Here is a 516,806-nt window from a genome sequence, read left to right as displayed (position 1 = left end):
CAGTTCCAGGCTCTGGAGTATCCACTTGAAACAACTGTGGAGGTGAGAGGATTCTGCTCAGCAGAGAAGGCTCTTTTGAAGGGCTTGCTGAGTGGCAGGGGAGAGCCCAAGTGCTTTAGGTTGAAGGTTTCCTTAGTGTTGCATGCCTTAGGCCCTGATTTCAATTCTTAGTACTGCAAAATAGGTAAAAAACAAACCTTTCCCATTTTAACACACTGGCAGAATTTATAAGCAACATACTTGGCCCAGACTGTAGTAATAGAACTGGTAAGTATATTGTTATTTATTTAAAAAATGCATATGCGAAGTTTTCTTCCCTTCTGCATTTTTGGCTTTTCAAACAACAGACAAGATTTTTAAAGGGGGCTAGACGGATGGCTCAGTGGCTAAGTGATAATTGCTTAGTGCTTTGGGGGCAAATTTGACATTGTCAATGAAGATGGGAGACTTGAATATAGACCTGGAGAGAAAGGAAAGCCTGTGTCAGCTAGATTGAACCTGGTGCCAGGAGTATGTAGTGATGAGCTAACTGAGGCAGACAAGGGCAGGCCAAGAGATACATGGCTACACGTTTTGGTTGCTATTTCAGTAAAGCTAACAGCCATTTACAAAGGCTAATGTTGAAACAGACTTCTGATTTCTGGGGAGGCGACTGGAAAGGGCCCTTTTCCTTGGCAAAGAGAAGCAAGGAGGCACAGTACTCTGGGACAGGGCAGAATAGGACCAGAGGACTCAAATTCAATTCCCAGCACCCATGTTGGGAAGCACACAACCACCTGTCACTCTAGTTCCAGGAGATCCGACACCCTCTTCTGGCCTCTGTGGGTACCTGTGCACATGGCATACACACATAGATGCATATACATAAATAAAAATAAGTATATTTTAAAGGTGGTATTCCTGGTGTTCCAGAAATCACTGGCCTTTGTTTAAGCCCTCTAGATCCTTAAAAATATGTCTTAGTACTTGTGTAACTGTTACACATTACATTCCTGCACCACGGCCTCATATCATATTCCAGAAATGTAGGTCAATCATGTCAATCAAAAAGGCTTAGATCAGTACTGGTGATCACAGATGGGGTTTGCAGGGGAACAACCACAGACACTGCCACTTATTAAAGTTTATTGGACAAAGGAATGAGTCTCCAGCAGGAGACACCGAGAAATACAAAATACAGGTGGGACACTGGGGGAGTCACAGTCAGTCTGCAATGTGAGGGTAGGCAAGGGTGGCAGGGACTCCTTCACATGTGAGTTCACGGTCAAGGACCCAACCTGTACACTGCTGGTGGGGACCGGATGTACCCACTCAAACTTGGAGGGTTCAGTGATAGGTCTGGAGGAGAGCTGCTAGGCCAGATTCCTGAGAATGCTCCCTGCTTGCTGTTTTTGGTTTCCGCTTGTTCTTCCCCTCTGTCTTGAAATAGCTTTAAACATTATTTATTGGTTGTGTGTGTGTGTGTGTGTGTGGTGTGGTGTGTGTGTGTGTGTGTGTGCGCGCACGTGCATGTGAGTGAAGGCACATCTCTGCACATGCCAATGGAGGCCAAAGGCCAACAAGAAGTGTCTTTTTTGGTCTCTCTACCTTATTAGAGTTTCTTACTAAAACCGCAGCTCGCTAATTTAGAGAGGCTGGCTGGCCACTGATCTTCCTGGAATCAGCTGCCTCTACCTAACTCTCTACCTAACTCACATGACCTGGATTACAGACATTAACCCCCATGCCTGGCTTTTATGTAGGTCTCGGGGATATGAACACAGGTCCCCAGGCTTGGGCAGCAGGCAGTCTACTGACTGAGACATCTCCCCAGGCACTCTTGAAGTTTTCATTTCTGCCTCATCGCTGTAGAACATGACCATGTGAACAACTCACTGGGCAAGCAGCCTACTGCACAGGCGGGTCTGCCTTGCAGATGGCCCTCCTTCCAATTATTAAAGCATCTTATAATGATTAGTTCGCATGGCTCAGAGTAGAGGGGAGTGGAGCCTGACCTTTCTGCCAACTTTCAGAACCAACACAAGAAATTAGTAACATGGAAGCTTCATGGCCCTTCATATAGTTGTTACGGCAGCTTGAGTCATGTCCCAGAGAGGGGAACTTGACCCTGGTTCGGTTTCTACTATCTCGAATGGGAAAGCATAACACCAATGTAGGACGTTTGCTCCAAAAAGCAGTCAGGTATCTGCAGACATATGGCTGAACACTCTCCCTGTCCATCACCGCTGGATGACCTGGCCTGGGCTCATGGTGTTGTTGGTGTGAGTGCCTGAGCAGGGTGCTCCAAAGCACACCATTGCTCGCTGCCGCTCTCCCCCTTTGCAGCTATTCTGAGCACAGTGCGGGGATCCTGTTCCTTTGATTTCTTCCCTTCTCTGCTACAGCCTCCCCATTCCAGTTGATGGGAGCGTTTGGGACCTGACAAAAGGAAAAGCATACTTCTCTCCCTTGAGGCTCCGAGAAGGGTGTAAAGAGCTGCCTCAGCCTGGCTTGGCCCTCTGTCTGCTCAGGGCAGCCGAACTTGCTGCATATATTTACCTGCCGCCCCAGGTACATAGCACAAAGCAAGAGAACTGTCAGACATCCGTGCTTTTCACACACTTTTGGGCTGACAGGTGTTCTGGGATTCCTACCAATGGAATGCTTTGTTCTTTTGTATGTGTTTGTATATGGGTGCATATGTTCCTGTGTGGAGTGTGCATGTACATGTATGTGTGAGCCTGGAGAGTCCAGAGGCCAACTTTGGGTGTTGTGGCCTCAGGAGTTGCCACCTTGTATTTTGAGATAATGTCACTGTCTGGCACCTGGGGCTCCCTGATTAGCCTGGCTGGCCAGTGAGTCCCAGGGATCGGGTTGCCTCTGCTTCCCCAGCAATTGAATAACAGGTGTGTCCTGCCATATCCAGCTTTATGTGGGCGCTGGCAATTGAACTCAGATACCAACGGAGCTATTGCCCCAGCCTCGTTTTGTTCTTTTGTAAATGTATGTTGTATTTCTCATGTAAATCCTACACTCAAGGTGGAGTTTGGGGGAGGGAGACCTCTGAGGTAAAAATAAGCCTATCATAATCATGAGCTATGTACATTTGTAATCTGCAGGGGTGACAAGACATCAAAATCTCATAAAGCTGACTTTACCCTGGCTACCAGGATGGAGCTGGACACTTGGAGGGCCAGAAGGAAAGCAATGGAGCCTGGGCGCTAGGGCTGCTGTAAACAGTAAAAGCATTGGCTACTTGTAAAAGAATTCAGTTACAAAAGGGGCCCCTGTGGAAGGCATGTGAGGGGCCACGCCCACTCTAATCTTTGCATTGGGATATATTTACATTAGGCAGCAAAATGACATCCCTGTACTGATAGAAAGAAGTGAGACATGGCATCTTGCTCCCTGGAGGCTGTGTGGCACTGCGGGACCTGGGAACACACTGCTTCCTCTGAGCTGCATTGTTTATAAGGCATTATCTGGTTTGATTTTGCAGTTGGTGTGATGGGAGTCGTGCCAATAAGAAGCTGTTGTGGATATTTATGACTTTGGGACTGCTTGAAAACTAAGGATACTCTGAAAAATGTTTCAGAATCTAGGAAGGACCAGCCTGCAAGCATATTTGATAGTCACAGTGGACACTACAGGGTGGGATAGGGCTCCAGCTGTACAAGACAGACAAATGCCAAGATGCATATTTAAAAATATTAAAATATTACTCAAATAAAAGTTGACTAAAATGGTGCTTTAAAGTTCGTGCAAATCATTATTTACAATAAATAATGCTCCATTCAGAGCCTGCCTATCAAATGACTAGAGCTTGAGAATGGTAGAGTCTTGACGAGTTATCCTGGTGTCCATCTTTCAAGAACCCCAGGACCTTGGCTTCATCCATCTTCTCACCGGAGTGCCTTGAGAGATAACTGCAGAAACATGACAGAATATTACTGAAAAGGGGTCGCAAGACTCATTGCCCACTGCCAGGGCTGGGATCACAAATTTTCCTTGTAGGTGAAGTGGCCCCATCATGTACAAGGAGCTGGTTTTTTTGGGTTTTGTTTTGTTTTTGCCTCCCCACCCCCAGGGAGTGAGAATGGGAAGAGGGAACAGATGCCTGAAATTGATGGTATGTGGAGACCTGATACATTTATGGAAGCAAGCCTATACAATGCACTTGGCAGGAAGCTCTGGAAAAGCAAACAGCATGAAGAACAGTGTGAAGGCAGTAAAAGAAGGGAAAGGGACCAACCCTAACCCTAACTTAAACTGTGATTAAATTTTGGTCAAAGTCAATTATAATATTAATGCAAGAAAAGCCCCAAAGAACTGTCTAGTCTATAGGTGAGCAAGAACACTCGATCCTATGTTACAGATGTATGGGGGTTTCCCCAGGCTTCTCGAATGACCGGGCTCAGGAGGAATGAGACGGCTGCGTTCCCAGCGAGGGAAGATCTTCTGTAAGAGGCGCCGCCTTAGGGAAAGCCCCTTCCACACGGCCGGCCGAGTTCGAAGCTGTAGGTCTTTCATTCTGGCCCTTAACAAAGCTACAGCAAATGGCCTTCTCAAGGAAGGGGAGGCAGAGGGGAAGCGAAAGCCGTTGAGAAGAAATCCCTGTAGCGCTGTGGTTCTCAACCTTCCTAACGCTTCTGCCCTAAATACAGTTCCTCATGTTGTGGTGACCCCCAGCCACAAAGTTATTTTGTTACTACTTCATAACAGTAATTTTGCTGCTGCTATGAATGTTAATGTAAATATCTGACATGCAGGATATCTGATATGCTATCCCAAAGGGGTTGCGACCCACAGGTTGATAACCACTGCTGCAGAGCCTTCCAGGGAGGTGTTACCTGAGAATTTCTGTTTTTGATGTCATCGGAGCTCTGCCCAGCAGCCTCAGCTTGGAGCCAGGAACCAGGTGTGCGGCCTGAGAGAAACAAGAGTGATCTCACCATCTATTGGCCCAGGGCCTCTGGACCCTGTGGAGACACTTCTGCTAAACCAGCACTTAAAGGACCAGCAGACGATCCCCAGGCAACATGAGCCCAACCTGAAACCTTCCGCCTTCTGGCCCCGGATTGTGTGTTTCCATCCGTCTTCCATGTCACAGACCATGGGCTCAGGGAGCCACAAGTAGTGACGTGTGAGGAGGCCTTCCTGACTGGCATGTGCCCAGCCTCCGGGCATACATCTCCATCTGCCGCTGTGACAAGCCCAGTACTGTGCAGTACCATAGGCTGACATGATTCATGCTTCCATTCAGTGAAGCCCCAACAATATATTTTTACCTCTAAGATATCCTGGGCTTCAATATTGTACAAGTTGCACAGGATATAATGCCACAGTAAGAAATGAACAAATGTAGAAGATAATGGGGGGGGGACCCCAATACCTCTTAGTTTGCACATCCCACACTCAAGTCCAGCTTCTCATGCCAGTGGCACCACAGCAGAAAGTCTGATTATTTTTTTTAAAAGATGATTTGCTCAAGTTTTAAATCCACATCTCTAGGTGTTCTCAAATTTTCCCTTCAGTTGGCGGTTCTGAACCTCATCTCCTGGTCTTTTTCTTCAAGGTGTTTGGCTGGAAGTCCCTGTCACCTGTTCCTTGTCCTGCCTCTGTCCAGGACTAGGGATTCCACAGCCACATATCCAAGTGTGTCCTAAAATCTGGGATTCTGAGCTACTTAAACAGCAACATGGTTACTGAGGACAGTCTCTGACAAATGGTTCTAGGTGCTGGGAGCTTTAGGACGACATTATGTTTCAGCAAGCAGCTGCTTGAATGTTTCTGAAGATGATTTGGGGTGAAATTGTATGGAAAGAAAAACCTGGGTTTTAAAAATCCATCAAAAACATAATAAGCAATTTTCCCTCTTGTGTGGTAGAGTTGCCATTTAAAAAAACTCTCCAACACTTTTGAAGTTTTCTACAGTGTGCACATTTGGCACTGTAAGAGTCTTACAGGATAAAGGCCAACTTTCAGTGAACTATCACAAAATGCTCTGAAACCCACAAAACACTAATCAAGGTTTAAACCAACAACTGTACTTGTTCAAGAATAAAGTTGTTTTGGAGCAAATAACAGAGAATGTTAGCTTCTCAGCTAGTTTGAGTTAAAAGTACCAAGACGCTGACATAGCCCTGATGTACTTACACGTGGGAGGGCAGCCTTGCAGACTGTGGTCCTTAGCTTTACAAATGGCCTGTCTGCTACAGAAAAACCTCTCAGAGATTTCCTGATCCAGCCTTCACTAACATTTTGGTTAGCTTGGTCTCCCTGGTGGTTCTGTCCTCATACTGTGGGACACTTACCACATCTTTCAGCTCTACTCACTCAGCGCCTGTGACAGCCTTACCCAAGCCTGGGCATACTGGTAACTACCACAAAGGACTCTAGACATCACCTCCGGAAACATCTGCCCCCATCTGAAAACCACTGGCTAGTAACATAGACGTCATGGGTGGGCAGTTCCCACAAGCTTCCACAGCTGCTCAGAGCAGGGAGGCTGGAGGAAAATTAGCTTCTCCATGGAAATGGAGGGCAAACTCCACATCTGGCTGCAAGAAAAACTTCACTGCTGTTGGGAGTGAGTGGCTGGGACGTCCTTGGGGGGGGGGGAGGTCAGGATGCTTTGAATTGACAGAGAATCTTAGAGGGATTTTCCCTTATGAGATACCACTCGACTCTCTGGGGCCACTCTGTAAACAGTCCTTCCCACCGCTGTTTCTGCACAGATGGGCATTTTGGATTCAGTGGAATGGCAGTGTGCCCACTTCTGCTTCTTCAGTTCATAATATGAAATGTATTTCACCCTTCTTCCCCAGCGCATGTCCCTGTTGTACTGAGAGCCAAACATACTGCCACCTCCTGACTTGCCAACACAGCTATGGATACAAAGGCCCTGGGACCATGGGGTTAAAGGTTATCTGTGCTTGGACCAAAAGCCTCTGGTGCTTCTGGCCTTACTCTTTGTCATGTGTAAACCAATGTGCATTGTTGTCTCTTTCTAAGCAAGGCCATACTTTCATACTATGAGTAAAATCTAGTTATAGGCAACTGGAGGATGGCCAGGTAGGGCTTGGGCAAGGAGGCAGAAAGGCTTTACAGACTGGGATGGCCAGTAAGGCAGAGTCTAGTAGATGTGCTAACACCAGCCTCGGAGAGCAATCCCCATGAACTGTTAAATGTATTTGGGGAAGGTAGCTCCTATAAAGATCAGATCTGTCAGTCATGGGCTAGCATTGGCTAAGCCTTGCAGGAAAGTGAAGAGGTGGCACCATGAGGGGCAAAGAGCACGGGATGTGGAGCGCAGAACCTGGGCACTAGCCTATTTTTTGCAACCAGGTAGGGACATAGACCAGCCATTTTCTTTACTATTGCCTTGATTTCTTAGCTGTATATGGAGAAATTGGGCCGCATGGCTTCAAACAGTCTTCTCAAGTGGAAGGCTCTCAACTTTCCACATTGCCCACCTGGTTTTTCTCACCTTCCCCAGCTGTTACTGGTATAAAAGGGACCAGATCCCCTCAACAGAAGTCAGCTCACTTGGCCCTGACCTGGGTTGGTCTCCTGGCCCCCATTTCCTCCTGTGCAGGTCCATGGACCAGAATTGGGCTAACCCTATTTTCTCTCTCTATCACTTTCAACTTAAAATTAGTTGTAAAGACCAGATGGCAACACACATTTATTATAAAAATCTGGACAGAATAGTAAAGAAAAAGAATGAAAACCACACAGCAATTCCCCGCATCTCACATTTTTCTATACTTCTAGTCTCAAGTCCTCCTTTACTACATAATACGTAAATCAATACATTTTTTGGAAAAAGGTTTTATGTTCGTTTTTGTACAGTGTTGCTTGGGCTGTTTTTACTGACATGGTAGCATCACCAAATATTCAATACACTGTTTTAATGGTCACAAGAGTTCTAGTATGTGACTCTGCTGTAATTAATTTAATCCCATTCATGGAACTTGGTGCTATTTCCAAAAATTTCACTCTGTAGGTAGTTAGCAATGTATATGTGATGGGATTTTTTTTTTTTTCAACCAACCATTATTTACAGAGTATGTGGTTGGCCCCATTCTGGGAGGTAGAAGAGACAGAAGACAAAGATGACTAATATCTTTGATGGGACAACAGAACATGGAGGAGCAGTCTGGGTGCAGGGGAATGAGGCTGTTGGGAGGAAGGGGTGCCGGGCTACTCTTAACACCATTGTAGACGGGATGTGGTGACATGGAAATCCAGGAGTGGCCATGACGGAGTATCTGCCATGCCTAAGGGGGCAGAAAGTCTGAGAGGAGAGAACAGGAGAGGAACTCTAGATAGAGTTGGGGGAGCCAAGGGGCTGAGGGAGGTGAGACAATTGCAAAGGCAGAGCAGCATCTTTGTTGTCTCACAGGAGTAAGGCATACCCAGAAAAGACAGCATCGTGGGACAAGCAATAGATGGCCAGTTCAGTAAGGCTGTGGGCAACAGCATTATCAAGAATGGTAAGGGTCATACCCCATTGTTACCACAAAGGTGGAACTAGATATGGCCAGTGGCCATGTGTTTTTCCTACTGAGTATCACACTCTTGGGACATCCAGTCTTTTGAGTTTAGTAAAATGAACCTCTTGGTGATGTTAAACTTCTGGCAATGTGGTAAGGAAGTTCTGTAGCTCGTGGAAATAGTTGGGTAATTGTATCATGAGTAGCCTCTAAAATTGGAGCAGACAACAGTGAGCCATCATACTGCACTCACTGGAGTGGCTATAAAATTAAATAAATTAAAAACTGAAGATAGAGCTGCCTTTAATCCCAGCACTCGGGAGGCAGAGGCAATTGGATCTCTGTGAGTTCGAGGCCAGCCTGGTATACAAAGCGAGTTCCAGGAAAGGCGCAAAGCTACCCAGAGAAACCCTGTCTCAGAAAACCAAAAAAAAAAAAAAAAAAAAAAAAACCCAAAAAACAAACAAACAAACAAAACTGAAGATAGTGTCAGTGAGGATGTGGAAAAACTGAGAGCACTGTGTGCATGCTGTTGGTGAAGATGAAAAATGATTGACTGCTATAGAACACAGTATGGTGGCTCCTCAAACAATTAAAAGCAGAATTTCCTTATGACCTGACATTCTCCTTTAGATATATATGGAAATCAATTGAAAGCAGAGTCATGAAGAGACCTCTGAACACTCATGTGCATAGTAGTAGTATTCTCAATTGCTAAAATATGGAAGCAATTCAAATGTCTAACAATGGACAAATGGATAAATGAAATGTGATGCATAATATATTCAGACACATATGTGTCTATCTGCAAGACTATTGAAGGCCATTCTGACTAAGATGGGTGAACCTTGGGACATTCTGCTAAGTGAAAAAAGCCAGCCACAAAAATCAAATAGCAGATGCTCCTACCTCCATCAGCTATTCACAATGCTCAAATCATAGAGAAAATAAGTCAAGTGGTGGTTGTCAGGGACTCGGGCAGGAAGAAGCTTGGAGTTGTTATTTAATGTGTGTGGAGTTTTGGTTCTGCAAGGTGAGAATCATTCTGAAGTTTGGTTGCATAGCAATGTGATTACACTGAAGAGGCCAACACTTAAACTTGGTTTAGATGGGGTCTTTCATGTTTCATTTTTCTCACAATTGGAAATTTTTTTAAAAAGGAGAAGTCGGGGTGTGAGCACAGTCCCATTTGAAATCAGCCACTTTCCCACTAAACTGACAGTGATGGACGTGATTAACTGGGAACATGGGAATAAGATGTCATGTGTGCTTTCTCCTCTCCCATCCTCCACCACAGGGTGAGGTACTCACTGATCGACATCTTTCTAGTGGGTGAGAACCTCAGCAAGTATTTGCTGACATAACGATGACCTTTCTTCCTAATGTAATGACAATAAGCATTGTGACATAAGAATTTTTCCTAAAAAAAATATGTCCCACCCCCGCTTGAGTACATGTTAGTAAAATAAAACTCAGTTAGGGACACTGCATGTGTGGGAACGTGACAGTCAGTCCTAACCTGATCCTATGCTTTTGCCTGCCCAGAAATGAACTGCTCTATCCTAGTCAGCAGAGTGCTCAGACCTGAGTAACAATTTATACAGGTTCCCCTTGGGTGACTAAAGAAAATTAATATGGAGCCAGGCATCCCTTAAGGGCTGTTGACCTTTTGCTCTGGAATGCCTGGGAGATCCTAGTGGCTTGCAGGTGAGAGGAGAATAGGACAATGGGCTGGGAGGTTTCAAGAGCTTATCACTATGGCAAAGGGATGGAATGGTCTTTTTATTACTATATAGTAGGAAAGTAAGAAACAGTTAAGGGGAGCAAAACAGTTTTCTTAACCAGCGGTGGATTCCATGGAGAGTTGTAATGCATTCCTTTCTGATGGCCGCCTTTGAAACCTACCTTGACCCCCCCTTCCACACGGCAGCATGCTGTTTGGCCCTAAGGCTGCCATCCCTCTGCTAGCAGTAAGAATGAGTTCATTCATCCATGTTTGAATTGAGCCCAAGTCTTTGGTTTCTCCCACTAGATTTGGATGCCACAGCATGTGAATTCATGAATGTAATGTGTAACCATCACCACTAGCTAGCCACAGAATATTTTCGTCACCCTAGAAGGAAACCCCAGACTCATCAGCCATCACTCCTCACTTCATCTCTGTGCTCTTGCTCATTTTTTTGACATTTCATAGAAGTGGAATGTGGTCTTGGGATGAGACGCTGAGCACAGTGTTTTCAAGTGAATCCAGGTTGTATGTCTCAGTAGTGACTCCTTTTTTTCCCCTTGACTCTTTTTTGTAGTTGAACCGTATCCTGCTGTGTGGCTATTCCAAACTGTTGATCAGTTCATTAGCTGTTTATGACTCGATTATTATCAATTATTTGGCTATAGACATTTACATCCATGTTTTTATTTGAATTCTTTGGTGTCTAACCAATGAGAAGAATTGATGGGCCATGCTGCAATTTGGATCTGGAATGTCTCCAAAGGTCCAGATGCTAAAGGCTTTGGGGTTCTATCGGGAGGTGGGGGAGCCATTAAGAGGCAGGTCCTAGGAGGTCTTAAGTCACTGGAGGACTTGCCCTTGAAAGATTGGCACCTGAGCCATACCCGGTCTTTCTTTAAGAATAAGAGCTCACGTCTTCATTCATCTGATACCTGTGCACACTTCACAAGGTACTCTGCAGGGCAAGACAACAGCTGCCATTTACTGACATTCACTGGCTTGAGTCCTATGCCACCCAAGCCAGGCACATTGGTCCTTCACATGCGGCTTTCTCCTTTTGACTTTGGGTCTCTAACTTCTGCCAACATGCCCATGCCCTACCTGGCTCCCTCACTGGTACAACTCCAAACCTCACGCCTGAGGTGACCGAGGTGTTCTGTAAAAAGTCATCACCACTCTTATGCATTAAGAAAATTTTCCGCCAGGCAGGGGTGGCACACGCCTGTAATCCCAGCACTCAGGAGGCAGAGGCAGGCGGATCTCTGTGAGTTAGAGGCCAGCCTGGTCTACAGAGCTAGTCCAGGACAGGCTCCAAAGCTACAGAGAAATCCTGTTTTGAAAAACAAAAACAAAAAACAAACAAACAAACAAACAAACAACCCACAAAGATTTATCTGGAAGCAAGCCTGTAGGGCATTTTCTTCATTAGTTATTGGTGGGAGAGGGACCAGCCCTGTGTGTGGTGCTATTCCTAAACTGGTGGTCCTGGGTACTATAACAAAGCAGGCCAAGCAAAGTATGGAAACAAACTAGTAAGCAGCATCCCTCCATGACCCGAATCAGCTCCTGCCTCCAGGTTCCTGCCCTGCCTGAGTTCCTGCCCAGACTTCTTCCATGATGGACAGCTTCCTGGAAGTGTAAATGAAAGAAACCCTTTTTTCCCAAGTTGATTTTGGTCATGAGGTTCCATCACAGCAATAGAAACTCCAACTAAGACACCCATCCACTTCAGAGTGTGGGGTGAGCCTGGGCACCTGGCTCCTCACTGTGGCCTCTGATGTTCACAGTGTGCCTGCGGCCACCTGCCAGTTCATGTGCATGCTGCCTGAGAAGGAACGCTAGGTGGACACAGCACCCACTTTCACCCACAGCTGGTTTTCACTTTCCGGCAGAACCTTGAGAAGGCTCGGCTTCTGGAGCCTTTACATTTCTCTTTTCTTACTCTTATCCAGAGGGTACACCAGGCCCCTCTGTCTAGAGTGGGGTCTCACAGGCATCAGAGAGAGTTGTGCCCATGTGGATGCTGAGATGCCAACAACTTCTCTGTATTGGGCACAGCAGACACAGAGCTGAGTCCCATTGTAGGGACATTGCCAGGTCCTCTGCAGGGACAGGTCCACTGAGTCTGCTGCTCCTGGACCCTGGTTTTGGGCTAGCCTTGAACATGTAATTTTCCTTTTGAGTTCACAGATGAGTGACTCTGACCCCAATTTGGTGGTGGGATAAGGACACACATGTAGCTGCTTCTGCCCTCTCCTACCTTCTGCTGTACTGAATGACCCAGGACTGCACAGGAACTGCACAGGACTGCTCAGTAGCTGCAGAATCCCTTTGAGGTCACCTCTCTAACCCTCAGTTTTCTCTGGCCTTCCTGCTGTTTTGGCCCCGAGAGGCATCCGTTCAGCCTCCTTTTGGAGCCTGCCTATACAACGAAATTAGGAGGAAGAGCCCCTGGGCTATGAGGTTCTACTTCAGATGTGCACTGGAGATGCCTGGCAGCTCACAGCAGCTCTGACTTCTGGGTTTCACTCTTGAGTACATGCAGCCTTGCCTCCAGGAGTTTAAAAGGCTGGTCATTGTTCTGTGTCGGCAAGGTTGAGAACCATTGGCCCCTGGACACTTTCCATTTCATGGTTTGCCAGAATCTGACGGGGTTCTTTCCCAGTTATTAAACCTAAGAGCCCATGTCCCATTTCTCTGTTTGGGTGTCACGTCTCCCAGCTGAAGGCCCTGGGGAGGGAAGGATGCACACCTCATTCTAGCACTTCCTAAGGGATGCCAGTGAACTCTGGAGTTCCAGAGACACCTCTGAGTGAACCATTGGGCATCAGGACCAATACGCCTCCTTAAGCTTGTGGAAGTCTGCACAGTACAGTGTCCTTACTAGGGGACAGTAAAGTGACAGTGCTCTCTGCAGGTGCTTTGTGCTGTGGAGGGTCTTGGTACTTACTTCTGGGGACCTTGCTGGGGTATATCTTCTGACATGGTTTGAATTCATCTGGAGGGGGAAAGTCTTCCATGGAGTGGAACGTGAATTTAGACTCGAAGTCATCTGCACATGTGAGAAATACGGGAATTGGAGTTTACTCAGATTACTGCTGTGACCCAAGTGTGACTGTGTTCAGAGGCACGCAGGTCATGCTGACTGAATACCCTGCTGGCGGCTCGCCCGCTCTGTGCAAGGGGCTTGGTGGCAGGGTTATTTCTCCAAGCGTCTACCTGCTTTTCAAGTATTCCTGGCTGGACAATTGTATGCAGCGGAGGCAAAGTGAAGTCATCCCCCATCCACATGCCTAAGATCCTCCGCCCACCTAAGGGAGCCCTGAAGAAACAGAAAGAGGATCTAGTTGGGAGGAAAACCCTAGCAAAGGTCCTGGGATTAGGATCCAACAAGAGTGCTGCTGAATTCCCCAAGAAAGGCTTTGAGAAGGAGACATGTCAGCTTGGCTGTGTCCAGTGTGAGGCCTGGCTTCCCAAGTAAATGGGTTCTGCCCTGAGGCTCTGGCGAGGAGGGAAGGGGCCCTGGCCCCTTTCTGATGTGATAGTAGCTGAGCACACAGAAGGGATGTGGAGTTTTTGAGGACCCCAAAAGGCTTTCTTACAATCTCTTGTTTTAGTTTTCCTCCTGCCTGGCAAGATGTCCACTTATTCCCTCCCCTTATCCAAGCAACTCTGGTCTTTTTAACTGCTCTCCACAGATGGGTTTAGTGCTGGATGTCTTCCTTCTATTAATCTGAGTCACAGGGCTACAGAGTGGGTCCTAGACCTGTCCAAAAGACATGGAGGGAAGTCCCTATTTCACAGATGCTAAAGGCTAATCTGTATTCTCTGATCATTGCTCACTGAGAAACAGATACTGTCTTGACAGCATGGGGAACTGGTCAATTGTGCGCCCCCCCCGTGGGTGGGCAGGGAAACCTTTGCCCTGTCTTAGGAGGGCAGGAAGCCTGCTGTGCAGATGGAGTCCTTACCAATCACGTGCTGGCTTCCATTCCGCAGCTGGCCTCCAGGCTGCTGGCTTTTGCTGGAAAGCTCGGTGGTGGGCGATCTTGCAGGTGGAGCTGGAGGTGGGTTTAGCTTCCCTCCACTGGTTCCTGAACAGAGAAGAGGGCGGCCATTCTTACACAGAAGTGGGATGGTAGATTTTAACTTTAGGTGAGGGGTTCAGTGGTTAGCCCCTGCAATGGTATGTGATAAGTAGGAGGGCAGCAGCTGGAGTCAACCTGGTTGGGGCTGAATCACAGTTTGCTTAACTGGCACCAGTCACATACCTTCTTTGTACCTCAGTTTTCTCATCTATACAATGCAAATAATATCAGTCACATATCTTTGCCCCTTAGTTTCCTCATTCACACAATGGGAATAATACCAGCAAACATTTTCTGGAGTGGTTGACAGGATTAAATGGGTGAAAATGCATGATACAGTAAGTGTGCCAACCTTAGCTGCCACTATACTGTCAATGATGTGATAAACCTCATGGTCCGATGTTGTAAAATGTTAGTTAAAGACATGTTACATTCTTTTACGCTGTGGAATATTTGTTTAATGATGCAAAAATGTGTTACATTCCTTTATGTTGCATTTGTTTAACTCTGTGAAGCTGTGTTACTTTGCCTGCCTAAAACACTTGATTGGCCTAATAAAGAGCTGAACGGCCAATAGCTAGGCAGGAGAGAGAAACAGGTGAGGCTGCCAGGCAGAGGGAATAAATTGGAGAGGAGAAAAGGGGAGGAGTGAGAAAAGGAGAAGGAGAGGAGGACACCAGAGGCCAGGCACACAACCAGCCACAGAGTGAGAAGGAAAGAAAGGAATATGGAATAGAGAAAGGAAAAAGTCCAGAGGCAAAAGGTTGATGAGATAATTTAAGTTAAGAAAAGCTGACTAGAACTAAGCCAAGCTCAGGCTGGGCACTCATAAGTAAGACTAAGTCTCCATGTATTTATTTGGGAGCTGGGTGGCAGTCCCCCAAGAGTAAAAATATTCAACAACAGTCATCTGCCTTAGCCCCAGAAAAGGACCCACTGTAGAGCAATAGGAACTGAAAAGGGCATCCTAAGGACAAGGGCCCAGTGAGGTCAGAAAGAGAACCTTCAGAGGGGTGGTCCTGTCCTGGGTTCTCTCCCCCACCAGCTCTCTCATGCTACAAACCTTGGTTCTCCTTCCAGCCTGGGTAAAACTTTCTTGCCTGCCAAGGCCCGATTCACACCACTCTCTTTTCTCATGCCTTCCTGGTCACGGTGGTGAGAGTCTCTCTCCTTCACAGTGCTTTGCGGCTGCCTCATGCAGTGACTCTAACCCACATCCTGGTGCCTGAGCACAAGCGTCCCACTACTACCCATTTCCTCAGTGAACCTGCCATGTTCTTGCTGCTTGCAATACCACTGCCCCAGAATTCCCTGTGTTGGTGGATTACAAACAGCCTCTTCTGTCACACACACACACCCCAACTGGACTGAAGCAGGAGTACCCTCATTCTGTAGATATCCAAAGACAGATAGACAAAGGCCTGATAAGTGCCTGCATTGGCCAGGAGGCTTGAGTCTGGATCAAGCAGCAGAGTGCCAGGCGAAGTGCTCACCAGCTGCACCTTCCTGTCTCTGGCATACCCTCAGGGCTTCCAACCTTCCTCAACCCCAGCCTCCTTCCTCAACCCCAGCCTCCTCCTAAACCCCAGCCTCCTCCCCCTCCCTTCCTGCTTTCCCTGCTGTAGGTACCTGAGGGGTCCACTAGGGACACACTAGCATTCCCCTTGCAAGCCTGCTGAAGGAGGTGGAGGAAAAGGCTCTGATGCTTTATTGGATGGGAAGCTGCCCATAAGGGACTAGGAAGTAAGTCATATACCACAAGCCTAGCCATATGCAGACCCCCATTTAGCAACCTCATGTGAAATGTGGCATTATTTAGAAAACACCGCTTAACTAGCATCCCTTACACAGGAGTGGATGGGGAAACCTAAGCTTTGAATTCAGTACAGATCCCCAAATACCTTTGAGAAACTTTCTGCACATATGCCTGTATATTTGCATGTAGTGTGCAGACATGTGTGATGTGCATGTGCATGTGGTATATGTGTCTACAGTATGTGACTACATGTATATGTGGTATGTATATGTGTGTGGAGCATGTACATATATATGTATATATGTATGTATTATAATATATATATATATATATATATATATATATATATATATGGTATGTGGAGTGTGTGTGTGTATATATATTGTGGAGTGTGTGTGTGTGTATATATATATATATATTCTGCATTGTGTGTGTATATGATGGGCCTGGGTGTGTGCATATGTGTATGTGGTATAAGCAGTGTGTGTGTGAGATGGACTTGCATATGTGAGTGGGGTGTATACCAGTGTCCCTGTGTAAACAGATGTATGCTGATGTGTGTTCATCAGCCTGTTCATGTGCTGAGTGTTTCTGCATGCATGTCTGCATGTGTGGGTATGTGCTCACACTGTCTCTGCTGCACACAGCCCTTGGTGCATGCGCGTGCTCTCTCCTCTACAGTGTTTGCTTCATTCACAATCCTCTGCTTTCTGCGAAGGAATTAGTTTTGCTTTGGCTCAGTACACAAGCCTGTTTTCTTGAGTCCGCTGGGGAATCTGCCAGAGTGCAGACTGCGTTCCAGGGGGTGGGCTGTCAGTGCAGCTGGAGGGCAGACAGGCGTCACTCACTCCGTCACTCGCTCGGGCAACTGAACCAGGGATCTAGTTCTGGAAAGCGGCTGCATCCCACTCAGGGAGGAGGTCCAGAGCCAGGCTGACCGAAGGATAAACACTACTTCTGTAGCCTTCACTGCTGCCAGAGCCAGAGCAGTGTCAAGTACCCTACCGACCGCGAGAGACAAAAACCGTCCTCCTGCCACTCTGTTTTACAGACAAGAAAGCACAGAGAGGCTAAGTGGTTCCCTCATGACACACAGCTAGCAACCAAGAGGATCAAGGCCAGAATCTCTCTGGTACCTTCTGCGGGATCCAAGACAGGGCTCCCAGCCTCCCTCACCAGGGCTCCCAGCCTCCTCACCAGTGGCTCCCACCTCTAAACAAACAGTACGATCCCACAGAAGGGCCAGGCTTGAGTGTTCTGGTGGAAATCGGGTGAGCCCTGCCAAGATGCCCACGTGGCTCAGTGGAGCCTTGAAGGCTGCTTTACCTGGGCCTCGCCGCTTCTTCTGTAGGATGACCTGAGAGCCAGGAGCACCCGGAGGAGTGGGCAAGGCCTTTTGTGTCTGGAAGCTTGGGGACTTGGGGGGCAGCGGGGGAGGAGTCTCGCAGCCGCTGTTGTTCGAGCCTGGCAAAGGGGGCGTGGGCACAGCGGCCCTGGGGGAGCAAGAGGTGGGGAGCGGTGGTGGAGGCGGCGGTGGTGGTGGTGGTGGTGGTGGAGGGGCTGGAGGCTCCCGCACCTCCTGTGCGGGGCTGCTGGGCTCTGTGTGGAGCCCTGGGTACCCACAGGGTGGGAGGAGAGGGAGCGGGGGCGGGATGGGCGGCAGGTGCAGTGGGGCTAGTTGGGGCCTAACTGCTTTGTCACTGAGCACTGCAGCTGGGGGCAGCGGGGGTGGGGGTGGGATCACGGGTAGAGGGGGAGGTGTGCAGGGTACAGGGGGTGGTACCCCAGAGGGATTCCCCTTGGTTGGAGGGACAGGGTGGGACACCAATGGGGCTTTGATTGGGGAGGCTGGGGGCAAGGGTGGGGGTGGGGGTGGGGGTGGAGTGGGAGGCGGTGGAGCAGGCACATTGGGGCGAGGAGGGGCCGGCCTGGCAGAGCTGTGTGCCTCTGAGGCATTGCCCAGCCTGGGAGATGCAGGGGCCGGAAGGGGGCCACTGATGGCTTTGGTGGGGAGCCGAGGAGAAGGCGCTCGGGAGCCAGGGCCCTGCCCTGTCTTTCCACCTGGAAGCAAAACACATTCTAGGTTAGACCAGCAACATGGGAAGGAAAAAAGTGAGTGAGTGGGCAGCATGCAGGACTCACAAGCCTGATGTCCCTGCAGCTGCACACTAAACTATGCAGGTCCGTTGTGAGGCTGTCCATGCAGCAGCCACAAGGTGTGTCTGGGCAGGAGCTGTCCTCCTCCAAGGCAATAAGAAGCAAAACACCCTTTTCTACCCCTCACAGCAACACTATGTTCGCCCAATTTTTAACAGGATGATCTTGAAAATACAGAATGCCCACTGAAGCATAAATTATTGCTGCAGGCTATGGCCCCCTTATGGCTTCAGTGACTGGATCAGGCCCTCCTGTGCCGACTTGGAGTGATTATGCAGGTGTTCTGGCAAGAGGTAAAGTCCACTTCCTGTCCCTGCGGGGCTTGTCTGTTACTGTGACCTAGAGGACAGAGCAGGAAGTAACACTTGCTAGACTTCTAAGTTTTCTCCTGACCAGCCCAGGACAGTCTCAAGAGATCATGCACATCTTGCTTTTCTCTTGAGACCCAACATGGCAACAAGCCCTAGACAGCTTGCTGCAGATGTGCAGTTCATACAGCTCCAAGGACAATCAGTCCAGTTGTTCCAGCTGATGCCCCAGAGATAGGGGAAGTAATCCACCTCTTCAACTTGCAGCTGTTTGCAGATGCTAAGGGAGCCTAGCTGAGACCACCCCACTTTACTAATAAACAGATTATGCCTATACTTTTACATTTGGGTCCACAGCAGTGTCTAACTGATACAGTGATGGAGATTCATTACAGCTCACCACAAAGCTTGTGGACCCACAGCATTAGCATGTCTATTATGAATGGAACTCTGTCTAACATGATACCTTTGTTAAACAAGTCATTCTTCAATTATGATGATGTCATTTAAATAGATGAGATTTCTAAAAGATTCCCAGAGAATAGTTCCGTGCTTTGGGAACTTCCAGAATTAAAGGTCTCAAACACACAAATTCATACTCTACAACTATTTATGAACCACATGTCCTACCTGTCGAGAGCATAAAGGAAGACCACCAGGCCACCAGGATGGACCCTTCCTTACCTGTCACATCCCTCTGGCCTGCTGGTCTCAACACAGGGAAGCCACCAGCAAAGAGATCTCCCAGGGCAGGGGGTGTGTTCCCTCCTCGGGCATTGCTGCCAGTCCTTCCTCCATCTTTGTTGGTTCCCTTTGAACCTGAAGGGAAGAGGTGTGATTTGGACATCAGGAGTGGCTGAGCAGGCCATTCTCATTCTTTGCACTCAGCATGTTCCCCACGCCTAAGCCTGCCGGCTACCCTCTCTAGTCTAGTCCTAGCAAAGTGCTGGCCATGTGTGGCTCAAATTAGAAAACTCAACTTGGCATTGAAAAGTCTAGGCCCCCTTCACCTTGCAAAAGCCTAGGCTTAATTCACTCAGATATGTTAACTTCTCAGCCAAAGTATTGGCCAGAGATTCAAACAGGAAGTTTCCCTTGTCGGAGGAAGTATGTCACTGGAGGGGGGGATTTGAGAGTTTAAAGATTCTAGCCATTTCCAGTCTGCTCCCTATTTCTACTTTGTGGTTCAAGATCTAAGCTCCCAGCTTCAGGTTCCATCTGCCATGCCTGAGATCTCTCCACCCTGCCCTGGGCTCCCAGCAGGCTCTGCTGAGCTGCTCACTTACTTTCAATTTGTGGGGCACTGCGGTCATTGATCTGGGTGACTTTTCGAAGACGTGTTCCTTGCTGGATGTCGGCCAACAGCGCACTCCGACCTTTCAAATCTGTCTTCCTTAAGCTGGGTGCATCTGTACTAATCTGCAAGGGAATTGGGATTTGATTGTCATTGGACATAGCATTTGCAGAGAAACAAAATGCCCCGTCAGCTGCACGTCTCTCCTACGGGAGTTCTGCCTTTTCTGCCCCATTCCCAAGGTCAAGCACACACATATCATTTTCTACAATCTCAGGTCATGCCCACACCTCTGTCCCTGGGACAGTCTATCCCACTGCCGATCTTGAGCATAAGGTCCTGGTGCTTTCAAGGAGCCTCTTCACACACCTGGGATTCCATTTTTGTATCTCACATCTCACAGATCTGCTCACAGATTCAGAATGAACCTATTGTGGACCACTGTGTTTCTTTGCTGAAGCAGATTCAGGCTCTGGGAGCTGGTTTTGTGGGAGGTATGGTGACTTGCTATGGTGACCTTTATATTATCTTGTAGTACAGGGGAGAACTAGGAAGTTCAGAGGAAATGGGGCCCCCAAGGGTTGGAGAATTAGGAAGATAAGGAGTCGGAGGTCACAGTGTATTTTAGTGACTATGTACTCCATTTACTGGGTGGGTGGATGATTGAGTGAGCCAGTGAATGACTGAATTGGATCTAGTAGGTGTAAGACACTGTGTGAACTCTCCCAGGGATACACTTGTGCCCGGTACACAATTATGTACCACAAGGAGTTAAATCTGCTACATCGCAGAGCGCAGCTGAGCATCCACTGACTGTCACAGAGAGGAGGACCACAGAGTGACCAGAAAGGACCATGTGGACCAAGTAAATCAGGCTTCCAGGAAGATGTGAAGCCTCACACAGTTCCTGACAGGGGACTGGGCTTTGAAAATCCTTGTTCTAGTCGGCAAAGTGGGGCGACATAATATTCTGAAACTGTCCCTTACATTCTGAGGGTTTGCTGGACCTCACAGCTGAGTCACTAGTCACGTCCTGAGGTCACTGCTATCCTACTGGGTACTCCGCCTGTTTGCTTAACCTGCCTGTAAGAGAACACCGTAACAAGCAACCTCACCTGACTTAAGTTTCCCATGTAATCGGTGTTTACAGCCTAAGCTGAGGCGTACCCCTAATTTTAAGTTAACATATATACATGCATACATTACTCCTGACCCATGAGTAATGCATGCATACATGCCTGTATGTATGTTATAGTAATAAATGCTGAAAACAGCAAATAGGTTGAAAGCAACTTTATACACTAAACATCTGCCATAAGTGGTGGAAGCAACCTATGGACATTGCTTGATAGCATTTGTTTGTTTGTTAGCTGAGTCAGTTGGAGTTAAGTCAAGTGTTATCTGTCATAAAACCCTGTTAAAGATTTCTGTAAGGTATCTCCAGTTCCTTCCTGTGTGATACTTTTTTTTTTTTTTTTGTTTTTCGAGACAGGGTTTCTCTGTGTAGCTTTGTGCCTTTCCTGGAACTCACTTGGTAGCCCAGGCTGGCCTCAAACTCACAGAGATCCTCCTGGCTCTGCCTCCTGAGTGCTGGGATTAAAGGCGTGCACCACCACTGCCCAGTGCTGTGTGATACTTTTGTGCTGTTCAATAAATACAGAACAAAAGTCCCTCATTAGGGACACTGGCACACACACGCACACACACACACACACACACACACACACATACACACACACATATGGACAGCTTCATAAGACTGAGGCAGGCACAGATTCAGGATGCTACAACAGACGGATTACAGACAAGAGAGAGACAGAAGATTCAGTGAGAGATGTGGAGAATTCAAACTCCAGCTTGCTCTTGGTTAAATTATTCCAAGATTTTTCCTTAATTTGACACTGACACATATTGTGATTCAGAGTTCACAACTAACGCATCTGATCTGACACAGAAGAGAAGAGATTAGATCCCCTGACAGAAATTCCTGGGCTGTGCAGTGCCAGAGATGACAACAGAAGCCACTATGTTCTGGGCTAAAAGTACGGAGTCCACATTTCCACCAGTGCCTATGGTGCTGGTTAGACCCTTAACAGGCTTTGAAAGGCACAAACTCTGAAGTCTGTTCTTGTTGCCTGGATACACACTTTGTGAATCCTTACGAGAGGCTCATGGATGATGGTCAGTGACGCAGCTGTGGACTATGGGCCCCAGTTCTAAGTCATTCAGTACATCTAGACATAGCTCAATGCACTGAGGACACGTGTACAGCAGAGTTATTTCTTATACAACATGGTTTTGAAACATTCGGTATAAGCCATTAAAATCAAAGCCATTTAAAACAGAGTAAAAGCATCAGGATCCTGGTCAAGATGGATAAAAGTGTTCCTGTAAATTTGACATTACAGGCTCAGGTATGCAGTATGGCTAGGGATATGGGACAAAGAGTGTTCTGCAATTCTGAGTACAGGCAAACAGCAATGGATGTCCTATTCAACGCTGGTCTCGGGGAACGGGGAGGTTTATAATCTTCTGTTTGAGAAGTACTCATGTTGGTGAGCAGTCCCTATTCCTCACCTCTCCTTGGAGAAGTGCCACTCATCCACTTCAGACTTGGTTATTTAATTTAATTTTATGTGTATGGGTGTTTTGCCTGTATGTATGTATGTATGTATGTATGTATGTATGTATGTATGTATGTATACCACGTGCTTGCCTGGTGCCCTCAGAGGTCAGAAAAGGGTGCTATATGTCCTGGAAATGGAGTTACAAAGGATTGTGACCAACCACATGGGTGCTGGGAATCAAACCAAGGTCCTCTGGAAGATCAGCCTGCTAAACCATCTCTCTCTGGCCCTTGGGTTTCTTTTACTGCCTAAAGACGTGCCTCCTCTCTGATTTGCCCATGGCGGATGTTTCAGGTGAGGGCCATGAAGAGTGACACATTGAAGTCATGATTTGAATTTAGTATGTATTTGGCATGTGCTTCAGAACATGGCTGGTGATTTTTACGTGGCAGATCAGCAAATGAAGGTGTCCTCCAGCACATTCCTAATATTCCTTTTCTCTCGACTCTCTCCTGCTCCTGGGTTTGCCCTGGCAATTTCCCACTAGAGGGCTCTCCTGTACCTGCCATTCATAAGGCACCTGCCAACCTTCTCTCTGTGAGCCAGGCCAGGGAAGAATTGCTAACTTCTGCTTTAAAAAAAAAAAAAAAAAGCCATATATATTTAGACTTAGTGGGTTTAGACAAAAAGACACACTCATTCACATGTTGAAGATCATATTACACAGACAGTCATTTCTACTCACACTACAAAATTTGTCAACCTTCCAACTATAATGGTTTTAAAAAAATCTACAACCCTAAGAATCCCTGTTACCATGGTTACAGGATAATGAAGCAGGAGGAAAATTCCTAAATATCCACTGGGTGTTTCACTCTCTGCCAATCCTTGCTATTGGTAACTTTACTAAAATCGTAAGCACAGAGAAGAAGCAACCCTGGCCACTTTCCCCACAGAAAACAAGCTCCCAAATTGTCTCAAACACCCACAAGGACATCACTGAAAAGGCCACTCTTGTTCCTTTCTGTTAACAATGTGATTGAGAGCAAAAATCCATCAGAGTCCACACAAAGCCTTGGTCCACTCACTCTGCTACCATGAGCTTCAAAGGAAGCCGTCCAGGAACCTAGAGAGAACTGAAACCACAGAAAAGATAGATACACGAGCCTGTCTCTTTGATAAAGGGGCTGAAAGCCAGGGGCCAACCAATATGAAGATTAGAAATACCAGAATCAAAGGACAGCAACACAGAGCCGAGGGGAGAAGTGAGATGAGCAGGCGGCTGCTGTGATGTGGATGGATTGTAAAAGCCTTCTGTGTCCCTTTCCTGTTCCAATAAACGAACCAGCAGGGCCTCCATTGTTATTTGGGGAAGGGGAGGGACAGTCTAGATCAATACCTCAAAACATGCGTCCTCAGCTGCACCTTCTCGCTTCCCTTTGCCATTCTGGCCTCTGTGTAACACGGGCTTCTGTGAAGAAGGTTGACACAAACTTTGCTGGTTCCCTCACCTCTCATCAGAGAAGCGGCTTTTCTAAAAGTAGGAATTTCTGTCTTTATTTTATTATGTATATGCCTGCAGGTCTGTGCACCAAGTATGTGCCTAGAGCCAGAGGAAGCCAGAAGAGGGTGTCATATCCTCTGGATCTGGAGTTACAGAGGGCTGTGAGTGGTTATATAGGTGCTGGGAACTGAATCCAGGTCCGCCGGAGGAGTGAGTAACCAGGACTCTTAACCATTGAGCAATCTCGATGGCCATCTCTTCAGCCCGATAAGCTTCTTTTAGCAGTTGAGGGAAGTTACCAGACGGAACAACAAGAGACTTGACGGTTATGATAAACAGAGCTAGTGGTGGCTCTGGTTACCAGCAGAAAAGTCACCGGGCCACGGCCACGACTACCAGAGTTACAAAGAGCTTTATTAGAAAGAAGTGGGGGATAGGAGGGAGGAGAGCCAGGCCTGGAGAGAAAGAAAGATGGCGGGAGCAGAGCAGAGAGCACACAGTGAGGGTGGAGGTCTGTGTCTGGGGTTTTAAGGTGGTACATAGTCGCCAGCACCCGCTGATGATGTAAGACGCAAGACCCCAAGTTGCACATGTGCAGGAGTGAGGGCAGGATCCTAACAAGACTGAAGTGCAGAGAATCATGATCCGTAGTAGAGTTCTCCATCCTAAACGGGACATCCACATCACACTCTGTGCTCCCAGATTGGAAAGACGGCAAGAGCATAGCTCCCAGAGGAATGAGGCCAAACTGTCTTCCAGGCCTGGCGGGCTGTTGTACTCATGAGCTTTAACGGAGGGGGGTTGGGATGCTATACAAACTTTTTCAAGATCAGTCTGGTCAATATCCTGGTATGCCTGGGGGCGGGGACAGTGCTCACAAAGCCCAACTCCTAGTTGAGAAGCTACAGGTAGTCAATGGCTACCAGAGGAAGTCAGGTTTCGCAGCAGTGGGGGTAGGTCCCAAGCTATAACAGACAGTCCTACACTCATCTGCATTTGGGTTACGCTAATTGGACACAATAGGTCTGTTTATAACTTTATCTATCTATCTATCTATCTATCTATCTATCTATCTATCTATCTATCTATCTATCCATCCATCCATCCATCCATCCATCCACCCACCCACCCATTCACCCACCCATCCATCCATCCATTTATCTATCTATGATCACCTATCTTTTTATGAAGGGTAAAGGGACCTAAAACTGGAAGGAAGATGAGGGTGGACAAATCTGGGAAAAGCTGGGTAGTGAGGGATGGTTTTGATAAAAATATAATGTGTTCATGGATGAAGGAGACAAAAAGTATCACTGCTTGACCCAGATCAAGCCAGCTATTTCTTTCAAAGATTATCTAAACCCAATCATTTTATTTACTGTTTTTTTTTAAGCTAGTGTAAAAGTGATGCGTTAAATTAAGGTATGTTCATACATAGTTTGTTCTTACTCACCCCCTCTCCTATTTCTCTTCCCCGCCCTCCTGACCCCCTCTTGCTGGCTCCCCCATACCCACAGCCTTCTTTTTGCTTTCAGGCCACAAGGATTTCATTAATGTCTTTCTCTTTTTCCTCTTCTTCCTCCCTTAAAGTCTCTACCTACTTCTGGCGAACTCCTCAGGAGTTTCACGACCCGCCCTCACATGCACATGCAAATTGAAATCTAGGTTCTGCCTCTGAAAGAAAGCTCCCCCGTATTTGTGTTTGCAGTCTGCCCACCCGCCTCAACACAAGCATTCCATTCCATTCACTCTCTGCAGATGTCAGATTTCAGACCTTTTCTTTACGGCTGTTAAGCTGAAAAGGAGTGCACATGACCCCAGCCCCCCACCCCACTCCCACCCCGGCTTCCCCAGCATCCTCAGACTTGTGGGCAGACAGGTCTCAGCAGCCCCAGTAATTCATTGCCAAGGCTGGATTGCTAGGACAGCTAGAATAGCACTGCCTCACACCTGCTGCTGTCCTTTTTGTCTAGAAGAACACAGGGAACTTTGCATCCAGGAGAGAGACTGAAATATCCTCAGGGGGGGAGAAAGAAACCATTCTCCCCCATCAGGCCTGACACAATGTTCTCTGTACTTCAAATGGTGCCTAAGTCATGCTGTTCAAGAACGAGGCGTTTTGCCCTCACACAGTTTAATGTTTCATTTTTAGAATTCCAAATTGCAATTCGAATTCATGAACAGAATCAATGGACTGTCTAACCCCCGTGTAAGCCTGATAGCCACACTAAGGCAGCATGGACACATGCGCACCAGAGTACTGGTATGCTTCTCACTTGAAGATACAGGATGAGCAGCCCCTTTGCTGGGGCTGCAGGACACAGGTAAGGCCCAGCTGGTTTCTTACCCGGTAAAAGGTTATCCTACGCAGTGGTACAACTCCGAGGACTAAATGGGGCTTCTTTCCCTGCCCTATTCCAGGCAGCCACTCCTTCACAGACTCCTGCTTTGTCCTCCTTGGGCTGTGTCATGAAGCAAGCTCTCATGCTCGCTGCCCTGCCCTCCTCCACACAGCAGCCAGCGTGACCTTTACAAGGGGCATGCAGTGTACCATGCCACTCTCCTCCATAAAATTCTTTTCTGTCTCCTCGTGGCTTTTGGGGATTCAGCTCAAGTCCACTGTAGCACAAGGTCCTTAGGAACCAGCCCCAGTTTTCCATTTCACCAAGGAGCTCACCTCCAGCCCCTGACCGGAGCTGTCTTTTTGATCTTTTTATACTTGTCTTTTGGCAAGGAGCGTCAGGATCCTGGAAGGCGGAAGCGGAGTTCTGTGTTCCTACCTTCAACAGGGCATCTGCTGTCCAGATCATGTCACTTTACTCCTAATCTGCAATGGCTTTCCATCGCACGCAGAATAAAACACTCATGTCCCTGCCTGGGCTCCCATGTTTACCTATAAGCAGCAGCATTCCTAGATGAGGTCACAAAGCACATTAGTTTAGTAACTGAGGGGTTTCTCTCTTTACCCTCAAGTCCTGTGAACTATTTATGAGTTCATTCATCAGTGAAAATAGCCATATATCTTTGTCTGAAATCCAGTCTCTTTACATGCCTCATGTCCTCTTGAACTTGTGGCCCTGGGGTATTTGGACTGCTGCCTCTGTCTGTACATGCCTCAAATTTTTCTCTCCCCAAAGTTACTTATTGCTGCTCTTTCTATCCCCAACATGTATCTTCCTACTTTTCAAATAATTTCCTACTGAAGGAACTCAGAATTCATTATGGAATTAAAATTCTCAAGATACTCTCAATATTAAGTTCAGAAACTATGTCTCTCCTGCTACCAGAGAATGCAGCTCTTTTTTTTTTTTTTTTTTTTTTTTTCTGCCTATATAGCTGTACGCATTTCTGTAACTATCTCTGTATAACTCGGGGCCTTGATCCTGATTCTGCAGACCTCGGCCTGTCTGTTTTCAGAAAGCATGCAGGTGTGGAAGAAAGCTTCTGGCCTCCGAGGTTATTTTAGCACTCTGATTCCCCACAGTGTCCTCTCACTTACATACATTCTGTGGTGCTTTGACTAAGAATGGCCTCCACAGACTCATATAGCTGAATGCTTAGTCACCAGGGAGTGACACTCTGAAAGAATTAGAAGGATTAGGAGGTGTGGCCTTGTTGGAGGAGGTGTGTCACTTGGGGTAGGCTTTGAGGTTTCCAAACCCTATTCGAGGCCCTGGTTCTCTCTGCCTCTCTGTCTACAGATCAGGATGTAGCTCTCAGCTACCCCTCCAATGCCTGCCTACCTGCATGCCCACAATGATGATAACGGACTAAATCTCTGCAACTGTAAACAAGCCCCAATTAAATGCTTTTATTTAAAATAAGAGTTTCTTGGGTCGTGATATCTCTTCACAGCAATAGAACAGTGGCTAATACACATCTCTAGATTGTTCTGCCCCTAAAAGGGCAAATTCAAGTTGAAAACACTCTCTTTTTCAATGATGCCAATATTCCTGGGATTTAAGAGTAAAATTTAAATTATGGGAAATTTTGATTTAAAAACTGACGTTGGATCTGGATGAATAATTTAATGAATATTAAGAGAACCAAATTTCCCTGGGCTAAGAGTCGAAAGTAAGGCAGGTGTAGCTAACGAACAATCCGTGCTTTGAACAGCACCTCTAAGGTGGGCAATGTTTCTTATCTCACCTTTCTTTAAGACAAAAAGTATGTCAGTGCCAAACCAGCTCTCGCCTCAAAGAAAAGAAGAGTTTATTCTGAAGCCAAATATTAGTGGCCATGGATCTAGAACACAGTGCAGGTCACCCCAAATGCCACATCCCAAAGTGGCATCAGTTCCAAGATGTTCTTATAACAGCAGAACAAAGAAAACCATAAGTCAGGGCAACTTTCAAAGACATGGATGGGGACATCAGTCAGTTACAGCAGAGTGGGAAGTCTCAGCTGCAGGCTTCCAGTGCTGTCTGACAGCATTCGAAGCCTTTGAGTTGGTGGAAACTAGAAATCTGCTTGTACATCCCCCAAAGGATCTTGCCTGATAGCCACAAGGATGTTAGGTCAAACAGAAAGATGGAGAATAAATGGCCTTAAGGGGACTAAAGGTGACCAATTGGGTTTTACTCTGTAACACTCTATCTCTGCACAATCACAAATATCTCAACCTCCTCTACCCCCTCCCCCTGCCACCACACACACACACACACACACACACACACACACACACACACACACACACACACATTAGCCTGACAGAATGCATAGGTGTGGCTTTATTTCTTGGGAACTTCATGTCAGAAGTACTGCCAAAGAGAACCAGGCTCCCTCCCAGCTGATGTGCAAACTCTATGGTCCTCAAGCCTGGCTCACCATTCCAGCATTTCTCCTTCTGGTAGGGGTGTTTCCCACTCATCCTAACTGAAGCTCAAGGCTCTCTGTGGCTCCTTTCTCTTTCCTGTGAAATAACCAAGCTTCTACAGAGACCTGGTTCCCTCTCTCTCTTCATATGTTCTAGGCATCATCTCAAGGGCTCTGTGTGTCTCAACTCATTTCAGGGGCCTTTGAAGAACTTTTTATGGTAATACAGTGTGTGATTGTGGGTACAAAGTCCAGTCTATGGACAAGGACCAGACATGAAACAGGTTCTACTTCCTAGAAGCATAGAACTGAGAGATAAGCCCAGGGAAGCCTGGTTCTCTTGATACCAAGCTACTCCATCCTTTCATAATGACATCACCCAAGAACTGCAAGGCAGACATATGGCTGGGACATTGCCCTCTGGCCTGAGACCAGGGGATGTTGCTTCTCAAGCAATATGAGAACCAGAGCAGGAAGGAGCAGGCAGGTAAGGGATATCAGAAGGAAAAGGGAAGGCCCAGTAAAGCTTTGGAGAAGGTGGGATCCACAGGAACCAAGTGCTAGGGCTCTGTCGGTGCCAGAAGTGACAGTCAATGCTGAGTGACTGGCTCCGAGAACTGCCTACTGAGTGTGTCAGATGCCTCCACTGGGAGGGTGTGAGCACTCATGGAAAGTGCAGAGTAACCCTACGCTGCGCAGATGGCTGATACCCTGTGCTGTAAGTTACCTGCACCCGACACTCTCTTGTCAGGTAACCCACAGGTCTCAGGTGCCAACCTTGCTGGTCTGCCTCTGTCCAGTTCTCCTCTAATGCTTCCTTGCTGGTTGCAGGCAAGATGCAGTGTTTATAAGGCTTCTAGACTGGGAAATGATGGGGCTTATGGCTATTGTTCACATAGAAAGAGTCAGAAGTGGAAAAAATATAACTAAGGGAGGGATGACAAAATTTCCAAGAAGTTCAAGAAGTATCATCATAACGTAGGTAGATTTAGACCCCATCCATCCCAATCACGTTTGTTCTGCATGGACATCCAGAGGAACTTACCGGGACTGGCATGGACTGGATCCTTAAGAAACAATGACTTCCAGATTTGCTCAAAGAGAGACCACATGCTTCTCCTCCATTCCAGAACCTTCTTCAGGCCCTTTTGGAGATCACAAGCTCCCTAACTTGGCTGACACCTTTACTTGGCTCTCACTCCAGTTCCAGGGCTCTGCCAATGAAGCATTGAGGCTCTCCTTCCTGACTTGGCACCCAAAGCATCCTCTCTTGGTTTTGATGAACCATCCTCCTTCCCTCTTCCCTACAACCTCTTCCTACATTTTGTTTTGTTTTGTTTTGTAACCCACTGAGTTAACAGTCCCACCAACTCGAGTGGGTTCCAGATCTTCTGTGTATTAGTGGTATAACTTTGGCAACTTATTTAACTTCTTCAAGTCTCCATTTTCTTACCTGCAAACTTGGGAAGAGAATAATAACAACTACCATATGCACTGTGGTGAGATTTTACTGAAGTAATCCTTGCAATAATTTTAAAACAATGCATGACACTTGGTAATTACTCAATAGATGTTGGCTATTAATATCAGCACCCTCTAATAGTTTCCAACAGACTCCCACCTTTTCCTGTTTTAAAGCTTGTGATTCCCGGAATAAAGCCAGAGATCAAAAAACATGGTCCCAGATGACAGCTGTGTTCGTTTCTGGAACAGCCAGTTCAAACCAGAGGAGAATGGGGCCCATCCAGAGCCAGGGAGTAAGGGAAAGGCTGGAAGATGCCCAGAGACAAAGAAAGAGTATGTCTGCTCTCTTCTCTGCCTCTGAAAAAATACAAAGAGAACCTCAAACCCCAGGAAAAAGGAGAAACTGTCTGAGACAGGCACTACCTTTGAGCAACTTAATGGAGAAAGGAAGGAGATAGGCGGTGAGTTATAAGTACAGCAGACGTTGGTCTCAAAGTGAGACAAATGCAATAATACTATTCCAATTGGCTCCATAACACTCCGGTTTATACCTCATAATCACGAAAATAATGTTTGTCATGGATCTTCAAACTCTCAGAAGCAGTTTTAGAGTGAAAGCAGGAAGCACTGAAATATGACCCCACAACAGAATGAGGACGTTTTAATCCTTAGCTGAAGAAGGTGATAGAGCCCAGCAGTGTGTGTGTGTGTGTGTGTGTGTGTGTGTGTGTACACTGCTAATCAATCAAACAAACCCATCATATTAACAGTGTAAAGATGAAGAAAATAATCACACAATCACATTATTTGATTAAGAAAAGGCATCAAAACTCGACAAAACTCAACATTCTTTCATGCTAAGAGCTCTCTGCAAACAGAATGGAAGGGCGCTTCATTCCCACTGGCTAACCACAAACTCACTGGTGAAGTAGCTTCTTGCTGTCAGGAATAAAGCAAGACTCATTTAACATCTTAGTGGTAATCCTAGCACTCGCAATAAGGTAAGAAAGGGAAATGAATGAGCAACCAGGCAGGAGGTAGAGTTAAAAGGAGAGTCAGCAAGGTCATAGTTTATGGGGTCAGAAGCCAAGTGAGACTGTAGACTGGGGATAAACAACTGGAAACCAAACATTTAAAAACACTTTAAAAGACTTCCAAATATTAAAATATATATATATAAAACTATACACAAGGTATGGGTTCTAAAAATCATAGAATTCTGATGCAAGGAAGGTATAAGTCAATAAAGATGTACACTGTGTCCACCGGAGGACACAATGCAATAAAGAGAACAGGTCAATGTATAGATTGAGTGCAATTCCAGTCAAAAGCCCAGTAAGATTAAAAATAGACATCGCCATGGTGAGTCTTAAATTTATACGAAGAAACAAAGGAACAAGAGCAGCAGAGACAACTGGAAACTGACAGGATGCCCTTCAGCAGGAGCCGGGTTAACAAAATGTGGGCCAACACCCAGCAACTGGGTAAGAATGGGACAGTAAAAGGAGGGTCAGGGGCTTCCAGGGACTCTGACGGAAGGAGGGTGTGTCTGCAAAGGGGGTCCAAAGGGGGAGCTCTGGAGAACTGATCTGTGGCCTGATTGACAGTGGCAATGACTCAAATCTAAATGTGTGCTGTCATCACAGAACTGTCACCCTCTCTGTGAGAGTCAATCTTACCACATGAAACTTGAAAGATATAAACGAAATAAAAATGTGGCAGAGAAAAATCGGCAAAAGAAAGATAAAGGAGGGATGGGATAGTGGTAAAGTCTCCAGTAACCACACCCTGCATGATAGAGTCAAGGCATATTGTCACATGCTGATGGTGAACAGCACAGGTGTGTTATTACCAAAAACTATGTCCCCAATGCTAACGACATTCCCAGGCAAGAAATTTGGGAAGTAACTGGGGCATGAGGGCTCTGACCTTATGAATGGGTTAATCCATTGATGGAATTTATATTTGATAGAGCCTTTGGGAGGTGATTGGAAATGTTGGGAGTTCAGTCCTGATGGAGGAAGCAGGTCGCCGAGAGTCTTTCCTTTGAAGAGGGCTTTGTCTCGGCCCCTTCCTGTCTCTGCAGACTTCCTGGCCACCATGGTGTGAACAGCTTTGCTTTACGGTACTCTCTTCCCACCACGATGCTCTTCCTCACCTCAGACTCCAGCAATGGAACAAGCCAACCAGACTGAAGCCTCCAAAGCTGTTGTTTGACTCAGGGATTGTGTCTGAGCGACAGGTGACTACCACAGTTCAGCACTTACACATCTGGGTACCGTGAAGGAAGCGAGGAGCAGAGCAGTGAAAACCTCACAGAAGGAAGAAGATGGGAGAGAGAGGTGAGAGGATGCTATAAGAGACCGAGATTCTCACAGCAGCAGGTCAATAGCTGACCAATAGATGATGCTTCAATATAATAAAAACAACAGGTAAAGACCCTTGCCTGATGATAAGTTCAAGCCCTGAGAGCTCCACGGTAGAAGCAGAGAACAAATTCCTGCAAGTTGTTCTCTGGCCTCCCCATGCACGCACACACACACACACACACACACACACACACACACAAATAGGTGTAAAAAAGAATTTAAAAAGTTAACTGTGTCAACGTTTTAATTAGATTACAACTCCACACATGTCAGTAGACTTATCATCTCTGTTATTCCAAAAACTGGCCCCAAAGAGCAAACACCAGGAGCATACTCAAACCACACTCATACATACTGTTGCTTTGTTTTACCTGCCAACATCCTGCACTATTTCATTTCACTAATTGGCACATTTTTGAGATGCACACTGGTGACCCTATGCCCTCAAGCAGCCAGGCTCTTCCTGGTCCCACTGGCACCTTGGTCTGATGTCCCTGGATCTCCCTGACTCATTATCATGTCACAACCATAGAGCACTGTAGCAGGCCTTCTTGGACAGCCAACCAGCTCCCAAATCAAGACATGGAGACTCACTATTAGTTATGAGTGCTTGGCTTTATCTCATGCTTGTCCCACTGGCTCATATAACTTAATTTAACCTGTTTTTCTTCACCTACACTTTGCCACGGGGCTTTCTATCTTTCTTTCATCCTGTATGTCCTATTTTCACGGCTTTCTCTGTGCCTGACGGCTGCCTGGCTGATTGGCCCCACATATCACCCTCTCTTTCTCCCTTGTTCTCTTTTTTCGAGCCCAGATTTCTCCTCCTACTTATTCTCTCTCTGCCCACCAGCCCCGCTTATCCCTCTACTGCCTATCTATTGGCTGTTCAGCTTTTTATTAGACCAATTAGGTGCCTTAGGCAGGCAAGGTGAAAGAAATGTAACACATCTTACATAGTTAAACAAATGCAGCCTGAACACACAACACACCTTTCCGTAGTTAAAATAATATTCCACAACGACGCACCTATGATACAAGAAAGTTTCAACATTCAGAGCACTCACCCCTGACAGTTTCCTAAAGAGAAAGGAGAGGCATTCTCCTGCCAGCTTCCTCTTCGATTCCGGTCTAATTTCTACCAGTGCAGTTTGTCCACATGTGGTGCCAGAAGCTGATACGACATCTTCCGGTGAGAGTTAGCCTACTGGATGTCTGTAAGCCACGGTGTATGCCGCGGAGTGCTGGAATGACACCACTCCCTTTCAGCAGCCACACCAGGCCCTTCCCGCCACTTCCCATAGGTGTACACAGGAGCACACACAGGAGCACACACAACCTCTGTACACCACCTGTTAGTTCACTTGTGACACACATCCCAAGAGCATCCTTCAAGTAAGTCAACCAGACTCAAAACAAAAACCCTCGCCCTCCATAGTTAGTTTTACTTCCCACCATCTCTCCTTCCTAAAGGCACCAATTCCTACCTTCCTCCTCATCTGCCACCACTTTCTTGTGTCCACAGTCCTTTTATTTCTTACTTTGACCAGGGCTGTGATCTTAGCAGTGTGGGGTGAAAAGTGGGGTATCTGGAAGTCATGGATTTGAATGGTTTCCCCAAGGAACTCGCGCTTTCATATTTTTTCCTCTCCAGCTAAGTGTTCATGTCATTTCCCCTATAATCTTCTCATGCTTAAGGTGACCTACACGTAGGCTTAGGACAAATCTTCACTGGCGTGGTGTTTAGCGGCTTCCAGAATGTGGCCATGCTGCATGTTACCATCAACTTCACTTGCCAAGTCCCTTGTTCCTGGTCCCATTCCCAACCCAGTTCTCACACATCCCCCCCCCCTGCCTGATGCAGTCTCCTGTTCCTACTCTTCCTACTGAAACCCAATCCTCTCCCCAGGCCCAGCGGGCAGACTTTCTCTAGGAACCCACTCAAGAATTAGAATAAACAGTTCATCCCTTGTGAGTGTTTTCTAGACAACAGCTATACACTTAGAGAGTTTGGTCCAGCAGGGCAGGAGCAGCTGGGCTTTGAGCATGACGTGAAAAGAGACTTGTTTAGAAGCCTGACTGCCGCCCATAGGAGTCTACTGCCTCAAGATTTCTGCAACTTCAGAGAGGAAGGGGCGGGTCTCATGTCTTCACTGCCTCTGTACGACTGCTGCCCAAACTAAGGCAACATCACACACACACACACACACACACACACACACACACACACACACACACGCTTGAGCTTTCACACACATTCACACTCACATGCAAGCACTCATACTCTCACACACACATCCACACTCACATGCAAGCACAGACACACACACATTTACACTCATTCACATGCACACGTGCATGCACACCATTCATGAGCACATCAGCTTTGCAGAGAAATGCTGGAAAAACAGAAAGACTTTCTCCTACCTGCCATCAACAACTCACACAGGCCACTGGGTTCGCCTGGCCTCAATTGATCTCCCACCATTCCAACACCAGGTGAGGATTTCTGAGGCAACATCCTGCTCGCAACCTGAAGCCAGTGTTTGGATACCATGCCCATCTTGACATGCATATGTCCCTTCAAGTACGTCCCTTGAGGTAGAAATTCTGTCTGAAGCCACCTTTCTAGTACTTAGCACAATGCCTTATACATGTTAAACTCTAAAAATCCACTGAAATCAAACTTGTTCTTCAATATGATAAATACAGTGCGAATTAAAAATGAAAATAAATGTTCTTCATGATAATGGCAGAAGAGGCTTGTGGGTACCCCAGAGGTATGTCTCACACAGCATGCTCTCACTCATGCTGTTCTTGAATACCACTGCTAATCTTCTGAAAATACAGTAGCCCCGGTTTAACTGGATGCCAGCACTTCTAGAGGACAGAAGTGGAAGGTCACCACAGCTGAAGTGGCTTGAAACAGAACTCAGGTCCCACTATGCCTCATGAGGTCATCGGGCCAACCATGATAAGGACCTCGTTGGCTGAAACAGAACATATTCAGACTGTGTGAGGATGTGAACTGCAAGGAATAGAGAGGAATTATTTTTAGTTCGTTCCTCTCAACTGTATTTCTGTCTTGCACCTCCTAAAATTAGGTCTGCTGACTGGGGCTCCATGCAATTAGCATGGTGTGGGCTGATGCATCCCTCACTTCCATAACCTCCGATCTGCTGCTGGGTTGTCCTTTCTGTAGGCAGATGGATTCTGCCTCTCTGTGAGCCCAGTGTGTTTCACCCCAAAGGAAGCAGGTGCAGCCTTGCTTTGGAAAATTCCAAGACCGGGAAGCATCCTGCTGCCCGAGACACTTTAAGGACTAGACCATAATTCACTTAGGTATCTGCTGCTCTTGACCTGCCAGCTACTCCTCTGACCTATAGTATAGTTAATTTCATTTTAATAACGACACTGTACTGGTAGAAAATAGGACCATGTCGTAATATGAATGTAAGGCATTCACTGTAGAAAATCATCACATAAACATCTTTAAAAATCATAATCTTTGGTAACTTTTTTCTTCTTTCTGAGCAATGACACCATCAAAGGGGTGGTTTGGGAAATGAATCTTTAAGCATTGGTGAAAAATTTGGTTTTCATTGTGGAGGATATGCTTTCAGGGGGACACGGAGTATGTGGGAACATTACTTTCTGTTCAGTTTTTCTAAGAACTAAAACTGCTATAAAGGCTATTGGGAATTAAATCATGTGCATGGTATAGTGGATTCTGGTACCTGGGAGGCAGAGGCAAGGATTCTCCACAAGTTTGAAACCAGCCTGCTCTACATAGATAGCTCCAGACTATAGAGTGAGTGAGACCTTGTTACAATGAAAAATAAATAAATAAATAAACCAGACCAACAACAACTTTGCCCCAAACAAACAAACAAACAAACAAACAAACTCTACAAAAGCCAATTATAAAAAGGAGTTAGGAAGGCTTTGTGGAAGCAGGTTTATTTTTTTTAATTTCTTTATTTTATTTTACAAATCTGAGTGTTTTGCCTGCCCATGTGTATGGAACATGAGTGTGCCTGGTACCTGAGAAGATCAGAAGCAGGCCTGGGATCCCCTGGAACTGGAGTTACAGATGGTTGTGAGTCACTGTGTAGCTGCTGGGAACTGAATCTGGTCAAGTATGACCATCAGTCCCAAAGTAAGATAATCCACAATAGAAAATAGATGCCTAAACTTAAAAAAGGAGACAGGAGAAGCATTATTAGCTCCCCAGAACATACAAATGACCAGATGAGTCCAGGGTTTGTAGTGAGGAAAAGCAAGCACGTATATAAAGGAGCTATTTTGTAGACAGATTTGTATTTGTCTACAAATACACATATCCAAGAAACATAAACGTGGCCTAAGACTGCCAGATAAAATAGGATACTCAAGTTTGAATTAAGCTCAATGATTATTGTATGTATAAGTATGGCCACATTTGCTCCATACTTATTTTAAAGCAATAACGTATTAGTTGAATTTTTTATCTTTTTTTATTTTATTTTTTTCAGATAGTGTCTCACTATGTAGCCCTGGCTAGCAGGGAACTCCTGGAGATCCACCTGCCTCCGATTCCCTAATCCTGGGCTTAAAGGTGTGTGCCACCACACCTGGTTGTTTTGGTTTTCAACTGAATTTAACTGTGTGCTTTATATTTTTATTTTCCAACTCTGGCAGCATCGGCGAAGCCATACAAGGAGTCCAGACAGAGTGAGAAAAGGAGAAATGCAAAAGTCAAAGAAGAGGAGGATTAACCCCATTTGAAAAGTAAAAATAAATGAATAAAAGATAATAAAAGCAGCTCCCCATCTGGTTTTCATGACTTGTGTGATTGATGTGTACTTGGCCCACCCCAGGTCTACACTATGACCCAGCCTGTGTCGCAGGTTGGTCCATCCAGGGGCTCCAGTCACATCAGGGACTCAGCATTCCAGCAAGCATCTTCAGGAACCAGGAGATCTAGAAAAGACATCAGCAGCCACTGCACAGCAGGTGAGCAGGGCCAAGTGCTCTGCCCTTGCTCAGAGATCATTTATAATGGATGCTAAGATAATGCAAGGCTGCCAGGAATTGATCGGACTCTCCACATAAGCATCCAGAAACAGCAGTAGGTATCTGTCCATCGATTCTGAACCGCATTACCGCTGAAGCATCTCCAGCATTTGAGTCTTTAGAAGTAGAGGGCTACGTTCTTGGAGTCAACCACTCCTTGGATGTAGTCTGTGTGTTTTTCTGAGTAGCCAACAAAGGCAGGCAGGAAAGCCATGCACACACTTGAGGATGCAGGCACACCACAGCATAGGAATAAGAGTCAAGACACAGGTTCTGTCTGGGGACAGCTCAATCTGTTTCTAGAAAGACAGATGTCTTGGTAGGCGTCTCCTACTGAGTGTGGTGGGGACAGCTGTGGGTGCAGAAGCCAGGCTCCACTGAACCGACCAGGTGGTGAGTGACTTCTGCACAGCTGCTGCTGCTGGTCTTCAGGGGTAAGTTTCTATGCCCAGGATTCTCAAAAAACTGCAACTCAAGGTGACTCTGTACAATGCAAGGCAGCCTCTGTACAGCTACACATGGGTTCCCAGCAGGGTAGAAGATCTACCTTCAGCAGACTCCAAATTATTCCCCATGACCCACTTCTCTACCTTGCATGCCAAGAGAGATCATGAGACTCTGTCCACCTGTATTGGAGACTCCCTATTTTGAGTGACAACATGAAGGTGCTATTGTAATTGCCCTGGAAAAGTCTCCGTTGCCAAAAAGAGACTAGGAACATATCCTCCAGACTTTCACTCCAAATTAGAAACCCAGCATACTGTTGTGTCTATGTCAGAGCCCTGAAAGGGCGTCTGTATTCAGCAGCAGAGAGAATGAGGCCTCTGGAGAAATGCACTGATTCTCCAGCAAAAAGGAAGAAAGCAACATGCAAGTAGTATGTACTAGAAGAGTGTAACCTGACAGAGATGCCCCTTTAAAAAGTTATTTCCAACACAGAACAAGAACATGTGTGTTTTTGTATGAGTTTTAGGGTTTTTCAAAGACTCACTGATTTTTTTTATGAGCCTTGGGAAGGGTATGGTGTGGTCATGTCCCCATCATCCAGACTCCTCCCATTTTATATTAAAATCCATCCTTTGACAGACATATTTAAGGTCTGGGGATGTAGCTCAGTAGGTAGAGTGCTTTCCTAGCATGTGCAAAACCCTAGGTTCAATTCCCAGAACTGCATAAACTTAGACGTTCAAGTTCATCCTTTGCTAGGTAGTGAGTTCAAAGTCAACCTGGGCTATATCAGACTTTGCCTCAAAAAACAAAACAAAACATTTGAAGGGTTTTTGTTTTGTTTTGTTTTGTTTTTTGTTTTGTTTGTTTGTTTAGTTTGGTTTGGTTTGGTTTGGTTTGGTTTGGTTTTCCAAGACAGGGTTTCTCTGTAGCTTTGGAGCCTGTCCTGGACTAGCTCTGTAGCCCAGGCTGGCCTTGAACTCATAGAGATCCGCCTGCCTCTGCCTCCCGAGTGCTGGGATTACAGGCGTGCGCCACTACTGCCTGGCTTGAAGTTTTAAAGTAGTCTTCTCTTCAGACATTACTTAGCAAACAGAGAGGGGCAGGAAGGGGGGAAGAAAGAAAGAAAGGGGGAAGGAAGGAAAGGAGAGAGAGCAAGAGAGAGAGAGAGAGAGAGAGAGAGAGAGAGAGAGAGAGAGAGAGAGAGAGAGAATGAATGGGACTGGGACTGTTTCATAGAGGCGAGAGGAGCTGGAGGTCACGCAGAAGGCACTGATGAGGCTGGCTGGAAAAAACAATGCTCAACTTCATAGCCCTCACACACACCCCCAGCTCCAATGGCTTGGCTACTGCTCTTAGCCAAGCCAACCTCCACACCCGGCACCATCACCTAAGGAACGTGGGGACAGAGAGGAGATGAGCTGGTGAGACGCAGCAATGGTTTCTACCTAGATGAAGGACAGAGATGGATGATCAACTGAAAACATTTGCACATGGTTGACAAGTCTGTGCTAGGAAGTGGAGCTGTGATGGGGAGCTCAGAGGAAAGGACAAAGGATTTTTCTGATGCTCTTAGCTCTTAACTGATTTTAAAACACAGTCTTAGATTTACTCTCCTAGAAAACTCTGCCACTATAAGTGTATTGTTCTATAATATACAACAGTCTACACAAAACTTGTACCAGCACACTCAGGGACTTTCCTCATCTTTGCTGATTGTCTCCCCTTTTCCTCAATAATTTATGTAAAATATATGCAGCTATCCATATGTTAATGCTCTTATATGTTCATGTGCTATGTGTTTATATGTATTGTAATCCCTAACGTACATCTTGTCAGCTATGTCCACGTGACCACACCCTGAGGCTCCTTCTCAGAGAAGGCATTTCCCCTCAGCACTATTAGCAGGATTTGGTCAAACACAGAAAATGCTGTGTTTAAGGACCTTGACCTTCCAAAGCGTTACAGAGTGGGAGAAGTTTGTTGTAATAATTACCGCAATGTTCTCTGTGACTGTCTGAGGAAAAGACACCCACTAGACACCTCCGGCCAGGGCACAGGACAGCAAGTGCAGGAATATCTCAAAGCATGCTGCTTGTCTGCAACCTCTAGTTCCAGGGTCATATGAACAGAGAGCAGTGGGGAGATGCTGAGGGTGAGCATCTGGTGAGCCCACTGCCTTATGGACATTCCACTCAAAAGTCACTAGTATTCACTTTCTCAGGAGAAAAACCTCAAACCAAGCCACTGATTGGCCCACTGGTTACAGGGGACCCCTGGGATGGCAAAGCAGCTAGCACCCCCATAATATCAAATCCTAAAACTTCAGCGCCTCGCTGTGTGGGGAAAGCTTGACCCAGACAACATATAACTTTAAGCAGATTCCTGCTGATACAAATCTCATTTTGCTAAATTAAAAAGCACCAATATTTGGTCCCCTGAACACCTCTCTGAATTAGTGAAAGCAGGATGTACAGTCTCCTGGTTCTGTCAAGTCACACGGGTTATTTAAGGTCTATGGAGGTGTCTTTTTAGTCATAGAACATTACTACTATATACAAATGGTCAGAAGTATAATGACCTCTAGGGGCTACCATCTAGCTTCAACAGTGGTCAACTCATAGTCTATCTCATCTGCATTGCAACCAGCTGTTTACCTCCCAATACTTTTAAAATATATATAAAACTGCTTAAATATATAAACGTGTTATTAAGTAAAATAAATCAGAACTAATTATAAAACTCTCTCTTTTTCAATAACAACTAGTACAAAGAAAATATTCTACCTGTGTTCCAATGTCCCTGTCAGTAGAATGTAAATAAATGTTTGGTTCAGCCAGAGAAAGACCAGGTCATAGCATTGGACTCCAGCTTCCTGGAGCTGCTATAGAACCCAAGGAGCGGGCTGAGAGCCAGGCCAGCTAGAGTTCCCATACGGCTATGGCTGTGAGACCATCCAGAGACAGGTGGCCTTCCCTTCTGCTGTGTGTGGGTCTGCTACTGCTGTTGTCCAACAACAAAGCAAAGCCTTCTCCAAATGTTTCAAGCATTTGAATTGTGCTGCCATTTCCCTGGAGTGGGTAAGACACTCCCCCACGAGACACCACAGTGGAGCCAAGCCCCAGCAAAGGCCATGTGCTTCAAATCTGCTGTCCCAGGTGCTTCCTGGTGTAGTGTGGACGAGGGTCCACTCAGCATGAACAAAAGGAAGGGTACTTCTGGGAGAATGGAGCCACAGAATTCATGGCGAGGGCAATCTGGCAGAGTTAGTTTGGAACCACAGACAATCTTAAGTAGCGCTCATTTTTCCCCATTCTTGGACTCCTTTCAGACTAATGGCGACCGTCGCCTTGGGGCTCCCAATCTTGACCTTAACTTCTGCTGTCTATCCTGGCAACTTTGCATTGATATGGACCTTTGACTGGATGTGTTTCTGCTCTCTGGAACAGTTGTTGCTGCTACTTAGACACTTGGCAAGCAACCGCTTTCATCCTCTGGTTGGATCCTCACATCTGTTTGATGTGTGTTTACAAGGGTCACTGTGTGCCAGGCAATCCCCAAGACGTGGAAAAAAAAACAAACAAAAATCCCAATTCCTCCCTTCTTGAAGTTTCTGTGATAAGGGCAATGGACCCCAGGAAGTGACCATTATTATTCCCATGAATCCATGGGGAAACTGAGGCTCAGAGCTGTTATGTTATTCACCCATCACACAGCTTGGGAACGGCTCCCGTGATTCAGTTTTCAATCTGCCTAACTCTAAAAACTCATGTTTTTGCCTTTTTTACACAGCAGCCTGTGTCGTTACAGGCTTCCCACAATGCATTCCAAACAGAGGGCTACAGGACACAAACACATTTTCACACCTCTGTGCTCCAGCACTCCACGTGCAGCTGCAGGTGGAGTCCTGCTGGCAGCTTCTTAAAACCCAGTCAGCGGCTCCCCCTCTGTGAACAGATCTTATTAAAATGCTAATCTATTGCTACCATCTACAAAACAGGTGCACAGTGTGCTTTCTGTGAGCTTTAAAGTACCTCTATGGAGAGTGGAGAGAGAAGGTGCAGGGTGTGTTCTCTGAGAAAAAAATAACAAATTAGAACGGGGGACGGTTGTGCTGAAAGAATTGTTCTTGCTTTTCAATAATCTCCCAAGTGTTAATTGTTGCTGCTCCTGAGTTTGCTCTGTCTGACATAATTGCATTTGCTTTACAGAACATTTGTAGTAGAGGCTGGGGGTATTTGTGGTGTTCTTATACAGCAAGGCAGAAAACCTGCTCTTCGCTCACAGGGCAAAGGCAGGTGGAAGGTATGAGGAGGCAGTGGCTAGCCAGCTCATAGCAGCCTTACCTGTGACCTCAATGCCAACTCAGGAAATAAAGCTAGGAGCCAGGTGCCTACTGGGTGTCTGGCATTGGCCTTGGCATACTTGCTGACTCTATGTCAGTCACTAGCTGCTGCATGACCACTAGCCCCAAGACCGTTTCTCATCTCTCACCCCATTCTTGTCTGCTCAGGAGAGCACTCAAATGATGGGAGGAGCAAGCTTGGGAAGGGGAGGGTGACTCCTTAGGGGGCAAAGGGCCCTTTAAAAATAACACTTCCCAGAGGTAGGAAATAATGAAGAGGGAATATACTGCTCAAACTTCTGATCTGGGAATAAGAGGGATTCTGCTCACTACTATACTACTAATGCACTCTTGATCTGGGACCGGGAAACCAGATCTATACTCTCCATTTCTCTGTCTGAGCAGCGACATGCTTTGCTCTGGATTCAGGAATCTACGCTTTTCTGAGGAAGAGACCCAGGAGTTCTGTCAGCCTGAGCTCAGGCCTCACATGATGGCCTGGTCACAGGAAGGGACTGAGCATGCTGCAGCTGAGCTTATCCGGCACTTACTGTCCCCACTGTGTGCCCATCATCACTGGTAGTAGAGACTCTGTGCAAGCTCATCCCTAGTGCGCTGTCAGCTCCTCTGCCTTGGCCCCACCTCCTCCTCAATGGGATTCTCTGCTGCTACATCACAGTTTTATTTGAAGGCTCAACTGCTTCCTTTTTTAATTTAAAGGAAGAAACTAATACATAAATGGAAAAATCATGGAACCACAAAAAAAAGAAAGAAAGAAAGAAAGAAAGAAAGAAAGAAAGAAAGAAAGAAAGAAAGAAAGAAAGAAAGAAAAGAAAACCTCCAGAAGCAGTTTGGGATAAAGAAAGGAGTTGGATGCCATGTACAAGGTTTGGGGAATGTGATCCATTAATTCTCTAATTTGCAGATTCCAGAGGGCACCAGCAGTGGCTGAGAATTCCATACCCTTGGTGCATTCTGGTCTCGAGCAAATGGCAGCTGGCATCACACTCCCACTGGAGATAGGTCTGGTGTAATCCTGCCCGAGTTCAGACCTCAGCCTTATCAGATGAGCAGCTGTGCACCTCTAGATAAGTTCTTAGGCTCTCTGTGCTTCTTAAAACTAGGAATAATATCACCTGGGGCTTAAGAGATGGCTTCGTGGTTAAGAACTCTTGTGCTTGAAGAAGATCTAGGTTTGATTCCCAGCACCCACTGGGTGGCTAACAATAGTCTGTAACCTGAGTTCCAGAGCATCCAACACCCTCTTCTGGTCCCCTACATTGCTCTACACACATAGTACACAGACATACATGCAGGCAAGACACTGATACACATAAAATAAAAGTTAATAAATCTTTAGAGAAGGATAACATCACCTGCTGTGAAGGCGCTCTCATTAAGAACAACCCAATGGCTATGTGTCCGAGTTTAGCATCACTTGCTGGTAATGGTCCTACAACTGTTTGGTGTCTTGAGGGTGCAAGGCAGAATGCATCAGTACACACTGGGGAGCTGTAGAGGAATCCACCTCCACCACTGAGTGTGTCTGTGACACTGGGCCATTCAGTGCCTCTGAACCTCGGCTCCCTCCCCTGGTCCACCAGTGCCGGCCCTACTGAATTCTGACGGTAACTGCTAGTCATGGTGTGGAGTGCTTGGCACAGTGCCCAGGCCTAGCAGCTGCTCAGGAGATGCCTGAGCACACTGCCGTCACACACCATCATCTTCACCCAGTCTCACTCAGCCCACTGGCAAGCGCTGCTCATCCTTTTCTTTTTTTAAAGGCATATTTCTTGGAATTATAAAAATAAGAACAATGAGGCTGGAGATGTAGAGCAACGGAAGAGTGCTGGCCAAACTCACTCAAGGCTCTGGGTTCCACTTACAATGCCGCAAGAAATTAAAAAAAAAAAATCTCTTGTGGATATGTGAGAAAGTGGGGGAATTAATATTCACAGCTAAGCAAATATTCCCTGCCTGAAAAGCCAGTGGTGGCAGGCGACACTGGTGTCTGTCCTCACGGTCTTCATCTGAGTGCACACAAGCTAGCATGCTTTCATTTACACAACAGGGTGCACTCTGCTGAGATGACACGGCATGCATGGCCTTTTACTAAAGACTTTACAAGTCCCCACTACTGCTTACCATTGAGTGTCTGCCGAGATGGGACCCCGCCTTGGGCTTTCACACCTGGTCAGGCCGCTGTCTCACTGACAGTCGCTACATGAGCAAGAAAGGTTTTGATATTTCTTTTATGACGAGAAAGGTAAAGTCAGAGCGGCTGGGGCAAGGGATATAAGGCCCCAAAGGCTCTAGGATGTCCCTTCTGAACACAGCCATGCTCAGATGAAACAGGCCTGGGAGGATGAAATGGCTGGCTTGTGGTTTTCTAGGAACAGCTAGTGATGGTGGGATTTCAAGCTCCCTTAGGCCCAAACCCAGCAGTTTGGGGTGTGAATAATGCTCTGGCAAGGAGTCCCGGCTCCAGTACCTGGCTGTATCTAAGGGCTGTCTGGGCACTATGCAATTTTTCCTTCTCTTCCTTGTAGGTGCTGCACGGGGCGGCTCTGCTCAGGTCAGGTCCCTGTGATGCTTGCTAGCTGGAACGCTGGGCTCCTGTGCTGTGGGCTCCTGCTGGCTCCTGGGCATCATCACTGTACAACTATATACCATACAGGCCTCTCTGCTCTGTGCCTGCCACCTGCCTACCTCACAGCTGTGACAGAACACACACACATTTGAATGTTGTCCTGAATGGCCCTTTGCAAGCATGAGTGGCAGGTCCTGACACACCTCTCATGCAGACAGGAAATCTGCTGCAAAAAACCAGCTTGGTTTTCACAGACCTATTGTTACTGCTCACTATGCAAATCCACCAAGAAAAGAATCAGGTTTTTAAAGTCACTAGGAGACAAAGGTGTCATTGTGCAGACTGGTAAACATAAGAAAAAGCCAGCTTAATACAATCCGCATAGAGGGTGCACTGCAAATCATCCTCCTCCTTCCAGGATCTCTGGGTCCTGGGGAAACACTCCAGCCTCTGTTAGCAGCACCAATCAAAACACCAGCATAACAAGAGAGCATGCATGAGTGACATTATTTAAGAACTTCTGGGCCCTTCATTATTGCAAATGCACTAGTGAACATGCAAATCACCCTTTCCAGAGCATATATAATATGCAGTTCTACCAAGCTTCCTTTCACCCAGTTCTCCCCACCCCCACTTCTTCCTCAATAACATCAAACACAGGACTCCAGAGCATCTCATGGGACTGCAGAGAACAGTGCATTTCCCACACTGCTTTCCTTATCAGAGGCCCTTGCAAGCCAGAGGAGGCAGGAAAATCTCCCCATGTAAGTCATGGCTGATACTGTCAACTCTGAGATGACGACTTGGCCCATGAGTCATGTGAACCCTTAGTCCACAGGAGGAAAATGACGAAAGAAACAACTTTACAAACAGTAAGGGGGGAACAGAACAGTCCCACTATCATTTCCCTTCAGTAGTGCTAACTAACAGTCTTCAGAACAGGTAGGCGAAATGCATGGCCCTGTGGCATCTTCTGCATCAGTGTGCCACCTCTCATGGTAAAGCAATGACAGCCAAGCCAGTTCCTCTTTGATATTTAATTAACAAGGTATGACCAGCTCTAGGACAACTGTTTCTCTCTCAGGATGTTCTAGCTTGAATGGCGACATTAAAACAAATGTTAGGAAAACCCTTAGACCTACTTGATGAATAAATACACATGATGCTGCAGCCATGAATGTTACCAGCAGGCTCTGTCTGGGTTACCAATCTCCAAAATTTATCATCTGGTCAGTGATGCCTACATTTTGCTCTGTGGAGGACCATGGCAGACAGATGAAATTCACATGTCCTTATGGAGTGTGTTCTCTCACGACATCTAATGAACTTGAACACAAAAGGACAAGAGGATTTGAAAACAAAAGTTTAGTGCAATTCTGCTGAATTTCAAATCCAAATCCATTGTAGGCTTTTTTTTTTTTAAAACACACCCTGCAAACAAAGCAACAATAATAATTTAGTTATAAGTGAGTCAACCCTCCCCCCCCCAGCAATTTACATGGCTTATTGGATTTTAAAGGTACAGGAAAAAGTAGAACAGTTGAAAAGATTGGAGGGGGTGTGGTTTCAGGAAAGGGTGGGAGACGTGAGGGTAGAGCTGCCTGGCTGAGCAGAAGCTTATCCCAAAGCCCCTGGAGCCCGCTCCACCTTCTGCCATGACAGAGACACACATGTCTCCGAGCTGGGAGGTATGGGATGGTGAAATGCAAGAGGGAGAAATCTTCATATTCAATCAAACTTTGGTCAGGCATCAGGAACTTCTAGGCCCATCTGTGCACTTCCTTATAAAATAATCCAGTTTTGAAAAAGAACTTTGTTAAATATGTGTACCAAGAACCCTGAACTCTAGATAGCTGGTTGACCTGGCTCTGACCAGGGTCATAAACTCTATCATGCCAGATTGTGTTTGGTTGGCTAGAGAGGCTACTAACTATTAAAGTGCTTGCCAAGCTCGCATGGGGTTCCAGGTTACTACAGCAAACAGATAAACAAAGCGGAGATTCGTCCAGAGTCTCCTTGAGCTCTTCCCATTTCCTCTTGGCAATTCTCCACCGCCCATCTCTTCAGGCTCTTGACTATAAATTCCCACCGCCCATGCTGCATTCAAGGAGTCCAGTCTCACTTCCCATGGTCCCTGGGGGACCTGAGTAATGTCTCGTTGATTGGACTTGAACACGTGCATCCAGCACTGTCCACTAGTTATGAAAACTTTAACTGTTTCTCAGCACTATTGACTCAGATAGTCACTAATTTCCCGTCATTCACTCATTCTTCCTTTTCCTTCCTTGCCTCTCTCCCCTTCACCTCCCCATCCCTTCCTTCGTCGCTCTCTTCCCTTCTCCCTTCCCTTCCTTCATAAGCTGAATGCCTGTTTCAAGCCAGACGCAAAACATATAAGATTAAATACATGCAAACACTAATAACATAGTTAAAAGCAATTATTGCTCCGAAGGAGGGCTTTGAAAATAAGTTCCGAAGCCTGTGGACTGGACCTCTACTTTGATTTTAGTGGAAAGTTCCTACCAGACGGAAGGAACAGCTTCATAAAAACCATGGTGAGGAATATCCTGGGAGAGGGGCTCAGGAGGAGCTGGAGCAGGAGGCGGGCCCCAGGTTGTGAAAGATGGGGTGAGCCTGCTAAAGGTCATGGGAAGTCCCTGAGAGGAAAAGCAGAGGAGGACGAGACATGGTAGAAGTGTGCTGAGACTGGAGAGACACAGGAGCCTGAACAGGCCAGCCGGCTGCAGGGCAGCTATTGGTGACTCATCCCTGGAAGGGCCCAGACAGTGAATATTCCAGGGATTGGAGGTCAAGGGGCCAAATGAAAGATAACCCATGTGACTGTCAGTAGCAAATGAGAAATCATTTCCACAAAATATTTATTGCCCTAATTAAAAACATAGCAGTAAGAATTAAATCAATTATTAAAACACAGGTCCACAAGCGAGAAGGGAGTTCTTTTTGATCAAATGACGTTTTTCTTGGTTGCTATGCCAGCGCTACAGCAGAAACACAGGCTCCGATGATACACAAATGGACGTGTGTACTTGTTCCAGTGAACTTTATTTATGGGCTAAAATTCTAATATCATGTCATTTTTTTTTTTTTTTTTGTATCATAAAATATTTTTCTTCACTCAAGCTATCTGGCTGGAAAGCACCTTGGTCACAGGCCGGGTTTGGACCACAGGCTGCAGCTTGCCAAGCTCTCTGTGGCACTGCCCATATTCTACATGTGTGTAAGTGCTTGCTTGGGCAGATTATGACTGCCTTTCCTGCTGTGTGACAGCAGATGGCTTGTGATATAAGGTCATCCTAGCGGAGATCCACTTTAGAGGCACAGTTCCCCACATAATTAGAAGTACTCTGTATGAAAGAAAGGGCTGTGTGGGGGTGCTGCTCAGTAGCAGAGCCACAGTTTTCTGTGAGTGGGCCATGGGTTGATCCCCGACATGGAAAGAAAGAGACGTAAACTCTGTGTGATTCTTAGGATTTCGATAGCATTCTTCCCCATTGACTCAAAAATTATTTATCACTAGTGTGTGTGTGTGTGTGTGTGTGTGTGTGTGTGTGTGTGTGTGTATGTGTGTGTATGTGTGTGTGTATGTATGTGTGTGTGTGTGTGTGTATGTGTGTGTATGTGTGTGTGTATGTATGTGTGTGTGTGTGTGTGTGTGTGTGTGTGTGTGTGCAGATAAGAGAACAACTTCGGGGAATCACCTCTCTCATTCTGCTTTTCTGTGGGTTTTAAGGACCACACTGAGGTTTGCCTAACAAGTGCCTTTATCTTGCTGTCCCCCAACAGCTCTGGACTGGATGCCTGCAGCTTTTCTGAGTCATCTTCCTGAAGCAATTGTACTCTGGAAATTAGGTGCTAATTGGAATATGATTTTTAATGAAGATCTAGCATGCTGCTTTGTGCACTGGGAAACAACTTTTGACTCTCCTGTAATTAAATTTTTTTTTTTTTGCTTTCTTTTTTGGTTACCATTATAAGTAATCTATTTATTAGTGTTATACAGCTATGTATTCTTTTTTCAGAACATCAGAAATGCTTATTATTTTCATGATTTTAGTATATATATATATATATATATATATATATATTTTTTTTTTTTAAAGATTTTATTTATTTATTATATATACAGTGTTCTGCCTGCATGTATGCCTGCATGCCAGAAGAGGGCGCCAGGTCTCATTACAGATGGTTGTGAGCCACCATGTGGTTGATGGGAATTGAACTCAGGACCTCTGGAAGAGCAGCCAGTGCTCTTAATCTCTAAGCCACCTCTCCAGCCCGATTTTGGTATATATTTTATCTTTTGATTGGAAATAGATTTTTTTCATACACTATATTCTGATTATGTTTTCCCTTCCTCCACCTCCTCCCAGATCCTCTCCACTTCCCCACCCACCCAAACTCATACACACCCTTTCTCTCTCTCATGAGAATACAGATAGGCATCTAAAAATAATCATCACAAAACTGAAAAAAAAAAAAAAGAATAGGACAGAACGAGCAAATAGAAAAAAAGAGCCAAAGAAAAAGCACATGAAACACATCAGATGCTGAGACATACACATCTGCACACACAGACAACCCATAAAAACAAAATCAGAAGGTGTGTGAGATAAGCAAAAGATCTGTAAAGCTAAAAAAAAAAAAAAATGCCCCAACAAAGCACAGTGTGAGGACAAAGCCATCCAAAAGTACCATTGAGTTTGTTATGTTATAGGCATCTACTGCGGGCGCAGGCTGCCCCTTACGGGTGGTTTGTGAACCCAGGGAGACTCCACTGCAGAAAACTAATTTTTTCTCTGTGAGCTTATCAATTAGAGATAGCTAATGGGTTAGAAATGGAGGCTGGAGTCTCTCCTCTCTCAGTGCTGGGACCCCATCTGACAGAGCTGTGCATGTTGCCAGTCTCTGAGTCTGAATGTGCATCAGTCCTGTTGTGTCTAGGGCTTGTTCCCTTGGTGTCCTTCTTCTCCACTGGCTCCCATCATTAATTCCTTAAAGAAGGATTGCCTGGAGTGGAACTGGATTGTACAGTACACTCATTTTTAAGCTCCGTGATCGCTACCACAAAATTGTCTCTTAGGAAATCATAGTTTTGCTCTCACTAAGAGGTCCAAGGCCTGATTGCAACACTGTGGCCAATTCTGAAATTCCCCATGGTCAAGCAAGCAGATGAATCCTATTTTCTCACTACAGGTGGATCATTTCTCATCAGAAATGATGAGACAAGAGGAGATTCCATTTTGGTATTTTTGGGTTTTGGTATAGTTGCAAATAGATTTTACAGAGTAAGCATCCAGAATTCAAAAATCTGAAATGTTCTAAATCTGAAAATCCTTTTACCTGTATCTGTTTTCCCATCATCCTTTTCATGCTGATCTATAAGAGCTCTATAAACACCAATAACATTAACTATTTCTGCCTTTAATACATATGGTAGAAAATTTCCAGATTGCAGAAACTTATTTTAAAAATACTAAAATTTACATAGTTATTTTCTGTTCCAAGTGACCTGTTTCCTCCATGAGACATACATTTTAAAAAAGGAATGAATGAGAGAGACGACAAAAAAATTAACCAAAGAATTTCCTACTGAATTTTTTTTTTTTCAAGACAGGGTTTCTCTGTATAGTTTTGGTGCCTGTCCTGGATCTCGCTCTGTAGACCAGGTTGGCCTTGAACTCACAGAGATCTGCCTGGCTCTGCCTTCTGAGTGCTGGGATTAAAGGCGTGTGCCACCACCGCCTGGCATGAAATATTAAATTTTATATTAGCTTATCAATGATCTTTTCTGCTTCTGATGTAAATTTCATTATGTGCGAAGGCATGCTGTCAATACTCTTAAAAGTAATAACCATATATGTCATTTAAACTAACTCTGCGTTATGATGCAGTTTTTAATGTGCAGTGTAACATAAAGAAATTTAGTTCTCATAAACGATTATTTTTTTCACAAGTCTGTAACGTATTGCTGTGCATACCTTTGTATAAATTCTTTTTGGTTACTTTAGGGTTAAATTCTTAACCACTCTTAAAAAGAAAAATGACTTGACTCTACAGTGATGTGCATGGGTTTGCTGTTTCCTGTCTAGAACACTCTAGAAAGAACTGTTCACTGTTGAGGAAGCTCAGATGTGTATGTCACCAGCAGTGTTTGCTAAAGGTCATTTCCCCAGATCCACTACCTGCCTTTGGTGTGTCTGTTTTCCTGGCTGCTGCATTTCTTCAGTGTCAGCAAATCTAGGATCCATGAATAGTTTCCCAGTTGTTTTCTGTATCTACAAACTGTTCATCACTGTGTGGCAATGACCTTGAGCACTGGGGTCAAGTTCAGCAATGAAACTTCAATACTTATTCCTATTCTGTCTATATTTTTCCTCCACCAGGCAGTGTCTGAGGATTTTTCTTTTATTGCCACACTTGAGGGGTGTTATTGGCATTACATAGGTAGGAGGCTTAGGATGTTAAGTAGCCTAAAATGTACAGCTCAGCAATTCCCTATAGTTGCTCTCAATGTCACTGGTGCCAAGGTTGAATTTTTGTTCTAGAACAGAACAGTCATCCTCTGTGGTCCTCTTCTAACACAAATCAAATGATTAAACTAAAAGTATGTGGCCTGGGTAGAAGTAGACTAGATTCATTGCTTTAGACACAGGAAACTTCTGTCAGTAAGTAACATTTCCCTGTAGCTTTCTCCCAACATATAACTTGCTGGACATAGAACTGGGGGGACTGAAGCCAGGGTGTTCTCACCACCTTCTGCATGACACCCCATGTACAGCTTGACTTCTCAGTGTCTTATGGGCCTGACTTCAGCAGGAGCCTCTCACCAGGGTACCCAGTGAGATGGAAAGTCACTTAGGGAGACTGGGAAAGCCTGCTCCATGTGGTGGGAATGGAGGGGGAAATCATGGAGACTGAAGTAAGGTGCAAATGAGGTTTGTGGGGGAGCAGGGGAGAAAAGCATTTCATCCAGGCTGATTAGACCCCAAAGCAACCGGAGTCAGAATGCTAAGGTGTCACCTGGGAACCTGCATCACCTACATCCCAACACCAAGCTCCTGGTCAAGATCATTCAAAGGCCAGAGCTCCACAGTCAACCAGAGAGAAATACAAACAGGCCTTACCGGGGGCCCTGGTGGGGGTGGAGGGGGAGGAGCCCCCAGAGGTGGAGGAGGTGGAGGCAGTGGAGGTGGTGGTGGCGGCGGCGGCGGTGGCACCGGCATATGTCACAGTGTTGGTATTTCTTGCTTATGGATGGTCCCAAGAGAGTAGTGTCTGGTCTGCAAAAGAGAAAGATCATTTTCAACTCAGCATCTTCTGTACACAGCTGCTGCGGGTCTTGTTGACACATGCCTTTGTAGATAGCTCCATTATTTCCCTACTTCCTTGGTTCCTCTGAGTGTCCCCTCAGTCACTGAGCACTTATTGGGAGGTGGGCATGCGCTATGTGCTGGGAGTGAGAAAAGCAGGTAGATTCTAATTTGGTGATAAAAGTGATGGAATTTACTTTTGAATCTCCACAGAAAAGGAATATTTAAACACACACACACACACACACACACACACACACACACACACACACCCCTCATTCTAAAGTGATTTTCTGATCACTGACTCTTACATCATTACCAATGACCTGTGGTTTTATCATTTTCAATGTGTTCTGCATAGACATTGTCTTTGTAAACAGTCAGAATGACATTTGACCCTTCCTCAGGGTCACATTCAGCTTCACACAGGATGCCAGCCTTAAGCAAGACTTAGGAAGGGTGTTCACACCTTCCTGCCTCTTTCTAATCTGTCACCTACCCCTTTCCTTGCTGTTCCCTTATTGTCATTTGACATAACTGTCTGGGTATAGACATGTCACATCTCTTGTGATCGCAGCTTTCGGCAAGGCTAACCAATACAGTTCTGTTTAAAATGGTTAATATTGTAAGATGTCTGATCTCCAGATACATGTATTTCTCTGTAACCCCATATAAGTGTGTGTGTGTGTGTGTGTGTGTGTGTGTGTGTGTGTGTGTGTATGCATGTATATACATCCTCAGTACTACAGAGGCAAAAAACAAACTATGCAACATGGCACTATAACACTGCAACCATTGGTGTTTCTTTTTACCTTTTCCGTGGTGCAGATTATGAGACAAGCTAGTCACAGTTCCCACGAGACAAGTTGGTTACACTTCCCGCAGCAACCCTTCACAAAAAGCAGGACTGCCCTTGTTTTTAAAGGGATATGCCACAAGCTGCATGGCTTTGGACTTGCCCTGACTGGGGTGATGAGTAAATGAAAAGGACAGACACATGTACAGAAAAGCTGGGATTGGGTGGGCTCTGATGGAGATGCACCACCAGGAGCTGGGAAACTGATTGAGGAAGTCAAGTTTCTTGTATACAGCTGACCGAGGAGGCCAGTTAAGCTAATTTTGGCAGAAGGTCTCCATAAGGGGGCAGGCTCAGGAGGCAGTGATCTATCCAAGAAGAGAAAGCTTCGGTTGAGAGTTTCTTAGTCCACACTTAGTCCAGAGGAAGGCTTTGCCATTCCCATGGGCCTGAGGCATTGGGGTCCTTGATATGGCCATGCTCATGTCAACTACGCAATTCACTTGGGATTTCATTTGCTCCCACAGTATGCAAAGGACATTCAGAGAAATGAAGCTTTTGCCCCAACTCATACATACACTTAGTAACAGGAAATCCCAGGCCCGGCTCAGTAGCTCAAATCCAATTTCTTTCCAATGTAACTTTGAGTTATTGTGGAAGAATATAATATAAAATTTGCCGTTTTAACTACTTTAAGTATTTGATAATTCTCTGCCATTAAACAACACACAAGGCTGTGCAAGCATGACTACTATCCATCCCCCAAACACCTCTATAATTCCAAATAGATGCTGTACCCACTGAGCAGTGTCTCCTCACACACCCCAAGGCCCCTCGAAACCAACATGCTGCATAGTGTGTATTCTTTGCTTATGTGGAACCATGAAATAGTCATCACTCAGGATCTGACATTTCACTTAGCAAAACCTTTCCTATGTTCCGCTCAGGTTTTGGCATGTATCAGAAATGGTTTCCCCAGCCATTACATTGTATGTCTATACCACCTTCTGTTTAGTCATTCATGTCCCAGTGGACAGCTGGGTTGCTTTCCTTGCAAGGGCGCCATGTGAAAAACACTGCTGTGTGCACAAACACCTGTCTAAGACTGCTTTCAGGCTTGGTGAAATGGCCTAGTTGGGGAAAGTGACTGCCATCAAGTCTGATTTCAATTTCTAGTACCAACTCCTGCAAGTTTTTCTCTGACCTTCACACACACACACACACACACACACACACACACACACACACACACACGACCTTACTGTCAATTCTTTTAGGCATATATACAAGCATGAAATGGTTTATCGAATGACACTTGCTTCTCTTCAGCAAGGTTAAGAATCCTCCAGAATTGCAAAGAAGTACAAATACTACAAATTGCATATCCAAGGATGACTTTTACAGTCTTCCTGGTGCGTGAGCTGATACTTTCCCTTAAACAATGGGCTTGACAGTCACTGTTACTGCCTCTTTCCTTGATAGTCAAACAACAACCAAAAGGCTGAGGCCACTCATCAGAGTCCATGTAATAAAGCCACAGTAAAAGTGAGCATATCTCGAAGGGCACAGGACAGTGGGAGAAGAATCAAAGCAGTATCATTGTGCTATACATGGTCTAGCACCTGCAATAGTGCAGGGTTGGACACAGCTGGATTTCTGCAGGCTGAGTGCTGTGTTCTGTTCATGGTCTAGCACCTGCAACAGTGCAGGGTCGGACACCCCTGGCCATAGATTGGATATATTCTTTATATATTTTTTTATTCAATGACAAAAATATTTTCAATAAAAAATTTGCAGCAGGAAGAGTTGGCAGAGTATTAAAAGAAGAGAATACAGCACGGCCTTGACATCTAAGGGCTTCATCTTTAACTAGGGCACATAACAGGATGAAGACTTGATTTCCCTGGTGAAGAATTGAAAAAAAAGTTATTTGGAAAAATAACTAAAAGCATAAAAAGTGATGTTTACCTATTAGTTTTGTTATTTACCTATAGAGAAAGAATAAAGGCAACAATTTTAACAAAAACTAGAGCAGGGCTTCCTATGAAAGCTCCAACTTCATTTCCCACCTCATTTGCAGTTAGATAGAACCACATGACTGAGATGTAACCAATAGAAAGAAAGCAGACCTGACCTGCTGGACTTTTTGATTGCCTCAGGAGATGGGTTCCTAACTCACTTACTGTAAGGTCACCTGCCAAAGACTTTTAAGACTTTACATACATAAAACAAACAAACAAACTTCTATGATGTTAAGATGTGAGGTTTTAGAGGTCATTTATTATGCCCACCTTTTTGTATAGGAACTAAATGGGACTTAATCAAACCAGTAGTGTAGTTGTGTTCTATAAAGTTGCCCTGGACACTGCATGTGATGGTTAAGTTCCTGTGACAGTGTGGTAGGACTGGGGGACCCCGAGATTATTATGAGTGTCTACCAGGGTCCTTCTGGTAGAAGTAATATTTGAACCTGTAGACTTAGTACAAACCTCTCGAAGCGGGATGGGCATCATGGCCATGGCTTCCACTGAGGGCAGAATAGAACAACAGAACTCATGGCCAGCAGCACTGTAGCTGGTCTGAAGGAAGCTTGCATATCACACATCCTCTCTCCAAAGGGCACACCTAGCTTTCTTGAGTTTCAGAACACCCTATAGCACTTCAGCACTCAGCTTGGGCACGCCTTTCAACTACAAGGAGCACGAGAACTAAAAAGTGAGGCATTTAATAAACTGTGAGAAGGAGGCTTGTTTTGAGTGACAGAGAGGGAGCAAGGCAGCAGATGCCTCATTCAGCCTCAGCTGGGGACACTTGAGTTGAGTCCTTCAATTATCACCACTTCCTGCCTGCTTAGGCACGACACCCGGGAGTGCTGGTTTTAGAGCTGAGTCAGTGAGTCTGTGACTATGCTAGTTGGTCATCTAGGGATTCAACACGCTTGTACTGCCTACCCATGTTCCTCTAACTCTCCTGCCTCCCCATGTGTGCCCAGCACAGTTCTAGGGATTGTGAACATTGCTTTATCAAACCTTCCTACCAGTGGGATGGTACCTGCCAACATTGCTCTGCAGCAGATACCCCAATTTGATTTTAGCTCACGCATTTTCTACCAATTTTTAGAAGTCCATAGATGAGCGTGGAGCTCTGACCCAGGATTCACATCCTCAGCTTGGGCTGTGCTACATCCTTCATTAAACTTACCAGTTTGCATTACTTTTTTTTTTTTTTCCAGAGCTGAGGACTGAACCCAGGGCCTTATGCTTTCTAGGCAAGCGCTCTACCACTGAGCTAAATCCCCAACCCCTTGCATTACTTTTGTTGCTTTGACTTGCAAAGATTTAAAAATCCTTTTCAGGCTAAGAAAGGAATGAGGGCCCACAGGGTGAGAATAATTCTTGATCTCTCTCACCCTCTGTGCCCTTGTTCTTCACCTGGCTTTGTCCTAAGGAACTGGGGAGCAATTAGGCCCTACTGTGACCCAGCCTCGCTGAAATCACAGGGCATAATTCTCCAAAGTTGGCGATTGAAGGATGTTTTTATGTGCAGTGCTTCATGGCTGTGGAGGTTTTCTCTTGACAGATTAATCATTAAGCGATTTTCTAGGGAGGTACTTGAGAGAATCTCACAGTTAAGAATACCAAGCTCCAGGAAGTCACAGGCTGCGCCAGTGAGCTCTTGGAGGCTTCACGCTCTCCACACCCATTAAAAGTTTTATTTTGTTCTGAAATTATTCAAAATGCTTAAGATATTAAAAAAGCTACATATCCAAAGGCTTTTATACTCTCTCCCAACTCATGAAATAACCAAAAAGCAGCATTTATACACATTAGCAATTCAAGAGAAAGGAGGGGGAAGAGATTGCTCTGTGCTCCCTAGGAGACTCAGATACAGGGCAGCAGAGCTGGCTTGAGACTCACACAGACAGGGTACCCCCACACTACATTTTATCTGGAAAAGGGGTGCTCTAAGGCTTTATTCTTAGCTTAAACAGAGTCCACAGGCAGGTCCTGCATACGAAGAATATCACACAGGTCCCAGCACACTCCAGCTGAGCTCATCACCACCACCATGAATAGTTAGAATAACCAGCAGGAGAGGAAGATAAATACTCGAGTGGAGGCTGGAATTGGAAGGGAGGCAACTGCATTTCAGCCGGAGGAGGGAAATAAACCTTTGGTAGAAATGACTGAGTATTCCAAAGGCAAACAGGTGGCTCTGAGATCTGTCCTTGTTAGCAGGAACGACATGAAAATATGGGGACAGAAGTGTCTGCCTGGGAGGAGAGGAGGGTAGAGGGCTAAGGATACACAGGCTTGCCTGCTGCTCAGCTACTCTAAGTGTCTCTTAGCTGGGATGAGGTGGATGCTTGTCTTGTGGCCACCCACTATCATTAAACACATTCTTTATAAAATACACGAAACTCTCTGTAGCATGAGCCAGTCAGAAGCCAGGACTCCTTTCCCAGCACTCCTGTAGGTAGAAAGCAGGCTGTGGCCACAGACTCAAACAAGATTACAAAGAGGGTAGGTGAGGCCTGGGTGTGGCCTGGAGGCCCTCACGCAGCTCACAAAAACTGGTACTGCACAGAAATGCAAGCCCAGTATTGGCCAGAACTTTCTTTCTCTGGATAAGAGAAACTGTGGGTAAGTACAGTTTTCCTTTGGTATCTGAAAGTTACCTTCAGTTCCAGGAACTCCCATGGATACCAAATTCTCAGCCATCCAAGTCCTCATATTTATTAAGTGGTATATGTAGTTTATTTGCATTTAACCTACACACAGCCTTGAGATATTCTAGATCTTCTCTAGATTACCCATAATACCAACTACAATGTAAATCCTGTGCAAATAGTTGTTGCTCTGCATTATTCAGGGAGTAATAGCAAAGGAAGGAAAGGGTACAGATGGACAGAGAGATAGGTGTGTGTGTGTATGTGTGTGTGTGTACACGTGTGCATGCTCAGCACAGATGCAATGTTTTCACGTATTCTCAATCTGTGGTTGGTTTAATCAGCTGATGCAGAGCACATGAATGTAGAGGGCTGTCTGCACTTCTAAAAGCATCTGCATGCCTCAGTGGGCCAACAGAACCTATACGTCCCACGGCCCTCACAAACTGACATGGTGCAAACTCTTTCCAACTTACACAAGTGGTCCACTATCCTTATGTCACCCCGGGGTCCCCTCTTCCTTCCCTTGCATGGCCAGCCATCTGTGTCCATTCAGAATGAGAATTTGAGAACAAGGTTTTCCTGCACCCCACTTTGTCTCGACCCTTCTCCTTTGAGTTTCTTCATTTGTTGACTCATGAAACCAGATAGAAGAATAGTAATGTGTTTCCTCTGAACTAACGGAGATGAATGAATCCCAGGAGGTAATCCACACTCACACTTTGTTTCAGTGGGCCTGTCCCATCTAAGGACCAGTCACTTAAGTGTATTTATCAAAAAGGCCCTGCAGCCAGGACAGCATACTCCTAACCTCTGGGCAAACCTGATGAGATTTAAGGATCCTCAAAATAACTGTGGAGAATTCACAAGCCTGTAAATACAAACTGACAAAGGGATTTGATGATTTAAAGATGCCCTCCAGGTGACCTACAGTCACTTCCTATTGCCACCTCATCTGCTATTGAGCAGATTCTCTGAGCACCCTTCCCTGGACCTCCTGCCGAGCCCGCCCACTGTCTGCCCTAAGACTGTCTTCCTACTGGCCTCTTGTGTGTTCTCCATGACATACGATTGCTAGGAATACTTGCCTTCTTGAGAGGTAACTTTGAGGAGGGTACACTGACCTGAGAAGGGGGAAATAAAGCAGCATACAATAAAAAAAAAATTCCCTGATCAAGAAAATATGGTAGACAGACACCCACCCACCACCCACACAAAATTTCAGCAGAAAGAACAAAGTCATATCATTTGCCGAATAATGGGTGGAGATAATCATACTGATTAAATTAAGCCAATCTCCATAAAAAATATCGTGTGGATCCTGGATTTCATACGGCTACATAAAATCATGTATGCACAAATGACACGACATTAGGAGTAAAACTGTCTTAGGGGACAGAGAGGACTAATGGGGAGGCAGGCGTGAGGAAATGGGGGTGGAGGGGAGTAGGGGTAATATACTTAACAAACAACATCCACTCGGAGGAACACTCAAGAAACCCTTGAGCTGTATTATTTCATATAAAGTGCAGCAGAGAACCCTGGCACAGCTCTCCCAGCAGGCACCTTTCCCAGAGCTTTTCACATAGTGATGCTTAGGTCACTTGATGGAACTCACACAGAGCCCGGGAGGGGCTGCTGTCCTAACCCACACCCAACCTTCTCAGCCCTAGGCTGATCTTAGCCACCTGTCTGCAGGCAACTTTATAGTTTCTGTGACACGCACATACCACCTGAAGTTATATGTTTAGCATTTGCTACCAATCTACTCACATCTTTAGATAAATATGTTTATTTTGAAAAAGAAATTTTAAATTTTGACTGTAAATGGCAAGGCAAGAGCATCTACCACCAATGGAAGTTAAAAGCAAGAATAAGCACATCCATTATCAAAAGGTCATGTCTATCCATCTGACCTTGAAACTCATCTCAAATTTCTCAGGGTCCTACGCTGAATCCTTGGGAGGAGAGGCCTAGGGCAGTGGTCTCACATTTTCAGAGAGGATGAACACGGAGTCTTGTTTTTAACAAGGTCTCCTCCCTATTTCCCCAGGACAGGCCAACACTGCTGCCCTCAGGACCACACTCTGAAAGACTCTCTGCTGGAAGCTTGTGAGAAAGGCAGTGTCTCTGCCAGACCCACAGGATCAGCCTCTTTGGCAGTATCTTCCCAGTAAGGGATGCAAACGCTGGCTAAGGCCTCCTGTGCCTAGGATGCTGAACACTAGGATGGCTCACAGCTACAAGCTGGATCCTTGCTCAGAAAACTGAGTTTTGCACAGATTCACTGACTTTCAGCAGGCTGGGTCCATGTGAGTAGCAGATTGTACTTAGAGATGGAAATAACTAAGGCTGTATAAGGCCTGTCCCATTGCAGAGAGGCCACAGGAAGGGCTGCAGCACCAGAGAAGCACTGCTCAACATCAGCTCTGGAGCTCTGTCTTGCCCAGATGCTCCAGTCAGTTATCAGCTGTATAAACGTAGGCTCATCTACATGGATTCTAAAGTGATACATCCCTTAGCCACAATCAGTACAAAACTCAGTGTCACATCCGAAATGAGTTCACAAATCAGTTTCCTATTATTAGACTCTTGCTGAAATGCAAATTGGTTAACAGCTCATTCATTGAATACTTTATAACATTTGAACAGTACCTGGTGAAAGGAAAATTGGAGATATTGATAATATTCACCATGATTCAAACTCATAATAATCACTGTGTGTGTGGTTCCCGAGGGCGAGAAATGTTGGTTTCCTGTCTTTTCTTTTTTTCTATCTCTAGGTTGACTAAAAGAAGAACTGGGCTCATTAAAAATACATTAATCACACACTTGTAAGGAAGTTTCACTTTATGTAATAGTTATGCTTCTAAAAAATGCACCTCGAGTTTTGAAAAACAGAGCCCACCTTATGCATTAACACAATCAGTTCATTATTCATTATAATATAGTGAGTCACTTTATAAAACGAACGGCCTCCTCTTTAGTTTATGGTGCCAGATTTTTACTAGGAAGATGCTTTTAACTCAACAGCTAGGTAGGGCTGTGTATTACGCAGAAATGCTGTGCTTTGAGGTAACAGCATGTGGGCAATGGGCACCACGGGGAACAACTCCTTTCCTCTGAGTGTTGCCCATGTGTCTTTTCATTTTTAAGATTATTTTTTTTCTCCTATGTATGTGTCTATATGGGGGGGTATATGCATGTGAGTGCAGGTGTCAACTGAGACCAGAGGTGTCAGATTCCCCCCTGGAACTGGAGGTACAGGTGGTTAGAGCTGGGAGCCAAAGGAGTCCTCTCAAGAGCAGTAGGTGCTCTTAATCACTGAGCAATCTTTCCTAGGGTGCCCTTTTATTACAGAGAAAAGCAATGCTGGTTTTTATGATAACTAAGAGAGAATGATACACTTTGGAGACATTATCCATGCTACAGAACTCCAGAGAAATCACGTAAGACCCAAACATTTATACCCAGCTAAACTGTCACTGCAGTAAAAAGGCAAGTGTAAAATGTTTTTAAATATGCCCAATTTGAGTTCCTGATTCAAGTTGTACTGATAATAGCATATAGGGAAAATCTGGTTCTATGGTTAACATACCATCGCTGCCATTTTGGGGGCCTACTTTCTCTTCCAAGTTTCCATTTAGCTCTCAGCTTTTTCTATATTGCATGTCTTCTCTGGTATGTGGAATCTTGATTTGTGTGTGTGTGTGTGTGTGTGTGTGTGTGTGTGTGACCTGTATGTTGTTTCATCTTTAAGATTATACTCATTTTTCATTCTGTGTTCGATGGGAATAGAAACAGGATCATGATGGAGCGAAAAGATCTTAAGGGTAAGGAGAGGATCAAAGAGAGGGGGAAACTATACTTTGTGACTTGTAAACAGCAGGGAGGGTCATTTAGGAGGGAGTAGAATAGCAAGAGGTGGGAAGGGAGAGCAGGAGAAGGGGATGTATAGGACAAAGTGATTCTAACTTTAAAAATAATAAAAAGAAAGGAATGCAATTACTATTCAAAATAGCAACACAGAGGGATATAACCAGCAAGAGTTATCAGGTGAAAATGCTGTGGATTATGCTTATTGTTAATAAAAAACTGATTGGCCAATAGCAAGGCAAGAAGAGACTGGGCAAGACAGCCTGACACAGAGAATGATGGGAGGAGGCAGGGCAGAGCCAAGGGAATCAGGACAGATGCCAGTCCGCCACTGAGCAAGCAGGATGTGTACAAAATGAGGTAACAAGCCTTAAGCCACGTGGCAATGCATACACAGAAATAGAGGTTAATTAAATGTAAGAATTAGCTAGTAACAAGCCTGAGCTATCAGCCAATTATTTACAAATAATAATAAGTCTCTGTGTCATCTGTTTGGGAGCAGGCAGTTGGGACAGAAAAACTCCACCTACAAAGAAAGGAACACAGAGTGGAAAATACATGTATATTGATTCTTTAGCTGTTACACGTATAGTCAAAATACCTTTGAAATGAATCCATCATATATGTTCAAGAATAAAAGCATATTAAACAAAAAAAATAAAAATCTAAAGCCGGGCAGTGGTGGTGCACACCTTTAATCACAGCACTTGGGAGGCAGAGGCAGGCAGATCTCTGTGAGTTCAAGGCCAGCCTGGTCTATAGCATGAGATCCAGGAAAGGTGCAAAGCTACACAGAGAAACCCTGTCTCAAAAAACCAAAAAAAAAAAAAAAGTATATTAAAAGATATAAATGGAAATACTAGAAAAATTAAGGGAACTGATCCTATCAGCTAACACTGGATGGTAGAAAGAGATTTCAAAAGGAATGTATGTGTGTGGAGGGTGGGGGAGGTCAGTATTTGGCATTGATTATGGAAGAAGCAATTGATATTTACTGCATTAAAAACAGACAAGCAAACTATAACCCAAAGGCATTCAGAGATTGGAGTTAGCTATAGAGGCATTTAGAAAAACTTAAGAACAAAGTTACTTTCAGGTAGAGTATGGAGACAAAGCAAATTACAATGGTTCATTAAATGACATGTGAAAAAGCAAATTTAGCAGTAAAAATCAAGCAGAACAAAATGGAAATAAAAGCAAATGTATCTGTCCATCAGTGCATGAGAATTAGCTGAACTTCCATGCTACTGAGGACATTTTCTGGTTGGACTGAAATCTGCCAGTGTGCTGTCTAAAAGGTGCACACCAAATCAGCAAAAGATGAAAACAGTACAGAAACCTAAATAAATTAGGGTTCTTTACCATGGTGAAGATATAACATGCAAAAAATGAATTAGAACCAGAAATATCAACTTCCAATTAGCAGTGACCAAACCAATAAAGCAAAATTGTAAGCAGTCTGTGGCAGATCATTTCTATAACTCCAGCATTCAGGAAGCAGAGGCAGGAAGAGGACAGGTTTGAGGCTAGCCTGAGCTACACAGTGAGACTCTTAAACAAGCAAGAAAACAAAGCAATTCTAGGACCCCAAGGAAGGGTGGGTGGAATTGGAGTTTTCGTTGCAGAACTGTATGTCCACATCAGACCTGTTGGACAGGACATTAGGCATAATGCTAGGGCTGGGGAGATGGCTAAGTACACCCACATGAACAATACACACACCAGACATATGAACAAAAGGAAAATGGAAGTTAGAAAAAAATGACTATATGCCATGAGCATAGATTTGTTCTTTAAGCTGTCCTTAAAATGGGCACAGAAGCCAGGCGGTGGTGGTGCACGCCTTTAATCCCAGCACTCAGGAGGCAGAGGCAGGCAGGTCTCTGTGAGTTCCAGGCCAGCCTGGTCAATAGATTGAGTTCCAGGACAGCCAGGGCTATACAGAGAAACCTTGTGTCCCCCCCCCCCAAAAAAGGCACAGAAACAGTACTTTAGCTGCAACTGTGCAAAGAAAAATCACCTTAACCAGAGGCAGAGGAACACAACAGGTAAGAAATGTTCCCCAGAATCCTGACACTCAAGACATGCAGAGAACACCTTCGAAATGGTAGCGACAGAAAATGCTGGCACTAATGTAACCAATACAATCGTCCTGAGGATTAAGCTTATGACAGCCTCGACATTGCCAAAGCACAGGTCAGAGCACATCACAGCTGTGAAAGGCACTGGTGGACAGGAGGACAGACAGACAGCCCTATAGAGACAAGAGCTCTGCTAAAGGGGATAGAGAGAAAGGAACGACTTACCTTTGGGAATTTAGACAGATATCTAGAAATTAGGAAAATGTCAAGTGTTACAACTTATAAATGCTTGAAGTCACTCTGAAAATCAGAAATCAAAATCTTCCAAAGGATCAGAAAATACGAAGAACAGGGGAGGGAAAGGACTTAGTGAGAGCCATAAAGATTCTGCCTAAGTTTCTGTCTAGTCTGAAAACACAGATTGAGGTGGACAGCCTTCTATTAAAATATGAATTAGGAAAACAGCCAAGACAAGAGAAGGTGGAACACAGTGGAGGAGTCAAAGCTCTGCCATCAATTACGGGAAGGCTGTAACACCGGATTCCACCCAGCTGTGAGGGGAAGACGTTAACTACAGGAAGCCGACAGACCCAAAGCCAGCCAGCCAGACCCCAAACCTCAAAGCACTGACCAATCTCACTTATGAACGAGAACTGAGAAACATAAATAGGCAAAATTCAGCAACATTTAAAGTATGACCCATCAACCAAGTCCAGTTCAAAGGCAAGGGCATTTCAGCTGGTATGGTGGTGCAGGAACACCAAAAAAAAAAAAAAAAAAAAAAAGAAAGAAAGAAAAAAAAAAAAGAAAAGACAATCAGTGCAGCAATATGGCTGAGGGTGAAAGGTGCTTGCTGCCCAAGCCTGACAACCTGAGTTCGATCCCTAGAACCCGTAACAACCTGAGTGTGGTCCCTAGAACCCAAGCAAAGTAGAATGGGAGAACCAACTCTACATGGTTGTCCTCTGACCTCTGCATGAGTGCCGGGTTACACATACCCATACACATATCATACTTCTCCCCATACAATGACAATAAATAGAATTATTTCCTTAGCTGTCACCCAATATAACAGCACAAAATACATCATAGTAAATGAGAAAAGACTCAATAGATTCCAATTAAAGTCAGGAATAAATCTGGCTGTCACTACCTGATGTCATCATGCCAGAGGTAGGAGTCAATTCAGTTATAAAAGAAACAACACATATTTTTATGTATTAGTTGGAAGAGAGGCTCACTTGCCGCCCCCTCAATAATATGGCAATGTACATGGAAAGCCTAAGAGAACCAGTAGGAAAATAACTTTGAATCATAAGAAAAACTTTAAAGGTGACTCCTCAGAACCAGTAAGCAAAATCTCAGCATTTCCCTCTCTGTGCAGAAAACAGCTGCTAGAATATTGTGAGGAGACAACTGTGCTCACAAGTCGGCCTGAGACTATGGACCATGCAAACCCGAGGTGACCGTGTAGGATGAGGCTGAACCACAGAGAAGATGCAGAAAAAACACGTCTTACTTTCCAGCAGAAAGGTCTGAACACTACCCAGATGTTAACTCGGTCCATGTTGTGCTGTAAACTTCATTGACCACAGTGCAAATACCACTCACTTTTCAGAACTGGACAGGAGACTCTAAAGTTCACATGCAAAACTCAAGTCCTTGGATAACCAAATGAAAAGTACTGAGAAGAACAGAGAGATACCTGGGTAATGAATCTGAGAGCCCCAAGCAGATCTGTTTTTAGAAATTTTGGCTATTATTTTTTTTAAAAAGATACTGCATGTGAGGAGGAGAAAGAAAGGTATGTTATTCAATAAAAAATATTGAGAAAACTGGATAGCAAACTAGAAACAGAGATGTCAGCATAAGGATCCCATGCCTTGCCTTAAAATAAAATTCAAAGTGCTAAAATGTAAACTTCTAAAAAAGGAAACTATTATCATATGAAAAATATAGGAGATTTTAAATCTCTTCACGACAAGGTGCGGGGAGACTGCTCAGGGCGTTAGAGCTCCAGCACGCGATGAAGCAATGGAGACCAAATATGTATCCTCGGCTCCCACATGAGGAACTAATCGTGATTGTGCAGTCCCAGCATTGGAGGTGGAGCCAGGAGGAGGATTCTGGCTTTGGGGGTCATTGAGAGTCCCTACCTCACAGAATTAAGGCTGAGAGCAATAGAGGGCTACACTGATGTCATCCTCTGGTCTCTGTAAATACACACACAGGTGCACACACCAGTACATTCATATGCATGTGTCGTGCACAGATGTGCCACACATACACACATACATGCACACCCCACACCCTATACATACACCACACACACACACACACACACACACACACATAAACTTTAAAGACGGGATTTCTCTGCGTAGCCCTGTCTGTCCTAGAACTGGCTCTGTCCAGGCTGGCCTCAAACTCACAGAGATCTGCCTCCCTCTGTCTCCCAAGCACTAGGATTAAAGACATGTACCATCACAGTCCAGCCAGAAAGACCTTTTAAAAGCTATAAGAAAATGTTTCTGTGGCTAGTAAGTATATAAGTACATAAAACACACTATCAAAGATATACATCACTACAAATTGGAGAAACATCATACTGAAATAAGCATACTACAAATTAGGGGAAAACTATAAAAAATTACATTTACAGTAAAATGGCTTTTGTATTTTCCATACAAAGACTTATAAATTCATAGTAAAGATCAAAAATGTAATAAAAATATATAAGGGGCCTAAACAGTTCATAGCTAAGAAAAAGTATGGATGACATTAAAACCCATTCAAAGATGCTCAATATTATTCATGAGAAAATGTGAGTCAAAGCCACAAAATACTGCTGTGTGTCCCTCAGCTCAGCCAAGCTCAAAAACTGAATAAACACACACTGGAGAGAGTGTGGGGGTCACCCCCTCTGATGTGCTGGAGAGTGTGGGGGTCACCCCCTCTGATGTGCTGGAGAGTGTGGGGGTCACTCCCTCTGATGTGCTGGAGAGTATGGGGGTCACTCCCTCTGATGTGCTGGAAAGTGTGGGGGTCACCCCCTCTGATGTGCTGGAGAGTATGGGGGTCACCCCCTCTGATGTGCTGGAGAGTGTGAGGGTCACCCCCTTCTGATGTGCTGGAAAGTGTGAGGGTCACCCCCTCTGATGTGCTGGAGAGTGTGAGGGTCACCCCCTCTGATGTGCTGGAGAGTGTGAGGGTCACCCCCTCTGATGTGCTGGAGAGTGTGAGGGTCACCCCCTCTGATGTGCTGGAGAGTGTGGGGGTCATCCCCTCTCTCACACTGGACAGGGTGTGAGGTCACAAATATCGAACTTTAACGTGTGCTTTCCAATTTTAGGACTTTATCTTTGGGACACACCTATACTTATGAGAAACAGTATTCCTTAAATAGAAAAAGACCAGAAATAAAGTGTATACCCTCCTATCAACTGGATATTAAGTTAATTCATGCCTTATGACAGTTAATGAGATAGCTGTTAAAAAAGAATCTAGGAGACTTGGGTGTGACAATTGGCATCGTCTCCAGGTTATAGTAAGTGAAAAAAGCAGTCAGCCAGCAGCAAACGCACACAATCTGGGTAGGTTTCTATTTATGCTGTGTATTTATATCCATGTTTATGATTACATTTGGTTTCCAGAGGGCTGGGATTAAAGGCGAGTAGGAAGCGTCTGGAAGAACACGGCGCAGCTGGGTGGCCTGAGAACCCTGCACTCTCCACTCTTTCATAAGTTTGAAGTATCTGTGCAGTGTCACCTGTCCCCAAATTAAGGCCATGGATGAATAGATTAAATAAGAGCCTTGCTAGTCTTGCTTATTTGGAACCGTGAAGGTGTTTTTCTGTTTTTTGTTTGTTTGTTTGTTTGTTTGTTTGTTTGTTTTAGCAGCTTCATACTACCTAGATCAGGAGATGTCTGTGCCTAAACAGGAAGTATAGATGAGTACAGGGAAAGAGATCAAAACACTATCAACAGTGTACCAAGTGCTTCAGTTGAGCCTCACCAGCTGCTCCTCTGAGGACACCCACACAGCCACCTCTATCCACGGGGTCAGAGGGTCTAGCCAAGCATGCTGGGAAAACAGGCCGAGGTGGAATGAATCTCTCTCTCTCCCAGCTTTGCTCATGGTCCCTAAGGTAACTTCTATAACACATGGTGAGGACTTCTCTATTGCAGCCTTTGTAAATGTTGTCGGTTTTTGACTCCTTTTCACCCAAGAAGTTTTATACCATCTGGGGATACAGATATGTAAAAAAGGTATTTAAAAAAATCAGGCTTTGGGGATTTAGCTCAGTGGTAGGATGCTTGCCTAGCAAGCGCTAAGGCCCTGGGTTCAGTCTTCAGCTCCAGAAAAAAATTAAACATTTGATGAGAACAAACATAAAGAAACCATGACCAAAGTACATTGTGTGAAATTCTCAAAGAATTAGTAACAATAGTATATAAACAATAAAATTCCCTCAATTCTTTGATAATCATGTAATTTTGCCATTTATTAAGGATGAAAGCAAATTTGCATACTAATAAGATGGACTTGCTTTTTCATTTTTCCATAAAGAACTAAATCTTGACTGAAGTTTGAAACTGTAGGATGTAGCTTATCTTCAATATTTTTCAGAGTTAATTTATAATTAGATTTTGTTGTTGTTGTTGTTGTTTTATTTTTGAGACAGGGTCTCTCTGTGTAGCAGTTCTGGATGTTCTGGAACTCACTCTGCAGACCAGGCTGGCCTCAAACTCATAGAGATTCTCCTGCCTCTGCTCCAGAGTGCAATAATTTGATTTTATAATCAAAGCTGAGATATCTCCTTCTTGTAAAATTATAGTAGAAAGAGCCAGAAGTGTATTTAGGGCCTGTTCTAGTTTGCTTTCTGTTGCTCTGATAAATCACTGGTGAGTAACAACTTGGGAGAGAAAAGGTTTATTCCATCTTACAGCTGACAGTCCTTCAGGAAGGGAGGTCAGGGCAGGACCCAACAGGCAGGAATTGAAGCAGAGGTCTAGGAGGAGTGCTGATTGCTGACTTTCTCCCCAGGGCTTGCTCAGTCTGTTTTCTTATGCATGCCATGATCATCTGCCTAGGGATGGCACTGCCTACCTACACCAATGGTCTGGACCCACCTACATCCATCATTAATCAAGAAAATACCCCCAAAGACTTGCCTGTGGGTCAATCTCACAATAGAAAATAGGCATTTTCTGAATTCTTATTCCCTCTTCCCAGATAACCCTAACTTGTATTAAAGTGTCAAACTGACAGCTGGGTGGTGGTGGCACATGCCTTTAATCCCAGCACTCGGGAGGCAGAGCCAGGTGGATCTCTATGAGTTCGAGGCCAGCCTGGTCTACATAGGGAGATCCAAGACAGACACCAAAACAAACAAACAAAAAAAGTGTAAAAGTGACAAAAACCAAAACAAAACAAAAAACTAAGCAACACAGGGCTGTTTCAGAAATTGTTGGAAATTTTGTCTTAATCCTAAAGTAAAATTCATTTTTATTTTATTTTTAAAGACAGGGTCTTACTGTGTAGCCTTGGGTGACCTGGAACTCAATATGTAGACCAGGATGGCCTCAAACTCATGGATCATTACATTAAATGAATAAATCCAAACAGTAATTTTTAAAGTCAAATATTTGAACTAATTTGATAGGCACTGGGGAATAAATAAACCGGGTGTTCCTGTAAGAGCAGAAAACATTGCATAGAGAGAGAAACACTGAAGTTTATGACTTAACAGTACTGTAGAATCTGGGCTGAGGTGTGTCAGGTATCTTGGTGTTGGGTGGCAGAGTGGCAGGTGGGGTGACATTTGTGTGACCACAGCCACGGCTGCAGGACGATGTGTGATGCAACGTAGGTGATTGCATTACACATTCGATGCGTAATTTTGAATCAGTTTTTGGTCATTGCATGTTCAGGAACCTTTTAGTGTTATCACATTTCTATGGCTGCCACATTCAGTTAAAGACCCACAGTTTAAAGGGTTATACTCTTCACTTGACAGGGATCATTTGTGAGTTGATTCCAGCTGGGAAATCAATCCTTGCCATCCATTAAATGAGGAACACCACAGGATGCTAGCCACAAGACACACGGCTTGGAACTAACAACTGGTGTCTTTCTTCCTTCTCTAGAAAATCTGGACCCCCAGTTCCCACAGATAGATATTCTGGGCTATTGTTTTTTAGTATATACATGTATGCACATACGTAATTTACATGGATAATGTGACCATAACAAAATCAAACACCATCCCTGAGAACCCACTGAGCATCCGTAAATGCCAGACCAGCACACACCAGACATCAGCCCGCTACACTTTTTGCCTTCTTTCTAGAATTCTGCTAGTATGTTTATAGACCTTAGAACATGCACATCTGTGTAAAAAACAAAACAACAACTAACTGTAAACCATGCAAAAGCTGTTGAAATGTAGGCAGAGCAAATTTTCCATTCAGGATAATTGTCCATCTGTCAGGTTTAGTAGTTATGTCTTGTAGTTGGAGTTTTCTTGCCAGATTTTAGTCTACTGATACAAACTTAAAGTTAACTTTGTTATACTGTGTGTATATTTCTACTCTTGTTTAAGGTATTACGTTTTATGCAATTCATTTAGATTGTAATGGATAATTAAGAAGTTCAGATCAATTAGTCTTCTATGACAGTCAAACTTATAGTCATGTTAAGTTTTCTAGGTATACATAGATATATTTCAGATAGACAGGTAATCTTCAAACACTTCAAAGGTCTACAGAATATGGCATTTAAAATATTTTTAAAGTTTAGACTTTCTGGACAGTGAGACATGTCTGCTCCTGGCAGCACTGATTTACTTCAGAGAGGAGGATGGGCATCGAAGACACTTCATATGGAGTTTGTCTTCTTCTTGGCAAAAATAGCCATTTGGACAAGAAACTGTTCTTGCCTGGACTGCTTGATCAACTGGACATGCAGGGCCCATAGAAAGGTGACCACTGAACTTTGCTTGACAAAATGGTCCTTCAGGTTCCTGCTTCACAGAGGAAACTGCCAGACATTCTACAGGACACTAAAAAAAAAAGTGACCAAGAGTCTCTAGCCCTATGGGCTGAAGACAAATGCCCCAACTTTACAAAGGAACATTAGGTGACTGTCCAGGCTGCCAGCTGTCTCTGTCTACCCTTCAAGACACCCAAAAGTTACTTACATCCTTCCCCCATTTCTCAGGTAATATTATATCCTTCTGAGGTCTTTGATGTGGTTGAAGACTAAATAGTTATAATTTCCTCAGTTATGATAAAAGATAAGTTAAATATAAAACCTTAGACTTACAAATATAAGATAGATATGATATCTTCTTTAATATTGTAACTGTAATTCTTTCTTAATAATTGTTTTGCTATCTGAAATTTTCCTATATAAAAGTTAAAACCTTGCTTTTTGAAAAAAAGAAAAGGGGAAGTGTTGTGGGATGTTCTGTATGTCAAATGTGTTGCTCTGATTGGTTAAGATAAATAAAGTGCTGATTGGCCAGTAGCCAGGCAGGAAGGATAGGGTAGGTGGAACAAGGAGGAGGAGAATTGTGGGAAGTGGAAGGCTGGGTGGAGAGACATCGCCAGCTGCCGCCATGACAAGAAAGATGTAAGGTACTGGTAAGCCACGAGTCACATGGCAAAGTATAGATTAATAAAAATGGGCTAAATATAAGAGTAAGAGCTAGACAACGGTAGGCCTGAGCTAATGGCCAAGCAGTTTAAATAATATAAGTGTCTGTATGTTTATTTTATAAATGGGTTGTTGGACTAACAGGGCTTGGTGGGGGCTGGAGAGAAGGTCCCCAACTACAATGTCTGAGTGATTTAATTTTTCCTCTGCCTTACTGCAAAGCAGAACAATGGAAACAAAAATACCTCATTCAAATGTCAAGGGAATATTAGAATAAACATCAGCTCTAAGTGACAATGGACATTTAAAACCAATTTCTCTCATTAAAAGGAAATAGAAAGTATATTTCTCACTCTTTCCCTTGCTCCCCTTTCTCTCTCTCTCTCTCTCTCTCTCTCTCTCTCTCTCTCTCTCTCTCTCTAGTATGTGTGTGTGTGTGTGTGTGTGTGTGTGTGTGTGTGTAGTGTGTGTGTAAATGTATGTCTCCCTCTCCTATAGGGCACATTCATTTTTCACTATAACTTTATTCCCTGGTAGTCATGGTCAATGTCTACTTGACGAAACTCAGTCTGGGGTGAGCTCAATAGCAGAACACTTGATTAGCACGTTCCAAGTCCTGGCCTTGGTCCCCAGTGTGCCCAAAACAACTCTGAAAGGCATGCTATAAGGATGCTTTGCTAAATAATTCATTAACAAGACAACAGTTCACATGTTCTCATCATAAATAGCAGTTACTTATACAGCTCTTTTTAAAATTTATTTTGTAATTTAATATAATTTTACATATCAGCCATGGATTCCCCTGTCCTCCCTCCTCCAGCCCCATCCTGCCCTCCCCCCAGCCCACCCCCCATTCCCATCTCCTCTAGGGTAAGGACTCCCTTTGGGATTCAGCTTAGCCTAGTAGATTCAATCAACTTTCACCACCACCCCTCACAAAGAGAAACCCAACTCTGCATGATATATATATAATATATATATATATATATATATATATATATACACACACACACACACACACACACACACACACACACACACACACATTCTAGGCAAATGCTCTACCTACCACTGGGCCACATCTCTAGACCAGCATTATTATAATCAACAAGCAGAAACAAGTCTCAGGCCATCAATTCATGGATATAGTACTATTTGACAATAAAAAGCCATGGAAACTGATTCACACTGTACTGTGGATTACTGTGTAAGAAAAAGCAACCACTCACAAAAAGGCTGTGCCTGTATGAATCCACTAAAGAATGTCTAGAATAGGTGAATCCAGAGTGAAAGGTACATCAATGGTGGTCAGAGATGAAAGGAGAAGCCATGGGAAAGGGGTTCTTTTTCAGATGATGCTGCATGATTCTGCATAGTCTAATACTCGCTGAAATTAAATACTAAAAAGGGTGATTTTTTTTAAGATGTGTAAATATCTCAGTGAAGCTGTAATTAAAAGATCGTGTGGCTTTATTCCCAGTAGGCAAGGCAGAATCCAGGGCACAGAGCATCAAGAGAAACGTAAGCACTTTGGGAATGTGAAGTCAATGAAGGAACCACTTCCACAGTTCATGAGCAAATATAAAAGGTATGTAGGAACCAGGGGTGGGCCTCCCCTGACCACAGGGGTGGTGGGCTGGTGCCAGCTTTGCCCAGTGCACGGTGTGGCATACTGCTCACAGGGACAGGCTACCATGGAGGTTGGCTAGGGGCTTTATTTTGTAAGGTTTTAGCTCAAACACATGTGGCCACATCCCAGTGACTTTTGTGAGTCTGTACAATTGTATGTTACTAATCAGCAGGAAGGCAGGCAGGCACTAGGACATGGGTGGGCATTTGGGGTTTCATTCCTGGGGGCTGCGGATGGAATGCAATCTGTAGAGAGGAAACAGCAAGCATCACCACTAGCAAGGGAGATGGTTCAGTTGAGTTTGATAGACACCAATGGGAAACGCTGGGTGTCTGGAATTTGGAGAAGGACAAGGCCAGATCAACTCCAGGACACTCTGCCAGACCACCTTAGTGTCCAAGAGAAGAGTGGGGGAGGTGAGCACAGGCAGAGAGAAGTGAGGCTGAGTCTTTGAAGTACTGTGGTGAGGAGAAATGCAGCTCTGAGATCCAGAAAGGGGTGCGGCTGCCTGAGAGGTCTAGGAATCTTCGCGCAGACCACACTTCCTTTTCCAGTACTCTGCTGTGAAGAGCTGGACCGTGTGACATTTAAAATGACTGAGTCACCTTCACAATTGCTAACTAAGTCAGGGCCATGACTAACAATGGCACTGTTAGTTACTACCCACTAATCACCCCTCTTCTAATGGGGCGGGTGAGGATTTACCCAGCTGAAAAGATTGGCTTTCTCAGACTCTTACACTTCAACAATCTTGGGACATCATTCTGCCCAGTGAGATGTGTGGAAGCCTGAAGAGGTGGTCATTTTCTGAATAAAAAGAAAAAAAACCTCTCTAATAGAATGACACCAGTCTTCAGTTATTGTGTCCTCCTTTTCCTCTTAACCTAGACCGTCATGCAAAGCCAGAGATACAGCAGCCCTTTTTTGTGACTATGAGGCAACCAGACTTAGGACGAAGTATTGCAAACTAAGGAGGGAGAAACAGAGATGGGAAGGAGCTGGTCCTGCTGTGTGGGCTCCTTGCAGCAGCCCCAGATGGCCGTCACTGGGAAGTCTGGTTCTACACAACAAATAACTCACCTCTGTGTAAGGTGGGTCCACATGTGCACACTCTTCCTGTTTGTTTAATCTGCTGAATGCAACCCCCACTGAATCAAGTCATATCTAGGCATTTCACACACACACACACACACACACACACACACACACACACACACACACACACACACGGTGGGCCAAAACAATGTGACTACCGATATTTGAAAATGTTTAAAACACATTACATTGTTTATTTTTCCCAGCAGTGTCTTTCTTCTCTCTAAATTGAAAGCTAAAAATGTCGCCAGTATGGGGGCAGGGGTGGGATTGCCCAGTGGTTAAAACATTTGCCATGCAAACATGAGGACCAGAGTTCAGATACCCAGAACCTAAGTAAAAGCCAGATGGGATGGCTAGCCTATAATCCAGCCTTAGAGGCAGAGACAAGGATCTCCAGAACAAACTGGCTAGTGAGACTAGCCATATTGGTGAGCGCTGGGCTTGATTGAGAGACCCTGCCACAGTTAATTAGATGGAAGTGCAATCAAGGTTGAGTCCCAGCCACCTTGGGCCTCCACATGCACGTGCATCCACATGCACGCACACCCAACACACATGTGCCCACAGACATACAAACATGCATGCACATATACCCACATGAAAAGTGAAAAATAATTTTCAGGTACAGTAAAGCATTGGCTGCAAGTATGAAGAAAATCCACAAACGCAGTCATCTGTTATTGGGGCTGTGTTCTCAAACACCTTCAGGTCTTTTCTGGTTGACTAATGTGGTTCACATAAACGGCTTCAGCCAGAGCCTGTTCACCTGACTCTGAGAAGGATTACCATCTCTGGAAAGAGGAATCTTTCCTCTCCCTCAGGCATATGGCTGAGAAAACAGCAAGTCTCTGGACCAAAGGGCCCTGAGCTTTTACACAGGTGTTCTCCTGGGCTGTGCTCTGGCATGTCTTCTCCAGAACTACAGTCAATAAAGTTCCAGGAAACATGTACTGTCCTCTTCCACAAAACTCCCATTGTTTGTAGGCAAGACCATGCTAAAGACTCGGATCTCCATGGCAACAGGGCTGGCCTTAAAGACCTGCCAGGGGAAAGTTATCTCAGGTTTCAGAACCAGGAAGAGCTGGTGACTCATCTATGTTTATCTCACGGTTGCTGTAGATTGGGTAAAGATTTGTGTTTTCCTTTTTGCTTTGGCTGCCAGGAGGCTCTGACCAGCTTTTGATTCCATCTGAAAACTGCATTCACCTTATAATACATTCCTGCTCTATAGGTTATCTCTGACTTGATCTAACTTTCTACCCTATGAGTTCCTTTTAGCCCAGTTCATTATGAGTTTTCAGTTGCTCACTACCTACTTTTGGTAAACTCCATTGTTTTATGGAATGGGGAACATATAGGGGCCATAAAAGCACCAGGTTACCTTCATAACAAATACATCTGTAATTCATTGAGAATCACCATGAATACAACACTGTCCTATTTACCAAAGCTGTAAGGCCTTTTCACTAGTCCCATTTTACAGAGACAAAACTGAGTCACATAAAACTTAAGGGGTTTGCCTAAGATCATGTAGCAAATCAGTGATAAACTCAAGCTGAGGAGTTCTGAAGTAACCACCACACAGATAACACTCAGTTTCTATTTGCAAGAAGCATTCTGACTTCATAGGTTGAACCTAAAAATCCGCAGCCCTCACATCCCATCTCTGCCATCAGGCCAGAGTGTCCCAGGCAACAAAGGGGACTACAGCAGGAAAAGCCAAACAACAGATGATGAAAAAGGCTCTTGGACCACTGTCGAAGGCATTCATTCATTCATTCATTCATTCATTCATCAACTTTTAGGGAGCATCTGTCATATACTGGCATGGTGCCAAGGCTAGGAACAGAGAAAGTGGGTTCAGCATCTGCTCTCTGGGAACTGAGAGGAGATAAAGGAGAGGCAGCTAGGTCAAGGACATGGTGGGGTGAGGATGAAGTGGTCACAGGAGTTCAGAGTAGAACAGTACACCAACATTCTGAGAGCAGTTTAGTCCTTAGCGAGTCCCCTTTAACAGGGGGAGGGGCTGGAGAGACGGCTCCTCGCTCTTGAAAAGGATCTCAGTTTGGTTTCCAGCACCCACATCAGACCTCACAAATGCTTATTATAACTCCAGTTCCAGGGGATCCAACGCCCTCTGCTGGACTGTGAGGGTAACTGCACACACACACACACACACACACACACACACACACACACACACACTGATAAAATAAATCCTAACAACATCAAATACCAAGAGTGGGAGGAAGAAGACTGAGCTCCCTGCGAAGGCTCTTGGGATGGCTTTGCATCTCTCAGGCTCTTAGCTTAGCCCTGGCAGGAGTTAGTCATGCAGCTCTTAGGAATAGTGGCTAGCAGCCTGGGTGCCTCGCTCTGGCAGCTGTGCACACTGGTCTGCGGCCACCTCTGCCTCCTCCCAGCTCGTCTTGGAGCTGCCTCTAACTTCTGCTCCAAAGATGGGTTTGGCTGTTTCTTCTGGGTACGGCCATCTGAAACTCATCCTGTCCCTAGAATCCATCATCCATAAAGGATGGGATGAACAGTCCTTCTGGATGCTCCTGCACACTTTCCCAATGGTGTCTAGCTCACTCAGTGCCCACACAGCATTTTTACCACATTTGATCTGTTTTACTCCATCCCACTTGATGTGTGAATGCTCTTGTTCACGACGCAGTCCCTGGCTGCATACCTGGTGTGGGAAAAAGCCCCTCTGCTGTGCCCCCCCCCCAAGAAGGAAAGAGCTAGCTCAAATAGCAAGGAGAGGTTTCAAGTGCATACGTGGTTGAAGCCAGGGAGAAGCACGCGGTGTGCCTGCTGAACGTCAGTGCGAGCTAAAAGGCTCCTTGGCTCTGTGTCTCGGCAAAGGGACTAATTAATCATTTTCTCACCAAGCTGAACTCTGATTTACTTGTTTTTTCTTCAAGTTTGTTTTGTCATATGCTATAAGCCAAGTTAGTCAAATATTACAATTCCTTTCTAAATATTCCAGCAGCCAGATGGCAGCAGCACTTCCGTGAGGAGGCCCAACTCACCAGGAGATAACTTTGTGACAGGCTCGCTGCTGAGGGGACCCACCCACAGGTGCCTTGGTAGCCCTGCTCAGGGGTCTCTACCATTAAACCTCACGGTCGCAAGAAGATAAACATTCAATGTGCCATTAGGAACTTGTGGTAAAGCAAAAATATTTCTATGTCTCTAAGTTCGGCATTTAGAACAGATATATAAGGTCACTAGATCACACATCAGAGCAAATTTCTCAGGACTTCACTCTTCTTAAAATGTGACTGGGGAGAGGTTGGGAATTTAGCTCAGTGGTAGAGTGCTTGCCTAGCAAGCACAAGGCCCTGGGTTTGATCCTAGGCTCTGGAAAAAAAAATGTGACTGGGTCCTGAAAATTTATCATGCATGCAGGAGAATAAATTTTATTTCTTTTATTCTTTTATTGAGTTATTTTTGTAGGTTGATTTTACATTTTTTCCCTTTTCTTTTTCTTTCTTTCTTTCTTTCTTTCTTTCTTTCTTTCTTTCTTTCTTTCTTTCTTTCTTTCTTCCTCTCTCTCTCTCTCTCTCTCTCTCTCTCGTATGTGTGTGTGTGTATGTGTGTGTGTGTGTGTGTGTATGTGTGTGTGTGTGTATGTGTGTGTGTGTATGTGTGTGTGTATGTGTGTGTGTATGTGTGTGTGTATGTGTGTGTATGTGTGTGTGTATGTGTGTGTGTGTGTGTGTGTATGTGTGTGTATGTGTGTGTGTATGTGTGTGTGTATGTGTGTGTGTGTGTGTGTGTGTGTGTGTGTGTGTGTGTGTGTGTGTGTGTGTGTGTATGTGTGTGTGTGTTGTGTGTGTGTGTGTGTGTGTGTGTGTGTGTGTGTGTGGTGTGTATCCCATTGAACTCTGGAGGTTAAAGAACAACTTGCAGGGATCAATTCTCTCCTTCCAGTCCGTGGATTCTGGGACTTGAACTCAGTCTTAGCCCGGGCTCCTTTGCCCACTGAGCTATCTCGCCTGCCCCTTTGTGGGTGTTTAAGCTTTAGCACTAAATGAACAGATATCTGTCAAGCACAGAAGGCAAGAAAAGTTGAGGCTTCCTGCTGAAAACTCTCTGTTCCTCTGTGTTACTCTCATTGGGTGTTACAGCCTTTTCCTCGGCTCTCTTATTCCTTTTTTGTGTGGTGTTTTGGAATGACTACAAAATCTCAACCTGTACTGTACGGCTGCTGAACAATAATCGACTAAAAAGAGCACTGCCAGCCTGGGCCAGCTGGCTGTCTCCCATTCCTGAAACTGAATGTTCTTAGACACACACTCCTCCACCCCTTCTGCTGCTGGCTGACTTAGTGGAGCACCATGTCACACTCACAAGTGCCTGAAAACCGAGGCTCCTGGAAGGACTAAAAAGGGGTGCATAGCAGCTCTTCAGCTCTCGTAAGGCAGCCTGACTCCTCTGCCCTGATGAGGGTACCAAAAACTGCATGTGTATGGTGCATTTCCAGTTTGAAGTCCACGGACCTTTCCTCGGCTTTATTGAGCAACTCAGTTAACCCCTGTCTATATTTCTGTGAAAAGGCACAATTACAGGGCACCACAGGACTCTGGAGTTAATGCATGCCAAGGCATCTAGGGAAGCATCCCGCAGCACCCGACCATTTCCTGTAACTTCTACTGTTTTTTTTTTTTTTTTTTTTTCCTCCCCTGCCCTTCTCTCTGTTTTTCCTGGTTTGGTTTCTGTGGGTTTAAAATGCATCTCTAAAGTACATTAGCTGGAAACCTGCAGCAGTCTGTGCTCTGCCACGGCCAATGCCCTTCGGCATCAAATGCTCACTTAAGTTGTTATTGGAGTAAAAAATGACATGAGTCACATGCACAAATCTAAGGCACATAACTAACTTCCTGAGGGTCTATGTATGTCTAGACCCAAAGTGCCTTGAAGGCCTGCCCAGGACAGCAGGAAGCCCAAACTCAGCCCGGCTTCTGATCTCCACCACTACTCTAGAGAAGACAGCTTTGAGAAGAAGGCTGGGGCTGGACAGTTCGGGGTGAAAACCCTTGTCTTGTAGAGGACAGGGTTCATTTCTAGCACCAATAAGGTGGCTCAGAGGTATCCATAACTCCAGTTCCAGGGGATCCAATGCCCTCTTCTGACCTCCAGGGGCACTAGGCACACACATGGTGCATAGACATACATGCAGGCAGAAGTTTCATATGAAAGGTAAAAAGTGTGAATCTTTAAAGTAAGGCTGGAGTCTCTGTGATGATTATAATACTGACTGGTGGCATGCCTCTTCTGATCCTCTCTGAGGTGACCAACGATTCTAGCAAGGAGACCGAGGCATGCAAACTTTTAAAGTTACACAGGTCTGCCCAACAAAGGTGCTTCTTTACATGTCAGGGCCCCAGGCACAGACAGCAGAATGGAATACCCACGTTCAGTCAGTAACATTCCTCAGAGTGTTCCCAGAGTCTGAGAGATACTTCTAATGTGCTTAGGCCACTGGACAGGCTTCCTGGATTTTCTCGCAGAACATCTGTCCAATTAGAGGCTCTCAGTCCTCATACTCAGGCTAGCACTCCAGGTGTGCAAAAGGCACTGTTCCCAAGGAATGGTGCCAGCCAGCATGCCCCTCTCCCAAGTCTGCCCACCCTCCCACCCCCAAACGAGCTCCTGGCTAGGTATCCAGGGTATTGGCCACAGTTACCCAGTCCTTCACACCTCCAAAGGAATTTAAAGATCGTTTGTGGCCAGCTGTAAATAGATAGAGATAATGAATAAGCACACACTCTCTGCCTCCTGACCTCTGAGGCTTGCAGATAAGCCTTGCGGGGGTGTCAGGACACCAGGGCTCCTGACCCAGCTCTGTCGCCAGGAGCTGTGTGACCTTGGATAAGTCACTTCTCAACTCTGAAATTGGCTTTCTCCCTGAGGGCTGCTTCAGTATCCTCAAATCCCTTCCAACTGTGCAGGTTCCGAGATATCTCCTACTCGCCAGGACCCTTCCTAGGAACAGCCCTAACCCCAGAGAGACCTACCCTTTTGTTCTCGGGGGTGACGTGAGGAAAGAAAGCACAGCCCCTTGGGGCACCATGCCTAGGAAGCCTCCGTGCCAGAAGCTGCTTATGGGAGAGTGTTGTCCTGGGAGGTCACCCGGCAGCCCTGAGGTGACCTGGTAGTCGCCATGGTCCCTTTCTGACCCGGTGCGGGCGGGGAGCGGAGTGGCCGGCGCTAGGGCTGCACGGAGCAGCGCCTGGACCGTAGTCTCGGCTGGGGACTGCAGTCTGGAGGGGTCCCTGGACACTCACGCGCCCAGCGACCGTGACACCGCCGGAGGCCACTCCGCCTCGGGATTGGCCCCACCACCCCCTCGAAAGCGCGGGTCTGCCACTCCACCCGGGGCCCAGACTAAGCGGAGCCGCTACCTGCAGCTGGCCCTGGCCGAGCCGACTGGACTCGAGCTGGCGCCGCCGCCCGCGCCGTCCCCGCTGTCCACTCTCGTCTGCGGACCGTGCCTGGCGTTGTCGCTGCGCGCCTGGCTGAGCCGGGCTCTGTGCTCCCTGCTCGCTCCGGGCTAGGCTCAGGCGCTGCCGGGACGCGGAGGCGGAGCCGCCGCCCCCACCTGCTTGCTGCGGCCGCCCCGGAGCCCCGCCGCCCGGCGCACAGGGACGCGGCCCAGCGGGCGGGGTCGCTTTGGCACACTGGGGGCGGGTCCCGGCCGCTCGGCGCACCTCCCAGGTACAGAGTCCCAAGTGTGAGCCGTGGGGACAGTGGGGCCTAGGACTGGAGTTCTCCGCACGCCACCTCGTCAATGTATTCCAAACATTTCCGAGCCCTCGCTAAGTCCCAGACAGCGCCATAAGCAAGGGGACAAAGGAGAGCAGGAAAGCTTGTTGTCCTGCTGAGGATGAGCAAGTACAAAACAGAGCCAAGAGGATATCCAGTATGCACAAGTAGAGGGGTACCCAATTCAGACTGGGGCTTGGGGTGGTCAGAGAGGCTTGCTCCGGGAGAATGAAAGGTGAGCACAAAATATCCTGGTATCACGGGGAGGTAAGTAGCTTCAGTGGGGGCGGAAGGGGAAAGAAGGCAGTTTGAAAACTATAATAAGCCTTCGGAGTGAAGTTGGGTGGCCAGGAAATCGCTGTCCCACTTCATTGTCTCACTGTCTGGTGCTTGGAGGATGCAGGTTTGTGCCTGGGGCTGCGTGTGCACTGTGCAACAGCTCCAGGTGCAGCAATCCAGGCCAGCATTGCATTACCTGTCTCTCCAGTCTTAAGCATCCCTGCCTGCCAAGGACTCTCGACTGGCCCTTTAGTGTCTGAGGCTCTTTTGTGAGCTTGCTGCTCTGCAAGGTCCTACAGCGTGCTAACGGAAGGAGGCCTCTCTCTACCTTTGAGGTGTTTGGGAACACACATGAGGGAGTCAATGCCACCAGCTTGCTACCACACAGGGTTGCAACCTATCTCTCTTTTCACATGGTCAAAGTATGTATCCCCAGAAACCCTCAGCTACTTCCCTAATTGCTCATGTTTATAGCCTGACAGGGTTATGGTTATATCAAGGATTAATAATACCCTCAGGATATCTTTCATTTTTGTGTTGACAAGTATACAGCTTTCTCTTTTGATTTAGATGAAGAAGGGTTGTGTGTAGATACATGATCCTAGATATGAGACCCGAAGGATATACTTCAGCTAAAAGTCATTAGCCATTCTGCATGAATAATTGCTATTAAAAAGTCCAAGGTCTCACCCAAGGACACTCTTCCTGGTTGTTAATCCTCACTCTCATTACTTAGCTATATGCGTTCTGATTCAAAAGAGGAAGGAAAGCTCAATTTGCAGAGAAGATTTATTTCCATGGTCCTGTAGCAGTCCCACCAGGTTTTCTGTGGCGTTCCCCAGGCACAAACTAGTTGCACGGATATAGTTATTTATTTTATAAGCTGGACAGTTGCTGGAGGACACAGTAATTCAGTTTTTAAAATGCTTGGTTCCAAGTGATGGGTGTCTGTAGAGTGGGGCTTTGGGGGGCTGAAAACATCGTTAGGTTTTTGTGTGTAAGTGCTCAGTGTCTCATTTCACATGACACATGGACATTGCAAGAGGATTAATGCTCCAAACAGGGAGCATGCTCCAAATAACGGAGGCACTCTCCCTGACTTCTCTATGGGTAGAACTCAGGATGATCAAAGACTGAAGACTATGGTAACAACCCTTCCTGATCACCTAGACTTTCTTAGCACACTTACCTAGCTGAGTTCAGTCCCCAGCACTACCAAAATAAATCAAAACAAAACAAAGCAAAAAACAACCAAACAGAAACAAATTTAAAAAGCCTTGTCGAAATGAAGAGAGTAGGGGCAGATGGGATGGTTTGGCTGGTAAAGGCATTTGTTACCAAGTTGGTGACCTGAGCTGGCTTGATGCTGGCCAATGAATTGGAAGAGGGAGGGGTGTGTGTGTGTGTGTGTGTGTGTGTGTGTGTGTGTGTGTGTGTCTGTGTGTCTGTCTCTGTCCTTCCATTCCCTATTTTCTTTATGCTTCAGAACCTAGTGATACTACAACTAGATTTCAACCAAGAAATGATGAATGGGATGCCAACTACCACTATCTACAATGACAGAGGAGAAGCTGGAGACAGTGTTGTGTTGCTAGGTACCCAAGCCAAAGCCAGCGGCTCTCCACCTCTGGACTATTTATTAAGTGAGAAAAAAAAATATCACTATTGTTTGTTTAAGCCATTGATTTTCTTTCTTTCTTTCTTTCTTTCTTTCTTTCTCTTTTTCTTTTTGACTCTTCAATAACACTAGTATTTATTTATTTACCACCCATTTCTTTCCAAACAGAGACAGTCTAATTTGGAAAGGAACATTTACAGGGCTCGAGTTTTACAGTTAAATGTACTCCTAATGGAAAACGTAACTTGAAAAGAACAAGACCTCCTATCTGCTCCCACCACTCACCACTCACCTGCAGTTGCTCACCTGCCCCACCTCGGCTGCAGCAGATCTACCAGCAGGTATGTTTGTGCCAGTTCTGCAACTTTGGGGTCTTAGGAGGAAGGCACCAAAGACACCTGAGTGGTTTAAAATGTGTTCACTTCACTTTGTCAAATCGTTATAAAGCAGCTATTACATGGTGCTTAGAGAGCAAAGATGGATTCACGGCTCTGTCCTCTGGAAAGCAGCAGCTTAGATTGCAGGAGGGTGAGAGGAGGGCTGTAATTCATGTGATGGATGAGCATGTCCTGGATGGAGAGCTAATACAGAAGAAGTGACAGATTCAGGGAAGGCAGCGTGGTGGAGGAGGGAGGCGGTGACACTTGAACTGTGTCTCCAATGCCAGGGACTGGGGAGGAAGGGGCATTCAGGGAGAGAGAGCATGCAACTCCGCATGTCACATGTCTAAAACTGAACTCAATGAACTTTATGAAAAACAAAGTTCTTACATAAACAAAACACACTCATTTAGAGTTTAATGAGTACTGAGAAATGTATATTCTGAGGTACCTAAGTCTTGGTCAACATGTAAACTGTTTCTGTCATCCAAGAAGATTCTCATGTGTACCTTTGTCACCACTGGTCACTAACTGCAGGCCGGGAAAATCACAGATCTGGCACTGTTTAGTCTTTTCTAGAATTTTTATGTGCTTGAGCCATATATGATGGCTTGAGACTTACCTCTGTGTTCTGTATGGTTGGTTCCTTCATACTGCTAATTAGTGTTTCATTGTATGCATATGCCAGTGCTTGTTAGTGGACATTTGGGTTTTTTCCAGTTTGGGAATATTACAAATTAAGCTGCTTAGAATATTCATGTAATATTCTTTTCATGAATAAATGCTTTAGTTTTATAAGTCATTAGCATTTAAAATAGAAATTGCCTTGGGGCCATAATGCGACACTAATTCACACCCACAAAGACAGCCATAATGAGGCCAGGCCTTGGGGTGGGGGTGGTGTGCACCTTTAATCCCAGCACTTAGGAGGCAGAGGCAGGCAAATCTCTGAGTGTGAGGCCTGCCTGTCTCCAGAGTGAGTTCTAGGACATCCAGGGCTACACAGAGAAACCCTGTCTCATAAAACAACAACAACAATAACAAGATAGCCATAATAAAACATTGGAAAATATCGAGTCAAGGATGTCAACAACTTGGAACCCTCATTTGTTGCTAAGAAGAATGTGGAATGGTGAAGGCTCTATGATAGTATTTTTATGGAAAAAATAGTTGATTTCTTTCTTTCCAGGCCTGCCACCTCATGGGGAGATTAGTTTTCTTCACCTGTTTTCTCGGCTTCTCTGTAGCCCATAGTGTCCGATATTCACAAAGAAACCCTACCCTCGGTTGTTTTTTCCCCCCATTGGTGTTGAAGTGCCTGTTGGAGTTACAGAGATCCATGGTTTATAAGGAATTCCCGTGTTATAATAATGATCACCCAAGCAAGCCACAGCAATGAAAAGGAAGCTCGGAGGTTAACAGGTTGGTGTAAGACTTCTAAGGCTTCTAAGGAGATGAGCTGCACACAGAAACAAATCCACCAGACTGCTGTCCCCCTGCCCAGCCCACAGCCTACAGCAGCTGGATACATGACACACAAGGTCTCAGCTCAGTGGTACCCAGTAGTCCTTCATCTTGGTAGGCGCCATCCCCTTTAAGAGAACCCCATCATCCTACGTCCCTTGCTTCTGCTAATGACACCAACATTCAGTGATTCTCTCAAGTCCCAAACTAGGACTGTCCTGTCATCTCTCTGATTTCTACCCCCGCCATCTGATCTGTCACCTTCTGCCTCCCACAGCCCTTCTGCTCCGTGCCAACTCCTGCAGCTGTTGTTGGAGTTCATGCCTGGCCTCCTGCGACCGCCTTCAACATGGGTTCACAGGCTCCAAGGCCCTGCAACCACTCCAGTCTTTCCCAAGAGCAACTTTTATCATCTATCTTGTCTGCTTGCAACCTGAGTCATTCCCTTCTGACCTTGGGACAAAGCCCGAGAATGGAGTATTATCTATAAGATAAAACCTCTAAGGTCAGTGCCATCCCATTTTCTGTCTCTTACCCCTAAAACTACACTGTATTTCAGCTGAGCCCGTAGACTGGCTGTATGCTCTTCTGACCACTTACACCCAGACTGGGTCTTTGTCTCCTTATTTTTTTCCTGCTCCTTATTTTCTCGAGAACATCTCCCTCCGTTGATATTCCTTCCTTCCTTCGAGAAAGCCTTCTGGACCCTCATGGGGGAGCAGGCCTTTAACATGTGAAAACCTCCTCCCTGTCCCATTTCAGTACCCAGAGCATGGTATGGTAGCTATTTACTCATCTGTATCCTCAAAGGCAGGAATGTGGTCCTTGCCTTAGGACCACTACTACCTAGCTCATCAAAAAAAATCATAGAACAAGCCAACATTCAATCCTTGAATTAGTAAGTCAACAAAAAAGCTTTTTGCCTCTACTAACACGTCCAGGAAAAATTCTGTCTAGTCTTAGAGGTGACAAGCTGCTTAATGTAGATATTTTCTTTCTCTCTCTTAGTGAGACAAGGCTCCAGCTACACTACATAGTGTAAAACCACGTCAGGGTGATAGGTCATGGACTCTCCCCTTCTGCAGCCCTGAGCCAGATTTCTACTGTGTAACTTTTTTCTTCATACTGGAGAAAACTTTCAAACAACAGCAGCATAGAAACCAAATGTTACCAAGAAGCAGTAGCCCAAGGTTATCCAGACACATTCTAGGTCGTCCAGCCTCAGGACCCTGTGTACTCACACTCCCTAAACAGACAGGCTGTTGGAGGGATCATCAAGATCCATTAGGTGCCACACCCAGACCGTGGTTAGTCAGGTACTCCAAAGAGAGCCTTTGTCTCCTCTTTACACTTCTCACAGGTGGCAAGTGCAAGATTAGCCACAGGTTTTCCTGCCACGGGGCTGGTGAATGTTGGCCAGAGACAGTGGAAGGTTGTAGGAAGAGAGGACACTGGGGGAGAGTACAGAATGCCTGTCTGGAGAGATGCACAGCAGTGTTCCCCAGTGAATCGAGAAGGGACTGTGTGGCATGGGACCTGCTGAAGAGAGATGAAGCTAAGTCAAAGAACACGTCACCAGGTGAAGGTGTTCACCCTTCTCGGCTGTAGAGTAGTCGGAACTACTGAAAAGGTTGACTGAAGAATGAAAGAACATGATTCTGAATAGAAACTGCGTGCGTGTGTGTGTGTGTGTGTGTGTGTGTGTGTGTGTGTGTGTGTCTAGCATATGACCTTCAGTACATTTCATAGGCAAGTGCTCACTGTCTCAGAGAGGAAAGGAACCAGGTGGGCTATGTCCTAGCACGGTAATAATGATGGTGAAAACTAACATTTATCAGATAGCTCTTACCTACAAGTCAAGCTGTGGCTCTCTCTTCACCATGTCCCAGACATCTTCCAAATGTAGGTGATGAAAACTACTGCTGTGTTTGGGTGCTCTTTGTCCCTAAAATTTCCTGGGCTGAATGCTGGGGTTGGGGAGGTTTTACAGACAGCAGGCTCTTTAAGAGGTGGGGCTTGGTGGGAAGCGATTGGAGCATGACCACCCTGGTGAAGGGCTCCATGTTAGGCTCACAGAGGGGTTTGGAATGAGTTTATTTTCATAGAGCAGGCCGCTATTAAAGAGCAAGAGACACTCTGGCTCTCAACATGTGATCTCTCTGGTGTGTATCTGCTCCAGAACATCCACCGTGGCATGATACAGCTAAGGTGCCTCATCATTTGTCAGTGCCACGCTGTGTGGACTCTCCAGACACCAGAATCACGAACCAAGTGAACTCGCTTTATCTATACATTGGCCAATGTCAGGGGCTCCATTACAGGGACACAAGCGGACTAATAACCTTTGGTGGCAACTCCATCACCATTTTCTGTTCCTCCTTCTTCCCCCCAGGAAGGCAGCTACCGTAACTCTTTTAAATAAAAAAATTGTATGTAAGGTATATTTTGTTCTCACTGATGAAACAGTACTTGTCCCTTAGCTCCTTCAGAAAGAACTGGAAAATAAAGAAAATTACAAATCATCCCTAGCTATTTTGTAACACAGCATTTTGGTGCTTTTTCTGAAACACACCTCCACCTATATAACATGTGTACACATGCATGCTCTGTACTTGGCACTCACACTACATCATGGGCAGCTTCCCTGGCCTCTAGTCAGTGGTAGCAAAGTGAAACTCAAGAATCTAAAGTGTTTTACAGTTCACTCCTGGAAGTGAAGTGATATTGTTGTTGAGGACGATTTCATCTTAAAATCCATTCTTAACTTGGGGGTGAGGCCAGGGCCTAGCACTCACCAGTAAATGAAAACTCTGTATTTGTGAGATAAAATGGTAGCCCCACCCTGACAGGAATAAGGATGTTCTGAATGGGAGGTCTGTGCCCCTCCTTTGGCTATCAGAGTATTAAATACCCAAGGAATTGAAATCTCCCCAGGGGTCTCATGCTAGGAGAAGGGAAAGGCTGAGGCTTGGTACCAGTCAGAGGAGGACCTTGTCTCCTGGAGAGATTTCACACAGTTCTGACAAGTTGTCAGAACACCTTGAAGGATAGAGTAGGGCCAAGACAAGTCAGCATTGGGGCCACACCTTGACCAGGACTGCCTAGTGATAAGCATTCCTCTTAACCCTCTGTTTCCCCTAAATGGTGTGTGTGTGTGTGTGTGTGTGTGTGTGTGTGTGTGTGTGTGTGTACCAAAGTGTACATATGCATGTGGAGGTCATAGGACACCTTGCAGGAGTCAGTTCTTCATGTTAGTCTCAGGGATTGAACTCAGGTCCTCAGGCCTGGTAGCTGTCTTTACTTGATAAGCTGTCTCACTGGTCTTCTTACTGTCTGTTTAAAACCTAAACCTTGTGCCATGAGTCCTGAAGATGGACCTGAGGGGGCAGAGTCACTAAGCCTCTTTTCCCCTCTTCCCAATGTGCTCACATTGACTAAGTCACCTTCCTCTGCTTTTCACTACCATGCATCTGTTTAATTGGCTAATTGGAGGATAGGTGGTTGGGCCTAGCCTGTTAGGGCAGCCAGGACCCTGGCTTTGACCCGAACAACTCAGGGACAGCTCTAGATGTCAAGTCACAAGCTGGCAAAACCAGAGAGGTTGTAGGGCACTGCGCTAATGCCAGCCTCCACGGGGGCTAGAGGAGTGAGACAGTAAGTGAAGGCACCAACAGGTGCACCTGAGTTACGCTCACTTGTCAATGCACCTATGACATTATCCTGTAGATTCCCGAAATCGGGGTTCATCCATTGCAGTCTCAGCACCTATTCTAGTTTTTTATTATCTTAAGGAAAGTATCTATCTATCCCCCCCCCTCTCTCTCTCTCTCTCTCACACACACACACACACACACACACACACACACACACGCACACACAGATGACATTTCTGTCCAGTTTCACTAATTCAGTTTGAAGGTTTTAGGACCTAAGTCCACCAGAAAGGCTCACTAAAGACAGACTGCTAAATTCCTGGTCCTTAGAAACTCAGTTTAACTGATAATGAGAAAAAAAAGCCCAGTGGCACTAATGAGATAAGTGTAGAGAGAAAGAATCTGTCATGTTGAGTGAGGAGAGGAGACAGCTAATCCAACATCTTGCCTGAGACAGGCAGTATTTGGAAACTCACCATTCAAGGTTGTCACTAGGAACAAGCTTCTTCAAAGAGGCCTGTTTCTTGGCTGACAAGGGCAAGAACATCTGTGGTCCGTGTTCTTTTACATGTGTCTAAGACTCAAGGTGTTTCCTTCTGTGCTGGCTCTCTCCTGAAGAGCAGTTGATTGAAGAACCCCAAGAAGCTTTCTCTCCTTTCGAACAATTGAAGAGACACTGTGCCTTGTGAGCGTGTGAAGTTGAGCAACCTAAGAGCTCTTCTCCCTTACTTCAAGGGCTAATTCAGGGTCCTGTGCTGACCTCAATCAGGAGAAGGGTTTGTTCTGCTATAATGGAGCCCCACAACCTTTCTGTTTTTTTAAAGATTTATTTATTTATTTATTTATTTATTATGTATACAGTATTCTGCCTGCATGTGCCCCTTCAGGCCAAAAGAGGGCACCAGATCTCATTACAAGTGGTTGTGAGCCACCATGTGGTTGCTGGGAATTGAACTCAGGACCTCTGGAAGAGCAGTCGGTGCTCTTAACCACTGAGCCATCTCTCCAGCCCCCCTTTCTGGTTTTGACAGACATAACAGAACATCCCAGTCTCCCTTTTGTAAAAGCAGAAGTACTCACCAAGGCATGGAACTGAGGGACACACATCTGGATTCGATATTTCTCCTTACTTGGGAGGGCATAGACTTACAATTATTGAAAGCTGTGTAGGCTCCACCACTCCGGGACTCTTGGAAATCCGTGACTCCAGGGAGACACCTCCAGTGTGGAGCTCTGCTTGTTGAGGGACAGTGGCAAGTGCTTGGGGCTGGAGTTCTTTGGGAGAAGATGTTGGCAGCCCCAGTAGTCATAATATGTTTCTTTCTCGAAGGGTTGTAGAGCAGAGGATGAGGAAAGACCTTCCGAAAGCAGCCCCGGATCTTTAGGATGGCTGGTGATCAGCACTCTGGTGCTCAAAGAAAAATTGAAAAAATTATTGAAATTGCCTGTAAAATTGGAGCAAATTTAAAGCTGAAAGTGCAAAACAGCAACAACAACAACAAAAACAAACAAACAAACAACCAAAGACGCCCTCAGATAACAGCAGTTTTAGTACAGCTGAGAGAGAAGATGGGTGAAAGACTGAGGCATAGATCAGGTTCTGCTGGAGAAGCCAGGCTCAACTTCCTCATTTAAACCACGGGGGGAGGAAAAACCAAAAACTGCCCCCCAGGGGAACCCCCAAAAGAGAGGTGAAGAAAATCCATATCATGTTCCATAGGAACTGGAAAAGAAGGTGTTCCTTGGAGGCTGAGCTTCAGAAGCTCTCCAGTTCTCTGTTCACCATCCCTCCAGGAGCCTCCATACTGTCTGGGTTGAAACTGTATCCTGGAATCCTTCTATTGGCCTACACATTCACAGAACTGGCACCATCCCCTATAAGACAGACAGCCGAACCTTCCTGTTTGTCCTGCGTATCATTATCCTTCTACCTGGATAGAGCTCTGTCTCTGACATCTTTATTATTTACTATTGCTGCTCAGAGGCCCTTGAAGGATGGAATCAGTGCGATGATCACAGGCTTCACTGCTGTCTCCCACATAGGGTCAACCTCACAGAGCTTTTCTGGAAGATTGCAGGTTAGATAACCTCAGGCAGGACCCTTCAGGCACTGATTGGCAGCTGCTCTTTTCTAGCCTTAGAAAGGAGAAGTTTCTCTTGGCAGAAGAGCACGTGAGAATATTTTCCTTTATGATGAGGTCCCACTGAAGTGAGAAAGAATCTTTGTTCTAAAATTGAAAGCTTTTTAGATTTAATAAACTTAGAGGGTGAAAAATCTTACTAGCTCAGAAGAAGAAGAGAAAGAAGGAGGAGAACCAATACTCTCTTTTTGCTCTCTCCTTTGGAGGTGGTCAGAATTATCCAGGGAATGAGGGCCTAAGCGGCTTAGTGGTCCAGCCTGAGGAAGGCCCACCTCAGCGGAACAGGCTGTGGATTGTGCAGAACAGTCAGGAAGGGGTCTGGGAGTTCATCCCCTCAGAGTTTCTGGCTGTGTGGACCTCTGTAGGAGAAACAAATGCCTTGGAATTTTAAGCCATGATTAGATGGCTTGCTGCCACTCGCCTGCTGTGGGGTCTGGGGCCAGCTTTCTTTTTCTGTGTCTGATTACTGGGACAAAGGACAGCCTCAGTACCTATTTATTTCCTAAGGCTCATTGTGAAATACCAATGCAGACCATGTCTTCTGTCTTACTATCGATCTGTCCAGTCAGCATTTACAGAAAGGCAGCTGAAGCATCATACCTCCCAGAGGGAACACTTAGGTCAAGTCCTCCCCGAAAGATACACTCATTCCCCTGTACCCCAGTCAGTGGGATATAACTGTGTCCTGAGGTCCTAAAAGGTCACCTGATATCGGTCTTGCCACTCGGTGTAAATAAATGCAAACCCTGAAAGCCTGGCTTTGTTCTTTCTGTCTGGATGTTACTGTTCTCCTGATCTCCTGACTTTCCCCGATGGCAGGGTTTGTCTTTGTTTCTTTTTTAATCTGCACAGAGGCCAGATCTGGTCCTGCTGGTTTGGCCTTCAACTTTTCCTCCGACTCTGCTGTGTTCCCGTCACTACTCACCACGCTGACTCTGCCTTATCTCCAGCCGCTCTCCTCTCCTCCCCTCTTGGCTTCTGTGCTGTCTGTTCCCCACACAGCTGCAAAGTGATCTTTGCAAAAGGTCAGTGAGATGCAGTTACCCCTGCACAAAATCCTCCAGTACCTTCCAACCTCTTTCCAAGGCCTATAAGACCCACTGGGCATGCCCACTGGCAGGTCATGGGTCAGTAGGAGAGAGGACAGCTGTCAGTGCCACCTAAGATCTGGAAAAAATTGGGGGAGGAGACAAAAATGATCACAGTGTGTTGTATAAAAACTTATAATTAAAAAACTGTGAAATTATTTAAAACCTTCTGAGATTGTTGTGTGGTAATTTTGGAACTCGGTTGCACAGATACTGAGTGTGAACCTTGCAGATGACTTCATCGAAAGTTTAGACACATCTGTACCTATACAGTCACACCTTCCATTCTCCCCAACACCATGTCTACCTCCTGCCCCGCTGTGCCCAACTCACAGGTCTGTTCACATCTCTGAACTGCTCATGCACTCCTCCTCTGTATGGAGTGCTGCTCTCAGATCTCTGCCCCATTCTTCCTGCTCAAGACGATGCTGGAACAGGGGATGATTCATGACTTAGGCAGGGTGGGGGCAAATAAACTCTTCTCACACCGCTGGGGTCATTCATTCCCTGGCCATTATCTGTAACTTCAATTTTTTTTCACAGTGTTTTTAATCATTCATGAAAAAAAAAAGAAAGATCCTGCATTTTCATTTCCAAACTACCCTAACGCTCAATATTTAGCCCAAATAGAGCACGGTTCTACATGACCTACACCAGAGCCTGCTGGGGGAGCTGCATTGGATGCTGCTAGCATCCTGCAGGCCTTGGTTTCACCCTACCTGTTCATTTTCCTTAATCTGACTGAACCCAGCATTGTGCTCTGAGATGTGGGAAGCCAAGAACTCCTTCAAAGAGTGACTTGCGGAGCAAGTGGCTGTCTCCTGGGAGATGGCACGGTCCTTTGTGTGCAGAAGCTGATCAGGATACGTTAGTTCTAAGGGATGTGTCAGCCAGGAGGGCCTTTGGCAGTCGGTAGCAGGGGCATCTTGGAAGTAGGGCAGAAGGCACCAGATATCCAGAGTTAGATGCTTCTTGGACGCAGAGTCAACAACTCAGAGCATTACGCTCGAGAACACTGCATTTGGTTGCTGCCTTTCAGTCACAAGGTCACTTAAGTTATAGCATTAGTATCACATACCTGTTCCATCCTGGCAGAAAGAAGGAAGGATGTAAGGCAAAGAGCTGAAGTGCTGTGGCGGGCTTGCCTCTTCTATCAGAGGAAACCACGTTACTTGAAGTAGAGCTGAGCAAATGTCTGTGCACATCTCAGTGGCAGGACCAGGCTGCATGGTGGATTTTAGACCCATCACAGGAGACAGTGAGTTTATGGCCACACTAGATGCTCTACCTGGGAGCTGTCTCCTTTCATCGGTGGAGGATACATCCCAAGGTCCCCAATAGATGCCTGCAATGGCAGATAATACCAAACCCTAGTTACAGACACTGAGATAACCTATTAACTGTCAGTCTAATAACCAAGGTTATGACTAGTATGTAACAGGCACGTAAACACAGGTGCGTGTGCTGGACCAAGGCCTGATTCATGACTCTACAGGATGGAGCAAGGAGAGATTTACCACATTCTCTGGAAAGCTGCATGACTTAAAGCCTATGAATTACTCTTGCGAATTTCTTGTGCCCTTTTTTTCAGATTGTTATTAATAGGGGAGGGAGCTCAGGGAATAGACACCTGAAACCTTAGAAAGTGAAACTGAGGGACAAATTCAGGGTCCTGTGTTTAGAGGAGTGGTCACAGAGGGAAAGGAACATCAATAGACAAGTGGTGTCTTCCAGAAGCAAGGAATTCTGTTAAGAACAAAAGAAGAATAAAGTTCTGCTTTGTACTGCAAGTTTCACATGTGAATGGAGATTGACATGATAGATGGGACACCAAAAGTTACCGATAGATGCCCTGGAAGTGGTCTGCTCTTATACCTGAGTGGAAGCTCCGAGCAATCAAACAGCACATTCAAACATCAAACATCAGAAAATAATTGACAAAAATTTTAATGAACCATGAACTAAAGCTAAGGAAATAGTTTAGCTTGTATTTGCAGCATTACTTAATAAAACTGCATCTGTAAGTGCAGGCATATAGAAACATGTTTGTATTGGCTAGTTTTACATCTACTTGACACAAGCTAGAAATATCAGAAAGGAGAAAGTCTCAATTGAGAACATATCTCTATAAGATCAGGCTGTAGGTAAGCTTGTAGGACATTTTAATTAGCAATGCCCACAAGCTGGGAAAGGGGGCTGCAGTCCAGCGTTCCCAAATTATCTTCATGATGTCATTATTTGAGTGAAAGGTTCAGCTTACTGTGAGCATTGGTAGGTTGTAAAGGCAAGGAGGTGGCTGTCAGGAGTGGGAGGAGAGGCCAGCATGAGGAGTAGAATAAAGTAAGCAAACAATGTATGTGAGGAAAGATCAAGGATAATTTACTAATAAGATGAAAGCAGAAAGCATAATTACAGTGACAGACTGTGGATCCAGAGTCTCTATTGACAAAAATCCAAATCAACATGGGAAAGTATTGTACAGGCATGCATTTTGCAGCAATAGGAAACAATTCCATTACCCAGATTGTTATTTCTTTGTTTACACCCCCAAAGTAATAAAACGTGTTTGGAAACTGGAGGAAAGGTTTTTGAGCCAGATAGGTGGACCTGGACCCTGACAACTAAACTTACAGGCAAGAGAAATGTGTAACAAGGACAGAAAGGCACGTGAAGCCAAGCTGGAGTCTCCAAGTGCACTGTCCCATAGCTAAGGGTGACCTTGGATGGGAGTTTAAGGGAGCCTCGAAATCCAGCTGCCAAACTGTTTCACTTAATAAAAACAAACAAACAAAAACAAAACTGTTGGGCATGGACTAAGATGATCCACCCTCACAAAATACTACAGCCAAGACTTAACAATTGTACTCAATTTTCGGGTCCCCCAGAGATGACTAGTGCTGCCGATCAGCAGGAAGTAGTCTAGAGAACTACACTCACACCCCAAACAATAGATTATGGATGTTTGTCTTTGTTTGGGGATTGGTTATAAACTGTTATTGGTCATAGTCAATCTCTTTCTAAAGAAGAAAGGGGGATATGATATACAAATGATAGAAAAAAAAGGTTAGATTGTTGAATGTACTTTAATCCACAAAACAACAGTTAATTTCAAAATATTTTACATTGGTATGGATTTTAATTTATTGATACAAATTTACAGTTGATTTTTTATGCTGTATGTATATTTCTATTCTTGTTTAAGGTATTATGTTTATACAGCTCAATTAAAAAATGTAATATATAATTAAGAAATACAGATTAATAGTCATTTATAATAGTCACATTTATAGTCTTGTTAGCTAGGTTTTTTAGGTATACAAAGATATATTTCAATAGATAGGTAATCTTCAAACACTTCAAAGACCTATAGAATACAGCATTTAAAATGTTTTAATAATTTAGACTTTTCTCAACAGAAAGACACATCTGTTCCTGGCATCACCAACTACTTCAAAGAAGATGATGGGCATCAAAGAAACTCCATATGGAGTTTGTTTTCTTTATGGCAAAAACTAGCCATGTGAACAAAGAATCTGCCCTTGCCTCAATTGCTGACAGTTACTGTGCAAACTGCTCCAGTGGGATGCAAAAAAGGCAACTGCTAAACTTTGCCAAGACAAGATAGGACCTTTAAAATTTCCTGTTTCTGAAAAAGGTCTGTCAGATATACTAGGCCTGTAGTCTGAAGATAGATGCCCCAACGTTACAGAGAAACTTGGTGACTTTCCAGGCAGCCTGATGTCCCTGTCATTAGGTAACACTGCATCCTTCTGGAGTCTTTGATGGAGTTGAAGACTAGATAGTTATAAGTTTTCCTTAGTTATAGTAAAGGGCAAATTAGATATAAAACTTTAGACTCACCAAGATAAGATAGATAATTGAATGTTTTCTCTGATTTTGTCAAACACAAATAGACTAGATATTGTAACTGTAATTATTGCTTGATAACTGTTTTATTATATGTAATTTTACTATGTTAAAGTTAAAACCTTCCTTTTTGATTAGACAAAAAGGGGGAAATGCTGTGGGAAGGTCCTTCTGTATGTTGTGATTATGTGTTGCCCTCATTGGTTGATAATACAGCTCTTTGGCCAATGGTAAGGCAAGATCAGGTTAGGTGGTATAATCAAACTAAGGACAGAGATGAAAAAGGAGTGGGAGTTGGGGAGATGCAAGCCAGAAGTCCAAGGAACAAGATGCCAAAGGACTAGTAAGCCACAGGCCACATGGTGATGCATAGCTTAATAGAAATGGGTTAATTTAAATGTAAGAGCTAGCTAGTAATAAGCCTGAGCTATCAGCCAAACATTTATAATTAATGTACACCTCTGGCTATGGGATGGGACAGGAAAGAGAATAGCCTTTGTTTACACTTGGGCTGGGTAGATAGTTCATTGGTTAAGAGTACTGGCTACTCTTCCAGAGGACTCAGCTTCAATTCTCAGCACTCACATGGGACAGCTCTCTCAAGAGATCTGACATGCTCTACTGGTCCCCACAGGGACTGCATGCATGTAGTGCACAAACATACATGCAGATAAAACAGACGTACATGCGGGCAAAATGCACATACACATAAAAAAAATAAATAAAAAAGGAAACCCTACTGTCTTACTTTGGGCTGCTATAATAAAATTCGTAGAACATGTAGTTTAAACAATAAACATCTTTTTCTTGCAATCATAGAAGAGAGAAGTCTGAGATCAAGGTGCCAGAAGATTCACTGTTTTTTCCCCTGATTTGAAGAGGGCCATCTTCAGGGTGTCTCCTACTATGCTAAAGAGACAAGACATTTTATTTGTGCCTCTAATAGAGGCATCGATCCAATTATTGAGGGCTGCACTGCCATGTCCTAATTACTGTCTGCTCCAAGCCTAATTTCTAATAACAGGATTGTCCCCTCCAGAAGCAGCAGTGGGCAGCACTTTCCCAGCCAGAGTCCTCTCTCATGAGACACTGAGTGTGCTGGCGTCGTGATCTTCGACATCCCATCTCTAGAACTGTGCTCAAACAACTTCAGTTCTTCATAACCTACTCAGCCTGTGGTGCTTTGTTATAGCAATATGCATTGACTAAGAGAGACAAGAGATAGCCTCTCCTATTCCTCTAGAAGCTTATGTCTTTTGTTTCCCCATGTAAGTCTAGGATATGTCCTGAATAGATTATTCTGTGACTCATCACAACTTCTCTTTCTAGTAAAATCTGTCAAATGATTTAAAATATTAGGCAATTGTCTAATTCAAAGATTTATAGTAGTGTTTTCAAGTCGCGCTCCACAGGGAGGCTATCTGCTGTTTCTTTCCTTTTGGCAATGTCTCAGGCTCTCTTAGTTGGTAGCCAGGCATGTGCTAATGCATAGGCGGCATCCTTCCTGCCTTTCTACCCACAGACTGGGGTCAGTTCATGTTCACAGAAGCACCAGATGCAGAGGGAAATGGAGATAAACAGCCAGTCCTTATGCTCTTTAAAGCCTTGGCCTTCCAGTTTGAAGTAGTTTTAAAAGTGCTTTGAGGTAGAAACGTAACCGTCCCAGATTGTCTTCTCACCAAGGACTTTATTCTTTTGCTTAGAAGAAGGTGTCTCCCTTTCCTTTACCCATGTCCCAAGTCCACAGGGGCCTATGTTCCTGGGTGTAAAAAAGGTGGGTTGCTCTGTAGCAGGCCGACAAAGTCCTGTGAAGTGGGACAGGTGACCAGTTCTCAGCTAGGCTGCAACCATTGGAAAGGCCAGGGGGAAAAGACAGTCCTACCTGGTTACAGCTCTTATGCTGAGGAGAAGCACGAACTTTCGGAAGTCTCTGCCTCATCCTGGAGCATCCTGGCGTGCTCTGCTGCTGTGCACACTGTCTACACCTTGGCAGGATGGTTTAGGGCTACGGTTCTCGACATGAGGAACTGTATTAAAGTTTGCTGCAAACTCATGGTGAGTGTCACTGCCTACAGGTTAAGCAAGGTACCCAAATGCATGTCCTCACCAAGAGTTCACAATGCTGCCCTTGGCCCCAAACCAGCAGTTCTCAACCTTCCTAATGCTGTAGCCCTTTGATACAGTTCCTTGTGTTGTGGTGACCCTCAACCAAAAAATTATTTTCATTGCTACTTCATGACTATAATTTTGCTACTGTTATGAATCATAATATAAATATCTGATGTGCAAGATATCTGATTCTGTGGTCCTTTGATCACACGGGGTCGTGGCCCTAAAACATTCTGCTTCTCATTTCTAGACAGCTTCTTGGAAATCATTCTTCCATGCTTTGCCTAGGTTGGCAAAGCATTTTTTACCTAGCTTCTCCTTTTCATGCACTTGGACACCCTGAGATCCCCCTCAGATTTTCAGGAGACGCCCACAGAGGCCCTATGTTCCCTCAGATCTGAATAATCAAAAAAAATTCCACGAACAAAGAACCCATCAAAAATATTCCAGAGTCATAATGCTGGGTGGTGATGGGAGAGGAGCCCTGAGGTGGCCCTGCTGGCAGCTAGGCGTGGGCAAGTGGTGGTGGTGGTAGGCTAAGTGTGGAGGGAACATCGACAGCCCCGGCTCCTCAGTCTTCATCAGAATGACAGGCCTGCGTCTGTTGTTTTTGAGCCCCTGGAACTAACCTCCCTCAACATCAATAATGTTTTCTCCTCCCTCATGATTACAGGGGAGAATAATGACGCTCATAATAAATAATCAAGGCTGCTTGTGAATAAGACACGAAGTACCTGATGTTCTTTGAAGGCTTTTTTTTTTTTTTTTTTGTGATTTTCTTCCCACGTTTCCTCTCTCTCTGGTACATACATCCCACAGCAGTGAGCAGCCTTGAGATTGGTTAGATGTGTGGAGATGTTTTTGTAATGATAGGTTGTCTGGGTAGCAAGAAACACATGCTGCATTTGGTGTAGTGTGGAGCCCCGCAGACAGGGACTGTGGAGAAGATTTTCAACTGCTGTTCTGATGGGTCAAAGGCAGTCAGAGCAGAGAGAATATGGAAATCCTTATCTGAGGCAAGCATGTTCTCAGGCCCCATGAGTTTCCAAAACTATGAAGATTACTGAGCACTATGTTTACAATATTTTTCAAATATATACATATACACATATTATTCCATAGTTCATGTACATATACACTTACATTTATCATTACTAAAATTCCATCTTTTCAACTTTTTGGCATGATTGAGTCTCAGCATCACTACTTGTACACCATGGGCTATATTATAAAGTCAAATAAGCATTATTTGAGCAGAAAACCTGACAGCAACACTCTTCCATTTGATGACTGGCCAGTAAGTGACGAACAAGAGACACACCCTGAGGATACACTGGACAGTGGGGCGATACTCTGCTCCAGTGGGTGGTGGAGATTTCATCATGCTGTTTGGAAGGAAGCACAATTTGAAACTCATACTTGTTTATTTCTGAATTTTTAAATTTATTTTCAGAACACAGTGGATGTGGGTAATGGGAACCTGAGAAAGAGAAACCCCAGCTAAGGGCAGGCTTGGAGGATGGCAGGTAGGGACACCACAGGATGAGAAAACAGAAAGTAGCAGGTGGGACTGTGGAGATTTTACAAACGAGAGGGTGTGCATAGTGTGCCAGGGTGATCCCAGAAGGATATTCTGAGGCCATCCTGTGATTGTGTGCCACCTGGCGGAGAGGAAACAGAGCTGGCATCTCCATGACAAGTCAGCATTATGTTACGTTTGCTCAGAGTTTGAGCTGAGCATCTGAGAGCCTGATAGGAAGGCAGAACTTCAGGCCCTACCAGATTGCCTGAGTGAGAATTCCCAGCCGACCTTATGCTTAAATAAGGCAAGGGATCACCAACCAAGCAAGAGGGAGAGGCAGATGCTGTGGGTTCCTGTGAGACATGGCAGAGGCCAGAGCAATTGGCCAGATGCTGATGTCAGGGTCATAAGGTTGTTTTTGTAAGGATAAGGTGGTTCAGCCACATGGAAGATTTTATTGATCTGTTTGTTCAGAGAATCTTAAAGGCATTATGCTATTAAAGGATTCTGATGTTTTATATTAAAATAGATCTTTGTATTTTGCCAATTGAGCTCCTAGAAGAATAGATATCAAAACATGCCTGTGGAGCCAGTAAGGGTTTCTAAATACAGGGAGTCATGAACAGTCAGAAACAAAAAGACATGGTAGGCAAATGGATATTGGGGGTCTTACTCAAAGCTTGGTTCCACACACTCAAGAGATAAGATGGGGAAGATGGGCGGGGTTTCCCTGTAGCTGGCGGAGAGGGGGCTGGGGTCAAAGACGCAAATATGTAAGGGTATTTGTTGATTACATATACCAGGTTTGGGGAAATTGAACAGCTTGGTTCCTTATTCTCAGATTGTGGAGTATGGACTCTGTTCTGTGTGACTCAAGGCTGCACGAGTTCCTTCCACACTCTGTAAGAGCAAAGTTGAATGAGACTAAGCGATAAAGATCTGGGGTGTCAGAGCATTTAGGAATGGCTATAGGTTCAAATCCCAAGCCTGGCTCTCAGCTGCGGGAGGGGGAGGGGCTCTTCTATAAGGATAATGAATTCTTTGGGCTTCTGGGTTCTCATCTGTACATTCTTCTACCAGTGGCTGGTTATAAGAACAACAGAGTCATGGGCTCCCACAGTTGTCCATGTATTCAGACCAATTATTATGGTTGTCCTCTGTCTGGCTGGAGAAGAGAAACTAAAGCTGGAGACGTTATTAGATGTAACCGTCTTTTTAAATAAGAAACACAGAGCCAAATGCAGAGTTAAAAGCCCAAGAGGTCAGAGCAGTAGCTGGGAGCTGAGACTTAAAACTGCCTTTCTTACCCTTCGCTGTTGTCCTTCCCCTCAGAAAGAGACCTATTTCCTGTGTATCTGTCTTCTTATTGACTTTCTGTTCTGCCTTCTCATTGGTTGTAAACCCAACCACATGACCTCCTCGTCACTGCTTGTCTATACAGACCTCCGGGTCTTCTATGGTTGATATTGAGATTAAAGGCACGTGTCTCCATGCTGGCTGTATCCTTGAACACACAGAGATCTGTCTGTCATGTGACAGAGATTAAAGGTATATACCACCACTGTCTGGCTTCTTGCCTGCCCCCAGGCAACTTTATTTATTAACATACAAATAAAATTTCAGTACAAATAAAATATCACCATAGACGTTAGAAACAAGGAAAGCCTTTTCCTAGGTTCTGAGATTTGAGCACACTAGCAAGAGTGGCCGTCATGCCTGGAACTTGCCCCATGCAGAGACAGCTGATGTCATCCCTGGTATGTGGTCCTCCTGTTTACTCGGCCACTAATAATAACCAGTCCTGGCATCTGTTCTGAATGTCACCACCCTCTAGCTCCTACAGCACTGTCCCATGCATGTCCCCTGTTCTTGCTCCCCTGTCCCTGCAATGTGTGTGTGTGTGTGTGTGGGGGGTGCAGATCAGGACCAGTGCACTCTGAACAGGTGGGTGGGAGGGTAAGCAGGAAGGCATGTGCAGCTCCTGATTCTTTTGGAGATCCTGGGACTTTGTCAAGCCAGCCCCCCCCCCCCAAGTCTTGACCAGCTGTGTAACCAGAGGAGCGTGTCATGTGCCAAGAGCTGCCCTCCCTGGCATTGCCTGGACTTGGGAGTCAGTAAATATTACTCTATTGCTCTCACTCTTGAATCTGCAAGGATCCAAAAGGGCTGACAGCCTTTCCAATGCTGTTTGCTCTAGGGACTGAGACAGACGCCTTTATTAAATTGGAGGCAGGAAAATTGCAAAGACAGCATAACAACAAGAACAAAAAACCCAAACAAACAAACAAAAAAGACAAAACCAACAATAATAAAAATGACCTCTTTTTCTAAATCATGCTAATAAAGATTCACATGCACCTTTAAAAAATGTGAATATCCTTCTAAAGTAAATGTTAGATTACTTGCAATTTCTCTTTTAGTATGAATTTGAGGACTGTTTAATTTCCTGTCGGCAATGCCATTAAGGGAAGAACAGTTCCTGCATGGAAGTGGGTAAGAAGAAGAATGCAGGATGATTTCCTAGAAGAGGGAAGTGACTCTAGGGAGCAGCTTTGAGTCTTGAGCTGAACTGGGCCAGCGGTTGGAGACACAGCTGTCAACCTGAAGCTGCTTTGGGCACTGATGCCATAAACTGACAGTGTTTCCTTGCAGAATAAAGTCAAGGTGCATCACTGAAGGTGCACAGTCCATTCCAGGCGAGGAGAGCCCAGTTCACACTTACTATCCTTCATGCCTTCATGGTTCTGACCTCCACTCAGAAAGCCTCCACAGGCACTCTTTGAGTAGCCATTTCCTCGCCCAGGACGCCCTGGCCCCCTTTTTTCCCCAGTTGCACCTTCAAACTCAACAAAAGCCTCCTCTCCCAGGGCGATAGAATAATCTCGCTTCTCAAGGGTAATTGTGCTTACCATCACATTTTTCTTTTCTTTTCTAACATCTACTCCTTTTTAATCAATTGCCATTTATTTAAGAAAATGGTGTGTTTTCTTTACATTACACACTAATGTGTGTGCTGCTGTTTATAGAGACTATGAAAAGCCAGAAGGCAGAAATTAAAGCATGCAAAGACGATTCCAACCTGTGGTGCCTCTTTCCAGCCATTGGTCTTCTCCATTTAGTAGTTATGGACGTGTATAAATTATGTGTATTGATTGTTGTTACAATAACGTTCATTTTTTAGTAATTACATGTAATGCTTGCTCATTCAAAAATACAGAAAAATAGGGAGAAGAAAATCCAGCCCTCCATTCTCACTGTTGTTAGATTGAGATTGATGGAGGTGATGTGAAAACGAAGGAAACTGAGCTTGACCTCAACAGAAACAGATCACATTCTATTGCTATCAGACACAAGCCACCTTCCCAAGGGCCTGAAGGTTGTTCTGGTGGGAATGAGGAGGCCAGGTTTATAGCAGACAAGAGTGGGGGTTGGAGTAGGGATTTTTCCAATCCTGGGGGATTGGATAGGCACCTGGGGCTACTCTGAAATGGAAAGTTTAGCTTGGGTTGGGTTTGTTCATCAGAGGGAACCACTCTTCTGGGGGGGGGGGGCTTCTTCGTTTAGGAGCCAGCCTATCTTTCAACTGTATGATGTCCTTGTCTTTATTTTTTTGAACCAGGAATACTTGAGCTGTGTAATAGTATATTTTGAGTATCCCATGCCTCACTTTAAAGAAGAATTGAAAATAAGAGGCCCCAGTACATCTGTTCCAGTTTTCAATTTCATCATTATTATTTTTAATTTTAATTATTATTAGTAATGTCTCTACTTAGAGAATATGCAGAGATAATTTCTCTATGTATTTTGATGCATTTCTTTGTAATTTTTCATCTACTTACGTGTGTCCAGGACTATATTATCAAGATCATATTTTATGCATTTTAAAGTTCAGTTAATTTAGGAATATTAACAGATCCTGATGGTATGAAAACTCATGCAGTTAAGGAAGCTAGGGAGATGGCTCAGCTATGCAAACATGAGTACCTAAGCCCAGAACCCAAGTATAAATCAGACACAGCAGGGGATGCCGGTAATCCCAGCACTGGAGAGGAGAAGGAGTCCTGGGGTGTGCTGGCAAAAAAGCCTAAGTGAATCAACTGCTGAGAGATCCTGAGTCAAAAGTCAAGTGGAAAGCAAATGAGGAAGACATTGGTATTGACCTCTGGCCTCCCCATACACACATACCCACAAACATATGCACACACACACACACACACACACACACACACACACACACACACGTACGTACAAAAAGAGAGAGAGATGGAAGGGGAGGGTGGAAGGAGGGAGAGAGAGAGAAAAGGAATTAAATAAACATAGTTGTAGGGTAATATCTACTCTTGTTCACTTTATTAAATTTTCCCAAATAAAGGATTTTCCAGAATCAGTCTTAAAATGTTTTAAAGAAGCAAAATACCATTATTTCAGTTGCTCAGCTAGAGATTGGAGAGATGCTTGGCAGCTAAGAGTGTGTGCTGCTCTTACAGAGGACCCACGTTCTGTTCCTATCACCCACATGATGGCTCACAACTCCCTGTAACTCCACTCCCAGGTGATCTGAAGCTGGGCTCCACGGAAGCCTGCATGTACACACACAGCATGCAAACATTTGCAGACTATAATGCATTAGTGACTGAGTTACCAATAATGCATCAGTGTCACATTAAGGAGAGACATAAAACACTTCCCCTTGGAGTCGTTCTGATTTGAATTCTCTCCTTGACACACCCCATGTCTTCTGTCCTCTCTTGTATGAATCTATCCCTTTGTGTCTATGTGTGTCTGTCTGTTGTATGGCTATGTGTGTCTCTGTGCCTATCTGTGGTGTCTGTCTATGAGTGTTGTGACTGTCTGTGTGTGTCTCTGTGTCTGTTGACTGTATGTGCGTGTGACCCTAACAAAGGGCTTCACTCTGTCTTTATGGAACAGCACAGAAACATCACATAGTGGGAAGGAATAAGATACTTGACAGAAATCTTTAACAGAATGTACAAGGGATTAAGTTCCTGAATTTAACTGATCCCAACTGACCCTGACAGCAAATATTATGTATCAACCAATATCCATTACTGGTTGCTTCAGCCTTTATAGTAGATTTTAAAAAATGGCTTTTGACTTCCATATTTGCTGCTTTCAGCAAATAGACACATGTATTGTCTGTGTCACGGCATGGAGGAGTACATAATTTAAGATTACAACTACGTATTAGCTTAGGTTGTAAACCTTAGCTGATTACATGGGAAATCCAAGGCAAGTAAAGTTGACTGTTACACTGTTCTCTTAAAGGCAGGTTAAACATACTGCCTGAGCACACAGTAGGATTAGAGTCTTAAGTCAGTGACCTCAAGGTGTATTATTAACTCTGGCTGAGGTCCAGCAAAAGTTCCTGTCTCTTAAATATTTTTTAGAATATTGCATTGCCATACAAACATATACATAGATAAGAATGAATTAAGTCACCAATTGCTCAGCTATAAAAAGTTCTATGTAACGCTTCTTAAGGAAAAAATATGTTTGTGATGTACTTCTGGCACAATGCTCCGATAGAGCAAAACCTTAACCGTTGTTAGCAAGTTCTGGAAAGACAAGAGCTGCTGTAACAGTTTCACAGTCATCCAGTACATCGAGGGCTTCCATCTGGTTGGCTGGATGCAGACTGTGGTTCAGGAAACAAGAGATGAACTGTAAAAATGATCCCTGAACGTATGGCCTCAAGGAACACAGGTACCTCAGATGGGAAGGGAGAGTCAGATGACTAGTGTGAACTGAGGCCAGGCCAGACTGTGTTCTGAGCATGCAGCTTGCATGTGGGAACATGCAGATCAGCTTGCATATGGGAACATGCAGTTCAGCCTGATCCCTGAAAGAGGGATGCAAACTATCCTGTTTAGGAATCATGACAGGAAAATGTTCGGCGCAGGCATCTCTTTTTCTGAGTGTGTTTGATTCACAGCTGAGGCCACAGATGTAGAAGTTACTGATAGAGAAGAATATGTAAAGACATTCGTTGTGAGGAATTGGACTGCAAGAGCATGGAGGTGAGCAGCCTCCCAAATCTCTCCGAAGTCAGCGAAGCAGGGGTATAGTTCCACTCTAGATGTGAAGGCCTGAGATGCAGGCCAACAAATTGCACATCTTGGTCTGAAGAGCTGAGAATCAGGAAAAAGATACCAGTGGCAGGGGTGTTCTCCTGCCCAGGAGGAGAACATCTCTTTGTTCTTTGCAAGCTCCTGATGGGTTCCTGTGGTGCCAAGCTGCATTAGTGAGACAGAGCTCAGCTTCTTTACTGCATAGGCAGGTTCAAGGGCTCATGTCTCCAGGAGACATGCCGTGTACACTGAGGTATGTTTTATCAGCTACCTGGGCATCCTGAGCCCTGCCAAACTGATGCATAAAATGAAATATCACAGAGATGGTTTGCTCAGCCTTGTTTCTACCTGCTGAGGCTAAAAAAAGCTCATGGAATGACTCTGGATAAATCTGTCTCCCATTCTTCTTAAACTTAAAGAAGCCGAAGGCTAGATTCTGACTCCCTAGACGTGGCAAACCTCTCTGGCAGTATCAGGACCTTCTTTTGTTCGCAGCCCCTGGCCACAGTTTCTGAGTGCTTGCCCATGGGGTGGATTTCATCAGAGGCATGTCAGACTGAAGTACAAATGGGGTGGACATTCTTGGAAAGGGCAGCCATGAGGGACTCTGAGGCCCCGAGCTAGGCCTCCATCCTTTGAGACTTTTGGAAGTTACTAAAATCCAACATTGACTGTCTTAGGCCCTCCCTTCATTTGCTCCTATAACAGAACACCTGTGGCTGGGTTAATTGTGAGCAATATGTGTCAGGCCCAAAGAGAATTCCATTTCCCCAAATTCTGATGGTTAGACAAGGCTGGTGTTCCTCAGAAACTTGAGAAACCCTCTACCAAAAGGAGCCATTTCCCTTATCACTGGCAGAAAGGAGAAAGGCTATCTGTGGTGGCTGTTAAGCATGCCAAAGTGATGCTGGCCTCCAGGCTCCCTCAGTATCCCAAGGACCTGTCACACATTTTAGAATCCATGCTGGCATCGTGGCTCTTCTCACCTCCTCCACTATGTAAACATCTTCAGCTCATGGGCTTGCCCCCTCCCCTGCAAATCCCCCCCCCCCATTTTGGCTGTGCTCTGTCTTTTGCCCAAACTCTCTTGTCTTCTCAGTCTCCCTCTGTCCCTCTCTCTCTCTCAGCTCCCCCGGCTCTCCTCCTGTGCTGTCCTCTCTTTGTTATTTTCTCTCTCTCTCTTTTTGCTTCTGCTTCTCTCCTGGCCAGGTCCAGTCCGTTGGCCATGTTCAGTCTACTACTTCCTCTGCTCTGGACTCTTCCAGATGCCTCTGGCTGTTCTCTCTCATACCCACAATTAAAACCTTCCCCTCAGCCATACAAAGGGACGGTCATGTTGTCAATTTGTACAATATGTTTGTTGACTCCCTGCTGCAGAGCTGAGGAGCCCAAGGCTGAGGAGTCGGCTTCTGACAAGAGTCTTCTTGCCAAATCACTACAGTGGAGAATGAGAAGGTGGGAGACATGGGGGTAAGTTCTCCATTCATAATGAACCCATTGCTGTGGTAACAGCATTGTTAGAAGACCTCACCACCATTCACTAAACCCTGTTTCCCAACACACTTGCTCCTGGTCATAGATCTTTGTCCAAGCATTGACCAGAGACACCTCTGCTTAGTCAGGCTCTGGAGGTGTTCTTAGGGGCACTGCTGCAAGATGAAGCCACCATGTCACTCTGAATTGAACAGTTAAGGACACACCATCTGAGGTGTCCCTGTAATAACAAATATAACTCAGCTATGAGCTTGATCCGTGCACATGTCTATGAGATCACATCCTAAATACAAATATTCACACAAAATATCCACCAGATCCAGGCAGTTTTCATATCCACAGTGGCCTGTTGAGTCTCTATATTTAAACTTAACATGGCCAGTCAGAAACCCACCACATAGGTTATGACACCCCATGAAAAAAATCCCTGCAATTAGAGTTTCCTGTCACAGTATCAAGAAATGCTGCAAACCCCATGGAAAATGTCCAGGGTTATAGTGGCTCGGCAGACAGGCAAGCTGGGCTGATGGGTGAATGACCCCCAAAGCTCAGGCAGACTGGTCATGTGATGCCTCAGAATGGGCTAACTCAATTTCCCTTGGGAGTAGGTAGCCTAGCTCCAACTTCACATAAAGTTGTCACATGCTGGGTACCTGTGTACTTTAACAGATTCCAACTCGTCTGACGCCTACACTGCCATAGTTACTCCTTATCTGAAAAGCTGTTCTCATATTTGGATTGTAAAACGATGGAAGCACAAAGAGGTCCAGTCCATCTTCCTCTTGAGCTATAAATGTGCAGTGTAGCCCGGAACATGGCCTTTCTTCACTGAGGGAGAGAAAACGGAGTGGGATGGGAGCTCCATGCTTTTCCTTGCTGGTCCTGTCAGCTGAGCCAAAGCAAGCCTGTCCCCTGGCTCATATGATGTGGTTAGTTGATCTTCTGTATCTGTTGGAGGATTGGCCCCAGGAATCCCCTAGGTACCCAAATCTATGGATGCTCCAGTCATTTGTGTAAAGTGTGTGTAGTATTGTATATGCACTAAACTTGCACTTGAATATTTTAAATCACCTCTAGTTTAAATGCAATGCTAAGATGGTGGAAACAGTTGTTTAGAGATTTACTGTGTATAGGAAATGGGTCGGTACATGTTTACTACAGATGTACACTACTGCCTACACCCTATTTTCAGCCCACATTTGGTTGAATCCATGAATGTGGAACACTGAGGGCTGTTTTTGCCTTCATTCACTGGCTGTACCCTTCTTGTGACTTTATTGCAGACCTCAGGTTCTTTTATCCACCTTCCAGCATTCCCTACATAAACCCAGCAGAGCTGTGTACTTTACATATGCTTTTCTCTCCTAAGGAGAAATTGCAGACCACCCCTTCTGGCCCTCTGATGGCACACACAAAGGCATAACTCAGAGGGGACTGACAGACAGGAGTCCTGTTCATCTCACACTCATGGACAGCCAAGGATGTCCTGGTTCATTGTGGGCATCCCTACCTCTGCTCTTTGAGTACATGGAGTTGCAACGTCAAAGGGCATTTTAAAGACTGGTGAGTCAGGGTTGAGGGGTGAGAGCGGTCTGGACTCTCAATATGTTTCTCATACACACTTGCCTGTTGTCACCAAGCCTTTGCCCCCCGTTTTTCAAAGAGAGAGGAATTTTTTTTCAAGTGGCCGCGCTCAGCTGTCTCATACACAAAGTGCAGGGAGACAAAAAGGCATGTTTCTAAGTCAAATCACTATTATCTTCAGTGTCTTAGAAATCATATTCTAGAACTTTTGCTTTTCTTTGTTCCATGAGTGTGACTTTTGTCTACACCTGAAAAGACATTTCAGCCAGGTGCTCAAAGGCATTTTATCAAAGGGTGTCATACCATTACCAAGATCGATGGAGATGTCCTGTTTCTATCATTTCCCACACACCTATCTTATTTCTCAGACAAATTTTGGAAACTTCTAGGGAGAAAACACTTTCTATGAATCCCTTACACAGAGGAAACATTCAATACGCTTTCAATGATCTGTTGATTGGCTTTTCACTGGCTGTTCTTTGGTATGAAGATCTTTCCCCTCAAAGCTAAGTAAGGTGAATCTGCAACCTAACTATGAAAAGGGAATTTTAAAGGCAGAATTCAGAAGTAGATAGCCCTCCAGTTCATTTTCCAACCTTCAGATCTATTTTTCACTCTAGCCAAACAACAACAACAACAAAAAAAAACAAACAAACAAACAAACAAACAAAAAACCCCCAAAACCATTTACTAGTATGATCTGGGTTCCCCAATTTGTTTCCTGTATGCATTTTAATTTCAACATTGAATTATTATAAACTCTGCAATGTTCTATTCATTTGATAACTAGAACTATTCATAGAATGGATCACCCTAACTCTGCAATGCCCCAGTTTGGAGCACACCTGCTCCAGGAGCTTGCGGAATACCTGTGCTTTAACTAGTGTGGAAGGCTTACAATAAAGCCCAGATGAGAAGGTCGTGGTGCAGGGACGTTGTTGTGTAGGGCTGTGCTCTGCTGGGCAGCTCACTTCAACTTTTTCAACTTTGGGAGAGCAGGCTTGACTTCCATCCTTCCATCAGAAGCAGATCTGGGTGGCGTTCTGCATCAATGCTGGCAGTTCCTGAGCTGTCAGAGGAGTAGATGTGTTATGATCTAAAAATAAATATAATAAGTTTCCTTATTCAAAAATGGCAGAACAGATTTTATACAACTGTTCCACCAAATTGATCACATGTCACTGGGTTGGGAAAGTTTTTCACCCAGAATAAAAGCATGGAAACTTTTGGGTACAAAAACAAGGGCCAGAGTGGAAAATGCATCCTCTTCCCCCTTGTGTGGACAGAGATAAGATCAGCTCTGTGCTCTGGCCAAGAGGGGGGAGAATGTCCACAGCGCTTCTGGAGTTCACACAGGATCAAACCCAGACAAAACCTCCACAAAAGACAATTTGTTTGCAAAGCTTTCCTTGGCAAATGTCCAGGTATGCCAAGAAGGACTTCTGCCCATTAGCAGCCAGACTCTTGCTATTATTATTTAAACCAGGGTTACCAGTGTTTTCTAAAGAGCGTTCTAGAAATTGCCAGCTCTTAGGTGTTATTTGAACAGAAGGATGCAGGGTCATGGAAAAGTTCAGCAATCACGGGCTTAAGGCGCCACTGTGCTGTTGGTATCAGGCCCCCTCAATGTACTGGCGTGCAGCCTCTGAGAGTGAGCCAGTACAGAATGTAGTTAAGCTCTGTTTTCCAGTGACATTGTAAGCAGGCATTCAGAACTTCTTCTTTTTATAAAACACTGAGAACACTTGGCTGAATACATAATTTTTTTATATGCACAGTTTGCAAAAATTATGGAAATCATTGTGGGGGGAGCAGAGACAAGAAATAGTACAATAAGTTACTGATGACATCGCACTGAACTGAAAGCATTTCCAGTCATGGAGACCCAGCACCCTGAGTGTTAGCAGCCATTTCGAAGGACAGAATTGGGCCTGTGACCTCTGTGCTAAACCTGGATCCTCCAATGGCTGCTCTGTCAGGTAAGAGCAGTGATTAGAAAAAAAATTAATTCATAGAAAAGGTAGAAGAGAGGAGATACTTTAATTTCCATTTTGTTAAGGATATATGGAGAAGTGTACCACACGTGCAATCATAGATTACCATCTGAAAAACTATACAACAAGGAACTAAATGGCATGCTTTCAGACTGTGAAGCTGTAGGATGTTTGATGCAAGGAAACAATTCCTTCTGCACTGACTAACTCATGAAAACTCTCCAGTACTTGCACATACAAAACCCACTGAACAATTGGCTGCTGCTGCTTGGCTGTGTTCAGCCCCTCTTCTGTCAGGTGCACTTGCTTTCCATGTTTGCTTTCTCATGTGCTGAAATGAACATTGACTACTTGCTTACAGCATTACATCACTTACTTGTTACAACAATAACAACAAACTCTTGACTTTGAGGTCAAAACCCAAAATTACAAAACACTTAAGGAAAACGAACTATCACCAAGTTTGCAGACACGACTAACATTTTTACCCTAATGATTTTAGACATTTAAATGATTGAACATAAAGTACAAATGTAAGATACCTTTAAAGTATACAAAGAAAAAGAAAGAAAGAAAAAAAAAAAAACCACAAACAAGGAATAGGATACCTTGAAAGAATCAGATCGATTTAAAAAGAAAAAAAAAGCAATTTCTGGAAATGTCATTATTGAAATTAAAAGTCAATGTTCAGATTAAAGATAGAACATTGTCAAAAATAGAATTTATAAGCTGAAAGATCTCTCTGAAGAAACTGCCCAGACTGCAGCCCAGAGAGACCCGCATGTCGAGAACTTAGAAAGAATGCATGGGCTGTACAGGTGTCACTACACTCAGCAAGAGTCCCAGAGAAAGAGAACAGAGAACCAGGGGATAATATATCAACAAGAAACAACAGAAAGTCACCTGGGACTTTCGGAAACTACACATCCGTCAGAGCCAAGATGAGTCCCACATCTAGCTGGCAAAAGAAAATCATGTCTACAACAGCAAAAGTTAGAAAACAGAAGCTCTTTATCTGGTCAGAGATAAAATGCAATCTTTTAGACAGCACGACAATTGACTTCTCAGCCACAGGACTGGAGTTGAGAACCTTGGAACCTTGAGCTGTCTGGAGACATCAGTGTAATTTCATGCACTCAGTTGTAATCATCTTGCAAAAAGAGGTAGAAATAAAACAATTTAATACTTTTATGATTCAGCAGACTCTCATTAGAGGAACATCCTTTCATAGGAATGGTTTATTTTCACAAGAGAAAACTGATCCTGCAAAGTAAGTTTGAGATAGAGGAAAGAATAGTGAGCAAAGAATTTGTTTAAAACTTTTAAATAATTACAAATGGAGTTTCACTGCATAAAGTACTAATGGGAAGTATACACTTATAACATAGGTAATAGTCTACATAGAATGTATATTTGTGATAACATTATACAGATAGTAAGATATTAATACTCTGTAAACCAAGATGGAAGTGATTGGAGTGAAAGAGAATATAACTTCCCAAATCTATTTGAGAACAGATCCCTAATCTGCAAACATCCCGTGGAGTTAATTGCCAGGAAATGTATTTTGAATTTGGCTTGGAAGATAAGATTTCAATGAAGGCAAGCCTCTTGGCCTCCTGGGTACTTGATCAGGTGAGACAGAGCTGTTGTTACCCTTTCTGTTTGGGAAGTCTGGTAGCTCTCATATTCATGATGGGTTAGTGTAACGGTACCAGATTTTCAAAAAATTCAATTCCAGATAACACATAGCACCTAATCACTGTTTACCAGAAAGTCAAACTGAACTGGGTGTCCCTGTATTTTCATTCAGTAACTATGGCAGCCCCAGGAGTATGAAGAAGTGGGGAAGAGTGTGGGATGTGAGTGGTGGAGGGGAGGAGGGAGATGGTGACTCATGACACTTGGGCCTCTGAGTCATGAATCCTGTCAAGTAGAAGAGGCCGGTCCTATTAGCAGGCTCTTGGCTGACCTTTAACCTTCACAGATTAGCTGTGCTGGCTATGAACCATCATAGGGATGTTCTGCCGTGTAATCATGGCAGAAGGGCAGTAGAGTGAGCCAAAGAAGTGAGCAAGGAGTAAAGGGGAGAGCCACCACTATGCAGCTCTGTACTCAGTTTCAGAGGACTTTGCTGTCTGACCTGGGCAAAGGGCTTGTTCCGAAGCAGACTCAAACTTTGTAAGTGGGGTAGGCTACTAGGTGTGGTTTCCTGTGTTTAAGGACTCTGAAGCCATGATATTCTTTAATGACGTCACTTATCAATGCTTCTGTGGTCAGGATATGGCTCCAGTGTGTCCCCACAAGGGCCATGTGTTGGCTGCTTAATATCCAGTGTGAAGGTATTAAAAAAAAATGGTGTGACCTTTAAGAGGTGGAGCCTAGTGAAGGGTAATTGGGGCATTAGCAGAGGGGTCTTGAGAAAGGACAAATGTTAGTCTCTTAGAGTGAGTTATTTCCCAGGAGAGTGGAAGGTTATGGGAGAGCAAACTTGACCTGAGAAGCTGTTTTTCCTTCCTGTAGAATACACTGCTGCCTTGATTCCACCCCTCTTCCTCCTCTCCCAGCATTCCTGTGTGGCTGGTGTTATTTAGCTAACTCTACCCACCAGGCATGCCATACTGAAGTATAGAGAGGGCTAACCGGGCCCCCAAGTCATAGAGCTGAAAACCAGACCAACTAGGACATGAACCCGGCTGCTGTAGAGCCAGAGCCTGGCTTCATTTTGTTTTATTATTTCTGTTTTCTGCTCCTGCAGATTGAACTGGGGCCGGACCTATACACTAGCATATGCTTCTGTGTCCACATCTACAGCACCTCCTACTACACCACGTTGATCTTTATTTTGAAATCAGATCACAGACCCTCAGAGGCTTTTGCGTAGTGGCTGCCTTTTCAAGAATCACAGCAGCTATCACATCTTCTAGCTGCCTGCTTAACCCCTTTGCTTCCCTGGCAGCCCTGACAGCCCACTCCCATTAAGCTTTCCTAATTCTGATTCCTGATTCCTCTTGGTCAGTGTATAAGCAAGAGGCAAGTGATGGCCAGCTGGCATTTTCTTGAATTGTCTTTTTTTTTTTTTTTTTAAATAACATGGTCTTAATATTTTGAGCAATTCATACACTATTTTGATCATATTCATCACACACACCCCACCTCCCAGATCCACCCTTACCCACTATCCACCCAACTTCATTTGCTGTCTTTCATTTTAAAATTCATCAAGTCGAATTTGTGATGCTTGGGTGTGAGACCTGCCTTGAAGCATGGTTCCCCTACTAGGGGTCACATCCTTAAAGAAAACCAACTCTCTCTCTGACTGTCCCTTTCTGAGCTCTCTTCTGTAGAGGACAGCACACTTCTCCTGTTGAGCAGGATTCCTCTTAGATAGACATGCAGACTCACATATGGACAGTAAGTACTTCCTGAACTTAGTAGGTATCTCCCCTGCCTCAGAAAAGAAGACCACAGTGGGAGGGAGGTACTTTGGGAAGATATAGGGGATTAGCGGGGGACATGGGGGTAGATATGGTCATATTTTATCATATATATGTAGGAAACTCTCAAAGACATTTAAAAAAGAAAAGAAATTATGAAACCCAGGCATGCTAGCCAAGGGTGGAAGTGGATTGGGATGCCAGGTGCTGGCTTACTTTACGGCAAGGACTGGATCCTAATTCCTGATCCTGAGTGGTGGCTGTACCACGTTTCCTTGCCAGGCTGACGGCTCTGATGGTCTGACCTGAAATGATAGACAAAGTGCAGATGATGGTGGCACAGCTGGAGCTGAGCTTGCCTCACTGCCTCGCTCTCCTTTGTGGGTGGTGGATGGTCAAACAGTTGCAGTAGTCTGATCGGCAAGCTCACATTTTTCGGTAAGGAGGCAAACCACACAGATGCTGATTGAGAGGACTAGACAAAACACTTGTCATCATGTCACATGATTGGTGTAGCTTTATCTGGAATGCAGAGGCGCCGTACCTCCCCACATCCCAGGATGGAACACTTGCAAAAATGGCATGATATTAGAGCGAATGTTTGTCCCAGTTAAGTTTCTGTTTTCTGTGATAAACACCATGACCAGAAGTAACCTGGGGAGGAAAGAGTTTATTTCTTCTTGTAGTTCATCATGAAGCAAAATCGAGGCAGGAACTCAAGCAGCAACCTGAAAGCAGGAACTGAACCAGAGACTAGGGAGGGGTGCTCCCTACTGGCCTGCTCCCCATGGCTTGCTCAGCTTCTTATACCACCCAGGGTGGCATCACCCATAGTGGGCTCGGGCCCTCCCACATTAATGATTTATCAATAAAAGTGTCCCACAGACTTGCCTAGAGGCCAATCTGATAAAGACATTCTCTTAATTGAGGTTTTTGTCTTCTGAGATGACCCTAGCTTGTGACAAGTTGACAAAAACCTGTTAATACTTAGTGGCTTTCACAGCTTAGCACCTGTCCTTCCTGCTAAAGATCCCCACTTTCGCTTGGGGCATCTATTCTATTGAATACGGCATCGCTGTATCCTGTCATGGTGCCAAGGGAAAGTCATGTGGAGCAAATACAGCTCCTTACACATATTTAAATCTTGGGATGAGGATCATATGGTCTCAAAATGTTGGGAGCCGGCATCTTTATGGCATGCTTTCCCAAGGAGATTGTGAATCCTTGATCCTTGAAGGCTCCTGACTCTCCTGAAGCCACTGCCTTTCCTTGGAGTCCATGACACATTTCATATTTTCAATAGTTTGTTTTCTGAACATAAGCCAGAGTTGGTTATCATTGCTTGGAACCAAAAAATTCTGAGATGTAAATGTTCTACATGGCTAGATTTTGATCCATTGGATATTAGTGCAAGCCCCTTATTCCACCCAATTTGTATTGTTTGTTATGGAATGGTGATATGCAAAGACCTCCCCAGGGTCAGGGCTGCTGTGGGTTGAATCAGTGCATAGGTTGTAAAACTAAAGAAGGCAGCCACCATTTGTAAGATTCTGATGGTCTTTCCGTCCAGTTTTATGAAGACTCACGAGTTATATATACATGAGACATTTTAGAGCAGAGAGGAGCTTGAAGCAAATGTTCAACAATCAGAGATCATAATTAAATGTTTCGAGATTGGAGGCTGTCTGGGGAATAAGTTCTGGATCTAGGACCGAAGGGAGCAACTCAATTCAGTCGTCTCACTCTATCTGAGGTTTGCACACTATGGTCTCATCTATCTACAGTGATCTGCAACCAGAAGATGTTAGTATTTGTCTACACACACACACACACACACACACACACACACACACACACACACACACACACACACACACACACACACACACACACACACGCAAGAGAGAGAAAACATTCACATAACTTTTATATGTTGTAGAATATTATTTAAGACGTATTAAGATGTTACATTTTTATGCTGTGGAATATTTGTTTTAGTGATGCAAAGCTGTGTTACATTCTTTTATGTTGCTTTTGTTAACTCTGTGAAGCTGTGTTTCTTTGCCTGCGTAAAACACCTGATGGTTTAATAAAGAGCTGAACGGCCAATAGTGAGGCAGGAAAAGGGATAGGCAGGTCTGGCAGGCAGAGAGACTATATAGAAGGAGAAATCTAGGAGAGAAAAAGAAGAAAGATCAGGGAACGAGAGAGGAAGGAAGACTTCAGGGGCCAGCCACCCAGCTACACAGCCAGACACATAGTAAGAAGGAAAGAAAGGTATACAGGAATAGAGAAAGACAAAAGCCCTGAGGCCAAAGATAGTCAGGATAATTTAAGAAAAATTGGCAAGAAACAAGCCAAGCTAAGGCTGGGTTTTTATAAGTAAGAATAAGCCTCTGTGTGTGATTTATTTGGGAGCTGGGTGGCAGGGTGCCCCAAAAGACCAAAGATAAAAAACAAACAACATTTATTACCATATACTTGTTCTATTTATTACTTGGTGATGTTAAATGCTTACTAATTCATAAGCTCACCTTCGTCATTGCTGTGTGTGTAGGAAAAGCATGGTGTATAGGGCTCACTTAGTTGCAGCAATCTCAGGCTTCTTGGAATGCGTCTGTCATGAATAAGGAAGCACAGTATGGCATTAGACAGGAGTCACAGGATTGGGTAGAAGCTTGCAGCAGACAAATCTGCTCCATCCTAGGTGGCAAAGGCTGGGGGAGTCAGCACAGACTTTCTACAAGTGCTGATTTCTTTTCAGAGTTGCAGGACAGGGAGCTAACCAGGGGAGTTTCAACAATCCAGCTGGGAATGTGTGGGAGCTGAGAGAAATCAGCTCACATCTGCAGGGTTGCCAGACTTAGTAACAAAAAGTACATGCTGCCCTGTTAAATATGAATTTCAGACAAACAACAGAATGTGTATGGGCCAAGTCATATTTTTAGTGTAGGTATGTCCCCTGGACTGCACAACTCTATATATTATTTGTTACTTGTCTGAAATTCAAGTTCCCCCAGGTCTGCTGTATTTCGTCTGGCAAACATATCCTTGCACACTGGGAAGGTACAATGTGTTTCAGAGTGGCTGGAGGGGTAAGGGAAGGAAGCAGAGAGGGCTGGAGGAGGGTGGGAAGGTCAGACCTATGAACACTGATGATCCCGAGGAGGATTTGAGATTTATGTTAAAACTGAGCCATTGGAGAGCTTCCCACAGGGGTGTGAAACCTGACAGCGGTGTTGAGAAGAAGTGGCTTCTATGCTGCTTACTCAGTTACCCCAACTTCAGTGCCTTAAAGGATAAACATTGATTGCCTCTCCATTGCCACAGGTCAGGAATAGACAAGCAGCTTATCCAGGCGCTTCTGGCTCAGCGATTTTTATGCAGCCACAGGGAAGATGTTGATCAGTGCCACCATCATTACAGGCCCTATTGCTTTGAGAGTAGCTCATCCCAAGGTTGCCATACCACAGGGGCTGTACTCCAGGGCCTGGCTTTCTCAGTTCAAGCTGGAACGTTTCTACGGTGAAATGAGAAATTGATGTGCTTGGGGGGGGGGGAGTAAAATTACTCATGGGAACAGAATCAGTCTATTATCTATTTATCTATCTATCAATTGTCTGCCTATCATCTATCAATCATCTACTTATCATCTATCAATCATCTATCTATCTACCCATCCCATAGATATACTCTATCTATCAGCTATTATGTATTTCTCTCTTCCATTGTCTAATCCCGAAGCCACCAGTTTAACATGCACAGACATTTTAGCCAGTGTTTTCCAGAGCGCCAATGAAAACGAACCTGTAAGACGAGCGCCCTCTGCTGCCACTTGTGTGGAATAGATTTCTTGTCTGGCAATATCCTTAAATGGAATTATAATTTTTAAATCTATTAAAACAACTAGCATCTGTATCCCTGCCAGTGTCCTCAAGATTTTTCCTGTGCTGTAGGAATCCATGTTTCTGCTCTTAAACTAAGTCTTTCAACTTGGTTTTATTTATTGAGTGGCGGCTTCTACGCAGATGTAAGTGAAATGCACTGGTTAAAGTAGGGTGTAATGAGGAGCAAGGCTCCCTCACTTTTAATGGGAAAAATCCCTTGCTAGGGGCATAAATCCATAGTTCATAGGTTACCACCAAGGCCACTCCATCAAGTAGTTCAGCAAGTAGGGAGGAGGAGATGGTTCCTATAGAGTCCAGGGCATCCAGGAGAAACAGTGGACAGTTATGTCATGGTCTGCTGTCCTGGCTATTCTTGGGAGATCCAGAAGGGACTTCAAGTGTTCAATAACAATTTCACTCCAGTCATAACTCATAGCAATAATGGACACCTTTACTGAGCTTTAAAGGTATGGGTCTCAGCTCCTGCGTCCTTCCCACTTTGCCAGTGGCCCATCTGGATGTACTAAATACAGACATGAGGGCTGGGATATAGCTCAGTTGGTAGAGTGCTGGCCTAGCATGCACAAGGCCCTGAGTTTGAACCTTGGCACTACATAAACTGGCATGGTGACATGGGTTGTACTCCCAGGAGATAGAAATGGAGAATCAGAAGTTTGAGGTTTCCCTGCCCAATAAAGGGATTTGGAAGCCAGCCTGAGATCCTCATCTCAAAAATCAAAAGGACTAACTAGAGACATGAGTGACAGCACAGTCCCAGGTGTTATTCTAGAAAGCTCCATTTATTCCATGCATTCATCTCTGCTTTCCACAAATTTGCAGACTCTGGCTCTATTTTGAGGCTTTTGGTATTAGCACTCCCTGTTCTCAGATGTACCATTCCTGGGTCATTGTTCAAGTTAGGACTTAAAAGGTCTCTCCTCTCTCTCTCTCTCTCTCTCTCTCTCTCTCTCTCTCTCTCTCTCTCTCTCCCCCTCTGTGTATGCATACATGTGTGTGTACATGTGGAGGCAGTGGACAACCTTGGGTGTCATCCTCAGGTGCTATCCGCCTTTCTTTTTCCTCCCTCCCTCCCCTCTTCCTTCCTCCCTCCCTCCCTCCCTTCCTCCCTTCCTTCCTTCCTTCCTCCCTCCCCTCTTCCTCCCTCCCTCCCTCCCTCCCTCCCTCCCTCCCTCCCTCCCTCCCTCCCTTCCTCCCTCCCTCCCTTCCTCCCTTCCTCCCTTCCTCCCTTCCTCCCTTCCTTCCTTTTGAAGCAGTGTCTCTCATTGGTCTGGAGTTTGTCAATTAGGTTGGGCAGGCTGCCAGTGAGTGCAGAGAGCCACTGCCCCACATCCCCAGCACTTGAATTCCAAGCATGTGCATACCATCACATCTGACCTTTGTATGTGGTTTGGGGGGGATTGATCTCAGGTCATTGTGCTTGTGGATAAAAATCTGATGAGCCATGAATTGGTAATTGCTGAAGCTGGGTGACAGGCACACAAATGATGCCATTATTCTATTTTTTTATGTGTGTCTGTGTTTCTGCGTGCGTGCGTATACACTTACACACGTGTGTGGTTTCACAAGTGTATGTGTGTGAAGTCCATAGTACTCAAGTATCAGGTACTTTCTTCTTCGGAAACGTCTTCCAGTGCTATTTCAGGACTCTCTCTCCTGCCCCCCTGGCTTTTCTCATCCTTAATCTGTTCATGGATCTAAGAGCCTCGGAAGGGTGCTGAGCACCTGTGGAGCTCCCCCAGGTTAATCCCAGGAGCTGAAGTATAGCCCATAAAACTTTCCAGCTTTGAAGCTGTCCTTTTGTTCAGTGAGCATCACCATACTACATGCTGTAAAAGCAAACTGCTTCATTGCACCATGTGCCTTGGAGGTCCTTTGGGGACTGTGCATTTGAAGATTTCATTGAGCTCCCAGGGAAAGTTCTTTTCCTCCTTTATGATAGTGGCAATACTATGGTTCTCCTAACTTTTGTTTTGTGTGTGTGTGTGTGTCTGTGTGTGTGTGTGTGTGTGTCTGTGTCTGTGTGTCTGTGTGTGTGCGTGTGTGTGTGTGTTGCAGTCTAAAACGGACGAACCGTGTGGTGTGTGTGTGTGTGTGTGTGCATTTGTTTCTCTGAGTTAGAAAAAGGAGGAATGGCTGAGCCACAGGCCCTAGGCCTAAGCTTCCAATTCACTCTCCCTGCTGCTCCTGATGGAGCTGCCTTGGCTCCTGGAGCCTCCCTTTGCGGTGGGGTTAGGCAATTTGGGGACTTTGCTTCCATCACGCCAGGCATTCTATTTCTCAGAGTTTGCTGTGCTAATTTGAGCTGCCCACCCATTCTCCGGCTGCTGCCTCCCATCTCACTGTGGCGGTGCTGGGAGCACAGGCGTCTGGATTTTGATGTGGGTTCTGGGGACCAGGCTCAGGTCATCAGGCTTGCAAAGCCTTTGCATCCTAAGCCTTTCCCCTCTCCCTGCTTCCTCAGTTCTGTACTGCACCTTTCTGTACAGCAGAAATCAGGAAGCTGAAAAAACAAAGCAAACAAAATCCTACATGTTCATGCCGTACTGCAGGCAAAGTTCTGGGTGCAGATAAGGTCCCTCAAACAGGATGCATGCATTAGAAGCTAGGTGATGGGAATCAGGCAGAGACATCTTTTAGTTGCTTTTTTGAACCCAGGTCAGGCCTGGGCATAAATCAGGTTTGTTTTCTTCTTACCCTGGAAGTGGTCCAGTGTTCATTCTCCAGACTTGGGAGGGGCATGCAGGTGCCCCTGACTCCCATTTCCCTGACTCCTATTTGACCCTGCACCTCATCTGGGTGGGCTTTTTCTTACAGTACTTCCGGCGTAAGCTCCTTGATCTCTTGGCTTTCTACCTTTCTAGTTGGGATAGGTGTGGCAGGGTCCCAGATGGCTTAGTTCTGCAGCATTCTGGGTGTCACTCTTGAGAATCTACCACCCGGCGGCCTCTGTCTTTCGGCCAGTTTCTCAGTATTAAGTCCCATCCTACACACAATCCCTAGGTGTGATCTGCTTTCTGTACTGACTTGGCAGAAACAGGTTTGCCACACGGCTTCTCATTCTACTTCTCAGTGATAGGCAAGAGCCTTGCTTAGTCATAATTGATGGCCTTGGCTTCTCTGTGGGTAAATGAGGTTGAGAAAGTCTTGGCATCCAGCACAAGAGATTTCTACAATATATATTCAGCTGAGTTGTGGCTACTAGAACTGACAGTCGAAAGGGGCAATTTTATGCTGTAAGAGACCTCAGGCGTCTATACCGTGGCTCTGCCCCCTTACAGTCAAATGACCTTCATTAAATCCTTTCCTTCCTTAGGACTCAGTTTCTTTAGCTTTAAAAGAATGAATTCCAGCTATCTTCCAAGGCTGATTTGAGCTCGAAGGCTCTGTTCCTACGAAATCATTGTGTGTGCTACTCGCCAGATGGCTCAGTGCTAACTAACCTCACCCAACCAAGCAGCAGCAACCTTGCACATGATACACTCACCCTGTTTGCTTCCCAGCCTGCTGGCCACAGTAGGCACTGAAGTTGCCTGCTCTGTCTGCTTGCTGTTCCACTTTCTATTAATAGTAAATTGATGTAAAATTGCTGTTCCTGAGAATTGGAGATGTTGCCATTGGAAACAGGCTCAACTCATCCACGGATCTGCATGTCACAATGAAAACGGCAGTTTGTTTTCAGAGAGAGTAGATGGTACCCTCTGAAGGCTTGCTCCGAAGGTGTATTATTGCCAAGATAGGGTGTAGCCTGTGCTAGCCCTGGCTTTGATTTTCAGTGTTTGACACCACATGGGGAGTCTGAAACGCACACTGGTCTTCACTGCCTGCACTTGTGTTACTAAAGAATATAAAAGAATCCAAGATTAACATCAAATGAAAGCATCCTACTTCAGTTTTTTATTTCTTCCTCTTGAAGCCCAGGGAAATTTTATTACTTTCCTTCAAATCATTTCATTTGCTTTCAGAAGTGTTTCCTACTCTTGGTTATTTATTTATTTTTATTTTTTTTATTCATTTATTCATTTTGAAACAAGGCCTAGCTGTGTAGCCCAGACTGGCTTTGAATTCACAGAAACTCTCCTGCCTCAGACTCCCAAGAGCTGAGATTACAGGATTACCACACTCAGTTTGCCTGTTTGGCTTCCCTTCTTTCTATCCATTCTTCCTTCCTCCCTCTCTCCTCTCCTCTCCCCCTCCTTCCCTCCTTCCAGCTTTATTGACTTTGGCAGAAGCAGCAATTCCTACACTGAAATTCACCCATTTGAAGTACACCTCTTGAGACACTTTGACGAGCGCACGCAGACATTTAAGCTCTCCTAGCAAGCTGTGTGTAGAAGAGTACCACTGTCCTAAACGGTTTGATCATTCCCCTTGCCAGCCTGTCTCCTTCACACTGCCCCCTAACCCCGGATAGCCACCAAGCTGCTTTCTACCAGTGCCGTGTTACCACTGTGTAACTTCACAAAGATGGGATCACATATCACACATATAGTCTGTTTTAGACTATGGTCATCTAAATTGAGGTCTTTGACATTCATCTATGTGGTTGTATATATTATTTCATCCATTTTCCTGCATACTATTTAATGATATGGATATACCACAATTTGTTTTCATTTACCAGTTCATAGAAGTTTGGGTTGTTTTAAGGTTTGAGTCTTTCAAAGTCATGCTACTTTGCAAGGTGGCCACAGCACTAGCATTGTTCAAGTGGGAGCTTTGTTTTCTAATGTTCCTGCTGACATTTGGTGTCATCTCTTGATTCTGTACCTGCTTTAGCTGGGACAGCCCCAGCATATAAGTCATATTCTGAACAGTCCTAAACAGATAGAGAAACTCTCAGGTCGGGAACAATCAAAATAACAGATTCTTATGCAAAGATTCTTCTAAATTAAGAAAATGATACAACTTTAACTAACTCCACAGCTGTTAATGGATTTTTTAAATGCCAACATTAGGCATTAAAAAATATGAGAAGTACTTTAGACTCTTTTTTTTCCTCCTAAAATAATGCACGGGGTGAAGGGGGGTAGTCCTCTCATAATTTGTATTATTCATCAGTGAATTCAAGCCTTGCTCTGACAAGTCTGCATCTACTAGCCCCAGAGAAGGAGTCAATGCCAGATCTAAGTACAGATATCGCCAAAGTTCAACTTAGCTAATCAATGAGTTTTATTGGGGTTACTACAGAACAGAAAGGGCTCAGACATCTGTACCACCAAAGCCCTCTCCAACACAGGTGATGGTTCTTGAAAGCCTGGAAACCTGGCGTTTGCTGCACAGTGTACCAGCAGCTCTGCAGGCTGGAAAGTGTCTCTTCTAGGCAAATCAGTTGTTTGATCCTCTTCAAAGCAGCTCCCTCTGCTTCTTCAAGGTAGCTTGGCTGCTCTCCATTTCTTCCAGACTGCTGCTGGTCTGAGCCTCTACTAGGAAAGGCAGCTCAGCTGGTCTGAGCCTCTACTAGGAAAGGCAGCTCAGCTGGTCTGAGCCTCTACTAGGAAAGGCAGCTCAGCTGGTCTGAGGGGTTCTCAGTAATCCCTGTTGCTTATGCGTGTTGCTTGGTTGGGAAAACCTAATGAATCTGGTCAGTTTCAGGGATTTCCAGAAGCTTTAGAGTTGCTCACTTTTTGAAGTAAACAGATGGAATGGTTCCCCTCCTCTCAAAACATGCTGTGTCTTAATGAGATTTGCTCCAAGATGGGGACTTGTATCCAGAAAGAAATTGCTACAAAACACCATTTTGATGGACTGCATTTGACTATAAGCCATAAGGTGCTCCCTTTCCCCCTCTTTGACATAATTAACACTTCTAGTGGCAGATAAGATGTGTAAAGTCTAAAAACAGTCCAAATTTATGAACAGTGGAGCAAAGATCTGTAGGAGAACTTTACATCCGTCACAGATGCAGTGCATGGTCAAGGATGCAAGGGGCTCTCTAGAAGACTGATTCCAAGGAAATGAATGAGAGAGAGAGAGAGAGAGAGAGAGAGAGAGAGAGAGAGAGAGAGAGCCTGCTACTTATCTTGAACACTCTTAGAACTAATTATTCTGGCATCAGTTGCAAATTACAACTGCCCAGGGATTGAACATAGGGGCCAACTCTCTGTTCCATGGCGGAAGTTGTATTAACGTGTCTAAGAGGCCCTGATACGCACAGGGCTAGGGCTTCCATGGACCCAAGGCTCCAGAGAGTTGAGACTTCAAAGTCAAGCACCTGTGGTGACCTTTCCAAGGCAGAGGGACAGCCCCAGGAAGCAGCTCTTTGCTCTCCCCACAAGCTAGCACTGTCCATATTTCTCTTCAGGTCTGCAATTTAAAATGCTGACACCCCCCTAGGGAAGGACTGATCACTTACTCGCTGCAGCCAAAGTCAGGAGGTTCAAAGGCAGGTGCAAAACAGGTTCAAAGGCAGCTGATGGGGGTCAAAGGTCACTGGCAGTTCTAATTTTTGTTTGAAGTGCTTGTGTCCAACAATGAACTGACTGTAAATGACTCCAGGTTATTCTTCAACAGAGAATCATGTCATGGCCTGACAAGACAGCCAGACTTGGTAGAGAGATGAAATGATTTAGGATTTAAAAAGGTGTCAACCACTTAGAAAAAACCAGTTTAGTTCATCATCATCATCTGGCATATGCTAAATTAGAGAAGATCTAAAGGAGTTGATTAAGAAACTAAATTTTAAAATTAAAAGAAGACCAAGTCAATGGCTACAGATTCTGGGATGGGGAAGGACTTTTCAGGCACAAAAAGAAACTGTGAAGTACTGAGGAAGAAAAGTTTATAATTGATTATGCCATGCAGACATGCATTCTTCCTTCTGTATTTACTTTTTAATCAAATCAAAATATAAAAGTGCGTGTTTATAAAATTACTATAGAAGTGAGCTCATGGTCTTATGATAGGAAAATCTCATAAAATTTAACCACAACTTCCCTCTTTCGGTTTAAATTACAATCAATATTAGCCATAAACTGATAATTCATGAGTTTAAGAGCAGTTAATAGCCTCCCTAGGAACTAAGAAAACCTGAGTAAAAACCAGTTCTTTCTACTCACCAAGTGGCAAGATTTTTTAGAAAGATAATATGACAACATAACAAAATTTAAAAATTGCCTAAACATTGTGTAGGTAATTTGCTATATTTGTAAAATTTCTTTTCAGCTTCTTCTTTATATTCCAATGACCTATTCAGAAATAAAAAGATTAATGTGTCACAGTAACAATTCATCCACTTAACAAAAATTTGAAATGATCCAAATTCTGTAATCTAGAACAGCTTTATATAAACTATATATAATAGAACTACATAAAGCTATCTTAATTATTTTGAAGTTAGATATTGAATTATTTTTTTAAATATTAATAGCATTAGTATTAGAAAAATTAGAAATATTCAGAGTACAATGAGGTTTTGTTTTGAAGTGCAATAAGCTTTATTTCAAAATGAAAAGTTGTTTGTTTTATGATTATAAAAATAAATTTGAAAAATTAAAATTTTTTTAATGATACAGAAAGCCCAAAGGAAAAGAAGAAAACAATCAAAACGCCACCTCCCAGATAGAGAAATTGGGAGAGCAGTGGGTTTCGTCCCTTGGTCCTCCTGGCATATTGGCAGGTACACATTCCTGTGCACAAATGTGTACAATACTATTTTCATGAACAAGCAGATATGTGTATGAATTTGTTTCCTTTCATTCAAGATAGTTACAGAAGTTTTTTCAAACCCAAAGTAGACACCCCGAGTTTCCTGTAGTATTCTGTTAAAACTATCATTTTAAAAATTAAATTAAAATATAATTACACCACCTCCCCCTTCTCTGTCCTCCCTCCAACTACTGTCATGCCCCTACCCACTCTCAAATTCGTAGCCTCTTTAATAATTCTTGTTGCTTATATATGCAAATGCATACACAGTGTAAATGTAGCCTGCTGAGTCCCTTTGGGTTACTTGTTTGTGAATGATCTCAGGGCTCACCACTTGGTGACCTTGCAGTATTCTTCAATGTTCTTCCTGTGACGTAACTGTAGGTGAAGTTCTGAACACAGCATGCCTACTTTAGGTCACAAATGCCATCACACAGCACCAACAAACGCTGCCTGAATACCTTGAGACTGTTACATGTTATGAATTGCAGTATTTGGTTGTTTTGTTTTTTTTTTTTTTTACTATGCCTACAAGGCTTTCTGTCCTTGTGAATACTGTTGTCTTTACAATTTTCCGTGCATTCCTCAGCTGTAAATATCACATAGGTACATCTTTGGATTGTATGTGTTGGAGCGTTTGTTTTTTGAAAAGTACAGTGACAGTTTATTTTCCACAATCCTCATACAGTAAACATTTCTGACCTTAAGAATGACCTAAACTTTAGCTCGCTTCCTGTTGGATGACAGCAAATCTCCTGGGAATGGGGTGTTGAGATCCAGACACTGCAATGAAATACACTCTGTCATACTTGTAGATGGCTTGCTTTTTAAATTTGCTATTTGGTTGCTGGATTGAATTTTACACACATACAAAAATCATCAAATGAGATTTGACCGAGGAATAGAACAGACTTTTCAACAATTTCTGAAATGACCTTAAAAATACCTATATAGCATTTTGTACTACATATTTGTGTGAAATGGCGTTCTTAACATTGACAATATAAAATCAAATTGTTGTTCAACTCTGGAGAAGGATGAAGATGCTTTGTATCCTGCAACACCAAATATTTAGTCAGAATTTAGTTATTTGTGTAAAAAAATAAATAACACCCATCTCATTGGTATGCAAATTGCTTTTGTTTTTAATACATTAGAATTATGCTGAGAGAATTGTTTAAAAATTTTAAGAGACTAATCAGTAAAAATTTGACTTGTATATCTATATTATATACCTGTAATCACGTAAAAATTTCTTGAGCAAAGAGGTTGTGAGTGAGAAAAGGTTAAGAAGAAAATGTATAGAAAGTATTTATAATCTGACCTAGCTGTCCATCTTTCTGTATTTCCTACCATCCTTTACTGTGTCTGCAATAAAAAAAAAAAAAAGTTACCATAGTAACGCCCTCATTGTTCTTTCAGAGATCTGATAGCAGGGTTTTTGTTTTTAAATCAATTTCCAGCCCAGTTCAATCTCTCTTTTACCTAGAACTGCCACCTGGCGGCTTGTTGGAACCACTGATGAATATTTAAGAGTTTTTCTTTCTGTGTTTTAATCTATACATTTCAGAATAGTTTTATTTTCTTTATTTACTTATTTTGCTGAGAAGTTGTAGAGACGATACACAGAGTCCCTGTATGAGATTCACTTACTGCAACTAAGGAATTGCCTCACGGCAGTCTTAATGGACTTCAGACTCCATTGGGATGTCATGTCTCATCATCATCCTTTGATCACATATCCAAATTTAAATGCCATATTGTCTTGACATGATGTGTCTCAGACTTCTCCAGTCTGAGAAAACCTACCCTTTCCATGGTTCAGGTGCTTGGATGGAGCACTAACCAGCCACAGAGTGGAGGTTCCTTGAGTTTCTTTGGTATCCCATCATTCACCAGGGCTGTCAGTTTGGGGAAAAACATCAGAGGTTCTGAGCCCTTCTCCTTCTTCCCCCTTCTGTCAGGGGCACTTGATCACAATTGGGTCAGGGTCTGTTCACAATTTCCTCTAGTGTGAGTTAGCACTTTTATTTAATACACACATGTCTGCGTATCATGAAGCCCTGTCAACTCCCAAGAGGAGCAAAAATAAGCTTTATCTTTTTGAGTTACAAAAAATAATAGATAGATAGATGATAGATAGATAGATAGATAGATAGATAGATAGATAGATAGATAGATAGATTAAAGAACAGTGACATGTTAAAACCACCATGGTAACTAAACAGTATTTTGAAGGAGATGCTTTGGGCTGTGTCAATGTCCTGTTTTGCCCACTGATTTAGCATTTATCCGGGAAATCTCATCTACCCTTAACTATTACTCTGGTCTCCCAAAATTGATGCTAAATTCTTTCTGTAAGATTTCCCCCCCTTCTCCTCCATGAATTTATTTATGCAACTGTGTATCAGTATATATTCATAGACATGTAGTTTATGCCTTGGGCCGTCACACAGTATGATTTTTATTTTGTTGCTCAAAATCGTTCTGGCACTGGCCATGGGGTTCTTTTGGGTTGGCGTCAATACCAATGTGACCTACTCCCTTCATTCCCATTACCTACCTTTTAAAACAATACCTTCCACTTTTTTTGATGCAGTAGTAGCTCAGGCTTCACTTTCTATGTTTTCAGCTACCTGTGGTCAATCACAGCATTAAAAATAGGAAGCAGAAAATTCCAGAAGTATTTCATAAGCTTTAAATTGTACTCTGCTCTGGGTACCAGGATGATATTGCTCATTATCCTATATAGGAAAGGAATTATCCCTTAATCTGGCATATCCGTCCTGTATATGTGACCAATCCATCAGACCACTCAGCAGCCATCTTGGTTAGCAAACCTCTATTGTCACAATATCACAGTGGTCATGCTCAGGTGATCCTAATTGTGGCCTGACACTAGGTCACCAGTGCCACTGTGTCTACATCGTTCAGCCTCACTTCATCTCATTGCTCAGTCATTGTGCCCATCTTACAGCATCATAAGAAGGGTAAGTACAGTACAGGCTGGAGGGGAGAGGAGAGAGGGGAGATACAGAGAGAGGGAGAGAGAGAGCAGGAGAGAAGGATGCAAAAAAGAAATAGCTAGAGAGAGGGGAAAGTCTAGAGAGAGGAGAGACAGAGAGGGCTGTGTGGTGTACATTATATAGGTAAATTGTGTGCTGTTTGAACTCACCAAGAAGCTGGATCTAAAAGCAGGCTTGCACCCCTCTCTCAAGCTCAAGTACACTTATGCCAAGTGTCCTTTAAGACCCCCTGTGTGGCAGGGAGGAAAGACTAGCAAACTAGCCAAAGAGTCAAAGCATTGTGTCCTTGAGAACAGCTGGAAGGTGAGCCATTCCAACAGATGTTCCTATTGTTTGTCCCATGCTATAAAAGTGTCTGCAGTGGGAAAGACAGCCTGGAAGACCAGCTGTGGGAAGCTCCTCAGAGCAGAGAAAGCTCTGGGGAACTTCAGCTGAGTGCCTCAACTTCCCTTTGGACATTACACTAGATGTTTACAAGGCCCCCAATTTGGTGATATTATCTTCCTGGTGTTCTTTGTTCCTTTTATTTGCCAGTCTCACACAAAGGTATACTGTGCTCTGCCTGGGACTTTCTCTATTGGGAACTCCGACTGGCTGCCTTAAAGGGCTTCCTCAGGTGATTTCTACTGGATGTTTGAACACCTGATTTGATGATGTTCATTCTATGTATGTATGTATGTATGTATGTATGTATGTATCTATCTATCTATGTATCTATCTATCTATCTATCTATCTATCTATCTGTCTATCTATCATCTAACTAGCTAGCTATCATCATCATCCTCATCATCTGCTATTCATGTTTTGTTTTGTTTTGTTTTTTTTACTTTGGCTTGTGTACTTAAAAACCTCACTCATTCAAAACCAAAAGTATAGCTACTGCAGGTCATTTCTCCAGAGCATGCAAAACAGTAATGTGTGTGTTGCAGGGAGTGGGAGGGAGTTGCATACACAGACAGGCATGTGCAGTCGGGAAGCTGGTGTTGGATACCTTCCCTGCTTGTCTCCACTTAGAATTTCAGAGGCATGATCCCACACTGACCTGGAACTCACCAATTCCAGCCTGTCTGTCTAGCCAGCTTTCTTTTGGACCCCATCTCTGCCTTCTGAGGGCTGGGATTATAAGTGACCCCGTGCCATCTAGGCTTGTTTTTCCCCTTTTGCATGATGTGCTGGTAAATTTTATCAAAACAATTGACACAAGCTAGAGCCATTTGGGAAAAGGGAACCTCGACTGAGGAACTACCTTTTAGAATATTGGCATGTGGGCACATCTGTTGGGTAGTTTATAGGTTAATGATTGATATGGGAGAGCCAGCTCACTATAGGTGGTGTTACCCCAGGTCTGGTGGTCCTGGGTGGTATAAGAAAGCAGACTGAATGGCCATGAGAAGCAAGCCATAGGAAACTCTCCTCCATAGCCTTTACATCAGTTCCTACCTCCCAGTTCTATCTGTCGTTCAATGGCACAGTGGCCTCTGCCCACTTTTCCAGGAGTCTCCAGGCCAGCGTCTTTCTCTTCACCCACACTCTCACTGTAGCTTTCTCTCAGTGTATGGAGTAGTCCTTACCACACTGAGCTGACCTCATGCTCTCAACTGATAGCCCCAAAACATAGCTACTGGGGTCAGTGTACGGTCTCCTTGGTCACCAGACTGGGACCACCAGCCTCAGACAGGAAGCCTTCATCATCAGCCGGTGAGTAACTCTATCTGGTCCTGGAACTCTCACAGAATCCTCACAGGTACCCAAGGGATGTAGAGCAGAGGCTGGAGCAGCTAGTGGCTCTGTTTGGGGCAACCACGGACAAGATGGTGACCATTTGAGCCTGGTCAGGCTGGTTCGACTTGAGGCAACTCAGGCTACAAAAGTCAACTCTGCATGCAGGTGTCTGCTTGGAAGGCCAAAGGGAAACATTTGGACATAGAGTCTGGTTGGAGGAAGTGGGTAACCAGAGGACTGTCCTTAAGGGCGGGTCTTGTCCCTAGCCTCTTCTCAGTCACCTCTCTCTGCCTTTTGTCCCTTAGAGATGAACTCTCTGTTCCTCTGTGTTTTCGCCATGGTGCTCTGTCCCACTACAGCACAGAAACAATGGGGCCAGCTGATTGTAGACTGACTAGCTTTACTGACTAAGCTGTTGCCCAGCCTACAGACAAATATTTCTGATTGACAGGACAAGACGTTAAGATTGGCTAAAGCTGCAGTGGTGGATGTGGGTGGGGGGTCGGGTAGGAGGTGGGGTGGGGAGGTGGAGGGCTCATTTTATGATCCCAAAGAAAACCTTTTTTCCTTCTCTGGCATTTTGTCACAGAAACGAAAGAGTAGCTAATGCAGAAGGAAACCTAATTAAACAGAAATGTAAGATCACAAGGGAGTCAGTCCACTGTGGACTATCCAAGGTCTTTCCTATTTAGGTAAATAAATCGTGTCATTTGAAGTTCTCTTGAATACAAAGTTGCAAGGGAAATATGAAATTAGTGGGACAAAACATTCACCGTTCTTTTCTAACAGTAGAGCAATGTGTCATGGATGGTATTTGGTGGTGTTTGTTATTGACAGCATAAGACAATGAAGTATTAATTGATATCAACACAGATGTCTCTTTTCTCAGCACAGACTTAAGGGATAGGGCTGTGTGTGTGTGTGTGTGTGTGTGTGTGTGTGTGTGTGTGTGTGGTGTGTGTGTGTGTGTGTGTGTGTGTGTGTGTAGGTCAATAGTTCTCAACCTTCCTAAGACTGTGATCCCTTAGTACAGCTCCTCATGTTGTAGTGATCCCCAACCATAACATTAATTTTTCCACTTCATAGCTGTAATTTTGATACTGTTTTGAATTATGTAGATATCTGATGTGTGACCCCTGTGAAAGGGTGGTTTGGGGTCACCACCCACAGCTTGAGAACAACTGGTACAGGCTGAAGGACAGTCTTGACTGTCAGACCTCAGAGACTATCCCCTTGTTTCTGACACAGGGTCTCTCATTAGTCTCGGTCTTACCAAATAGGCCAGGTTGGCTAAGTAGTGATCAACCTGTCTCCTCACTAGAATGTCCCATACCTGCTACCGTAGTTGACTGTTTGTGATGGAATCTGAGTGTCAAACTCAGGTCCTTATGATAGTTTAGCAAACACTTTATAAACCAAGCTGGTCCCCTGGCCAATATTTTGGATTGACTGACAGGAAAAGATGTCAAGATTAGCCGAAGCTGCAGTGGGAATGGTGGGTGAGTAGGGAGGTCGCTTCTGGGAACCTTCCAGGAGCTTTTTCCTCTCTGGCACCACTCTCTTAATTAGTCTCAATGTATGCTTTGCAGCTGCGAAGCCAGTTAACTTAGTAGGTGGAGTAAATATTTGAACCTTTCTGGCGATTGTCTTAGTGAGACACTATGACCAAGGCAATACTTAGAAAAGAAAGTATTTTTAGGATTTTCCCAGTGGAAATTTTAGGGTTAGTTATCTATACTATTATATCATCTGTAAATAAAGATACTTTGACTTCTTCTTTTCCAATTTGTATTACCTTGATCTCCTTTTTTTTTTCTCTTTTCTGTCTTATTTCTCTAGCTAAGACTTGAAGTACTATATTGAATAGATATGGAAGGAGTGGACAACCTTGTCTTGTTCCTGATTTTAATGGAATTGCTACGAGTTTCTCTCCATTTAAGTTGGTGTTGGCTATGGGCTTGCTGTAAACTGTCTTTATTCTGCTGCGGTATGTCCTTGTATCCCTGATCTCTCCAGGATTTTTATCATGAACCTCATGCTCAGGAGTAGTTGGCCAACAAATAATGGACTCCATAGGATTGTGTGTGTGTGTGTGTGTGTGTGTGTGTGTGTGTGTGTGTGTGTGTTTATTTGTTTATTTAGTTACAGTTTGGTGGCTTTTTTTTTCCTTTCAAAGTGTGGTTTTATTTTGTTTTCTTAGTTTTGGGGGATTTTGTTGTGGTACTGAGTTTTTGTTTGATTTTTTGAAAAAGAACTTAACGTTGGATGGGTAAGGAGGGGAAGAGGTTCTGGTAAGACTTCAGGGGAGAGGAAGAATATGGTCAAATATATTTAAATATAAGAATTGTTTTAAATAATAAAAATATAATAAACAAGTTTCATGAGGTTAGTCCATGATCATAATGGCAGGAAGCAAACAGGCATGGTGCTGGGGCAGCAGCTGAGAGACTTACATCATGATCCACACAGAGTAGTCAGAGAGAGAGAGAGAGAGAGAGAGAGAGAGAGAGAGAGAGAGAGAGAGAGCAATTAGGCCTAGCAGGGGCTTTTGAAACCTCAAAGACCACCCCAGTGACATAATTCCTCCAACAACACCACACCTCCTAATCCTTCTCAAACAGTTCCACTAACTGAGAACCAGGTGTTCAAATACATGAGCCCAGGGCCCATTCTCATTCAGACCACCACATTGACCTCACAGGAAAAAGCCAACATTTAGGAAAGGAAAAGCCAACCAAAGGAAAGAACTGTCAGTCTCGGGCCAGCAGTGGATTTCCCTGGTATCCAGCTTCTCTTCAACTGACCCCACCCACCACTACCATCAATTCAGTTCAAGCAGCAGGGTGAAAGGAAATGTAAAATGGTGTGTGTTGCCTTCTGGAGACATCCTAAAATGGTTCCAAAGCTGTCATAACAAACATCCGGGTAGGAAATCCACTGAACTGTTAATTGAAAACTCCCGATACAAATATAAGATTTCTCTAGAATTCATAAACACATCCTGTGGCGACTGTCTGGGACTATGTACGTGAGCCAAGTGATGTCGAAGGAACCATTTTAAAGTAGACAAAAAGCAAAAACTTTGGCAAGAAGCTCCCATTTTGCAAATTTTCAAAGAGATAAGAGCATTCTTTGGAGGGAATTCAGGTGAGGGATGACGTGGGGTTTATACTGAATCTCCCCACCCACTGTGTGGAGCCTGGTACAGAGCAGGTATTTGTTGAAGAGGTTTTAAAGCACGTGCTGAGTGTGTTTCCCTTTTTTATTTGTTGGACCTGAGGTGGGGAGAGGTTGGCTAGTTTGTAACAAGATGTTGGAAAATTAATGGCTGTACCAGGAACCTCACATGCAGCTTTATTCCTGGCATTCACTGTGCTGAGTCGAACCAGGACTAACTTCTCCACCAGGCACAGTACCCAGGAATCACACAATGCTTAGTCTATGAAAAATTTTTTATTGCCTATAAAGTTAGAGGGAGAATTTTATATTCACACAGTCACAAATAGGATCTTTGACTTTTTCTTCGAGGGAGGAGGAGATGGCCCCTGAAAGCCACAATTCAACCTGGGCTGTTTGACCCCCTACTGCACAATAGCCTAATGGGTCTTTCTTTCTCCGTGGATGCCACCATGAATGACCTCTCAACTATAGCTTCCTTTCTCCCCCAACTGCCTCTCATTTAAAAGTCAGGCTTGTGTCTACTTTACATACAAGGGAACTTTGTTTACTGTACATTTCTAAAGATCCTAATGAACTCATGCAGTGGTGAACTGACCCTTTTGGTGAAGACATGTCCACTGCCCCCAAATATTTCCTTAAACCTCTTTAGGGTCACCCCAACTCCTAGCTCCTGGAAACCAAGACTTGCACCTCTAGTCTTACCTGTTTTAGAACATAGCACAGGAATCTAATATTGTATAGCCAGTGCACCTGGCTTCTCTCACTCAGCACAATACACATGAGACTCATCTGTGCTGCTACATGTGTCTATCAATAGCTCATTCATTTTTCTGTGAGATGTATTCCAGATAGAGATACATCACATTAAAAAAAAATCTATTCACTACTGGAAGCACATTGTGGTGTTTTCAGTCTTTGACAGTACAAAAACCTTGGCAATCATTCTGTTGTATGGCTTAGAAAGGGAGCTGGGTGTGTAGGCAGAGTTAAGGTTTCCCACCTTGGGTAAGAATGTGGTTCCTGGATTATTTGGAGGATGCAATCTAATCACAGAGTTCTCAAAGCAGATAAACGTTCCCAGTTCTGCTGAGAAATACTAAAATCTCTAGTTATATTTAACCTCACTGGCAGCAAATGCTAGGCTAGAACTGGGAATGACTTGCCATTGAAATTGTGAAATCCAGGCGTTCTTTCGGTCAGCAGGCATTTACTGTGCACAGGAGGAGACTCAGGCCTGCTAATTCTGGAAGTGAGAGTCAGTGACCCCACTGTCAGAAAAGCACCAAAATCCAATGTTTTTATGTATGTAGCAATTATAATGCTGCATCCTTGATTTGTGTCAAGTTAAAGACCTGCAGAGTCCCAAGCTCACGATGGTTCAAGCTTATGATTCTTTTAATTCTATAATGATGTGAAAGCAATACCCATTCCATAGAAAGCACATTTTGAGTTTTGATTTTGTGTGTTTGGAGACAGCATCCGGCCTTAGGCTAGAATTTCAGGTGAACTGGATGCTTTCCTGGCTAACAACCTGCAGCACCATACTGTCTAGAGAAGCTGGGTGGCAGCAGGAACCACAGCCCTCAGCCAGCTGCACTGTCACAGCCTATTGTGTGCTGTGTGACTCAGCTGTGATATTCAGTGCTTTAGATGGGGTGGCATTGTCAGCCTTCAATGGGCTCATCAGGACGTATTCCCATCATTAGTTAAAGAGCATCAGTGTTGTCCAAATAATAATTCCAATGACCTCATTTTAGAGGAAACAATCAGAAATATCAGGTGACATCTCCAAGATCCAAGTGGAGGAAGAGGTGCTTGTGTCTTCTGTCTCCTTGGTCACGAAGGGATCCACAGCTACCAGGGACCTCCCTTTTTCTTTCTTCCGTTAGCAGGGAAGTAAGTATTGGGTGAAGGCAGTTAATACGGTTGAACTAAGGGAGTGCAGGCCAATTACAGTGATGCTCTGCCGCTGAGTAAATGAGCCTGTATGAACATATCATGTCCTGCATGTTCCCTACATGAACAGACCATGTCCCTTTACCTGCTTCAAAGGGCAGAAAGGGGTTCCTGTAGGAATGCCATCCCATTATCACAGTCATAGGTACCTGCTCAGCTGAACCTGCAACTCCACTAGTATCATGGGAAGCTGCTTGCCTGGGACAGAATTTGCTGGCCTTGTTTGTTTATTTGTTTTGTCCTGAAAATGAAAAGCTTGAAGTTATTAGATGGTCCCAGGTCCTTTCCAGCTTCGAAGTGCTAAGATGCAGCTAGGCACATCTTAGGTTTAAGCTGAAGGAAGCTGAAAAGGAGAAAGGTTTACTCCCTGAGTTCTTTACTTCCTAGTGGCTGAAGCTGCCCCTGACATAGAAAAGCGCTTTGTCTCCTGACCCTCTGACAAGGGTTCACTTCAATTCACTGTCAACTTTGGGTTTCTAATGAGCATTCTAAAGGTCTGTGTCAACTTTTCTTATAAATTACTGGGGACTGAGCATGGAAAGAAAGTTCACTGTGTTTCTATACAAATCTCTATGAGCTTTGTTTTTTTTATTTGTCTTCAATTTGGACCAAATAAATGAAAGAGGGAAAGAGCTCTTTTTACTTAGAAGGAAATGGGGACATCAAAGCCCAGAAGTTTCTCTTTGGTCAGCCTGCCTTTGTGTTGCTGTCCTCCCAAGGGCTGGACACCCAACACTCCCACAGAGGTTCTCAGGGTACAGACAGTGGAGCTGGAAATCCAAGTCTCGCTCCTGGGGGGCTGCAGCCAAGGAGGGTGTGTCTGCAAGAATAAAGGAAGCCTGACTCAGGTTCCCTGCAGCTTGCCTACCCCTGGTCCAGGCCTTCCCCCTCCCCTCTACCAGCTACTGTGACCAGCCAAGCCATGAAAGGAGAGACCGGACCAGCCCTGCAGGGTGGAGAGATTCCCAGCCTCCTGGATGCTCGTGGCAATGGGCCCTGCTCTCAGCTGCTGCAGTCTCATGGCTCAGAGCAATCCCTGGACCATGGACACCTGGGCTTCTCCATCCTCACCCAGCTGCTTCCCCTGCTCCATTCTTCTCAGTAGTCCCTTCCCCACTCACCCTCTGCTGCCTTTCCCTTCTCTTCTTCCTCCACTGTGCCACTGTCTTACCTCCCACTCCCCCACCCCTCCTGCCTCTCTTGGTTCCCTTTTCTTTCAGCCTCTCTTACCATGCCCTCGTTCGGAGTCTCACTGAAGAGTTGCTTAGCAGCTTTCCAATCAATGGTGGACACACCTGATGTCCAGGGACACCTACAAAAGGCAACTATATTTTTGATCTCTTGAGTCAACTGCATTTGTCTTTAGATTGTCTATTTTGGTCTTGGGGTCTCTCTCTCTCTCTCTCTCTCTCTCTCTCTCTCTCTCTCTCTGTGTGTGTGTGTGTGTGTGTGTGTGTGTTTCTCCCTCTCTCGTGCTCTAAAAGCTTCATTGTATGAAGTGTGCCGATTAGTAAATCAAGACTGATTTCTTCAGGGATTTGGGAAAGGGGAGGAAGCTAGTTATCTCTATTTCATACCATATCTAAGTGTTTTCTATATCATAGAGTGAGGCAACCCTCCTCTTCATTCAAGGAGTCCCCAAAAACTTGATTCCCAAAGAATCCATCTATATGAATCATTTCCCTGACCAGTGGTGGCTTTCCTTTCTAAGCAGAATGACAATGTAGGCCTCCATGCTGCTAATGGAGGCTTGACAAAGGAAATGCCTTACTCCCCAAGGGGAGAAGAGATAGTTGTAATATGGCCTGGGGTCCTGGCAGGGCTGCTGGGCTGCAGAATTAAAGAGCCATATCTGCAGCATCTCCCTCCAGGACTAGGCAGGCACCCTCACCTCATTGGATACTGGCCATGACATGGAAGGCTTTTGTACTCAGTCACAAAGAGACAGGCCTCCAGATACCTGGTGGAGACTAGAAAAATTTAGTGTGCAAAGATAAATTTTAAAAGGTCTTATCAATTAAAAAAAACCCAGAGTCAGATATTGGGGTGTAAGCTGAAAGATCAGAGAAGCAGAACAAGCCACAGCCAATCTCACCTTGCCAACTCCTCAGCCAACCCTGTTTCCTCAGACTAGAAGCCTCTGAGTCCTCACTTGAATAGATCCCAGCTGAACTGCTAAAGTCTAAAAGCTTAAAAGCCTCTAGTTCCTGGTCCTCACACCTTATATACATTTCTGCTTCCTGCCATCACTTCCTGGGATTAAAGGTGTGTGTCTTTTTCCCAAGCAAGACATGAGATCTCAAGTCCTAAGATTAAAGGTGTGCGCTACCAGGCCTGGCTCTATTTCCAGTGTGGCCTTGAATTCTTAGAGATCCGGATGGATATCTGACTCCAGAATGATAGGATTAAGGGTGTATGTGCCACCACTGTCTGGCCTTTATGTCTAACCTAGTAGCTCTTCTGTTCTCTGATCCCTAGAAATAAGTTTTATTGCGGTGCACAATATAGCAACCACATGCATTCTCCACCACTTCCCCACACTCAGGCTATGCTAGCCTCCTGGCCCACTGGGTCTGGTATTTCCTGCAGAGGCCACAAGACTATGTATGAAGGGCTTCTGAGGGGTCCTGCAGCTTTGCTGGTGTGGGTTTCTGTGAGGTACATCTGCTGCTTCAGTTCAGTAGATTCCAATAGCACATCATCAAAAGCAGTGAATCTTGTTTTGATTAGTTATTTTGTGGTAAACATTGACATTTAATTGGATCATATAGTCTCAGAACTTGTTGGAATGTTTTCCTGCAGGTGGAATGTTCTTTTCACTGTTGATGAGAAGCAAAGCTTAAAATAATTCTTGGGGCCAGAAATACTAACATTGTCCCTTCTCGTAAAGAGGAGGTGTTGCCTTCGTTGTGGACTGAAATGGAGATTATAGATTCAGTTTTTGGGATAGAGAGCCAACTATCTATTAAAATGTGTCCAAGTGCAAGTGTGAAATAATCTTCTAATATTCTGGACATCCTAGTGTCTCCTCAAGATCACTGAGACTATTTATTATCCATGCTGAATTCTAGCCTCCTAATCAGATAAACTGCCTGCTGTCCTCTGTGCCCTCGATGTGTGCTGTGCAGGGAGTCTAACTTGCCAGTCAAAGGTGAAGGTTTGACTCTAAGTTCCCAGGTTATACCTCCTCCTTCAGCTCCCGTTCAGAAAGATTTATAATCCGTGTTGATTAAACAATAGGAGGAGAAAGCGCCTTGCAGGGGGCACAGGGCCTGCCTGGCTGTGGGAGAGCAAGGCGTCCACCCCTGCCTGCATTGTTCTTACTCCAGCAAACCACTAGGTGGCTTGTGCTCAGAGAGCTCTCCATCCGCTAAGCTTCCCTGCATCAGCTACTACTCTATCTCGTGGCTCTAAGTGTGTTGCCTTCTGTGAGGCCAGTCATTTTGGGACAAAATGATGGCATGGCCATTGCTTTACTGACAAGGCACACATCTATCCAGACTTGCATGATACAGGCAGAAAAAAAAATGCAATGAAGAAAGAGACGGGGGTCGGGGGTGGGAGAGTGAGCGGGGTGAGGTGGGGGGGTGGGGGGAGTGAGGGGGTGGTGTGTGAGAAAGAAAGGCAGGAAAGGGTCCCTGAGAAAAGGGACAGACTGAGAAGGCAGAAGAGCGACCCTGGGAGAGAGGAAGAGAGCTCATATTCTACAGAAGGGGGTGGGGGACTTTAGTTTTGAAGCCAAAATAGAAACAACATTTCTCTCTCAATCCAGGAGCCATGAGGGTAGCGGCTCCGGAGCAGACTGGGGGTCTGGTTGCTCAGCTGTGAGACCCAGGTGAAGACTACTCCCCATTAACCTTTTTTGGGTTGAAGATGCCCTCATTCTCCTGTATTGCAGAGGTAAGCTAAGTGAACAGCTGCTTCTAGGCCATTGGCAGGTCTACTGAGTAGGGCAGGGTGTCCAGCTGAACTGGTTTTCACGCTAATAATTCTGAGTGAGCAACCACTCATGGGAAGTTAAAAATACTCTTTTTATTATTATTATTATTATTATTATTATTATTATTATTATTATTATTGGTGGTGTATGTGTACATGTACAAAACATATTTAGAGATTTCAGAACATTTTTGTACAGCCAGATCTCTTCTTCTACATGAATTCTTGGGCTGGAACTCAGCATTCCAGGATCACAAAGGAAACCTTTTACCCACTGAGATATATCCCCCATTCCCAGAAGGTGGAAAATTGTAAGGCTGGAGGTTAATTCTTCAAGACACAGGGTTGTGTCCTGGAAGGATGCAGGCCAGGATTGTAGTTTCCTGTTGGAATGCTGAGGGAGTGGATCACCCCATACTCTCACACATCCCTTTAAGTGTTTTTCCTGGAGCTGTTTCTCAAAGCCATGGAGAGAAGACAAAGGCTGAACTTGGGATATGCTTCTGGGCTCTGTATCTTGTATTCTGTCTACTCTATGGTCTTAATTGGGGTCCACAGGCGAGTATAGGAAGGAAGTTTATGCCCACTTCAGCCATAAATATTCTTGCCTCTTCTATCCACGTGGGCAGATTTCTTTCCCTAGGACTGGGGTGGGGAAGAGAAGGGGGTTAGGCATCTATGGCATAGGAAATAGAGGAGAATGATGGAAAAGGAGACAGATTTCTACAAGCTTGCCACTTGGAGAATGTCTTCAACTCAGTTTGAAGGAATGAAGTCCCATGGTCTCCTGAGGCTGGAGGACATGCTTCTGGGCCAGTGTGTGAACAGCCAGAGTGCCTCTCTGATTCCCTTCAGCATGACTGGTGTGGCCTCAGTGCATACTCATGTGTCATGAGAGCCGGCAGAAGGTCAACAGCAATTTTCTATAACCATTTTATGGAGCTAGAATGTAGCAGTCTGGCCCGGTGGCCTTGGGAACTGAGTAAGTCTCCCCAGATCTCTGCTCTTGCATCTGGTGGAGCCCAGTTTTGAATGTGGCTCAGAAAGTACATATAAGATAGTATAGGGGGGCTTAGTCCAGTGCCTGGCACAGAGATATCGTCACATCCATGACAGAAAGGCCTGGTTCACCTGTATTTCAAGCAGCTTCAGAAAATATACTGGACCATGATCATTTAAAAGAATTTTGTGTTTGTTGTTTATCTTACAGGCAGATTTATTATTGTTTTTGAAGGGCAACCTGTAAAGCAGAGGTGAGAAATTTAACAAGAGAATGAAACAAGTGACTCCAGGAGCTGGTTGCTCTTCCAGAGGATCTGAGTTCAAGTCCCAGCATCCACATGATGGCTCAGAGCTGCCAGTTACTCCAATTCCAGGGGACCCAGTGCCCGCCCTCTCTTGGCCTCCTTGGGCATTAGGCACTCATGTGGTAGGCAGACATATATGCAGGTAAAACACCCATACATATAAGAAACCACCCTACCCCCTAAGAAAAAACCAAAATCAAAAATTTCCCAAATCAAACAACAACAAAACCCTCCCAACTAGGTAAAGTGCTGAGCTTTCCAGAAGCTGAAATACTACAGAAAACTACGAGCTTGTGGTAAGTCTCTATTGAAGTCCATATCATGCACATTTGCTTTGCCACCATACCTACACAAAGGGGCTGGGCTCTACCCAAGAAGATGTCCTGAGCTGGAACTTTGATTTAGTCCACACACTGGAAGGCCTGTATTATCTGGCAAGGGGATGCAGCCCACGACTCAGGGGATGCCTGAAACAGTGGGAGTAATGAGTTCCCATGCATACCAACCTTCTCAGCCTCTGTAACCTACAACTCATCCACTCTATGCTGGTTAGTCTGTAACTTAGGCACAATAAGAGACTAACAACAATAATAAAATAAAATGATTATAGCAATATATTGTAATGAATGTTACGTGAATCTTTTCTTTCTTCTCTCTTAAGACTTACTTGAACAAAAGCATTATGACAGTACAGATGTCATCCTGTAGCCAAGATGGCTACATATTGATAAAAGGCAGATAGCATATCTCAAGGATGACCTCTCCTGAGCCATGGTGATGCAAGAGACCTAGGAAGTCTGGCACAAAGTCTCTGCCTTCTGCTGGCTTGGTTGTCACAGGCCAGAGCCTGTGGCTTCTATAGCCACCCACTGAGCATGAGAAAGGGGAAGCCAAGGCAAGAAAGATGGTTCCTGGTAACTCATCAACGCCATCTCTTTCCCAAAACTTTTCATTTGTGAGCTAGGAGTGTGTTTTCATATAGTAATGCATTTTGAGTTGGAATTTCCATCACTTTGATGCCAAGATTTCAACACCACACTCCCTATCCCAACTTCCACAATCTCCCTCCCCTATTGTGGTACAGTAAAGAGACCTTCCAGGAGTGATCTGGACCAACAACAAACAGGGTTGCCAAGTGAGTCCCCAATGTCTACAGGTAACACCAGCATTTGCACTAGGACAACAGAGTGGCCTCCTGAAAGACAGACTGCTGAGTTATCCAGGGGAGGCATTGGAAGGCAGAGAAACAGGGCCAGGGAAAGAAGTGGGTAGTTCAGGTAGAGCAATGGTAGGGATATGCATATCAGACCCACACCAAGGACTGTAACCTGTAGAAAGAGCACTCTGGCTGGGACAAGGACAAAGCAGACAGGCAGGCTGAAGCGAGGACGGTGACAGATCTTGGGCGCAGCTAAAGCACATGGACTTTGCCTGCAGATACAGAGAAGTATTGCTGCCTTGCGTGACCTGACAAGTCAGCATGAATGTGACAGATGACCAGCATCAGACAATGACATGGCGGCGGGGAGTCCCTGGTCTAGGCCAGTGCAGGCTCAGTACAGCCCATGCCTCACCCAAGTGGAGCAGAGCGAGTGGAGTTAAGGCAAGCCAGAGCAGAGAAAGATGCAACGTTCACAGTGAGCCTTGCTGGCCTGCTCAGGGCCTTCTCCTTGCAGGCATCAAGCACCAGTTTCAAAGTAGTAAAGCCTGTTGCCAGAAGAATGGAGTTTCTGCAGCGGAATTTGCTTTGTTTGGCTTGTGGAGAGAGATTATCAGTTTGCTGTTTCTGCTCCCACCACACCCTCTGACTCACCCCGTGGGCTGTAGGCGTATTCTGCTCATTGGAGCAGCACACGACAATACATTTCTCCTTTTCCTGCAAACATCTCAAATCAAACAGTGCATCAGTTGATATTAATTTGTACTTTTTTGTGTGTGTGTGTTGTTTGTTTGTTTATTTTAGACAGAAGTTCACTACAGCTTCTATAGCCCAGGCTGGCCTGGAACTCACAATGTATCACAGGCTAGATCTGGACTCAGAACCAACCCTTTGCTTTCATCTCTCAAGTGCTAGAATCATAGGTGTACGTTATCATACAGATTTTTTTGAAAAGAAGTCCTTGGAGACAGTTGCTTTTAAAAGCAAAGAGGAATGAGCGTTTGTGAATTTGGCTTACAGCTGTTAGGAAATGGCAAAAGCTATTTGCTGAATATTATGAGGTAAGTCCTGTCTGAGGGCCAGGAGACCCAAAGCCTAGCTGAGCCCTCTCACTAACAGACACCTTCATAGGCACCTTGAACACACTCCTTGACGTTACTGTCCCTGCGTTTCCTCACCCACCCTAAAGCCGTCCCCTGCTATGTGATTTTAAACATTTGTCTTAAATACTGGGGAGCTCTCAGGTGTGTGAGGTGATGGGGAAGACTTTGTTATATAGACAACAGCAGGTGCTCAAGGTGCAGGGCTCATTCCGGTTGCCTCGTTGGTTTTGTGGGTCTGGAGCAAAGTTGAGCCTTATCAAGCCCTTGTGCTTAAAAAACACCATGTTCTACTCCTAATAGACCAGAGATAAAATGAACCCTATTGTGGTTTGTGTGAGAAAGATCCCCCACAGTGTCATGTGTTGAACACTTGGGCCATTCTGACCACATTCATCTTTAGGGAAATTAGAGGATATTGAGGAGGTGGGGCCTTATGTGAGTTGCTGTGGAGAGGGTGGCTATAGGCTTATAGATGGGCCCCACTTCTATACATTGTAGCTGAAAGTTTTCCTGTGTTCTGCCCAGTCCCCAGCCACTCAGACCCAAGTAAACACACGGAGGCTTATATTAATTAAAACTGCTTGGCCATTAGCTCAGGCTTCCTACTGACTAGCTTTTACACTTAAACTCAGCCCATTTTTGTTAATCTATATGTCACTATGTTTTCCGTGGCTTTACCTGTGTGTCATTACATGCTGCTCCCTGGACGGTGGGCTGTCATGTCCCGACTCAGCCTTCCTCTACCCAGAATTCTCCTTGTCTGCTTATCCCATCTATACTACTGGCCAATCAGTGTTTTATTAAACCAGTGTACAAAAGCATTATCCCATAGCAGTACATCTATTCTCTCTCTCATTCTCTCTCTCTCTCTCTCTCTCTCTCTCTCTCTCTCTCTCTCTCTCTCTCTCTGTCTCTCTCTCTCTCCTCTGGTTCCCTAAGATGTGAGTGGTCCTAGCTTCACACATCCACTGCCATGAATTCCACCATGTACTATAGTCCATCAGGGCAGGAAACAGTTTTTGACTGATGGAGAAGAGTCCACTTTGGGCAGCATCAGCCCTACTCAGGGACCTGAGCTGTGTAAGAACGGTGGCTGAACAACACCCTAGAAGCAAGCCAGTCAGCAGCTTTCCTCCAGTTTCCTACTTCTGTTCCTGCCCGAGTCACCACTGTCCTGACTTCCTTCAATGACTGACTGTGATTGGGACATATAACTCAAATACAATCTTTCCTCCCCGGTTGCTTTTGGTCGTAGTGTTTGTCATAGCAACAGAAAGCAGCTAGAACACACACACACACACACACACACACACACACACACACACACCTACACACACACACACACCTGCACACACACACACACACACACACACACACACACACACTGTTCTTCACATTACAGTTTCTTTTAATTATTATTAAAATTTTCTCTCTCACTTAGTGGCAGCCTCACCTCCACCTTGCACATAAATACAATGTAGGAAGTCATTTCAGCTGAAATGCTGGCATTACAGTCACAGAGGGACAGGCATACTGGACAGCTACTTTCACCCACCAGTGTGACCAGAGACAATTCAAATTTGTGCTGGAAAGAATGGACTTCTATAGGTCATGCGGAGTTGGGATAGTAAAAGTAAAGTGCAAGCAGCCAACAGCAACCCTGTGACTACCGAATTCATGAACAGACTCTCAAACCGCGGGAGGGCCCAGGACATCTGCGAGCTCAGGACAGTCCTCTCTCAAAGGAAACAAGCGGTTGGATTTAAGTGCCTGTAAGTGCCTTGTGCAACCTTACTGTGCTGCTCATTAAAACAGAAGACATCCCGCAACTCAGTCTGCTAGTGTCAGTGTTGCTGGAATGGGTGGAGCCTACGCTCATGGGGTTGAGCTAGGTAACACAGAAATGCCACCGGCCTGAAATGAAGTCAGGGAAACATGCTGTCATATCCCCGCTCTTCACCCTCCAATTTGGAAAGCCAGAGTTTTTACCAGGCTTGCCATCAAAAAAGAAAGCATCTCTTCATTGCACAAATATCACTTTAAGGCCAGGTAGCCTAGAATTCACTAGAGCTACACAAGGTCAGTGTGCACAAGGTATGGGAAACTCAGCAGGAGCAATGAACACCACCCAGACATGGAGCAGGACCCAAGTTTGGTTTGCATCTGACCTAAATATATCACTTTTCAGAATCCTTGAGGATGAAAGGGGGGCTTAGAAAACACACTCAGTATACATAAAGTGTGTGGGTGGGAATGTCTGACAATCTGTGAACCAGTTTGGCACTCAGGAGGCAGAGGCAGGCAAATCTCTGAGTTCAAGGCCAGCCTGGTCTACAGAGTGAGTTCCAGGACAGCCAGGGCTACACAGAGAAACCCTGTCCCCAAAAAAAACCAAAAACAAACAAACAGAAAAAGAATGATCCATAATTAGCTAGAGAAATCTCAAGAAAGACAACCTGATGGCATCCCTGTGAGAAAGGTGTGAATGGACTATCCAGGGAGGGAGGGGCTAAAAAAACAAAACACTCCTGCGCTGTTTCCAATTCCCAGCTTCCACATATAACAATAGCTAACTGATTGGTCTAATTTTCTTCAAGCAGTGTTTCTGCATGTTAATGTTGTGAATAATCTTTCTTCAAAATGGAATCACGGAAACATTTCACTTACTCTACCTTATTTATGATGAGGAGCAGCATTATTTGTCTTTGGAATATTATAACTACTCCATGACTCCATGACTCTATGACATTATTCCTCTACGCTATATGATTTCACACTCGGTCAAGAAGAGCCAGCACAACAACTTCAGTTGAGTGCTCTTGACCAGTGAGAGTTTGGGCTTGTTACTGGAAGCTCTCCAGTGCTGTGGGAACTGTTGCAATAGGTGTTATTCTCTTTCCACTCTGTGGTTGGTATTTGGGCAAAACATTGACGCTGCTGTTGACTAGCAGGGGGCTCACAAGTGAAAGCACCTCACCGCCCTCGAAACAGAAGAGGCATGTTGAGAGCTTAGGCGAATGCGCAGTGACAGTTCAAGGTGCTTCCGCGAAGAGGCAAAGGGAACATGATGGAGCAGACCAGGCATCCAAGTGATGCTGAAGTGCTCTGTCATCATGGAGTGCCACAGAACTGCCCACCAGCCCGGAAGAACCAACTGCAGTTAAGAGGCTGTAGCTGGGATCCTGCCATCGTTTCACAGCATATGAATCAGGAGGACAAGAAATTGCCATCCATCCCAGAACCTAAGAAACACGGCCCCCATGCTCCTGTACAACACGTGCAACCCCTGGGTTCAGCTAGTGCTCCATTTTCCCAGCTAATCTGTCTCCCAACTGATGGGATGTGTGTCGAGTACAAGACATTGGGGTTATCTTTTCTATTTTTTAACTTCATAGTGTATCAAAACGTTCCAGAGAGCTTCACATATCAGCATGATGTGTATAATCTACCTTTCTCATGCTAAAGATTCCACAGTGTTCCTTTGTATTAACTTGCCATAATTTTTCAAATCACCTATTGATGAGTGGGTAGCTTCATTTGTTTCCAGTTTTCTATGTTGCAAACAATACTACAGTTGCTGTCCTCCTTTAAAGTTGTAATATTGATTTCTCATTTATCTAGTTTTTGTAACTTTAAATGTCCATGTCTTCAATAGCATTGAGGGACCCTTATCAAGTTTTAAACTTAGTGACTCATGTCGCTTCATGTTTAGCTCTTTCGTGTTCATACATTTGCATGTTTTATAGCTGTAGGACATTTGTACTCCCTTCTCTCTGAGCTCGGGGCTCATCCATCTGTGCATTTTTCTAATAGGTATAACTGTGATTGGAAATAACCTGTATATTTAACACAGTTCCTTAAACTTTCAAGTTTGTTATTTCCAAAGGGTTTTTAGGGATGGAAACATTCGCTATGGCTAATCTATTTGACTAGTTTTGCTTTTTTAAAAACATTAAAAAAAAAAAAAAAAAAAAACAAGCCTGGAAGGAAATGCACAAAAGTATTCACGGGTAATGAAGTTATAGGCACTTTTCAGTTTCTTCTTCAGTTCATGGTTTTCAGAACCCCGATGAAGCATGTTTACCCACGGGATCACAGAGAACAGGAGAAGCATGGGATTGGAGCTGTGGTTGACCTTTGCACTTGCACGGTCCTCCTCTGTCTGCAAGCGATGGGTCAGGGCCCTGCCCACTAGTTAGAACAAAGGCAGCTCCACAGTCAGGGTTTGAGATTGTGGGAGACTGATTGACGTGCTCCCTGAGGACTTTGTTCTTGTGGACAACCTTAGGTATGTGCATGATTTGCTACAATTTAGCATTCACAAATAAAGCAGACTGTTTCAAGAGTAACCCAAGCTCCTTCCAGCTTCTTGCTTTTCTATGCAAGTCCACCTTGCCTCAGTCCTCTCCTCAGAAGGTTTCCCCAGGTGTTTTCTGGCCATTTGTTTGGCTACTGACTTCCTAACTAACCATTCCATTTGTCTAAAAATTGGCCTCGCCCTACAGAACGAAGACCTTTCTCTCTTATCATTTTCAGAGTCTCCACAGATTGCCAAACAAGGCTGTGGCCACAACAGACTTGACTGGAACTGGAGGCTCACGCGAGACTGTGGAGTGTCCGGAGTAAGCCAGGAAGTGGGTATCAACACATGGCATCACAACCCTGGCTCCCGCCTGGCCACAGAGACCAGAGCTGCCTCTCCCAGTGTTATCTCCCAGAGCGTTTTCTCTGTCATCCTTAATCCTGCCTCCTCAGCAGTGCAGGGGCGGGGGAGGCCCAGGCACCACCGTCAACACAACAGAGTATGCATCTCTTTCCAAGGAAGTTCATTCTTCATCTACAGAAAGTTTAGCCCTGCACTGTCAAATCCACTTCCCGTGCCCCAGATGAAGCATAAACAGAAATAGGGGAAAGTGATTTGGTTTGTTTTGTCTTTTTCATTACAGAAGAAAACGTCTTCTAAGAATATTGCAGTCACCTCCTTAACGCAAAGAGGAGAAACAGCGGGTAGTCCTTAGGACAGTGGGAGGGCTTTCTGCCGCCTTGTCAGGTGCTTCCCCTTCAGATCTGTGGGCAAGCTGCCCTCACACTATACCTACAACTGAAATATTCCAACCATAGCTGTGGCTGCACAGATCCCAGGATTCCACAGTCTGGGAGACAGAACTGTAAGCATCGCACTGTCTTAAGACAATGCAATTCTTAATTGATGTTTTTGCTTTTAAATTAGGTATTTCTGTTGGCTGGATTTTGAGCTCTGGCTTGTGATAGTGTATACTATCCTGAGTTGTGATTGATATTTTTATTAGTATCTTGGTATAGCGATTGGAGATGTGTGTCTTATGAGGAGATGGATGCATGTGTGGTGGGCCCCTCTCATCTGTCAATACAAAATACTCCACAGCTTCTGTTCCTCAAATAGTGTATGAGTAAGAAGACTAGACGTCCAGGGAATCTTCCATAAAGTTCAATGAGTTTAAGAATCAATAGACTCCCATCAGGAAAGCCCGCCAAGAGTGTGCTCTGAATTATAAATCCCATGAGTTCAGAGATTCTGGAAGGGTCTAAAGAATTCATCTACTAGACGCCTCTGGACAGCGAGTATGCAAAAGCCATGGGCCTTCTGCATGACAGCCATGCCACAGATGCTTCATGATGGTGCGTGATGCAGGAAGGGACTGGGCCAGCACCCACAGCTGCACGGCCAGCAAAGGTTGCCTGTCCTGTCCTTTGAGAGGAAACCCACGTGATAGGAAACTGTGATCACATACAACTCGGGGAGAAAGAGATTTTGTGTAAGTATAACCTGATATTTTCTGACAAATGTCTACAGCGAATATCAATCTCAGTCTTTACATGAAATACGTTAGTATTTTCCTGTGAGCATTTTGTCTCTCCACATAGAAATATCTACTAAACACACATCCCTCCATTCTGATATTTGCCTTTTCTAGGCAGAGTTCTCTTCCTATCACAGCCCCTTAGATGCTTCCTTTTCTACTCTTTATACTTTATCAGCAGAGCAGATAAAACTCAAGCCAGACCCATACACATGTAGGGTACACACACACACACACACACACACACACACACACACACCATGTGATTCAAAGTAAATGAAAAACAAAATCTTTTATAAAAACACGTCTCCCCCCACCAAAGACCCACTGCAAGATGGGAGGTGCAATATAGACAAAAAGGGAATACAAACACCTCAGAGAACTGAGAATGGGACACAAGAAGCCTTGTGAACATGGATGGAGCCGCCCACTAGGGTCAGCTCCTTTGAAGAGCCCTTGGCATGGCCACTGGCCTCTAGTGTTCCGCAGCGAACAAGGTAACAACACTGTTGGGCTGGCTAATGGCTAATGAGCAGTCCTTAGTGACCAGGATATGGTGTCCAGAAGTGCCCTGCCATAGGCTGGGACATCTCAACAAGGGTCTACAGAGAAAACCCACAGCTAGACTGTATTGTCCTGTTAGCCCAAACCTAGTGTCCTTGAGAAGTGTTTATTTAGCTGACATGACCTTGGCTTTCTTTGAATTTGATGTGTTATCTATGTTTCCTATAAGTATGATTATTATTGCTTCTATTTGTGATAAGAACAAAGCACAAAATGGCTTCTGCTTCCAACACCATGAGATAAATGTTATTATCCTCACTTTACAGCCAAAGATCACCCAGGAAGAACGAAGTGCCAGGCCCACCCTCTTCTCATGGATTCATGCCAAGTCACACAAAGTGCCATGCTGAGCTCCCAGCCAGGACGAGGCTGTGGCTTTGGCTCTTCCTGACTCTGGGATGACAGAAGACGCTGTTGTGTTTCAGATTTCCTGCTACTTTCAAAGTAAGGAACCTTTGCAGTGTTTCAGATTTCCTGCTACTTTCAAAGTAAGGAACCTTTGCATTTTCCCATTTCAAGCATGCCAAAGAGAAAGAGGATGGTCTTTATAAAGAGCTCAAAGAAATATACAGTTGTATGAATCTGCAAGCTTAAGAAAAATTGACGCTTCCCAGAAACACACTTGCCCCTAAAGACAAAGGTAAATGCGCAGCCAGAGTGCTCCTGGTGAGTTCTGAAATGACAGCAAAGCTACAAGCAGTCACAAGTGCCAACAGCTCTGGCCCAGACTTCCTTGGTGGTTGGAGGGCAGCACGAGTCCCACAGACACATTTGGTCGACCTCACTACTCACGGTTTCCACATCTTTATTTTCTTACTCGTTGGCATTTGTTTGCAGCCCCAGAGTCCATTCTTGTGACACTTATGTAATCATTCACGGACACGTGTGGAACACTAGAAAAGTTGTCACCCATGTATTTATATTTCCAAGCCAGTGGAACCAGGGTATGCCCTGCCTCCTGGCTTTTGCTCTCACCTTACAAACCGGTGCCCTTTTCCTGTTACCTCTTTGCCTTTTGTTGGCAATTACACTGTTTAAAATGGGCCCCAAGCATAACACCGAAGGACTGTCTAATAGTGTTTAGGGAACAAGATGCTCCTGATAGAGAGAATATGTCAGTGTGCCTCATTCGGTTAGTGCTGCAGGCTCTGATTAAAGTCAACAATGTATATTAAATAAGATATTTTTTCAAAAAGATTCTTCATATTTATTTGATTAGCAGAAAAAGTGCTGTGAGAGGCGGCACATGGGAAGCGACTTCTTGTCTCCCCTGGAAACCATGGTTTGCTACTAACTGATCCAGTAAAGTGGAGACTACAACATAGCTATCATAAGAATGAAGAACCTATTATGTGTTTACATGTATAGTACATTTGTGCATGCATGTGACTATCTTATCCTAATTCACTCAAGTCTTTAAAAAGTAAATCTATATTGTTCATTAATAATCCTTGGAGAAAACCATTACCAATTGATAAAGTATATTTATCTTACTTAGGGATGAAAGTCTTGGGGTTGGCTTTGCGTTTAACTAGCTATCCTTACTAATTTCCATGTACCAACATGAGAATATACTTGACTACTGTCTAGGAGTGTGGGATGCTGGCTATAACAGTTTGCAAATGTTACTGCAAAACATTGACTTGGTATCTTACCAAATTCCAAGCAACATTTTCATTCCAGACATCTATCCAAGAGTTGGTTATCTAGTTAATAAATGGACATTTGAACATAATATTTCTTTCATATCTCTTTGGACCATGTATCTTTAAACAACTTAGCAATGCCCTTAAATGCCAACTCCCACTGAGTCAGACCCTCCACAGACAAACAACTCCTCTCTGGCGGCCCAGCCTGAGCACTCTGGGTCCAGTTCTCCCCTGCTCCCATGTGAGGGTGGAACAGGCTCCTGTCAGTTTCCTTATCTGACTGTAGCAACCGCCTGCCAGGAGCATCCCAGCATTGTCTGTCTGGATGCAAGGTTTCAGTTTACCTGAAATCAGGGAGAGAGACTGACTAAGTGTAGACTTAAAAATAAGAGAGACGGGGCAGGTTGTTGGTTCAGTTGGTAAAGTATTTTCTGTACAAGCTTGAAGACCTGAGTTTCTATCCTGAGCACCCACATAAGAGCCAGGGATGAAGGCAGGTGCCCATAGTAGCAGGCAGGCAAGAAGGATCCCTGGGGACTGTCTACCCAGTCTGGCCAATTTGGGTTCAGTGAGAAACCCTGATGTATAGTAAAAGGTAGAGAGGGTGATTGAGGAATATTGACCTCTGGCCTCCACAAGCATACATGGGCACTCACACACATATGTGCGCACACACAATGAGACACCCATATTTAAAAGAAGAAATTTAAGTTGAACTAAAAGGAGATTCATCGTTAGTTGTTTAGTCAATTTCACAGTTAAACCCTCATGTAAGAAGAAGCGTGTGGGCCGAAGGAGCCCTAGACAGGAGCACAGTGTTATTCTAACAGATGAGACTAATGAGCTCTCTCCAATATGCAGATGCCTGGAGTGGGCCTGAGTACTCTCATCTGTGAAGGTTGAAGATGAACAGATTTTTCTTTGGTGTCCTGCTTAGCTGTGTAACATGGGCTGATCTTGAGTTTTTCCAAGTTATCTTGATGCCGGAAAGACTTCTCATGTGCCTTAGGCCCTCCAGAGAACACTTATTTCATACCAGTCATAAGTACTTCACACCAGACCCACAAAAGTCCTGTTTGGTCCTAAGTATTGGAAGATAGATTGCTTCTTTTTTCATGTAATCTTCGGAAGTCAGAGGTCTTGACAACTGGCTAAGCCATGCATTCAAGAAATATTGTGGGACATTTTTACACCATAGCCACACAGTATCCAAAACATGGTCTCTGTCCTTTACTCAGGCCAAGGTCTGTAGGTACCCTGGGTTTGTTACCAGTCTGTTACTCAAAGAAGGTTAACAACTCAGTATCCTGTCAAATTATTTTTGTTGGAAATATGCTCCTAGTCTGAGAAAATGAGTCAGCACCAGAAAAATGTTTTCCTATGTAACTGAAAGGAAAGAATTAATTTATGTTTTGCTAATGACATAAGGAATTGTGTGTGGTGACTTGAGTTGATTGGCATCATATTTTTAATTTATTCTAGAATTGTTTTTGGAGGCCAGAATAACTGCCTCTGAGTAGTCACTGCAAACCCCTGTGTGAGCTGATTTTCTGTTGCTGTGATAAAACTCCATTTACAAAAAGCAACTGATGGAAGAAGGGTGTCTGTGTGCTCAAGGTTCCAGAGGGGGAGTTCACTGTGGTGGGGGAGGCTAGACAGCAGGCAGCTGGAGCAGGGAGATGAGAGATCACACATTCAACTGTTAACACAAAAGAGAGAACTAGGAGTGGGGTGATGTGAAGAACTCTCAAAGCCTGCTCCCCAGAGACGCACTTTCTCCAGCAAGGGTGCCCCCAGCAGTACCACCCCCCCCCCCCCCCACCCCCTCCCCCCCCCCCCCCCCCGCTGGGGAGCCTGTGTTGATATAGCTGAGCCAATAGGAGACATTTCTCATGCAAACCACCATGCCCATCATCCCCACATGTCCATCCTGAAGGCTAGGGTCTAGTTTATTTTTTTTCAATCAGTTGCCAAATAAAGGCAGAAAGTATTTGTTAAATGTCTCACCATAAGCCTGTGAAGATTATTTTTCCCTGAGTGCCTAGCCTCTTGTTTTTGTAATTTATAATAATTTCTACAGTACATTTTTGTGAGAGTTGCATCTTCAGTGGGAGGAGAGAATTTCCTAAATGAATAGTTATCTACACAAGGAATTATATACTTCCTTGGGGGTTAGGTTGATGACTGGGTGGGTTAAACACTTGGGCAAACATGAGGACCTGAGTTCAAAACCCAGAACACAGGTAAAAGACAATTGTGACAGTGTTCTCCCAATGTTCCTCTGCCAAGATGGGAAGTGGAGACAGGGCAGCCCCAGAAACCCACAATCCAGCTAACCTAGCATACAAAGCAACAAACAATGAAAGAGAGGCCCTGCCCCCAAAGGAGGAGGAAGGTAAGGATAGATGTGTCATATCACACACACACACACACACACACACACACACACACACACACACACACACACACCATACATGCATACAGAAAGCAAAAAGGAAGGAAAGAAGAATTAAATTTCATACTATCTCACAGATGATTATTTTATTATCAGCTTGTGTTACAATGTCACTCTGTTTTTGTTTACTTATTAACTTATCTACATTTGGGCTTCATTATCCTCAGTTTGAAGCTTTCTTCTATACAGTCTAAGCATCTGCAGATACTACATAAACATTTTGAGTGAACCTTTTGTTAATCTAAACAATTTTGGCAACCCAAATCAATCACTGCCCCCATCAAGTATTTTATGCCTGGCTTATCTTAACTCATTGCCTATTAAAATGAGACAGTTCTATAATTATATGGGCTAAGTAAGCAGTGTTTCTTTGGGTACTTACAACTTTACAATAGACATGTATTAATCATGTAAAACACAAGTACAGGAGAAGGGAATCATGTGCCTATAGCTGAGTACCTATAACTAATGTCACGGAGTCAAATTAATGAAAAAGATGGCATTACTTTTCAACAAGTTATGCTTTTCTTCTGAAATAGATGAGTTTTCTATGGAAATAACATTTTTTTAAACTTCATTTTTTTCCACCTGTCTCATCCCCCCTCCCTCTCTCTCCAGCCCCTCCCCAACCCATCCCCCATCCCCTCCTCCAAACGGGTAGGCCTCCCACGGGGAGTCAGCAAAGCCTGGTACATTCAGTTAAGGCAGGACCAAGCCCCTCCCACTGAATGGAAATAACACTTTTGACAACTTATACTAATCACATTTACTTTTGTTTATTGAGAATAAGAAATAATGGATTCACTGTGAATCCAAAATCATTGCTCTTTAGATTTAACTAAAGAAAAAAACCAGTGTTTCTTTACAGTTTGGGTTCCCATAAAAGGAATTTGGTTTAAGTATATTTCTCAATTATTCTAAAGAACAATAAGATTTTGCTAAACAATTTAGCTATTCCCCCCTGCTTTGGAAATCTAAGATTGTAAATTGAGTCATTTAGCATACCTCTGTATTATCTTAAGTTCGATCAGAATTACCTTGCTATCTAGAACCCAATAGAAGAGAAAGCCATTCTTGAGGAGACCTTTGCCACTTAATATTATGTTCAAAGTAATACAGAGAATTAGGAAAGATAAAAATCTTTTTACAAGCTCTATATCAACCAAGGCGGCATCTGTCCTTGTGATCATTAAGGTGTGGTTGAATGATTCACTCTCACACAGAGTAATATTTGATCTTTGCTATATTGAGTCAACAGGGTACAAGAATCTCTTCTAGGATTTTATTTTGCTTCTTTTAACAATGTGGGAATGTGGGGCAGAAAACATCAATAAGCAGCCCATACATACCATAATCGTGGATGATAACTACTGTGTATTTTTGTCTATTATCTGTTATTTTGAGTCAAGTGTGTTCAGAAATAATAAACATTGATGAAAAAATTAGGAAGAGTATAAATGATAAAATTACAATTTACCACTATCATCTTGGCATTATTCTTAATCTGACATCATTGTAAACCATGTGCTTGTTCTATGATAATACGAAGAAAATGTCAGCTTGACTTGTTAATCAGATGTAGGTGAGGGTGACAGAGGGGATCCGTGGTTTCCCAAGTGGGAGGCCTGGATTCTTCAAAGTGGGAATTCAGGAGGAAGGGGAGGTTTGACAGGTTCCAACCCAGTGACTTCACTAAATGTTTGACCCCTGGCAAATCATTAGTCTCTCTCATTTTGGGTCCAAGCTCTGAATCCTTATATCTGAGCATATAACCTGAAATAATACCAGAGGGCAGGTAGGTAGAACAGGACTGTGGGGGCGGGGCGGGGAGCTCTAGAGAGGGAGATGGTAGGTGTTCTAAATGGGGAAATAGTAAATGGAAGAGAGACTTTAACTAGGAAGGGTGCAGGGAGGGCAATACACACACACACACACACACACACACACACACACAGAGAGAGAGAGAGAGAGAGAGAGAGAGAGAGAGAGAGAGAGAGAGCATTCAAGACGTTTGAAAAGGCCTTAGGGAAACATTATTTCATGTCTACTTAAGAATACATATCCAACCTGTATCAGCATGTGTATACACACAGAGTCTGGATGAAGTTGTGTCTCTTGTGGTGCTAATGCTTCCCCACAAGAGCCACAGACTATGTAACAAAACCCCAATGCCAGGCGTGGGACACCTCCCTCTGAGCCAAGGGAATTAGAGAGACTCTCAAAATAATACAGGCTATTGTCATCACCCTGGGTTGTCTCTGAGAACTCGAAGGTGAGACCCTACTACTGCAGACACCACACCCTTTAGACATAAAGTTTGGAGGAATCAAGAGGCAGCTAACCTGGAAGGCTCCTTGCTGAGGACTAGCTTCCATATTACAGAGAGTTCTGTGCAAGCTGCCAAAGGAAAAAATAAACAACCAATAGTCCTACCCAGCTGTAAAGCTATGAATCACAACCATGATCAGCACAAGATAACCCCAATGATGCAACAGCGACATGTATATCTTGGGGGATAACCAATAATATCTGATTGAACTTAAGGTCCATTCAGTAGGAGGGAATCCATGCCTGGTACTGTAAACCTAGTGAATTACCCATGACAGGTGACATCATGGACCCTAGAGGAGACCCTGCTGCTGCCGATTACCTGAAGTGGTATAATCCCAAATTGCATTCTAAGTACTGACTGTCATACCCACAGAGGACTGTGGCTCTCACTCCTGTCAAAGAGGCTTCTTTTGGAACAAACGAAGGCTGGTCAGAACACAGAGGACAACATAATATTGAGGTGGCCATCCCCAGTGGATATATCTACAACACAACCTCTGTATATAAGGCCCGGGAAATAGCCAGGAAGAGGGGCCATAAAGATTCTAAGAACCAGAGGTCCAGGAAGTCTGCTTCCAGATGAATGTCTTTTAGACATGAAAGGGAAGCTGCACTCATGGGATCACAAAAATAAGATCGCCTAAGTAACACTGGCACCATGACAACACTAGATGCCATGCGAATGATGGAAATCTCACAAGGCTCGGCTCCTACGTGAAGAGTTGTAGGCAATGAAATGGCTATTAAGAAAGGGAGACTCAGTCTTCTCCAGGGATGAGCCTGCTGATAGGTTATCTAATCTCAAGTGGTCAGATCTAAACAAATACTATATAAGCAACACTAAATTAACTGAGCAGGCTATATTTACATATGCATATGCATACACACACAGAAAACAATAATTTAAAAAGAAGAGGTCATGAATTTGAGAAAGGGTGAGGGGTACACTAGAGGAGTTGAGTGGGGAGATAGAGATGTGGAGATTATGTAAATATAGTACTCATAAAATTCTCAAAAAATGTAGAAGAAACTCCCATAAGCCAAGAAAAAAAAAACCCTCTTAAAAAATGGGCTAATCTTTAGTTGCCTCCCAGAGGTTGAAGGTAAGTCCCTATTGATGAAGACACCACAGACTTCAGAAATAGGACCCAGAGGATCCCAGCTGGATCTGACCTGAAAGGTTTGCTTCACAAGGACTAGCTTTCATAGTATCAGAAGGTGTTATGCAAGCTTCCAAGGGAGGGAAGCAATGAATAGTCCTACACAGCTGTGATGCCAATAAACCACACAATGACCAGCATGAAAAAACACACCTGAGGGTGCAATGATGGTACTCACATCTTGGTGGTAACCAACAGCTATCTAATTGGGCTTATGATCAATGGGAGGGTAATCATGACTAGCTCTGGAATCCTACGCAACCTCCCGGGCCTTGGATCTTAGGGGAAAATCCTAAATAAAATAATAAAATCCTAATAAAAATGGCACTCAACAGACTAAGTAAGTTGTACTAACTGCGCATGCGCGCGCACGAGAGTGTGTGTGTGTGTGTGTGTGTGTGTGTGTGTGTGTGTGTGTGTGTGTGTGAGAGAGAGAGAGAGAGAGAGAGAGAGAGAGAGAGAGAGAGAGAGAGAGAGAGAGAAAGAAAAAGAACCCATGAATTTGAGAAGGAACAAGGGACATGGGAGGGGTTGGGAGGACAGAGAAGGGAGGAAATGATGTGATTATATTTTAATTTAAAAAAACCCAGAAAAATAAAAATAAAAATAAACTAGGTAAAAGATTTAGATACTTTTAAAGGAGGCTATCTGGGTAGTAACTAAGCAAATGAAAGCTATTCAACATTATTCGTCACCAGGAACACGAAGACTGAAGCTACAGTGTGAAACTTTCCACGTCTTTAAAGATGGTCCTTAGGGGAACACACCAGCAGCATCGAGTCCTTGCAAAGCACTTGCAAATATTACTAGTGAGACACAAAATGGGGAAATTGCTCCCCCAAGCATGCTAGGAATACGAGCAGTTTCTCATGAAGTTAAACATGTATGTGTTCATATGTTTACCCCAGAGGAAAAAATAAAGCAAAACATAAATAGAGTTTCACCCAAGAGCTGGTCTTAAGATAGTTACAGCAGCACTACTACTTAAAAAACCCACTGGAAATCCCCAAATATCCTTCCCTAGGCAGAAGGATTTACCAGCCTGTTTAAGAATTTAACTAGTCAGTAGGAAAAAGGAGTGAAGTATGGGATTTTCAAAGTAGGTGCATGTAACGAGTCCATGTGCTAGTGAAGGAATCAAGGTTCAAAAACACTAAACTCATTTATATGAAACTCTGGAAGACATAACACCCCAGGGAAGAAGTCACGGGAGTTGCTATAGCCTAAGGAAGGAGGATTTGATTACCATGATGCGATCTGTGTAATTTTTTTTTTTTAAACCAAGAGGGAATTGTCTTATGACTCTTCTTTCTACATCTTTTTTTTTTTTTTTAACTTCTTTCTACATCTTTCAAGCTTTTATTGAAGTGTGCTGACTTGAGGTAAGGATGAACCTGAGGTTTTGTTAAAAGCGGCCACATCAATGGACTGCACATAATCCTCAAAAGTAACCCGCTCTTCTAGCATATCTGTTCCAGCTTTAGCCTCTTAGACTACACACTATATTTGAAGCTTTTAAATTCCGTATCCCACAAGAAGCAATTTAGAAAGGTCCTACACCAAAGCCATCAGCTCGGATGCTTCTGACACACTCCTCCAATTCAGTCACGCTTGTCTGTCATCACCAGGTTTCTCATCCAGCGGGTGGAAGACTTGGCAACAAGGGCCGGCCTTTTGGCTCTCTTTGATTCATACTGCGCAAGGCGCTCTTCACCTCTTCACTTTCTTCCTCAGATCCAAGGAGATCAGTGTCATCATCTTCTTCAGCATCCATAGCTCCATTTCCTGTTATATCTTTCACATTGGTGGGGCCATGCTTGCTCGAAGATTCCTTCATTCTCAGCAGGCTAGCTTTGTTGTAATTATACCAAGGGAGGGCATGTCACAAGTCAGTGGGTGGTGGGTCAGAGACTGCTTCAAATACTGCCACATGGGCTTCTGATGACACATACTCCTCCATGCAGCTCTTGTCAGGTAATGGCTGAGCACCTGGAGGCCGCTGGGTGGCTGCCAGCACTGAGGTGAAAAGTGAATGTCTTATATCTTGATGGGGGCATCTGTGCTTTTTGTTTGTTTGTTGTTTTTTTTTTTGTTTTGTTTTGTTTTTGTTTTTGTTTTGTTTTGTTTTTTTCGAGACAGGGTTTCTCTGTGTAGCTTTGTCCCTTTCCTGGAACTCACTTGGTAGACCAGGCTGGAGATCCGCCTGGCTCTGCTTCCTGAGTGCTGGGATTAAATGCGTGCACAACCACCGCCCAATGTTGTGTTTGTTTTTCAAGGCAGGGATTCTCTGTGTATTCTTGGCTGTCTTGGAACTCTTTTTTTTTTTTTTTTTGAGCTGAGGATCGAACCCTGGGCCTTGTGCTTTAGCTAAATCCACTGAGCTAAATCCCAAATTAGAACTCTTACGTAGACCAGACTGTCCTTGAACTCACAGAGATCTTCCTGCCTCTGCCTCTCAAGTGCTGGGAATAAAGGTGTGCACACCACTGTCCCATAGTGGAGCAACTGTAATACCACTCCAAAAAGTTCCCCAGATTCACAGAGCTGTATACCAAAAAGGTTTGTTTTATCATATGTAAATTTTAAAATGCTCTTTTGAAAACCGGGCAATCACAATATAAAATAGATTTTCAAAATGCTGAAAAATCTTTTCTGCAAAAAAAAACGATGAAGAAAGTACCTAGAAAGAAATTCAGAGAAATTTTTAAAAATTGGGTGAGAATTTGCAAAGAATAATGGGGGTGATGGGCAGAAGATTGCACTTGTCTCCAAACTATTTCCCAGACCTCAAGCCAACATCTGCCCACACTCCCTGGATCCTTTAGGGGAACTTCACATCCAGAGACCATTCGGGGCAGCAGAGACGTTAAACGTCCTCCATTCAGACCCAGAAGGACCATAAGCATTAAACACGAACAGCGGCTTCCCCGGCCTTTGGAATTTTTTGTATGTGTGGGCTCCTTGCATTGTTGAGCTCACTTGTGTTGTGGGCGGCAGGGAGAGTGGGGTGATATGACCGCAGAAGCATTCCAAGTGGGTGCTTGTGGCAGCCTAAGCTTTAAGCTTGCCTAGGAGACCCTGACTCTGGTAATGATGCAGGTTCCCTGCCACTTTTTAGGGGATCCTATGGCTATGCAAGGGGAGCTTCCTGGGTGAGCTTCGGACTTACAGCTTCCAAGGGACTGTCTCGTGCCTACAGGTTAGAGACCAGGAGCGTGCAAAGAGCACAAACAAACAAACTTGCAAAATGCCTAACAGAACTGGAGATCCGGACAGTGCATAGAGGGGAGGGATATAAGGATAGTCAGGAGGTAAAGGAAAGGGCCTTTCTGCGTGGATGCTAACTTTTTTTTTTTTTAACCTTATTTCTCTCTATTGCTTTCCCTTCTCGGTTTAATTTTTTTCCTCCTCTCTTCCTTCTGTCCTTGAATTAGCACTCTCCATCCACCTCCAGCCTCTCTTCCCCCTTTTCTCTTGGACTTTGTACACCTCGCTCTTTTTTCTCCTAACTCGTCAACAGAGTAAAACATACACACTTAATATAACAGAGAGGGCACCAAAGGAGTAAAGGGTGCTGTTCACCCTCTAGCGCCATAATAAATTACCAACGCAGTGGATCAGAACAACGCAGACTTATTGCCACCGCTCCGGAGGCTAAAAGTCCGACATTGAGTTATGAACAAGACTACCGGTTCCAGGAGAGAATTGTCCTTGCCTCTGGCAGGCAGCCATCCAGGCATTCCTTATGCAGTGGCTCCCTGACTCTGGCCTTTGCTTCCCACCATCATGGCCAGCTCCTCTCCTGCTGTGCCTCTCCAGAGTGGCCAGGGTTTGTGTACAGCTGTGAATAGTTATGCAGACTCCATCTGGAGCATCCTGGGTGTGATCATTTTTAAACCTTCAATGGCAACTGTAAAATCCCTTTTCCTAATATGGCCGTATCATAATCATACATTTGGGGAGCAAGGATGTGCTTTTGGGGGACGTCACCTTGCCTCCATATAGCATCCAGTTTTTCTTCTCATTCAAGAATACACGTGGCTATTGCTGGTGAATGATCACTTAGCCTAAGACTGGGGGAAAAAGGAGATGATTCATTGGTAATGTACATAGGAAATTGACAGTTCTCCTGAGGAGTCACAGCAATCAATCAAAAAATAAATAAGTAAAAAGAAAGAAAAACAGAAAACATCCGAAGAAGCAAGCAAATACAAAACAACCATAATCCAAACAAAGGCAGGAAGACAAGAGTTCAATCCTTTCACGACGTGAATGTGGTTAAAGATTCTAGATGAAGAAACAAAAGCAAATGCCTCACGACTGCTGAACAAGAACAATGAAACTATTTATAATGGGAACATGGACAACAGCCATGAAAAAGAGTAAGCGCAGGAAGATACAGAACTTGATGTCTGGCCTTGCCACATAAGCTTGAGGGTCAGAGTTCAGTCCTCCGAACACTTGTAAAGAGGCCAGGGACAGTCATGTGTGCTTGGACTTCCAGCACTGCGGAGAGGTGGGTCCTTGGTGCTTACGAGCTAGGCGGCCTAGCCTAATTAAGGAGGCTCAGCCTAGTGAGAGACTGTCGCAGAAAGCAAGGTGGATGTCTCCTGAGGAATGAAAGCTGGAGTTAACCTTCGACCTTCATACATATGCAGACATGTGCTCCTGCATCTGAGCATGCCCATGCACCCACATGAACACCTACCTACCTACACACACGCCCACAAAAAAGTGTAATGTTTAAGAGATACTGAAACTCACTTGTATTAAGAGAAATGTTGTAACTGAGGCCACTTTGACATGTGCATGTATACACACAAACCTGTTATATACATACACACACACCTGTTACACACACACATGTTATATATACACACATATATCTGACACACACACACACTCCTGCTATTCTCATGAGAATGGACATGAGAGCGGTCCATTTCTGCTCCTATGGTCTGTCTCTCCCCACCTCAGGAGGATGGACTAGAGTTGCCTCAAGTTGGGGTTGGGACACAGAAAGAACAGAAGCTGGAAGGGCTCTTAAGGCCTGGATTTTATGCCAGGGACACATTAAATTGTCCTAAAGTTTAGCCAGGTGGTGGTGGTGCATGCCAGCACTTGGAAAGCAGATCTCTGTGAGTTCAAGGACAGCCTGGTCTAGAGAGTGAGTTCCAGGACAGCCAGGGCTACACAGAGAAACCTTGTCTTGAAAAACTAAAACCAACCCCCTCCCCCACAAAAAAGTCGTAAAGTTTACTTGGTGGTAGATATGTAAGGAGTTAATAAGGTTGAACGAAGCCTTGGGCTGGTATTCTGATTCAGTAGGATAAGTGTCCTCAAAGAGAGCAAGTGAGTGAGTGAGTGTAACTTTGGGAAAATAAGTTGTTTTGTTGTTGTTTTTGTTGTTGTTGTTTCTGTTTTTCGAGACAGGGTTTCTATCCTTTAAGCCACCCAGCCTGTAGTGTTTTGTTACAACAGCCTGTGAAAACTAATATACATAGAATTTGAGTGATGTCCTTCTACCACAGTTTTTAACCAGAGCAAGCCGTGAGATAACCCACGAAGGGTTAGGTAACAGGTGCCGCACCATGACTAGTACCAAGAGGATGTGGATGCAGGAACAATAAGCTAAGGCTCTAGAAACATGCAATTTTTGTCCAGATCCAATAATATAAAAGCAGTTCCCAAATGGGCAAGTTGTACAGGACACTGAGTGTGGTCAGTGGTCTGGCCTATTTAACAGAAGCTGTGACTGTTTCTTAGGTACTGGGCAACGTGTAGTGGGTAGGCAGATCTATGGGGCAGATCACCCCAGGGGCTTGTAAATGCTGTCATGTAATGAATGATTCCAAGTAGCATAATTTACCAGAGAGGTGGTGAGGTTTGGGGAGCAACAGTACACTTTCATATGTAGGAAAGCCTGAATGTAAATACTTAACTGAGTCTCACGATCAGTGAACTAAAGAACAGGGAATCTGATGGTCAGAATAGAAGGAGGGAGGAGGGAAATCAGGTTGTGTTTAGTGAACTCTTAGTCTGTGTTTACCATTTCCCTGACCAACCAAGGGAGAACGCTGACTCAAGGGAGGCAGCCAGCTAGGCGACAACACTGAATGCTGTTGCCATGGAAAGAGCATTACACACTTAAAGAGGTGTGTCTGGGAATAAGAGCCTTCCTCCACTACAGCCTGACTGTCAGAAGAAGAAGAGAAGGGAAGAGAACCCAAGAAGCCTGCTTGTTGAAGAAAACACTCTCAGTTTTGTTAAGATTTTAGGAATTCAGGGAAGGCTCCAGGTCACCCCATGACTGCTGCAGATTCTGTGACCCTTCTGCGAGGCAGAACGTCACATCTTCTTGTCTAAGTTATGGATTGGCTCAGGTGTGTTGGTTCAGAGGCAAAGATCTTAGCACTTACAATGTGGCGCACCTTGAACACCTTTGGGAAACAGCACAGCATGGAATGTCAATAAATTCAACATCCTGGATGGTTCCTGACAGACCCAGAATCTACCTTGTGTTTATTACAATGTGCTACAGACCGACTTTCAAATCTTGTTTTCCTTCTGTACCTGAAGTTTAATCCACTGCCTAGTACCTACTGAATACATTGAATAATGAGAAGAATGGATGAACTCAGTAAATATTTGATGAGTAAATAAGTGGATGAATACACGGTAGCATCTCTAGGGCTTGAACCTATAAAATGTGTAATGCGTGGATGATTTAGGCCTTTCAGCTTCTTTGTCTCAGGAGCTTCTGTGTGCTCTACACAATGGGCATGTTGAATTGCACTGGGGTTGTAAATTCCAGAAATCAAGAACAGTGGATGGAGTGCACTACACAACTAAAACCATCAATGTCCCCACAATTAGAGGTGAGGTGGCTAAAACCTACCCTTTGTTCACAGGAAGCCTGGTCCCTGTGTCTCTGTGACTGAAAAAGGAGTGACAAGAGGCTTTCCCCTCTGATTGCTTTCTGGAGCTGATCGAGTTAGTTCTGGAGGGTTAGCAGTGGTCACATATCCCTTTTTGATTTTTGTCCAGCTGGGGAAGGGATGGGTGCCAGGACACTTCCTTTTGAAACGCTGGTGCCTTTGGAGATGCTCATTAAGACACATCTGCTACTCTGCCACCTAGGCTCTCCTGCCCTGATCTCTCTATGCAAACCCTGAGAGTTGACCTCAATGTGAAAGAAAGAAATGTAGAGCACACCCAACAGTGAACATGAGAGGAGTTGCCTTCAGTCAGACAAACATTTCTCTGCAGCAGGTCGCTTGCCAAGTTTCTCAGCTTTGACATCCTACAGGGACCTGCCAAGAAGCTACCTGAAGTCTAGATTCCAACCCTGATTCCTTTGCAAAGACATCTCATATAAAACCGTCATGCCCTGGACAGAGGTGGGCATCTCCAATAACCCATGTGGAATTGTGAGGATGAGAGAGTGTTTCCTGTCCTTTCTCCTGCTTCTAGTTTCAGAAATGCAGGCAGAATTCTTATTCTCCGGGCTTTAGTGTTTTTGTTGTTGTTGTTTTTTTGTTTTTTAATTTGTTGAAGAAATGAAGTATTCTATGTGTCAGTGTGAGCTAAGTATTCTAAGCCAGGTGTTTGTCTTTCTGTTGTGATAAAACACTGACCAAAACCAGCCTGAGGAGAAAATGGTTTAGTTCAGTGTACAGATCACACAGTTCATCAGGAGAGAAGTCAGGCAGGTACTCAAGGCAGGACCCTGGAGGCAGAAACTGAAACAGAGGCCATGGAGGAACAATGTTTACTGTCTTGTTCCCAGTGGCTTGATGAGCTTGCTTTTTTATACAACCCACTTGTCCAGGGGTGGTACCACCACCCTTGGTGGGCTGGGCTCTCCCACATCAAATATTAATAAATCCCATTGGCCAACCTGATGGAGGCAGTTCCTCAAGTAAGGTTCCCTCTTCCCAGGTGTATCGTTTGTGTCAAGTTACAAAATAAACAGCACACCATTCCTAGCCATTCCTGGGACTTGCATTGTTAATTGCCTCTTTATTTCTCTATTCTATGCCTTCTCTGGGGAATCTACAGCTCCTTAACTGAATTTACTGTAGAATCCCAAACTCAGGGTGCAATCCTGAACACGAACATGGTAGCATGGAATCCTACTCACATTTCTCATCCATGGCATCGACCTTCCTCTTTCTCCACAGACCCTTCCAGAGCCGTCTGCCCTTTAATGTTTGGATCAAAGACGAGCACAGGTGTTTGAACAACAGATGTTTGGAGATTACTAATTTCTAAATGTTAGATTGTGTTGGAAGAGTTCAGACTACCCTCAACTTCAACATGCGGATGAAGAATGTATGAAAGGGCAGGTGTTACCAAAGACTTCTGCAAGGCCATGCACTTTCTCAGCGATACATGCCTGTGTATGGACTTGGCTCGTGAGCTGTTAATCAATTCCACCTGGCTATCGAGGGTCACTGAAGCCAGAAGGTGAGGGTGAGGTAAATCCAAGCAAGCAAGTTCCAGGCTGTTTCCACGTGGTTAATCAGGCAGCACAAGTGTCCTTAACCTCACTGAAGTCTAGCAAGAGAGTCTATCTTGAGAGACTTCCAAGTTTCCAGGCATCCCCCAGGGCCAGCTCTTCAGAGGAGTCCTCAGTGGGAGGTAGACCATGTTCCAAGACCTTGAGGTGAAAGACAGGATAGTCAGTGAGCTGGAAGGTGCTTGCTTTGGCTGGGGTGGATAGAGAGGAGACAGAATCCTTAAAGCAGTTCCAATGACTTCAGCCTGAGATGCTACAAATCTGAGGTAGGTGAGCCTGCAGGAATGCAAATTTCCTCCCTCTACTGGAACCACATGGTGAAGTTCATATGATAAGGCCATCCCTGAGATTTGCAGATCATTAATGAGTGCTTTAGTGCCCACTGACATACAGTGACCATTTCTAGAGGGTGCGTTTCCAGCAACTTGGGCTGGGGAGAATCACAGTGACTTCTCTATCAATTCAGGTCATGACTGTGCCATTTCCAGTAAGAATTTAGAGGTTTGGGGGGAAGAAGTGTTTTGCCTTGAGTGCCCTGTGGTAGCCCAAGGGCTAGGAGCTTCTCATTTATATAGCCCCTAACATTAAATGTTAGTAGTCAATCCTGATACTTCAAATCTGGTTATGGGGACTAGTTCTTTGCATTAGAAACCCAGTTCCCTTTTTATTGTGTGGTTTCTCTCTTCTAATGGACTCTGGATATTCACAGTCTTCAGAAAATTCTCTACCAGCCAGAACAGCCTGCTTCCTGAGAGAGAAAAAAAAGATTGTGACCTTGCTAAGAACTGTCTAACATATCCATTCCTTGCACGTTAACCTAGGGTTTTTGAAGGCACATAGGGAATTGTATTGTCCCTTTGAATTTCCCTGAGTTCCCCAACTCAAAGGGCATGGAGACCAATGATCATATCCATGAGATATGGTGGCTGGTGGTAGAGAGCACAGGTTGACATGCACAAAGACATGTCTCAGGAAACTGGTTAGCAATGTCAGACCAAAGAAAGCTCCTGAGCACGGTATGTTAGTTGACTTTCTGTCACTGTGACAGAATATGCAAAATAATCTAGTTATAAGAAAGTTAAGATTGCTTTGGCTCACAGTCTCAGAGATTTCACTCCATGGTCACTAGGCCCTGTGGCTTTGGGACCTATGGTGACACTCCAGCCCCTCTGGAAGATGTTAGTAAAGACCTTGTGCATTTTTGTTGCATTGTTTTGAGACAGGGTTTCATACAGCTCAGGCTAGCATCAAATTCTGCTATGTAGCCATGGACGACCTTGAACTCCTGATCCTCCTGCCTCCACCACCCAAGCACTGGGAACAGAGGTATGTGCCACCATTCTTGTTCTCCAGGGCCTTTCATTAGACTCTACATTGCAGCTTCCACATCTTCCTCACGGTGCCACAGTCCGGGAGATGCGCCTCTAAAGCATGAGCCTGGGGGGTTACTCAGGACAGAAATGACAGTAACTGGGCGGCACCCGTAAGTCTCGTGAGGGTTTCCAGAGTGTGGGAAGAGTGTGACCTCTGACACAGATGACGAGAAGGACAGAAGTCTGCACAGTCCGAAGCATACCCACAGGGGAACTATTAGTCCTACAGAAGAGCAAGGCAGAGGTGGCAGTCCTTGAGGAGGGAGCGGTCGTCATTACAGGAATTCAGAAAAAGATGAAGAGTGGAGAAGTGACTGTCTCCACACTCCTGTGCATGTGTGTGCATACATTCTTACCTGTGTGCATGCATGTGTATGTGAGCGTGTGCATTCCTGACCTAGGACAGCATCACAGGGAATGTGGAAAAGATTTCAAACAAATAGGCCATCAACTTTATTAACAACATTTTGCACACTTGAGAGCTAGCTATGAAGAACGAGTGAAATTATAGATCTGAAAACACACTTTGTTTTTCTTTATAAAGCTAGGGATGATTGAACCCACAGCCTTGCATCCTCCATCCTCAGCCCTAAATCACAGTACATGCATGTGTGTGTGTGCGTGCGTGCGTGCACGTGTGCATGCGTGTGTGTGTGTGTGTGTGTGTGTGTGTGTCTATACATGTGTAGAGGCCAGAGGTCAACCTTTAGTGTCATTCTTCAGGAGCCATCACTTAGTTTTTAAGGTTGTGATTCTCATTGGCTGGGAACATGCCAATCAGGCCAGGAGGGCTGGCCAGCAAAGCATAGGGATGTTTCTAACCCTCCAAAGTCAAAACTACAGGCACATGTCACCATGCTTGGCTTTTTACGGACATAAGCATTTCCCAACTGAGTAAAAGCTGTGTCCCCAGTCCCTGAAGCACACCTTTCCATGCTAATTTGCTACAACATCTGCAATCACATTTTCACTATGAATAAAGACACTCAATGCTCCTAGGTAGCAGGAGTACAGTCAAATTTCTGGGCCAAACGACAGCAAGGTGGTGGCAGCGCCTGGCCACCAGGTAGCTAGTTCCTTCTGGTTTAAGGTAAACACTGAACATTATATAATTTTACTACCAGTTGCTTAAAATAGCAGAGAGTTTGAAAGCTGGACTATAAACCCCACCCCCTTGTTTTATGGCAGAGGAAATAAACATCCAGCTTACCTAAGACTTGTAGAAGAGCAAGTCAGAGCAGGCACTAGAACAGGTGTCCTGGAAAGCACAGAGGGCTGCCCATGCTATGGGGAGTGTGAGCCAACGTTACACTTACTCACTGGCAGCTGGGGAGAAGCTGTTAATCCAGGGTGTTTGGAACACAAGGCTAAATCCCTTTGAAAAAAAGCACAGAGATTGGTACTTAATCCTTTGCCCAGTCAGGGTTGGAGATTTTCTTTTTTGCCTTCCTTAATGCAAAATTTACCAGTTTGGAGCTAGAAAAATTTAATTCAAGGATCAACAGTCATGTTCCGCATGGGGTTAGGCCCCAAAACTCTGGCGTAATGATTATGAACATACTGTTTTACCTGTAGCCAATTCAGTTAGGTCCCTTGCGTGGCATGCCCATAGGATGCCTGACTCCGGCCTTCAGTGTCGTTTCCACGGCCCCCAGTCCTTAGTCTTCCAGTACCAATGTCTAGCTGTCTCTGTTAAGATCAGCCCATGGAGTTTCATCACATTCGTCTCTCAGACATGATCTGTGGCTGCCCGTGCTGTGCACTCTGAGTTCCAGATCTTCAGTGGCTGGTCAAACTCTCCCAGGGCCCCTTGGAGTTTCCCTTCTCCAGCTGAACCTTATGGGAACACATGTGCCATGGCTTAAAGGAAAGGGGAATACAGGAGCCAGGAAAGGGCGAGATGAGGCCACAAGGGCAGCGCCTCCACGGGACAGCGGGCTTGTCAACAACTTCACAATGAGTTCCACAGTTGTTTCTGGAAAACGTGGTCCCACTTTCTATTTGCTATCGAGATCAATTTTTCCCCCAAAAACTTTTAAAATTTAATATAGTTCTTATAAAATATTTCACAAAAAGACAAGACTTAAAAATCATCTTCTATTCTTAATGCCTACTTGGCGGGGGGTGGGGTGGGGTGTGTGTTAGCACTACATTGTAATGTTTTTTGATTTGTTTTGTTTTGGTTTCTTGCTTATTTTTTATTTTGATTTTTTTCTTTTTACATACCAACCACTCTCCCCCCACACACTTCCTCCCACTGCCCCCCATCCACTTCTCCAGAGGGTAAGGCCTTCCCTGGGGAGTCAACAAAGTCTGGCACATCAAGTTGAGATAGGACCAAGCCCCTCCCCTCTGCATCAAGGTTGAGCAAGGTGTCCTACCATAGGGAATAGGCTCTAAAAAGCTAGTTTATGCATCAGGGACAAATCCTGGTTCCATTGCCAGGGGTCCCACAAACAGACCAAGCCACACCCAGATATGTCCTTCATTGCTTTCCCTCTCCATCCCTCCCCCTACTTGACCATCCTGTTCCCTCATGTTCTCATCCCCCATTCCCTCCCCTCTCCCTTCTCTCAATTTACCCAGGAAATCTTATCTATTTCTCCCTCCCAGAGCGATTCATGCAGTAGATCTCAAAGAAGTTAAAGGATCAATATTTGTTATGCATTTCTGGAAGTTTCATGCTGCTATTGTTTGTTACAGCTAAGCAATATACCATTGTGTAAATGTACCACATTTTCTTTATCCACTCTTCAGTTGAGGAGAATCTAGGTTGTTTCTAGCTATTGGTTCTGGCTATTACAAATAATGCTGCTATTAACATAATTGAGCAAGTTTCCTTGTGGTATGATTAAGTATCCTTTGGGTGTATGCCCATGAGTGGTATTGCTGGGTCTTGAAGTAGATTGATTTCCAATTTTCTGAGAACCCATCATACTGATTTCCAAAGTGGCTATACAAATTTGCACTATCACCAGCAGTGGAGGAGTGTTCCCCTTACTCCACAGCCTCTCCAACATAAGCTGTCATCAGTGTTTTTGATTTTAGCTATTATGACAGGTGATGGTATCTCACAGTTGTTTTGACTTTCATTTTCCTGGTGGCTAAGGATGTTGAGTAATTCTTGCTGAATGATTATTGTTCTAAGTGTATGAAAGTTCATTGCATTGTATAGACTTTGGGTCTGATTAATTTCTGTGTGTGGCATTTTTCCAACACTTTTTTAAATAATAAAAAACTTTATTCAAAATTTAAAAATCAGCTTAGTACATCTACTAAGCTGGCCTTTGGTGTGTTGGCTTTTAGTGTGGCTTACAAGCCTTAGAAAAAAGAATATTCTTTTTTTTTTTTTTTATTAAAGGTCCCTGGTCCCTGGTTATTCATGCCCAGTCACTTATCATTTTCTTGTTCACCTTTCACTTGACATTCTTTCTACTCTTTATTTGATTTATTTGTTTTAAAGTATCAATATGTTCTTCTGTGCATCTCAAGAAACTGTTTCTGATGAGGCTTCGGCTGATGTTCCCCCTCACTACCAGTTTTACATCTTTCTTCTACAAAGACTAGACAGGACCAGAGGTGCTAACCTCACACAGTGTCTCAAAACAAAATCCTTAAGAAAAAAAAACTGCCTAAATGCTGATGCTGAAGCTGAGTATGTCCCTGTATACCCAGAACTGAGTCCCAGGGCTTTTGAAGTGAAAGCAAGAGTTGGGTGAGCAACAGAAGGACAAACACAAAGGGACAGCCAGGGAACCTGAAATATGAGTCACTGCTCAACCACCAACTTTGCAAACTTACCCAGGCAAAACTATCCATGTGTTATCGCCATGGCTACAAGACTGCGTAGGGAACACACCACCGGACTTTTGTGTTTCCTTTTACATCACTTGGAAGCCACAGTTGTACATTTTATGTACTGGTTTCCAAATTTGGGAGTGAAATTTCACTTATAAAGACATTTACAGCAAACCAAATTTTCTAATCCAATAAACTCCAAATTCCTTCTGTATCAGTTTCCCATTGTTTTCTGTGAGATTGCAAAGTTTAAGAAGTGCTGGAAGTCTGGGAGTGTAATTAATTGCCTGCAAAGCATACAAATCCCAGAAAGACACTTTGTTGGATTATCTCATCTTACTCATGATCTCATTATCCTATCAATTTTGTGTGGTTTCAGATTTCCCTGGCTTGGGATTAAATCAATGTGTTCTTCCTGATGCATAATTCAGGAGCATTTGAAAACGATGTAATTACAAACCTCAACGGCAGACTGTGAGTTGCACTCACAGTCATAACTGCCTAGAGCATGGCTTCTTTTCAGAATAGTGGGGTAAGGATGTCATGTTCCTAAGTCCTACTGCTCCAGGCCTGCTATTGGATATCCATGCAATTACAGAGTTGGAAGGGATCCAACACCACACACGGAAGCTGGGAAAATGCCAGTGCTTTTGTGCATTTAGAGGAATTTTGAAGAAAGAGGAGGACAGTTTTTTTTTTAAAGGCCTATTTATTTACATATATGGGTGTTCTGTCTGAATGTAGATCTGCACCCCAGAAGAGGGCATCAGATCCCATCGGACTACAGATATAGATGGTTGTGAGTCAACATGTGGCCCTGGGATTTGAATTCAGGATCTCTGAGAGAGCAGCCAGTATACTCTTAACCACTGAGCCATCTCTCTAGTCCTGAAAGATAGTTCTTAAAACAATAAAATAGTTGATGAAGGCACAAGTATAAGATTTTTGTATTATTCAAGTGCAAACCTAATTTTGCCTTGACTTACTGTCCTGAGAGCAGAAGACATTTTGCATAGTGCCTATTCTAGTTTTTGTTATTGCCTACAAACTGAAATTTAAATGCCTTGAAAAGTTTCTTCAGAGCCTTATTCTTCAACATCTGCACCGCTCTCTCAGCTTGCACTTCCTCTTACCCATACAGTCTTCCAATTTCTCAGCTCTTCTTCATTTGAATCTAGACTAGGAAGTCCACTTAAAACCATGGGAAATCTTCCTCATCCAAGAAGCCTACCTGCCCCCCAGGGACACTGGCCACATACTTTCTGGTTCTTAATGCACTTTAAAAGTTTTATCATGCTTACACAGAATATAAAACAACAATAACAGGAAAAAATGCATTTTTTCCGTTCTAATGTAAGATATTTGTAATCGCCAGGTAAATAAACTCCAGCAATTTCCTTCTGAGTAAGGGCTTAGGTATGTAGAGACTGAGGTAGCAGGTCATTAACTCCATTATGTACAGTGGAACCCAAGCTCGTCATTAATTTCAATGCACTTTAGTCATCCTCATCAACTATCTCTGAGATTTCTTTAGCTAGCCAACATTTTTTATTGTTTCATGAATACGTAATTCAACAACAACAATAAAACCTTAGCCTTCATAGCCACCTGTTTCCTTGTTATTGACTAAAAGGACACACATTTTGGTGAGGGTGATGTCTCTGCATCTGTTTGTAAACGAAGCAGCTTGTGCTGGGAAGAGTTCTTTCTCCCTCTCTCTAGGGTACAATACTCTCTTGCAATTTGCTGAAAGCAGGTGGTATTCATTTCCTCCTTTGCTTGAAGTTCATAATAAAAGCAAACAGGTAGATTTTTTTTTTGTTGCTGTTGTTGTTAAGAATCCTCAGCTTGACAGATCAAAGGCTTTGAAACTAGATAAATGTAGACTCAAACTAAAGGAGATGGGCTTTGAAGCAACAGGTGGGGAAGGCAGTTTTGCACAGACTGAATGAGCTCAGTTCATGCATTAAAATGTTTTGGGACAATTCTTGTGAGGTTCACAATGGATACTGAAAAGGACGCATTATTGGCTTTGTGAGGTACTCTGTGGAAATGCATGGGAATGAACAGGGGACTTTGGGTAACATGAATTGGTACCTCCCTTCCATTGAATTTGGTTGGCAAATTGAAATATCTGGCAAACTCGTTCCAGCTGGGTGTTGCTGGTTTCTAGAAAAGTTCTTTGCCCAGCAGCTCTCCAGTAGCAGCTGTGTGTGGCCAATAATTAACCTTGTCACTTAGGACCTTGCATGCTGTTTCAAAGTATGATGCGTTTCAAAGTTAGGATAGGAAAAAAAAATACAAAGTCACCTTAGGTCTTACAGTTCAACAATTTTAATAGTGCACAATAAACAGGCATACAACTTTCCAGTCCTCATTTAAAACAATCTTCTCAACGCTTCTAAACTAGGAGGGGGCTCTCTCCCACCCCTTCACATAGGAATAAATCTAGGGAAGTACCCTAAAGTGCATTTCTCAGTTAGTAAAAACAGTACTGTAATTTGCTCTACGCAGTCCTCGGTAAGAGCATGGCTTCCTCATTTGGGAAGCCAGAGAGATGATGGCATACTTATTGCCTCCAAGAGATCCATTCATCCTTTCCACTTCCACAGGTGATGGGAACAACAGCGAGGCCTTCAGAATAACTTTTTTTAAAAGCCAACTGCCTCAGAAGCAGATATCTATCCTTCCCACAAATAAATACTTGCTCGTCTTTGATCATGGAATATTGAAAACTCGGCTGACATTTCATTTTCTAGAAAAAAATTTCAATATTAATGCCTTGGCCCCCTGAATATTCTGAACTTGGGTGAGACATTGGGTAATAGTCTCTCTCTCTCTCTCTCTCTCTCTCTCTCTCTCTCTCTCTCTCTCTCTCTCTCTCTCTCTCTCTCTCAAGCTTGCTTAGACTATTGCTTGTCCTCCTGGGGGTCATCTGGAAAGTCAGCCTCCTCAGGGGACCTGTCTCCTTCAGGAAGCAGCGTGGCACGCACTTTCCTCTTCTCCTTAAATCGACCTGAGCGGGAGATCTTCAAATTGCGCCGGCTATTGCCGGATCTCTCCTCACACAATTTATCTGACCTGGGAGGCTCTCCGGAGTCCCCAAGGACGTCGGAACGCTGGTTCTCTCGAGAGCTTCTAGTTCGATCCGAGTAAGGTGGTGACTGATCCTCGGCCCCTGGCTGAACAGGAGGCTGTGCCCCCACAGTGACTTCCTTGCTTTTTTTCCTGGTTAGTGATTTCCACCAGGGACTGGAGCTGCTGGTGGAGCTGCCACTGTCGGCCATGGCCCGCAGGCCTGGGGACCACGGTCGCCCCGTGTGGGGAAGGGCCTGGGCCAGGACGCCCCCTCTCTCCGTGGTCTCAAGACTGTTCACTCCAGCCTTTCCAGGGTTCTTCCACACTGGCAGGCTGCCTGGTGGCAATCGAGGGAGCTCCTGCACAGGGAGGAACACAAAACTTGGGTTGGTCAAAGTAACAGGCTCCCCAATTCTCCTTTCCTCTGAGTTGGGGCTCCAAGCCATGGGGCCGCAGGAGGGGCGGTGGACCCAGTGGCCTCCAGCAGGACACCGCCTGATGTACAAGATTGATTACCTTGAACTCCTGGCCTCAACCTTTGCCTTAGCTCCTGAGTAAGTGCAGTAGCCACCCAGTGGAAGTCCTGATCATTTTGATCAGCCTGGCTCCAACCTGGCCTTGCCACTCCACCTGACTGTATAAGAACCACTGTAGGCGCCCACCTGCCACAGGAGCACCGGGAAGGGGGGTAATGGGGAGGGGCGGCAGGGGGCGGGACCACCTAGCGTATCTTGCCAATTACAGGAGAACAGTGAAGATCAGGCAAACAGATTGAAATTTCTCTAAAACCGTTCCCTATCGTGTTGAATGTTGATGCTCGGGGGTGTATCCAAGTAAGAAAGTCGGACACACAGCATATTGTTGTGCTTACACCAAACAGCTTCGAACCGCTTCTGCCTTGTGACTTTCAGAGGCCGTCTAGACTTAACTTCCTCTGAAAACCAGCCATTCCACTCTTCCTTGTACTCCCTGGAGGCCAATATAGCGATGGTAGGAAGGCTGCAGTCCCCAGCCCCTCTTCCCTTAGTTCTCCAATTCTCAATCATCTTAGTTATAAAGTAAAGACTGCTGGTACTTTGCCTTGTGCGATACCATCCTCCAAAGGAGAGAGCGCAACCAGAATTCCAAAATCAAAAAACAAAAAACAAACAAAACATTCTTCTACCCCCAAACATTGAATAACGGAGTCCCCAACCTCCTAATACTGCAAGCCAGACTTCTCGCACTCTTTCCGTGCGCCCACAATTGGACACGACCACCGAGAGTGGGCAGGGCACTCGAGCTCCGCTCTTCGAATCCCACACACAGCGCGCTCCTAGGATTCGCGTGTGCTCAAAAGAGGGAATCTTGGGCTGCGTTTGTTGTTGCAGGTTCTCCCTGAATTGCCTGAGAGAGGAAGTCTCTGCGCCTACGGGAGGCGGCGCAACAGCCACCGACCGCATCTCCTCAGGATGCCCAGAGGACACACTCGGGCTGGGACTCGAAAACCGTAAAAGCAAAACCGCCCAAAGTTTTTTTGTTTTGTTTTGTTTTGTTTTTGTTTTTTCCCTATGAAAAGCGCCTACACCCTCAGGCACCGTCAGCTGTAGAGTTTGCAAACACCGTTCTTCCTCCTACCTTGCAGATCGCAAAAACAATCCCGTGCCCCAAGGCATGTATTAATGGTGGCAGCGGGCAGCCAAGATGCCTCGGTTCTCCACCCTTCTCCACAGTGATCAACGTGCTGTGCATGGAAAGACTTTATGAGAATCTCACAAGGAAAAGATGACAAATAATGTAAAAGTAGGCAGAGCACGGTTCTGGGGCTTCTCCTCTGGCAGCAGGAGGAGGGGCACCGCGAGGGGACAGCAATCACGAGGGACACCCCAGGACCAGGGTTTGTCTCGTCAGACTCAGAGGGACTCTGGTTCACTCACCTGCAGGGGCTTCCAGGGTCACCGGGACTCCGGGCCGCGCTGGCTCTCGTCTCGGGGCTGCCTGAAGCTTAGGCTGGGTGCGGGTTGGCGCCGTCTCGAAGAGATGCAGGGAACGCTGTTGCTGCTCTGGCCCAACTCCTTTGATTCCCGCACACCCAAAGGACAACTCGGGGTGGCAGCAAGGTATGCTTAGGTCGTGCGTCTGTCACATCCGCCGCCCTAGGGCAAACCCAGACAGCCTTTCCAGGTGGGTGTCTCACATTCTGGGGCGCGTTCTTTTTCCCTGCTTGCGCTGTTCCCGGGCCGCTGAGAGATGGGACCTCGGCTGCTGACTCCTGCGCACTCGCTCTTCCTGAGCGTCAGTAGGAACACGCACCGACATCTGCCCACCTGCTGGTGGCTGGCCAAAGGACTGAAGATACTAGAACTACAGAGGCGGGGAGGGTCAGGGTGGGACGGGAGGCAGCCACCCAGCTACAGGTGCAGGTAGGCGCTGGTGATCCCGCCCTCTTAGAGACCAGATTGGACGAGGTCTCATACGTAGCTTCAGCCTTGAGGATTCTGATTGGAGAAAAAGCTGTACTGAGCCGCGCCCTGTCCGCGTTTCGTTCTTGCTCTGTGGTTTGAGTCCCAGGCTTTCAAGTTTTCTAATTCCAAGCGCTGATTCAAACTCGGACATGTTGGAGAGTTTCTAACGCCCGTAGTTAAAAGGCTGAATGTTGCGAAGCATGTCCTTGCTGCCATTGGGTGCTATTCCTAGTACTAGGTAGGTTAACTCTCTTGCTCATCACAACACCCCAGGACCAGGCACTGTGACCCTTTCTAGGCCTGCAATGAAATCTTGGCACGCGAAGGTTAAACACTTGCCCAAGATTGCCCGCCGAAGCGAAAAGGAACAGAGTTGGAGTTTTGACTCTAGCTTAACCACCACGTGACAGCAGTCTGCTGGCCCTGGGTTCTGACCATACCTGAGTGCCTTTGGTACTATGCATCGTTCAGGTCTGGGTGTCCACAAACTGAGCCTCCCAAAAGCATATAATTCCAGCTCTGAGCTACTGAGAGAGTGAACCAGTGGGCTCCATCACTGTGCAGAGACCTTTAGCTAGGTGATTGTTTGACAAAATGGTGTTAGTGGAGACATTTCTCTAATGAAGGGGAAGCTCCACCACCTTGCAGGATGTCTTGAAAAAGCAATTCTTAGGGTCTCCGAGCTCATGGACATACACGCAGGACTTCTGGCCTCCAAGATATGCAGTCCAGGCAGAGCGCTTTCTGCAGAGTAAACCTGCTGGGAGACAGAACACCCACTCAGATCCCTTGAAATGTAGATTTGATAGGCAGGAATTATAGAGAGCCTTTCAATACACCAGGGAGGAGAAAAATACAAGGACTCTGTTGATTCCTTCGTTCGGGTACAATTAAAAAAATACGACAAACACAGCTCTGTGTGTTTGAAAGTGATTTGTTTCTTACCAGAGATTAGCAGCTCCCTCCTTCCCTCCCTCCCTTTCTCCCTTCTTCCTGTCTTCCCCCTTTCTTCCTTTTTTAAAGATAACACTTCACTATGTAACCAAGGCTGGCCTCAAACTCTGGCACAGCACCAAATCTGACTCCTTGGCGGTAGTTCTAAAGTGGGGACATTAAATCATAACACTAGTGCTGGATAAAGACTAGCTGCCAGCATTTCCGGGAGGACTCTCTCCAGAGGAAGATGCCAAATGATGAGGATAATTTGTCTGGGGTGTCATCACCATTTACGGAACTGGGACCTCGTATTGTTGAGGACACGGGTGAAAGACACCAGGAAACAAACAAACAAACAAACAAACATTAGTTTGCCAAATGGCTCCTCATCCAGTGTGGTTTTGACAAAGCCACAGGCATTTTCTCAATAAACAGATCCTCCACTTCTCAGTAAGACAGCTCCTTATTTACATTCAACAACATTAGATGTCTCTGTTGTGTTTTGTGGGTTGTGTGGAAGCGCCTTGTAAACAAAATGACCCTCTGCATGCAGTTAATGTGTACATGGAAAGGTAAAAAAAAGGCACAGGAGATGGAGAGCATCCCAGGGTAAGTGGCAGGTACAGGAGCTTCAAGGCGTGAAGGGTGCTGCGTCTCAAGGCTCAGAGAGCAGGCAGGTGATGTGAGTGCTGAGTGGTTGATGTGAAATGGGAGGTGAGACTGGACAGCTGAATGTAACACAGGCTTCCAAGGATAGCTGTGAATGTGGCCCAACACAGATTTATAATAACAGCTGCTCTCTTGGGCACAATAAATGCTGACTTGCTTAAGGGATGAGTTTCTACAAGGCAGATATTGGATACTAGGAATTAAAATCAGGATCTTGGAGCTTGGAGTTGACATTCTCTCTTAGAAAACCTGAAATGTCTGGAGGGGCTGGGAAACTGAACACATCTTTACGTCTCTACAATAGGGCTGGACTTGGGAAGGGTACCAAGCAAATGCTTAAGGAATACAGCCAGTCAAAATGGGAGAAACCAAAATCCCATCATCCACCCGAAGAGAGCCGGGGTGTGTCGTGAGGCTTTGTTCTTGCCCTTGCTGTACCCAGTTCTCACATCTGTCCTCATCCTTTCTTTCTTTCCTTAGCTCCCGCCTTTCTCCTCCTCTTCTTTCCTTCTCTGTGGACACCCCCGTCCTCTGACAGCTGGATGTGTGTTTCTCTTTTCCTTCACAGCCCTCAACTCTATCACTTTGCATGTTCCATCGGCTTTGTTTGCGTTCACACCACTATTGGATTCGTTTAACCATTTAGAGTGGGCACTGCAACCAGGCACGAAAGGAGAATCTACTGCTTGCAGCATCTCATCTTCTCAACACATTCCTGGAGCATCTATAGATGCTCCTTTCCTCCTGTTTTCTAAGCAGTTAATTTAAGTGAGGCCAAATTTTGTCCAGAGCCAGCTCTTTCTGCAAGTCAGTCCCCACAGCTGGCCTTCTGAGCAAGCGCACTCCCCTCTCTGTTCCCCAGGGGTCCTGACACCAGATCACAAATTTGGAAGTCATAGCCTCTTCCCCTTCTCCTTCTTCACAAAGCTACTTCATGCAGAATGCTGGTGACAGAAACTGGCTAGGGCTCCATCTAGCTGTCCTGCAGGGCAGAGGTGGTGGTGTCTCTGCTGGATCTTTCTTCCAGCAGCAGATATCCATGGCCCCCCTTCTTGATTTTCTTTTCATGTTGCTGAAGATGCAACCCTGGAGCTTGAGCATGCTAGGCAAACACCACCCCTGACCTAGGTCTCTCCACTCACCAGCCTTCCTTCTTGATGGAATCAACTAACCATCTTTCTTGTCACCCTGGTTCTCAGATGGAACCAAGCACATTTCTTTTCTGCCTGGTTCTCAGATGCACGGTCTTCATGTGCTGAAGTTAACACACTTCATTGTAACTCACAGGGAGGTGTGGCACCCCACCTCTTCCACTAACATGGCTTCTCCACATCCCTGGGATTGTGAGAGCACACAATGACACTCTCCTTTGGCCTATCTGTAATGTCAACACCATCAGCTTCCTCTTAAAACATCCACTATTTTGCAGCTTCTTTCTGCCCTCCATGGTGGCTCCTTCTCAGTCTTCCTTCTTATTGATAATCTCAGGGCAAGCTACTATATCTATCTATCAGTCAGTCAGTCTGTCTGTCTGTCTATTGCTATTCTGGTGAGATCAGTATAATACCTCCTGCCATCTATGTGTTCTTTCTTTCAATCCTATCAACAACTAGCTGTTACAGAGACTGTAAGTGGTACTTTGGGTAGAACACCTTGCGGTGGTAGAGCCAGGATTCAGGATGAGGCAACCTGACACCAGAGCTGGAATTTAGACACTACACTTTGGATTTTTTTTTTGAGATTCAGCCCTAGTCTCCTGACCATCTTTGTCTTACTCATGGCCTTAAATATCATTTACAAGAAGGTGAGTCTTGACTCTGTGTCTTCAGCTCATGTCTCTCTGAATTACAAAGCAGAGCATTTATATGGTTCCTTGAGATTTCATCCTTAAGTCATATTGGAGTGGTTTAGAATGAGAAGTCTTCCCATAGTCTTGGGTATTTATTTGAACATTTGGTTCCCAGTTGCTGGCTCTGTTTGGGGAAAATTTAGTTGGTAAAGCCTTGCTGGAGGAAGCATGTCACCAGGAGTGGGCTTTCAGAATCTAAATCCTCACCCTACAGCCAGTTTGCTCTCTTGCTTGATGCTTCTAGCTCAAAAGTGAGCTCTTAGCTCCTGTTCCTGCTGCCATGCCTGCTGCTTTGGTCCATGATGGATTCTTATCCCTCTGGAACCATGAAGTCCAATAAAACCTTCCTTCTGTAAACTGCCTTGGTCATGATGATTTGTCACATCAACGGAAAAGTAATCAACACACACATCAATTTAAATACACGGAAAGCAGGATCTCTCAGCATCATCTCTCACATCCCTTATCTGTCTGTATTCCAGAATCTTCCATCCAAATGACTGGCACCACACCTGTGCAATAGTGCAACCCAGAATGCAAGATCTTAGTGCATTTGGGCTGCTTTGACAATGTACCACAGACTAGTGTGATGGTTAGTGTATACTATCAGCTTGGCTGGATTTAGCATCACCTAAGAGATACTCTGTCACAGGTAGTACCAGCTCAAGGAGTGTGATCTAAGATTGAAAAAAGTGGGAAGGAGAAAGTGAGTGAAAACCAGCGTTCATCCCTCTCTGCTTCCTGATTGTGATGTCATGTGACCTGCCATTTTACATTCTTGTCACCATGATGTCCTGGCTAGTTTTTGGTCAACTTGCTACAAGCTAGAGTTAGCTGGAAAGAGGAACCTTAGTTGAGAAAATGCCTCCATCAGATTGCCTATAGGCAAGTCTGTTGGGCATTTTCTTAATTAATGATTGATGTGGGAGAGCCCAAACCACCGTGGGTGGTGTTATTCCTGGGTGTACAAGATGGCAAACTGAGCAAGCCTTGGAGAGCAAGCCAGGAAGTGAATTCCTCCATAGCTTCTGCTTCAGTTCCTGTTACCAGGTTCCTGCCCCGATGTCTGTTCACCAAGCCCTTTCTTCCCCAAGCTGCCTTTGATCATGGTCTTTAGCCCAGCAATAGAAACCTAACATAAGCCACATGACTTCCCCACCATGATGAGCTAGGTTATCAAATTCTAAGTCCAAATAATCCCTTCCTTCTTTAAGTTGATTTTCTTGGTATTTTTTTTTACAGCAGCGGGAAAAGTAACCAATGCAACTAGGAAGTTGACAAATGCTGGGCATTTATTTCTCACTGTTCTGGAGACTGAGGAACACAAGGTTAAGGTGGCATCAGGGCCAGTGTCCGGTGACCTTTCTTACTCATAAATGGGCCTCCAGGAACTGCTCATGGTCTTTCATATAAGCATTAATTCTTCCCCACTTCTAAATACTATTGCTAGTGGGGCAAAGCACAAATGTTCAGTCTAAAGCTATGTCTTCAGCTCCTGCCTCTGCTTACTTTCCAACCCAGTGTGAACCAAAGACTGTCAATTTGATTTCCTAGATGCCTCTTCACTCACCTGCCGCCCTTCACTTCCATTGCTCCTCCATAATCTAAACCATCATCATATTTTAACTGGACTCACCAGGACCTATCTGCATAACCTCTCCTGTTCTGTCCCTGATCTGTCCTCTCCCCAGAGTGCTCGCTTAAGGTAATTGGTTGTTTTACTCTTTGCTCTTGGTCTTTCCTTTTGGGGCATGGTGGGTTGAGGTCGCAACCCAGCTCCCAAATAATCACATGAAGACTTATTCTTACTTATGAGTGCCCAGCCTTAGCTTGGTTTATATCTAGTCAGCTTTCCTTAACTTAAATTATCCCATCTACCTTTTGCTTCTGGGCTTTTGTCTTTCTCTTTTCTATATACCTTTTTTCTTCCTTTCCTTCCTTCCTTCCTTCCTTCCTTCCTTCCTTCCTTCCTTCCTTCCTTCCTTCCTTTGCCTCTCTCTCTGTCTCTCTCTCTGTCTCTCTCTCTCCCTCTCTCTCTCTCCCTTACTTTGTTGCTGGTTGTGTAGCTGTATGGCTGGCCCCTTGAGTCCTCCTCTCCTTCACTTGCTCCTCAATATCTCTTCTTAGATTTCTCCTCCTATTTATTCTCTCTGCCTGCCAGCCCTGCCTATCCTTTCTCCTGCCTAGCTATTGGCTGTCCAACTCTTTATTAGACCAATTACACAGCTTCACAGAATTAAACAAATGCAACATGAAAGAATGCAACAAATCTTTGCATCATTAAACAAATATTCCACAGCATAAACAAATGTAATACATCTTAAATTAATATTCCACAAAAATGATCTCCATGTTTACAGCCCCTCAATAGTACCCTCTTGTTATGAACTGTTACGACCCACAGGCCTTATATGACACAATTCTACATGGTCACATGACACCAGCTTTCAGCCACTTCATTCTGCTCTTCCCAAAAAGTCTCTGTCCTTCAGTCACACTGACCTCTGTCATCCCAGTGAAAGCTTTGGTTTTGTTTTGTTTTTGTTTTTCTCTTTTCATTTTTTCGAGACAGAGTTTCTCTGTGTAGCTTTGGTGCTTGTCCTGGATCTCACTCTGTAGATAGACCAGGCTGGCCTTGAACTCACAGAGATCCACCTGGCTCTGCCTCCCAAGTGATGGGATTAGGGGCGTGCACCACCACAGCCTGGCTCAGTGAAACATTTGTGACAACTCACTTGCCCCCACTAAACCATGTTGCATAGAAACATTATTAAATTAAAGTTGCCCATGTTGCTTTCATCCTCTCAATGGCCTCTGTTTATTCTATTATTTTGTAGTCCTTATATCTCATATAATCTCCCTTAGAACATATTTCTCTGAAATATATCTCTATTAGTTACTTATCTTGTTGCCACAACAAAATGTCTGATCAAACAGTGTAACAAAGTCTGCTTTGGCTCACAGTTCCAGGGTACAGTCAATCCTGGCAGGTGTCTTAGTTAGGGTTTCTATTGCTGTGGTAAAACACCATGTCCAAAAGCAACTTGGGGAGGAAAGAGTTTATTCAGCTTACTCACCCCAAGCCACAGTCCATCACTGAAGGAAGTCAGGGCAGGAACTCAAGGCAGGAACCTGAAGGCAGGAGCTAAAGCAGAGGCCATGGTGGAGTGCTGTTCATGGCTTTCTCTCCATGGCTTCCTGACCTTGCTTTCTACACAACTCAGCACTACAGAATCAGGGAGAGTACCACTCCAACCTTGCAGGGTTGGACCCACTCACATCAATCATTAATCAAGAAAATGCCCACAGGCCAATCTGTGGGGACCTTTTCTCAATCAAGGTTCCTCTCTGGAATAACTCTAAATTGTGTCAAGTTGATAAACAACAACAAACTTAACCAGGACAGCAGGGAAGATACAGTAGCAGGAATAGGAGTGGCTGGTCACATCATGTCCTCAGCCAGGAAGCAGAGAGTAATGGAGTCAAAACCCGTGGGACAGTGGTGCTCATATTTAGGGTGGAGCTTCCCAAGTGGACTGACATAATCTAGGAAATCCCTCATAGACATGCCCAGAGATTTGTTCCTATGGTGGTTCTACAGCCCCTCATTCGGATTAATCATGATACTACCCTTCATATTTTCCTCAATAATTGGCTGGTGATGATCACTTTAAAGCCTTGTCTATTATTTTGTTCCAATTCTGGTAATGGCATTATTGATGGTATCAAATTTAAGGTCACTCATTGTTTTCTTTAAACACACACACACACACACACACACACACACACACACACATACCTTACATTATTTCTGTTGAGAATTTAACTGTCAGCCTGTAACTTCTTTTTAACACAATTGGTTCCCCACCCCACCTTCCACTATTAAGATTTTTCTCATTGTCTTAGATTTTCTTACTATTATTCAGTGCATAAATACAGATTATTTCTCATTGTTGTATTGTTTCCTTTATTTGATTCTTTGCTCAGTTTTGACAACTCTCAGCCAGTTTTTCAAGCGTTACCAGCTGCCTCCATCTTCCTTTTGACGTGTCCGGCTATGGTTTCTAATTTACCTTCTTACCCTACCCCTTTTGGCTTTCTGTGAGGTGTTCTGGATTATTCCTTTTGATCCATATGATGATATAGTTTCTCTTTTATGCTACACCTAAAAAGCTGTTAAATCTCTCCATTAGTTTATGTGGAGGCCCACAGAGGCTTCTTAGTAAGACCTTACTCAAGGTCAGAGAATCTGAGCTTGCTTTACCTAACAGGGCTGTATAAAGGGATGATTTGGTCAGGGACCTGGTTACCAGGTGTTTGGAAGGGTCTACACTTGGCTGTACAGTGTGCTTTGATCTTGCAAGGGGGGGAGGTCTTTTGCCTTGCTGCTTGGCATTGTATAAAAAGCCCTTTGGAATAAACCTCAAGGTGACTGGATATTGATCCAGGGCCCTCCTGAAGCTATCCTGTGTCTCTATCTTTCTTATCATCTCTTTCTATATTTTTTCTTTCTTTCTATATTTTTATCTATCATTTCCTCATTCCTCTCTCCTCCCTGAAAGAACCCTTCCACAGGTCAGAGCTGGACTCTCAGGGACTCCCACAAGTTTATAAATTGTATCTACATCTTTGATAAATATTCTCTTTAGTTTTACTACAGATATGTTAGGTCAGTATAGTGTCCTATTTCTTGAAGCCATATATATATATATATATTTTCCTTAAATACAACCTACACAAGCTCCATTTATTCAAAAGTTTGAAGCCTTTGTAGGTTGTGATGGTTTGAAAGAAAATAGCCCCCAAAGGGAGTGGCACTATCAGGAGGTGTGGTTTTGTTGAAGTAGGTGTGGCCTTGTTGGAGGAAATGTGTCACTGTGGAGACAGGCTTTGAGGTCTCATATATGCTTAAGCTACATGCAGTGAGACAGACCACTTCCTGTTATGTACGACTCTCAGCTACTTCTCCAGCACCATGTCTGCCTGTACACCACCATGCCCTGCCATGATGATAACAGACTAAACCTCTGAAAATGTTAAGTGTTTTTCCTTTATAGGAGTTGCTGAGGTCATGGTGTCTCTTCACAGCAATGGAAACCCTACTAAGAGAGAAGTCTATTTATTTTGTCTTTTCTGACAGTTCCCATTTCCAGAGTCTTATTTCTTGGTATTCTTGAACATCATATTTTGCTCTTTGATTTCCTGGTTATTGGTAGGATTATTTAATGGCACAAAAAATATGACTTATGGGATCTTCAAGAGTTCAGGGGAGCTAGCACACAGGAGCACCACCAGTTCATGGCTTAGGATTGTTTTAGACAAAGAAAACAAATTCATGCGAGCTGGAGTCTGTATCCACGATTTCTGAGGACACATGCATCAATGCTTTTACTCTTCACCCCCCACCCCCTCCAGTCTTTTCTGTTCTTCTGTAACTTAACTGTGCATGCAGACCTGTGGGGAGATGAACAGAGAGATCTTTTGCTATGTCATGCACTCACTGAAGTCATCAGGCCCCCTGGGGACTTGGAGTTAATGAGGACAGCATCTTCTGTTAATCTTTACCTTAGGTAAGTCTCTGGCTTGTGAACATGTCCTTTTTGCTTCCAGAAGCTACCAAGACAGAAGTTGTTTCTGAGCTCAACTCTATTACTGGAGAATCCATCCAACTACCTGGCCCTACCGAGGCCCATGAATATGCTTTAATTATACATATCTGGCAGGGTGTTTGTCTTATTTGCTTGACTTTCTTGTTCAGTTATTTATTTGTTTAATTATCCAGTCTCCCTCACTAGTTAATAGTCCTACTTTATATAACCATCATTTACATGATACCTGCTTTGTATCATGTACACTTCTAGAATCACCTCTTAGCATATTATAAATACTCATTTTCCTAAGAGCTCCATGACATAGCCATTATTCTTATTATAGATTAAGAAGCAAGGGATGAAGAACTTACTACTTTGCAGAGATCACACAGCTGGTTGGTGTCAGAGCTGGCATGTGACCCCAGGGAGACTGCTTCAGAGTTCAGGGACACAGTCCACCACTCCGCTGTGTGTCTCTCCATGTGAGTGTAGATGTGTCACTGATGAGCCTTTGCACCTGGAATGGTGCCTGCAACAATAGCCTCAGTATTGCTGAGTGAGTTATCATAGGAAACATAGCTATGGATTCTTTGACCATAAAATGACTGATCTGGAAAAAAGAAAGGCAATGAAACAGCAATGAAATGCTGTTCATCATTCCATGTGATAGCAGTTTGATTTCTCTTTAATTCTGATGTGAGTGTGGTTGGTAGACAAAGTCTGGCTTTGTTTGTTTTTGTTGCTAGCATATTGGAAGAAAACTATCATGTTGAAATAACAACAGAGAGAAATGGGTTAGGTAGTAAAAATACAGGGATATTACAGTAGAGGGTTGTTGCTGAGGCTTTGTTAAAAACTGAACTAAAGGAATTCAGAGCAGGACATTCTCCAGCAAGGCTCAGTAAGACTTCTGACCTTGCTCAGGGAACAATGAGAATTCAGCTTTATTATTCGTCAGAAAACCATTGATGTCAGTGGAAGTCATGTGCTGTCCTTTAAGGCAAAGTTCTCCTGCTGGTCACCTGATTCCAGGTCAGGGCTCCTTGCAAAGGTGACCCGCTCTCTACTGTTGCTCATGTCCCTGTGTGAAGTGGCAGTTCCGTTATGCTCTGTTTGCTGGGCTGTGTTTTCTCTTCCATGGTTGCTTGATGTGTCCGTCCCGAGTCTCACAAGAGCCCAACAGAAGTGCATGGTGATCTTTGGGTTTCCTCACCTTCATCAGGGATTGTCCAGTGTCTGGAGCAGTAACCCACAAAGAGTCGCTGCTTTCCTATCTTCGGGCTGTCAGGGGGTTAGTGATGCTTAGGGTGCCCATCTGTCCTCAGGACAAGCACAGGGGCATCTCCTTTGCATACTGTCACTTAGTGAGCATTCAGGCATGTGAACACAGATGCAATTTCATTTACATAGCAAGAGGAAGTGCCTTAACTGCAACTATAAAGCCTCTGTAATAACAGCAAACTTTGAATCTCACTGTAGGCTTCTCACTTTGAATGGCCAGAGCCTCTCTGAGAGATGTGCACCCTCAGTCTTACAAAATCACCCTGGAAGTTGAAGCAGTTTCTTCAAGGTCACCAGACTTAAGAGGTGGAACAATTTTGAGCAGGCTTCAGTTAGTCTGTTTGGAGTTCAGTGCCTTTTCTCCCAGTATGCCTATTTAAGTCTTGACTTGCATTTAGTTAATCATTAGATCGATAAACTTTTGTTGTTATCATGGCTATCAGAAGAGTCATACTTCAAAAATTCTGATTAGGTCACTGTCTTCTAATTTTCTCTTTCAGACAAAACTAAATCATACATGGTTGCTTAAGTGGTGATGTCCTCTGGGATCACAGAGAGCTGGGTTTAGCTGTGGGGGTTGTAATAAAATACGTTTCTTACAAAAAAGACTTGACTGTTGGGTTGGATGCTGGCTGGGTGGCTTTGGGAAAATTGCTTGGTGTCTCCAGAATCTGCTTTCCTTGTATGTAAAGTGGGGATAATTCAATTCACTTCTCTGGAAGGCAGCCAGGACTAAAGTAGACAACATGCTTATTCAGTTCCCTAGCATACTGTCCATGCAGTAGACACCCAGGGAATGCTTGCTTTCCTTGTGACTAATTTCTTTTATTGGCTAAAATTTGTGTAAGTAAACTCTATCAATTAGCCAATGAACCAAAGAACCAACAAACAAACCAACCAACCAACCAACCAACCAACCAACCAATCCATCAGTCAATTCCAAAGTCTTTTTGAAAGTAACATCAAAGTCTTACAAAGTGTTCCCAATATTGTTTGTTGGCCTTGGCTGGTTCCTGGCTCCAACAACATCATTTACTGTAGAATATGTAATATGTGACAATTCATTCTGAGTCACACTGCTTTCAGGAGCATTTTCAATCGCTATCCAATCAGGCAGGAGTTTTCTGTATATGACTCAGGAAAGGTCTGTATCTTTAAGCACTGAAATTAGTTAAGGGAAAAGTATACTGGCATAGGTCTGAAAGCAATGAGATATGAAAGGATTAACAAATGGCTGGTAGAGCTCCTCAGACGATAGTTCTGGGGTCTCAATAAATCACCTGCATCACAGAGCCACCCAGGAGAAGGAAGAGGTCTGTGGAGTAATGTCTCTAATATGTCAGACAGCATGACTCTCTTTTGTTTTTATTTTATTAAAATAGTATATGAATAAACTATTTTATTAAAATAGTTATGAATGTTTATGGAAAATCACAGGGATTCATTGGGGCTAGAGAGGTGGCTCAGTGGTTAAGAACACCTACTATTCTTGCAGAGGACCCAAGTTCAATTCTTAGTACCCACTTAAAGTCAGGATAGAAACTCAAACAGGACAGGATCCTGGAGTCAGGAGCTGATGCAAAAGCCATGGAGGGATGTTGCTTGCTTCCCTATGGCTTGTTCAGCTCACTTTCTTGTAGAATCTAGGATCGGTAGCCCAGGGATGGCACCACCCACCAGAGGCTGGGCCCTCCCCCATTGATCACTAAATGAGAAAATGCCTTACAGCTGGATCTCATGGAGGGATTTCCTCAGCTGAGGCTCCTTCCTCTGATGACTCTAGCTTGTGTCAAGCTGACACACGAAACCACCCAGTACAGTCCCTTACCTCAATTCTTTCCCATAATTATCTCTCCCACCATTTCCAATGATTTTGACTTTATTTTTGGTCTTCACAGCTCTCCGTACCTCTAAACATGGTGGTATTGTTCTTTCTTTTTATTTACCGAGCATTAAATAGCCCTAGCATGATCATTGAGAACCTAGTTTACCTATCCCACTGTGACTCTTTCTCTTCCTTCATATTCCTTCCAGAAAACATATCACAGGTTTGGTTTAATTGCCTACTCCATGTTTGTATTGAGCCTATGCAGATATTGTTTAGGTTAAACATTTAAATCTACAGATACCCATTTACTCTCCAAGTTTCTTTTCATGAAACTATTTTTTAAAATAAAAATTTTCTATTTGTTAAACTTGTCCCTTTCTGCCCTTCCAGTAACCTTTCCGTGAATGTTGTGCTTTTAGTCTGATTGTCGGCCTCAGGCTCCTGAGCCGGAATAGCTGCTCCCAAGCAAGTCTGCTCTTTGAGAAGTTTGTGGCAGGTGGCATGAGGCCTTAGAGATGTGTAGTCGCAGGCCCCTGTAGTCCTATACTCAGCTGTCCCCTTCCCCTCCCCCTTCCCCAACAGACTGATTCCCATGAAACCATGAGTGGAATCCCTCCTCACTTGAGTTGTATTTTGAAGCCTACTTTGTCCCGCTGAGAGCAGTAACCATCATAGTGTGCTTTTTTACCGGCGTAATCACATCAACACTGTGTCTCTCCGGTTTTCTGAGTAAGACACTCTCGGGTACCTCCATGGTCCTTCACTCTGGGCTGACTTCTTCCTGGCTGTCTGCACACACTGCCCTGGGGATGCCTGGAATGGTAGTCCATGTTTCCTGCATTGGAGCATCCCTCTTTCTTGGGGTGCCTTGCTTTGGGGGAGCACACCAGCGAGTGGAGTGGCAGTCATGAGTCAAGGCGACAAGGCAGGCCTCAGTGTCTGCTCCATGCTGACATAGCTCCAGCTGTGCTGCTTGCCCTCTGTGCCTGCCACCAGCAATCCTCCTGTGGGAGGAGACAGTACTGGGTGAGGGAGCTACAGGCAGGAGATCTGCAGTAGACCCTGGATGGAAGGCCCCTGGCCATCCATCATGTGCTGTTGCTACACCAGGTCTCCACCATCCACTCAGAATTTCTTGAGAGACAAATAACTTGCTGATATCTCATTCAGTCTATTGAAATTTGGATTTTATGCCCCTTGCAGCTAACCCTGTGCTATTTTCTCAATAGGAAAGGAGAATTGCAGAAAGCCATGAACCTCCATGGCTCAGTTCCATAAATAAAGCTTGATAATTTTTCCTATACTGAGAAATAAACTCATGATCTCATGCATGATGGGCAAGTATTCTTTGAGTGAACTGTACCCTCAGCTCTGATATAAAACTTAAACAGGTAAAGAGCTGGATGCATAATTCTCTAAACCATCATTCGAAAAATGCATTACATATTACAGGATGAAATATTTTCTAGGGTAGTAAGGATGGCTTAATTTTTAGAAACGTATTTACTATATTACTGATGGAGAAAATAGCTCAAGAGATTGCAGAAAAGGGCATTTTTCTGAAGTACCACTGAAGCACGAGTTTTAAGAAATGTTCTCATAGGGTCGAGAAGGGAGATTCTGTGGCAGAATGTTCATGAGGAAGAATGATTCTCCTTTGTTGGGAAGCAGAACACCAGAAGACCATGGTGAAAACACAATGGTACAGTCTGTTCCTTTCCCAGCACACCTGGCATCCATGGTGTTAGTTTTCTAGATGACTCCAACACATATCAAATATGAGGACCAGTTGTGTAAAGATTACAACATCTATCACATTAATATGGACATTTTGGATATGTTCTTGTTAGAGTCAGAAGCAAGATATGATTGCTATCATTACTGGAGGTTCGTGCCTCCAGAGAGAGGGAGGAGGAGGAGAAAAAGAGGAGGAGGAAGTATGAGAATTGGGAAGAATGGGACACGTTGCCTAAAGATGTATTCCATTGAATTATGCAGAAACTAAGATGATATTTAGACAAAACTATGAATATTAATGAGGTTATCCAACAGGTTATTAGACATCAGATATATCTATATCTATCTATCTATCAATCAATCTATCTATCTATCTATATCTCTATCTATCTATCTACCTATCTATCAATATATCTATATCTATATCTATATCTATCTATCTATCTATCTATCTATCTATCTATATATATATATATATATAGAGAGAGAGAGAGAGAGAGAGAAAGAGATACTCAGCAACATTCCTAACATCTGATTATCTATTAGAAATAGATAGCATGACCTGGTGCCTCATCCCTGTAATCTCAGGACTTGGGAGCCTGAAACAGGGAAATTGCTGTGATCAAAAGGCCAGCTGAGGGTATAGAATGAGAACCTAAACCCAAAATCAAGAGAGACAGAGATGGGGCAGAGTGTAGAAATGAAAAGCACACCCCCTTTAAGAGAGACAGAGATGGGGGCGGAAGTGTAGAAATGAAAGGCCTGCCCCCTTTAAGCCTCTTCTGTTCAACTCAACCTGTGATCAGGTTGTTTTTCTTGAGGTTTTTTTCTTTTCTTTCTTTTTTTTTTTTTTTTTTTTTTTTTTGTATATTTGAGATGTTAGTTCTCTATCAAACATATAACTGGCAAAGATTTTTTTCCTGTCCTGCAGGATGTCTCTTCATTCATTTGACAGTTTCCTTGGTTGCACAGAAACTTTTCAACTTCATGAGGTCTCATTTGTCAATTGTTTGCCTTACTTCCTGAGTGACCAGCATCCTTTTTAGAAAAACTGTGCCTCTGTCCCAGAGCACACTTCCTGTAGTACACTTCCTATTGCATACTCCGTGTAGCATATGTCCTATAGTGCACTTCCTGGAGCATACTTCCTGTAGTGCACTTCCCATTGCATATTTCCTATACCACACCTCATATAGTGCACTTCCCACTGCATACTTCCTGCTGCATACTTCCTGTAGTGCACTTCCCATTGCAAATTTCCTATAGCACACCTCCTATAGTGCACTTCCTATGGCATACTTCCTGTAGCATTCTTTCTCTAGCTCCTTTGAGTTTTGTTCTGAGCTTCCTGAACCATCTGGAGTGGAATTTGTACAGGATCTTTTTCATTCTTGTGCATGTTGATTTCTTGTTTTCTTAGCACTATTTGTTGAAGATTCTTTTGTTTCTCCACTGTGGTTTTTGGCTTGTCAAAACCGAAATCTTTGGCTGAGATTGCTTGAGTCTACATCTGGATCCTCTATTCTGCTCCATCGATCTGGTTTTTTGTGCCACTACCATACTGTTTTATTGCCTATGAGTCTCTAGCTCAGCTTGACATCAGGCATGGTAATGCTCTCAGCCATGTTTTCCTCTTGTTCAAGATTGCTTTGGCTATTCACAGATGACTGAAAAGGAGATAGTTTGGAATTCATAAATAAAACAAATCAGGAGAGGTGAGGCAAACTGGTAAAACTTCAGAAAGACCAGTTTCACAGAGGAGGCAAACAGTCATTAAACCAAAAGAATTGCTCAACTTCAGTGGGATTGAGGAAAGAAAGATGAAAACAAAATCTCACCAGTTTAGCAAAAATATTTAGCTGTGATAGATAATGCCATGTGTTGACAAGGTCATGAAGTGTGGACAAACACTCTCAAGCATGGCTGGGGGAAAATGGATTGGTGCCATCTCTGGGAAACATGCTAGGCTAGTCAAATTGATTATATAATCTCCCTTCATGATTTAGCTCTCGACTTGAAGCAGATGTAGAATTTAATGAAAATACATCTGGAGATGTCAGTTATCAACAGAAAAGCAGAAATGACCTAGTTTCTATCTCTGACATTAGGAATGTTAAATTACTTAATATGGCATTTTGCAACAGTAAGAGTGGATGGACTAGATCGATGTGTCAGTATAGATATATTCCAAAAACACGGAGGAGAGAAGATAGGCTGTAGACTTACACAATCACAGTGCTACTTATATAAACCATGCATCTGCTGGACATGTGATGTAAGGCATAAAATATGCCAAAGAATGGTGGAGGCTGGGAAAATGAGGCCAAGGTCTCTCATTTATTTAGAACTTTAAAAATCTCTTCATGAGATACAAATGGAGTGGGTGTGAAGGATTCTGGGAGCTAAGCAGCAGAGGGAAGGCATGCTCCTCTGGAGCCTTGACTGTGTGACTGGCTTCCAGGCTAGTTTAGGCAGAAGGGATTTGTACAGGACCTTAGGTACCTTGCTGAATCTTGAAACTAATTTAGAGTTGTTGACAGACAGAATTCAAAGGCAGAGCGGGTGTGATTGTCTGAAAATAAGCAGAGGACACAGTAGTTTCTGAGGCACACATGTGTGTTACCATAGGAGGATGGGCAGAGGCGCCCGAGGATGGGGAGGGGGTTCTGAGGTGTGTGAAGGCATGTGGTAGTGCTTCACACCTGTTCCAATGTCATCTGCCTTCCGTGACAATTCCATGAAGTAGAAGCGTTGAAGAGCAGGCAGGCAAGCATTCATTTTTTCAAAAGAATTTCAAAAGAGAGAAACCTGAAACTCAGAAATGTTAAAAAGCCTTGACCCTGGGCCAAGCTAGGTCACATGGCTATAAACCCAGTGCCCCTGTAGGGATACAGCACTGCTCTCAATAGAAAGTCAGTATATCCCTCTGCACAGGACAGATGCACATTTCCAGATTCTCCTGTTTCTCCACCCCTCCCCTCCACTGCATCCAAATGGGAACTTTATTTGCGAAGTACATACCATTGAGCCTGGGGTGCCTATTGTCTATGAGGTGCCATTTCAGATAGGAGCAGGCAAAATTCTTGTCCTCATCGTGGGAGTTCGGCTCCTACCTTTTGAAGGTGGAGGAGAGAGGGATACAGAAATATCAGATAGGAGAAGAGACCTAGCCAATGAGAGGAAAGACAGAAACACAAGATAGCTTTGGGAGGGCCAGGATCAATACCCAACAGTCTTTTTATAATCTGCCAAGGGGAGAGGCAAAAGACTTCCCCCTAGCAATGTCAAAGCACATCGTACAGCCAAGTGTAGACCCTTCCAAACACCTGGTAACCACATCCATGGTCAAATCACCCCATTATGCAGTCCTGCTGGGTAGAGCAAGTTTAGATTCTCTGACCCTGAGTAAGTTCTCACTAGGAAGCCTCTGTGGGCTCTCACACCTCATGGTTCTGGTAGTTTGGACAGACTTGCGCTAGAGTTCTCAGTGGAGTTGTGGAGTTGGGGTGTGTGGAGGCCTAAGTGACTCAAGGATGTGCAGAGGATTCTATGCATCCCTTAAGAATGGAGCAGTCTGCATAATGCTACAGCCACTGTCTTCTTATCAGGGAATTCTATTCCCTCCATTATCAAGATACCTTAAGTAAAGCAGACCCATCCCTGGCTCAGGTAAAATTCTGGTTATTCTTAATCTCAGCTTGCCGAACTTTATCTTGTAATGAAATTGCTTGGAGGAATAAGTAAAAAAATCAAGTTTGCAGAGCCCCAGAACCTGAGCCATACCTGATCCCTTGATTTACTAACATGTCCTAGGTCTCAAGACCCAGTCACACCACTCTTGAGTATATACCCAAAGGACACTCCATCCTACCACAAGGACACTTGCTCAACTATGTTCACTGAGGCTTTATTCACAATAGCCAGAAACTAGACCCAACCTAGGTGTCTCTCAACCAAAGAATGGGAAGAAAATGTGGGACATTTACACAATGGAGTATTACTCAGCTGCCAAAGAAAATGACAGCAGGAAACTTGCAGGCAAATACAGGGAACTAGAAAAAAAATCATCCCAGGCAAGGTAACCCAGATCCTGAAAGACAAATATGGCATGTACTCACTTAGTGAATATTCACTGTTAACAAATGACAGTCAAGCTACAATCTGTAGATCTAGAGAGGTTAGGTAAAGAGAACTCTAGGGGGATGCGTGGATCTCCCCAGGAAGGGGAAATAGAATAGATTTTGCAGGTGGACTGGGGTGGGTGGGGATGGGAACAGGAGGGATCAGGTGTGTGGGGAGATGGAGGGAGAGGATGTGGGGAGAGAGGGCTAGAATTGGGGAGCACTATGAGGGCAGTGTGGAAATCCAGTGCAGTGGAAACCTCCTGTAATTTATGAGGGTGATCCTGGTGAGGACTCCTAGTAATGAGGGAAGGGAGTCTCAACTGCCATCTCTTGTAGCCAGGCAAGGCTCCCAGTGGTGGGACTGGGTTGCATTCAATTGAGTAGCTGGCCAAGGGGATCCCATGGAGATCCCCAAACAACCCAGGCTAATGCTAGGACAGAGGATCACTTTCCAAATTCTGATAGTGGGGCCTCATTGCCAAGGACAACATTCACACAGCTCATTGAAGGCGGAGAGGTCCAGTTGTTACCTGCATGGAGCTTTCAGCCTATTTCTAGTCTTTTTGATGTGGCAAGGTGCTCTGCAGGCTACCAAAAGTGAACCGTGGATATAAACCGAGCCATAAATCCTCTGACCTACAATCTGGCCTGTCTGCAAGATGTGCTGGGGCAATGGTGATACAGAGATTGTGAGAGTGGCCAACCACTGTCTGATTTCACTTGAGGCACACTCCAAGAGAGGGAGCCCATGAATGACACTGCTTGGGTGGCCAGAAACAGGAGACTGGATAGCTGGAGACCTAGAGCAGAACTAAATACAATTGGTCTGAGAGAGAGAGAGAGAGAGAGAGAGAGAGAGAGAGAGAGAGAGAGAGAGAGAGAGAGAGAGAGAGAGAGAATTGGAGGCCTCCAGCTGGTCTCTCCCCTGGGAGCTCAGGGAATCCTGTGGAAGAGGGGGTGGAAAAATGGCAGGAGTCAGAGGGGATGGAGGACACCATGAGAACGTAGCCCATTGAAACAACTAAGCAGGACTCACATGGGCTCACAGAGACTCAAATGACAAGCACAGGGTCTGCACCAGGTCCTCTGCATATATATTGTGGCTGTTGGCTTGGTGTTTTTGTGGGCCTCCTAACTGTGGGAGTGGGTGTGTCTCTGACTCTTTTGCCTGCTCTTGGGACTCTTTTTCTCCTGTTGAGTTGCCTTGTCCAGCTTTGATGTGAAGGCTTTTGCCTTGTCTTGTTGTATTTTGTTTTGTTGTGTTTGGTTGTTACTGGAGGCCTGCTCTTTTCTGATGGGAGATGGAGGGGGAGTGGGTGTGAGGGAGAGGGGAGGGAGGAAGGAGGCTGGAAGAAGTTGAGGGAGGGGAAAGTGTGGTTAGGGTGTATTGCATGAGAGAAGAATCTATTTTCAATTAAAAAAAAAAAGAAGTGGAAAAATTAGAAAAAAGTCGTTTGCAGAGCCCCAAACCTGAGCCATATCCAATATTCTGACTCATTAGCAAGTCCTAGGTCTTGGTGTCAAAGGGATCTTTCTTTGTGAACCACCATGTGTGAAAATCCCTTCAGATCTCATTGTCCTCAGCAGCCACTGGCTTAGCCATGTACATTCAAAACCATCCTGGCCAGCGTGATTGACAGATGATGAGGGCTCTTAGAAAGGATTCTTTGCCATTAGTTGGGACAAAGCAGCCATGTAAACACCCAAGTCAAACCCTGAGAGAAGAGCTGACTGACAGGAAGACAGAACCAGCCTTGGGCGGTCCTATAGCTGGACTTGCTGTTCAGCTAGCATATGTCTTATTGTTTAAGTCCTTTTTAATCAGTTTTTTTATTTCATGTGTCACAAAAATTTCCTGACTGAGGCTGGAGAGATGGATCAATGGTAACTTCTCTTGAAGAAAACATCAGTTCAGCATCCACACTGGACAACTCACAATTGCTTGAACTCAGTTCCAAGGGATCTGACACTCCCTTCTGGCTTGTGAGGGCGCCTGCATGTGCATGGGGCACATACCCCTCTACACACATAATATACATAATAATTTTTTAAATAACCTTTCCTGGTAGATAGATCTACTGCTAATATTTCCTATAGATTCATACTTAAGAAGCCTTTATGGGTATTGACATGAAGTTGACCATGCTAGCATTGGACTTGCTCATGAGGCAGGGAGGAGACACTGGGATCCATCCAGGAGCTTGATGGATTATAAAAAAAAATTGTACTATTATGACTCCCTGGAAAAGTACCTCATGTCCCTTACCCAGACACATACAGTTTATATATGAACCATGTATGTGAACAAACAGGCTTATTGTTGATTTTTGGCTGTAGCACTGAATCTTTGGAATGATGAGAACTATTGTTGTCTTGATACAGTTCTTTTTTAAAAAATTCTTTTATTTTTATTGTTTTTTTATGACTGTAAGTAGCTGTGGGTGAGTGCTTGCCACAGCATACTTTTGGAAGTTGGAGACATCCTGGAGTCAGTTCTCACCATCTATCATGTGGGTCCTGGGATTGAACTCAGATTGTCGACTTGGTAGCAAGTGTCTTCACCTGCTCAGTTATCTTGCTGGCCCAGGAAATTGAATGTATGATTTTTTGATGTTTTTTTTTTATTTTTTATTTTTATTTTTTTATTTTATTATTTATTTATTATTTATTATTTATTTATTTATTTATTTATTTATTTATTTATTATTATTTATTTATTTATTTATTTATTGTGGTTCTTGGGGTTGAACCTCAGCCTCAGGCATGCTGGCCAAGTGCTTTCCTACAGAGCTCCCATATCCCCAGCCCCACACAGGTTCTTTCTTGAAAGTTGTATGCTCTTTCCAAGGTGAGCTCTTTTGGGCCTGTTCCTCAATGCTTGAAGCTTTATATTGTCTTTGGTAGGATCCTTTTATCCAGTCTTGTGCCTTTCTGGCCTCCAAACCCACGAGGTAGGGGATTGGTTTGGGAAGAATGGGACTGGGTATACAACCAATATTTGTGCATCCCTATACACTTTACATTGAGCTGGGAGTATTCACAGGATATCAAGTGACCCTTTGAAAAGTGTCTGGGGTGCCAGGAGGGCAGCTTATTATGTTATTGCATCAATTTTTTCAGACAGAGAACTACCATAGACCAAGATTACACTCAGTTTAGAAATTAAGGGTCAAGAAAAGCAAGTATGCTTGGCAACTAGAGTGTCCAAAATATGTTCCAGTAATACGTTAACTCTGGAGATTCTGAAGTGCACAGCTGTTGAAGGGATTATGCAAAGTCACACACTCAGCAACCATGAAGGATTTTCTATTGGATGCTGTTCACACACACAGGAGACTGATAGAACAGACTGGTCTGCTGTTCTGGGTGAGTCCTGTTGTCTTTTCTCATCACCCACCTGCCTTTTAGCTCCTGTCCCCACTGAAGCCCTTCTTGCTGACACCACTGACTCGGGGTTGGAGAGTCAGAGCGCAGAGCATGGCCTTTCCCAAAAGCGGCGTCTTCCCAGCTGTGGTCTTATTTTCCTGCTCTGCCTCCTGTGGCCACTTTTGCTCTTCTCCCAGGTCCTCCGAGTTTGATACTCTTTAGATTTCGTTCTTACCTGGGTGGTCATCTGGGTTCTCTTTCTACCAGTTGCCCATGTTACCATTCTGAGTTACCACCTGCCTATGAGCTCAGCCTCCCTCGAGTCCAGAGACCAACCAGACATTCACACCATTGATGCTAACACACAGACTAAACCCCCCACATCTCCCTGCAGACCTCACTTTTCCTCTGGATTCTCTTATTTTCGTAAAAATAATTACTTAGTGATGCAAACCAGAAGCTGTGATGTCCATATGAGACTCTGTCCTTTGAACTTGGCCCTTGTTGGTAGGTCCTGACTGCCTCCCTCCCGAAGAGCTCACACCTGTCTCTCCTCTCGTCCCTCATGCTGTGAGTGAGCTGAGCTGGATTGCTCCTGCCTAAAACAGCATCCTGATTGGCATGGAGCCACTTGATGGACCTGTCATCCTTGAACTTATATCCTCTTTCTTGGCACATGGGCTCTTCCGTCTCTCATGCTGGCCTGAACATTTGCTCTCATCCCCTTCCTCTCCACTACCACTTCAGTTTTCCAAACCACGCATATGTTCTCTCACAGACTATGGCTAGCACTTCCTGCATTCTCTGCTTTGCGAAGCCAGGGAAAGTGTCAGAGGATAAGCGGAGATGTGCCATGTGTTACTTCTGCAAGTAGGAGCCACGAGTCTTGTCTCAAGGAGTTTGTATTTTAGTGGGAGGCAGCTGCATATACAATTACTGTAGTTTGTGATATCCTGTATTAGAAACATAAAAAAAAAAAAAAATCACCAGTAGGAAGACAACAAAGAGGAACTTGTGTGATAAAAATCTTTTCAACTAGAATTAGGAAAACATAATCCTGCTAACTACCTTCATCTACTCATGCTTGGGCTGGATAATTTTATGTGAACTTGACAGATGCTAGAGTCATCAGAGAGGAGGGAGCCTCAGCTAAGAAAATGCCTCCATAAGATCTGGCTAGGCCAGCCTGTAGGGCGTTTTCTTAATTAGTGACTGATGTGGGAGGGCCCAGCCTATGGTGGGTGGTGCCATCCTTGGGCTGCTCATCCTGGGTTCTATAAGAAAGCAGGCTGAGCAAACCACTGGGAGCAAGCCAGTAAGAAGCACCCTTCCACAGCTTTTGCATCAGCTCCTGCCTCCAGGTTCCTGTCTTGTATGAGTTCCTGTCCTGAATTCCTATTTTGATGGACAGAGATGAGGAAGTGTAAGCCAAATAACGCCTCCCATCAAGTTGCTTTGGTCAGTGTTTCATCCCAGCAACAGTAATCCTAAGTCAATGTGGCTATAACAAAATGCCATAGGCTGGTGGTTTGCAAACAACATACACGTATTCCTTACATTTCTGGAGGCTGAGAAGTCAAGAGCAAAATGCGGAGAGGTCTGTTGTCTGGTGATGCACTCTTACTGGATCACAAGCAGTTATTTTCCTACAGTGGAGAAGACACGAGAGCTCTCTGGGTTCTCTTTTATGAGGACACTAATTCCAGTCATAGGGCCCCACCCTCTTGACCCAATCACCTCTGGAAAGCTCTACCTCCAAGAACCATGGTACTGGGAATAAGGATTCAGCATATGAACTTGGGAGAGGGGAACACAAAGAATGAGACCACAGCATGTCTTATTCATATTCACAAAGCATCTAACTAAGCAAACCTCTCCAGAACATAACTTAAGGCATACGTTAGATGCCTTAAGCCTAGCAAACACAAGAGAACAATGGGTACAAGGACATTGTGACACTAAGCAGAATGTATGATACGTACAAAAGATTTGCTTCATTTTTATGAGCATACATGTGTCTCTCTGAGTGTATGTAAGCATGTGTACATAGGTGCCCATGGAGGCCAGGAGGGGGGACTGGATCTTTGGCAGGTAGAGTGACAGGCAGATGTGAGCCACCCACCATGGGTGCTGAAAACTGAACTCTGGTTCTTTTCAAGACCAGCCAGCACCCTTACCCACTGGCCCCTCTCCAGCCCCCAGGATGGGATACTTTCCTGAAGAGCTCATGGAGATTGTCAGTGTTTTACTATATTGCAATGGGTCTCATCTCTCACTCTCCTCCTCTCCTGAATATTAGTACTTTGGAGATGTCTACCTGGTTTTCCTGGGTGTCCCCTCTATGCTCTCAGCCATTTTGTTCCCTGAGTTCTTCCAAAGCTGGTATCTCCAGCTCAGCAATTATTTGGAAATGGCCCTGGTGGTTGGTTCCATGTCATCAGGTCCAGCCTTTCCTACGTCCTCTTCCTCCCCAGTGACACCTAATGTTTGTGTATGCCTTTTGTTTTAGTAAATACCACATGGCTGATGAAGCAAGAGACTGGGCATTAGATCAGATTCTTAAATCCAGTCTATAGCTAAAATTCTCCACTTCACTTCCTAACTACAACCCAGTCGTGCCTATCTCTACCTGGTCCAAGCTACCAGCATCTCAGTCTTGTTACTATGAGCAACTACTGATGCCCATCATTGTTCCCTGCATGCTCCCACATTCTCCAAGGGGTCATAATCAAGTATTTCACATTTCCTTTCTGACTTATCATTAGTGTGCATGGTATGAATATGAAGGTATAGGCATGCCTGTGCTACAGCATTTGTGTGTAGGTCAGAGGTCAATTTCAGAAATTGCTTCTCTCTTTCCACCATGAGTTGGAAACCAAATTCAGATTATCAAGGATATGTAGCAAGTTCTTTAATGCATTTAGCCACCTTAGCAGTCTCAAGTCCTCTTTTATTTTTATTTATTTAGTTAGTTTATTACAACTGTGTTTGTGTGTGCCTGTGTGTCAGTGTGATATAAGTGTGCCATAGCATGTGTGCGTATGGGAGAGGACAACTTTGCTGAGTCCGTTGACATGGATTCATTCCAGTGTTAGAACTCAAGTTGCCAGGCATGTATGGTGGCAGCCTTTCCATGTGGAGCCATTCCAGACTCTTAAGAGCACATACTAGTGCTGCATGAATAGCCTGTATCCTGGGATACAACAACAGAAAAGAAATTAATGACGACACCCATGGAAGTTGATAGTCTAAAGTTCACTGGATAGAGGTATACTAGTGTTGATTTCTTGGTTTTGCTGGGTGTGCCCTGGACTCACAGGACAGTAGCATTATGGGAAATGGGCTCACAGCCATGTAAAAATTCTCTAGCATCTTAGCCACTTTTCTGTAAATATAAGACAAACAACTTAAGAGTTTCTCATTAAACATTAGGGGCTCCCACACCCCTTACATTAGAGGCTGAAACTCTTAGCATGACCAGATTTCTCTTACAGCCAGACTAAACTTCTTATTTAATCATTTCCATGCGATAAGCCTTTCCCTTGCCTCTACCCTTTCAGAGTAAGGGAAGCTTGATCCAAGTTCGCTGGAAGCTAATAAATGTTAGATTTTAAAAACTAAAGAACATGTATCAATTGGATTTTGATAGAGGTTGGGATTGTATAAGCCACCCACATTGGTTTTCAGTGGAGTGAGGATAGCCCAGACAGCCTTCATCTGGCCAATGCTGTTTCTCTCTGATGCTCTCTGCACTCCTGATGCAGCGACTCCTCCCCTTCCCTTCACTGTCATCTGCTGCCATCCTTAACTTACACAGCAGATCCCAACCCAGTCAAGACCAGAGCTTCTGAAAATCCACTCACAGAGATGGGAGGAAACAGCGGCCCCTGCCACCTTCCTGCTGTCTTCTCCCACTCCCCCTGCCCATCCCACCTCCCACGAATCCCTTGTGGAAATCTCCCAAACTGCTTTTCTTTGTAGTTGGTATTATCCCACTGGAAGGATTGTGGAGCCAGATGGAGCTATGTCAGGCTGCCAGATGGTTTGGGTGACAGGTGTGGTGAGCGGGCTACAGATTAAAGGAAGGTTGAGGGGACCAAGTGCTGGGGTCACGTTAGAGAAGAAGAGTCAAACGAATCTCCTCACAGCACACTACTGAGTCATGTCCCAACGTCCCTGAATATTGCCGGGACTTCATCTCAACCCAGGGCAAAGTCTTCTCTGTTTCTTTCTTCCCTAGTCCCATGTGATGATCCACCCTCTCCAGCCACTCTTAAAGTGGTAATGAGGAAAATCAATGACTGGTTATTTTAGGCCACACGGTTCTTTACAGTGTCACAATCTGATGTGATGGCCACATTTCCAGAGGCACATTCTCATCTCCAGCCTCCCTCCTCTGCATCCTGTCTCCTGCTTCCACTAGTCAGATCTGGTATCAGGCTAATTAGTCTAGAATCAACGTGGGCCTTTCTGACCCCCAAAGTCCTTGTCCTTTGTTCGAGCCCCAGCAGCATTTTATCAGAACTCTTTACATAGTGGGGAGGGGCAGGGGCAGGGGCATAGGTGCAATGTGCCTTTCAGAAGTGACAAGTCTTTACCTCCCAGCAGGTAAAGTGCATGGAGAAACAGATTGCCCAGGTTATGTGGGGATGTTCTGGGGTCACCCAGGTGAACTGTGAACTCTTTGGGGGTGGTTCAGGTAAAGTGGGGACTCTTTGAGGTCCTACTTCATCTTGTAGTTTGCTAAATAGAATCCACTGTCAAATGTATCTGAGAACAAGATTTTGGGGCGGTGGTAGTGCACGCCTGTAATCCCAGCACTCGGAAGGCAGAGCCAAGTAAATCTCTGTGAGTTCCAGGAAAAGGCACAAAGCTACACAGAGAAACCCTGTCTTGAAAAACCAAAAAAAAAAAAAAAAAAAAAAAAGGAGAGATTTTGAAGAGTCTCATCTTCTGCCCCCAGATACCACTCCCTTAACACACTTCAAAATGATGGACAGAGCATTTAATACATGGAATGCTTTTCCTTCCATTTACACGGTTGTAAATTACAAAGTATTGCTCACTTCACAAAATAAAACCATTTCCAGATTATTTTTGACAGTATCAAGAAGTACAGCAGAAGCCACAACAAACAAATCTGTACAGTGTGAGGAATGTTGACAGCAGGGAGCAGGCCAAACTGAACCCCAGATGCCAAGATTCTGCCTGCAGGGCCTGGGGAAGGTACTGGACAACAGTCTCTGCAGTGTCCACCCCCTTAACATGGAGGTTCTCTTCTGGGTGCTCCAAACAAGACTGGTCAGTACATGGGTCATCTCAGACAATCCACACAAAGACACTGCAACTGGCTTTAAAAAAATCTAGATTTACAGTTTTTGCAGTTTTAAATATTTTGCCTATCTTACAAATATAGAGATCTTGGTGTGAAAAACTCATGCCAAGAGAAATATAACCAATAGGATGGGTCTCTAGTAATAAAATTATGTTAAATTATCTTCCATACAGAATAAATTTCATGAAGGAAAAACATTTGGTAAAAAAAAGTCCTATTTATTCATAACTTAATAATAGGTTTATAAAACAAAAGTAAGGAAGAAGACTCAAAACAACGATTCTGTGGGTTCATGATTCATCAATATGGAAACATGGTAAAGAATTTCAATTTTCCATTGACACAAACTTGATGGTCAGCTGAGGAGAGGCAAAGTGCTAACTTGTGATGTGGCCCAGGTGCATCCAATGTCCTCAGGTCCCTTTGGGTAATAAGACACACTCTGCATATTCCAGGACACACACTGGAGATATGGAAAGGCCACAACCAATTCCATAACATCCTCTGGGGAGTCACAAAATGCTTATAGAAAGGAAACTTGTGGATGCTTCTGGCCATCCTAAGAATCACTATGAACATACACTATCTCACAGCAGAAAGCCAGTGCCAAGCCAGCCTGTGAAAAGCCGGGACATGGGGGGAGGGGCGAACTTTCATTGAAGCACTAATCAGGACAGAGGTATGTCAAGGTGATACTGCATTCGCGGTCAACGTTCACCAGCCATCACAGCAAGAAAGGGGACAAGGTACAGGGCAATAACCAATGCACTGCATTGAGTTCTATTTGCTAAAATAAAATAACATTCTTGCAGCTAAAATAAAATACATTTTACAATATAGGATTCATTTAACATTTAACATATAGAATTGTCTTCTTTTTTTGAAGGTGGAAAATGTATACTTGTACCAAGTACCTTTATGAATTAAGTTCCTTTTATTACTGGTAAGACTGAAGCTTAAAGATCTACATTTTTTTTTTAATAAGTTAAAGAAAGGTTTATTAATCACTCTTCCAGCAAAACGGACATACATAACGAGGCACGGCGAAAGACCCAAGGTAAGGGGTTTCCTACCCTCACCCTTGCTCTCCTGTGGAAGAGGGAGACACAGTCCCCAACTCTGCAGTCCACTGTGGTCCAGGAAATTCTGCCACTTGTTTGAAAAACAAATCAAGTGTAAGAAATGTTTTTATTCCGTTAGCGATACCAGCTCATTTCCTTGATGGATTAGAACAAAACGTCTTCGTTTTCTATTAAAATCTGCACAATCAGCTTTTGGTACCGCATGTCATGGAGGGTGGTGAGGGTGCTGTCCTCGGGGGGTCTCATTAGGGTAGGCCCGAACACGATCCCCAAATTTTCTGCATTCATCAAATTGTCCTTTTCATTCATAGTAACCCTGCAAGGCAAATACAGACACCTCAGGCAGATTTGCAGAAGGACTAACATACTAGCTATTTGCACTTTGGTTCCAAGACCATCTTTGGGTTCAGGAGCCTGCAAAAGCAAATGGAGACTAAGAATGAAAGACTGTCTTTTAACAGGTAATGTTCTGATTTGTTTTCCTTTTTTAGTTATTGATACTGCCTTCAGTCAGTAGAACTAAATGACGTACTAGAATCGACAGTGAGGACAGTTTACAGATTGGGAATCTGTCCTTCCTCTTGAAGAAATGTGCAACTGTTATTTAGGGGCTATCGGTTGGAAGGGGCAGAAGGTCACTTGCTGACCCATGGGACCTTCATGGGCCTCATACGGAAGTCTGGTTTTCATCACTACTTCCTACAGGTCTGCATGCTGGAAAGAGGGGCCAAGTGTGGATTGGTACCATAGGGGAAAGACTGTTTGTAGAACAGGCTGCTCTGTGTTTAGGAAGACCCTGGCTGTTGTCACAGGGCAGGAGAATGGCTGGAATGTAGCCAGACTGGAGGGCAATTGTTTATTATGCCTGGTTCCCAAAGGATGAGGTACAGAACAGTCATTATTGTTGGACCGACATCCAGAGAAGATCCAAAGAGGCTTTAAGGAGGAAATCTAAGTCCTAAAGTTGCGCTACTGGTTTCTCTGTGGAATGAATGATGATTTTCCAGATTCTGGCCTTCAGGAATTTAGTCTTTTAAGGGTGTTCATCATAGACAAAAAGGAGTAAATTCTACAAAACAGAATGGACTGTGTTAAAACTGTGTTTAGGTTTTACTGAGAAACAATCCCTTGCTCTCTGTTCCCTTGGAGCAGATTCAAATTAGCCACTTCATGTTATTTTTGATCAACTCAGTCTGAATCATTTTCATGCTGCAGAGCTTAAAAAAAAAGCAGGAGAGAGGTCATTCTTCACCCTGGAAAGAGGGACCTCAATTGAGAAAAAGGTCTTCATCAGATTGGCCTGTGAGCCATTTTCTTGACTGATGATTGACATGGGAGGGCCCATCTACTGTGGGTGGTGCCATCCCTGGGCAGGTTGTCCTGGGTTGTATAGGTAAATAGCACGAGAAAGCCATGAGAACAAACTAGTGAGCAGAGATCCTCCATGGCCTCTGCTTCAGTTCCTGCCTCCAGCTTCCTGCCTCCAGGTGCCTGCCTTGAGTTCCTGCCTTGACCTATCTCAATGAAGAAATGTAAGCCAAATAAACCCTTTTCTCCCCTAGCTGCTTTTGGTCATGGCCTTTGTAACAGCAACAGAAACCTAACTAGTCCAGACATGAGTATGTGAGAGTGGATGGTTGTCATAATAGACCTGGCCATGTTGTTTTTCTGAGGTTTGTGGAGTGTCTGGAACTTTGGGCTGGAGAAGCCATTAGTGCTCAAAGCTTAATGGGGTGTTCTGTGTGCTCTTGGAAGATAAGAATGCTGAGAATAGCCATGGAACCTTCATGGGACCAGACTAGACCCTCTGCATACAGGAGACAGTTATGTAGCTGGGTCTGTTTGAGGGGCCCCTGGCAGTGTGATCAAGATCTATCCCTGGTGCATGAGCTGGCTTTCTGGATCCCACTACCTATGGACAGACACCTTGCTCACCCTTGATGCAGTGGGGAGGGGCTTAGTCCTGCTTCAACTCAATGTACTGGCCTTTGCAATCCCCCCATGGGAGAACTTACCCTTTTGGAGGAGAGGATGAGGGGTGGGTCAGGGGAGGGGCTTAGGCGGGGTGGTGGTGGTGGTGGTGGTGGTGGTGGTGGTGGTGGTGGTGGTAGTGGTGATGAAGCGGGAGGAGGGATGAGGGGGGATGAGGGGGAATCTGTGGTTTGTACGTAAAATGAATAAAAAATTCTTTTTTAATTAAATAAAAAAGAATGTTGGGAACAATGCAGGTGGTGGAGGCCTGGCTTGTGAAGTTTCAGAAGGAAGCAAAGACCACTTCAGGGCTGCTCACATAGTGGTTTGAACTGTGTGGTTCTGGTCAGCTGGGGTGAAGAATCAGCTGTGATTATTAACTAGCATCCTTGAGGTAAAGTCTCCTGGAAGTATTTCCCAGGGTCAGCACACAGAAGTGGTGGTCCAGAGGGAGCCAAGGCTGCATCTCACACTGATAGCCAGACTTGGAAATAGGAAAAGTTGTTAGCCTTCCTCTCTAGAGTGGACAGAGGCTCCTTTAAAGGAAACAGTGCTGCCTTCCTTGGGCATCTCCAGTCACAGCTTCTAGAATCCATACCACACCAAGAGCTGCTCTGTGTACTCTCAGTGCGGTGCCCTGAATGTCTTCCTACCCTGCGCAGGTCAGGGGTGGTCAGGCATGGAGGTGTTGGCTTACTTTTTGAGGTGGATCATCAGGTATCGTAGGGTCTCATAGTGGGCAGGAGGCAGCAGCATCAGAACCTCATGGACAGCTTCCAGCCTCTCATCTGCATTGGCGATTTCTGTGAAGAACACACAATCAACAACACTGAACACCAACCATCCAGAGGGGTGATGAGAAATCTGTTTTCTTTGTCTTTATTGCAAATGGAGCATCTAACAAATTCACACAATCTCATATACTCTTTCACTCAGCTTCCTTGTGTCCTGTCTCATTCCAGAAAGAGCTGAGGTTGAGCACTGTATATTTAAATGGACATCTGTGAGGCAGGTAGCTTTTGTGCTCACCATCCAGGGAGCAAGAGTCCTGTAGTTTTCTTAACTCTGGTGGTGTATACACAGTTTGTTGCCCTTCTGAGGTCTGGCTGTGTTGAATCTATATCAGTGCTCTAATTTCCTTTGTGTTATGTGTGCCCTTGAAGTTGTCTGATGGCTCTTTCCTTCCTAGGCCTCCATTTCAAATACACTTTTCAATTCAAGGACATTGGCAGATGGGCCAATCAACAATGCTGTCAATAAAAGCATGTGCACAAAGGCATTGCAAGGGTTAACCTCGTGTGCAACCCAGGTTAGGAAGCAGATACTATGCACATTATCAATGGGAGGAAGAGTGTGTGGGCTTTGGGTCCCTGATAAGTATTGGCAGGCACTCAAGGCAAGCCATCCTGCTACCCCTCATGGGATGGAAATACTCACTGCTAGAACTTTCTCTATCTCAAACCACCAGAACCCAGGAAAGAAGGATCTTGCTAGGGGACAGGACCATCGCTCACCTGGAAAGTACATTGTGCATGGATCTTGTGGTGGTTTGAATGTGATTGGCCCCATAGAATATAATTGGCCCTCATAATCTCAGAGAATGGCACTATTAGGAGGTGTGGCTTTGTTGGAGTGGGTAAGGCCTTGTTGGAGGAAGTGTGTCACTGTGGGGGTGGTCTTTGAGGTTTCCTATGCTCAACATATCACTGAGTTTGTCAGTCAATTTCCGGTTGCCTGCAAGATGTAGGATTCTCAGCTACCATCTGCCTGCAAGCCACCATACTCCCACCATGATAATGGACTGACTTCTGAACTGTAAGCAAGTCACCCCAATTAAATGTTTTTCCTTTAAAGAGTTGTCGTGGTCATGGTGTCTCTTGACAGCAATAAAAACCCTAAGACATATCTCAACAGGCCCTTGCTTCCTCCTGTCAGACACTAACATATATACTAAAACCTTTAAAGATACATAATATCCCACAAAGCCAAAAGTAGTTCCTTACAGAAGGCTTGGCTTCACGTCCATACAGCTCAGCATCTGAATTCCTCCTGCTTTGTTACTACCCATTACCAGGCAAAGTGTGGCCCTTTCTCTTGACATACCCTTTACTTGCCCTCTCCCAAGAGCAGTGGGCCCAGCTGGTCAATGCTGGATGAGGAGCTGTTGGCTGATGAAGATAAATGTTGATGGTCCCAGGCTAGCTTTGATCTCCAGATCCTCCTGACTCTGCCTCCTTAAGTGCTAGGATTATGCAGCTCTACACACCTGGCTGTTTGTATTTACCTTGAACAACACAAACAGGCAAAGCCTGGATGTGGTTTTAGTTGGTTCCCAATGTAACTCTGCACAATGGTTTACATGTTCCTCTTTGGAGAACACAGATTTTTTTTTTTTTTAATTACAAAAATTTACTTTCAGAAAATGCCAGAATTGATCTCTCTGTGCTCCTGTCCAGGACACAGGGGGCAATGATGAGAGGCAGAGCTGCCTGGTTCTTAGCTACTGCCTGCAGAACTGGGCAGGTATGGATGTGGAACACCTAGCAAGTGCTATCTGGGTTTCTATTTGCTGAACTTCTGGGCCCCCACTCGACTAGGCCAGTGCTCATGAAAATCTTGGAAGAGTTCTTAGCTTTATTTTCACTGAGATGAAGAGGCCTGTAGTTTTCTGTACTTACTCGCTGCCTCTATAAATTTGGAATAGGTGTCATATGTGATGACTGGGATGGGTAAATCTCTGAAGTACAGTTTCAGGGCTCCGGTGATGATGTTTATGTCTGGGTAGATGTTAGCAGAGATATCGGCCTTTTCACCATCTGAAAAACAGGGAATGGTCCATGGCTCAATTAGATCTTCTCTCACCAAGTTAAAGCAGGCACAGGAAAAGGAGATTCCACACAGAATGTGTTCCGGCAAGCCTCAGACTCTCAGCTCCTAATAATGTGGGGCGCTTGGGGTGACAGAAAGGCCCTCAGTGAGAGAGGCAGAGCTCTGAACTGTGAGGACAGACAAGAGAGCAGCAGATGAGCAGCACTTCTCTACTTCCAGACCCTGCTAACCAGCCAGCAGAAACACATCACACTGGTTCCTCTTGCAGACACGCCTCTTCATGAAAGAGAAACAATCTAATATGAAGTGACATACGATGATACACATGTATGAAAATGTCATCATGAAACCTGCTATGTTGTGGCCAGGTCACCTTTGTTGTCTTTGCCCACGTTTTTGGCCTTGGACTAGAAGATCATATGTATAAATCATCACTGGATCTCTTTGGTTCCCAAGGCCTTTTGTCAGGCTCACTGAAGTGTCTTTGAATTTGACCCTTCCTACAATTGTACAAAGGTACAATTCTATTTCTTCTTAATTGTTATGGTTATTCTCAAGGCATTTTTTTTGTGTGTGCATAGGTATGAGTATATGTATGTATGTGGTATGTGTATATACAATGTATGTACATGTCCCTTGTGTGCACACATGGAACCAGGAGCCACCAAGCCCCAGCTATCCTCCTATCTCCAACCCCACAGTGTTGAGCTTACGAGCACACATGAGACCATACCCAGATCTTTACGTGGGTTCTGGAGATTTGAACTCAGATCCTCTTGTTTGATCACCAAGTGCTCTTACCTGCTGGACCATCTTCCCAGCACTTTGAAGCATTCTTTTTTTTTTTTTTAAATTATATTTATTTTTTAGGGGCCTAGCTGTGCTGTGCCACAGCTCACAAATGGCAGTCAGAGAACAACTTGTAGGAGTTGGCTATCTCCTCCATCGTGTGGGTTTAGGGGATTGAACATTGGTGGTAGGGCTTGGTGCCAAGTACTCATTCACTGAGCCATCTTGCTGGCCCTTAAGGTTTTTTTTTTTTTTTTACTTTCAAGTCTTACTATTAGTATCAATCTATTTCACCTAATACAGGTCATGAGCTTTTTTTCTGGACAAATATTGTTCAACCATATGGGGATTATTAACATAGTTTATATGGAGAATTAAAAGCATAAGTGCCTTAGCAAATTGATTCTAAGGTTTTTTGTTTGTTTGTCTGTTTGTTTTTTGTTTTTGTTTGTTTGTTTGTTTGTTTGTTTTCGAGACAGGGTTTCTCTGTTTTGTTTTGGTGCCTGTCCTGGAGCTCGCTCTGTAGACCAGGCTGGCTTTGAATTCACAGAGATCTGCCTGGCTCTGCCTCCCGAGTGCTGGGATTAAAGATGTGCATCACCACCACCACCTGGCAGGTTCTAAGTTTTTAAAGAAGCTGTCAGATAGCTAAAAGCACAAACAAAGACAGCAAATGCACAGACAATATGATATTAAGAGAAAGGCTCCTGGATTTTGTGTGTCCCTAAAGAACAAAGGACTTATCTCCTGAACCCCGTGCTTTCATTCCCAGCTCCCTTCTCTGGAACCTTGAGAAAAAGCGATCAGTGAGATCCTGAAATGAGGATGCAGACAGCGTTCTCTGACAGTGTGTGGACAGGCTTCCTGTTCAAATCTTCCAGACACTCTTCCTCCTGAGGTTACCTCTCTAAGGAAACACTTCTCCCAGAGAATTTTAAAGCTCGATTCTTCTGGTTTCTGAAGAAGGACTCTCAGTAGTTCCCAGACCCCACTTCCACTCTAAGTGAGCTCTTGCTCTGTCATAGAGGGTACCAGGATAAGTCAGGAAGCATTAAAGAGTTCACACTCACCTCTGTCAAATGCCATCTTGACATCTTCAATGTGTTCTGTGAACCCAGAGACTCTGTAAATCCCTTCCGACTTTAATCCTACAGGACAGGGGAGAGCAGAAGAGAGGGGGAGCCTTTAATTTTGGTGTCTCATGGCATTTAAAAAAGCCACTCTGATTTTCTACCTGCACCAAGTGCTGTCAAAAGTGAGCAGATTTGGCTAGGTAGTAATCTGATTGATGCATCCTGCTCTGTTGCCTAAGAACTTGGCCTTTTCCTACCAGTCTCCACGTGAGTCTGTCTTCATCTGCTTGTTGGAGATGGGCTTCTCAGTGGAGACCAGGTCTTCCCCCTGCCTGGCTACGAAGTGAGCCAAGATCTAAGATTCTCCCTATCTACCCCTGTTCATGAGAGTTCCACACACCCATTTCACCAATGCTGGCAGAGTTCAGCTTCTCTCTGGCTTCTTATTCAGCCATGCGGTGTATTGTACATAGCCATCTTTGATTACCCCCAATTTATTAGAAAAATCTAAATTTTATAGCTTTTTATGTCTAATCATAAATAAGACAGTATACTAACTTACTAAGTATGTTTGATTTAATTATTCCACTTTCAGATAGATAATCATATAAATTAGATGTGGTCAAGTTAAGTTCTATTTAATAGCTTGAAAACTTCATCACTGTAAGAAAGAGAATGGAGTATACTGATGTGTTGGACCCATGCTGAAACCTAGCTTGCCCTCCTATACCCAGTGGGTGACATACAAGATTTAAATGGCAGAATCATTAGAGGATCACATTCCACGTGTGAAAAGGGAACAGGTGTCAAAACTGAGCTACAGCAAAAACGAATGACCCGTATATTCTGTCTAACTCTTGATAACTAACATACGCTTCTGGTTTTCAATTTTTACTTTTATGGCATATGTAATATGCCATATGAGGGCCTGTACTAAATACAAGGGATGGGGGTCTCTGCTCTTTTCCTGGGACCATGACATGTTTAATCTCACAAGGCTCTACCCTCTCATGGCAGGCATGCTTGGTTAATTTCAGTTCTACCATCTCATGGCAGGCATGCTTAATGACCCTCATCTTTATGTTTGGTATCCACTGTTGAAATTGCCACTCTTGATTAACTGGAAGTAAGCCACAAGACAAAACCTGGGTGCCACTCTGTTCCAGGTAGTACATCCAAGCTCACCCCAGCAAGAGTGGGGCATGCATGGCCAAAGAGAGGTCATAGCAGTTTACAGAAGTACACAATCGTGGACATGCAATCCTGCTTGTAGGGGGAAAAGTCAACGAGGGAGACCCCCTGGGAAGCTGATCACCACAGGCAGTCCTGAGAGATGGGCTGGAGTTTGTAGAGCAGCAGAGGCTGCCAGCCATCGTCCTAGTATTTCTTTTCTTATCTCCCTACTCACAGAATCCACTGTAGTGGCCACTCACCTCTTCATTTTGTTTTGTTTACTGTAGACACCATGTGACCAGCCACCCTACATTTCTCATGCCATGTCTTCCTGTGATGAACTATACTGTCAAACTGTGAGAAGTATAGATGCTTCCTTTCTCCAGCTGCTGCTGCCTGGTATTTTGCTACAGTAATGAGAGAAGTAACTAATACAGTTGGTCATTTGGGAAGAGTGGAAGGTGCTTGCACAGATGTGCCCTCCATGCTGGGCACTGTACAGGTCCTTCATATGTATAGACGTGTTTTGATCCTCAGCACCACCTTCTGGGGGTACAACTGATTTCACTCACTTTACAGAAGAGGAAGCATATTCAAAAAGGGAACAAGTCCCTTGTTTAAAGTACTCAAACAGGACGAAGATGTCTTTCTCTGTGACCTGTGGTACTTTGGGTATAGTTACGTCTATTTGTCCCTCTGATTCTCCAATCTACCATCTTGAGGCTGAGAATGGAAACTTTCATATCATCAGTCTCTAGCCTGTATTTAAATGCTCAGTAAACATCTGCAGAAACAGAGGTTACTGGTTGGCTGTAGTATATTTATCTGATTGATGTGTGTTTTTGTGTGTGTGCAAGTCATTGTCATCATGAGTAGTAAAGTCAGTTGGTTTCCTCAATAAAAATCAATATAACATAGTAAACATAATATAATTAATATAATAATTTCATGACAGAGAGTATTTTCCAAACCTCTTGCTTCAATTTCCCGAATACATATGTCTACCACCATGGGTCTCTGGGTATTATGAGCTTTCACAAGCGTGGTGAGGTCACAACAGTACACTTTCTTGATCCTCTTGAGATCAGGCTGGCAGTCATTGGGGACATGCTTGGAGCACTGTTTGTGTACGTTTAACCCACAATCTGTGAACAAAGAAGCCACATTAGCCTTGCTGAGTCCTTTCGTCAAATCCCAAGACAAGTTATATGCTGCCCAAATGCATATCACAGTACCCAAGGGTTGGATGGACTTCCCTGGAATGTCCATCCCATCCAGAGAGGGTGCTTCTCACTAGATGAGCGTGAGATTCATCTTGACTTGGAAGTATTATATGATTGTACTGTCCTTCTGACTGTCTCTGTTTTCTGGACCAGAAGAACAGAACACCTGGCTGACACAGTCAGGTCACTGGTCAGGGTGCTAGGAGGCCTTTTCTCTTTATACTGGGGTTCCTGGGGGGTCCACAGGCAGCTCTGGGATATAGATTCTCAGAGTTAGTTTTGGCTCATTAACAGCAATGAGGCCCCTTCTAGGCATTGCCTTGAATCCCTGATGCTCTTTTGTGGGATACATAGTCACTGTCTGCAGGACTGTCTAGTCTTTGATTTGCAGAGCTCCTGACTTCTATTCCCTCTGCCTTTCCTGGAGACCAGCCTGTAGTTTCTAATCCTCCTTGCTGGAAGTTGGAGGGGGCCATCCCCTTCTAGTTGCTGTGCTGTGATATAGAGGAAGTGACGTGGAACTGTACTCCAGTATCTGAGAGCTGCTATTTGACGACAATGCCTTGTAATGTGATGATTGCAGTCATTATTTATAAAGCTTGTACCCAGAGCCAAAGCTGAAAAGGTGCTTTTGAGTTCAATGCACAAATTAAAAGCTTTGTTAGCAGCTGGCATCCACCAACGACCTTTCTCCACAATTACGAGACACAGTTTACTTCTGGAACATGAAAGTTTCATGACAAAGTCGCTCAATGAGAATGTGCACTTAAAATGTCTTCTCATTGTTTTTCCTAAGTATAAAGACGGTATTTCTATACATATGAGATACATGCACAATAATGAATATTTTGGTCAGTTGCTTATTAAAGCAGTGTTAACTGCAGCAAAGGCCTGACATGTGCTGACTTCTGTGTGGCCACCAATGGTGATTCTCAGGTAATATTTCCTGGCTCAGTTCTCTGCTCTCCCTTTCAAAGGAAAAGTTCTAACCATCTTAGCTTAATCAGCCCATGAAATTCAACTAAATCCAAGTATAATTCAGTTTCATTTTGATGGAGCTACTTAGCGGATGTAAATTGAAATTTGGACTTCGCTAACCCGAACTGGTTTTCTTCCTGGGATCCTGGTTTATAAAGTGGGGATTACACCAGCACCAGGTGATCATGAAGGTCAAATACTTACACAGTGTCTCCAATCTAGTTCTGTGCCTGTGCTCAGTCAAATAAGACACAGCAAGGACACAAGGTGGAGACACAAAGACCTGGCCTGCTGTTCTTTCATTAGTGGATTTCACTATATCTTACAAACTTCATTTAAAATTTTATTTTTGTTAAATTGCAGCAAAATAGACATAAGATATATTTACTATTTTAACTATTAAATTATAAATTATTCACATTCAATTAAATTTTTAAATTAAAAATTAATTTAAAATAATTTAATAATTATTTCATTTAATATTATATTATATTTGTTTGTTTATTTATTAGAGACAGGGTCTCACTGTGTATCTCGGGCTGGCCTAGAACTTGCTATGTAGGCCAGGCTGGCCTGGAACTCACAGAAACCCAACTGCTTCTGCATTTTAATGTTCAGAGTTAAGTGGCATCAAAAACATTGTTGTATAGCTACTCCACCACCTGCTATGAAAGCCTGTGTGTTCCTACAGCACAACAACTCGATGCCCACCCAATAGTAAACACACACACACACACACACACACACACACACACACACACACACACACCCTGGACTCACTCACTGGCTATCACTGCCTAGATTCTAACAGCTGCATTCCTTTGCACTTTGCTTGGCTTTCTTGTCTTTTATAAGACTGATGAACATTCCACTGTGTGTCTATGCACATTATCTGTTCATCCACCAGTGGGGTTGAGTTCTATCCATCTTTCAACCATGATGAGCATGGACCTGCAAGTGTCTGGTGCAGACACCGCCTTTAAATTTTAGGATTACATGGCAACTCTGTACTTAATTTTTTTTATAAACTTTAAGACATTTAGTTTATTTATATAGAACACTGATCCTATTAAAATTAGGATCTTTCATAGCAAATATAAAAAAGTTAAGTTTTTATAAACCAGCAGAACTCCATGTGCCCAAATAAAATCTGGACCATTAAAAATTATCTACGTTATGGAGAACAGAGGCCTGTGTTGACTCCCTTGACTATCCATGGCCAATTTCTAGTCTTCCTGCTCTTCAGGGGAAAATATTAGATCAAAAAGTAACCACTGGAGACAACTTACAATATAACCTTACATTATGTTTCCATTAAAACAAGATAGAAACAGAAACAAGGAAATAAAAAAATCACAGAACCCCTTCTATCCTAGAGAAAGCTGCTGATTACAGCTAACTGGAACCCAGAGTCCTGTTTTCATAATATTGACTTTGGACCAATTTCCTGCTGAAACTGGATAATATCTGTGACAAGGGATATTTTTGGTAGGTCTAATCTGGACAGACCTAACTAACAAGCACAGAGTAATTCAGCTGGTAGACCACCACACTCAGGCTATGGGATGTTTTGCAAAGCCCTGCACGTCTGTTCTGTGTTCAGCAGGGTATTAGAACATTCTGGAGAGGCTGTTTCTGATCTGGGTTTGCCACCTGCCTCAGGACCCAGGATGGGAAGCTGGAATTACTCACACAGCAGTTAGGCACTGACATGGGTGTTGCTGTGCCTACAGAATGGGAGCTAAGAAAGCACCTTCCAGGCAGGCAGGAAGGCAGAGGATATACGATCCCATGAACTGAACGGGCACCATAGGCAAGAGGAAGCCCTCAGTGGGAGCCACCAGCTGATTCTGTTTGTCAAGCCATAGGAAGGAGGCAAGCAGCCACAGAATCTGTGGTATTCCAGTCAAAACCAGAGGCAGCTGTTCCTGCTCTCAGCTCTAGTGTGTGCCAGGAAAAGCATGGCAGGGTGAGCAAGAAAGTCCAGCTAACACGCTGATTTGGCAGCCCTTGGCATTTTGTTCAGTGTCCCTTAAAGAAGATGTGACTTGTGATATTTGTAGTTGGGGTATACATCCATTTCTAGATGGAAAACACCTGGGGTCCAAACTACTTTGAAGTGCGTGAAATCAAAACAAATTTGATCAAAATACATTGTATGAAATTTTCAAAGGATGAAGAAAAACATGATTTAAATTATTTTTAAATTTAAAAACTTAAATTATTTAACAGATGAAGTTTCACTATCAATTTGATGGCAAATAACTGAACGTGAGTTCTGGACTTTTGCTGCTTGTAAATGAGTGTTTCACCACTTAGCATCTGGCAACTAGCCATCACCTCTAGGACTCCATCTCCTTTTCGTTTAATAGGAGATAACCATATCTTCCTTTGGTTCTGCTGGTGAGGGTGCAGCCTTGTGTTTGTGGCAAATACTCACCACAATTACACAGTGTTGTTTTTATGTCTTGCCTACTATACTAAAATGGTATAGGAAAGAAAAATGGCATTTTAGAAATCTATGCAGTTCCATTAGAATCTATTTCAACCATTTTCTCCCCAAGGGCTACTGCTCATTTGGGGAGACAGGTGCATTTTAAGGAAGTGGACTTGCCTGGTGGCTTTTCTTTCTTGTATGAATATAAGTTCTGTTTCAGTCTTGCAAACCCAACAAGCAGAGAGAGAGGGGGGCTTTGGGCCCCTAAGGTAGGGAGACATCTGAGCTCATCTAAGCACAGTCCCTAGCTCTGAGACTGCCTCCCTCTCAACAAAGTGGCACTTCATGTAAGTAGAGAAGAAAGTTTTGTGTCTACCTGAACACCGAACTCCTTGGGCGATGAGCCCCCACATGAAATTGGCACAGTATTCACACCAGTGTGGGCCTCGGAATGTGTGCACCTGTGAGCCAAACAGAACAGCACAGAAAGTTCAGTCACCTGAAGGCATCAAACATGAAACAAAGAAGAAGGCTCAGCAGTGATGCTCTGTCCCTGGCCCTTTTTCCTTTAGCGAGGCAGGGTTGCATACTGGGCTGGAAGAAACAGAGACAGGCTTTGATCTTAGAAATTCTGCAAGGATCCAGCATACCCTGGCATGAGCAGAATGCAGGGAAAGAGTGAGACTACAAAGAAGCAATGAGATTGTCACACCCCAAACAAGGCTCTGTGAGTATAAACCTAAGAGAGCCTAAGCTGGCTGCTAGGTCGTTCCATCCTGCATTCAGCTCAGCAAGTTGTTTTGGGCAAGAACTCAATTACTGTGTCCTCTTGACTGAAGTTGCTCCATCCAGGTGTAGAATTTCCAGCCAGATATAAATAAACCATGGTTATGGGATAATTAAAAGGTTCCAAGACTTTGAGCCACTTCCAGAAAAAGGCATTTAAAAAAGTAAAGGAGTTGGCGGAAAAAAGCAGGCTTATGGAAGAGCCCACGGAGTGGTTTTTCCCAGGGACAGGGGCTATATTCAGCCAGCCCTGCAATACATGGCTCCCCCGGCTGACCAAAGTGCTCAACCAGCTGTTAGATATTCCCAGCGCTACAAAGTCAGATGGTCTTAGCTTAGGTTATTCAGGTACAGAGGCACTCATTAACCCACGAGCCAACACAACACAATAACACAGCACGACACAACACAACACAATGCAAAGCAAAACTGTTCTCCAGCACCGAGGAAGTTCAAAAGGCAGCAGCCGGGGAGTCCTTGCTGTGGAACCAGGCCAAGATGAGCTGAAAACCACAGACAGTATATTGAGGAGAGCAAGAATCTATGTGACAAGGTTCTGAGTTCTGACAAAGTCCTTTCAAAACTTCTCTAAGCCTCAATTAAAGCTAAGATAAGTCAGACAATCATATATATATATATATATTTTAACAAGGTAGGGAATCCATGTACTAGTACTTTTTAAAAATACTATTCTTAGCTAACAAACAAACCAAAATAACAAATATTGTCAACGTTTGGGAAGGTGAGCACTCTCTAAGGAGAAGCAGTCAACCTGATACTCCTGAAGAAGGAGCAGCCCATTCAGTTCCCTTGTTTATCTACATACCCTGGCAACTGTGGCTAGAGGGTGGCAAGCCACACCAGCCTCCCAGTGGAGCTCAAGGGTGAACAGCAACAGAAAAAGAAAGTGTGGTAATGAATCTGAAGGAACGCATTATGACCACGGCTCTCTGTAGGGCAACTAAGCTATAATTGCCTTTCGGGTATTATAGCTCATTAAGCTGCCCAGTACATTGTTTCTGTTTTGAAAGATGGTGACGCCGGTCTCAAAAATTGTTTTTACTTAAATGGAGAAGTGTTCCGTTTGGGTATGATCCTAAGCCATGACTAAGCACTCCTTGTAAGAATGCAGAGAATCCACGAGGCACTTGCACTTTCCAAATGCCACGATTCATTTCTAGGCCCACTGAAACAGAACTCCGTACTGAAAGAACTCTGGGGGAAAATGAGCCACCAAGAGCCGACCGTGTTCTGAATTCAACAACCATTAATGTTTCACTAGGAAAATGCAAAAGGTGCCAGATAATTTGGGCAGTAAAGGTGATTATTGACATACTGTCGAAATTGTACCATAAGGTGAAATAAGATATAAGTTAAACAAAACTAGTATGAAAAGGGTTACAGCAGAAATGTGGGGCTGCCACCATAGCGGGAATAACGGGGAGGCACTTCCGGATGGTCCTGGAAGGTGACTGAGAGGAGAAGAAAAGCTGCTTTGGTAGAGGAAGGGCCTGGAACATTCTGGGCAGAAAGAACATGGACACTCTGTAGGGACAAAAGAGCTTGGCGTGACTAGGCAACTCAGGCTGCTGTGGCTAGAACAGAGAGAAAGAGGGAAGGAAGGGGAGGGCAGGAAAGGGAAAGTCAAGCGGACCTCTCACTTTGTGACGTAAATTTGGAGTAGGCTCCACAAGGCATTCTGGGAGGATTTGAAGTAAAGGGATTCATTCAAAAGATTATTCTGAACCTGTGCTGAGCATGGGTAAGAGGGTGTCAATGGTGGAACGGGTTTGGAAACTGCATAGTAGTCTAGTTGAGGGATGATCGAGGCTAAAAGCAGAGCGCTGGCAGGAAAGATGGTAAGGGCCTGTGTTAAGGTATATTTTGAAGGTAGAATTTGTACAACCTCACAGTAGAATGCATGTGGGTCTTTGAGAAAGAGAGGGGGGTGGGTAAAGTTATGAATGATCCCTTGTTTCCCCCTTAAGAACCAGGTGGAAGGTGATGAGGTGGGGCCAATACTCCAGTGGGGAGAAGTTTAGTGCTGGGCTTTAGAGAGGCTGCAGACAATGCTGTCATGCTAAAGTGGTAAAGCAGGAAGTCACATGCATTTGGTGGCTTGGAGGAGTGGGGGTTACAGAGATGAATGTGGCCATCCCTGAAAAAATAGATGGTGTTTTATATCAGGCAAATGGCTTAAAAGTATTAGGGATAGGGAGGAGAAAGCAAAAAGAGAGAGTTCATGTCTGCTCCTCCATTCTTGATCAGAAGATCAAGAGAGCAAAGTGTTTTTGAAGCCAACAGGTGAAGATTGTTTTAGGGAAGGGGTGGGCCCATGTTGAATGCCAGTAAGACACCGTATTAGGGAGGTACTAGATGTTGATTTGGGTACAGGGAAGTCATTGGAAACCTTGTCAGGAACAGTCTCTTTGGAGATTGAACCCGGATTCAAGGGTTCAATTTGAACTGAGAAGTAAATGGGGAATTATGAACTAGAGAAAACTGTAGGAAAATCCATGAGGGCGCCTAGCTAGGCAGGCTTGGTGGTTAAGGGAAGCTGAGGAAGGAAGACTGAGAGTTTCATGCCATCTGGGCAACAGCAAGACTGTCGCAAAAAAGCAAAAAGCAAACCCACTACATTCAACTAGTTCTTTCCATATGTGCACGGGTACAGTGCCAGCCACTGAATTGTGGGAAATCTACCAGTGGCCACACTCCCCCAAACCAATGATCCTCTCACTCCCAACAGTCATCAACTGCCAATAACTCCTCAGGAAGAGGTTTATATAATCACATTTCATTTTATACATATATACGTTTCTCAAGAACAAAGAAAATTATAATAAAAAACAAAAGCATGGCATGAACTAAAATATGAAATGTGAAAGAGGTTCTCAGGATGCAGCTCAGTGGCAATATACTTGCTTTGCAAGCTTGAAGCCTTAGGTTTGGTCCCCAGTACTACAGGAAGATGCTGGTCTATGATGGCACTCAGGGAAAGGAGACAGCGCAAGGGAGTTGTGGGCTCAAGAGACAGTGTTTTATCTGGGAGACACTGGAGCATGCTGAACTGTCCATAGGATTGATACAATAAGTCACTATAGATGCAGAACAGGCGAATCCACACAAAGGCACGATGATCCTGAGGAGCTGAGAAATGGCAGGGTATTGGAAATGGATGGATGCAATACTGAAAGGATATATTTAAGATTTTCCATAATTAGCAAAAGGCACAAAAACATCAGATTAAGAAAAGAGTAAGGAGTTTCAAACAAAGTAAATAAAACAATCTACTTCAACACAGACGGTGGTGATGCTGTCAAACCTGAGCCCTGTAGACATAACGGCAACAAAACCACTTACCTGGAAAAGGATAATGGTTAGGGTGAAGGCAGACCTTTTCTTCAGCAAAAATGAGGTTACAGAACACAGAATAACTCCATCACATCCTGAGCCTGACTTTCATACCCACTTAATTATAGAGAAGGGTAAATAGTGATATTTTCTGGTGGACAATACACACTTCCCATCCTCATGCAAAGAGATAAAGGATATGCTTCCATGAGTGGCAGGAATCAGAAAAAGGAGTACTAGCCAAGATGAAGTGGTGAGTGAGGAAAAGAAAGGGGGCCAGTCCCCTTGGTTCTAGCTGCACAACACATCAACACTAAAGAACTAATTTTAGTGATTTAGGAACAAGGTATGAAATGAGAAGGTCGAATGTGGGTAAAAGTCAAGCCATTGCATGGTCTTTACACTTTGGGAGATGTAAAAGGAACTATTTATTAACCAAGGAATGCTTTAAGTAATCAGAGACAGTGGTTTTCTTTCTTTTTTTCTTTCCTTTTTTCTTTTTGAGTACATAGGAAAAAGGCATAGAATCCATAAATTAAGAAAAATACCCACAGATCCACAGTGGGGAAATTGACACACAGATTTGATCAAGTCAAACAAAAGTAAGAAAAAGCAATAAAACCAGTGAGCATATGTAAACTATTTATAATTCTCTAATGATCTACTCAGAGGAAAAACAGATTTGCAGATGGTATTTAACAAATATTTACAAGAAACACACTCAAAACACAATGCCAGAGAAATATTGGAGGCAAAAAGATGCCCTTTGGAAATGCTACTGTCCCAGTGAACCCAATAAGCCAGATACACCTATTTGCATGCTGTAGTGAGAAAAGGGCCTAACATTAGTAAAGTTTACCAGAAAGATAGAACTACTTTGAACTGACATGTATACGAACAATTTCAAAAATCTAAAATAAACATGGAAAAATTATAAGGAAATGTTGACAACTCTACCATTATGATGAGCTCAACATGTTTTTACTTGTAGTGGTATTGTATTCCCCCCAAAATAGTGTGCACCCTAATAAATTTATCTGGGGTCAGAGAACAGACAGCCACTAGAACAGAGCCAGAAATGGTGGCTAGAAAACAGGTCAGAGCAAGCCATAGCAGAAGCTGGGCAGTGGTGGCGCACACCTTTAATCCCAGCACTTGGGAGGCAGAGCCAGGTGGATCTCTGTGTGTTCAAGGCCACTTTAGAAACAGCTAAGCATGGTGACCCACGCCTTTAATCCCAGAAACCCAGCCTTTAATCCCAGGGAGTAATGCAGAAAGTAGAAAGATATATAAGACGTGAAAACCAGGCACGAGAGTTAGTTAAGCATTTAGTTAGTTAAGCATTTGGCTGGTTTAGCATTCAGGCTTTGGAGCAGCACAGTTCAGCTTGTTCTGCTTCTCTGATCTTCCAGTGTTCACCCCAATAACTGGCCTCGGGTTTGATTTTATTAATAAGAACTTCTAACCATTCATTCTACATTTACTGAAGCTGATAAATAAATGTTAATAGACTACATAGGAAAGGGACTTTGTTTGTACCCAACAATTCAAAGAACATACTCCCCCCCAAAAAACCCCCAAAAAACCACACAGAGCATTTTCAAAAGCTGACTGATAACTACAACAGGAGCAAATCATAAAGACATAACACCACCCCCAATATACTGTATGCAGCAGACTTGGTACACAGCAGTGATGGGCATACCTCAGAATGGAGTGCTGCTCATTCAGTGTGGGAAGGTAGCAGAGAGATGAAAGGCTTCCTACCAAATTCACCTGTGACCTTGCCATCACCTCATCATTTCTGAGCCTATTTAGTTTACATGCAGCTTGCTGCTTTGAGCCTGGCCCTATCCTTGTCTATGCAAAGTTGAGAGACAGCGGAGAAGCAAGAAAACCCTATACCCAAGGATCTCGCCATCTATAAGGATAAATAGGCAACAGAAGCCATTATGAGTCAGGCGATGTACCTGATAATGTAAGACAGTCTATGCCAGGATAATAGGGAGAATAGCCAGCTCTTGCATGTAGCAGTAATCTTAAAAGTTCTTATTAATAAAATCAAACCTGAGGCCAGTTACTGGGGTGAATGCTGGAAGATCAGAGAAGCAGAATAAACCACAGCTACCTCACCTCGCCAGTTCCTCAGCTGATCCTGTTTCCTCAGGTTGGAAGCCTCTGAGTCCTCATCCTAATGGGTCTCAGCTGAACTGCATTGCTCAAAACCTAAAAGCTTAACCAGCCAAATGCTTCTAGTTTCTGGTCTTGACGCCTTATATATCTTTCTGGTTTTGCCACCTCTCCCTGGGATTAAAGGCTCACTTCTTGGGATTAAAGGCATGGGTCACCATGGGATTAAAGGCTGTTTCCAATGTGGCCTTGAACTCAACAGAGATCCAGAGGGATTTCTGTCTCTGGAATGCTAGGATTAAAGGCATGAGTGCCACCATTTTCTAGCCTCTGTATCTAATGGCTCTCTGTTCTCTGACCTAATAAATTTATTAGGGTGCACAATATTTTGGGGAACACAATACCACCACACTTGCAAGAACGAAGAGGCAAGTGATGGTACAGGGGTTTACTTGGATAGACAGACATGCCCCAGACTGGGACCGATGAGTAGGAGGGACCATTGCTGTTGACTGGAGAGACTTGACAACATTCCAAGCTGAGACAACAGCACACTCAGGGGCCCAGGAAGGTGGGCTTGGGTGTTGAAACAGTCTTTTCTTGTGAGGGATGTAAGGAGAGGGATGATACAAAGCTACCTGGAGCATACAAGTCCAAATGCCAGCAGGTTCAGTAGTTAGGAAAGCTGTTTCAGGGTTTAGTGCACATAGGCAGGGGTGTGGGGGGTGTGGGGGTGTGGGGGGGCTAACTACCAACCACTTCCAGAAATGAGGGGCTGCTCATTGCACATTTCTAAGCGTCATTTCGCCAGTAGTCCTACAAAGCCACCCAGCACATCAAAACTGCATATAGTGCTCATCAGCCCTGTCCTTATTTAGCGCACGTTCTCTTGTCCTTTCCTAACACGTATCTCGGGACCAAACAACAAATGCAGGTAGACCCCACAAGGAACAAGTGACTCTCTGTTCCTGCTTAGTCCCACACAAGTAAAACAAAGTAAAAATGAGGGGGATGTGAGTTAGACAAATATTATTTTAGGCCCACTGCCCGATTTCCTTTTGAGGATGGGCCACTGTTTATTTTTGTGGCTGGTGTGTTATTCAATTTTCTTTTGGAACCTGAGGAGAGAATGGACTCCAGGGAATGCTGAGGGTGTGCTCCGAGCCACACTCTTTGGGTTGACATCTGACATGTTCCATCTCTGTGAAAGATCCTGTATCTTAAAAAAAAAAAAAAAAAAAAAAAATCACTAATCAGCACTTTCTAGTCTCTAAAATTTATTGATTTTCAAAAATATCTTTTTTTTTTTTTTTTTAAGAGAAAGAACATTTTGCATACTCGAGGGCAGTAACTAAAATACCCTAGACAGGAAGAAAATTCTCCAGACAGGAAGAGTGTTTGTCCAAGACTATTACACTGGCATGGTCTGCCTGGAATTCAAAAACCACACCAAACAAGATGGTATTAGAAGAGATAAGGTGTGTTTGACAAATGGTCCAGAAAGGGGCACGTAATAAAAACAAGAGAAAGAAGAGCTGTTCAGAAAGTCACAGGCAGACAGCAGGCACCCCAGCTGGCTCTCCGGAGATGAACAGGATGCTATTGTCTCACATTTGCTGAATCTGGAAGGCAGGTCTCTCTAGTGGTTTTAGAGCAAATGTTTTGATGGGCCAGTGCAGACACCACCAGAACATACAATCAACTCGCCCAGACTCAAGCTGGAAGCGAATGCTATTTAAGATGTGCTGTGGTGAGGAATTTTTATTTTTTCCTTATCAGTTCATATCAGGGTTCTTCAGCCTTATCCTTGTTAACATTTGGGGGCTAGATAATTCTTGGTTGTGGAGGTAGGTGGCTATCTTGGGCATTACAGGGACTTTTTTTCCCCTTTCTGACCTCCCCCCTCAACACACACCACCCCCTGGTATCTCTGGTTGTCTACAGACCAGAGGCTCACAGCTCACAGTATCCCTCAAGGGATGGGCCATAAATGTCTCCAGACACTGCCAAAGTTTCCTGGTAGTGGGGCAATACAACCTTGATTGAGACTCACTGACACAGAACAAAACCATTTTGCCCCAGCTTATCAGTTAGTTCTATTATTCATATTAAAAACAGGAACTTGACTCTTTCAATTTACTTGGAAAAGGACTACAGGGCTAGAGCCACTTTCTAGACTGTTTAATGTGTATAAAAGACAGGCTTGGAATGGGTAAAGGACTCTTCCAGATTCAAGAGCCTGGGTTTTGGAGGTCCAGGGTTCACTGTGGGAGGGCAGGCAAATTAGCATCAGTTGCCCAGAAGGCCAGTAGTACAGTCAAGGCCTCCAAGTTTCCACAGAGGATGGTTCCTCTGATTTACTGTGTTTCCCAAAATCATGTGACAATGAACTCATGTGAGAAATTAAACTCTGGGCTTTCCCTTCCTGCGGGAGCAGATGAAATTCTGACCCCGAAGTGAACCTTCTCAGATGTAAGGAGATAGCAGAAAGGAATGACGTCATCTGTAACCGAGACACTTTCTGCTTCCTACACGTGGCCCACTGCACAGATGATGTGAGAGAGCCCCGTGCTAAGCCAGTCTCTAACGGAGGCACTGAGGTTCCCCAGAGTAGCTGCCTGGATATTTAAAGTGGGACTAAAGATGTGGTGCCAAGGTAAAGCTGGGGACAAGCTCAGAGACCTGGCCTTGTTGGCAATGCTGAATTTGACAAACTAGGAGCAAGGCCTCAGCTTCAAGCTGGTCATCCCAATGTTGGTCCCGAGAGACCTAAGATTTGGGGTTCCTGGCTGAGGGAAGCCCTTGGACCCTCCTTAGCAAAGGTTCCAAGGCAGAGCTTAAGGCATCTATACCAGAAACACCAAGGCAGGGAAAGGGATGAAGGTGACACCCCAGCTGCTGGTCCAGATGCAAGAGCAGGTACCGGCAGCTGCACTTTTGGAAGTGGAACTGGCATAGAAAAGAGGGCGGTGTTCTAAAACACCACCAGCCATGAAGCCTTTCTTGGCTCTTCTCCTGGAACTGAGATATTCTTGTGCCAATTTCCCCCTCTGGTTACATTTACCTTCTCCCGAGGTCTAAGGCATACCACCCTGAAAAGGCTGGATTCTACCTGATCTCAGAAGTTAAGCGGGGTCAGACCTAGTTATTGCTTGGGCAGGAGAAACCAGAGGCTCCCCCATTCCCTGGAGCATGGTCTTTCCTCCTCAGTGCTGTGGACAGACAGCTGAGTAACACTACTCTGGGGGATGTTCTGGCCACATCTTCCCTGGCCTCTCTGGATGTCATTGGTACACTCTGGTGGGATGAAAAGCATATCTCCAGCCAGGTGGTGGTGGTGCATGCTTTTGATCCCAGCACTCAGGAGGCAGGAGGGCAGGCAGGAGGGTCTCTGTGAGTTCAAGACCAGCATGGTCTACATAGTGAGTTTCAGGACAGCTGGGGCTACACAGAGAAACCCTGTCTCTGAAGAAAAAAAAAAAGCACAACTCTAGACATTGCCAAATGTCCCCTCTGTGGTCAAAAGCGTCCTGGCTGTGAAGCCCTTGGCAGAAGAGAACAGCCGTTTCTCCCTCAGCACTTTCTGGCACCTGACACACAAGCAGCCTGTGGTCTGCATTGGTGGAGTAAAGGCATAAATGGCTGAAACGCTCTTTTTTCTGGAAAGTTTCAGGAGTCCCCTAGTATGAATTGTGACCACTGGCGCTCACTCTCTTGTCCCACATAAAACACAAAAGGCATAATTATTTCTCTGGGTGGAAAGTGCCAGAATCAGGCATTTAGTCACTTAGACTAGTCCTTTTGAATTTTGTGTTATTTAGATCCAGACAAAGTCCATAAACAAAAACAGTTAAGCACTTGATAGGGGGTCAGACTCTGTAGCCCACAACTGACACTGTGAAGCTGTGTGGCTGAGCCACATCCTGGTGTGGCCTCACATGGGCACCCTGCTGGGGATTGCATTAGACCCCTTTCTCTGTCCTGGGCTCTGACGGTCTGTGAGGAATTCACAGCGACAGTGATGAAGATACCCTGACATGCACATAAAGACTAGCTAGGCGGGAGACGTGCTCTAAGTCCGCCCTGGCACGAAGGTCAGACATCTGACTACATGAGGCCCTTCTCTACAAACTGTTTTCACACTCAATTGAAATTCCTGCTGTGAACACAGTTCCTTTAGAGCAGTGGATCCCTACCTTCCTCATGTTGCAAAACTTCATTACAGTTCCTCATGTTGTGGTGACCCCCAGCCATAGCATTATTTTTGCTGCTTCCTACTGTAACTGTGCTACTGTTGTGAGTCATAATGTAAATATATGCATTTCTGGAGAGTCTAAGGTGACCCCTGTGAAAAGCGTTGTGACCCACAGGTTGAGTACTACTGCTTTTGGTGCAGATGGCATGCAATTAGGTCCCAAAGGATCTGTTTAAACCAGGACAACTGGATCAATTAAGTCATTATCATCACAAACAAGCTTTTTTTTATGTTAAGCACATACAGTTTTTTGTTTGTTTGTTTGTGGGGTTTTTTTTTTTTGGTTTGGTTGTTTTTTTTTTTTGTTTGTTTGTTTGTTTGTTTTTTTTGTTTTGGTTTTTCGAGACAGGGTTCCTTTCCTGGAACTTTCTTTGTAGACCAGGCTGGCCTTGAACTCACAGAGACCCTCCTGCCTGCCCTCCTGCCTCCCAAGTACTGGGATTAAAGGCATGTACCACTACCGCCCAGCACTATCACAGTTTGGATTTGAAATGTTTCCCCTGAAACTCATGTGCTGAAGGCTTGGTCCTCAGCTATGGTGCTACTGGGAGGTGATAGCGACTTTAGGAGGTAGAAGAAGTTTTCCTTGTCGAGGAAGTTAGAGCATTGGAGAATGTGTCCTCGAGGGGAAACACTTCTTTGTTTCTCTGTTTGCTTTTTGGCTGCCATGAGGTGAGCAGCTTCGCTTGAACATGCACTTTGATTCATGATGCTCTGTCTTACCACATGCCCCAGAAATGACAGATGCAAGAGACCACAGACTGAAATCTCTAAGACCATGAGCCAAAAAATACCCTTTGCTCTTTAAGTGGGTTTTTCTCAGGCATTGTGTCATAGTGACAGAAAGCTTACCAACACACGTCCTCACTGTGGAGCAATAGTCAGTCCTGGTTAATCACAGAGACCTAACAGAAGACCTTTGAGTAACTTCCCATGTAGGTTTATCAGAAACCAGATGATTGTTTTCAAACAAAGTTTAACATGTGTCCCAGAAGCAGCAGAAAGGAACCCTGGAAGAAAGGAGTGGAGCAGGAGCCCAGGTCTATTGAGTAGTGACATCAGGTATTGGTGGAGGAATCAGTGGAGTAACACAGAGGACAGGAGTAACCGGGCAAGAGAAGCAGCAGGGGTGGGAGTGTGCCGGAGATGGACACACTTCCTCTCCAGCTTTGCTCAGGAGCAGGCCTGGTTCTGAAATGGCACAGTGGTCATAGGCTATCTGGGATAATGGCTCTCCTGTCTTGTCTTGACTACTGTTTTAACATGGCACCTCACATTTTTGTTTTGCATCAGGCCATGCCTATTATGCAGCCAAAGCTGCCTAACCATGTCTTAACTAATAGCCATGCCAGATCCTTAATGGTAATGTATACATCTTCCATGAACAAACCACAACAAACAGACACTTCTGATGTAACACTCCAAGTGGAAGGTCATCCAGCTGCTTTAAGACCTCCATGTCCTTACTGTCTCTTTTACTCGTGAAGAAATGCTTAATAAAGAAACAAGGAAATTTCTTCACTTTCTGTCAGACCCATGAAGCACAAATAGGAAAAAAAAATCAGTCAGTGGAAACCTTAAAGATGTTAAATGAGGGGCTGTGGACCTTAGCAGCGGTGCCCACACTAGAGACTGGCACTTAGTAGACATTAATTACCATCTAAAGATTTCATTCTGTGGCCTGGAAGCCTCTAATAAAATGGCATGCTTGAACTCATGTGGAGGATAGAGATATACCCTCAGGATGAGGAAGAGGTCCTTCCCCTTCAAGTCTCCTGAAAAAAAAAAAAAATCAATGAAGTCCTTGAGATGGCTGAACTGTGTCTTGAGGTATGATCCAGTCCTAATCCTTAGCCACTAAGCATGTGGTCTTTAGGAAATAAAGTCTTGGGAGACACAATTAGAAAGAGGCTGTGCTGGGTGAGCATGACCCTGCACCCAGTGACTGGTGACCTTAAAGAAAATCTACAAGGACACAGAAGGTGGTAATATGAAGATGGAGGTAGGAAGATAAGCTAAGGAACCCCTAAGGACTGCCAGCCACATGGATAGGTAGGCGAAGTCATGGGCATCTCCAGAAGGAACCAATGCCCATAGCTTGGCTGTAGATTCTGACACCTAAAACTATGAGAAAATACATTTTTGTTCCTTTAAGTTAACAAATTTGTGGTTATTTGTTATGACAGAGGCTAGAACTTATTAGAGTCTTCACAGATATGACCAACTTCTTGAAAACTGGGTAAAATACACATGGAACCCAGGCCTAAAAATTTTAATCCCTCATCTACTTTTCAAACAAATGAGGGCATTCAGGTACATGGCAGAACACATTTCAAGAAATAGCATCATCAGACTTCATTTCACTTTCTGTTACACATATTTTCCAAGAGAGGGAGAAAACAAATAGTGGAAAGGAAGAAGAGCCTGCAGAAGTGAGGGAATTAAATTAAAAAAAAATACATCATAGAGAAAACCAAACAGAAGATGGAACGGAGTGAGAGGCACAAACAGATGATAAAGTCATAGTAAAAGTGTGCAACAAATGAACTCTTACCCATGGGACAGAGAAGCGACACATCATTCACATCTGTCTTTTTTTCTACATTTAATTAGCCCGCTGCAAAGAAGGCACTGGGCACAGCAATCACAGAAGAGTTACCTATTGATCGGCGTGCAGTCTTTACACCCTACGGCAGTCCCATTTTCCAGGCAAGGAAATTGAAGCTGAGAGAGCCCAGCTCATTGCCAGAGATCATGGAGTGGTCATGGTCCTTATCTGCAGCTGCCTTGCCAGGGTACTGATGGCATGGAAGGACATGGATGCACGTTGCTGGGGCTTGGGGTTTGCTCACCTGAAGAGTTTTAGAGGTGAGTTACCAATGCCCTGAAGAGACTGTTCCATTGACAGAAGAGAGTTCCCCCTGGCAGCCAGACAATGGAGTGGAAGCTCTTTCTAGTCCTCTAGAAACAATTTTCATTTATCTTGGAGTCTTAATTTTACCACTGTCTTTGAGGACTTAAGTGCAAGGAGCCCTAGGAAACCCCAGCTTTAAATGAACCAAAACAGCACTAGCAAATAGTTTGAAAAGGATGATTATTGCATGAAGTGAGGCACACCCTCCGAAGCTTTTGCAGTGGCTGGATTTTTTTTCTTTCATTTCTAGGCAGTGTTGTGTGAAAAGCAGGCACCAGGTATGCTTTGTTCTCTGGAGTGTCTGAGTAGGGCACTCTCCCAGTGTTGTGTAGTGGTGAGAGCTTCTCATCATTCCGCATGAAGAAGTTCCTGAGTATAGCATGGAAGAGGCTGCTTTTACTACCTCCCACACCAACAGACCTGACTGGGCAAGGAAGCTGGCTGGAGGTGAGGTAGCAGGCTCTGATGGCAGATGCCTATCTCGGTTAAGAGTTCAGATAGGAGCAAAGCAAAAGTTACTTGCTGATAAGCACAAAGACCAGGACTATGCATTCTTGTTAGAACACTAACTCCATGCTATGTACATCATCTCTTCCAGTAATAAATCAGGAAAGTTCCAGAATACAACCCATTAGAAGTCAACATAAATAAAAAGCTGATGTAAAATTAAGGTATAAAACATAAATTACAAGTAGTTAGTGGGGCCCTTGGTAAAAGCCTACTTTCTTTAGTTTGTGATTATTCCTAAAAACCCATGGATATATAGAGAGCAATGATATGTTTTAGAATTTTAGAATGTTTTCCCAAAAGATCATGCTACGGTTCTGTTTGTAGTCAGCTCAGGGTAAGAAGAGGTAAAGGACCTAGGGTGGACGGGATGAATAACAACACAGTGAGTGCCTCCTCCAGCCCCAGCTATGTATTCTGAAGGACAAAGGCAGGAACAGCACCATTGAAAGCCACAGTTAACTGTGGCAGCCACTCTGGGGCCTCTTAGGTTTCAAACATGTCTGTGTAAGCCACAAAAGGGGTGTGTTCCTGTCTGTCTCATGGAGCCACCTGGGACAACACATATATACTGGGTTTTTTTTTTTTTTTTTTCATTCTTTCTCCATGGCACACTGAATGCTTTGTTCTTCTACCAATATATCTTGGGAGCAAAGTTAGGGGATAAGATAAGATTCACCCATTCTTTTTCTAAGTGTCTTAATGTTTCCGCTTCAGAGAATAAGTTAAAACAGACTGGCGTTGGTTTTGAAAGTGCCAATCACCTGAGTACACATATGTTTTGAACTCATGGGGAATATCCACTGAGAAGCTATTTCATATTAATGCAATGAAACTGGACCTTCAGAGCAAAGGCACTGGAATTTTGGAAAGGAAGGGAAGGGATCTGAAAATCCAGCAAGACCTATCCAGTCTGGCCTGGCTGTGCATCCACAGGATGCCCAAACCAGAGGTTTCTGTCCAAAGTCAGAAAAACACTTTCTTAAGGAAAGAAGAGATCATGAGGGTTAAAATAGAAAATCAGAAGGAGAAAAAATATTTGGACACTTCATGCTCCAGACCTGTCATTATTCAGTAATGGGAGAATGATAAACGTCTTAGTGTGGAAGAGACCCGGAACAACGTAACTCTCCATGCCATCACGAAGCCTGTAGTGTTGAAGGCTTCAGTTTCTTTGATCAAGGATAGCAGGCAAAGGCCTGAGCTGCATGCATTCTAAAACTAGAAGCAGAGAGCTAGAGCAGGCTAACATGCTAACATGGATGAAAATGTAATAGGTGCACACACATCCTTAGGAAGGGCTTGACCCTTTTCATGAGCAGCAGCAGAAATGGTTCCCTTGTTCCTGCTGTTCAATCTCATTCCCATGATCAGTGGCCCCAGAAGGAAAGCCACACTGAGTCCCCACCTAGTCTTTTCTTCCCGAATCTTGCATCTGAAAACCCCTAGCTTCACATATCATCACCCATTCGCTTAGGTGGATCTCTAACAAGGCCCCGTCCTTCCTCCCCCAGCGGCTTCCCATGCTGGGCAACTTGTCATCGGTTTCCCCTCTGAACACTTCTGGGACAACATAGCAGGGTAAAAGAAACAGGCCCTAGTTCTCTGGCGGAGCTCACACCCAGAGCTGGTCTCAAATGAAGACAGTACGTGGGAAAACCCACTTACACTCCCAGCAGGTTCCGTATCTTTTTGTTCAGACTGGAGAACGGGCGGGGTCAAGGTTGGCCAGGCTGCAAGATGCCCCTGAACCCACAGCACACACACAAGCTAGTGAATGGGTTCTCTCTTCATGACCTCTGCAGCTGTCTACAAAGAGACAGGCTCCTCAGAACCACCGACAACAAAGGACAAAACAGCAAACACGAACTGGCCAACTGTTTGCACTCTGCCATGGCCAGCAGCAGCCCTTCTGGGTGGAAAAGTACTGCTGTATGCAGAACTTCTAAATGCCACCGGGTGGGAATCTCCTGCTGCCCTCTCACCGGGCATAGAAAGATGAAGAGGAAGCGGGCCTGGCTTCCCAGAACCAAGTTGATACACATGTGTAGGGATTAAGAGCCGTATGGAGCCAGCTGCTTTCTCTGGCCTTCAGTTTGACACAAGGCATCGGATATGTGGAAAACAAAGGAATTTGCTGCCGCCTGCCTTTCTGACTAGAGACCAGATGGAAGTCATCAAGGACCCTCTCCCACCCCCACATCCCTCCCCCCAGGGCCACAGAAAGGATGCAGGCTCCTACCTTGAAGTTGTGTGTCTTCTCATAGTTGAAGTGGTTGTCGTTGTGTGTGAGGGCAGCTCTTCGGACGAGTGAGGAGATCTGTGAACAAGCAAAGAGCTTGAGAGGAGACCACAGAAAGGCACCTCTGAGTCCCACCTTTACCCCAAATGCAATGGCCAGCAGCTCTTGGCGCTTCCTGCTGGGCTTGGCCTTCCGAACCACAGCACATTTTCTCTCATTTTCCAGCCACAGTTCCTGAGAGAACATAGTGCTTGGGTCTTGGATCTCCCGAGTGTCCCCTGTGGAGCTCTCTAGAGCCAGCAGAGCTTTGGGATTGTGGCAGCAGATTTGAGGCAGCTGTGTCCTGTCTGCAGAGCCCTGAGGCATGTGACCTGGAAGGGACCGACTGAGTGATGGAGGGGGCTCTGGCTGAGTAGGGATGGGCCTGCTTTGTGCTATTTCTTAAGGCTGGCATGTGCCCGGAACAATAGCATACATTCATGTGTAGCCACCCCCAGATTATCCAGTCAGCGCAGGGGATCCAGGGAGGCAGCGATGTGTGCACATGCCTTCACACACACATGCACACAAACACAAGCACACATACAGAGACATACAGACATACACACACCCACACTCACATGCACATACACACCACACACAGACACAGACACACCACACACACACACACACACACACACACAGACACACACACACACACACACACATGCTCCTTGTGGTGCTCTGAGTCAAAGCTGTATCCAATTATTATGGGCCTCTGAACCTCATCCTGGGCTGACCTCCAGCAGACTAAACTTTTAAACCCACATGATTCTTGAATCTTATAGGGATAAACTAGCACCTGTTTTTTTAAACTGCCCAGAACTTGAAAACCTTATCTTTATTCTTAACACATTTATTGAACTGGAACAGTCTGAGCCCAAGCAGCTTAAGGGAGAAGTGCAAAGCATTTGGTTCTGGGCTCAGCAAGCCCCCAGGCCAGCGGGTCAGAGGCAGGCTTCTGGCCATTCTCCCTCAGCCACTTTCCCGGCTCCTGCAATCCCACAAGGAGAATACCTTACCTAAAACCCAAACATCACTGCTGGTTGTCCTTTAGACAGAGCATCTCAGACGTGCATTGTGTTAGTGCCCCACCACCTTTATGCCCTTTCTGCCTTTAAAAGCATTGGATTGGTCTCTTTTGGGACCAATGTTTGGTCCCAGGTCTCTCTGTGAATAGAAGTGGGGGACTGGGGTGTCCTGGGAGTACTTTAATACAGCTAATACCAGACAGATGGTAAAATCAATACTTTTGGAGCTAGAAAGCAGGGAGAATGCAGAAGTCGAGGTGAGCAGAGAGATGATGACTCTTGGATTTCACCCTGTGTCCTAGGAGACACGGCCCTGTGTCTGAGCAGAGCCCCTCCACGCTGCCCTGTGGCAGTTCATGACATCAGTCCTTTCCCTGTGAGATTCTCCATTTCCATCAGAAATAGCAGCCAAAGTTTTCACTTGTAGGAACTTACACTGGGCCAGGCAACACTCAGAATGCACTACAGTACATATACTCATTGAATCTCCAGCATAAGGGGAAAAGGGCCCATTTCTGGATGAAAATACCGAGGCACTGAGCGGTAACGTAATTTGCTGAAGGACACACATCTTGTATCAGTAGCAGAATCCCATGCTCCTCCACGGCTGAAACAAATCCTGGCAGTGTGAGCTTTTACTGGTTTCAATGTCTATTTGCCCTGCAAATCCTAGAAAAATCTCTTTTCTGGCTATTCAGCTTCTCCATGCAGCAGCTCCTGCTCTCCTTTAGGGTATTACAACATCATTTAAATATACCTACATCTTTATCAACATGTAAATTCCAACTTCAATGCCACCCTTGCCAAGAAAATGGTCCCAAACTTCCCACTGGAGGACCACTCTGCCCTCTTAGGTACCATTCTGCATTGCACATACCACTGTCTTAGTGGAGCCAGTGACAGTCCTGACTCTCCATTACACCAAGAACTCAGGTAATCCCCCTGTGACTGGGTCACCTTTGGGTCCCCCTGCAAGTCTCTAGTGGGATTCCTTGCTATAGCAGCCACTGAACAAATACAAGGTTCTAGAAAGCCCTAGCCCATGGAGGGAGCCAGAAGTCTCCATGGGGTGGGGTCTCCCATTCATCCTGTGACCATCACTGCCCACACCCCAGCCTCTAAGGACCAGGACTGCCCAAGGCCATTCTCTCCTAAGGGCTCTTTTTCCTGATGTGGTCCTGACCTGGTCCTGAAGTTCAGCTGCCCATGAAGGGGCTGAATGGGGGTTTGGTAGACCTTACAAATGTTTCCAGGGTTAACCTAAGGGTAAAATTTTGGAGGTCATGAATAAAGATCTTTTCTCAAATCTTCATTGCTAGTAAATGAACATAGACCTTTTGATGTAAATAGCCAGTACTCTAGTGTGTGCAAGGCAAAGTGTATGATTATACTGTTTGAGAATCAGATTAAATAACCATTTATATGGTGAGTAGGTAACAGAGTCTCCTTCTCCTTGTGGTGGATTGCTGGTTGAATACAAGATTTAGCTCTTTTCTTGTGTGTGTTATTACTTATAACCAGCGATTTTTATTTCTATTCATGACAGTGACTTCTTTTACAGTTTCCAGATCATTTACCCAAACACAAGATGCATTCAGCCATGGGCAAGAACCACACACTGTCCTTCTAGAATCCTCTTTACAGGGACTCTGAGTGTTAGCTCCCCAGAAGAATGATAGCTTTAGGGATACACTAAGTCTCCCTCTTAGCCCAGAAAAAAAAGGTTACAAGAATCGCTTGGTGACCTCCTCTCCTTAGAAAATGCCTCCCACGGGGCTCTTTATCAGCACATCTCCAGGGAATCACCTCACTCCTTCACATCTTCCATAGCATTAGTCACTGTCCTCAACACACATCTCCACATTTCTCTGTATGTTCTATTTAAACCTGAGATTCTCCCTGGGCTGCTGACATTTGGGCCAGCTCAGTCTTTGTTTTGAGGTGCGTTGTAAGCTGTTTGGCAGCACCCCTTGGCTCTCCTCACTGGTTACCTGTAGAATCCCTGTTGTGATCACTGAAGGACATTGTCTAATACTGCCCAACCCTTCTCCAGTTGGGCTTGTCTGGCTTAAGTTAATATCATAAAGTGTGCTTATTTCTGTGCCAAGTACTATGCTAGATATATTTCATGTTAGGATTCACTAAAGATGTATGAGTCTACAATGCAGTACTTTTCTAATTCCTTCCATTTTACAGATGAGGACACAGGAGCTACAAGCTTTCATACCTTGCTCAAAGTCCCAAATTTGGCAGGTGGGCAGTCTGTCAACATACCTAAGGAGGTCTGGGCTTCTTCCACCAAAGAGAAAATTTTATTTTTTATTGTGGTAAATACACATAACAAAGATTGACCATTTGACCACATTAGCAGAAGTAGACTGGCTTAAAGAGGGGCTTCTGCCCTCCTCACATCCTCTTAGAAGCAGTGTCTGCTAAAGATATCCTGACAAGTAGGTGAGGCTATGAATACATGGTGAAAAGCTTACCATTTCCCTCTCTTTTTTCCATCTCCTATAATGAGGGTTGGAATTCTACTTTTAGAGTCTCTCTTTGTTCTTTCTCTCCATGTTCAGGGTCTAGCATCCAGAAAGGCATCCGGTAATAAGAAAGCAACAGAATGTTGTCAGGTGAAGAAAAGAGAAGGTAGGTCAGTAGTTGAAAAGATGTGGGAAACAGTCATTTGGGCACCCAGCGTCACGGAGGAAGACAGGATCTTTAGAAGTTCATGAGCTCACTAGCTGCTTCCCCACCAGCTCCTGATATTTCCCTCTCGGCCTCTAGGAGCCACAACCTTCTGCCTTACCTGCAGATTTCTAAAGTAGTGATTACTATAGGCTCATTATTTCCCCCACAGCCCCCAAGTGTGTACCAGTGATGTGTTTTAAAGAGGTTTGAGGAAGATCATCACCGTCTGTGTATGTACTCCTGGGCCCTTATACTTCCCTGTCTTGTGTCTGCGTCTTCCTTAAGTGTTTACAACCCAAGCTACGTCCTGTCTGCAGTCACTAGTCCGACTGCCGCTTCTGCTGCCTCGTAACAGTGCGGAATATGAAACTCACTATTACAAGCTGGCCGGGGAGCCACAGGCGGGGGCTCTAATAGCTTACTGGTGTTTGTGGCCATTAGAGTTATGTCTGAGGAAAAATAGCTGGTGACTTATTGAAGGCATGAATGGAGCCAGTGGTTCTATTTCCAGCGTTCTTAGGCAGATCTGAAGACAGAGATTTAAATAGACACACACACACACACAGGGTGGGGGTGGGGTGGAGAGAGACAGACAGGAGTGTGTGTGTGTGTGTGTGTGTGTGTGTGTGTGTGTAGACAGAGACAAAGAAGACAGGGGAGAGAGAGAGACAGACAGACAGACAGACAGACAGACAGACAGACATAGAGAGAGATTAACCAAAGCAATAATACTGAGCAATGGGAAAAGGCCAAAACATTCAATATAGGGAAAAGGGTAAATAAATGAGGTTCAAGTCTGTAATGGTATATTACATAAACATTAACCAAAGTGAGTAAACACCTCAATGACAAGAGCATCCATCTATCCCCACGTATTATTAGGGGAAGAGCAGGCTGCTGAACCAGATACAGGCATATTACCCATTTTGTAAGAGAAATAGACCAAAATATTTCCCTCTCACCCCAAACTGTGGAGCGTAACCAATAGTATCTCTGGGTGGAGAAACTGTCACAGGCCTCCATTTTCTTCTATATATTTGGAAATTTCTACAATTACAACAGTTCTAGTAAATAATAATTACTTTTAAAACTATACTGGACAGACTTCGTTGGTCATGTGGACATACGATAAGCTGTTCAGATCTGAACTGTAGTTGGCATTCATTCTAAAACCTCTTTTTCTTCAGGAGAAGGAACCCAGGGTCTGTGGCCCCTCACCACAGAGCTATTGAACTAGATCCAGAAACAGATCCAGGTCTAGATTCTCCTGTCTGAAACTCACCGGTGGCTCCTCACAGAGACAGCCATGGAGTTCCCTGGGAGACTATTTGGTACCCTACCTCTCACTTGCTGCTCCACTTTGTATAATACCAGACCTGAGATCCTGCAACCCTAACATTCTCCCAGGTGATGCTGGTGTTGCTGGCCCTGGGACCCCCGAGATATGCGTTTTACTCAGCCTGTGGCTTTGTCTGACCCCCACACCTGCTCAAGGCGCTCCCCCAGAACAATCACACTCAGCTTTCTGGAGAGGGTGCCCAGTGTCTCAGACATCTCCCCAGGGAAAAGCAATGTGCTTCTGGAAGTGAGAGTTCTCACTCACGTGCATCTCAAGTTCTCCTGCTTACAGATTATTAGAAAATACGAAAGAATGAATGTAAGAATTGCTGTTGAAGAAATGTTTCCTCTCCCAAGGAATCAATAAATATCAAATCATGTGACCCCATCTCACCCCCCTTCATGAAACTTAAACCCGCCATCAACTCTTAAGATAAAAGCAAAACTCCATACCATAGCCTCCCAGGGTGTGGTCTGGCCTCTGCCACTTTCCCAGGCTTTCTTCTCACCACTTCCCTGCTGGTACCTGGAGGACTGCTAACCACACACCTAGCAGTACAGTTCTGAAGTTATGAGCCAGGAGCCCCCAAACAAGCTCGCTTTATGAGCTCAGGTCCTATGCACACTTTCCATCACAATTAACGCCCATGTCATGCCACCTGGCAGCAAACAGCTACTCATTGCTTTTTACCAAAATTCATGAATGTTCGCAGCTATAAACTCTCTGGAGGTGAGGAGACCTCTATAGCAGCTTATCATCATCACCATTAAGTTTCCCCCTTTCAGACACTGATTCAACATCCAGGGGCTGTGATCTTTGGGATTTCCTCAGGCTTGTGCTGCCCAGTTGCTGCCATTACAAAAAAAAAAAAAAAAAAAAAAAAAAAAAAAAGCACTGGAAATGAGTGGGGGGAGAGGGGACCTGTGTGTGTAGGTCAGGCCCAGAGTCATGAGCCCTAAGGAACAAGACTATTTGGGTTTGAGGCTTGAGTAATGTCACTCTGTATCTTGGAATTAATTAACCCAAGATTGGAAAAAGCACGGGGACGAAAGGCCAGACGAATGGAAGCACATGAATTGTGAACCAAAGGCTGTGGAGCCCCCAGCTGGATCAGGCCCTCTGGATAAGTGAGACAGCTGAGTGGCTTGGACTGTTTGGGAGGCATCTAGGCTGTGGGACCTGGACCTATCCTTAGTGCATGAGCTGGCTGTTTGGAATTAATTAATAAGGATTTATCTATGCATCCATTCATCCATCCATCTACCCACCTACTTATTATGTATCATCTATCTTCTATCTACCTATTATCTACCTATCATCTATCTATCTATCTATCTATCTATCTATCTATCTATCTATCAATATCTGTCAATCATCTATCTATCTATCACCTCTATTTCTAATTATCTACCTATTATTTATCTATCATCTACCTATATCTATCCACCTATCTATCTATCATCTTCTGTTGTGGAATATTATTTTAAGATATGTTACATTTGTTTATGCTGTGGAACTTTTGTTTAATGATGCAAAGATGTGTTGTATTCTTTTATGTTGCATTTGTTTAACTCTGTGAAGTTGTGTTACTTTGCCTGTCTAAAACATTTGATTGGTCTAATAAAGAGCTTAACGGCCAACAGCAAGGCAGGAGAAAGGATAGCCAGGGCTGGCAGGCAGAGAGATTAAAGAGAAGGTGAAATCTGGGGGGAGAAAGATCAAGGAACAAGAAAAAAAAGGGGTCAGCCACCCAGCTACATATCCAGATAGGAAATAAGAAGTAAACAAAGGTATATAGAAATAGAGAAAGATAAAAGCCCAGAGGCAAAAGGTAGATGGGATCTAAGTTAAGGGAAGTTGGTTAGAAACAAGCCAAGCTAAGGCCGGGAATTCAAAAGAAAGAATAAGCCTCCATGTGTGATTATTTGGGAGCTGGGTGGTGGGACCCCCAAAATAGTAAAGAGCAAAAGAATAAAACACAACCAAATACAATCTTCATGTACTCATCTATTTTTGATGTCTTTCTTCTTATGAGCAAGATAGAATGGATGTTATTATCCCCACTGTGTATGAGAAGGTAGAGATGCTCTGAGGCATGTCCTGGAAGTTAGGTTCAGAAACCTTATGACCATTTTCATGGAAATCCCTGGATTCCCAGTGTAGCAGATGAGCAATCTAACACAAGGACTAATTTCTTCTCTCCATTCTGGAGAGCATTTTAGAATACAAAATGTCAATACTTAAAGATGTAACTTGAAAACAACTTATGGTTCATTTATGGACTCTATTCCAGTGAGTGGCAAGCTGCAGGCCTTGGCTTGGCCCTCAAGAAAGCTATGTTTTGTGAAAAATGAATACACTCACTTTTTAGCAGTGTTTTTTTTTTTTTTTAATTTCCATAACCTGGTATTAAGATGACTTCTATAAAAAGCCAGCATGCTCTCTTTATCTCTGTACACTATAGTTTCACTACCCACACATCTAGGGAGCAAGGCCTGGGTGATGACCTAGGTGGCCTCTGTCCTCAAAGCTCTAGCCCATTGCTGTAATAGAATAAACGTGTTGAAGGCCTGCTGCACCAGTGAGAGGTGTCAAGACAGACACAGATGTTGAGGGACTGCAGAGTCAGGGATTTCCACTATGGTTTCTGCTGCAGCATTTTAGAGTAAGTTCCCATTCCCATGGACAAGTGAAAGACCAGAATTGTTGAATGAAATAAACCTGTATTGCTGAGTGAAAACCTAAAGTGTGTGTGTGTGTGTGTGTGTGTGTGTGTGTGTGTGTGTGTGTTTCATCAACACTACTAACCGAGACTGTTTGATACTATGGACCCTGAGCACTCTCTCCTACTACAAGATAAAGCCTCCTTGTTCTTTCCAAGAACTGCCTGGAGTGTTTGCTTGCTTCTTCACTTGTGGATTCTGTGTGTGAAAATGGAGGGGGACAGCAGAGCCCCCAGACTGCAGACTTGTCCCCATGGCGGTGGATGGACTGAGAGGGGCCAGGGTAGGCACTTACACCCTCTCCACCTGTGCCCTAGCTTAATACTTCTGCTTCCATTGCATCCCTCTAAGCATCAGCTTTCATACCTGACCCAGCTGTCCTGGAGCTGCTGCTGACCTCCAGACCTGTGGTAGTGAGGCCTTGGCTCTGATGGCACATGTCCAGGCGCCACCCTGATTGTCTTTAGGATCAATATGAGAAACAAGAGTACCAAGGAAGGGTCTCCACACGCCTCCTAGAACTCTTTGCTTCAGTATAGCATCCTCCCTACACTGAAGGGCCGTGCAGGCTCCTAACACTGAAGGGCCATGCAGGCTCCTAACACTGAAGGCCACAAAGGTTCCTAAGGGACCAGAGACACTTGGCAAGCAGCAGACAGTCAGATTGCTGGTACAAGTTTGTAATTGATCTCCCCCGTAAGACCTGTCCAGCTGTTTTTACAGAGACCAGCATCAGCAATTTTGGCTAACAATGGATGTTTCTTAGACACTTTGATATCGAAACAAAGACACTCCACACTGTGGACAAAGGACTAGGGTACACCAGACAGCTCACACATTTTGGTAGACAGTTGATTTGGGGAGCAGCTGGGGAGCTAGCAAGGAGCTTTGCATCTGAGCGTGTCCTTAAAGGAGATCTTTAATAATGGTAGCCACACTTCCCAAGTCTGCACCTACTGAAGTGCGCCACAGTTATCTGTAGAGAAACGGACAGTCTGGTGAAGCTCCTTGGAAGTGTGTCGCAGTCCTTTAGGGATTATGATGCAAAGCTAAAATGCCAGCAAGCCCCCAGCTGCTGCCCCCCCCCCCCCCGTACCCTCTGTCCTTCTCATGTTCCGTATTTGGCTCCTTTGCTTTGTAGTTTTGCGTTGTCACATGACTCCTCACCTCTAGCCAAAGGACTGACTGCCTTATGGGTTTTATGACAAAACTCAAGACACTCGGTTTCTGGCTTATGACCCCCGATTGTGGCAGAACCCAGGTGTGTTCCTCTGACTCCTGCTCCCTCCCTGTCACTGCCGCTTATTTGACACTTAGATACATTTCTGCTGGAAGCCACGCATTTGCTAAACTGCATTTTTTGGCGACCACGGAGAGGCAATGTTCAGAGCGCTATTGCCGAATGCACGCGAGAGAGCCCTGAGCACGGTGGAGCGTGTTCTCTGCTCTGCAGGTGGGACGTGCCTGTTGTCTAAAGGAGAACAATTCAAGGTAACCCACCGGTTTCTGTGTGTGAACAGTCCCAGATTCAAAGGACAGAGATGCTTGTTAAATATTTTTTCACAAATAAAAACATCTCCAATCCCTACTGTGCTTTGTACAGTGAACAATCACCCAAACAAAGCAGTCTTTGATGCCATCCCCAGCTGCCGGCTGAGACTTGCCCAGCATAGAGAATTCAGTATTCGGAACTGCATATAGATACTGGCACATTCCACAGAGAATCTCGGCTTACTTCTGGGCTCTTTAGTGGGTGGAGACTGGGATTTTCAGATTCTACCATTTGAGAAAGCCAGTCCAACACCAAGTCTGTGACCCTGCTGTCCTGTCCGTCCCCCAAGAGAATCAGTATGGTGATGCGGTATGACTGCAGCCACCACCGCTCTGTGAAGACAGTGGGTCACAGCAACAAGCAAGGCTGAGTCTTCCAGGCAAAGACAACATTCTGAAAGGACCACGTGCAATTTGACCTCGGCTCTGTTTTTAAGGCAAGCAAATTATTCTTGGACACACAGCAGGCATCTCACTCCTTCCTTCTCTCCCCCAGCAAATCTTTCTAAAGCAGCTATTGTTTATCAAGCACAGGGTTAAGCCAGTGAACAAGTCAGAGGGTTGACAGTAAACACAGGCAACAACACACAGCAGGTGATGTGTTAGAAAGCCATCAGGGCTATAGAGAGAACAAACACGGAGAGCAAGCACAGGGGTCGTCCGCGGTGAGACGCGGTGGGCGGTGGGTCTGCTCTGCAAGTCTGGCGACTCTGAGTGTGAGTCCCCAGAACCCACTTAAAGCCAGGTGTGGTAGCACACATCTGTAATCCCAGTGCACCTACGGAATAAGAGGTAGAGAGAGGAGAATTCCCAAAAGCTTGAAGGCCAGCTAGCCTGGATTACAGCATGGTGGGCAACAGTAAAGTAAGAGACTGTCTCGGACAAGAAAGAAGGTCAGGGTGATGTCCAAGGTTGACCTTTGACCTTCACATCCATGACACACCCAAACATCCCCCCCCTCTCACTCTCTCTCTCAACACACACACATTCTCTCTCTCACACACAGACAGACACAGAAATAGACAGACAGACAGACAGACACACACACAGACAGAGAGAGAGACGGAAAGATACTGCAAACTTCAAAAACATTTTCTTGTTTACAGTGGAGTCTGAAGCTAGGTTGTCTGGATTGAAATTCCAGCTTCACACCCCCCTCCCCATGAAGAAACTGAGCCAAGTGTCTCAATTCTCAACTCGGTGCCTCAGATGTTTTTTCAAGTTCGATGTACATCACAGCCGTAGGTCCCTGATGGAGGACTAAAGTTATGCTGACTGTTCAACCCAGTGCCTGGTACCATGTCACACATCCACCAGCACGCATATATAATTTAAAGAGTAAACTAACTTTCACAATATGCAGGTGATGTTTCCAAAGTCTTAGGAAGGTGTGCGTCAACTAAAAACAGCTTTACTTCACGTGATATACAAACAAGTTCCCTTCTGACCTGCTATACTTCCTAAACACAAGGCCATTTTAATTCGATCAGAATCACCAGAGAGCTAACAAAGATCCTTCAAGTATTTTAATCTATGTGCTAGTTCCTCAGAGACACTTGGTGGCTGAGTGTGGAGAGTTTTATTAAAAGCGTAAGTGTCACAAAACAGCCTGGACCATGAAGCATCATGGGATCAGAAAGAAACTGGATGCCAACATAGAAAAACAAAGGAGTGAGGGGATGTGAGCAGGGCTGGTGGCCTCAGTCCTGGGCCCTATCCAGAGCTGTGTTCAGGGGAGAACAATGCACAGTCTTGAAGCAGGTGGTAGCACGCAGCAGCTGAGTCACCTCTAAACAGCTTGCTGGGCTCAGCAGCCTCACTCAACTTCTCCTCTTGCACATGTGTGTCTGGCTGTTAGAGGGAGATCGCATTTGCTCCCCGCACTCCATGGTACCTCTGTGTGCGCAGGTGCCTGGTCATGGAGGCTGGAAGTCAGTGCTGGGTGTCTTCTCTTGCTTATATATATGTGTGTGTGTGTGTGTGTGTGTGTGTGTGTGTGTGTGTGTGTGTGTGTGTGTGTATATATATATATGTATGTATGTATGTATGTATATGTATATTTTTTGTTAAGATCAGCTGGCCAGGGTGCTCTGGGGATCTCTACGGCTCCACATCCCCTGGGAGAGGATTGCAGGTGTGAGTGACTACACCTGGCCTTTGTGCAAGAATGCTGGGTTCGGGGGCGGGGAAATAAAAGAAAAAAAAAAGAATGCTGGGTTCTAAACCCAAGTTCTCGAGTTTGTGTGGCAAGCACTTTTGCTGACTGGGCAACTTCTATACCATACATGATGGCATCAAATTTATCTTATTTAAAATACCGAGTTATTTTCAGTTATTCTGTGAGTTAAAAGTGAGTTTGAAAATTCTGCGTATATCCATATCTTGCAGGATTACATGATATACTACTGTTTAAACATACAGCATTTTCCAGAGTTGTCTCCACCCATGTAGAACCAACGAATATTTAACAGCAACAGTGTTTGGGAGACTCAGTGCCTACTCTCAGGATAATTGTACCCGTCAAAATATATAACATGGTTTGATGCTTCCAGCCCAGGAATGACTCAGCAGAGATTTTATGTATTCTGATTAAGTTTAGCTAAAAGTATTGCTCATCCTGAGCAGCACACTCACATGAGAAGATGGACATTGGTCTTGCCTATAGTCCTGGGTGACCCTGAGATGGGGTGGATATGGGTGTTACCATCTTGTCTCCTAAACGTTGAGTCATCAGGCTAGTGGACAAGGATTATTGCCACAGATAACAACCTTTTATTCATGTCGATTCCAGGCAGGGTGGGCAGAAAACTTGGGCACTGTGCCAGCTAGTTTGATGTGGATTTGACATGAATTCAAGTCATTTGGGAAGAAAGAGCTTTGAGAAAATGGTACTGCCAGGTTGGCCAGTGAGCAAACCTGTAGGGCATTTTCTTAGTGATTGATGTGGGAGGCCCAGACCATTTGGGTGGTGGCAACCCTGGGCAGGTGGTCCTGGAGTGTATAAGAAAGCAGGCTGAGCAAGCCACAGAGCGCAAGTCAGTAAGCAGCACTCCTCCACAGCCTCTTTATCAGTTCCTGCCTCTGAGTTCCTGCCCTATTTGAGTCCCTGTCCGGACTCCCCTCAGGGACAGAGTGTGATATGGAACTCAAGCTGAAATAAACCCTTTCTTTTGGTCATGGTGTTTTACCACAGTAATAGGGAGAGAAGTTAGGTACCTTTTGGTTCTTTGGGCCCTTCTGAGTTGCCATGATGTCTTGTTGGACAGAGCCCAGGATGTCATCTGAATCCCAGCATTCCAGATTGTGACCTTCTCAGTGCCCTGGTGCCAGTGAGTCTAAAGTCCTAAGATCTTTGGGCGCTGCATCAAGGGCCTGGCGCGTGTACACACACACCTCATTTCTACACCACACCCCTACACACACACACACACACACACACACACACACACACACACACACACCTCATTTCTACATCACACCCCCCACACACACACACAATGGGGTTAAGAAATGGTCTCTCACTGAAATCTTTATCTCTGAAAGCTTCATCGTAAAGAATCTGAATCCACTGCCCTTTCTTCCCTGGTTCCAAGCCCTTCCAGAAAATTGATGCCCTAAGGCCAAAGCACTATAGCCAAAGACCAAGAATCAGAGGAGAGCTCTGGGTGGTGGGAGGTTGGTGCCAGCTGCTACTTGGGGGCATGAGTGCCTGTGTGCTGGATGTTATTCCAAACTCTATTGCTTTGCCTGCTTTCCAAATTTGGGTTCTATCATCCCATTTGGAAGAACCCCTCTGCTGGCCCAGCTGATGCCCAGAACTCGCCTCTCCAGATCAACATGATCCAAGATGAGTCCCAGTTCAGCAAAGGAGAGCACAGTCTTCTTACAACTCTGTTAACACAATGTTTCAGGCAGGATGGGAGGGAAAGAGCAAATTTCTCACAAAAGGCAAAATAGTATATACTGAAAAAAAAATGGTGCCCAGAGAATGATGAATTCAGATGGGATTACCCAACAAGATGTGGTGTTCCTGTAGTCCTGAAACTTGGGAGTGCTGGCAGGAGGATTATGAATTCAAGGCAAGCCTAAGCTATATAGAGTTCTAGGCTAGCCCTGGCTATAGAATAAGTCTCTATATAACATAAACAAACAAACAAACATAAAGATGGAAGATAGATAATAAATAATCTTCATTCTAAGGTTCAATTTCTGAGAACTAGAGGTATAGGACTGTAATGCTTCTGAAACTCTTTTTGCATGCTTCTGTAAGTTGAGACAGAGGCAATGCCATGGGCCTTCCAAGGCTGGGTACAAAGGGCAGTGAGACTTTGATCTCGTGCCTAGAATCCTTGTGCTGCAGCCATGAGCTGTCAGGTTAGAAACTCACTGTCCAGAGGCCACCATGTTTCAGGGAAACATAAGCTTTTGGAAAGCCTCATGTGGGAACTGTACTTGGCAGCCCTGTGGGTCATCTCAGTTCAGCTCCCAGATGTGTGAGTGGAGGTGCCACCACATGATTCCAGAACCCAGCTGTCAAGTCCCCTTCAATAGCAGAGGGCACAAACTTCTAACTTCCAAACTTTCCACCCAACAGAACCTGATACCATGGAACAATGGGTATTGTCTTTCTAAACTCTGGTTTGTCATTTAGCAATGATATTTGAGATAGGTTCTGGTGGAAGTCCTTTCTACTTCAACATTAAAAGCTAAGGTCCTTGAGGATGAAGCCTCTGGTTATTAGATTTATGCTAAATCATTGGCTTTTTAAAAAGGCATTAATGCTTAGCATGCTACCTATGCTAGAAACTTTATGTAGAATGCAGTTTTATTTTTTATTTTTTCTGTATAGACAAAGTATACATGAAACAATAGCTTTATTTTCTTCTGACAAGAACATTGTTCTAGATACAGTATGAAAATAGTTTAACTGAATGAAAATGTGTAGGCTATGATGTTTCAGCATATGTAAAAATATTTTTATGCTGCAGAACCACAGGAATGTATAGTTATAGTTTATCAGAGGTATAAATTAGATACTTACATATACACTTTATAGCCACCATTCAGGCATCTATCTACCCATCCACCTAGCCAACTGACTAGCCTATAGACAATCAACCAACATGGGATGACCACCTTCTCAGGGTCAGGCTCTGTATTGGTCTCTGAACACCCATTAGATCCAGTCCCTGCCCTCACTTATAATAGTTCACAGACTAGCAGCAGTGTCTGCAGCCTTCACATGTGCAAGAAATTGCTATTCATCACTCTGATGTTCTAAATATGGAGGTCCTTTTATATAATGAAAAATATATGCCAATAAGCATCCACATTGCTTAAGGACTCTCAGATGATGCTAGTACATGTATGCTAAGGGAAACTTGCTCCCGTGGAACAGTGAACAGTGAGACTGTGGTCACTGGCCTGGGTTAAGGACAACTGTGAGAAGCTTGCTTTAATGACAGAGGGGGAACAGTAAGGAAGTCAGGAGTCCAGTGACAAGAGGTTCCTTCTTGCTTGTCTGGATAGTCAGGCATACAGGTAGCTGAATTGAGGGGACCTGGACCATGCTGTGCTAAAAGCTAGTGCCCCACAAACCTGAGTATATATTTTTGTCCCAATTAAGGTCCCCACTGCCGTTGGGGGTCTGTCCTGTGGAGCTGAGTGAACTGGAATTGCTGACTGACTTCAGACTGGCATTTTTCTTTCTCTTCCCTATGACACCATCTACCAGATGTTGTCCTATGTCTGGGGACAATCAGGGAGCCTCTGTCTTTGTCTTCCAGAGGTCTTGCTTGCAGGAAAAGTGAGCTGGGGAAACTTCAAAGGACTAGGGGGTATGGCCTCACTGATTTCTCTGGGGCTGTGCTCACTTTTCTGTGGAAAAAGAAAACTCCAGATACATAGGAAACCAGCAAAGGAGAAGGGATGAAAGAGTGTCAGTGGCTCATGGGAATGAACAAGATGCAAACAGAGCAGGGAGAAGTCCCACACACCTTGAGAAAGACATTGGAGTGTAACGATTAGAACAGCAACCAGTCAGTTAATAAATAAATAAATAAACCTGTCAGGACCCAGACCTTTGTAAGCCTCAGAAGAGGTTAACTCCTGACTCCTGGGGCTCCTGGCAAGGCACAGGGGTATGTGGCACCATGAGCTCCCTGAGACTGCCTGAACTGACATAAAAGGGCACTAGGAACTGGCTCCTCCTGGTCCAGTGTAATTTAATTCAGAAGTACCAGAGACTTCTTTGTGAAGCATTCGCTGTCAAGCTCAAGGCCCCAGTGGCCAGCACTGGTTGAATTTCATCCCCTGGGCACCGCATCTGTCCGGCCCTGAATTCTGATATTTGTCACAGAGTTGGATCAATGCAAACAGAGCTTTGCCGAAGAGATAGGCAGAGGGAGCCAGAGCCTCCTGCCTTATCTTGGCCCCGAGCATCTTCCATTCTAGAAGCACCGGCTTTCACACAGCTCAATGGCTGAGGGGCACCGAGAATTCAGCCAGGGACATTGCATAAGCACTTTGATCTGATGATTGACATCTTCTGCTTCTTCCACGTGCACCGGTCCTCACTCTCATCTCTGCTGGGCAAGCTGATGGGTTTGGTTCCTCTTTCATTACTTCCAAACTGAGGGCTTAGCTATGACCCTGTGTGTCTGATATCTGGCAAGGTCTAACTGCTGCACTGGGACTCCAGGTGTCCTTGAAAAGGAAGGAGTGGAGACAGAGAACCGAATATTACAGTGGAGCGCCAGGGGACAGAGCCTGACAGCTAACATGAGTCCCTTCTGGTTGATGAGTGGCATGTATCTGAAAGCCACTGTGGCATTTGGAGAACAAGTATCTAGTTATGCCAACTGCCTCAAGTTTAGACCTGTTGTTCTCAACCTTCTTAATGCTGTGACCCATTAATATAGTTCCTCACGCTGTAGTGACCCCCCACCATAAAATCATTTCATTGCGGATTCATAACTATGATTTTGCTATTGCTCTGAACTGTAATGTAAATATCTGATATACAGAGTATCTGATATAGGCCCTCCAAAGGGGTCACCATCCACGGGTCAAGAACCACTGGTTGAGATATTCAAATAGCATCAATACATCTCATTAGTTCTAGGCTCTTTACCACCTGAAAAATAACCAGATATCCATGATGCTTCAACTGTACAGTACACATAGGCATAGTCTGTGACTGGACCTATATTTCTGTGTGTGTGTGTGTGTGTGTGTGATATGAAGGAGGAATGCAAATCAGTCATGTAGACTTTATAGCATTTAACACCCCAGGCATGGACTTTAAAAGTTGACAAGAGATCCATGACAATAACATGCCAAAATTGTCTTTGACAGAGTGAGTAATTGAAATTACGCTATTGCTATGGTTTATTTGTAAATTTCAGGTAGATCGGTGTGTGCAGTTTGGAAACAGATGCAAATAACAGAGGCTAACACACCACAGGCAAACATCAAGCTGTTACAGCCAGCCTGCATGCAGTCTGGCCCCTCCACAGCAGGGTGGCTTCTCAGACTTTCCTTACACTGAATTTGAACCCGGCACTGCGGGATCAGGATGGCCAAGCACTTCAAGGGCTCGAGTTTCCTCATGACCTCTCCTGTTTCCTTCTTGGTAGCCATTTAAACGGTGAATGAACACAGGGAGAGAGTTCGCCAAGGCTAGAGACTCACCTCTGTAACTTAGAGCAACCTCAGAGTGCAATTAAAACCAATTAGGCCCATGTGGGTATAATTACAGCGACTTAATGAGCAGGAAGGGAATGAGCCTCTTCTGGGAAGCAAGCGGACCTCCACGTGTGAGTGTGATGAGGAGAGCCCCGCTCCTGCCGGATTGTTTGGAGGCTTGCAGAGAAGGTGGTGTATATGTGTTTAGGGGGAGGGGGTAGTTGAAGTAGGGGATGGGGGATGGGGGGGTAGAGATAGCGACAGGGAGAAAGGGGGCCCTTTCCAAGGACAGTTTTGTTGCCTGGGAAGAAACACGCAACTCTGCTGTGCATTCTGGCAGTTTCCAGGGAAGGAGGGCGGGTATGTGGCTTGATTCAAAGCTGTGGGCAGTGTAGAGGGGGCCCTATGTCAGCAGAGTCCTGCTCCGAGAGTGGCCCTGGCCTCGTCACCCCTTTGCTAGCTGTTTGGGAGCCCAAACTTCACACCTTGCACCCCTGAAGCCCCAACCACTACCAGTGCTGGAGCAAGGACACTGTGTGACCACTCCAATAGAGTCTAGTGAGTCTTAAATATCCCGGGAAAACAAAGGAGAGGCGTGCCACCATGCTTCTGTGTGCTGTGGCCTGGGTGAAGGAGGAGCGGACCTGGATTGCTGACTGGGGAGAGGTGGGGTGATGTTTCTGGAACCTTTCCATTCCCAGTGGAGAAACAGGCTGCACAGCACCCTCTACAGGCTGCCTGGGGAGCAGCCTGGGGCTCCGGTTTAATTTCCCGGTAGGCTCCAACCAGAGGCATTCCCCCATTTTTTTTTTTTTTTTTTTTTGAGCTGAGGATCGAACCCAGGGCTTGCGCTTGCTAAGCGAGCGCTCTACCACTGACACTGAGCTAAATCCCCAACATTCCTAACCACTGGACAAACATCTCTGAAGGTTCGCGGAAGGCTTGTGGAAACCCAGATTTGCGGGACCCACTGCTGACCTAGAAATCTGAAAGGAAGGTGGGGGAGGGGACAGAAACTTGCAGGTTAAGTAGGCCACGGTAATGTTCAGGCACAGTATGCCTGAGATTCTTTACCTGAGTGCTTGTCTATCATTTGGTAACTGCAGGCAGCCATGGGCTCAGGGGAGATACAGTTTTTCTAGAGACTTCCCTGCCCATCAGATTCCCTCCCCTTAAACCAGGCATTATGGTGGGCACGGGCAGCTGAAGACAACATCCAGGCCTTCACTTGAAGAAGCAAACATTTGCAGGAGTGAAGATAGACAGCTGAGTAAGTAATCACGAAACAATTTGTGCTCTGGAACTTGGGAGAGGTGGGTCCAAAGTGTTCTGGGAACAAGGTGGAAGTCAGTTCAGAGAGGCAGATATGGAAGTATGTCAAGGTCAAGGCCGGAAGGAATCTTCAAAAGGATTTGACAGGCCTTGTGAAGGGCAAGCATGTGCCAGACGGCGAGAAAGACAAAGCATTTAAAGTGGACAACCCCACAAACTCAGGATATGTTTGAGGAGAACACGGGGTTGTCCTTGAAATAGCTGTCGTTAGATTTGTTAATACTGTTTCCTGTGTTTGCAGTCTCAGGGCCTTATGAGCTAGGCAAGCGCTCTCCCATTGGGAAACACCCCAGTCCTTACAGCTCTCTCTACCTCAGTACTGCAGAGCCGGCTCCTTCTCCCAAACACTCTTCTCAGACCCCTCAACATCTGTGATTTGAAAATGCTTAGCAGGTGGGTCTGAGGACACTGCTGTGGTGTTGTTTATAACGGAGGGTGAACTGGGACTGAGCACCACAAAGCCGGGAACCAGGAGAGCAGGCTCACGTGGGCTTGGGCTGAACTGTCCTCAGACAAGACAAGGTGTGGTGTCCTTGTCCTCACTTCCCTCCTTAAAAGGCATTGTTTGGATCCAAGAACTGTCAAATAGCATCTGATACCTTCCCCCAACCCCAGCAGGCATGGCTCAGCTGGGCATTTTTTTAGGTATTAAAAAAAAAAAAAAGCAGCATACACAATATTAAGTTTCATTCTGGCATTTTCAAACAAAACCAATTTTTGTTGATTCTTCCCCACACCATCCCATGCCCCTGGCACCCCTTTGTGCCTGCCCTTCTACCCACCTGGATGTTTTGACCCTTGAAAAACAATGTTAGCGTATGGACATCTACAAATGGACCACGAACCAGGGTTCCCAGCCAGAATGCTGGAACCTCACACTGTCCCAATGTCAGGGGAAACCATACAGGCCGCAGATAGGTCAGGAGAGAAGGCTTCAGGTTCCCATCTGGCCATGTGGGGACAGAGAGATGTGATGTGGGGCACAACCTTACCATTTTGGGTGTCCACAACTGTGATGTGACGAAATAGCTTCTGAGGTCACGGATAACTTCTATAATTTACAAACATATTGATTTATTTATAGCTTATGTGTATGGGTGTTTTGCCTGCATGTATGTGTGCACCACACACATGAAGTATCCATGGAGGCCAGAAGAGGGCCTCAAATACCCTGGGACTGGAGTTATGGCCAACTGTGACTTACCATGTGGGTGCTGGTAAACTAAACGTGATGTGATTCCTCTGCAAGAGCAGGAAGTAGTCCTAACTGCTGAGCCATCTCTTCAACTCATAATCTCTAATTTTATGGGATGATTTTTTTCAAGCTACAGTATTACCACAGTAGTAATGTTTCTATAAATCTTAACTGTATATACAAATTTGACAAGCGAACATTTATTTTGTAAAATGAATTGTTTTACTATCAAACTCCCAGAAGTTTAAAAACAATTTTTGGGGGCTGGCAAGATAGCTCAGTGGGGTAAGGTGCTTGCTGCCAAGCCTGACAACCTATGTGCAAACTTGTAATCCACATGGTGGAAGGAGAGAATCCGTTCCTGCAAGTTATCCTCTGACTTCCAAAACTGTGCTGTGGAATGTAGGAGTGAATGCATGGAGGTGAGAGGGCAGCTTTTGAGAATTGATTCTCTCCTTCTACTGTGGATTCAGGCCATCAGGCCTGGTGGCAAGTGTCTTTACCTGCTGACCTCATCTCACCCCAGCTAGTTCAGTGACACTCAGGTAGGAAATCTACACAATGGGAAGAGGCAAAGGCTGTTACCAGCCCTCCCTCTGGCTGCCCCACAGGGGCAGCACCTTAGTGCCATCCAGCAGCACACCAGACTGTGGTGTCTTTAAAGGAACCAAGAACATTTCAAATGGCTGTTGAGATGACTTTAGTAAGTTTGAAACCTACCAAGAAGACATTGGATCGTGGATGTGAAGCTGAGAGCCCGTGACACTCACTGCTTTACAGTTCTGTGAGTTTTAAGAAATGCACTGTTACTTCTCCGTACTGTTAGTTAGTCTGACCATGTGACTTGCTTTGGCTAAGCAAATAAGGTAGAGTTAGTTGGGTGTCAGTTTGAGGACAGACCGTAGGAAGAAGACAATCCTGGGCAAAGACCACTGTCATCCCATGATGACACGGCATGAAGCATGGATAAGAAACGAACTGTTGGGTGTTGTCAGAGTCTAACCTTAGGACTTCTTTTTTTGGGACCTAACCTAGCCCACCCTTATTAAGATGCTGATGACTGTGCATTCACTGACTAACCCTAAAACGTGATAGGAAACTCCTTCAGCCTGCTATACAACAATCCCCACTCACTCAACACCCCCAAGATCTCAAACCACACTTCCATTTCATTTCCATACCTGCCTGGCCTGTATTCTAGTGTTCTGGGAGTGTGAAGTTCCTTGACTATAAAACTAGCACTGTGAACACCTCCCTACCCGGCTCCACACTCCTCCTCACACTTCCTTCCAATAGCCACACCTGAAGTCCCCCATCTCTGCTCCCAGGCTTGCTACCTGGCATGTCTTGTCTTTAATCTGCCCCAACGCAACTTCCTTTTCCTTAATAATACAGGTCAAATGTCACCTCCCCTTTGAACTGTCCTCGAACCCTCATCACCGGTAAAATTAACTGCTTTATCACCAAGTTCCCAGAGCATGTTTTGAACCTTTTATACAGTGCAATATTTGGATACTTCTGTCATTTCTCTCACATCCCCACACATGGAAGCCTTCTCCACTGAGACTTAAAGACTTAGAGGAGTTGGGAGGCATGCCAGGGTGAAGTGCGTGAGGAAGGACAAAACTGTCCAGTGAGAAAACATCTCCAGTCTTGTTAGAGGAATCCAATGTGCTTGCACAACCCAGTGGACTTTAAAATGGAACCCACTAGTGGATGCGGATGTGGTCTGGGTAGACCCTGATCTCACTGTCAACTCTGCTTCAGCCAACATTACGTGTCAGGCACACACAAAACCAGGAAAGAGAGCAGGGTGGGCCCTGTTCCTCCACCCAGCCATCTAAGGCTTCCAGGACACCTTTCCTCTCCACTTTCTCTCCATGCCGTGGTGGGCTCTCCCTCCATCAGGCTCTCATACTTCTGGCTCACTCACCTGTGCTGTTTCCCAGTTGTCTCCGGCTATGTGTGTGAACAAACAGTTAGGGGAAGTTGCTGTTGCATCTCTCTTTCTCATTCACTATGGTGTGAAGAAATAATGAATGATGCCTATACGATTCATTTGATGGATACCGCTGTATGAATTTTCTGTGGGTACTGGGGCAGCTAACAAACTTGGTGGCTTCAAAGAGCATTTGTTCTCATGTAATTATGAAGAACAGAAATCAGAGATTAATTTCTCTTGCTGAAATCAAGGGCTACAACGCCCTCTAGAGCAGGGGTTCTCCAACCTTCCAATGCGGGGACCCTTTAATACAGTTCCTCACACTATGGTGACTCCTCCACCATAAAAGTATTTTGTTGCTACTTTATAACTATAATTTTGCTACTGCTGTGAATCATAATGTAAATATCTGATATGCAACCCCAAGGAGGTCACGACCCACAGGCTGAGAATCACTGCAGAGGCTCTAGGAGCAGATTCTTCTGGTTGCCTGCTGTCCCTGGATCTTGTTGGCATCCCTCCCGTACTTCCAATTCTATCCATGCTTCAAGTTTTACATGGCCTTCTCTTCTGGGCTTGTCATTTGTGCCACTCTGAGGAGGATCTTTAGGATGGCATTTGATGGCCATTGGATAATCTCTTCCCCTTAAAATCCTTAATGTGGGAACTGGAGAGACAGGTCAGCTGTTGAGAGCATGCACTGCTCTTTACTGGACCCGAGTTCAGTTCCCAACACCCAAGTCAGGTGGCTCACAGCTACTGTAACTCTAGCTCCATGGGGCTATGACGGGCTAAATCCTTAATGTGATCACATTTACAAGACCCCTTTCCTGATGGAACTCACTCGTCTAGGTTCAGGGATTAGTGTATGGTATCTTGGGGGAGGCCATGGTTTTTCAGCCACAGTGTTCTTTCTGTAAAGTCTCTCACTTCCTGCTGAGCTGCCCTTTCTCCTGGCTCAAGTTACCTGCTGCTGTGAGCAGACTCATTAACTTGTGCTCACAGGCAGACAAATGCGTGCCCTCCAGATGACAGGAACCTTGCTATCCACCTTTAAAATATTCTTCAAGTGAAAGTAAAATATACACACAGGATTTCTTAAACCATTGCCACATGCCCCAAGGAAGTGCACAGATGAAATAACTTAGGAACCCCAAATGGGGCTTCAAGGAATCATGTTTCAATGAATATATTACCTTCCCCAATAGAATAAATAAATTCATTAATGGTGATGGTTTTCCTTTACACTTCTTAAGTGTTGGAAGCCTGGAACTTTGATAGCTAAACATAATCAATGGGTAGTCAGCCATCTTTGTAGAAACAAGATGAGGGGAACTTTATCTGGAAATGAGGGTGCTTGCCTCTCTACAAGGGAGGTTTTACTTCTCTGCTGGGCATGAGACCTGCTTTGGACAATGAAATGAGAATGGAAGAGACCTCAGCCACCACAGAGCTGGGGTTAAGAGCCTTTGTATGGCTCTGCTATATCTCCCTTGTCTCCCTCCTTCCTGAGGCTAGTACATCTCAAATAAGGGTTGTTACTTCAGTACAGGCCCTAGAATAAGGATAAAATGAGGCAGAGCTACAGAAACCCATGAATGACAGGTAATAAATTACTTTTTCATTGAACCAAGACAGTCCATTCCTAGCACAAAGAGCTGATTCCAGAACATCTCACCCCACAGTCCAAGCACAGTCTCAAGTCCATTCAAGAAAACATAGCAGCGTTTACATATGGCATATGCCTCTTATACCTTCATTTTCCTATGGGGTACTCAGAATACCTAGCTCATGCAAACTATACCAATATCTGTTATATTTTACTATCTACAGAAAAAGTCTATTTATGTTCAAAACATAAAATCCTGTTTCTAGTTGTTTTCAACCAGAGGTTAGCTGAACTGTAGATACAGATTCTGATTTTGTGGCCAGGCCTTCCTTACTCAACAATAAAGACTATTGTGTGTGCCTGCTATAGGTAGGCTGTGGCTCTACATTGTTAATCCACACATGCACACATATATGTGTATGACTATATATTTCTGTTTGTTTCAGTATGCCCTAACCTACACATTGAAGTGGACAAGATGCCCTGCTGTAGAATATTATTTTAAGGTGTGTTACATTTGTTTATGCTGTGGAACATTTGTTTAATGATTCAAAGATGTGTTGCATTTGTTTAACTCTGTGAAGCTGTGTTACTGTGCCTGTCTAAAACACCTGATTGGTCTAATACAGAACTGAACAGCCAATAGTGAGGCAGGAGAAAGGATAAGCAGGGTTGGCAGGCAGAGAGAATAAATAGGAGGAGAAATCTGGGAAGGGGGAATCAAAGAGCCACCCAGCTACCCAAAATATCACAGAGTAAGAAGGGAAAAAATATACAGAAATATAAAAGCTCAGAGGCAAAAGGTAGATGGGACAATTTAAGAAAAGCTGGCTAGAAATAAGCCAACTTAAGGTTGGGCATTCATAAGTAATAATAAGCCTCTGTGTGTTTATTTGAGAGCCGGGTGGCAGCCTCCCCCTCCCCCCACCAAGAGTAAAGAGCAAAAAGTAAAAAAGAAAAAACCAACAACAATGTCCTATTTGGGGATGGACACTCCACAATCACTGACCCTCTTGTAATCATCATTTGCTGCAGAGCTATACCTGAGGCTCAGGGAACACTTAGGAAGAGGGGTCAGAAAGATTGTAAGAGCCAGAGGACCAGGAAATCTGCCAAATAGTGACTTCTAGACATGAAAAGGATGTTACACTGATGAAACATTCAGTGGAAATGGTTGCCAGCATAAGATATACCAGTCAACACTCCAGCATGGATAAAGAAGAGTTCACAAGGCCCCACCTCTCACTGAGAAGAAACAGGCAGTTAATGGCTATTGAAGGAGAAAGACTCTGTTTTCTCCAAGAACAACCCAACCCCTAACCCTGGTAGATTGCCCATGCTCTAGTGGTCAGCCCCGTAGCCATGTGCACATGTGCTAGGATGCATGATCAAAATTACACTTATATACAAAATCCTCCAAAAAAAATTAGACTAGATGACGTGTACTGCCCACAGTTCTATTTCTGCTAGGAATCCAATGAAAAGCAAACACAGTGGGCCTTAATTAGAGGGAATCATCAGGAAAAATCTTAGGTGACAAGGCACACAGACAGAACTGAAAATTTATATCACTCTTTTAAAGGGCTTTTACTTTTTGTTTTATGCATAAGAGTGTTTCACCTGCATGTATTTCTGTGCATCACATGCATGCCTGGTGTCCATGAAGGTCAGACAAGGGTGTTGGAGTCCCTAGAAATGGAATTACAGATGGCTGTGAACCATCATGTGGATGCTGGAAATCAGAGCCCAGTCCTCTCTGTAAGAGCAACAAGTGCTCTTAACTGGCTAACTATCTCTTCAGCTCCTATATTGCTGTTTTAAATGGATTTAGTGTATACACATTATCAGTGACAATGCCAATGATTCTAGGAGCAACTAGGAGACAGTGTATGGTTACATGGCCTGTGAAAACTTTCAGGCGGACAGGGGACAATACAAGCTCATGCCATTCTCACAGAGGGGACAAGAGACCAATTCTGAGGCAGAAGCCCACCGTCTGCACTCTGGAAGCTGGGTGTAGGTAAGAGCTATCATAGAGATATTATCTGAGACCTCAGAGAGGGATAGTTTAGTTACTGACAATTCTACTGTTTATAACTTTATATTCTGTTGTTATTTATACAGTACGGAGCTAAATAAATGAGCTTTGCAACATTGCTAAGTGGTGGCAGCCATGACAGACAGCCAAGCCACATCCTGTGTCCAGAGTGCCCAGATCAGGTTGCAGTTGGGCCTGCATAGCCTATAATCCTATTTGGATGGCTCATCCCCACCCTCCCTCCCACACATACCAATATAACTTCATAGGTGGTTGAAACCTGAGCTGTGCCCTTTTGAGTCATGAGGATTCGTCAGGATGGGGAGTTATATGCAATGTGCCTTCTTTAGCTTCTGAAGTCTTTCTTTCCTTTATTTATTTACTTGAGACAAAACTCACAGGGCACCAAGTTAGCAGTTGTAAAGTGTACACCCCTTCAAGGTTCACCTACATCGTAGTGTCTATTTGAACCTTATTCTGTTTTCAGGAGCAGTATTTCATGCGTGTGCATGCTGATGTTTGTTTAGCCACTCATCTGTTGGTAGATGTTTAAGTCACTTCCTCCTTTGGGCTATTGTGAACAGGACTATTATAGACATCTGCGTGGGGTGATGGGTTGTACACCTGTTTTCAATTCTTTGGGGTATATACTTATACACAGGGTTGCTAGGTCATGGGGTAATTTGCTTCTAGACTTAAGTCTAGAGCTGCTAGACTGCTTTCTACAGAGACCATTCCACTCTAGGTTTACCACCAGCAGTGGATGAGGACTCCAATGGCCACAGCTTCACTAAAACATATATATATATATATATATATATATATATATATATATATATATATATATATATATATGAAATACAACTTCTCTAGTTTATTTCTGTTGATGTTACAAATATGGGGATCGATCAAAAGCAACTTAGGGAAGAAAGGACTTACTTAGCTTACAATTTCAGGTTCAGTCCATTGTTGTGGGGAAGTCAAGGCATTTAAGGCATTGCATCCACAGTTAAGAGTAGAGAGAATAAACATGCAGGTCCTGTTTGCTGGCTTTCCTCTAACTTTCTCTTGTCCTATGTATTTCATATTTCTGCTTAGGGAATGGTACCTCCCATAGTTCCAGGTCTTCCTGTATCAATTAACAATCAAGACAAGCCTCATAGATGTGCCCTCAGGCTAACCTGGTCCAGATAATTCCTCCCTTGAAACTCTTCCCCCAGTGATACTATGTTGTGTCAAATTGTCAGTTAAAACATGCTATAGCAATAGCCATCTTGTTGGGTGTGCATTCATCATGGCTCTGGTTGCATTTTCTTAATGACTAATGGAAACTGACATAATTTCATATGCCTATTTGTACATTTTCTTTCAAAAGATACCTTTTTCTTTTTGGGATCATTCCCATTTTAAAAATGGAATTTCATGTGTGTGTGTGTGGGGGGGTGTTAGAACATTGTATACCTTCTAGATATTAAGACCTTTATCAGAAATAGGATTTGCAAGTGTTTTATTCCATCCTCCATGCCATTTTTTCTCACTGATAATGTCCTTTGATGCACAAAACTTTAAATTCTGAGGATGCATGGTTTACCTGGTTTTGAATTGTTGTTCATATCTTGGTGTCATATTTAAGAATCCACCACCAGACAGGAGAAAATGAACATTTTTCTGTATTTCTTCTATGTTTTCCTCTAAGATTTTAATTCTTATATTTGAGTTGTTGAATTAACTTCTATATACAGTGCATGGTAGTTCAACTTCAGTCCTCTGTATGGAACATCCAGCTGTCCCAGCATCATCTGCTGAAGAGACTATTTGTTCTCAGCACTCTTTTCTTTTTTTTTTTCCTCAAGACAGGGTTTCTCTGTGTAGCTTTGCACCTTTCCTGGAAGTTGCTTTGGAGACCAGGCTGACCTCGAACTCACAAAGATCCGCCTGCCTCTGCCTCCCAAGTGCTGGGGTTAAAGGCATGCGCCACCACCACCCAGCCTCAGCACTGTTATAAAGGTATCAGTTCACCCTAGATGTGTGGGCTTCTTGTCAGTGTTGAGCCTGGAGAGACATCCTGCACAATGGGAGCAGCTGACCTCTTCTTCACAGTGTACATCTGCTACTCTCAGGTCTTCTCTTAGCACCCCTGCTGTGACACTGTACCGCTGTGACAACCTTGGGCCAACTCATATCCTCTAATACATATCATTTTCATTGATTTCCTTTACCTCTACTTGTATCATTGACTCAGAACTCAGTTGTTTAAACTTTTGCATTATCTGAAACGTTGTCTTCACCACAGTGTTGTGTAACCAGATAGCACGATGTATATGCACATACCCTATAGAGAGAGAGGCTAGACCATGCAATTTCCTAGCACTGTGGCCAAGTCAAGGAAAAGAAAGAGTCCTGTTAAACTGCTTTCATCATTTTCTTCAATGCGCGCGCGGCGCACGCACGCACACACGCACGCACGCACACACTTCATGCAAAAATCCATCCCAAGTTCCCCAAGTACCAAGATGAAAATGTTAAATCTTTACCATTATTAAGCCTGTTTGCCTTGTGGCTGTCACAAACTGTTTAATTCATTAATACTCCATGTGCATGCACATCATTCCAGTAGCACATAATATGTGCTTTCAAGAGGACATTCTTACAGTCAAGGCTTTCTTGATGGTCTGTTTCTGGACAGCTAAGAAAGTCTTCTTTGGGGCTCATGAAATTCATTATAGGATAAGTCCATGGCAGGCTCTCAAGAGGCTGTGTTTCACATGACCATAAACAGATGAGAGAGGCAGGAGCCACGTGGATGAGATTTCTGGTGACAACCAGTTAGTGAAGAAACACTGTTGGCTCCTTCCCTACACATTAGGGCTCCAGTCAGGGGGTATTTCTAATAGTTTAAGCCATTGTTTCCACATTGGACAACTGACTGTTACTTATTCCTCCCAACAGAAAACCTGTTTAATCAACTAGCAATGGCCAATTAAAATGGTGTCCCAAAGAGTCATGATGTATGGAAGACTATTTTTTGAAAAGAAAAGAAAAACCAGATCAAAACATATGATCTGAATGGCAAAATAGGTTTCAAAAACACATAAAAATCTCATATTAGTTTTCCATCTTAATGTAATTATAGAAGTCTAAACTAGGTACTTAAACTTAACCTAGGGGAATTGTTAAACACACTTTCAAAGGTCTAGCTGCAAGGATGCTTACTGAGGAGATGTTTGCAATATGAGAGAATGAATGCCATTCAGTGCATGGAGTGATAACTTAAACTGAGTCCAGCTGAAGTGAGGAGTTGAACCAAGGAGGTACATTCATCAATGGATTACTGAGCAGCCACCCAAGCTGGTTTTATGAAAATGACTTTATTTAGAAAAATGGTTCTAGGAAATTACTGAGAAAACAGCCTTCGAGTTGTCAGATAACACACAAAATCTGGTTTAAAACTCCGTTTACCATTGCTGGCTGAGTGTTTAAATCTCATTTTTAAGATTCTAGTAAAATGGAATGAAAGTCATGAAATTATACAGCATTGATTTCAGTAAAAAATCCAAATGGCTCTCCAGCTCCTTCTGGGTACTGAGGGCCACTGTGGGCTGTGTTTACAGACTACCCTTGCTATGGGCTATGTTCACTGAGGACCCCACTCCCTGCTTTTGTGGAAGTTGCTCTCTGGCTGTTCGTTTTTGGCTTGCTATTGTCTCTATTATACACCATCACTGTTCTGCTAATCCCCGTGAGTCTCCACTGTGGAATCTATGTGCACACAATTTCCCTGGAGATTAAGGGACACAGGTGAGAGGAGACAGAAAGGACAACTCCACCAAAGCGCCCCTCCCTCTCCCAGCAATCAACAGCAATCAACCCACAACTGAATGCCAGACACCTGGGTTCCAGATCGCCTTAGTGCTGTTGCTGACTTGGCACTTGAAGCTCTTACATTTTGCTGTGTCTGCTCCAGGCCATGAGAGAGAGAGACAGAGAAAGAGAGAGACAGAGACAGAGACAGAGTGAGAGGGCTGAAGGAGAGAAGGAGAGCACATAATATAGATGTACCTTTATCTTGATAATATTGATAATAATGTTCCTTTCATTTTACTCTTTGTTTTTGGACTATATCTCAAGGGCTTTCATTTTCATTGGTGAACTACTGAAAGCATTTTTTTCCTTAACTCATCCAGGAGAGAAACCATGCTGAATGCGGTAGCTGGAGGAAATGCATTGTGATTTTTTTTTTAAAATAGACTTTCAGTGTCATTCATTTCTGGGCAGATATGTACTGTGGTTATCCTTGCCATGTCAGATTAGGTGTGTGTGGAATATCCCTTTACACTGTGTGAGTATGTGTCACTGTGACTGGGTTAATAAAGAAGCTGACTGGTCAATAGCTAGACAGGCAGAGGTTAGGCAGGACTTGCAGAAAAAAAAAGAGAGCTTGAAGAAGAGGAGGAGTATCTCAGAATCGAGAGGAGACATGGAGAGAAGATTAACTTCTTGTATTGAGAAAAGGTATTAAGCCAGTGGTAGAGCGTAGATAAGAAATATGTGTTAATTTAAAATGTAAAAGTTAGCTAGTAACAAGCTTGAGCTATTGGTCTAGCATTTATAATTAATAATAAGTCTTAGTCTGGTTATATGGGAGCCGCTGCTGGGACACAGGGAAACTTTGCCTACAGGGGTGGCTTTCAAGTATTCTTAAAATCTACATTTTCTAATTGGCATGCAATGAAGACATAGTATTCAGATTACTTTTTAGGCATAGCAGACAATAAAAAAACCTACAATTTTTAATTCAAATGATATACATACACCAAATATATATTTGTATGTAGTAGCTATTGGAAGAAGATAGTATCTCTATAGTGGATTATAAAAGCCTTTAACATCATCCTTCTTAATTTTCTGCATCACTCACTTAATGTTCAAGGAGCATCTATGTTTTGTAACAATAGATCATTTTATTATTAGTTTTTGTAAGGAGCAAGTACCTGAGAACAAAATTTAGCCAAAATACAAAGCAACCTTGGGATTGTTTAGGGCAGAATGTGTCAGCAGGCACAAACCTTGAAACGGAGCCCAAGGCAGAGAAAACAGAAAATTGCGAGAAGATGGGAATGAAAAGGTTCCTCTCCCTGGAATCTATTCTGCATCTCTCAGCAGCTGAGAGTGGAGAATGTTGACACAGTTGACAAAATAAGTGTTATGAAGACTGCGGCCTGCCTTAGAGCCACATCCCCTTCCTAAGGAAGCTAACGCACCATGCTAACTCATACATGCTACCTTAGAGCTATGCTCTGTCCATATTCTTCTCACATCTATAACTGTGAGCCATGCACCTCATAAACTGACTTTACTTTCACCACAAAGGGGATTTATGTAAGATAAGAGATATAAGAAACCAGTTCTTCATGTTTTCATTTATTTTTTTATTGTTTCTTTGAGACAGGGTTTCTCTGTGTAGTTTTGGAGCCTGTCCTGGATCTCCTTCTGTAGGCCAGGCTGGCCTCGAACTCACAGAGATCCACCTGGCTCTGCCTCCTGAGTTCTGGAATTAAAGTCATATGCCACCAGTGCCTGGCTGTTTTTACTTAATTTTTACAGTTTACATGATCTTTGGACTTACCTGTAAAGTACATCCTTTAAGCATCTTGCCTTCAAAAGCTACTATGGGAGGAATCACCAGTCCTACCCAGCTGTAAACCTTTTAAATAACAACGACTGTCCTGGTAAGACAGGCCCACTGGTGTGATAGTGGCACAAACACCATGGGAGTAACCAACCACTTGCTGATTAGATTTAAGCTTTGCTTCACAAGATAAAACCCATACCTGAATACCAATTTCACGCTAAGAACCTATAGCTAGACAGGTCGTATGCCCTTGGGAGAATCTACTGTTTATGTTGATGAATGGACATAGTATTAGACCAACTCCTAGTGACTTATTGTAATACCTGTAGATCAATGTATCCCTCAATGAAAGATACGTACCTCTCCCCTCTCCTAAAGCACAGGGATCACTGAAGAAGAGGGGGAGGAAAATGTAAGAGACAGAGGTGGTGGATGACTTTAGGGAATTATCTTCTGGACACAGCAGGGCATCTGCATAGATGAACTCACAGCACTTGTGACATCACATCCAAGACCTGTGAAAGTCCAAGCAAGACCAAAGTGCAGGATGGAGACAAAGGTTGGACATGAAGTCCCACCCCTGGCCTTGGAGGTGCTGTCAATTATTAGCTGCTGGGAGAGGAAGAGACAGTTTTCTCTAAACAATCAGGTACTAGCACGTGGCAGAGGGCAAGGCAGTGGGAGGAAGCATAAGCTGTCTAGGTTTTCCTGTTCTGTGCAGAGCTCAGCTACATCATCTGCTTTTCAGTCACTTTCTAGATCTTATCCCAATGGAGAACAAGACAAATATGAGCCTCAGTTTGACCTGTATGGACACCACTGTAGTAGGACAGGCCCATAGGGTTGAGGAAATTGGCTCAGCCCAGTAGCCAAGGCATGCACATAATGTACTCCTTAAGAGCCAACCTGGAGTCTGCCTGAGGACCTAGCAAAGGAGCTGTCTGAGTTCCTAGTCGATGTCAGAGTTCCTGATTGTGCAGAATCTACCTGAAGGCCTACCAACAGTCAATGTGATGTCAGAGTTCCTGATCGTACCCAGCCAATGAGGGATGACCACACAGATTGGGTGCTGGGAGGAAGGTATAAAGGCCTTCCCTGTTATTGAATAAATGAGTTTGTTATTTACTTTCAACTGATTCCCAGTGTCTGAGTCTTTGATGCTGCACCTTCTCATCCCCTCAGGAGCCTGTTAGGATCCAAGCAACATACCACTTTTTGCAAAGTGTAGTTAAAAAAAAAAAAATCACCTTCATCCACAACAATCAGTGCAGATAGATGATAAATATTTGCTGACTTAAATGGTGCAAAGATGAAATCTCCCCCATGAGACCCCCCTGCTGAGGGAACTGCTTCCTGTGATGAAAAGGCTATACATGCAAGAGCTGCCCTTCTTTCTGCAGAGCATTTCCTGGATTCTCTTTTATACTCCAGGAGTGACAGAGCTGTCAGCCAACAGAGGACTGTTGGCATCACAGCCTCCTACCTGTCAACTCTGGTTCCACACAAACCCTTTCCTTCTGTTGGTTATAGCCAAAATATAGCTCAAAAGAAAACCATCATTATATCCTCAAAGGCCAGGGCTAGCTGCTCAAAATGCTTTTGACTATGAATTAAACAACAAGAGATAAACTGGGACTACCCATAATGCAAAGTGAGTGTAAACTATTTCAGCAACTATCATTGAATGGTTTCATATTTGTTTTCTTCAGCTCTTCAGTTTACAATTAATAAGTATTAGTCTGATGACTGACAGGTCCAGTTAAACCTACTACATTTCCATATGTATATATTTACTAATAACCTTAGTTCCTTTCAGCAAGCATTTGTCCCATTATTCTTATGTTCCCTTATGTCCTACTCCCTCAGGGAGGGAGCAGGAAGAGTCTATCCATGCGTGTTTGGATCTACTGGGAGCTTAGGAAAATTCTTGCTAACCTTTTTGCATTTGGGGTGGAGCATTGGGCCATCACTACACCTCAGTTCTTTTTTGATTAAACTTCAAACAACTTTGCCTTTCCAGAGAAAGGCAAAAGCAGGAGGCAGCCATCTCTTGAGGAGTGAGGTATACTGTACCTGTGAATTCAGAGGCAAGCGAAGAGTAGATTTCTAAGTTAGGTATTTCACCTGGCTAATCTCCAAAACCCTTCAATTCCCCAGGAATCGATGGCATTTGACTGTGGTAGCTACTGCCTGAGCAGTCGTAGGGTGGGATGCTCTAGCTGTGGGTCTGTGAGAAAGAAGGGAGAGGGCTCTATCCGCTAAACAAAAAATGTCCAACGAGCTCAGAGAAAAAGTAAACCAACGTCAGCTGCAGACCAGTGAGTCACAAAGCAGAAGCACCTAAGGAGCTGTTCAAATCTGGCATCGGGGTTAGTTTTTTGTCAGCTTGACACAAACCAGAGTCATCTGAAAAGAGGGATCCTCAACTGTGAAATTGCATTAATAGACTAGCCTATAGGCAAGTCTGCAAGGGGTGTTATCTTGATTAATGACTGACGTAGGAGGACCCAGCCCACTCTGGGTGGTACCATCCCTGGGCAGGTAGTCCTGGCTTGTAGAAGAAAGCAGGCTGAGCAAGCCATAGGGAGCAAGCCAGTGAGCAGTAGTCCTCCATGGCCTCTGCATCAGCTCCTGCCCTGACTTCCCTCAGTGATGAGTTGTAAGCTGAAATAAACCTTTTCCTCCCCAGGCTGCTTTTGGTTATGCTGTTTTTAATTACAGCAGTAGAAACCCTAAGCAGGACATTGATGACTGGGAGGCTTAGGGTCAAAAAGAGAGTTCCTTGTGAACGAATCGCTGGGAGCAGAGATGCTGAAGAGGAGTGGTCCCCGGACCAATCTCTGTTGCTCAGGTAGTTCTGTGTCTCTTCTCCCTAACTGTCCCAAATGGACAATCCCACTTTGTGACTGTTGGCTTGTTGAAATCATAACCACCTGCCACCCCACTCATCCTCACATCTGGGTTATTGCTATGGTTACAAACAGCCAGTTAGAGTGTCCCACAGGGCTGCCTCCAAGCACCCACAGTGTGTCTACCATGAGCCACATGTGTGAATTCTCCTTAGCATAACCCCCAGTCATTAAGATCTCACCTGGCTGTGCACCCCTAACCGTGGGTATTGAGGTCTGAGCACAGGAGGAAAAAAGAGGGAAGAGGTGTTTGCAGCCCCATGTCAGGTGGCAGAGGCTGTAGAAGGAGAGATTTCACTCTACGCCAGGGTCACATGTCCTCATATTATTCAGCATTAGGAATTCAAATGATTGAACAGAGATTGTGTTTGAGATAGAATGTGATAGTAGGTCTATCGATTAGCTGCAAGAAGCTGGAAAAGTCAGGGGACATAAAGACCCTTTATCCTGCCTGCATGGGCAACCTCCCCCATTGGGAAGGCTTGAATGAACAGCTGTACTAAGCTGTGCTCTGGGAGCTGTTCTGAACCATACACCAGGTGTATTTCCCCTTCCGGGGAAGAAGATGCCACCCACAGCCATTTCCCCTTCTTACTTGTCAAGCAGGCCCCAGCTTGGTTTAAGGCAGCAATTAATATGTCCCAATCTAGCCTGCTATAAACCAGTTTTCTTCCTCCTGGTTCCCATTTGTCAATGACTGCTCTGCAGGCAGGCATAGGGTGTTGTGCTGGCTGATGAATGAGGAAGCAAAGGCTGGTGTTGAGATTTTTGCTTGAGAAAGGACAGATGGAGAAGGTTCTTCCCGCTATCACCTCCTGTGGTAGTTCGAATGTAATTGGCCCCATAAGCTCATAGGGAGTGGCACTATTAGGAGGTGTGGCTTTGTTGGAGTGGGTGTGGCCCTGTTAGAGGAAGTGTGTCATGGTGGGGGTGGGCTTTGAGGTCTCATATATGCCCAGGCTATTCCCAGTGCTTCAGTCCACTTCCTGTTGTCTTCTGATCAAGATGTAACCAGCTCCATGTCTGCCTGCACTCCACCATGTTCCCTGCTATGATGATAATGGACTGGACCTCTGAAACTGTAAGTGAGCTACCCCAATTAATGTTTTCCTTTATAAGAGCTGCCATGGTCACAGTGTGTAAATGGATCGTTCTCTTCTGCTTGTCAGTTCCCAAATAACCAATCAGAGGCTTAGTATTACTTATAAATGCTTGTCCAGAGGAAGGGTGGAGTCAGGAGTCACCATCCAGATGCAAAGGAAGCAAGATGAGAATGCTGTACTGAGAAAAGGTACCAAGCCACATGGCTGAACATAGACAACAATTATGGGTTAATTTATTTTTTTGGGGGGGTTGGTTTTTTTGAGACAGGGTTTCCCTGGGTAGCTTTGTGCCTTTCCTGGAACTCACTCTGTAGCCCAGGCTAGCCTCAAAGTCACAGATATCTGCCTGCCTCTGCCTCCTTCCCAAGTGCTGGGGTTAAAGGTGTGCACTACCACCTGGCAATTATGGGTTAATTTAAGTGTAAGAGTTAGTTAGTAACAAGCCTGAGCTAATAGGCCAAACACTTTGTAATTAATATTAAGGCTTTGAGTGATTATTTAGAAGTGGCTATGGGACGGAGGAAGATAGAGAAACCTCCATTTATGATGGTGTATATTTACAGTATTAGACACCCCAAGACACCTCCTTTGCCTTACACTATGGAAATTATTTTATATATATATATATATATATATATATATATATATATATATATATATATGTTGTGTGAGTGTATGTTTGTGCATATGTGCATGTGTGCATGTGTATGTTTGTGCATGTATATTGTTTGTATATGTCTACACATGCATGTGTGTGTGTGTGTGTGTGTGTGTGTGTGTGAGTGAGTGTGTGTTCCCAAAGTAAGATGGCTGTCCAGTGAGGTAAGCTTGCCAAAGGTCATCAACTTCTCTGCTTATAAAATAGATTTTATGTAGTTGTATAAAGTTATCAAAGCAAAATCCAATCCAAACAGTGAACAGAGAGCCAAGCTCCACAAAAGTTCCTCCCTGGCAACCTCTTACTGCTGGTTCCCAATGGGATCAGGAGAGCCTGCAGATATTTTGCCGCTTGTCATGGACTCCGGAAAGATGAGAAGCTGTTCCCCTGTTCCATCTTGTAACTGTGTAGCTGCTTTAGATATGCCTGTGTCAACTTCTAAATCCCCTGAAGAGAGAGTGGGCTCCTGTTCCTATGTGAAGAGTTTCTGAATGTGTGCAGTTAAACTCGATTGTTCTTGGAATTCTTGATTGGAAAACTCCAAGCAGGGTACTTGTGATACATGTGGGGTATGGACCAACAGACCTTGCCAGCTCCTGTACTGACAGTGAGATGAGGCCTGAGTAGAAAACACACACTTACATGAATGAACACCCTGCTTGCTTCAAACAGAAGGATGGATGATAACAGCTTTTAGATTCTCCAGAAGAGACAGGAGCTGGCAAGGAAGAAACAGGTGGGTGTGGGGATGCTATCACAGGCTGTGTAGAGAGGTGGCAGAACAGCCAGAGGCTAAGACAGCAGCATTCTAGATTCTTACCATGACCTCTGCCCCCGGAGCTACTCCTTTGATTATGCTATATGGTATCCTGTTATGTAGTTATAGTCTATGATCAAAGGTGTTCTTTGGATGTCATTAAAGGTACCAATCAATGGCCTATAAGATGGGGGGATTATCCAGGTGGGTAATCACAGCCCTTCCTAAGCAGGTTTTCTCTGGCTGGCAGCAGATGTCAGAAAAGGCTGCTGCTGCTCTGATTAGCTGTATGGTGGAGGGCCCATGTGGGAAGGGAGCAGATAGAACAGTGTTTAAATCAGCCAAGTTTATAGTAATCTGTTATCTAGCCATACAAGCCAGAAGAGGGAAGGCACTTGTTTAAGCAAAAATCCTATGTCCCCACTCCCCCTAATTAATGGAAAACAAACCTAAGTATGAATAATTCCCCTACATAGTTAAAAAGAAAAACAAAATCCTCCATCAATGGCTTGTGAGGACATGGATTGGGGAGGGAAGTGGGTGAGGGAGGATAGCGCTGAGGAAACTGTGGGACTGCAAGGACCCTGCTCACCAAAAGGCAGAGGAGGGTGGGATTACAAAGAGCCTGCCCATCAGAAGGCAGAGGTGGGTGTGTTTTATGGGATGGAGCAGTAGATACTTTGAGATTTGGTTCTGTATGGACTATGGCCTTCCAAATACTGACTTCTTAAAAAGAGAAACTAGAAATAAAAGTTTATAAAAATTGCCACAATTAAAAATACTTCTAAAGGCAATGTGCAAACTAGTCAAACATACCTTTCAGCCCAAGATAGGTATGGACCCCAACAAGTCCATTTGCTAACTGTATAGAGCACAAGTGTGACAATCTCTTGCAGAGAAGAATAACTGCAGATGTGTCTCACAACACTATGGGCCCTTCCTCAAAGTGCTCAAGGCTGAAGTCACTTACTGCTGGAGTTCATTGGGTTTGAAAGTGACCCAACTCCTTCCAAGAACATTCTAGAAATGGTGGTTCTAAATTCTCTGATGTCCAGGCCTTGATCTGTGAACCACTGTATTTTAAAGAAGCCCTGGCGAGGGAAGGTTCTCAGTCAACATGTGATAAAATGTGGATGTCTGCATGGGGCTAACTCAAACTGATTTCTGCAGAAGGAGAGTACACGTGATGGCTTTTTTCACCCAGGGACACAGGAAAATGAAATTGTTCTTTCTTTAAGGCATTCTGCACAGCATCAGATTGTTTGCTTTGTGCTCAGAGCACACAGAATCTTCAGTGCTAATGAAAAGGAACCATAAAGCTAGGGTGGGCTTTTTGCCCAAACAGTTTCAATGGTGGAAAATTGAGCAGTCTCATATTGTCCCCACGTAGCTCTGCAGTGGTGGGAGACGTCAGAGTAGCTGTGAGTGGCAAGGATGTGGCACTGAGAGGAGGCTGGCTAGGGAGAGCTGGCAGCTGAACCTAGGGTGAAGTTAGGATGGGCATGGGCATGGCAAGGTGTTGATGGAGCTAAGACAACTCCCAGTGGCCCTGCAAAGGTCTCAAGCAAAGAAGCTAGAACTCCAGGGAGAAGAGGGTGGAGGGGATCCTCAAATGAACCCTGAGGACAGACAGACTGTCAGCTTAAGGAGGAAACTGGCTTCAACAAAAAACAACAGAGAGGCTGTTTCCTAGTTGTAGTCTGGGATTTCACAGTCACTATGAAATTTTTACAGGTCGGGTCCTCTGGGATATAGACTCAGGCTGGCAGAGGGTCCTGGAAACAAGATTGGCTCAGAGGAATAGGCAATGACATTCAACAAAGGCTCTAGCCCCAAGAGGTGCTGAGCGGGCTTGTCTTCAAAGGCATGACAAATTGAGGTGAAAGATCTGAGCTTCCACACCCATGATCGTGGACTTTGCACAGAGCAACTGCTGAGCAGCACATTACAACATGGGCGATTGTCAAGTGGCCTGCTATACAGAGTATGACTATCATGGGTCAGTGGGCATCAAGTGGACCACTTTACAGAGCATGACCATCATGGGGTCAGTGGGCATAAAGCACCAAGCAGATGCCAGCGCCATTTGCTTCTCCCCACACTGGCAACTACAGTTCTGTGACTCTGAGAATTCAAACCCAGGAAAGAGAGCTCTTTTCTATAGCAGCTCATATCCAATATGGACAGCAGAGGCATTGTGCAGACATGGCTGGGAAGAGCTCAAAGCAGAAAGGGGAATTAACAATGTAAATGTGGGGAAGGGGCCCTAGCATTCCAAGCTGTGAAACGGACCCTCAGTGTGGAAACCTTTCCTCTGGTTTGAACTGCTTTGGTTCTACTTCTTTGGGACACAGGTTGACATTGAAAGGGGCCCATGGGCAAATAACACAGGATCGATAAATGTAATCCACCACAGAAACAGACTGAAAGACAAAAACCACATAATCATCTCATTAGATACAGAAAAGGTCTTTAAGAAAATCCAACACTCCTTCATGATAAAATTCCTAGAGATATCAGGGGTACAAGGGACATATCTCAACATTACAAAAGCTATTTACAGCAAGCCCATAGTCAACATCAAGATAAATGGTGAGAAACTCAAAGTAGTTCTACCAAAATCAGAAACAAGACAAGGCTGTCCACTCTCTCCACACCTGTTCAAAATAGTACTTGAAGTTTTAACTGGAGCTCTAAGACAACTGAAGGAGATCAAGGGGATACAAATAGGAAGCCAAACTGTCTTTATCTGCAGATGATGTGATAGTGTATGTAAGTGACCCTAAAAATTCCACTGGTAATCTCCTACTGCTGCTGAACATTTTTAACAAAGTAGTAGGATACAAAAATAACACACAAAGATCAGTAGCCTTCTTATATACAAATGACAGATTGAAAATAAATCAGGGAAACAATGCCTTTCACAATAGCCTCAAGAAATATAATGTATCTTAGGGTAACTCCAACCAAGCAAGTGAATGACTTGTAGGGTAAAAACTTTAAGACAATGAAGAAAGAAACTGAAGATATCAGAAACTGGAAAGCTCTCCCATGCTCATGGATCAGTAAAATTAATATTGTAAAAATAGCCATTCTACCCAAAGCAATCTACAGACTCAATGAATTCCCCACCAAAATTCCAACTCAATTCTTTGCAGAACTTGAAAGGACAATTTTCACCTTCATATGGAAATAGAAATAAACAAAACCAGGATAGCTAAAACACTCCTGAATAATAAAAGAACCACTGAAAGTCCCACCATCCCCAGTTTCAAATGGTACTAGAGAGTTATAGTAATAAAACCAGCATGGTATTGGCATAAAAACAGACATATCAATCAATGGAGTAAAATTAAAGACTCAGAAATAAGTTCACATACCTATAGACACCCGATTGTTTACAAAGAGGCTAGGAATACACACTGGAAAAAAGACAACATATTCAACAAGCGGTGCTGGTCAAACTAGATGGCTGCATGTAGAAGAAACAAACAGAACTATACTTCCTACCTTGCATAAAACTCAGCTCCAAATGGATCAAAGACCTCAGTGTAAGACCAGATACACGGAACCTTACAGAAGAGAACGTGGGGAATCATCTTGAACTCACTGGCGCAGGCAACACCTTTCTGAACAGGAAACTGAGAGCACATGCACTAGAATGGCATTTAACAAATGGGAGTTTATGAAATATGAAAAGCTTCTGAGAGGCAAAGGACACCATCATTCGGAAGCAGCAGACTACAGAATGGGAAAAGAGTTCTATCAACTACATATCTGCTAGAAGGCTAATAGCCAACTTTTATGTATATATAAAACTAGACATCAAGAAAACAACCCAAATTAAAAATGGGGTGCAGATACAAACCGACAACTCTCAAAAGGGGAAACTCAAATGCTGAGAAACATCGAAAAGAAATACTCAACACCCTTAGTCACCAGGGAAATGCAAATCAAAACTTCTTTGAGATTTTTTTTTCTTACATCAGTCAAGATGGCCAAAATCAATCAAACAAACGACACCTCATGCTGGTCAGGTTGCAGAGTAAGAGGAATATTAATCCATTGCTGATGAGAGTGTAAACTTGTACAGTCACCATGGAAATTAGTGTGGCAGTTCCTCAGAAAGCTGGGAAAATCTACCTCACAATCCAGCTACACCATTGTTGGCCATATACCCAAAAGATGCTTCAGTCTATTACAGAGACACTGGTTCAACCATGTTCACTGCTGCTCTGTACATTATAGCCAGAAGTTGGAAACAACCTAGATGTCTGTCAATGGAAGAATGGATAAAGGAAATGGGGTACATTTTTACAATGCAACATTACTGAGCCATTAAAAAAAGGAACACAAGCTGGAGTGCAGAGGCCTAACCTGGGACAGGCGGCCCCTTTCTGTTAAGGCTGCTCCGTGGGACCCAGTTCAACCAAAGGAAGTGGACAAGGAAGGGGCTTTTAGTTCTTTCAAACTCTCACTTGAACTGAGTCAAACTTACAAAAACAAGCTTAGGTTGGGGAAATCTGGAAGACTACTATGGTATCATCACCATAAAGAAAAGGATAATTAGCTTTGATGGAAGTGTCATCATTTAGAAGTCTTCGATAACAATTGGCTTGGGAAACACAAAATGCAGAGACCTCGGTATCTTTGTAGCTGCTCTCACCATGTCCTCTTTCTGTCCTCCGCAAGTCCACCCCATGCTGTCTTCAATTCATCTTCCTACAATTAATGTCTCTGATAGCCTGCCACACTTTCATGCACACAGGGCAAGTTCCCACCTGCTATATGTGGCCCTGGCACTTTCAGTGGTCTCCCCTCAGGTCTGCCCAGCACCTTTTCCTTCTCTAGCCCTCCCACCAGAACTGCCTGCCCCACTGCCTTCTCTGGAAGGTCTTTCATGCTAGGCATGGTCTACATCCCTTAGGACCTCACTGGCACTCCTTTGTGTCAAGCAACAGAAAGTCCACCCTAACTAGCACCAGAAAGAAAACTAAAGGGAAGTGTATAGACAACACAGAAGTCAGAGCCTCTTAAGATGTGTGCTGGGTGGTCTAGCCTATTCCTCATCTGCTGGTTCTGCCTCTCTGGGCTTCAACTCAGATGCCCCATGTATCAGCTGGGTGGCCACAGTCATGACACATCGTTTCTCAGTAAGCTCAGGCAGGAAGAATACTTTTTTAAATAGATTCCTCTATAAAACCCATAGGCTTCTTGGCTTGGATGTATGGCCTCTCCCTTGGTGATATATTGGTCAACATGGCCATGTTTGACATGGGTTAGGTGCCCAGGAGTTAACTATTTTATTGATTTGGTATAGTTACATGTGGATGGATGAATTCACAAACCCTCTGGTGTACTATGGTCAGTGAAGCCAGAGTTTTACTTCAGATCCAAAGAGGCAGTCTAAGGGAGGCCCATGGAGGGAAGCCTTTAGGGTAAGGGATGACTTCAAGGAAGGAGGTGTCAGGGCTTGGCCTGTGTGGTGTTCAGGGGCTCCCAGGTAAGCAGGGGCTGAGGAACAAGGAGCTGGGAGATGTTGTGTAGGAGGTAGGGGGCATTGAGTCTACTGCTGGGCTCACAGCACTTTAATCGCTCAGCTGTGGTGGCCTCTTGGACACTGGGGGGGAGAGGAAGTACTGTAGATGAGGATGAGGAGACGATGTGCACATCCAGCAATAGCATCCTGGTCAATGAAGGCCTTGCATGCCATACTTCCAGTCACTTTCAGGGAAAACATGTTGGGATGACCAGAGTGGTTGGTTCTCAACACACCTGCCAGTCACTTGCTCACTACAGCTACCCCAGTGACTCCCCATCAGAGTCATTCTGATGACTGACTAAATGACCAACCAAAGATAGCCTCTACAAAGCCTGGCACATGGTATACACCAAGAAATATGTGGGGGCCCATAGAGGCTTTCTCTTAAGGCCTTGCTCAAGGTCAGAGAATCTGAGCTTGCTTTATCCAGCAGGGCTGCATACTTGGATAATTTGACCACAGGCGTGGTTACCAGGTGTTTGGAAGGGTCCACACTTGGCTGTATGGTATGCTTTGATATCGCAAGGGGGAGGTCTTTTGCGTCTCCCCTTGGCATAGTATAAAAAGCCCTTTTTAAATAAATGCCTAGGGTGGCTGGGTATTGACCCAGGGCCCTCCTTGAAGCTATCCTGTGTTTCTGTCTTTCTCCTCATTGTCTAGGTCTATCTTTCTACCTAATATTTCCTCATTCCTCTCTCCTCCATCCAAGAAACCTTCTAAAAGGTGGGAGCAAGTGAGAGCTGGTCTCTCACAGACTCCCACAGAAATACTAGTATTTCTTCTTTCCTTTGGAATCTAAGAGGGAGGAGTCAATGGTGAGAACACTCCATGGTAATCTGTTACAATCCTGGAACTGAGCAGGTGACTCAAAGCTCTACCAGCGAGAAGCAGGTTGGACATTACTGCCTAATGTCCAATTTCCCCCTCATTTTTAGTGTATCTCATCATAACTGAAGAAGAGAGATGTACACTGGGCCTGGACAGGCATCCCATTCTTATCATTTGGGATTTGGTGAAAGGATCAGATCTTTGCAACATTTTCAAATTCTTTTAAAATCCACAAAGCTCAGGGCTGAAAATGCTCACAAAGAATCTCTTTCATTTTTCTACAGTGAATATGTCTCTCCTTAAGGGATCTTCGCAGCCCTGTCTACTTCTTTACAGGAACAAATGAGTCAGGAGTGGATGTTAGACTCATGCCACACAGACAGTGAAAGCTGACACTTGAGGAGGAACGTAATTCCCAATATAGCATTTGTCTTAGACGCGACATCAACCACAGTGAAAATATGTTCCCTTTGTCTGCATGCTGCAAGGGAAGAGAGAGCTATTTGGAAACTGGATGTACCCAATGCCCACCATTAGGAACTAATAGTCACTTGGCCTGCAGACTAGTAGCTAGCTGGCTCTGGGCAAATCACCCTGACTCCACAGACTCCATTTTCATGTCTCTTCACTGGCAGAGATGAGGAGACACAAACATCACAGTTGTTAGGAGCCCAAGTGAGAAACTGCACAGTTGATACTGGATTAAAAGCCACGGCCCACTTGAAGGTAAGGGTCAGGGATAATCGTAAATCCTCAGGTCATTCCGGATTGAACATAACAGAAACCTCTTACAGCTTGGATTATTTAATATAAAGTTTATATACATTGTACAAAAATATTACTGCCTTTATCCTGACACTGGTGGGTGGGTGTGCTGGCCACACACGGCTCCTAATTCCCTCTTGTTTCTGGCCTTTAGCTCGAGCATTGACTAATGTTTGCTGAACATGACAAAGGATGATTTCTGCAGTCACAAAGCCACAGGAGAGTAATAAAAGTTGGGTGTGTAAAGCTTCAGTGATTCTTACGGAGGCCGGACATCACAAGGTTCAGAAATGGGGACTCGGAACAAGATGAAATATTAACTCTCTGGAAACTTCCAGGTTGGTTATGTATAAGGAGATGAAAAAGCAGTGAGGACATGAAGAAACTATCATCATGGGACCCGGCCAGGGACACTGGTACTGAGAAATTAGTACAGACGTCCTGCAGCCTGCTTCAGAGGCAACTTCGCAAGCACCCTAAAACATGGCCAGGCCTGTCTCATTCCACTACCAGAAAACAAGTCTTCCCTTTTCCCCAGACGTGATGAGAAAAAAAGTCCCCATAAATTCATACAGGTCAAACAATGAGTTCATAAAGACTGTGGATGGGGTTTCTCTCTTCCCACAGGGGCTGGGCTTCCAGTTGCTACCATCTCTGCTGGGATGACAGGGTCAGGTAGAGGGCTCATATCTGCAGGAGCATCTGCTAGAGAGGGCTCAATTTTTTTTTGTTTCCATTTGTTACAAAATTCTTTCCCCCACACTGGAAATCTCATGAGCACCTAGTTCACTGATGGTTTGCCAAGTATCTTAGCATACTGCCTCCATTTTATAGAACGCATTTAATTAGAGAGAGAGGTTTGCAGACACACCTCATTAGAGACAGGAGGTAAAGGAGGGGCTGTTCACTGACAGCGGTTGGGGTCACTTCCTAAGTCTGTTTGTAATCAGTGTTCTGTGTTCCTACCCATTAAAATCAACACTTGATGTCCTTGGTCCTCAGTGCCCACCCCCAAATCACCATTATAAGAAGGATAGTGTGGGTTACTTGATCAAATAACAATGGACCTGCATCTGAATACCTTCGCTTTCTCCTACAGATCACCGCAAAGCAAGCCAGGGATGCTGGGACAGATGGAGAGGCTGGCAGGTGGTTGAGTCACAGCTCCAGTTTTGAAAACAGGGGCAACTTAATTTTAATACAAACATTCCAAGACTCTGCTCAAGAGCTGAAGCAGGGATTAACTGACAGCTGATACCCTGGAGAGGGCAGCAGGCTGCATACAAATTTGCCACAGGCTCAGGTCCCTCCTAAAGATGCAACCTCCTTCTCTGTGGGGTCCATTCAGGGAGCTACAGGGAATCTGAAGGCTTGGGTCAAGGACATTCTGTTTCCTGCTGAGTCCAGTCAGGCAGAGGGAGAGGTGAAAATGCTTCCTGAAACTATGGTATTCCACTGGCTGTGACCGGACTGCATCACATGGCCACCCTTGAACCAATCAGTGGGCAGGGAAACAGAATTCTCCCATCAGCCTTGAGCCACAATCCCCTTCGAAGACCACATCTATAAACTGAAAGTGGGAGGGAAGTACTGGGAACAGAAGGTGGTGAGTAGGTTCTGGGGAGAAAATGACAGCTATTCACTGTGGGAATGGGGGTGCATGACCAGGTGCGCAGACAGACACTGTACACGAACAGAAGAGGGCCACACCTGTGCTAGGCCAGAGAAACAAGATGTCGCCCATGCACCACCTTCCACATCACCTTCAGCTTTGAGCCTCAGTTTCCCATTAGTTCAGGGAGGAGGTAAATTTGTAAATATGGTACCCCCACCAACCTGTATAGTGACACATGCCCCCTTAAAGGCCCCAGCTACTGCAGATTGCTCCGTTTCCTTTGTTCTGTCTGTCTGTTCCTCTGTCTGTCTCATGTCCCCACTCTGAGATGGCCTTTCGCTCTCTCCCCCTTCCTCCACTAAACCTCTATTGTGTGGTGTGATCTCTTAGTAGCTCACATTGGCTGGGCCTGCCAGTGGCTCCTTTCCACCACTTATCCTAACAGAAGGGAAAGGCCGAGCCAGGTTGGTGGCTCTTCACTGGCTATGAAGTCAGCCTCTATTTCTGCAGTTTCCCCACTGGTGAAGTCAACCAGCTGAGGCCTGGAAATACTTGGGGAAAATCTATTCTGAACATCTCTCAAGTTCTTCTTGTTACAGTTCCCTAAGTGATACATGATAATCATGAGAGATCTACTACCCACATGTATTCACTGTCATAAGTAACATAGAGATGCTTCATAGTACTTGGGAAGAGGTGCGTAGTTCATATGCAAACAGTACCTACATAACACAAAGGACTTGAGCATCTCTGGAGTCTTGAGCATCTTTGGCTCCTGAAGCCAACCCCATGTGGCTAGAAAGGGACATCTGTGTATATCAGAACCACCAGGACTCAGTTCTGTGGCTGACCCCTGTCTAGACCCATTGGAAGGGGCTCTGTGCTTACAGAGGGCAAAGCCTTTGGGAGACTGGATGGGAACAATGTTACTCCTCATGGTACAGACTCAGTTTAGGCAACAGCCCAGGTGAGGGCGCCATTTCCCTCCTCAGTCAAAGGTGATGAATGTGGTACAGTAGCCCCTGGAGACACACAGGTGCACGCCTCCTTGAATCAGGCTCTTGGTTCATCAGGGTGCTCTGAACAGAAATTCTCAGTGGGCCCACCAGGGTTGGGAGGGCCCCAAAGTCACTGCAGAGGGTCTGTGATGCCAAACCAATTTTCTTTTAAGTAGTTGATATTATAACTAATCCTTAAGAAACTGCCATTTGTTAAATTTTGCTCATATGTATATATTTAAAATCTACACTTGTATACAAAATCTGTCTAAACATCCCCTCTCTTTGAAATGGATGTCTGTAAGCCCAGGGCTTTCTTCTATGTGTCAAACAAAACAGTTTATCATCACAGATGGGACACAGGAGCAGATGTGTGAATCCAGCTGCCTCCTACGAAGGCAGACCGTGAGATTTACACACATATCAAAGCAATGCCAAAAATTAGGACTGCTTTTTTATTTTTGAAATCAGGGTTATAGTTCATAAAATACACCATGTATACTCAATGGCAAGATGTTCCCACTGCTTTGTCTATAAAAATGAGTAAACATTTTAAATGCCACATCTAATATAGTAGATATCAGTAAGATGCAGTCAAATAAATTAGAGCTCTTTTGAATGTTCTGTACATTTAAAGGATCTTAGAGGGCCCTGAGGCCAAGAAATTCTGGCCCCACATTGAGTTAGTTAGATCCCTTAGGGCAGCCCAGGCTAGCAGACCAGCTTTTGCAGCAAGTGAGCACACATTGCAAAACACACCCCAACTATTTTACAGCCAAGTCTGCTCCATAAAACCCAAAGAAATGAGGATAATTCAACGAGTTCCCTGCTGAAAATTCGTTCATGCTCATTACTCCCACATCTGCTAAGTTTGGGTCTTTCAAGTTGCCTGGAGTATGTTAAATGTATAATGCTCCTTTTGGTGACCACAAGATGGCAGTGTTGCACAGAAAATAGTCAACCCTGGGCCAAGCAAGCTAGAGCTATCATCTCTATCTATCCATCCATCCATCCATCCATCCATCCATCCATCCATCCATCCATCCATCTATCGCTGTCATTTATTTATTTTAGATAGGATGGAAAGGAGTGTTTGGCCAAGACACACACACACACACACACACACACACACACACACACACACACACACACAGCTGACTTCCCTTTTGCTCTGGCAGAGCTCTAAACCCAAGGACCCAGAGAGTGAAATTGGCATCAAGACACATTTTTGGATGTCAGTGTAGGGACAGAAGCCCTAACTCAAACTCAGTTATTCCTCTGCAGCAGGGCTCATAGCTGTATGTTACAAACCACTGCATGGACTAAATGTAGACACCTAGGCCTTATACCAAGCAGCTACATCTAGATTTCTTAGTTTTTCTGTTCTTTCTTTTCTTAACTTTTGGCAGTGCTGAGAACCAAACCCAGGACCTTGCACATGCTAGGCCAACACTCTACCAACAAGCTACTGACTCTCCTAAATGTGAATTTCTGAGGGTGAGATCCAAGCATGTTCTCTAACTGTCTTTGAAACTCCTCAGTAAATTCTAGTGTGCAGACAAGGGTGAGAGCCACAGTGCCGTACACCTTGTCTCCACCAGCTGGCCCCAAGGGGGTATGCTGAATTAATGTAGGTAGTCTCCCCCAGCCTCGGGGCTTCTGTCTTCAATGTACCTCCATGAAAGCCACCGTGCACGTATGAAGGGCTGGGAAGGAAGGCCAGGGTCTAAGTGAGGACACAAAAGCCTCCAAAGCAGAAAAGCAGCGAGGCCAGGCGGAATGTACGTCGTCTATGCCTGGACTCACCTTCCCTCTCATAACCCAGGGTCCCCACCTGGGCACAGCTTCAGCATCACTGGGAAGTGCTGAAGTAACAGATACTCAAACCCCACCAGTCTTTGAGTCGAAGGTTAAGAGGACTGGACACGTTTGTGGTTGGTTGTTTTTCTTCCCAGAATAAGTCTCATTGGCATGAAGTGAGGGCTCCCCCTCAGCCCCTCCCCATTCCCCAAACCAAGTCAGCTGTTGCTCAGACCTCTGATAAATCCACATGGTTAGACTCTGACATGAACTAAGAGCCAGTAAATCCTGGTTTCCTGAGAACATCAAGCTAGTTCAAATCCGTCCTTGCAGCACTCCTGTTCTGTTTTTATGGCTCTGTGTGCGTGACAGGAAGATGGACGACCACAGCCATTGCTGTTACCTGCCATTTTCACTAGCTAGGCTCTGCTCATCTTCATTTATCCTTGACTCCTGAGAAAAGCCTGGTTATGTCAGTTACATGTCATTTCCAAAGCACCTCCTGAGGAGAGAATCAACAGTTTTTCTGGACCCTGCAATCCAAGCATCTCTCTTTTACCTCCTCCATTATGTCCATGGTTCAGCCTCTCTCTCTCTCTCTCTCTCTCTCTCTCTCTCTCTCTCCCTCTCTCCCCACATCCACTCTCTGCAAAGGAATGCTGCACCTCAGTTTGGTGAAGGTCACTGGTCAATATCCTGCTGAAGTCTAATGAAGACACAAAGAACGGCACACCCCAGGATGAAGACCCCCACCACAGCACCCAGTTGAGAGCCCACCCAAGAGAGGGACTGTGGCATCATCACACACTAAGGCATGTTGGGCTTCTGAAGCCAGTTAGCGTTATGCAGAATGCCACAAGAACCATGCTGTCAAAGGGTATGAAATCGGTGCTCAGGGCTGACCTCTCCCCACACTCTTCTCCACCACACCTCCTCTCTGGCCTCTCTCCTGCTTGCACCTGTCAGGAGGCTGGCCCCTGGAAGCTGCAGCAGCCTTGCTCCTGTGTCTGCCCCAGAACTCTGGCTGGGTTTGGCCAATGGGAAGTACGGGCAGGTCAAGTGGTGGGAGGAGAGAAATTGTGGGCTGGGAATGAGGCAATAATTTGGGCTGCAGACCTCTTGGGGGAGTTCTCACTCCAGCTCTCGTGAACTTTCCCTATCCCTCCTGCCACCTCCGGACCCCTGAACATGGGACCCACTCTGATAACCCAAGGGCAAGTTTCCCGGTTAAACACATTCTCTTGGGACCTTTCTTGCAGGGGTCCTGCTGGGGCTGTGGCGTGTGTTATAAATTCACTTTTCAGTTCTGGCTGATTCAGACAGGAGCCTAGTGGTATAATGGACAGACTTCAGAGATCTTAACTATGGGGAGTCTAAGTGGAGGGTGGATGAAGACATCGTTTTCTGAGTCTTCTAGAGGTTTGGGATTACTCTGCTTCTTGGCTCAGTCTCCGGGTCTGTAAAGCAAAGGGTTTGCTCAGGTGCCGGATCCCTTCTCCTTGGGCTCTGGCTTCTCCATTGCTACAGGATGCTCGTAGCCAGATTTCAGCTCCTGGAGGAAAGAGCTTGTCCAGGGAAGGGCTGGGAGCCCCTGACCTGGCTCTGGGAGAATCTGAGATGCCCTGCTCCTCGTTGTGAATTGGGCTCAGTTATTACACTTCAGCTATCTGCTCCTGCTTCATTTAGCAAGTGTTTGCAAGCGAGTACTCTGGGATATGCTGGGTTTTACAACTAGAACTCATTGAAATATAAGCTTTCATGTGGATGTCAAGAGACATCTACACCACCTGTGTGGATCCATCTGGGGCCCCATAAAGATAGGTCAGAACCTCCATGAAGACCTGATCCCGTGGCTCTGACCATGGGCTGCATATCTGACAACTCTCTCAGGAAGGCCCACAGTGTTGGTATTCATGGCCACAACTTGAGAACCACTATTGTAACAGTTACCTAGGTTACAGTGGACTAAATCCACATAAAGACTATGTGCCAGTCTCTGGGGGGTGGTTCTGAGGCATGAGGTGAATCCAGGCAGATATAACAAAGACAGAGGTAACTATACTGGATCTCAAGAAAGCCTGAAGATCACAGGAGGGGGGAAGCATTTCAGGCTAAGGGAACAAAGAAAGGAAGGTGATGTAGGGCAAAGAGGGAGGCCAGGGGCATAAGAAGTAAGGGGAGGGTAGCACCAGCCTGCAAAGCATGAAGGGCATTTCCATTGACCCTTGAACCCTCATCACCTCCTCCATCAACCTTTCTTCCACACCAGGCCACACTGTGGCTCCCGACTTCCCTCTGGAAAGTCAGCTAGCACCAGTTCCCCGAGCATCCTTCTCTTTCTGTGGAGATATGCACTCATCAGCAAGTGCACTTCAGAGTGGGAGAGGCTGGATCTCTCCCCGTACCTCTCGGCCTCCAGAGGCCAGGAGATGGTAGACAGTGCCCCTGTCCAGTTCCTCCAAGATCCAGCACGGCTCTTCAAAAGACACAGGAAACCAAAGGATGGACTCAGCGATGCCCATTTCTTTTAGTCTCTCTCTTCACCTGTTTTACTTTCTCTGACCTGACCTTTCCCGCCTTCTCCTTCAGGTGCCACTAGGGATCTTGAATCTTTGCTAGGAGTCTAGGCTCACACTGGTAGCCAAAGTTCTGCTGAGGTATTTGAACTTGGTCCTGCACTGCTGAGCAGTGTCCAGGAGCCACCAGCCATTCTGTGGGACCTTGGGATTAGGAGGAAAAAGCGCTGGACGGCCCCCATCTGCTCTACAGGCTTCTGCCGTTCCTCAGAGCTGAGCAAGCCTTCCTCAGCCTGGTAATTGCCCTCAGGCCAGGGACAATGCAGCCAAAGCTATCTGGTTGGGCAGCTGGATCACAGAGAGACGACAGTGAAAGAACCACCTAGAATGTGGGTGGGCAGCCAGAGAGGAGACAGTTTCTCAAACAAGGTGTGGGCAGGGAGAACAGAGGCTTGCTCTCAGGAGCAGGTCCTCAGGGAAGACAGGTTTCCTAGGGAGGCAGAAGAAAGGGCTGCTGGCCTGGGCCCTCTGGTAGGAGAGTGGAAACCTAAGAGGCTTTGTTGCCAGCGGCAGGGATGAAAGAGTGATTGGGCACTGGTCCCAGAGCAGCTAGAGTAGTAGCTCTCAACCTGTAGGTCGCGACCCCTTTGGAGGTCACATATCAGATATCCTGCATATCAGATATTGACATTACAATTCATAATGGCAGCAAAATGGCAGTTATGAAGTAGCAAAGAAAGTAATTATATGGTTCAGGCCACCACAACATGAGGAACTGTATTAAAGGGTCACAGCATCAGGAAGGTTGAGAACCATGAGCAAGAGGAAGGCAGTGTGGGCAGAGGAAGGGGATGGAAGTGGGCAGGGGGCTGGGGAGCCTCTGGGGGATGTGGGTACCAGGAAGTCAAGGGCAAACCCATCCCCACCTCCAGGGAGTTATTCCCCACTCCACAGCCATGTCCCTCTTCCAGTTCGCCAAGAAGTCCTGAGAGCACAGATCCTGTGTGAACAATCTGGAGGGGTGGGGTGTGAGAGGAGGGGTGGGGTGGGAGAGGAGGGGTGCGGTGGGAGAGGAGGGGTGGGGTGGGGTGGGAGGGGTGTGGTGAGCACCAGGAAGAGGGGGAGGCAGGGAACTACATCAGCTCTGCTCTGCAGCATGTGCAGCAGCCGGGGCAGAAAGCGCTTTCCTTGGCTTTAATGTGCCCTGTATCTAAGACATGGTGAGCTTTTTATTCTTGTTTCGGTCTTTGACGGGATACCGCGCAGGTCATGGTTCAAAGGTCAAAGAGCTTAAACAGGAGCAAGGGAAGGACAGGTCTCTTCCCGCACCCACCCTTTCAGACTCCTGCTTCCCTTCCAACAATCAACGAAGTCTGTTCTTTCAGCTTTATGACTTGACAAGAAATAAACACTTTTAAAAAAATCAGTATATTCCTAATTGACACAAGCGAAACATTAAGGATTCCTTTCCTGCATCAGCCCTCCTCATCCGGTCCTGGGGCTGCAGGCCATGCTAACTTACATGGAGGAGCTGCCGTGGAATTCAGGAAGGATGTTGGCTGACATTTCCTACCACCAGAAACAGTGAAATGAACGAACAGGACATAACTGGGGCTGACCATCCTCCATGAGCTGAAAAAACAGGCCTAGTGCTGACTCCCGTGAAAGGGACAACGAGAGGAACGAGTGTGATCCAGGCGGAGGCAAGCACCCCCACAACAGCGAAGGAATGAACAAGATACAACCCGGCTCTGCACACCCTGTATCCAAGACCCCAAATTCCGAGTGCTTTGTCTCAGGTTTTGGATTAGAGATGAAAAACTGCTACTCTATCCCTAATCTGAAAAATCCCTGGTTCCCAAATATCTTGGGCAGAGGATATTCGACCTGTATATTATCAGAAGTGTTTTCATGGGTACATACTATTTTCCCACATCAAATACAGGTGCAATTTACCATATCAGTCTATACCCCATTAATATACATGTGCTTGCCATGCTGTTTATTTGATTCAGTGGGATGCATTTGGTGAGAAAGGCTGGTTCTTAGAGCTGTAAACAGTAATGCATTTTGCAAATCAGGCCACGTGAAGACAGTGATTTCTAGCATCCACCAATAGGGTGGTGGCCAAATCCAAGGGGTTACTTAGAACAATAAAGGCAATAGGGACACCATGCGGTCCAGCAGCTCAGCAGATTTAAGATGCTCTGAATGTGGGATGCGGAAGCCCCAGTTCACCTCTTCATCCTGCCACTGTGTGGCTGGACTAAGACAGGCATAGAGATTCCTGCCTGGGAATCTGGCAAAGCTGCTGAGTCTAAAATGGGAAATTGTTTCACGGCTGTGCAATCTGGGTGTTGAATCCCAGCATTATTCATAGACTGCCTATCGCACCATTTTTTCTGAAGACACAGTAGATAATCTATGTGTGATATAAATTCTAACATATATTTCCTATAAGCGATTGTACTAGACTGACCATTTTCATTAAATACGCCCAATGGGGGGGGGGAACCCAAAATATACCACGTTTTAAAAGCCAATTAGATAAAGATTCATGATGCTTACCTACTAGCAAGAGCTGAACCCTTCCAGCTTTATTCCCTCTGCGGGCTCCCCATGCCCCCACCTCATCATCTACAGTGACTACAGTTGGGTTCATTGCTAACAAACTGGACAGGAAGTAAATCTCGACACCACTTCAAATCTGATGGAGGAGATACTATATCTTTTTTTTTTTCCAATTAGCCCTGTTAATGTTCTTGGATCAGCCAATAGCATCGTCTTTTCTAGATTTACTTGGAAATCATCAATGAAACAAACAGGTGGGCAACATTTGAGCACTGTGGCATGGATGTGCTGGATTTGAGCAAGGCTGGGAAGTCAGTGCATCCCACTCATTAAAACCTTTAAGGCACACCATTAACCGAAGCAGACAAGTACCTCAGGCTCCTCTCAGTCAATCCACTCAAGTTCCTGGGAGCTCTTCTCCAGCCCCTGCCTCCATGGCAACATGCCCCTGCCCTGTCCCTGAAGGGCAACTGGATCTCTAGCCAGACTGAGACTGAGGCTTTTCCTAATCATACTTGTCAATACAGGTCACAGAGAAATGGGTAGACTCTTCTCAAGTTAGTTTACAAGCTACTAACAAAAAGAGTGGCCAGCAGTAAGTGTCCAGACCTACTGTCCAGACTATTCCCCGAGAAAGCCAAGCATATCGTTAGTGTCCATGAAAACCCTTGACAACTGTCCGTCAAGTCTCTTAGTGAATATGGACTTCTTCCTTCAACACCCCCTTTCTTTTCTTACCCACCTCCCACTTCCCCGAATAACAGGGCTACTGGCTGCCTCACTCAATGGGATTATCAATTAGATTACTCTTTCTCTAAACCCTAGTGTCTAGGGGAAAGTGTGCTAGCTAGATTTATGTCAACTTGACATAAGCTATAGTCATCTGAGATGAGGAAACCTTGATTGAGGAAATGCCTCCATAAGATCTTGTTGTAGGGCATTTTCTCAATTAGTGATGGATGTGGGAGGGTCCAGCCCATGGTGGGTGGTGCCGTCCCTGGGCAGGTGGTCCTGGGTTCTATAAGAAAGCAGGCTGATCAGGACAGCATCTCCGCCATGGCCTCTGCATCAGCTCCTGCTTCCAGGTTCCTGCCCTGGTTGGGTTCCTGTCCTGACTTCCTTTGGTGATGAACGGTGGTATGAAAGTGTAAGGCAAATATACCCTTTCCTTCCCAATTTGCTTCTTGGACATGGTACTTTCTAGGAGTCATGAAACCCTAACTAAGACAGGGAGGACATCCTGTCACCCCAGGTTCCTGCTGAAATTGGCCCCCGGAAATACAGCTCTGTCGCTGGAACTTCCTCGCTGGTTTGCACTGGGGGCCTGCTTTCTGTAACAGACAGAGTTTTTAGTGGCGCCGCTCTAGGATTCAGAAACACAAAACACCACTTCAGAGACTTTCTTTACAATTCATCTTCTGATTTATCATGGCCTAGAAAGGTCAGCTTCCAGATTTTCTATTTTAAATTGCTTTTGAACAGATTTTATAGACTAAGGATTTGCTTTCATCGGGACCAGAACAAACTCTGAAAATTGGGTCTCTCCTTCCCTCCCCCCCTCTCTTTGTCTATCTCTCTCCCCGCTCCTTCCTCTCTCCCTCTCCCTCTCCATGCCTCCCTCTTCCACTCTCCTAAAATGGAAACAGTCAGCAGTCCCCAAATTTCCCAAATCAATTATTTGTGAAAGAATACATAGGTGTTGGGGAGACAGAGTTATAAAAAGAAAATGGCAAATGATGTTTTCATGGGCCAGCTGCTCAACTGATGTGAGGCTGGGGAAGACCCTCCTTTGCTCTGAGACTCAATTAGCAAATCAATTAGTATCACACTCTTGCTGCCAACAGACTGGCTGCTCTCTCCAGCTACCCCAGAGCTCAGTGGGTCTCCATCTCTGAGGCCTAGTCCTAAGCCTCTGTTGGTTTCCACCAGTCTTGGGACCAGGGGTCCACTTGAGCTTAATTAAGGACTAGCAGCCACCCAAAAGAGCAGCATTCCCTCTGTATCCCTCTCTGATCTAGTCCAAGTCCACTCTAAAAGCTGGGCTTGGCTCAGCCATGGTGAGTGCTGGTGGTGTGGTGGGCTGTCGATCTCAGTGGGAAGCAGATGGTCCCTGAAGGGGCACACCCCCAAAGTCTGCTGGGTAGCTGTGGTGGTACCTTTCAAAGAAGCAGCAGGTTACTGGAGAGGAAAATGGTGTCCCCTTTACCATATCCTGCAACCACCACAACACATCCAGATGCACCCAACTCGGGTTTTCTGACAGTAGTGAGTGAGGCATGGTGTACTTTCCTGGGGGGTGGGGAGGTCAGCCTGACTAAGCCTCCCAGAGACTGTGGTCATTATGATCAAGGCTTCCATGTCTGTTAGAATTCTTCATCTAGGTTAGCCTACCTTCAAAAGGTGGCTATGCTCCTGTCCATGTTTTTTTGTGCACATATTCCTAGGGCAGTCAAACAAATACCATGCATTTGATCTGCTTTGCAGCCAGAGACAGCCAGCAGGCTTCAAGTGGCAATTTAAAACATGTTTCATCCACTGTTGGGCATTCAATGATAATGCTGTATATTCTTTCTTTCCATCTAAAACAAACCCACAAATGACTATTTGTCTAAGTCCCGATTCTGACCATAGGGCGAATCATAGGACATTTGTGGTCTTGAGTTTCTCAAGAAAGGGTTGACCTGGAAGAGTCTAACATTTTCTGGCACCCCAGTTCTAAAATAGGGAAGAATCCCCTCCAACATTTTGGCAAACTGCATCTATCATAGCCCATCTCATTCAGCACAGTGGAACTAGATAGCCATGCCATAGGCTGCTCACCTTCTCCACTGGCGTGTGTTCCTCATTGGTGACACTCGCTTTCCGTGATTCGTTTTTAGACCTGCTCAGCCTTCTGGAGACTTTTTCTCTGAGGAGAGTGGCATATCCAATGTGTTCATAGATGGGATTTGTGGTCATTTTTGCAATGTACTCAGCAGCCTTGGTCTCTATGTAGAGCGTGATCAAGCCATCTGTCACCAGGTCATGAATGGATTCGAACCTCTTCTCACCCACAAAGTGCTTCCCATCGTGGAAGAGCCGGTAGTTTAAGGTCTGGTTCCCAAACCTGCCCACCAGAAAACAAAGGAACACAGCAGGTAAGACAATCACCAGGAAAGCAACAGTGGCTTCCAGCATATCCCACACAGCAGGCCTGGAGCAGGTGCCTGCATCTGATTATCTCAGAGATCCTTGAAGATGGGTACTATTACTATCCATACTTCACAGTAGAAGCAACCAAGTCATAAAGAGCTGGGGCTCCCTGCTGGAGCCTACGTGCCTGGAATGAAGCAGACAGGATCTAACCTCAGGTACCCCCTTGGGAACATCCCATCCTGTAAGTCACTCAGGACATTGTGCCATTCCATTTGTAAATCAAAGCCCTGATTTACAAATATGTCACCTAGAAACTTCTTCAGTGGGAAATTACAATTACCTCTGCAAGGGATATCACTGTCACAGCTCTATGATATCCCTGATTTTCACATCTTTGACTGCTACCCCATCTCCACCATCCCAGTTAGTGCAGCAGAAGAGAAACATAAGCTTGGTGCTGAGTGTACCACTAATACTGGCATCCCCCAGTCTCACCTGCATGACTACTGTGCCTGCTCTGGGGTGCCAGGAGATAGGAAAACTCTCTGCCTACCCAGAGTTCTGGAGAGCTTTTAAAATACTCCCTCATCATTGAGTCACTTAAGACATGCTCTGGATATCTCCAGTTGCAACCAGGAAAGCTTCTTTATGAGGTTACACTATGGAGACTGTGGATTAAACACACACCCTTCATGGGCCCGCCTGGGAAGGATTTCCATTGCATCCCATCCATTCTTTCTATGGAGAAAGCTCTAGTCCATTTCCAAGAGTCCACAGGAGGACTGTGTGAGGAGTAAACAGCCTGGCATATACAACTGACACCTGCAGTGTCTCAGCATATGTGGTGTTGGCCAAGCTTGGGAGGAGCCTGCCCTATTGGCTTGAAGGCATGCATAACAGAGTCATCATGGTGTGTTTGGGGTCAAGGACTCATGGACAGAGTGCTGCATGTCTGTGAAGCACTCGTGCTGACAATCTGCACATCTGCAGCCAGGTAAACAGACCCTTGACCCCTAGCCCACAGCTGGTGTTTGGAGACAGTGGAATGCAAAGTGACCCAAGCAGGACTGACTGTGGAAACTGAGTGTCTGGGATGAGTGACAGGTTCTGGAGGTGGATGGCCACAGTGGCTGTAAAGCATAGCTGGTATGTCTGATGCCACTGTACTGTGCACTTAAACTGATAGAGATGGCCAATTTTACATTACATGCATTTCACTGTTGTAGGGAATTGAGGAAGCCCTGAGTGGGTGAAATCCTGAGTGAATGTATGTTGCTGACATGGGCACAGCCATGTCAAGGACCCCATAGCCTCACACTCATTGGGAAAATGGCAAAATACCCCCCAGTCCTGGGGAGGCTCAAAGGGCAATACAATAGCAAAGCCTTCCTTGGGTCTGAGCTTGAATATTGACATTGTGCCCAGAAGATGTCCACCATAGCTTTCTCTCCCTGGATGTTTACAGCCTGAAGACTGCTCTGGTACAGAGACAGCTCCTACTGAGACAAGCTAACCCTGGCTCCTTAGTCAGCTGTATGCCATAAATTCCACCTCCTTGCCCAACTGTATGCAATAACCCCATCTCCCTAGTCAATACTATCTTATAAATGTGCTGCTCTTCTGGGGTGCTAGAGTTTCCCCACCAGATAGCACAGTCCATCTGCTGTCAGCTTTTCTGTGGATCTATTTCTATTGTTTCACCATCCCAGTCAGGTCTGTCTGTCCCTGGAGCATATTATAATTTTTAAAAATCAGAACATCATAAAAGCCACTTTCCCAAACAGTGAGTGAAACACTACTCACCTTAGTGCTAGTGTGTAACATCCTGGCTGCCGCTGGCTTTCTCGAAGGATGTAGGCACCCTCTACACCTCCAAGAAGTTCATCAGCCTGTTCCCGGGAGATGATCCCATGAAACCTGGAGGGACAGGACAGTCATTGCTCTGAACAGACCATGTTTAAGGTAGGTACTATGGGAACCTGGCTAAAAGTGATGGTCACTAGGTCCCTGGGCACCGACTATCTCCCATGGAATGAGAAGGTTGTGCCTATGTCACACCTTAAAGACCCTCTTGGAACAATCCCCTGCATTCCCCCAAAGAGTTGCAAACACAGGAAAACACACAGTCCATCTGGCTTTCTGCTACTGTCTTTGCTCTTGGGCTGAAAATGAAAATGGAAATGAAAGCTGGGTTATAGCTCCTTTCAAACCATGGGGAATAACAAAAGAGCAATTACCAATTTAACTTTCAGCTCAAACACAGAGAACCATGGATTATCCTGATTGAAAATGAACACTTATTGATTAGCAACCTGCTTGCTTCTGGTGTGGGGCATCGTTAATGTCAGAGGCTCATTCTCTGGAAAGAAGGGCTGGCTAGAAGCCATGTTCTTCCAATCTTTCACATTCGAGAGTAAATTGTTTAGGTGGGTATTTGCAAAAAGAACCTACTTTTCTGTTTTAGTGATAATGTTTGTCTTTTTTTTCTCCATTACAAGATGAACACACACACACACACACACACACACACACACACACACACACACACACACACACACAGAATGTGGCATACTGAGGGGACTTCTGGCTTGTCAGAGACTGTGCTGGCTCTCTGAAGGCATTTGTCTGAGGCCTAGAGCTTGGACAGAGACTGGGGAGGTTGAAGGCACATGGCTGGGAGGATCAATTTGTCCCTCTACCTTTAAGTAAAGATGAACATCACCAGCAATTCTTTGGGTTGTTTTGGTTTGTTTGTTTTGAGACACTCTGTCTATTATGCAGCCCCAGCTGTCCTGGAACTCACTACATAGATCAGGCTGGCCTTGAACCCACAGAGATCTGCCTGCCTCTGCCTTCTCCTGAGGGCACCACCATGCTCAGCTTTTTTTTCTCTTTTTCTGTCATCATGTCATCATGAGCAGTTCTAACCTCTGTGTGTCTAAGACGAAGGGGCCTTGAGTATGGAAAGAGGCCAGTGCCCAGGGACTCTAAACTCTTGAGAGAGGGATAAATACCTCTTTCTAGAATTACCTAGTGGTAAGAAAACTTTGAGTAATAATCATATATATATAAGGAATTTTCTGAGCATAAAAAAATAACCTTTTTTTTTTCCTCCCACTAACAATACAAAGATTAGGCCAGAATGCAAATGTGATGGAGGAGTGTGTGTGTGTGTGTGTGTGTGTGTGACACAGAGAGAGAGGTGTGTGTGTGTGCATGTGCGAGAGAGAGAGAGAGAGAGAGAGAGAGAGAGAGAGAGAGAGAGAGAACTGAGGAGTGTACTTCGCTCTCTGTTCCTAATTCTCTTTTTCTGTATTCCTTTTTTTCAATACTGGGCTCTTCCAGTTGATATGCTGGTCCTAGGGGAGCCAAGATGCCAGAAGCATCAACGGTCTTGTACTAAAAACCCAGCTCTTAGGTCATGGCCAGCGTAGCTTGTAGAGAAAGATGCCTTATGCTCTACCAAGCTCTGGTTTTCCATCTCAGGAACCAGGGCTTACAGCAGTGCTCCTGGAGAACTCGGGATGAGTGCTGAGATGTAAGAGCAGCCCTGGCAGGGAGGGCTGGCAGTGGCCTTGATAGAGAGCCCTGAGGGAAGCCTGGCCAGTGCCAGGGAGGTGACATAGGGACAGGACATGGGATAGGAAGAACAGCAGGCACAGGAAAGATTCTTATTAGTCAGAAAGGACTAAAGCTGGCTCCAGAGGAGGTATGAGGATAGAGTGTCTAGGATACGCCAGGATGTGCCGCCGTAGGGTAGCAGTGGGGTGGTGGGGTAAGGTGCTCACTAAAGAGGGTACAGGGACCTGCACCCTGTCCTGCTTACTCCTGCAGGAGAGGAGCAGGAGGGCTGAGGTGCTCCAGTCTGAAAGTAGGCGAGCAGCTAAGAACTGGCTTTCTTGAACCAGAAATTGAAGTGATGGCCAGAGGGTCAGGTGGGTGTCAAGGATCAAGTTCAACTGTGCAAAGGAAGAAAGCTGCAGTTCTGTGTGGCTGTAAACAGTCTGTGATTTATGCACGCTTTAAAAAGTCAGAATATCCACACAAAGGTAACAATGGTTCTCTTTCAAGGGGTGGGGAGAGTTGTGGGTGCTCCCCACCATCTATTTTTCTAAGTTTGATTTTCCCAGGGTTACTAGGTAGTAAGTATCCAAAATGAAGATGCCAGGGGCTGGGAGATGGTTCCGCAGTTAGGAGCACTTGTTGCTTTTCCACAGGACCCAGCACCCACATGGCAGCTCACAACCTTCTCTAACTCCAGTTCCAGGGCATTCGATGCCCTCTTCTGGCCTGTGCAGGCATCAAGCTCACACTTGATACACAGACATATATACAGACAAACCACACATACTCTTAAAAATTAGAATTAAAAAAAAAAAAAGAAAGTGGTAGCTCACAGTGGGAGTATTCAGAATTGAAATGTTTACAGTACAGGTACAGATGATATGATAGTTTAAACTATACAGAAACAAACATTCAGAGATACCCATTGTCACCCATCCTGGGGCTTCCTGCCTGATCAATGCACAGATATGCTTCCTAAGGGACATATGCATGGCTTTTTTTAGTAGACAGGAAAGAGAACTTCATTTAAAAAAAAAAACAAGAGGAGCAGAGCCTTGCAAGTTTTACATTAATTCTCCTCTATTATAAAATATATATATATATATATATATATATATATATATATATATATATATTTATTTATTTTTGAGCTGAGGATTGAACCCAGGGCCTTGCGCTTGCTAGGCAAGTGCTCTACCACTGAGCTAAATCCCCAACCCAAAATATTCTTTTGTGATTAAGAAAACACTTCCTTGTTTTCCTGTCTCCTTTGCTTACAGGATTTGGCAGTTTGGAAAATGAAATAGAAAAGATGATTCAATCAAAACTTTTGTGTAAAAAAGAAAACGTTTAATAAATAATGCACTGTTAGATTCAGAGACAAAACTGTATGTGGTAGCTTTTCCTATTTGCTATCTCTTTACAAAAAATAATTGTGCAATTTGCAAGTAACCTCCAAGTCGGACGGACATTCACAACCACGAGACAACACAGTCTGGCTGTCAGAGGTGGGGGTGGGTGAGAGGGGAGGCCTGTATTCCTGGGTGGGTTCTTGAAAGGAGCTGTCTGGCTAGAGGCTCGGAGTCTGATAAGAAAGGGCTCAGGATACAGCTGTGTCCACCGTGAAGGAGCTCTGGGCTAGGATGACCAAACGGGCCATTCATCATGAAGCAGAGGCTCTTCTGGGTATGAGGATGAGGGGGGAGGTCTTGCCTTGGCCAAGAGAGTGCAGGAGGTGGACTTGAAAGAGGTTTTGCCTCATCATACCACAGGGTTGACCTTAGGAAGAGAGGTGACATGTACCCCACCCCACCATTCCACAGGTCTCGCTCTCTGTGGTACTCTATACTTCACAGTCTCAGACTGCAAGGGACCGTACTAGTCATGATGTTCGCTAAACTCCTAAGGAAGTCGAACAAGGCTAGAGCTGGAGGTAAAGGAGAATGTGGCTGGGCTGGGGGAGAGCAACTGGACTTAAGGCAATCTGGCTGATACATCTAAGTCTAGAGAATGACACTGCAGGGAAACAGGATGCCTTTCCTGACCACTGTGCTACGAGGTTCCTGACAGCCAGGAATTCAACTGTAGGGAATGGTCCCTGGCACCGAAGTGTTTGTATTGCATCAGGGTAGACAGTGAAATGAAATGCAGCTAGTGAGCTGATGGCAAGGCTTTCATTTCAAACATTGGCCAAGCACCCGGAAGCTGGTTCTGTATCTTAGCGGAAACCAGACACCAAGTATGGGAAGGAAAATTCAACACAAAGCTGTCTGATTGTGTTTATTCTTTTACTACACTCTTACACAATGGACATGTGATGAAGACCATGTTAGGGAATATTTAATAGTTAATATTTGAATGACATATGAAGTGACTACTTATTAAATGATTAAAACACAGAATAGTATAATACGTACTCTCTTCCATAATATTTTGGTCTGTTTTCCACCTATATTAAAAAAAAAAAAAGAAAAATGTTAACAATGCATTTGAGTTCAAATCAGCTAGATAAAAATGTGATTCAGATAAACAGCTAGTGTCCTGGTTCTAATTTTATTATAGATTCATTCACCAAATCAGAGATCCATGAAACTTTGGAATTAATCAACACATCCTCATGGATAGGAACAATGAATGCAGAATTATTACATTTTTATATTCATTAGACTCATTTCCCACACAAACCAAATGAATATAATAAAGAATTTTCAAAATGATAAGTAACAGTTTTTCCCCCCAAAGGAAACAAAGTGTTGCTTATTTTAAGAGTAAAGGATTTTAAAAGGTATTTTAACTTCATTCTAAAAACAAGACAGATACTTCTAGCATGAATAAAACTTAAGCATTTATTTCAATCTTCATTTAATTGTTTTGTTTTGTATTTATAAATAAACAAGGGTTTGCACCTAGATTAAAAAAAAATAAAGCAGATATCATTTGGTTTCTTCTCCAATAAAATTGGTATTTCTAGCATTCTTCTTTATTTTTCAACAAATGCCTAGTAATGGGTCACAATTCACTGGATACCAGCGGCACAGCACATGGAGGGAAAGACTGAGATGACTACACCCTGTGACCACACATGTCATCTGTCACATAAGAACATTGCTTTCTGATGCTCACAGTATTGGCTTGGTAAGAGCGAGCACAGATTTTCACATTTGGTTTTCAGTCCTGCTTTAATTCTTAGGACACTCCAAATTCACTCCACTTGGAACACTCCAGTTGAACCAAGTGAAGCTAGAAGTTTTATTGTTAGTTGAACATTTGGAAGCAAATGTGTGTCTGTTGACGGGTGTAGGATATGAGCCTGGCAGATTTTTCTGTCTGTCTATAGCCAAATACACTGTTCTCCCAACAAGGATCACAGATAGGCACAAGGGTTGGATTTCCAGGTACCAGGCAGGTTCCTGGTGTATTTCCATCTCCCCTCTACCCCAAAGGATAAAGGGCCATAGGCTATTAATAGGCCATGAGGAAAATTCAGAAGTGGGATCCAGGGCTCTGAAGACCACCTCACAGTCTACTACCTAAAACAAATCTAGCTTGCACACGGCTAATCATCTAGACACTTCTAAACATGTGCTTTCTCTTCTGTGCATTTCACACCTGAAAGGCACTCAATCAAAAGGCTGCTGTAACTCTTGATCTTCAAGGTGTGAAGACTGCTCCATGTTTTTGTGAAGAAATATTTGAATGATATAATCAACCAAAGCTCAGAGTGTGTGAAGAGGCCCCTCTTAGCAGCTGTCTTTTCTATAAATGCTGTGTTCTATTGTAACTTTACACATCAGTAACTTTTAAAACATAAGCTGAACACTGTCACTGCTATCATTCTGTTGACTTTGAAGTTTTTATTTGATACTGATAATCAACTGCCGCATCAGTGTGCCATCGAGATCTAGAAAAGCTAATGGATATAGGCAACGCATGATGCCAAAATCTCTTTCCATTCCTGGAGATATAACATTCCCAAATTAGAAATGGTTCATTCTCTAGAAGGGAAAACTTTTCACTCCCATCTTTTTGGCTGTAATACAAGGTGTAAAATCTGAGTGTAGCTTTTAGCCCTATTCCATCTCTCTGTCCTCATTTCTCCCTCAGGAGATGAGTAACTAATCAATCTTCTCATGAGAACAGCATGGTAGGTAAAGCTAACTCCTAACTCTTGGGCTGTAGGTCAATAACTGTTGAATGTAATTCAATTTCAGTTGACTCATCACTTAAGAAAATACACAGCACATGTATTAGGTTTAGGGCTTAGCCTTGCCATTGTTCATGCAGTTTGGTATCGAGGCTGAGAGAAACAGGGTCCTGTCCAGTGAGACTGCTAACCTCTACACTGTTGCCCAGTAGAACCCAATAAGCTCTCCCCAGACACAGCTCCCATGAGTTTCTTTCTCTCTCTCTCTCTCTCTCTCTCTCTCTCTCTCGTATGTGTGTTTACAGTGGATGTGGGTGTCATGTGTACATGTCCATGGGAACACACGGAAGCCAGACTCTCCCTCTCAGATGTGTATGTGTGTTTATATGCACACAGTATGTGCATGTCATGTGCTTACACTTACAGAAACACACAGATGCCAGAGGAGGACACTGGGTGTCTGGCTCTATCATTCTCTGCCTAATCTTTTGAGAGAGAGAGTCTCTCACTGAGCCTGGAGCATTTTTGTTTTATTTTGTTTTCTCATTGAGAGGGAACCCTTCCATGCTACCCAGGTGGAACTCCTCAAATTTAAGAATTCTACTTATCTCAGCCCCCCAAGTGCTGGTACCCGGCTTTCTGAGCATTTTCTGAAGTAGCAGTCATGTCTTTCCTCGTCTGCATCCCATTCTCAGGACCCTCTGCATGTCTGGTACAGGGTAGAGACAGTGTGCATCTGAGCCTCATACAATCCTACAGAATGAGTTAGGCATGGAGAGCCTATACTCTACTCAGGTGGCAAAAAGTACCAATTTATTGCTAAAGCATCCTAAAAGATTAAATTTCTAAATGTTGCTAAATAACAATTGAACACTGTAGTAAGAATTTTTGTATAATATGAAACATTGTAGGATAAATTTTCTAATCGTTTAACACACTCAGGAGAATAATGCATATGTATGCCTCTGTGAGATACAGAGCTGAACAGACTGGGGATGTCATTACCCTTCTCCACTGAGCACATACTATAATAAAAATGAAGAAGGAAATACTGTTGTCAAAGATATGGTGTTACCCCTAACCGGAACAGAGTTGGCAGTGCCCTTGGGTGTGCCCAAGCTTATTAAACACTAACTACAGTTCCTTGGGGGAAAGTAAGGGGATTGTCCTCTATGTTTAAACTCAGGCCAATCAGGGCAACAGAAAGCTCTGAAAGAAGCCACTTTCCACAGGCCGGCACTCTCTTACTCAAAGTATCATGGAAAAGACTGTCACCAAGTCATCAAGACCATAGCCTTGCCTTCACCATGGAGTTGAATCTGCACTTCAAAGAGAAGCCACAAAAGTCTTAGGATCTTAGAATGTGCCAGGCATCTGAGAACTTGAAAAGTAGGCTGAGAATTGAGGGGAGAGGATGGCTAAATGGCTAGTGAGCCATTGTAGCAGGTAGTCAGTGTTCATAGAGTAAAGAGCTCTGTGCTCAGCAGAAGTCAACAGAACGAGGGGAAGAAAATGGATTTGGGTCTTTCCTCACTGTGAATCCACCTGCTGCATGACCTTAGAGATGTTATTAGACTTCTTTGCATCTCATTTTCTTCAATCTTTAATAATATTGGTACTGTCAAGACATGCTATATTAATATGACAGCTTCACAGATCAGATGAGGCATTGCCTATAAAAACCATGAGAATTGGAACAGTCCAGGAGATGGTCTTACATTGCTGAGTGTTGCTACAGACTCTGTTTTATATGTGTTATTTCATTAAGTTCTCTTTACCACAAGGAGGTAAGTGAGGACTCAGAGCTAATACCTCTGCATGACATTCCTGACTCCAGGGCTTCTCTCCTGTTCCAGCAAAGATTAAAAAATGTTAAGGCCTTGGTTGGCTCCGGAAATTCTTCACTTTCACTAATTTGCTGGTAGACTCTGGGTTTCTCTTTGCTGGGGATGAACACCTTAAAACCTCTCCCTAGTGATCTGAGTTCTATCAACCAGTTAGCCAACAAGAACTCCAATAAATTTGCCTCAATGTCCTGATATCTGAGTCCTGCATCCTTTCCCTGTGGTTCAGAATTACATTTTCTTCCCAAACTACTGGGTTTATCCCCCAACTTATTTTGCTAATTTTAAGGAAAACTTTTCAGCAATTTGCAAAGCCTGGAAGAACATTCTGGTGACAGCAGCCCTGAGAGACAGGAGGTGTAAGCCTTAAATGAGTTTCTTTATAGTCAGATTATTGTTGCTTAGATAAATACACGTTCTTTTATATTCAACACAAAGACATTTAAAGAAGATCGTTGAGTCTTCTGTAAACAAGGTTTCCAATTATTGGAAAAGAAAAAAAAAAAAAAACAAAGCTTTTATAATTCCACAGCAGCTGGTATATGTTAAATTTATACTTAACAGAAATAATTTTGAAAACCTAATTTAGGAACCTCTTGCATGAGGCAGCCAGACTGCCGGGTTCTCTGAGATACACATCAAATGTGGGAGAAACGGCCTTTGATGGGAGATTAGAACTAGTCATACTGAGGCAATTCCATGCACAAAAATTAAAGACGGTTAATGCCTTTCTAATTAGAAACCAAAGATCTCTGTTGAAAAGGAAATAAAATAAAAGCCCAGGAATTTTCATTCTTACAATTCAAAGTGCATGGTATGGAGTGAAAACTGAGCACATCCAAATCCCCACTTCTTTCTAGAACCCAAAGCCGCCTTCTCCTGAGGGCATTACTTTAAGGCCTCTGAACCTGTGACTGAGCCCTGAGAGATGACTCTCCTTTCTTCAACAGAATGTGTAGTAACAGTCCACTGTCCGGGGCTGAAGAAATGGCCCAGTGGTTAAGAGCATCAGCTGTTCTTGCAGGGGACCCGCGTTTGTTCCTACCCACAATGTGGATTATAGCTCTAGTTCCAGGAGATCCAAGGCCCTCTTCTCCATGGGCACTACATGTATGTGCTACACATACATACTGCAGGCGAGAGGCTATTTAATTATTTGCCTAGAATGGACTTCAGTGAAGTGAAGATTTACTAGAACTCATTAGATAAGCAGCCACAGAACACGAATCACATGGGGGAAGATGTGATGTCCAGATTTCTTATGGGAACATTTGAAAAGGACCAGCGATTACACCCAGACTCACACCCATACACTGTATCCTCCCTCCAACATTGGGCCTGTGCTTCTGGTTTGGATCTTCTTTTCAGGCCTACTGACCCTTGACCCAGAGCATCCCTAAGGGCAGGGCTGGGAGAGGCAGAGGAGGAGGCATACTGCACAGGTTCCTTTAGTACAGACACATTGGCTCTCCCAACAGGTAGGCCATGCAGAGGCTATCATTCCGTGTGAGCAGAGAAAGGCTGGTTTGTAGTGGATAGCCATCCCAGCATTGGCCTGGAAGTTCCAACCCCCATTGAGGCTTCGGTAGTGGTCACGCCCACAAGGCAGGGCAGAGGAGGAAGCGGAAGACCGAGGATCGAGAGGAGGTCTCTCTCTTGGTTCCGGGACCCTGGACGCTGAGGGTAGACCGAGCAGAGTTCTCCAGAGAACACCACCGGACTGCGCTATACCTTTGCCAGACCCTGCAACCTACCCCTTCATTTGTAAGTTACCCCACAAAATAAACCTCCCTTTTAACTACGTGGAGTGGCCTTAATAATTTCACCAATACTGGTTAGGCTACATTACTTGAAGGTCATGAAAAGGCATGAGGGTGACATACTAACCAGATGCTGATAATCTACCTGGAGAGGAAGGACAATTTCCAAAGCATAGAAGAAAATGTAACAACAGAAAACATTGATTCTGCTGGTATCATTGGATTGAGCCCCTCCCCCCAACACACACACACATTGTTAAAATCTCCAGTACTGTCCATTCCAGCCCCGTTAGAGTGGCTGGTATAGAAAGTCTGCTGGTGACACTTGGTGTCTCAGCATCTCTGTGAACGACTTCGCTCAGGGCTCCTGGGCTTTGTCATAGGAGGGCCCCCTTCTCCCATCTTGTGGTACATTCCTCTTCGATGTTATTCCAGTTGTCTCTTTCTATGTCCACAATCATGACTTTGTTCTCTTGGTCCGCCAAAATAGTATTTCCACTGGTGCGGTCCAGTCTGAACAGTCCTTGTCCCCACATCTATGTTGTAGAGTGAGGCAGAAAAGACAATCCTCACATTGCTCCAAACCCTTCACAGCTTCCTCTTTGCAGGAGGGGAAACCCACATAAGCTAGTTGGACCTTGGACCTCTCCACCGAAAAGCAGCATCTCCTCTACTTCAATGAAAACCATTAGTCAGCTTCAATGGCTCCTAGACTTTTGATAGGAGATGACACCAGCTTTGTTCCTGAAATCAGCCTGTACAGTTTACAAGTCCAGGAAGAGTTACAAATGACAACTCCACCCAGCCTTTCAGTCCCCACTGAGCAGCAGGGGTCACTTGTGCTAGCAGGCTGCCATCAGCAGGCAGGGGAGAAGGGGACTGACTGCCTGATTCCTGCTGCTGTCTCGGCCTTTCTGCCAATGCGCATGTGCTAAACACAACGGGCAGGCTGTTCCTCCAAATGGCTGGGGGTGAAGTCCTTCCTCAGCTACAGGCTGAAGTTTCCTTTTAGCTTCACTGTGTTTGGGAGTGGGCAAGAATGAATGTTGGTAGTTCCTGTCAGATCTGTTTCTAATCTAACTGTTTCATGAGTATCAACTCATTCCTCAAAGTTAATGTTAACGTTACTGTACCATTAGTGGTCATCAAAGTTCTGTTGGCAGGGCTTGGATTGGAAAGAGATTAGGCTTTGAGAACCTATAGTCTCTGTCTCAAGGACTTGGTTCATTCAGAAGTGAATGGCATTGCTATATTCTGATGAGCCAATCCCTCTGCTAGGCTAACAAAGGTGGGTGTCCTATTATCAAAGGTCTTACACTTAGCACAAAAACACAAAACTTTCCATGCTTCCTAGGCCTTTCTAGCTAGTGGTGGGCCAAGCCCTCTATTTGTGTGCAGGCCTCTCCATTTGCTACACTGAGTGGAAGACATCTTTAATTTTTAAGCAAGATATGCTGAGTCAACTTAAATCACTATGAACTAAGGCAGAAAGTGGCTGGATTATATATGTAAGCAAGGGAGACTACAGGAACACAAATGAGCCTTTCATGCATCTTTAGATGAGGAAGTATTGAAGACATAACAGTCAGCCTGTTCTTGAGAACCCATGGAACCTCAAGGACCACAGCCAAGCAAAGAATACCCAGGGAGTGTAATTAAATGCTTGGTAGAAATGGCCAGGGAGACACTGGAACAATTCATCACACAATCGATGTGTAATTACCTAACAGGACACAAGGTGCTGGATGCCAACCAATATGCCTTTGTGAGGCCTTTCCTAGGCTATTTAATTTCCTTCCACAGGAGACAGGGAGATGACAGAGGCTATGTAAATAAGAAGGAAGGAAGAGATACCATCTCTAAAGTGTAGCTTGCTGCTCTGTCCAACAGGACCTGGAGATAGGGTGTTTTTAGATCTGATGTCAAGCAAGGCTGAGATTGCAAAAGGGCACAGCCAGAGGAAACTGCTTAGCAATGGCTCAGCCAACATTATGCTGGTGACAACAGAGAAGTGGGAGCTAAGGCCAGGGTGGAGTCTGAGAGCATCACTTACGCACTGGCTTTGATTAGCAAAACAGTCACGTAGATCCCAGATTAGGAGCTCCTCACTAAGCACTAAGTAAAGGAGTTAGGATCTTGGGGGATGGAAATGCTAGTCACGGTATTTCTGGCACAGTCATAGGAATTTATTATTTTTATTAAGGCAAAGGTTTTCTCAAAGCAGAAAGAGATCTTGCAAGGATGTTTTATGCATAGTCACTGATAAAGAAAATATGTGAACTATCTTGAAAGAGGTGGGGTTCATAACAGAATACTTAAAATATGAATAAACATGACTGTGAATCATTAGATGTGAACTTGAATAATTCTGTTAACTTTAATAAAGAATATCATCAGTAGTATAATGCCAGGACAGGTAGAGGGCTAAGTCAGGCAATGACCACAGACCATATCCATTCAAAGGTTTGTAGTTGATCTCTGAAACATGAGAGAGTTTGAGAAAGCTAGATCTAGCAAAAAAGAAAGGCAAGACACCTATAAAGGGTGGGAATAGCGTCTAGGAGGAAGGATACAGAGAAGAAACAAAGAAGACCATGAGATGCCTGGTGTCTACTTTGAGATCCATGAGAAACCTAGCGCAGAGATGGTCCAGCAGTATCAGCAGGCCAAATAGTTTTGATTCCAGTGTCCTTGGGGAGGGTATGTGAAAGGAAGGAGAACAAAGCCAGGATAACCCTGAGAGCACTGGTCCTCACACTTGAGCCAGGTGGCTGACCTCCATCTCCAGCCTCTGATTCAGCAGGTCCAGGCTGGAACAGACAATATGCATTTCTGGTGGATTCCCAGGTGATGCCCTCACCTGGCCCTAGAAGCACACTTTGAGAGGCACTGCCTGGGATGCGGACTGCCTGGTAGGAATGTGGTCTCACCCGTCCTGTGCTGTCTGTGTCCCCATGGGTGTGCCTCAAGGGACAAGAGAGAAGAAGCTATTGGACCAGGGCTCAGGGCACAGGCAGTGCCTTCCCTAGCACCAGAAGACCGACTATAACCAACAATCAGGTGATATGTAGGGTCATCAATTAAAGTTGGGACTGACTAAAATTGCACCATCCACATTTTTCTGATGGCAAATAGAGTCAAGATTTGAAACTGGTTTTCAAGCATTAAGACACTTGGTTAGCTAGACCACATTCCCCTAGGAGAGATGGCTCATCAAGGCAAACGTGCAACCTGCCTTAGTCAGCGCTACTTCTTTGTCAGTTTAACCAGGAGAGCAAAATTCTGGAACCCTGTTGTCAGATCCCCAGCAGTGCTATATTCTTACTGCTCTTGACTCCTCCCCACAAGGCCCTCGAATCTTCGAGCTACAGCCTGGGCTGATGTAGGAGCTGCCCTGTCTCTCTCTCTCTCTCCGTGTGTGTGTGTGTGTGTGTGTGTGTGTGTGTGTGTGTGTGTGTGTGTGTGTGTGTTGAGGGTGTGGCACATTTGATTTCTGTTTGTATAATTTGCCCATGTATGTGGTAACTAACCTGCCACCTCCACAAAGGCATTAATCCATTTACCAGGGCCGTGACCTAGGACCCAGTTTCTGCTCAGAAGCCCCACTTGTCAGCATGGTGACAGCTGGAGGGGACATTCAGACCGCAGAGGCAGCCTGAAGTTGGCTTTCCAAAGAGCAGAGATTTTGTACTGGGTCTCAGCATGTCTCTCCTGCCTCTCCTCATTGAGAGGGGGATGGGATGGCATGGGTCATGATGCCCCAGGCGAGGGAAGGGTAGACACATGCTATGGTATATGATGGTTCAGTTGTCCTTTCTTTTTCCTGAACAGTGAAAATCACACTGCCCCATGGTAGTGTGATTGTAGAAGAACGGCAAACACATATCCCAGTTCGAGTTTAAGAAACAGAAACCACATGGGATGTTAAAGAACCTTCAAGAAACTTGGCCTATTATCAGCGCTGTGTGGGTACCCCTCCACTTTCCTCAGCCCACTTGCAACTCAGCTTCAGTGTGGGTACACTGCTGCTCTGCTCCCTGCTGGCTCTCCAGCCTGGTTCCACCTCTGTGTCCCTTAGCTCTGAGTTTCAGAACCGTACAACAGCTGAGCCTCCAGAACTCAGGCCTGCCCTTTGTGAGTTCCCCTTAAAATGACTGTGTAGCTCCCAGATGCAACCTAGGGTCTGTATTAGCTTAGAAGAAGTTCAAAGTATTCCAAAGAGAGTGAATTCTTATTGTTTGTGGGGGGGGGGATATGCATTTGGAGAGATCAAATTATTTTTTATTAAGAACTTTCTGTTTAAAAATAAGCACAAGGGGCTACAGACATGGCTTAGTTGGTAGTCCTCTTTTGTTTTTTCTTTTTCTTTCTTTTTTTTTTTTTTTTTAGGCAGGGTCTTGCTATGTAGCCCCCCTGGCCTGGAACTCACAGAGATCTGCCTGCCTCTACCTCTCAAGTGCTGGTATTTAGAGGCATGTATATATAGCCATGCCTGGTCAATTGGTAGAGTTCTTGCCTAGCATTCATGGAGCTGTGGGTTTGATACCCAACAGTGCAAAGGAGGACCATGGTAGCACATGTCTGTAATTCTATGACTCAGGACGTGGTAGCCTGAGGATGAAGAACAGAAATAGATTGCTCAAGTCATTCTTACTGTATAGTGAGTTCTAACAGGCACAGGGACTCAGGAAAGGAAAGGAAAGGGAAAAGAAAGGGAAACACATATTAAAATCTTCATCTTTAAGAAGAAAAGAGCTCATATGTCAATTCTTCTGCCAAACTATAGTCAGTCCGAGACCAAAGCAAGTCTGACCAAGAACAGAATAACATGAAGAAAGAAGGCTGACTGTGTTAGTGAGTTAGATGAAAGACAGGAGGAAAGCTGATGGGAAAAGCCCTTTATTCTTGGTTGTCAATAGTAAGAAGGAAGAAAGAGAGCAGCACAGAAAGCCCAGGATGAGAGGAACTGCTTCTACCAGGGAAGCAATCGCCTCTGATCACTACACATAAAGCCAATTAAAGAGCATCTCGATTGATTTTTGTTCCTGGCTTGTAGGATCAATCGCACGATTTTAGAGCTGTCCCAGCTCTGGGTATCTGTGTCTGGAGAGTGTTGCAGCCTCCCAGAATGCACTTTGCTTTAAAATATTTATTTTCAATGATTAACATGGAAAGCAGGAGAATGATGGGGTAACAGAAAACCCGCTTTGAGTTACTTAAATCTGTGATGTCAAATGGATTGAGTTCATTGAGAAACATTTGGCCAATCCTTATGACTTGTTCACATCTCCCGGGCACTCTTGAGACAAGACCAAGGCCTACAGCCCAGGACAGAGAAGCCGAGGTGCAACTACTGAAACCTTAAAATGCATGACGAAGGATGCTTCTGTGGGCTGATTCAAAGGGCAGTTTTACAAATAAAAGGGAAAGGATGAAACAGGCTGTACAGAAACTCCAGAATGAACAGGAAATGTTCCTGAAGAGGGACGGGACATTTAAGTGATGTTTAAAAAGCATTCGATCCCCTGACAGGTGAAACAGGGCAGTAAGAAGTGACTGCATTCTAGGAAGGGCCGATGTCTCCTATGCCTCTGTCCCATCCAACCGCTGATAGTCCAAAGGAAGGCCTGTTCTGGTCACAAGTGCAGGGAGCCTCAGCTCTACAATTGACTTTTTTGTTAAAAGAATAGTTTTCCCAAATAGATTATTGTATGGCAAGCGAGCAGGAAACGAAGCTGTATAGAATAGAGAATGGTTTGAAATGATAGCCTGTCATTTTATTTCCCTGTTGGAATTGCCTTTTGTAATCCTCGATTCTCTAGGCAAGCATCAAAGCGGACAAAAGAGACTGTGGCATTTATGTCACAAAAACATTTCTGCTTCTGTGGTGTCCTGAGTACAACGCCAGTGAAATCTGACTTTAAATTAGTCAGGCAAAAAATCTTGACATTTTGGCCTTTTGGATAGGACCAGAAAGAAACCTGGACCATCCTAGGGAACATTATCAGCCTGGGTTTAAGTAAGCACCTCAATTGCCAAAAGCCCAACTCAGCACCCCGATGACAGCACTGGGGGCCTGATAGGCTTTTAGCAATCCTCTGAGGATTTGGAGTTCCTTACATTACCCATCTCTGCCCCCTCCCCATGACTTTTCTCTGTGTTTACCTGTAGCTGGAGTTTTTCTCAGTCCTTTTTGGCTCACGGTCAGGACGTATCTTTCTCACCCGCCAGATCCACAGCTGCTCAGACCCAGCCAAGTAAACACACAGAAACTTAAATTGCTTACAAACTGTATGGCCGTGGCAGGCTTCTTGCTATCTAGTTCTTGTACCTTAAATTAACCCATTTCTGTTAGTCTATAAGTTGCCACGCAGCTCGTGGCTTATCAGTACCTTACATCTCGCTTGTCATGGCGGCGGCTGGCAGTATCTCTCTTCCCCAGCCTTCACTTCTCTGCTTGTCCTACCTATACTTCCTGCCTGGCTACTGGCCAATCAGTGTTTTATTTTAACCAATCAGAGCAACACATTTGACATACTTGAACATCCCACAGCATTTACTGACCACCCTCGGTTGCCTGGCTGTACCCAATGCCAGGGATGGACAGAAAAGATGGGAGCACCCATCTGCTCTAGAGAGAGACACGTGACGATTACATATGTTAAGAAAGCATTTCAGGAGGCATATTAAACAGGTTATTCCCCTCTTATCTGCTTTTGCTTTCCTTGTCCTTTTTTTTTTTTTTTTTTTGGTGGGCTTTAGTCAACCATGGTCTGAAAATGTTAAGTGGAAAATTTCAGAAATAAACAATTCAGAAGCTTAAAGTAACTTGTGTTACAATATATTGTTAAAATTGTTCTGTGAGTTGTTAATCATTTACTATATCTAACATATAAATTAAACTTTATTGTAGGGGTCAGCACTCATCACTCTTCTGGACATCTACTAGATGTCTTGAAAGGTATCCTTTGTGGACAAGAAGGTCTTACTGTAGTAGAGACAGAGCAAACAGGGTGGTAGGCCTGGGCTTGGAGGAGCTTATTCTCAATGGGGTTCATGGATGGCCTGCTACTAAGTAACATTGAATCTGAGACTTAGACAAGCAGAAATCCTGGGATGCATCTGAGAACTATCTGGAAGTGCTAAGACTGAAGGAGAAAGGGGTGAGGGTGGGGAGTGGAAAGCCAGGATTTCTGGAGCTATGTTCCTAAATGAAGTAGGCCTGGTCTTTTCTGAAAGCGAGGCTTTCAATGACCTGGGCGCCACACACCTGCAGAAGCCAAGCAGACAGATGGGTAGAGGTCTTGGAAGCCCTGGGGAGAGGTCTCAGTTAGAGAAACAAATTCTGGAGAAAATTTTCTGCACAGTTCCCGCCAGACCACCCAAGCATACACTTGGTCATTAATAATAAATGCTTACGAAGTGACTGATTGATAATTCATGGAAAGAGCAAGTGCGACTTTTGTTTCCTAGACAATGTTTTGAATCTCTTGGCAAGGGGTGTTCTGGAAATGCCTGCAGAATGCCAGGTGCTGTGGCGGCTCACTGAGTATTAATTTACAATGATGAATCTTGAGAAAGCAACAGACCGTTATTTCCTTGGCCGACTCTTACTGGCATAATTGGCACTATTGTTCAGCTGCTGGTACCCTCTGTCTCTCATCCTCAGAAATCTTCATCCTGGGCATCGAGCTCTGTTCCTTATCGCTGCCACTTTGCTCTCACATCAGAGACTGCTGTCATCACCCTGACTGTCCCCAGTGACTGTCTCAAAGCCTGCTCTCCACAGGTGAACCTGCTGTGGCTCTTGCACATTAACTGAGTACCTGTTAGGTGTCAGGCGCCACACTAAATGCTTGTCACATTTGTTGGTTCTGAGACAGATGGCATGTGATGGGCAGAGCAAGAAGTCCACATGTGACTCTGCAGCTGAGCTTCCCCATTCCCATTCCTGGCTTGGCTAGCTCTTGGGAATCTTGCCTATGGGGCCAGCCTGTGCTCCTCTCACCTAGCAGCTCAGTGGAGCCCATCAAGCAAGTGGTCCTGTGGCTTTGCAATTGGTTATCAAGTCAGGCTGACCTGAGATTGATCCTGGAGTCACAGGGTCTCCTATCTCTGTCACTTTGGACTTCATTTTGCATTCATGTCCGGTGTGTAGGTGTGTATGGCTCCAGGGAAGCTGAGGTTCTTATTCTGAGGTTAGTATAGCCTGGGGAGGTGTGATCCATGAGAGAGGGAACAGAGACTATAAGGATGTGGAGCCATCCAGCTAGGGACCAGGGCAGAGGGGCTGGGAGGAGATGGGCTGAAGATGAAGAAGGAGGGAGCAGAGCTGTGTGGAGAGTTGAACCAGAAAAACATGCACATCAGAAGTCAGTATTCACTGTTCAAACAAAAAGCCTTAGGAGTTAGTGAACATGTTACAGGAGCTCCATTCTCTGCCCATACAGTCCACCAAGAAGATATTCTGTCTTTGTTAGGTAGGCTCCCCCAAGGAGGCAGGTGAATACATAACAAGGCAAAGTGATGTTCAACTAAACAGTGTCTTTAGCAGGAGCATCCCAAAGGACTTTGGGCCTCCACTCCTAAGAGGCGAGGTCCTGGGAGGCCCAGGAGTCGGACAGAAAATACTCACAGTTAATATAACACTGGAGGACAGAGTGAACCAAGGCTGGACCTATTGTTACCTTTGAGAACTGCCCCTGTTCTCCTAGGAAAGTCTACCCTTCATCACCTGACACCTGCCTCACTGGCTAGCCACAGGCAGCCTGCTGGGGAAATGGAATTGATGGGCCCTCACTCCACACTAGGTTTCGTGGCTACCATGGGATATGGAACTTCTAGGGCCCAGCTACCTGTGGATCAGACACTAGCCAGCAATCATGTACTTCAGCAAAATAAGCCACGGTGGAGAGATGAGAAGCATGGATTAAAATGCAGGGGAGGCTGAAAACCACATATACATTGTATCCCTGCATGCAGCTGATGATGAGGACTGCATACCAGATCCTCAGCTCCCTGCAGGTCTGAAGAGCATCACTTGAAATCCAGGAAGAGTTTCTGTGACATGAGAATATACCTATTGCCTTTACCCAAAGGAAAGCTGGCATGGTTGCCAGAATTTTGATCCTCTCTCTTTCTATCTCTATCTCAGTTAAAGGCTTAAACTAACTCTAACTCATTCTCTCTCTCTCTCTCTCTCTCTCTCTCTCTCTCTCTCTCTCTCTCTCTCTCTCTCATGCCATCATTTTGCTTTCCTTAAGATACTCCTCAAAATGCCAAGAGCCAAGTTTTTTGCTACACTTCACAGTTTCCACACCTGGACACACAGGGCTCCATGCACACCTGCTGACAGTGGACACTGACCATTCACTGTCCTTTCTGGCTTCAGGCACTGGTGTTGCTGCTCAACTTTGCTAGTGAGCCTCTGTTACTGCCTCTAGTGCAGTTCCCAATCATATTTAAAGTCTTAGTTGCATTCCAAATTTTATTTTGATTTTATTTGATTGTATGAAAGAGTGTATGTGTGCATATGTGTTCATGTACATTGCTACATGCATGTATGCACATATGTAGACATGTGTGGTCCAGAGAGCAATTGCAGTGTTGTTTTTCAAGATTCATCTACCTTTTTTTGAGAGAAGGTCTCTCAATGGTCTGGAACTTGCCAAGCAGGCTAGTTTGGCCGGCTGGTCAGGAAATACCAGGCATTTGCCCATTTCTGTCTCCCCAGTGCTAGGGTTAGAAGCACGTGCCACCATGCCTGGCTTCTTTCAGCTGTGTTCTGAGGATTGAACACAGGTCTGCACACTTATAAGGCAAACACTCCCAACAGCCATCTCCCGGGTCCCACCCTAATTGTATTTTTTCCCCAGACATCTCAAAACTGCATCTTACACATAATTCCTAGTGAAGAGACACTAGATGAAAAGCAGCAGTGGGTGAATTTCAGTAGCCTATTTCATAATTCTTACTTCACCTAAAGCAAATTATCCTTTCTCTTATGTGAGAGTTCCCCGACTTCCCAAAGGGTGACACACTGAGGAGCCAGTGACAAGATCAGGCTACCAAGCGAACTGGAAGTCATCTTAGACTTTTCTCATAATCATCCGATCTTCTCTCTAGTGACATTCCCAGGATGAGAAAGTCTAGTCTCTATTAAAATCATGATTCCTTGATGAATTTCAGCCCCCTTCCATGGAAGTAAAATCGTATGTAGAAAACTGATCAACTTGTGACAAGGTAAATGTGGAAGGGGATGAGGCAGCTGTGGAGACAGGGGTGCTTGTACCAAAGTCTTTTAAACAGATCCAAAACCCACTGAGAAACACCTGATGCTCCTTGACGAGTCTCAGGAGTGCTGGGATAGGGGCTCCTCACCTTGCCAGGGCCCACAGAGAACTTTGAAAGTGTGCTGCTGTTCTATATTTAACTAAAGCAACAGCAGCAGAAGCCAGGACCCACCCACCAGCCTTTGGTTTGAAGGGTGTTAGGTGGTCAAGATGCAAAAAGAAAATAGACCCCTGATCTTGATCTTCCAATCTCGCTGGCATCCCAAGTAATGAACAAGCTGATTCACGCATGAGGGCAACGGAAACTCCTGTGAGCTTGGTGGGATTTTTTGGTAAATGAATTTATTCTGAAAGCTGTTTCCCAGGTTGAAACATATTTCCTTTCCACAAATAGCTTTATTATTTTAAAAAATTCAAGTAAGCAGCTGCTGATTCCCCATGGGAAGCCATACCTTGTTGGAGGAGGGAATGGCGGGAGTGGGTTGGAGGGAGGGGCAGGAGGAGGGAAGAAAGGGGGATCTGTGGTTGGTATATAAAATGAATAAAAAATTCCTTAATAAAAATTTTCAAGTAAATATGGCAAAACTATAATGATTTGCTAACTACGGATACTGGAAATACCCATGTATTTATCAGTTTTGTACTGTATTTTCTGGAAACATTTCATAACTGAGCATATTTAATGGGCCAAACATGACCTTCTACTCCTGGTCACATGTCACAGATGGAGATGTCAGAAGCCCTAAAGGGAAGCCACATCTTTGCTAAATGGACATGCTGTAACCATCAAATTGCCTTCCAAATAACTGCTGTTGTCATCTTTGACTGGAGAGGCTTTTTTTAGGTAGGGGGAGCATTAACCACAGGGGCTCCTAATAGGTCAGATTGTTAAACTTAAGTGATCGTTGAATGCCAAGCTATAAATGGGAACATCTGCATCACCCCTGCAAAGCTCAGGTAACACTGCTGAAGAGAGGGTGGGAAGAGCGCAAGAGCAGGGACAAGGGGTGGAGTGTTGTGAACCGTCTTCTGGGTGTGGTATGACTGTTGGGACCCTTGGTCTCATAGCATCTCTGATTGCCTGCACAAGACCTCAGGATCTGCATCATGAATGGTTCCTGGGAGAGTAGAGTCATCTTCTTCAGCTTTCCATATGGTGCCCATGCTCCTGTAACCAACCCTAATGAAACTAACCAGGCCGGGCACACACACACACACACACACACACACACACACACACACACACATGGTGGGGTGAGGCTAGTTGGGAAAAGGAAGGAGATCAGTGGGATGGGGACAAGAGGGGATATGGGAGTGAACACATTATATACATGTATAAAATGTCACAATGAAACTCATAATTGTATTTAATTAATACACGTTAATAAAAAATCCTTAAAAGAGTCAGAGCAACTATGACACAGACAACCATATTATACATTTTGTGGTATTTACGAAAAGCTAAGCTTGTCTCTTCATTTGTTACAAATGTGAGACATTTGATTCTCAGCTTGTAAAACCCAGGTACTGTGATAACATGGAGTTTCAAGACGTAGTTATGAAGATATTCAGTCTGGTGACACTGTGCCAAACGTTAATGGAAATCACCCCCCCCCCTCAGGAAACCCGAAGTCCCTCCAGCATCAACTGCACTACGCTGCCAATTCATCACACTTAACAAGGTGTACTGGGAAGAGCTGAGTACCGACCTCCCGGGGACAAACGATCCTCTTGGGACGAGGCGCCTCTTGCTGCAGCTGATACACTGCCAACAGGAAAAAAAAAAAAAGATGATTATAATTAGGAAACCGCATTGCATAAGCCACACACCTTCACATATTCCCTGCCAGGTTCATCCTCAGGACCACAGATAGAAAACAACAGCAGCAACCACAAAACCAAAGCAACAACAACAACAGAAAGCCCAGAGTACAGACAAATTCTTCAGACTGGGCGAAGTCAGAAGTCAGCTCATTTATATGGAAATGAGTTACTGAATGCAAACCAGCAAAATTGATTTTTTTTTGCTCTTATAAAGCCAATTTAGCTTCATAATTGTTGCTGGCATTGTTCAGTCTATGGCTTTCTTGGGAGGCTAGATGCAGGTAAAATGCTTTTGATTATTTTAGAGATGAAATTCTGCTTGTGAGTACCTGGGTGTAGGATGATATAACAGGCTCCGTGAATTTAAATGCTGATGGCTCCTGATATAGCTAGGGAAGAGCTGGCATTGGGGACTGTCATTTTCTGAAATACTACAGTTACGTACAAAGACATTAGATTCTGTGGGTGAAGGAAATACCAAGTCTCTCTGTGTCTGTGTCTCTCTATGTCTCTGTCTCTCTCTGCCCTCCCCCATCCCCGCCCCTGGCCACACACACACACACACACACACACACACACACACACACCCTCCGCCTTTCCCCTGCCTCTTACCATGGATTCTCATTCAACTCACCACTACCCATCGGCTGCCATTTCTCTTTCCTGGGTACTCTCACATCTTAAGGAATAGTTATCTAAACCTACTTAAATGGCAGGCGTGTGTCCTGGTTAAATTTTTGTCCACTCACAAACCAGGGTCATCTGGGAGGAAGAATTTTAAATGAGAGAACACCACCTTAAGATTGATTTAGGAGCAAGTCTGTGGGGGGCATTTTCTTGATTAATGACTGATATGGGAGGGCCCAGTCCACTACGGGTGGTGCCACCTTTGGGCTGGTGGTCCTGGGGTGTATAAGAAAACAGTTTGAGCAAGTCATGATGAGCAAGCCATAAGCAGCACTCCTCCATGGCTTCTGCTTCAGTCCCATCTCCAGGTTCCTGCCCCGACTTCCCTTCAATAATCGACTGTGATCAGGACATGGGAGGCAGAGAAGCACTTTTCTCCTCAGGTTGCTTTTGTTCATGGTATTTTGACCACAGCCCTAGAGTGCAAACCAGACACAGGCATGCACAAAACAGGTGACTGCATACAACACAGCTCACCAGACAATTACCTGGGAATTCCCAGACTACAAGGAGGGGGCTTTCTTCTGCTGGACTGCTCTGAGTTAACCTCTCCATCCCTCCCTCCCTCTTTTAACCCCTCCTTGCCTTTTTTCTTTCCTTCCTTCCTTTCTCTAGTGATGGGATTAAACGCAGGGCTTCCTGCCTGTCTAGGCAAACACTCTACCACTGAGCTGAACCTCAGCCCTGATTATTCTCTTTAAGGGAATGGCTACCCTATGCCAATTCTTTCAGACTCTAGTGCCATAAAAATAAAGGCTGGAAACAAACCAAGTTAATCTTATATGCAGAATGTTGAAGAGGAAAAAACTAACCTTAGACAGAGTAAGTCTATAAAAAGGTAAAATCTAAATTCTATAAGGTATTTTAAGAAAACACAATAATACAAGTACAGATTTCTGATTTAATCTTGGTCCTAAATATAAAACAGAAGAATCTTAAAGGAGAGGCAGCCAGAGTGTAGATACAGGCATGAAAACTATGGTACTTCATCTATAATTACAGCTCCCTAGTGCCTTCGGCTCAACATGGATGTTTTCTTACCCAATTAAATGTGGATTCCACAGTACTAGCATAGAGCAAACTAGGTACCCTTCCCAGTGTTAGAATCTGCTATATTTCCAAGAGTGAGTAGCCCTTGTGCATAAACCACCCAAGGAAAAACACACCCATGTATGGAAAGACAGCAGAGCTCAGCATAACTTCTTGGCTCAGAAAGACACCAAGAAAGACACTAAAAAGATGGCCTCCCAACAACTGACTCCTATTTGAAGGAAGAGCCTGCAGGTCCTGATGAAGCAGTGTATGGGAAGAAGGCCTGGGGGAATGATGAGCTGTGAGTACATGGCGCCGTCAATCTGTGGACTGCTTGGTCAGTACCTCCTCCCTTTTCCTTGGCTTCTGAGGTGTCACCCTCTCACCTTTCCTCACATTGGGGTTTGTGGCCTCATGCTGCCTCCTCTTCCTCTTCTTACTCATTGACCACGGTGGGTGGGGGTACCCAAGGCTGATTTTAGATCTTCTGCGGTCCCGTTCTCTCTCTCCCTCCCTCAGACACTTCCCACATCTAACACTTGATGCATGACTTACATTTCCAAGGCTCCATCTTTACTCAGAACCCTCCCTGAAGTACCAGCTCATACATGCAACGTCCTAGAGGCCTGCTGACTGGCTCCTGGGGCTTCATGTTCAAGAGCTGAGTGTCTGGCTGGGTGCAAGGCCCCACATGCTCTCACCTCACAACACACCATACTCGTTTCTTAACCAAATTGTCTCCTCTCTTTTTCCAGACACACAGTGTTTCCTTCAACCTTAGGGCCTTACCCCATGCTATCACCCATCTTCTCTCTGTATCTCCAGTTCTCTGCTCGTCATCATCATGACTTTAGTTCAACAGTCATCTTTTCTAACTCTGTAACAGCACATTGAAGACATCGGCTATTCTGTGCCTTTATAATGCTTGGTCCTTCCCTCACGTGGCTTGTCCCACGAGATGTTCACTGTAGTAACTGGGGAGAGTTTTGAAGAGGATTGTCTCTCTTCCTGAGTCTCCCGAGTCCTGACATGAGGAAAGTGACTATGTTTACTTTTGTCTTCTATCTCAAATATTTATTGAGGTGCTGTGCCTGTAAATCAAATCAAATCATACCCTTCTGTGAGAAGCCTGTCATATTTTGTGTGAATCACAGAAAAGAGAAATATTTGTATGAAACAGGACAGCAAATGCAGAGCTGGCAAGGTATAAGCTCTTCTAACATTGGGAGGGCAATGGCTGTCTGAGCTCTGGTGTACCTTATTGTGGAAACCTGGCTCCTTTGTTTAGATGTTCTATTTAGTTAAAAAAGCAAGGTTAAAATACACACACACACACACACACACACACACACACACACACACACACACCCCAGTACACAGAGACCACTTGCAAGGGCCTGTCCTCTCTCCCTGTGGACTTCAAGGAACCTCAGGTCAGACCCAGCTTTCATCCTTCCTATGGACCCTTTCAGTGCCCCCTTATTAGCCCATCCCCAGTCCTTGTGTTAGCCTCCAGTCCCCGGAAACACATTCTACCAGGGACTCCCAGTGGCCACAGCTGGCAGGTTCTCAGAAGCACTTCCTGTTAGGCAACCCACAGGCAAATACCCAGTGGAATAAAATGATGAAAGCAGTTCAATACGTGAAAGTAGAAATAGAATCACTAAAGAAAAGCCAAACCAAGGCAAAACTGAGAATGAAAAATTCAGGGAGTCAATAAAAAACTCAGAGGTAAACTTCACCAAGAGATAACATACAAGTCATGGAAGAGAGAATCTCAGGCATTGAAGACCAGAGAAAAGAAATGTTTTACCTCAGTCAAAGAAAATGTTACATTTAAAAATTCAAGCACAAAATATCAAGGAAATCTCAGACACTATAAAAAGAGCAAATCTATAAATAATAGGAATGGAGGAAGGTGAAAAAAAAAAACGTTATCAAGGCACAGAAAATATTTTCAGCAAAATCATAGAAGAAAATTTCCCTAACCTAAAGAATGAGGTACCGATAAAGGTACAAGAAGTATACAGAAAACCGAACAGACAGGTCCAGAAAAGAAATTCCCCATGACACATAATTATCAAATCACTAAATGTACAGAAGAGGAAATAATAGTAAAAGCTTCAAGGGAAAAGACCAAGTAACATAGAAAGACAGACCCATTAGAGTAACACCTGACTTCTCAGTGGAGACTCTGAAAGCCAGAAGGGGTTGGACAGATAGATGTTCTAGAGTCTTGAAGAGACCACAGATGCAGGCCAGACTACCACACCCAACAATAACTTCAATCACAACAGACGAAGAAAGAAAAACATTTCACAATAAAGCTGATTTTAACCAGTATCTATATCTAAAAATCCAGCTCTATATAAGGCACTAGAAGGAAAATTTTCACCAGAAGATGTTAATCACACCCAAGAAGACACAAGGAATAAATAACCCCAATCAAAAGAGAAGGAAAAACTCCCACACCATAACAACAAAATAATGGGAATGAGCAAATAGTGCAATCAGCACACACAACTCTCAACATCCATGGTCTCAGTTCTCCAAGACAAAGTCCTGGACTAACAGATTGGATTCAAAAACAAGATCCATCTTTCTGCTACATCTAAGAAACACACTTTACCATAGAGCATAGATATCACCTCAGGATAAAAGGATGGAAAAAGATATTACAAGAAAATAGACCTGAGAATCAAGCTGTCATAGCCATTTTAACATCTGACAATATAGACTCAAACAAAAACTAAACAGAAGAGATAGGGAAGGCTACTATATACTCATCAAAGAAAAAATTCACCAAGAGGAGATTGTCATTCTAAACATGATGTATGAAGTACAAGAGCACCCAGATTATTCTTAAAAGAAATACTTCTATGGCTAAAATTAAATACTGACCCTCACACAGTGATAGTGGGTGACTTCAGTACCCCACTCTTGCCAACAGACAGGTCATCCAGACAAAAACTTAATAGAGAAATGTTGCAGCTAAATGATGTCATTAATTGCACAGACCTAGCAAATATTTACAAGAACACTTTACACAAACACAAAAGAATATTCCTTCTTCTCATTACCTCATGGAACTCTCTCCAAAACTGGCCACAATACTTGGACACAAAGAAAGTCTCAACACACACATGAAAATTGAAAAACACCCTGCATTCTATCAGATCACTATGGATTTGAGTTGGATAACAACAGCAACAGAAAACTTACAAACTCATGGAACTGAACAACTCACTACTGAATGAAAAATGGGCTAAGATAAAAATCAGGAAGATAATTAAAAATTTCATAATTGAATGTAAATGAAAACACAATATATTCAAACTCATGGGACACAATGAAAGTGATGTTAAGAGTCAAGTTCATGGCACTAAGTGCCTATAAAACATTTTGGCACTTAATGGCATATCTGAAGGTTCTAGAACAAAAAGAAGAAATCACACCAAAAAAGTAGACAGCGAGAAATAAACAAACTCAGGGCTGAAATTAATTAAATAGAAGCAAACAAATAAAAAACAATACAAAGAACCAATGAAACAGAGTTGGTTCTTTAAGGAAAATCAGTAATGTTGATAAACCCTTAGCCAAATCAACCAAACCATGGAGAAAGAGGATCCAAATTAATAAAATTAGAGAAAAGAGGAATATAAGGACATCTAGAGAATCCCAAGGACATACTTTAAAAATCTGCACTTCAAATTAAAACACATAATAAAAAAAATCTGCACTTCACCAAATTGGAAAAATCTAATGGTAAATTTTTTGGTAAACACGACCTACTAAAGTTAAATCAAGATTAGATGAGCAATTTGAATAGACTTATTTCCCCAGCAAAACAGAAGCAGTAATTAAAAGTCTCCCAACCAAAAAGCTTAGGGCCAGGTAGATTTAGCATAGAATTCTACCAGATTTCCAAACCAGAAGTAATGTCAATACTCTTTAAATTATTCCATAAAATAGAAATGGAAGGACATTGTGTAGCTCTATGAGACCACAATTATCCTGACACCCAAACCACAGAAAGATACAATGAAGAAAAACTACAGACCAATTTCCTTTAACACAGATGTAAAAATTCTCAATAAAACATTTTTAAACTAAATTTAAGAACCCATCAAAAAGATGATCTACTATGATCAAGTAGTATGTTGTCTAATTTTATGACAACTTAATACAGGCTAGAGTTACTTGAGAAGAGGGAACCCCAATTGAGAAAATGCCTCCATAGGACTGGGCTATATACAAGCCTGTAAAGCATTTTCTAAATTAGTGATTGATGGGAGAGACCCAGCCTATTGTGGGTGAAGCCTCCCCTGGGCTGGTGGTCCTGGGTTCTATAAGAAAATGAGCTGAGCAAGCCATGGAGAGCAAGCTAGTAAGCAATACCCCTCCATGGCCCCTGCATCAGCTCCTGACTCCAAGTTCCTACCCTGTTTGAGTTCCTGCCCTGATTTTATTCAGTGATGGACTATGGATGTGGAAACATAAGCCAAAAGAAACTTTTTTCTCCCCAAATTGCTTTTGGTCATGGTATTTTATCATAGCAATAACTAGGGCAAGTAGGATCATCCCAGAGATGTAGGGATGGTTCAACATACATAAGATATTAAATGTATCCCATCACAAAACTACTTGATCGTATTATTAGATGCAGAAAAAGCCTATGATAAAACCCAACATTCCTTCATGATAAAAGTCTTGGAGAGATTAGAAATATGAGGAACATAGTTCAACATAATAAAGGCAGTTTATAGCAAGCTTACAGTCAACATCAACCTAAATGGAGAGAAACTCAAAGCATTTTAACTAAAATCAGGAACATGGTTGTCTATTCTCTCCATACCCATTCAATATAGCGCTAATGTGAGGACCAGCCTTCAGCAGCTCTGGAATTGAGGGGGAGCCACAGAATTGGCGGACTAGTTGCTCAATTTGACTTTTCTATCTGAGGGTATAAAACTGGGGCCAGCAAAAAAAGGGCACACACACACACACACACACACACACACACACACACACACACACATCTTTACAGTCTTTACAGTCTATCATCTCTCTCTCATCTCCTTTATTTCTTTTCTTACCTCTATCTAGATGTATCCCTTCTGTGTATTCTTAATTTTTTTCCTTACAGCTTATATATCTCAGCAAAATCTTTCAAGCAGTACAAAATTTACAATGTGGTTACATTCTACTCTTTAAGTGAATGATTTGAATACAAGTGAAAAACAGCATATTTTCAAAAAAAAAAAATTATCCCCAAGAACACACATAAATTCATGTACAAACAACTTGTTGTAGATTAACCAAGTGTAAGCAAGTAAGGTGTTTTTCTCAGCCAGTTCTTTTACTGGCAAGCTACATTTTGCAAATTATTTATCTCAAAAGACAATCTTATAAAAAAAAATCTTAAAAGAATCACAAATCTAAACTTTTATATGTGAAAAACAGTCAGCTCTACTTTAAATCCTCAGGGTGTACTACCCCCCCCCCCATCAACAGTTTTTTATATCAGGAAGCTGAAAGCATAAATGGGCCCAAGGACTTAATCATCATCCTTAATCACCAACCCATGCTAGAAAGAAAGGTGCATCAGTCAGCAATAGCCAGGCTATCATTGTTTTTGTTCCCTGATCTCAATGAGTCCCTTACTCAACTATTAAAAGTGTGCCTTTCTAAACCTTAAATTGTTCCCCAAGACTTTCTACCTCAAAACCATTAAAAAAAAAAAAACTTAACCTAACCTTAAGTCATTATTTAAAGCTTTGTTTTAGATATGATGCTCATCAAAACCTGTGAACACATCTCCCAACATTGAGATTGAAAGAACTTGAGCTAGCCTAACTTCTGAGTCTCAGTTGTTTCCCCTAATCATTAACCCAAACCACAGTCTATACAGCTACTTAAGAGAAACTCATAAGTCCTAGCTGCCTGACACTTCCTTGTTCTTATTTTCTATCCTCTGCAGCCCCTGCTTTATCAGGGGAAGTGGCAACACTATATCCTACCTTTACCTATATTAATTTTCCCACTAAACTAACCTCTATCCTAATCCCTTATATATCTATTTAAAACCCTTAATCATCAAAATTTTATTTGAGATAGCACTATTATTGCATAAAAATCTTTACTTCAATTAAACAGTACAGATTAAGAGGAAATCATCTTCATAATAATTCATAAGTAAAAATGCCCAGTAGAACAGGATATTTCCATGAATTAATCACACTACATTAAAGGCAGTGGGGATCCCCACACCCATTCACACCATGCCAGATACTAGAGAAATACAGCAGCAGCAAACATGTAAAGGCACATCAGTAGCAAGAGACATTCTGGAGCTGAAGCCCTCAGGGTCTTGCCTATTTGAGATTTGCCCATCAGTGCCTTGCATTATGGTGACATGAATTCCTGAAGCTCAATTACCACCTGCTGCTCCTCTGACATGGCCACCAGCATTAAAGCACTTGAAATTTTATCTAGAGCAGTAAGGCAAGTGAAGGAGACAAATATGGATACAAATCAGAAAGGAAGATATCAAAGCATCTTTATTTGTAGATATTATGACTATATACATAAAGAACCCTAAGAACTCCACCAGGAAACCCCCACAGCTGATAAACATTTTCAGAAGAGTAGCAAGATATAAAAACAAAACCTACAGAAACCAGTAGCCTTTCTATATACAAATGACAACTGGACTGAGAAAGGAATCAGGGAAACAGCACCTTTCACAATAGCTTCCGAAAATATATCTTAGGGTAACTCTAACCAAGCTAGTGAAAGACTTGTATAAGAAAAAATATTAAGACATTGAAGAAAGAAATTGAAGAAGATATCAGAGGATGGAAGTATTTCCCATGCTCATGGATCAGTAGGATAGATATAATGAAAATAGACCTACCAAAAACAATCTACAGATTCAAATGCAATCCCCATCAAAATTCCAACACAATTCCTCACAGAACTTGAAAAGGCAATTTTCAGCATCATATGGACACACACACACACACACACACACACACACACACACACACACACACCCAGAATAGTTAAAACAGTCCTGAATAATAAAAGAACTGCTGGATGTACCACCATTCCCAATCTCAAACTGTACTACAACACTGTAGTAATAAAACCAGCATGGAACTGGCACAAAAGCAGACATGTTGATAAATGGAGTAAAATTAAAGACCTATAAATAAATCTGCAGACCTATGGACATCTGATTTTTTATAAAGAAGCCACAAATACTCACTGAAACAAAAACAGACAGCATCGTTAACAAGTTGTGCTGGTCAAACTGTATGGCTGTATGTAGGAGAATGTAAACAGATACAAGATTATCACTCTACACAAAATTCAGCTCCAAATGGATCAAAGACCTCAACCAGAAGGCCAGATACACTGAATCTGATAGAAAAGAAAGTGGGGAATAATGTTGAACTCATTGGCACAGGAAACAACTTTCTGAACAGGACACCATTAGCACCACCACTAAGAACAAAAAAATAATAAATGGGACCTTATGAAGCTGAAAAGCTTCAGTATGGCAAAGGACAAAATCATTCAGACAAAGTGGCAGACTACAGAATGGGAAAAGATTTTTTATTACCTACACATCCAATAGAGGGCTAATATCCAAAATATATAAAGAACTAAAAAAGAGTACAGATCTAAACAAAGAATTATCAAAAGATGAAGCACAAATAGCTGAGAAACACTTAATGTTCAACATCTCCAGTCATCAAGGAAATGAAAATCAATACTACTTTGAGATTTTATCTTACATCAGTCAAAATGGCCAAGATCAATAAAACAAATGACAGCTTATTCTGGTGAGGATGTGGGATAAGGGGAACACGCACCCGATGCTGGTGGGAGTGTAAACTTGTACAGCCACTATAGAAATCAGTGTGGCAGTTTCTCAGGAAGCTGGGACCCAATCTACCTAAAGATCCATCTATACCACTTTTGGGCATGTATTAGAAGGTGCTCCATCCTACTACAGGGACACTTGCTCAATCATGCTCATTGATTCATAATAGCCAGAAATTGGAAACAGCCTAGATATCTGTAAACAGATGATTTGATAAAGAAAATATGATGCATTTACACATAGGACTATTATCTAACCCTTTAAAAAATGAAATTTGCAGGTAAATGGATAGAGCTAAAAAAAATCATCCTCAGTGAGGTAACCCAGACTCCAAAAGATAAATATGATATGTATTCTCCTATATGTAGATGTTAGCTGTTAATTCTTTGAAAAGCAGGCTACAATCTATGTAAGTACAGTGGTTTTATATATAGTAAGGGACGAGGGGGAAGAGAAGGATCTTCCTAGGAAGATAAAATAGAATAGATAGTTATGGATGGAGAGGGTATGGAAAGAATGGATTGGGAGGGTCAAAGAGGGAGGGAGAGGGAAGAGGGGGCAAGGAAGGGAATATGAGGAGGGACAGATAAAACTAAGAGCCATTAGAGGGGTCACATGTAAAACTGCTACTGTAGAAGTTTCTTAAAATATATACATATGCTGTGGAACCATCTTTGCACACTGTAAATATGTATTTCTCTCATTGGTTAATAAAGAGATGGCTGGCCTATAGCTGGGCAGGAAGAGATTGGGTGGGAGAGCCACACTAAGAGGACACTGAGAAGAGGAAGGGCAGAGTCTGAGGAGTCACCAGCCAGACTCAGAAGAAGCAGCATGAAAAGTACATAGATGATGTAAACAAGCCCTAGGACAGCACATAGATTAATAGAAATGGATCAAGTTATAAGAGCTAGCCAAAAACAAGCCTAAGCTATTGACCTAGCTTTTATAATTAATAAGAAATCTCGCTGTGGTTGTTTGGGAGCCAGCAGTCTAGACAAAAAATTCTTCCTACACATGTACATGAAAGAAATCTAAAAGGAACCACCAATAACAGTGGGACAAAGCCCCAACTAGACATCTCTCACCACCAAATGAAACCTCCAGTGTTGGGAATGGTTTACATCTAGTTGGGTTCTTCAACAAAGGGGCCCCACAGAAACCCCCAAGCAACCTAGGCTATTGCCAGAGTTATTGGTTTCTCTCTACAAACCTATCATAGAGCCCTATTGCTAAAGATAACCCCTAGATAAGTCACTGAACACACCAAAGTCAAGCTAGTGCCTACCTAAAACCTTTACTCCTGCTAACTAGTGTTAATGGTACTAGAAGGTTCTCTGCATGCTACTAGAGAAAAAAAGGTAATCACCAACCCACATACAAATGCTTGCACCTACAACAGTGATCTATCTGCATGATATGCTGGTGTAATAGAGGCATAAAAGTTGTAGGAGTAACCAATCACTACCTGATTGGATATAAAGCCCAGTTCATGAAATTGAACCCAGACCCAATACTGTTTAAGTGCCCACAAACCTGAGACTTGATAGGCCAGAGACATACAGGATAAACCAAATATTACTGTTCTGCTTATGGAATGTAACAATAAAATGACTGCTAATGACATTCGGCCATACTCATAGATCAGCGTTTTGTTCAGCCATCATCAGAGAAGCTTCTTCTTGCAGTAAATGGGAACAAATACAGAGGTCCACAACTGGACAATGTGCAGAGAGTGAGAGACATTAGATTACTCAGTCCTAAATGGTATGTCTCCATTAAACTTGTCCCTCAGGGTTCAGGGAACTCTGTGGAAAAGGAGGCAGAAAATATGTAAGAACCAGTAGAGACAGACAACACTAAGGAAATAAGGCCTTCCAGACACAATAGGCCCGGTGCACATATTAAACTCACAGATAATGAGGCTGCATGCACAGGGCTGCACAGGTCTCAAGCAGATGAGATCTCAGTACAAAGAGGGGAAGTGGACACAAGCACCCATCCCCAACCTGGAAGCTATCTCCAACTGAAAACACTCACAAAGGAAAAGTTAGTTTTCTTCAATGGAGTCTCGCTGGATACACAAACCACACTTAGGGGCAGGCCCCATGCCATGCAGTATATGGCCAATACAAAATGAGCTCAGGTACATTTTGAAGATTTTTTCTGTGGTCTCTTAACTTTTTGTCTAAGCTTTCTTTGCTAACCTTACAGGTCTTTTGCTTATATATTATGGTTCAAAAAAAGGAGGGGGGGTACAGCACACAGCCAGCCCCCAGTATCCAGGCCTTTCTCACCTGTGGATTCAATTAAATTGAAGACGTTTGAAAACAAACTATGCCTGCACTGAACATGTATTGCTCTTTCTTATCAGTGTTCCCCAGACAATTGGGAAACTATTGTTTACATGGCATTTCACACTGTATTTGGCACTAAAAGTCATCTAGGGCAATCTCCTTGTATCTATAGGAGATTGTGTGTACATCGTGTGCAAATACTAACCACATGATTTTATAGAAAGGACTAGGACATCCTCAGCTTCAACATCTGCAGGAGGCCTGGAACCAGTGTCCCACAGAGAGCAGAGGACTGCTTTATCCAAACACACACACACACACACACACACACACACACACACACACACACACGCTCGAGCAAGCAAGCACACACACATGCAGACAGGAAAAATGGTTTTCGTTGTAAGAAGGGTAGACAAAATAGTTTGTTTAGATTCATTCCTGCTACGTCTGTAAAAATAAACTCTGGCAGGAACAAGGAAGTAAGAAAAGCAATAGCCTTTGAAAGATGAAAAGAGAGAGAGGTCAGCAGCAGAAGAGAGAGCTCCCCATGACTATCTCTCCAGTGTCCTGATTTGGGGACCATGTGTAGGTATCGCTTATTCAAAACTAGGAGAAAGGCTCTGAGAGACAGGGTCTGGAAGGCCGCTGGTGAACGGGGAACATGAGGACAAGCTGGCCAGTGACAGAGAAACAGGGCTCTTGCAGAAGGCAAGAGCCCAGGGAGGTTGCCCAGGGAGTCCCTTTGTTCCTCTTGCACCAGCAGGGCACTTACTCATTGGCAGGCTCATAGCAGGATGAGGCTGTGAGAGATGATAATGCAGACGACAGAGGCTGCTCCTATACTCACAGGGGTTTAGATTCAAGTGGGATCACAGAAAACTCCCATCTCAGCCCTCTTCCCATTGTCAGCATTCCCTGAAGCCAACAGTTCTATGGGGACTTGGGATGGGTTTGTGAACACCATCTGTGATGGAGGAGTCTAAGGACAGGCATCTGTCCCAAGACAAGGGCAGTCTGAGATAAATGCTCCTTTGCAAGTCACATCAGCCAGTGTGTGAGCATCTGCTATCCACCAGGCACCACTGTCAGCATTTGTGGAGGCTCAGAGGATGATGGGATGAAGGCACGGACAAGGGAAGGGCTTACTAAGAACTTAAAACACTTTGCTGTCTTCACAAACCCCAGAAAACTCAACCTGGTATTGTTTCTATCTTTGCTTTACTGATGAGGAAAGACAAGCAGAGAGGTTATTTATCTGTGTGAAGACACTCAACTGCACCGTGAGCTTCTGATTTCAAAGTCCTACCTCAGGCCCTTTGCACTTGCTGTGCCCTCCACCTCTGGCTCTTTCCTGAGATATCCATAGGATAAGTCGCTGCATTCACTCAGGTCTCCACCTTTCTCATGGTGTCCCAGGGAAGCCATGGGAGCTGTGCCTGTGGAGAACACAATCCTCACTCTGCCCCTCTGTTTCTTCACAACACTGATTACCATGAATGCCATTAACAAGTAAAAAACAAATCTTTAGTTCTTGCATACTGTCTGTCTTGATGACAGTGTGAGGTCACAAGGCCACCTGGCTCTGGTTGCTGCAGTGGTCCTCAAGACTAATAACAGAGACTTGATGAAGGGTTTCGAGTCTCTTGGACAACCCTGAACCACTTGACAAAGGGCTTCTCGTTCCTGGTAGTGTTTTTATTATAGTTGTTGTTAGTCTATGGTTCTTGGATGATACATTGTGAGCCCAGATGGAAAATTTCATTTAAACTATATATGTATATTTAATCACAGACTTACATATATTATGTATTTTTAGGTAGACAGTTAGTACTCTAATTCCTTATGGATTTTTGACACCTTTATTTTATGGTCCTTTCTCCTTCTGTATTTATCTCCTTCCTTCTCCCTAATTAGAACCTTCCATTTGGCCCATTTTCCTGATCAGATCACTTGTACCCTGCCATTCTACTCTCTATTGTCCCCCAGCCTGACCCTGCAATGATCCATTTTATTTTCCTGGTTCCTACAGTTACTCGAGGCTATGTACTAACATCTGAAGATTTGGAATCAGGAGCCTCGGATGAGAGAAAACATGCAATACCTGTCTTTCTGGGTCTGGGTTACAACACTCAATATGATCTTTTCTAGTTCCATCCATTTACCAGCCAAGTTTATGATATTATCCTTCTTTACCACTGAATCGTATTTCATAGTGTATCTACACTACACTTTCATTATCCACTCATGAGTTGTATTGATTATAGGATATTCAGGATGTTTCCATTTCCCAGCTATCATGAATAGAGCAGCAATGAACATGTCTGAGCAAGTATCTGTGATGTACAATGTCCAGTCCTTTTGGCAAATGCCAAGGCGTGGTATACCTGGGTCATAGAGTAGATTTATTTTTAGCTTTGTGAAAATTCTCCACACTGATCTCCAGAGGGACTGGATAAGTTGGCTGTCCTTTCAAGAGTAAATGAAGGTTCCCTACCTCCACATTTGTTGTCTGCTATTTGTTGACCTTTGCTGTTCTTACTGGACTAAGATGAAATCTCAAAGTTGTTTTGATTTGTATTTCCTTAATTACTAGGGATGCTGAACCTTTTTGAGATATTTCTTAGTCATTGTTGATTAATGATGGATGTGGAAGACCCAGCCCACTGGTACCACCCCAGGGCAGGTAGTCCTAGGGTGTATAGGAAAGCAGGCCAGGGGAGCCATGGGGAGCAAGCCAGCAAGCAGCACTCCTCTGTGGTCTCTGCTTCAGTTCCTGCCTCCAGGTTCCTGCCTTGAGTTCCTGATACCAACTCCCCTCAATAATAGACTATGATGATAAGCCACATAAACCTTTTCCTCCTCAAGTTGCCTTTGGTCATGGTGTTTATCACAGCAACAGAAAGCAAGCAAGGACACTGCCATTGCTAGGAACTTGCTATAAGCCAGACTTTCTGGCATGTTCTCATTGACTCTCCTGAATACATCTCCTCCATGACTTGTTCACTCATGCTAATGAAGCCATGGAGATGTCTGCTCACTTTGAAGACACTGAAAGTCACACAGACAAGACTAAATCAAGTTTCAAAGCCTGGATATCCAGGTCCCATAGTCAGCAGCTCTCTAACGTAACTGGTGGAAAGGTCCCAACTGGGGCTGATCCCCCTAGAATTTACTGGAAGCTCTCATAAAATTTAGATTCGTAGTCTCCATCTCTGGAAAGATCCACTCCGTGAATCTGGAAGGAGCCTTCAAAATCTGTTTTCCTAAACCTTTCCAGAAGATTCTAGTGCACATCCAGGGGTGGAGGCACTATCTTTGCCTCATTGAGGGGGACCAGGCAGGGGCCACTTGGAAGCAGGGAAGTGGGGAGACAGTATTTTGTTTACACACAGCAGTGGTTGTGAAAGTATGCATGACAGAGTGAGACAGAGAGGATCCTGAATGAGAAAGAGTCTGAGACGCCATTGGAGGAACTGAAGGATGCAGGCAATGGCCGCACTTCCGGACAGTGTGCTTAATAACATCAGCAGCCCAAATCTCATAACCTCACCCTCTGAGGCACTAGGCACTTTAGCATAGAGAAATTCAGGATCAGCACCCACACACCTGGAACAGAAGTTCCAGGGATAGTTTGAGAGAGGAACAGGCCTCTGCAGCCCACCAAGTCCCAGGGGCACCTCCACTCCTGGCCCCTCACAGCAGACATCGTTAACCGATGGCCCTTTTCTCAGCCAGAAGGCTGCAGAATCCCAAGGTTTGCTTATGCTCCCTGAGCAGCAGAGTTTGCCAAAAACAGAAGGGAAGCCAGTGTACCATGTAGGCCATGTATCCGTCCCTCCAGGTGCTGGCGGGAACCAATGAAAAGTTAGGCTTCCTATCTTAGCTTTCAGTAAGAGCCTGCCCATCATTTGAAGGGTTAGCTAAAACAGATACCCATTGGGAATAATTCTGCAGGGCGCATTTAAGGTAACTGAAGCATATCACAAAGTCTGAAAGTATCACTTCCCAATTTAACTCAAGAAACACACTTCCCAAGCCAAATGCAATGATGAACACCAATTTTAAGGTGGTTCCATGGCTCCATGAGCAGATAGGTGACATGGTAGAATCTGCTTCTACAGCAATGTCCTATGAATATTGCAGGCCCTCCCTGGACAGGGGTTGAGGGTGTGGGGTGAGGTGGGGGAGGTGGTAGGTGGGGGAGCTATCCAGCACAGGAGAGAATTCTTCTACTGGATCTACCTGTTTGGCAGGGGTGGAGGTCACTGAAGAATATGGAGGTAGAGAAAGGGATGTCCAGCTTCCCATGAAATCCAACAATTGAGAAGGTTAGTTTTCTTTAGTTAACAAACTTGACCCACCTTAACAACACAGGGATAAGTCAACAGGTTTCTGTGGGTGATATGAGAAAAAACCCATCAGTTCCTAGAACTGCGATGGGCCTCCAGGTTAGGCTCTGCAGCCTACTCCCTTCTAAAGGGGCATGCAGATCCAGGAGCTGTGCCTAGCCAGTGGAAAAGAAATGAGCTCTATCACTCTGCCCACTGTCATGTCTTCTTATTTTCACAGAAAAACTTCACAGGTGGGAACAGGTTATTGGTGCCATGGGTGACTTCCTGGTCCCAACCTCACCTCCAGCTACCATGTGAAGGCTTTGCCTTGCTAACAAAATGTTATCTTAAAATTTATTGCTTGGTCAATGGCACCATGGCAACCCAAAGACAAGGCCTGTGGGGCCCCAAAGCAGGGAGCCAGGTAACTGTGTACATAAGCAAGACCCAGGAGAGTTGACAAATTGCACGCAGGCTACTTTTATGACTCACAGACTGGAATAGGATCAAAGAGTAACTATGGTCATATTCCTGTCAGGTGGTTGGGCTGTGGCCATTCTACAAGGGTGGAGATTCCAAGCTCCTACTTAGAAAAAGAGGCACAAGTTCCCAGTGCCTGACCCCCGACTGGTGAGAGGCTCCTGGGAGAGCTGTCAGCCCTAGCATCTGCTGCCTAGCTAGCTTTTGGTCTCTTACAAAGGAAAACCTCAGAATGTTCTCGAGATGATTGGCATCTGAATCTGCCAGCTCCAGGCCCACATTTCACACAGTTCTGGCTTACCATTCAAATGTGGTTGTCTTACTATTTTAAGTGAATTCAAAAGTGGTTATTCTTTTAGGCCCTTAGCTCCAACACTTTCTCTAGGACTTTGCCCAAGCTTTGGGGGTTGGTCTTAATAGTTGAGCTACAGATGTATGATGTTTAGAGCTAAGATTATCCCATGGACATAGCGAAGTAAGTGATAGTGTTTGTCTTTAAGAAAACGGAAAGTCTTCTTATCCCATGGGAAGCGGTGAGAGTAGAGATTTAGGGCCATCATATGACACTGGGGTTCCATGAGTCAAGTCCCGGTCTTAGGCATCCTGGTGAGCCCCACAGCTCCCAGAACACTCTCTGACTTAAGAGGGGGCCTTAATATACACTGATTAAGTGAGTGAGTAAATGAAGGAACACTATACCTACACCGCTAGAGAAGACAACTTCTAAAGACCCTTACTGGCAAGTGTCCCAACCTGGTGTTTGTGCTTATCTCCCCAATACCTGTTCATACCCCCACCACCACCACCACAGTGTTTCTCTACATTTTCTGATCATGATTTTTATAGGATTGATTCAGAAGTGGATGCTGATCAGTTTAGAAAAGTTGGCAATTACCAACACCCTGACCACAGAGATGAAGTCAGGCATAGGAAAGTGAGGCCGATGAAGGCTGAAAGTGAATTCTGATGCTTTGCTTGAAGGGTTAATAAATGGATGGTCTCTTTGCCTGTTGTTTTCCCGAAATAGTGCTAATACCCTTGGTGGTGTAGGGTTTGTCTGGGAATGACACAGGAAGAACACGTTACAATGCAGCCATGGAAAAGTGGGACCAAAAAGGAAGACAGGGGAGTGGAAAGGGTCATACCAAAGCCAGTGTCTCCAGTCTTTTTAAAGTCAGTCAGTCTATGTGCCTGACCGGAATAGTCTGTTAATTTGCAACCAAGAACATCACAAGTAACAACAAGACAAAAACAAATTTCTTAAAGTCAATCTGCAGGAGTAGACTAAGCTTTTGTTAGGAATGGCATCACAACTGGGTTCCATGCTTCTTAACAACATCAAGCAAGTGAAAGTAATGGTGAACAAAAGCCGCGGAAAGCACAGATCATTTTTCATATTACAGGTTTGTCTTATTTCTCACTAGCGTACAAGTGGAGGTGGGTGTGGGCCACATGATCTTCATTGTTGAGTTTTAGTATTATCATGAGAAATTCCAGAAGGGATGATGGTTGCTTTAGTGATGATAAGGCTGGGTGTGTGAGCAGTGTTGCCTGATAACAACAAAGCAGGAGGTGGTCCACAGGGCGCCAACACCCCACAAAGAATCCCCTGACCCACAATCACCGAGAACCTCTCTTGTTAGTGATGTTCTGTAGGGCTTTGATCAGTGTGGCTGTGTGACATGTCCTGTGTGTCCTGTGTGACATGTACTCTTCATTTCTGTAAATTCATTCACTTGGGGGCTCTGAATAACGAGTGCCTATTAGTCTGATAAAATAAAGAACTTTGTATATGCCACTAAACTGGTATTAAATATCCCAAACTATGCCTTCTTCAAGTCAGATTTTACGATTCTAGATCCAAAAGTAAAATTTCAGCCTAATAATCTAGGGTAAAATTGATTATGTGGACATGTAATTAGCAATGCTCTTCCTAGCTTTCTTAGGATATAAAAGTGCTTTTAAGAAATAAATTGGGTGGCCGAAGGTCACTTAGAAAAAGAGGAGATGAATTTGAACCAATATCATGTATTTTAGAAAAGCTCCCAGGAGTGGCCTTTGTTCAACAAATATTTATTGCATTGTTAACGTGAGGAAGGCAGTGTGAGATGCCCAGTAACTCAAGGAACACCCCACATCTCTTCTCACGGATATGTTGTTGATTTACTGTCAGAGAACTTCACACTCCATTAGGAAACAAACAAACAAACACATGCAATTACTAAGTCATTAGCACTGCCTTTTCAAATCGAAGCTGGGAAAGCAGAGCCCTAGATTGGAAGGGCCCTTAGAGACCCCCACAGCCCCTGACTTCACAGATGGGAGAACAGACTCCCGCAATAAAGAATGAGGTGGCCCTGCACGGAAAGATGAGGGCCGTATATCTGTGAGGAGAAGGAAGGTGAAGGGTGCTGAGGGTGATGAGATCCATTAGACCAGACAGAGTGACAAAGACCTCAGTACCCAGCACGCTTTTAAAATTTTAAATATGGCGGCATATGTCTTACAAGATAACAGAAAGACACAAAGCACACATGGGGAAGGGGGGGGTGGATTGCACTGTGAGGCAGGGGCTGGTTTATGTATTATGGGAAATTCTTACTCTCAGATTAACATATGGTTCATGTGCACGGTGTATGTGTGCACATGGGTGAGCATAGAGAGAGAGACCAGAGGTCAGTTATCAGTTTATTCGCTGATCACTCTACAGCTTATTTTTTGAGACAGACAGTAAACCTGGAGCTCACTGATGAAGCTAGACTGGCTAGCCAGCAGGCCCTGGGAATCCTCCTGTCTCCACTCTGGTGCTAGGAATTAGAGGCATGTGCAACACTGCTTTTATACAAAGTTCTCAATTCAGGTTCTCTCCTAAGGCCCACAAATGTTCAGTATTATGCACCTCCATATTGTCATAACAAGTATGTGTATGTGTGTATGTATAATGTACATATACCCTCTAATCATTTTATGATAGGAATACATGCTGAGAAATGTTTGTTAGGCAATGTGTGGTTGTGCAAACATCAGAGTATACTAAATACAAACCTACACGGTACAGCCTGGCACACACATGTGCTATATGGCCCATGCTGATAGTATATGTTGTCACAGGCTCAGTCCATTTTTGGTGGAGGTCCCATTATGTGATACATAATGGTAAGCAGACAGACATATACATAGAAAATCTGAGACTTTAATTTTTGAGACAGAGTCTTATTATGTAGACCTGGCTGTTCTAGAATTCACTGTATAGACAAGACTGGCCTATAATGGTCCATTTGGCTTTACCTCCAGAGTGCTAAGATTACAGGTGTACATCACTGTACTCAGTTTATGAGTTGAAACAAGTAGAAAAGAAGTCTTGAATGCTTGCTTACAGGCTAAGAGCTGGCTAGCCTCTGGGCACCTGGACTTTACTTCTGAAGGCCTCCTACCACTTTTGGAGAAGGCTTCGCCCTTTTTGACCTGTGGTTTCCTTATAGATGAGGCAGAGGTAACAGTAGTGCCTAGCTGAGAATCTGAGAGTCAGCAGCTCGGAGCCCAGGGCAGGTCCTCAGTGGACAGCAGCAGCTAGGGCACTATCAATAGTGACAGCAGCACTTAGGATTGCTACCGAGCAGTGAGTCTGCAGGAACACCTGCCCTGGCCATGATGGGCTCCCTCCTGCCACATGTCCTTTCTTCTCCTCACAGAATTCTGGGAGAGACACATGATGCCAAGGAGAGAGAAAGAGAGTCTGAGGTAATGGCCATTGCCTGCTTTCATGACAGGAGCTGCTGGTCAGCCATGATCTATGCTTCTAAAGAGTCACCCCAAGTGGTCAGACAGTCTTCACTTGATGTTCATTTTTCAACAGTTCATGTCAAGTGCTATTACAGCCCTGGAGTGATGAGCAAAGGGCATAACTCATGGAAGTCAACACATTCGCCCTTGCTGACCAAGTGCCCAAAACATGAAAATACGCCCCCAGACTGAAAGTCAGAAGGTCCCCTCCCCTCTGGAGTAGTCCTAACATGGATCACACAGGTCAGGGGTTTTAGAGGTTCTGGCTGGGGACAACTGCAGAGTTACCATCTCTGATAGGTATCTCTCTCCTCAGTGAAAAGAAGAGCTTCGGATCTGGGGGGCTGCTAATGGGACTACCCATGTGCACTCCACCCCAGCAAGGATACTTCAAGAAGGCAGGTGGGTTAAAGACTTGCAGAGATTTTTGTGTCGTTGGTACTCACAGTATGATTTCCATATCGGAGGCTGGTATTCCTCAGCATCTAGAATGAAGAGAGAGATCACGTCAGACTGCATGTCAACCTGCCAGTCCATGTCTTCCCGAGAGGAAAGACAGCCTGTCAGCTGGACTCACATTCCAACCCCAGGGGCCTCTCTACTCATGAACACAATAGTTCCAGACACAGAGGCAGGACGTGCATGGGTAACTGATGGGCCCAACAACAACATCTTTGGATCACTACTGTGATAGAATAAACAGCTTAACAGTTTTCAGAATCCTGTAAATTAAAAAAAAAAAAAGAAAAAGAAAAAAATAAGATTTTAAAGTAATTAACTCAATTGTACTCTCTAGTGATCCTTTCAAAAATATATTTACTCAACTTGGCATAATAAACACATAATTTATCTCATGGTTTCCAGGCAGATCTTTAGTCCATTTATTAAGACTTGAGGGCAGGATACAAAGTGGCAAGCATGCAATATTAGATGTGGAATGTTGGGCAGCCAAAGCCACTGCAGTCCTGAGCTCCTGGGTCTGACGGCAGAGGCCTTGATGGAGCGATGAGGACTGCATTAGCTCCTTGAATTAATGTCAGCATGTGACTTAGCACATTTCCAGAAGCCTCGCAGCAAATGCAAGTGTTGGATGAGAGAGTTACAGGAGAGGATCAAGTTGTGCTTCATCACCCTCAGAAACAGACAAGAGGAGGCCATGGCTGCTCCCTCAGCTCCTGGCCTGGGTGACAGCCCATTCTCCCTTGTGGCCTATGCCCTCACAGCGGTGAGGCCAAGGAAGCCCACACCAGCCTAGACAGCCAGGGCAGGAGAGTTTGCCCCAGGACACATGACGCTCAGAAGGAAGCTTGAGTTTTCTAATTTAGCATCTTTAGGCAAGCAAGACCTGCTGTGTGCTCTTCACTCCCCGGGCCCTGCTGCTCTGTCCTGCCCCTATTCTTGGGCTTCTGTTCTCTAAGGACTTTCCTGATTTGGGAAGGAATTAACATCTGAGAAAGTTTTTCTCCCTGAGAAACAAGTGTGCTATTTATTGATCAATACCAACTCCAAAGTGACAAAATTTCCCCCCAAATCCTACTCAGTTATGCTTGTTTAGATTAAAATTTTATTTTACAATGACTATCCTGTTCCTTTGGCTCATCACCTCAAGGTCTCAAACGTCATTGTGCACCCTTTAGAAGCAGGGGTACATGAGAGAACAGTGCATTGATAGTTTGTATTGTGACCAGACAAACGCTGGCATTAACGCTTTAAACATTTGTTCATATTTACTTATTTTATGTGTATGAATGTTTTACCTGCATGTATGTATGTGCATCACATGTGTGCCTGGTGCCTACAGAGGTCAGAATAGGGTGTCAACCCCCCCTGTTATGGATTATTATCAGCTACCATGTGCATGCTGAGAACTGAACCCAGGATCTCTGCAAGAGTAACCCATACTCTAAATCTCTGAGCCATCTTCCCAGCTTGCTGGCATTAACTCTTAATACCTGTGCCAAAGTAAGAAATAATGTTTCATAATAATGAGCTATTAACCTAAATAGCTGGTTCATTTCATCCTATTTGCCCCATAAATCAATGTTAAATGTTAGCACGAATGTTTATAAAAGACCTTTTAAATCAAACAAACCAACTTGCTGAGTTTACAATAAAATTCTTAACCATCCATCCTATGCCTCGTCACCAGAAAAGCAGGGTCTTATACACTTGGATGTGGATAACATCTCCAAAAATAGTTTTCAATGATAATAAAAATTAATACAGGCAACTGCACACACATATTTGAACAAGCACACACACAACACACACATACACACACATACACACACATACACACACACACACACACACACACACACATACACACACACACACACACACCACATCCACAGATATATATATAGAAATTAAATCCCGGAGACATTACCTAAGACATTATAGGTAGGGAGAAAAAAAAACAATCTACCTGTAACCTCTTATTATTTCAGGTCAGATTATTCTATGAGGTAAGTATAACCTCTAGTCTCAATGTGGTCAAGCTCGTTCAGTTTCTCAGCACTACTTCCTATGGGTTGAAGGAAAGTTCTAAGGTAGAGGAAGTAGCCCCCCTGTGTGGCTACAGTCCTGAGCTCGACTTAGATCTAAGATATTCTTACCTCAGGTCAGTTTAAATTAGACAACCTCGGGGTTGGGGATTTAGTTAGCTCAAGTTGATAGAGCGCTTGCCTAGCAAGTGCAAAAAATTGGACACCTCACTAGGAAGGTCAGTCTTGCCCTCAGAACAACCAAGGATGGCTTTTCATACATCATGGCGGCCCCATTAATTTTCACACAGGCTGCCCTGCAAGCTCTGTGAGTAGTTTTCCTCTGCACTTGCTTCCTGTTGTCAACATGGCTCGGGGATGAAGAAAGCTGCCGGCGGAACTGAGGAGCTCAACAACCCCTGGGCCAGAACCAGTCAACCTCTTCCCTCTGTGTGGGGAACAGGCTTTACTGTGGCCCACTCCATCTGCAGCCTGGCCCCTCTGAGTCCACCTCATGTATCTCCCCATTCCACAGCTCACCCTGCCACACCAGCCTCTGTGTTCTTAGAACAAATAAAGCCTTTCTGAGTGTGTGCCTTTGCTCTGTGGACTGTCCTCATAAACTGCTCACTAATAGGTCTTGACATGGCTCATTTGCTCCATCATGTAGGGCTCAGCCCAAATGTCACCTCCTCAGGGACTTGCCCTTAACCCTGTCACTCTCATATCATGTGGCTTAATTTTCTTCATAGCTTCTGTTACCATAGAGATTATTTATTGATTATTTTTTATGACTGGTTTCACCCCATAATTTGTCAAACTCCATTTAAGCAGGAGCATTGACTCATTCACTTTGGCATTAGCAGCCCTTTAGAAAGGTGCCATCACATAGCAGGCCTTCAGATACAAACCAGAGAGCACTAGTGAGACAATGGTGGGCACAGATGCCTCCCCAAACCTCTAACAAACACACACATGTTAAATACATGAAGACACTTTTGAGACCGGGAGAGGTGATGTATGCCTGTAATCCCAGCACTCCGAGGCAGAGGCTGCTGGAGGTATCTGTGAGTTTCAGGCTGGTCTGCTCTATCTAGTGAGTTCCAGGACAGGCAGAGCTATGCAGTGAGACTCTGTCTAAAGGATCTCTGTGTTTCATGCCACTCTGCCTTCTACAGAGCAGCACTGCTGAGTGGCATGAAACACACAGATCCTTCTGTCTCCTACTCTGAGTGTAAGGGTATCCTGGGGATTCACTAAGAGTGCTTAGGTGATGCTCCCAGGAGAGAACTGTGCTCTGCACAAAGTCCCCCGATGTGGCGGGCTGCTATTACAGTGTCACTGTGATGTCACCCTGTCCCTATTCTTCCCAGGTGGCTCACCGCCACTGTCTTCCGCTCTCTCCACTGCAGCCATTGACTGTCTCCATTTCTTCAAACCTGGAGCCTGTAATTAAGTTCCAGGGCTGTTGTCATGGAAGTTCCCTCTTTCATATAAAAGAATTCAAATTGAGAGGCCATTTGTCATGCTCCAGTGAGCCGACTATAATTACCTTGGCCTTCGAGACACATTTCACAAACCACTATAGTGCACTTCTTGGCAGCCATGGTCATGGGACAGATCACATGATAATTTTAATAAGTCATAACAAATATTTAGTTGCCTCCAACATCACCTCAACTAGCAATAAAGCTATTTGTACCAACTGCTCTGAATATGTCTCCATGATCTATTTCTCTCTTTGATGAAGGACTTCACTCTCGAATCAGCTGATACTTTTCACTTTATCTTTTTTTCTTTCTTTCTCAGGTAAGTTCTCAGGCATCTCATGAAGCTGTTATGTAGCCAAGGATGGCCTTGAACTTCTGGTTCTACTGCTACTGTAGGGATTATAGCTCTTCACTACTGCACTGCATCCATGTGGTGCTGGGGACTGGATCTGTGACCTCCAATATGCTAGATAAGTGCTCTACCCACTTAGCTACATCTTTAGTCCACTTTCCCTTTAAATCGTGGAGTAGGCCATTAAGGTCATTTAGTTCTTCTTCATTACTTGACCAGTGGGTGAAAGGAGACACAGAAATATTAAATGGCTTCCTCAAGGTTATAAAACAAGTAAGAAGCAGAAGCAGGCATTGGTCTTCAGGACCTGGATCTATCATTCATTCTCGTCAGGCAGGCCCCTCATATATATATCTGTGTGTGTGTGTGTGTGTGTGTGTGTGTGTGTGTGTGTGTGTGTGTGTGTTAAGAAAATGACATTATCATATAGCAGATTTGTTTGTTTGATTCTTGTGAGTTTGAAAGAAAAAAATCAGTGCATCTCTTCCCACTGAGTCAAGGTGGGACACTCCTGGAACTATGCATACTCTCCACACCCTGTGGTCCAGGGGACTGCCTCTGGAGGGAGACCATCTAGAGTCAACACCTTACTCTGTCCCTCACTGTGAGACCTCAGGCAGATCATCTAATCTTTCTGGGTCTCAGCTCTTTAACCTATCAAATGAGAGAAAGAATGCTCCCCAACATAAAGCTCTATGACAATGAAAGAGTTCATGTGTATGAAAGAATAATCTTTAAAGAGAAAGCAAGTATGTTTGAGGTCAACAACATATTAGTGAGACTGAAAGAGACACACAAAGGGTAGAATAAAAAGTAAAGGGAGCCAGGGAGATGGATAAAGGGCCATGGGGGTTTGAGTCCAGATTTCTAGAATCCACCTAAAGCTGGATGTGGTAACAAGACAGGAGCCTGAGACAGGAGAATCCCCAGACACTTGAGGCCAATAAGCCTGCCTTATGAAGGGTTGAGCAGCAGGAGACCCCATCTCCAATGCAGTAGGAAGCAAGTCCCAACCAAAGATCGTCCTCTGACTTTCATGGTACAAACATGCTCTCTGTCCCCAACAACACACACACCAAACACACACAAACACAGACAAAGGTTCTAAAAGATAAAAAAAAAAAAAGAAAAAGAAAAGAAAAGAAAAGAAAAAAGGAAAGGGTGGACATGAGATAAACTATGAGAATAAACTAAAATGAAACTCTTTCTATAAAGTAAGTTCTATGCTTAATGCTATCATTAAGGACAGGAAAATATTCCTGCCACATTACTACTCATAAAATTACAAAGCAATCAGTTTATTGTCAAGAGAGGATCTTTCTTTCCTTTTTAGATACCATCCTAGTCTGTAGCCCAGCCTGTCTCAGAACTTAAAGCAACTTTCCTGTCTCAGAGTCCCAGGTGCTAAGATTACAGACATAAGTTACCATCTCTGAGCCTCGTATTTTAGCGCGCGTGTGTGCATGCGTGTGTGTGTGTGTGTGTGTGTGTGTGTGTGTGTGTGTGTGTGTATGTATGTACATGCACATCCATGTGGGCACATGTGTGTGTATAGATGTATGCATGTGCATGTACTGTGGAGACAAAGGTCATCTTTGAGTGTTGTTCCTTTGGTGACATCTGCCTGGCTTAGAGACAGTCTATTGCTGGTCTGGAGCTATTCAAGTAGGTAAGGCTGGTTGAACAGTGAGCTCCAGGGATCCTCCTGTCTCTGCTTCCTCAGAGCAAAGATTGGAAGGATGCGCCACCATCCCTGGCTTTTTTTTTTTTTTTTAGATTTATTTATTTATTATGTATATAACGTCCTGCCTATATGTGTGCTTGCATGCCAGAAGAGGGCACCAGATCTTATTATAGACGGTTGTGAGCCAGTGGTTGATGGAAAGGGAACTCAGGACCTCTGGAAGAACAGCCAAGTGCTCTTAACTACTGAGCCATCTCTCCAGCGTCCCCATCTCTGGCTTTTTAAAAATAATGTGATCTAGGGATCAAACTCAGATCTAACTCAGATCTTCTTGCTTGTTGGCTGGGCTATCACCCCAGGAGTAAACAAATGACAAACAAACAAATAAATACATTCATATTCCGTGAAGCACAATTATTAAAAGGCCATTATACTTGGTATTGAATGGGTAATCCTACTTTTCTCTAATTGCTTACCTGTATCTTGTCATTTTCTCTTTATATTTATATTGTGTATATGAAAATGAAAAGGAATGGAAAATAAATTTGGAGGACTGCTAGGGTTATTTTGTTTGTTTGATTGTTTTTGTTTTTAACGCACTGCCTAAATAAAGCATCACCTTGAAAAAAAGTTGATAGAACAAAACCAATAGAAACAGCTGTTCTTTACCATGGACAGCCTTGGTGCTGATGCAGGAAGAGCAGAGGGGGAGGGGAGGGGAGGGGAGGGGAGGGGAGGGGAGGAGAGGAGAGGGGAGGAGAGGAGAGGAGAGGATACAAGGAGAACTTGGCCTTAGGGAAGCCATACCTGCTGAGCACTTGAGCCTTGAAAAGGTGGCAAAGCCATCATGGTCTTTGGGAAATCAAATTCTGGAATGAGCCCAGGGAAGGCTGTTCTGTATGTGAAGCAGCCTGGGGGACAGTGGGGCTCTTGGAGAGCATGCATGGGACAACATCATCTTTCTAGATGAAGGGAACTCAGAAGTAGTGCACACTTACTGTTGACAACAGGAAATGTAATCATTTTTAAATGTGTCATTTTAAAAGTCTCCTACCTCAGGAAAAATGTGCCATTAATAGATTTGTGTGAGTCTTTATAACTTTTTCTCTGTGACTAGTTACAATAAAAGTACAAAAATGGTCCCATTTTGAATTTTAAAGTTATTTCTCTTTTTTTCTTACTTTTTTTTTTTTTAAAGGCAATGTCTCTTACAAACCTTCCTCCTCTTGCCTCAGCTTCCTAAGTGCTGGGACAGCATCTGTGTGGCACCACACCCAGCAGCTCTGGGTGCTGTCTCATCAGTGGACATTTTTTTTCACATCTGTAAACATGCATCTATGTTTCTTTTCCTTCACTTAACTAAAGCTTGGTCTGGTCTCGGTGCATGAGTTTCCTAAGGCGTAAATTATTTATTAATGCACAATTTCCCAACAATAGGCATTCCAGCTTCTTTAAGCCTTGTGCAGATGGAAACAATGTTTTGACTCAACCTGTGTTGTATTGTTCAAGGGGTGGAACTCAGGTGAGTGAAAGTCTATGTGTTTCTGTTTCAAAGCTCTGTTAAAATATTAAAGAAAAGGTTGTGTAATTGAAAACCTTAGTGATGTGTACAAGAAAGCTGAGCTCCACACAACCCCTAGTCTGGGCTCCCTACACCCCTCCCAGTCTGAACTCCCTACACCCCTCCCCCCCAGTCTGGGCTCCCTACACCCTCCTAGTCCGAGCTCTCTCTAATCCTGCAGTATGAGCTCCCCACACCCCCACAGGCTGGTGACAATCTGTATCTTAATTTGGAATGCTTCTAAGGTTGAACTATAAATTCACAGGTAAGACTATATTTGCAGATCAGCAGATGAAGACAGGAAGCTCTTGCGGAAACATGGCTGTGACCTGATGTGAGAATCCACAAGACCTGAGGGCTTTGTTGGCTGCAGCTGGAAGGCTGTGCAACCCAGGATTTACGGCTCCAGGAATAAGCCATCGTGACAGAATCACCTGAGGAGCAAGTGTAGAGGCATTTGGGGACTGATTAATGTAGAAAAATGAAAGATGGCATATGTTCTACTTGGGTAAGTGACAATCGGAGAGGAACACTGTAAACATCTAGGAGAGCCAGCTTCCTCCGCTTGGCTCAGTGGAGGGTGACAAGAGTAATGGAAACACACAACCAGGCTTTGGAGTCAAAGAGTCACTGGTCCAGAGAATGCCCTAACAAGGAAGTTGGAGGAGACCTACCCCAAAGGTATTTTAGATAAGCCTCTACATTTGCATCAGGGGATTTTCTGGGAAATGGGGGAAGGATAGGTTGGGTTCCCTCTCTGCCATTCCGTCTCTCACAAATGCCAGCCCTCTGCTGCTGTTCTTGATTTATTGATGCACACATTTGCAAATGGGCTGCAGTGGGCTTTTCCCAGGGAAGTTGGGTGAAAACAGGTTTTTCAATTGGTCTTGGAGCAGCCCCACAAGGAGATGACAGTTCAGGATTTGTAGCACGATTAGCTTAATGGGCCCAGAATGGGTTGGGATCCAAATGAAAGCAGACAGCAGGGGTGGGGTCCTGCTTCCGGGTACATTGCAGTGTGTCTACAACAGGACTACCCACACTTCCGAAGGCTTGAGATGTACACAGGGCCACGGTGCAGCCGGAGCCATGGTCTTTTCAGACCCCAGCAGCCAAATTGCTGCAAAACGATGGATGAGAAGCTTTCCAGAGATTTCTTGCTAATACTTCTCACCTGCAGTTTCTCGGCATTGTCTTGAGAAATGAGACCTTCTGCGTATTCTCTTTGAAAATGGTTTGGGGAAGAAACTAGAGGAAGAAATGAAGGCCCGGTGTGCCTCAGCTGTGGGGCTCAGTGGGTTTTTGTTTTGCTTTTTAAAATTTCTCTTGGTATTTTTGCAATTATAATTACACAATTTCCCCCTTCCCTTTATTCTCCCAAACTTTCATACCTACCCCTCCATGCTCTTTCAAATTCATGGCCTCTTATTAACTGTTGTTACATATATAGATTCCTAAATATAAGCTGCTCGGTCTGGGTATAATGTTACTTGTATGCATGTTTTCAGGGCTGACCACTGGTACTGAATAACCAGTCGGTGTGCTCTTCCCCGGGGAAGACCATTTCTCCTGCTCTCAGCCTTCCTCAGTTGCCTGCCGTTCTTTGTGTAGGGCTGAAGCCTCAGGAGCTTTGCCCACCATCCACGTTACACGTCTATTGTTGTCCTGGTTCAGCTCATGTTTAGGCTGTCATGTTGGTGAGATTTTTGGCATTCCTAGAAGACACATTCTCACAGTAAACTCCCTGATCCTCCAGCTCTCCCAATCTTTGCACCTCCTCTTTCACAATGTTCCCAGAGTCTTAGGTTCACCAGTTATTTTGTAGATGTCAATTGGAACTGAGCTCCATCACTCTGAATTTCATTGGCGGTGGTTTTCTGTAATGGTCTCTGTCTGTCTCAGAGACTGATGGAATGAACTTCTCACTTCCAGAAGAGGTAGTAGGACATTTCCCTGTAACTTGCCAGAATTTTCTAGCTCCTCAGGCTGGGCCTGAAGATGAACTATGGAGAGATTGTCCAAAAATAATGAGGTCACAAAGAGCCCTGAACTGGAGTTTGTGGTCACTAGAGGGCACTGGGGCCACATGGTGCTTCTGTCCTGGGCTACTGATGCTGCCTACAGGCATGCTGAGAGTCTTCCATTCAGCAAGTGTTTACTGAGTAAATACCAGAAGCCCAGCTTTGGTTATACCAGCACACAGTGAAGAGGGCTTAGAAAGCTGTGTGAACTGCCTCTGGCTCCTCCTTCTCATCCCATGTGTCTCTCCTCTTTTCTCTTACAGCCACATTGGCCTTTCCTTTGGTCCTTGGATGCATCAAGCTAATACAAGTGCTGTCTGCCTCCAAACTGCCCCATGGCCAGCTCTCTGGAGTCTGGTTCCTCCAGACATTCTTCCCAGGTCATGACTCTTTCCAGTTCCTCCCTAGGCCTTTTCTCTCTTGGGGATTGTGTGGTGTGTGTGTGTGTGTGTGTGTGTGTGTGTGTGTGTGTGCGCGCGTGCGCGCACACGCACATGCTTATAAATGTCTTTGTTTATTTGTTATCCCCTATATTTGATGAACAGTAAGCCTCATTTATCTTGTTCTTTGCTACCTGTGTGACTTTTAGCCTACTGGGTCTCCTTCCTGAGTTTTAGACAAAAATGTCCTACTCAGGTAGGTGGCTGGGTGGTTGGACAGAGCCTACATTTGGACAGTGTGAAGAAGATGCTTCTCCTAGGGCACATGGATTCCAGTTACAGTGTGTGTCCAGGCTAGGTGATTCCCACACTGGGTGTATCTCCCCCTTCCCCTTGTCTCCTGACGGCCACAAATGGTACTATCTGAAATTCCACCATTACTGTATACTAGGATGTAGCAGGCACTCAGTCAAGCACTGGCTTAGTGAAGGACAAAAACTCATGTCATCCGTTCTGTTGTGGAACACAAAGGAGGAGACAGCTGGAACGCGGCAGGAGGATGTGTAAAAAGAATGACAAGAGTAGCACTTTCCAGCTTTTGGAAGGTGGGACTAGCCTGGCTCATTCTGTCCTTTCTTGGGTTTTGGCCAGTCACTGCTGACCTGAGTCACTCTGTCTAGGGCCCTGCAATAGTAGGCATAGGGGAGTATAAGTTAACCACAAGGCTAAATGTCCCAGAGACAAGGAAATAAATATCTTCTGGTACCATAGTGTACTGCACCTGCTTGAAGGGTGGCTCTACTACCTAGACATGGAACACAACAGCCACAAAGATTGCCTTGTGGACCAACATTCTACTGGCCCATGACACACAGATCAAGGTATTGTTCAAGCCAGACAAGACACAAGAGCAGGACTGGCCCCATCTGCTGGTCTAAGGCAGATGCTGGTATTGGGGGGAGGTGTCCCGGAGTGGCTAGAGACTAACTTAGAGAAGTAAACAGGGCTCAGGAAATGGACAGTTAGAAGAGGCTAAGTTCTTGCCTTTGCATGGAACAGAAGGAAGAATGAACAGAGACAATTCAGGACCCAGTGTGTTGGCCGGAAAGATTATTCCAGTGTGGGTGTGAAGCTGGGTTAGAGGGTGAGGGGCAGGGGTAAGGGAAGGTGAGTGGCAGGGAGATCAATCCATCAGGAAGCTGGATCAGTGATGTGAACAACCTGAGCTCCAGCCACATCAGTGGAGATGGAGGACATGGATTTGAGAAAATGGATTTGGCAGATGTTGAGGAGCCAATGAGTAGACTTTAGGATGAGCTTAAGCAGAGAAAGAAGGCATGATGCTGACCCGGTAGAGGAAGGAGAACTGTCTTTGGCCTCAGCAGTAGGATGGAGAGCAAATCATTTGAGAAACAAGCCAGGCTGATGGCAGTGAGTGGCCCTTGCTTTTCACTGTTGGAAAGAGGCAGCATGGGACAGCCAAGTCCAAGTCCTAGAGGTCTGTAGTCCAGAGGAAAGCCTGGGCCTGGGCTTCTCTGAAGGGAAGCCCCACAAACACATGGCAGCTGCAGACGCTGAAGCACAGGACATGACAGGAGACCTCTGAAGAGCCTGGCAAGAATATGGATGAGCAAGGTGTAAGCAGAGACTCAGCTGAGAGCCCAGAGGGGAGAGAAGGCATGGCAAGGCAAGGCCACTCAGAAGGGGAAGTGCAGAGGGAGGGAGGGAGTCAGAGGCTGCTCCCTCAGTGAGAAAGGCAGGACAGGGAGCCAGTACTGCAGCCATAGGAGGTTGTGGGAGGGGTGGTGGTGGATGATATTGGGGTGAGATGAAGGGGAAGTGGGTAAACACAGAACATGTAAGTGGGAGTGGTGGCAGTAAGTTGGGGGTGAGGGCTGGAGATCCAGAAACACAGACTTGGTTGCCGCCTTTGCCAAACCACCCCTGCTTTCCTCTGCCTCCAGGGACGTCCCCCCACCTAGAGGCTCTGTTCCTACAAGGTACAGGCCTTTCCTAGACCAGTTGGAGCTACCTGCCTGGTGAGTGATTTCTCTCTCTGCCCTTACATGCTTCTTTTTCTGCTACTGCTAAGCCTCCCTGCCTCCACTCCCCTTAGCCTGGAGAACTCTCTCCTTCCTCCCCACACCCCCACACTCCCATCCTCCACCGAGTCCCTTGCCTGCCTCTTTACAAATTCCTTTTACCAGAGGAATGTCTTCCTGGCTTTCCTCCAGAGCCCTTCAGGGCATTCATTTATTCATCTAACAAATATTTACCTAGAGTTTAATGGCCCACTTGGCACAAAATATTGCCAAACTAGACATGGGCGCAGATAGTAAAGCAAGATGCAGAATGCAGACACAAGGAATCAGCTTGGAGTTAATGTTTGTATTCAATTCATTCATTCATCATTCATTCATTCATTCAGTTCATCTGTCTGTTCATCCAGCAAGCACTACCTCTCTGCTAAATCCAGCCCCTGGCCACACGTACATGTCATCATAACACGAGGTAGGACAAGACAAGACTGTACCAACAGCGCTGTAGGAATGGAGAAGAGAAAGGAATTCTCTTAGCCAGTGGTTCCTTGGTATTTGTTATTGTTGTTGTTTGTTTGTTTGTTTGGTGATGGTGGTGGTCTTTTATTTTTTTTCTTTTTGGGGTCATCTGTTTGTTTGTCTGGTTTGGTTTTTGTTTGTCTTCTCCTGAGGAGGTTAGCTCCTGGGCATGATATACTAAATTTTCATAAAGGCGTTTCCCAAGTCCCGGCCTGGTACTGTTGCGACTTGCAGAAAAAGGGAGATTTTTTTCCCCCATATTAGATTCAGAGTCAAGGGTCCTGAAGGATAAAGACAGAACAGATGACAAATCTTCCACCCAAAGCAGAATGTTTTCAGGTGCCTGGCCCATTTCAGACTCTGGTAGAGGCTCCTTCCACGTATTATCATAAGTGTTTATAATTGTCCTGACTTATCCATCCAGACCATTCAAAGAGGGATCCATGAATGAGGCAGACCAATCACTCTGTTCACATGTCCCCTTAGCCAGATCATGTGAAGCCAGGTTTGGTTGGATAGGGGCTCCCACTGGTAAATACTTTTACCTCCTGGAAAGGAGCACAATGAACTTCAAAGAGAGCCAGCCATTTTCCCAAGGCCATTGGGTAGCAGGAGGAGTAGTTAAAAACTGGACCTGCTTTGCTCTCAAGCCTATTGATTTCCCCACAATGGCCTTCGTCTCCCAGAAGACTCAGCAATGCAGAAGCTAATGTGAAGTGTGCAGGTCCTTCTGGTCTACTGCAAGAAAATATCATGGCTGGAATGTTGTAGAAAATAGCACAAAAGTGGGAAAAATCAGGACATTATTCAATTTTCTGCCATGTTTTAGAACAAAAAGTGAAATGGTACTAAAGTACTCTCTTTCCCTCCCAATCTTCCTTTTTTTCTCCTTCTTTCCTCCCTCCACCTCATTCCCCAAATCCCTCCAGTTCTTCTTCAGGTCTGTGTCCACATCAGGTACCAAGTACCCTAGATGGCTCCTTCCCGTGCCTCATCATCAACACACTCTGAGCTCACGCTCGGCCCAGCTCGTCGGCTCACTAAGTACTGACAGCAGATAACTGTTAGCACAGACATTCTTCACAATGGACCACTCACATAAATTGGTGTAGATAATATAATTGCAGTAATTCATACCAAGAAGGGGCACACATCAGCAGCCACTCACTCACTGTGACCCAAGCTTGCCCGATCACATTTCATCTCATAGGCTGACAACAGGACTGAAGAACTTGCCAGCCTGAGAGGTACTGGCTCTTCATCCACATCTGAATCCTAGTTAGGGTCCCTAAGCTCTTGCTCCTAAATCCACAGGATCCTGGGAGACAGCGGTAGGTGTCCTGTGCTGCTCCTCCCACAGCGTGCTGGAGATGCCTACTATCCCTCAGCCCCACCCAGATGGGCTTTGGTTTCCTTAGCTGCCTTGATATACCAGGTGGCAAGGTGTACTTCCTCCTCTGCTATTTATTTATTTATTTTTTAGACCTACCATGATGGTCAGACTTGGCAACTTCCCTGGACTTGTATGGCCCAAGATTTGCAATACGCAAAACAATTTTCCCAAGAAATTCCCAACAGCTAAGACTATGTTTGCTTACAAAGAATATGTGGGTGGCTGAGGTCAGGGGAGAGTGGGAGCCTTAGTTTTTAATGATATAAAGGGAAGGGAAAAAGAAAGGTTGAAAGAACAAAATGATGGGAAGGAAGGAGGTAGAGAGGAGGGAAACTTTTACAAAGGTCGTTTACAATTACACCTTATTCTTGCAGTTGCAACTATATTTACATATTGATTAGTTTCTGTTAAACATATTTATTAAGAGGCCCCTGCAGGGGAGTAAAGCTATCATCGGTTAAGATAACTTCAGGTATACTGGATAGTTTAGAACACAATTGGGCTCAGAACAAAGGAACTGAGCAGTCTAACAGTAAGAAGATCTTTCTCCTTCTTGCATGTATGTGTGTGTGTGTGTGTGTGTGTGTGTGTGTGTGTGTGTGTGTGTGCATGCTTGTGTGCACACTTGGGATGGAACCCAGGACCTTATACATAACTAGGCAAGCACTCTCCCACTGAATTCCAACTCCAACCCAAAAAGGCATTGTAGAAAAATAAAATTTAAGACAATACCATCTTTCCAAAATGATCTAAAAGGTTAGGCAGATACAGTGCAGCTTTAGACACTGTATTCTCTACTGGTAGCCTGTCATTGCATAATGACATTAGTTTTCCACACTTGTCAGGCTTGTATATGGTGGCTCTCTCACACTGTGTAGGCAAGGGAGCTGAAGAATGGAGGTGTGCATGTGGTAAGCAGTGGTGTTGAGTACTAACTCTAAGCTCTCTCTGAGTCTGAAAACCATGACTTTTCCCTAGTAAAATCTTGCTGCTCATACTGGGCAATTTACATCCATTCCATATAAGCTCTCCCAAGCATTATGATGTGAACACTGAACCATTCCTTAGCATAGAACCCAAGGTCCCAAGGGGACTATATCTTGCCCAAAGTTGGCTAGCTCATTTGTATCCATCTGAAGAGTTACAGTCAATCCTATGTCATACAGTGGTCATCTTGGAAAGGCTGACCTATTATATTTTACCTAAGAATTAAGTCCATTTTCTTAACAGTATTAAAACTATTATTGGATTTCTCTATAAGTTTTTAAGTAGCTATGCATCTGTACCAACTGTGAGGGCTGCTCTTATTGACGGGTTGACGGGATTAAGAGCTATCTATTTAGGACTGGTAAAAACAACATCTCTCTCTCTCTCTCTCTCTCTGTGTGTGTGTGTGTGTGTGTGTGTGTGTGTGTGTGTGTGTGTGTCTCAGAGGGCATGCTTTTCTAAAGAGGATTGGCAGGTGAAATAGTGAGGAGAGGGTTGGGGACCCACCCTCAGTGTGAGTGGCACCACCCAACAGGCTGATAGGCAGATAGAAAGGACTTGGAGGAAGGTAGTGTCCACACACATGTGCAAGCCTTCTTTCTCTCCTTCTGGAGTATATCTATGGGTCATTGCTCTCATCAGACTCCAGCTTCTTCCTCCTTTCACCAGGGAAATTCCAGGCCTGAATCTCTGCGCTGAAACTGTGAGCTCTCAGATTCTTGGTCTGAAAACTACCAGATTCTCTGCTTCTCCCTGATGCCAACAACCACTGTTGGGCTACCTACTCCCACCAAGAGGGAGGATAATATGTGTACACACATGTGTGTATGTGTGCATACAAAAGTGTGTGTGTGTGTGTGTGTGTGTGTGTGTGTGTGTGTGTGTGTGTGTATTGATTTTCCTCTTCTGGAGAATTCTGCTTAATATGCCAACTAATCTTGATCTCTTACTACATTAAGACAAATAAAGAAAGAGGGACAGAGGGGCCTAGTGGGTTGTCTAGATTGGGGGTGTGTAGTTTCTAAGACACAAAGCCTCCTGAGATTTAGAGCTCAGGTTTAGCCTTACTCCTAGGTTTCGATCTCTGTGGTTTCTTTATCACTTGCTTTAAGAATAACTTCTTCCAAAGGAAATATTTGTAAGACAACAAACACATGGGAAAGCAACACTTCAGATGCCTGCCCAGCCATACCACAGAGCAAAAAACAAACAAACAAAAAACCCCAGCAAGCACAGGAAGTGTTCTGAGCATCACAGACCTGCAAGAGTCCAGGCCCTGAGCAGACTGCATTTGTCAATGTGATGTGAAGTGCTTGCACAAATGCATGCAGGGAGGAAGGAAGCCTCCCTGTCGGTCCTGGCAGGGTGGGTGACAGCTTCAGCATGTCTGTAATTAGAGGGTTAAGAAGACAGACAACAAGTGGCTCCTGATTTCCAAAAGAGAAGGTATTTGTACTGCACAGCAGACAAGAAGAATGGACCCCTCCCTGTCCCCTGCTGTTATCTTGGTATTGTATGTCTTCACAGGGCTTGGGACAGCAGTACCACATGTGGTGGCAGCCATATCTTCTTGCTGTTTGCATAGTGGGACATTTGTCTTCCTAATTGCTGCATGTGAAAGTTCCACATGCTTCCATTACTAGCTGAAACCAAATACTGAAATAAACCTTTCCTTTACAGTCAGCTCTTGTCTGAGGCTATTGATACCGGAAACTTCTTCCACATTCAGTGTCCTTGGCCTAAGGAACAATAGCAGGTTTGCATACTGCACTTCAACAAATGATCTGTGGTCATTTCCAGTGAACCACCTAACAGATTATTCATCACGTTGCTCCTAGACCCAACATGGGCACCAGGGTTGCATAGATGATATGTTATTCTTCCCTTCAAACAACTCTCCTTTGAGGGGGAGACCCCCGGCCTTTGCAAGCAGGCAGAGTACTAACTTGGTCTCAGCAGAAGCCCCAGGCTGACCACTACCAGAGAGTAGCCTCTGGCTTTCAGGAGACAATGACAGTGAGATCTGAATTCCAATGGAAGCCATCCTAGGGGAGCTGATGGCATATCCCAAACCTCAGTCCCCCTACCTAGCTCAGGGGTCGTTAGCACCACCTGAAGCAGAGACAGACACTAAATCCACACCAGATGCTCAGTGTGTGTTTATTTGCTCATCACACTGAATGGCTACTATCTAAGTGAGAGGAAGATGAAACACAGTCTGATGTCCTGAAGGATGCCTGCTCCAGTAGACCAGCTCTGGAAGTCTCCTCCTTCCACAGGCCTCTCAAAGTCCTTCTCTGGCACCCACTGATCTTCCAAGGTGTGGTAGGGTCTAACTTTCAAACTTTAACAAGTGAAAAAGGAAAACATGAAGCCACAAGCTAGTGTAACCATGTCAAGGTCTCTTAAATAGCACGAGACAAGTTATCTATCTCTAGGTCTAAGCTTGCTGAGGAAGCTAGAAGCTTCCAGTGCTTGGGCTGCTTAGCAGGAAGCAGGCATTCCCTTCTGGGTCCCAACAGACCACTTATACCCATGCATGAATAAGAGTTAAGGTCAAGACAGGTGTCTTCATTGAGTGCTGGCATGGCTCTTCCACATGCAACCTTTGAGTCTTCAGGAATTATTTTAAAAGCAATCGATTCTGATGGAATAGGCTTTGCTCTTGGGTCCCAGAGACAGAGAATGCAAGAGTGACTTCACATGGTTCCACTCCTGTGAATGCCACCTCACTAAACAGATGGTTCTGGAAAGAAGATGCACTCAAATCTTGACCACCTCTGAGATGTTTACTTTGGAATTTTAGACATCTTTCTAAATGCATTTTGTGTTACTAAGAGTTCTCAGGTTATTAAACTCACATTATTCTATAGGTGCCCATTGCTTTAGTGAACTTGTTCATGGCATTTACTGACTCATTCCAGATGTCAATGACACCCTAAAACCACACAGAGACAATACATGTGGATACATCCAATAACAACCTCTATCCACATGGGGACATGTCTACATTAACTTTTCCACTCTACTCTGGGCCTTTGTCCCCACTCCTCATACTTAAAGGGCTCCGATGCAACAGGTATGGACTCTGATGGGGATTTTCCAGAACTATTTCTCTCTAAACAGGACCAAAAGAAGAGTGTTTCCAATGTTCGTCGTTACAGCTTAGTGATTACCACAGCCCATCTGCCACAAATATCCTCACGCATCTTACATGGTGAAATGGTTGCTCTGAAACCAAATTTATTTACTACTGGGCTTTCAGATGTGTTTTAATCCATTCTCTACAGCAAGAACCAGAGACCAGGTCATCTTCAAAATGCTTAGAGGGTTGGGGCGTTGGCTCAGTGGACGAAGCGCTTGCTGAACAAGCATGAGGACTGGAGATCTGATGCTCAGCACCCACATACATTTGGGCAGGCTCAGTGGGCCACATGTAATTCTGGCACTTGCAAGGGGGACGCTGGGAATCCCTATAGCAAGCTGAAGAGATGGACCTGCCCTATCATTGTGCTCTGGGTTCAACTGAGAACCCCTGCCTCAGTGGATGAAGCAGAAAGCAATGGAGAGAGGCTTTGGACGCCAGCCTTAGGTGTCCATAGGCACCTGCACACACATGCATTCACACCTGCACACACAAGTGCACCCACACATGCAAACACACGTCCACACATATCACATACATATTTACACGTGCACAGGTAAAAAATTCCCACAGACAGACAGACTCCATAGCACAGTGCCTTTGTCACCATTATTATTTTGTTCTTTCTCAGAAGTTCACATCCACCCACCTCACCCCAGCTCTTCCTTGGCTTTGCTAAAACCTCAGAAGGCAGCGCATGCTGGCTCATGGGTGGGTTGGGACCTGGAGTCAGACATTAGTTGGAGACTCTACAAGAAGTTCAAGGCCAGGGAAGAAAATATTCAGAGACATGGTAGCAATATAAGGCATGCTTAAGACGCAAGGGTGACCCCGTTCATGGGCTCAGAGCAGAATCTGGCCACTAGTCTCCACATCTACAGCTGTGATTATGTTCCCACAACCCACTTCCCATTTTTATTTTTGAGACTATGTAAATGGGACAGGCTGTCTTAAAGATGTAACTCCATCTGTGGTTCCTTTATTGGCTGTTTCTCTCAGGGCTGCAGTTTTCCCTTCCCTGATCTGTCCTGCATGTTTTGTTCCTAGTTACTGGACCATCGCTCCAACCTGTAATCATTTCCTGAGAAAACGATTCTGAACAGTGCATTGAGAAACCTTTCAATGCAGTCTAGGTCTGCAGCTAGGGAGGCCGAGCCAGGTGGGTGTAGCCTGAGGTCACAGTGCTTCTGGTGTGTGGAGTGCAGTGTGGAAGGGCAGAGAAGAACGTGGGCCTCACACCGGAAGTACCTTTGGGACTGAATCCCACAATGCTCTGTCCGCCAAAGCCCAGGTGAGAGAACCCCGACGCCACATCCTCCTCCTTCACTTCCTCTGGCCCTGACCTCCGGCCTCTCCTGAAGGCTCCCAGCATCAGAGAGATAAGCAGGTTCCCCCTCAGCTATAAGCTGGGGGAAGTGGGGACTACTTGTTATGGTAGTGGGAATGGTTTGCCTTGGTCCCTAGATGGTCCAAGTGTGGGCAGCTAGGAAGCACTGAGCCCTGGAAGCCAAGCCTGGTGAATGAGTTAACTGTTTCCAGTGAGTTCTGGCTGGAAGGGCACTAGGGAGTGGTTGGTACCAAGTGAAAACTTCTGTTTCTGCCTATTCTGCATGAAACTGCTACCCTGCCACTTAATGCCCAGCAGATGCCAGAGACATCCACTTGGACATTTTGCCCTCCAGAACTATGAGCCAAATTAACCTCTTTTCCTCCTAAGTCACCTGGACTCAGGCATTCTGTTATAGAAACAAAACAGGAAGCAAAGTGCTTTTCAGTCTACTGCAGTTCATGTTAACTGAAACAAATAACAACAACAACATCAACAATACTCCTGAAGTACTGCATGCCAATCATCTCGTCTCCCCAACTCCTAAGCAGACAAAGGGGAATCTTCAGACAGGCCCACAGCTGAGTCTGGGCATTCTCTGCACTTCCAGTCAGCAGTGAGCCTCTCTAGTTACTGGGTGCTGCCTATGATTAGGCCAAGCACTTCATAGTGATCTTTCCGTTTTGTCTTCCCAAGAATCCCAGAGAGCAGCCTGATCTAATACTCCCTCTTCTAAAACTGAGTGGCAGAACTTTGAAGAGCCATGGCCCCAGACAGGCAGCTGTTAAGGGCCACACTTGGGTGGGACTCCATATCACATTTCACTGCGAGTGTCCTTAACTACTACTCCCCATGACTCACTGTTTCTTTCTTTAATTAGCCTTTATTTTCAGGTTGTGAAAGTCAAACCTTCTCCCAAATTCTTATTTTGGGGGGGTGTATTTCATAACTCCTCATATTTCTGCCATCTGTCACTTCTCCGTCCCACATTCCAATCAATCCTGTAAGAAATCAATGTGTTGTAAACCCAGACTTAAAGAGAAGAGTAAAGTCTCCCACAGCGGGTCTCTTCCCTCAAAGTCGTCTTTGTAGTGCCAGTATTGACCCCCTAGCTGCACTGCACTGACCTCACTAGCTACACTGCATTGGCCTCCTAGCTTCACTGCATTGACCTCCAAGCTGCACTGCACTGACCTCACTAGCTGCACTGCATTGGCCTCCTAGCTGTACTGTATTGACTTCCTAGCTGCACGGCACTGACCTCACTAGCTGCACTGCACTGACCTCACTAGCTGCACTGCACTGACCTCACTAGCTGTACTGCATTGACCTCCAAGCTGCACTGCACTGACCTCACTAGCTGCACTGCATGATCTCACTAGCTGCACTGCATTGACCTCACTAGCTGCACTGCACTGACCTCACTAGCTGCATTATATGATCTCACTAGCTGCACTGCACTGACCTCACTAGCTGCATTATATGATCTCACTAGCTGTACTACACTGACCTCACTAGCTTCACTATATGATCTCACTAGCTGTACTGCATTGATCTCACTAGCTGTACTGCACTGACCTCACTAGCTTCACTATATGATCTCACTAGCTGTACTGCATTGACCTCACTAGCTGTACTGCCTGGTCTCATCATCTCTAGCTTCTAGCTACCTTCGCCCAGTGGGAAGCAAGGCAAAAAGGAAAGATGCCTGTGCTAATGCTCTCACTGCAATGTGCTACAATGTAGTGGGCCTCCACAATGCCAGCCTTGGCTATTCTCCAGGGACTCTAGGCATGCCCAGCCCCCACCCCAACACAGTTTCCTCCTGTTTCATCCACCCAGGAGGGAGGGATGGTCGCCCACTGTTGAGCACACCTGGATGCTTCAGATTCTCTTGGCCCTCTAGACCTGCCTACGCCTGTCATCAGACCCTTCATCAACTTCAACATTGCACCTGAGTGTGTCTTCTGTGCCCTGCGGGACCCTGACAAGTGGCTTCTGTCACCACTTGACCATAGAAAACACTAAAGCCACACCTGAACCCGAGTGACAGTGCTCATTTACTTTTGCAGTAAGTTTTCACTTACTTTCTATAAACTAGTCAAACACACTACACAAAGGGAGGAGAAGGAGTGTGGATGATCTGCATTTTTTTTAACAGCTCCAGCTCTGTTCCACTTGGTGGAAAAAGGTCTTATTAACAAAAAACCCAGAGCCTGATATTGGGGTGAATGCTAAAAGATCAGAGAAGCAGAGCAAGCCACAGCCACCACCTCTTACTTCACCAACTCCTCACCCTGAAAGAAGAGCCTCAGCTGATAAGCCTCTAGCTGAATGAGCTTCCTCGGCTGAAAAGGCTTTAGTTCCTGTCTTCTCATGCCTTATATACCTTTCTCTGCCCACCATATCACTTCCTGTCTCAACCTTCCTAATGCTGGGATTAAAGGCGTGTGCCACCACTGCCTGGCTCTGTTTCTCTCCTAGACTGAGTCAATCTCATGTAATCCAGGGTGGCTTTGAACTCACAGAGATCCACACAGATCTCTGCCTCTCGAGTGCTAGGATTAAAGGTGTGTGCCACCACTGCCTGGCTTCTGGGTTTAATCTAGTGGTTTGTTCTGTTCTCTGATCTTCAGGGAAGTTTTATTAGGGTACACAATCTATCACCACATTTGGAGGGAGAGCTGCAGGTCATTAAATGAGAGTGGTTTAAGTCAAGAAGCTGAACAAATGTTTATGCTTGTTACACAGTGTGTCATTGCTCATCGGAGTAACTTGATCCTGATTCCAAGTACATCAGGAGGCCTCAATCTGTGCCGCTGCTCTTTCTAGAAGCAGTCACAAACCTTGAGCCCTGGCCTCTGCCATGGTGGGTTCTGGGCAGAGAACTGTGAGCAAGGCCTCACAGTTTCATAGGTCAATTTTCTTTTCTTCATGTACTATACAGGCCACAGAATTGCAATTATGGGGTGGAGACATTAAATGATTCCTGAGATTTTCATAAGCACTCACAAATGTTCAAACACATGTCGTGTCTGGGAACACAATTTGTCTCCTCAACATCAACTGCTAAAACTCAATTCCAAAGCCCAGTTTCCCAAAGACCACCTTCAGGAACAAATTCTTATTCACTGGAATAAATAGGTAGCCATGACAGGAGACACTGTCTCACTTAGTCTCCAGTTGTGGGAGTTTCTCAGAGTGATAATGGTTTCCAGGAGAGAGAGAGAGAGAGAGAGAGAGAGAGAGAGAGAGAGAGAGAGAGAGAGAGAGAGAGAGAGAGAGAGAGACCTCAGTCCTGGCATGAACTCTTTCAATCCTGGAACAGTGGCTCAAAGGGACCTTGTGGGTTTGTATGACACACGAGCCACATCACATAAGCCAGGATTGAAGCACTTTACTACATGACACTGGGCCATGAGGGCAGATCCCACTTCAACAAAGAGACTGCCAAACATAATGCATCTCGGTGTGCCTTTGCGGTGTTAAAACAGGCAGAGGCAGAATTCAGTGTCAGTAGTCAACAGGCTAGAGCATAGTCAAACCACAACACAGGCCCTAGTTGCAACTTCACATGCTGCTGGTTTAGGACGTAAAGACATTTGGAAGATGTTTACTTTTGAGGCATTTACAGTCTTATCTAGTTATGGCATTAAAAAAAAGAAAAAAAACCTAATGGTGCATGAAAATCAACACTGAAGGTGAGAGGTGATTATTGCAGACAGCGGTGACTCTGGAAATTCCAAAAAAAGGAACCACAGAAACTGCCAGTAGATTCTTCCCGAAAAATATTCTTTTTCTGAACAGCAACAGTTCCTGGTTTTTTTTTTTTTTTTTTTTTTTTTTAAATAACGAGGAAACTATATTATCTATTTCAATCAACCCTTTTTCTTTATTGCAGAGGCTTGCCGACCAAACAGTCTAATAGTACAATGCTTTATGGTCGCCCAAACCATGATTGAATGCACTTATTCCTTGATAAGCTCCTGCAGATTAAGTGTGCACTCTGCATTAATTATTACCAATGTGGCAGGAAGTAAACATGAATTGAGAGTAGCTGGCTTTCAGAGAAATGAAGGCGGAGAAATTATGCTCTCTTCCCTCGCCATTTTCTATTGATCTTCTTGGAGCAATTTCAGAAAAGCTGCAAACCAATCATTTACACCCGATAAAGAAAACCTCATGGAAGATAGGTAATAAAAAAAATGAGAAACTGTCTCCGGCTGCACCATGTTCTATTATGAAGGGCACACTGTCCCAATGGCTGGCCATTTTTCTTGCCTTATCTGAAGGCTTAATGCTGGTCAGGAAGATGAGGAGGAGTCACCCTCTTTCTTTCTGCTAGCTGTCAGCCCTTGCAATTTAGCAGGCACACCACTGTTGCAGGTCAGCAAACTGCCAGCCAGCACTGTGCGAGCGGTCTTGGACTATGGAGAGACTTGGTCTCTAAGAAGAGATGCAGCGGAGTCTCCCCTGCCCCCTCCCCTTTGCTCTTACCGTCTACTGTCAAACTCACTTCAACTTATTTGGACTGGTAAAGAACCATTCCTCAGTCTGCAATGAGCAACTCCAGACAGATGTGAAGTTGGCCCAGCGTACAAGAGGACACTCCTCAGTTCGGTGCACTTTCCCGGGTTCTCTGTAATCCCCCGGTGGCTGACAGGTGACTTGGAGCTGTTCTAAGCACCCCGACTAAAGAATTTCAACTTGTTTCTTCTGAAATGACAGTAACTGTTAGCTTTATGAACTTCTTTTCCCTCCCCCAATGATGGAAACTTGTTATTTAAGGTGGTTGTGAGCATGTGACAACCCCCTCTCCCCCAGGAGAAGGCTCAAAGAGAAAGAAGCCTCCCTCCTTCAGATTTAATGTATAAATCAGTGTGCCCCTTTGAGCCTGGACAATCTCTATTTTGCTGTTCTTTTCTCTTTTTTAATTTAGCGATAGTGTACAATTTGAAATGCCAGGAAATGATGATAAAAGGATGGAGGTTTTTTCCTGCCCAGTAATTATGCTCTAATATTAAAGTCATGTTATACAAAATACATACTACAGTTATTTAGCATTTAAGGTTCTCCTTCATACCACACTGCTGGTATAGTGGCCTCTTTGATGCATTTATCTTTATCAATCTCTGTTTGTATTCTCCACAGAAATCCAGCCCTGGTCACACTCTCAAAGAAAAAGCTTTTGCTAGGCCTCTATCTGAGTGATTTCTGGCCGTTCAGCCTTCACACTGAGAAAAAAGAACCATGATGCACTCTCGTATTCCTAATCTCAAGAGAGTGAACACGCAGGGCTGGGAGTCTTGCCTAAAAAAGGAAGTGTTTGCTGAAGTTGGATGGAGAATGGCCATGGCTTAAACTGTCAGATTCTGAAGAGGAAAGGGAGGGTCCCTGTTATAAAGCCCTTACAGAAACAAAGCCGCCCATCATGGACTTGTTTTAAAGATTCACAGCTTGAAGCAAAACCTCAGCTACAATCCCAATACTTTCAGGAGGCTGAAACAGGAGGATTGCCATGACTTTGAGGCCAACCCAAACTATGATAATTACAAAGCTAGTTGGGGTTACATGGCAAGCCCTCATCTCAAAATAAAAACAAATAATAAAAAAAAAACCTCAAACAAAACTGATTGACAAACAGAACACTGGAATTCCAAAGACCTCAGCATCACCACAGGCCCTAGAGGGTACCCTTCAGTTTGTTGTTCCAAACCTCTGCGATGATGTGATGCTTTAGAAGGCTGTTCTCCCAGAAGACCCTGAGTTTTCAAACCTTCCCCTTTCCTATTTTCTCCAGGAGTCAAAGGAAGCACAAGAAAGAAAACCACCAAGCTACAGAATGAATCAAAAACAAGTACAAATATCAAACTGTTAAATTAACTTTAAACTTTACCATTCAGGAAAGAAATACGAAATGTGTCAGGTTGCAGGCAGCATTTAAGGCCATACAATGGTTATTCCCCTGCAGTATTGATGTAGCGCTCTAGGCTCCAGATGCATCACAACCACTAATTACACATCTGTCTGGCTGTCCCAGCATGGGAGCTTGGTGTCCACAACCACATTACACAGGCAGAGAACAGGGAGTTCAGTGACAGGCCTCAGGTTACAGACTAAGGGAGGTAGAGAGAGGGAATGGCACTGAGAATCTCTGACCACACAGACATATTAGCCTGCCTTATGTTTAACATGCACAGGAGTTCGATACTGGGGCCGATCTGAGCTTGAATGACCATCGTGGGGAAGCCAGGAGCTTTCCCAGTCTTCAGAATGAGACACTCTGGGTGTTCACAGCCTTGGCTCTGGAACAGTCCATGTGTCAGGTCCCTTGGGAGCTTATTAGAACAGTCTCCTGGCCTCACCTCCACTCTTCTCATTTAGGTCTCAGGCAGGGCCTGAGATTGCATTTCTGGAAAGTTCCCAGGAGAGGGTGGTGGTCTGTGGAACTCAACTGCAAAGGCCTTCCACTTCACACCAAAGCCTTTCTCAGGTACCCTGAGGTTTGCCCTCTCTTTCTCTATGCTGGATCTTTAGACTCTTATTGCTCTTCCTTCCTTCCATTTATTTATTGATTTACTTATTTATTTATTTATTTATTTATCCATTTATTTATGTTTTTCAAGACAGGGTTTCTCCATGTAGCCTTGGCTGTCCTGGAACTCACTCTGTAGACCAGGCTGTCCTCGAACTCATGAACTCATAGAGATCCATCTGCCTTTGCCTCCCAAGTGCTGGGATTAAAGGTGTATACTACCCTGAGGGCCACATCTTTTGCCCTCAGTCACAGCATGTCCCACTAGATCAAAATGAGGCCATCAGGGTGGCTCTGACATCTATCAAGATGCTGCCACTCAACTCAAGTTGAGGTCCTTCTGTCTTTACATCTATAAAATGGACTGATGCCATATTTATCCTGGGAAGTTTAATTAAGGGTTAGCTGAGGTCGCCCACTAAGGCACCAAATGCCTGGCAGGGAGTATAATCTCATTAGTGATTATCATTATTACTACATGCTTGTCCTACATCCATTGAACACATTCTAGACCTCTATGAAGAATATAGGATAGGACAAGTCATTGTCCTTCATCTGCACACCCCCCCCCACCCCTGGCAAAGGAACTTAATATCAATATTTGTATTAGACGAGGGTATTATAGTCATCTATGATGTCGGACCATATGGGTACTTACAAAGATGTCATCCATTAATGACCAACAAGGCAGCAATAAAACCTATCTTCAATGAAAACTTAGAGAAGATTCACAACTACTTTTCCATCTGCTCTGATTTAAGGGCAAGGGAAGGATGGATGTCCTCCCCTGGGCCTCCATCTTGCTTCCCCCAGCCACTGGTTGCCTAGAAACCTGCAGAACAGTCCATTCCTCTTCTCTTGAAGTAGAAGAAAGCATGGTCCAGAGAGGTGACATTACTTGTAAATGAAACCCAAAGCCAACTGCAGAATGAAAACTGTCTGGGCCTGGCACAGAATCAGTGGTAGAAGGGGCTTCCTAATTCATCTCAAGTTGACTCACCAGTCTTGATTTACAGAAAAGGGCACAGAGGCAGTCTAACTTCCACTCCAAGTTTCTTTCTATCAGGCTCTCCCTCACATCTGTCTTGCAAACAAGACTCTAAGATGGAACCTTCACTCCCCTCAAAATGAGCAGGTATATGTATTTCTTGACTTGGTGGATCAAAGGACAGTATCTGGGGACAGCATAAGTGTTCCGGTCCAGCTAGCAAACCATTCACTGGGCTTCTTCCCTCCCTCCCTCCCTCCTCTCTCTTCCTCTCTCTCTTTCTTTGACAGCTGTTAGCATTTTTTTAAGGATCACCAAAAAGGTAGAATTCTGGACATGATTATGAATCTAAGATCAAATCTTTTTAAGAGTTCAGTCCAGGAGAACACCAAAGAAGTCCTGATTCAGCTGGCATCCTTGATAGGATGCTGAGAGACTTTCCAAGGAGGACACAATTCCTTTCTTGTTTCCAGGCATCTTTGCCAAGGACAACAGTATTTGGATAGCAGAGGAGGAAACAAAGAGGACCAAAAAGGAAACAGAACCCAAGGTGAGACAACTGGACAGACAAGGACACTCCACTGGTCCAAATGAGTCTGAACCTCAAATCCCAGACAAGCTACACCCAGCTCAGAGGCATGTCCCTGCAGGATGGCCAGCTTGCTGCAGAGCCTATGGGGAGGATCCAACCCACAAGAACTGGGCCAGAGCAAAGCACTGTTTAAAAGCAGGGGCAAGAACTCTCTAAAAGCTACAAACTGATTCCAGAATGATCAGTGGAACAGATTGCAAGGGAATGAGCCTGGTAATGTCTAGGGGCCAGTCTAGCTTCCCTAAGAACAACAAAAGACAGGTGAATACCAGCCATTTCTTTCCAGGAAGAAGTCACAAAGTGGGAGATCAGCAAAAACGAAGCAGGTAAGAGGGACTTCAGCCAAGAATTCTGGACATGATTATGAAGCTAAGATCAAATACCAGTGGAGAAGTGAAAAGCTGGCTGATTGGCAGTCACAAAGGCCATGAATTATTTCTTGATCGTATCTCAGGCCATCTTTGATCAAAAGCAGATGTATTCTTATCAAAATGGTCCTAGTATGGATGATGGAATAAAACTTCATTCTGTTTGCAGGAAGTAAACTGTCTGCCCTTTCTGAAACAAAAAAAATCTTGGAAGCTTGTATTACCAGCTGGATGGGGTAAATAATACAGTAGATGGGAAGCTGTGGATTCAAAAGATCTGAATAGGCTGGCACAAAATACAATACAATTTTAGTTTTGCAGAGATAAACACAACATTTTGGCAAGAAGGTGGGTTTTATTTATTTATTTTATTTATTTGTCAGTGTGGGAGAGATTCAAGCTAGTGGTGGAACATGTGATACGGACATAGAAATTAGAATCCAGACAAATTCGATAGCATTAAAGTGTGACCAAGGCACAGGTGGAAACGGAAGGGTAGGCTGTGAGAGCAGAGTAATGACATAGGCTTTGGTTAGACTAGTGTGTGGGCTAGACCAGGCACTCTGGAAAGCCTTAAGGAAGAAGTGGGCCATGTGGGGAGGAGAAGATGAGGATTCTTATAAGACCCAGGTGAGGGAAGTGGGTGAGCTATTCCTGCAGAGGAGCATGGTGTACACCTTCAAATAGCAGAAAGACCAGTGAACATGTTCTGTGCGGTCTAAAGAACAGACACAGGGCTCCCATGAGGAAGTCTTTGCTAACAGCTTCCAGCAGCTACTTCAGAAGGCAGGGCGTTCCCATACAGCGACCTCTCAGGAGGGAGAGACAGTGCTGCCCAAAGTGGGGCACAGCCATCCCTTGCTGTCCCAGAGAGAGATGCTGTTAATTTGACTGAATGTGCAGCAAATAATCCTTTGCGTCTGAAGCAGAGACCCAGGACTTGAAGCTGCCAGCTGGGAGAACTCCTCCTAGCCATTAAATGATGCAGAAATCTCAATAAATCCAACTAATGAGATGCGGGGTCACAGGGACCTTTCATCTTCAGAGCTTGGGCGTTTTCACACCAATTACTGCTTTTAATCTTCACAATACTCCCACTAAGTGGAGAGGAGAGAGGGAGGCAAGTTTCATTTTGCCCACATGGTAACTTGAGAAGCCTAGGCCTAAGTTCTTCTATCCCGAGGTACGGGATGGGTAACCTGGTTGTCTACCAGCTTGTTATCATGTCCCATCTTTCTGCAGGACGCTGTCCTGGGTACAAAGCACTGGAGAATAGAATATTCAGAACTCACTTGGGGAGCCAAGCGGAGCTCTTGGAGACCACAGGGGAGGAGTCTGGCAGTTGGTGATGGACCAGGGAGAGATAGCTTCTAGGACTTTTGCCTTACCCTGCCACACTTTCTCCAACTATGTGAGAGACTGATGGCTCCTTGGGATAGAAACAGATCCCAAATGGCTTTTAGAAAATAGTCAGGGCTTGTGAGCACTCTACCTTCTGTTTCTACTGAAGTATTAACAAGGTATGCCTTAAATTAGATCGGCAAAAGCCTCTGGCTAATCCATGTGATCAGTGTTCAGATTTCCTTGCCTGTATGTCAAGACGGTTAGAAGGCAGGATACAAGCAGTTTCTAAATTTAGAAGCCTTCAATTCAAATCCCAGGTGAACCTCCTAAGAGCTATGAGACCTTGGACAAGTTGGTCGACTGCTCTGTGCCCATTTTCCTTATCTATAAAACAGAGATCCTGAGTATGTCCTCCCCCAGAGGCTAGCTGTGAGGAATAAATCAGTTCATGTTTGAGTGCCTGGCCCCTGGGACACACTTCCCATTCACTCTCCATTATCACTGCACTGTGTGTGGAAAGCAGGGCCCATGCAGGGTGGCTGAAATCGATTTAAATCCTTGTTAGGCTCCTGCTGTAAGACCTGACTGTAGAGTAAGAGAGCACTCATTGGTTCATTGGTGGAATGCACAGAAAGCTGAATTTTACTTTCTAATATACATAAATACACACACATACATATAATACACACACACACACACACACACACACACACACACACACACACACACCCAATGGCACTTTAACTTTAGAACTGCTAACAATCTGTAAATATCTTTTTCCAAGACCTTCTTCCAAGACTTTTATCAAAGAGATGGTGAGAAATTAGAGGTCCCATTCTAAATGGAGTTAAAGAGAAGCCATTTAGGGGCTTCTGTGATGGCTGAGATGGTAAAGGTGGCTACTGTCAAATCTGATCATCAGTGTTCAATCCCCAGGACCCACCTGGTGGAAGGAGAGAACTGACTCCCACAAACTGTCCTCTGACCTCCCTGCACCTGCCTCACATCCACACGGAATGAATAAATGAACATAAAAAGGTGCTTTCAAATGTCCCGTAAGTGTAGCCCAGCAGCTTAGACTGCGGAATTAGAGGACGAGGAAAGAAAGACAGTATAACGACTGTGCAATCAACTCTGCAATTGGATGGAAAGTGCGTGGGGGTGGGGGTGCGCGGGGTGGGGGCTCAGCTGAAGGAGGGAGCTGCCAAATGATGCCAATGGCCAGAGGAAGGTCTGACAGCGCCTGGAAAGAGCAGCATCAGGGGACACAGAGAGAAAGTGGGCAAGAGGGCAGTCCATGGGATGCACACTTCCCACATTGTGGAGGCAGCTTCCTGACAGGTGAGAGCATGCTCAGAACCACTTTCCAGCTTGGGTCTCAGTTCAGCACTGTCAGATGGTAACCAGGAAATGTCCTCTGCTCCAGAAGTGGTCCTGTGGGTTTGAGTTTCCTTAATATTTATCCCATTCCTTTTCCATAGGGAGAATTTTTTTTTTTTTTAATAATAAAGCCAAAGAAATCTGTGGGGTTTCCAACCAGAAGCAACCTTTGCACTCATGACTTTGTGCAGAACTGAGGGTGTGCTGCCACTGGTTAGCACTGTCTAAAACCCTGGGAGTGACAGGTTGGCCTCCTCCCTTGAAATGGAAGCTGCAGACAAGGGAAGCAACAATTTGGTGGGTCTGGGACACATGTCTCTAGCATCTGAAGTTCGTGATGTCAATTAGCTTGATGGCTAAGAGCTCCATACTGGCCAAATCCGGTTCTGTTGCTTTCTGGCTTTGGCATGTCAGACAAATTATGTTAGCTCTCTAGGCCTCCATGATGATCTATTTAATAGAGAACTCTACTGGCCTGTCTCTGGGGAGGCAGGGAGGATACCGGAGCTGGCTTATGTAAAGGCTTCCTTCTAAATACCCAGTATCACCTGTGGCTTCCTCCTCTCAGGGAGTCACAGAGATGGGGATGTGAGCAGGGATCATGTGATGGAGGGAAGAGAGCTCAAGGGAGCCTCACATCAAAGCACGTGCTTATTCAGCCTCCTGGAGTGAGACGTGATGTGACGAACATGCTAGGTACCAGTTCCAGAGAGAATGAAGGGCAGAGAGGTGGGCCCTGTCAGATACCCCAGCAGAGTGATGTAGACAGACTGCCAGGCACTCCCAGGGAGGCAGAGAAAGGTTGGAAATAAACTGGAAGTGGAGGCAGACTCGGCACCTGTAGTCTGGAAATGCCATCTCACACTAACCTGGTGCAGTCCCCCAGGTGTGTGGGTGTGGGGGGCGGGCTGTGGGAGTCCCTCCAACGACACAGATCGGGTGTCCAGTCTCAATCAGCCTTTCTGGCAGCTCCGGTATATCTGAGTTGTATCTGCATGAATGTGCCACAACAGGATGTAAAGGAAGACCCCTGTACCATGCCAGGAACCAGAGAATCGAATCACATTGAAGGAGCCTTTTGTGCTAGTGTAGAAATGGAGTGGCATGCACTTCTGCATGGTGTTGAAGGGGCCAGCTGACATCCCCTTGCAGCCTTTTCTACCTCCACATGCAGATGTCACTCACTGCCCTTGCCTGGGAGCTGGCATCCACACTATCTACATCATTATTCTAATGAATTTGGACTGATACCCAAATCCTGCCCTTTTCTGATTCTGATGATTCCCTTAAGACGTTGGGTGCACAAAGAATGTGGACTTCCAAGAAGTATATACCAAATGGCTTTAAATGAGAGAGAGAGAGAGAGAGAGAGAGAGAGAGAGAGAGAGAGAGAGAGAGAGACCTAGAGACCTGGAGACCTTTTAAATCACAGGTCCTAATTCTGCAGGTTTATAATGGAGCTGAGGTCCTGCTACTGACCCATGGCAAGTACTGCAGTGACAAGGACCTGAGGCACACACTGTGGCCTCACAGCACCCACACCTCACAGACTTCTTCCCCATCTGCACGTGTTGTATCTGTTGATTTCTTTCCTACAGTCATTTCATTACATCTCCTAACACCTCGTAAAAATTCCAGAGAAATTAATAAAACAGCACCAAACGACTTAGATTTGCTGAGTTTGTACACATCTTAAATGATCTCCTTCCCTATCGCCTTCTGCCTCCTGGCGCCACTTAACTGAATATAACGTAACCGTTCGCCATCTGTGCAGCACCCTGTGGATGCTCTGCCAGCCTGAGCATTTCTTATCAAGATGTGTTACTTATCTTGATTGTGCAAAAGTCTAAAACAAATTATGATTGTTCAGAAATTCAAAGGAACAGCCTGTTTTCCCAGAACCCTAATACAATGACCAAATAGAAACCTTGTTTCTGGCTGCCTCACACCTTCTTCTATGGCAACAAAACCCTTTTTATCAGTAGAACAAATAATCGCTTTTAGGGTTCCAGGACTGTGTGACTCTCTCCTCCCTTGAAGAGAAGACCGTGCCACAGTTATCTGGAAGGAGGCATTGCCCACAAAAGCTCAACTATGTGTTTTGGCAAGTTAAAAATATGACTCTAATGTTTTGTTTTAAAAAAAATCGTATTTCTTTGTATGAGTTCCATAGTGTTAATGATCCCAGGCAGGGGAGGCTGTTCTGGCTGCCCTGCACTCTCCCTGGAAATGGGCTGGTAGTGCAGAGATGCCACGGGTCTGCAGCAGGCAGGCTAATTTACACACATAATCTCAGCATTTTGGATAATTACATTTCCTCTGACAATTTCTAAAGAATCTCCATGATGCTGGACTGTGTCAGGAAATAGGTGTCACGGTGAATGTGTGATCCTAACCGGGCTTTTTCACTATGAAATTGTAGCAAAATGCAGTGTAATCAACTCATAGAAATTCCTCTCCCTATACTTAGCTCAACTGAGGAGAATCAAATTGCCATACCTGAAATTACAGAGGGAAGAAAAAACAACAACCAAAAACCCAATTACAATGGTATGCCAGTTTTACAACTGGTAAACAACTTAGATCTGTTCTTATAATGCAATATGTATGATGAAATTCCTATGTATCCAGAATATCTAGAATTTCAATGGTCAGAATGCTCATAAAAATGCATTTAATAGACATCCTTTCATATCCACAAGGGATTGGTTGTAGGATCTTGCTTAAGACACAAAAATCCTTGGCTGCTCAAGTCACTTATGTAAAATAGCATAATATGCATATAATCTACACATATTCTCATGTGTCCTTTAAAACATATCACCTCCAGATGTCTTATAATAGCAGACACGATGTAAATGGCATGTAAATGGTGGTTAGACTGCAGTGTTTCGGGACTAATGGCAAGGAGAAAGGCCCCTGCACCTTCAGTGCAGACGCAATTTAAACATATCATTGTCAGGTCTTGGGTGAACCCACAGTTCTGGCACCCAAAGATACAGAGGGCTCGCTGTAACTGGCTTATACTAGCAGCTCTAGGGGACCACAAGATCCTGAGATTTGGAACTCATGAGGTCCAACCTGCTCAGAGGAGGAAATATTTTGGAAGCCAAGTAGATTGATTGGTGACAAAGTGAAGCCTGGCACCCACTGTGCCTCCTGCCCCGACAAAGGGCCTCTGTCCATGGGCTGGATGCCATTGAGTCCCACCACTTCTGTTTTCTGATTCTCAGAAGTCTCTCGGTTCTTACATGGACCCACACCCTAATGCTGTCAGTGGACTTCAGAGCCTCTCGCTGCTGGGCCTGTCCTCGGAGTTCTCACAGCTCCTAAGAGCCACCTGAGTTCTTTATCAGCAGGAAAGATCCCCAAGGAAAGGGTTCCCACTGCTCTACCTACCACCAAGGTCAGCGTTGAATAAGATGGAAATGGTCAAGGGACATTTGTCAAACAAAAGAAAAAGAATCCTATGTGGTAATCCTTAGATGGATCACAGCTTTGTTGGAGACTTCCTTCTCTCATATCCTCTATTTGACATCTTTCCAGAACTTGTGATGTGCCAGACATTTTACAAGGCTGAGGTGAACCTCAGAATAATACATTGATTTTCTTCCTTCAGTGAACTCAATTTAAGGTGATCCCATTATCATAACCTCTTACTGCAATGTCGTCTCTTATCTGCTTAATTCTGCAGACTGTACCAGTGCGTCACTCCCTGTGGGAATGAGTTTCACCTTCAACCTGAGGTCAAGACTCTTATGATTCAGCAATCTGCTTTCTAGGATCATACAGGGGAAACTGCAATCTTTGCACTCACCTGCCAAAGTTGAAAGAGCTGATCAAACTAGGCAGTTTGGCCAGGCAATTCTAACAGATTCTCTCTCCCAGCTATAACCATCCTAAAGTATTGCATTCATGATCAAGACAGGATCCCTGTACCTGAGTCACACGTGGTGAGAGGTGTCTTACCCCTTTGTTTCTGAGGAAATTACAAGTATACTCCTGAATATACAGCTTAGTTTCCCAAGAATCTTGTAAGAATCATAGCCTCACAAAATTCCAGGAGCCCGAGCAGTATCTTCACAATGAAATACTAGATTAGTGGGAGCTTAACTCTTGTGCTGAACAGGCTTCATTCATGTTCACACTGGTCCCTTCTAACCAATCTGGTGGCACTTGGCACTGCTTTTCCCACACGAGTGCACGGAGCAGATTTAATCAGGGGATACTTCATGGGAGGGGAGCTGGAACAGTTCCTGAGACACCAGAAACCTAAAGGACAGTGAAGTACTAATTACCCACCTCTCAGTGGACGAAGAAGTAATTAAAGCAATTATTTCTAGCTCATGTATTATTATTATATATTTATTATTTCTAGTTCACTTCAGATTCCTCCCTGCCATCCTCAAGCTCACCTGAAATGGAGAATCTCTGGAACACTTCCCTCCCAGCTGTGAAAAATTCCACTTCTTGAAATTTTCACTGAATTGCTCCTTTATACATATTTTATCATCCATATAATCTCAACATCCCCATTGGGACATATGCCAGTCTTTATTATCTTTTTGGTCCTTGGCACACATGTATCATTTGCAGTTTTGTTGGCCATGAATTCTTTAAATTTTTTTTTTGTTGATATTTTTTGACATATCTTTCCAATTCCTCTTCCATTGTCAACTATTTAAAATACTATTGTTTATAATTGTGAGTAAAGACATACAACCTAAATTTCACCATTATAGTTAACTTTAAGTGTGGGGTTCTGTAGTTTTAGGTACATTCATGCTGTTGAACAATCTCTAGCACTTTGTTCATCTCAGAAAACTAAACTTAGACTCATCAAAAAGAGCAATCTACCTCCTAGCCAGCCAGGCAGCCACTTAACCCCTCCATTCTATTTCCTGTCTCAATACACATGTGTAAATAGTGTCCTACCCTGCTGCCTTTTTAACTGGTTTGTTGTATTTAGCAGACTGACCTCAAAGTCCATGTATGTTGTAGCATGTGCTGGAATCTCTGCCTTTTTAAGTTGGAATATTCCTATGTATCACTGCCTGCATTTTCCTCCCACCCATGCGTGTTCCAGGGGTCACTTGCATCATCCCAGCTTTTGGCTCTGTGAAGGACAGTGCTATGAGCATGAAGCATGCAACTGGCCTTTTCAGGACTCATCTCCCATGCTTTGGGGCAGAAAGTCACAAGCGGAATTGATGAATCATACAGCCCCCATCTAATACTAATATGTATACTGGTGGGTGCTCATGACGGGATTTTTTGTTTGTTTTTATTGATTTGTTTAGGACTAGAAGGGCACCTTGGGCAGGAAGACTTTATAATCAAACAGGGGATGGCACTCCCTGGACACAGCTGAGTCTGTGATTCTGAGGGGCCTTGCACTGGGGACAGTTCCTAATGACAAACATAATTCATGGTGAACTACGCCCCATGAACTAACATAAGATCCACCACTAGTAAAAAGGGCACAGAAGCTATGAAATGAGGAAGAAGAGACAGAAAGCAAGCACTGAGGTACCAAGAGGAGTTTCTCAGAAGGACTTGGCCAAGAGAGGCAGTGTAGGAGCTGATGCTTTGGAACTTGGGAAGCTCCATCCTTGCCTCTCAGCCTAGCCAACAGTGGACTCTCAAGGATGGCATTTCTCTAAACTAGCTATTCTCTCCTCCATACCTCCTCCCTGTGTGGCAGCATGTTCCTGGAGAGGGATCCAAACATCAGCCCATCATGACTGTACACCTCAGGAAGGCTGAGGAGAATGGACACCAAGCGGGAAACATGCCTTGGCAGCGAGAAGGTCCTTGGTGACCTGTGGGCCTGTGCAGTGATTCAGGAGATGTGACTGGAAATGACCAAAGAACTGAGAGGACCGAGGAGAACATGAAGGCTGACTGTGCTGGGGAACAGATTCCACAGAAAGAATGCTGTCAATCACAATGCCCGGAGATCTGAGGGGAGTGACTGCCCAAGGTGTGGGGAACTGCGGAGGGATGCAGAGGCTTTCTGTGGTCATCAGAATGTAATATCAGATATAGGGGACAGTGGCTTCAAGTCACGAAGCCTGGAGAGTAGGGAGGTAAAAACGAAGACCTGATACAAACCGTGGTCTCGTTTTAAGCTAGTATTTTGCAAGTATAATAGGTTATTTCTGTCCCTGTGAGAGAGTCCATTTGTTTTAAAATAATGCTATTAATTGAAAACAGTCTGAGTTTTCTAATACCTCAATTTCATTTTAGTAAATGAAAACCAAGGAAAATGCACCTCTCACACAGAAGAAATGAGTCTCATCATGTTCCATGCTGGAGTGGGGAAGCCAGATGTTGTAGAAGACTATGCATTTCTATGTGACCTGAGATAATTCATTCTTCAGAATCTGTGCTTGTTATTAATAAAACTTGACTAACACCTACACCAAAGGATACTCCAGTTTCCAGCTTCTTTCCCTTTCTTCTGACCCCAAATTAAATACAAAGCACTTTGTGAGACAATTTTGTTCATATTGATGCCTCACCTTTTTGACTACTGGGTGAAAGAAAAAATTACTTGGGGTTTTGTGGGTTTTGAAAAATTGTTCAAAAATACTCTGGCAATGTGTATTGGGAAAGGAAAGTCAGAAAAAAAGGAGGTAGAGAATGAGGGAGGAAGGAGGCCACCAGAGGTCTCACAGAAGAACAAAGGAAGAAAGAGTTAAAAATATACAAGAACAAAAATATAACAAGGTGAGCAATAGGTTTTGTCTTAGAATGAACTACATTTCAAAGCATCAACAAGCAACAAGCAAGCCACATGTGGTGATGCACACCTTTGATGCCAGCCCTCAAGTGGCAGAGGCAGACAGAGATCTCTGTGAGTTCAAGGCCAGCCTGATCTACATAGTGAGTTCCAGGCTGGCTAGAGTTGCATGACAAGATCCTGTTTCAAAGCAACATCAGCAACAACAACAAAACCCCCACCAGGTCATCCTAACAAACGACTAACAGAGCATCTACATGCAAGCAATTGTCAAGTTCTAATGGGACAAAGTGGGGTTTGTGGGAATTCAGGACTGTAGTTGCTACAAACTAGACCTGAAATTAAAACAAGAGAAGCTTGCTGTAATCTAGCAGAACATGAATATGGAAGACAGTAAAATGATACCAAAGCCATCACCCAGCTTCCCTTGGCACGTTCTCTAGACTCTGGGTCAGCTATTCCTCAACAGTCCTCAACAGTCCAGGCAGGAATCTTGCTCTGTCTTGCTACTTAGGATTTCAGATGCTAAAACAATGGCTAGCCTATGACAAATGCTCAAGAAATACTTGCTGCACAAGCATGATCAACAAGTTTATATAGATTTTTATATGCAGGAGTCGGGGTTTGGAACCAAAGAAATATAGATAAAGATACAGTTCCCCATCTAGAATGTGGGAGGGGAAAAGACATGTGGAAGGATATGATAGTTAATCTTCATTAGCAACTTGACTGGACATAGCATCACTGTGGAGACACAATGTCAGGGTATAGATCTGAAAGCATTTCCAAAGGGTTACTTGAGGAGGGAGGGCACATCCAGAATATGGGTTGTAGCTGAAGTTTTCCTGTGTCCCAGCCTGACAAATCTTACCCACTCATGTCTCCCAAGTAAACACACAAAGACTTATATTACTTCTAAACTGTATAGCTGTGTCAGGCTTCTTGCTATCTGTTCTTATATCTTAAATTAACCCATGTCTATAAATCTATACCTTGCCACGTGGCTCGTGGTTTACTGGTATCTTACATCATGCTTCTCCTCACTGTGGCTGGCTGCATCTCCCTCTGACTCTGCCTTCCTGTTCCCCCAATTCTCCTCTCTACTAGTCCTGCCTATACTTCCTGCCTGGCTACTGGCCAATCAGTGTTTTATTTATCAATCAATCATAACAATACATTCAGCATATAGAACAGCCCACAGCAATGGGTGGCACTATCACCTGAGCTTGGGGCCCAGCCTGAACAAAAGGGAAAAGGAGAAAACAAGATGAGTGCTATGCATGATTCCTCTTTCTCGCTCTGTGATCTGCTGAGATATGAGTAAAATAAATGTTCCATTGCCGCTGAAAACTGCCTGCATCACGCCTTCCTCGACATGATGGACTGTGTTCCCCCAAACTGTGAGCCAGAACCGATCCTGCCTCGCCACGGTTGTGCTCTTTGGTCATGCACTGGTGATGGCAATAAGAAGTTAACCATTAGAAGGCTTAGAGTGGTGAGAGATAGAAATTGCATATATGAAGGCAATGCTGGGTTCACACTGCCTGGGTTTGAGCCAGACTCTGCCATTTCTATCTGCAATGCTCAGACAAGTTCATAAGCCTCTCTCCATGCTTTGCTAGAACACTGGGCCATCACAGAGACTGAAAGAGTTAATGTACAGAAATTATAGAGTACACAACACAAAGTAAATGCCAAGGAGTGGAGAAGTGTAAAGTTTCTATGAGAACCTCTAAGATAAAGAGTGATCTTGGCCTGGTGCCTCTGGCTATGAATCTCAGTTACTGAGAAGGCTAAGACAAGCATATCATGGGTTGAAGGCTTGGCTGGGCCAAACATGGAATAAGAAGGAAAGAAAAGATATACAGAAGTAGAGAAAGGGAAAAGTCCAAAGGCAAAAGATAGACAGGATACTTTAAATTAATAAAAGCTGGCTAGAAACAAGCCAAGCTATGGCTAGGCATTTATAAGTAGAAATAAGTCTCTATGTATATTATTTATTTGGGAGCTGGGTGGCAGCCCCCCAAAAAGCAAAAGAGTATAAAAAAAAATCAATCAACAACAGCTGTGTCTTCACTTTACTGTTTGCTTTGCTGTGCATAGACTTTTTAAAATTTCATAAACTTTTTTATTTAAAAAAAAGTAAACAAATAAAAAATTACACACCAAAGTTAACCAGATCCAAAATCCATAGAACTCAACATACTTCTCTATAGTTAGCATAGACACTTGGAACAGAAGCTATGGAGGTTCACATTAAGTTTTTCACTTTCATTATCTAACATATTTTGAATAATATAATTATTCAAAAAATAAATATATATATTTATCCAAAAGCTTTTTTGCTTTCATGACATTTGTTAACTATTGACAGTATTTCTTGAGTATTCCCCATTGACAGTATTTCCTGAGTGACTGGTATCCTATTCAGAAAGTGCCTGTCACTCTCTACCTTTTCCTATGTCAGTTCTAACAATTTCAAGTCTTGTATCTTTGATTATTTGGAGTGTATTTTAAGACAAGGTGAGAGACACCAATTTAGTTTCATATATGTATATAAAAATCATGAAGTCATATCATTTACAGGAAAATGAATGTGACTGACAACAGTCACATTAAGTAAATTCAGTCAGTCTCAGAAAGACAATCAGCCTTCCTGGGTCCTAACTCCACAATGTTGTATGTGTGTGAATGAAGGAAAGGGGAAGCAAGTTGATCTACCTCAGTGGTTCTCAGCTTTCCTCACACAGACCCTTTAATAAAGTCCCTCGTGTTGTGATGACCCTCCCAACCATAAAATTATTTCATTGTTGTTTTATAACTGCAATTTTGCTACTGATATGAATTGTAATGTAATAACTTACATGCAGGATATCTGATATGAGACCCCTGTGAAAAGGCCATTCGACCCCCCCAAAGGGGTCACGACCTACAGGTTGAAAACCACTGGTCTGGAGGGATGGGGGACTTGAAACAAGATGGAATCTTTTGTGGAGCAGGAAATGAGTCCTACCAGCCCCTCAACCTGTCAGTTCTTCAGCTGTGGATGTCCTATACTCCACATCTGTGAGCAGGACATTTCTGTTGTTTATAAGCCACCAAGACGATGATATTTTTGTTAAAATAGCCTAGACCAATGAAGAGCCTCATTTAATTTATAAAATAACATCTTATCTCTTTATATCTCTTTTCAAAAAGAAATATGAATTCATTATAGGAAAGTTAAAAACTAGTATGGGGCCATAAAAAATACAAGTGACTCTCAACCCTATTTACCACAATAACCATCCCCAATTTAATATTCATCTTTTCCATTATTTATATCAGTATATTGATTATGCATTTTTTATTTCAAAAGCACGATCATGTGGCATCTACTGTTTTACAGCTTGAGCTTATAAAATTAAAAGTGAACACAATTACACGTCGTTTAGTGTTCTTCTACATGATCAATTTTAATGGGAAGTGTTCAACTCTGTAAGTGTGTGTCATAATTTATTTTTATCTGCTCCCTTATGTGAGCATTTGTTTCTTTTGTTTTCTTCTACCGAGCATTCCTATGGATAAATCTCTGCACACATCCTTAATTTTAGCTTTCCCTTTTAATGTGCCTCATGTGCATCAAAGGGAGGGAAAGAGTAGAACAGAAATGCACTCTGCAAGATCACCCCATGCTCAGCTCCTTGGGCCCTTCCCAGAAAGTGCCATGTGTCTGCCCCTGAAGGAGAAGCAGGACGGGAGACACCTATGTGAGGTGGACAAATCCTGCCTAGGTGGGAAATCCAAGGAACAGATGCTTTGAGCATCATCTTAGCCACAGTCACTAAGCATCCAGGAGCTAGCTCCAGGCTGGTGAAGCTATGGAGCCCTATCTTCACGGGCAGGTGATAGATGTAGCCAAGGACCCTCCTTGGAGCACTACCCAGGGACAAGGAGGAGAGGTGGTCAGAATCTCCTCCCACCAGAGATCTTTCTTTTAATGAACTGATGGATAAAAACACAGAGCAACCAGCTCCCCTAAAGTGCCATAGCTGTGGTTCTCTCACACTATTTCCTAGGGTTAGGTGTCTTAGACTGCCGCATACCTCTTGTGCAAGCTCAGCCAAATGGACACTGAAAAGAAGTAAGAAAAATTCCATCATCTGCCAGGGCTTGCTGCCACCTGCATTATCATGAATACACTATTAGATGGGAAAGGTGAGAAACACCATTGCTTGGCCTTTGTGAATGGAGAAGCAGGTTGGGGGACGTCTGCAGCTCACTCATACAGAACAAGAGAGTGGATCAACCCAACCACTGTGCTCACCTGGAAGCCAGCATAAAAAAAAAAAAAAAAAAAAAAAAAAAAAAAAAAAAAAAAAAAAAAGCTAAAGAGCAGAGCAATGCAAACACTCTTTGATCCCTAACCCACTATCTCATTTCTAACTCAAACAAATGCAAGCAAACAAATAAAACAGCTTTGCAGTTATTTACTAAAACTTGCTCTTGGTAAAGACCTCTACTGAGTTCTCTGGGTTTGCTGCATGGCAGCTGCCCTCCAGCCCTGGTGTGCATCTTTTACTCATTGGTTTTTTTTTTGTTTTGTTTTGCTTTTGATCATTCGATCACTTACTCATCACACCTTAATTATTACTGATGGGTCATCTGCTCTATGCAGGATATACTGTTGCCAGGTTTGTCCACATAGTAGTAAGCAAAACAGATGAGTTCCTCTCTCTAACATGGTCAATAAATTAACCAAAGTGAGACAACAGAGGCAAGTAAGTAGTTGTAAAATACTGTGGAGGATAAATGAGTAACCATCACAGAGGTCAAACAGGCTCTGCAAGGGTGATACATGAGGCATCTGCCATGGGGAGAGCTTGCTGTTATTCACGCAGTTGTTTCATTTTCCTGGACCACGGGAAGACCATCTGCTCACTCCTCTGCATCTTGGTGTGGGCACATGGAACATGGGCACAAGTGGCTTTTCCCACTTCTGAGCCTGGTGTAGACACACCACACATTTCTGTGTCTCACCAGGTGAATGCATGTGATCCTGCTGAGAACTCTGAGAAGAGACAAGGGGGTGGAGAGGTCATGAAGTGGCCATACAGGACATGGCTGATCCTTGTACATAACATACACATATGCCATAACCACACTGGATTGTGTGCTGAAGGGCCACATAAGTTCAAATGTTTTAACCCTCTGAGGTCTAGAGTTCTGGGACATAATACTTAGCACTTAAACAGATCTGGCTATTATTCCCTTCTGCTATTTGCCAAACAGGAGTTTGGGACTGCCCCTTTGAAAGTTTTATTGCAAGAAAATAACAACCCTAAGAATAAAGAGGCTTGGATGTTACCAACACCAATAGGAGGCAGAGGGTTGAGTGTTCCAAACACATTCATCTCTGAAGGGAACTGCTCATGATAAGAAGACAGGAAATGAACAACTCTCTGGAATGCAGGCCATCTCCCAGATCATCTCCATCTGAGCTGACCAAGTGCATCCAAGTGCCATCTGGAAAGGACTAACAAAGTTACTGTGACAGGGACAGTTAGTTATGCCCCATACACACCTATCGTACCAGATTCAGTGATCTGACACACATTAACACAAGAAACAAAACACTGGAGATGGGCTTGGTGGCACAAGCTTGTGATCACAACCCTCAGGAGATCCACTGACAAGTTTGAGGCCAGCTTGGACGACACAGGAAGACTATTTTAACAAACAAACAAAAACAATGAATGAATGAATCTTGAAGACCCTAAATAATACAGAATAAAATAACAAAAGGAAAAATGCAAGGGAAACAGAAGAGAAAGGGAAGGGAAGAGAAACCAAATCAGACAGCTTTGGTGTCTGTTGCCTGGATGTTTGCTATTGGAGTGTGCCTTTGTCACAGCACACACACACCCCCACTGTTAACAGCTCAGTCAGCATCTTCCCCATGGCCTTGTTCTTGTTCTTTTAGAGATGTGGGTCTCCTGGCATGTCTCCTCTTCTCAGTGGACTCTCATCTATCTGTGTCCCGTCAGTACTGCGGGATTTTGTCTTTACATCAGTGTCTCTCCTGTGCCCTTATGTTAGAGAGTTCCTTTGTCATTTAGTAAAGAAGTTACTTAATCAAATACCCTCCTACCCCTTCACATGTTTTCATTTTCAAGAGCTGCTAATTATAAACTTCCCAGAAGACACTTCCCCTGCCCACAGATTTTAATCTTGCCGCAACTTCCCAAGAAACCAATAAAGCAATACAAATCTTTAATGCCTGCTTCTTAAAGACATAACCAGATTAGGGACTCGTGGTTCATTGGGTGACCCCATGTTGACCAAACTGACTAAAAACTGATTAAATTTATGAAGACTCACACAGTAGCTCCATAGCAGGCCCTGAAGGGAACCTAACTTAGAAAGGGACAGAAAGATAATTGCAAAACAGTAATACTTGTAGTGTCTTTCTGACACTATTTCTTCATTTTGTCCACCTAGTGGTAAACATAATAGATATGAAATACAGAAACCCAATATTCAAAAATGAGTCAAGTGTTTTAAAGGGCTTTGGATTGTGGAGAGAAGAGAGACAAGGAGAAGGGGTGGGGAAAGGGGAGGAAGAGAAGAAAGAGAAGAGTAGAAGACCAGAGAGGAGGAAAGGCATGACAGACTGAGGTTCAACACGGCTGCCCTTTCTTGTTCAGAAGACTAAACTTGAAGCCTGAGAGTCCTTTCTGGATGTGGTTTCCATGATCTGATTTTATTTGGTGTCATGCAAACCAAATACTGAACTCTACAATGGCCCTGATTACCTAGCCTCTAAAAGCTACCCAGCCATTGACCTGCCTTTCTACTTCATCATGCTGGAAAGACATACTAGTGCATATCTCTCACAAGATTTGTAAGAAATCAGAGTAAGCAGTGAAGCTTTAAAAGTGAAATTTATCTTTGCCACAGTAGGTTCAAGGAAACCAAGGTGCTAAATAATTCTAAGGTTGAATGATAGAGATGGTGAACAGCCAGGATAGGGACATTCTTTATTCCTTACACCTGACAAGGATTGCCTGGCAATCTCAGAAACAGTTGCTGGATATGGACATTCCACGTCTTTCAGTATGTGTGTAATGATTTTTGACTAAGCAGAAATCATGGACTGAAAAAAAAAACTTTATTTTTTATCTTTCACTATCCCTTTCACTTGGTTTCAGGTTAATTATTCCCTGACCTGAAATACATTTAGAGAAAACTGTAGTTTTCATAGATTACTTTTGTTTGCTTGCTTGTTTGGGTTCTGGGGTAGAACCCAGAGCCTTTCCCATACTAAATGTGCCATCCCAGAGTCACCCTCCAGCCTTCACATAACTTTATTGGGCCATATTCTGGCATGATTTAACCTGATTGGAAGCTCAGCTTCTCTCCGTTCCAAGCTCTGCCTGTTAGGGATTAGAGAATTCTCTTCCCCGCTTGGCTCTTCCAAGGCTACACCTGTTCTGGTCAGTGACAGTCTAAGTCTCTTCTGGGACTGTGGGACCAGCTCTATCCTAGGATGGCAATCTGAGTAAGAAGCAGGGCTTCTAGAGAAGCCAAAGCCAGGAAGTTATCAGGCCCTTCTGTCTGTGGTAGCTCAGGAGAGCTGGCTGCCGGTGGCAAAGCATCCTCTTTAGCTGTGGGATGTGGAGGACCATCCCTCCAGAATGCTCTCTCTGGACTGACTCTGTGCATTGTCCCTGGAGCCTAGGTCATTTGTACCTCGTGGGAAATAGTCATGTCCTCTGTCCTCTGTCCTGGCACACCTAGGGTCAGCAACTCCAGAGCAGCTTGAGTTTTCTACAGTGAGCCAGGTCCCAGTTGTCCATGTCCCACAAATGCAGAAAAACGTATTTAAACCCTCTGTGGAATCCAGCTCATCTCCTTATATTGAGGGGAAAGGCAGGGATGTCCCATGCCTCCCTCTCTGGGGAAGGTGAGATTTAGAGCATAATATGCACTTCTCTCGAAAATTCTATGGATGGTGTTGAGCCATAGCTTTATGGTCTCATCCATCATGTTGAAATCCACAGGGAAAGCTTTGGGTATTCAGTCTAAAACTGAGGCTAACGTAGTTCCATTTTAATTTATCTTATTTTAAATATGTGTATGGGTGTACGTGTTGTGTGTGTGGGGGGGGGCTTATGTTTCTAGGGATCAAACCTAGAGCCCTGTGCATATTAAGCAAGTACTTACTACTGAGCTATAACCCTTAGCCTAAAGCAGTTCTGCCTAACATGGTATACAGAAGAACGTTCAGTAATACTGGAAAATGTGAGACACTATACTTCCAAGGTAAATAGTTAAAGCAGTTATAATCACTGCATCACACTTTACATTGTCCATGTTAATCTGTCCCCACATAAGGCTCGGCTTCTCCCAGTGTGGTTTCAAAGTGCTCCCCTAGTCGTTTTTTGGATTCTTAACTCTCAGCCGTGTCTCACTTTGTAGAAATCTCCTGGAGATGCCAAAGGATCAGATTTAGTCATATGCAAATTTGGCTGGCTCTGTTCCCTCTCTAATTTAGGTCTTCTATTCTCTTTCTGAATCTGTACTAAACCACTGACTTCACACACTAGCGTTAGGGAACTATTCTGAAACACTGACTCCATGGCATGTTAGGTGTTGGTTTTGTGTTTTGCTCCTGAACCCAGTGATCCTGGCCTGTGCCATTAGCTAGAACTATTGCAATCATCTGTCTAGAGAACGGGAGTTGCCTAGCACAGTGGTCGGGAACAAAGGCTTTGGCTCTTTCTGTCTCAAAACCTGAGGTATGGGGTAAAGAGTTACAAGGACAGTTGTTATATAGACAAAGGCCCCCCAAAAAGGTCCTACAGGCTGCCCATGGTGGTAGAAAGATACCAGAGGATGCAAAGGAGACACAGAAGTGGGGATCAGGCTTAAGTAGCCTGCCATGTTTCCATCAACTACATGATGACAGGAATTCCGAGAGAGCCTGGCCTTGAGCAGTCTCGCTGTGGTGACCATGGGCTAACATGACAGTGACTTAGGGAAATAAACATTTAAATGAATGCCTTGGGGCTGAGAGACAGCTGACAGTATCTAGGCTCAGACAGCTCAAGGTATTCAGTGAGGTCCCTGGCACCTGGACAGAGAGATAGTGAGACAGGAACGTGGGTACTGAACGACATTCCAGTGTGTGTGTGTGTGTGTGTGTGTGTGTGTGTGTGTGTGTGAGACAGACAGACAGACAGACAGACTTGGATCATGTAGGGTTGAGGACATACCAGGAAGGTCAGGCCTGGGACCTTGTCTGTGGCAGCCCTCCTACCTGCTGGTGCACTTCGACCCCAAATGAAAAACAGACCTGCAGGATTGCCTGACGCTTTGTTCAGTCATTCACTGGCTCATGAGGTTGTTTTCAGCCTCGGCTGTCATAGAGAGTGTTGCTAGGAGCATTCGTACACCCATTCCAAGTGCTATTTTTAATGCTTTGGGGGAGCAGAGAGTAATTTTTTAAAAGCATTCTATAGAAGAAAGCTTCCAACTGTCTGGAATCATAAAAAACAATCAAATTCACTCATTTCAAGAAGCCATAAAGGAAGCTGTTGCTGGGGTGTCTAAGCTGCCATTAGGAGAGCTTTCCTGTCACAAGCTTTGGAAGAATACTGACAAGTGGCTTTCTAGGCTGTGTGCATTTAAGGACTATACTTGGCTGCCACCAAAGCACTTGGCAAACTTTAAACTTGCCACTAAAATGTTTAATAACAGTTGCAACTTAATGTCTCAGCTCCGAGTAGGAGAAGGCAAATGTACATTAATTCACCTTCTTGGGATTTTTATGTTTTGGTTACTGTACACGTAAGTAAATTAGCAATGCTCTCAATTTTGATCATGGTGACATCATGCTCTGAGGAATATCATACCTTATAAGTTTATTCCCATGCTTTATCAAATGCCTACAAATAAATCACATTGTAGCCCATGGAGCCTAGGAATAGTCCCTTGCTGTTTGAAGACTGGCTAGAGAAACTTGGGGGAAAGCTTCCCTTTATTATTCAAATCATCACCCCAATTTATCTGCTTCACTAAGTCAGATATTCAAGCTTTGGTGCCTTAAGACAAAGAAACTCCTCAAGTGTGAAAACCCAACTCATTTTTCCTTAAGTTTCTCCAGTTTGATCCCTTGTTGGATTTTGCCGATATTTGGTATTTTGAGCAAAATAAAAGAAAGAATTGCATTATTTGGAACTGGCAAAGAAAATCAAAGGGTGATGTGTCCCTATGATGATGACTCAGTGGCAAGGGACGGAGGCCTCAGACACTGACCCTTCCCCCTCCTCTCCCCCTCCCTCTCCCCCCCCTCCTGCCCATCACTGTTACCTTTGCTCCTACTGGTTCACTGAAGATGCTCCCATCCCTCCTCCTTCCAGAGTCCTCTGGCCTCCCCTCCTCTCTATTCTCTCTGCAGCACCCTAGCTACAATGAAAACATCAACAACTGTTGTTTGCTCCACTGCTCCCAGCCTCTCTAGTCCTGCATACTATCTACCATTGACTCAGTTTCTAATTCCATACTCCTCAGCTTAACTTGTAAGACTAGCCATTACCTGACTCCAGGGTTTCTTCCAGATCATGTTTGCACTCAGCCTTGGATTTCTGAGTAAATCCATTCTCCTTGGGTTCATTCTGACTTGCTGTCTCCATATCTCACCTGGTGCTATTTTCTCTTGGAGAATCTCTCCACTATTACAAAGAACCCCATCCTGCATCCCATCCCCATGCTGCTTCACTTGCTAAGTCTTCCTGACCCTCCCATGCACTCTTCTAGACTATCATTGAGAGAGGTCCACTTGTCTCTTAAGATGCTGCCACCTTTCAGCCCAAGCATTGACCACATGTGTTTCTGCTCAATTCCTGAAGACTCCTACTTTACAGAAGCTCAGTGCAGACACATGATTCACATTGGCTGCTAGGCGACAGCAGGAACCCTGGTCTATTGGCTGCATACTCTTCTAAGAAGGCAGAGTCTGGAGTTACACACAAAAATAATGGTATAGTGTGTGTGTGTGTGTGTGTGTGTGTGTGTGTGTGTGTGTGTGTGTGTATAAGAGAGAGAGGAAGAAATAGAGAACGAGAGCGTATGCCATGCCCTACAATCTACTGTCTATCGCCCAGTCTTCAGATAAAGACTGCATTTGCCATTCTTACTTGACACTGAAGCACGGAGCTGACGAGAAGCTGTTTGTGCCAGGGGAGCAGAAACTTCTGAAAGTGCTGGATGAACACAGAACAGTTTCCAGAACACAGAATGGTTTCCAGCCGACTCATACCTTTACTCCTGCTTCCAGACAGCTCTAGTTATTAGCGCAGGGTGTCCCACTCTGGGGCTCTACTGCACATAGTAAGCAGACTTCCGGTAGACCAAGCAGGGTGTAGGCAGGACAGAGATCAAGTTGGGTCAGCCCAGGTTGTGCTCTCTATGACAGACACATCTCCTTCCTCCAGAGGGGTCACCAATTGGGCACCTTCTGCAACTGTCAGAGAAGCAGGTGGGCACAGATGCAGGCTGGCAGAGTCTTGGGGCTCTGTTTGCCTGTAGGAAGTCACTGAAACCTTCAAGGAAACTCCCAGGAAGCTCATTAACCAAGGTGCTGGAGTCATGCCTCCTGGGACTACTAAATGGACTTGAATCAACTTCTCTCTTTTGTCCTTGCCTTTTAATGGTATACATCCAAGTTATTAAAAGGAGATGTTCTTAAAAAAGAAGAAGGAGGAGGAGGAGGAGGAAGAGGAGGAGGAGGAGGAGGAGGAGGAGGAGGAGGAGGAGGAGGAGAAGCAGCAGCTAGGAGAAAGAAGCCGAGCCATGGAGCAGGTGGCACCTTCAGACGGAAGGCAGCACAGGCTGTCTGTCAGGCCTGTGCTCCTATGGACTGTCCAGATCTGTTGTTTTTTATTCTAGTATTCACAACATGGAAGTAATTCCCCCAGCTTTATTGAGAGCCCCTAGAAATAAATATAACATGGTAGTATGTGTGTAAGAGCACACACCTGAAATGGCAGGATTACCTATGAGTAGGTCTTCCCCTCTTTAGATTAATTTTGCCTTAAGCTTCTCAGCTCCAACCTGGGATATTTCTGGCCCATTGTGCTCATCTCAGCCAGCTCAGCTGCCAAGATCATGCCAATGTTCCCTCTTTGGGGACCCTGAGCCCAAAGTCCCAGACATCAGTGAGCCCCCCTCAGGGACCCTGCTGACTCCAGGCATTTTGCCAGTTACCTAATCCATTCTTCTGGCAAGAGCTGCTGCACTACCAAGGCCAGGGCTGCATTAGCAAGCAATTTGCTTACTAGGGCTTACTCCTTTGAGTTGCTATTAAAGCACATTTTCTTGGTCTCCCTAACAAACATGGGTAAGTAGATTCAGCAGCCAAATGACACTGAGCTATGTCTATTTTACTAGGTAAAAATGTTGGTAGAAAAACTTTAATAACCACAGATGCATTGATTCCCAGGGTTTTGTTTGTTCTAGTACCAAAGATATAACCTAGGCCCTCACAAATACCAAGCACAGGCTTATCTGCCCCAGGCTTCAGCCGTCTTTCTTGACTGCTGAGACGTACAGCTGTGTTGTTTCTCTAAAGAACTGGCCTGGCATAAACACAGCCACATTTAGATCCCCAGACTAGAATCACAGGAAAGCTGAGATTGACGTGCAGCTCTGTGTTGCAGAATAATGTGATGTGGGTTGAGCTGCAGAGAAACAGCACAAGGGAAGGCGGAAGGTTGGAACTGTGACTTTTGAACCAAGATTTTGTGGGAGAAAGAGATGGACAGCCAGGCCAATAATGAGGAGGAGAGCACGCCAGACCTGGAAAATGGCAAATGCAGAGGCCCTGGAATGGTCCTCTCATGACTGACCAATTGCTGATCATGGGTACTCAGGATGCCTGGAACTCAGTAAAGGAAGGAAAGAGGAAGAAGATGTAAGACAAAGATGCAGTGGAGGCCAGAGATCCAAGGCAGGAGGACACTCAGCACAGTGTGGATGCGGATGAATAACACACAGTACTGGTGGAAGATTTGATCATGACTAGCAACTGAGGATGGACAAGGTGAGGATAGAGCATGGTTCCCCACAGTCAAGGATGAAAGTGTGCCTTGTGAAGGTGTAGATGAGGTGACTCAGCTGGACAGGCTGAATACAAAGAAAAAAGTGAAGGAAGGCCTTGCAGAGCAAATGCAGCAGAGAAATGGGGTGGCCACTGGAAGAAAGAATACTGTCAAGCAACGCTGTCTGGTCTGTCTGGGTTTTCTGTTTAAGTTTTTCCAAATGAGAGAAACAACCGTCTGCTTGTCTGGTGTTTGGGTTGGAAAACCACTGATGTGACTGAGAAGGGGAGAGGGCAGAGCAGACAAGGGGGTGGGGGTGTATAGTGGTTCACAGGGACAGTCACCTCTTCTGGGAAAGGGCAGCTGGGGTAGAGCATCCACCCTTGAGATTGGGAAATGCAGAGTACTGGGAACTTGGAGATCCTCTTCTGACAGCCCCATCTTTTCCACAGATGAGCATAAGTGGGACAAGGGTATGCCAGTCACCCAGAAGTCACCTCAGAGACAGGAAGCACTGTGACATGAACCAGCTGGCTCTTGTTTGTGGGTTCAGACCAGATCAAAGGGAGGCAAAGCACGGCGGCGGCGGCATCTGGTAAAGAGGCCACTGCCATCTAGGATGAATATGGTTCACTCTTTTGAGACTAGCATGGTAGCAACAGAAATGGGAAAATGATCAGAGTCTAAATATACTTCAAATACAAGTAAGTATGAAAGCATCACTGAGATCGAGGGAGTATTGTTTCTTTCCCTCCCCAAAGCCAATACAACCAAACCAAGAGTCATCATTCCAGCCTTGAATACTAAATAACATTTTAGTTGCTTTTATTGACAATGATCCAGTTTTTAACTAGCAAAGATTATTCCAGAATGGTGGCAGTATCAATAAGTGATGCCAGGGAATACATAAAACTCTGTTGGCATTGTAAAGCAATATCGAAATGGAAGCTGTAGTTAAAAGCAAGGCATCTGTGTCTGTTCCAATAAGCCAATTGGCAGGAAGGAATCAATAAATCACAAAACGAGTATGGAGAAAATACTTTGAGCTTTCCAAGATCAAAGAAGGGGTAGTAAAATATTAACTTGATGTCTTTTTAACTCTTGTTTCTCAATATTTATTAGTGTTTGCCCTCCCTTGAAAAGAGATTGCCATTATGGGCTCTTCTGATAAATGATAGAGTTCTTCCTGGTGGCCCATTTCAGTCTTTCATTCTAGCCCATCTCCTGTTCTTTGTGACTCCCTTGGCTGGCAGGACCTTTCTCCACTGGACAGGCAGAGGACCTCAACCCTACTTCACGTCCTCCATCCCGTCTCTCCAGGTTTACCTCTGTCTTACTGCAGTCTGCCCGCGGGGTCTCCTCCTCCCAGCCCATCTCCTTCCTCTTGGACCTTAGCCTCATGATATAGACCCAGGGTCCCCCTAACTCTTCCAAATTTTACCTCTCAGCCTTTCCTACTTGCCCATCCCTAATCCTTTGTGACTCTCTGCAGACCTATAAAACAGCCCTCTACCAGGGACCTCACAGCTACCACACTTTTGCTAGACTCCATATTGGGTAACAGCAAGAAAAGAAAGGAATTCCCACCCAACAAAGATGAGATTAGATATCTATACCACGAGATACCTCAAACATCATAACTCCAGATGTTTAGATCCCATTGCAAAACCACAGACCTAACACTGTGTCTTCTCCAGAAGCCAGCTACCCTGACCTTATATTATTAGTCCCCAAGAAAAGCATCTCACCTGAAGCATAAGACAAGGACTTGAAAATAGCAGTTATGAATATGTTCAAACATCTTAAATAGAATATGAATTAATGAAGAACATGAAAAGGCACACACAGTTGAATGAAATAATAAAACAATTCAAGACATTAAAGTAGAATTTAGCAAAGAGATGGAATCACACAGAGAGAGAGAGAGAGAGACAGAGGCAGAGACAGAGACAGAGAGAGAGAACAGTGTGACACTCTTAGCCTGCATTTTGCAGTAACTCTCCTCTCAGTATCAAGACCATGCAATGCTTTGATCATTTGTAGCCCAATTGTAGTATTGAGGTGATGCTGGTATCTCTCCCACTTCCACCCAAGATCCCATGTGTGGATGCTCTCATAGATGAAGCAGAAATACACAGATTTGCATGTCAGAGGACACCCTCTGCTGCTGGTCTTCGCCATCCACCTTATCTGAGAAAGGTTCTCATAGCTGCCGCCTATGCTGGGCTGGGAATCTTTCTTTTTTTCTTTTCTTTCTTTCTTTTTTTTTTTTTTTAAATGGTTTTTCGAGTCAAGGTTTCTCTATGTAACAGCCCTGGCTTTCCTGGAACTTGGTTTGTAGACCAAGCTGGCCTCAAACTCACAGAGATCTACCTGCCTCTGTCTCCCAAGTGCTGGGATTAAAGGCATGCGCCACCATGCTCAGCTGCTTCCTGGAATCCTGCTGCCTCCACCTCTCATCTTGCCATAGAAGCGGGGTTACTAACAAGTGTAACTTCATCCAATTTTTTATGTGCATCCTGGGGATTTGAACTCAGGGTCTCATGCTTTTGTGTCAAGGGCTTTATCCACTGAGCCATCTCTCCAGCCATCCTTTATAGATTCTTAAGAACTCTTTTAATACCTAAAATTTTAGCGTGATACAAACAAAATACATCAGAAGTCCAGTTCTTCTATTCAAATTCATAGCAGTCAGTAACGCCTGCAAAACTTCCCAAGGAGCAGAAGGCAGAAACCCACTCCTCCCCTTGCCGTATCTTAGGTTGTTTGAGAAACATTACCCACAGCTTTTGCTGCCTCAGCATTCTCTGCTGTACTTAGAGCATTTGAGGCAGATTCTAAGGGGAAAAATGGCATATTTGAGCCATACAATTAAACTCCTACTAAACACTAAAGAAAAATTAAAGATACACAAAGACTCGGTATGGTTCATTGAGAAAAAAAAATAGGAAAAGAATTAATCTAAATATTTACCAATTCATGATGATCAAAATAAGTTTTATCTGTGCAACTGAGTTGTGTACACCCATTAAAATTATATCAAGTATTGCCAGTGTTGATGGGGGAAATCTCATAAAGCCCTTCCCCTAGATAATGAGCCACAGGCAAGCAATGACTGCTGAAAGAGAGGGAGAATCCGTTTTCTTCAGGAACAAGTCCTTCAAAGATTACCCAATCCCAAGTGATCAGCCCTAAACACATACACATATGAGCAACACTAAAGGAACTCGGCAGTTATATTTATATACACATATGTCTATCTGAAACAATAACTAAATAAAAGAGGTCATGAATTTGGGGAGCTGATGGGAGGCACAAGATGAGTTGGAGGAGGAGAGAGAAGGATGGAAATAATATATATAAATAGAGTACTCACTTATGAAATTATCAAAAAATACAAAAATGTGTATAATAGGTTTTGCTCTAAGATCCATGACCACACTAGCCTCAGGGAAGTTGGCTGGGTTTCCAGTACTCAACATTATCTCCCTCCTGTTGAGCTGGACGTAAGTCCAATTAGACAGCTGTTGGTTACTGCCAACATATGAGTGTTCTTCCACCTCAGGTACATCTGGCCATGCTGGTTATTGTTGTGGTTCACAGTCATCAGACTTGGGTAGGACTATTGCTTGATACCTTCCCTTGGAAGCTTGTGTAGCATCTTCTAGTACTATGAAAGCCTGTCCTCAGGGAGCAAGCTTTCAGGTCCGATCCAGCTCGGCTCCTGAGTCTTGTGTCTGAAGGTCACGGTGTCTCAGCAATAGGGACTTACCTCTAACATCTGGGAGGTAACTAAGGGCAACAGCAATAGCCAAAGTTTGGTCAGGGGGATGCCTCTGACCAACAAACAACTCAAAGGGGAGGGGGCTTCTCATGCCTGGTACTGTTCATGGGTTTGTTTGAAGTGTATTCTAAACACTTAACCTTATACCCACAGATGTGTAGCTCTAACTGCTCATCAAAGAATCTTCCCTTTGCAACAGATGGAGACCATCACAGAAAAATTGCAACTGGTCAAAATGCAAAGAACAACTGACCTGACCGTGGGGTGCTCAGCCCCAGTGGACTTAGCTACAACACAGTTTCTGTACCGAAGACTCAGAGAACATTGAAAAAAAGAGAGTGTGGAAAGACTGTAAGAGCCAGGGGACCAGGACATCTGCTGTGCCAAGTATAACAGCCACAGACATGCTAACATGGTGGGGGAAACTTCATAGGCCCCACCCCTGGACAAAGAAAACAGGCAAGCAAGGAATGCTGAGAGCAGGGGAAATGGTCTTCCTCAGGGGAGAGCCTCTAATTGGTTATCGAATGCCAAGTGGTTAGCCCTGAAATCATAAACATACAAGCAACTATTAAATTAACTATGCAAGTTGCCTTTGTATATTTATGCATATGTATGTAGCAATAGCAGTTAAAGAAAAGGAAGTCAAGGATTTAAGAGGGAGAAGGGGCTGGGAGACATGGGAGGGTTGGAAGGAGGAATGGAAAGGGGGAAATGATGAATTCATAATTTAACTTCAAAAACTAAATTAAAAATGTATATTTAAAAATACATCAAATATAAAAGTAGAGAGATACTTATAACAGACTTTGAAATCAAATAAATATGAACAACCTAACCACAGTTTAATAAAAAGAAATTATATCTTTATATGCAAGTACATCAATGAAGAAGATGTCTTCTAAATGCAGATTTTTTTTTTCTAGTTGCTTGTCCTTTCTCCTCATCGTTCTTTGTTTTAACTTGTCCACAAATACCATCTTAACATTCTCTTATTGGGAAAACTGTCAGTAAAATTTACTAAACATGCTTTATGGGGGCAAACAAGTCTCTAATAAGACCATCTGGCCAAGTGCACCCTTATTGCTTTTGACCTTGCTGGCTTTCTGGACATGTGGTTGTGCTTGAGTTTAAGCCAATGTGCCCAGAGATGGCCTTCTTCCACAGATCTGTGACAGTCCTCTCAGTGGTCAGGCTCTCTGTCATCTCAGACAGCAAGTGGAAAGACATGGATCAGCAGCAGGGCCTCAAACCCCAGAAACCTCCCCGATGGGACCCTGAGGCTGCTTTCCTATGTACCAAAGCAGCAAGAGTGTCCTGTCCCTAGATGTGGCCAGGACATCCCTGGGAACTGGGGGAGAGGGACCCCCGGGGGTCAGCTGAAAGCCCCAGAAAGAGAACGCCAATGCAGCATCTGTTTGGTCAAAGGGACCTTGGGCATAAAATAACTCAAAGAATTGCCAGGTAATTCCAGGGACACAGCCCAACAGAAGGACAAAACAATCTACAAAGATTCCTTTCATGTAGGAATCCCCCAAAGAACTAACTAATACCTTGAACTTCAAACAAGGTACTTGAAAGCAAGGCTAAAAAATGGGCAATGGTAGGTAAATTAAGTATGCCCCACGAAGAGCTCTCTTATCACAAACTCACAATCAGGTACAAGGTGGTCGAGTTTGCAGATAGCCTTGATTATGACTAACAACTGAGGGAGGGGAACCCTGCCCCCACTCAGTTTCCGTTTTTTTGTTTTTTGTTTTTTTGTTTTTTTGTTTTTTTGTTTTTACCAAGACACCAGGTAAAAGCATACAGAACTTTGCAAAGCAAAACACAGCTGAATCCATCAGCAAGGCCCAACATGGACTGGCTTTCATGTTTGTGCTGTCTATTTACATAGAGAAAGCATGAGGCCTGTTTGCCTGACGCCAGCGTTCCCAGCAGCTCTCTGCCTTCACCCTCTGTTCGATTCTAGAATTTGCCTGTATTTAATTTTGGCCCATTTTCCATGCTGAGCAGAGGGCGAAGGCTTGAGTGCACTCCCTCCTGCTGCAACACTCATGCCAGCCCGCAGCCCTGCTGGCCTCTGTGACTCTGCCAGCACCCCTCTCGGAGACATCTGTTGCCTTGCTTAAACAGAGAAGCCTCTAAGCACGTGACCGGCCCATGCAGAACTAGAGAGCATCACTTCCAACAAGAGGCTTATGTCCACCTTGCCTCTCCCCTGTCACTTCCTCCTCTAGCCTAGGCCTCAACAAGTGGCCAGGCCTCGTACAAGCTGTCAGGGACAGATGCTCTGTGAAAAGAGGAAATTGGACTCAAAGATGCTACAGCTTTTTTAATTAAGTCCAACCTAAAAGCCAAATAGCAAGGCATGAAATGAGTACTTACTGTGGAAGAAAAGAAAGAGAGAGAGAGAGAGAGAGAGAGAGAGAGAGAGAGAGAGAAAGCAGGCACCAGGGATTTCAAAAACAAAGGCTCTGGTTCAGGTTAGCCACAATGCACTGGCTCTGCCAGATGTCCTTCAGCCTTCCAGGTGTCTTTGCCTGGGCCTTGCACATGCATTCTGTGCTGGCACATGGCTGCCCTGTTTCCTTACGTGATTTTCTTCCCCTATCCTCCAAGGGCTAGTGCAGTTGGCAGGATGAAGTGTGTCCACACACAACCAAATGCTCAAGCTCACCTAGTCATCTCTTGCATCCTCCCTCCCTCCCTCTCTCCCTCCCTCCCTCCCTCCCTCCCTCCCTGAACAAACTCACTGAGTGCCTGCCCCATGCCAGGCCTGGCTTTCCATGCTAAAAGCAGAAGGAATCACACCACTGTGGCTTTTCTCCCAGCTCCCTGGGTCAGTTCCACTCAGTTCTTTGTGGCCATTTTCTGCAGTTTACCATTAGTCGCCTGCTCGGATCCCTCCCCTATTGTCCCTCTCTGGGTCCTGTCAGATAAGTAAATCTGACCAGAGCCTGTGAAAGGTGGTGAAGGTGCAGGGAGATGACCATGTGGGATTTTAAGGTGGAAGAAATATTTGGGGGGGGAGGGAGACAAAGACAAAATCTTCATGGAAAGAGATTAGAAGGTGTAACCTTGAGCCACCAAAGATAAACTCTAAGATCACCCCAAAATGTAGGTATGGTAAGCCAAGAGTTCAATTTTTCCCCCCTAACCATGTCAGTCTCAGAACAGATTACATGTGTTCAAGAAAACTTTTACGCATCTCAAACTCAAAAAGGGAAGAAGCTCTGCTGACATTCTGTCTGGTCTAGAGACCAGGAAAGCAGGGAGCTCTGCATGTTACCTAGAACCCACAAACTCTTGCCTAAAAGCATGGCTCCCAGGACCTCTGGCTTGCTCTGCATTCTACACACAGCATCAAACAACTACCCTTCCTTTGCTGTGTATCACTGAGTGATAATTTGCATTTAAGTTGTATGTGTTTATATTTTATATTCATTTCTAAAGTCATCATTTTTTGTAAACACCACATGGGTTAGAGATAAATGACTTAAGTACATGCTTGTTATGAAAGTCCAGTTGCAATGCTTGACAGTTCTCATAATATGCAACGTTTTTTTAAAGAAATGCTAAAGAGTACATTTCTAACAAACATAACCAAAAGATGAGGAGAGGAAATGAGCCTGCTCTAAGACCATGTCCATCATTCTACAACAACTGAGTCATTCCACCTTAATATTATTTCAGAAGAGTTAGATGCCAGGGACTCTAGCAAATGGGTTTGAGGGTTGGTTTTGTTTGTTTGTTTGTTTGCTTATTGTTTGTTTGTTTGTTTGTTTTTTGTCAAATTGATACAAGCTACAGTAATCTGGGAAGAGAAACCTTGACTGAGAAAACATCACCAACAGATTGGCCTATAGACAAGTATGTGGAGCATTTTCTTGATTGATGGATGAGGGCCAAGCCTAATGTGGGTAATACCATTCCTGGGCAAGTGGCCCTGGGTTGTTTAAGAAAGTAAGCTGAGCAAGCCATGCAGAGCAAACAAGGTGTAGCATGCCTCCATGACCTTGCTTCAGTTCATGCCTCCAGATCCCTGTCTTGAGTACCTGCCCTGACTTCCCTGGATGATGGACTACTAGCTGTAAGATTAAATTAAACCCTGTCCTCCCCAAGTTTCCTTTTATCACAACAATAGAAAGCAAACTAGGACAATTGGAATCTTTGTGATAAGTTACAAAAATCTACAACCCAAATTGCCTAATGCAAAAGAGAATGTATTGCTCTTTGGACTAAAAGAAGGGAGCCAGGTGAGTCTCATCTTAGGAATTGGCAGGATGTGTGATCCAAATGAAGACGGACACTTGAGTGGCATCCACCCAAGGTTACATCCTGCTGTCTGCCTTTCCCATGACTCACCCCACAGTTCCCTCAGAAGGTGTATAATGAGTCCCATCTCACAGGTGAGAAATCAGGGGCACTGAGTCAAACTTGTCCAATAGGGACCCTTCAAAAAAGGGCAGAAAAATCCAAACCCAAGCAGTCCAGCTCCCTAGTTGAAACCAAGTTTGCATTTCCACAAGTTCCTCCCTGCTCTCAAAAGTCTCTCTTTGATGGTCACAGATCATAACACTTCAGAGCAGAGAATAGAGGGTGCTCCCCCAGGAACAAAGGGCCTCAAAGTCCAGAAGAACAGGACAGCCTGTCCCAAAGTGACAGTTACGGGAGACTGAGACCCAATACTCAGTAATGACAGCAACACGTGGCCACTGCACTGCAAGATTAAACTGGACAGAAGTTCAAGTGCTTCCTTTGAAATCATCTGAGAGATGCCTAATCCTCAGGTAATTGCTGGAATAAGTGGTTGGAATGAGAAATGTCTCCCCCATATCTTGGACATGGGAACGTTTAGTTCCCAGTTGGTGGCATTGCTTGGGAAGGTCTAGAAGGTGTGGGCCTGCTGAAACGCATACATCACTGGGGCAGCTTTAAGAGCTAAAAGGCTCACCCATTTCCAGCTTGCTCCTCATGCTGGTGGTCCATGTAGAACTTCTACAGCCATGCCGCCAGTGTTGCTATCTCGGCCACTATGGACTCTACCATGCTGGAACTGACTGAATTTTTTCTTTTATAAGTTAGAATGGTCATGGTGTTTTCACAGCAGTGGGGAAGTAGTCAATAGAGTAATAGAAGCCTGGTGGTGATTTTCACTTTTATGTAATAAATGTGAAGCAGGAGGCAGGTGTGGAAAAAAAGAAATGAAGTAATCAGGACAGTTACACCTACCATCATGGTATGTTTCCACTAAGCACACCGTCATAGGCTTTGCTACCCTCCATGCATTGTGGAACTGCAGAATCTCTTCTTGGGGATGGATCTGGGAAGTCTCCTAACTCCAGGTCCCCTGTGAGCAGATGTTGTCCCAAGTGCGGTCAAGAACAATTCCTCCACTTTTTAAGGCAGTTTTTACTTCTTGATTCTTCTGCTAATCTTAGAATCCTCCTGATAGAAAACTGGTAAAAGGATAGGCAGATGGCTGTCACCACGGAGGGTGGCAAGTCTCCTTTATCTCCCTCACCACCCCTACACATGAACACCTCATCTTTGGGGCCTCCATACTCCCTTTTGTATCTTGTCTTGATTTAACTCTCCTTCTCCATCTATCAAAGACAGACTCCCCTCTGGACTAAAATCAAGCTCTGTCTCAGTCTTTCAGGTATCTCAGGATTCATTCTTATCAATAGATGTTATGAGGTCCTGTAGTCTTATGTTTTTCTGTAAGAGTGAGTTGAAATGATACAAAGAACAGGAAACAGGAGCAAACATTGGTCACTTAAGGTGAGGAACCAGAAAGCATTGGGGTGCTTCTCCAGGGGGAGATACTGCAATATGCTTGAAAGGAATGGCTAAATCACTTCCTGTCTGGAAGGGACCAGAAAGAGACACAGCAGCTTTTATCTGAACTCCAGGAAATAGTTCATGACAGCTTAATGGTACCTTTATAAGCTGGATAATTATCATGAGAAGATATGTAACTAAAGGATCAAACACTAAGAGTTAGTCGTTACAGTGCAAGAAGAGGTCTCTGACCTCAACCATGTCCAGTTTCAAAGTTCTCTCAATGACTCCAGTGAGGCTAGCTGTGCCGTACTTATAAAATGGAGAGCCGAGATGCTGGGAGGTTGAGCAATATTGTTGGGTGGCATCATCATACACGGTAGGCCTCCACTTTCCAATGAGACACACAGGGATGAGTGGTAAGCTTGCATTCAGCTTAAAACAAATACAGAACACATGACTGTGGGGACATACATGTGTGAGAAAGGAGATCTGGTAGCCTCAGTGAGTGGTATGAGTCAGCAGTGCACTGTGGTTGTCTAAAAGCGAATGTGGTCTCAGGCAGCATTAATGGAATGTAATATATAGACAGTGGCTCTTGCTGGGTTTGCTGTTCATGTGAAACAGACCACACCAGAGGTTCACCCTTGTTCCTGACCTTGCTCTAAGAGACACACAGGCAAACTGAAGTTTGGTGGGAAAGAAAGGGCTAGAAAGCCCTGTGAGGGCCTGGAGATATGGAAAATAGATTGCTTCTGTGGAACAAGAAGCCATATTTAAAGACATGAGAAATTGTCTTGCAGAAGAAGCTCTGCTTGTTCTATGAATCACCTATGGCTGGACTTAGCTCAACAGCAGGCATTATGGGTGACCAGATTTTGATGAAAAGAAAGAACATCTAAAGAAATGGCCTGCAGATGGGAGAAAAGAATGTAGAGATTAGTCAAGCAGAGCCTGGGATGCTGAAAAGGCACATGCAGAGATGAGATAAGTTGGATCTGATAGGTGATCTAAAAACTGTATTCCTTTGGGGTGCCTTGAGGAGAAGGGATAAAGGGCAGTTGTAAAAAACAGGAGTAAATGTTTGTCAACTAGGGGGAGGACACCATAGAGCACACTGGGGTGCTCATCTTGGGGAGGATGTTGCAGAACAGTTGTGAAGAGGAGATATCATGTTTTCTGGCTAGAAGGTAGGGAGACAGACTCACCCACCTTGTACCTCTCTGCTCTCCATTAGAAGCAGAGCAGTGCCCCAACCTGTCCACACAAAGGGCTTCTCCCCCAAAGGAAAAGGTTGTATGTAGCCATTTAACTGGATGGTTCCTATTTGACCCTGATGTTCCAGGATGAGTTCTGGGGTTAAATGGGTTATTGTTGCAGCCAGAATCCTGGGGGCTCTGCTCTGTGCATATTTACTTTCTGTTGCCACATAATAAATTAATACAAACATGGTGGCTTACATCAGCACTCACTTTCCAATTCTATTCTCTGTAGACTCAGAGTACAGGTAGGGTACTTGAGCTGGGCACCTACCCTGGCCTCATGGGCCGAAATCAAGTTGTAACTGCATTGTGCCTCTCAGTGGGGCTCAGAGTCCTCTTCCAAAAATCCCATGGCTGTTGGCAGAGTCCATTTTCCATGGCTGATGACCAATGTCCTCATTTCCCTGCTAGCGATTGGCCAGGGTCCACTCTGAGCTCCCAAAGGTCGCTTTCAAGCCCTTGCCACATGCCCCCCTCTTACAGATGATCTCAACATGGTCATTTACTCAAAAGAAGAGAAACACAAAAGTCTCTCACTTGAAGTCTCTTCTTTTAGGGGAGGCCTATACCCTCTTTTAAGGACACACACCTGATTTGATCAGGCCCTGCCAATACAGTTTTCCTTTTGACTGGAAAATCAAGTGATACTTGTAATCCTTAAAGAAAAAAAAAAAAAATCACCGGACCGTGGTGGTGCACGCCTTTAATCTCAGCATTTGGGAGGCAGAGCCAGGTGGATCTCTGTGAGTTCAAGGCCAGCCTGGTCTACAGAGTGAGATCCAGGAGAGGTACCAAAACTACACAGAGAAACCCTGTCTCCAAAAAACAAAAACAAAAACAAAAAACAGTCTTCCTTCTTGCTTTAACATGTAACCTAGCCAGGAGAGTGAATACCCATTCCCCCTGATAATGCTTTCCACACTGGGAGAGAGTAGATTCTATAAGGTACGTTCTATACAAGGGGCGGGGATAGGGAGGGCATCGTCGATTTCTTCTTACACCTGCTTTTTCTACTCAAGGCCTTTTCTCTTGGGTGAGCCGTTCTTGCTCTCTGAAACTCAGTTACTTTGTCTATACATTGCAAACGATGGCTCCTCAAGGGGTTGCTACAGGTTTCTATGAGATAGCACACAAAGCGCTTGTCACAGGACCCTGTACGCTGCCGAGAAGAGCTGTGAGCCTTGGGAGCAGGCTCTCATGGTGCCAGAAGAAACGACTGAACTCAGTGGTGTTTGCTCATCCCCAGGCCTGTGTGCTCTAGACATCAACAGGGAAAGTGGGTCAGGCCTCCATGGAGAGGTGGCTTCTGTTTCTTTCCACTGGCCAGCTCTCCTCTCTGTGGCCACTTCCACCGCTCGGCTTTAGTCTCCTCTGGCCCTTCAGGTGTCTACCACCCGCAGTCACCCTTCCCTGCTCCATGTGGCCATTTTTCCTGGCGTTCTCAGTCACTCCTTTCAGGACTCTCATATTTTGGCTCTGAGGGATTTGGTGTCATCAGCCGCCATCATCACGCTGAGCCCACACTGTTCCTTAGCCAGCAGGCATCCCATCCTGAGCCCCATGGTGTGGGTTTTCCTATTGGTACTCACCACCCATGGACTCTCAAAAGTGTTGGCTAAGGCTATGCAGGATATTGTTTCAGATTCCTAACATTATCAGGTTTTGACCTAATTTCCCCATAAGGTGAAAATTCTTTACCAAGCAGAGAAATCAAAAAAACAATGTTTTGGTTTTTTGTTTAGCACAGTTTAGCACCCTCTTGATAGGGAAATCCCCCACTATAGTCAAAACATTACTCATTTTGTAATGATGCATTATTAAACACAGTTTTTAAGGATTCTTCTGTCATGCAAAGTGATTCGGCCCCGGGGTTGCAATCCAGTTTGCAGATGTAGAATATAATGAATGGCCAGCCAGCAGAGGAAAAGACAAGTCAATGCAGCTTGCCAAAGTCAATGAAAACAGCCAACACAGTGGCAGACCTTTGCAGTATTTTAAAATGTCATGCATTTCATCACTTTGCCCTGCACACAATAGGTGATATGAAGTCACAACATGCCCACAAGGTTGAGCTTGCCCTGAGGACCGCCTAGCTATTTCCGGTTCAAAATAGCCATTTCCAGGTCAAAACATCTCACGTGACTAGGACTCCATGGCTTTGCATGGTTGCATAAAGCGTGCACAAAGCCATGTAATCTATGCACATGCATGGAGTAGCCACACGAGTTCCTGTACACATGTGCGGCCCACCCTTTATAAAGCCGGCACCATCTTGCATGAGTCTCTCTCTTAACCACGTGTGTTTCCCACAGGCCTGTCACGTCTCTTCCCATCCTCTCTCAATAAAAACTCCTCTGTAGATTTGTCGTGTTCAGTATGTTTCCTCTCAGGGTAAGAGCGCCAAATAACTAACAATAGGTACACAGTAGACATTTTCTGAGTTGACTTGCGGTGTCTTAGGAGAAAGCTGTTGGGCATAATTGAGGTACTAGCTCAGTAAGAAGGGCACTGTGGGTCCATTTATTTAGCAGCTATTGCTAAATCCTAAGGTACAAGTTTTCAAAACAGGAACATGAGCACCAAGGAACACAGTCCACAGCAGAGTGCTTGTATGGACAAATAAGCTGACATGCACTATCGGTTACATCTTTATTGCTAGTGGAGAACCAACCAGGTGAGGTCATCATTTCCATGCTGACCTGTTGTGTCATGTCATAGCCTCATCAGCATTGCCGTCTCTGCATTGTTTATGGAGGAAGCTGACAGTCCTGGACCTTCCCACCACCCAGCCACCCTCACAGCTCAGGCAGCCCTGCCTGCTGATGCCTCTGCTGCTCTGTATCCCAGGAGTCAAGGACACAGTGTCAGCCCTAAAGACATGAGTGCTTTAAGGGATTTTAAGACCCAAGGTTCCCTCACTTGTCTATGCAACCAACTAGCATACATCTCTTCCAGGTAAATGTTACATAAAGCCATCCAGGTTTTTTCCTAGCAGGGAATTATCACTTCTCACAGTGTGGAGAACAGACAGAAGAGCTGCTGTGTATGGGAAGAAAGATAAAGACCTTTAGACATGCAAACCCTTCTCAGCCCACACAGGTGTCTTAAACCCACTTTGCCATGAACATGCCAACCAGAGCATAACTTGGTAAAATCACTACAGAGACACCTTTGGCCACAATCATCAGATTTACAAGCATATGCATTTTCTTTGATGTGGCTACTCCACTTGAGAGATTGATCCTAGAGATCCCTTACATGTGTGAGAAAAGACACAGCCTTGTTTATAAGTGCAGACAGCTGGAAACGACCCAATGTCTATAAATAGACCTTGAGCAAGTAAAATTCATACTCTTCAATGAAAATACTTTTTCAGGCAAATAGCCTGAAAGGTACAGACTAATTAATCTACCTTAGCATTTTGTAAAAAAAAACTAAAAATAAAAGAAATAAAGAGGCAAAAAGAAATGCACAGAAATAGTACCATTTTCAGCATGGCAAGAATGCATGCAAGGGCACACAAGAAGATGGCATTGGGGGTGAGGACTGCATGCTGGATGTCAAGACTGTCATGAATTTTGAACTTTCAAGTGTCCTCATATACTGCTTATTCAAAATACAGTTCTTAAAAGCATATGAGGTTGTCAGTGGTAAGCATTTCATTAGTGTATCTATAGTTACAGATCATAAGCCCTATGAATGCCTGTCTTATGGCTGGGACATTTGTAACCCCTCCCGTTTCCTTTTTAATGATAGAGTAGAAGCCAAAGCTGGGCAGTGACTTACAGTCACCCCACTCACAGTCCAAGGTTGTTGTCATGAACACCTGTGTTTCCAGGTTGATTGCTGAATGCTTGTCTTCTCTGTTAAGCTATGGGCAACAGAGCAGAAGGCCGGGTCTACACCCAGCATCTGGAGGATGTCCTGCACCTAGGGGAAATGTTCATTGGATAAATTAGTTGAGAAACCTATGAAATAGTGTCCTTGAGTGGTAGGAGCAAGGGCGAGAGTCATTTAAATCATACTGTGGCCCATAGAGGGTGTCTTTCTTCTTCAGTCATGGGTGGGAACAGGTGCACCACACCCATACATGTGTAGTCCACCAAGAAGGCTGTCTGCTCAGCTGTCCCCTCCACTCCACACTAAATATTGGTGTTTCCTGTGTTTCTGCTTCAGCCTTCCCTCCCTCCTCTTCTGCCCGCTTCCTTGGCCTTCTTGGTTGCCCCCACCCATCCCTGTTAACCCATTCTCTCACATGGACTGAACTAGCGCCTGCACTTCCCTTCACCTCCAGTCTTCAGATTTCCTGCTCCATGTTACCCACACCCTAATGCTTAACTCCATCTGCACATTCCTCACCCTCCTACACTCAGCTACTCCTAAGAGGCAATTTATTTCCCCACCGGCCAACCACCCTGTGTATTGTCGACCGTAAAGAAGTCCCACTTACCTTTTCACCCCACAAATTCTGCCCCCTGGGTACGATCAGATCATCCGATCCTGTTTCCCTCCACTCTAGCTTTTACTAACACTTCCAATAAGGTGATCTGCTTGCCTACCGACTTCTGCAGCCTGATTTGGGTCCCCCAGGCCATCAGATCATGATCTTCCAGCTGCAGAGAGCAGGCCGCCTTCCTCTCCTCCACAGGAGTCCCCACAGGCCCCAGCAGCTCAGGAACAAGGGAACACCAGGCTGCTCTGCAGACCCCTCCCTCAGCTTCTCTCCAGACTCCACATCTCTACTCTGAAGCCACACACTCCACAAGCACGACTACACCCTTGTCCCACCTTTGGCAGGCTTGTCCCTCTACCAAGAAGTACCTCTCCTTCTGATTTCCGGCTGGGGAGCACCAATCAATCAGGTTTGACTCTCTTATTCTGAGAAGCTTCCCTGAAAACTCAGTTTCCATCCCAGTCCCTGTCATGCTCTGAGCATCGTTCCTGCCTCTACTGCAGCGCTGCTGGTTCTGTTGCATAGATGTCTGTCCATACACTGTCCCTCTCTGCTGAAGCAGAGCCAAGCCTGCAGTACTGATGCCCAGAGCAAACAAGAGTCTCAACCAACATGTGTTGTTCACATTTACTCCACTATCTCAAGAATAACCTACAAAGACTGTCGTGTATGCAAACTGACATCCTAAGGGCCACCTGTAGTCATGGTTTTTATCATCATGGTATTTTTTGTGGCCTCCCTGTGTCCCACCATTAAAGAAAGCTGACATGTGAGAGAAAGTAATTATAGAAAACATGCTTTCATTTCTGTATTTTAGCGGGCTGAAGCCTAATTTCATTCACCATGAACAATTCAGCATGGTTCTTTCCCCGGGTGTCCTTTTGACTTTGTAAATAATCCCAGCCCACAATTTCAGAAGCACTAGATTAATATTCCACAGAAGAAAATGGATATATAGAATCCTCCTGGGCGAAAATATTATCCCTCGAGATACAAGCCTGAGGCAGGCAGGGAAGTTCAGCTGAAAAGAGAAGGGAGATCCTTGAGCAGGGAAGGACCTCCCAGTGAGACTGACTCCAGAAGGAACCAAGCTGGGAGGACAGCCAGGATGGGGCAGGGGGTGGGGGGGGGGGTGAGGGGTGCTCCTGAAGGGGCCATCCTCCTTATCAAACAGGTGGCAGCCTTGTGGTCCAGCTAATCCCTCTAATTACAGAGGACTTGGCTGGCAGTCAAGGCTGGGGTGAGGGGCAGTTTTAACTCATTATGGGGCTGGCCAGACAGAGCTGGCAGGTGTCAGCTCATGCAGGATTTCCAACCCACAGGGAGCCAGGATCCCCAATCCCCACCCCACCCCCAAACAAAATAAAGCCACCCTGGAAGCTTAACCCTGAGCCTGCAGCAAGGGGATGAGGGACTTAGGGTACCTAGGATTCTGCTAGGACACCAGGGACATCAGATTTCAGCAAGGTGCATTCTCATCTCTTGGTGCTGGGTCCAAACAGCAAATGGCAGCCCAATCCTACCTGTCGTTGTCAAACTATGGCTCAGATCAACGTTTTTCCAGACACATGGTTTTATAAAAGTTTTGCTAGAACATAATCTGCCTTCTCTCTACCAAAGCAGAGCTGTGTAGTTTCAGCAGAGGCTACATGACCCTTGAAGCTGAAAATATGTATTACATTTCCTTTACGGGGGACTTGGCCAATCCTGCCCTAGCAAATCCCCAGGCTGCACTTTAGACCAACTATAAGCAGACAGTCCAGGTGGGACCCAGACTCAAGTAAAGCTGCCCAGGAGATTTCAGTGTGCAACTGAGGGTACAAGTCTCTGCTGAAGCTTAATGCTGTAAGATAGAAGTGCTGGACAAGTCAAACCTAAGCTTCCCTCTCCTCTCACTATGACTCAGACAGCACAGTGCCTGCCATGTGATGGGCCAGGTCCACAATCCCCATTCTGCTATACTAGCAACATGCCAATAGTTGGTGTAACCCTCTATGCCTTGGTTTCTCCATCTGCAAATGGGGATAAAAAGTCCACTCCCTAGGGTTGTTAAGAAAATTAAAGGTCAAGATCTATGGTGCATGGCAATATTGTATGTAGCCTGTGCACAACAACCCTTAAAAACTGGTAACAGCATCAGGATGGAGGAGATGGGGGAGGGTCTGGCTCACCACAGCACAGAGCAGTCAGGAGGATAGGAAAAACTCTCAAAGCCCCCACATGACTAGAAACATCAATGAGAGAGGCTGAGCATTGCTTCCATGGGCTGCTGAGAAAGTTCTGGGTAGAAGCTTCAAGAGAGTTTGAGCAACACTCACGGCTGAGTCCTGCCTACTTCTCCCTGACTCAGCTAGAGTTCTTGGCTTTGGACCCTAGCTTAGATTCTGATGGCAACTCTGGAAGCTTCTGGTGAATACTCACGGAACTCTTACTGCTTTGGGCACACACTGAGGCATATGGGCACATCTCGGAGCAGCTGATCTTGTCCTTCAGCCTTCCACTTCTTTCCTACTTTGTTCCTCCTCTGTGCCACTGTGAAACTGACATCAGTCTGCCAATCCTGTACTCTGGTAACACAAGAAGGGCTTTGCGGTTGGATACTGGATGACTTCTCCCTTGGGAAAACCACCGGATGCTTCAGCAGCATCTGAAAGCTGTGAAGGCTGTGCTGCAAAATCCATCGGGCTCCTCACTCAGTGCTCAGCTCCTGGACTGCATCAGGCGGGGAGGACAGTCACTGCTTTGCACTGCAAGGCCTAGGTCTTACACAGTAACGTTTCCCGGCTGGTGTAGAGATGGATGCTTAGAAAACTTAGCGGAACTCCTTTGCAGTCTGACAGGGTCAAGGGACCCAGGAAACCAGGAAATGATAAGCCCACAACTTTCCTCGGCTAAGCCAGGAGCAGGGCTCTAGTCACAGCTGGGGACCCAAGCACACACGAAAGATTTCAGGTTTGTTCTAGAAGGCTCAAGATGAGTAGCCTAGCCACTGACATTCTACACTTACATAGAAGAAGTCTTGACACCACACCAGCCATCCTAGCCCCCGTGGACCCTGAAGCAAGCATCACACAGTGATCAGAAATAGCACCAAGGGCAGGCCACAATAAAGGAAGCAGCCCTCAGCACAGCGGTGGCAACTGCATCACCTTAGTAACTCTAGTTAGCATGATGATAACAATGGCTTGCACTCACCGGAGGCTTCCATAGATGGGATGTTCACTCACATGCAATTTCTTAGTTAATGTCACCACTATCCAGTGAAAACTTGGAGGCTGGAACCTAGCACAACTGCATGCCATGTTGCTTAGCCATTATTTTATTGCTGTGGAGGGACACCATGAACAAGGCAACTCTCATTTAAAACAACAACAACAAAACACATCTAATTGAGACTTGCTTACAGTTTCATAGGGTTAGTCTATGATCATCCTGCCTAGACAGGCATGGTGCTGGAGCAGTAGCTGAGAATTTTACATCCTGATCTGCAGCAGCAGGCTGAAGGAGAGAGACACTGGGCTTGGTGTGGGCACTTGACACTTCAAAGCCCACCCCTAGCTAATACTGCCTTCCACAAGGCCACACCTCCTAATCCTTCTAATTGGTCTCAAACAGTTCTGCTCCCTAGTAACTGAGCATGCAAATATACGAACCAAAGGGAGCCATTCTCATTCATGACATGTGTAAGTGGCAGAACTGCAATGTGAACTCAGGGCTCTCTACAGTTTCCACTGACTCCCACTTCGTGTTCCTATCTGGAGATATTCAGCCTCTCAGAAAGAGTAAACTCCATCTACTCACATATGCTCTTGGATGGAGATGGAGAAATAGACCCTCCACACTAGCAGGAGATCCTCCAATGAACTTGAGGAGGTTCTGGCTCACCTGGTAGCTCTCCTCATCAATTACTTCCTATATACCTCTTTTCCATCCCCTTCAGAAGTTCTGGATATCTGTCCCCTCCTAACATGTCCTTCTCCTGGGTGCCACAAAAGACTCCTAAAGTCCCACATCTTATCTCCCCCACTGCAAAAATCTGTTCTTGGCTGGATCCTTTTTCAGATCAATGATAAAGATTTACTCATGGAGCAGCAGCCCCTTAGTCTCCCCAAATACGGATGAAAAACATCCTGTCTCTCATCTTGTCTACAAAGAAAAACATCTGACTCGGTCACCTGCAGACAAAGCACTGCGACCTGCTGAGGATGGTCCCTTATCACACTGGTGAAGGCCAGAGACTGTAGACAGCCAGCCTGGGGCCCATGCTGCCTGTGGTGACCATGAGAGCCACCTGATGCTGAGTGACTCACACCCTCCGCTGCGGGAAACCAAGCAGGGTACCAGCACCTCAGAAGGCTGTGGCAGGAAGTGAGACAGCAGACTGAAGTAATCAGTCAGTTCAGTGCTGGGTGAGAAACACTGTTCCTCAGAACTTTGACTTCCTTGTGGTTATGTGGTTGTTTTGTTTGAAATAAATATTCATTTATTTTCCAATAAAGCCAAGCATGGTGGCACATATTTGTAATCCTAAGTACTTGAGGCAAAAAGATCATGAATGAGTCTGAGACCAGCTTAGGCTACACAAGAAGATCCTGCCTCAAAAAACCAACAATAAAAAAAAAATACTCCCCCTATTTCCAACCCAAAGCAATCATGAGTTGCTACAGACACAGCACTAAATTGCTCTTTTCACTTGCCCCAGCATAAGATGCCCTACATCCATGGCAATTCTCCAAGATGTGACCATGCAGTCTGGCTCTTTGCTGCAGGCACGGGATCTCTGCTTTCTAGCCCTTCCCCCCACTGCCTCACTCCTCCACACTGCTGGTCTCCAACTCTGTCCTCTGTAAACTCACATGACTAGAAATAAACCCAGATTCAATGTCCGTCCCCTACCTGCTGTAGTTCTGGAGGGGCCACAACACCAATGCAAGTCATTTTCAGGACAGAGAACGAAGTTGAATCTTTTTTTTCTGAACCACGTTAAAAACCACGTCCCTGTGCTAGAACACCCTAACATGGTCTGTGTGCTGTTTGGTTTTGTGAATCACTTTTCTTTGATCTGCATATTAGCCAGAGACTGACTGGCTGTATCCACTGTCATTCTCTCTAGCAAGCAAAGTCTGGTGCTTTGCAGTATTCCCACCCTTAACAACCTAGTGCTCTCCATTCAAGTTCCTGTGCTTTCAGCTCAGCCCCTGTCTGGATCACTGTGGGGGTTGGGGAGGATTTCCAATGAACTGAAATGGTTCTGCACCCAGGAAATAGCAGATGAGCCTGGTGAAAGGCTGTGTGGGTTGGCTGGCTTGCTTACATCTCAGCTGCTCATGAGTCCCATAAGCAGGAACCCATAGAGAGTTTGCAGCAGCTATTTCTCTATTTATTATAAAGCACCGTGTAATCAGGAAGGGGAAAAATGCATGTGCTGTCTTGGCTAAGTGGATCACTTATGAGCTGGTGTCACATGTTGAAAGTGTGGAGAGGAGACTGTCTCACGCTCTGGATTATCTTGTTTTCTGGTCCATGCACAAGGGCTTAGCTGAACTGCCCAACAGGGCCTTTTGACGTCTGTTTTCTTCTACTGTGTGTCTGGGGTGTATTGGGAAGCCATCCACACTCTGCAAATGCCAAAAGCCAGGAAAGCCTGTGCTCAGCACACCATATCCACTTTTTGCTGGTGCAGAAATGTCCCATTATACAAGAGAGCCACATGTCACAACTAGAGACAGGCAAATATGTGGTGGCGGGGAAGAGGTGGCATCCTGGGAAGTGGTGCCAGCATGGACGGGGAAACTGGAGCTCCCTGAAATCATCATGAGAGGTGTGAGAAATCACAACCACATTTTCCTAGTAATGCTGGGACACTGTTCGCTTGCTCATTCTCATTCCCTCCTGCAAAAACAATGAAGTTCTGCAACAGATTGGATACAGAAGCAGATGTGAGATCCAACCATCTCCCACTACACCAGACTCCAGGGAGCCTCGGAGTGAAGTCAAACTAAGACCCAGCTCTCACTTATTATTTGATAATTTATTTTTATAATAAAAATAATTTTTGTTAACATGTAATCACCATATTGTTTGGAATAAATTGATTATTTTTTTTAACACTTCTCAGTTTGAAGTTGTAAATATGGCAAGTGTTATGCAATATGACCTACATCCTGGGACCTATAGTTGTTGTTAAGAGAATAAAGAGGAACAGGGCCCCCAAAATTTGGGAAATACTAATCTGGAAGAAGCTGATACTTCTGTCACCCACAGGAAGCATCCTTCCTTCTCTAGCCAGCAGCAGAGTGTCTGCCCATCTGTTCCAGGATCACCACGGCCTTGGGCCTGGGTGCAGGCCCTCCTCCCTGCAGCCTTACTACCTACTTTGCCATAGATCCTTACTACTGAATTGTCTTTATTCTGCCTGTTACTTTGATCCTGGAGGTTCACAGTTGTTTATTTTGCCTGGCAAGGCAGAGGATGGCATTCCTCAGTGCCTCACCTGTCAACCACTCACCATCCAGATGCATATGAGGAGCCCAGCTGGCCCATCAATCAAAGGCTTCCATAAGTTGATAATCAGAAAGAGGAGGACCAAGGAGTTGGAAACAGTGCTAAGCCTAGGCTCCTGAGACTGAGGAGCCCTATAAATCAGTGATGCGGGACTTGAGCTGCCAGACCATCAGTCAGCAGATGGCAGGCTACAGATTAAGTGTCTGTCCCCTTCTGTGTGTGAAAAATACCACAACTGACACCAAGCCCCAGGCAAAGCTGTAGGGTCCAGGGCACTTCAGCACCACTCCTAGCAGAGCAAAGCTGGATCCTCACTCCCATCTGTCTCTGGATTCACAACGAAACAGCCACCTGCACCCAACCCTTTGCACGAAGCACCTTCTAGACACCAGTGGGAAGGGCTGCTGGGAGAAATGTGAAGATGGACAGAGAATGGACCCTCCCTGCCCTCCAGGAATCTTTCAGCATCAAAATTCAAGCTCCATTTTTATCTTGTTTCTCTGCTTTGCTGCTTTGTTAGAGGCGATGAGAATATGATAGCAAATGAAAATGCTACCAAAGGAAGCAGAGAAACAGAATCCTGAATAATCCATGATATCTGAGATGAGAGAATTGACTCTGTGAAAGACATCGCTCTGTTTCTTCTTTATAAATGTGATTTCTTAACCTCCAATTGAATTGTAGACTCAGAAAGAACCTGGTGTCCTGCCAAACTGAGACTTCCCCCATCCACCTGGGTAAACTTGTAGGCCCAGGCAGGGTTCACCTGAAGAGGCCCATAGGAGATGATAGCAAAGACATACGGAGCCCTGGAGCTTTGGGGAGATGGAAAGGGGCTCTGGATCATTCTGAACTGCAGAATGCCTGCTCTTCTTTGGAGCCCCCATAAAGCTCTAGGTTAAAAGGCTGCCATGAAAACTCCTGTAAGCATCACCTGTTGTTACCAAAATGAGGCACAGGCATGCTGCTAGGGGCCGACAGTGCCTGCTGTCAGCAACTTGTCTGCTTGCTGTTCACGTCAGGCCAACAACACCACAGCCAGAATAAAGACACACTGGACAAAGCAGCAAGGAGGAAGGTAGGCTGGGAAGTTGTGTGCAAAGTGTTTTCTGAAGGCATTTGGCACCCCACCTCCCCTCCTCCCAATCCTCTCGCCTCTGCCCCCCCCACCCCCCACCTCAAGTGGAATCATCTCCATTCTGTTTGTCAGAGTTTGGAAATCCTGGCAACTCTCTCATTTTATGCTTCACCTAACTTTTACAAAGATTATCACGATCATTAGTTCCAAATATATGCACTAGAAACTCAGAGTCCCAGGAACTAATTAGCTGAGTGCTTTTAAGGATTATCTGCATATAAAACATTAGATGAGGTTTATAAATACAAATGCACATCACAAATCACTTCGGTTGGGAAAAACCGTAACTTTTCTTGCAGCTACAAACTCTGCTCCCCCTGCCCAGCAACTCTGTCCTCCTCTCCTCTCCCTCCAGACCCCTTATCTTCTTACTCCACTGGGCAGCTGCAGGTGCACAAACTCTGGTGAGTGCCCCTTTCTTTAGAAGGCAGGTCATGAAAAAGTACATGGATCTTTCTGGAAGGGCACACTAGACTCAGAATCTGGGTTCTCTCTGTGTGAATGGAAGCAGTGGTCATACCGCCCAGACAGCAAGGCACTCTTGAGGATTATACATAAAGTGATGCCTACAACACACTCAGCTCCATCTGGCATATGATAAGAGGTCGCTCGCGATTCAGAATAGGAGGAGAAGGAGAGGCAATAGATCTCAGGGGCTTTTCCTCAGCCCCTGTGTTCTGCTTAAATTGGTCTAACAGGAGACAAAACACATGATTCCCAAGAGAAGCCTATGGTGCGGGTGATAACTATCCCATCCACGGAAGGGAAGGAAGCTGAGGAAGCTCCTAAGATGGCCCAGCGGAGGGCCAACTGTCATCAGTAAGGGAATGGAACTCAGCCAGGGTATGTGCCATTCACAGGCCCTGAGAGGGGACAGTTCCCTGTAGTTGACATGCTCAGTCCTTCTATATTATGGTCCTGCCTCATCTTAGAAACTAGTGTTGAACTGAAGAATAAAATGCTTTAAAGGATGTAATAAGAAGTGCATCTCCAACTAAGAACTGGGGCCCATCTGAGGGCATCATGGTGTTTCCTGGATAGCCCAGTGCTAATCCAGGCTCTCCTCCTGTCCTGGATATATATATATAACTCCTGCCAGTAGCTGTGGAGAGCAGAGTATGCCATGTGCAAGGACTTGGCTCCCAACAGCCCAGCTGTTGCTGCCTTCTGTGACCCAAGCCCCAGTTTAGCAGTGAAGATTACAGGCTGGCAGCTGTCAATTATCCAAGGCAGATCCACTCCCTGTGGCATCCCACATCTGGAAAAGCCTTCCTTGGGAATCTGTACAGAAGCATCCCTGCATTCTCACCTCTATTAATAGCTTCAATGCTGCGTGGAGAATATTACTGTCAAAACACAAAGGAAGACATGGGAAACACGCAGGCATTAGTAATTTTTAAAATCCTCTTTAGCCAATACTGATAACCCAGAGCAATGTTAGGTTTTTTTTTTTTTAATGTAGCATAATATTTTAAAGAAAAAAACTGAAAATGGCAAATATCCTATCAATAATCTGTTTTTCCTCCATCATCTAAAATGGATGACATTTTGAGTAAGACACATACACTAAATGTGGGTTACTGCTACCCAATCCTTAGTGTCAGGGTTTGAACTAAGCAAAGAAAATAAAGATGTTCAAATGGATTTTTTCCTGTAACATACATAGAAGATATCCAATGGGTGCAGGAAAGAAAAAGAAGTCAATACAAACTATTTAGCCTTCTCTATAGAAAAGAGAGAACTTCCATGGCTCGGGGATCTAAGTGGAGACTAAAGTCTGACTACTGTCATCAGCATAAAGGGGATTTGGCTGTCCTGCTTTAAGCAGAGTCATCCAAATCAGCTACTAGCCAAAACATGGCTCCAGTGAGCCTGGCACAGGCAGGGGAGCCTGTTCTTGTCCAGCACTATGGGAGTACTCTGAGGTGTATAGAATGTCCTTGATTCTCTTCAAGCTCTTCATCTAGTTACCACAAACCACCCACGTCTCAGAACAGACACCCTGACAAGCCAGCTTATGACACCAGGGGATGCAAAAGGTATCAGTGCTTCACTAAGGCACTCTGGCCCATGCCTGTCAAGACTGCCCCCATCTCCTACCTCTCCAGGAAAGTCATGGTCTTTTTGTGTCCTTTGCTAAACTACTGGGAGATTTGCACATGGTGGCCAACTGAAGAAGTTGTTGGGTTCTCCTAGAGAGCTACAAGGCAATGTGGAATAAGTACTGTCTCAGAAGCTAAGCAGGGCTAGGCCTGGCTACTATTTGAATGGGAGACTCAGGGCAGTATGCTCAATGATATGCCTGCCAGGGAGAGATGTGGAAGTTATCAGGCACTTCGTGAACATGCCAAAGGAAGAGGGAGGTCTCAAGTGACCCTGGAGCAGAGGGCTGAAGCAAGGGAGGAAAATACCAAGAAGAAGTTAAGATCTGACCCTACTGAGCCTTCCTTTAGAGATGAGTGGTCTTGAAACACAAAATGAGCTTACCCTCCCCTGGTAGATTACTTAGATCAATGATATATCCTTCCAATGTTCTGTTTCCTCATGCATAAAATGGGGTGATGTGGCTGGGTGGTGGTAGTGCACACCTTTAATCCCAGCACTCAGGAGGCAGAACCAGGTGGATCTCTGTGAGTTTCAGGTCAGCCTGGTCTACACAGCAAGATCCAGGGTAGGCACCAAAACTACACAGAGAAACCCTGTCTCGAAAAACAAAAAAACAAAAACAAACAAACAAACAAAAAATGGAGTGATGTCTGCCACAGTAAGAGGAGTTCCCAAGCATTACATAATTCATCTAAAACTTGAAATTCAGCATTTTGCACACAAATGGCCAATAAATGCTAGGTCCCATCCAATTTGCTTTCACATCATCTTCTATCCAATGAATAGATTCTCAAAGAATGAGAATCAGCAAGAAGAAAGCTTTTGAATTTTCCCAGAAAATGTATGATTTCAAAAATTCTTGTTCTGTTGTTCCATCTAATAAACGGTGTAATCAGTCTGTGATTTATCAAATCCCTTGCTCCTACTGGAAGGTGCAAATGCTTCCTAATGCCTAGCAGCTAATGGACGCTCATTCTTCAGACACATTGCAGGAAGGTTTGGTAAGATGCAGGGAGCAGAAGCTATGGAAGAAGGACATAATGAATTTTCCCAACTGGACCAAGACATGTAGAGAACGCTTTGTAAGGCTCAGCAGTGTCTCAGAGAATTTCCTGTGAAGCACCTCAGTATATAGCTACTGTATTCTGTAGGGGACATACATGTTGACAGTCATCTGGGCAATATGTTATACAGCATGAAGATATCTAATGGGGTGTTCTTGAGATGGATTTTCACTAAGGAAGTAATCAAACTTCTGTCCTTAAAGACAGTCTTCATGAGTATCTTGTTATTGTCATCAGCCAAAGCAAAAAGCATTATGTGTACACTACTACTTAGCATCCAGATTCCTAGTCTCACCGAGGTTTCTACTGAGTACCCATGTCTTTGCTGGAGTGTCTCCCATGTTGTTCATGTCTCCTAAGCAAATTTCAAAGCTCCCTGTCTTTGTTCACAGCCTGCTTGGCTTTGGAGAGATTTTGTCCTCAATGCCAGGGTGTCTTAAGGAAGGAGAAATGAATGCAGAAAAAACAGAACATCAGGAGGTTCTGTAACACTGGCCAGTTCGAGTCTAGGACAGCAAGTGAACATTTTGCACGCTTACTGGGCAGCAAGTCTAAAATCAGATGAACAACCGGAGATGTAGGAAGAGTGACAAGAGACCATGCACACCCTATATAAGTGTCAGGGGGCAACTTGGAGCCGCAGAGGCTTGAAGCTGGGTAGACAGTGTTTTGAGTGAAGGGAATCAGGGCCATGACATGGGCTGTGTAACTGAAACAGCAAAGACCAGAGGGAAAGGCAGTCTGCCATGTGCCCCTGACACATATTCCCCTGACTCTAAAGGCATATTTACCATTGAATCAGGGTAAGCTTGTCCAAAATCTCCATACAAGCTACTCTCCACACTCCTAATTTGACTTCATCACACATATATGATTAGTTCTGATATAGTGTCCCAGCAACTAGATTACTTTCCTGAGGAAAAAACAGGTCTCTTTTTAAAAGCCAATTGTTTACTTTTATTACTACTAAATAGAGCTATTTAAGAACAATCTATCTATCTATCTATCTATCTATCTATCTATCTACCTATCCATCTACCTATCTTCCTATCTATCCATCATCTATTTATCTGTCTTGGGACATACTTGCCATGGTGTACATGTGAAGGTTAGAGAACAGCTTTCAGGAGTTGGTTCTCTCCTCTACCACATGAATCCTGGAGGTTGAATTCAGGTCATCAGGCTTGTCAGCAAGTGTCCTTGCTCATCAAGCTATCCCACTGGCCCCAAATTTAGTTAGTCGTTTTTGTAGCTATAAATAATTATACTTTTCATTTTAATTTTTACTAGTGTTTTAAATTGTGATAAAATACACATAACATGTATTTTCTTGTCTTGGCCATTTTTCAGTTTACAGTGTGGAGACATGAAGCACAGTTGCATCATTGTGCCACCACCACAGGCCACCTGCCACCTGCCACCTGCCACCTGCCACCACCACAGGCCACCTGCCACCCACCACTCACCTCCTACCACCCACTTCCACTCCATTTTTGTGTTGCAAAACTGAAACTCTATATTTAATGAAGCCCAGTGTCTTTTTGAGTAAGGAAGTTTCCCTGCAGAAATAAAGCAAAAGAAAAAACCAGGTAAAGAAAAAAAGGGTCGAAGTAGAATCAAGTCAACACAAAGAAAACAACTACATTCAACTTATTATCTTTCCTGACTTACATAAATGGTTTTTGTCACCTGCACTGACAAGTCTAATTACTTGATAAATAAAATCAAGTCACATCCTTTAGTGCCTTGGGACAGCAAAGACAGGAATAAAATAGCTGTAATCAGAAATTGTAAATAAATAAATAAATTGGCAACCTGATTCTGATAACATTTAACTCTCTTTTAGGGTAGTACAATTTAATTTATACTAGTCCAGCAAACAGAAAGTAGTTTAAAGTACTAGTCATACATTAAGTTGTCTCATGATTAACTTAAAGCAGACTTAATGTATCATTTGAAAAGTATTAAAAATGACCCTATGCACTTAGCACATAAAATATTCTACATATCTTTTTAATTTTTTTTTTTTTCGAGACAGGGTTTCTCTGTGTAGTTTTGGTGCCTGTCCTGGATCTCACTTTGTAGACCAGGCTGGCCTCGAACTCACAGAAATCTGCCTGGCTCTGCCTTCCGATTGCTGGGATTAAAGGCGTGTGCCACCACTGCCCAGTTTATTCTACATATCTTTAATCCCAAATATCTTTCACCCCAAAATATTATCAAACTAATGCTGTTACATATAGAAAATGACATCATCTGTGCAGCTGGATGAAAAGTTTGATGGACCCTAAGTCCTGGCTTTGTACTCACATCACTTATACTAACTTTTGACAAATAAGGAGTTAGACATTATAAACAGGACTGGAGTCTGTTAGTCTGGGGCCAGTCCCTGGTCATAAGCATTCTTTAGACTTCCTAAAGATCTTCATTTGTGTTCAATGAGTGTTCAGAAATAAATACAGCTTAGAGCTGTGACGAACCATGGAGAGGGCAGGGGGTCGTGACCTATCCTTAATTCAGTGATCTTGCTTGAGACTCTGATGAAGCTGTGGGTCACCTCCCAGACATCGCTGTCAATCTGCACAGGACCACAAACATATCTCCCTTCTAGTGGCCTCAGGTCTCCCAGAAGCCCACCTTCATTTGTGGGGTACAGGACATAAAGAGACAGCAGCAGTCAAGATGGGCAGTGGGAAGCCTGTGCTGCAGCACAAGGGTGGAGGGCCATGGCACCAACAGAAGCATGGAAATCAAGCAGAAGGTGGCACCAGTGATGGGAGACTGAGGGGTGTGGTGGGCAAGAGCCTGTAGATCTGGAGTTTGATACTGAGGATGGGGATGGATGGCTTCTGGGCCTGCTTCCCGGGTCTCATCCTCCCTACCTGGTCATAGGCTTAGTTCACTCTGTTCCCTGCATTTCTGTTGTGTTTGCTCAATGTCACAATGTCTTCACTGACTTCCAGACTCCCCAACAGAGCACCATCTCTCCTTAGCCACAGGCCAGGTGCCTGGTTCTATTTCACCTCCCATCATTTCTCTCCTAAATGACCTGTTCTTCCCCTTTGCCCATGCTCACTTAGCTTACCAATCAGTAGCATTTCCTGACTTTGTAGCACATCCACTGTGACTTTTTTCTTCTGCTTTTCTGTTTTTTTTCCCCCATTATATGTGGGCTTGCCAAAGCTCTTTGGGGAAAATTATGTTTTCTAGAAAATTGCCATAGTAATGTTTCTTGTTCCATATGATCTTCTATGATATGATGCTGTATTCTTCCCAGGAGAAGACTATTACAAGGCTACCATGCTATGAGGAAGCCAGTGTCTATGTAGGCATGAGTAGATGATTCTAGCTAAGGTATGGACTTCACAAAGTAAAACAAACCTCTCTCATCTGGGTCTTTCTAGAATTTCTGGGGGCTGGGGATTTAGCTCAGTGGTAGAGCGCTTGCCTAGCAAGTGCAAGGCCCTGGGTTTGGTTCTCAGCTCTGGGAAAAAAAATAGAATTTCTGATTGGTCCAAAGCATGGTTTTTATTTCATTTATTGAATTTGCAGTTTGTTTTACAGCAATAGTGACAGTTCTTTGTTGGTCCGTTAGTGCTCTGAGGGCAGAGTCTACATCTGATTCTCTAAGATTAGAGCAGACAGGAACATGGTCTTCTCAGTGAGTGGCTCCACCAGCTGAGAGCCTTGAATTTTTGACAGAACAAGACAGAACAAAGTTTCTCCCATCTTGTATTCTTGCTGAAGCCATTCAAGTAGAGTTTGATCTCCTTGATGGAGAATTCCACAGAAAATTACTCAAAGAACCTGAGGTCACAATGCCTCAGCTAACCTGGCTTCTGTTAAACTGCTTGCTTGCACAAAATCTCTCACTGTGTCTGCAAGTGAGACACCAGGATGTGATTTTTGCCTTTAAAAGTCCCTTGCTCTAAATGCTTGGGGCTATAATTGGGTCCCCAGAGAGCTGAGTGTAGTCCCAGTCAGCTGGAATAAAGACTTTGCCTGAGTGGTCATCTCTGGTGGGGTCCCAGGAACATTTCCAACACATGAACATTTAGGGGGATATTTCATATGAAAAGCCATAATACTCAACACTAGCCACAGTATATAAGAAGGAAAGTAGAACACAATTGAAAAGTAGTGTTTTAACTGGAGATTACTTCTAAAAACAAAGCATTTTCTCAATGAGAATAATGGCTAAAAATCTTTTAGGGCCTAAGAGGAAATAGTTAATTGTTCACTAATATAAGCTCATAATCACTATTGTGTATGATAATATATTTTACAGCACTGCCCTTTTCATCCAGTATTTTATGAGACAGTTTTCTCAGACTCCTGACATATGTAATCAAGACTGACAGCCTATAGTTCGTGTCGTCTGTCAAGAACATTGACAGACTCTGGAGTACAGCATCTTCACATTTTATCCAAGGTAGAGTGCTTTGGAGCTAGCACACGATGCTGTCCAAGCCACACTATGCACTTAGAGAACTAACATGCCTAGTTTTATTTGATTTCCCACAGAGGTGTATTCACAAAATACACAAAGTCAATCACTACCAGGTCCTTCAATTCCTTTCTTGCAGGATCCCATCAGAAAAGGTGGTGCCTGTGATTCCTAACAGGTCCATCTGGGAGGGCAAAGTCCTGAAGAATCATGACAAACCTGCAAATCAGTTTCCTCTAGAAAGGTCGTCCCTATACCATATGTATAGCCAAAAGTGCCATTTATTCAGGGTAACTATAACTCTGTATCCTACTAAACATTTTTGTGGTTCAAAGTAAATAAGTGAACTGCAATTCTGGTTAAGACAAAGGACTTCACCAGGGTTCAAGGACAAGAGAAACTTCCAAGTCCTGAGGAATTTTTTTTCTCAAGAGGAAATGATAACTATATATGTGAACAGGTCCATGGGAAAATATGTGTGAACTGGAGGAGAGAGGCTTATGGCTTAATGGGAGTTTGAGCTCCAGGTGGTAAACAGGAAGTCTGTAAGAGGTGATACCTGGAGGCAGAGCCTCACTAGGAGGAAACCATGGCTTTCCAGGAGAGAAAGTGAGAACCAAAACATCTCCTAATGAGTATTTAAAATGATTTAAAAAACAAAAAGAAAAAAAGAAAAGAAAAGAAAAAGAAAAAAAAAAAGAAACAGAGACACCCCTCCCCCCCAGCTGTGATCACCACATCCTAGGCCTGTTATTTAGTACTTCGTAAAGTCTTGAGTCTCAGTTTTCTTCCCCATTCCATGAAAGAGTTGACTAAAGAAAAGGGTGAGGCAGCATACAAAACACAAGGAAAGGTAAACATCCAGCCAGCAGGATAGAGAGTTCCAGAAAGTTCCGAGGAAGGACAAGCACAGTGGTTGGTAAAAGAGTGCCTTTGGAGGTTAGGGCAGGGAGTCTTCACCACTACAGAGTACAAATGGGTTCCTGACATCTTCACTAAGCACCGGGTCCTAACATCTCCCTCTCCATGTATTAGCTGGAATTTTGTTGCTGTGGCAAATATTTGAGACACATGATTAAAGGAAGAAAGGGTGATTGGTGACTTAGTCAAGGCTAAAGAGGTTATGTTTGCTCAGACCCTATTGTTGTGTGACTGTGGTAAGGCAGAAGTGTTGCTTTCGGAAGAAAGAACGGAGCACAGCAGAGCTGCTTACCTTAGGCCAGTCAAGAGGAAAAGAGGGGGAGAGGGTAGGAAGAGGAGGAGAAGGCAGGGCAACATAGGCTCTTCAAAGAGACATTGATAGTAACCTTCCTCCAACTAGAAAGGCTATAGCATAATGGCTCACTCTGCATGACTAATCAGTGGATTGACCCAATGATGAAGGTAGTGCCCACCTTCAACACATGAGCCATCTCGGGCATACTTCATACAGAAAACCATACTACCAGCAAAAGCCCAGGTGTGTTAGGAGAACAGGAGAACACAATTGCAAAGTAGTGTTTTAAGAGGAGATTATTTCTAGATAAAACTCACTGGGAATTACATTTGTCAGAGGGAAGCACAACGTAACAGGGTGAGCAAAGGAACTTTTGTTCTGCTATTAGGAGAAACTATCAGACACATGACCAAGGAAAACAAGAAGGAGACCCAGAATTAACAGGCTGGGAAATCAGGCTGTAGTTCACAAATCAAAACCCAAACTCTTAAAGTTGCAAGGTAGCAGGAGGAACCCCGAATCAGGAAGCCATCTGATGGCTCAGCTTCAGAAAGGAATCCTAGCTGGCAGAGCCCCATCCATGGCTGGAAGGTGGGAGATCAGCACTGCCTCCACTCAAGGTCACCCACTCTTCAGGCTTCTCTTCCATATCCAACCTGCCTCACTCCCAGAGCACAGCTCTGATGTCATTCTGCTCAAGGAGGGAGTGCAAAGTTATCACACCACCTTCTGTTTCACAGATGAAAGAATGCTCGACAGTTCTGAACTATCTTTCTTATTTTCCTGGAGGAAAAAAGCCAAAACCTGCTGAGGTACTTGCTGAGGGTAGAGGAAACACAGAATGGGCAATAGAGGAGGGCAGTTACAAATACTGGCCGAGGCCATGTGACCAATTGCAGAATCCATAATTATAAGCAACATGAGTGTTTTGGTCATGTTTTGTTAAGGCTGTGCTTGTGCAGATATTTGTGTTTTCTTTCCTCGATTTCTTTATCATGTACTATCACATCAATTAAGAGAATATAAGTGGTTATCATGCTTAGGTTTGAGACACGAAAAGAATGTCTCTCATTGACACCTATTCTAAAATGTATAATGTATTTGCAGTTGTACAAGGTATAGTTATATCATGTTACGCATAATTATGATCTGGTTTTTGTTTTTATTTGAAAATTAAGCATGATATAAGGAGATATGGTTGTGTGTAAAATTGACAAGGTGTGGCCTTGGCTATTCTTGGCTGTCAACTTGACTACAACTGGAATTAACTAAAACTCAAGATGCTGGGCACACGTGCGAGGATTTTTTTTTCCTTAATTAAATCATTTGAAGTGGGAAGACACAGCTTTCATCCAGACCTTTAGTCTGGGCCACACCTTCTCGGGCAGCCTATAAGAAGGACATGGAAGAAAGACACTTGCTCTCTTTGCCTTCTTGCTCTTACTCTGTCTAGCAAGTCCATTCCTTCACTGGCATTGGAGCCTACTTCTTCAGGGTTCCAGCTGAGACACTCAGCCTCATGGACTAAACAACTACTGAGTTCTTTGACCTTCCACTGGTAGACAGTCATTGTTAGACTAAGTGGACCAGAGCCTGTAGTCCCCCGATAACATACTGTGTGTGTGTGTGTGTGTGTGTGTGTGTGTGTGTGTGTATACACACTCAGCAAGCACCTCAGCAGGTCTTGGCTCTTTTCCTGGAGGAGTGACCCATATGCTCATTCCTGATGGGTCTGTGCACTTTGTCATCCATATGCGCACACACACACACACACACACACACACACACACACACACACACACCCCTTCTGGAAGTCTCACCTGCTAATTAATACCGTTTCCTTCTGAAAATAGTACAAATGTGTTAAGAGTGCATAGACACGCTTTGTATGCCTATGGTGTTTATACAGGAATATACAGTGAATATATGATGAATACACAATCTTTGCTAGCTTTTTTTAAACACAGTGTAACACAACACCCGTGGTCCTGAACCTCTGCTTTCTCTCTCTCCTATGTCTCTCTCCATATTCATACACAGATTTTTTTCTTATCTTTTTTTTTTTAATAGCTGAATAGGATTCCATTGTGCTATATCAGAGTCTATCCATTCAATGAGTTTCCCAGAACTGGAGCCCTGTTGTCTCCAACCTTTTGGAATTATAGTGATGACTCAGCAATACTCTCATACTATGTTATTTCTCCTGAGTGTGGACAGAAAGACTGAAGTAGAATTGCACTGTACTCTGCTAAAGGATGCCAAATGAACCCTTTTTGGTGGTTGTGTAAGTTTATACACTCATCATAAGGTAGAGTTCTGGTTTCCAGTCTGGAAGCTTTGCTCATGGTGATGTTTTCCTTTTGTGTGACTATTCTCATGACTATCAAAAACACCTCATTTTATTACATGTGTCAAATTAGTCATACAGAAAGCAAGTGGGTGATTTTGAAACAACTATACAATCTTGGGTGATGAAACCAACTTAGAAGATTTTATGAAAGAAATCGGGTTTAACCAGGCCCTGGGGGGGTATGGGGAGAATCACGAAACTAGGTAAGCAAGAAAGGCTGCCAGATTCTCAGGCAGATATTCGGGCCAAGAAGGATGAGCAAGTTGGAGCAAAATCTTTTGTTGATTCTTGAACACAGAGCTGACGAATGCAGTGTAGCCCAATGATAGGAAACCTTAAACTCCATGGGCAAAGCCCCATCTTCAGAACTTAGGCTACAAGTGTGCACCTACTCCCTAGTTTGCCCAGGGAAGTCATCATTTCTTCCTGTCACCTTAGTATCTCTTTTAATATCAAGAGATCCAGAATGGACAATCAATTGTATAATCAGTCATTCTACACAGTAGAACCACCATCCGCATATGAATGAAAGAGAGAAAGAGAGAGATTATAGAGGAGGTGCAAGTAAATTCAAGGTCTTAAATGTACAGAAAAGTCCACATAAGTTGAAGGACAGAGATGGGGGGCCAGGACATGAGGCGGGTAACACGAGCACAGGAGAAGGAACAGTAGGCCTGACTGTGTGCCAGCTGGTATAGACACAGAAACCTCTTTAACCTTTCTGGAGCTATACTTATTTACCTGTTTTGTTTTGTTTTGTTTTTTTAAAAAAAAGATGCCCTGGTTGTATTCCAAAGTGTCCCATCAGTTCTAATACTCCAGCTCCTACAGTTTTGCTACTCTTCCGTGCAAGGCTATGGGAAGGGACAAAGTGATGGTGACAGATAAAGAGCAGCTAGGACAGATGGTAGGAGGCACAGGAGGGCAGAAATGTTGCCTCTGAGACATGGAAGAATGCAAACAAACCACTGATCTGGACTGGGACTCTTACGTAGCTCAATCCTATATACACTATGCTGGAGACCACACAAAAGCCATGAAGTGGTGACTTAGACACATAGCACATCACACCAATGTGTGACCAAGCCACATGGAAGTGACCAGTGAAAGTAGGTGTGGGATGGACTACGTTTAGAGACTCCTGGCACCTGTCTTCAGTAAGGCTGCTCTTGGTAGCCAAGTCAAAGAAGAAGAGTACAAAGTAAACATAGTTTAAAGGGTCCAGGTTTCAGCCAAACAGCCTGAGAAAGCCCAGTGGGCTTTTCATGGCACATCTGCTGACAGCTCTTGCCTTCATTGACAAAGGCTCTGAAGGAGACCCATGCTCTGTCCCAGGTGCTCAAAGAAGACCCATGCTTGTAGCTTAGACTCCAAGAAAGCATCATGAGTTTTGACTTGGTTTTGTTTTTCTAGCGGAGGGTTTTGAAGCTAAACTCCTTTCTATTGGGGGCTCTGTGGCTTCTGGAGAACCCTATCAGGAGACCTGGGGGAGGGGTGTCAATAGTCTTCTTCCTCAAAGGCCTTGAGCCTGTTCCTTAGAGAGCTCAAATTCTATAACTCAGGAGATCAAGTGGTCAGGCCTCCAATGATCACCAAGAAATCATCCATGCCAGAGCAGCCTGATGCCACTGCACAGACAGTGGATTAAAACATAAAGGAGAATGAAGCCAGGCCTTGTGCAGGAAAATGGATGCAATCAGAGATTATCATTTCAAACAAATTATGTCAATCTCAGCAAAGTAAATATCATATATTTTCTCTTATTTGGGGATCCTCCATTTATACAGATACACGAAATCATGTATGTGTATATGATGAGAAAGTAGAAGAGAAACTGTACAGGGAAATAAAAGAGACTAATGGGTGGCTGGGGTGGAGGAGTGTGGGGTAGTGTGGTGATATATTGTGTACCCGAATAAATTTGCCTGAATATCAGAGGGACAAAACAAGCCACTAGATTAAACACAGAAGCCAGGCAATGTTGGCAAACACCTTTATTCCTACCAATCTGGAGGCAGAGATCTGTCTGGATCTCTGTGAGTTCAAAGCCACCTGAGGACTACATGAGATTGACTCAGTCTAGGAGAGAAAACAGAGCCAGGCAGTGGTGGTACACACCTTTAATCCCAGTACTGGGAAGCACACACACCTTTAATCCCAGTACTGGGAAGCACACACACCTTTAATCCCAGTACTGGGAAGCACACACACCTTTTAATCCCAGGAAGTGATGGCTGGGTGGAGAAAGGTGTATAAGACATGAGCAGACAGGAACTAAAAGAAAGTCTTTCTGCTGAGGAAGCTTTCCAGGCTGAGGAGTCCTAGAAGTGAGAGGGGGCTTGTTCCTTTGTCTCTCTGATCTTTCAACATTTATTACAATATCTGGCTGTGGGTTCTTTATTAAAAGACCTTTAGAAATTCGTGTTGCAGGATAGGATGCACAACAGACTGCAGACTAGGATGGAAATGTCCCTCTGAACACAGTGCCATGTAAATGAATATATGACAACAAGACATTATCAAAAATGAAATGAATTCAAATTAACCCCTTCAGCTTCTGGAAGAGTATAGACATCTATTTCTTCTCCATCATCTTCCATTTTTTTGTGTGTGATAAAATCATAACTTTGGTGGGTTGTCTATGGATACACTGTGCTCCATGCATTCAAAACCATAAAGGAAAAGTAAAATGCTATAATTGTTACCAAGCGGGAAGATTAGAACATGCTTTTCTTCTTCCCTTTGAATAGTCGTACGTAGTTCCTCTTCTAAAAGTTAGTTTTCGGTCAAAAAGTTAAGCAAAAACCAGTAAGAATGAGTCATCAAGCTGCAGCCCCCCCCGCCCCCCATGAAGCACTGTCACCTTATCACGTGACCTGGTGACTCCCAGAGAAAGGAAGAAGGCCTCTGGGGCTAGGGGGGCAGGGCTCCTCTCATTCAGTCATCCCAGACATGAGACATGTCCTTGCAATTAAAGTCCAGATAATGACATGACAGCACCTCACTGCATAGCTGCAATTATTAACCAGAGGCGACAGCTCACTGTATCATCACATAGAGATGCCAAGAAAGAAAACTCAAAAGAATGAGGCAAAGTACCTGTTTGCAGCCAAACTGCTCTGTCTGAAAAACATCTAGGTCTCTTTTACTCTGGCTATCGGGAACCTAAATAGCAAAGGAAGGGTAAATTGGATTAGATTACATTTGGAAGAGAGTTCCTGTAAGAGGCTCCGTGAGTTCTGACTGCATTTAATGGCATTAAACAGAATCTGTTTCTAGAAAATGGCTTTTGCATGCCACGGGTTGCATTTGAGATAGTGTCCTTACCCAAAATCCACCAGCACAAAGGGCTAAGATGAGTACAGCCTGTGAAAAAGAAATGTCAGTGAAGCAGTCAAATTCTCCACTGTTGCTTACCGAAAAAGAATGCACAAAGGGCAGGGATCGGGATAAATCCTGGTTGTCCTATCCTGTGAAGATCCTTCTGAACTTGACTACCCTGAGCTTGCAGTCTTAGCCATCTGCAAGATCTGCTCCAATTCATTGCTCCTTTGTTCCACCCAGTCTATAAAGCACAAACTTAAATTGAACAGGAAGACAAGAGGAAAGAGATGAGAAAGAAAAATGGCATCCAAGTTTTTCTTCTTCTGAAGATTACTTGGCCTTGTCCGTGGGCCTGGAAGGTTTGAAGGAAGGCTCCTCCCTGTGACACGCATTCCTTCCCCTGACTCATGATTACCGCCCCCCCCCCATAGCCCTAGGGTGGGATGGGAGGCAACACTGAAGAGACTTCATGTGGCACACTGCAGCAACCACCATAGGAACCCCTCTTTTGACAACTTTTCTCCCCAGATGAGGCGAACCCGAGGCCCTACATTTCTGTTTGAAGCTGAGCTCCCACCAAGCAAAATGAGACTACAGAAGCAGATATTCTCTGTCCACATCTACCTGTGCACAGTTAGGGGTCCCTTCTTCTAACCCTCTCCATCCTGTCCCTCCTTCTGTCCCCCACACACACTGTCCATCCCTTGGTGCCTGCTCTGTAGGCTCTTGCTATGTTACCAGCTTCCTCCTGTGCCTCCTCCACCCAGTGATCTAACCTCACTGTGACCTTCAAGCTGCCTTATCAGAACAACTTCAACAGTTGTTCAGAATGGCTTCTGTGCTGGCTCCATTCATTGGCTAATAGCACCCTCACGAATGTCTTTTAGGCCAATTTGCCTGTACTGCAGAAGCTGGAAGGCTCAAACTACATTTCTCGGGCTCCTTTGCAGAGATAAGTAAACTGAGCTCTGAAAATCAGGCATGCTCGAGTCAGCTTTGAAAGGGCATGTCAGTCAAGGACTGTGAGAGAACACTAGATCTTACAGAGATGGCACGTGTGATTTGTCTAACCTGGCATGACAGGGGTTCTCATGGTCAGCCTCCATTAACACCAATGTGTAACGCCAGTGAGGTATCAAGGGAGCCACTGCTGAACAGTCCTGGTTCTTCAAGGCCCCTAATGTAACTCTTTTCTGCTTAGACTTTCACTGCCAGTGAGAGTGACACTGATCAACACTTTTGCTTGTCATCTACCTTCATTCTTTCCCCTTTAATGTACCTTATAGATGAGCGGAGACTTCTAGAAAGATCCAGATGGTTTGAGGCTTGAAAGGCTAGGATAACGTGCCCCTTTCCCCTACTGTACATATGTTTCAGCTGCACACACAACGCAACGTCTTACTTGAGAAATGTCACACACACTTGCCTTCAGATAACTTCATAAAAGGAGAAAAGACATAGCTACATTCATTTAGCACTGATCAGAGCCAAACAGGACTCAGCCCACTGTCTGTAGGTTCCATGTCCAGGGACTCAGCCAATCACATAGCAGAAAAAAAAGAAAAAAAAAAAGAAAGAAAAACATTTCTTGGAAAAACATTTGCATTTTTACTAAAGATATGCAAACATTTTGTCCTTGGCATTATTCCTTAAATCATTTGGTATGACAATTATTTACTTGTGCTAGGTCTTACAAGTCATCTGGAGGCGATTTAGAGTACAAGGCAGATGTATGTGTGTTGGCTATAAGTGAGCACTATGCAATTTTATATAAGGGATTTGAGCATCCAGATTCAGAGGAAAGGTAGCCTGAAGTAAATCCCCTGTGGATACTGAGAAGTGACTATAGTTAACACTTGAGGTATTTAATTGAGGTGATTTTCAAAGTAACTGATATTACCATCCCTATTTTATAGAGTAACTTGCCCATTAGCAGGACTGAATACATCTGTAAGGCTTAGAATTGGAATTCAGATCCATACAATTAGGTCTTGAACCTGCCTCCAATATACGCTGTAAATCCCTGGAGGCTAGCAATGTGGGTCACTAGTCCAGTTTGCCACTAGTTTGGTAATCTCTTTCCTGGAAGATACTTCTAAGTATCTATGCCAGGCTTATGATGCCTTTCCTCCTTGCAAATACAATATCTATTTTGTTCAGAGGACCCCAAAACCCACCTCAAAGCTACATTTTTCCAGCCACTCACTGGTCATGTGATCCAGATCTTTCCAAAGAGAATCATGGGATACCTGCTGGGGAATTCTGGGAAAGGTTTGCTTTCTTGGTGTTGGCCTCACTAGTACCCCTTTCTTCTTTTACTGGAAGGAACCTATGGGGAGGTAGAGGTAAGTTGGCCACTTTCAGGTAACCAGGATGAAGGCACAGAGTAAGGACAAAGGAGAAGTAAGAGAGAAGGATGGGGGCTTCTATACCACCAGGCCTGTAGACACATCTCGGGCAGCTTACGTGGGAATCTCTCTAGCAAATCCTTATTTGACTAAGCTACTGTGAGCTGGCTTCTGCTAACGGAGTGTAATGCAGCCATGTGTTGTTCCCTGGCCTTTGTTATTTCTTCTCCATTATAGGAAACTGCCTCCTCAGAAGATGGCATTTACACTTCTGGATGTTACCTTTACTAACTAGTGTTTCTTCTACCTACATAAGCCATCTCTGTGTGTTCTGAGCACTTGGACCACAGTGTCTCATGCAGTCAAGTGCACTCTTGTGTGGTAGGCTGATCACGCCAACTATTAAGGTTAGGAAATGGTGCTCAGTACATGACAGTTCACCTCTGATCAGTTGTGCAGTGGCTTCCTTGGCTGCCATGACGGACAGTTGGTGGCCTTAGAAAAAGGGAACATTATTCTCTTGAAGTTCTGGAAGCTATAAGTTTACCATCAGGTATCAGGTGCGCCATGTTCCCTCTGAAGTCTCTCAGCGGCCTTTATTCTTATCACATCCTGTTTTTATGAGTTGCCAACTTATTATTGGTATCACCTGGCTAATGGCACAGCACCCTGTTTTCCCTTCTGTCCTGTGTTGGGCCATACCTTTCCTCTTCTTAGAATGGCACTCATCAGACTAGACCTGGGCCCCACCCTAACCCAGCGTCATATCATCTTCACTATGTACACTTTCTGAGACATCTTCCCAACTAAGATCACATTCTGAGATTCAGGATGGGCATGAGCCTGGGGGAGGGGTGGATGGGCATGAGCCTGGGGGAGGGGTGTCTTTCCCCTTGGCACTGGCGAAGCCTTTACTTCAGTTCAGCTTCTCTGTTCACCCACCTTTCTGTAACTGTTCAGAGCTTAAGAGGATGTGTCTGATCTGCTTCCATGTTAATACTATGCAAGGTGACAGAGATAGATACAAAATTTAAAAGCTTATTCAGAAACCTGCAGATTTCACTATTTGATTAAATAGTTCATCTTGGTTTTAGTTGTTTGAATATTTAAAACAAGCACCATGTATAAAGTCTTATATGGTCTTAAGCAGTATGTAATCAGATTCTCTTTCTATGATGCATACAGAACTAGTTGGAATTTTGGCTTCACTTTCATCGTTGAAAATAAACATTCACAGTTAACATGTGCCTTCATTTGAATCTTAGAGCACACTGTGGGGAGCATGAAACCTCTGTTTACCCATTCCTTATCTGTAAGTCCAGATTGTCTTCATTCATTCTCTCTAAAGGTGTGTGCATATGTACCTTAAAACAGGTTTCCCTAGAAATACTACTTAGCCTTTATTCAGTACTCAGCATGCTAGGTGCCACCTATGCCCATCACCCCTGCAACCCTAAAAAGCAATATTTTAAGAGGAAAATACTTTACATTTCAAGTGCTTATAAGCATTTTACATAGTAAATGCATAACCAATACCTATGGATTTTAGTATTTTTATTCCATTTTGGTGGCCTTCCCTATAGTAACAACTGGAGAATATGAACTGTAAAAAAGTTCAGGATTCCTGCCTCTGAACAGTTCTGAGGTGAACTCTCCGCCAGTGTTCTCAGATCGAGATGTACACCTCTGACATAGTGATAAAGCATGAGTAGATTAATCTCCTATCTCAACATTTCAGGATAAGAGAGAATGTTAATTCTCTTACAGACTTATCAAAGAGAAACCTGTGCTCATTTAAGGATTAAAAAGAAAGCATTTCTGATCCAATAAGTCTCCTACTTCATTTTAGTAATGGATATATAATTTCATTTTTGCAATGCAGATAAAAGGATATTTCCAATGAGAACGTATCGGCAAAGGTGTTTTAAATGGCTGACTCCTGGTATGGAGTCATCCCCAAGACTGAGTTACCACTGCGATTACAGCAGTCTGAACCAGCTGGACTCTCTGGTGGTGAAGGGAACAGCAGCTACAACAGACAAGTGGGTGCTAAAACCCTGACCCTAGGTGAAACTGAGGTAAGTGAGTAAGGTGTTGGGACTGCAGATGTATTCATAAGCCATGTACTTCCTTCACAGGCAAGACTATAAAGATCATTCTGGTAAATTCTTTTACAACTAAACACGATACTTGTTTAACTTTGCATCTAAATTTTTTAAAAGCTGGAATCCATATTCACATCTTATTGAGATATCCTTCTTGCTTTTCCTTATAGCCTTCAAACATCACAAAAGTAAATGTAACATCATTGGAATACTTCTATTGTACTATATAAAGAAAAATTATTTTTTTTTTACCTGTGCCTTTTTGAAGTACTAGAGATTGAACTTGGGGCATCAGCATGCTAAGCAAGTGCTCTACCAGGTTACTCCCCTCCCCCCAAAGACATTTGAGGGCTGGAATCTGATCCTCCCCTGAAGAAGGAACTACATCTGATCTGGAGCCTGAACAAAAGGACGATATAATGAGAGAGGACCCAACAGGCCCTGGAAGAGCATGGCAAAGCTCCAGATTCCAGTCCTGACTCATATGCTATCACATGACCAGAGTTTAAAAGTCAATGCGTTCAGGGTCTGGCTCCCAATTTACTGTAGTACCTCCACCCAGAGAGGAACTAAGGATTATATGTTTGACAAGTTCCCCAATACATCCTCTGAGGAACCAGCTGTGGGAATCTATTGATGAAAGGAATCTACAGGAAAGATCTAGAGCACAGGAGATGCTAGAGGCCTAAAAAACCATGGTTAAGAGTCTTAGAATGCCGGGTGGTGGTGACACACGCCTTTAATCTCAGCACTCGGGAGGCAGAGGCAGGCAGATCTTTGTGAGTTCGAGGCCAACTTGGTCTACAGAGTGAGTTCCTAGAGGAAAGGCACAAAGCTACACAGAGAAACCCTGTCTCAAAAAAAAAAAAGTGTGAGAACCATGGAAGATGTGCGGTAGAGAAACCATCTTTCAGGGAAGGATATCTGATAGTGGTCCAAAAAGGCAAGCCCAGTAGAGAGACTCCAAACAGGAAGTCACTTGCCTATGAAGGAAGTCAGAGTGAGGTGCAGGGCCTAAACCAAGGTCCCAACATTAGAAGAAATGAAAGCCACTGATACTGGTAGAGACCTGGCTAGTGAGCTGGAGACAGAGGAAAGGGCTGGATCAGTAGGGAAGCAGGATGAACTCAAGTCTGACTGTGAGGTTAGCCAGTCTAGGGCTCAGTATTATGATCCAATAGCCAGTATATTTCTTCCTGATGGTACCTTTAGGGACTGGGACCATTGCCCGTTAACTTCCTCTCCAGATTCCCTAATCTTGCCCTGTAGCAGCCTGGAGGAGAGACCTTCTTCACCACCTCCAACAGAGTCAGATCTGAAGACGAGACTGCTCTTTACTGTTATGGGCAGGCTCTCTCTCCAATCCCAGAATGCTTGCCCCATCCCACCCTCACCCCCAGCCACCAGTTCACCTCAATGCTAGCTGCCAGTCTCTATATCTGCTCTGAAATCTGTGCCTAACTAAAACAGTGAGCACAGGGCTCCCATAAAACAATGCCTTTCCTAGAACAACAAAGTCTCCCCAGAAAACAGAGAACTCTAACCTTTGACCACCTGAGGCTAAGGAACACGGAGGATGTTTGCCTTGTATGACTTTTGTTTTGTTCTGCTTTGTTTTTAGGTAGAAAGCAAAGCCATGGGAAGGGAAGGCTGGCGAGGAAACAATAGAACAGTGTCCACGCTCCTGTCCCCATGGCTCAGATTGTGATAAGATGGAGGTCAGAGCTAGCTAAGAGAAGGTCAGATCCTTTGATGCACCACCAAGCATGCTAAGCTTTTTCATCTGTTTCTATTCTTTTCTATAACCCAGGGGCTGGTGATCTTGTAGGGAAGAGAACCAGACAAGCCCCAACTCTTCTGGGCCCAGGCACAGAGCCAGGGTGTTCTCTGTGTAGGGTGGTCCTTCAGCCATAGGCCACAGCATCCTTGAGCCTCCTGGAGTCTGACATGGGCAGAAAGCTGGCAAAACACGTGGTGCCTTGCTTTGGTGCCGGAGGTTGGGAGGCAACGTTCATAAATGATGAAGAGGGGAGGAGAAGCCTCCGCAGGGTGTACGCCATTTGCAGGAGGGAAGAAGTCCTGCCCTGCCTTCTTTTGCTAGCTGTTGTATTGAATAGTATCGGCAATATTTAAAAAGCAAAGTCTGAAATGTGTGGTTCTGAGGGAGCCATTCAACTGCACTCTCCCACAGTCCAGTTAAGCCAATGGTGAAGTTAGTGTCTGCTCAGACCTCTGAGCCTACTGAGCTCTCCTCAAGAGTGCTGGTTTCTCCCTTAGCCTGCCAGATATATCTGTCACGTTCGGCAAAGCCATCGCCACTTCCACACAAGGTTCTGGGACACTCCTGGCATGCCAGAGCTTCCCCTCCTCCAGTCTCTAACAACACCTGATTCATAACTTCATCACGACACACGACCTTTTACTGCTGTAGACTGAGTGCTTGCTGTCCCTGCTCAAGTCCTGTGTTGCTGACCCCAGAGTGATGGCCTGGGAAGTGACTAGGTCACAGGATGGAGCCCTCACAAATGAAATGAATGCCTCCATTAAAAGGACCCCAGAGAAATCCTTCATCCCTTTTACCATATGAGGGCAGATTGAGAAGACAAGCTTTCACCAGACACCAAATCTGCCAGGGCCCTGACCTAATGTCTGCTGTTTAGGGCTGCCTAAGCTAGGGTATTCTGCAAAAGCCGGAATGGACCCTTAGGTCCTTCAGACACTGGGACCACTATTTATCCTCATCTAGGTCCGACTTATTATTGACTCCACAGCATCAGCAAACAGCTGCCATGGCCACTGGCATGCTCCAAACTCTCCAACCTACTAATAAATCAGGGAGTAGAAACATCAGTCATGGTCTGATCTTGACTCTCCACTCGGGAAACACCAAGGCAAAAAGGCCTCTCCCATTTTGGCTACTAACTCCAGCAAGTAAGTTTCCTCTCAGACTTTGTCCACTCAATGCTACTGCCTGCTTTCCTCCCCCAAAGCTGTGTGAACAATGATGAGTTCTAGGACAGAACAGAAGAAAACAAAACCTCCCAGGAATATCTTACTTCAGATAAGAAGTCATTCTCTGTATGGCATAAACCCCAGATGATGACCTCATTGTGGGCATCACCACAGCCTCTTCTATAAAACAGGGTGAAGTTGTTCATTTTCTGTTACCATGGGCCCTTGACGAGCACCCCATGAACATCTGTTGAATCAAACAGAGTTCTCTGGTCACTTTTTATTGCAAAGTTTTACCTCTCCCAAGAAGCACCCAAATGGAAGAAGAACTGACCTTGGCATTAAAAGGTTCATGTTATGTATGTGTATAAGGGCCCACTCATCAGGTGCAACAAGGCCTCCAAGGAGACAGCTTCATGCTTGAAGCACAGGAAGTATTCCAGAAGCTGAGAGATAGGGGTGAGGAGAGCTGGCTAGGCAGCCAGCAGAGTGAGCAAATGTGTGGAAAGGAGAAAGCAGAAGGAAGCTGAGTGAGCTGCCAGTCCTTGCCTCATTGTGCTGGGCATCCTGGGTGCCCCTCAGAATCCTAAAGCAAGGATCACCACACCAGCTGTGTGGCTATAAGCAAGTTCCTTAAACTCTTAGTGTTAAGCTTTATCATCAGTAAGGAGCTCTTCTAAGAATGTATAGTATATGGAAAAATATGATAAAGGATAAACATAAAATAAATGCAACGTTCAGCAATTGTTTTTGTTATCATTACTGACATGCCATAAGCTCCTTAGATAATTTCCTGACTACTTATCCCTACTTAAGTATACAACATTGTATTTTGCCCAAATGCAACAGGTATAAAGTATGTATTTGCCTAAGTAAGTCAGCCTCATTGCAACTATATTTCTCTGACTGTTTTGGCATTTTTTTTGTTTTCCTCTTTAAAGTAATTTTAGTGCATTTTGTTAGTTTGATTATAGACTGAAAAGCAAAGCAGAGGCTTGAAACATGAATTCCCCACCATGAACTTTACAAACTAGCTAGGGACAGAATAACAATTGTAGTAAGTCTAAGGTCATAAAGGTCCCATAAAAGAAGTTCTGTGATACTCTGTATCTAAAAGAAGGAAGGACATTAATAAGCAGAAAAGAGAAGAACACAGAAGGTATGGCACGCACACAATACTTGGCTGAAGTTGGGGCAGTGTGAAGCACATCCTAGAACCTGCGGGTAACCTGGCCTGCCCAGTATGTAGGAATCTGGAAATGTGGCCTGTACGATAGTGCCGAGTCAGACTAAGAGAGGCTCGGAGGTCTAGACAAAGATTCAGTACTCACGAACAGTGGGTAGTCACAGGTAGCACAGCCTGAGACCCGGAATTCTTCCCCAGCCAGTCCAGAGCCAGCCTTACCAACCTCAACAGTCCCTGCCAATAGGAGTCAACAGCTCTGGTGCCTTCCTTCACCTTGGAGTCTTCCTACAGAAATGGGAGTCTCATCCTTCCAGAGAAAGGGACGTGGGGAGTCAAGCCCATAGCGCATCTTTGAAATTCTTACAGCAGGGAAGAGGGGAGATTCAGCCACTGCCAGAAAAGCTTGTGCATCACTCTGTGGCTCCCTGTGGGAAACACACTGTGTCCTTCCTGATCTCCTGACTTCTGTCCCCGGACAGCAAGGGTGGCTGACCACAGCACCGTGGCTTTCTATATCAGCATCTCTTCCCAACACTTTCTACTCTACAGAGAGGAGAGGAGGAGTCCCACACTGGGAAGAGAGAGTGGAAGAGCATAAATAAGTAAACACATCACTTAGGATGACAGCAAGGAAGGGGAACTTGGGTGTGGGGCAAGAAAGTAATGGCGTAGCCAACTGGCTTAACATTAAGTGCCACTCCGTGTTTTCTTTTCAGTTTAGAAACCACTAAAAAAAAAAAAAAAAAATTAAGGAAAAAAAAATCCCAGGAAGTTCCCTCCTCCATTTAACAATAGAACAATCCAGAGCACTATTTCACAAGGCACTTGCTTTTTAAAAAGAGAGGCTCTCAGTGTTCAGATCCGATGGCTCCTGACTGGTCCTGGCTTGACTCAGGTGTACTTCGGTGCTATAAATAGCTCTGCAATCACGATGAACTGCAATTAAATTCAGACTTATTTAAATTATGTAATTTGAGATTGAAAGGATATATTGGCAAGAACATTAGCACCAAACGTGGGAATTTCGGATTCTGTTTCCTGCATAGCCTGGAGGGTTGGTAAATTCATCCCATGTCTTTTAATATTTTTTTTTTTTTGAGGCCAAGTCTGGTGTCTCCCATGTTGTCCCTTGAACTTGCTATGCAGCTGAGAGGCTGGCCTTGAACTCTGCTCCTCCCACCTATGCTTCCCGAGTTCAGGTTATAGAGGGGAAGACATTGGGCCTCTTGTTTTCCCCAGGACAAGCTCCCTCAGACAGTCTCCTCCCTGGGTCCCTTTCTTCCTGGGACTCCTCTCACATGGGAAGCTTCTACAATAACTAAGGAGGTCCTCCACTCCTCCATGTTCCCAGCATGCTCTTCCTCATGGGAAACATCCCTTCATTTTCAAACCTTGGCTCAGCTGTCACAACTAGAAAAGGCTTTGCTCTTTCTGTTGGCTGAGGATCCAATCCAGGGCCTTGTGCATTCAAAGCGCACACTCTATCACTGAGCTAAATCTCCAGTTTGTCTAAAGACACGCCCTCCTCTCCTCTCCCCACCAGAAGTCCTTTCACACTGCTGTCATTTGCTCCTGTCCACATATTGGTCTCCTCTTCAAGGCTGAGACTCGCCAAGGAGTGGACTGCATTTCATCTTTTCCCATACAGACAGCCTAGGGGTAAAATAAGTGGTGCCTAGCAGATGTTCAATACATAATTGTAGGAAACTGAATAAGGAAAATCCCCTCTACCTTCCCTGAGTCTTGCTTTTACACTCAAGTTGTTGCTCAGCTACTGTTCTGCAGTCTTTCTTACCAGCAGGCATTTAAGAAATAGGTGCTGATTCAATTGCCCCTCCCTGTCTCCCTCACCTAAGAGATGACATCAATACTCACTCTGTCCATGAAGTGAGATGGGATGGGAAGAGGGGGATGAAAAAACCTAGGACACCACTCTCCTAGGGGCCTGAGGTATGAGTCTCATCTTTTCAAAGAAAGGGACTTTGGGAGCCAAGCACAATGTCCTTCAGGAACCTCTCCCTAGGGAAGTTGCTCATGCCCTCAATCTGCACTGGAGGACACCAAGATGGAAAATCCAAGAAGTGTTGTCCAGGGGCCAAACCTCAAGCGCAACAAGCTTGACATGCCAACACATAATCAGTGGTGGAAGGCTGGCCGTCTGTGGAAGGGAAATTGGCCCAGCTCTATTTTGTTTGGCCTCCATGATCTTTAAAAAAAAAATGTTTGGATTAGCTACCAATGGCTTGAAGATGGGGAGATTCAGCATTAAACTCTTTCTGGATTGACTTTGAGAAGACTGAGGGGTGCCCCTTTTGGATAAATGTGCTTGGAGGGAATAGAATATGTGTTCTGCAGCTCACTATGTGCCCACTTGACTCAGCTACAGAACCTCCCTGAGATTTTGCTGTTGGGTTCGCAAGCTCCAGCCAAAGACTGGCAAGAGATCCCAAGCTGTGGTCTGAGGAGATGGAAACAGAAGGACACAGGCCAGAACGAGGGAAGAAGCACTGGACCAGGAGGTCAAAACCACCCTCACCCCTTTCATGGTGCTAGGGTAGAATTCAGGCCACCCACACATGCTAGTCCAAGCTCTACCATCGGGCTACACTCACAGATTCTCAGACCAGGGTTGGGAAGTTCTAGGGCAGTGCCGAGTGAAGCCTAGAAGTGATGCTTTTAGGAAACATTACAGTGGAGGCCAGAGTTGATAGCTTTTTTTGTCGTGTGCATATGTATGTGTAAATATAGATTATTAGATAGGATCTTTCTTCTAATTTCTAGACCCATGTATGCAGGATCCTGCTTGGCATGTCTAATGAGTATGTCAAACCAAATATCTCAAAAATGAGGTGTTGATGGGGCCCTCCAAATCTGCTCCTCGTGCCATAGCTCCCACTTCAGTTAAGGTTGCTTCCAATCATTCTCCAGCAACTGTGAAGTCCTTTCGACTCCACACTGCCTCCCTCTCATGGCTAATGAATCCAGCTCTAGCTCTGCTTTCAAACTAGTCTCAACACCCAACCTCTCCTCACCAGCCAGCCTGCCATCTCTCTGGTCAGAGCCAATGTTTATCTCATGGGTCGTTGGCCAAGCCTCCTAGCAGATGTCCCTAATTCTGCCAGGTCCTCTGTTCTCAACACCCACCCCAGCATGTTTCTGTGAAAATAGGTCAGGTTCCATCATTAGCTTAATCCATTCCAGTGAGTCCCCATTACTTGGTGACAGAACCCATTGCTGGTGCCTCTAAGATCTCCCCTGACCTCAGAATTATCCTCTGATCACACACGCCAGCTTTGTGTACTGTTGCACCAATACTCACCCACACCAGCCATCTTCTTCAAGCACTTAGGGCATGCTTACACTTCGGGTCTTGGTACTGTTCTCCTGAGCTAGGCTCCTCTTTCCCTTAGATATACACAAACTAGTTCCACCATTTCCCTTAGGTCTCATGAAAAAGTCCCCATTTCAGGAATGCCCTCATCCATCATCCTCAAACTCAATGCTTCCTAATGCCCTATGTCCCCAATTCTAGCCATCGCTTTCCTCATTGATGGGACAGCACATCTGAATGGAGAAAAGATTTATTTTGGCTCACAATTACAGAAAAACTTTATTCCATCATGGCTGGGAAGGCATGGGACAAGATGCTAGTGGTCAACTGCCTCAGTGTATACAGATTGAACCAACAAGAAGCAGGTACCGGGTAAGAGCCTCAAAGACACACTCCTAGTGACCTATGTCTGATGCCAGGCCTCACTTCCCAAAGACTTAACTAGTGCCATATCTGGAAATCAAGCATTCAAAACATAAGCCTACAAAAGACATTTTATATTCAAACCTTAATATATCTTTACCCTATTTTAACGATTCTAATTTACTTATTTTACTTCTTAAGATTTATTTATTTTCCGTGTTTGCCTATATGTAAGTGCACAAGTATGTGCAGTGTCTGTGGCAGTCAGAAGGGGTTATCAGATCCTCTGGATCTGGAATTACCGATGTTGTAAACACCATGTGGGTGCTGGGAATTGAGTCTGAATCCTACAAGTGCTCTTAACTGCAGAGCCATCTCTCCAACTTCTCTTTGTCCTGTTTTCGTTTTTGAAACTTTATCTGCTTTCATTTATTGTTTGTTGCTCCCAGCCTGAGTGCGGGCTTCTGTGCTTCGTTAGCTAGCATTTGCTCCATGCCTGTAAGAATACTTGGCATACATATCATTCATAACTAACAAATATGTGGATGAATCTCTGTATCTTCCATATATTAAGATCATGATTCCCTATAATCACTGCCATGAGAAAGAAAATTCAATATACTGCCTGAAAACATGAAATTGGAAGATGATAGACATGTTACGGTAGATGTTCGAGTATGAGTGAATGGCGGTGAAGATCCAAACAATGGAATGACGTCAGTGTATATGACCATGTAACAAGACAGTGCGCAGCAGGAACAATCAGACTGGCATCTGTTAGCTCTTGCCCTGGCCCCTTAGACACATATACAAAGTAGAGCTAGAGCATTACCAGAATTTTCCCACTCTGTGCATGTCATTCAACCCCTCTTCTGCTAGCTCATCTCCTCTTTGCATCTTTCACTGGCTTAAGATGCTCTGCTTGGCTGGCCCTGTGGTCTCTGGCTCTATTGCTCAACCTCCGGCTCAGAGCATTTCTCCTGCCTCAGGGCTCACCCTTGTATCCTGAGTTCCTCTTGGCATTGGCCTAGAGAGGAGCCCTAGGGTGGGAAGGAGCCCAGGAAAGTTTCTGAGATACTTCCTCCCCATTTGATCATTTTCAGCAATCCTTTGAAGTTATCTGGGGAAACAATTAAGTTTTACGATGACTCTTAACTATGAGAACAGAAAGTTGAAATGTTCAGAAGAGTTTTAGACAGATACACACTAAAAAGCATGTTATGTTTGTCTGGAAAAAAAAAAGTAGTGTGAGGCTCTCTTTAAAAGGCAATGGGAGAATGAGTTACTGAAACAATCAGGAATCTGATGAGGAATTTACGGACCTGCAAAGGCAAGGCCCGGAGCTGAGAAATCTGTTTCCCAGCATCCTTCCCCATTGAGCCAAGTGTGAGATAAGGCATTGCTAATTCTAATCACACTGAGCATATTCTATTATATGCATCATAATGGAAAACAAGCTATCTTAGGGTGATGAAGACTTATCTGCCTCCAGAACAGGGTGAGACTGAGGCATTGGCTTAAGACCTTGATGAAAGTGGCTATTTGGTGTGGAACGGTACTGGCACCTTGTAATATATACAATAATGGCTCCAAGGAAGACCACATCCTAATCTTGGAATCACTGCATATGTACCCCAAAAGGCACAGGGGACATGCAGATGTGACTAAGGAACATGAGATGGAAGATTATCCTGAATTGTCTGGACAGGTCTAAGGGAATTACAAGTCCTTACAGGCAGAAGGCAAGACAATCTAAGACAGGAGATGAGAAAAGGGAAGCATAGGTCATAGTGATAACAAGGAACATGAGAAGCTTCTAGAAGTTGGACAATGTGGGGAAACAGATTCTTCCCTACTGCCTCCAAAAGGATTGCAGTTATGATGATATACTTTTGAACTCTAACCTTCCAGAACTACAAAATCATGCATGTGTGATGTGTCCAACCACTGGGTTTTAGTGATTCATTACTAATCAAGAACTAAACATATATCTCTCACCTCACTTTTAAATCCAGTCTATTAGCCAATTTTGTGTAAGAATGTGCCTCAAGTGGAAGTTAGTAAAACTGTGTAAAATCACAATTCATGTAGTGATGGTGAAAAGCAAAGATATAGACCCATAAGCAGCCGCAGTGAGCTCCATGAAGGGGCCATAAGAAACAACAGCACTCTCACACCATTGGTGTATGTATTCAGCTGTAAAGATGGGTTTTCTATGCAAGTCTGCACTGATCACTCATAACCATGTACACTCTTTAGGGAGCTTGACAGGTATACTCTGGATCTAGCCAAAGAAGGCCAAGATGGCAGCTGGTGTTAGTCACTAGCCCCATGCCACACTTGGCGTCCTTTCTTATCTTCTCACAGAACTCCTTCTCCCTGTCAGGCTCCTGTTGAACATCTGGGCTGCTTTCTTCCTCCAGCAAATGCTTATCCTTCAGGCAATACCAGACAAGCCTGATGATTTCCTATCAGACATTAGAAATAACCAGTGTCTCCAACATATGTGTCTCAACAGGGCATCTGCTTTTCAACAAAGACCAGGGGGAGACTGTGGGCTCCACAAGACCAGAAGGAACTCAAGGTCTTCATCATTAGTACCCCTACCATTCCACGACTGGTATTTGGCCATGGACCAGACTTTATCACAGCACTAGACAACTTACCTCCTCCTACACTAAATATTAGCACCCCATGTTTTGGTGAAGCTCCAGGAGCCTTACTGGGAATAAGGTACAATAAAAGTGACTGTCTTGCTAACTTAAGGTACAGCTTTCAAATTACCCATGTTATGAGGAATCCTCACCCCTGACAATTGACAACAGGAAGACAGAAGAGTCACACGATGACTTGGGACATGGCATTGCCATGGAAGACTGAGACTCAGAAAATAAGGCTTTAAAGTTTCATTGGACTGAACAGGGTTCAAATCTCTAAATTACCTTGCAGCTTTGATGAACATCCACAGGGCTTTTGGCCACTTTGATTTCAGAGCACCCAATACTCAGACAGTTAAGGTTGCTCCCTATACTAAAAGTGAAATTTTTTCTGAGCTTTGACAAGTCCCAGGCAAGTCTAGGGTTAAAATGTGAGGTCAATGGAGGGCTTCAGTGAGGTGTGGGGGCCTCATTAAATAGTAGAAAACCTTTATGATGATGAGGATGAGCTACAGTAAAGGGGTGAATCTGGAAGGGAGATACAGAGCTAACTGTGCTAAGAAGTAGCTCCTCCTTACAATTTGTTAACATAATGAAACCTATCTTTCTATGGGATCATGATCTCAAACAATTAATCTTCTAATTCAGTCAGCTAGTCACTCTATTAATTTCCTATTGCTGCTCTAACTAATTACCACATGCTTGGTTGCTTAATATAACTCACATTTATTATGTGGCCATTCTGGAGGGCACAGCTTGAAATGGATCTCCATGGGATAAACCCAAGATACTGGCAGGACTTCATTCCTTCTAGAAATGATGGGGAAAAAAAAAAAGCTTTTTTCCCCTCTCCAGCCTCCAGCCTCTAGGGTTGTCCAAACTCCTTAAGTGTGGGTTCTATTTCAAGGCCAACAATGAAGGACCCTTTCACTTTGAATCTCTCTGCCATAAACTTTTCTATCTTCCTCATCCACATTTCAAGGACTTTTGTGGATATCTTGGGTTCACCAAGAAGATATAGTTCAGTTTCCCCATGCCATGGTCAACTGGCAGCAACCTCCATTCCACCTGCCAATTGCAATATATTCACAGGCTCCAGAGATTAGATGTGGGTATCTTTGGGGCCATTATATGACTACTACAAATACTTAACAAATTCCTTAAGTGCCAACCTCTGTTGTGAGATTGTATAGGGATTTTGGAGATAAGCTGTTTTGACATAGTCCTTACTTTTCAAAATCCAACAAATGCAGACAATAATAATAGCTATCATTGTTGAGCAGTTGCTGCAGTCCAGACTGAATTCTCAGAAAATCCCAAGATTTAACTCATTTAACCATGCATTCACCTTAGTATTCAGGTGATATTTTTATTGGCATTTTATAGAAGAGAGAACAGTGCACAGAGACTCCTATGATGACAGAATAAGGTTAAACATAGGGACTCAAAACCCTGGAAAATGGGCACTGAACCTGTGCTAATATCTTCTTTAATATAAACCCCCAGAAATGCACTAACTGAATAAACAAAAGTAGAGAAATTGTAGAAATAAAATATACTTTCAAACTAAAGGAAAGACTAAAGAAAATTAAGTCATAAGAAAAAAGTGTTAAGAAAACTGGGTTCCATTATAGATGCATGAGAACAATTCAATGAAAAGTCATTGTCCCCCCCTATTCCTTTAAAGTAATGTCTGTCATAAAAATAACTGAAGTTTTCATGGGAAGTATAAATAATAGTTCTGAAAGAAGCCTACAAAATTTAATGGCATCCTGCATTTCATGAGCATTCAACAACTCTTAAGATATGTGAATGCACACAGAGGGGATACGCCATCAGCTCAGATGGGAAGGGTGGCCTCCACCAGACCCCATCACTGCTAAAAGAGATGCCTCTGTTCCAAGGTGGAGATAAATACCAGCTTTAGCTTTGAAGCTATGAGAATGAAATGAACCTTAAGAAAATGTAAGAATGACTGTTTCCTAAACGTGGTAATTACATTTGTTGGATATAATTCCAAGAGACAGAAAGGGAGAGAGAGAGGGAGGGAGGGAGGGAGGAAGGGAATATTTTTCTTAAAGGCAGAAGGAGCAGTGATTCTGTGAGTTAGGCTTCTTGGATATGAAAAGAAATCTGATATCTGATAAGATGAGAGTACCCCCTGGCCACTAAACTAGAGAAAAGGTTAAGGAAATAAAAAGGATTTTTCCCAGTAGAACTGACAGGAAGACTGGTAAGACAAGGGATATTCCTACTTTAAACTCCTGTTTCACTCAGAGCCTGACTGAAACAATGACAGAAAGTTCCTGAACCTATTGTCTCCTAATGATGTCCTCCCAAACGTCCCAGGTTTACATTCCCTTTTACAAATCAGATGATGAATTTCCTCACTGGCCTCTCTCAAGTGCAGCCAGAGGTCTCTTGGTCTCTCTCAACTCTAGCCAGGGGTCTCAGAGTCCAGATGCCCTTTCTCCTCCTCACACAGTCAGCAGGATCACAGGATCCAGACACTGGGGGAGGGGGGAGGGCATCACCTGTGCAATGTTTCCAGTGGTTTGGGCGTCAAGTGATTGTTGATTTCACTAGCAGTATTAGTAATAAACAAAAAGACCGAAAGTGCAGTAGCCTGAAGACGGCACAAAGGGGGCCTCGGTGGGATGCTCTGTCCATGTAGAATGATGCCTGTGTAGGATGAAGGTGAGCAGACCAGCAGAACAACAGACCAGGCAAGGTACGTCCTATTTCACTGAAAGGAAAACGTCAGGATGCCATCGTTACACACCAAAGCTACAAACCACCATGCTAGTGATAAGTATGGTCTGGTCCCGAAGGAGGCACCCACAGGCTGGGAAATAAGCTGGGGAGCGTCCAGCCCCGAGGGTAGCACCCCTGTCTCTATTCACACGGCACTGCTGCTGTGCCGTCTTTGTTCTCTGTGAAGAATCAAAATGTCTCTCTATTTATGCTCCTTCTACTTAATATTTTCACTAGTGACTCAAAACGTTCACTTTAATAGGAAAGATGATGAAAAAGGGCAAGAAGAGATCAATCTTGAGGTGCAGATGCCAAAATCAAAGTGAATTATGGCTCATTAGACCTCGGGAGATCAAGAGCAACAACCGGCGCAGTGCGGACCATAGCGATGGGCTGCCCATGAGTAACATGGAAATGTAAAGCTAATACTGCCTTTGCTATACACAGAAGACATCCTGAACACATGCCCCTCCAAACCCACACACCTTTCCTTCTACTGGTAGTGAGTCTTAATGAGTTAACCATGTTGTCTTTTACTTCCTTTTCGAACCCATAACCTGTTTGTTGTAGCTGAAGTGTCCAGTGACAAGAATGAAGCGATGCACCAAGAACCAAAGTCCCACTAGTGGTGTGTGTGTGTGTGTGTGTGTGTGTGTGTGTGTGTGTGTGTGTGTGTCAGAGAGAGAGAGAGAGAGAGAGAGAGATCGATCAACTTTGAGCTAAAATTAAGTAGCAGACACACAATGAAGCGCAGAGCACTTTTCCCCAGAGTGAGCACAGCACCAGGCCCAGCACGTGATGGGCCTTATTTGAACCATCACAGCCTTCCTGGCAGGCTCATCACGGTGCACTTGGCAGTGGGCAGTGCTGGAAGAAAGGGTTTACCAGTTCCTGGTTTCAGTCATAAACCAGACAACATTGCTGTCCTGCATCTGCAAAATGGGCCTAACGAGAACTCTCCCCTGCAGAATGAGTACCCTGAAAACATTTACAGGCCTCGAATCACAAGCTTGATGTTTGGAGATGCAAGCTGGTGACTATCCATCCACCTGCATGCACTTTTACACTGGTCGATATTAACAAACTACAGCATCCACTGCTAAGAGCAAACACATAAATGTCACTACAGGCAATGAAAAAGGCTTTGTAGTCTAGTCACAAAAAAATATTAAAAAGGGCTGGAGAGATGGCTTAGTGTTCAGAGCATCCTCTGCTCTTGCACAGGACCTGGGTTCCGTTCCTAGCACACTTTAGGTGGCTCATACATGCCTGAACACTAGCCCCAGGGGAGCAGATGACTGTGTCAAGGACCCCGAGAACACCTGCACTCTGTGCATGTACCCCTCCCCAGACATATATACATATATTTTAAATAATAAAAATAGTTTGAAAATAAAATGTTATACATTTTCTAAAATTCAGGATTCAGAGAAGTCAACAAGGACAAATTCTTCCCATGTGGGGAAAACGAACACACACTGAGAGATTTGGTAGGTTTTAAATGTACAGAGAGATTTCATTGAGCAGCTGAGACAATGAATGAACTGAAATTTAAAAGGAAGAGAGATTGGGTTTATTCTATATTATAAAAATAGAGAGAGATCAGCCAGGTGTAGTGGTGCAAACCTTTAATCCCAGCACTTGAGAGGCAGAGGCAGGTGGATCTCTGTGAGTTCCAGGAGAGCCAGGGCTGTTACACAGAGAACCCTGACTCAGAAAACTAACTCCTCTGTGTGTGTGTGTGTGTGTGTGTGTGTGTGTGTGTGTGTAGAGAAAGGTAATATAATGTTCAATCCTAGAAATATCTTTTAAACAGATAAAACACTTTTCTGAGACAACAGAAATAAAAGCATTCTAGAAAGCAGACAAATGGTCCAAGCTTACCATCAAAGCTGGCAAGCACTTTCTGTAGAGTCAGGTAACTGCTTCAGACTTTGGGGGTATATGTTACCGTTCTTGTACTCTGCTAGTGTTAACAGAAAGCAGCCATGTTCACATGAATGGGCCTGGCTGGGGTCTGGTAGCACTGTATTTACAAAAGGTGGCAGGTTGGGCTTGGCCTATGTGCCAGGGTTTCCAATTCCTCGTCTAAGGCTTCCTTCCAGTTCTAGGATCATAATATACAGAACACAACAGTAGAACCTGCTAACAATCAGACCAAATGAAAAAAATACCATCATTCTCTAACATGGCTGAATGATACGTCACTGGAGTTGGGGGAATTCTGTCAATTTAAGATTTGATAACATAATTAATGACCATGATAAGTCATATGGATAATACATCATTGTTTTTTTTTTTTTTTCTTCTTCTTAGTAAAACAGAAAAATGTTTATATATGTTTATGGCTGCAATATCCAGACTTTGTAATTCAAGTGTGTAATATTACAATCTGGTGCACTTGGCAGCATATGCCATTTGCCGTCTTCCTCATCTTGCCTGTCAGTGGGAAGTATTTTTAGATAAGGTAAAGACATGTGGGTGATAGTACCTCGGTCTTTTTTCCAGCCACCACTCTTTCATCCTAAGTATCTTCATCTTCCCCCACTCCAGCACCCTGGGCCAGGGAGCTAACTAGTGGACAGCAGATGGTCACACTAGGTGAAGGGGGACAGAGCCAGGCAAACCACATCCCAGGGAGTACCAGGGGTTAAAGCCGGAAATTGACTCCATCCTGGAGTCCATGGGCCAAAAGGGGAGTGTGTGCGTCAGTGTGCTGGGGAATGAGGCCAAGTTGGAGGAGAGTGGGAGAAGGAGGGGGAGTGGGTGAGAAGTGAGAGTCCAGGAAGGAGGTGGGGCTGCAGTGCCAGAGACACACTGCTTGGCATCCTTCCCTGGGGCTGGTGGGTGGACTGGCCTCCTTGAAACCTGGGTCAGAGCAGACAAACAACCCCCACTTTATCACTGTGCCTGAAGCCAAACACTCTTGGACTTGGGTCAGGTCAGCTTCTCTGCCCTCCTGTATTGATTACCTGACATTATCCAGTAAAAAGACTGTTGGTTTCTTAAATACGAATGGGTAAAACACAATTTCAAGATGTAACACACACACACAAATACATGTATTACCTATACACACACATAACTATGTATATGTGCATATGCAATCATCCTGCAGGATCCATGAGTGAATGGCTCCAGGGCACCCCGTGGATATGGAAGGAAGTTCCTGTATGTTCATGTTCCTGTTACAAACAGGCATGCTATTTTAATATAATTTGTGTGCATCTTCTCAGATACTTTCAATCACCTAATTTACTTATGATAGCGAATGCAATGTAAATGCTATGCAAATACTTCTTATGCTATGTTTCATAGGAAATAAGAATGTTAAGGACAAATGCAAATTTTTTTCTGAATATTTAAAACTCTATGCTATGGTTGGTTTATTCTGCAGGTGCATAGATACAGAAGAGTGTGTGTTACATGTATATTGTGCATGTGTGTCGTGTATGGTGTGCATGTGTGTGGTGCACGTGTATGTGGTATGTGTTTTAAGGCATCCTTTCTATGCATTAACATCTAGATACCATATTTTTAGCAACATAGGACAGAAGCCTTCTGTCTAATTTGTAATCTTTTGTACGGCAATATACATGATGGACACTAGTACATGAAAGTATTGCAAACTGGATTTACCAATGAAATAGTTGGTATTAAACAAAGAAAGAGAGATAGATAGTCTTTGTGTCATCTAGAGTTATTTCTGTGGCAAGCGAACCTTGTCAAAAGCCTGGTTCTAACTATTTTTGATGAAAAGGGGGAAAGAGAATCTGTTGTAGCCCAATGGCCATGAGTAAAACTTAAGTGACTAGTGACTTTGGGGTCAGACAAGAAGCAGGACTCAGTTTGCTGTCTGTGCTCTGTTTCCATGGGGATGTGGCTATCTCAAGTCCCAAATGTTTGATTCCATGATGACTCCAGCTACAGCCCAGCAAGAAAAGCCCAGACCAAATGCCTGATGGTTCCACAGGAGTCACATTCCTTTGCAGCCCTTGTCCTTGAAGCTTCTATCACAAGTCATTCCCGGAAGCTACAAACCCAGGCGGACTTAGTGAGGGAACAGCAGGCCCCATAAGAGTGACTTTCCCAGAGAAGGAGATCCAATGCCAAACAGTAGGCTCTAGGCCTTACCAAAGAACTGAGCCATCACGTCCACCTCTACAAATGAAGGACGAAAGCGGAATGCACGTGACCCACTGCAGAAAGGCGGTTACCGACTTAGGAAGGCAATTCCTAGTCAGAAAAATATGAAAATTAAAAACTGGCTCATTTGAGTTGGAGGCCAGCCTGGGTTACATTGAGAACTTGTGGCCAATCTGGGTCATATAGCGTAAAACAATTCCATAAAAAAATAAAAAGGAGAATAAGGATATAAACAAGGTCCTTAAAATACTCAGACATGAGGTCCTGTTATAGGTCACTACACACTGTAAAAATAAGATGAAGCTAATGTGAAGTTCAAGAGAGTCTCAGACAGAAACTGCCTTCCTCCCAGGAAATGATTGATTTTTTTATTTTAAAAATCACGTTCAATGAGCTGCTCTTCAGCTAACTAAGAAAATAATCAAAGACTCATCGTCAGTATCAAACCTTGATGGGCTGGTTTATCCCCAGGCTCACTTAGCAAACTTACATCATGGAAGTTTCCATGAATTCCAAATCCTTTAGTTCACTTTTCTCCCCATTCATAACACTAGATTTCTGAGAGATAATTTTAAAATGTTAAATTTCCTTTCATTTTCAAAGCTTTGGAATGATACAGGCACTTGATCAAGAAAAGACGGCCCATTGTTCTTTGCTTTTCCCTCACAGAGAATTTATGTCTCAAAAGACCTTTTTTTTTTTTTTAAAGAAAGTGATTTAATATGGCTCCTCTCCAGCCCAGAAAACTGCTATAAATTTAAAGTTCATCCTTATATACAATGTTCTTAATTTTAAGATAAGTAATCTTCCCTGTTCATTTAATTCCACCCTATTTATCTTTTCAAGTGAAATGACATGTGCCAAACACCATTTAGGGAGTTTTATTAATAAAGACCTAATCCCACAGCTTGTAGGACACGGCTCAAAATAACGTATTAACAACAGGCAAGCTCAGTGAATCTGATACCCTCTCAATAACCAGAACTGCCCCACCCCTTCCTGTGAGGTAGTAAGTCACTGGGAATGGGGGATGGGGAGGGGCACAATATTAGTCTCATTATGCATCTTGGCGAGCTCACAAGAGGGACCAGTGCCTGTACTCTTTACTTTGGATGTCCAATAGGGCTGACCTGCTTTCCTCTGCTCCTGGACTGGACTACACTCGACCCATCATGGAAAACTAGGCTATGAAATGAGCACGTGCTAAAGTATGGCCCTGAAGTTGTACAGAGCGCAATTGCTTTGCCAAGACAGTCAGGGTTGGGGGTAGTTTAAGGTAGTTTAGTGGACTGATCTGGGAACTTAATCATTTTGTATTATTTTGTTTCTCTCTACCTATCCCTCAGGTAAGTATAAGCCCCAAATACTTCCCAATAAAGTTTGCAGCTGGTCAGCTAGCACTTTTCCCCCTTGATTTACCACATCCAGGTTTAGCAACATATGTTTTGGCCATTATTTCTGCAACATCTCCTTATGTATTTGTATTTATTTCTTTTGAGATAAGGTCTTGCCAAGGAGCCCAGGATGGGCTTGAAATGGAGGCCCTCCAGCATCGACCTCCTGGTGTTGGAGTATATGCACGCACACACCACCTGTTCCCCGAGCCATCTTGAGTTAGACAAATATCTGGATTAGTTTAGCTAATCTTTGACACATGTGACGGCACTCAGGAAGGCAGTTACCAGCCTCCTTTTGTCTGCTGTTAATCTGTAAGGCATTTGAAACCGGCTGGCATTCCTGGCTTTTGCAATTCCCTACAACTAACTGCAATCTTGCTGTGACTGAAAATGGAGGTGTCAACTGAGGCTACAAATGGCCAATGGAGGGGATCAGTATCTCAAGTCATTTCCAAAACCCAAATAAATTCTCCAGAATGGAAATCTGCCCTTCTCTCTATTTTCGATCTCCAGGAGGCGATACATGTTTTGCTCATTATGAATCATTCTCTCCATCCCTTTCTACTGAAGCCAAGAAGAGGAAAGTGTACTTAGAAGCGCCTCACTGGCTCCGCTCACAGCACAGCATATGACAATAAGATCATCCCGTGCTTTCTCATGTGAAAACATTTGAATAGCACTTTAGCAACTCCAAGATCATTCTAAATATACAACCGAAAGCGCCTTATTAACTCTAATTCCTGGATGAGCTAGTGGTTCCAGGTCATTTCAATTGTTCTTCACAATACCATTTTTTTTATAAACAGAGAGGGGATAATTTCTGTATTTTTGCAGATACTTTACACTGAGACAAAAGCCCCCAACTAGAGTCATGCAGTTAGCCAGAGAGAAAAGACCCATGAGCCATTAGATTATTTTGTGCCCTATGATTTCTTTTTAAACAATGTAGGGCTTTAGAAATAAACCATTTGTGCATTCAACAAAAGTAGAAATTGTTTGTAATGTGTGAGTTTTACATCTGCATGTTTTAGATGCTGGGGTGGAACTCAGACTTCCATATTCTATGTATTTACCCTCCCCTGAGATTCATCCTCGGCCTAATTTCTTCCTATCATAACTTACAGATTCAGTTCAATTTTAGTAGCCTCTGACCACAGGCAAATACCATTTCAGTTATGTTTGTTGTGTTCACTGTGATGTCAATTAGTCATAAATTGTTTCATAATGTTTTATAATTGGGAAAATTACATTAGTGGGCAACAAACAATCCCACCTAATAGTTTCACTTTGCTAAGTGGCCTTCAAATGGGCTTAACTGTGAAAGAGCATTTGAGCCTGTCTGTCTTGCCATGCTGTTCTGTTCTTAAGTTTAGCCAAATGTAATTACTTTTCCCCTGATGGAAAACTTCTTGTTCTGTTTCTTCTTTGTTTCTTTCCTTCTTCCTTCCTTCCTTCTCTCCCTCCCTCACTTCCTTCTGTTATTTTGCGAGCGTGTGCTTGTGTGCGTGCATGCGCGCATGCATGCGTGCGTCTGCCTGTGTTCCTAGAGACAGAACCCAGTGCCCAATGCATGAAGCACATTTACCACTGAGCTATTTCTACAACTTTTGTGTTTGGGTCTCTCTAAGGCACTTAGGGTAGCCTCGAACTCAGTGGTAACCCAGGGAGGCTGCCCCGCACTCTCAGTCTCCCTTTTCAGCCTCCTGGATAGCCGAGGTTACAGGCTTGTGCCAGCAGGCCAAGTTACTGAAACAAAAGAGGCTTGAATTTTACTGCCACCATGTTTGAAGACAGCCAAGAAAAAAACATTTTCATACTTTTAAAGCATTAAGAAATACATCACAGACACCACAGGGTAGGTATGTCACATGACAAACGTTCATATATTGCTGAAAGGATGGACAAACTCAATAAAACCACTTTAGCAAACTCTGGCAGTATTCTGTTGAACATGTGTACACCCTGATCTAGCAATTCCACACAAGAATAATAACAGCAGCACAATTTGAGTAATAATCTCAAATTGTAAACAACCCAAGAGGCCAAAGAATGAAGAGGTAAACAGAGATCACTGCATAAAAGTAAGGATATTCTACAGCAAGGAGCCTTGGGTAGGCACAACAGAGGAATGAACCTCAAAAACAGCATGGAATGAAAGAATCTAGTCCCAGAAGTATTCTTAAGGATGCACCACTTGGTTTCATGTATGTAAAATTGTGTGGCCTGTTAAACTCATCTAGTATAGAATCTGTGATTCATGGGGGAGGGGGACCAGTTATTAGAAAACATTTTCAATGAAGAGCCCAAGGAGGTTGGCTGTATCTGCCTGGGATGGGCTGAGAAGGCTGTGGGCACAAAGAAAGATTAAAGCAATGGGGGGGGGGGGGGCGGTGACTGGGACCACAGAGAACTCCAACAAAGGAGAGTAGGGAGAATTCTTCACCTAGCATCACCAAGAGGAAGAAGAGCCAGGTACTGTCAGTCTGTTACATTTCAGCCATTCTGGTGGGAGGTAGCATACATTGTTGCTATCTGCATTTCCTTGAGGACTAATGACATCATACATCATTATCATCTGCATTTCCTTGAGGACTAATGACATCATATATTGTTATTATTTGCATTTCCTTGAGGACTAATGACATCAAGCATCTTTCTGTAGGTTGTTTGGCAACTGTGATATTCTATTCTCTAAAGGACTGTTCAAGAATTCTGCTGACTCTCACCCCAATTTTAATCGAGTTGAGTGTATTTTACCCATTTTTTTGTGGAATCTATATATTCTCGATGCAAGGCACTTGGTTAGATATACATGCCTGTACCACTTTCTTATAGACTCTCTTTCTTTGACCTATAGTACCATACATACCATTGTAATGAGTGGTGCTTTATAGTAAGTCTTAATAGCTGGAAGTATAAATCCTCTTTAAGTTATTAATAATGCTTCATTATTCAAGGCTCTTTGTATTTCCATTTAGATTTTGGAGAAATTTTATAATTTTCAAAAACAAAAAAAAAGACACTGGCTTAGGTTGAAACTGCCATTAAAGCTATAAATCACATTGGGGAGACTATCATTTTTATAATCCTTTCAATTGGTAAAAGTATACGACTCCATTTAATATCATTGAACTCCATTTGCTTTAAACAATTGCTTTTAGGTTCAGGGAATATATTTGGTGGTAATTTTTCTTAGGAAAAACTTCAGCTAATTCATAGAATGAGTTAAGAAATGTTCCATTTTCACTGTTCTCGAGAAGTGTTTGTGTAAGACCAGAATGAACTTTCTTCCTTAAAATTTTGGAGTAATTTATTCCTAAGCAATATGGGTTTGGGATTTAATTTCTGAGAAAGTATTTACTTGTTTACTTATTTAAACAGTAGATAATAGACTATTATGATCTATACTTTCTTTGGGCATATTTTAAAAGTGATGTTTTTAAAGAAACTAGCCACTTTCTCTAAGTTGTCCAGTTTATGGATATGAAATAATAATCACTTAGTACTGTCTCATCATCTATATGACCTGTAGTAGTGGCTCTCTTATTTTCCATGATGTCCCTAACTTATTTTTTCTCTTGTATTTCCCTTGATTGGTATACTAAGCCTTTACCAATCACAGTAACATTTTCCAGAAATCACTCTGGGTCTTGTCAAATTCTAAATTTGTGTATCTTTTTCTCTTTCTTTGATGTCTGCTAATGGTTTTGCTATTCTGCTCCCTAAGGTGCAGCTGCCTCATGATCTGGCCTGCAGCAGAACAGCATCAGCCTCAGTGTTAGAGGAGATTCTAAGAATCATTATTAGCTCTGGACTGTGGCCATGGCTATTGTGTTTTCACAAACTATGATTCAGGATTTAATTTGCTGATTATTTTCTGGTTTCCTGAGTTGGAAATTCCAATAAAAACCTTCTACTTTTTTGCTACTACATACATTTAAAGTGTGACTTGTCCTCTAAGTGCTGCCCCAGCTCACTGTTTGCAAAGGCTGCATTTTCATGAGCTCTGTTGCTCATCTTGAAACACTTTTCTGCTGAATGGAAATGCCTCCAACGTGGGTTATGTTAAATTTCCCAAGTATTTGGAAATTTCTTAGTGGTATTTCTACTACTTAGCCTTAATTCAATTTTATGCTAGTCAGAACATACATATTGATCCCAATCCTTTGATATTTACCCAGACATACATTCTGGCCAAAATATATTCAGCTTTGTCAAATGTCCCATAAGCACTTAAAAATCATTCATACACATTTTAAAAGAAAGGGTTGTTGGGTATATTTTTCTATATTAGTCAATTCGGTCAGTAAGCTAATCACAATTTTCAATTTTTTATCCATACTTTTCTTTTCATGAGGTATGTGTGTGTGTGTGTGTGTGTGTGTGTGTGTGTGTGTGTGTTACATACATGTGCACAATGCATGAGTATGCATGTCCATGAAGAGGCCAGAGGCCATTGTGTGTCTTCCTCTGTCATTCTCTACCTTAGTTGAGACAGGGTCACTCACTGAGTCTGAAGCTCACTGTTTTCACTGCGGTATTTCTCAGTACACTAGGTGCTCTGCCTGTGTTATTGAGGAGCTACAAGGTGAGGGCCAGGAATGAGACAAGGAAATGTCACAAGCCCAAATGAAACTAAAACCATCCAGAGTCCTTCAAAGTTTACAATTAATTCCAATAAACTGTTTTCTTTGACCTGTCTTTTAAAGGCAAGATGAAACTTTGTTTTTATTAATACCTGAACTCTACCAGGCAACCCATCCTTTAAACAAAGTGAGTGGCTTCTGATTACAAATCCAACCCAGAAGCATGCTAAGCCATTATGGAGGTTGCCCCAGACAAAACTACTTTTCTAGCTGCTTTCCTGGAGACCTCCCCATCCATGTTCAGAGCCTTCCTCTCCACTCACCTAAGCCCTAGCCTTCCAGTCTGATGCCCAGGGGATGGTGCCGAGACGGCACATTATCACATCCACATCTTTTATTTAGACACCCTTAGAAGCATGCACACACTCGAAAGGAAATCACATATTTGCTCCAAGCAACTAAAGGAAGAGCCAGAATTAAAAACAGTAATCCTAAAGGACTTTGGGACCTTAAACACATCCTGTAATCGACCTCCCAACTAAATATTTATACTCAAATAAAAAACCATTGTTGGGACCCTTTCATCTGGAAGATTAAGCTTCTACTTTAAATTAAAAGATCTGATACATCACAACTGCCAAGGCTGTTTCAAATACCACCAGAGCCAAGGGTATGTGTTTTCTTGGCCTTCCCAGTCTTCTGGTGTTAACAGAGGTCACAATTTAAGACTCGTTTTCCATTTATATGGAGGACTAATAAAGAGCACATGAGTAGTTTCCAGATAGACAGGGCTATCTGGGAAGGAATGCTCTATGCGCACACTGCTAGTTAAAAATATGCTGAGTCCTCTGCAATTACCATATTGGCAGAAAGGCCAAGCACCAGGTCAGATAACTACTGTGGTTTGCTCTTTGCAAGGCACAGCCTGAGATGATATAAAAATAATTATATGCACAAACCAGACTTTCCAAACTGCTTATTCAGTTTCTAGGTCAGTATAGCTGGACAAATCTTCTGGAAGTTAAGGTTTACAGCTGACCATGAATGGCTAGTTTGCTTGTGTTTCTTCTGTGTACTGCTACATCTATTTAGACATGATGTTTAGTCCTCATCCTCCAGAGACCTTTACTCCTAATAAGGACAGTTAAGTCAGAGGACATCAAAGCCATGCTACTGCAGAAGTTGAACACTGCCATCATTACTACTATGTAATTAAAATTTCAGGCTTCACACACAACCTGGTACTCAACTGCTTGCGACTCAAAGCAGCAGAATGGATTATTTTCATGAGTATAGCCAGCTCCATAGAACACAGTGATTTCCCTTCAGTTCAACCAATTCTTAATCATTTGTATTTTTTAATGTATTAATTTTGCCTTTATAGAAGGAAACTGGATACATCATCCAGTCTTTATGAGTGCTAGACTACATTAGGGTTTCAGAAATGTAAAGCATCTTCTATCTTAAACCAACACGAACTTAACCTTGCTTGTTGAGATGTTCACTGCTAGGGAAGAAGAGAGGCCAAGCATACTATAGGCACAGAGGGGGATAGGGACAAATCATTGCCAGAGACAAATGAAGAGGTAGCAAATAAGAAATGCAGTTTCATAACAGATCTGAAGACTTCCACAATGAGACAGCAGACAGTTTTAGGAGACATGGCCAGAGGGTTTAAAAATGGACATACATGTGCCGGTGGAGAGGCCTCTTGGCAGGTTTCCAAGCTCATCAGTTCTCTGATTTCTGGTGGGATTTCCACCCACCCCTGTGTCCTCCACCAATTTCCCCAACCCTAATTGTCTTCTTCTTCACTCAGATACACTACAGAGTCTCCATGTCTCTGGAAATTAATCACTATTTGAGAGATTAATTGGAATTTTAAGGTTATTAATTGTAATTTCTTCTTCCTCTGGCTTTTTTGTTTTTTAATTTTTAGGGAATCTACAAGGACTCCTTTAGTGACTAAAATGTGTCTAAGAGAGAGGGAGGAGAAAGCTCCACACTACAAACACCTCCCTCTCTGAGACTTAGCTATTGCATGTAGAGAATTAGCTAGACTTAGTTACAAACCACACCTGAGGATTTTTTTTTTAAAAAAGTTAGTTTTCATAATAAGATTGTGGATAAATTATTAAAATGTCCAACAATACCATTTCCACTCTCCACTACCTTATATTCAAAGTAAATCACTTAAAGAAGAGGAATTGATTATTTAAAAGCAAAAGAAAAGATAATACCTAAAACATTCCCCCAAGGACTATGGTCATTTGAAGTTTCCTTTCCCCTGGGAATGGAATCCTTTGTAGGATGCCACAGATATGAGTGCATGCGCACACAAGAACACACAGCTTTGCACTCAGGTACATCCTTGCCCTGCAATGACATGACAAGTATTTCAAAACGCTTTTAGGCATATTTATTATTCTGTGTGTATGAGTATTTTGCCTACATCTATACACATGAACCACATGTGTACCTGGTGCCCTCCAAGGTCAGAAGGGTAAGCCAGATTCCCTGGGACTGGAGTTAGCAACCGTTGTGAGCCACCAAGTGGGTGCTGGGAATTGAGCCTGGGTCCTCTCCAAGAGCAACAAGTGTTCTTAACCTCTGAGCCAACTTTTCAGCCCAGCAGTAAGTATTTTTAATCAAAAGTAAATGTCTCCTGGCACAACATAAACACTGAGTTGCAACTCAGAGGAAGGAAAAACCTTGGGTGCATACTGATTTTAACAAAGCATTCTTTATGGTAAGGAACTGCAAGCCTGCTTCCAGGCTTTACAAGACCCTTAATCCAGACATCTGGAAGGCTTCTCCAAACTGTGACATTTACAGAAGCCCAGACAATGAGAAAGTAGGAGCGCCCCATGGAACCAGAATAAGTACCTCTGCCAGGGAAAGAGGGAGAAGTGGCCAGCTTCCCCTTGCAGCCTGTACATCCTCAGTCTTGAGGCCACACTGTGCCACCATGTATCAGTCTCCAGGTAAAAGGGGCTGCTGGCATCAATGTGAGGATCTGGAAAACACGGGATGCACAAACTCGGGCCAACTCTGAACCATCAGCAGTTACTGCCATTGAGGATTTCCCAAGTTCTATGTAGTGTAGCAGATCCCCCTTTGCTCTTTAGGCTGTGAACTTTTTCAGTAAAGTTAATGTCTTCATTCTTTCTTTTGCTCATTAAAAAAAAAAAAAATTCTTAAGGGCTTATGATGGTTGTAATAGTCTTTCTGCTGGGAGCTGGTGACCCCAGGGTCCCTTCCTTCAGAGAGCAACAGACAACTGGAAACACTCTAAGGAGTTACAAGTTAGCTGCTGCATATTTTTGTCCCCAGAGCCAGGCAAGGCTAGAACCAAACCTGTTCTTGATATATATGAAAGAGAGCTAGGGAAAAGGAATAGGAAAGGAAAGTTGGGGAGAGTAAGATCCAGGCCCTGATGTCTTCCTCATACGTTTTATAAATTAAATGTTTGAGAATTTTAATCAAGTAAATAAGGGATAGTCAATAATAAATTAGCATGGGGCATATACTCAATCATGAAGAATTTATTTCTCTCTCTCTCTCTGAAATTATAACTATTAAACAAACTCAGATGTGATGATGGCTTTAGCAGTTTAAGCCTATCAAGTCAGTCTTCGGCAAGGACTTTGTGCTGAATGGGGCAGATATAAGATGAGTGTTCCTTACTGACAGACATAGAAGATCATGGAACAGACAAGAGGAATTCTGTAAAAGCCGAGATGAAGTTGGAGGCTCCTGTCACAGGCAATGTCAGTTGAGAAAGCCTCCCCCATCCTAGGAGAGATGAGGCTTCCTAAAAATGTCAGCTAATGTTGCAACATAGGGCCAAAAGGAAGTGGTAGGCCAGGAGGCCAAGGCGGCGGTTCCTCCAGAGTCCACACAGGACAGGAAGCAAAGCATTAACAAAACTGCGAGGACATCTGGGTGCCAGGAAACATGCTAAGCCACTGGGCACTGGAAAGGTGAATAAGACCCGTGCCTTCCCAATTACTTGAGAGCCACAGGACAGGAAGGTGTATGTGAGCATAAATGAAAGTACACAGGGGGACAGGGGTGAACTAAGGCAGTTGGAGGTGAGGTGATAAAGCATTTATTCTTCAAGGAAGCATTGAGAAACACTACCTCTAGACCCAGAGGGAAGAAAACATGACCACAGCTTCCCTCCACAAAGGTCTCCAGTTTCCCATGACAGACAGATGAATTAAAGACAGCACTGTTCAAGCTTTTGGTGAGTGTGCACACAAGTTACAATCATAATAATAGCGCATCCTCTCCCTTCCCTTTACCCCCTACCTCCCTACCCCACCTCCCCACCCCCACCCCACACCCCACCTACCCACCCCACACCCCACACCCCACTCCCTTACCCCACACATGAGCCCTTACCAACTGAATATTTACAGATACAATGCTGCCAGGCCTGAGTTTTGTTTCAAAATAAACCAGGGCATTGGGGTAGGATGTGACCACCACTAAAGCTAAATGTTTGTCTTTAGGTTAGAATATGTGAAAATGCTCCACAATAAAAATGTTACTTAAAACATGAACTAGTAATAAAAGCCCACCAAACATGTAGGAGAAGATGAAAATTTAAATGGCAACCTAATACAATGATGCTATTTAGTGTAATGATTTTAAATATAAACAAAAGTTCTTTGAAAGCTAGGATTATATGATTGATCATGAGGTCTCCATATGCCATGTATACCACATCCACACCCTGAGCAAGCAAACTGTGTCTACATGTTGTTGGGGTTCAAGGCCAATTTAAGATGCTTCCAAAGTGCTAGCCACTACTACCCTGTAGTGGACTATGTCCTCAACTTGAAAGGCCTGAACTAATTTTTCTATTAGTTCTTTAAGAATGCTGTACCATTTTTTGATCATAATAACCAATCCCTACCCCATTTCCCAGAGTTTCTCTTCCATGATTTTTTGTCTTTCCCCCCAAATCAAGGTCAATTTGTACTGCCTAAATATTCTTGGATGTGTGGCCTTCCACTCAATGGTAGTTGACTTACAAGAAGCTACACTCTTAGGGAAAACTGACCCCTCCTTTCCTAGCAGCTAACAACTAGTTTTCAAATGAATGAATACTAATACAAGAGAAAAAAAAAAACAGTATCAGAACATTTTACACTATAAAACTAGTTTAATGGGTGTAGACACACACATGTGTATTTTGTGTGCATAGCATGATGTGTTAGTCTGTTAATGTCTAAGTCCAAGTATGGCACTCTCCTCCAGAATTGTCACACTCATTGTAGAAACCAAATTCCTGCAAGGCCCTATGGGCCGGCTCTGACTTGTTTCTGTCCTGTCTGGTCCCATTACCCTGCAGCCCAGACCACCAGTATTGTTTCTATTCCTGCAACATTTCAGGGGCATTCTCCCATGGGCCTCAGTGCTTGTGGCTCCATGCCTGGTATGACTCTTGCGCCACAAGCTACACATAGTTCCTTCACCTTCAAATGTCACCTTCTCCGAAAAGACTCCTCCAACCACATATTTCAAAATCCAGAGCCCTGCCTCTTGCCTTCTGTATTTTCCCCTGTTTTTATTTTCTGCCCCCCGTGCAAGTTACCACCTTCGAATTACACATTATATATAGTATAATTATATAGGGATGCATACATATCCTATGCCATTTCTTCTGTTTACTATTTCTCTGTCTTTACATCTCCAGGAGGTCCAGAATGCTTGCCTTTCTGGTCCACAGCAGTAGTTTCTCTCACACCTAGAATACCTGTGCATTTGTGTAAGTAAATGTGCACCGGACTGTAATGTACAATACATTTATTGGTGTAGGTCACATAGCCTTGTATGACAGTGTCTTGGAGCTCTGAGGTACTCAACATTGAAAGGTAAATGCAGCACACACACCCAACAGTCCTTCCTGTCTCACAACTGGGTGCTGCCTACTGAAACTGCTGTTTAAAGCATGTGGGGCAGCAGAGCTGGAAGTGGAAACAGTATTGCTCCCTTGAGCAGCCACTACAGCACACAAATTGGCAAGAGGAGATAGGCAGTCAGAAAATCATAAAAATTTCAAAACCTTCTCAGACGATCTAGCCTGACCTAATCATTCCACCGACGAGCATCAAAGTTACAAAGTGATACTGCCATTTGCCCCAGGGCACACAAAAAGTAAATGCTGAGCTAAAAACTAGTGGAAACATAGGTCATGTGACTTTCTACCTAGAGATCTCCACTCACCCTGCTCTGCCCTAAAAAAATGAGAAACAGGAACGGCTCCCCATAAGCGCTCTGGGGAGCCTGGTCTCTTTGCTTTAAAAGTCACCTGAAAGCCTTTCTGCATGCCAATCACCTTTTCCAGGAGAGCCCCAGCAATTTTGCAAGAATCTCTATTTTTAAAAACAAAGAGCTGCTAATGATCACTATTTCTCATAAATGAAAGCCTTAAAAATTCCCTGCCATAGCAACCGGGAGAAGTTGACTCATCTACTATTATCCTGTGACGTTCTAATAATACAGTTCCAGTGTATGTCAGGCCCAGGGGTGCTAGTCTGTCAAGAATCAAAACTTTTAACCCCCCACAGTCCCATTTTTTTTATTAGAAGTAAAGGGTCTGAACACTTTTCACATCAATACATCTATGTTTCCCAGAGCCATGGGCAAAGTCATGTACCATAAAGCATTAACAAGAGAAAGTGGTTCTGAGAAAGGTGTAGATCTCCTGAAGTCTGTCCTCAGTTTCTCAGGCAGTGACATTCACAGAGTAGATGGCTGAAACTGCTTCATCCTTAGCTAAGCGACGACAAGGTCTCTCCTCTGACCCACAGAGGTCATTAGAACTTCATTCTTTGAGGTGCTTGTCAAAGATCTCTTGGTTCCCATTTTCTTAACAGAACCCTCTTCTGTCTGGATCTTCAGAAGAGGCTGGCCCATTCTCATTCCAGAAGAAGGTTTCCACTGGACAAAGAGCATCATGGGAATCCTACTTCCTTGCCTGTGATGGGTTTACACCCAAGCATGTGCCAACACTGTAGCTAATGAGGAAAAGGAACGTTTGCTGCAGGTACCAATGCTTACAGAGAAGGTTTTCCATTGAGCCAGTGGGGGAAAAGAATCTAGAGACTATTCCAAGACTGTTGTCATCTCGACACCAGAGTGAAGCTAAAGAAAAAGCTCACCCGTGAGGAAGGAAGTGCTGAGAGAATTAGAGAGAGCAGACAGGGTGAGAGGTCACAGTGCACAGAACTGTGGATATTGGAGGTGTGGTACCCTATCCCCAGGACTCTTGCATTGTGGTCAGGAAGAAAGGCTGTGCATGTCACCCATGCTGCTGTTTTCCTGAGATAAGCTTAAGTGGTGAGTGAGGAGTGGGTCCCAGGACTCTTTAGTTAGAGAGAACTCAACATGTGGCATTAGGAAGTGGGAGGACGGATGGGTTAAGGAGGCAGAGCAGCTGCAGAGGCCAGCACAGAGCACATCACTTGTCACGGCTCTTGTGCTAGGAGATTCAGAGAGGGGAGCTAGATTTCAGCCCAGGGAGAACACAGACACCAGATCCACTCTACCCCATCCTCCCTTCCCCTTTGGACACCAGAAAAACACTCCTATGAGACATTAAGGAAAGAACCGACAAAGATGTTCCCGTCACAGGGTCACTGTCGCTGCCACACTAGTCTTCCACCTCCATTGGCTCCAGGCCAGAGCCATCACGCTGTCAAGCTGACAGTCTCCACACAAAGGGCAAAGAGGAGGACTTTTCGGCCAGCAGCAGGTGTCTGGAAGACATTCATTATCTGGAGTCAGCAGTAGAAATCGTGTGGCTCTTGAAATGCATGTCTGTGCTGATTCATAGTTTAGATGTGATTGGATCAAACGTATTTTTCTTGACTTTTTCAGGATAAAAGTCCACACTATCAAAACACCCGAGAAAGCTATTCCTCTGCAGGGTTTTGGTCTTTCTAAGAAAGTATTTATTATGTAATACTGTGATCTTACATGATCAAAGGGTGCTGCTGGCCCTTTGACAAGAAATAACAAAAGAGGCAGCTGAAGACATCCTTAGGAACATCTACACAGCCAAGAAGATATGCTTTGGAATGTTTACACAGACAGCCTTGGGAGCAGCAGATGCACAGCTGTATTAGTAACCATAACTGACCAGGCTACCAATGGCAACAGGGGGACACTCAGCTCTGAAAGACTCACATTCTACTGGGAGGGTATTGTGTCCAGGGTTCGGAATGCGAAAAGAATCTAATTAACTAGTGACGAAAAACGTGTTAATTGCTTGTCCAACACTGGGGAAAGACCTGCTGTTCTCCTCATTCTTCCGTGAGAGGGGAATGCCCCTGTCATTAGGGGACAATGAAGAAGAGGGGGCGCATTTGTCCAGTGGAGGCTGAGTGAGCCACTGGCAGTAGAATAAAAATGAATGTGGAAATAAAGAGGAGATAAGGCCCCTGATTCACCTGTCATTTATAATTTTCGCTATTCAGGAGAGTGAGATAGGAGGATTGCAAGCCCATGGTATGTCTGAACAACTAAGTGGGACAATCTCAAAATAAAAGTTAAAAAAAAAAAAAAAAAAAAACGATCTGGAGATACTTCTCGGTGGTAGAGTGCGTGCCTAGGATATAGGAGGCCCCAAGGCCAATCCCAGTACCACAAGGGAGGGAAGACACGAAGGAGGGAGGGACAGGGAGGGAGGAAATGGGGGCGGAGCAGAAAGGAAGGAAGAAAGGAAGGAGTCCCACTGTGTGACAGGTAAGTGATCAATGGGGTGGGCTTAAATGCCTCTTGATTATCAGCATCCTGTCCAGAATGGATCTGTCCTGTGGATTTTTCCCTATGGTCTTACATTTTGGTGAACATTTTGCCTTCCTGTTTTGTTGTAGTTTGGGTTTACTGTTGTTTTGTTTTGTTGAGGCAGGTTTTCACTGTGTCTCTCTGCCTGGCCCGGAACTCCTTTGTAGACCATGCTGGTCTTGCACTCACAAAGATGCACCAGGCTATGACTTCCAGGTACTGGAATTAAAGGCACATGCCACCATGCCTGGCCCTCATTTTTATTGTATTAACTTTAGCATTTAAAAAAGTAATAGCTTTAATGGGATACAATTAACAGATACCACACAATTCATCTGCAAAAAAAAATGCAAAATTTAATGACTTTTCCTGTATTCATAGATAACTGCAACTGTTACCACAGTCAAATTTAAATAATTTCAGTGTCCCAAAAGACAACTCCTACCTGTTAGCAATGGCTCACTTTCATCTCCAACCCTTCCCAACCTTAGGAACAACGAATCTACTTCTGAGTCTATGATGTGTCTCTCCTGGATGTCTCATATCAGTGATATCAAACACTGTGGTCTTTTGTGAATGGCTTCATTCACTTGCCACAACGTCTCTCAGGCTCATCTTGTAGCATGTAAATTGCATCCCTGAATTTACATTTCCTGAACCTGTATTTACATTTCCTAAGTGTCCACTATTCACTTCTGCAGGAGCTTGTGAACTGAAGTCCTGGTTCAGAAAAGACAGTTTGATTTTGTCGGGAGTCTATTGACACAAAGAACTCCTTTGTATATTAGGAGTTATATTTGTATATTGTGAATTTAAAGAAAAGCAATTTTCTGAAAGCCACCGAAGCAGGAGCCAATGTGAGCGGGTAGCTAGTCTTTACACAACTGGAACATGGGTACTCCTCTGACAGAGTGCCTGACATATATAAATATTCATGTTTCCTCACATCTAGCTACTAAGTGTCCCCTGTATGGTGGACACCACTCAAAACTTCAGCCTTAGCACTTAAAAAACAAACAAAAATTCAGAGCTGCGGACTTAATCAGAAGGGGTCGGAAGAAGACAGAGAAAGGAGGGAATGTCCAGGGAAGACTGAGGAGAGAGAACACTCCTAAGTTGCGTGGTGGCTTCCTGGTCACTGTCTTGTATGATTCACAACATGCAGGTCTATGGGCAAAATTCTTTTGCCTATGTAGACAGTTCTCTAGGGACACGTGTTTGCCTGCGTGATGGTCCAAAAGCGACGCACATCCAGTAGACCACACATCAAACTTTGATATTTTCCTGTGAGGTAGATCTTCTCCTTCAATGGTGGGCAACAAGCCACAACCCCTCATCAGCCACGTGATCGCAGGATGGAATCAGTATGCTGGGCTGCTAAGCCCTGATGCTCCCCAGTAGATTAGATGTGTCCCGTGCTTTCACAACTTACAGTATTTTATATTTACAATGTGCTTCTTTGGATGCAAGCCATGTAACTTGAGGAGAATCTGTACTGCGTATGTCACAGTAGTTAACTTAAAGAGCCAGTCCTCTGGGTAAGTAAGTGTAAATAATGGCAGCCCTTAGAACTGTCTAAACTAATTTTAAATGGCATTGGCAATGTGGGGGTACACACTGGCTGGCTTGGTTCTGCTACAATCCAAGGGTTTGAGAGGACTGCTGAGGAAGAGCTGGTCCATGTATTAAGAAAAGGTGTGTCCAGACAGCAGACCATGAGTGGAGTTATCACCCAGGAAGAGCACTCACAAAGCCTCTTTCTAGAATGTAAATAGCTTGAGAGCAGAGATTTTGATTTTTTTTCCTCCATGAATTTTCGACTCTTCTACACAGTCATTTACAGATTCAGTCCTCCAAGTCTTGTCAGTCCGTTCTATGGACTCAACAGCCCAGGTTAACAGAGCCCAGCGCTGCTGGTGACGCCTTATCAGAGGTATGTGGCACAAATGCCCCTGCCTCTGTTTACAAACCCCAACACCCGGATGGTAGAAACAAGTTTCTGAGAGTTCAGTGTAAAGCAGAGGAATGAACAGCCAGCCACTCAAATGGATTCGATTCATTACTAGGAAGAAATGTGGCTCAAATCCCAGATGGAGTCAGACATGTCTTCAGGAACCTCTGAATGACAGATTTACACTCAGCTATTCATGAACAGGAGATGCTGCAGGGCATCTCCTCCCCGAAAGGCTGCTGTGCCTTTTTACAAAACACTATACTAGTGCAGTACAGTACAAGGCTAAACAGAACAACAGCCACCAGCAGGCTCTTAGGACAAGTGACTTTCAAACCTCACAATGCTGGCCATGCTTACCTGTCCAGCATCTGCGAGGGCTGTTCCTAGCCAGAATCTGACATTAATTATGTCAGCAGAGTTTACAAAGCCCTTGTCAGTTGATTTTTCCTCAGAGGAAAAATTTAGATTGCGTGGTGGGAGAGGGAGGTGTGTAGGTTAGTTTGGCAAACCAGCATAGGGCCCTTGGGTGGTCAAAGTTCACCCCTAGCACAGTCATGTCCCAGAGAAAATGAACTTCCTTGGTCACAGAGTGCCTTCAACCCTAGACATTGATCGTGAGGGAGGTGGCAGAGAGTGTAATGGGTATAAGCCAAGGGGGCACCAACCCCAAAGCTCACAAGTCAAAGGGCACACGCTGTGGGAGACGTTACAGTGCCCTTTGCATATGAGAACCAGCAAATAATAAACACGCTTTAATGTTTCCGATGCTGTCTGTGGGGACAAGCATTGGAGAACAAAGTGGCTAATTTTTCTATAATAAAGTGAATATGAATGAGCAACTTAAATCAATATTAAGCAATGGTATTATGTGTATTAATATCTATATATCATTAGCATAATCCCAAGTGAATTTTTTCATTACTAAAAGTAATGCTAGGCTTGACTTTTCATTTCCTTTGGTATTAACTTATATGCAATATAAATTTGGTTAGAAATAACTTTTGTTTGAAAGCTGATCTACTTCCACTTTCAGTGTAGACATAGGAAGACACACAGATATATGCATGCGTGTTTGTGTGTGTGTGTGTGTGCGCGCGCGCGCGCGCGCGCAGGCACGCGCACGCGCGTGCATGTGTATACACATACTGATTGGCCGCAGGATGCCTCAGCCCAGGGACTATCAGAGGAATATTTTGCACGTAGGCAGAGAGAGATGGGCCCCTTGTCTCTTGAAGTGCTCTTCCAACTTCAGAGCACTGAAGCCTTTCTTTGAAAGGAAGGGTGTACACAAATCTAACATACAGATAAGTAAAATGTGGAATTTTAGTGAATCTAAAACAAAACATTACAAAAAGCAAACCCTTCTATGCAAGAGTCTAATGAATGCCCCAACCTACTCTCTGTATGGCACTTCAATTCCAAACCATACATAGATTCAAGAATGACTAATGACATATTCAAGTCTGGGACTAAATTCAGGACCTCAGAAAACAGGCTCAGCTGTTTGAACGGCCAGAGAGTCACTTTCTGGAAAGCACACCATGAGAAACACTAGGTGTGCATCAGTAGGTTATGCTTGGCAGTCTCTATGACAAAGGCTGGAGCAAGATTGCTCACTGGAGCCAGCCAGACCAGTTTTGTCTACTGCAGAGGAATTGGGAGCCACACATGCAATATTAAATACACTAAGAGTCACACTAACATTTTAAAAGCAAGTGAACTTAATTTTAAAGTAATTTTATTTAATTTAAATATCCTCCACACATTTTCAAAATTTCTAAAGGTCAATAAGATAATTTTCATTTGTTTCTGTTATAGTGTCTTTAAACATGTGTTGGTCAATTTTATGTTAACTTGACACAAGCTAGAGCCATTTGGGAAGAGGAATTCTCAGCTGAGAAAACACTTCCACAAGACTGGCCTATCCAAACAGTGCTATCTGGACACAACAGGATGGATGCACATGTGAACTCATAGGACTGGGGCAGCATGCACAAGGCCTGCACAGGTTCAAGCCTGATGGGGTCCCATCAATGAGAGTAGGAAGCAGCCATGGGATCCCACCCCTAACCGAGAAGCTATCTGCAATTGACGCTCCTGGAGAGGGAAAATCGTTTTTCTCCAATGGACGGTCACCAGGAATATCGACCACACTCCAGGGCAGGCCCCACACCCAGTAGTAGTGGCCAGCACAGAATGAACTGGATGATGTTTGTTTCATTTCGCTTTGTTCTGGCACTTTTCCAGGAACTGACCTTTTGTTTCTTTGTTTTGACTTTCATTTTTGTGAGGTTTGTTGTTGTTATTGTTTCTTGTTTTGTTTTGTTGTTTTTTTTTTTAGAGAACATAAAGTTGTTTAGGGTGGCTGGGAGGAGTTGGGATGGGGGAGGGGAAATGATAAAAATATTGTATAAAAAATGCTTTCAATATAAAAGAAAGACTGGCTTGTAAGGCAAGTTTGTGAAGCATTTTCTTGAATAATGATTGATGTGGGAGGGCCCAGATCACCAGGAGTGGTACTAACCCTGGGCAGGTGATCCTTCTTTGTATAAGAAAGCAGGCTGAGCAAACCAGTAAGCAGTATTCCTCCGTGGCTTCTGCTTCTGTTCCTGCTTTCCAGGTTCCCACCTTAAGTTCCTGCCCTGACTTCCTTCAGTGACAGTGAGCTGAAAGTTGTAAAATGAAATAAATCCTTTCCTCCCTAAGATGCTTTTAGTCATCAATAATTCAGAGACTGGCCATAATTCAATGACCCTAGCCACATGAGGCCACCATATCGATCGGAGCAGATCTAGGTCTGAGAAGAGTGAGACTCTTATGGATAAATCTGTAACCCCTGCATGCTGAGAGATGTAGCAAGAGATTGACCCCTGTAGCCATGTTCTTGCTTCTTACTTCTTATCCCAACACAAGCTCTTGGGTTTATTCTTTAGACATAAAACCATTTCAAGGACAAGTACTTTACATTACTGGCATGGCACTATCTGAAACAATAAGTAAGCTCTGGGTTTCATTTCCTTGAAACAGTCAGTATTATGACACTGGAAATGTCACTCATTGGTACTACAAAACCAAGGACCTGGTCCTCCAACAAGAAGAGAATTGCTAAGATTACCACCCCAGAGACTCTATAAATCATAGACCCCAAAGCTAGAGTCTGAACTCAGGTCAATGAAGAACAGGCTATGAACACCACAGTCTTCAGGATGTTGGTTTCTGAATCCACTGGTCTTTCTGACAGTTACTGACCCTTTAAAGACACGTCCATCTCTTCACTTCTGTTGTGCCTGGAGGTGGGAAGAGAAGTTTGAGGAGAAAAACTTCCTTTCCATAGGAACTCTCATGGTCCTGTGTCTTATTAGTAGGCATTTCTCCCAAATTACATGAGCTTAAAATTCCAAAAACTAACTTGATGTGTTAAAATACCCAATTCATCTACATTGCCCAGGGAGAACCATTCTAGGCAAACTGCTTGGTGATGGGCAGGCTGCTCAAGAGACTTTCCAATAACAGGGCTTGGATATGCAGTCAGTGACCTCAGTGCACACATTCACAATTTTCCTATTTTCTTCACTATTCTTTGGAAGAGACACAATTGAGAGACCCAGACTTTTTCTAGTCATAGGCATTTTTTTTTTCTTGGAAGCTGGAATTAATGCTCACTGTGGATTTATTTCAAAAAGAAATCAAGTTACCAGTAAGGAAATAACAGACTTATTTTTTAGAGACTCAAATCAGGAGTTTCACAGACATTTTAGTTCCTCTTCCCTTTAGCCATCACCCCACAGTTCCCCTCAAAGTCAGAAAAAACTACAACATATCAGCAGTATAAATTAATAATTTTAAACACCAGTATTCAATTCTCCTTTTTCCACTAATAAACATGAGCTAGGATGAGCAGGTTCAGAGTCCAGCAGAGCTTGGGGGTTGTTCAGCAAAAGAAGTCAATTTCCAAAATTATCTAGAAAACATAAACTAGGAACTCAAAGGAACATAGACACGTGATGGAATTTTCTGTCCTCAGCTTGTTCATCTGTATTTCTTAGTCCCCTGTCTTAGAACTATGTATATCCATGTCATCCAAAAGGATTTTTTTCCCACAATGATAGAAGTATGTGTGGTCCAATATTGTAGCCATAGGCCATGTGTGCTTTTGAGCATTCAGATATTGAGGAACTGAATTTTTTTCAAATGTAAATGGAAGTAGCTACCTGTGGCTAATGGCCACTATGGTTGACAGCAGTGTGCTATACAGACCTGGGGCAGGTCGGACTCAGTTAAATCTTGCTGTGTCCATGACATGCAAGGTCCATTTAAAATACAAAGCACTGTGTGTCTTCTGTTTTTGAAGTAACACATAATTAAGCAGAAGATCCTCCATGAAGCTGGACAGAAAAAAGTCTGCAATCAGTCCTCTAAGGTTGGTGCTACTCTTTGGCTGAGTCAAGAGGAAGGATGGAGTGCTGGTGTGTGGGAACTGGGACTCTAGAGAACAGTCAGCCACACTGTGACCTAGCTGAGTCTCCCTGGACAGACAGTCCTGAGTTCTTTGGATCTTGATCTTCACAGGCACCAAAGGTCAGGTTCCAATGAACAACCCCCACGCTCTGCTGGACTCTGAACCTGCTCAGCCAAGCTCATATTTATTAGTGGACAAAGGAGGGTTAGACACTGGTTGTTTTAAATTAATAATTTATGTTGCTGATACAACATTGCAAAAGGGGTGAGGCCGGGTGACTGACGGGCCTACCTGTTGAGACAAGGCAATGTTGCAACTAAATCATACCATGTGACTAAACTCATCCATCAATGTCCACTATGCTGTGGGATTAATTGTGAAGAAGAAAGCTAGTTATTTGTACAAGGAGCTGGTGGCAGTTCTTCCAGCATGGAGTACTCTCATGACAATGGTCACATCCTAGACATCAGCTTCAGACCCTAGTGGATAGTAACAGAAATCCCTGGCAGAGCTGACTGCCTGTAGAGCCAGTTCAATCCTAACAGGGACTGGCTCCCTCTGGCCATGGCAAAGTTGAATAAATTCCTGCTAGTAACTTGGAGACACATGATTGCCTTCTGTTCCATCAACCGGCATGCATGGAGGCTCAAATGTCCACTCTGATTCAAATCCGTGTGAAATATAGAGGGCCAGCTTTTTCTCCCACACAGCCCATGGAAGGAAAGGCAAGAAGAGGCCAAGCAATGTAGACAACGTTGATGGCAAGGCAAACCAAATGTGGAATTTGTGAAAATAATTCTAAACAAAAATATGACAAGCACAAGGGCAATGAAAGAAAAGGAAGGAAGGAACAGAAGCAGGAAGAGATGGAGAGAAGGAAGGAAGGAGGCAGAATGCTTTTTCTGAAACTTAAATAACATTTTAGAAGCCAGGAAATGCAAACATACCCCTCAGAGACAACTGACCAGAGAGTGATAGATGAACGCTATCAATCATTCACCAACCTAATTCTAGGACCACTTTTTCTTTCTTTATACATATCTTGGCAGAAATAGTGATCTTTTGGTGGAAAATTCTTTCCCCAAACATGCCAGCACAACACTGTGCATCTTTTCCAACTAATTGTCCTGTGGTTGTTACCACTGTGTAGGGACAGGAGACCCTGCTGAGCAGCAGATGGACCTCACAGAGGCCAACACAGAGGCCAAGCCTCAGGTAGCAGCTAAAAGTACACTTTGTCCAGTTAAACCATCTGCAGGCTGGAGCAGGAAAATGCCTGATGTTTCCATGCCTCAAAAGTCAAACAAAGGACAGTCAACTATGCATTTCACCAGGCTAGGTCGGGGAACCCGCACCTCAGCAAAACACACAGATCAGTGTGCCCCTGTCAAATGCCAAAACTCTGCATCCTTTCACTACCATGACAAAATACTTGAGAGGCCTAAAGGAGCAAGGTTGATTTTGGCTCGTGGTCTTGGAGGCCTCATCTGTGGTCAGGTTTTAGCTCTGTTGTGGAGCAGAACTTCATGGCAGGGAACAGCTGGCAGAGATTTGTTTATCTCCCGGTGGGCAGAGTGGGGAGAGATATACCTTCATCTCAGTAGGCCCTGTCTCCCAAAGTCCCACTACCTCCCAGCACTATCGGGGCTAGTGACCAGCCCATTAAACTGTGACTGTCAGTCTCTCAGATACTGAACTGTTGGGTTCATCTGAGTTACCACAAGTGGGCAGCGAAGGCTACTAAGTGCAGTTTGACAGAAAACGGCCACCAGGAAAGCAGATGTGCCTCACCTGAGAGAGTGGTTTCTCCCTCGGCGTTAATTCTAGTTTTGCAACTCTTGGTTATTTCATTGTGATTTTTAACTCCAATTTTTATGCATGTGGTTTAAAATGCAACAGATAATCAACCTGCCCTGCTAATACAGATGATTATGGTTCTAATTTCCAGCAGCTATCATTTGAAAGCAAAGCAAGGCCTTCCACACATAACTGCTTCTGTCCCAGTTCCCTGGCAGACACTAGATCCATGCAGCTCCTAATTACACATGTTAGTGGTTGCCATACCAAAGTCCAGGCCTTCCTTCTGCATATATATATATGTAGGATATATCTAGGATATAGAAGATTGTGTATGTCTGTGGGCATTCCCTTCCAACAACAAGTAAGAAATATTTCTGCTTACTGCTTCCATGGTCAACACCAGAGGGGCAGCAGAAACAGCACTACCTCCCTGTCTTCAACACTGCTCTGTAAAATCCAATATATAAACACCTCAATCTGTGCAAGAATGTTATTTCCATTAAGCTTGGACACTGTGCTGATTTTTACCTTTCTCCTTTTGTAAAATGATCAACTTCCTTTTAACAATGCCATGTGCTTATGTTTTCAACATGTTAAATTCTTATGGAGGGGTCTCTTTAATATTTAATATTCTAACTTGTTCAGTTACTAGAAAATATCTCATTTGTTTACTAAATTGCATGGGCTGCTTTTTTTTTTTTTCTTTTCTTGATTGTGAAATTATCCATTTGGCAATCACATTACTAATATGTGAAAAGTTCTTATTTTAATTATAAAAGCAAATGTGACTCATGATTATTAAGAAAACTGTTTGTCAAATCAGCCACATTATTTCTGGATATAATCAAGTACCACAGGCTATATTAAAATCCTAAAGCTACTGGTTTCAGTGTCTGTGGATGTTTTAAAATCATAAAAGGCATCAAACCTTCTTGCCAATCTAGGGGACTGTGAAAATTAATTATCAGTAGTCATCATCAAAACAGAGGCATGCCAATTCCTTTCATACATAACTGAATCCTCCAGAAGAAAATTCTGAAGAGTTCTCAGAAAATGTATTTTCAAGTGACTGTCAACCTGATAACTTCATGTGTTATGTGTCAGGAGGTAACAGGCACAAAGACACACCCAACTGCTGTGGAGAAACAAGGACAAGTGAGATTATTCAAATCTGAGAACCCTGAGCTTACGCTGAGTAAATCACTGTGGTTTCCCTCCTTGCAAACACCAGCTAGTTCCATTCCCTCTCAGCTGTTCCTTGGAGACAGGGTTAGACCATACTGGGACCCTGCAGAAGTCAGCTGTTTCTTTTCTAGGGCTCAGAGGTCCAAGCTCATCCTAGGACTCCAGGATCATCCCAGCAAAGCCTCCAGGAGGTGTCCCACCCACCAGGGAAAAGGACAATGCTCCAAGAAATATAAAGGAACATCGCAGACTTTCCCATCTCCAACCTGGACCCAAGTTCTCCACCTTTCTGAAATGCCCTTCTCTACCTGCATTCTGGAAAGCTCCTGCTCATCCGTCAATGCCCAAGCCTTGTGTCACCTCCACTGGCCACTCCAGACTGAAGCAATCAGTCCCTTGCCCTACACAGTCCTCTGCAGCATGTACTGTATCACTCTAGAACTCAGGCTATGAGTTCTTGCCTATCTCTGCTGCTTCTCAAGAGGATTCTTGAGTCATCTTTCCAATGCAAGCCTGGAACTATGTCTGAAACCTGGAATGTGCTCAATAAATGTTTTTGTTTTTGTTTTTGTTTTGATAGAGCCCAAACTCAAGATCAAATTCGGCAGATGAGGGAAGAAACGGCTGAGTTCATTTCAGCACCTATGGTTGGGGCCGTTGATTACCTTCAGCTCATTCCTCAAAGCAGACAATGCTTTGCACCAAGCATTCTTTTTTTTTTTTTAATTAAAGATTGTGTGTGTGTGTGTGTGTGTGTGTGTGTGTGTGTGTGTGTGTGTGTGCGCGCGCGCGCGCGCTACATATGTAGGTGCATCTGTGGAGTCCAGAAGAGGGCATCAGATCCCCTGGAGCTGGAGTTACAGGTTGCTGTGAGCCTTCAAGTCTTCCAGAAGAACAGCAACTGCCCTGAACCACTGAGTCATCCCCTCTAGCCTCTATCAAGCACTCTTAGGCATGAGATCCTGGGTCAAAAACTCAGCATACTGACCTAATGAGGAAATTGAGGATAGGGTAAATTAAGTAACCCACCTCAAGATGCCTCACTGGTCAGCAGTGGAGCCAGGATTCAAACACAATGATCTCAGACGTTTGGAGCTACAAAGAAAGCTAGAATTATCTCCCTTGCTGAGCCTTGAAGCTCAAGCCTGGCCCACAGTTGGCCCTCCAGCTTGATGACTAATGGGTTCACAGAGTGCCCTACTTTCTCAGACTCTGGCCTCTGCCTGAGAGAACCCAGCTGCTCTGAGAAACAGGCTCCATTCTTTCCCGCTCAACACCTCTCACAGGTGTGAATTGCTTGTGTCCTCTGAATTATTCATTACCCACACAATGGTAAGTGTACTTGAAAAGAACTATGATTCCGTATTTTGCAAGACAAAGTGTCTGATGAATTGGTGAACTAAGGTATATAAGCCCAGAGGTCAGGTTGATTTGCATGAAGTAGTAAATAGATGGATGTCCACTCTTTGCATTTCTGATTTCATGCAGTTTCCAATAGGATTAGAAACAGCAGTCCTTCAGACAAGAAAGAAAGCCAGGGTAAGCATGCCTCCCCTATCTGCAAAACAACTACCACCCTCTAAAGCTTATCTTGGCTTCTTTGAGCAATAGAGTCTTCCCAGGGCTGAGGTAGGGTTTTTCAATCAGACTTCTTAAGCTGCATCAAGATGCATAATTTCAGATGCCACAGCCTCTGTACTCCATGCCTCCAGTGTATCCTGCAAAGATCCTGTCTCCTAGTCCTTTCACAGTGAGTGTGCCCCTTTGCTACCTCTCCCCCTAAGCTCATCTTGTGGGCAGTCTTTGGAGAGGGAGAACCATGTGCTAATAAGAAGCCAAGGGCTCGGCATTTTAAATTCAACGTTAGTCAACCAAAATGAATTGAAACGCAGCAGCAGTGGTTTGAGGGTACTAAAAATAAGCCGGAGCATTTGCTGAGTTCTCAGAATTAAAACCACAGGCGGTCAACTTGTTGCTGTTCTTAATAGGAGCTGACTGCTCTGCCCACTGGCCCCTACCGCCAGCAGCTCACACTATGGGACACCTAACAATGCTGTTTTTTATTGGTTGTCAGCAATCATTAAAGGAAGTGCCATTTCTCTGCAATTAAACCTGACACCCACCCACCCATCCCCACCCCCACCCCCAAAATAGTGGATAGCTTTCAGAACACCTTGTGTCACATCACAATTGCACCGTGGTCACAGTCCTACCTTGTGTTTAGGATTTGATTAGTTCCACATCCATAGATGTATGTGGGTCCTTTCATGCCTGCCTTCCTGTCCAGTGCTGGAGCTCTCCTCCACTCAGAGTTTAAATTGTGGAGTAATAAAAAGAATCCAACAGGGCACGTACAATATGAATACACCAGCATTCCCACTAGGACTTCAAGACCGTCTTGACCCTAGAATTCTGTATACTACACCAAATGTCTTAGCAGCGATCCCTTCAGGGTTTCTTATTAAAGTTTCCAGTGACCAAAAGGGAAGTGGAACTGTGCCCAATGCATCATTCTGATTAGAAATCTGTCATGTTCAGAAACCAGTGGGGCTGCCTCCATTGATTCTTACGCCTTCATGTTCATTATCATTTTTTCCCTCTTCAATTAGACCTGCTGATCAACCATAGAAAAGCTGAAAGCCCTTCTTTCACCCAATCACATTCAATACAGGAAAAAATCGGAAGCCCTGAAAGTAAAATTACAGAGTAGTATAAGAACATGTCTAGAGACACCTCCCCCCACACACACATTCTCATTCTCTCTCTCCCTTCTCTCTCTCTCTCTCTCTCTCTCTCTCTCTCTCTCTCTCTCTCTCTCACTCACACACACACACACACACACACACACACACACACACACTCCACTCTCACATTCACTATAAACATGCCAGGAGTCCAAGAGGCTGGGCTCGATCTCCATTCCACAATCTCACTTCAGTAAGAGCAAGGCACATTCTCCTGGCTGCTCTCTCAAACCCATGCCCCAAGCGAGTGTCTCCAAGGAGCTAATTTCTGAAACAAACAAAGAAATCCGAGTCTGCAAAGAGCAAGGGTTTGCACCCTTCTGCCTTGGCTATGGGTATCAATGGTAGCACCAAGACAGACAAGTCGGGCGTCTTGCTTCGCCCTCACCTCCCTGACACCGCCTGCCCCTGCTCCAGCTGTGCAGAAAGTGCGTGGCTGCCTTGCTGCTTTCGCTCTCCGGGAGCCCCAGACCCCTGGTCCGCATGCCTAGGACGCTACCGCGTCCCACCGCTGCACTGTCACAGGTCAGGAGCGGAGGTTCTGGGGCACCAGGATGCGGGGCACCCTAACAAGTGTCCCTCGGGACGTCCTTGTCCCGCGCCGCTCTCTTAGAGCAGGCGGGACGGCCACAGGTAGATTCTCCATCCCTGCACAGGCGACCGCACACTGAAACTCACCGGATGACACGGAGGAGCCGGACAGACTGGAGTTGCTGGACGCTGCCATCTCGGCGCCGTGCGTCTCCGCTCGCTCAGTCCCAGTGCGGGCGGCGTCGCCGCTGCCCTTGGCCGGCCGCTCGCAGCCCGCGCGGCCCCCAGCCCATGGCAAAGTCCTAGGGACGCGCGGGAAGCACCGGCCTCCGGACTCTGCCTGCACTTCCTGCTCCGCCAGATGACGCGCTGCTGCCGCCGCTATTTATTCGTGCTCGCCGTCCCTCTCGGCGCCTGGGCGCGCTCCGCTGCGGGCGTCGGGGTGGCAGGGGCGCAGCGAGGCCGAGGCGGCGGGGCGGAAGGATGGGACCGTCGCTCTCACCGTCCCCGCCTTCCCCGCCGCGGGCCCGCTCCCTGCGCGCGACTGGAACCAGGGCTCCCCGCGGCTCCCCGCACCGGCCCTCGGGATCCCGCCGCCTCCGCCTCCGCCGTCGCCGCACTTCGAGCGGCCCGGGCAAAGGCGGGGGAGACAGATAGACAGCGACCTCCCTCGTCTCCCTCCGCCCCAACTCGGCTCGCGCGCGCACACAAAGGAAGGAGAGAAACGCCGGCGCTCCCGGCTGAATCGGCTCTGCCGGCTTGACAGCTCCTGCGCCCCTGGCAGCAGTGCCAGGCTGAGGACCAGAGGGTGGGGACCGACCGGACAGGGAGCTTGCCCCGAGGTGCTGGGCACGCCGCCAGGGACGCAAGGCCGGCCAAGCAGCAGTGTACAGCGCTGCTTCCTGGGTTAGAAGGGGATAGAGGGGTCTTAGGAGGAAGGTAGTGGGACTCAACAGCAAGCTCTGGGCTCTGGGGCAGCCACACAGCGGGGGGTGGGGAATCCAGAAGGTGAAGGCGGAGTCACTGAGGACTAGGTGCTGGGCAGAAGCTGGCCAGGATGCCACTAAGGCTAGGGAGTGCCCCTTCCACTAACCTCTAATGTATCCTTTGTTGCTGAGGAGCTGAAGGTCCCTGCCCTGCCAAAGAAGCGTCTCCTAAGGCATCTAGGGAGCCAATCTGGCTACACTAAGTACCCCAGCCACTGGCAGGGGCCGTGCCCAGAAAGTCCATTGGGCTTCTGAGACTGGTCCTCAAAGAAATAGAGACATCTCAAAGGTAGCATCAGACTTACACAAAGAAACAGGTCCTTCGCCCCTTGCAAAGGATCCCCACAAAAGACCAAGACTCTTCAGCAGGTGCAACTGTATCCTTTCAGGATAAGGAACTGCCTAGGTGGGTGAGAGAAAGATTGGAGCAGGTGTCTGCTATCCTCCTGTATTTAAACCTAAATTAATTTCACTGAGAGGAAATGTCATGCAGACATTTTTTAAAAATCCTTTTCACGCTCCCAGCAGGGTAATCGGTTCTTTCAATCCTGAAGCTACAGAAAACTGTGAAATTTGGACAGAAATTGTTAGATCAAAGGGAAAAAAGCAAACATTAAAGGAATGAAAGTACTCTCATTATAGAGCAAAACGGAATGTGTTCGCCTTGGGAGCAACACGGTTTTGCAAAAACACGACTAAAAAGACATAGTCCATTTGAAAATTATCAGGAGTGACTCAGAAACAGCAGCCAGGTCCAGGGGGCCTCCACATCTGCAGAGGGCCTCATGTACAGTGAATAATTAAGGTTAAATGATAACAATATGCACTCATGTCACATTTTCTACTTGATTTAAAGTGTATTTTTAAATTCCCCCTTCAGGGTTCCATCCCAGGGTGACTGCTCAACAAATGTCCCCACCCATTTGTGTCTGTTGGTTTGTTTAAGGAAAAAGAATCAACTTGCTAAAAGGCTGAAACCTGAGGGCCTCCTCTTCAGTCACACTGAGCTGCATCTGCATGGTCTCCATTTACAGGACCCTTAAGACGGATCTGCCTGGGTAAAGTGGGTCCTGATGCTGCCACGTCTCATCATTCCCACCTATTTTGGGTGGGCACAACAACCTTGGTGTGACCTCATCTGGAGCCCTGTAGGGACACACACCTGCCCAGCATACCCTTGACTTCTCTGTGAGAATGGAATTTCCTGGACTCTCCTAGTTCAAGACATGACATAGCATGTAGTTACTGGGCTAGCAATTGACTAAGTCCTCCAGATCCTGAGATGACAGACATGGCACATCACTCGATAGGATTGGCACTTCCTGGGCTTCAAGAAAACCAGCATCCGGGTTCCAACTTTGGTTCTAGGATGTCAGCAAATGTCTTGGACTCAGGCTATTTCTCCACATCTGTTACTGGTAGATAATATGGAGTGTTGTTAAGCGGGGAAAAAAAAAAAATCAAAACAACACCTAGGTCTGAAGCCCTGTTGTACCCGGCCTAAAGACTGTTCCAGAAGAGGTTGTAAGTTGTTCACCTGATATATGAAGAATGTTTGCTTTCTCTCCTGGAGATCACTAACCAGGGGTGGGTTATTTACTGGAGAAATGCCTCATTTGTAGCCCAAAGACTGCATCTATTTTATGTCCCAAATTGAGCAGTAAGTGTTGGGCTTTGCTCCTTGTTGTCAGTCTCACAGGATGTCTGGTTATATTTGTGCAGGTTATAATATTTGCCTTCACAGAACTTTAGGAACAAGAGCAAAGTGTGCAGGCTGGAGAGTTGGCTCAGCATTAAGAGCACCTGTTGCTCTTGTGGAGGACCAGGGTTGGGAGCCTAGCACCTACATGGTGGCTCACAAACATCTTTAACTCCAGTTTTAGGTGTTCCAACATCCTCTTCTGACCTCTGTGGGTACCAGAACCCCATGTGGTACACAGGCAAACATGTAGACAAAACACTCATATAGGTAAAAATAATAAAATGAATATTTTTAAGAAAGCAAAGTATAACCCAGTGAACAAGTTATTATACTGCAAAGAGATGAAGGGATGGAGGGGTTCTCACTGTGAAGGCACCGCCCAGTAACCCTGTGCAGCACAAAAGTGGAAGACAGAGAGTCTTAAATTAGTCCCCACTTGTGGTAGGAGGTGGATGGTAAGCTCAGAGCCTGTTCTTCAGATGAACATAAAGTACTCATTTCTGGGCTGACATTGAAAGCTGATGGCTCCTTGGGACTGTGAAGCATAATCAGCAGAGAAAACTCAGCAGGCTTAGCTGCTTGTGATCAAGATCAGCTTTCTCCAGTTCAAAGGCCAAGGGGCTTGGGGCTCCCTACTGGATGTTTCATACCATAAATTAACAGGCAGGAGCGCTCAGTCTCTTTGTCAGTAGGTGCAGGAGCCACTGGAGGGCCTTCTGACACGTTTCCCCAAGTGAAAGAATCTTCATTCATGCTTTTTATCCACTTCTGAATGACATTACAAAATCTTTGTTGCCAATGAGATGAGAATATTGATGACATGAAGATCTGAGATTTGTTAAATTCTAACGTAATCTGGTGCAATCTTCTTAGATACTGTATCTTCCTCCAGATGATAAAAGATGCACAGAAAAAAGAGGATTTGTCAGTGTGGTCTGACACAGAATTTAAAATGTTGCTTTAACTTAACACTCACCTACTTTCTTCTGCATTATTTATATGGATTTGGTATGTATGCCTGTACATGTGTATGCATGTGTGTATTTGTGTATGCATGTTTATATGTATATGCATGTATGTGTATGTATATGTGTGTGCATGTGTGTATATACATGTGTGTGTGTGTGTATCCACATACATGCTTGCACATGAGAACAAGTTGCAGGAGTCAAGTTTTTTCCTTCTACCATGTAGATCCAGGAACTGATCTCAGACCCCAGTCCTCAGGCTTGGGGACAAATGTCCTTGCCTACTGAGCTATCTTATTTATAGCCCCTAGCTATAATTTTATTATAGGTTTTTGAGGGGTTTTTTTGTTGTTGTTGTTGTTGTTGTTGTTGTTGTTGTTTCGAGACAGGGTTTCTCTGTGTAGCTTTGCACCTTTCCTGGAACTCACTTGGTAGCCCAGGCTGGCCTTGAACTCACAGAGATCCGCCTGGCTCTGCCTCCCGAGTATTATAGATGTTTACCACCAAATCAGAGCTGCATGAAGCAACCTCCCCTGCTGCCTAGGTTACCAGGTGTGGAGCCTGGGCCTCTGAACAGGCCCTCACCTTAAAAATGTCCTGTTTCCCTTTCTCATTTGACTTCCTGTTGTCTCCTCATCTGTGACCTCTTATTACTGTGCCCTGTGTACCTTAGAGCTATCTGTACAGGTCCTCCCTGTTGTCCTGTGGGGCTGTGGGGAAAGTTCACCTAGAATGCACTTTGTCTCACTTCCCAGACAGCTCTTCTGTGGAATGCTCCCACCCTGCTGCACCTCCTTCTGGGCAGTTCCACCTTGTCTTAAAGGTAATGCTGGGTGTGGGGACACTTTTCTCTCCCTGGTCATTCAAAGCTTTTTGGAAGGGGTAGGAAAGGGAGCCAGATGTTGCTTATCCAGCCTTTGTGTAATTTACCATGCTGTGTCCACAGTAGGTCATCAAGAGATACCTTCTGAATACGCGAGCAATGAATTGAATGACTTTTTGCCCCTATGGCTGTGACCAGAGTGATGAGTAACACCTCTGGGGTACAAAGGGCAGGGGACAGACTTATGAGACACCCCAGCCTCTAACAAGGCAAACTGAAATGGGGAAAGCCGAAGAGCTACATCTAATGACGGAAATGTTTAGAGTCTGTGCCCTGCCTCTCCATCAACAGGGACTGTTATAACTCCTGTAATTTATTGTTTACAGGGTACTTTACTTTACTGTAATCTGTTATTTTATTTTAGCTAGCACTCCTTTGAAGTTGGAAGGCAGACAGAAGATACAGCTGGGTGAATGTCCCAGCATGTGGAGCTGCCCTCAGCAATCCTTTGGGGTGTTTCTCAGAAAAGGTCATTCCCTTTCCCTGCGCTAAACACAGAATGAAATATTCCTTACTTTCAAGATTAATCCAGTGGTCGGCATTCACGGGAGAATTGTGGAGCTGTTCATCAAGGAGCTTAAATATTTTATGGCAAATTACTCTGGCCTGAGAAGTGGCCCCTTTGCCGTCAATTCCTCATCATCAACATCAATTTCCCTTTTTAGTTCAAGCCCTATTTCCTATACAAGATACCTACCCCTGCTAGAAAACACCAGCTCTGCTCAGAGAGCAGGAAGTGAACTGGCAGCAGATGCTGGCGGCCCTCGGAGGCCTTAGAAGGTACCATGAGCACCCAGCTGGCTCCCAGGGCAGGTAGCAGCCCAGCCCGGGAACAAAGAGGAGTCCACACCTGGGGTGCAGACAAAGAGGCCGCCTGCAAACCCAACTGCCTCTGCAAATCGCCAACTGCTGGAGACCCCTGGTGGAGATCTGCATGCTGCAGGCACAGATGTCCCTGGAAGTTGGTGCTATGCCATGGAGATAATGCCTCCAGAGTCCAGTGTGACCACTTTGCTAGGGAGCAACACACACACAGACACACACAACCACACACGTATTCATTAGCTACCCTCTCTTTAACGAGAGACAAAGAAGTACTTCATCGGCACGCTGCTCATTGTGGCTTTGTTTCCCTGGCACTTAAAAATCATAAAACTTTCTGCCCTCATGGTCCCTGGAGAAATCTAAGGGAAACTCAGGCGAAGAAAGCCCCAAGCCTGCTCTGGGCCAAGTGCGGACAGAGTTTGGTTTGTCTCCAAAGCCACCTTCTCTGTTACTTGTTCATCTGTTCCTGCATTCTGTAATCCACCCAGAAAGCTTATTAAGCACTTACTGTGTGAGGGGTGTGTACTAGACCCATGGAATTAATATATGAGAAAAACCATATCCTTGCCTTGGGACCCCATGGTACAAGACCAGACACTGCTTTCTGAGATCCTCATGCATTCACTGAAATCCGTTTAAACTATAGAGTGATCTCTATGAGAAATCAAAGGTGTCATCCACCTTGTCGAAAAATGTCTTTTGACTGGAGAGAGAGATGATGGTGGTTAAGAGCACTGGCTGCTCTTCCAGAAAACCTGGGTTCAATTCCCAGCACCCACATGGCAGCTCACAACTGTCAGTAACTCCAGTTGCAGGGGGTCTAGAATCCTCACACAGACATACATTCAGGCAAAACAATGCACATAATAAAAGAATAAAGAAGTCAGGCAGTAGTGGTGCACACCTTTAACCGCAGCACTCGGGAAGCAGAGAGGCAGAGGCAGGCAGATCTCTGTGAGTTCAAGGCTAGCCTGGTCTACAAAGCCAGATCCAGCACAGCCAGGGTTGTTACACAGAGAAACCCTGTTTTGAGAAGAAAAAAAGGAAAAGAAAGGAAGGAAGAAAAGAAAAGAAAAGAAAAATGTGTTTCATCTGGCAAACTGGCTTTTTTATTTTTTAACAAAAACTCTAAAATCAAGTGTCAAAAGCTATTTTCTAGGTAATTGGCATTTTCTCAGTCACAATTTGGGCTTAATTGGCCCAGAGGATAAAGTAAATAGTATGTAGACAAAGACGTGTGCCACATAGCAATATCTCTATTGGTCACAGGCTATATACATGGTAGAGATCCCATAGGAACTATAATGGGGCCAACCCACCCTCAATCATGATGGCCCTGTAACTGCTATGAGAATGCATCATAACTTGCTACTTTTGGTAATGATGCTGCTGGAATGAAGTCTACCAGTGGGACCAGTACATACAATTTTGTCCAGTACTCCTGACAATAACCACAGTGACCACGTTACTGCTTTGTGCATTTGCTGTACGGTAAATTTTAGCATGATTTCAGGGAGTCTTCTTACATAAAAATACAAAGCTTAATGTCAATGGGGGGCCCTGTTATTCGGCCAGCAACCTTCTACATTTTGCAGCTGTTGGGTCTTGTGGTCTAATCAAGAGACATTTAGTAGGGACTAACATTACCACCTGGATTGGGTAAGCATTAAGAGCACAAGCTGCAATGTTCCCTCAGCCACAGAATCACCTAGTGACACAGATCTCAGAACACATCTCATCAATAAGTGATGGTTATCCTATGAGTGTTCGTGGCCCTCACTTTCAGAAAATCAGAATCAATATGTTCATTTCTTGCCCCACGGCAGCAGTAGATTCAACAATGAAACAATCATTTTTGCCAAGAAGGAATGTGAATACTGGGAGAGAGCAGCAGACAGCACCTGTTGTCAAGAAGGCATCTTCTATACATGTCTCAGACTATCTGAACACAAAGCATGAACAGGTGATTCTAGAGAGGCTCAGTGTGTATTCTGGGAGTCCGGCAGACCTGTGGTAGTTTGTCATTCGAGCAAGTTACTTAAGCTCAGTTTCCCAATCTTTAAAATGGGGTTGGTTTTGAACCCCAGTTTACAGAGTAGGGGACGGCTGAACGAAACAACAGCTATGTCTGATACACAGAAGCCTGGTGGGGAGTTCTGGCATTGTTTGTGCCTTAAAGCCAGTGTGGTAGGCCTTCACTTGCTCTTTCAGAAGAGTCTGGAAGGATTATCAGTTTGTGGGAAAAGTAATTTTCATCCATTTCAACAATGTCACCCATGTAGGGAGATAGTGAGACCTAAAATCCAGGCCTGTGATTTAGAGATAAATCTGAGTTCAGATCCTAATTGAGCTATATTTGTCTGATAACATTGGACAGGGACTTAACCCTTCCAATTTGCAGTCTCCTCATCCCCAACTGGAGATGATAATCTGCCTCATTTTTATGTAAATGATTGGCCACCATTCTCTGTACTCAATGGCACCCATGCAGCAGGTGCTTTTTAACTGTGGCTCCTGACAGAGACTAGAAATTACTGGAAAAGATAGTGGGTGTCTTAGTTAGGGTTTTTATAGCTGTGAAGAGACACCATGACCACAGTAACTCTTATAAAGGAAAAACATTTAATTGGGGTGGCTCGCTTATAGTTCAGCCCATTATCATCACGGCAGAAGCATGGCAGTGTGCAGGCAGACAGTAGCTGAGAGTCCTACATCTTGCAGGCAACAGAAAGTCGATGGTCCGTCACACTGAGTGAAGCTTGAGCAAAAGAGACCTCAAAGCCCACCCCACAGTGACACACTTGCTCCAACAAGGCCACACCTCCTTATAGTGACACTCCCTTTGGGGGTCATTTTCTTTCAAACCACCACAGTGGGTGGTAGTGTCTATGAGTGATATGCAGAATCTCAAAAGCACAATGTCTCTCTCCATACTCCCCCAACACCCCACTAAATGGTAAGATGTTTTCCCACCCATCCTCCACTAGGAAAAACTCAGTTCCCTGTCACTGGTGGTATAAAACCCCACTCATTATTCACTGTATGCCAGGGGCGTGCTCAGAACTTCAGCACATTGTCACACACTTGTGACAGGCTAAGATGAGATTCACTAAGTTTTCCGATAGGAAAAACCAAAGCCAGAAAGCTCCATAACATCTTAATCAAAATGCACAACTGCCCTCACTTATAGGATGATAATACATAACTTCTCACTTTACTTGGCCAAAAAATAGAAAAGGGAGACAATATAAATAATTTCTCAAGGTCACATTTATCCAGTTTAAGCCAGCTTTGACTGCCTCTGCAGAACACACAAAGGGAACTTACCTTCCCAGTTTGTTTGAAGTTTCTGCTCTTGAGTAAATATTTTCCTGTTTGAGCTTCCACTGGGGTGAGACATGAAGGCTTTGAAAGATGTTTCATGTACTTTAAATATTTTTTTTTTGCCTGAACCTAGGACAATACTGTCATTTTGAGTTGTCTAGAACACACGCCTCAGATGGCAGGTCAGGCTCCCTGAGAGCTGAGGACGTATGCTCTATATTACAGAGCTCAGGTAGCAGGGAGATGAAGATGCTATTTACCAAATGAAGGGATTTCAAAGATCCAAGGAACGCTTACTAGTGAGGAACCCTGACTTGCAGACACCGGAAACGGCTCTGTTAACATCTCATTAGGCAACAAGGACATTTGGTTTATGGTTTGCAACTCAGGATTCATCAAAACCATCCAATGGGCTTTCCAAAATCCCAGTGCTAAGACCACATCTGGGATCATCAAGGCTGTCTCTAAGAGAGAACCACATTGGTCAATATTAAAAAGAGAACCCAATCTCCTTCAACTTGGTATGCCAGACTTTGTTGACTACCATGGGAGGCCTTATCCACTCTGAGGAGTGGATAGGGGTAGAGTGGGAGGGAGGTGAGGAGGCAGGAAAGGGGAGGGAGGGAGAACTGGGGTTGGTATGTAAAATGGAAACAATTTTAATAAATATAAAAAAGAGAAGCCAACCTGGGCGGTGGTGGCACATGCTTTTAATCTCAGCACTCGGGAGGCAGAGCCAGGTAGATCTCTGTGAGTTCTACAGGACAGCCACCAAAACTACAAGGAGAAATCCTGTCTTGAAAAGCCAGGGGAGAGAGAGAGAGAGAGAGAGAGACAGAGAGAGACAGAGACAGAGAGAAGGCAAAGCTCCTAGCTTTGAAGATGATGGTAGGACCAGAGGACTTAGCAAACAAATGATACTGTGAAAGAAGCTGGCTGCACATGGTGATCAGCCAGATCTGGCCACCTCTGTTCTGAGAAGAAAAGGCAAGGTGTCAAATTCTTGCCATGGTCTCTTGTATGACTGCATCCACAGACATGGTGTAGGAAAATAGAATGTAGTATTAGAACACAAATTTTCCAATCAGCAGAGTGGCAACTCTTCCTCAGATCTTAGTCTATGCTGTGATTTTTTAAAATGCATGCCTGGGTGAATAAGTATCAACAATAAGCACTTACTTTAGGGCCACTCCCTTGGGGCAGGCAGCTGTCATCAAGGCAGATGTTTTCCAGCAAATCCACTCTATCATTTCTCAATCAGAAAGAAGATTAGAAATGGGATTTTCAACTCAGATGGGGCTGAAGGGTGATGTTTATGCCAGAGAAATGCTTCACACCACAGCTAGAAAAATTGCTTTGGGAAAAACACCTTCAACTTCTGATGTGTTCTGAATATATGAAAATAAGACTTTGAATGGAAAGAGGTGGTATCACAGCTGAGCCAGCCCACCATGGAAGCGGGGAGTGTGTGTGTGTGTCTGTGTGTGTAGGGAGTGGTGGGGGGAGCTTTGATGGAACGTATGTTTGCTGACTCTAAAGGCCCAAAGATTTTGGCCTCCTTCATGTGACCTGCTAGTTGTCCCCTGGGATGAAATGGAAAGGGTGCAAGTGATGTAAACCAGAATGTTTATAGTACTTAACTCTTTGTTGTGTAACGGTTTCCTCCAAGACTGAAACATTGGACCCTGCTTGGAAGCTGATTAAGCCAAAAGGTAAACAACTCAAAATAGCTTCAGGAAGTCCCTGAAACTGACCAGATCCATTAGGTCCCTCCCTCCTAGAGTAAGCAATAAAAGCTGAGAGTACATCTCAGTTAACAGATAAGCTGCAAAGACTCAGAAAAGCAAGCTGCCTGGAAGAAGCAGAAAGAGGCTGAGTGCCTGGAAGATTTTAGACCGGAGTTACTCCAACTGTTGAGCTGCCTGTACGCTGAGCAGTGTGCTCCAAGTTTCCCAGTTTGTGATGGAGCAGGCCCTGGTGATGCCACTATTTTTCAGTCATTTCTGCTCCCATAACCCCTCACTCATACTCTTGTAAGTAACCCCAATAAAACCAGGTTGGCTTTGATGGTATCTGTACCCTGTTCTGTTCTAAGATCCCTAACTGGGTTGAGTAGATGTGTGTTGTATCTCCCCAGGAAAAGTTTGGTTACACAACACTCACATGTTATAGTTAATTTATGTCAACTTGACAGGGCCCAGGGCAACCATAGCTCTGGAGGTATTATTATTCTGGAGGTGTTTTGAGATAAGACTAACATTTAAGTTAGCAAATTGGGTACAGTCAATAACCCCTCCTAGTATGGCTGGCTCTTAATAGCCAAGCTGAGCAGAACAAAAATGCTACCCTTACTTCAGGAACGAGAGCCTATTCTTCTGAGCACCTTCAGACTGGTTGCCGTCAGCTTCTCTTCTGCCTGCAGATTTGAACAGAAAAACTAATGCTTCCTGGAACTGGAGTCCGTTGGCCTTCAAGCTGGAGCCAAACATCCATCTCACCTGGGTCTACAACAGACGAACCTCCTCCCTCTATAATCTCCAATAACTTAAGAGTAAATCTCTCCTTTCACCCCCTACACACATGAATATCTATCTATCTGTCTGTCTGTCATCCTTCTATCTATCAATCTGTCTGTCATCTATGTATGTATGTATCTATCTATCTATCTATCTAACTATAATATCCTGTCTGCATAGATATCTTACATATAATACATAGATATCTCTCTCTGTGTCTCTCTCTGTCTCTCTGTCTCCCCCCACACCCATTTGGTTGCTGTTGCTGTGATAAAACACCATGACCAAAACAAATTTATGGAGGAAAGAATTACAACTCTACAACCCAGTCCATCACTAAGAACCCTAGAGTCAGGAAGTGACGCAGAGACAATGGAGGAACACTTCTTACTGGCTCACTCAGCCCTCTTTCATATACAACCTAGGACCACCTGCCCAGGGATGGCACTGGCCCACAGAAGTCGACTGGGTTATCTCACATCCATCATTAATAATAATAAAAAATGTCCCACAGACTTGTCCACAGGTAGGAGCCATTTTATCAATTGAGGTTTCCTCTCCCCAGATATCCCTAATTTGTGTCAATCTGATAAAAACAACAACAACAACAAAAACAAAACTACACAGCACAATTAACCTCTTATCAACTTGGCACACGAATAACTCCCTATTAAACCATGATCTTTTCTATCTTGTTTATCCCTAGGAGCTCATGTTAAATAGCAATATCACAACATAAGACATACTATAACTTTCAAGTCCCACAGTATTTAAAAATTCTAGTACTTTAAAAGTCCGGTCTTTAAAAATCCAAAGTAGCTTAACTTATGGGCTCTTGTAAAATTAAAACAAAACAAACAAACAAACAAAAAACGAAGTCCAGGTTGAATATTTTCTTACTCCAAGAGAAAAGAACCAGTGCATTAAAAACAACCCGAGAAAGAAAAACCAAACTCCAGCAGTGAAAACAGCCCAGTGTCCCATGCCCTGGACTCACTCACAAGCTTCTGGGCTCCGAAGGGCTTGGGCAGTGCCATTTTTTCTGTCTCTACCATCTGTAGCACACCCAGCTTGTCGTGTAGGCTCAGACCAGCTCAACCCTACCTCTCCTGGTGTCCTTGGCAGTTGTTACATTGTAGTTAGAGTTTTTTTGTCTGGCCCAGTCAGGACAAATTATTTTTACCCGTCAGTTTTATAGTCGTTCAGACCCAATCAAGAAAGCATATAGAAATTTACATTGTTTAGAAATTGTATGGCCATGGCAGGCTTTTTGTTATCTATTTTTTTTTATCTTAAATTAACCTATTTTTGTTTATCTATACTTTGTCATATGGCTTGTGGCTTATCAGTGTCTTTATATGTTGTTTTTCATGGCGGCGGCTGGCGGTGTCCCTCCCCAGCCTTTTACTTCCCAGAATTTTCTTTTCTCTTGTCCCGCCTATACTTCCTGCCTGGCCACTGGCCAATCAGAATTTTATTTACACAGAGCCATATCCACATTACATGTTCCTGGCACCTCCAATATTCTGGGGTCTCCTCTGCAACTGAGGCTGTACCTTCACCAATGGCCTTTTCTGACCTCTCATGGCACCAAATATGAGAGTCTCTCTCTTTGCTTTAGTCCTGCAGTTTTCATGACACCAAAACCATCCAACCAGGGAGGCCAGTGAAGCTCTTACACATTACCAGGTTCAACTTCCAGCTTGAGACAGAGCCTTGGCCCACTATGGAAAGCAGTTTCGGTGTGCTGATGCTGAGGAAATACTTCACCAAAGATCTCACCTCAAGGATACTGATCTCTTGTCAATCAAAACTCATTCTCCATCTCCAGCTAACCAATATCAGTTGTAGTAGTAAAACAATGGTTTAATTTCCACATATTCTTAATTGATATTCTCAGGCAATCAGCCTCAACACACTTTTTTGATTCCCTCTGAAACTTTCCATTGCTATGATAAAACACCATAACCAAAAGCAATTTGGAGGAGTGGTATTTGTCTTACACTTCAGCATCACTGAGGGATGGAACTCAAGCACGCACCTAGAGGCAGGAACTGAAGCAGAAACCATGGAGGAATGCTACTTACCAGCTTGTTTTTTTGTGGATCACTCTGCTTGCTTTTTTTTTTTCTTTAATAAAACCCAAGACCATCTTCTCAGAAGTGGCAGCATCCTCCAGTAGGCTGGGCCATCCTGCATCAATTGTTAATTAAGAAAATACCCATTACAGACTTGCCTATAGACCAGTCAGATTGAGATATTTTCTCGATTGAGGTTCCCTCTCTCAAGATAACTCCAGCTTGCATGAAGTAGACCAAAAACTATTGTACACACACACACACACACACACACACACACACACAATCCATGTCATATTAGTTACTTCTTCCATCCTTGTGACCAGATCCCTAACAAAGGTAATGTAGAGAGATGAGGTGTATTTTGCTCTTGGTTTTAAGGAGTACCAACCAACAGTGCTGGGAGGCATGTTGGAATTTATGATGGCAGGGGTATCAGCCAGGGCTCCTCACAGCTTAGTGGATCAGTAAGCAGATGGATGGCACAGGACAAATCCCGAAGTGAGTATAACGTTCAAAAGCCAACACCTAGCAACCTACATCCTAGCTAGCCCCCAAATTCCAAAGGCTTCATCACCTCCCCAGGGAGCCCCACCAGCTAGAGACCGCATGTTCAAACACATTAACTTGGGGGGAGCACAGGCATAGGTCACATTTAGACCTCAACACAGATACATATATCCTTTACCCGCATTTTCTTGTCCTCTGTCTCCTAGTCTACCTCTGAGATCTCTAGCCAGCAAATTGATGCACTGAAAATATTTGTCTCCTTCTGTATTCTTCCACATTTCTAATTTTTCAATAATGAGAATGTATAATTATTGATTTTTAGAATGCATGTTATTAAAGGTTTATCATGACCAACAGAATAGATTATGTCCTTATGTCCCAGTGCCTGTGCTTCAGAGCAATGCTTCTTCTCAAACTTAGAGTTTATAAACACAACCTGGGGAGCTGTTAGTGTTGATTCCTGGGCTGCCCTCCCCACAGCTGCTGACTCAGGGGGTCTGAGTATAAATGAGGGCCTGCATTCTCCACAAGCTACTGGGTGCTACTCAGACTGCCAGTCCCCAAGCCTTGCTGTGAGCAACACCACCTAGGATTACTAGAGTATGATTGAAGTCCCTTACTAGGGGACTGTCACTTAACCTCTTCCCATGTTCACCATCAGGGTCAGCATTTTAATAAATCCTGTGATGCTTTGCAGCTGTTTTTATGCCTGGCTCTCTCACCACTGAAAAAAGCTGGAGGCAGCGATGGCATGTCACAGCTTTTGTATCCCTCCTCATTATCCCAGGAACCTTTCCTATAATAGAATTTCAGAAATGTTTATAGAATGCGACGGCTTATCTTTGTTCTGCTTTCCCAAGCCATTTAAAGGCAGCAGACTGCCCTGATTTTCCCCACGGTAGGGCAGAAGCAGGGTGAACACAATGGGATGTTGTCTGACAGCCTCTTCGGCCCTGCCCTGTGAATTTAATTTTCTATAAGCCTAAATGTAAATCTCCTTGGGAGAGTTATATTCAAGAACAGGAGTGCTTCAGACCCCCTTGTGACATTAAAGGTTTGTCTACTTTATGTTACCAATCTTGGGGGACACTGAGTTTTCTCAGTTTGTATTTCTAGGCAAGTGAATGTACGCAATTGTGTAGACAAAATGCCTGAATGCTAAACTCATCTTGTTTTCAGTTTTGATCCAGATGTATGATACTGGACAAAAATACCCTAGGGTTAAAAGTAGGTGTTATTGACTGTATTTGTCGACTGCTTGAACATGATAATCTGACAAGATTTATGAGAAAGAATAAAGAATGTTACAACTTTATACATTTTCATTTTCAAGTCTGTATCTATATTCCCCTTCCACTACATCCTGCCACGTCACCGTGGCCTAGCTTTGTTTCTTCAGGTTTTCTGTGATATTATTTTATTTTTGATTGGCAGTATCCCACCACCTTGGTGGGAATTTTCTGACATTCAGACTGGAAATCTAACACCACTGTTAACCTTCCTCTGCCCTCCCATTTTTCAAGCTCTGTCATTACATTCTCTATTGTGGAGCATCCTGTCACCATCTCATAATAGAAATTCAGTTCATTTGCATATGTATTTACATGTCTTTATTAATAGGGAGAAGACCAAGTGATTAATGAATGGTATTTCCCATTTCCCAAAAGGAATATTGCCATTAAAAACATTTCATATTCAAAGCATTGAAATAAATAGACATAAGTAAGAAAAATACATTTATAGTGGTCTTTATATTATTAAAAGTGTTCTTTAAAAAAATCAGCCATATTGCCATCACCATTGGTAAATGATGTCATTCCCCCCACTGTGGCAATGTGCAGCTGAACACTCAGATTTTTAAAGTTTAGATTTTGTTGAAACAGAAACATTCATGGGGAAAAAAACTGTATTGCCACCTTATCATAGTATCCACATCAAAGTTATCTGATTATTTAATCTTCCCAAATTAGGTAATTTTTTAATGAGTATACTTGGACTCTTTTTTATTTTTTTGGTTTTGGTTTTTTGAGACAGGGTTTCTCTGTGTCATTTTGGTGCCTGTCCTGGATCTCGCTCTGTAGACCAGGCTGGCCTCAAACTCACAGAGATCTGCCTGTCTCTGCCTCCCCATGCTCCACCACCACCTGGCTGAACTTTTACCCTTTTAAGTTGAAAATAATGATGTAACCACTTTTGTGTATTTCCTTGTGTTATTCATCTCTTAACATGATTTTTAAATGGTGAAATAGCTTCATTGTATGAAACTATCTTTTTTTATTCCTCTTTTGAATGAAATACACAATGCTAAGTTTTGCTTTTGTGAAATACATTGTGATAAAAAAAATTCCTTACACATAAATCTGTATGTGCTCTTATTTATAGGCTTGATTGTTGTGTACAGAATAAATCAATGGCAGGCCTCACATGAACAGGTCTATGGGGCCCCAAGTGCAATACACTCTACACAAATGATGTTCACAGGAGGCTACATCCAAACTTCTGGCCTCAGGACAGGGGCTACAAAGATGTTGACAGGCCTTGATAAAATGTCTAAATTGCCTTCTGGGACAACTCTCAATTTACATCAATGTGAGACTTACCATGTTTATGTATCAAAACTAACAATTAGAATGTATCTTTAAATTCAGATTTACTAAGCACAGATGGTATCTAACTGCTGTATTAATTTGGATGTTTGATTACTCATACGACTAAAGTTTTTGCAATAATTTATATTTTTAGCCAAAATAATAATTAGAGTCTTCATAACTACATGAGGCATTGTTCATGTGGGACCTTATTCTTCTAATTATACTATCATTTTATTATTGTATTTTATTTTGAGACAGTGTCTCATATAGCACTGTCTAGCCTGGAACTCTCTATATAGATCAATTTGGTCTCAAACTCATAGAGATCCACCTACTTCCTGAGTGCCAGGATTCAAGGTGTATGTACGTGATCATGCTTGGTCTGTTCTATCATTTTAAACATAAGTCTAAGAAGTAATTGGGAGTTAGAGATCATGCCCTGTAAAGAACACCAAATATCAGGGTCTGGATTTGAGTCTAGAACTAACTCTAGAGGCTCATCTCTTAATCATTGGGCCAATTAATTGGTATGTCAATGTTCTTATTGGCTTGTAATGACTCTTTACATATGGTAACTATCGAAATCTCTGAATGGTCAAAGTTTTAGCAAAGATATCTTTTTTTTTTGACTCATTATTTGCTTTAAAAAATTAAGACTTCTGTCAATTTACTTGAATTCCTTTTATAGTCAGGCAATTAGCTTCTTTAAAGGATTTCAAATTCATCCATGATATTTTAAAAAGTTTGCCATGAAATGTTTCCTTTTCCAATGAAAAGATAACCTTGGGATGCAGACTGCCTTCAGAATAGTCAGAATGGAAGCACACAGGAGCACATTTGTGGTTTTCTGAAGACATTTTCCCCTGTCAGAAAGTAAAATGCGAAAATAATATGAATAACAGAAGACCTATCACATATTTAACACTGTGAATTATTTTAATGCTTTCAGAAGAGGATAGATGTTAGACTGAGTTTACAGCACCTAAGGTAATTTCCCATCTGGTAGTGAAGTCAAAGGGAACCTCTCAGGTGTCCATTCCCTCCTGCTGCCTTGTGGGACCTGGGGTTAGACACAGGTCTTCAGGCATACAAGTGCACCCACTGAGCCATCTGATCAACCCCAAATCTAGTTCTTATCAATGCTTTGCATTTACAGGACACAGAGCAGCCTCCAAGGATTTCACAACTGGAGAAATAAACATGAGGTTGTTGTTGATAGTCCTTACGTAGGAGAATATTTCTTTATTCACCAGGAAAGTTAGACTTCATAACAAATAAATACTAAGCCTTTTGTTCTTGTGGCAGTGGTGGCAGTGTCCTGTTGCTACTGCTAAACAACAACAAAAGCCACTGCCACAAGAACAAAAGGCTTAGAGGGAGAACAGGAGAATTTGCTTCCCACTCTGGGAAGATTCTGTGTTGAGTCTGGTTCATGAGTTCTTCAGCATGCAAGGGCTGATAATTCCTCTTGTTCCATAAAACCCAGGATGACCTGGAGGTCCTTCTTGACTCAGTTGCAGAGGTTGTGGCAGAGGGCGCAGCTGACACTGGGTGAGAAGGAAGACAACACAGAGATCAAACTTCCTAGAGAATTGGGGGGGCCCAGAGTTGGTCCTTCAGGATGGTAATTATGGAACTCTCTGGCAAGGCCTAGAACCTTTTCTGAGGAGTCCTTCCAGATGGCAATGCCACCTAGCACAGGTGAGCCAACTGCTGTGGGATGTCCTTCTGCATGCTGTGATTATGTGTTCCTCTCATTGGTGGATAATAAAGCTGTATGGCCAATGGCGAGGCAGAATAAGATTAGGCAGTACAATCAAACTGACGACAGAGACAAAGAGGGTCAGAGTCAGGGCAGCTGCCAGCCAGCTAGCCGCCAAGGAAACAAGACATGTGGAAAATGAGGTAACAAGTGATGGACCATGTGTCAAAGCATAGATAAGAAATATGAGTTAATTTAAATGTAAGAGCTAGCTAGTAATAAGCCTGAGCCATTGGCCAAGCATTTATAATTACTATAAGCCTCTGAGTAGTAATTTGGGAAGTGACTGCCAGGTATAATCAGCACAGCCCCCTGCACACACTTGGCAGAAGGCAAACAGGTACTACTGTCAAAGGGACCCTCTGACTCTAAATACACACTACATAATTCAAAGATCCTCTCCTATTTTAACACTGTAGAAAACTGGGTTGTCAGGAGACCACTAACTCATGACTGTGGAGGTGAAGGTTCCTTTTGGTTTTGGAAGGCAAGGTCTTTAACAAATTATTGTTTTCTTGTTTTGTTTTGTTTTAAATAGTGTAATCACTCTAAACCCTAATCCACTCAGGCTAAGTCCTCATTCAGCAGACAGTAATGGAGTCCCTACTGTGTTCTAGACACAGCTACAGCCCCTGAAGATTCAACAGCGATGTCTGAAGGAGTCCACCTCCCCTGTGGGGATTGCATCCCAGGCCTCAGATTAGGCACAAACCACACCTAAACACCTGTTTTCACAGAGAGATCCTTTATTAAACTGGGAAGAAAAAGCTAAAATGGCTGCTTTCTGATTCAGGCAGAAAAACAGCAGCAAATGACCTTGCAGGTGTAGTTTTTAAGAGGAGAAAAAGGGGTGTGTTGGAATGGGCTGGGGTGCAGAGGTATATTTTGATTGGGCATGTTAATTAAATGAACCCACTTTTGATTGCTGGACATTGGTAGTCGTCCTCAGGAATGATGTAAGAAAGTGCCCAAGTAAAGGAATGTACCTTAATAGATAGTTTTAGGAATATAATCCAACGGTGTTTAGCAAGGCAGAGGAAATGGGAAAGAAGGGCAAAGCCTCCCAAAGCCATGTTTGACATGCTGGAGCCGGCCAAAGACCCTTCAATGTCCCTCTCTAGAGGAGCTTAACTGCTTATAGGAGACATGTTTTGGTTGGTTGGTTGGTTGGTTGGTTGGTTTAAATGGGTAGATATTGGTAAATGAACATGCAGATAAAAATCTCAAAGCAATTCAAAAAGGTAGCCAGTGTCAGCACCTCAGGACCACTGAGGAGCCTGAGAGACCCACAGGGGCTTTAAGGGAAGACACAACAAAGTGAAATTGGAAAAAAAAAAGATGGCGGAGTGGAGCTGCAAGAGCAGATGAGAGAAGGAAAAGGAGAGATGTAGCAGTGGCAATGGCTATGGGAGCATGGGCCAAGGCCACAAAGGAGCATGTCCTGGATGAGTAGGCCTGGTGGAGGCTTGGGCCCGGAGGCCTCGCCTGCAGCTTAGAGCTGCCACTGCTGCCACTGGATGCTCTTCCTGCTGGGGAGAGGAGAACTCAGGCCTTGGTGCTGCCTGAGGGCTGCAAGCACAATGGCTGTGCCCTGTGAGCTAACACAGGGGGAAGGGAGGTATGCAAGGCCTGGAGCTCACTCGGGCTCCTGTCCACCTACCCCACACCCCACACAAACTGCCTAGCTGCAAGATCACCCTGACTCTGGGCAAGAATAGGCTATTCCCAGATAAGTTTCAGGGACAGTTCAATATTTATGGTGCTTCAGAAACCAGAAATCTGGAACCAGACCAATGACTCATTGCAATAAGTATTTGCATGTAAAGCTGTTTGGTGGGGGGGAAATATATGTGTACACACACACACACACACACACACACACACACTGTGTGACACACAGCAATTTGCTATGTCTTTATGATGGATTAAAGACCACAGAACAGAGTGGCGTGCTAGCAGTCGAAAGAGGCGTAACTAGAGGCACGGCGGCTGCAGAAGGGATAGGCATGGGAACAGAGCCACAGTCAGTGGGCAAGGGAGCATGTCCTTGTGGTAGGACCAGAAGGGTAGTGTGCACCAGTCTGGAGCTCACAAGATATCTGAGGTGAAGAATGGTTCATATTCTGAATTAAGCCCCCTCAAAAGACCACTATGGTCTGTGCTGCCACCAGAGGCCTTGTGGATGTCCTTGATCTGGCTTTCATGGGCAAGGAAGCCAGTATCCATGGCTGCAGACTCGTAGTTGACAATGAGAGACCTTGAAGGCTTCTGTGACACCCCCCGCCCCGAAACAATTCAGATAGGAATCAATTAAAAAATTGTACTAAAGATGCTGAAGTGTAGCTCTTCACAGTTGATGGCTTCTGGCAAAGCTGGGGAAGGACTTGGTGGTCATTGAGGGTCTGGCCATTGGGAGTTTGACCAGGATCCAGTGACTCTATGGGCAACACAAATTAGACTTGATATATCATTTTTCTTTCTGGGGGAAGAACACATGGATGGGAGGTTGGACCTAGGAAGACTAGGAAATGAGGATAATTGGGGTGTGTTGTATGAAATTCCTAAGTAATCAATAAAACTATTATGTTGGAAAAAAATCTGTCAAGGATGGGGCATTTTATGGAGATCCAGTTGTGCAGATCTTTCTGTTCACTAGAGAGTTTTGTCTATAAATCTCTTTTTTTCTTTCATCTGTAGTAAGGATTCAAGTTGGCAGTTAATTTTGTTCAGTTTTCTGGAGATGTTAGCCCGCGTGCTTTGACAGGTTTTCTTGTAAATGAGAAAACCGTGATCAATGTAGAGATGGGTTCTTCTGCTCAGCCATTGACATCCTAATGCTTCTCAGAGTCTGTTGACTGTCTCTCCCCATGGGGCTTGGGATGGATCGTAGCATTTTTCCTATAATGGTTCTAGCTGTAACATTATTTCTTCTTCCCAAGCCTCATGGGATCCTGGTAAATTTCAGGAGTCTTTTTCCAGATTCAGAAAGTAGCCATTTTCTCTATGAATACTGTCTGCTTGCTCTCTCCTCTCAACACTCGGTGAGGTGAGCCTCTCCCTTGCTATTTCCCTTCTGTGTTTCCCACTCATGTTTCTCTGTCCTCTACTGTGGGCAGTTTATTCTTTACCACATTGATGGTTTTCCACCAATATAATCTGCTTATCTGCTGAATAAAATATGATATTTTCATCTCCAGAATTTTATATGGTTATTTTTAAGTCTAAAAAGATGTCACCATGACATCTTGGTGACTGACAGGTCACCAGACTGCAGGAATTATTCTGTTTCATTATAATCCATGGGAACATTGTCATATGCAGCCCATCATTTATCAGAATGTTCTGATTGAGCTGTCACCCTGCCAGTGCCACCTTTCCCTTCATAAGCAGTGTCTTTAGGGACAACTCATATGTCTGCTGCACTGGTTAGACATTTTGTCACTTACAACAACAGGTATCATCTGGAAAGGGAGCCCCAACTGAGAAATTGCTTCCATCAGATCGGCCCATAAGCAAGTCTATGGAGGCATTTTCTTAATTAAGGATTGATGTGGGAGGGCCTGGCGCATTTGGGCAATGCTGCCTCTGGACAGGTAGTCCTGGGTTCAAAAAGGAAGTAGGTTTAATGGGCCATGGGAAGCAAGCAGGTAAGCAACATTCTTTCGTGGTCTCAGCTTCTATTCCTGTTCTGCTTCCCTAGAAGATGGACTTTAACCTGTAAGCCGACCAAGCCCTTTCCTCCTCCCAGGCTGGTTTTGGTCAGAACAAAGGAGCAAAACTCAGACAGCTACTAAGAGTGAGCCTGAGCTCCAGGCCACGGCACCAGGCAACAACTTCCGGGTGATGCTGGCTAAAGGCTCACTCACTTTAACCCTACAGTCCTGCTAAGCTTTCTGGTCTTAGAGAACCTCCTCTAAATTCATGTCTGAATGGAGTTGCAATGAACAGGAAGTATTTTAAATACTGCCGCAGTCAGCACGTTTAGATGATGTGTGGGGCAGGGAAAGGGCTCTGCTGGCTAGGGAGTTACATGGCGAGAAGTAGAAGTTGAGAGTGTGTTTTGTAATGTTAAACTTACGATGTTTTACTTCTCTCCTTATTAATATTAATGACTCTTGAAATTCTTGATGGCATAGTTATGTAAGTCAAAACCAATGGTTAATGTGAAATTAATAGTTTAAAAATGCCTTCCATTAATGTAAAAAATTGATTTTTTTAAACTAATCTTTACTTAAACAGTCTTGAATAGAGTCTAGAAGTTCAATTTATCTGAAGGGTGTTACTATGAATAATTTAAAACTCATTTTCCAACTGCAAGGGAAAAGAAACAGATTCTAGTGATTTTCTGAATTCAATAGCTTGGGATGGGGCTTAGCAAAATAAAAATGGCCAATGATAATTGGAAGGCAGCATATTGACAAGAGAGACAAGTATATTATCAGGAGAACATATCAAGGCAAACTTTAGATACTAACGCTACACAATCAAGAATGAATCTAGACTTAGCAACATGAGGATACGGGGACTGCAGAGTCATTTAGTTGGGTGCAGCTAACACAAGTCTGCCACGATCTCCACTGGGATGGTGCTCTCTTGACTTCAGTGAACTGGGGCCTGGAGGGGAGGGAACTTAAGTTTAAATGGTTCACAGTAAGATGCCCCATTGATGGAAGAATGATTGCAACAAGCTTCCCAGATCAAATCTAAGTAGTTCGTGGTTCGTTTAGATAGCGAAGCAATTCAGGCATATAATATGGTCCAGCTGCCTCCTTCCTCCTCTGTGTCTTATGAGTTCCCCCACCTACTGTTCACAACACCCAAGTGGAGCACTCTGTTTGTTGAGTAGCCACAGCTAAGTTGTTCTTAGCAACCAGGGATCTAGGAATTGGAAGCTGCTCTTCAAGGCAGGTTTTAAAACCCTTTGTAGGGACTACATGTTAGGATATGTTGGAGGACTTCAGTTTCAACCCTCCATGACTTTGAAAGTGATAGGATTGGATAAAGTCACATAGGTTGGATAGATAAGCAGCTATTATTGACAAAGTAAAATTGCATTATTTAGAGACACACTGGTAGTTTCTTAATCATGTAATGAATCTAGGTTAAGCCTACAATAAATAGCAGGCTTAAGTATCTCCTGGTAGGTATTCAGTTTATGGGGTTGGATTTCATAGCGTCCCTTAACTTTTTGGTTCAGCTACAAAAGAAATGTCTTATCCTCACTTCTACACACAGAACCCGGGCCTTTTTTGTTTGTTTGTTTTTATTTTTGTTTTGTTTTGTAGATAAGGGTTGGATTGAGGAAGATTCTGGGTTGAACTGGCCCCTCTGGGATTGCCACCCCTCACTGTGGTAGTACTGTCTGTCGTGCGTGGCCTCTGTGCTATGTTCCTTGTGTTCCCACAGAGAACCAAGACCACTCAGTGGTCTTTCGCTGCAGTCCTGTAAACTGCCTGGGTAGCCAAAGAGCTTTGGGTTTCCTGGGAGTCATTGGAAAGTGTCTTAGGAAACCGAGCAGCGGGTGCTAGGACCAGGCAGGAGTGATGCATCTGGAAGTGGCGGCGGGGACTGCACATCTAGGAGTCTGGACCGGATGCAGGCCCAGCTGTTTCCTGCCGCAGCACTTTTCATCTTGATTGACACACCTCATGAACAGCCATTTAAGAGAAAGCCTGGTGGAATCGGTTAGAGACATGGATCTGTGGAGTCGTAGACCAGCCTAGTTACATTCACTGAGATGAGATATCCCAGAAAGTCACTCAAAAGTATATCACGGAGTTGAGAAATGAAATTACTAGAAGATGTACATCTGTCACATAATGGTGATAGATAAATGGCTACCCTTCAAAATACACAGTCAGACCACAAACATTATGGTAGTTTTCTTCAAATATGTGTTCAGTGGACAAAATCATTTTAATGGGAGGAGAGGTACACTTCAGTCTCTCAGTGAGCAACTAGAAAATGATGAATGATGGGGAGAAAAGCCAACATGTGCAGGTATCCAAAATTAATAAGGGCAAGTCTTCAGTATCAAGTGGAACAAATTTTCATTGGTGGTAATGATCAAAGAAACCTTGCTGGTCACTCAAGCAGGGGAGACACATGCCAGATAGAAGAAAAGGAAGAGTGAGGCCTGTGTAGCCAGCAATCTATTGTTAAGCATAAAGTGTCCAGGAAGCTCATTGGAACCAGGGTCAGGAACTCAGAGAAGCCCTCCCCATCCCCTCAGGATTCCTTGAATTCCACTCCAGAAAATGGGCTCCTGTGGATTTTTCAAGGTCAGACATGAAGATCAAAAGGACTCACAACTCTTGGCTCTGCCTGACAGCCCCAGGATGAGGGCAGGAAGAGTTACAGACAGAGCAAAGGAGCAAGTGTGGTCAGGAGGAAGGGAGGAACTTTCCTGGGTCAAACATGTGTCAAGTAAGCCTTGAGGACCAGAGCCAGCTGCACGTAGTGATAGGCCACAGAGCCAGAACCAGCCCAAGGTCCTGTGTGTCCCCTACTTGATCTTCTATTCTCTTATAAATGAAAGATAGTAGAACAATAAGATAGTTACACTTATTTAATTAACAGAGCATTGTATTTAACATTGTATATATAGTTTTGTTTTGCAATATAGGGCAGAAATCACCACATGACACTGTGTTGTTTAGGCTAACAATTAAGACGTCATTTTAGAGAGGAATGAAACATTCTGAAAGACAAAGTACTGTACACATGAAAAATGTGAATCAGTGGGGGTAAGAGTTGTCCATTCAAGAAGTCTAAAGGTAGAATGTCATTCCTCAGTTCTCATACAGTGCTGATGTCACGGTAGTGCATTTATCCACAAGTCACTACATAGTCTGAGCAATACAGTTTTCAATGGACACTGCCAAATCCACAATACATAAACTAACTAAAAAAGTCCTGAAAGGAAGACAGCTGAAATTTCTCTGACAGGAAGAAACATCCCAAATTTATTTTACACCAGGCAACTTTCTTCTGCTAGCCATCAGAGCATCCTTTATAAGTCAAGCTATGAGCTCCTTCCCTCATGCTGTCCTAACACTCACCAGGGCTTCTGTTTCTATAGAACAGAATTCTCGACACATTACTTCTGAATCATGGGCTGGCATTACTTCAAACACAGCACAAAGAAACAATTCAGACCCTTCAGAAGTTTAAAGGTCACATTGGACAGTGCTGAACACACAACTATGTAAAAAACACAAGAAGTATCTTAGAACATGAGTGTACATTAAGCTAAGTTACTGCCACCACCTTTTAAAAACATAATACAGAGGAAAAGGTTGTCTTTAAGTGTCTCCTGTCACCTGCTCGGCAAAGTCACAGGCTCTCCCTGGAAGCCAACAGTCTAGACTGAGCCTTCAGTCTGTACCTGCATGGGAGCTAGCAAAGAATCTGAGCCAGTGAAGGTGGCTGCTCCATGGAGAGGGGGTGAAAGGTTTGCATTGTGTAAGAGAGAAAATATCCAGAGGCATCTGGAAGAGCCCAGAGCATGGAGAAAAAGGGACAGACTGGACATGGCCTGCCAAGCTGAGAGGAAAGAAACAGGGCAGGTGGGGTGATAGGAATCAAGGTGGTTATAAGGAGGACAAGTGGCTGGGGGAGGCAAGCCTGTGACCTGGAGCAGGCCTGGGGTTTAGGGGAGGTGAGAAGGGCTTTGAAATGAGTAACAGGTGCCTGTAAATAGGGACCTGGGAGCCCGGAAGCTACATGGACTTGGTAAGCTGATGGGCGCCACAGGTATATACCAGTGGAGAGTCAAGTGTCCCTTTTACCAGATGCAAGGGAAATGACCCCTGCTGCTGGACAGAAAACCCATTTCACAAGTTCCTGTGAAATGTTGGCTCTTATCCAACTGCCAGAAATCCTTCTAAAGTCCAGCTTGAGCTCATTTCTGGATGTATGTACTACCTGAGACCTAAAATTCTGTATTGACAAAGAAGTGGACAGACACTTACTTGTACATAAAGGTAGCTCTACACATGACAGAGAGTCCTTATGCTCTGGAGATGCAGAGATAAAACGATATGATGCCTGGTGTTTTCCTCAAAATGACCCAAGGATTAGGGGGAGGGGTAGACAGAGGTTAATCAAGATTGATGATGAGTCAGTAGTTATTAAAGTTGGTGTGTCACACTATTGTGTTACTTTCTTTCCTCACTGCTGTGACTAAACACCCAACAGGAAACAACTCAAGGAAGGGAAGGTTTATCTTGGCTCACAGTCTACAGAGGGAAGAAGGTGTGGCAACAGGAGATGAGGCAGCTGATCACGTGGTGTTTATAGTCAGGAAACATGAATATTGGCTTCTAGGATGCTTCTTTTTAATTTTTATTCAGTCCAAGACCCCAGCCAATAGGATGGTGCCACCCATATAAGTGTGGTTCTTCCCTTTTCAGTTAAACCTCCGGAAACGCCCTCAGATGCACCCAGCAGTGTATCTCCCAGGTGACTCCAAATCCAGTCACATGATCAGAGTTCTTTCTCTACTTTTGCACGTTCTAGTGGTTTGAATAAGAATGGCCCCCATCAGCTCATAGAATTAGAGGGTGTGGCTTTGTTGGAGGAGGTGTGTCACTGGGGATGGGCTTTGAGATTTTTCAAAAAGCTCATTCTAAGCCCCAGTATCTCTCCCTTCCTGTTGCTTGTAGATCCGATGTAAACTTCTCAGCTACTTTTCCAGCACCACGTAGGTCTGCCTGGGTACCACCATGATGATAACAAACCAAACCTCTGATACCGTAAGCAAGCCCCAGTTATAATGCTTTATAAGAGTTACTATGGTCACAGTGTCTCTTCACAGCAATAGAACACCAACTGCGGCACAGACTTAAATTTTTCTTTTTAAAATTTTTATTCGTTTTCATTCTTTGACAGTTTCATGCTTTCATATAATAAACTGTAATGATTTTCACCTCCACTACCCTCTCATGCCCTTCTCCCATTGGAGCCCTTTTTTCTCCCTCTTATTTTCATGTATGTGTGTGTGTGTGTGTGTGTGTGTGTGTGTGTGTGTGTGTGTGAGAGAGAGAGAGAGAGAGAGGGACAGAGAGAGAGAGACAGACACACACACACACACACACACACACACACACACACACACACACACAGAGAGAGAGAGAGAGAGAGAGAGAGAGAGAGAGAGAGAGAGAAACCCACTGAGTTTAGCTATGGTGCTTGCATGAACACAGATGGGAGGTCGTTTACTGGAGAATGGACAACTTATCAGTGGCCACACCACTGAAGAAGAAGCCCCACTCCCCAGCAACAATTAATTTCAAATAGCCCTTCAGGGAAGGGGAGGGGCTTATGAACTCCTCTCCCATCCATAATGCAATGTTGTTGGGTCCAAGCTTGTGCAGGTCCTGTGAAGGTGAGTTTCAAAATGTATTGAAGGCATCTTTTGTGTGTGTGTGTGTGCTATACGCCTCTATTTTTTCTTTTACCCTCTTTAATGATGTTCCCTGAGTGGGTGGTATAGATGTCCCATTTAGACCCAACCATGCCACCTATTCTCTTCACTTTAACCAGTTATGAGTCGCTATATTAGCCAATACCCACAACGATGGAAGATTCTTGGACGAAGGACGAGAGCAGCCCTGATCCTTGAATAGAAACATGGATGTTTAGAAGGCTCTATGACATCTCCATCTAGCATGACAATAGGTTCCCACCCCATGGCCTGGAGCCTCCCATGTTTGCAGTTCTCTAAGATAGAAAGTGTAGTTTAAGAACCAGAAGACTAAAAGGAGAAACATACATCGCATAAAGAAATTTGAAACAAAGTAACAAACAACAACAAAATGAGAATCTAATATGTCTCTCTCTTTAGAGAATGATATTTTTTTTTCCAATTTAAAAACTGGGTAAGTCCTGAATGGGCATTTAAGACAAAACAAAGACCATCAAAATATCAAAACATGTTAAGCCTCATTAATATACAGAAATGAGTATTTACATATGAGGTATTCAATACATGATGATGCACTATGTTATACCAACACCCAAGATACATCCCCCCAAATTCTTACCTCCCACCAAATACCCATCTAAGTCACCTGGAAGGTTCTGATCATTAAGCCTTTCATATTTCCAGAGTCATTCAACAGTTCCATCCTGAATGATGAAGGTCTCTTTGTCAGAGGGAAAAGAGCTATGTGCATATTCACATTGTTACACAATTGTTCACACTCGTTGGCTGATACAAATCACATAAACCCATCAGGAACCAGAAAGTACAATTCTACTTTCCATGTATAAATGGTAGAGGGTGTGGGAGCAAGTGGACATGTTTAAGAAAAACTAACAGTTTCCTTAGATAGTAATTTTTTCCCATCAAATCTGATCAAAGCCATTATTACTGACAAAGTAGAAACAGAAACACCTGGACACCGCTAGCTGAAGAGGAAATCTATGCAGTGTTTCAGAAAACAAGCTAACATTTCTTAGTAAAGGTTTCTGAAGTCTTCAAAACACGAGACTTACATATGTATATATGTACCGAGGACACGCCCACCCACAGCCACATTGAGTGTAGCAGAGAAAGCAAAGATTAGAAACAGTTTTTGTGTACACATATACTATGATAGATGAGATTCCTGCATGCTCATTTGATAATATCATTCAGCATAGAAAATGAATATTAAGCATATGTTATTTGGTGAATTTTAAAATAATCATATTGGGTGAAAAAGTTAAATCAAGAATTATTGTACTTTTAAAAAGGTCTCAGTAATAAAAGTTAATACATTGGTTAGAATTATGCAGTTAAGCAAAAATGAACAAATACAAGCTATTTTATGGCATGAACGTTATGGGCTAAATAACAACTTTCTGACTGGACTTATGGCCTTCTCTACAGAAGGAAACACATGTAGTACTGAAAATTGTTCCAAGAAGTTGTGTTTGGGAAGCTCACAGGCACCAAGGTGAACCCACTACTATTATTCTGTATCAAAATGCCCTCTGAATTGATATCTCTCTTCCCATAGATGAGTGCAGCTCTCAGACCTCATCAGAGACGCCCAGTGATGGCGGTTAATGCAGAAGCTTACAACTGGCCAGAGTATACAGAGTCAGTGCCAGTGGAACCACAAATGGGACACTGTAGCACACTCCCTGACAAGGTTCAGCGATCACCAAGGAAGAGAAGGCAGAAAGAGTGTAAGAGCTGGGGGTTGGGGAGAACCAGAGCCAAACAGTGGCTTCTGGACATGGCAGACCCATGGCACTCCTCACAGCAGCTGTGGTTGTCCACACAAAACCTGCACAAGATCAAGGCAGTCAGTGTTCTAGCACGGAGTGAGGAGGAGCTCAAGAGGCCCACCCTGAACCTAGAAGCTGTGGATGGCTCAGGAAGAGGGACAATCAGTTTTCTCTAAGGGTAGGGCCCCTGGTTGACTATGCTTCTGTGGCTGTCCTGACACCAAGGAGCATTTGGGCAGGGCAAATTGGTCTCAACAGGTTTTTTTATTTTTTATTTTATTTATGTGTAGCTCTTTCTTCTTATTAAAGAAGCTTCTTGGTGCAAGAAGCCATTTAGAGAGATCCACAATGGGTCAAAATTCAGAGAGTAAGTGACCATGGGGTATCCAGCCTCAATAGCTACATCTGCAATATGACTCCTACAAAGGCTCAGGGAACATTGCAAAAGAGTGGTTGGAAAGGTTGTGAATTAGAGGGCCAGGGTACCTGGTGCAAAACAGTGTCCTCTGGACATGACAGGGAAGCTGTACTTAGGACGTCTCAACAATATGATTGCTGAAACAAGACTTGCATAATGACAACATCAGTCAACATGACAATATGAATGGGGGAATTTTCACAAGACCACACCTGTAAATGAAGAGCTGTAGGCAAATAATGGCTACTAAGGGAGGGAGAATCAGTTTTCATCAGGGAAGAGCTTCCTGACAGGTTGTCTAATACCAATGGGTCAGCCCTAAACACATTTATATACAAGCAACAATAAATTGACTCAATAGTTTGCACAGGTAGGTGTGTGTGTGTGTGTGTAAAACAATAATTATAGAGAAAGTGGTCATTACTTTGAAAAGGAATGAGGAGAGATATGAGAGTCAGTAGAAAAAGAATAGGGTGGAAGTGATGTACATACAGTATTCACATATGACATTCTCAAATTAAAGATAAATAAATAAGGACATAAAGTTTGGGGGATAGGGAAATGAGAGGGGATCTTGGAGGAACTAGAAAGTAGAGGAAGTAGAAGAAAACCAAAACCAAATAATGTCCTTGAGATAAAAATAATCTTCTTATTTGAGATCAAGAAGAGAAAAGAACCGTAACAGGGGCAGACATAACTGTCAACTATAGAACTGAGAGGGGGTGCTGGAATGGTGCAGGGAAGCTTCAAAATACAAGACCATATAAACAGCTCTTGTCACTATAATCAGCAAGTTAGATTAAATACACACACACACAGTCTTTGGGACAGGCGTTCCCCTAAAGATCACTCAGAATAATGCAGTCGACCTGTCAGGCTCCACAGCTGTGAAGCAATAGAACACACAGCCAGTGACCTCCCTCCACAAAATCAGAGCCCTGAAACAGTCTGCACCAAAATGCTTCTGAAATTCTACCAAATATTTGAATCAGAACTAAGACTATGTGGTGGTTTGAATAGGATGGCCCCATAGGCTCATATATTTGAATGCTTGGTCATTAGGGAGTGGCCCTATTAGAGAGGGATTTGGGCATTTGGTCCTATTGGAGTAGGTGTGGCCTTGTTGGAGGAAATGTGTCACTAGGAGTGAGCTTTGAGGTTTCCTAAGCTCAAGCCAGGCCCATTCTCTCTCTCTCTCTCTCTCTCTCTCTCTCTCTCTCTCTCTCTCTCTCTCTCTCTCTCGTTCTGCTGCCTGTGGATCTGGATATAGAACTCCTGTGGATCTGGATGTAGAACTCCTGTGGATCTGGATATAAAAGTTCTGTGGATTTGGATATAGAACTCCTGTGGATTTGGATATAGAACAACTCCTTGCTCCTCCAGCACCATGTCTGCTGCATACCTCCATGCTGATAATAGACTAAACCTTGGAAACTCTAAGCAAGTCCCAGTTAAATGTTCTCCTTTATAAAAGTGCTGTGGCCATGGTGTCTTTTCACAGCAATAAAACATTGACTAAGGCATACTAATTCTCCATAAAACCTTCAAAAAATAGATGAAACATTTATGAAGTTATGAGGCCATCATCTATGAGCCAAAAAGACATTAAAGGAAAACAAAATATGTAGATATCTATTATGTACAAATTCACCCCAAATTTACAAATTTTACCAAGTAAAAAGTTTATCTTAAGAATTTCATGTTGATTTCAGATTTGAAAATTAACCCATGTGATTCACCATATTGACATACTTTTTTAAAAATCATAAAATTGGTTTAATACACATAGAAGGATCATCTAACGAAAATTCAACATCTATTTATGCTGAAAATTTTCAGCAAAAAGGAAAAAATAAAGATTAATCAGATAAAGGACATCATGAAACCTTACAGTTGATAGCACAATTAACAGCCTTTCATCTAGGGTAAGAGCAAATACAAAGACGTCCATTCTTATCACTAGGTGTCATTATATCAGAGTTTATAGAAAATGGGATAGTACAAGACAAGACACAAAGAAGGCCATGAGGTGGATCAGCTGTGTCATGGTGGATGTTTTGTCAACTTGACACGAGCTAGTGTCATCTGTGAAGAGGAACGAACCTCAACCGAGAAAATGCCTCCGTAAGATTGGCCTGTAGGCACAGCTGTGGTGCATTTTCCTAGTGATTGATACAGGAGGGCCCAATGTGGGTGGTACCACCTCCAGACAGATGGTCTTGGGTGTATAAGAAAATAGGCTGAGCAGGTCTTGGGGAGCAAGCCAGTGAGCAACAGTCTTCCAGGAGAATGGAGTGTTGCAGGCAGTGGTCAGGGAGGGAGATGGGCTGCGAAAACAGCAGCAGGATCCTCCCTCCTCCCGCCTGGCCCCCATCCTCTTTCATTTTTCTTGTTCAGCCTTGGAAACCCAGTCAGACCTGAGGTTGAAAACATTTCAGTTTTTCTCCTAAACGTAAACAGTTTCCCCTATCTTATTAATCACAGGCAAAGATAGGGCTTTAGGCAGGAAAAGGGAGATAAAGCTAAAAGGAGCTGAAGATAACATCTCATAAGAAGGCAGACAGCCTATAGCATTGCTATACAAAAATAAGTTCACAGAGTTAGAAAGAAGACGATAAGAATTTTAAAAGTAAGAAAAAGTCAGTGACAGGAAAGACTTGGGGAGACGAAAACTCTCCTGATGTGTCATCAAAATGGGCATAGCTAAAAACACAATTCTGGTTTTACAATAGAGACTTCTGGTCTGCTATTAAGAGACAAAGTGATGCCATCATTTGAACGTGACGAAGAAGTCAGGAGGCAGAATGGTCTCAGTGGATGTACTAGCTTTGAAGCACTGTCTCTAAGACCTCCGATTCCATCAGTCTTCTCTGCTATCTTCATATCTATGAACTGTCCTTCCTGGTGGCCACCAGATGGCTACCACAACACCAGGCATCCCATGATACCTCCAAATCAAGGAATCCAGGTGTTAGAGCACATCAGGATTGCTGCACCTCCATATCTTTTTAGATATCCACTGGGATACTCAATATATCTCACTTTCCGGAACTGCATTTGTGTGTTCTCTTCTTGAACAATCATAGTCAAAGGGGGAAGAGGTTGTCTTTGACTAACAAGGGTCAAACATGGATCAACTCCTGGGCTTGCTCATTGCCCAAACTAGCATGAGATACCAAATACAAAGACTAAGCATGAGGAATATGCCAGAGACCTTTCTGTCACTCAGAGGAGGCCAAGACTCCATAAGGAGAGTATAGGGGAAGTAGAGGAACTTTATGGGGAAGTAGTCTCATATATTTCAAAATATACAGCCCCGCAGTGCCTGCCACCACTGAATGTGTAACACCAACTTCACATACCGCTGGTGCTCAATAGAGATTTTTGGACAACAAAAAATAGATGGTAGCAAACTGATGGTATTAAACTATTTAATAGTTAAACATGTAGAGTCATGCTGGTGCTGGGGATGTGGCTGAGTCAGTAGAGAGCCTTCCTAGCACACCCAGAGCCCTGGGTTCCATCTCCACCATAGAACCAAACAGGACATGCTGGTACCTCCATGTTATCCCAGCACTTGGGAAGTAGAAACAGGAGGTTTGTAAGCTCAAGATCATCTTTAGCTATGTAGCAAGTCCAAGGCCGGCCTGGGATAGGTGTGTAAAACAATAACTGCTGAATTTAATGGCTGGCCTGGTCAGACAGATTAGAGCAGTGGTTCTCAACCTTCCTAATACTGTGACCCTTTAATACAGTTCCTCATGTTATAATGATGTCAATCATAAAATTATGTTTGTTGTTACTTAATAACTGTAATTTTGCTACTGTTATGAATCATGAAGTAAATATTTGGGGACAGAGAGGTTTGCCAAAGCAGTTGTAACCCATGGGTTGAGAACTGCTGGCCTACTGGCACATGTTTGTCCTCCTGCAAGGTGATGTAATAACGGAGCTGGCTGAGCATCACCTGGTGTGCTGATGGAGGCTGAAGTGGCCACATGTGGGAATGTAAATAACCTAGCAGGAGCAAAGGTATTGTAAAGAGGGATACCTGTGTCTAGCCTGTTTGGAATCAGACTATTGAACAATGGTCCCACAGGAATTAGAATTTCCTCAGGAGTATCATGCAGCCAGAAAAAACACTTGTCTTCCAAGAAGAGAGTTAACACAGCTCTGATAACTAGTCAGACCACCTTACAGAGAGATGGAGCCCAGACAACCATGATGGATGGGGTGACACCTTGACCAGGTCTGTTTAGTTATAATGCCTCATGCCAGTCATGTAAATTTTTTTCTCCGGTTTTTCGAGACAGGGTTTCTTTGTGTAGCTTTGGAGCCTGTCCTGGAACTCACTTTGTAGACCAGGCTGGCCTTGAACTCACAGAGATTTGCCTGGCTCTGCCTCCCAAGTGCTGGGATTAAAAGGTGTGCACCATCACCGCCCGGCGCATCAGATCAGCGCTCTTAAAATAGATTAAGGGAAGTCACTGAACCTCGTTGTTCTTCTCAGTGTGGACACATCAAATAATCTCCGTTCTCTCCTTTTCACTGTTTCTTTTCTCTATTGAGGGCAGCGCTCAAGTCCAGCTTGTGAAGGCTGCCAGGGTCTGTGCTCTGCCCCAAACAGCTCCAGTGACAGCAAGAGCATGCCTAGAATGCCTAACTCCATTCTACTTTCCACACAGCTACCAACCCAAATAGGTAGGTTTCTAGTCCCGCTCTCCAAAATCCGCCTTGGGAAGCAGGACCAGCCACCTCTAGGACCCTGCTCAGAAGTGAGCATCAATGAGATCATTGACCTTCTAGCTGCTTCTAACCAGCTATGAGTCTTGAAAACACCATCAAATCTTTTCTGTCCTCACTTTTCCTCTCAATGAAAGGAACTGGGTGAAGCACAGGGTCATTCTTCAGTCCAAACTTCCACGATTAACTCCAAGACTCTCCTTGCTGGAGTCTCTGATGCTATTCTTTGGGGCTGGCTGGGAAAGCTGTGCTCTGTCGCTCACCGGGAAAATGAGGCCAGGAATTCTGAAGAGCCAGGTAATGATTTAATGGGCTTTAAAATGGCAGCTAGGTTTTAATTTTCTCTTACTGCAGATTCCCTGGGGTGAAGTGTACTTTACAGGGGATAATAAGCACACAGGCTATTTCAATTGCTTCAGGATATCTGATTTGGAAATCAAGTTTAATTCACATTCCTCTAGTAGATTTTACTATCAGAATAAAAGGAAAAGTCCCCAAAGGAATATTTATGGAGAGTTTAAATCTGTTGGAATGTCAAAGGTACCTAAGAGTTAAGCATCAGTAAATATTTAAAATGGGTGAAATCAAATACTGCTAAACGGCGACACTTTTATGTTAAACTGTTGACAATACGGTCATGTCTAACAGCCCAAATTTTAAAGAAAGTTGAGGAAAAGTCCTGGTAATTGAACTCAGTCGTGGAGTACTTATCCAGCTTGCCCAACACCCAGGTTCAACAAGGGAATGGACTGATTTCCCACTGAAGCACACAATTAGTGTCATGTGAAGCACACAATTAGTGTCATATGTGTAGTGGCATTGGCTTCTAACCCCAGCACTCTGGAAACAGAGGTAGAAGGAGTAAGCATTCAAGGCCACTTTCAGCTACACAGCAAATTCAAAGCCATCTCTCTCAATAACTGCTTGTCTCCAAAAAAGCAACCTACCACGTGTGTGAAGTAAATCATATAGCCCACGCTAAAGAGGCACTGGTACACTTTAATTCTTTATTTAAATAATAATAAACTAAAATTCATCAGCAAAAATCCAGGCAGCACAAACTTAAGTGTTCTTATCTGAATTTTGAGCATTCAGCTCCCTGAACCCCAGGGCACATGCATCATAGCTCTATCTACCTCACTTGAGCTGTTTTTAATTGTATAGCAGATATCATGGCAGATGTTTTGTTCACAGCACCTTAGATAATCTCAGCAGTGCAGCACACATTTTAAAAGGTCTTATTAGGAGAAACAAACCTGGAGCCAGGTAGTGGGGTGAATGCTGGAAGATCAGAGAGGCAGAACCAGCCACAGCCACTTCACCTTGCCAGTTCCTCAGCTGGTCCTGTTTCCTCAGACTGGAAGTCTCTGAGTCCTCATCTGAATGGATCTCAGCTGAACTGTTGCTCAAAAGCCTGAAAGCTTAACCAGGCTATAGTTCCTCATCCTCACGCCTTAAATACCTTTCTGCCTCCTGCCATTACTTCCTGGGATTAAAGGCACAGGTCACCATGCTTGGCTGTTTCTAGTGTAGCCTTGAACTCACAGAGATCCAGACAGATCTCTGCCTCTGGAATGCTAGGATTAAAAGTGTGCTACCACTGCCTAACCTCTATGTTTCTATGTTTAATACTGTGGCTGTTCTGTTCTCTGACCCCAGAGAAGTTTATTAGAGTGCACAATATGTCGGGGAACACAATACCACCACACAGCAGCCCCCAAAAGTAACAATTGTTTCCTCTGTGATGCAGTGATGGGAACAGGGGCCCAAGAGATATGTGTGTGACGTAAACTGTTTTTTCCCTTCAAACACCAGAGAAGAAAGCCAGGCCTAGAACATGGACCTTCAACCATTCAGAAACTCATTCTGTTTCAGGGAACTCAGATCTAAGGAGAGCTTCCTGCTTGCTTCCAGCCTTTCTCACAGCAGCTTCTAGTAGAGATGGGAACAGAAAAGATGAGCTCATTTATGTCTTTGTCTCCATTCGATGCTGCTCCTTCTTGCCGCTCTAGGCTAAATTATAAAGTCTCCCTTTCTTGTTCTTTTTGAAGCCATTTTCGAAAGACATCTTTTTAGGAGTGGAATAGAAAATAAAAACATGGTTTTAGAAAAGAGTAAAGCAGAAAGGTTGCTCTTACATTAGCACACGACATTTCTAATCATCTATGTCGAAGGATCTTTTTAACACCCTCCTAAGTGCCTCTTCAAGACCTCGGTGATACTGGAGCACTACCGACTCATTTGTCTGGCAGAGAAATGAATTCACGGTTACTGAAAATATGATTTCTCTCACCAGATCCTATTCAGGTCACTGAGTGGCTTTTCACTGGTGGAGGAAGTAGAAATTTACCACCAATGAGACATTATGGGGAGGAGAGAAAAATCATCTTGCTCTCTGTGGCATTTGCAAAAATGCAAATCCCAGTCAATTTCTAGAAGAGGCCACCTCAACACTTCACATTTCCACAGTTGCACATTCATCTGATTTTTTTTTTAAAGCAAAATGAATGAAGAGTGCAGGAAACAGACTGAGCAAACAACTGTGAAAAGCCTACTTGAAGCAGCTTTCGGCTCAGTGACTGAGAAAATGCCTTTTCTCTCCAGAGACGTTCTAAAGACAGAGGAACAATGGGTAGTCCGTTACCACACGGGTAGCTCCGTAACCTGGCAGGGGTTGGGCATGCACAATTGGAAAGCTGACTTAGGACACAGCACCCACAGGGTTAGAGAGGTGTATACCTCATTTATTCCCTTTCCTTCTTCCACAGAGGTGTGCGGACCTGTCGTGTAAGCTAAGTGTGTGCTTAGAGGGGGCGTGGGAGAAAAGAAGCTCTTCATTATGCTTTTGGAAATAAATAAGAATAACGTTCATTAGTCAGAGAGCCTTTTCACTCCCCACAAATTGGATGCTGGCTTCCTTTCTACAGGTGAGATTACTTCCTGCTGGCGTTATGACGGGGCAGAGTGGACCAATGTGTGGAAATGAAGAACTCAGAGGGTAGCTTTGGTTCTGGTATTTGTTAGGCGTCCTTTCTTTAGTTAAAAAGAGACAACTTGATCAGTATGAACAGCAGCCAGAGGACTTGCTGAGAACACAAGACATCTTTCCCTGGACAGTGTTCCAAGCTAGAACAATGGACAGTTTTAATAAAGAATTCCGACTTCTTGGGCTCTGTCACTGTCTACGAAGAGAAGAGATGTCTGGTCATTTGCCATAAATGCCTGCATCAGTGATGGGAAAGCAACAGTCACTCCCACATAGTGGTCAAAATTGCAACAGTAGGGCCATGGAGAGCTCAGTCAGTAATGTTCTTGCTGAGGATGCATGAGGAACTGAGCTGACCCCTCAGAGACAAAAGCTAAAAGCTGGCTGTGGGAGCATGCATTTCCAATTCCAGGGCTGGGGAGGCAGATGTGGACATGTCTCTGGGGCCCACTGGCTGGTCTGGTTAGCCCACTGGCAAGTGTCAGAGCATGCACGCACGCACTCACGCACTCACGCACTCACGCACACAATTAAAATGTATTTTTCATCAATTTACAGACTTTAAAAATAAACTTTATTATAAAAAAATGAATAAAATAAATAAACTTTTGAAAAGAAAAAAAATCCAATCTTTAATATGGATGATGGTGATCTTCGAAGCCTCAGGTCAGAATTTCAACTCAAATGAAATGTGGTCAGCTCTTTAGCAAGCTCTCTGTCTTCAGATTTAACCTTTCTTTTTTTCTTCCTCCTAAATTAAGACTTTATGGAGACTCTGGATTTTGGAGATGGGCTGGGTGGCTCTGCATCTCAGACTTACAATTTCTAATTAAACTGTGGTCTTCACATGGGTCTTGGAACTGCAAGCAGCAAGCTCCTGCCGCAGCCTTTCATCATGAGGAGATGTTTTGACAGTTTTAGAACACGGAGCCTGGTACTAAGATATGGCTGCTTTGTGAGAGATTTGCAGGGAATGAGACAAGCCACAGAAGGACTTTTGAATGAAGAGATAAAGGACCAGGCTGCTAGGGAACGAGGAGAGAAAAACGTTGATGTCAAAAGAGGAGATGTGTGGTTTGCAGGCCGCCTCTCTGGGGTCTGCCTTGCTCACAGTAACCATTCCCTCATCCAGTCTGGCTTTGCCGTGCTAGTTGTTGACCTTGTTAGAGTTCAGGGGTCAAGACTGACAAATGTGAGGGTTTTGTTGTTGCTGTTGTTTTGGTTTTTAAACTAGTAACCACTGAGCAGGGGTGAGGTGGGCTCCCTAGGAGCATCTCAACTCACTGTAAGACTGTTACATTGAATTTTTCTGAGGAGGCATGAACGGGCATGAACGAGCAAGCACCCACTCACCGTATAAATGTCACTAATGTCAGAAACAAAAAAACAGATTCCAGGCAAGCGTAGCTCAGAGGCCAGTGAATTTATCTGGGGTTCCTTGCAGAAGGATAGACAACTTATGGGTGGCTGACCCACAGAAGAAAATCTCTCCCTTTCCCAAGCAACTACTAATAGTCTATAGATCCTTAGGAGGGCAGGATTCCTTAGGAGTGACTCCCAGTTTCTCAGCAACAGTTAACTATAAATCCTCAAAGGAGGAAGATGGCTTTTCCAGTTTGGTCACAAAGTCTGAAATCAGTTAAGTTTAGGACAGAGAGGGGGATGGGAAGTTCTTCTCCTGTTTAGTTCAAACACACAAATGGGAAAGAGCCTGGTCTTCAGGATTCACAGCCCTTGGTGTTCCTCATCTTTCCATCAGAATCTTGACCCAGGAAACATATAGACATCTGTCATGAATTCCTCACTGTACACTGGATGAGCATCCTTACCATATAGGGAAGGACCATCCTCAGAGGCTACTGGACTCCTTGCTGGGATGAGCCTTTCCTGATACCTGTGCTATTAATTTAATGTCCAATAATATATATTCAGATAAGCTCTCCAGACTTCTCCCCTAGTGTCAGAATAGCCCAGGTTGTTACATAGTAACAAATAGGACCCAGACATTGTTAGTAGCATATCTTTCTTGAGAGACTCGGGACAAGAATATAGAAGGTAGACTGATATATCACTATGTGGCTAAATATTTCATAGTTTTCTGAACCAAAGAAACAATCTTTCTGTAGAACAATCTTTTTGTACACTGTGAAGATGTATTACTCTCATTGTTAATAAAGAGCTGACTGGCCAATAACTAGGCAGGTAGAGGTTTGGTGGGACTTGCAGACAAAAAGAGAGTTGTGGGAAGAAGGAGGGTGGAGTCACCAGCCAGATGTAAGAAATGGGAGGTGAATATGCCCTGCTTTAAAAAAAAAAAAAAGGTTCTGATGCATGGTAGAGCATAGATAAGACATTTGGGCTAATTTAAGTGAAAGAATTAGTCAGTAACAAGCCTAAGTTATTGGCCAATCATTTATAATTAATAAGTTTCTGTGTGGTTATATGGGGGCTGGCTGGTGGGACAGAGATAACTGGTGGGACAGAAAAGTCTGCCTACACAATCTATTAAGTGAAATATGTTATTTTATCTTGAAAAAAAAAAAAGAAACCTTTTTACTCACCTGGGAAACCAGGCTTTTATTTAGTATTCTGAGATTACCTTGAAGGTCTGTGCTAGAACATGCCAGAGTAGAGAAGAACAACTTCAGCCTGTCCTACTTCCTATACAGCCTGCCCTGTACCTCCTAGCTCTGTGGGCGTGGCCATGGCCAAACCTGAGGAGGAGGAATATAAGGTAGGCATGTGGGCATTTGGGCAAGGGAGGTCCCTGCTATCCAATCACGATGGTGAGTATGCAAATACAGGTTCCAAGAATAATGAAGATTGACAGTGCTGGTCTGAACATTTATTTCTTGTGAAGAATATCTGACAGAAATCAACACTGAAAGACGGAGACTTGAGTTATAATCCTTCTGTGGTGGTTGGAAATGAAAATGCTCCCCATAAGCTCAGGCGTTTGGATATTGGATATTTGGTTGGTGGCGCTGTTTGAAGAGGTTATGGGGAGGTACAGCCTGGCTGGAGGAAGAGTTTCTCTGAGAGTTTCAAACCTTGCCCCACTTGCAATTCTCTCTCTGATTTGCGCTTGGGGGTGAGATCTGATCTCTCAGCGTCCCTCTCCAGCCATCACGTTTGCTGCTATGAATCCCATGGTTCCCTCCTCAGGAACCATCAACAAAAATAAATTCTCTTTTCTTTAAGTTTCATTGGTCATATGTGTAATCAAAGTAACAGTAAAAGCAATGAATACACCTTCCATCCACCTCAGGGTGAAGGAGCTCAGAATGAAGAAATCGCTGTTGAGCCACTGTGCAGAAAAGAGACAACTTCTTTTGTTCTTTTGTTGATGTACCTCGGGATAGAGTGACAGGGAGACATATTCAGCTTGGGTATGCCCACAGATATTTCTGCACCCTCCTCTCTCACTCTGTTTCCTGGTAAGCACTATATACCTCCCACTCCTAGTGTACCCACACTCCTTAGCTCACCTGGTCATCCTACCCCCTGGGTCAGACAGTAGTCAAGATGGATGGACAGTTCAGTTGTGTCTGTACCCCCTGGGTCAGACAGTAGTCAAGATGGATGGACAGTTCAGTTGTGTCTGTACCCCCTGGGTCAGACAGTAGTCATAGTGGATGGACAGTTCAGCTGTGTCCCTACAATCCTGGATTGGACAGTAGTCAGAGTGGATGGACAATTTGTTTACAAATGAGGAAACCGAAGTTTAATGGCTGTAGCCACAGACAGAGAACACAGTAAAAAACCAAAACCAACAAATAAACCACCACCACCAACAACAACAACAACAAAACCCCAAAACCTGGGGCCTGAGAGTCTAGTGTATCCTTTTCTAACTGCCAGGAGCTTCCAGATTGTCTCAAAATCAAGGCTGAGTCCTTTATATCCATAGGGATAAGCCAGGCAGGAGATGTGAGCAATTCTTCCCAAGCTTGTCAAGCCTAAACCCTAATACACTGTTTTCTGAAACTCTGAATATTCCTGCTAGGAGCTGCTCTGTTTTGGTTCATTTCAGTTGTATTTTTTTATTTGATGATATTGCATGCTTTTGCTTTGTTTTTGTTTGTCTGCTGTGCTGGGGATCAAACTCCGACCATGAGTTTATTAGGCAAGTGCTCTACCACAGAGCTGCAGCTCCAGACTTGTGCATCTTAAGATTATTTCAGGCCCTAATGAGTCCATGGGGACAGGTGGACCCTTGCCCTTAGACCAGTGGCTCAGTATAATGAAACTAATCAATGGCATGATATCTTACCAGTGAGGACAGCACGTGCAACAGCAACATTTCCACTGGAGGAAAAAAATAAAATCTGAGTGAGGAGAAGTGAGGTGACTGTGGGTGTTATTTTATAAACGTACTTCCTTTTGCCTCTACTTATCATTTGGGAATATCCCTTTCAAAACCAGTGGATGACTGGGTTGCTACAGGTCAGGGGTCATGTTAATGGTTCTGCTTGCATTTCATCAAATTCTCAGATTAGCCTGTAGTCTTGCAGTAGTCCCTCTTCCATGCAGAAGGCTGAAGTTTAGAGAGGTTAATTAACACAGCAGAGGTCACGCAGCTGACAGGTGTCAGGATTCAGATCCCCATCAGCCTACTCCTAAGGCCATGTCCGTAATCAGTCATTGGCCTGCATCTGAGCAGGTTCAGGATAAGACAGTGTGCACCTTGCTGTGGTGAAATGACAATACACATGATGAACCTCTTGAGGACCTGCAGGAGCCATGAGCCCACCTGCAAAGGATTGCTGTGGTGATTTGTCTTGGTTTTGCCCAGAGCTAGCTCTATTCTTCCTAGCGGCCAGATCTATATTAATCCTATAATTCATCTTTAAACCCCAACATCTTGTTTCCCAGTTTCCCCCACAGCCAATGGGAAGCTGAAAATATGCCTTTTCTGGAAAAGCCGTAACATCTGCTACCAAAGGACATTAAACCATCTGGATCATCAGAGAAGTACAGACTCGCTTACAAAAGACGGAGATTAATTTGGACATTGTTTCCCTACATAAACCAGGCATAAGGAGGCAAGCAACCCAGGGAAGGATATAATCATGCTGAGAAAAGTAGCACTTATTACAAACGATTACCATGTAATTATCCACAACTTCCCTGGAGTGTGTAGCCCGAGGCTGGTCTTAGAAGGTAGCCTTCCTTAGGAAGTTTTAGGAGACTGAAACACTTCAGTAAGTTATCAGGCAGCTGTCAGTGTCTCATGGCTGGGTTATTGCCACCTGTGCCTGTCTCTCATGTGATGAAGTCTTCAATGGTTATGGTTTAGGTGCAGAACAGCTGGGCCCGGGCATTTCAGCCAGATCTCCCACCTACCTCGTTTTAAAAATAGCACACTTAATTTTTTTAAATTTAAAATTAATTGCATTTTTTGCAAGTGGAAGTTTTGATGTACCTAACTAGACTGTTTCCTTTGTTTGCGGGGGGGGGGGGGGGTGGGGTGGGGTGGTGGGTGCACGGATTTTTCACACATGGTCTTACTGTGTCCCAGGCTGGCCTTGAAATTATGAGCCTCCTGCCTTGTATCCCACGTTCTTGTGTTGCCACATCTGGCCTAATGTGCTGTCTGCAGGGTGTGACATTTCTTTTCGGTGCACCTGTAGACTGTTGTGCAAGTTGTGAGGTGGCCCATCAAAGGCTGGTAATGATGTTTAAAGGAGCAACGTAAGCAGTCTTGACAAGTCTGGGGAGAGGCACAGACAGGTCCAAGAAGGGCGTGGTCGTCGGCAAGGTCCAATCAGCTTCTCTTGTGCTCCTTCTGGCTTCACATGTATCTCGGTGGTAGCTCCTCTTGTGCACATTGAAGACCTTGCGTGAACTATAAATCCTGCTGCAAAAGAGTCCCTCTGGTGCTCATTCTTGCTCCACATTTATCTTGGTGGCAGCAGCTACAGTTGTGAAAGCTAGCCCGAAGTTGGAATTGTGTGTACCTGCTCCAAACATGTAAACAAGCTGCATTATACACCTCCTTGACTGGAGTGTGTGGCGCACTGCAGACACCAGCTTAAGGTCAGTGAGGGAGAGGAAAGCCCTCCAGGGAAGTCCAGACACCGTTATGATAGACAGAGAGAGCAGAAAGACCTTCAGTCACACAACCAGAATCTTGAAGATTACCCCATTCTCGGTGTAGTTATAACTACCGCTTATATCTATGATCATATATGAACTCGGTCTGTATACCATCTCATTTCATTCTCTTTAAATGCCTGCAAAGTAACCTCCATGGATGAGAAAACTGATTAAGTAACTTGACTGAGGCACCAAATAGCAGGTGTGGGATCTGAACCCTGGTCCGATTCATGCTCTGACCCGCCAAGGAAAACACAAGATCACGGAACCTGACAATCAACCAATCACTCTAATCATTTTTCATCTTTGTTCTCAGAAATTCCAGTCAGAGACAAGTGTGAGACCTTTTGCAAGTCTGGATCTCTGTCTTCTTTTGAGTACATGCACCACCAGGAAGAGCTCAGGGCATGACACACATCATTAGAGACCCCCACACACATCTTAAGTCACAAAGTTTGATTCTTTGACTACCAAGTTAATTATTGTTATGGACACTTGGGGAGAAATGTTTTGGAACTGTTACCATGGAAAGCTTTAGAAGTATTTTCCAGTGATATAAGAAAATGTCACTGAGTAGTGTGGAGAAGGACTCCATCTGTCTCTGTGGAAAAGCCAACACTAAAATCGTCCTTCTCCACATTCCTGGCAACTGTACCTACACAGCTGGCTGGAGGCCCCCCTAAAGGTGACCTTCTCCTCTGTAGTCTGATTTCCAGACGCAATTGCTCAGGAGATTCAGCAGGTATGTCTCTCCAGAAGAACAGTCCCTTGAATAATGGATGCTGAGAGACAGGGCATTATTTAATGGTAATATACATACTCAATTCCTTTGTCTATGTCACAGTTAGCTCACCCTAGATCTCCTCAATGCATCTAAATCTCTAAGCTGTATTTTTCCCACATTTTCTTTTTGGTGGGTTAAAAAGACCCAGAACTCCTGAATGTGATTTTATGTGCAAAAAGGTATTTGTGGGTAAAATTGGTAAAGATGAAGTCACAGTGGACTAGTAGGAGGCTCGGATGCAATGGCTGGTGTCCTCCTGAGAACAGGAGAGGATGTGCAGAGACATTCAGAGAAAGACCAGCAACAACAGAAGCAGAGAGTCCACCCAGGGAAAGCTGCCAGGCAAAGGATGTCTGTCCGGACTTTGTAGGGGGCACTGAAAGAGTCAGAAGGCTTCTTCTTCAGACACTCTCCCTCAGGGAACTGGGTGAGTTACTATTGTTTCCAGCTACCAGGTTTGTCTGTTTCTTATGGCATCTCCAGAACACCAATGCCCACACTTATTTTATTGAAGTCCTCCATCATTTTCCCACAGGCACTTCCCCCATCCCATCTATGTTAACATAGCTGTCCTCTTCAAGCATGGATAAACTTTTCTACCTTCTGTGTCTTAGAAGTTCTGCTTTTCAGGTTTTTATATGAGAACACTTCTTGGTGACAGCCATCAGGAAGCATCACAAGGACCAAATGCTGGAAAATGGCTGAATAAATCATCATACGTCCCCACAACTGAACATCATGCAGCTATTAAAATGATGTCTTTGAACTATCAACTTGTGGAAAGAATTGGTACATGACAAGAAAGGATGAGCAACTTCATGTAATATGATTTTGATTGTTTGATATATACTTTTGTTGTAAGGACAAAATTTTATAATTTAGGTTATCTCTGAGAATTTTTAATGTGAATGTTTATCTAATCTTTTTGTATGCATCCACGTTTCTATAAATAATCATGCTGTGCTCATAATAAGCAAAACAATTTTTCTTATTCAAATATCCAGGAGTCCTTTAATACTGCTGTTTCTAGGCTCCCTTGCACTGTGACTCAGTTGTCCCTTTGAATCGTCTTGTCCAGGTCCTGAGGCATGGTATCTATAAATGTTCCACCTTCCCTGCAAAATTTGATGATGAGATTAAATTAACAAGATGGTGTAGTTATGTTAGAGTACTCAGGTGGACATGATGAGGAACCAGATAGTGTGAGAAGCTCCTAGAAGATGGAAGAGGCAGAAGCAGATTCTTCCCAGAGCCCCTGGAAAGAGCACAGCTATTCTATCAACTAAACCACTCTGTATCCTGATCTCAGAATTATAAGAGAATACATTTGTATTATTTATTATTTTGAGACACTAACTTTGCAGTAATTTGTAGCAAAACAGCAAACAAACAAACAAAAAAAAAAACAACCAACACTTGCACACAAAGTCCTTAAAATATGATTGAGTCCGGTGTTTTCTTTCCTAATGTGGTGGGCTGTACTGTGTCCCACAAGAAGTGTGTGCTGAAGTTTAAATGCCAGGACCTCAGAAGGAGCCATTCAGTACCAAAGTCTTCTGCAAAAGCAACCAAGTTAAAACAGGGCCATTTTATGACTGTAGTCTTTATAAGAAAGGAAAACTGATACAGGGACAGACAGACAGACAGACAGACACACAGACACACACACACACACACACACACACACACACATGAAGTCCTTGCAAAGATAAATGATAGATCTAAGTAAGGTTGCCACAAGCCAAGGGATACCTGAGGCTACCGGAAATTGGAAGCAGCAGGGGGGGGGGGTCCCTTTCCTACAGGTATCAGAGAGAACAGGTCTTTGGTGACCCCTTAATTTTGGATTTGCAGCCTTCAGAACACCCAGCCCTGGTAAACTAAGTACTCTGGTTCCATTGTTGTTCATGTTAAGCAAACACAGTTCTCAATCTATTCTTCCTAATGACATCAGCCTCCACACTTGAAAGCCTATTCAAACACATCCAGTTGATTAATTCTTCACTCCCAGAGCACAGGGAAGCTCTTGGAGTGAACGGCCACCTCCTCCTCCCAATGCTCGTCATGTCACTTCTGGTGACATCATGTTTCTTCAGAGAGGCACTTGTTCCCTGCTCTCTGGTCACCATGTGCATGAGAGAAATTTTTGTGTCTCCTTCACCTTTGCTCTTAACTGAATTGCAAATTTCTTAGAGTCTATTAGGAAAAACTATTTATTTTCTCACTTTAAAAAAGTATTGAGCACAGAACCTGACATACAACAAACTAAACTACAGCCCGATATTATAACATGTCCCAAACAACAAACTAAAATATAGCCCGATGCAACATGTCCCAAACAGTTTTAAGTAGCGGTTTGAGCTTAAACTTCAGAGGTCTGAACTCTACAAGTCGACAAAACTATCATTGGAAATTTACTTCTTTGTCACTAAGTTTTAATTACAATCATGCATCACTTAATGTTGGCAGAACATCCTGAGAACTGTCATCAAGCTATTTTGCCACTGTGTAAACACCACAGTGTATACTTGTAAAAAGTTAGGTGGTCCAGCCGACTAGACACTCAGGCTTATGGTACAGCCTAGACTATAATTTGCAGCTCCTGAGCTAAAATCTATATAGAGCATTATTATACTGAACATGGTAGGCAATTCTACTACTATGCTAAGTACATGGGGACGTTAAACATATCCAAATACTGAAAACATGCAGTAAATATGGCATATAGAAATAAAAAATGACATGTCCATATAAGCTCTGGGTGTGTCAATGAGAATGTGAGAATGCAGAATGCTGGGCCATCTCTGCACATAGCACCACCTTATAATTATGATGTGATTATACTTTATTACGTTATAGTATTAACTAAAGCTAACTTTTTATTTCATAAACTTTTAAACTTTTTAAAAAACTTTGATTCTTTTGTAAAAATATTGTATAAAATGCAAATGTGCAGCTATGAAAAATATTTTCTTTGTGTATCATTATTTTATAAGCATTTCTCTATAAGTTCTTTTTATTAAAACCTCAAGACACATGGGCTAGGGACGTAGCTCAACTAAGTGGATAGAGTGCTTGTCTAGAAGATTCCCAGCACCATATAAAACTGGG

At 44.3% G+C, this 516,806-nt stretch overlaps 3 protein-coding genes, 1 long non-coding RNA gene and 1 pseudogene across 6 annotated transcripts; 1 reads left to right on the top strand and 4 right to left on the bottom strand.

Moving 5' to 3' along the window:
- Window positions 1-1,762: 1,762 nt before the first annotated feature.
- On the bottom strand, window positions 1,763-46,249 carry Wipf3 (WAS/WASL interacting protein family member 3). Of its 2 annotated transcripts, XM_036182411.1 has the most exons (8): window positions 46,108-46,249; window positions 19,802-19,934; window positions 19,200-19,334; window positions 17,377-18,111; window positions 14,178-14,300; window positions 13,157-13,258; window positions 4,830-4,906; window positions 1,763-3,905 (listed from the first exon to the last, which is right to left on the bottom strand). In XM_036182411.1, the coding sequence occupies exons 1-8, from the start codon at window positions 46,138-46,140 to the stop codon at window positions 3,882-3,884; spliced, it is 1,362 nt and encodes a 453-aa protein (XP_036038304.1). In that variant the 5' UTR covers window positions 46,141-46,249; the 3' UTR covers window positions 1,763-3,881. The 2 variants fall into 2 exon arrangements, with proteins under 2 accessions (XP_036038304.1, XP_036038306.1); XM_036182413.1 differs by lacking the exon at window positions 13,157-13,258 and having other exon boundaries at window positions 46,108-46,248.
- Window positions 46,250-80,310: 34,061 nt separating this feature from the next.
- LOC118579977 lies at window positions 80,311-91,614 on the top strand. 2 transcript variants are annotated; one of them, XR_004944520.1, is made up of 5 exons: window positions 80,311-80,832; window positions 82,646-82,802; window positions 82,946-83,118; window positions 84,899-85,126; window positions 91,268-91,614. It is a non-coding gene; the product is annotated as an uncharacterized LOC118579977 (long non-coding RNA). The 2 variants fall into 2 exon arrangements; XR_004944519.1 differs by having other exon boundaries at window positions 89,605-91,614.
- Window positions 91,615-157,902: 66,288 nt separating this feature from the next.
- On the bottom strand, window positions 157,903-164,699 carry LOC118579516 (annotated as a pseudogene).
- Window positions 164,700-173,087: 8,388 nt separating this feature from the next.
- On the bottom strand, window positions 173,088-175,720 carry Prr15 (proline rich 15). Its single transcript, XM_036182340.1, has 2 exons — window positions 175,230-175,720; window positions 173,088-173,672 (listed from the first exon to the last, which is right to left on the bottom strand). Exon 2 carries the CDS (start codon window positions 173,520-173,522, stop codon window positions 173,145-173,147), a length of 378 nt encoding a protein of 125 aa, XP_036038233.1. The 5' UTR covers window positions 173,523-173,672; window positions 175,230-175,720; the 3' UTR covers window positions 173,088-173,144.
- A 26,404-nt stretch (window positions 175,721-202,124) lies between these two features.
- Chn2 (chimerin 2) lies at window positions 202,125-469,867 on the bottom strand. The gene is made up of 13 exons (XM_036181787.1): window positions 469,448-469,867; window positions 332,594-332,632; window positions 311,529-311,584; window positions 294,197-294,228; window positions 290,019-290,132; window positions 287,901-288,186; window positions 232,217-232,294; window positions 216,405-216,489; window positions 212,362-212,535; window positions 210,215-210,292; window positions 208,205-208,342; window positions 206,224-206,329; window positions 202,125-203,871 (listed from the first exon to the last, which is right to left on the bottom strand). The coding sequence occupies exons 1-13, from the start codon at window positions 469,494-469,496 to the stop codon at window positions 203,700-203,702; spliced, it is 1,407 nt and encodes a 468-aa protein (XP_036037680.1). The 5' UTR covers window positions 469,497-469,867; the 3' UTR covers window positions 202,125-203,699.
- Between the last annotated feature and the right edge of the window lie 46,939 nt (window positions 469,868-516,806).

Source organism: Onychomys torridus, chromosome 3 (assembly GCF_903995425.1).
Source record: "Onychomys torridus chromosome 3, mOncTor1.1, whole genome shotgun sequence".
Classification (NCBI taxonomy): Eukaryota; Metazoa; Chordata; class Mammalia; order Rodentia; family Cricetidae; genus Onychomys; species Onychomys torridus.
Note: the sequence above shows the minus strand (reverse complement) of the source record. Positions and strands in the feature narration are given on the sequence as shown.

Coding starts and splice junctions, on each gene's coding strand:
- Wipf3 (XM_036182411.1), bottom strand. CDS start 46,140: ATGGCTGCAGCATCATGTGTATTTATTCATCAA. Junction 19,335..19,801: donor CAGTGCCCCACAAATTGAAA/GTAAGTGAGCAG, acceptor TCTTCCCTTCAG/GTTCAAAGGGAACCAACAAA. Junction 14,301..17,376: donor GAAGAAGCGGCGAGGCCCAG/GTAAAGCAGCCT, acceptor TTCTCTGTTCAG/GAACCAGTGGAGGGAAGCTA.
- Prr15 (XM_036182340.1), bottom strand. CDS start 173,522: ATGGCCGACAGTGGCAGCTCCACCAGCAGCTCCAGTCCCTGGTGGAAA.
- Chn2 (XM_036181787.1), bottom strand. CDS start 469,496: ATGGCAGCGTCCAGCAACTCCAGTCTGTCCGGCTCCTCCGTGTCATCC. Junction 294,229..311,528: donor GGATCGTTTGTCCCCGGGAG/GTCGGTACTCAG, acceptor TTTTTAATATAG/GTGGAAAACAGACCAAAATA. Junction 208,343..210,214: donor CAAGATGGCATTTGACAGAG/GTGAGTGTGAAC, acceptor CCTGTTTTTCAG/ATGGTGAAAAGGCCGATATC.